Source organism: Periplaneta americana, chromosome 16 (genome assembly GCF_040183065.1).
Source record: "Periplaneta americana isolate PAMFEO1 chromosome 16, P.americana_PAMFEO1_priV1, whole genome shotgun sequence".
Taxonomy (NCBI): Eukaryota; Metazoa; Arthropoda; class Insecta; order Blattodea; family Blattidae; genus Periplaneta; species Periplaneta americana.
In genome coordinates, this window is record NC_091132.1 from 33,473,160 (window position 1) to 33,962,105 (window position 488,946).

General features: G+C 35.4%; 6 protein-coding genes and 1 non-coding gene across 9 annotated transcripts; 5 read left to right on the forward strand and 2 right to left on the reverse strand.

Annotated features, from left to right (window-relative positions):
• Window positions 1-57,699: 57,699 nt before the first annotated feature.
• ND-B14 (NADH dehydrogenase (ubiquinone) B14 subunit) lies at window positions 57,700-62,523 on the reverse strand. The gene is made up of 3 exons (XM_069812859.1): window positions 62,365-62,523; window positions 59,047-59,162; window positions 57,700-57,963 (listed from the first exon to the last, which is right to left on the reverse strand). Exons 1-3 carry the CDS (start codon window positions 62,492-62,494, stop codon window positions 57,835-57,837), a joined length of 375 nt encoding a protein of 124 aa, XP_069668960.1. The 5' UTR covers window positions 62,495-62,523; the 3' UTR covers window positions 57,700-57,834.
• A 21,980-nt stretch (window positions 62,524-84,503) lies between these two features.
• LOC138691128 (probable tRNA (uracil-O(2)-)-methyltransferase) lies at window positions 84,504-101,578 on the forward strand. The gene is made up of 6 exons (XM_069812862.1): window positions 84,504-84,736; window positions 84,855-84,947; window positions 93,450-93,918; window positions 96,825-97,150; window positions 98,401-98,652; window positions 100,470-101,578. The coding sequence occupies exons 3-6, from the start codon at window positions 93,540-93,542 to the stop codon at window positions 101,412-101,414; spliced, it is 1,902 nt and encodes a 633-aa protein (XP_069668963.1). The 5' UTR covers window positions 84,504-84,736; window positions 84,855-84,947; window positions 93,450-93,539; the 3' UTR covers window positions 101,415-101,578.
• Window positions 101,579-106,645: 5,067 nt separating this feature from the next.
• Window positions 106,646-144,500, forward strand: LOC138716347 (sperm-associated antigen 6-like). Its single transcript, XM_069849334.1, has 10 exons — window positions 106,646-106,749; window positions 107,446-107,708; window positions 109,183-109,393; window positions 111,510-111,688; window positions 116,511-116,684; window positions 118,536-118,688; window positions 121,494-121,643; window positions 124,482-124,640; window positions 140,063-140,208; window positions 144,131-144,500. Exons 1-10 carry the CDS (start codon window positions 106,725-106,727, stop codon window positions 144,276-144,278), a joined length of 1,608 nt encoding a protein of 535 aa, XP_069705435.1. The 5' UTR covers window positions 106,646-106,724; the 3' UTR covers window positions 144,279-144,500.
• A 4,909-nt stretch (window positions 144,501-149,409) lies between these two features.
• Window positions 149,410-183,536, forward strand: PIP4K (phosphatidylinositol 5-phosphate 4-kinase). Its single transcript, XM_069812863.1, has 9 exons — window positions 149,410-149,773; window positions 164,086-164,183; window positions 170,301-170,411; window positions 172,546-172,684; window positions 174,479-174,609; window positions 177,254-177,422; window positions 178,843-179,155; window positions 181,876-182,127; window positions 182,422-183,536. The coding sequence occupies exons 1-8, from the start codon at window positions 149,639-149,641 to the stop codon at window positions 182,061-182,063; spliced, it is 1,284 nt and encodes a 427-aa protein (XP_069668964.1). The 5' UTR covers window positions 149,410-149,638; the 3' UTR covers window positions 182,064-182,127; window positions 182,422-183,536.
• TRNAN-AUU (transfer RNA asparagine (anticodon AUU)) lies at window positions 169,137-169,208 on the forward strand. Its single transcript has one exon. It is a non-coding gene; the product is annotated as a tRNA-Asn (tRNA).
• Window positions 183,537-202,739: 19,203 nt separating the features above from the next.
• Window positions 202,740-295,420, forward strand: MICAL-like (protein). Of its 3 annotated transcripts, none has more exons than XM_069812864.1 (13): window positions 202,740-202,820; window positions 212,020-212,066; window positions 247,210-247,377; window positions 248,884-249,074; window positions 249,385-249,476; window positions 276,550-278,390; window positions 280,957-281,191; window positions 283,436-283,673; window positions 285,863-286,114; window positions 286,410-286,512; window positions 289,259-289,494; window positions 292,291-292,556; window positions 295,271-295,420. In XM_069812864.1, exons 3-12 carry the CDS (start codon window positions 247,226-247,228, stop codon window positions 292,488-292,490), a joined length of 3,540 nt encoding a protein of 1,179 aa, XP_069668965.1. In that variant the 5' UTR covers window positions 202,740-202,820; window positions 212,020-212,066; window positions 247,210-247,225; the 3' UTR covers window positions 292,491-292,556; window positions 295,271-295,420. The 3 variants fall into 3 exon arrangements, with proteins under 3 accessions (XP_069668965.1, XP_069668966.1, XP_069668967.1); XM_069812865.1 differs by lacking the exon at window positions 202,740-202,820 and adding an exon at window positions 202,834-203,353; XM_069812866.1 differs by lacking the exons at window positions 202,740-202,820; window positions 212,020-212,066; window positions 247,210-247,377; window positions 248,884-249,074 and adding an exon at window positions 264,006-264,059 and having other exon boundaries at window positions 249,393-249,476.
• Window positions 295,421-304,642: 9,222 nt separating this feature from the next.
• Window positions 304,643-484,618, reverse strand: LOC138691143 (uncharacterized). Its single transcript, XM_069812887.1, has 4 exons — window positions 483,334-484,618; window positions 319,383-319,597; window positions 311,620-311,995; window positions 304,643-305,997 (listed from the first exon to the last, which is right to left on the reverse strand). Exons 1-4 carry the CDS (start codon window positions 483,788-483,790, stop codon window positions 304,859-304,861), a joined length of 2,187 nt encoding a protein of 728 aa, XP_069668988.1. The 5' UTR covers window positions 483,791-484,618; the 3' UTR covers window positions 304,643-304,858.
• Window positions 484,619-488,946: the final 4,328 nt, after the last annotated feature.

Genomic DNA, 488,946 nt, shown 5'->3' on the forward strand with positions numbered 1-488,946 from the left:
AACATTACCATCGGGAGCTGTTCGGATAAAGAGAGCGAAGAGACCGAAGTGCATCAGCTTATTGAATAGGGTGGCATCACTATCGGCTTCACTACCGGGAAACAATAGGAGAATCGGAGTTCGGAAGCAGAAGAGGGATTGTTAGACAGACGGTGTTTTTTTTTTTTTTTTTTTTTAGAAAGGTGCATTGTAGATACACAATCGTATTATTGAAGAGAATAGTAATCGAATAGGAGCTTCGAGTATAGAGTATTGAACAGAGGATCGAGTTTATAGTACTGAATAGAGCATATTCAGAGCTGTCATAGAGTTGATATAGGAGTACGACCAACTATTAAATTACAAGTTCAGCCGGAAATACATCCTCAAGGGTTTATTAGTTCAATACGCCAATAAACTTATAGTTTCGAAATCAACACCGCTTTTTCTCTAAGTAGTCGGTTTGGTATTATTCCCGACATCATCCTACACCACAACTGTACCTCGGCTACCCCGAATGGATCTCATGCTACACCGAGCGTCAAAATTGGACGGGCTGGCGCCCACTACTTAAAACAATAGTAAATTTGCCGACCCTATTCGCGCTACTCGACGGACGAGTGCTGGCAGCCGTGGACCTACTGGCTGGTGCGAGTGAAGGGGCATCATCAGTAGCATCGTCATCGATTGAGAACCAACCTCAATTACGACCCATCCACCCCCAACGCTTACTTATTTCTGTTTCAGGTAAAGATGCCTCGTAGTAAATTAGGAGTAAATAGAAAGCCTGTCGACGCGGAATTAATGAAAAAAGCCGTAGAAACGGTCACTGCCCCACCAGACAAAAGAATTTATATTAGGGAAGCATGTAAAGTGTACAATGTCAAACTTGCTACACTGTCAAGACACGTGGCTGCTTTTAAACAATCTGGAAACGAGAAGTTTACTTATTTAGTAAATTGTGATGTGAAGAGAATTTTCAGTGATTCTGCAGAGCATTTTCTCTTTGAGTATGTTAAAAACATAAAAAAAATGAATTATGGTTTGTCTAAGAAAGGAGTTAGAGAACTTGCATACAAATTCGCAGTATCCTCCAAAGTGGAATGACGATAAAATTGCTGGGAAGGAATGGATGCGGTGGTTTATGCGAAGGCATGCAAGTGATTTATCAATAAGGAAGCCGGAGGCAACAAGTTTATCGCGTTCAACAAGCTTTAATAAAGCCAATGTTGATGAGTTTATTTTTAATCTTGAACATGTGCATAGCCGCTATGGTCCTACTCCCGCACAAAGGGTTTGGAATGTAGACGAGACAGGTCTATCAACTGTAAACACTTGCTAAGATTGTTGCTCCAAAAGGTGTTTAACAGATTGGAAGTTGCACTTCTGGAGAAAGAGGAAATCTGATAACGATGACAGCAGCAGTTAATGCTATAGGTATAATTTAACCACATTCCACCCATGCTGACATTCCCAAGGGCATTCTTTAAAGAAATAATGTTGTTTGATGCTTCACCTGGAACAATTGGGGCACCAGTTTCATCAGGATAGTCTAACGATGAAATGTTCCTGAAGTTTATGGAACATTTCATCAAATTCGTGAAATGTTCAAAAGACGAGCGTGTCCTCTTGATTTTAGATAATTATGAGACTCATCTCTCTGTAGAAGCTGTTGAACGGGCTTCTGTAGCTGGTGTTGCAATGGTTACATTTTCACCTCACACGTCCAATAAACTGCAGCTACTCGATCTATCTGACTATGGTTACCTGAAGAGCTAAATTATAACCAAGCAATGGATGCGTGGATGATCAATAATCCAGGAACAACTTTTGACTTGTATTGTGTGCCTGAAGTCTTAGGAACAGCTTTCCCTCGAGCATTTTCAACTACAAACATAGTGGCTTCAGGAAATAAGGAATATTCCCATTAGATCGTGGAATATTCTGTGAGGATGATTTTCTTGTTGCATATGTCACGGATCGTGAAATTGACCTGCAAGCTGCGACTGCCAGGTCCTCTGGACTCAATCTACAACCACAAAACAGTGGAAGTTCGATATCAGAGACTCCAGAGGCATCCCAAAATTCAAAAAAGATTCTAACGCCTGAGGAAGTCCAACCTTATCCGAAGGCAATGCCCAGGAAATTAAATACCCGTGGAAGAGCTGGTAGGACACGATTTGCAACAGACACTCCTGAGAAGAAATAATATCACTGAAGGAGAAAAGAGTTTCCAAGACCCGTCCTAAGGTTGCAAGAACTAACTTAATCGGTAAGTTACAAAATGTCAAAAAGAATCGAGTGCCATCTCCCTCTTCGTCCTAAGATGAACCTGTGCCTTTGGTCTCCACTGATGACGAAGATAGCACTGAAGAAGCCTGCATTTTTTGCAATCAAGCATTTTGCAAAGATACGTGTGGAGAACAATGCATTCGTTGTTTAAAATGCCTACGATGGTCTCATGAACTTTGTGCAGGCATTGATAAAGAAGCGTGGAAAACATATGTGTGTGACATTTGTAAATAAATATTTCATTTCATATTCAATAAGGGAGGCCTAAATTGCACACAATAGTGAAACACGATTTTAATTTTGATTTTTATCTTTAACAGTGTGAATTTTGAAGTTCTGATGTTCTTTAACATAATTTTATTTGAAATTCTTAAGTTCATGTTCTGTTTTATTAACTTCTCAAGTTATTCATGTAAATTTATGACTCTATGTCAAGTTACGTTCTTTAACATAACTTTATGTCTCATTGTGTGAGCTTCTCAAGATCATTAACGTAAATAATTCTGTCTTTATTTTCTTAGTTTTTTTACAGTCATTAATAAACCTATTTAGGAAGTTTATCCACAGGACACACCTCCGCTATACCGTAAGTAAAGAATTCGATTAAACAGCCCTCCCCCATTTTTTTACATAATTAGACAACGTAATAAAAAAAATTAAATCGTTTTCATAACGTTGATATAACAATTTTCGCGTAGTTTCAGACCACAAGACCACACGGGCTCCGGGGCGCTGCGTAAAATCAAATCATGATGCTGCATATTGATTCCATCGGATTTCAACGATTCATAACTATGCAATAATTAATTTGTAAATGCAGTTTTCATGAAGATGGTTTACAAAACCGAAAACGTTCATCAAATAGAATGAAACAAAAAATGCCACACTATTATACAGGGTGTTTAAAAATACGGGGCATAATTTCAGGTATGTATTTCCCACATGTAGACAATCAAAATAGTTCATTACAACATGTGTGCGGAAATGCTTTATTTCCGAGTTATGGCCTTCACAACATTGAAATTCACCGGAACGTTTTTCTTTCCGCAGGTCGTTGCCGTCAAAGGAGACATTAAGAGGGCACTCTGACAGTTCATTCCGGGGCGAAGGTTACATTCAGTGTTGTGTAGGCGTTAGACTGTGCGACATGTATTCAAATCAAGAGCTGGCAGAGATACACTTCATGTATGGTAAGGCGGACGGCAATGCTGCGCTGGCTCGTCGTTTGTACCAGGAGAGGTACCCACAGCGACAATGTCCAGATCGGAAGACATTTGTACGTCTCCATTATCGTCTGTGCGAGTATGGAAAATTTAACTCTCCTGGTTTGGGAACGGGAGGACCAAGATCTACAACTCCAGAAGTACAGGAGGAGATTCTGGAGGCTGTGAACATGACTCCTTCTATCAGCGTTGCAAGTCAAAGTTCCTCATACGACTGTCTGGAGACTGTTGAAAGAGTATCAATTGTATCCTTATCATTTGCAACGTGTACAGCCCCTGTCACCAGCAGATTACCCTGCACGAGTTAGGTTCTGTCAGTGGTTCTTGCAGCAGTGTGGTGTAAATCCGAACTTTCCTGCCTTAGTATTATTTACAGATGAAGCACAGTTCACACGAGATGGCATAACACATTTCCACAATCAGCATGTATGGGCGTATGAAAACCCACGTGCAACTGTTCCATCTCATCACCAGGTGCGGTTCTCCCTCACCATGTGGGCCCGTATCATTCGTGATCGATTAGTTGGACCCCATGTACTTGTAAACAGACTTACGGGGCAGGCGTACACAAACTTCCTGGAAAACACCATACCTCATGTTTTAGAAGACACTCCACTGATCAATCGTCAACACATTCACTTCTTGCATGGTGGCGCTCCTGCACACTTGTCGTACGGCTCGCCGGTACTTGGATCGAAGGTTTCCTGATCGATGGATAGATAGAGGTGGCCCAATTGCTTGGCCTCCACGCTCACCTGAACTGAACCCTCTCGATTTCTACTTGTGGGGCCATTTAAAATCATTGGTTTATTCGTCTCCGGTGCCTGATTTGGAATCCCTTAGGAATCGAATTGTGGCATGTTCTGAGGACATACGCAATACTCCTGGAGTTTGGGATCGTGTTCGCAGGTCAATGAGACATCGATGTGAGGTCTGTATTCAAGCAGGAGGTGGACATTTTGAACATATTCTGTAATGACAACGACCTGCGGAAAGAAAAACGTTCCGGTGAAATTCAATGTAGTGAAGGCCATAACTCGGAAATCAAGCAATTCCGGACACATGTTGTAATGAACTATTTTGATTGTCTACATGTGGGAAATATATACCTGAAATTATGCCCCGTATTTTTTAAACAACCTGTATAGGGTAAGCTTATAACGGACATTAGGAAAACATTGATAAATTAACAAGTTTATCGGAACAAAAAATGGGTATAAAATTAATTTAACATTGTTTTCTGATATGCTTATGTGATAAATTTAATGTGGATTATTAAATACGACATAAATTTCCGTAGTGTAAGTTTTCCACCTTCAAAACATCCACTGTTCCAAGGTACATTACCATGTTGTACCTTGGAACACTTCCCACGTTTTCTAAAAAATAGACTCTCTCTTCTTAGGATATAGTCAGGCATATGTATCGATGGCTATAGTGTTTCTTCAATCAAGACAAATGTGAATGTAAAATCTTGAATACAACGAAAGATATGGGCATAAATGTAAAAAGTGTTCCAAGTACAACATTCTCCCCTATGTAAGACAAACAACAGTTTACATTCCCAAGGACACATATCGTTTCAGATGACTGGAGAACATAAAAAAAACCTGGATGCAATTGGAGGCGAATATATACCAGAAAACATTACAACTTCGTTGATTCCGGTAATGCGAAAATTCACACATAAAACGTAGAAAAATATATGGATGCGAAGGAAATGGAAGCTGGAACGGCAGTCTGGGACGTTTTCTGAGGTATTCCCACATATTTACGAACTTATTTACCGGCATTTTGTGCAAGGACAGAATGCGTTTGAAAACTTTCCGGTGGCATTAATTCAAAATTATCCCACGTAGCAATATATATACATTGGTACATGTTACATAAACAATTTGTAAATAAAATAATGTATTTATGTAGGCTACACACTCTTAGCAATGGTAAGTGTGTATTATGCACTGTCATCAACACATATACAAGTTATTGTGTAGGCCTACTTTCACATTTCTATAGTATTTTTCAATAAGAAGTCTACAATAGACATGAGAGATAAAGTTCTTTCCTTACTGAAAGATTACCATGCAGTCGGGTTTATTTGATTGTTGGGCCCAGAACATTGTTTATCTGGAACTATTTCCAACACCATGTACCGGTACAGAAAAGGTTGTTTTTTCTTAGGCATAGGATAAGCAAAAGATAAAGGAACATTTTAAAACATTACATCTTGTCATATGCAACAACTGCAGTAACTGGTGATGAGACTAAGGGGCAGACACAAACATTAGATGGGCAGTACTTAGAAAGTATGATTAACTGGAAGTAATTTTCGTTCAATACTCAAAGTCTGTCAGAGGGGCAGATTCCTCTATTCGTCTTCAAACAGCTTCTAGGTTGTGACATATCAGGTATAAAAGCTGAAAAGTGGGAAAAACTGCATGAAACACTAGCTGCGTTAGAAGGCTCAGAGTTATTAGGCCTACATTCAGAAATTCAAGAAACAAGATTATGACTTCATTCATCAGGCTTACTAGGAGCAATAAAGGTATGAAACAAAAACAAAGTTATATCATAAAACATGTGATATTGTATCTAGTTGCATTTCTAAATTGGAAATGTACCTTGCCAGCCATAGTTTTGATGCTTTAATCGGACATGTTTCTTTCACATGGTGTTTCTAATTTCATCCCCTAGGAGTGGTCCTTAATCCGCCCCAGTGCTATATTGGACGCACAATTTTCGATTGCTATTTTGATTCTACAGTATTGCGTTTTATGTTAGAGGTAGGTCCAAAAAACCCCATTTTTGGAATAAAGATAGAATGGTTCTTCCTTTATAAGGGCTGTAAGAAAGAAGGAAATGGGACTGACCAGAACATCAGTACCAATACCGACACTGAAAGACAAAGATAATAGTGGTGAACTCGATATCAACAAATTAGGGGGCTGTCACAGTGAATCGATCGAACTGAGAACAACCGACCTCAGAAACGAACGTACAGAGGGCAGTGACAGTAGTTACACAGCATCGATCTTCAGCAATCAACGAGCGTTGAAGATCGATTTGTTGGTGAAGATAAACGTGTTCGTTTTTCAAGTGACAGTCGGTGCAAAATGGCAGACGAACTTGGACTGTTGACGAAATAGACAAATTAATCTGCCTTGTCCAAGAAAACGAAGTACTGTTCAATCCTAGGCTCCCTGGGTATAGCAAAAGAAAGACCATAGACTTTGTTTGGAATGTCATCGTCTCAAGAATTGGGACAAAAATGGTAAGTAACTATATATGAATGTTCTTCTCCAATAATAGTAATGGGTAGCTATTTTGTCATCGTGATAAAGTTAGGAATATATTATGAAAAGTCGTTATCCAAGAATGACTGATTAAAAGCAATGTTATATTGATATTGTGCCGATTATTTGTCGTCACCCTGTTTTCTCTTTGTATTTCTTTATCATTGATTTTTTCATTTGCTTATCCACCGTCGCCGGTTTTCCTTGTTTCCTTTTCCCCATAGATGTCTCTTACTTAACCTTTTTTTTTTTTTGTTTAATTTCTTGTTTATGTTTTAATACATATGTGGAGAACGAGATGTGTTGCATTTTCATATTCGTTCGTTCACTGGTCATTTCCTTCTTTCTTATTAGTTCTAATTTGAATTTTTTCCATTGACAGTCAGTGAGAGATGGACTCTTAGAGGCGGTCAGACATATGACGCCAAGTCGTGTTCAAGATGGGACGAGTACGTCAGCGGATGGAAAATCGGAAGCGGCCGTGGTTTGTTGGAATGTCTGCAATGGAGAAAACCTAGCCCTGTTCGTGGGCTAACTATTCGTGAGACGTTTTTGTTATTTAATGAGGGATATAGTAAATTATTATGCTTTCAGATTTTCTTTTGGTGAAGTATATTAGTTTCTAGTTACTTTCATTGATTATGATTCACTTATTTCACTTTCTTTCGCTAATTTTCATATTGTTTTTGATGTTACATTTATTGCCCCATATTTTGAGACTTCATGCATTTAACTGGCTGACATGTTGTGTCTGAGCTGAGTCATGTTGGCCAGTTTTCATTTGTGATTACTTTTTCATTAATTGAATTAGTTCTAGTATTTTGTGTGTCACTTTATGGTCTTGCTTGCTATTTATATCTATGATTTGGGGTTTTCTTGTTACAGCGAATGCGAATGAACTGGTTTTCTCCATTTGCCCTTTCCGAATCGTCCCTAGCTGCTTGTACCGGTGATAGGTTTTTCATTGATATTGATATATATATATATATATATATATATATATATATATATATATATATATATATATATATATATTCTGTTCACTTTTCTACACCTCCATTTCATATTGATTTATTATTATTCTTTACTCCCATCTTTCATTTTCATACAAATAATTATACAGAGATAGATATTAGTCATTTAAATATTTATAGATTTTATGTATACCTTTATTGTTAAATTTTTCATAGTTTATAATTTGTTATTGCCTTGTTTTATTTAATAAATTGCTATCAAGGTAAATGTTAATATATTTCGTTTGAGTCGACCTCGTTGGCGAGTTGGTATGGCGCTGGCCTTCTATGCCCAAGGTTGCGGGTTCGATCCCGTGCCAGGTCGATGGCATTTAAGTGTGCTTAAATGCGACAGGCTCATGTCAGTAGATTTACTGGCATGTAAAAGAACTTCTGCGGGACAAAATTCCGGCACGTCCGGCGACGCTGATATAACCTCTGCAGTTGCGAGCGTCGTTAAACAAAACTTAACATTTTATTTCGTTTGAGTGAACTCCTACTCATTCCACGAGGTAATCATCATTATTGAACGATTTATGGCCGAAAACGGGTTAGAGGTGGACCAGGTGCCTCAATATAGCAATAGTAATTATTGGGTAATTTCGTCTTCTATGAAATTACCAATCTGCTATAACATGACAATCAAGAGCATTGTCATACTTAACCTCTATCACTCAATCAACACATTTAATGGACAATTCTGTTTTCTTTAATCACAAAGAATATGTAAACAATTGCATGACATTTTCTTTTGTCACAGAATGCAATTCTTTGTTTCAGCAAAGATTTGTGCCAAGTGCAAGTTTTGAGAGCCGATTATAGAAGTAGAAGAGATAGCGAGTTTCCCTCAGGCTCTGGAGCACCGAAAGCGAAGTGGTATACTTTGATGCTCTGGATTTTTTGGAATAATCTTTTGCTGGAAGAAGGTAAAATATTTTTCTTTTCCTCTATAGGTCTAAAAGCCTGTAAGAAATGTAGATAAATACCCACAACCCAATAGGTTATTAGATTGTTAGTTTTATTATTAAGTTATGTTGGGTTAAGTTGAGTGTAGTTTATGAATAATTTAAGTTAGGTTATGTTCTTTTCATTTGATTCATTTTCCTAACCTATTGCTACTGGATTCTTCTGGATCGTTACCGCAATTTAGATGTATTCTGATAGTAAAAAATTTAAGAAGATTGTATAAACAAGGCATAATTATATCAGACATCATTATTCTTTCCAGTTCTTTTACAAACACCCCTAATGAAGCAGCACCAGAAGTACCTTCACAGGTTTCAGAAGAGGAGGAAGTAGAGAACATGGAATTTCTACTGGAAGGGACTTGTTTCCACATCCAGTCCTACGAATGCAAACAGGAGAGCTTGTAGTACAACAAAGAAGAAAGAAAGTAAGTGATGTTTTGAGTGAATACCTAAAAAAAACTAAATAGTGGGGAAAAAACTTCCTCTATGTTGTTTTTGGAAAGTTTGCACTAGGATATGAAAAAGCTTAGTGAAAGAGGTCAAAGGACCTTCAAACTTGAAGTGCAAGAAATTCTGAATACCATGTTAGATGCTGAAGGTGGTGTTTAATAAAAAAAATTGTTGTTAAATTTCTTCTTTTTATGTTACATTTTTATGCTTTCTAATTTCCTTTATTTCCATATTGGCATCAGAGTCAAAGGTAACAATTGTTTTTGTGCATATAGTGAGTTGGACAAGATCTTTAGACACCTCACACGTAATATTTTGAACATTTTAAAGCAGAATACAACGAAGTTTATACAATAGTCATAACAGTTTTTATTTGGCCTATGTTATAGTGATATTGTTAATATTACATTAGTATATCCTGTAAGTTGTCTAAAGTTCTTGCCCTAATAATGAGTACATTAGGATAACTATGAAAATATATACGGTAGGCCTACTTTATTTTATTGTGTAATACCATGACAAAGCCTCTGTAATAGTCAGAATAAAAATAGTTCAATATAGTGTAAAGAAACACACAGAACATATATAATGTTATTCTCAATGTTATCAGAACATTACGAAATAGAATAGAAGTTTTACACTCAATATTGAAGTTAAATTTGTCAGCATGACTTCTAAAGTTCAATACTTATATTAATTCTAAACCTAGAAAATTCAGCAAGTCCTTTCACTCAGTATGGGAAGAGCTATCTTAAATGAAGGACTGGATCGAAAAGAAGCCTCATGTCATTCAGGCCCTTTTTGCGTTAAATGTTTTTTTCGTAGTCCGTAGTGTTTGAAATACGCGCCTTAGAAATTTCATGAACGTAACGTTGATGTTGGCAGTGTTGGAGCTGTGCGAAGAAATGTTGACAAATGTGGAGACATCAGCTCTCTAACCTCCAAACGTGTTACTATTATAGTTGTGTTTAAGACGTTCGACTACATTTTCGAAGCAACTATCATACAAATGAAAGAAAGCAACATTTCTGATGATTCAAGTAGTGAACCAGTATCTAAATGAACCAGGAATCCTGGGTGAAAAAAAAAACCTCGCAATCAAGAACACTGAAAATGTAAATTCAGAAAAGTAAAAAGAAATTCTGGATTATCGTATAAAAGATTATCTTAAGTAAAATTCTCCATAAATTTCTACTCTAGTAGCGGAAAATTTTTAGTGAATAATGTTGAATAATTACAGACAGTACAGTAAGTAGCAAGAAGCCAGAATTCTGGGCGGAATCCGGTCATGCGGACAGAGGCGATATGGCCAAGTGAGCGATGCTCCATTTAAAATAATGCAAAGAATAAAAGTCCGAACGCGGCGAACGATTTTCTTCCTGTAATTGAGCGCTTAGCTAAAGGATACTAGGGCATGAAAATCGGCCAAGATGTCATTTTTTGTTTCCATCAATTTCGAATTCTTGAATAAATTCTCTATCCAAAAATATATTGTGGAAGTTTCTAGGTTTAAATGCCCTAAAATAGAGAATTTAAAAATGGCGTCGTAGTTGCACGCCTCTTTTTTAAATTCCCAAGTCAACTTGTAAATACGTTATAATTTCTGGGCTATTTATTGGAATATTGAAACCGGGTAAATTTCATTTCTGTTGTTGGTGCTCCTGGATACTCTCAAACTGCAAAGACCATAACGCAGCCCAGTGTAAACCATTCCTTCCTACCTACCTCTCTGTTAAGGGAAAACAGTCGCGAACAGGGTTTTAAAAAATCGAAAATTCAGTTTTATAATTTTATTCTTGGTTGTTTTCTCTATAAAATGGCGTTCATTCAAATCGGATGAAAAGATTTTAATTATTGATTTACATGCTGCATGATGCCGGCATTTAAATGCCACGCCCATTTCTGTGTACAGTTTGAAAAAGTATCATAACTTCGCGAGTTTTTAAGATATCGGGATGATTTTTGTTCTGTTACGTTCAGTAATGTGTTTGTTATGTTTGGCACATTGTCACTCGCTTGTATCGATCGATAGTAATCCACTGTCGATAGTCGATTCTGACTACACAATTTCAGCTTGGCTTTCTCTTGTTTACATTTGCTTTGTATAGACACGTTTCAAGTAAATGTTTGAAAATGCCTAGGACTAAAGGTGCGTACACACTTAGCGAACGAACAACGAACGACAAACGATTGCATTCGTTGATTGAAATCGGTACGTGTGTACGTCGCAGCAAAGGCAAACCGATCGTTTGGTTTGCCTTCGGAAGTGATCCGTCGCTTGTCGGTACATCAAAGGAAGTTGGTATTCGTTGTGGACGGGATTTGCCACTAGCTTGTAGTTCGTAGCAGAACGCAGCGCTTAGTTCAATTTCACTAACAGGATGTCGAAACTGGAGTGGACGGAAGACGCTGTTATAAATCTTATTAATGCATATAGGGAGCAGGAAACTTCATGGAATCCCAAGTATCCTACTTACCACAATAAAATAAGAAAACATGATGTTTGGGAACCTATTGGAAAGATGTTTAGCTGCAAGATAGGCGAGTCAAACACGTGCAAAATTTGAAAATTATTTTTGTTTATTTATTTTCGGTGGATATATGTTTTTTGTTTATTGTAGGGAGCAGAAGTCAAAAAGAAAATTGAAAATTCAATCCCTACTGACATCATTCTGGAGTGAAAGACAGAATTCCATAAAAAGTTCTGGAATGGGGAGTGATGGAGTGTACGAGTCACCTTGGTTCGCGTATAAACATATGTCGTTCCTTTTGGACAAATTCACGCCCAGGAAAAACAAAGTTCCAACCTTGTGCACACAAAATAAATTATTGGCATTGAAAAGTGTCTTTTCGTAAGCATGATGCGCATACGACAAACACAGACAAATCTCTCTTTTTAATATTTTAAGATAATTATTGTCAGTGAGGTATCCGTGTACTGAAACTTTCCCCTGGGGCCTATTTCATAAAAGTAATAATTGAATACCATTACTAAAAAGGTAATAACCAGACATCGGATTCTAGGGCAAATGCCTATTTTGTTTCTTTAGGAGAAAAGTAAAAATAATTAATATTTGTGTTTCATGGAAATTGAAAGGTATTCAAAGAGTTTTATAGTGCCCTAAAATTCCCTAAAACGGTTATTAGAGCCTAATTTGTTAATATTCGCCTAAAAATGCCTAACTCACTGTAAAGTTTCGCATTTTACTCTTACTTTTTATAATTTATACATGCATTCACTGCGAAATTTAAGGCATTTAAAAAGTGGAAAGTTTGCTTCACACCGGCCATGAAACCATTGATAAAGGAAACAAAATGTTTTGAATCTCACGACACTCGCAATAGATTTCACCGAATTTAACATGTTTGGAGGCATAAATGCCGACAAAGAACCAACCTTAGTTTTGAAGCAGGCAACAATCACATGTGCTGCTACCGATTCAGAGATATACTATACTATAAAAATGACTGTTTTCGGTCTGAAACCGATTAGCTGTACTGCCCTTCAGAGTGTCATAAAATCACAATTTTTGGAGAAAGAGTGTTTTTGAAATATTTATGAAAAGTCGTAAAACTGCGAATTAGTAGGGTAAACCGTTACAAAATATTTAAAAGAATGGCCCTCCTAGTGTTAACACTACCAGGAAATGCAACAATAAGTGGAACTTTGTATTTTTGTCCAATTGAATCTCAATAACAACGGTTCATTTGAATGCTCGTTAACAGTTGCTCTTTCCCTCACCTTATTTGTGTTGAGAAGTTTTGAGCGGTAGGACGTTTTCCTGTGAAGTTTAACGCGATAATGCCGAAAAATATAAGTGCAAAATCTACATTGATCCGGCAATGGCTAACAGAATATTCAGAATTCACTTATGATGGAAAAATAATATTCTGCAAGATTTGTAGCAAACAGGTATGTAACAATAGTTGAAATATATAAATTCTATTAATTTTAATGAGTAGGCCTATAATATTTATACATTGACTGAGCTATCCTGAGGTATAATTCTTTTTAAGACCACTACACTTTAACCTTTTAAATTCCGATAGTTAAAGTATTTGCAGGTCATTAAAATTTTGATTGTTTGAACCCACTAACTTTGTGATAGAAATACGGCAATACAACAATTAGGATTTTATTTTAATTCAGTTTACTTTACATTTTTAGATTTCGCATGAAAAGAAGTGCCACCTAAAGCAGCATGTGCAAGGAGCGGCTCATAAGGCTAAAGCTCAGCAGAAAAATCAACTGCAACAAACTTTACTAACACAGCCTACTTCATCCAATCTCAGCAGCAATTTCTATGCTGATTTAACCAGAGCGTTTGTTGCTGCTAACATTCCCTGGAATGCAATTGAAAATCCGGTTTTAAGACAGTTTTTACAAAAATACTGCAAACAAAATATCCCATCTGAGTCGACCCTAAGAAAAAATTACTTAGACAGAATATACAATGAAACTTTAGCTTCCATTCGGGAGGATATAGGTGATTCTTACATATGGGTCTCTGTGGATGAAACCTCAGATCCTATGAATAGGTATATAGCAAATATGGTAGTAGGAAAACTTAGTCCTGATGGACCTTCGATTCCACACCTCGTATGTGTTAAGGAACTTTCGAAAGTGAATAGCCAAGCCATTGCTTATTTTGTAAATAAAGGCCTACAGTCTTTATACTCAGGTAATATAGACGATTCTAAAGTTCTGTTGTTTTGTACTGATGCTGCCTCATACATGGTTGCTGCAGCTCCACTTCTTAAAACATTTTATCCTAACCTCACGCATGTAACCTGTCTAGCACATGGCCTTCACAGGGTTTCTGAAACAATCCGGAATGAATTTCCTCTTGTCAATTCGTTTATTTCTAATACAAAAAAATGTTTTTGTAAAGCCCCATCCAGGATTTCAATATTCAGAGAGAACTTTCCAGATATCCCACTCCCACCTCAGCCGGTTGTTACACGATGGGGAACCTGGATTCAGTCAGTGGTGTATTATTCTAAGTATTTTAAAGAAGTGGTCACAGTTATTGATAAATTACCTGAAACTGATAGTGCAGCGTGTGTGAAAGCAGTGAAAGATTGTCTGAATGACTCACGAGTGAAAAACGATATTGCCTACATAATATCAAACTTTTCTTTCATACCTGCAAGCATTGAACAATTAGAACGTGAAAAACAATCTCTTTGTAGCCAAATAGCAATAGTAAAGGAAGCTCAAGTGAACATACATTCTGCTTTGGGCGAAACTGGGAAAAAAGTTAAAAATAAGTGGGACAACGTATTAAATAAGAATGTAGGATTTTCATTGTTGGAAAAAGTATCAAGAGTGATATCAGGGGAAAGTGTAAATGTTCCAGTAAGTATTGATGTTTCTATTGTACCTAATTTAAAATTTGCGCCTCTCACATCAGTTTCGGTTGAAAGAAGTTTTTCTGCTTTCAAAATGATTCTCAGTGACAAAAGGCAAAGGTTAACTGTGGAGAATTTAGAAAAAATTCTGGTGGTGTACTGTGCAGATAGTTATAATAAAGTCTGAGCATGGAACTGAATTTCAATAACTTAACATGAGTAATCTTGATATCAATAATCATTATTTCATTAGTTTCAATATATTAAATTTGTGCAGCTCTGTTTATAAATATAATATAGTATTCTTTTTTAATGTTTAAACATACTTTTTTGTGCGTATTTTAGTGTATAACTAAAAAAATTTCAGTGAAACAAATAAGTATGATACCTTGATGTGCCTAAAATGCCTATTTTCATTAAAATAGAGCCTAATTTTACAAATTTTGTGCTTATTTTAGGCGCCTAAAACTGCAATTTTTAGTGCCTAAAAATCCGATGACTAGACTAATAACATTAAGTAATATTATTACTGTTCTGTTTCATAAGAGTCATATTTAATAATATTATTTATTACTGTAAACGCTCATATTATTACTAAAATAAATAATAATATTACTAAAGTGTTTCATAAAGCAGCAAAGATAATTAAATTTATTAATAATATTAACGTTAGTTCCATGACTGTATTTTAAGTAATAGTTTAATAATTTGTAAAAAGTAAATGCCAATGTAGGGTTAGATTTTGAAGATAAAACCATGAAACCATTTGAAATGGATAATTCTGACTCAAATAGTGATGAAGAGGGAGTGTTTGTCCGACGTCCAAGAAATTTTAGACAACGAATATCCTACAACCATATGCAAGAAAGTTACGAATATAATGAAATAGTTGACCTTTCAATTCGAGAACTTTTCGCAAAAAACTCTGTTCCTTCAAGTTATTTTCACGTCTTTTCCCCATTTTAAAAAGCATAAGAGACAAAATGAATGACTAACAAAGTCCTTCTCCATACTTACAAACTGTCATAGGCGCCAATGTAGGTGGACCAGGCTGAAATTGAAAACTATCTTATCTAATTGTAAAAGAGGAACAATTGGAAAGGATGAAACCTAAATTAAATTCAATTACAGTATAGAACTGTTAGAAAGTAATTACTGTATATTTTACATTATTTTATGTTATTTGAATGATTGAACTTAACGTTTTTCCCTCCTTTCTCGTCATTTTTTAAATTATAATAATTGTTCAGAAATATATGCCTATGGGACATCTACATCACAAAATACAGTAATATTAATATTTTCTGTACCTATTGAAATGTTTTTTCAGTGTATACTTGTGAAACCTGAATCTATATACTCTTCACTAATTAACATTGTGAAGATCTTGGTGAGCCAAAATCGTTTGCAGACATATATCAACAAGTAGATCTATTACAAAATATGTGGACTACTTTAAACCACCCCTATTGAGGGCATAAACTATAATTAACTTACGAGATTTATAGGTACCGTATCCACAATTCCACATCACAATCTCTAATTAGAACATATGTATTTGCACTTTGTATAGTCAGGTAACTTCTTAAAAATACTACTTACAACATAATCAGCAATAAAAACCCATTAAGACAATTTCAGTATTTTTATTAATTTCGTCATAACATTAATCTTCTACAACATCCACACCTTCAAACTCAAACACTATATTTTCTAGGAACGACTTCACCGCGTAAGTACTTATGTCGTTATTGCATTACTTATTTATTTTTGGTAAAAGAGTAATTTTTATGTGTATTTATTTACGCTTGCACCAATAATTTTTAAGTCTTTTTATATAAGTACTTGCGCAGTATTCCGAATTATAACGGAACTTGAAATATCTTACATAAGACGCTTTGCAGGGTCCACTAACCCTGTCGTTAACACTGTCCTTAAGGCTGGTACAATATTGTCATCAAAAGTTTTCACTGCTTAACATTTTCATATGGTACTTCTTTAGATAACGAGGTCCAAGTTTTACACACGCGCGCGCACACACACGCTTCTGTCACTGATACACTGTTTTTGGAATTGCAAACTTTACAACAGCAGAGACGTGAACAATTAGGAATGATAAATATCTGTTCACAATATTTTAGATTTATCATATTGTTTCTTTTACTCGTAAATCAACTGAATCAAATAACAGAAACAATAACTTCGAGTTGCAGTGATTTACAATCTTATCTGAAATAAATTGTCTCCCAAACCTTCACACATATTACGATTTACTCTGTTGTTGCTATTAAAGATAGTACTTCAAAACTTATTTCATTCAACAACTGTTAACAGAGAGAATAATATAAATAGCTGTTATGTTTGTCAGCCTTAACCTCAAATCATCTGGCTACTATACGTATTTTATGACTCGTGCAAAACGTTTATGAAACAGAATTTAGTCGGTTAATAAAATTGTTTTCATGACTGCAATACTATTAATTAATATTATTACTGTGTTTATGAAACAGGCCTGCACTTGCTATAATTATACTTTCGTCTGCCTTTATAGCGGATAATCAGCGAATGTGAATGTTTTCTGACAATTTGCTGATGATTTGTACGTCGCTTCAAACAGCGAACGAACAACGAAGTTTTGCTTCATCATTCGTTCGTTGTTCGTTCGCTAAGTGTGTACGCACCTTAAGAAGTTCGGTGCTAATAATAAGTTCAAGGGTAATAAACAATTAAGAGTAAATAAACATGGTGTGATTGAAATGCCAGAACCGCAGCGTGATGATGGAAATGTAAGTGAATAGAAGAAAAAAGTTGAGGCTAGTCATAGCCATTCCATAAACACTGGTGATGTTGACGGTAACTATAGTGATACAAGCATTATAATCAGTGTGAATTTATTGTGTGATTTGGTGAAGAAGAGTACAGTTTGCATAAAGTGTGGTGGTGAAATTTCTTTATTTGAAAAGTAGAAGAAAAGAAAAAGAATTGTGAGCAACTCATTCAATGAACAACTTGTGACTTTACTTCTAATACAATGAGCTCTCATATCTCTAGAAGCAAGTTACACGAAAACAATATTCGTTTGGTATATGGCCTAAGGTTTATTGGTGAAGATAGATGTGCAGGGAAAATGATCTGTTGTGTGTTGAATATTTCCCAACCACCAACAAAATGTTTTGTTTATAATGAAACTCTTCTTTCTGCTGTGGCTGGGATCAGTGAGGGTAGCATGATCAATGTCAATAATAATGATAATGACGAAGATGGTGATGTCAGAAACATTGCAGCAGCTTTTGATGGTAGTTGGCAGAAACGTGGCCATACTTCATTGAATGGCATTGTATCTGCTACTTCATTTGATACTGGTAAAGTTATAGATGTAGAGATATTTAGCAGGTTCTGCTACATTTGCAGCACATCCCCATCCCTCCAGCATAATTGCAAAATGAATTATGAAGGGTCAAGTGGGGGATGGAAGTTGCACGTGTTGACAAACTATTTAAGCGCTCACTTGGAGATAAAGGTGTTCGTTACACCAGGTATCTTGGAGATGGAGACTGCAAGGATTTCTAGACAGTTGTAAAAGAGGAACCTTATGGGCCTGAATGTAAAATTTAGAAACTGGAATGCCTTGGTCATGTCCAGAAAAGAATGGGGAGCAGACTAATGAAGCTAGTAAAAGAATATTCTGGGAAAAAGCTTTATGATGGGAGAACATTAGGTGGGAAAGGCGGTCTCACAAAAGTCCAAATTGATAAAATTCAAAACTATTATGGCCCAGGCATCAGAAGACATCCAAACAATCTGGCTGCCATGAAGAAAGCCATTTGGGCTACTTATTTTCATAAATTGTCCACGGACAGCTCTCTCCAACACGGTCTCTGATCTAGTGGTCCTGACAGCTGGTGTAACTATAACAGTGCTGCCATTACAGAGGTTGTACACAAACATAAAAGTTCATTGCCAGAATCTGTCATGACTACAATCAAGCCCATATTCAGAGCTCTTTCCAATGAGGACCTATTAAAAAAGTGTCTTCATGGTAAAACACAAAATCAAAATGAAAGTTTCAATTCTGTGATTTGGCGACGGATCCCAAAAACAGACTTTGTGAGCCTGAAGTTAGGTGTTCATGATGCAATTGTCATTCAATAATGGTGTGTCCAAGAAGATAGATGTTTTAAACCTTCTGGGTGTGAGATATGGTTCACATATATTCAGTGGTCTTAGGACCATTGATATGGAGCAAGTCAGGAAAGTTGAAATTGCAATGCAGAATGCCACCAAAGAAGCCAGAAAAGCAAAAAGAGGGAAGAAAATGAGGAGGGAAGATCAGGACATGGATGATCCAGCATACGGTGCCGGAATATATTAACTAAGGTTTTATGGGTTAAGAGCTGGTTCTAAACTTTAAATCAATTTTTCTCAAAATTACATTTTCACGTGTGTTGGTACCATTATCTAAAAAATTATAAAAGATAGAAGTATGAAATTTTTACACGCACTATAAAACAGTGTGATAAGAAAACAATAGCATTCCACATTAATGCTATTAATATTAAGCTTAATGCATGCACATTACTAATTGAAAATGTATCTTTTTAAAAAGCAGATAACAGAAATAAAAGAAAAAAAATATTTCTTATAATCCCATAAATATACAAAGATTTTTATTGCACATGAATCTTCAGATTTTTACCTTTAAAATGATGTAAAATATTATGACTTAAAATTCTCTTCTTTATCTTTAACAGATGATGTATATAAGAAAAACAATGATTTTTGTTCAAAATTTCTAAAAGTTTGGTAATTAATATCTTTTGCTATGAAAAAGTTAAAGGAACTTTTTTTTTTTTGTTGGAGAGAATTTTTTTCCCTATATCATTTGGCGTAGCTGTTGGCATCCATTTTCCAATATGTCTGCCTCCAGTTCTGTTTGTAAACATCTGCGTTTTGATCGTATTTAAGCTAAAATCCCAGTTTTTATGAGATCAGTGAAGTTTTTTCTATAGTTGGATGTAGCAGTTGTTTATAGATAATTAATTTCTCGTATCAGCCAAGTTCAAGTGAGCATAATTCAAATGCATCTAAGAAGAAATTATCTTCTCAAACGAAATGTTTCGAAGAATTCGACATAGGTTATAATGTGAATGAAATTATAAACATATCACTATTACAGGAAGCTATATCCAAATTTATTGTAGGGTATGTAGGTTATGTCACAATTCAGTTTCACTTTCTATAAATAAACAGGTAGGCCTTGCTTGTGAACTGACATTTAAATAAGTGTGTACTGAACAATTGCGTTTTGCAAATAGTGGAGTGCAAAGTTACTTTGCAGAAGACAAGACATTAAAATTGCATGAACTAAATTTGAGGTTGGTGTATGGACTCCATTCAACAGGGAAATGACAGAGAGCAGGAATTAAAATCTGTGGTGCACTGAACTTACCAAGTCCACCATCCAAATTCGATTCATTTGTGAATGTGATAGGTTCCTCAGTAGAAGATGTTTGTTTGGAGTCTATGGCAAATGCTCTCAAGGAGGCGGTACAGGCAAATAATGTGAACAGAAATCTTACTGTTGCTCTAGATGGAACTTGGCAAAAAAGGGACCATACTTCACTCAATGGACTGGTAACTGCAACAAGTGTGGATTCTAGCAAGTGCTAGATGTCTATATATTTAGCAAACATTGTGTATGCAAAAACAAAGCAAAAGGTCAGCATGGAAGTTCATGTATCGCAAATTACCATGGTGTTAGCGGGGGATGGAGGTTGCAGGAACAATACAGATTTTTACACAGAGGTTTACAAATGCAGTTTCAACAAGGTGATGCATAAAAACCATAAAAGTGAGAAGTTCTCAGACCCTAAGTAGTATTTAAAAATAAACAACAAAACAATAAAGCAAATGCCACCAGAAATAAATTGTCTGGCGCATTTATAAAATGCTCGGATGTAAAAGGTCCGAATGTCAAGTTTGTTAAAATCACATACTAAACAAATATAACCTAAGGATGTAAAGGGTCTGGAGGATAAGTAAAACAGGTCATTAAAAAAACTAAATCACCCTGTCACGTCCTGTATTCGATAAAAATCTCAGAACTGCATTTGCACAATTAAAATCATTTCCAAGAGCGTCACATAGAGTCGGCTGAATTCCATATTTCCGACGGACACGGTCATATTTTCTACAATTCAATAAAGTGGAACATGGCATATATCACACTCCGGCTGAGGCTCGCCACGTAGGAGATGGCCATGTGTCAGATGAGTGACCAATCCTCAACCGGGTGAGTAAAACTTCATGTAGTGAGGCTCTTGTGATGATGATGATAGTGGAATTTGAAGGGCGCGTCAGCATCGATGGCTATTTGCACCCATGCCTATTGTTTTTCTTTTTGTGTGGTGAAATTACATTATTGTATAACTAAAATTCACACTGACGAAATACTTTGACACATTAAAACACACTAATATTGGACGGACAAGGTGACTCCTGATATAAATTACATTAAAACGAACACGTAGTAGTCCCAAGATAATGTGAGACAATCATAAAATATAAAACAAACACTGCTACAAGAAATATGTGGCAATGTTTTATAACAACAATCATTAAAAATCGGATGTATAAGGTCCGAGTAATAATGTGTATTAAAAGAAATGTAACTAAAATAATCTCCAGATGTAAAGGGTCTGGAGAAGAGATAACAATGGGCTAAAAGGACGTTAAAACTCAGATCACCTTGTCGAGTTCCGTGTTACTTAAATACCTCAACACTGCGTTGACACAATTAAAATCATTGCCAAGAGCGTCACGTAACGTTGGACGTATTGCATACTGGCGTCGAGGCAAATCATATTTGCGACAGTGGAGTAAAAAATGTTCCACCGTAAGAAGGGCATGACAAGTGTCACATTCCGGTGGAGGTTCGCCAGACAATAGGTGACCATGTGTCAAACGACAGTGACCAATCCTCAAGCGAGTAAGTATAACTTCATCTCGCCGTGACGTTCTTGATGACGAATCCCATTCTCCAACTGTATTTTTAATTGGTCGTAGTTTGTTACCCGCTTGTGCAGACCATTTTTCTTCCCAATCTCTCCGAATACAGTTCCTTATGTAAGTCACTACATCTTGCCACCTCTCTCGCCAGTATACCAGTGTGCCATTAAGAGCAGCATCTCTGGCTCCAGCGTCTGCTGTCTCATTACCAGGAATTCCAACATGGCCTGGGACCCACACCACTCCAACATCGGAGCCCGACGATAGGAGTGAGTGGAAGAGAACCTGGGTTTGTACAATGAGAGAATCATCGCAATAATATGATTGCAGAGACTGGATTGCACTCAAAGAGTCGGAGCAGATTAGAAATCTACCCCGAGGTTGTCGAATTAAAAATAACAAAGCTCTGTAAATAGCATAAAGTTCGGCAGTAAAAACACTGGTATACAAACTCAGTTTATATTTATAAACCTGCCCGTCGACAACGAAGGAGCAACCCACACGATCATTCACCCGGGACCCGTCAGTATAAATTATACTATTATAAGGAAGCTGAGATAAAATTTCGTAAAAGCGTTGTCTATAAATAAAATTGGGTGTAAAATTCTTAAGAGACTGGCTCAAACTTAAGTCGAATTTTGGACGATTCATAATCCATGGTGGTGTAGGCGGGTATTCTATTACCTTTATATTCGGCAGCCTAATGTCCAGCTCTGAGAGTCCCTCCCGGAAACGGACGCCAGCTGGACGAGGTCGCCGTGGATCCCGTCTGTATCGGAAATCTAAAGCCATGGAATGAAAATGTTTGTATGTGTTGTGCTCAGGTTGGGCTCGGAGCTTTACCCCATAGGAACACAACAACATATTACGTCTCTGATACAGTGATGGTTCCCCAGACTCGCAGTAGAGGCTCTCTATCCGACTCGTTCGGAAAGCCCCTGTTGCAAGCCTTACACCCTGATGATGGATGGGATCTAACATTTTCAATTTCGACTTATTTGCCGAGCCATAAATAAAACTACCATAATCCAATTTTGAGCGTACAACAGCACGATAGATACGTAAAAGAGTTTTGCGGTCTGCACCCCAATGTACCCCTGACAGAATGCGTAAGATATTCAAAGATTTTTCACAGCGCCGCCTTAAATCCCGTATGTGTGCCTCCCAACTTAATTTAGAATCAAATATTAAGCCCAGAAATTTTGCAGTGTCTGTATAGTGTAACTCTACTCCGTTGAGACGTAACTCCGGGTGTGGGTGAAGTCCACGGGAGTTAACAAAGTGGATGCATTGCGTCTTTGCAGTAGAGAATTTGAACCCATTGCATATAGCCCATTCAGACAAAGTGTTGATGGCTAGCTGCAGTTGTCTCCCAATGGATGGCAGATATCGTGAGCTGTAATACAAACTAAAGTCGTCAACATAAAGAAGAGGTGTTACGTGAGGACTTATGTTAGCAGCTATACCATTAATCGCAATGGAGAACAAAAGAACACTCAGTACAGACCCCTGCGGAACGCCATTTTCCTGTAAATGTTCGCTGGAAAGTGTGGTACCTATTCGTACACGGAAATACCTCTCTGCCAAAAAATTGGCCAGAAAAGTAGGTAGACTTCCCCTTAGACCCCAGTTGTGGATAGTGCGTAGGATCCCATAACGCCATGTTGTGTCGTAAGCTTTCTCAAGATCAAAGAAGATTGCTACCAAGTGCTCTTTCTTGAGGAAGGCGTCTCTAATGGCTCCTTCCAGCCGAACAAGGTGATCTGCGGTTGATCGGCGCTTACGAAAACCACACTGGATCTTAGACAAGAGGTTTTCTGATTCCAGGAACCACATTAGGCGATTACTAACCATTCTCTCCATAACTTTACACACGCAGCTGGTGAGACAGATAGGCCTGTAACTATTAGGTAGGGATGGGTCCTTTCCTGGTTTCTGCACAGGAACTACAATGGCTTTATGCCATTGAGATGGAAAGGATTTTTCTGTCCAGATTCTATTATATAAAGAGAGAAGATATATCTTCCCAGCTGGTGGTAAATTTCTGAGCATTTGATTATGAATATTATCTGGGCCAGGAGATGTGTCAGGGGATTTGTCTAGTGCTGACTGTAATTCCTGTAACGTGAACGGAGTATTATAGTTTTCTGTGTTATCAGATATAAACGAGATGTCATTTCGTTCTGCAGCCTCTTTAATTCTTAAAAATCTAGGTTCATAATGGACTGAGCTACTGATATGCGTGAATGATGTAACAAGGAGCTCAGCCATATCCAAATGATTGGTTATCATATTGCCATTATGTACTAGACCCGGAATAGCAGAATTACGTCTTCCCATTATCCTACAGACTTTTCGCCATACGGTTGTGGATGGGACATTCTTTTTCAGTGAAGAGACATATTTCGTCCAGGACACCTTCTTAGCTTCGCAAATGGTGCGGCGAGCTTTGGCACGGAAGCGTTTGAATTGGATGAAGTTCTCTTCCGTTGGATGCCTTTGAAAGAGTCGTAGAGCTCGTTTACGGGCCAGGATAGCATCTCTACACCCCTCTGTCCACCAAGGTACAGGGACACGTCTTGGTGTTGATGAGGAACGAGGTACATGTAGTTCTGCTGCCCGTATGATATTTGTACAGAAGTGCTCTATGATTAAGTCGACATCGTCATTTTCATTGTCATTAAACGAAAGGGACTCGGCAAATCCAGTCCAATCCGCCTTTTTTATAACCCAGTTAGGCCAGCGCGACTCCGTGGGACATGATACAGAGAGACGAAGTCGGATAGGAAAATGGTCACTTCCATGGAGATCATCCATGACTGACCACTCCATGTGCGCCGACAGAACCGGGCTACAAATGGACAGATCTATCATGGAGTAGGTGCCGTGGGCGAGAGAAAGATGTGTGGCTGCTCCTGTATTAAGAGTAATGAGATTAAGACGAGTACAAATCTCCACTATTACATGCCCTCTGTCATTGTCATTCATCGAACCCCAGCGGTGATGGGAGGCATTAAAATCTCCCACCAAGAGAAATGGGGCGGGGAGCTGATCTACAAACAACTGTAATTCACGTATCGTTAATTCCAAGTCGGGTGGTAGATATACGCAAGCTATTGTAAATTCTATGGTAGGCAAGTGTATTCGGATTACTATATTCTGAATGGTGCTTTGAATGTTAATTGCAAAGGACAAGATACTATTTTTCACCAAGATAGCACATCCTCCATTGGCCCTGACTCCAGCCAGGTGATCGTGCCGGTGAACCCTGTAACCACGAATGGATAGGGAATGTTCAGGCCGAAGATGTGTCTCTTGGAGACATAGAATAGCGGGTTCTTCATCATAGATTAGCTGCTGTAATTCTGCATATCGGCTGCGAACTCCGTTCACATTCCACTGAATTATGTCGTTACGCATCAAAAATTTTTAGATCATGGTGGTTTCACGGGAGATTTTCTCTTTTTCTTATCACCAGAGCTGCTTTGTCTCGACTGCTTATTTCGCTGCTGTGGGGATTCACTTTCTGACCTTCGTTCTCCCGACCTGGAGCGAGAGCGGGGCGTCTCGTCTGATCGGGGACTTCGACGACGTGGTTTTCTCTCCGCCGTGGAACCGGTAGATTTTGTCGTCGGTACACTGGTCTTTGGACTGTATGGTCTGATAGTAAGTCCACAGCTATCATCATCAGGCTCTGCTGTTTGAGTGGCAGCATCGACATAAGTTTGAGTAGATATCTCTACTCTCTGACGGGTGTCGTCCAGAGGTGGCGTTTGCGTGGAGGCATCACATCCCTTAAGACCTTTATGGACTACTGACGCATATGTTGTGGTCGACTTTTTCTTCTGGTCGTCATAATACCGCTTACGTGCTTCGAAAAATGTTATGTTATCTCTGACACGAAGTTCTTGGATATCCTTCTCTTCTATGTATCTCGGACATTCCTTAGAACTAGAAGCGTGGTCCCCATTGCAATTTACACAGTGCACACTGTGAGGACACGGGGAATCCCCATGATCGCCCTCACCGCACTTTGCACACACGATGTTATTTGTACATCTCTGTTGTGTATGACCGAATCGCTGGCACCGGAAGCACCGCATAGGATTCGGTACATATGCACGAACAGGGACACGCTCGTAGCCTATGAGAATGAACTCCGGGAGAGATGAGACTTCGAAGGTCAAGAATATGGTCCGAAGTGGAACAGTCTGTCCATCCCGCTTACCTAAAAGACGGTAGGCCTTGGAAACAGACTGCTCCGCCAGCTCCAGTTGGATTTCTTCATCGGACAGACCTTCTAAAGAGCTCGTAGTAATCACTCCTCTCGTGGTGTTGAGAGAAGAGTGACGCTCAACTTTAATGGGATAAGAACCAAGTAACTTCGCTTTCAGAAGGGTCTCACTTTGCTTAGGACTTAAAGTTTCAACCAGAAGACTTCCATTTCGAAGGCGAGTAGCATTTCTAACCTTACCAATCATTGCGTCGAGAGCACGTTTAATATAGAAGGGACTGAGATTTTTCATCGTCTTTTCATTCCCATCAATAGTTAGACTCACAAATCTCGGAGGCGGCATTTTCACTGTAATTTTATCCGGGTCCAAATCCATGTCGTCATTCAATTGAACTTTTTGTTTCTTCGGTAATGAAGAGGGAGGAGGAGAGCGCGAGGACATTTTGAACTGGCCCCCCCTACGGAACCGTCGGCGTCAGCCTGCCACCGGGGGGGCGAAAGAAAAAGACACCAAGATATTCTTCGCGGTCTGTGCCGGCCGTGGGGACCCCCCCACAGCCCGATCCCAAGCAACCCACTTCACGCAAGTTACCCTTCAAACTGGTCATTACATACCTAACGGCAAGTTCTGCACCAGAGGCGTGTCGCAGTTTTATGCCCCTACCACGGGAATAACCGCCCGTGGCTCCCCACTCTACACTGAACACAACCGCCAGACTACTGCGGCTAACTCCGACCTACCCTCCCAAAGCCGGAGCAATCCGAGAGCGCACGCAGCTTCAGGGGACTTGTGGTTGATTACACTGCGACACCCATCAGTCAGCGGTAACACGTCGGAGCGACATATCCGCCCCGGCGAGCGGAGTCGGTCACCGGGACGCCTAAATCGCCCCGGGCCCCCTGGGGGGCTCTACGTGAGTGTACTTGACCTCTGGTCCGGGTTCGGCACCTAAACTTGCATATAGGGGCAGTATGAAGGGTCCACTATTGCTTCGTTGCTGGGCGCCCTGTCGGGCCACACAAGTTGGAAGTCGCGCTCGAAACCGTGGGACAGGACCACGGAGATAGTAAAGATCCCCGCTGGTGAGACGGGAGTTATAAACCTAAGAACCTTAATCTAATAATGAATATAATGAACTAGAAGAGGAAGAATAATGTAGCCTCACCAGGCATTAACAAATCCCGTCGTGGTGGCGGACGTGGCGAAAACTAACAGCGGGGATGGAGAGGTGAATATGGCTGTGATGATGTGGTGGGCGTTCCGCATGCAATGGTGGCCGGCGGAGAGAAATAGAGTGATCAAAAAGACGAGAGAGCGAAAAGGTTTGGTTGGTGATAACACGAAAAATGATCGAAAAGAAGAGCACGAGGGCCACCATTGCACCCCCCGGTCACCAACTTGGAGGAACCCACCTCGACCGGAGGCTCTTGTGGATGAATCCCAAACTCGAACAGTATTCTTTATTCTTCGTAATTTGTTTCCCTCTTGTGCAGACCATTGTCCTTCCCATTGCCACCATATTGTATGTTTCAGGTAATTTTGAATATTCTGCCACCTCTCATGCCAATACACCTCAGACCCAAAGCACTGTCCCTTGCTGCAGCATCTGCTGCCTCGTTACCAAGAATGCCAACATGACTCGGAATCCACACTACTACAATCTCATAATCAGAGGTTGGGAGAGTGTGGAAAAGTTCCTCAGTTCTCAACACAAGCGGATCATCAGAATTCAAATGCTGCAGGGACTGAATGGCGCTTAAAAAATCTGCCCCAGGATTGTCTAATTAAAAAAAATAAAGCTCTATAAAAAGCATATAGTTCTGCAGTAAAAACACTAGTGTACAGGTTCAATTTATATTTAAATATCTGTCCATTTGCAACAAAGGAACAACCAACACAATCATTTACTCAGAATCCGTTAGTAAAAACTAATGAATAATTTGGAAACTAAGATAAAAGTTCACCAAAACGAAGTCTATAAACAAAAGCTGATGTAAAATTCTTAAAACTTCGGCTCAGACTTACATCAAACATGGGACATTGCATAATCCAGGTGGAGTGGTCATACATTCTGGTGTGCGCGGATGTCGAGCTTGGAGAGCAGTTCACGAAATCGCACACCTCCTGGACGAAGTCTCCGTCGATTTTCACTGTATCGGCCGTAAAGAGACAGATGGTAAAATGAGTCATAAGAATTGTGCTCGGGCTGTGAGCGGAGCTTAACATACGAGCACAACAAGACATTACATCGCCGATACAGTGATGGTTCCCCCACTTCGCAATACAGGCTCCCTATCAGACTCGTAACATTATAATGGTGTTTTTATAACCGAGCTGCAGTGAAGAATGAATCCCCAGGGTGCCACAAAGACAATGTCCATAATCCCTCATCAAGTAAAGTTGTCCTCAAGGTAATTCCAGTCTTTCAGAGACTTGCCTCAGATGAACTTCTAGAGACGTGCCTGAAAGGACAAACTCAGAATGACAATGAAGCTCTCCATCGTTCAATTTGGAACAAGTGTCCCAAAGAAGTGTTCGTAATGAAGTGACGCATCAGAATAGCAGTGTGTGAAGCAATCAATGAATATAATTATGGACAATGTGCCATAACTGCAAGACAAGTGAAGCTAAGTGTCTCCCCAGGACACCACACTAAAGAACAAGCAAAAAGGAAAGACCTAGCTATAGTGAATAGAAGAAATATACAAAGCACCGAAGTGTTTCAATGTTACAGGAGAACTGTGAAAATTGCCAAACTGAGTCAGATGAAGCCAGGAAGAAGCAAGAAGGACTATCTTATGGAGCTGGTGCATTCTGAATACGGTCAAGTAAGATAAAATACTTTTTATCACATGCATATCTTTGATTGCATTTTGTCGATAATTTTGTTTGGACACACTGCAAATTCATATAACTTAGGAACTACTCAGGACAGGGAGACAAAATTTTGCACAGATGTTAAGTAACCCCTTCTTCTTCTAATGTGTCAGTTCCTGCATCAGTACCAGAAGAAATAATTATGCCTTGTACTTCATCCAGTGTGAAAGAAAATACTCCTAACTCCTAAAATACTTCTAAATTAATTTAGAACGAACAATCACTGAAGAGTGAAAATGAGTGTGTTTCACAGTATGTATTCATTGACTTGCAGTGTTTAGATGGAGTAATAAGTAACCTCGCATGTGAAGTGTGTGATTATAAAACTTTGCCTTTTGGTACTAATCATTTTCAGGGATATGCTTGCAGACTGCCATCGAAATGTAAGAACTGTAATGTAGTTAATTCAGTGATGAGTTCGGAAAAAGTTAAAAGTTCTACAGGCCTCCATTTGACATAAACAGAAGAATGGTGCAGGCATTTAGTAGCAAGGGTAAGGGTAGATCTGATATGGAACAATTTTCAATTATAATTAACATGCATGTTATAACCAATTCCTCATACCAAGACCTTTTACAAACCATCCATAGTGCCAGTAAATCAGCAGGAAATAACTCTCTGGATGAAGTTAGAAAAGAGGCAAGAAAGGCATATAAGGAAATATCACCTGACAGCCATGATAATGACGACGTTATAGATAATAGTGAGAGTTATGATGGTTCATGGCATGAGAGGTCATACTTCTCTCTATGGGGTAGAATGTGTCATTGACTTAATAACTGGCTATGTGATTGACTATGAAGTTCTCTCTAAATGCTGTCAAGCTTGTGTGCAAGCAGAAAAAGATCTTGGCAAAGACAGCCCTGACTTCCACTTCTGGAAAGTCGGCCATGATTCAAAATGTAAAAAAAAATATGAAGGACCTTCAGGTGGTATGGAGGTGATTGCAGCAGAATACTTGTGGAGATCAGAGGCGCATCGCTTTAGGTACTCAATCATGTTGTCTGACGGTGACAGCAAGACATTTTTGCATTTACAAAAGCAATGCATTTATGGTTCTCTTGAACTGCAGAAAGAAGAGTGTGTAAATCATATGGCCAAAAGACTGAAAACAGGACTGCTACAAGCTGCAAAAACACACAAACCGGGAGGAGGGGGGGGGGGAACCTGGAAGTCTGACTGCTGTCACTATCACCAAACTTCAGCGGCATTATGTTAATGCCATAAGAAAAAAAATAATCTTAATGGCATGAGGCAAGCTGTTTTGGGAAGTCTTCAACACTGTTATTATACAGATAGCAAACCACTGCATAGCAACTGTCCTACCGGGCCTGATACTTGGTGATGATGATAGTGAAATTTGAAGGGCGCGTCAGCATCGATGGCTATTTGCACCCATGCCTATTGTTTTTCTTTTTGTGTGGTGAAATTACATTATTGTATAACTAAAATTCACACTGACGAAATACTTTGACACATTAAAACACACTAATATTGGACGGACAAGGTGACTCCTGATATAAATTACATTAAAACGAACACGTAGTAGTCCCAAGATAATGTGACACAATCATAAAATATAAAACAAACACTGCTACAAGAAATATGTGGCAATGTTTTATAACAACAATCATTAAAAATCGGATGTATAAGGTCCGAGTAATAAGGTGTATTAAAAGAAATGTAACTAAAATAATCTCCAGATGTAAAGGGTCTGGAGAAGAAATAACAATGGGCTAAAAGGACATTAAAACTTAGATCACCTTGTCGAGTTCCGTGTTACGTAAATACCTCAACACTGCGTTGACACAATTAAAATCATTGCCAAGAGCGTCACGTAACGTTGGACGTATTGCATACTGGCGTCGAGGCAAATCATATTTGCGACAGTGGAGTAAAAAATGTTCCACCGTAAGAAGGGCATGACAAGTGTCACATTCCGGTGGAGGTTCGCCAGACAATAGGTGACCATGTGTCAAACGACAGTGACCAATCCTCAAGCGAGTAAGTATAACTTCATCTCGCCGTGACGCTCTTGATGACGAATCCCATTCTCCAACTGTATTTTTAATTGGTCGTAGTTTGTTACCCGCTTGTGCAGACCATTTTTCTTCCCAATCTCTCCGAATACAGTTCCTTATGTAAGTCACTACATCTTGCCACCTCTCTCGCCAGTATACCAGTGTGCCATTAAGAGCAGCATCTCTGGCTCCAGCGTCTGCTGTCTCATTACCAGGAATTCCAACATGGCCTGGGACCCACACCACTCCAACATCGGAGCCCGACGATAGGAGTGAGTGGAAGAGAACCTGGGTTTGTACAATGAGAGAATCATCGCAATAATATGATTGCAGAGACTGGATTGCACTCAAAGAGTCGGAGCAGATTAGAAATCTACCCCGAGGTTGTCGAATTAAAAATAACAAAGCTCTGTAAATAGCATAAAGTTCGGCAGTAAAAACACTGGTATACAAACTCAGTTTATATTTATAAACCTGCCCGTCGACAACGAAGGAGCAACCCACACGATCATTCACCCGGGACCCGTCAGTATAAATTATACTATTATAAGGAAGCTGAGATAAAATTTCGTAAAAGCGTTGTCTATAAATAAAATTGGGTGTAAAATTCTTAAGAGACTGGCTCAAACTTAAGTCGAATTTTGGACGATTCATAATCCATGGTGGTGTAGGCGGGTATTCTATTACCTTTATATTCGGCAGCCTAATGTCCAGCTCTGAGAGTCCCTCCCGGAAACGGACGCCAGCTGGACGAGGTCGCCGTGGATCCCGTCTGTATCGGAAATCTAAAGCCATGGAATGAAAATGTTTGTATGTGTTGTGCTCAGGTTGGGCTCGGAGCTTTACCCCATAGGAACACAACAACATATTACGTCTCTGATACAGTGATGGTTCCCCAGACTCGCAGTAGAGGCTCTCTATCCGACTCGTTCGGAAAGCCCCTGTTGCAAGCCTTACACCCTGATGATGGATGGGATCTAACATTTTCAATTTCGACTTATTTGCCGAGCCATAAATAAAACTACCATAATCCAATTTTGAGCGTACAACAGCACGATAGATACGTAAAAGAGTTTTGCGGTCTGCACCCCAATGTACCCCTGACAGAATGCGTAAGATATTCAAAGATTTTTCACAGCGCCGCCTTAAATCCCGTATGTGTGCCTCCCAACTTAATTTAGAATCAAATATTAAGCCCAGAAATTTTGCAGTGTCTGTATAGTGTAACTCTACTCCGTTGAGACGTAACTCCGGGTGTGGGTGAAGTCCACGGGAGTTAACAAAGTGGATGCATTGCGTCTTTGCAGTAGAGAATTTGAACCCATTGCATATAGCCCATTCAGACAAAGTGTTGATGGCTAGCTGCAGTTGTCTCCCAATGGATGGCAGATATCGTGAGCTGTAATACAAACTAAAGTCGTCAACATAAAGAAGAGGTGTTACGTGAGGACTTATGTTAGCAGCTATACCATTAATCGCAATGGAGAACAAAAGAACACTCAGTACAGACCCCTGCGGAACGCCATTTTCCTGTAAATGTTCGCTGGAAAGTGTGGTACCTATTCGTACACGGAAATACCTCTCTGCCAAAAAATTGGCCAGAAAAGTAGGTAGACTTCCCCTTAGACCCCAGTTGTGGATAGTGCGTAGGATCCCATAACGCCATGTTGTGTCGTAAGCTTTCTCAAGATCAAAGAAGATTGCTACCAAGTGCTCTTTCTTGAGGAAGGCGTCTCTAATGGCTCCTTCCAGCCGAACAAGGTGATCTGCGGTTGATCGGCGCTTACGAAAACCACACTGGATCTTAGACAAGAGGTTTTCTGATTCCAGGAACCACATTAGGCGATTACTAACCATTCTCTCCATAACTTTACACACGCAGCTGGTGAGACAGATAGGCCTGTAACTATTAGGTAGGGATGGGTCCTTTCCTGGTTTCTGCACAGGAACTACAATGGCTTTATGCCATTGAGATGGAAAGGATTTTTCTGTCCAGATTCTATTATATAAAGAGAGAAGATATATCTTCCCAGCTGGTGGTAAATTTCTGAGCATTTGATTATGAATATTATCTGGGCCAGGAGATGTGTCAGGGGATTTGTCTAGTGCTGACTGTAATTCCTGTAACGTGAACGGAGTATTATAGTTTTCTGTGTTATCAGATATAAACGAGATGTCATTTCGTTCTGCAGCCTCTTTAATTCTTAAAAATCTAGGTTCATAATGGACTGAGCTACTGATATGCGTGAATGATGTAACAAGGAGCTCAGCCATATCCAAATGATTGGTTATCATATTGCCATTATGTACTAGACCCGGAATAGCAGAATTACGTCTTCCCATTATCCTACAGACTTTTCCCCATACGGTTGTGGATGGGACATTCTTTTTCAGTGAAGAGACATATTTCGTCCAGGACACCTTCTTAGCTTCGCAAATGGTGCGGCGAGCTTTGGCACGGAAGCGTTTGAATTGGATGAAGTTCTCTTCCGTTGGATGCCTTTGAAAGAGTCGTAGAGCTCGTTTACGGGCCAGGATAGCATCTCTACACCCCTCTGTCCACCAAGGTACAGGGACACGTCTTGGTGTTGATGAAGAACGAGGTACATGTAGTTCTGCTGCCCGTATGATATTTGTACAGAAGTGCTCTATGATTAAGTCGACATCGTCATTTTCATTGTCATTAAACGAAAGGGACTCGGCAAATCCAGTCCAATCCGCCTTTTTTATAACCCAGTTAGGCCAGCGCGACTCCGTGGGACATGATACAGAGAGACGAAGTCGGATAGGAAAATGGTCACTTCCATGGAGATCATCCATGACTGACCACTCCATGTGCGCCGACAGAACTGGGCTACAAATGGACAGATCTATCATGGAGTAGGTGCCGTGGGCGAGAGAAAGATGTGTGGCTGCTCCTGTATTAAGAGTAATGAGATTAAGACGAGTACAAATCTCCACTATTACATGCCCTCTGTCATTGTCATTCATCGAACCCCAGCGGTGATGGGAGGCATTAAAATCTCCCACCAAGAGAAATGGGGCGGGGAGCTGATCTACAAACAACTGTAATTCACGTATCGTTAATTCCAAGTCGGGTGGTAGATATACGCAAGCTATTGTAAATTCTATGGTAGGCAAGTGTATTCGGATTACTATATTCTGAATGGTGCTTTGAATGTTAATTGCAGAGGACAAGATACTATTTTTCACCAAGATAGCACATCCTCCATTGGCCCTGACTCCAGCCAGGTGATCGTGCCGGTGAACCCTGTAACCACGAATGGATAGGGAATGTTCAGGCCGAAGATGTGTCTCTTGGAGACATAGAATAGCGGGTTCTTCATCATAGATTAGCTGCTGTAATTCTGCATATCGGCTGCGAACTCCGTTCACATTCCACTGAATTATGTCGTTACGCATCAAAAATTTTTAGATCATGGTGGTTTCACGGGAGATTTTCTCTTTTTCTTATCACCAGAGCTGCTTTGTCTCGACTGCTTATTTCGCTGCTGTGGGGATTCACTTTCTGACCTTCGTTCTCCCGACCTGGAGCGAGAGCGGGGCGTCTCGTCTGATCGGGGACTTCGACGACGTGGTTTTCTCTCCGCCGTGGAACCGGTAGATTTTGTCGTCGGTACACTGGTCTTTGGACTGTATGGTCTGATAGTAAGTCCACAGCTATCATCATCAGGCTCTGCTGTTTGAGTGGCAGCATCGACATAAGTTTGAGTAGATATCTCTACTCTCTGACGGGTGTCGTCCAGAGGTGGCGTTTGCGTGGAGGCATCACATCCCTTAAGACCTTTATGGACTACTGACGCATATGTTGTGGTCGACTTTTTCTTCTGGTCGTCATAATACCGCTTACGTGCTTCGAAAAATGTTATGTTATCTCTGACACGAAGTTCTTGGATATCCTTCTCTTCTATGTATCTCGGACATTCCTTAGAACTAGAAGCGTGGTCCCCATTGCAATTTACACAGTGCACACTGTGAGGACACGGGGAATCCCCATGATCGCCCTCACCGCACTTTGCACACACGATGTTATTTGTACATCTCTGTTGTGTATGACCGAATCGCTGGCACCGGAAGCACCGCATAGGATTCGGTACATATGCACGAACAGGGACACGCTCGTAGCCTATGAGAATGAACTCCGGGAGAGATGAGACTTCGAAGGTCAAGAATATGGTCCGAAGTGGAACAGTCTGTCCATCCCGCTTACCTAAAAGACGGTAGGCCTTGGAAACAGACTGCTCCGCCAGCTCCAGTTGGATTTCTTCATCGGACAGACCTTCTAAAGAGCTCGTAGTAATCACTCCTCTCGTGGTGTTGAGAGAAGAGTGACGCTCAACTTTAATGGGATAAGAACCAAGTAACTTCGCTTTCAGAAGGGTCTCACTTTGCTTAGGACTTAAAGTTTCAACCAGAAGACTTCCATTTCGAAGGCGAGTAGCATTTCTAACCTTACCAATCATTGCGTCGAGAGCGCGTTTAATATAGAAGGGACTGAGATTTTTCATCGTCTTTTCATTCCCATCAATAGTTAGACTCACAAATCTCGGAGGCGGCATTTTCACTGTAATTTTATCCGGGTCCAAATCCATGTCGTCATTCAATTGAACTTTTTGTTTCTTCGGTAATGAAGAGGGAGGAGGAGAGCGCGAGGACATTTTGAACTGGCCCCCCCTACGGAACCGTCGGCGTCAGCCTGCCACCGGGGGGGCGAAAGAAAAAGACACCAAGATATTCTTCGCGGTCTGTGCCGGCCGTGGGGACCCCCCCACAGCCCGATCCCAAGCAACCCACTTCACGCAAGTTACCCTTCAAACTGGTCATTACATACCTAACGGCAAGTTCTGCACCAGAGGCGTGTCGCAGTTTTATGCCCCTACCACGGGAATAACCGCCCGTGGCTCCCCACTCTACACTGAACACAACCGCCAGACTACTGCGGCTAACTCCGACCTACCCTCCCAAAGCCGGAGCAATCCGAGAGCGCACGCAGCTTCAGGGGACTTGTGGTTGATTACACTGCGACACCCATCAGTCAGCGGTAACACGTCGGAGCGACATATCCGCCCCGGCGAGCGGAGTCGGTCACCGGGACGCCTAAATCGCCCCGGGCCCCCTGGGGGGCTCTACGTGAGTGTACTTGACCTCTGGTCCGGGTTCGGCACCTAAACTTGCATATAGGGGCAGTATGAAGGGTCCACTATTGCTTCGTTGCTGGGCGCCCTGTCGGGCCACACAAGTTGGAAGTCGCGCTCGAAACCGTGGGACAGGACCACGGAGATAGTAAAGATCCCCGCTGGTGAGACGGGAGTTATAAACCTAAGAACCTTAATCTAATAATGAATATAATGAACTAGAAGAGGAAGAATAATGTAGCCTCACCAGGCATTAACAAATCCCGTCGTGGTGGCGGACGTGGCGAAAACTAACAGCGGGGATGGAGAGGTGAATGTGGCTGTGATGATGTGGTGGGCGTTCCGCATGCAATGGTAGCCGGCGGAGAGAAATAGAGTGATCAAAAAGACGAGAGAGCGAAAAGGTTTGGTTGGTGATAACACGAAAAATGATCGAAAAGAAGAGCACGAGGGCCACCATTGCACCCCCCGGTCACCAACTTGGAGGAACCCACCTCGACCGGCTGATACTTGGTGCTTCTACAACAAAGCTAAAGGTTTAGGAAAACACCCTAGTTCCCACAAAAACAATGTTCATACACCTCACTGTCTGTTATGTCATAGAAAAAATTATCCTGGTAGCTTCTGTAGAGGTTCTTGAAGGTAGGACACATAATTGTAATGAATGTTTACATAGCATGATCTGAAGCAGATAAATTTGCTTCAAAGCGAAAAGTTGAGCTAGTGGTGGCATCAGCTGACAGAATTTAATTTTAGATATTGCTACATGGTATCAAAAACTCTACAGAAGGTGTTTTCCAATATGTCTGCCTCCAGTTCTGTTTGTAAACATCTGCGTTTTGATCGTATTTAAGCTAAAAGCCCACACCAAACTTCACTGCAATAGTCACAGGACGCGGCAAAACAAGATCATATCTCCACCACTTCAAGATAGTAGATTCTCCAATGTGCCCCTGCAACGGAGGGAACCAGACTGTGGACCACATCCTCTACGAATGCCAAGTGATAGCGAGTGAAAGAGAGAAACTAGTGAATAGTGTTCTAAAATGGGAAAACTGGCCAGTTTCGAAAAATAGATTAATAAATAACTATAGAAACAGTTTCATACAATTTGTAAATTCAATAAACTTTGAGAAACTAAATCGTGTATAGATAACGAAAGGACATGTTAGGCTAGATTAAGTATTTTATATTGATTTTTAGTTAAATGTTTAGATAGGCATGTAGTGTTACCCACAAGTAACGGAGCATGCCGTTTATGTGTACTAAATTAAAAAAAAAAAAAAAAGGCTAGGGTATCTCCTGCATCCAGAATACCAACCGTAGGTAGAGCTAGAGACATTTAGTTAAGACGAAGCAGTTTCTTATGATTGTACCTGACATAAGCGTGGTCACATCTTTGTATGGTATGGGGTTACGTGGTAGAAATTTTGACAGGACTTATTATTGATCATGAAGTTTTGTCAAATTTCTGTCATTATTATCAGTATTCCTGACATGGAACCAGTTACTGCAGAATTCTTCGTGCTGCCGAAAGACCATCTAAAGAGCAGAGAATTCTGCAAGAGAAATGACTGTATCTCGGGATCTATGAACATATTCGCCGCAGTTGTGATGTAGAAGAGGTCCATTCAAGACTGCAAGATGAATAGAGGAGGAATAGCTACTCAGCAGGTGCCTTCTGATCAGGTGAGACATATAAAACCTTTACCATTCTGATTTTCTGAACTTCACATTAAAAATGCATTTTCTCAAAATTGAATTTTTTAATCCTTTCCATAGGCCTACCTAGTAAACAAATTTCTTGGAATCCCTTTGACATAGAAATTTGGCAAATGAGTTCTACAGTACCTATGCCATCTCTGAGGCTGGGTATTTTTGTTTTCTTACATTAAGTAGGTGATTTTACATATTTTTTAAATATAAAAGTAACTTTTTCTTCGAAAATATTTATTATATGCATAATTTATATTTTTGTGGAAAAACTAAGAAACATATCAAAATAATAATATTCAGGCTCAAGGCAAGCACAGTACCTGCATATTAATCACAAAAGGGTCCTGGTACTTTATGCATTTTTTTAGAAATATATTTTCTAATTAATGCATTTTCAAAATATAAATTGATATGTAGTATTTTTTTAAATTGTTAATAGAAGAAAGAGTTTTAATAAAGGAAAGAAACTAAATTACGTGGCAAGCAACATACCAATACAAACAGAGTTAGTTGTACCCCCAGCATTGAGGTTAGGGCGAGAAAAACAATGAACCTACACCTAGCTCATCCAAGGAAAAAATTGTTTATTTGGAGAATGAGAATATAACAGGTATACTGAAAGTCAAAATATGTTATCATCTAGTAATAATAATATTATTATAGATTTAGGTATACTGACTTCATAAAACAGCATGTGAAATGTAAATACTGCAATAGTGAAGACTGTATGGAAATGTTTGAAAACATTAGTTCCAGGAAAGGGTTGGCAACAAAAATAAATTTACATTGCAGTAATTGTGAAAGTGTAAAGTACAAAATGACATCTCCAATGAACAGACATAGACTGTACAATGTAAATACGAGACTTGCATATGGTATGTGATGCACTGGTAAGGCAGACAAACTGCACAAACATTCTGTGGTATTATGAATCTCCCTCCTCCACCTGCTAGGTTTGACTGAGAAGTTTTCTTTATAAATGAATCCCTCTCTGAAATTGCAGAAGCCTCTATGAGACAAGCTGCAATGGAAACTGTGGAGTTGAATGGTGACAATAGAGACATATGTGGGGCTTTCGATGGGAGTTGGCAAAAGCGAGGGCATACATCACTGAATGGTGTTGTCACTGCAACATTATTACTCACTGGCAAGGTGTTGGCAGTGGAAATATTGACAAAATATTGTCAGACATGTTCACAGGGAAAGGGAACTGTACATAAATGTACAAAAAACTATAAAGGTTATAGTAGGGGAATGGAGGTGCAAGGTGCATTGAACAATTTTAGGCAGTCGGAGGATACTCTGAATATTCGGTATGTGCAATATCTTAGTGATGGTGACAGCAAGGGGTTCAAAAAGGTACAAGACAAGCCCTATGGGGAGGCGGTAGAAATTGAAAAAATGTATAGGTCATGTTCCCAAGAGAATGTGAGCACGAATGGGAAGACTAGAGAGGGAACTAAAGGGGATAAAACTGGATGATGGCAAGACACTCGCTGGAGCTGGTCGTTTGACAAATATAGAAATTGATCTCTTTCAGATCTACTATGGCTTAACCATTAGAGGGAACATAGGAAATGTAGAAGAAATGAGGAAGAGTGTATGGGCTACATACATCCATAAAATCTCAACCAACGAGGAACCATATCATCAACTCTGTCCCAAAGGTCTGGATTCATGGTGTGGTTATAATAAGGCACAAGATCAAAAAAAGTGTATGATCACAAACAATTCCTACCAGAAGCTGTCATGTTAAAGGTAAAATCAATATTCAGAGATCTTGCTGACAAGAAGCTGTTAGAGAAATGTACACACAGTCTCACCCAAAACCCCAACGAAAGTTTCAACAACTGCAAATGGGAGCGATTGCCAAAGACAGTGTTTGTGGGCCTGAATGTCTTCAAGACTGGTGTCCTGGATGTTATCACATTCAATGATGGCAGTAGCAGCAGAAAGAAAGTTCTGGAGTTGATGGGCATAAAACCAGGATTCAATATGGGACGTGCTCTATATGCCATCGATGTCCGAAGAGAAAGTGGTGCAAACCCAGTCAAAAGAGCATAAGACTGCAAAGAGGAACAAGAAAAGAAGTGAGATGATTACACTCCAGGGATGCATTGAAACTACAGTAATTGTAAGTGTGAACTTTATCCACTATTTTCCCAAAACTACATTTTTTTATACTTTAGGTACACTTTTCTAAAAAACTATTGTAGTTATCAATCTGAAATTTGGAAGTGTTTTATTATTGTATTAGTAATTATTTGCTGCCACAATTACTGTTTTAACATAATTAGTTTCATTACCAGTCACACGGGATTGATTGTTTATCTATGTAGATCTCGACCTAAAGCACTACGGACTACTACTCCACATGTGGTACTCAAACTCCACTTCAACACCGTTGAGATAGCTGCCTTCCTCAAGCATATCTTCCACACTTTGCAAGAATAATATTATTACTGTATACTACACTGTAAATCCCTCCATGATATGCCTCAGGCGAAACAAGGGTTGTAACCAATTTCTTTAAAAAAATAAATAAATGGAACTGTAAACTAAATATGTGTTGGGTGTAATGTCTCATAGTGTGTGATTTAAGCTGCATATGGCAGCACTAGTACAATTAGTTTATGTATTTGCCGCTACGGGATGTAGCATTGTCACAGACTCTACGACATTTCCCAAACATTCTGCATCTTTCTTGATGGTCGAGTCAGGAAGTGACGTCAATGTAGATTGGCGTCGTTTGAACAAGAGACGCAATGAATGATGGACATGGACGGGTGACAGAATGTGCTCCTGGCATCGCTTACTAAATTAGATGGTTATACAGTCCACTGTTTGTATATTTTGGCAAGAAATCTTCTAAATTCAGGTGGTCACAGCCCCACAATATAGTAATGTTGTAGTTGATATATCTATACTTTCTGAAGTGCTAAACAGGTTTGTGAAGTGTAAATATTGTAGTGAAGAAAATACATTGTGCTTCGAAGACTCCAGTAAAAGAGTAGAATTAGCTATTTCTTTAGTGTTTATATATGTAGTTGCAGTGCAGAAGAAACATTTTACACTTCAAAATATATTCAGACAGGATATGAGAAAAATACTAGGTTAGTTTATGGACTTAGATGTATTGGAAATGCGACAAGGGGGACCTAACAGTGACTCTAGATGGTACCTGGCACAATAGAGGACATACTACCAATAATGGTGTAGTATCAGCAACAAGTGTGGCAACAGGTAAAGTTCTTGATGTGGAAATATTATCCAAGTACAGTCAAACATGTGTTTCATATAAAAACAATGACAATGAACTACAGCTTCACAAGAAAAGTGGAAAGTGCAAAACAAACTATACAGATGTAAGCAGAGATATGGAATCAGCATGTGCTGTGAAAATTTTTTAACAATCTGTGAATAAGTAGGCTATGGCATTGGATACACTAAGTATTTAGGTGATAGGGATAGCAAGGGTTTCAAAAGGGTAGATGAAAGTAAACCATATGGTGATGTAGAGGTTGAGAAATTACAATGTGTTGGGCATGTCCAAAAAAGAATGGGCACCCATCTAAGGAAGTTTAAAGAGTTTTAGGGAGAAGTTAAGTGATGGTTAAGACTATTTCTGGAAAAGATAGATTGACAGAGAAGGAAATAGACAATTCAGTGCTACTATGGTATGGCCATTAGGAGAAATGAGGCAGAATGTGTAGGCAACCTTCTTCCATAGTGTCGACTGATGAGACACTTCAGCATGCACTCTGTCCTAAAGGTAAAGACTCTTGGTGTAAATTAATAGGGCAGTAGCAACTCGTGAGTTGTATACACATAAACATTCACTGCCTTATTATATAGGTGAGACAATAAAGCCTACATTTAGAAATTTAGCAGATCCAGAACTACCAAGTAAATGCCTGCATGGAAAAACTCAGAACCCGAGGAGTTTTTCAACAGTGTTGTGTAGAATGGCAAAAAATGTGTATGTTGGCTATGACACTTTATTGAAGGGGGAATTCAGATGCCGTTTTGCCATTTAATGAAGGAAATTCAGGTCGTGTTAATCCCACTTGACAGAAATCAAGTTCTGACTCATCTGTTGAATCATGAACTTGATGTGGCTGATTTAGAGAGCAATATCAATGCATTTTTTGTGGAGAGACTTAAACATTTGAGATATTGAGATCCGGACAGCAATCCATTAGCAGCCAGAAGAAAGAGAGACCAAAGAATCAATATTTCACCAGGCCTCAGTCTTAGTGCCAGAAGTATTGAATCTGAGAAATCATGTCATGACAACCCAGTTGCTACATGACCACAGGAGGATGCTTCACAAAACAGTGACACTGAGTGTGAAGCAGTATCATCAACTACACAAAGACAGACACAGATGTTCTAGCTTGTGCTAGGAAAGAAGTGTTTGAAGCTCACAGTTTGGTCTGTGAGTGTGAACCAGGGCACAGCTACAGTACTTGGCACAAACGAGGACATACCTCAAACTTTGGCATCAGTTGCGTGATTGATGTAGTCACAAGATATGTGATAGATTTCATTGTTTTGTCGGAAACATGCCAAAGATATTCAGTAGCAAAAAAACAGTTTCAATGAGAATAATGCAGAATTTCACTTTTGGTATGAAGGCCATAAACTATATTGGTTCCTCTCCTGCCATGGAATGAGAAGCTGCTTTATGCTTGTGTACAAGGTCTGTTGACCATGGATGATCTGTCGACTATGGATTTAAGTATACAATACTTAGTGACGGGGATTCCAAAATTTTCAAAGAACTGGTCTGCCCAAATGTATATGGAGAGTCACCCCATTGAGAAAGAGGAATGTGTGAACCACGTTGCAAAACAAATTGGCACTGCTTTGTGTCAACTTATTATTAGTGAGATAAAGAAGGGCACCACTTAAGGTGGGAAAATGTGCTGGTTCTTTGATGAAAAACATGATCAAAAAGATTCAAAAGTATTATGGAAAAGCCATTCGTAATAATAAGGATCCTGCAAAAATGAAAACTGCAATTTATGCCATATTGGATCACTACAGATCTACTAATGAAAACTCACAACATAAGAAGTGTTCTATTGGTGAAGATTCATGGTGCATTATCAATAGAGCTGCAAGAAATGTGCCGTCTTTACACAAGGATAAGCTAAAAACCCCATTATCAGATTTGTGGATGCAAAATGATGCCAGTGTTCCAGAGGCTGGCCAGTGATGATTTATGAATGAAATGCAAAGAAGGAAAGACGCAAAATGCCAGTTAACAAGTTCAAAGAAGGAAAGATGCAAAATTCCAATGAGTGTTTACACTCTGTGATATGATCCAAATGCCACAAGACTACTACGGTGACACGAAAAAGAATTGAATTGGCAATGACTGATGGAATTACACAATTCAACAAAGGAAGCAGCCTACACATTGTAAAGAGCTTGTAAGAAGGGGTCTCACATCAGGGAAAAACATAATGAAAGTTGCACAGCAGAAGGACCACTGCAGAGTATCTCAGAGTAAATTTAAAAAAATAATAAAAAGAATCCAGACGTACGTAAAGCTGTTTGGCTGGCCAAAAACAGGATTGACGAACAAAGAAAGAAGACCGAGGGCCCAACCTATGGTGCAGGAGACATCTAAAGAGTTCGCATGAGTGATTTGAAGAGATGGAATTTTGATATCTGATAATGTACAATTATTATGTTTTTTTAATATATAATTATAAAAAAATATTTTTAAAATAACTTTATTTTTTAAATAAATCAAATAGGCTATTACTCATTTTTTTAATTTCCTCACTCCAAATTGTTGAGCAGAGGATAAGCTTTCTTTTAAGCCCTAAAACAAGTCTGTAAGTACAAGGATAGTGACGTTTATCCATTTTAAACGATCACCAGCATTTTAAAGTGTGTTACATCTTGAGGGAAGCTGGATGATCAGAAATTTTAAATTCAAGTTTAAATGACATTTGTATGTACACATGCACATCTCATAAAATAATACAAGTTCAAATATTAAAAATTTAAGAAAATAAAAAATTCATAGTCCCTTCATCTTAATTCCATTGTAAGGAAGTAATAACTACGTGTACGGTTTATTTCATTTTATGAATCCAGTCAGCAGCATCACCTTATTTTTCTCACTTTCTTTCCAACAATAGTCATCAACACAATTGGTATGTCTTCCAAATCCATTTAAAACTGAAATACAGAGAACTTGGTTATAGCGACCTCGTTTTGTGCGACACCTTGCCTATAACGTCAAATATTCTATGGTCCCAACTATGCTTTTCTACCTTGCTTACGTCATATATAAGTATATCCACCTCGTTTATAACGTCAAAACCAATTTCATTTTAGGATAATAATGTATGGCTCACTTTATGCCAAGGAAATGCAGACTGTGATATTTTTAATGCTGATGGAACTGGAATTTTCTTTAAATTGACACCTCACTAAACCTTTAAATTTAAAGATGAGAAATGTGTTGGGGGCAAATTATTCAAAGATCGAATCATAGTTCTTGTTTGTGCAAATGTGGATGGAACAGAGGAAAGAAAAGTTGCTTGCGATTGGAAAGTCAAAGAATCCCAGATGTTTTAAATATATGAAAAATCTGCCAATACGCTATAATGTAAATAAAAAGTCCTGGGTGACTTCCAATTTGTTTGAAACTGAACTGAGACATTGGGACAGGGAGCTCCAAACTCAAAAATGGAGTGGACAACTGTCTAGCACACCCTATACTTGAAGATCTCTAGAACATTAAGCTCGTGGTTCTTCCCTGCAAGCACTACAAGTGTACTGCAGCCCATAGATCAGGGAGTAATAAGGAGTCTCAAATGCCTCACCACTATTGCAAACTCATACCATAAAGACTGATAGAAATCATCGAGAAGAAGCAGATCATACTATGACATTGTTAGAAGCAATACGATGCATTGAAAAAGCATGAAGACGAGTAACAGTCAAAACCATCCAGAACTGTTTCCGTCATGCCGGAATTCTTTCAACTCAGCGAAGTTGCAGCTGGGGATGAAGATGCTATGACTTTATCTGAATGGCTGCGAAAAGTGAATGTGATGCTTTGAGTCAGTACGATTACAAGGAGTATGCAACAACAGATAATGACAATGTTAAAAAACGTGGCCCAAACGATGTGACAGAAGTAAGAAATGTCAAAGAAGAGGAAGACGAGGATGAAGGAGAAGAAATATCTTAAGTGTCAATCCCTACTGTAAGTGAAGATCTAGATGCCATTAGAGTTGTGAACCAATTCTATGAAGCCAGAAGAGGGAGAAGCAAAATTGTGACTGAGATTATGAACATAGAACGTAATTTAGAAAGGGCAAGAGTGCCAGAAAAAAATGGCATTATACTGACATTGTCTGGTGAGTCCATACAGCATGTTACTGCATATAATTTGTAATGTAAGCCTATAATTCCGTTAAACTATCTAGTACCGTACATTCAAAAAATATTTTCTGTAATCTGAAAAAGTAAATGACAGTAAATACTGTATGTAAGAATTGAATTACATTAGCTCATAAATTACTACTTTTTCTTTTAGGTTTTATCTCAGTTTAAATAAACATGTACTAGTCGTTAAAACTTAACTGAAGAATATTGCTGGAGAATGTTTTAAGTATATTGTAAATATTCATAATTTAAATACGTATCTATTGTAATGATTAAGGCTGGTTGAGTGGAAGAGAAGACCTTATGGTCTTAACTCAGCTAGGAAAAATAAAACATTCTATTCTAATCTCCAAAGGAACTCCTTTGATAATGAAGATGCTTTACAAACTTGGCCTGACTTCTTTAATTCCAAACCAGCAGATTCGACACAGAATCAAAAAAACTGCCCCAGCGTAAGCAGAGTCACAGACAATGTAGGAATAGGCTATATATATTACTGATTGATTTCTGTTTTCTGTTCATCTCAAATAAAAACATTTGTCACAGTGAAAAAATGCTACGAACTTTTCTATCAACTCAATATAAAGATCTTTCAACTTGCAAAAGAAAATGGCATCCACATTTTTACACTACCTCCACATTAATCACACAGAATGCAGAGCCCTTTGATGTTGGCATGTATGGGTCATTTCAGAAATGTTACAATGCTGCTATAGATTCATGACTGCTAAATCACCAGAAATACTAGTATCAATATTTATGAAGTGTTAATAGTATGTTGCATTTCATTTTTCCCGTAAAATCTATAAATTCCTACAGTGAAGATTTAAAATCCTAAAAACACCTCATTTTAGTTTTTAAACCTAAAAGTCCAGGGCTTGGTCATATGAGAAAGTATGTACAATGTTTTTGCACCTTATCTTCGAAAGGAAAGTTCTAAGGCATACAGACTGACAGAACAAATGTTATCAGGTCAGACAGTACCAATACCTTCTCTCTCCTCAGTCTCCCCTTCACTAGAATATTCATTCAAAAGTTCTGCTACAGGATCATCTCGTCAGCTGTAAAAGGTAACTATTATTTTTCAATATATATTCCATGTTTCCATAGCTAAATATCCTGCACATGGATTTCTAAGTAATTGGAGAAAAAGAAAAACTTCACTCCAAGGAAACAAAGTAAGATATTGGTCCTCAATTTTGAGGGAATATCCGGCAGGATAATTGCAGGGAAGCTATTCGTTCATCACAAAAGTCTGATATTAAAAAAACAAAACACCACGAATATGGAATGTCAAGTCTTTGACACAGATGAGGTCACAAAAGGATTATCAATCCAGATTGTGCCGGACAATGAAGGTTATGGCTAAATAAGGCAGAAAAGAGAGTTCCAGGCAGATTTCTTGTAGGATTGAGCATGATATGGCGAAAAAGAAACCACTTCGGACAAAAACGTAACAGAAAACGTTTTGTAGAGAAGTACGAGAATTCCACAACAGAGGACTGGAAGAGCGTGATCTTTGCTGATGAAAAGAAATTCAACGTGTATGGTGTGATGCTGATCTGAAACTTTGGATGGAGCCAAGAGAGGAGTTAAAGGAGGAATGTAGTGTTGAAACTAAGAAGTTCAGTGAAAGTTTAATGCTGTGAGGAGCATCTTGTTTGAATGTGTGGGAAGAACAAATGGCTCAATGACTGGGATGTCATTGTGAGATCATAAAAACTGAAGTGATGAATATAGCTAGGGACAATTTTAGTGGTATCAATCATGGATCATTCATCTACCAAGATGGCAATGCCAAGTGTCATCGGTGGTCGAGAAGTATTTTTCTGATATGGGTATTCAGCAGTTATAGTGGCCATCAAATTCACCTGATATGAACCCAACTGAGAATGTGTAGCCAATAATGTCTTCAAAATTCAGTAAATGTAATTGTACATATAAGAGAGGATAGATAAAGAAAATTTTGCATGTATGGTATCATGAAACTGAACCTGGTGTTGTGAAAAACTTGACACTATGCCAAAAGGAGTTCAGGCTCTAAAAAAGACTAAACATTGTATTGAAAAATGTGTTATACTTTCCAATAATATTGTAAAATGTATTGTATAAAACAACGCAACAATAATATATTGATATATACTATGTATGGTGTCATAAAAAAGTTCCAAATTTGCTTTAAACAGAAATGACAGTGGGGATAGCTTTTTGAACCATAGTGATTTACAAAAGGACTTAAAAACAGGGTTACGTAGTCAAGTACAGGTATTTCTTTAACAAGACGACATATTTTAAATGTTAGTAAAATCAATTGTTTCATTACTTTCTGGATGCCCCTCACACAATTACAGTTTTAAGTTCCTTTTCAAGTTTACTGCACCATTATCATCTGCCTGACAAGTTTTAAATCGTAAGGCCTGTTATAATACATAAAATTTTCAGCCAACATTTTGCAGGTCTATCTATGGATCTTTTTCTCTTAGTGTACAAGAGTGCAACAGCTTTGGGAATCCTATGTAAATTTATTCTTTTTTTGATGATGGAGACATTCATAGCAGTGTAATTGTTCAACAACTGCAGAGGAAATGCTGCAAGACATGTTTGTCCAGAGGCTATCACATGACAATCTTATCACTGGTCTAGCTTTCTTCTGGCCAACAACAAATGGAAAGGAGTTTAATATGCTTTCTAGTCTTACAGAAATGTTCAACAGACAGATAAAAATTACTAAAATAGCATGAGTTTATCACATAAACATTTCAAATAACTATTTTAATTATTCTGATAGCTCTGAAACTTTGTCATTTACCTAGTAATCCAGCTATTCCCGATGAGATCTTAACTAGTGTAACAGTCTTTAGCAAACTCCAACTTGATTTGAAGAACCAGTATTTTTCTCTTGTGGTCTCTTTCCTCCTAAATGGCTTCCTTCATCAGAGAATTCTTCCTGTGTTTCAATTTCAGGTATCCTTTCCTAGGCATACCACTTCCATCCTGTAGTTAAGATGCTATGTCTTCCCTCTCGTAACCCTGAGTAGGGGCCCTTCGGCCAGGTACTACCCTCCGGGCCAGAGGGACCTGTTGCTCACGTGGGCAGGGGCGCAATTCCCTGAAACGAGGCTGTCTCAAAAGAGAGTCCTCATCCGTTACCCTGTTGAAGTCAAATTGTTGCATTTGTAATAACAGCCAAGTGGAACTTCAATTTTTTGTGAACAGGTCAAAAATTTCAATCTAACTGCTGATTATGACTTAAGAACTAAGGACTCAGAATTCAAAATAATGGAACATAAGATAATTTGTTTCTTGGCTTCTGTAAAGCAAAATATTGTAAGAACTATGGATTTAAAATAATGAAAGAGAAGATAATTTGTTTCTTGGCCCGGGTAAAGCAAAATATTGTCTAACCACAAGAAATGTGCAGAATGATCATTTACCATATGTTTGACGAATATTAAGTATGCTATAAATATGTTGTTTTTATAACAGTTTGGGCAATTACATCTTCTCTCTGGCATTCCAATATAGCTTTACTATATTTCCTTCATGCTGAAGATGGTCCAGGCCAGTGTAATAGAGGAGATGACTTCGACCCATGATTGAATTTACTTTGTAGCAGATAGTGCATTCACTGGACTGGAAGATGTCTATTTGCGTTAGGTGTGCAGCAAAATGGTCATGTCCTGTTTTAAGCCTGAAACTTGCTTTCTCTTGTTTTCCTGTAAATACATTTGTGGCAGAAATAACTGGAATACATCAGGAGTTCATTGTGTAACAAAAAATAAATTGCTATTACTTCAGTACTAACAGACAGATATTAGTAACCAATAATAAATTATAACAATGCATAGGAATGGTATTTGTCAGTAGGAAGGTTCCCTATAACTTCTGTTGTAATTGAAAAATGTGTGGAAAAGAAATGAAACACATGGAAACAAGTAATAGTTTTATTCTTAAGTAAAAAAAAAAAAAAAGAAAAAAGAAAAAAAAATACATTATACAATTACAAAAAATTTTACTTTGGATCTGTATGAATCAGGAAATTTCTCATCTAGCACACTATGATCAAGAATATGACATACTCTTCTTTTGATCAAATTTCAGAAAATACAGGGTGAGCCACAAAGATGTTACCACTTATATGGAGATTGAGTAATATGTTTTACACATGTTATATGTAGTGTGACATAATTGATATGTTATGAATACTTACACATACACTCTAGTATATAACATAACTCTCCACAGATACACATCATGTATAGCATGGCCCTCTGAAGTGTTGTGCAACTTCAAAATAAGTCACAATTTCGCCATTATCTGCAATATGTCAATATGTGGAATGCAAATAAAAAAAAACACGCACGTGCGTGCGATACACACACACACACACACACGGTTGAGTCTGGAGGAGAGAAGGAAGGTGGCAGCTTGGATGAAAGTGTACGTATCAGTTAGTGTGATGCATAGGAAGTTTCGGAATTGGTTTGAGAAAGATCTCCCATCACATCTGTCAGATCTAGACAAGTGGGTGCGTACCATTTCTGTTGCAGATGACTGTAGAGGAAACTGTGCATGGAAGAGAACTGTGCATGTACCATTTCTGTTATTGATGACTGTAGAGGAAATTGTGCATGCTAAGGAGAATATTATGCTTGTCCAAGAGTCCATAATACAGGGTCCCAACAAGTTAACTAGATGTCTGTCACTGGAGGTGGAAGTTTCATGCATTAGAGTGGAACGCAGCCGGGAAGGCGGCGTGAAGACGGTTGCGCGATAGCATTCGCGCGCTTTGTGGTATGACGTGTTTTCCGCTGAGCCAATAGAATCATTTCAGTAACAGACGATTGAGTGTGCGGTTCACGAGTGGATGTTTTAAGAGTTTCATTGAAAGTATTACGATAAACAAATTTAAATTATTATTTGTGTGTGTACTATAGAAACATGGATCCAGGAAGAGAAAAACGGCAAGTATTACATCGGCAGGCGAGAGAAATAGTGTTTAAAGTGTATTTGTACTTCGTAAGCATCGAGCAGCAGACAGCGAGATGTGGTGAATGTAAGGAACGCGACGTTGCCACACCTCAAAAGAAGACAGCAGAAGCATGTGGTATCGGTTTACGAACAGTGCAAAGAATAACAAGCTACAGAAATAAAAATAATGCAGTGTTCAAATCGCCAGGGAAAAATCCTAAGAGAAAAAAACCAGTCACGGACTTGGATAACTTCGATAAACATGTACTGCGTACAACAATATTTGACATGTATAAGAATGGTGAATATCCTACTGCATTAAAATTGGTTCGAAAAATGAGAGAAGCAGTGGGATTTAATGGCAGTAGGGATTCGATACTGCGGATTTTGAAACAAATGGGCTTCTTTTTTAAAAAATGCAATGACGGAAGGAAATTTCTTTTGGAAAGGATTGACATTGTTATAGCTAGAATAGCCTTCTTAACAACAATTCATAAGATAAGAGAAGCCGGGAAGTCTTTGATATTCTACTTAGACGAGACCTGGATAAATCAGAATCATAGCAGGAGTGCCTGTTGGCAAATGAGTGATGGTTCTGGAGGACTACGGGTACCAATTGGTAAGGGGGGCCGCCTCATTGTGTTGCATGTTGGTTCATCTGCTACTGGCTTCATCCCGCAGTGCAAATTTATATTCCGCTCAAAATCCAAGACATCAAATTCAGATTACCATAAAGATATGGACTATTCATTTTTTAAGAAATGGTTTGTGGAGAAATTATTGCCTAACATTCCACCCAATTCTACAATAGTAATGGACAACGCCAGTATTCATTCAGTTCAACTAGACCGAGCTCCATCCACCAATACCCGCAAAGCAGATATAATGTCTTGGCTTTCGAGGCACAATATTCCTCACACATCTTCCCAGAAAAGAGAAGAACTCCTTATGTTGGTAAAACTATTCAAGTCGAAGACAGTATCGTATGAAATAGACAGCATTGCCAAACAACATGGCCATCAAGTGGTTCGCCTCCCTCCCTACCACTGCCATTACAATCCTATTGAATTAATTTGGGCCCAAATGAAATCGTATGTTGCCGAGAAAAACAATACTTTTAAAATCGCCAACGTCGAGACGTTCACACATGAGGCTGTTGAAACCATATCAATTGAGGCTTGGGAAAACTGTGTACGGCACGCGGAAAAATTGCAAGAGGAAGATTATGCACGAGAGATTCGTAGGGATGATATAATGGAGCCCTTCATCATCAATCTTGAAGATAGTGACGAAGAAAGTGAAGACGATGATGCAGACGACGATGATACGGAAAACGATCTCAGAGATATTTCCAATTAATGTTCAGGTAATTGTCTACTTATTAATTTATTATAGTTTTTAATTTTGTGTTTATTATTCCATGGTTTTTGTTTTGATTCTTTGTCTATTGTTAATTTAATTTATTTTTTTCCTTGGTTGCATTATGAAATGAACACGTTTACGGATTCTCAATTTTAATATAAAGATAGCATACATGCAACTGCAAAAAGTACTTTAGTTTCGCAATTTAACACAGCTTTTGGTGTCGCGCTTCGTGCTGTTATGAGTAAGCAACTTGGCATCTCCGCATCTCATAGTTCTGTCTCTCTCTGCGCTGGCGAAAGTTCGAAACCGCCTTCCCGGCTGCGTTCCACTCTAGTACCTGACAAATCCTTCATTCCAATTTGGGAAAAAAGCTATACCATCTGCAAATGGTGCAGGCATTGTCCGCAGAGGATAAGATAACTCATGTGGAAGCATTTCAGCTTTTGGTTGAAAGGACACACTGCAACCTCAATGTTCTCTTCTTTTTTTTTTTTTTTCGGATGAAGCTACATTTCATGTCTCTGGCAACATTAACAAGCATAACTGTGTCACATGAAATCAGGGAAAATGTACGCGATTCACCAAAAATAAATGTCTGGTGTGATATTTCTAAACTCTGCATTGTGAGCCCATTCTCTTTGATGAAGGTACCATTACCGGCAAAGGATACCTTGCCATGCTACGCCCTTTCATGGAAGACAATATTCCACTCAACATCTTGCAATCAGGTTACTTCCAACATGACGGTGCACCAGCTCACTACACCCTGGTGGTTTGCCGATATCTGGATGACACATTTGGGAAACAATGGATTGGAGGATCTGGGTTTTGCTCACATACTGTGACTTTTGGTTATGCGGGATGATGAATGACCATGCTTATGCTGTGAAACCGGGAAACCTGCATGGCGACCTTCAATGGATCACCAACGTGATTCAGTCTGTGCCTGTCTTTATGTGTCACTGAGTCATGCAGGGCACAATTTGACAGATGCATGTGAGGATCGAGAACAGTGGTGTCTATGTTGAAGGTATTTAATGACTGAACTCAGAGTGCGAATTAAGATTTCTGATGAGGGGTGATAGAATCTTAGATAGAGAATACCATATGTAAAATTATTATCTTCATTCTATACAGCTCAACGCTTGGTCACACTGAATTTGTCTTGCATCTTGATCATAATAATTATATCCATGAGCAGGCTTAAGATAAAATGTGTAATTCCTAAGTTATTCAATTTAAATACTATTACAGTCACAATCATGCCATGGTATGAAAGAAAAATTTCACAACCTCGAGCGGGATTCGAACCTGCGACTTCCTGTACTCCGGTCAGGCGCTCTACCACTGAGCTATCGAGATCGTCTCACGCCAAAGGCTTGGAATTATCCTTTCATACTGGCGACTCTGTTATAGAGTACTGTCCATAGCGTCTGATCTAGTCAGCACTGCCACCCATAATATGTCACGTCAACGGACATTTATACGTCAACGGACGTTTATACGTCACCAACATCGTAAGATAAAGATTACATTCCTAAGTTATTGTTGTCAGCTTGCCGGTGATAATAATACATCAATATCATTTTCTTTGGTTACTTTATACTTTATGAAGTACAAGTGCTCGTATTAAAACAATTATATTTTGTGATGGGGGATAGAAGTTATCCCTGGCAGGGATGCTAATATGAATTTGAATTTATGAGAGGAGGATAACTTATCAACAGGAGGGAAATCCCCCTCATCCCTCCCGTTAATTCGCACTCTTGACTGAACTGAACAGAACTGCATCATTGAGAAATTACAGTGAAAATAAAAACCTAAAAATATAATAACTGTAACTTCGACATATTCATATAAGTGGTAACATTTTTGTGAGCCGCTCTGTATCTTTACTGAAAAGTTAACTACGAAATTGTTCACATCAATAAATAGCATCAGTTGTAGTATACAGCTGAATACGGTATGAACAAACTGATACTTAATAAGTTGCTGTCTTTAATGAGCTGGTGCCAAGAAAGCAACATAGAAACCAATGAAGCTGAAACAAATTATCAAGTCGTAAGTCACATCAAATACAAGTAGCTAAAATTAAATACCAAATCTTCATCTTAAGCTATCACATACAATCATACTGAAATTAAAAACAAAATCAAATTTCAGATCAGTGCCCAAATCTGAGACTGCATTTACTACAAATATATATATAAACTTGGGAACAATATATAACAGTAACAGAAAAGGAACGAAAAATACTCTCTACACTAAAAAGATCAATGTATGGTAATTGGGAATGTTCTAGATCAGTCTTAAATACTACATTCAGGACCTAAACCCATCCAATACGGCAGCAAAACTCTTAAGTACAGCATTCCAATAAATCTTGGACAAAACTGCACGTGTACAAAACTTCGCTTTAAGAATAATAACAGGCGTCATTTCATCCCCTCCTATAAGAGTTCCACAAACTTTTACCGAAAACCTCACTTGTTAGTCATTTTATATGGAAATCAAAGACAATTGTGCACTTAATAAATCTACTTTCTAAAATTGGTAAATATAACACCTTTCAATGGATACCAGGCCACTGTGGAGTGCAAGGTAACGAGATAGCAAATGAAATAGCAAAAACTGCATCAAACTTTTTACCAATACCACAACCTACATATTCCTTTGACAGAATAATAAATAATATTCACCATCACCATCTTCCTTGCAGGTATTAGGCCTAGTGGCCTGTTACGGTCTCCGTCCATCTTTTCAGGGGGTGTCCCAAAGATCGTCTTCCATGTGGTATATAGCGTAGAATTTGTCTTGGGAGTCTGGAACGGTCCATCCTATTGACATGGTTAAGCCATTTTTGTCTATAGTGGTTGAGATGTTCATAAATAGGTGTAATTTTCAATTCTTTTGTAATTAGTTCATTCCTTTTGAGGTCAAGCAAGCTGTAACCGGCAGTCCTCCTTAGAAATCTCATTTCCGCAGTTGTTAGGTGTTGAGCATCTGAGTTTCAGACAGTCCAGGCCTCGCTACCATTCATGAGGACAGGTCTTGCTAGAACTTTATATGCTTTTAACCTGGTATGTTTTTGGATTTTCATAATATTCATAACATGATAAATAAGCAATGGACAGAAGATTGTTTAAGTGGACAAACAGGAAAAGCACTATGGAAAATTTTGAAACAACCCAACAATATTAAAATCTATGTGATATTCCCAGACAAATACAAACTTTTGCTGCATGGGTTAGAATTAGACACCTTGTTATGGAAGCTTATCTGCATTGCTTTAAATTATCAAAGTCACCACTATGTCAAAAATGTTTAACAGAAGAAGAAACGATAGAACACATTCCTACTTCAGTGTAATAACACCAACCATAAATTGCAGGAAATAATGAAAAACCAATCCACAGCTCTGGAAAATTACATATTTGATTTACAACGAACATCATGTAATCAGCTTATGGCTGGACACACGTATTAAGAAATAAGTAAAAAAAATTCCAAATACTGACTAGTGAAGAAATTATAAAGAAACTTAAAAAAGTCTAAACAAAATAACAGTTCATACAAAAAGAGTAGAAATTACAGATTAAAAGTACAAACATCAAATACTGTATCACTTTACCATATCAGGTGACCGGAAGATGAAACTTTTGACAGATATGTGTGCAGAAACATAAATTTAGCATCTTTTTAAAGAATTAAAAGAATCTGTCAGCATTTCTAATTTTTATTCATGTTTTCATACTTCAAAATCTCGCAAAAGTAAATTCTCAGAATTTCTTTTCTTTGTTTCTTATTCTGTCTATCCATTTCACATGTTCCATCCTTGTCCATATGCACATTTCAAATGCTTCTAGTCGTTTCTCTTCACTTCGTTGTAATGTCCATTTTCTGCCCCATCCAATACTACATTACACACAAAGCACTAAAATGCGAAATAAAAGATTAAATTTGATTGAAATTGAAGTCTAGGGCGAATATTGTGTTGATATTTATTCTGATAAAGTGAATTATGTGCCACTCTAAATTGCGAAAGAATCTAGTGGTCAGAGCTTCTGACTACAGTTCATGACATCCCGGGCTCGTGTCACAGTTAAAGCACAGGAATTTTTCCTTACAGAGAATTGTTGTTTCCATGTTCATCCATGGTCTGGACTTTAGGTTAAGTTTAGATTTAAGATCTCTCCTGATGCCACACAATCATTCGTAGTCATTCAATTGTATTATATCGGGGTAACATAACTTTGACGTCCAGATGCCCCAACCTCTAAAGTGAGTTTAAATGTAAGCCAATATCAGGAGAGAAGACCAGAAATGTTGAGAGACAACCTATTAGTACATAAACACAGGAGTAGAAGAGGGGAAGAAAGAAAGTCATGTTTTGTCTATATTCATAATCAAGTATCAGTCAGTTCACAGTCATAACATCCAGTAATGATAAATATAATTTGGCTGTACAAATGAAGAAATGTTTTGATTCGTGCAATATATGATGACCAGGATTTGTAAAAATAATTCTTAAGCTCAGCTCAGTAGACCATTATACAATTGCATACAATTATGGTTTTACTTCGTAATGAGTACTAACCTGTGTTATAGACGTTGTTCAAAGTGGCATTCGTTTGTAATTAAACATTCCAGACATCTTTTGATGAAACTATTGTCCACACCTTTAGCAATCTTAAAAAATAACAGTAGTATATAGAAATAACCTTCATATTATAGACACACTTGGAGACAATATAAAAAGAGAAATGCAAGAATTATGTAAATACAGCTTTTAAATAACAATTTCATCAAAAGATGTCTGGTATGAGTGAATGTAGATGACACCAGTATGAACTACAACACAAATTAGTACTCGTGAAATAAAAATATAATAATTATATGCATCTATTAATTATAAATTGAAGTATTCTGAGAAAAAATATGCAGGAGGTTACAGATCCATAATTACCGGCCATGCAAACATGTCTGATGTTTGTGTTCCTGGTCAAGAGCAAAGCTAAATGCTCTGTAGTTGTTGCTGTGTTTTCTGCAGCACCATAATCCACTCAAAATTAATTTTAATTACAAAGGATACAACTATCCTAATTTCGGGAAAAACGTAATACGGCGAACGCAAAGCTCCGCCCACGTCCCCTTTCCACTTTTCCCCTACAAGCTCACCACACACCCTAGCGGGAAAGAGTGGAAATAGGGGTTTAGGGTGGGGTGACATCTAGTGTAGGAAAGTGGAACAAAAAGAGTAACGACATCTATGAAGCAAAAGAGGAACTTCGTCCTGTCAGTCTCTCTATCTCTCTCTCTCTCCTTCTCTGTTCCTTGCTTCATGTCTCTCTTTTTTTTTTCTTACGACTTCGCAGGAGGGGAGATTCGATCCGAGAAAGTTCGTAATTAAACCTAAACGCACGCTTTAGACCTCTCAGCTACCGAGGCGAGTTGGGGTAGAAGGGAAAATGAATCTATTTTTTTTTAAGGGAACTGCCATAACGTATTGTAGAAGGGGAAAATGGCCGAATAGCGTGGGTAGAAACTGGTGGGCTTGTGAATGTTGCTTGGTTGGGGTTGACTACGGGGGTGGCATAAGTGTTTACGCGCTGGTGGAGCTTCATTGTGTCCATGTCCAACTTCGTGTACAGACGTAACCACGTGTAATGATGATCTGTACCGAAGACGTGTACTTCTTCCTGAAAATGTCCAGGGAGAATTTGAAGGCGGATACAGTAAGGTACTGTGAGGAGCATGGACTACTTGCTAGTCATTACGAGTGTCCAATCTGTGGGAAAAAAAGACTATTGTGTTACTTCAAGGACGTGCAAATTTAACAGGTGAGTGATGTTTAATGAAAACCATATTACATTGTGTTGTGTTGTGTCAGTACATGTTGTGGACAGTTGTCTAATGCGTACTGTCTAATGCGTATTGCATTGTGGTTGTGGACAGTTGTCTAATGTGTATTGTCTAATGCGTATTGCATTGTGGTTGTGGACAGTTGTCTAATGCATATTACATTGTGGTAGGCAGTGATCCATCGAAGCAGGACAGATAGTAGAGAGAGAGAGCATGCGAGCAAGGTGCCAAGCGGCGCAGATGGGGATAACTTCCCCTACTGGTGTTCGCCGTAATACGTTTTTGCCCTAATTTCAAAACTTCCCAACCCCGATGTCTACTCAGCACTCTACTACTACAGTGTAAAACCATTTACAGCAGAAAATCCCAAATGCAAATAGGATGTTTCAGCAATAAAATTTTTGTCTACCTCCTTTGTTAATGTAAGAAATAACACAACCTATGACACTTTCATTATTTATCCCTGCCTATAGTTATCAATAACGTTGAAATTAATGAAGAATGAAATGAACAAAAATTTATTTCTCCGTAAATTCTATATAACAATATATGTACACTAGAAGGCTAACTTTTTCACATCCAGGAAATATTTCTAATTGCATTAACTGAAATAATTTAATCCTCAAATGTCTGTACTTCACTCATGTCCTGCAAAGAACTTCGATAAAAAGTCTGTTGGTTTTGGCTCAATAGTTTCCTTGAAGTATGACATCACATGACCTTTCTGCTTCCATATTTCAACAGTTTCTTTGAGTTCCATTTGACCCTGAAATAAAGTTACAATACTGTAAGTACAACATAAACAAGAGTAGAATAATTGTAATCAAATTGAAAATATCACTAATATACTACACACACGATTAGCTTATAGGACAGATTTTAAATTATGCTGACAGACAACATATTTAAGAAGAAAATCTATAGACAGTTTTCAAATTATGCTGACACTCCAATTATTATATTAACAGACAATAGTATAATATTTAAGAAGTAAATCTACACATAGTTTTCAAATTATGCTGACAGTCCAATTTTTTTTTTAAACTTCCACACATTACAGATTGATTAGCAGACCTTCCTACTTTCAAATCAATCATTTTCCTCCTCACTAATGAAATAACATTGAAAATGTGCTGTAGAAGTTAGGTTTCTAGTCGTTAACTTACATTACCATATTTTCACATATTTCGTCAAAAGTTCCTGCAAATAAATCTGTAGGTCTACGTGTGATGGTTTAGGTAAAAAAAAATGTCTCTGGCATGAACATTTCTGGAGTCATACTGCCTACATTACTTCATTCATAGTTTCATCTCATGTAAGAAACAATATAGGAGTCGATTTTGAGTAAATGTCATTAATTTCGAATGAAGATCCACTAATTTCTGTGTAAATATTATATTTCACGTGTATCAGCCCCAACTGAATTGGCTTGTAGATATTGAGTATGAACAAAATCCATCCCATTAATTGCTGGGTAGACAGAAGCAGCTTGCTGAAAATGACTCGCAATCAATAATTTCTCTCTATATTTCGTACGAAAAAGTAATGAATATCTAATGTGAAACATCTAAGGTTAAAATTCCTCAACTTCCCTTCAAAAACAAAGTTTGAGAATTAGCCAATGTCAAATCAATGTAAGGAATTTCAGACAGCGTAGTGAACTATATTGTGTGAATTAACCAGAATATTTTATAAGTTACGTTCTAGGAGTTAACATTATTGTAGTTGACAACTAATTAATTTTATGTTCTATATTGTTAAATAAATATTGAGAATATACTTTTAAACTAAGTTTAATTAAATATTAATTTTAAAAATAACTTAATATGAAACAACTATTAGTAAATACCTTAATGACCAGCATGTCTATTACTCTAATATCGGTGATGTGTCGATTTTTCTCAAATTCTTCTCTAAGTTTGGCTCGGCACTGCTCTACAGATTTTGGAATATCGTAGTCCATCACTAAATTAAAAAATGAAGATAAGTAATAATTGTACCTGATATGACAATGAAAACATTAGCTTAAATTAGCTGATACAAATACAGAATTGCAAAACAAAAGATTACAGCAAAAGTGTTGTTCCTACAACAGTTGCTTTTCTAGTTAACATTTATTGCACATACATAGATAATGGCAATGAGCAAGTAAAATAATAATAATAATAATAATAATAATAATAATAATAATCATCATCATCATCATCATCATCATCTTCCTTGCAAGTATTACGCCTTTTGGCCTGTTACGATCGGAAGGTAAGGTAAGGTAAGGTAAGGTAAGGTGTCTGAATATATGAATATATATTACATAAAAAGTATTACCAACTTACTTTTTTTAAGTAGGTTATTTTACGACGCTTTATCAACATCTTAGGTTATTTAGCATCTGAATGAGATGAAAGTGATAATGTCGGTGAAATGAGTCTTGGGTCCAGCACCGAAAGTTACCCAGCATTTGATCATATTGAGTTGAGGGAAACCCCCAGAAAAAAACTTAGCCAGGTAACTTGCCCCGACCGGGATTCGAACCCGGGGCACCTGGTTTCGCGGCCAGACACGCTGACCATTACTCCACAGGTGTGGACTGAGCAAGACTAATCCAGTCCCTACTATAATATCCCAACCCCCTCAAATCTCATAAAAGTCTCGGCCTCCCCAAAGGTCCTTTTCCCTCAGGTCTGCCAACTAACACTCTATATGCATTTCTGGATTCACCCATAAGTGCTACATGTCCTGCCCATCTCAAATGTCTGGATTTAATGTTCCTAATTATGTTAGGTGAAGAATATAACGTGTGCAGTTCTGTATTCTGTAACTTTCCCCATTCTCCTGTAACTTCATCCCTCTTAGTCCCAAATATTTTCCTAAGCACCTTACTCTCGAATATACTTAACCTCTGTTACTCTCAAAGTCAGAATCGAAGTTTCATAATCATAACAATACAGAATTAGTAATAACCTATGACTGTTTTATAAATTCCAACTTTCAATTTTTTTTTAAAGCAGACTACATGACAAAAGCTTTTCAACCGAATAATAGCAGGCATTTCCCATACATATTCTGCGTTTAATTTCCTCCCAACACTACTTAAAATTGATGGTTGTTAATTCCTATGCAGAAACTCCAGAAACATCTCGGGCACACTTCCGAACAGGAGCAGCGGCATTTCCCCTATGGTTAGAGCCCAGTTTAGGTGTGTGTGTATTAATCGGAAAAAATGTCATATAAACATGCGTCATATTCTCAATATTTTCTAGCCCCTAATTTTCGATTAATATACTCACACCTAAACTGAGCTCTAACCTTAGAGGAAATGCCGCTGCCCCTGTTAAGCGCACCGGGAAAATTTTAGAACATGGATTGCACCTACCAAATTATGTCTTAAAATACTAAAAAGAGCAGATTTGTCTGCGTTTGTCGAATGCACATCATTATATTTACGAAAAGGCACTTTTCAGTGCCAATAATTTATTTTGTGTGCACAAGGTTGGAATTTTGAAGTAAGAGGGAAAGGGTGCAATCCATGTTCTGGAGTTTATCCATACATTAATAACACTCTCTACAAAAAAATACGTACTAATATAAAGTGTCATAGTACTTCATATACTGTATTTCTGTAGAAAAAAAAAAGAAGCGAAAGACAGTTGGATAATCTGCTAATCGGTTAATGGAGTGATGGATAATCGGGGTTCTACTGTATATTTATTAACGGTAAAGATCCAATATTTATGAGCCACTAGAAAATAGGATAAATTTAAGAACACGGATTTTTTCCTTTCCCTCATACTTCAAAATTCCAACCTTGTGCACACAAAATAAATTATTGGCACTGAAAGGTGACTTTTCATAAGCATGATGATGCGCATTCGACAAATGCAGACAAATCTACTCTTTTTAGTATTTTAAGATATAATTGTCAGTGAGGAATCCGTGTACTGAAATTTTCCCTAATGTATTAGTCATTACAAGTCTTAAGCCTTACACAATATGGTGTACTGTTCGAGTTGCCGTACTGTACAACTTCTATATAAAATGTCTTCCAGGATGTTAAAACAAAACGTGTTGTGGTAAGTATTGAAAAAAAGTGCAAATAATTGAGTGATTTGGAAAGAGAAACTGTGGCTCATTCCGCATCAGAATATATTATTCTGTGCTCGAGAATAATCAAGAATAAAGTGTTCAAAGTACATAAATTCACAATATGAGACCTCCACTATTCCTATCTTACCACAAACAACCATAACAAGGAGTTTGTTTGGCCTTTGACAATCAGATTTACTTTGAAGAACTTCTGATCCACTAACTAGTGTGTTAAATACAAGACTCGGAGGAAATTACGAAAGTGTAAGCATTATTGACTTAATTCACGAAAATCTTTTATGGTACGGATTATCCGATTTTTCCGATTAACCGTTCAGTTCATCCCCTTCATTAGCACGGATAATAGAGGTTCTACTGTATATAGTAAAATGTACACTTTATATAATAATCTATTTAACACTCCTGTTACCTCCTCATCCATTTACGTATGAGAAAATATAATTTTTTAAACAAATGCACAATACCGGAGTACCTGGCTTTACAATTTAGTGTTTACATATGAAAGGTCACAAAATTAACCTCAGATTTCAGTTTAGCTATTATACTACATGCGCAACAACTAACCATTATTAAAATTTCAAGTAGATATACGTCATGTGAAATAGCACCCGATCGCAGCAATTGAATGTTTGGGGGTTCGCGAGGGATCGTGGTGACCGTTAAGTGGTGCGCAGTTTTGAAGCTTTTCCGCCCGTTTTATTGTATACTTCCATAACTATTTATTCTGAAAATGTCTACTGGTGGTATAACAGCCATTAACGGTAGCTCCAAATTAGTAATCACCTACATTTGCAGAGAACAGATGCTATCCGCCATTAATTACGTAAAGTACGCCAAAACCAAGTTTGCTATTGGGACCATAAAATCACTAATCTAGTAGCACAAAATACGAAGTCTTAATTTTAAGAACCAAGTAAATTTACTCGCGTTTCTGTATCCTTTTAATTATAGACTGAATTATATACTTAGTAAACATGTTATTCTTGTAACTTCGCTACATTTACCAGAAGCAACGATTCATCACTATTCACAAGTTTCATTATTTTAAAATCCAGATACGTACCTACATAAGGAATTTGTCTATACCATGCTTTATATAAGTTAAAAACTCGTTTCCTGGCTTCACCTCGATCAACAGACAAGATTGGTTTTACATGTCTCACAACTTTCCTAACCGCTTCTTGTGTCGCCATTTTCTAAGCAAGAAGCGCGAATTGCTCAGGGTTGCCAGGACACCAGCGTCGAATTTTCTCACCAATGAATGTCTAATTCAAAATTTCTCACAAGAGTTATTACAGCACAACCAACGTTGCGATAATAAATAATTAATTATGTATTTTCTCAAAACAGGGGCAGGAAATGGGAATTCTGAACTGCTGACGCAAATGGTTTAATCTGAAGTTCTGAATAAAATGCTTCGAGACTAGGCAGGTTAAAATAAAAAATATATATTACATCATGAGTTGGAAGGTGATAGCCATATAGTTTACCCCTGATCAGATCAGGGATTTGGTTTATAATAATAAATAATAATAATAATAATAATAATAATAATAATAATAATAATACCTCGGAACATTTTACAATACAAGTCGACAACAATTTTTCTGCATATAAAACAGAAATAATGCTTCGTAAAATTTATGAGTCCAATAAACTACTTAAACATTTAAAAAAAACTGTCATAAATCAATTTAAAACCAGTTCAGATTCAATCTCTCAAAAGTTAAACACATTTATCACTAATAGGCCTATATCCCTTCTAGAAATGATCATCAACAAAACTTATTGGTTTGCGCATTAAAAATATATTAATCTGGAAAAATTAAAAAATTCACACAAACCAAAAATGTCCCAGACTATTTCTAACCTAGGCATACTTTACAATTACATCATTACAACAATTTCTATTCAACATTGCCATCATTACCATAGTCAGGGTTAAGTGCACGATACAGAGAGCCACCGGTCGGTCTGTTAAGGCGCTTGCCTGCCGATCCGGAGTTGCGCTCGGGCGCGGGTTCGATTCCCGCTTGGGCTGATTACCTGGTTGGGTTTTTTCCGAGGTTTTCCCCAACCGTAAGGTAAATGTCAGGTAATCTATGGCGAATCCTCGACCTCATCTCGCCAAATATCATCTCGCTATCACCAATCCCATCGACGCTAAATAACTTCGTAGTTGACACAGCGTCGTTAAATAACGAAGTAAAAAAAAGATACAGCGTGCTGTATTCGTACAATAGCGCGGCGACACACATTCACAGAACAGCACAATAAGCGGTACAAAAAAAAAGCAGTAGTATCTTAAAACCCATAGGCGCCGACTTCTTTGAAATATTGGAGAGGTAAGGGGCAGGGTACAAAAATCCGAAAAATTTTAACCGCTGTTTCTGTAAGAAGTCCCTTCATAGTTTTCAGAAAATAACATCATCTGATTTTTCATATAATACACCTGATCACACAGTAAAACATGAGCCGCTGAGAGCAGAAGTGGTGTAAGTTAAAAATGGGTAATGAGGGTTAAAGTAAAAATTCTGTAAAATACAGCGCAAAGTAGCAATTAATATTCAATTTATTTAAACTATTAGTAGTCAGTGGATAGCACGAAGGACATATTAATTGTTACTTTGCGCTGTAATTTACAGAACTTTTACTTTAAAGCTAATTACCCAATTTTTACTTAAACCATTTCTGCTCTCAATGGCTCACATATTGGCCAACCCCATGTTAAAACATGTAGAAGAGAACAACCACTAGGATCGCCACTGTTGATTAGTAACAACGGCTAGATGGAAGTACAGTTGCTCCATCCATGCAATTCAAATGGGAGTCATAACGTACTTCTTCTACTGTCGCTAGATGGCAGCATAGTGAAACTGTTGTTGCCTACAAAGTCCATATGACTCATCAATCTTTCATATGTGGTCTGGGATACCCATGGAAATTGCTTGACCCAAAATTGTTGAAAACTCTTACTGTATGGCTTATGCACTATCGTTTTCCATTCACCCTTCGTTGATCCTTGCAGTGATGATGAACATGAGCTATTAGTTTCACTGCCACTACTACAACCCAATTTTATCAACTTGTTCCCGCTCATAACAGTTTTATTTTGGGAAGTTTCCTTTATTAAGAATTTATACATTATCAACAGTTATATCCAAGGATATATTATACTTGTAAATAAAATAGTATCAGCGCGCATCGCGAAAACTTTATTATTATTATTATTATTATTATTATTATTATTATTATTATTATTATTATTATTATTATTATTATTATTATTGTCATCATTATTATTATGGGTTAAAGCAAGGAGATGCACCACCACCTTTACTTTTTAACATTGCTCTAGAAAATGTCATTAAGAAAGTTCAGTGTTTAGGTGAGGGGTTTGGACTTTTTCCATTGCTGGTTGTCACAATCAAAAATTAAGACACAACGTTTCGAAGGGTGGTTCTCCCTTCGTCTTCAGGTGGAAGGAAGTAGGGAAGAGAAAAACCTATTGTTGGGATCGTTTTTTCTCTTCCCTACTTCCTATTCTGTATTCTATTCTGATCAGTCATACAGAAAATCTGTACGTAACGATCCCAACAATAGGTTTTTTCTCTTCCCTACTTCCTATTCTGTATTCTATTCTGATCAGTCATACAGAAAATCTGTACGTAACGATCCCAACAATAGGTTTTTTCTCTTCCCTACTTCCTTCCACCTGAAGACGAAGGGAGAACCACCCTTCGAAACGTTGTCTTAATTTTTTATTGTGACAACCAGCAATGGAAAAAGTCCAAACCCCTCACCTAAACATTAACAATCCACCATTGCTTTCCAACCCCTCATTTAGATCAAGAAAGTTCAGGATAACAGAGAGGATTTGGAATTGAACGGGTTACATCAGCTGCTTGTTTATACGGATGACGTGAATATGTTAGGGAAAAATCCACAAACTATTAGGAAAAACACGGAAATTTTACTTGAAGCAAGTAAAGAGAGAGGTTTGGAAGTAAACCTCGAAAAGATAAAGTATATGATGACGTCTCGTGACCAGAAAATAGCACGAAATATAAATATAAAAACTGGAAATGTATCGTTTGAAAAGGTGGAAAAATTCTAATATCTCGGAGAAACAGTAACAAAATAAATATAAATGGCACTCGAGAGGAAATTAAACGCAGAATAAATATGAGAAATGCCTGTTATTAATCGGATGAGAAGCTTTTGTCATCCAGTCTGCCCTCAAAAAACCTGAAAATTATAATTTACAAAACAGTTATCCGTATTACCGGTTGTTATGTATGATTGTGAAACTTGGACTCTTACTTTGAGGTGGGAACAGAGGCTAAGGATGTTTGAGATTAAGGTGCTTAGGAAATTATTTGAGGCTTAGAGGAATGAAGTTACAGGAGAATGGAGGAAGTTACACAACGCAGAACTGCACGCATTGTATTCTTCACCTAACATAATTAGGAACATTAAATTCAGACGTTTGAGATGGGCGAATGGGCGAATCTAGAAATGCATATAGAGTGTTAGTTGGGAGGTCAGAGGGAAAAAGACCTTTTGGGAGGTCGAGACGTAGATGGGAGATAATATGAAATGGATTTGAGTGAGGTGGGATATGATGGTAGGGACTGGATTAATCTTGCTCAGTATAGGGAGCGATGGCGGGCTTATGTGAGGGCGGCAATGAACCTCCAGGTTCTCTAAAAGCCATTTGTAAGTATTATTATTATTATTATTATTATTATTATTATTATTATTATTATTATTATTATTATTAATGCCGCTGCTATTTACCACTACTCCATAAAGATAGTAATAGGTTATTTTACGACGCTGTATGAACATCTTAGGTTATTTAGCGTCTGAAAGAGAGGAAGGTGATAATGCCGGTGAAATGAGTACGGGGTCCAGCACTGAAAGTTACCCAGCATTTGCTCAAATTGGGTTGAGGGAAAACCCCGGAAAAATCCTCAACCAGGTAACTTGCCCCAACCGGGACTCGAACCAGGGCCTTCTGGTTTCGCAGCCAGACGAGTTAACCGTTACTCCACAGGTGTGGACTCCATACTTATAAACTACAAAGTTCAGTAAGTAAAAGCAAGTAAGACAATTGTTACTTCAAAAAGTAGAAATAAAGAAGCAGAGCGCTGCCAGGTTGCAGAAAAAAAATACTGGGGCCGGCGTCCTCGCCCGGCTTGGCATGACTGCACTCCTGGTTACATCGCAATCACTGACCACGTAACTCCCTTGACGAGATCATCACAAGAAACGATCACTGAAACTGCATGTTAATAACAGTTACTTTTAAACTTCGTAACAAATGTTGAACATTAATAATGATTATTTTGTTAATTGATATTAGGCAAAAATACAGTCGAATACACTGTTCTTTAAACTGTTAATTCCGTATTGTTATTTTCGCTTGGTAATATTTAGGGCCGTTGTTCCACCGCAAGAGTTGATATGAAGTGAACTGAAAAAATTACGGTAGTTTCTATGATTCACAACATAAATAGACGATCGATCGAGCAAGCAAACATACAAACAAATAAGTAAATAAATAAATAATATAAATATTATGGCAATCCCAACACATCGATGGCTCAGAACGAGACTGTTACAACTAAAAAAATTCACTTTTTGAGTTATTACCATCATTTGAACAATTGAATTGAGAACAATGCTATGTGAAAGTGTTAAAATTCTACAAATTTCCTAGTGGGACATAAATGCACATTGTTGTGCCATGATTCTCTGATTTGCCATATAGAATAGAAAATTTTAAATGACTCTACTGAAAAATCACTATTTTTTAGTTGTAACAGTCTCGTTCTGAGCCATCGACATGTAAATTGTTTACGGTACAATGGAGATTTTTTACGTTTCGAAATGTCATCTTTTCATCTTCAATTGGTTTGTACGTAATGTTGTGAATACTTTCCTCACTATACAAAAAGGCCTAAATGAAATATAAGAATTTCACTTTGGTATGGTTGTTTTAACTTTGTACTATACAAGGTAGAAGATAAATCGAGGAACTGGATACTTGCACTTTTACATAAAAAAACTAGCTTCCCCACATTTCGTTATGTGTGTGTTTCTGCGTGTAGCGACCAATCAGCAAGAGTGAACAGTTTGTCATATTTGACACGATAGTCCTCAGCTCAGTTTTGTGCAAGCTGTAGGCCTAAAGTTTTCTATTGTTTGTTGTTCATTTATTGTATATTTAATTTAGTAAGTAAAATTGACAAGAACGAAGAAATTGTGTCAAGTGCAGTGATGTAGAAGTGTGACGCAAGCTATCCCTCTACAGCTGATCAAAGCCATTGTTACACACATATGGAGTGACTGTGTAAGTAAAGAGAGTCTTCACTTAAGTTAGAAGCAGCTAATGAAAAAGCACATCATATTAACGAAGCAGAATTCCAGTTTCAATCAACCACTTACACGTATTAACGCCATTATAACGTAACAGTTGACAGCTACCGGCGTAGACAAGGAGGTCGCGTTTAGCTGCTGATCCCGCACTGCGCTCGGGCGTGGGTTCGATACCCGTTTGGGCTGATTATCTCTTTGAGTTCTTTAGGAATTCTTCCCAACTGTAAGACGAGTGTTAAGGAATTCTAAGCGAATACTTGAACTGTATGTCGCCAAATACCATCTCGCTATCACCAATTCCATCGACGCTAAATAACCTAGTATGAAGTTGATACAATGTCGTTAAATAACCTAGTAGGAAAAGACAAGCGTGATTGTAAGGTTTGTCATCTATACTAATAATAAATCTGTAGCCGAAATTTTTCTGGTAATTTTCGATTTTCCAAAAATAATTGGTCCTAACATATATAACTAACCACCCTGAAACCGAAAATCGCTTTTTTTTTTAATTTTTGTTTGTATGTCTGTCTCTATGTTTGTTACCTTTTTACGCGATAATGGCTGAACCGATTTACGAGTATATGAAAATTGGAATATAAATTAAGTTCGTTGTAACTTAGATTTTAGGCTATATGGCATTCAAAATACATTATTTAAAAGGGGGGTTATAAGGGGACCTGAATTAAATAAATCGAAATATCTCGCGTATTATTGATTTTTGTGAAAAATGTTACATAACAAACGTTTCTTTAAAAATAATTTGCGATAAGTTTTATTCTTTGAAAAATTTTGATAGGACTGATATTTAATGAGATAAATGAGTTTTAAAATTAAAATAACTGCCATCTAAGGCCGTGTAACGAAATAAAAAACAAATGACTTGGTCTATAAGGGGCCTTGGACATCAACAATCGAAAGCTATGAAAGATAGCCTGCAGAGAACGTTTCTGTGTTTATATGAAGTAATATCGGAAACTAAATTAACCGATTTGTACAATTAATTATTATTTCACCATTTGAAAGTGTAGTTTCTCTAGATGGACATAATGCTATAATGTTATTACAGTAACTTCTGAGTCAATCGAGGACAGATAAGATTAAAATAGCTTCTTATGCACAGAAAACTTGATAGGCATTCGTTTCCTGTATTTCCTATAATAATTTTTATGACCAAATGAGTGGTCTCTGGATCAAAATGATCGCATTTTATTTTTTTTAAATACAATTTAAATTAAGTAACATAATAAACGATTTATCCTTCTATCAAACACGAATGTTCCCTGGATCAAATCTCCTATTTTAATTATGTAATTACTATATATTTATTTCTAACTGGTGCAGCGGAGCGCACGGGTACGGCTAGTCTAGTATAAATAAATGAATTTATCAGCGATTTTACTGTATGGCTTAAATATTAGCACGATTTCGTTGCGTAGCAACCACGCAGGCTCAGGTTATGTTAATGTCATATTATATTATAACATTAATACATACAAAATTAACAACTATACGACGATTTCTTATGTAAATTTTAGAATGATCAAGATTTCGTGTTCTAGCAATCACATAACAGCTGAAGAATGTAACTTCACGTAACAATCACATTACGGGTGTATTTTAATTATGTAGGACATAAAATAACAAGAAAATAAAAATTACAGTTTACGCCCCTCAAATATTGTTTCTAGGCTATTTTAAGAGTTAAACTTAATTGCATTACTTTCCACACATTCATCTGTAGGTAGTCTAAATTTTTAGACTTGCTGGTTCAAGATGCGAAAAAATTAAGAGTTCGAGCTGTTAGACCTATGACTGGTAATTTTTGTGATTTTATTCATGCTCTCCAATGTAATGTTATATTTGTATACTGAAATTGATGACAACATATGCATGGAAGTACGTTTTTTTCACAAGATCGGAATAGGCCTACCTCCTATATTGAAATTTTGTGCACATAAATTCGTGGTTGAATTATGAGAAGTCAATGTACTATAAATTGAGTTTTTATATCCTCTTTGTTATTACAATGTAAAATATGGACGCCATATAATATTAGGCTAAATGTTTAATGTAAGATTTTTTTTTTACTTTTAGATCTTTAGAAACTATCATTTTTTGCTTATTCCAATTAACTATGAAAATAAAATAGTTATACAAATTTAAAATTATAATCGGTATGATAATTATTATGTAATTTAAGAAACCCACTCTTGCTACTGCTTGAATGACAATAGGCCTATACAGTATACATAAAACTTAACCTGATCCCATCGAATGAAATGTGTTACCGGTACAATTTACAGTATGATATAAAATAATAATTGTATTGATATATTTTAAAATTAACTTTTCTGCTAAAAGGATGATATAATGCTGTGATAATTAGTAAATTACGGTTGAACTAAGATATGATTACAAAGATATTACGATTTTATGCTATGTATGTACTTACGTAAAACTTGATTTCACATGCAACGGTATACCTGTTTGAATATGTCGCACGCCATATTTGATTTATAAAAAGTTCAATAATTCCACGTTAAAAAATCAAGACTTCAGATTTAAAATAATCACTCCAGACATTCAGAGCAACTCCTCTTAAAGTAGGCTGATTAATTATTAACTTTGTTACAATTCAAAGAAATTTAGGCCCTTTTTATTTGAACATAGGTTTATTTGCTTTAGAGGAGAAGAAGCGAAAATAAGATCCTGCAAATCATTTCTTCCCGCCAAGTAGCTCGCGCGGTAAATAGTTAATTTCTAGATATTGGAACAAAAGCAATTAGTTATTACTATTTTTGTAATTAATACACAAAATAGTTGTATATAAAACACTATCACATTTGTTTTAATTAACATTGCGTCATTTCTCTTTCAGTTTACCGAGTTTGAATTACAGTGTCGTTCTATTGTTGTGAAGTTCTGGTTTCTTCGTGCCTGTTTAGCTTTAGGATAAATTCAGGTAAAAATATAGTGTAATTATTCTATTTCGATGTGTTAATTGCGTTTGTACTTAATATTTTTTCATATCTTTTCTTCATAATTATATTTTATTTTGTGTTTAACTTTTCCATGATTACACTTTCGTATTGCCGTTTAATGAAACGTAATGGATTAACTATGCATTTTATTAACAAATTGGGTAGCTATCAGAAGTGGAGCAAAGGTCTTCTTGTACAAAGACAAGCAGAAAATTTAAATTTTAATAAAACATGGTTTTATTAAAACAGATTTTATTGATCGTTCGGTCGATCGAGAAAAGATAATCATAACATTAAGTAAATAACAAGATGGAGATCAGCCAAAAAAAAAAAAAATAGTTTGAATGTTCTACAGTTTATGTTCGTGCGTGTGATTGAGCGCTCTCGTTATTTCGCATTGCGCAGAAGCCGCTGCGCATTTCGTACAAGACATACCTGGCTCGGGTTACGTAGGTGTTAATACAATTTCTAGGCATCGAAACTTAAGGGGACACTCAACTATATTTTGGAACTTCTTTCCTATTTGACCAATCTTTTTTCAAATTTGGAGAAAAAGTTTAATATACACATGGAAAGTAACATTCAAAATCTCAGCTCATTAGATCCAATACTTTTCAAAATAAAAAATATTTCAATTTTTAATCAATCATTAATTGAAATATCACTTTTAATTATCATTTCTTATTTTTTGGCTTTGTGCATTTGACTGTGACTTCTCAATGAAAGGGGAAGAATTCTGCGTTGTATTTTACTACTTGTATTACTGAACCTAAGTTGTTCCTTTTTATGTAATTTCCTTCGTTTTAACATTTATAATATATATAATAATAATTACAACACATGCGAAAGGGACCCTGCAATCTTGCAGATGACATGTGTTAATTAGTTTCGGTGGAATAATTGTATCACACCAGATAGGAACCCTGCAATCATGCAGATTATATATGTTAATTAGTTTGAGTATAATAATTATACCACACCCGAAAGGGACCCTGCAATCATGCAGAAGATGTCTGCTAATTAGTTTGAGTATAATAATTATAACACACCCGAAAGGGACCCTGCAATCATGCAAAAGATGTCTGCTAATTAGTTTGAGTATAATAATTATAACACACCCGAAAGGGACCCTGCAATCATGCAGAAGATGTCTGATAATTAGTTTGAGTATAATAATTATAACACACCCGAAAGGGACGCTGCAATCATGCAGAAGATGTCTGATAATTAGTTTGAGTATAATAATTATAACACACCCGAAATGGACCCTGCAATCATGCAGAAGATGTCTGATAATTAGTTTGAGTATAATAATTATAACACACCCGAAAGGGACCCTGCAATCATGCAGAAGATGTCTGATAATTAGTTTGAGTATAATAACTATAACACACCCGAAAGGGACCCTGCAATCATGCAGAAGATATCTGATAATTAGTTTGAGTATAATAATTATAACACACCCGAAAGGGACCCTGCAATCATGCAGAAGATGTCTGATAATTAGAGTTAGTATAATAATTATAACACACCCGAAAGGGACCCTGCAATCATGCAGAAGATGTCTGATAATTAGTTTGAGTATAATAACTATAACACACCCGAAAGGGACCCTGCAATCATGCAGAAGATATCTGATAATTAGTTTGAGTATAATAATTATAACACACCCGAAAGGGACCCTGCAATCATGCAGAAGATGTCTGATAATTAGAGTTAGTATAATAATTATAACACACCCGAAAGGGACCCTGCAATCATGCAGAAGATGTATGATAATTAATTTGAGTATAATAATTACAACACACCCGAAAGGGACCCTGCAATCATGCAGAGGATGTCTGATAATTACTTTGAGTATAATAATTATAACACACCCGAAAGGGACCCTGCAATCATGCAGAAGATGTCTGATAATTCGTTTGAGTATAATAATTATAACACACCCGAAAGGGACCCTGCAATCATGCAGATGATAAGTGTTAATTAGTTTTATTATAATAATTATAACACACCCGAAAGGGACTCTTCAATCATGCAGATGATATGGGTTAATTAGTTTCAGTGTAATAATCATAACACACCCGATAGGGACCCTGAAATCATGCAGTTGATATGTGTTAATTAGTTTCGGTATAATAATTATAACACAACCGAAATGGACCCTGCAATCATGCAGATGGTATGTGTTAATTAGGATCAGTATAATAATTTTAACACACCCGAAAGGGACCCTGCTATAATGCAGATGATAAGTTTTAATTATTTTTAATATGATAATTATAACACACCCGAAAGGGTCCCTGCAATCATGCAGATGATATGTGTTAATTAGTTTCAGTATAATAATTATAACACACCTGACAGGGATCCTGCAATTATGCAGTTGATAGGTGTTAATTAGTTTCAGTATAATAATTATAACACACCCGAAAGGGACCTTGCAATCATGCAGATGATATGTGTTAATTAGTTTGAGTATAATAATTATAACACACCCGAAGGGGGCCCTGCAATCATGCAGATGATATGTGTTAATTAGTTTCAGTATAATAATTATAACACACCTGAAAGGGACCCTGCAATCATGCAGTTGATAGGTGTTAATTAGTTTCAGTATAAAATTATAACATACCTGAAAGGGACCCTGCAATCCTGCAGATGATATGTGTTAATTAGTTTCAGTATAATAATTATAACACACCTGATAGGGATCCTGCAATCATGCAGTTGATAGGTGTTAATTAGTTTCAGTATAATAATTATAACACACCCGAAAGGGGCCCTGCAATCATGCAGATGATATGTGTTAATTAGTTTGAGTATAATAATTATAACACACCCGAAAGGGACCCTGCAATCATGCAGATGATATGTGTTAATTAGTTTCAGTATAATAATTATAACACACCTGAAAAAGACCCTGCAATCATGCAGATGATAAGTGTTAATTAGTTTCAGTATAATAACTATAACACACCTGAAAAAGACCCTGCAATCATGCAGATGATATGTATTAATTAGTTTCAGTATAAAATTGTAACATATCTGAAAGGGACCCTGCAATCATGCAGATGATAAGTTTTAATTGGTTTTAATATAATAATCATAACACACCCGAGAGGGACCCTGTAATCATGCAGATGATATGTATTAATTAGTTTCATTATAATAGTTATAACACATCCGACAGGGACCCTGCAATCTTGCAGATGATATGTGTTAATTAGTTTCAGTGGAATAATTTTAATACACCAGAAAGGGACCCTGCAATCATGCAGATTATATATGTTAATTAGGTTTATTATAATAATTATAACACATCTGAAAGGGACCCTGCAATCATGCAGATGATATGTGTTAATCAGTTTCAGTATAATAATTATAACACACCCGAAAGGGACCCTGCAATCATGCAGATGATAAGTGTTAATTAATTTTATTATAATAATTATAACACATCCGAAAGGGGCCTTGCAATCATGCAGATGATATGTGTTAATTAGTTTCAGTGTAATAATTATAACACACCCGAATGGGACCCTGCAATCATGCAGTTGTTTTGTGTTAATTAGTTTCGGTATAATAATTAAAACACACCCGAAAGGGACCCTGCAATCATGCAGATGATATGTGTTAATCAGTTTCAGTATAATAATTATAACACACCCGAAAGGGACCTTGCAATCATGCAGATGATATGTGTTAATTAGTTTGAGTATAATAATTATAACACACCCGAAGGGGGCCCTGCAATCATGCACATGATATGTGTTAATTAGTTTCAGTATAATAATTATAACACACCCGAAAGGGACCCTGCAATCATGCAGATGATGTGTGTTAATTAGTTTGAGTATAATAATTATAACACACCCGAAAGGGACCCTGCAATCATGCAGATGATACGTGTTAATTAGTTTCAGTATAATAATTATAACACACCTGATAGGGATCCTGCAATAATGCAGTTGATAGGTGTTAATTAGTTTCAGTATAATAATTATAACACATCCGAAAGGGACCCTGCAATCATGCAGATGTTATGTGTTAATTAATTTCAGTATAATAATTATAACACACCTGAAAAAGACCCTGCAATCATGCAGATGATATGTGTTAATTAGTTTCAGTATAAAATTATAACATACCTGAAAGGGACCCTGCAATCCTGCAGATGATATGTGTTAATTAGTTTCAGTATAATAATTATAACATACCTGAAAAAGACCCTGCAATCATGCAGATGATATGTGTTAATTAGTTTCAGTATAAAATTATAACATACCTGAAAGGAACCCTGCAATCATGCAGATTATCATTTGTAATTGGTTTTAATATAATAATTATAACACACCCGAAAAGGACCCTGCAATCATGCAGATGATATGTATTAATTAGTTTCATTATGATAGTTATAACACATCCTACAGGGACCCTGCAATCTTGCAGATGATATGTGTTAATTAGTTTCAGTGGAATAATTTTAACACACCAGATACGGACCCTGCAATCATGCAGATTATATATGTTAATTAGGTTTATTATAATAATTATAACAGACCCGAAATGGACCCTGCAATCATGCAGATGATATGTGTTAATTAGTTTTAGTATAATAATTATAACACACCCGAAAGGGACCCTGCAATCATGCAGATGATGTGTGTTAATTAGTTTGAGTATAATAATTATAACACACCTGAAAGGGACCCTGCAATCATGCAGATGATATGTGTTAATTAGTTTCAGTATAATAATTATAAGACACCCGAAAGGGACCCTGCTATCATGCAGATGTTAATTAGTTTCAGTATGATACTGTAATTATTACACTCCCGAAATTACCTTACAATAACTGCAGAAGATATGTGTTAATTAGTTTCATTATAATAAATATAACACACCCGTAAGGAACCCTGCAATGATACAGATGATGTGTCTTAATTAGTTGTATTATAATAATGGAAACATTCATTGTTATGTTAATCCTGCAATAATACAGAAGATCTGCGACTTAACAAAATCTGTGGAGTAATGAAGAAATATAATTAAATATATATAAATAAATGTGAGAGATAAATAATTAAATAATTTTTTTATATATTAAAGGTAAACAATAAAATAAATAAATGCATATAAATGAAGAAATAAGAATATAAAGGAAATGAGTAATTGTGTATTTAAATATTGTGATACTATGCATATATAGGCTTAATTTAGCGTACTCCTGATGTTATATTTAAATACATCGGATGTTTATAAACATAGAAGAACTTCTCTACTCAAAGAACTTTGTCATGAGATAAACTGGTGGGATAATTCTTGTAAAATATATTTCTTATTGCGGAACCTTTATGTTTTTTGCATTTATCCTGAATTGCTAGGAAAATATAGAGAGGTACGTGGAATTAGAGAATTCATTTAGTCAGTATGTTACTACTTATATTTAATAATTGTAAAGAAGAATAGTGTGATATTTTACGTATTACGTGTGTTCAATTTGAAAAGTAAAAATAGTTTTCAATCACAACCATAAAATATTTGCGGGACATCCATTAAATCTTTTTAGGATTTAGGAGTCTTTGATATCGAGATTTTATATGTAGATAGATAAGGCAGTCAGTTTTTTTTATTCTCTATTCGAAATATTCGTGTGATTAGTGAATTGTGCAAGTGTGCTCGTGTATTAGTGCAGTGTATTCCTCTGGATTTTTGGATTACTTCTATTGGATTACCATTTTGCAGTCATCTCAGTCGACCCACGTGCCATTGTCGTCAGGGCTTCGCATCGAAAGGCCAGTGCTATCGTCTTCTGATTTCATATTATTTGTAGTTAGAATTTATAATGCATGTTGGCCTCTGCATGTTAAATTATGTGTGTCTTTCTCTGTATCATTTTATTGCTTGTTAATTATGTTTTTTTTTCAGCATAACGTGAGTACTTAGTGTAAGTTATTTTGAGTAAAATTAGATATCAGTACAGTATTCGTTTTTCTTTATGTGTGTATTTTTTTTTTCAGAATGGGGTGAGTACATAGTGCATTGTATGTGTCTTCTTTTTCAGCATATGGTTTGGTCATTACGATCGCGAAATGTGTTTACATAATAAAGCACTGATTTCGCCTTTGTTTTATTTATTGGAGACTTCATTTGCAGGAATACATGTAATTGTTTTATTTTCTTCTTCATTCATCACGCTTCGATTTTAATTTCACCATTACTTTGCAATTCGTGCATTGCTAAAGTTTTATGTTTACAATAATTATTAAATTAAGATATTTTAATTACGAAGTGACATTTTCTGACTCTTTTTAGAAAGAAGTAACGATTGGCGGTAGAATTTTTATCAGTTTTTTTTTTTGTGTACAAAATGAATGATTTTTATAAAAGTTATATACATGCAGATTTACAACTAAAAAGCATATTATACATTTTAATAATAACGACATAAATTTCACTGAAAAAGGAAGATGAAATTGTGGTAAGTACGATACAGAATTGATTAAAACTTTTTACCCACTTCCTTAACTGAACTGTTTATAATTTTTGTGTGTTTTTTTTCTGTTTCTTTTGTTTCAGGTCCTGCTCCTATCCTGTGCCTCACCGTGGCGAGCAGGTGTAACAGAGAATGATGCATGTGCTCACTTTCACAATTTTTTATTACATGTGGGAATCACTGAATGCTGTTATTTAAAATTTATTTTAACCTTTATATTCTCTAAGGCCATCTACCTATTTCAAAACTTTAACCTAATTAAGATATGATGAAAGAGTAATGGAACGGAGAAAAATTCTCTCCGGCGCGGGATTTGAACCCAGGTTTTCAGCTCTATGTGCTGATGCTTTATCCACTAAGCCACACCAGATACCCACCCCGGCGTCGGACAGAATCGTCTCAGTGGCTTAGTGGATAAAGCATCAGCACGTAGAGCTGAAAACTTGGGTTCAAATCCTGGCGCCGGAGAGAATTTTTCTCCGTTCCATTACTGTTTCATCATATGATGACGCAGAACATCTGCATGGAAATATCATATGTACTTCGGCACAGTACATTAAAATAATATATATGACATGCGTAAATCACTTCGTGATTTAAGACGGTGCTTATTCCGTTGGATTCCGGCCAACTAATCACTCATAACGAGTGCACCTCAGCACATGTGTGGACTTCAGTCCTACGTTCATAGATATCTATGATGTAGTGCAGAGGGCGGCCACTAGAGGGAACCCAAGAGTTGGAACTTAATCTGAGACGATTCTGTCCGACGCCAGGGTGGGTATCCGGTGTGGCTTAGTGGATGAAGCATCAGCACGTAGAGCTGAAAACCCGGGTTCAAATCCAGGTGCCAGAGAGAATTTTTCTCCGTTCCATTACTCTTTCATCATATGATGACGCAGAACATCTGCATGGAAATATCATATGTACTTCGGTACATTAAAATAATATATCTAATTAAGATAGCCTGTGAAGACAATTTGGAAGAAAAACATGGAAGGAATATGAATTATTTTCACTTGAGATGGCATTTTTGAAGAGTTATGATAAACAGGTTTTGTTTAATAAGTTTACTGGTACTGTGTTCTTCTTACTAGAGAGTTTTTGCACCCTCGCCATACTTAACACTATGTTGACGTCATTGATGAAAGAGCCAATCAAAGCCATTCAGCTCACATTATTTCAATAGCAGACCCATTATCTCTAGTCAGATAACATGGGCAAACAAAGTTTACCGTAGACCTGATTCAGTGTTAAAATATGGCATCTTGTTTCATTTACCACTGCGGACAATATTCATCTACTTACAACAGCTCAAGGTGAATAAATGATTCAGGTCAAAGTACAAGAAGGCTCAGGAAAGAATTTTTAGTTGAGATTCCAATAGACAAATGTTGATTCCATCAAGTGAAAAAACTCCTTTGTTTAACTTGCTGAAACTCGGAAACTAATAAAACTTATGAGTACAAGTAATTTCCATTCTTCCTCAACATTTCTTTCGTTTTGACCCCAACCTAACGTGAAAAATAAACAAGTTTGCCGCTTACCAACTTTTGAAGGTGTAAATGTCTATTCTGAAGAGATCACATCGAAGTTAGTATTTTTTTTCTCACTTTTCAAGAAATTTTCATTTCGATTTTTTTTTTCTACGCTTTCCTTGACATTAAGCTATGAATTAATAGTGCGTTATGCAACGAGCCTATAATGGTAGTAATTAAGACGCGAGGATGTTTATGAAACGAGCACAAGTGAGTTTCATAATTTTCATACGAGCGTCTTAATTACCATTATAGGCAAGTTTCATATGACTTTTTATGCTCGACCATATTTCTAACCTGAAATTATTCATAAGTATTCATGTTATTGTTATGTGAGTGAGTGCAATAGCCTACCATACCTCATAAATTGTAAGATGTGCGCAGACGCGAAAGTATTGATTTTTTTCCGGGAAACGAATGTCGGTGACCTGATATAATCTAGAGAGTAAGATAAAAATTAATCTTGATATAACCTTGAAATTGAATTCGACATTGAAAAACGAGATGACAAATAGAATTTATTTGAATATTATTTACAATTAATGCTAATTATTATAGTAACAGAACATAACCTTCTGCGACAGTATTGGATTTCCAGCCTCCGTGACATTTCCCTAGTTGTCTTTCGATTGCATATCCAAGAATAATCGAAAACCTGAACTTTAATAAATAGGTGTACTTTAATGACATGCATTAAAGGGCTGCTACCAGGTGTATAATTACTACATTTCGGCATGGTCGAGCATAAAAAAATTATAGTGCGATTGATTGACTATCATGGGAGCTATGACATGATAAATTTATAATAGAAACAACAAACAGAGCCATGTAAAGGAATTCGTGTACCGATCTCTTTCGATTCTTTCTTAAGTTTTACGAACATGAACATATGTCACTATTGACATCAACATAGTGTTTAGTGGGCGTCGAGGGTGCAGAAACTCTCTTTTAATATCAGGCTTTTAGTTTTATCAGTTTCCTTCTGACATCACAAAATAAAGTTATCAAATCTCCTTCATACCTGCTTAAATTATCACATGTTGGAGAACAGCTTTCTTAAAGAGATTAGTACTTGCATATTTAGACCTTAATTAAAAAATTCATATTTTGTACCTATGTGTTCGCAATGCAGTCTTGTCATGTTTATGAACTGAATGTTACTCTTTCTTGTTATCTTTGAGCTTTTTTTTTTTTAAAGAAATCTTTCTGTAATTCCTGTATCCCACACCCTTTCTTGCAGATTAATTTAATAGTAGATTTTACAGTCTGGTTTTGTAAGATGTTTAGTAGTTGTCAATAACACTTTCCCCTCTACCCCCAATCAGTATTTTTTTCATAGTCAATTATTGTCTGCATTTTCATTCCTTCGAAGTTGAATGCACGAAGGGATGCACTGGAGTAGGGTTACCAGATGTTCGGATTTTGCTGGGCATGTCCCGCTTTTTAGGTGCGTCCTGTGTCTGTTCAGGCATTATAGGAAATCAGAAATTGTTCTGCTTTTCTCTATCGACAATTTTTAGTGAACCAAAGAGAGCAACCGTCTATGCCTGTATTGTATTGTATTTATTCACATTCCAAGGTATTCGTACATTGCTTCACAGCTAGAATATGGAACATGTAAAAAAAATAATTCCAGTAGTACCATATCACAAACCCTTAATTCATAGTCACAGTCTAGTTGAAATATAGGCCTATACAGAAGTTCTGAGCAGAAGGGTTTTACAATATACCAGAGGGTTTTATAATATACTAATACAATACCAGTGGTGAGTATTGATACTTAATACAAGACAGAAATATTCATCAGTGTTGTTGAATGTCATAAATTTACCTACAGAACAAATGCGTGAGAAATTAGGTACCGGTACTTCTTTAATTTGGCCCCATATAATTTTATGTTTTGAGTTTGTTTTTTTTTTTTTTTATTTGTAGGGAGGCTATTACAAATTTTTACTGTCATATAAGTTAACACACTTCTTTTGATAGCATGATAGACTTGCTGATAGAATATGAAAGAGATTTCTTGACGAGTATTTACACTATGAACTGTTGAATTACCGTAGTTGCAAAGTTTTCACGATTACATAGTAGGAAGTTTGTTAATGAAAAAATATATTGACATGCCATGGACATTATTTGTAGCTTTAGAAAATGGCCCTACATGATTCTCTGGATTTTGATTTGGCACTTAGTCCACCAGTGGTATTATTCTAATTAAGTATGGGTACTCTTTTTTGTAACGGCTGGGGGGATCATCGTGCTAACCACACGATACCTCCATTCTGGTTGGATGATTGTCCATCTCTGCTTCGGCATGTGGGCATGAGGCCAGCAGCCAGCTGGTCGGTCTAGGCCCTCCACGGGCTGTAGCCCCACAGATTATTATTATTACTCTTTTTTGTAGTAGAAATATACTGTTACTATTTTAGAATTTTCCCCAGAGTATTATTCCAAAACTCATTATCGAGTGGAAGTATGCAAAGTATACTGTTTTTAAGATACTGATATTTGCTATCTCTTGCATAAATCTAATAGCAAAACACGCTGAATTTAGTTTGGGGATAATTTCTTTAATATAATTATTATCGAAAACGGAACATATCACAGAACCAAAAAAAACCTTTTACAGGTGCTCCATCCACAAGTACCGGTATTATACTCTTACAGAGCTGTTTGGATGAATGATTAAAATGTTGCTTATAAAAACAGAATGTACGGTTCAGTCCGTCTTTTCATTCTCTTTTAATTCCAATTACAAGACATTTTCCTTTGGAGTAAAAATGTCAGAACGCAAATGATCAAAAATCAAAAGTCTGATATCACTTGGAAATAATATTAAGCATAAAAGAGCGTACCAGTAATACATTTCTTCAAACATTGTGTTGTGTTGTGAAAGAGTCAATTATTGGGATGTAAATTTCAATTTCACTTCTTCACTGTCATCTGATATTGGCGGATGTACAGTTCTTATGCAAGATCCACAAATTGGAAGTACTGTACCAGTAGGCCTACCTAGTAATTAAGCCAAGATCAATGGAAACATGCAAATGGTTTTGTTTCCAAGGGAACCAACAAAAATAAACGATATGATTTCTCATTTTGTTTACAAGATTCATGCATCCTTCTTTGGCCAAACAAGATAAAAAATATAATCTGTGGTGCATATGAATTTAAATATTTAATTTGTCTGAAGATGTTAAGTGTCTAGAGATTCTGAATTAGAAAATTATAAATACTACCATACTTTATATTATGACTCAATTGAATTGGGATAATAATATCACTCTGTTCAGCTCAAAATGTAATAAATGCACCACTGGTTATAATTAATTTATTCATTGCTAGATAATAAATTTATTTATTTTTGCAGGATGAATAGGCCTACTATTTCATAAACAATCTGCAAGAACTGAACAGGAAGAATCGCCATTGTTGCTAAGACATAAAAGCTCTGCATTTGTTACCAGTACTTTGGTCTTACGGAAACATCTCTGAACATGGGGTGTGCCTAGAAAATGAATTATTTAGTCATCTCCAGGAAGGTACGTGGAACAACAAAGATATGAAAGGAAAGACAGTCACTACCGGGGATCCAACACAAAACATTTTCATGAAAGACTAACATGCTCATCCAGTTCCCTTTAGAATGGTTGTAATATTTCTACAATTGCAAGAGTCCTAGAGTAAATTAGACCTATTTTGTAATAATTCTAATTTGTTTTATATCATGTCTACTTATATTTTGTGCCTTTATTTAATGCTTATATTATGCACAAGTCCTTCCTAGAGAACTGACAGTCCACAGTCAGGACATCTGGCCGCGAAACCAGATGGCCCGCGTTCGAATCCTGGTCGGGGCAAGTTACCTGGTTGAGGTTTTTCCTTGGATTTTCCCTCAACCCAATACGAGCAAATGCTGGGTAACTTTCGGTGCTGGACCTTGGACTCATTTCACAGGCATTATCACCTTCATTTCATTCAGACGCTAAATAACCTGAGATGTTGATACAGCGTCATAAAATAACCCAATAAAAAAAAAAGAGAGAACCGACACTTAGATTATTTTGTTATTGTAATTACTGTCTTGTATTACCTATATCTATTGTGTTCGTTATAAACTGATAAATTATGGTATATAATGATTAGAAACTAGAGTAAGACCAAAAATAAGCCTAACATAGCCATGATTTGTAAAAATCAATATTGTTACTACTACTACTACTACTACTGCTGCTGCTGCTGCTGCTGCTGCTACTACATGCATGTTGAATTTATAAGCTGATAACAGCACCATTTGTCACTCAGTTCAAAATACTATAAAGGTTGGCTGCAATAGTTTAACTGTCATGTGTCAAATTTTTCTGGAAATGTGTTGGTCCTAGTATTGTACCTAATTACAGTTTTCTATTTATTAAAAATAGGTAACTACAATTTTCAATTTTTTAATTGATTTATTTTATGACGCTTTATCAGCTGCTATAGTTATCTAATGTATGAGTGAAATGAAGGTGATAATGCCAGTGAAATGAGTTCAAGCCCTGATCACAATATAACCATAATCAGGGGTTCGAAGTTCAACTCTGAAAGTTACCAGAATTTTTAATTTTCATTTTCGCAGTGGTCATAGTAATTATTTACTGCTCTGTTGTCACGATTTTGATTTTAATTGCTTTTCATTATTTTTTCAGTTAGAAAATATGTATAGGCCTACTGTTGGCCAATTTGTTATATATGATCAGGGCAACAAAGTAAAATCCAGAACTAATTCTGACATCGTACACAACTGTCGCATGCATCGAAAGAAATTCGATATTAGTTCAGAACACGTTCTTAATTGCTTGTTGGAACAAACCTAAAGTGAGAAATAATTCGGGCAGTCTTCATTATCGCCCCACATCACACATGAGACTAACATCTGACTTAAGTTTATGGGAGATGGGGTAAATGGGGGGTAACTAAGCCGAGGTATGAGACAAAGTTAGTGGGTTAGTTGAGGGGATTATTTAAGTAATATGAGGCCGAGGAAATATGTAGTGTGGGGAATTTCACCATTAATTCGATGACGGCATGTTTCTTTCGTTAATTCTCCAACAAGCAACTGAAGAAGAAAAATGCTAAATATTTGGAAATACTGAAAAATGTTCCTAGATTGGATTCCAGAGGGAAGGAGAGGCAGAGGTAGACCGCAAAACACCTGGTTGCAAGACATAAATAAAGCTTGGCAGAGAAAGGACTCCAAGAACGGGATTGGGAAAATAGAGAGAATTGGAGAAAAAGAATAAGGCCGTAGGACATTGGTCACAGGAAGATGTGATATTACATTGTAAACATGTTTGTAATAATAATAATAATAATAATAATAATAATAATAATAATAATAATAATAATAGAAGTGACATTTGAAATTTCTAAAGGGGAGAGGCTGGGGGTGGGGGTGAAATCTAAAATACAATTAAGCCTGGTTTCAGATTTTCCCCCCAACATCTAAATTGACGTGTTTTTTTGTTTAAATTGAATTCAATTTAAATAATTATTAGTTATTTAGACTGGGAAGTTTTCAAATGAAAGTCCTGTAGAATAAACTAAATATCCACGAGTGAAATTTACAAGTGGATTCAAAATTCAAATACCGGTACTATTATCATTAAAAGTGAAATTATTAATTGCATGGGAATTCAGTCAATTTTTAAAGTAGGGCTGCACTACGGCGTGCTGTATATTGATAGGTTTTATGACAAATTTGGTGAGTATTTGAAAACTTGTTTAGCTTTTCGCAAGTTGATGTTGGCAATACTGCAGGACGCAGGTTAGCCAATCTTGTTGACCTCGTCGTCCAGAAAGGTTAGAACGGGTAGAATTAGAAAATTCGACGTAATCTCAGGAACAGGAAGGATTAGGGAAGTTGTTGCTGTCAGTGCTTTCCTTATGAGTATGAGAGTAGGTACTTCCAAATCTTTATACAAATATCTTCTTCGTGAATGTCAGAAATTACCCAAAGATGCACAAGAATTTTACAAGCATAGTATTAAACAGGTAAATTGCCCTTAAATCAGACGTCTGTCTCGTGTGTGGTGTGTGGGGCGATATCGAAGATTGGCCAATAAATTTATTATGTGTACTGTTCTATTCAGTTTTATGTGCTCATTTGCAGAGTTTCAAACAGCATGTGACGGAAACTGATCCAACGCGAGTGAAACAAATTATAGAGAGAGCGCTAGAAGATGCTAAGTGGGTTATGAAAAAGGTTTGTGAAGTGCTTTCTCTGTCACACTCTCTTTTACGGAGAAGGGACCTGAAGACCTATACAGCAGCCTGAGGCTTATTTTGCTTAAAACTAGACTCCAATGCTGTGAATGAATAATTCTCCAGAAGAACTACACTAAAGGAGGCACATCTCCCTTCCCCTCTACTAATATTACCAACATAACATGTGAGAGGTTCAGGGAAATGGTGCGTTTCTCTGGTATTGCGTCCTAGACCTCTCGAATGTTATATTGGTAACAAGTAGAGGGTTGAAAGCTGATTTTTATGTTGAAAGTATTTGCGGATGCTAATTAAAACCACATGTGTATCGTATCACTATAGCCAACATCTCACAGAAGCCAGTGAAGCAAACAAAAATGTGCTTCCTCTAGAGTAGTTTTCTGGAGAATTGCTTGAAACAATAGTACTGAATGGAATTTGGTGTGGTGAAATTATAGATTCATTGTTACTAGTAATGTAGAGATCATCGTATTAACATGAGCGTTTCTTATAACATTCAATTGCTTCTCTATCTAGGAAACTGCTAGGAATACCAAAATCACTTCTTTTGTGTTGATCTAAATGAGGGGTTGGAAAGCAATGGTGGATCATTAATGTTTAGGTGAGGGGTTTGGACTTTTCCCATTTCTGGTTGTCACAATCAAAAATTAAGATACAACGTTTCGAAGGGTGGTTCTCCCTTCGTCTTCAGGTGGAAAGAAAGAGAGAAAGGAAAAAAACCTACTGTTGGGATCTTTACGTACAGCTATTCTGTATGACTGATCACAAACTCGCGAGTTTGAGGGAGAAAAAATGGTCAGAAAGTGGTGTTTTTTCATTTTAGCAAAATGTCTAGTAGTGAAGCTGTTTTTTGGAAATGTTTTTGTATAAAACAAATGTAAATTGGGCGTGCTTCCGAACAGGGGCAGCAGCATTTCTCCTAAGGTTAGAGCCTTATGATGGGGTTAACAGGGATGGGAGTATGAGATTACAGTGACTGATAAGTAAGTTAAGGTACGCTAACTCATATGTGTGTTCAATAACAGTTCATGACCCTAGAGTGATGTAAGAGTATAATGTGAGTTTGCACACGCAGTGTAATTCACAACCTTATTAACTTATTACACTGGAGAGGTTGTTACTCTCTACCAATTTTAATCACTCTTTGCTCTTTCATGCCCTTGCCTACATTTAACATTCACATTGTATTCTTCACCTGACATAATTAGGAACATTAAATCCAGATGTTTGAGATGGGTAGGACATAAACGTATGGGCAAATTCAGAAATGCATATAGTGTGTTAGTTGGGAGCCGGAGGGAAAAAGACCTTTGGGAAGGCCGAGACGTAAATGGGAGGATAATATTAAAATGGCTTTGAGGGAGATGGGTTATGATGATAATAATAATAATGTTTTATTTTCGCTGGCAGAGTTAAGGCCATAAGGCCTTCTCTTCCACTCAACCAGCCTTAATCAATACAATACATAAATTTAAATTACAAATATTTTCGCTACACTTAAAAGGTTCTCCAGCAATAATCTTCACTACACATTTATTTAAATTTAGATAAATCTATAAGGTAAGGTAGTAACATAATTTATGAGCTAATCTAATTCAATGAATTATAATTAATTTAATATTTGAGATAGCTAGTAAAATGATGAAAATTAATTTAATATAAGCTTACTAGGACTATGTTACAGGGAGAATATATATATTTCTATTTCTATAATGAGAATATTAATGTAATTGCCATTAGAGGTTTTGTAAATCTATTTAGAGAAATTAAAGATAATAATAATAAGAATGGACAGATGTTAGTTTCATTATAAGTAACAAATATTAATCAGCAATTCATCTGTTAAGTAAGAATTTATGTAATTTTGACCTAAATGAAGTTATTGTCCAACAACCCCTTATATCACTCGGAAGCGAGTTCTAATTTCTAGCAGCTGAAACTGTATAGGATGAAGAATATAAAGATGTCTTGTGGTAGGGTATAATGAGTAAATTGTTATAATAAGATCTTGTACTTAGCTGATGATATGCGGATAAATTTTGAAAACGAGAAGCCAAATATATTGGGGCAGCGGTGCGCAGAATTTGAAATAAGAGAACAAGAGAATGCAGGGCTCGTCGATCGCTTAGCCTTAGCCAAGACAGAGTTTGGAAAGACGGGGAAACATGATCATACTTACGAATATTACAAATATAACGGACGCACGCATTATGCACACGTTGTAGCCTGTTGCTCAAATTTGCATTTAGGTTACTTAATATAATATCGCAGTAGTCAAAGTGTGGCATCACGAGTGTTTGTACAAGGATTAATTTTAATTTATCAGGAAGAAAGTTCTTCAGTCGCTTTAATGAGTGAATAATGGAAAATATTTTTTTGGAAGTGTGATTCACTTGTCCATTCCATTCCAGGTGACAATCCATATAAATACCAAGGTTCTTCACAGTCGTACTGTATGGAATAGTAGTATTATTTACAATTATCGGTGGCAAATTTTGTTTGTCACACTTCGATCTTTGATGTTCTATTAAGATTGCCTGCGATTTACTTGCATTTAAATTAAGTCCGTGCGTTTTCGACCATATGGATATAGAATTCAAGTCATCATTAACTTTAGTTATGGCGTCATTTATGTAGTTAGGTCGAGTATGCAGATAGATTTGTATGTCGTCAGCATAAATATGGTGTCGGCAGGATGTTAGATTAGAAGAAATATCATTAATATAAATAGAAAATAGTAAAGGTCCTAGGACAGAGCCTTGTGGTACGCCAGTCTTCGTGGTACGCCAAGTGGAATAACGATTATTAATAGACACGCACTGTTGGCGTTCACGAAGATAGGAGTCCATCCACGCTAACGCATTATCAGAAAAATGCAGTACTCTTAATTTTGCAATTAGTAAGTCAACATCTACAGTGTCGAAGGCTTTGGAGTAGTCTAAAAGTGTTAGTATTGTGATCTGTCCTTTGTCTAAAGCTTCACGTATATCCTCAGTCACTTTAAGCAGTGCATTCGATGTGCTGTGTCCCGTTCTGAAGCCTGATTGGTAAGGGTCAAGAATATTGTGAGTATTGAGGTAATCTGTCAGTTGTTTGTGCACAATTCTTTCCAAAGCTTTTGAGAGAACAGGAAGAATACTAATTGGTCTATAGTCATTAGGTGTTACAGGTAACTTAATTTTAGGAAGGGGACGAACAATAACCTTTTTCCATATGTCTGGGTAATGTGAAGTCATTATGGATGCATTGAATATATGGGTTAGTGTTGGAAGAATTATGTCCATAATTTTGTTCAGAAGTTCTATATTTATATTGTCTACTCCTTGTGATTTTGACTTGATGCGCTTTAGTGCTGATTTTACGTCAGAAGGTGTTATGTAGGAAAAGAAGAACTTGTCTCGTGCTGGGGCAGGTGTAGAGATTAATTCATTAATAGTCTGTTGTTTCGTTGCGGCGTCAGGTGCGTGGGTAGTGGTGGATGTGAAGTAATTGTTTAAATCATCTAGACAAGTAGTATTGTCAATTTGTGATTTAGATTGACCTAACATTTCTCCACATATCGGATGCTCTAATATCAGGTTCAATGAGGCTGTAAGCATGTCTAAGCTTAGCATTTCTAATCGTCTGTGTGGTCATATTTCTTAGTCGCTTGTACCGCAAGAAATCTATGTCACTTTTAGTCTCTTGAATTTCCGAAAAGCTTTGTCTCTGTCTCTCATCAATGATCGGATTTCTGTAGTCATCCAGGGAGCTGGAGGTCTCGTAATGCATCTAGTTTTTATTGGGGCATGTTTGTCATATAATGTAATAACAAGGTTGTTAAAAGCTTGTACTTTTTCGTCTACTGTACGGAGAGTCCAAACATCACGCCATGGCAGTAATAACGCATCAGAAATTAAAGAGGCGTCGTTGATATGTCGCAGATCCCTATACTGAATGCGTTTTGGTGTCGCCTTAGGACACTGCAATGAATACTCTACAAATATAATATCATGTGCAGAAATCCCAGGCGCCGGTAGTTGTCCGTGCGTTATTATTTTGTGGGGATTTGTAGTTGCTATGATGTCTAGTAGTGTTTCTGCAGTCTCTGTGTGATGAGTGGCTTGGAGCGGTAGAATTGTCATATTGCAGGCCGCAAACATGTTTGAGAGCCGTACACTGGAAGGGGACGTTACTAGAAGATTGTTGTTACAGTCACCCATTACTACAACGTGTTCATAAAGCGGCAAAATGTCTAAAAGTGAATTTTCTACGTCAGTTAAATGATTTATCTTCAGTGGTATATAGACAACGCACAGAAGACACTTTTGTAGACTTGCAAAAATTTCAATAAATAAATATTCAGGCCGTGCACTGTACTCTGAGGGAGAATGAAGAATAACTTTAGGTCGAAGATCAGATCTAATGTAAGCTGCTACACCGCCGCCCCCTTTGCCTGTTCTGTCATTTCGACACAGTACATAACCATTAATATCTACAAGAGAAGAGGACAGTGTAGGTTTCAACCAGCTTTCGGAAATTAGAATTGCATGCATATCATTTGGAGCGAATATGGAATAGAATTCATTGAAATGACAAATAACGCTTTGAGTGTTGACGTGTGCTACCTTAAGGTTAGTGGGGTGGGAAGTGAAAGATTGTTTAAGGAGGTCAGCTGTAGTCGGTGTGGAAAGAGAAAGTGGAGGGTCGGTGACATTCCTAGACAGGCTTGGCTCTATTGTTAAAAGAGGGTGAGTTACAGCCAGAGGTGACTCGCTAGGGGTTGTTGGTAGGTTTACACTTGTCGGAGTTTCAATGGTGCCAACTTACGAACTATTGAAACTAACAACTGTACTTACCACTTAGCGCAGCTATTCTATAGGTTAATTGGTTAGCTTACTTAAAACTAGCACAAGAGAAAAAACACTCAACACTCAATGTCTGCTGCGGATGTAATATGTCTCTTTCCATTTTCGGTGCTCACCATAATTGCGCCATCAACAGTCCATACATTGCGCAATCCGAAACGTGTGGTGCAGTCCTGTAAAAGTTTGTACCGTAACTGGGTTAGATCCTTTCTAAGCACAATACCGCTATTTTCAAGCTTCTTTTTATTCCGATACATTTCACTGCGTTTTCGATAACTAACAAACTTAACTATTATTGGCCTATGCTTATTTTCACTTTTACGTCCAACACGATGACTGCGATCGATGTCAGTGTCACTAAGTTCCACACCAATCTTTACGGCGATGTCTCTGGTGATGCAGTCCGTGTTTTCGCCTTCAGTTTCTTCCACTCCAAAGATGCGAAGACTTTGCCTTCTCTGGTATTGCTCCAGATCGTCCGTCTTCCTCACTAGCTTCTCCTCCAGAGATTTTATTTTGATATCACGTTCTGCTGGTGCGTTCTTCAGGTCCTGAATTACAGAAGTGTTCATTTCGATTGTTTTTTTTAGTTCTTCACAAATCGACTCACGTATAAGGTTGGCAATACCTTGCGCCATGGCTTCCTCTGCCCACGTTGCCTTCACAACACGCTTCACCACATCCTCAACTGATTCTGATTCCTCACTTTTCTTTCCGCGGGTCATGATGATAATACAGAACTTAATTACTGTACCGAACAATCGACTATAAATAAACTTATTACGACTATTTCTATTACTCTTAAACTTATATACACCTTCAAAAAACACACTTGAGTGAGGAGCGTTTTCTTAGCTGCTAGCTGCTTTCCGACATGACACTCTCCATGATAGAGACTGGATTAATCTTGCACAGGATAGGGACCAATGACGGGCTTATGTGAGGGCGGCAATGAACCTCTGGGTTCTTTAAAAGTCATTTATAAGTAACTAAGTAGGCCTAAGTAAGTAGATGAAGACAGAAAAGAAGTGTGAGGGCAGAAGTCGACATTGACATACCATGAGTTTTAACACCTTATTCTCACAAAATGGCAATGCAAATGCATCATTTTATCATAATACATGTAGGTCCTACACAGTGCTGTATTATGTTACATATAAACTTAACAGAAATTTGTGTTGAATGTGTTAAGTAAAAGTTGATGGGAGGAATTCTTGTGAACTGATGGCAGTGTGCTACTACAGGTAGATAAAGCATTCCAAAGTTTATAGTAGATCTTATGTAACTTTTAATTTATATCTTGGCTTGCTTGTAGTATTGCTTGGATAGTCTTGAATCTTTGTTCGCTGAGGCATTTATGCATACTATAGCTATGCACTCATAGTTAACATGTGGCAGGCTTTTTAAATTTTATTTAATTGTGGTAATGTAAGCAGTGCCTCCTGGCAAGTCTTTGATAGAGATATTGTTTTTAAATAACGTGCAGCTTGGTGCTGCAACTAAAATAAATTGCACCATGTGAAGAATGAGATATGTAATACTGTTTATGAATTATGAGTAAAAATGGCGACACTATAAGACTCCATATTGACTTGATGAGCAGCCTTAACATTTTATACTGACCTCTGATGAGTCTAGACGTATTAGTCATTTAGATTGCTGTATTTTTAATGAGTGTTACAGAAATTCCATGTTAACATATATGTTTATAGAAGAAACCTTTGTAGAGCCGACAGTAATGGTGAAATTGTGGCTATTATACTTGCCATGTGCAGAATGGGCGATGTTGGAGATAGGCCAGCTAGTATTACAAACTCAAACAATAATATGACAGTCCATAATAAATGTTACAGTAAAACTTTGATTATCCGTTTTAATGGACAGAACATAATAAATTGTTAATTGAGGAAAACAGATAATTCATAATATCAATTTTAATGGGCTTAAATCTATCTGGCACAATTTAAGGTGCTTCAAAAAGTCAGCAAGTGAAATATTTATGAAAATCTAAAGGAAATGAAAGTATTTATTTAAACATGGCACACAAACAAACGAAAGTTACACATATTCAGTGAAGTTATGCTGACTATTAGGCACAATTCAGAAAGTGGTAAAGAGCAATGTAAGCCATTACTGCATATCACTTAAAAACACGCTCTTGCCCACTACTGTGTTGTAACAGCTTGTGTGACCTTGAAATGAGCAGACCCGGGTTCAAATCCTGGTCTGGACAAGTTACCTGGTTGAAACTTTTTCCGAGGTTTCCCCTCAACCAATGGGGACTTTCGGTGCTGGACTCTGGACTCATTTCGCTGGCATTATCACCTTCATTTCACTAAGACACTAGATAACCATTGCAGTTGATAAAGTGTTGTAAAATAAACCATTAAAAATGCTCTTTTTAGTGATGGATAATCCACAGAATGGTTAATTGAGGTTATACTGTGCAGTGAAAACATTAATTTAAAACTAAGATACTTTTACTGTTAATCTTCCACCATGGTAGTTTGTTATTGCCAGCCAGAGGCTGGATAGAGTTGTATGAGTTGCCAGGTCGCTATCTCTTCAGCTAACTTTACCTAACCTAAGATCACTATTCCCTCATTTAACTCTACCTAACTTTTGGATGGTAGTGACAAACTGCCATGGAAGGGTATAATAGGAATATCTTAAATAATTAATTACTATAACTTTTTAAGATTGTTGTTTTAATAATTTTGTTTATTTCTAAACTAAACTGTAAGAAATTCCTGTTTGTTGAGGAAGCTGCATAACAGACTTTAGGAGAATTTCCTAGTTGAAATGCAATGCTATCTAAAGTCTCCTCTGTAAGCACTAAGGGCCATATTCATAGACATTCTTAGCACGGGCTTCTGGTGGATGATCAGCGAACTAACGTTTTTCGTATTCATAAATCAGTGTTAGCGATATGATATGATATGAATCCTGTACAAGTAACCAGTTGATAGTCGGGACTAATTTAGCACGCTCATAGTGCGGGCTAACAAAATGTCTATGAATAGCACCCTAAATACATATTGTTGGGTTTTTTGCTTATAAAACTTCCATTTTCCCGCAATTTGTATACTAAACAACAGTTCAACGATTTTTAATATCAACACCAGGAAATTGTTTCCATCATACTTTTCTAGCAGTTCTGTCAGAATGTGGGAATCGTATATGAATACTTTTTTAACAGAGAATTTTTCTTAACTTGCATGAAAAGGAGACAGAAACAAACATAATTTACTCATTGGCTTGCTTATGTATGCCAGGCACAAAAGAATAATATTAGAATATGATGGGCATTAATGAAACAAATGTTACCTTTTATCTGCTGCACACATCTATTTCTCAGAGTCTCAATGGCATATTTATCAGATGTCTCTTAGTGCTTGGAAGATGATAGAATGCATACTTGGAGCAAAAGCGCTGTGTCATGGACCTAGTCTCTATTGATTACCTGGTAGAAGTTGTGGGCTACTTTCTTTAAAATTATTAGTCATACTGTAAAAAAAAATAGGAGAAATAATTATGTTATCAGTATATGTATTTTAAGTCGCTTTTATTTTTATGTGTGCTTTCTTACGTCACTGTCATATTAACTCTTAAAGATCAATGTTTTTCTGTTTCAGTATTCAAATAAAATAGCAAAATAGCACAACATAGAAGCTGAAACATCAATGTTTGTTACGTAGAATATTTTTGCTTCACTTAATCACACCATGACATCAAGCAACCAAACAAATATGATTGGACATAACACGCTTGCAACAGTGGAGCAGTTCTGGAAAGCACTGGAGATATGGAATGGTAATCCACATCTGGTTAACAGAAGGTTATGTGGTGCCATTCATTTGTATATTGGCAAGTTATCAAGCTCGCAAATTGATAATAAAATTCTAGTATCCAAATTGAGAGATGTAAACTTAATGAGTGACACTTCTGTGAATGATGATCAAATTATGCAAACTTTGCAAGGGGCTGGAATTAAAACAGAGAAAATTGTTGATACATCTGAGATTGGAGTCTATATCTACATCAAGAAGCTATTACCAAGAAACAGCGATAAATTTCAACCTAGTCACGAGCTTGCCATTTTAGGTTGGTAAAATATAGATTTGAAATACAGGGTCTGTAAAGGAACAGGTGATTATAAATAGTTGGTTTTTGACTCAGGAATTAATTTTTTTTATTAAATGATATACATGAGATCATGAAGTATATAGTCTGCCATTTCTTTCTTGAAAAGAATGTCCTTTAATTGACTAACACTGTGATGAAAATGTGCTTCGTCAGACATCCACATAAGTCTTCGTCTTCATTCCCTGCAATTTAACACCCTTCAGTTGAGAATATCATGATGTACTAATTGACATACCACATGAATTTTGCATGAGTAAACTGCATGAGCATATGGAAGAGGATTATGTTACCATAATTAAAATGATGAAATTCACGCCTAATAGCCTCAAAACTGTTGTCATTCTTGTAAAACTTTTAATTACAAAGCACGTTGTACATCACTCCATCTTTCCATGATGACTAAATGGCATTGTATTGGCGACAGAACATGTGCGCAGTTTATTATCCCTCAGCTGTGATATGAGTGATATACACTCCTTAAAATTGCCTGTTCCTCTGCTGGTCCCTGTATTAGAAATAGACCTACATTACAAATTCAACATCAGTTGAGAGTTGAGTCTTAAAATATAGTAACACTTGTTTTATATATTTCGCACTTATGAGTTTTTCACACTTATTTGCTTTTTTCTGAAATCCCAGCATAATTCCTATACTTTCCATGTTAATTTATTTCATTTATTCCTTTTTTACACTTAAACGATCATATTTTAAATCCCAAAAGATACAAAACTTCATTTATACTTTCTAAATCAATGTTACTCGAAATTAGGTTTGCCATTGAAGCAACGACAATTTCCGAAATTGTTGAAGGCATTCAGTTGTTGTACAATTTAAGATGACACTGATATATATATATGGTGAGCCAGCCTCCAACAATTTATTGTCCTTTAATGATGCTGTTACTGCATTAGAAACAGTTAAATTATCGTAATGAATGATGATGTAAATAAACAAATTATGACACAATGAGTTATCAGGTAAAAGGTAAAGGTATCCCCGTAACATGCCATGAAGGCACTTGGGGGGCATGGAGGTAGAGCCCCATGCTTTCCATGACCTCGGCACTAGAATGAGGTGGTGTGGTCGGCACCACGCTCTGACCGCCTTTTACCCCCGGGAAAGACCCGGTACTCAATTTTATAGGAGGCTGAGTGAACCTCGGGGCCGTTCTGAAAGTTTGGCAACGAGAAAAAATCCTGTCACCACCTGGGATCGAACCCCGGACCTTCCAGTCCGTAGCCAACTGCTCTACCAACTGAGCTACCCGGCCGCCACAATGAGTTATCAGTGGTATCATAATTTGAGGGCATGGTTTGTTCCTTAGGAGTAAACAAAAACAAGAGTTCAGAATAACTGACAAACAAAATTTTGTAAAATCATGTTATGTCTTTCTCTGTGGTGTTGTGGTCTAAGGCATCATGGAATGCGCTCTGGTTCAATTCATCATGGGGGAAGTTAATTTTCTTATGAAATTTTGGTCAGTGTATGCGACCCAGTGTCCACCCAGCATCGTGATGCATTTGGAGAGCTGCGATATGTAGCAAAATCTGATCACAACAACCAACAATAATGGCTGGGGGAGATCATCATGCTAACCACATCATACCTCTGTTCGGGTTAGATGTTCATTCACTTCTGCAGAGACGTGTGGTTGTAAGGCCTGCAGTTGGCTGGTCAGCCCTGACTTTTAATGGGCTGTTCTGCTGCGGATTTTTTAAATTCTTTTAATCATATGCTGTTAAACCAAGATCACATGGAAAGAACAAGATAAGTCAATTTCTTGAAATTTTCTGGATCAGAATTTGAAATGTAATATATCAATCAGCTTTGGTTTTTAGCAGCCAAGATTTCGTACAAATAGTCTTACATTCTTCAAGAATATGTGTTATAAATTTCAGTACTCTGCAACTGGCACGAGATGACTTAGAAGTGAAGCCGTCATCTGTCATTCTGTTGCTAACACTACATTTTCGAAGTTTCATCATAGAAAAAACTTGCTCACATATGAAGATGCAAACATGACAGTAACCTAAAGCTTCTGGAAATTTGGGAAACTTGATTTTGATAAGTCACTTACTTGTAGAAAGTTTTGGGACATTGAGAAATAATTACTTCAATTGAGTGTTACATTGCAACTTAATTAATTTGAGCTGAATGTCTGGTTTCAGTTTTGCAATCTATATTAAACAGAATACCGAAAATATCCAAGTCTTGTTGGCAGTCATTGTTTACTATTAAATGATTAGGTACTCTGTCTTCATCATAAAAGAATATGTTTTTTTTCTCGCCGTTATTTATACTCACTTTAAAACATCTTCAGTCATATCACGAGTCAATTTTTGAGTGAAATCCGAAGGCCTGTGTACTATTGTTGAGACTGGTTCTATTGCTGTGGGGACTGTATATGTATACTGATTTGTTATGAATATGATTTCGGTGATGAATGAGGCTGGTGATATTCAGGGATGTTATGGCCCGAATTTCCTGGCATTTGCCTTACGGTTGAGGGAAAACCTGAAAAACCTCAACCAGGAAATTCAACCCAACCGGGAATCGAACCCAGGCCCTCTGCGTAAGAGATCAGCATGCTGACCCCCTACACCACAGAGGTGGTCAGAATGTGTTTTGTTACTGAAAAAAATGGGATCATTGAGGAAGTAAAACTAGTAGAGATTTGTAGTAACAGTTTCATTTATTAAAATGTACAACTAACATTTTTTTTAAATTCACGTTATTCATTTTAATCTATATGATATGCCTTTCTAAAATACCTCCCCCCCCCCACATCACATGAACACAAACATTAGTCTCAAAATGCATTGTTCTTTTGTTCTTAGAAATGAGAATTCGGTTTTGTGTTACAGATAAACATAAAAATGAGGCAACATTCATTGCGCTGCAACAAGCATGTGAAGAACCCAACCTCTCACCCCATTTTCCTTACAGTTTCTGTTATGAAGAGGAAAAAAGAAACATTACCTTAAAAATTGGAAATGATATTAAGTCGGCAAGTGTAACTTGGCTGAAAGAGCAACTGTTTCCAAAAATAATTAAGTGGGCTGATACAGCTGAGACAGGTGAAAAAGAAAACACTGGATTGGTTTCTGCTTCACTCAACTTAGTTCCCATTGATAAATATTGTCAAATGTACCAACATCTGAAAAAAAAATATGGAGCTGAAATGGTGAAGGTGAGAATATTTACATTCTTCTGAGTTTCACATATATTTACTTATTTATAATTAAATGAGGAATAAGTTAGCTTCAGTAGTTGCTTTATACCTGCACGCATTGTATCCTTCACCTGACATAATTAGGAACATTAAATCCAGACCCTTGAGATGGGCAGGGCATGTAGCACGTATGAGCGAATCCAGAAATGCATATAGAGTGTTAGTTGGGAGGCCGGCGGGAAAAAGACCTTTGGGGAGGCCGAGACGTAGATGGGAAGATAATATTAAAATGGATTTGAGGGAGGTGGGATATGATGGTAGAGACTGGATTAATCTTGCTCAGGATAGGGATCAATGGCGGGCTTATGTGAGGGCAGCAATGAACCTCCGGGTTCCTTAAAAGCCAATAAGTAAGTAAGTTGCTTTATACAGTTAAATTTACCAAAAAGACTCTTCATGTAAACAAATACACATGTTTGAAGCCCATCTATTGACTGCAGCACAAAGAACCTTTTTATGGCGCCTAGAACATGATGTTAATTAGTTTCCAGTCTGAAAACATAGCCTATTGTATATTTTCGAAGACTTATTAGGCAGTGTGCTGTTTCTTTAAACACGAAAAGGAAATCTGACGAAGTAGTTGGAAAAACTAATTGCGACTGTAAAGAAGGAATGTGAATTGTAGGCAGAGACAAGCACGGACGCACTAATCATTAACAATGGGGCATGATAAGATGACAAGCAGTTATGTAATTTGGCTGCCTCACACATATAACCCAAACATGGAGGTGGAAACGTCATTCAGTCAGTTTCTGTATGTTCTTTGTGCAGTGCATGACATTGTATCAGTGCTGTGATGTTTTAAAATTGTGTGTTAACTTCCTACAACATACGTGATAGTGTAAGCTGTAAGCTATAATAGTTGAGACAGTTGCCAGTAATTCAGAGCTTAAACACCATATGGGGAAAATCCTTTAGAAACAATCCCTTACCTGACGTGGGTGTTTCATAATGTAAGAACATTGTTGTAAAAATCTCTTATTTAATGCTTTATGTTAAGTTAATTTAAAATAATTGTCTGTCATGTCACGTCACATCTTGTCATTGCTCCACATGTGTCAATGCTTGTCTAATTTGCCAGCACAGGACCAATCAGGGACCAGGCGCAGAAGGATTTTGTTGATATGCAGAGTCTTCTTGTATGGAATTAAGATCATAAGACGTGTGCAGGATAGGATTTACAAAATATTCTGTGCTTTTCTTTATAGATATGGCCAGAGAATACTGATCCATTGAAATTTGTGTATGAAGATGTTGCAATAGCAACGTACCTGTTACTACTATGGGAGCAAAACAGATTGCAGAAAGGAATTTCCAACACTTACCAGACATTTGTTGACCTTGGCTGTGGAAATGGCCTTCTGGTTCATATATTGAATAGTGAAGGTCACCAAGGCATTGGATTAGATGTTAGGAAGAGGCGAATATGGGATCTTTATCCCAGTACTACGAAGCTCCAAGTATGTATACTGTGTTACAATGTATATATGATTTCTTTTCAAAATTTCAGTTATGTTCAGAATTATATATTTCTTGTTTACATTACATAGTTTTACCTGTATGCTCTTTGATATTATTTTCTTTCATCTCTATCTACAGTGGAGTTTCAAGGTTGTTAATTATCGAAATTATGGTAACTGAATAATTTAAACACATGTTACAGACAGAGTTCATTCCAAACATAAAATGCAGCCACATATGAATTCTTTCCCTGTTGATGTTTTATATATTAGTACTAATCAGAACATTCAAAATTGTAATACAAGAGACAAATCAGATCTCCACCTACCCATTATTAGCCTCAGCTCATATAAAAAGGGAGTTTACTATTCACGTATTACAGTCTCCATTTGAACAAAATTGTGTATTACAAGAAATATCCCTTAGCACAGTCACATTGATTTAATTTAATCAGAAATTATTAAATGCACTCCATTTTTGACAGGACGTTAACAGGAAAATATTATAACGTCTATAAACGTCAATAAACCAAATCACGTTTTTTGATGGTATGCCATCTTTGTTTACCCACTTTGGCATTGCGATTAACAGCTCATTTGTTATGTACTGTGCACAACAAGGGCAATAAGCTTATGATCTGAAATGGAGCATGTTAGTAAATCAGGAGATATGTTCTTGGTCAGTTACCCAGCCAATTTCTTTTTCTCTTCTTGATCAGTTTTGGCATTATTCTTCCTTCATCCACTCTTTCTAGCACAGCTTAATTTATTATTTTGTCTGTCCATTTTACAGACTCCATTCTTCTCCTGATGGCCTTAACTCCGCCACATTAAATAAGTAAATAAAATAATCTTCAAATGCTTCCAGTCATTTCTGTTCACTTCGTTGTAATGTCCAGGTTTCTCCCCCATACATTGGCACACTCCACACAAAATATTTCAGTATTCTCCTCAATTATTTTCCAAAGATCCGCAGAAAATACTCCTTTCCCTATTAAAAGCTTCCTTTGCCATTGCTATCCTTTTTGACTTCCTGGCAGCAATGCCATATCATAGCAGACATTTCCTTTTTTATCTAATTATTTGTGTTATTATTTTACTCCTATTTTTAGATTATTTTTGTCTTTGTTGGTTTGATTTGTAATTCCTTATTTTACTGGTTTTATTTATTTTCAATTGGGTTTATTATTTTTTCTTTGTTGTACTATAATTTGATTTACTTCATGTTTAGCTGAAACCAATCGTACTCCTTTTGATTTTGCTGAGGGTGAATCGGAATTAGTTTCGGGGTTTAATCTTACCAAAAATGTCTACTACAAATTCATTTGTTCTTCCTTCCTTTTCTCCCCCTCTTTTCTCTCTCTCTGCATTGCTGTCAGTTTCTTTCTCCCTCTTTTTCTTTTCTTATTTCTCTATTACTTTCCCTTCCTTCTTTTATAACCTGGCGATCTTCTCAAAAAGAGCTCCAACACCCAACGAATTTCTCGAGCTTTTTTCTTATGTATTCACACAAACACTACAAAGTACCTTAAATCACATATTCTTCAAACAGAAATTTTAACACATTAAAGATATGCACAAATTAATTGGGATATAGGCTATTAGTGTGCAGATACTTTTTTAGTAATTGTGTTAAGTACAAATTGACACATATCCTGGAGTCAGGTGTATTGTGCAGTAACAATAGTTCTTCATGCCATTCTCTCACGATCTGTTACACACTATCAGATATTTCCATAAGATGTTGGCTAAACTGTTACTAGTATATAGTGTAAAAGTATATGCAATTTACATTGTGTTCTTTATTCTTATTTCAGGTTCAGCCAATTGTTCCATCAGCTGAATCACTGTTCCCTGAAGTAGACTGGATAATTGGCAACCATTCAGATGAGTTGACACCTTGGATTCCTATTATTGCAGCACGCAGCTCGTACAAGTGCAAGTTCTTTCTTTTGCCTTGTTGTTGTTATGAACTCAGTGGTGAAAAATATCAACGAACTGACTCCTCACGTAGTCAGTACATGGATTATATGGATTACATATACAACTTATGTAATACATGTGGCTTTAAAACTGAAATTGATAGACTTAGAATTCCATCTACGAAAAGAATATGTTTTGTCGGTGGTGAAAGAAATTATCCTGTGGAAGAAGCAACAAAAATAGACATAATCATTAAAGAGTTCATAAATTCGAAAACTGATCAGAAGACAGAAGAAATGGATGAAAGACATCTGTCAGGCGTGGAAAATAACATTAAGAGTGATTGGTTGCAGCATTACAAGATTCGTGAAAATGAGGAGAAGGTGCGTAATTGTACACGCCTTGACAGAGGATTAATAGAGGAGTTAGTGATATTAATTGCCAAGCATTTGTTGAGCAAGTGGCAGCCTAAATCCATAGATAGTCTGGATGGAACTGAGCGAATGTGGAATGCAGGAGGAATTATGTCGCTTGAAGAGTTGGCCTCTATTATTCCAAAACAGAAGAGAATGGAACTCAAGAACGAATGTGGTGGACTTCAAACATTGCTGAAAAACAACAGTCAAGTTTTCTTTGTTAATCAAGGACATGTTCAATTAAAAATGCCGTCTGTACAGGCAGTACCTCAGAAGAAGAAAATTGTTTCAAAAAATAAATCTAGGATGGAACGATATGGAAACGTGACTAGGAAACAAAAGCCTTGTTGGTTTCATGTCAATCATCCAGATGGTTGTCCACTGAAAGATGAAGATTGTTCATACAAGCATCAAGGACCATAATTTACTTTTTCGTAATTTCTTTTACTAATCTTCATTTCTGCTGCTATGAGAATCATTCACTGCAGAAAATTTTCTTATTTTTATGTAAAGTGACAGAAATAGTGATTATGTATTTATTCAGTGATCAAGTTTGTTTATGTAAATAAATATAATTATATCAGTTATTGTTCCCTTATGTCCACTACAGTAAAAACGTTTTTTAACCTAAAATATAATTTTACTGATATCTTGAAATACACTTCTAGAATCGAATACATTTACTTTCTATTTACGTTTGTATGTTTATTTTCTAGGGTTTCCATATTTAAAAAGTCAAAATCCGGGACACTTTACTTCTCTTTAAAATGTGCAGAAGAAAATAAGTTTCATTGTCATCCTTAAATTTCTTTGTGTATGGGCAATCACTGTGTAATTTATAGTTAAAATAACACCATCTTTTTGGTGGCATTGCAAACAAAATCAGGTTTGTTGACAATGAATAACACAATGCACTCCACCTACCTAACTACCTACCATCAGACACAGGAACTGTAAAGATAAATACAGTTACCTATGTCTATAATTTCCTCAGAACTTCACTGAACTAATCTAAATTGAAGAGTCCACTGCAAGAATGATGGATGTCACTTTCTTGTCGAAAATGAACCAAGACTGTCAATGCATAGCTTAAGACATATAGAATGTAGATGGAGAGATATATGGCATTAACACTGATAGTCATTGTCCAGTAATGATCGGAAAATCACAGTTAAGCTTTGAGCGCTAAGCATTTCAAACTTTCAATTGCTTCTCCTGCAAAATGTATTCCAAATGACATCCATCATTCTTGCAGTGGACTCTTCAATTATAACAACACTATTTATTTCACAACTTAGCTAATTCGGTAAGCTAAAATATTGGTTAATAAGAGGAACATTTTCACGTAAAATTTCCGATTTAAAATCTTCAGAGAAGTTTTCTGAAATTACAAAAGCATTCCCTGATCAAGGAAGCAATGGAAACTTGCTTCCATTTTTGTGTAGAGAAAAAGTTAAACAATTTTGATTCAAAATTACTTACTAATATACCATTTATCTGTAGCATATAATATGAAATACAACATTTCACTCTCATAATTTTCTATTTTATCAAAATTGTTCAACATTTTCCATTGTTCCATATCTGGTATAACCTAAGTAATGTAATAACAAGGTTTGCCAAGAACAAAATTTTCTTCTTGACATTGTTGTGGACGGTGGTTCTAAAATTACCAAGAAATTTAGTGGAAGGCAATAATGTTGCACAGAACGAACTTTAAATATCAAATTCTGAAGCAAAAGACAGATGGAAACTAAGAGTAGTAGATTACTAACAATAACCATACCTCAACTTGAGCAAAACTCTTTGTCCCTAACATACCATAATGAAGCCAGATGTTTCATTCAGTAATGAATCGTGAACTTATTAATGTGATGCTTATATTTGTCAAGTTCTTTATATTTTTTACTCTTTTTAGCATCTTTACGCATAAATTGAAGAGAATAAAATGTTTTCTATGAAAAGAAAGGAAACACTGTTTTTTTCTTTCTTTTCTTGGTCATTGAAAGCCAGAGCATTTATTTTATTCATTCCAAGAATTATTGTTGGAATGCTAACTTGATTGGAAAATCTGAGACGTATAGCAACCCTAATATTTCATACCCATAATTTTATTTAAATTTTTCTTGTACCCATATAATACAAAGAAGACTTTCTTGATAATGAAAAATTGATTTGAGATTTTAACAATGGAAGTAACATTTTTGACAAATGTGAATACTAATATAAATAAAGTCTGCTCATTTGTTTGCCTCTATAACGAGCTTCAGGGCCATAAATATTGGCAGTGTTTATTTATTTTAAGTATTGGTTCACATGCTGTAACTTATTATATACAGGCCTGTCTCTGTATATCTATAATAATACTCGAGGGCACCCCATCACTGCAAGTCTTGTCATCTTCAGCAGTCCTGTGGCTACCAGTCTAGTCATGGATCCTAGTTTTGCAGGTTTTGCAGGTTCATACCTGGCCAAAGATGATGGATTTTAAAAGGTGATAAATTCATAAGCATGGCTTCCTCTGGGACGTAAATGGAATTGAGAGTTTCGTATTGTAGATATACGACACTGAAAAGAACTCTGTCCTTGATGAAGAGGGCTCCAGGAAAAATATATATGCCATTTCTCGCCAACTTAAAAATTTGAAGATGCATAATGGCCTAAGTGTGCATGCCAGTCCAACCATCCAACCCTAATCCATACCATGTTGCAAGAAATCAATAAATCATCAAAAAATTCCATTCTTCAAAAGAAAATTTTCGTGTGTCAAATTTTGTCTACATCATACCATACCAGAGGAACAATAATTCACTAGTTGCTTAAGTCCAAATGTTGATCTTATTGTAGTTTATTAACACAGGGTTCCCAACCATTCAGGTTTTGCCCAAACATTCCAGAAAAAAGACTTTGGTCCAGGCAACATTTTGATCCTGCCCTGAACATCTAAATGTCTAGGAATTGAGATTTCGTGCTGTCTGGACAGGCTGCTTCCGCACTGCATCGCACTGGGCTTCACAGTCTCGCACGGAAGAAGTCCATGACGTCACCGCACTGGCCAGGCCATAGCGGTTTTGTGCGGTGGGCTGGTATCAAGGCATCGAGCCTAAGTTTCCTCTTTTATCAGATACTTATTGAGTTTGCGCGGGCTTGTGCTTGCCTGTGTGGTTCGATCAACAATCAGCTGTTTCAAACGTTTTTGTTTTAGTTTTTGATTTCTGTTTTTCAAGATGAGTCCAAATAATGGTGCATCGCAAAGAAAATACAGTCTCTGTGATGAATGTTTTCTGGGACTGGTAAAATGATAGACCACGGCATCTCAGCCCAGAAAACCATCACAGACACCGACTGTGAAAGCATACATTCTGAAATACAGTCTCTCTAGAGAAAAAGTAGTGAGGGATAAAATCGCTGCTAGAGAGTTTAAAACAGCAGCGTCGGATGGAAATTTGTAAGTACCATTGAGACAGTGTTTTAATCTGTGTTCGACAAACAGTGGAAAATAATTAAATGTTGTATGTTGTCCAGTATGTGGGGGAACTGTATGCTCATGCTACAAGCGAAGCGAAAACACAACCAATGTGCGCAAACGGAAAAATAGTAGAATGCAACCAACTGGTGGGTTGATGTCAGTGCAGTGCGGTGAGCTATGGTGGGCTTCGAAGCCCAGTGCGATGGGCTAGGAAGCGGCCGCGTCAGGCAGTGTTGGCCTTGGGTGGACTGGGCTGCTGACGCGTGCGGACTGGCAGTGCTGAGCTGTGGACTACCATGCATTTACGTATTTACGTCTTTAAAGCGACCCTTGGCTCTTTTGAAGGTAGACCAGTTATTTAGTTGTGGATTGTGACCGAAGTAATAGAATTCTTTCCCGGAAAGTTTGTGAGATATTTGTCATTGACATAAAATAGTAGGCCTAGTTTGGCGGAAATTTTTTAAGATTAGCCTACTTATTGTACCTTCTCTTCTGTCAATATTATTGCTTCATTATCTCCTTAACCTTGTCTCAACTGTAAATAACTTCTATAGTTTCGAAAGCGCTTTTAAATTGTGTACATACCTTATTTATGACTAGACTTCGTTGAATTGCCACACGCAGCATGCAATCAGGTTGCCGATGTACAGTAGTATAGAGGAGGTGAGCGGCCGCCCAGTATCGTAGTATAAGCAGTTCATGTTGTGACTCGTCCAAATAGATAGAGCAGCTACAGCTAATGTATACCTATGTAAGCACTTGTTTTTGCATTACTGTGGTTGGAAAAGTCAAAGCATTTGTTCAGTGCAAACAAAAATTCAATCAAACATACTACAATGAGAGTGTTGCTGTTCCAAATAATTGCCCCTGGAATACCCTTACCCCCGCAGCAAGTCTTGACCCGTTGGGGAACGTGGTTGGATGCTGTTAATTATTATGCAGAACATTACGGCAAAATAATGGAGGTAATTGATGAATTGGATAGCACAGACAGTAACTCTTCACTGCAATGCACATATTCAAGGATGATGTATCTTACATTAAATTTTAAGAGTTAATATATCTCACTATAAAATAATTGTGTATTTATATGTTTAGACATTTCCTACTTCAATGATCACTCATTATATTTATTGAATGCAGGATACAGGTTTTATTGTAACCTCAGTATACTGCTCAGTGTTTACATTAGAGGCATACTCCATCCGTTGCACACCCCCTTCTCATACAGTCTATACCGCGTGCGTAGTAAACCTTGCGATTCTCGTGGCAATTCCACGAAGTCTATTTATGACTTACCGTATTTAGCGACCTCTCACGTAGGCCTACTCTACGTTTAACGAAGTTAGCGTGTTAGTGTAATGGTGAAAAGAATATTATATAGTAAACTTAGGGGTGAAGTTACAGGAGAATGGAGAAAGTTACACAACACAGAACTGCACGCATTGTATTCTTCACCTGACATAATTAGGAACATTAAATCCAGACGTTTGAGATGGGCAAGGCATGTAGCACATATGGGTGAATCCAGAAATGAATATAGAGTGTCAGTTGGGAGGCTGGAGGGAAAAAGACCTTTGGGGAGGCCGAGACGTAGATGGGAAGATAATGTTAAAATGGATCTGAGGGAGATGGGATATGATGATAGAGACTGGATTAATCTTGCTCAGGATAGGGACCAATGGCGGGCTTATGTGAGGGCGGCAATGAACCTCCGGGTTCCTTAAAAGCCAGCAAATAAGTAAACTTAATCACTGTAAAAATAAACTCTACACCATAAACAAAAATATTGTAGAATTTGCTGGCGACCAGTTATAATGCAGTGGTCACGGTCCTTGGTATTTTAATACATAACAAAAAAACACGTAAAGCGCGAAGAAAAAATTACAATTTGGTAACAATAGCTCTGTCAAGCGGTAGCACAGAGAAACAAATTAAATTAAACCACAGTCTACTATATACAGTCACGAAGCTTGAATTTTGAGGGTGCTAGAAACAATAGACTGTGACGGTACTATTTTTCATTGCCTGTAATGAGGCGATATTAGCGATCCTAGTGGTGAGCAAATATCTAATGTTTGTATATTTACTACGTATTGAACTTCGCGACTGTATATATTAGACTGTGATTAAACTATATTCCTCCATGGCAATAGTTCTATGTACTTCTGACACAACAATGCAACTATAAAATAAACAAATTACGTGAAATGAAGTCGAGCTTCAATTGGAGGAGCCGAGAGTTATTTTTTTAATGAATAGCAATGACAGCGAAAATAATTCTTCAAGGTGAGAAATCCCATAGATTAGAATTATAGGTACATGATATATATAATATATGGAAACCAGCTGTTATCAGAGTAATGATATATTTCAGAATACCGCGTAAATACTTTGAAAAAGATTATGCCATTTTAAAATGTTTAAAATAGCAAATGTTTCTTCATTGACGGTACAAGACTAAATAAATAAATACATAAAATACGTTCCTTGCACTAAAAATAAATAATTAAATAACGCAATAAATATAAATCTAAATACTTACGCGGCATTCTGAAGTCGTTTCCATTATGTGTAATGTATACTAAACCACCATATGAATCCTCTAGATTCAAAATCCCCTATATCCACTTTCATAAATTGAAGGATTTTAACAGTATCTGGTGGCCAATAGAGGCAATTTTCAACCTAACAGTGACTTTTAACCAAACTTTTGCTTCAAATTTAGTGGCTTTTTTAATTAAAACTGTATAAATCATTCGAATTTATTCTTAGCAAGCAATATGTGGGCGTAAGTCAATTACGAACAAAATGGTCTTTAGAGGGTTTTGAATCTAGAGGATTCATATTGGTCTGCAGCTAGAAAGTTCAGCGTGATCTTATTGATGATTATAGAGATGGTGATTTTAATATAGGTAAGTAAGGAAAATAGGTGGAAAGCAACAAAATAAATTAACGAGAATCCTGTGTTCATATTTATTTCAGCTTTTAACCAATACCGGAAAGCTCGTATGACGTTTGTTCAAACAATTGCTGACCTATCATCAAGACCTCACAACATCGAATATCTTGTGAATGCAGGAGTTTTGGATCTCTTGCGACCATTACTTTCGGATGTAGTGCCAACCATCCAACAAACTGCCGCTGTTGCACTAGGTCGGCTGGCCAATCATGAACTCAAATTGGCTCAGGCTATCGTCGGCAAGGATTTTCTGCCACAGTTACTCCGTTCACTTGATACACAAAATGTAAGTCTTACATTTTAATGAATAATTACTTATTATAATACTAGAAGCGGTCTGAAGGGGGGGGGGGGAATACAAGTACTGCTTGTTACGAATTAAAAAAAAATTGTCTTGATGAATTAAAAAAAATGAAATTTTGAAGTTTTTTTTTTTGTGGGGTAAAGCAATGTATAGAAAACATGTAAGGTTTAAAAATACGATAATTAAAATGACGCACATACGCCATATTGTGTTGTAATGAACAAAGCTGCGGAACAAATACAGTCAGTGTTCAGTGGCATAGATTACCTTGCATTCACATTACGGTTGGGGAAAACCTCGGAAAAAACCCAACCAGGTAATCAGCCCAGGCGGGGATCGGACCCGCGCCCGAACGCAACTTCAGACCGGCAGGCAAGTTCCATAACCGACTGAGCCACGTCGGTGGCTATCACGATGGATGTCAAATCAAAAGTATTATGTACATGTACGTATATCACTCCGGTGAAATGATAGATAACGGAATTATATGCTATCAGTGCTTAAAAAATTCAGTAGAAATGTTACAACTTATCACTTTGAGGGGGGTCCGGACCCGATGGACCCCGCCCCTGTCCGTGCGCCCTTAAATGGGCCTGCCATTTAAATCGCATCCTTTTTTAACACAATAATCATAATATGTTCAATTTCGCATTCTTCGCAATCCATTTCAGTATGCCCCTTTTAAGAAATTGAACAATGCTCATCGATTCTCATCTGTTTTCATGATGGCTGTAATAGGCTATAATAGCCTATTCTATGAATGATAATTAGTTTTGTTTGTTAACTACCGGTACTATAATTAACTCAGATTTTAGTTACAGAAGGTAGGATAACATCTTGTTAACAACTTTTTAAAATAAAGGGTGGTATCACTGGTATCCCATAAAGATCACTACAGGTACATGTAGGCTTTAACTTTAGGGAAAGTATAGTGATTCTGCAAAGAATAATTTATTTCGACATTTTCATTCCGAAGAAGTGGCCCCAAACAATTAAAAAGTTATTAGGCTGCTTTACATCACTTTGTTTTGAATGGTCATAATAATGTCCATTAACAAAGCTAAAGAAGCACAAATTCTTCACAGATGATGAAATGAAGGCCGCAATGGTCAAAATGGTTCAAGAAACAGTCAAGGTATTTTTTCGCTGACTGTATTCGACGCCTTTTTTGGACACTGAGATTTTCGTTTCTCTCTCTCTCTCTCCCTCTCTCTCTCTCTCTTACTTCCTCATTAGATATTGTCTGCATGCTAGTTTGCTTTGAATCCGTACGCGTTCTTATTTAAGTATTGTATTTGTTATTTTATTTGATATATTGAATTTTAAGCTTCTTCGTAATGCAACTATCTCTAGTCCTTCTATTTCATTTTTGTTAATATTCCAATATTTCTTGATTTACAGTTGTAAAAGTTGTATAGACCTACATTTATTTAATAAATTGCATATTCTCTTGTAGAAGTTCTACAAGAAATCGGCCCTATTTGTTCTACGAGCAATTAGCAAACACTCGCCCGATATGGCGCAAGTGGTGGTAAAAAACGGTGGTTTGGATGCTATGGTAGTATGTCTAGAAGACTTTGATCCGGGAGTAAAAGAAGCGGCTGCCTGGGCTCTTGGTTACGTTGCCAGACATAATCGCGCCTTGGGTCAAGCTGTCAGCGATGCAGGTATTTTCACATTGATAACACTGTAATAGTAGAATAACAGTCATACAGGGAAACCTTTTATCGAACCTGGCCCAGGAGGTTCCCCGTGATTCATTGGCTGAGGTGGGGATCTTATTTATCAACTTGTTATGAAAGCAGTTTGCAATCCACGAAACACAAGTTTGCGAAAATTTCTGAATTTGCTCATGCAAATTTTCTGTACATAGCATTCACTGCCCTTTCCGGTTAGCTACATTCGAACATACCGGTACGTAGAGTATTTCTCAAGCTTCTTTCGCCGCTCACTTCTAGCAGCATTTCCTGCTCGTCTGACCGCAGCATTGTAACTACAGAAAAATCCCAACAAACCGTATTATTCTGTTATAATGAGTTAATTACAGCATTTTATGCCATCCTAGTATTATAAACAGGTTGTTACTACATCCAATATCGTGCGTAATCGGCTTATTATGACACGCGTGCCAATAATAGCAATGACGTATTCGCTATGACGTAATACCGGAACGCTTGGGTTTGTAATATCTGCAAGGTCATCTCTTTATTCAATGCTATTGCCAGGCGCAACTAATCGATACAAACATATGAAGACTTTGTTAGCTATGGATGCCGAATTATTTCATAATTTATAATGCTAAGATGCCATAAAGTGTTGTATCCAACTCGTGGATAAACTTATTATGACACACGTGAAAATTGTCGCACGAACGATACCATAATTATCAAGATTATCCGCTTGTTACATAAATAACTATCATAATGTAAATCTTGCTGTTAAAAATTGGATTTAAATTAGATACCAGGTTTACCTATAGGTAGGCTGTATTAATATGTGTTGTTTTGTATCTTTTCATATAGGTTGCTTATTATTCTCCATCTTATGAGGATGAAATTTTCCGTTATCAGTTACGTATTGCAAATTCATATGATTTCACTAACAGGGCAATCACGATATTAATATCTATTCAGATAATACTGATGACGAAACTGAGGACAATGAAATTTATTTAATACGAAAACTCGTACGAAGCAGTGGGGAACTTTTCATTCTCAAAAGCAATGAAAATTACTTGCGAGTGCAAAACATTAGTATCTAAACACCCTCGCAAACAAAGGTCAATTCCAGAGAGAGAAAATATATAAACGAATTCATATATTGTTCCATGACTAGTATAATTCGGAAACAAACAAGAAAGGATGTATGCCTATCCAGCGCTTAAAACTGCAACCTTAAATACTGTATCTCCTAAGAAACTATTACTGACATCAACGAGCTGTTTTCGCTAGATTTAAGGGCATTTAAGTCATAAGATCTCACAAATCTAGCCTATAGAGAATGAATACTGATCATAAAAACAGCGTTTTCAGCACAAAGCTTTATTTTTTAATGGAACAATGTCTATAAGTATAGCAGAAATTAAACTAAATAAAATTAAAGTAATAATGGCGTTTACCACATGTTTATAACGCAAACATTTAATGAAATATCGTTATTAAACGTGTATTCTTAAGATGAAATGCCTGTATGATAAAACAGTGATGCTATTTTGTTTACTGCAGTAAAAATAACAATAAAAAGTGATGGTGATGTTTTTACTACTCATTTTACTTTGATTGAAGTAAGGTGTGATGGATATAGATGTTATTTTCCAATCTGAAAAACAGCTGAAGATCCTTATTTAATTCCCATTACTCTCCCCTTATTTTTAATGCATTGTATGGATGTTAATTATCTACACCTGAATTAAATATAATACATCCTGGATTGACTAGAGTTATTTTTTTTTTTAATTTTAGTTGGTTATTTAACGACGCTGTATCAACTACTAGGTTATTTAGCGTCGATGAGATTGGTGATAGCGAGATGATATTTGGCGAGATGAGGCCGAGGATTCGCCATAGATTACCTTGTATTCACATTACGGTTGGGAAAACCTCGGAAAAAACCCAACCAGGTAATTAGCCCAAGCGGAGATCGAACCCGCGCCCGAACGCAACTTCAGACCGGCAGGCAAGCGCCTTAACCGACTGAGCCACGCCGCTGGCTTCAAAGTTAAATGAACATTATATATATATATATATATATATATATATATGGTTATTGCATCAATCGTTTCAGGTGCTGTTCCACTGCTAGTGTTGTGTCTTCAAGAGCGTGAATTGTGTCTGAAACAGGTATCAGCATCGGCTCTTTGTGACATCAGCAAACATTCTCTTGAACTTGCTCAGATAGTCGTTGATACGGGAGCCATTCCTTTCCTAGCCAAAGCCGTTACAAATCCAGATCCAAAACTCAAGGTATGCAACGTATAATTGTCACGAAAGTAAATAATAATAATAATAATAATAATATAATAATAATAATAATAATAATAATAATAATACAGTAAAACCCCGATTATCCGACACCCTTTTAACCGATCGACGGATTATCCGACTGTCTCTCTCTTTCTCTCTCTCCTCTCTCATTTTTTGCTGCAGAACAAAATATGAAGTCCTATACAGTTTCTTATTAGAGGGGGTGCTTTTGTCAACTTGTAAATTAGTCATTACCTGCTTTCAATGTAATGATCCGAATAACTTACAATTGTAAAATCCGTGTACCATTCAGTCCTTGTCCTACTATTGAAGTGGCCGTACTGTGTAACTTATATTATGTAAAATGTCTTCCATGGGTGTGGAAAGTAACGAAAAAAGCGCAATAATTTAGAGATTGGGAAAGCAGAAACTTTATCTCATGTCGAATCAGAATATGAGATTGGCGTTATAGTTGTGCGCGATTTAATAAAAAAAAAAAAACGAGAGTAAAGTGTATAAAGTACGAGGACCTATGTAAATCTACAACACGAGACCTCTATTCCTATATATTCATACAGTAGACAACCATCACAAGGAGTTTCCTTGGCCCTTAAAACCGAACTTAATTTAGTTAACTTTTGATCTTCTAGGTAACATGTTAAAAACAAGACCATGGAGAAAATTAGGCCTATATATTATGCACTTAATTTATGAAAATCTTTTATGGTATCGGAACGGATTATCCGATTTTTTCGATTAAATGTTCAATTCACCCCTTTCATTACCACGGATAATAGAGGTTTTATTGTAGTAATAATAATAATAATAATAATAATGATAATAATAATAATAATAATAAAGTTATATAAATAATTATAGAAGTATAATAATAATAAAGTTATATAAATAATTATATTATTATTATTATTATTATTATTATTATTATTATTATTATTATTATTATTATTATTATTATTATTCTCTCCCAGATTACTTAATAAAGAAACTTTCCGTATTGTTGTCGAAAAGTCATCTCAAGGCCATTTTGGATTATACTGTGGGACATACAGTCCTTAGGCTATATATTATGTGGTGAAAATGTTCCTGAGACAACACAGAATACTATTGAAATATTGATGTAATGCAGATGACATATACTTTCTCGTTACATGTTTTACGCATTTCGTAATAACGATTTTCGTGCACGTAGTTTATTTCTTTATCATTCAATAGTCCAGTGGTTACCAAAGTGTGGGTCGCGATTCTCTGAGGGGTCAGTAGTTATAAAATAACAAATAATTAAAGCGATAAATGTACTTTTTTTTTTTTAGAAAGTAACTTCTCAAATCTGAACTCTGTATTCGATACACACACTCATATCATTTTCAATATCATGGAGATTTTTCGCTTTTGTTTTGATGACATAGCCTAGAAACTTATTTTGCATAAAAACGAGTTTGCAAATGCTATAAAAAATTTAAGAGCTTCTTTTGCAAGCTCGAGGTATTCTTGCATTCTTATGATCCAAAACTGGTATACGCTCTGAGAAAAAAGTATAGTTTCAACATTCAATTTGTAGGTTGTTTAGTCAACTGTCCGAAGACAGGTTTAAACCTCACAAGAGACATCAATAAGGCATCGCTCTTCAGGCAACTAAGCCAAGAGATAATAGGGTAGGGTGGCCAGTTTCTTTCCTCCTCCATTGCATATATCGCTGACTAGCAACATATTACACTAATCAAACTCATATAGATTTGAAGTCTCATTATTATTTGAACGCAAATATCTAAAAACGTATTCAATATGCATCTGTTGCTGTCGTAATTGTTTTGGTTTTTTATTTCGGAAAATATAAAAAAGCTTTAGTTTAAGATTATGCAAACTTAATTTCATGTCCTCAAAAATAAGCTCAGTATTTGTCGGGACATACGGTGAGTAGCCAGATTTTTCATGAGTTGTCTAATAGCTGCACTGGAATCAATCAAATTCCTTTTCGTCAAGTGATGTCGATTAGCAATTAAGTTTATTATTTTATAAATTCGTCGATTTTATCTATGTCTGTTATTATATTAACATCTTGACCTTGCAAACTCCTATTCAAAGTAAATCAAGATTTTTCAGGTATAACTCCCTGTAAAGTTGATTTGAATAATTTCGAGGGAAAAATTGTTCCGGAGCCGGGTATCGAACCCGGGACCTTTGGTTTAACGTACCAACGCTCTACCACTGAGCTACTCGGGAACTCTAACCGACACCGATCCAATTTTTCCCTCTATATCCACAGACCTCAAAGTGGGCTGACAACCGTCAAGCAACCAACTTCGAGTGCACACTAACTCCGTGTGACTTAAATTGTGGTTTTCTGTTAACGAACAGTGACGTGTATTATGCAAATCAAGATTTTTCAGGTATAACTCCCTGTAAAGTTGATTTGAATAATTTCGAGGGAAAAATTGTTCCGGAGCCGGGTATCGAACCCGGGACCTTTGGTTTAACGTACCAACGCTCTACCACTGAGCTACTCGGGAACTCTAACCGACACCGATCCAATTTTTCCCTCTATATCCACAGACCTCAAAGTGGGCTGACAACCGTCAAGCAACCAACTTCGAGTGCACACTAACTCCGTGTGACTTAAATTGTGGTTTTCTGTTAACGAACAGTGACGTGTATTATGCAAATCAAGATTTTTCAGGTATAACTCCCTGTAAAGTTGATTTGAATAATTTCGAGGGAAAAATTGTTCCGGAGCCGGGTATCGAACCCGGGACCTTTGGTTTAACGTACCAACGCTCTACCACTGAGCTACTCGGGAACTCTAACCGACACCGATCCAATTTTTCCCTCTATATCCACAGACCTCAAAGTGGGCTGACAACCGTCAAGCAACCAACTTCGAGTGCACACTAACTCCGTGTGACTTAAATTGTGGTTTTCTGTTAACGAACAGTGACGTGTATTATGCAAATCAAGATTTTTCAGGTATAACTCCCTGTAAAGTTGATTTGAATAATTTCGAGGGAAAAATTGTTCCGGAGCCGGGTATCGAACCCGGGACCTTTGGTTTAACGTACCAACGCTCTACCACTGAGCTACTCGGGAACTCTAACCGACACCGATCCAATTTTTCCCTCTATATCCACAGACCTCAAAGTGGGCTGACAACCGTCAAGCAACCAACTTCGAGTGCACACTAACTCCGTGTGACTTAAATTGTGGTTTTCTGTTAACGAACAGTGACGTGTATTATGCAAATCAAGATTTTTCAGGTATAACTGCCTGTAAAGTTGATTTGAATAATTTCGAGGGAAAAATTGTTCCGGAGCCGGGTATCGAACCCGGGACCTTTGGTTTAACGTACCAACGCTCTACCACTGAGCTAGGGAAAAATTGGATCGGTGTCGGTTAGAGTTCCCGAGTAGCTCAGTGGTAGAGCGTTGGTACGTTAAACCAAAGGTCCCGGGTTCGATACCCGGCTCCGGAACAATTTTTCCCTCGAAATTATTCAAATCAACTTTACAGGGAGTTATACCTGAAAAATCTTGATTTGCATAATACACGTCACTGTTCGTTAACAGAAAACCACAATTTAAGTCACACGGAGTTAGTGTGCACTCGAAGTTGGTTGCTTGACGGTTGTCAGCCCACTTTGAGGTCTGTGGATATAGAGGGAAAAATTGGATCGGTGTCGGTTAGAGTTCCCGAGTAGCTCAGTGGTAGAGCGTTGGTACGTTAAACCAAAGGTCCCGGGTTCGATACCCGGCTCCGGAACAATTTTTCCCTCGAAATTATTCAAATCAACTTTACAGGGAGTTATACCTGAAAAATCTTGATTTGCATAATACACGTCACTGTTCGTTAACAGAAAACCACAATTTAAGTCACACGGAGTTAGTGTGCACTCGAAGTTGGTTGCTTGACGGTTGTCAGCCCACTTTGAGGTCTGTGGATATAGAGGGAAAAATTGGATCGGTGTCGGTTAGAGTTCCCGAGTAGCTCAGTGGTAGAGCGTTGGTACGTTAAACCAAAGGTCCCGGGTTCGATACCCGGCTCCGGAACAATTTTTCCCTCGAAATTATTCAAATCAACTTTACAGGGAGTTATACCTGAAAAATCTTGATTTGCATAATACACGTCACTGTTCGTTAACAGAAAACCACAATTTAAGTCACACGGAGTTAGTGTGCACTCGAAGTTGGTTGCTTGACGGTTGTCAGCCCACTTTGAGGTCTGTGGATATAGAGGGAAAAATTGGATCGGTGTCGGTTAGAGTTCCCGAGTAGCTCAGTGGTAGAGCGTTGGTACGTTAAACCAAAGGTCCCGGGTTCGATACCCGGCTCCGGAACAATTTTTCCCTCGAAATTATTCCTATTCAAAGTGTTTAAGTGTTCGATAAAATAAATATTTCAGCAAGGAAGATCAGTCTAACTGTAAGGAATCAAAGAGAATTGTATAATAGATCTGCACATTCCGACTTCTCATCTTGCAGGTACCGGAACATTAGATGTTGGGTTGCGAATTCCTCTGCTTTCGTACCAAAACCGACAACAAACTGATCTCGGAGCATATCCAAGCATAATGCTAAAACTTCAAAGCCTTTCCAGCTTAGAATATTCAACAAAATAGGCAGATGAAAGAATAATTTTGGAGAACATCTACTGATAATTCAAATGTTACTCCGCGCTTGTCATAGCTATCACAATTTCACTCACCATAAATAACTCTTGCATATTTAAAGTGTTGTTAAAATAGTGGTGAATATGTTCGGTATTCGATATGTTCCGGAAAAAATATAAAATAATCATGTTTATATTCATTTCAGAGGCAGGTGTTGGCTGCCTTGACAAGTATTGCAAAACACTCACTGGAGCTAGCAGAAATGGTGTTAGAATCTGAAATTCTACCTGATATTTTAGTCCATTTGGGACATCCTGACGAGTTGGTTAAGAGAAATGCAGCAACACTTGTTCGAGAAATTACCAAACACACACTCGAGGTAAACTATTTCATGATATAGTCACTCTTTGGAATTCTTTTAAGAATTTTATCATGTAGGAAACCTCACCTATCGCTGCTATCCGGCTGTTTAGTAAGAGAATGATAGAAACTTGGTTACTCGAGCACTGCGAGATTTGTAGTAAGTAGAGTTGTCAGGCTTGCAGAATGTAAATAAGGGACTTAACTCGAGGAAAATACGTGGAACGTCTAAGAGAAATAAGTTTATAGCGACATCTACGAGCATACTTTAGTATGTTAAAGGAAAGTTAAGGAAAAATACCTTAAGTCTGTAACCATTAAGGGACGCTGGGACTGAATTTTTACAAAGAATGGCAAAAAAATCAAATTCCGTTTTCCTTTTGTACGAAAACTTTGCACTTTGGAAGTTGATAGTGTCCACACCTGTGGAGTAACGGTCAGCGCGTCTGGTCGCGAAACCAGGTGGCACGGGTTCGATTCCCGGTCGAGGCAAGTTACCTGGTTGAGGTTTTTTCCGGGGTTTTCCCTCAATCCAATACGAGCAAATGCTAGGTAACTTTCGGTGCTGGACCCAGGACTCATTTCACCGACATTATCACCTTCATTACATTCAGACGCTAAATAACCAGAGATGTTGATACAGCGTCGTAAAATAATCCAATAAAATAAAAATAAGAAGAAGTTGATAGTAAGAGGGTTTTTGCTTCTATATCTTCTTTGAGATCTAGAAGCGATTTTTATATACGTCAGTATTGCATCACCTTTCACAAATTTGCCTTTTTCTGGAAACTACATTTTTAGTTGTTCAAAATGCTCCATGCGCATGAAGTTTTCACCAAATTCAATGAAAACATTCGCACGTATTCATGTAAATATTATCTGAGATCTAGCGTTGAGAAATTTTAAGTAAAATGCGTAATTTATATCATAAATGCAAAGAATGTAATAAATTCAAGTCCACACCTGTGGAGTAACGGTCAGCGCGTCTGGCTGCGAAACCAGGTGGCCCGGGTTCGAATCCCGGTCGGGGCAAGTTACCTGCTTGAGGTTTTTCCGGGGTTTTCCCTCAACCCAATACGAGCAAATGCTGGGTAACTTTCGGTGCTGGACCCCGGACTCATTTCACCGGCATTATCACCTTCATATCATTCAGACGCTAAATAACCTAGATGTTGATACAGCGTCGTAAAATAACCCAATAAAAAATAATAAATAAATTCAAAACTTGATGTAACACATTAAATAAACAAAGTGTTAAATTGTTACTCGAGTTTTCAGGTTACCAACATGCATTACTTGCAATATTTCATTTCGAGCTCTTTACATTATGTCTTATTTATTCTATTCTTTGAAACGATTCGTCAGCGCCACACAATGTTTGCTTAGCTATTCCCCGCGCATATCCCAGAGTTTACTGTCGTGTAGAAAATAATTTTTACGAGTAACTTTTCAACCCTGATTACGATACAGCAGAACTATGTTCGGTGATGCTGAATATAAACAAGCTGTCTACTGCTCTTCTGTAGCTACAACGTTCACCACTGTATCTCTACCTGCTTGCGGTGTAGACGTTTGTGACGTACCACGCTAGTAGATTTAACGATGTCCGGCTGTTTGTGGAGCGTCTCTGTTGCCTGTGGTCGTAGAACTGCATAAAATCCTTAGCATGGCTTAATCCAAGAGGAAAGTAAAGATGTGTCTTATATTTACCAGATGCAAAAGAGCCCTGTTCCTTGTGGAGGGCTTCAGGAAAAATTTACCGGCCATTTCTAGCACATTATGATGTGGCACAATAGTCCCAGTACGTATGGACTTGTTTCACCTTCTAGTAGTAAAACATATCAGTAGATCTCAAAATTGTTCATTGCAGCTGTCGCAGTTGGTAGTCAACTCTGGCGGGATTGGCGCATTACTGGAGTTCATTGGCTGCTCTAAGGGCAGTACTCGTCTTCCTGGTGTAATGGCAATCGGGTACATAGCAGCACATTCTAAAGAGGTCGCAATGGCTGTTATAGCCTCTCAGGTAAATAGCAGAGTACAATAATCAGACTCCGGTTAGGCAGATCATTTCCTCCATTTCTCAAAAGGAACTATAGCAAATGTTGCATCATTTCTTAAGTATATAGCAGTGGCGGTTCCTCGGGGGAGGGAAGGGAGGAACGTCCTCCTCACATTTTTCTTCTCTTGAAAGTAAATACCAAATGAAATAAATGCCTTGAAATTCGAGGAAGATTCGATAATTTTTAAGTTCACAGCTATAAGAAAACCTCGGTTGATCGAGTTTTAAACCACGCGCACTCATGTGCTGCTAGAAAACTGTGAGAAGGATGCGAGATTGTTTGTGTGGAGGAAAGTCAATCCATTCCTCCTTTACTGCAGTTAACACACATAGACAACAGCGCGCTAGCGGCCAGAGAAAGAAACAGAGTTTTAAAGCAAGTAAATGAATGGATAGGGAGGAGATCCTCCTCTGAATCAGCGTATGGGCAGGAAATAGAAACCGACTGGTCTTGCAGCAAGCTCGCTACCGCTGCCATCTAACGATGCTGCATTCAATCAGACTATAACACGTCATCTAGGAGGAGAGACAATAGAAACAGTTTTAATGCAAAGCTGTGAAAGACACCATATAAACTTTTTTTAAAATTATAAATAAAAATATATTCATTGCACTATATATAAGCTATATTCACGGTTTGAAACTTTCGAGGATATCTGAAAGTTGAAGTTGGATTTATGTAAAACAAAGAGGAAGTAGTTCTAAGTTAGTATCGCAGATCTTTTTGGCCCCTGAAATTCATTTCCATTCATTGTCTACTAGACAGGACAACAGCCAAGTTGTCAGTTTTGTACAAATATATTTGAAATTGAAGGTACTGCGAACTACATCATTTTTAACATAAAAAATTAATCGGCCACCGGAAGCTTTGAACAATAATGGTAGTATGACTTTATAAGAACTGATATTCTTCAAAAGCATGTGATACTGAACTTGTAAAATGTACATGTGGCAACACAGACCACGTGGGTGGGTGCAGTGTTCTCACTTTCGTAACAGATTATTATTTTCTCATTCCCATTTCCGTAAAACGGTTCCGGTTACGTGTTAGTAGCTGGTCTCTTCCAACACGTGTGATGCTGTAGTGTGCGTGAAAAATGCTGCGAGGTTGTGAATTTCCTTGTAATTGTTAATTTGTGCAATTATTCAACAATGAATGGAAGTGAAAACATATTATATTTTGGAAACTTTAGGAAACTCAGTTTACAAAAACAAATTATTGCTATACAAAAGGAAGGCCAACTCTAACACTACTTGGTCTTAGATATATACATGTAGGCTAATTTGTAACTTGTTTCTTTCAAAAAAGTGTCATTTTGCGCTGTTAACTTCTTTCCTCCTCTTAAGAAATATGCAGGAGCCGCCACTGGTATATAGGCTACCGCAAATGTTTGGAAGAAGAAGGCAGATAGTTTCATCATCTTCTTGCCTAATTTTGATTAGTAAACGACGTTTTAATTGTTATAATTAATTAATAATACTTATCTTACGTTAACAATAAATTCGAGAATTGTGGAATCATCGATAACACGCTCTCCCAGTAACTGGCGCATGAGAGCGCATCGGTTGATAGTTAAGTTCCCGCTTAGTGGTATATACCTAATGTAACCATTTTTCTTTCTCAATAGACCAAGTAAAAAAATCGATTTCGTTCTTTCATGTCAATTTACAATTAACTATCTCTGTTATTATCTTAGAAATGTTTATTTTTTTATTTTGCATACTGAACAGTATTTATTTGAGAATTTCTAAACCGATTTCTTTTTGCATATTATAATACTATATACTTCTATTTTGTGGCTGTATTTATTGCATATGTTTTTATTTTTGTTTTTTTTTTCTTTTTTTCATAATTTAATATGTTAGACCAATTTTTATTATTTTCAATTTGTACTTGTACTGTACGTTCGGTTTTTTTATGTCATATTCCATTCTGTCACTTGTTATTGCAGTAGATTAATTCCATTGTAGTATAATTTTTCTTGTAGTTGTATTGCATTTCTGGTGGTGTGGAAGAGAAGGCCTGATAGCTTTAACTCCACCAGAGTAAATAAATAAATAAACAAATAAATAAACAAACAAATACATAAATAAACAAACAAATAAATGAATGAATAAATGAATACTTTCTCTTATGACAATACATATTGAGAAAGTAAAAACAAACTGCAGTCTTATCAACTTAAAGTTAAATGCAGAGGTGCATTAACTAATTGCAATTCTTGTGCAATATGCTGTAAGTTTAAGAATTACCCATCATTGCTTCGTGTTTTTAACTGTATGGGAAAAACTATTAAATGAGCCGTTCAGAGCAAAAGTGGTGTAAGTCAAAACTGAGTACTGAGGTTTAAAGTAAAAATTCTGTAAAATACAGCGCAAAGTAGTAATTAATACGTCCTTCTTGCTATCCACTGACTACTAATAGTTTAAATAAATTGAATATTAATTGCTACTTTGCGCTGTATTTTACAGAATATTTACTTTAACCCTCATTACCCATTTCTGACTTACACCACTTCTGCTCTGAACGGCTCAAATCTGACTCATGCACTTCCACAATCCCAAAGTGGTAACGAATATCTCAGTTCCTAGGACAGCCAGTACTGCGGCAGAATTAGGAGGTAAATATTCCATTTTGTGTGTAAAGTTTTCTTATCTCAAAATAATAATAATAATAGTAATAATAATAATAATAATAATAATAATAATAATAATAATAATAATAATAATAATAAATTATGACATGAAATTCTCAATGGTGAATTTCAGGGCGTGGTGGAATTGACAACTGCTATGATTGACGAATCTGAAGATCATGTAATATCCGCTATTGTGTGGGCTTTGGGTCAAATTGGGAAACATACACCCGAACACGCCAAGTCTCTTGCAGTTGCTAATACTTTTCCTACATTGTTACAGGTATGGAACATACTGTAGTCCATTTATGTAAGTGCAGTTTATGTTTAGTTCAACACGAGAAACGGAGCGAGAATTGTGGTTTTTGCACTATGCAATAGATACAGAAAATCAAAATTTTCGGAGCTACATATCGGCTTCATCACCGAGAAAAGTCACCTTGTGACTCACGGCTAGCGTGTGAGATTGTCATGCTTTCTATCCACGGCATCGGGGAACATGACATCTGTAAAGGACATAGCGAATAATGAGAAAATTCTCCCGTTTTCTCATCATTCCATCAACACTTTCACCTACCCCCATCACTGTCATGGCCACCGGCGTGGCTCAGTCGGTTAAGGCGCTTGCCTGGCAGTCTGAAGTTTCGTTCGGGAACGGCTTCGATCCCCGCTTGGGCTGATTACCTGGTTGGTTTTTTTTTTTCAGAGGTTTTCCCCAACCGTGAGGTGAATGCCAGGAATCCTCGGCCTCATATCGCCAAGTACCACATCGCTATCACCAATCTCATCGACTCTAAATAACCTCGAAGTTGATACAGCGTCGTTAAATAACCAACTAAAAAAATCACTGTCGTGTCAGGTTTGAAACTACGTCATTTCCTGGTGTATTGCCTGGTGCAGGCTCGTCCGTCTACCACGACGAAGATGTTCTCGAGATAGGCCTATATCAAAAGGCAGCTTGATGTCATTGGTGACGGCCCTAGACGACTCAGAGATAATGTGCAACGAAAGACTAACCTGCTAGTATCTCGACGACTTAAGAGATGTGAGATACAAAAGACTATCACGGGTATAGAATGCTGGAATGTGTAGAGCAGTGGTCGTCAGCACTCGCTGAAATGGGTAGAGTGCATGGAGGGTAAGGAACTCTGCTCCGTCTTGCACAAGGGATAGAGAGACAGCATGCCCGCCGGCAGCGACGATTGCACGCTATGGCAGTGTCTTGTCCGCGGGTAAGAGACGCTAGCCCAAGCGTGCAGTGTTTTGATGACCGCTGGTGTAGAGGAACGCGTGATGCGGGAAATGGAGCAACCAGCTGATGAACCAGTGAAAACAGTTCATACGAAATCATTCCACAGCAGTGTACATTAAGCCTACTTGAGCTTTATTCATTTAAAGACGCTCTATCAAATACTAGATTATTTAGCGTTGATGGAATTGCTCATAGTGAGGTGGTGTTTGACGAGATGAAGCCGAGAATAAAAGCTATGCTTGTGAATAACAGAATTTTATTAGTTTCATCTTCGTTGTAAATTCCAAGTCGCATGAAAAGTAATGATTTAAGTCGCATTAGAAGGGAAATATTTTTCGTAATAATACCTAAACACATATTACCGTAAAAAACCAAGAGGATAAAGAAATATTGAGGGACCTCGGAGAAGGTAGTTCCATTTGTGAGCTCGGAAGAAATGTTTCCGTATAATACTTGAATAAAACAACACATGGTTGTCTTTCTCTGAAATGTATTTGTTTAATATTATTTATATTTATTTAAACACGCTTTAACATCTATGGTCATAGTGCATGTATAATGTCAGTAGCCCGTTGATTACCGGGTATTATTGAGTTTCTGTTTTTATTGTCGTGTGTATAGATGACTTGTTTTCATATAACTAATTTAGATTTAGTTTTAATATTTATGATATTGGTAACTAAGGCAGTGATAAATCATGGTATGTAATGACGAAAAGTCAAGCAGCCGCCATTAGTAAAAAATATTCCAATCCGGTATTTAACCCGGGACCTCCAGAATGCGAAATTTATTGTCGAAGTTATTGTCCAAAGAAAATTGTGTGAAACACTGTACTAATTGGAGACTGGACATAAATAAAAGTCTCTAAGTTCCGAAGACAAAAACCTTAGAAAAAAAGGGGTTTCTTTTGCAACTTAATGTAATAGGCCTGTAAATTTCGCACATTTATGGAAAAAGCTAGGTTCTAAATAAAATTGCAATGGGACATAGAGTCTTTTTTGGAAAAACTAATTTGCATAGATATTGGCATTTACAGTCCTTTTCATATGCAGTTTTCAATTACTGTTATTTTAGTGCTGATGTTACAAGAGCATGTGAGTTCTATCTCTCCGTCCACGTCCACATAAATGCTTTTGTGCGAGATCGTACGTATTTGCTTGGTTTCCGCAAAAAACCAACCCGCGGAAAGTCTAAAATTCCACATTCAGTATTCCCAACCTAACACACATAACAATTTCCCTCTTCTTACCGCTTAAGTGACATATTGATTTTACTGCTTTAGGCTTTTAACATATTATTTTTAGAGACGTTCAGTATAGTAATAATTATAAATTGGAAACTTACCACTGCAATTTCACCTAAATTGCACTGTTAATTATTGTTTTTAAATATTTGCAAAAATTAAGTTAACTCTACAACTCCACTAAAGTTACTGTATTCGTGATGCAAGTAACATTAAGGAAGCCGTGAAAAAATCAACAAGATTCCAGACTCATCATAGACTGGGGGAAAAAAAGACAGACGTATATCACGGCCTGCTGGAGTATAGTAAACACAGAAAACATTTTAAAGCAACAATGTTGAAGATAGATATTTTTGTTTTGCAAATTTGCCGTCATTGAACAGAAACCAAGATGGAGATTTCATTGCAACTAATTAGAAATTCCTCTTTCAGGTATGTAATAAACGATCTTCGCACAAAGTAATGTACGATACACGAGCGGTATGTTTTCTTTCAATTCTCGGAAATTAAAAAAGCTCAACTACGTTTCGCTTTTTCAAACTTTTCCTCGAACATGAAAACTTCAACATACCGCTCTTGTAACGCATATTACTATTCTATGATTAAAACAATATTTAATATTTCAGATGTATTTATCGCCTGAAAGTTCACAAGACTTGAAGCAGAAATGCAGGTTAACTTTGAAATTAGTTTTACAAAAGTGCATGGTGATTCAAGCACTGGACCCACTTCTGTATGACGCTCCTCCCACTATTTTAAAGTACGTTGTGGGACAGTATAGTAAGGTAAGAATATCTCTACACATTTATTTTATTCTGACTCTCGGAAGGCATTTATAAAATTACCATTTTTATATATTTTTGCACAATCACGCTCTTTTTGCATACTTACCATCATTGTTGCATGTCATGTCCACAATAAACCGGGAACGGAAACGACAAAGGGAACGAGAACGTAAAAATTGTTAAAATAAATATATTTAAATGTCAACATTCACAATTAACGAGAAGCTTGCCGGACCCCGGAAACGAGAACGTGAGAGTTGGCCAACTCTTAACTTTGCCGTTCTCGTTTCCGATCACAACCTATTAAATTCATTATGTTGTTATCAAAAATCTATTTTATCGTCGTATATTTTGTGGCAAGGACGCCATGACGTTATTTCTTGTCCATTCATTGCTTGTACTAACACAGAAATTCAGTAGAATCACTTTCCCACATATGCTACGTGTATTATGTGGCCAGGCTACCACGTGAATTGAATACTGAAATATTCCGTGTCTTAAATTTCGAAATTGTGTTTATGTTGGCTGGCTTGTACACAACGAGAGGAAGCCGTTGGTCAAGTAACAAAAATAACTAACTCGTTGCAAATAATATCAGAATGCGTAATATCGACTTTACATGTTGTTATTAATATAGATATCGATATGCATAGCCGTTTCCGTTCTCGGTTTATTGCGAATAAAAAATCGTCACGTTCACGTTTTTCGCTTCCCGTTCTCGTTTACCAACCTAGTATCGCAATATACTATTCTGCATTAATTACTTCATGAATATAAGTTAAGGCATTTAAAAAAATAATAAATAACAAAAATCTTCTTTCCGCTTTACCTAGTTATTTATATTATTATTTTCCTCTGGTGTTTAGTTCATTTTTGTTGATTTTGTCTTTGTTCGCTTAATCTAGCACTACATTTACTTCCACGCTTCACGTAATTCATTTGAAGCTAATTTCTGCGAGCCAATTATGAACTATTTGTTATGTACAATACATAGTTTATTTTATTCCCAGAGATTGTTAAGACGAAGAGATGATGATACTAGATAATGAAGTAACTATGGGAATCCAAATATGTAATACTGAGAAATAATCCTTCCCTCAATCCTTGTCTACCTAAGTTAATCACGGAAATGTATGGAAAAATATGTGCCACGTACCTATATCTGGCTTAACAAATTGGTACGTCCATCATTTATCCTTCATCAGTCCAAACTGGTAGTGCCTGTAACTGTCACGAATGATGGGTAGGGGAATCTAGCCAAATCGATTGTCGCAATACATTCCCTTGTGCGGATGTTGATAAGGGGAGCACATTCCATGGAGACCGTTATTCATGATCATGTAGATGGGTTCTGCGACCGTGATTTTTAAGCTCCTGTGACGTTTCCGCTGGTTTCGGAACACACATGCCGTGACTCGTTTTCCTGAGTTACTTAACTTAATATTTCATAGAATATAGGGGAGATGGACAATACTCAGGTGGGGGGTCCCGGTGCCAGGAAGGCCTACCTCTCAAGAACTTCTATAAATGTGATGTTTCAATTAGTAAATTAATATACTATAGTACAACAAATAATTGGGCCACAACTATACTGATTTATATATATATATATATATATATATATATATATATATATATATATATATATATAGTTGCAACTGTGCACATTGAAGAGGGCAATAGAATACATTAGGCCTAATAGTTATTTACGATATGTTGTTGTTTTCTAATGCCAGGCGTTTGACAATAAAGTCATTTGACCTCTTGCACTCCAATATTTTTCAAAGATATTATCATGGTCAGCCACTGAAGCACAGATTTTGAGGTGTTCCGAATCCATTTCTTGGTTTGAGTTGCACAATGGGCAGTTAAGGGACTGATATATTCCAATTCTATGCAGGTGTTTGGCCAAACAATCATGGCCTGTTGCCAATCTAAATGCAGCTACAGACGATTTTCGTGGTTTATCGGGAATTAGCTGTGGATTATGATTGCAGAGAGTTCCATTTTTTCCCTTGAGATTGTGTTATCAAATTTTGTTAGTTGAAGTCTAAGTATGTAGATTTAATAAAACTTTTCACAGAGTAATATGTAGATTTAGTAACAGGTCTGTAAGTAGCAGTGCTGCCCTTCTTTGCTAAAGCATCCGCATTCTCGTTTCCCAGGATTCCACAATGGGATGGTATCCATTGGAATACAATTCTTTTATTGAGTGATATTAATTGAGAGAGCATTTTAGTTACGATATGAGTATCCTATTATAATACGAGTTTGGTAATAATATAATCAGTCGAGTATTGTAATATGAAGTTACGATAACGTTTTATCCACTTAAAGGGAAAAATTAATTTTAAAATAAAAATAATTTTATTATTTTTATTACTTTTGAACATGTCTTTTGTGACAGGCGATTGTATTACATATTATTAGTTTTTCCCTGTGAGAGGCGATTCGTTTATGTTTATTTTATTCCTTTTGAACACGACAGGTTTTTGTTTAAAACAGAAGAACAACGGTACTAGGAGAAATAAACAAACATTGTTAAAATGAATTCAAACGAGGATTCAGATATTGAAAATGTTGCAAATTCTGCAATTGAATGTTTAGTACCATCGAAATCCCGCGTAAGATATGAAGTGGATAAAAATTAATATAACAAATTGTGAACATATTGTTGTTAATGTTTATAATAAATAAATCAATTCCATTTCATTTTATTTAATGTGTGATTCATATTATGCAACCTGTTAGGTGATAGCAGTATCATTACCTAACTCGTTTCGTAATAGAAGTATTATTACCTAACTAGTTGCATAATTTAATATGTTTACAACATTTTTATTAGTGATGTAAAGTTCACATTACACAATCAGTGTGAATAAAATGTTTTTATAAATAAAAAATCTATTATGAGTTCTGTTATTAAAAAATTGGGCTGCAAGTCTGGAAGTTTGGCAACAGCACGTCTAAATAGCGACATTTCGCCCTTTAGTCACTGCAGACTTCCTAATGCTAGGAAATAAATATACGTTTTAATCTTTTTATTTAATTTACAAGAAAACCGTTCATTTTATTGAAAACTGTAAATATATAAATCATTCCTTATCAGTTTTTCTAATGATAATAGAAAAATTAGAATCGTACGGATAGTACTTATTGAGTGAAGCAGTGTCACCTATAACATTTAGGGGATTTTTTTTCTGAGAAAAGTATTCATATGGGACTAATATTATGGTATTATAATTTTTTTGTTGTACTCTACCCAAGGAATACGCTGTTACGAGTGAAATTTGCACATCTATATTACTTTCACCTTGTGTGTGTGTGTATATATATATATATATATATATATATATATATATATGTGTGTGTGTGTGTGTGTGCGCGCGTGCGTGCGCGTGCGCGTGCGCGTGTGTTTTTTTATCTTCCTCTTACCTCTAATCTTTATGTAATGGCAAAAGTAGTAGTATCCCTGAAAAATAAAATATTTTATTGATTTAAGAATTGTTTTATAAAAATAAATAGGGTAAATTAGGGTCTGTTGGACAGTCAGGCATGTTGGACACTTCTTACTTTAACGTGTTACCTCACCACATGTGGGCACCACATTCTGCTGGAAGTCAATGACTGAAGTAGCCACGAGTGGGGCTACTTCAGTCATTGACTTCCAGCAGAATGTGGTGCCCACATGTGGTGAGGTAACACGTTAAAGTAAGAAGTGTCCAACGTGCCCGACTGTCCAACAGACCCTAACCTAATTTACCCTATTTTATTCTCAAGAATTTGATTTAAAAAATGTTAATCACTTCACTGTTACTTTTTATTAATATGTTATTTGTGTTTATATTATAGGTATTAATTGATTCTTATTTATAATTAATTAACAATTAGAGAGATGAAATTGCTTTCGATACATCTATTCGGTTTTATTTTTATGCATGATCTGTATCAGTCACAACGTTGGAAATCTATTCTATTACATGCGTCTTGTTCAGCAATGTTTAAGAATATAGCCAATTGTAGTTGCTCAAAGTGTTCCAACCAATTTTACCACCAATCTATATTAACCTTCAATTACAAGTATATTGGTAACTCCATTCTTCATTAATATTTCTGTTGCTTAAACCAGATTGCCGTACACTTTCCTGTTCGGATTCGTTGATGGCTTATTGGAAACTAGGCAGAGATTTATGTGTTATAAAGGTTGGTATAGCTGGATTGAACACTTTGTACAAATACTTTGTCTCCTCACTAGCCCTTTTCTATTATGCTTTGCTTAGTAGCTATCTTGTAAAACTGTCATTATTAAGTGGAATTATTAGTAACTATTTTACGTAAGTTTGTAAATAGTTTCCATTATATCAACAAATTATGTATATTTTACAGTGTTTGAACAAAATATTTTCATGAGAAGGGCAGAAAATTTTTTCCCAACTTTAGTAAAACTAGAAGATAAAATTTAAACAGTTTGATGGTGACTACCAGACGGGACAGGATCATCCCTAAGCAAACAGTCCTAAAGAGGAAGTGCCTAAGTTCCAAAAACAATATTTTAGCAAAATTAAAAGAAAAACTAGTTTTCTCATTGCTAAATCCCTGAAATCATCTAAAAGCAGTAAAAGTCATAAGCTTTCTCATGGCTAAATTGTTTTTTTTATCTTTTTATACCACTTGAGAGAGCTCAAAAATGTTGGACCTAGAATCTTTTTCTTCGCTTTCAGTAAAGAGAATATTTACTGACTTTTCGTAAATTTTGGTCATTTTCTTCATATTTTAAATATGGTGCTAAAAAATATACGGTTTATTGAGGAATATTGTAGTGAAGATTTCATCGCGATATCTTTATTCTAAGTTATAAATTCATTTTATCCCATATAAGCGGTTACTATATTCAAAATGAATATTATTTAAACATTAAAGTGATATTATCACAAAACAGATTTTTTACATTTTAACTTACTAGAAATAAGACATCTCCTAAGGGTTATACCTAGAGTAATGAAACTATGAAAACATATTCTCACAGGTCTGTGCATGAAATGCTACACATAATGACTTTTACGAGGTAGCTGTAATTCTTTTATGTCAGGTAGTGAAGTTGAAATCCCACCCCCAAAATCAAATGTTCAAAATTATTTCTTATTTTTTACTATGGTAATGAAGTATATTGACCAGAAAATATCCATTACATCATTTCATTGTAGCAGTTTTAGCTTCATTTTAAACTTTTATGAAATTGATTATTTTTGAACCCACTGCCATCTACCAATCTTTAGACAAGTCTAAAGGAACACCTGCCACGTCGAACAGTCGATCCGATGCCGAACAAATACAAGTAGGTGTCCTGTTTTTTGAAACGGAGATGATATTCAAAGGAGAACTGTGAAGAGTGTTGATGAAATTAAGAAAGAAACGCGAAAGAATCCCGAGAAAAACTCTCACAATCTTGATTTTGTCCACCGTCGAGATTAGAACTCGGTCTACGATTGTCATAAGCCAGCGCCCTGCCAACTGAACTACCAAGGCAACTAAAATAAGCGGAGAGGCTGATAATATTGTGGTCATGATTAATTCAATTTTATCATAATTGTAATTACTGTACTACGATAGTGAAATGAACTTGCAAAAGAAAACATTCCCTTCGCATCATTCATTAACTCGAACCACATATCTTCTTATGTATATTTTATACATAAGACAACAACAAATTTACAGATTATTGACTACTATTACAAGAAAGGTTTAGAAATATATCCTCCTAGCTTGGTTAATATTAAAAATACAGTATAAGTAAACATATGAAGTGGAAAGCAAAGCTAAAATTACAAATATACGATTTCCATTCCAGCACTAAATTATTCTTGGAAGTCAATATTTATTCATATACTGTAGATCGTGGGAAATAAATTACATTGTTTATAAAATCATAAAACATTTATATGCTAAGTATATGATGATAAATAATATTATTTTATATGCAGACAAATGAAAGAAATAAGCAATAATGCTATTAAATAATATCAACATTGATTTGAAGACATATAAAATTATTGAATTATTTTTTGTACTTGGCCCAAATCTAAGATTAAACTAGAGAAACAAATTGGAATTATCAAAATGCGATACATTCGCAAGACCTAGTGGGACTGCAACCAGCACAACAGAAGTGTAGAAGAAGTTGACGTAGCAGCAAGGTTAATTTTATTACAATTACACGCGGTGAAGATACAACTGGCTGTACAAGGTTGTTAGTGATAGGTCGACATAGCAAGAATTTAAAACGTTACTTTAGGGTTTTCCCGCGCATATAATTTGATATTTTATTTTTAGGATTTGAATTATAACTGGAAATTTGGATTCTATGAACTAATTATTTTCCCGCGCATATAATTTGATATTTTATTTTTAGGATTTGAATTATAACTGGAAATTTGGATTCCATGAACTAAAATATTAAGCTTCACGCTTTAAAAACTGTAACTGGTAGCACTCTCCAGACAAACTCATTTTCAAAAATGATTCGTTTGTATGCATTTAATTAAATCATGCATGAAAAATGGCTACAATTTTTTTAATGTGCCTAAATTTCATTATGATATTAATGCACATTGAATCCTAAAAATAGGCCTAAGTTATATACCTTAATATTTAATGCCACTTTACAATAATTTCTACGATTAAATTCACTGTTTAGCAGATTTTTATGTTAAGAGTTTATAGTCATATTAGAAAAAAACTCTCCGCTTCATAATGTTTAGGCTAGATAGATTTTCGTACATTAGTCATGGATTTATATTACCTTCAAATTGTATTTAAAGCATAAACATTGTCATTTTATGGTCTCATATACATTCGCTTCGCCTTGACGCATCAATCTAAGAAAAGAGCCTAGAGCAAATATCGTTTTTCTATGCCGTCGAACAATACCTGTAAATACTGCATTACGTAATGCTTTCCTGCTCTTTGGTACTAAATTAAACTCACCATTGTTCGTTTCAACAGAACCCTCAAATTCGTCTGGCATTATGATAATAACACCCTGCAACTCCAAGATAAAATAATTTAGAAGCCTATATCACCTGTAATCACTGCATTTCAATGCACATACACTTCACACAACTTTCAATGCGTCTTGGAGTACATGATAATTTAACGAAATTGACACCATGATAAATACTTGATCACTATCTCTTCTCACTGTCTTTATTGCGGTGCTTTGTTGTCTTCCGGGGGAGTCGCCATCTTCCGTGTTGAGCTCTGTAATAGAAATTAAAATATTAACAGACGGGCTTCTGACTGATATATTGAAGGTTTTCAGTCTTTAAACATTAGATTCCAGTTTCAATTATCGTTAAAGCATTATAGAACTTAAATGTACCACGACGGTAGCTTATAATCACTGCAGCAACTTCGGTCCAAGGTTCTATAACAAGATAACAGCTAAATTCCAAAACATTCAATTTGCTAATGCTTCTTATTTAAAAAAATGAATTTAAAATTATTGTTTAGAGAGAAAATGTAAATTTTCAAGTGTTCTGTCTGTGTTTTTCTTTTTCTATTTTTACTCTGTATTTCGTTAATTAATAAAATATTTATTTTAAAATTTTGTTGAATGTCCCTTGAACACGAGTATGTAGGTACTCTTTCTGGGGATGCTAAAGATTTTTTATAATAAAAACAATATATATCTTTGTTCTAGCAATAAATTATTATTATTATTATTATTATTATTATTATTATTATTATTATCTTACCCTAGGGACAAACTGTACTATTGATCAAGCTGTTAGCGATTGTCAGAAATAGCTCATTATTTCACATTTAGAATAATAGTAGGTACCTTAGTTACCACTATTTCATACTGTAAGATAATTTGTTGATTAAAAACAAACATTTAATTTATATACAATCGACAACTTAACAACAAAGGAATTTTTACATTATACTAGGGCTTTAAACAAATTTAATTATGGTTAACTAATATTACGTATAAGAAAGAAAATAATTACAGTAATTACTACGGCTATTCAACTTAGAGGTTGAATTTCAGAACCACCTTAAACTCAACCAATCACAGTTGAGTTTTACAAAGCGTCTTATCTGATAAGACGCCTCGTTTAATACTGGACATGTAATCACATTATTATGTAGTGATTCAAACTTTGAAAATTGCGTTTTCAATAACTGAAACTTCAAGTAATTATTAAATGTCTGTAAAAACCTTCCGTGTTTTTATTCTGTTAATGTAACATTTCAGCTTATCTTACTTTTGAGGTTAAGGATTGTTGTTTCGTATTTTTGCTCTGAGTAGTTGGCAATAGTATTTATAATCGCGACGCTGTTATTCCCGGCGTGACTCCTCCTCTTTGCTTACGTCTTAGGAAGTGAAGGCTCTATAAAGTCTACGTAGGTAGTATCGTTCGCCATTTTTGTTCTTTCATTGCCGAGCTACCAGACGAGGAATCTATTTGCTACACCGTTAATTTTTTTTTAGTAGGTAGGCTACACCGTTAAACATTATCATGTTTTAGCTCCTATGATAATAAATCAAACGCACTGTAATTCAGCAAATAATTGAGCGGCAAATAACGTCCTCGTGTGCTTTCTGCGAACGCCAACGAAAGAGCCAAAATGGCGGGCGATTATATTAAGTATTTATCCAGCCTTAGGAAATGCATAACGTCTTCATCAGCGAATCACAAGACGCACACGTTTAAATGTAGCCTACCTGCAACGTGAATGGCTGCCGGAAATTAGAGCGACGGGACTTTTTTTATAGTATGTCGTCATAGACAGCAGTTTGTTTCTTAACTTTATTACAGGGAAACACAATAATGTCTTATTGCTGTGTTTTACAATAATTATTATCATTTATGTAAATAATTCGATTTTGCAAGTTATTTAATTCTATTCGTTGAATAATTTTATTAAATTGCACTCGTGATTTGATGTTATTAGCATAATTATTTCATTCGCCCTTCGGGTTTTTGAATTTATCAATAAGATGAAACAGCACTCGTGCAATTACTACAGATAAGATAAAACGTTGCATATTACACGCGGCTAAAAATTCATTATGCGTTCGTGTCATAAACATCTCACTCACAAATAATGGTCAATGTTAGCCACTTATGATTTATTTTATTTGGATAAAGTTCATAATCTTAATTGTTGACTTAACTTACGTCTAATTTATCATCGTCGTCCTTCTGATGTGTTTTTCTATATTGGTGAACGTATTGAGAAGTTCCATTTACTTTCACTGGTTGTTCCTTTAAAGCATCCTCCACACGCTTCGTCAGAGATCTTTCCTTAATGCAGCCTTGCACTGAATACTGTTCAGAATAGTCTTTGTCTACGTCATTTTTCAATAAAGATAAATCACTATCACAAGGATCACTATTTATAACTTCTCCGCCAGACTGGTATGAAATGTTACACGAGGTTCTCCGGGTCGATTTAGCAGAATCAGATTCTGTATACGTGTTATCGTCTTCTCTTACACAATGAAGTTGAATAACTTGTTTACGACACTTATTTTGATATATTTCATACGCTTCGTTTTGTTCTTGTTGTTCCTGTTCCTTGATAACCCCTTTCAAGGTCTGAACATGTCTCTGAAAGAGGTAGTTGTAAGTTTCTTCTAAGTATTCCGGCTTGCTGATCAGTCCTTTGCGATCTTCCTGTTCCTGCCCGCTGTCGTCGATATTCACTGTCTCGGACATAATAGCTTCATGGCGCCTAGATGCGAGAAGCCTTTTCAGTGTCGCTCTGGCTTCCTCGGGCGTTGAGAAAATTTGAGAGGTTTCTTCGAAAGAGCAGCAGCGTCTCGGAATACGTGTTGAAGGCAAGCTCGTTGTGCACATCATCAAAGGCTGGCGCTCAACTGGAGCACTGCTATGTTTCGACTTGGTTTTCTTCTGATAAACTATAGCCGTGGAAGGCTTTCTCTGTTGCTGACGACGATGAAAAGATGCTCTTCGAGCTCCACCGCTAATTATCTTGGGGTTAACTACCGTTGTCTGTTTATCGACTTCCAAATTACTATCGATTAACGACACGTACGTCTTGTTTTGTTTTTTCAGCTGTGTTTGTATTCTTTTAGATCTTTCTTGTAAATAAATTGTTTTCCCTTCTAATGTGAATAGATTGTTAGATTCCTGGTAACTACTAGTATTGCTTTTCCGGGCGTTATCGAAAGCTGAAGTGTTTTTCGTTCCCTTTTGCCTTTCTGTTGATGTAGTCCTGTACAATTTTTTGGCTGATGAACACGATATCACGAGCATCAACCATCTAAATTATGGCGTCCCTAAATAAAACAAAACTTATTTTTTTTTAATCCACATTGTAAGACTAAAGAAATGTTCGCATCTATTTTTAATTTCTTGTTATACCGAAATATTAGAAAGATATTGTGACGCTATAAAATATATATTTTTGTGACTGTAACATAAAAATTTCCAGCAACTCTAATATCGAATAAGTATTTTAATATAGAGTCCGTCTGTATGTATGTATCCCTCGCTTCTATCAAGACATTTTAGATTTCTTACGTATTACTTATTAATGCAAGTTAAATGTTCGAAATTTTATACAGAAGTGATAATAGGCCTCCATTATTGAAACCCTCACAAAAACAAGTTCTGAATGACAATAGTGCTAGAAATATTTTAAACGATTTGTTTAGTCTTTTTTAAACAAAAAATTATCCAAAAATTCAACTTTCAGAGCATTTTTTTTTTCATTTCACATCGAAAACTTTACAAGATGTATGTGGAATAAAAATATTGTGATAATTCACTTGACGCAAGCATAAATTAATTAAAGATGCAATCGAGAGTATCACAATCTTGTCTTCTGAAAGATTATACAGTTATGTGACAAACTTAAGCACGACCCTTTTTCAAATATCGAAAACATTCAATAGCAACAATCGTTTGTCAGACATTCCACCCACCAATCCATTGAAAAATTTGTTCGATAAAAGAGCAGTTTTAATGCTACCGGGTAAAACGTATAATGATGATAGGAAAGTACGTGCGATTTATATTGCACTGTTTAGCAGTTCTCGACATCGCGCGGCCCGACTTCTGTGCAGTACGCACTGATTGTGTTCACTCTTGAGGGGAGTTGAGAGAAACTGCACCAGTGCCACAGATCACACACAGATCAGTGCTTTCCTGCGACTCGTACGATGTAGCTGTGCTAGGCTCACCTGCCTCCTGGAGACGGCACCACGCAGAAAGAGAGGGAGAAGCAAATTATAGTGAAAACCTACAATGCGATATTTCTGAATGATAGAAATCAAACATCTGCTCGGAATATCCAATTTATACATGACTTTGCATAATATAGTTAGACGGCGAGGTGAATCATCTTCGAGCATACATAGCTGTATTTGCAGCAGTAGGGAGAGCTTTGCTGTCACTGAGTAGTCAGACCTTCGGCCTGTCACCCAGGCGGCCGAGTTCGAGTCCAGGTTTGGCCTTCTTCCCACCAATTTGTAGCTGACGGCATCGCAGCTGAGGTTTTTCTCGGAGTTCTCACATGTCCCCACATTAGGTATCTACATTATTCCGTCAACATCTCCATTCCGTCATCATCCCATAGCATTCCCGAGCGACGGCTGGCGACGCCTAGGGACTAGTGGGGTTACCTACCCGAAATTTAGGTACACAGCGAACCTTAGTGTAGTCAGCCAATGTGGAATGGGAATGCTCCTACCTTGAGGGTAAGCGCACGAGGTCTACTAAATCGTAGTGCTGGGTCGTAGTAGCCTATACCCCTCCAGAAATTAAATTCAAAAGATAGGGGCTAAATTCATAATCAGGACCTCTTACGAAACAGAGACAAGGTTTAGACCACTCATAGAGACGTGCTATGATATAAATTTTAGTTGCAATAGCGCTTCAGATAGTATATTCGCAAATTCCCTGAAGTTCCATTTTTCAATAAGTCCATGATAATACAAGTTTGTTTGTAATAATGTATAGTCTATTTTTAACTAATCGTAACTGCAAATCTAGTCTTTCAGGTAAGGCTTCCTGTAAAGCAGATTTGAATAATTTCAAGGGAAAAATTGTTCCGGGGCCGGGTATCGATCCCGGGACCTCTGGTTGAACGTACCAGCGCTCTGCCAACTGAGCTACCCGGGAACTCCACCCGACACCATCTCAACTTTTCCCTGACGAAGCGTGGGCTCACGAAGCGCCAGAGACCCACATCGAGTGCACACAAACTCTGTGTGACTTGGAATTGTGGTTTTCTGTTAACGTACACAGTGACATATATGCAAATCTAGTCTTTTAGGTAAGGCTCCCTAGATTTGCATAATATATACGTCACTGTGTACGTTAACAGAAAACCACAATTCCAAGTCACACAGAGTTTGTGTGCACTCGATGTGGGTCTCTGGCGCTTCGTCAGCCCACGCGAGTTGTGTGGATATAAAGGGAAAAGTTGAAACGGTGTCGGGTGGAGTTCCCGGGTAGCTCAGTTGGCAGAGCGCTGGTACGTTCAACCAGAGGTCCCGGGATCGATACCCGGCCCCGGAACAATTTTTCCCTTGAAATTAATCGTAACTGATATTTCTGTAGTGCTCGGGAAAAGTGGTACAAGTCAAAAATGTTAATTTTACAGGAGAAGGAAAAAAACTGTCTTCACACTGGTTTATGTCGATTTGATTTTCTTCTGTATGAATTATTGTAATGGGAGAAATACTTATGTCTCTTTTCCCAAGCGAGCAGATGTTCCGTAAGTTGTCAGTAAATTAACAAAAAATGTTTGTGGAAACTGACTTATGCCACTTTTCCCAAGCATTGCAGATTTAACCGTTGTATTGAATTTCTGTGAAGATTGCCATGATATTAGGCCTATATTTGATGTTTGTTTTAAAATAGAATAGGCCTAAGTGAGGAAAAACCTAACCAGATAAACTGTCCAAGCTAGTTTCGAATCGGAAACCTAAGAAAAGTCCCTCTCGTTACCCACTAATAAAATCATTCAACTGACCTCCCCTTCTAGAAACTACAGTATTTTAGGTGGTCTATTACATTATGTATCGTCTATTTAGTATCCAGTTACATACTAAGAGTTAAACAGATAATAGGTATGATGGCATATATTTTTCGTACCGTAACGGAAATAATATTTGAGTACCTCAGTATCAAAATTGATCACCTACATTTTTAGAGAAAATGAGTTAACTCTGGTATCTGCCATTTTAGAAGTATGTGCGCATTGCGTGAAATTATTGGAAGCATAACTTATCATTTCTCGCCATTAAATTGGTGTTGAAATTTCGTTTCGGTTACAAAATTGTTCATGTCTTATTTTGTCTGTCTATTTCACATGCTGATACCCACATTTTAATTACTTTTAGTCGTTTTTCTTCACTTCATCGTAATGTCCATGTTTCTGCTACATACAATACCACATTCCAATGTTGGGTAACTTTCGGTGCTGGACCCCGGACTCATTTCACCGGCATTATCACCTTCATTCCATTCAGACACTAAATAACCTAGATGTTGATACAGTGTCGTAAAATAACCCAATAAAAAAACCACATTCCACACAAAGCACGTCACTAGTCTCTTCCTTAGTTGGAGGGATAGTTTACGTCCGGAATCTTTTGCCGTGGAAAGACTCATCATGCTATGTTTGCAGCTCTCCTTGGAAAAAGATAAATACGGAAGCTTCCCGTTGCTTTCTGCATACCACTCTCTCTCTTTCGGACCTTAAGAGATCCCAGGGGATCCCAGCGTGGAAGTGAGAAGAGTGTATTTGACTAATTAGGCACTTCGGACTTCACCTCAATTCACCACAAAGGTTAAATACCGGTATCAGTTCTGTCAGGGGTTATGACTCGATCAGAAATCCCAATTAGCCTCTGCTATTTCTATACTGAAATGCGAACTTCCTGCATATGGAACCAATAACAGATCGCTGCGACGTAGTGATGTCGTTGTCCCGAGACGATCATCACACAAAGCGATCATTGAACTGTTAATTTCGTATTAAAAGGTAAAGGTATCCCCGTAACATGCCATGAAGGCACTTGGGGGGCATGGAGGTAGAGCCCCATGCTTTCCATGACCTCGGCACTAGAATGAGGTGGTGTTGTCGGCACCACGCTCTGACCGCCTTTTACTCAATTTTTATAGAAGGATGAGTGAACCTTGGGGGCCGTTCTGAAAGTTTGGCAACGAGAAAAAATCCTATCATCACCTAGGATCGAACCCCGGACCTTCCAGTCCGTAGCCAGCTGCTCTACCAACTGACCTACCCGGCCGCCGTTAATTTCGTATTATTATTTTCTATTGGTAATACGACCATTAGATCGCAAATTTGAAAAAATTGAACTGAACTGAAGAAAAATGTGAACCATACACGAAAAAGTGAAGTCACCGTTGCTTCAAGTGTTTCACTTATCTGAAATGTAGGAGGAAGGAAGGGAGCATTGTAAGTTGCGTCACTAACACGTTCATTGCGACATCTGACCCTATCTGTGAATTTGAAATAACCATTTTTGGCTTATATGCTAGTTCAACTTTCAAACAAATTGATTATTTTTTCACATGAGGAATGTCTTCAAATTATTTGGTCCCTCTATTAATTTTATTGGGAGAGCCGACGCCGCTGGCTCTATAAGTTGAAGGAGCGGAAACTGTTTTGCCCTCCCCCTGAAGTTCGGGATCTATGATCAGTGCAACGAACACATTTAATATAAAAATGGTAGTTTATAGAAATCTGGGAGTTCCTTGTTGTGTTCAGACTAAAGTTTATTGATCATTTCTTATGGTGTGGTCTAAGGCAGGGGTTACCAACGTGTACCTCTCGGAGGTTGGGAACCACTGTTCCCAGAGATAGAGAGCAGAGCTTGTGCTCCGAGGCTGCATTTGAGTGTGGTTTCTTATCTTGCTAGGGCTGATTATTTGGTTGAGTTTTTCGGAGGTTTTCTCCAACTGTGAGGCGAATGTCTGGTAATCACGCGTAGAATCATCAAAACTAATTTTCGGAATCATTTCGATATACCACCTCGCTCTCACAAATTCCAATAGCATACTTGATAGAGTTCGTTAAATAACCTATAAAATACCTGCTGTATCAACCACGAGTTATCTAGCGTCGACGGAATTGGTGATAGTGAGATAGTACCGTATTTAGCGAGGTGAGGCCAAGGGTTTGTCATGGGATAGGTGATATTTGCCTTACAGTTGGGGTAAATCTCGGAAATAAATCCACCAGGAGATCAGTCCAATTGAGATTCGAATCCAGATGTGTTGGCAAATGCATGACTGTCTGAGTTATGCTGGTGATTTACCTCGCACTGTTTTAAATGACATGTTTTAGAAGATGCTGTATTGCATATGGATTTTAATTTCAAATTTAATTATAACTGTTATTTTGTTACATTCCAGATATTGCCAAATGATCCTAAAGCACGGCGACTATTTGTAAAGACGGGAGGCCTAAAAAAAATACAAGAGATTCAAACAGAACCGGGTACAAAACTTATGGAGTATATTACCATAATAAATTACTGCTTCCCCAAAGAAATTGTAAGGTACGTAGAATTTATGCATGTCATTATAAGGCCTATATGATCTACCACTTTGGAGTAACGGTTAGCATGTCTGACCATGAAACGAGTGGGCCCAGGTACAAATCCTGGTTGGGGTTTTTTCCGACGTTTCCCCCCTCAACCACTTGAAACAGCGTTGGACCTCAGACTCATTTCGCCTTTATTAATTTCAACTTCGTCTGATCATCATCAATAATTAGGTCGACTTGGAGATTCAGCAGACGTGAACCGCCTATAGATGTAATCTGTCTGAGGGAGCTGCATAAGACCCTAGGGAGGCGAAGGAGCATTCACAGCAGACCAGGGATGTGATAGTTCTGTATAGCTTCCTCGGGCAGATGACAGTATGGTCAATCATGGTATGTGCTGCGATCTTCAGGCCAATATACATCATGCAGTAGGATGTATTTATCTATTTTATTCGGTTATTTTAAGACGCTGTATCAACATCTAGGTTATTTAGCGTCTGAATGATATGAAGGTGATAATGCCAGTGAAATGAGTCCGGGATCCAGCACCGAAAGTTACCCAGCATTTGCTCGCATTGGGTTGAGGGAAAACCCCGGAAAAACCTCAACCAGGTAACTAGCCCCGACTGGAATTCGAACCCGGGCCACCTGGTTTCGCGGCCAGACGCGCTGACCATTACTCCACAGGTGTGGACTAGTAGGATGTAGTACGTCATTTGCGAACAGATGTCATCGATCTGAGGAGGCTGAGGAATATCAACAGGAACATTCCATCAGACCTCGATGCCATAGCTGAATCGATAAAATGGCACCAAGCAGTGAATCACGTACTTACAGGAATGCGGCCCTAAGGACTTCAACAACCATCCCACAATAAGTGGGTCGGCACAATAAGCCTCAGGCTGTGGTGCAAGTCTTCAGGCCCTCTCAGAAAAGGAATAAAAAAGTTTACATGTATACACATGATTGTAATGTCTAATGTCAGTAGTTGTCCATACAAAACTGTGTGTACTAGTACAGTTAACGAATTTTCTTTATGTTTACTCTTCCATTCGAAGTATGGTATACCAGAAAAGTATTGTGGTAATGCAAGTAATCAATTTCGAGATTTTCGTGAAAATACCAGTACACGTTTTCTGCGTCCATGATAAATAAATAGTTGTTTTTGACATGTCTTCTATCTGTCCTTTTGGGTACATTCCTCGCACCTAACTTTTGAATGGCTTTTCTTTTAGCAGTCGATGTATATGAGTCAATTCACCCGAAATACAAACACATTAAACATAAATTTTAATTCAAAACTATACTAAATTGTTTGACGACATTATATAACAATTGTACAAAATGATATGTATGTATTTAATGCTCAACTAGATTGATTCAACATCATTTATTGTACAAAATGGTGATACACTTAAAATCGATTCAGATGGTTTCCTTCCTCCCCTCCCACTAATAGTGCCAAATAAAATGTTATGGACATTTCCTCAATAATGTTTGGTTTAGAAACATGAATATCCATCTAATATTATGTATTATACTGAGGAAGTTCACGCACTAAAAATCAGAAGAAAAAAAAAGCATGTATTTATGGACTTAACTGAAATATGCACTAAAAATTAATCATATGCATTGAAAATTAGTGCTTAGCTGAAGCATTTTTTGAATTGCTGTTTTATTTTGACCAAATATAAAATAATTAAATTTTATAATTTTATAATGGCAACATTGAAATAATAATATAGATTTCAGTCTACGTGTGATTTTTTGTAGTCGTTATTCTTAGTTACTTGCAGTGTTATTTTTTTTGAGACTGAGAATGTCGTATAATTTTATTACTACTTTTCGTTATGAATTTATTGATTTTTATAACTTTAAACCTCCACCTCTGGTCTGAGCATACAATACCTCATTGTTAGGAAGATTACCATACCATCTCTGTTGCATGGTAGCATTTGTATTGTTATTTTATTGTCTCTTTTTAAATACCAGTTAAGGTCTGAGATTTTTATAATGTTTTATGCATCACCCTGTTGAAACTGCATTTGTGTACCTCGTTTTAATCGTGACAACGTTTTTTAGTTCTTTTAAGGATTCTGATTATTGTATTATGTCTCTGTTCTGTAAAGAATTTTAGATAAGTGTGCAAATAGTCATAGATGCTAACGCGCCCTTTTTAAACCCCACTAACTAACTCTCTGTTGTAAACATTACTTTCTTACGGTAACACATAGGTTAATCATTGAAGTAAGATCTGATGTATTTGATTGTATTTTAACATGTATATAATTTTTAAAATGATTAGAGAGAGAAATAATAGGCCCTACTTTTATGTAAACCTGTGCACAATTAATTACAGACATCTACGTTATTCAGCTGCGAAGTTGTAATCCATAACAAAAGTTCATCTTATTTGGGTACATATTGAATGATTTCATTCATGTAACTTATATCAGCAACCAGAACAGGCAGGCTTTCGCAGAGGGTTCAGCACAGTAGACCACCTACAAACGATAAATCAATTGATCGAGAAAGCAGAAGAATTCAACATGAACATTTATCTTGCCTTTATTGACTATAGTAAAGCCTTTGATTCTGTGGAACATTCGAGCATAGTACAAGCACTAACAACACAAGGAATTGAAGCAAAATATGTGCGAATACTACAAAGGATCTACAACCAAAGCCATGCCAAAGTCAAAACTGAAATAGAAGGAAAGCCATTCAAACTGGAAAGGGAGTTCGTCAAGGGGACCCAATATCCCCCAAGTTGTTCACGAGCGTGATGGAACATATATTCCAGAAACTGAACTGGAACGAAGACTGGGGTATCAACATAAACGGAAGCTATACAAACTTACGATTCGCTGATGATGTGGTCCTATTCAGTAAAACTCCAGGGGAATTATAAACAATGCTCGAACAACTACATGAACAAAGCAAAAAAGCTGGCCTCACACTAAACAAAACAAAAACCAAACTAATGTCAAATGGTCCACAAACAGCCATACTAATAGATGGAGAGACACTAGCATATGTGAACGAATATACATATCTGGGGCAACTGATTTCATTTCAAGACAAAATGGAAAAAGAGCTGAGACGGAGAATCTGCCTAGCCTGGAAAGCATTCCGGGGCCTCAAGTTCATACTCCTAGACAGAAAGCTAAGCCGGAAAATAAATTTCACACCCTAGAAACATGTGTATATCCTGTGCTATTATACGGATGTCAAACATGGTTGCTAAGATCACAGCAAACGAACAAACTTCAAATATGTCAACGTAAAATGCAGCGCAAAATCTTAGGAAAATCCCTGAGAGACAGGATACCAAACACCACAATCCAACAACTAGCACAGACAACAGACGTCTCACAAACAGCCACACAAAGCAAATGGAAGTGGGGAGGACACATTGCCAGACTACAAGACAACAGATGGACCTACAAAAGTACTGTTTGGGACACACGGATTGGGCAAAGGACGCAAGGCAGACCAAGACGCAGATGGGAGGACATCTTCAAAGATCACGCGGGGCACCAATGGACACGGATAGCAAGGAACAGAGTAGAGTGGAAGTCACTAGGCAGACATCTGAGCAACGACTAGAACAGCAACATGCAAGCATCATTGTTTGAGGAAGTTTAATAAGAGAACAGTGAAAAGTGTAGTGTCAAACAACATTATACCTAACGAACAGCATTGAACCTAACATGGAGTAGCTCGCCAAGTTAGGAAAACTGAGCTAGCCCTACCCAAGTGTAGGAGGCCTTTGCCCTTCATGGGACATATTGGGCTATTTCATTCATTCATTCATTCATTCAACTTATATCACTTAATATGAATGAACTGAGTTGCAGCAGAACACAGGTAGAAGTATAAATGAGGAAGTATTTTCATCTTAGTGACACTCTTTTTTATATAATATGTTGCAGGTATTACTCACCTGGATATCCCGAAACACTGCTGGAACATGTGGAACTGTACATGCCACAGATACCGGCCATATACAATGTGCCTAGTTCCAGAACCAGTGACGATAATGTTAATCACGATGATGATGTTGACACTGAAACACAATGACTCTTCAACAGATACAGCTATCCATGTTGGACAATGAGAGACTTACATTCATTTGAAATGTGAGGCAGACTTCAAATGATCACGTCTTCACAGAAATTTTAGTGCTATGTTATTTTTATGACCAGCTTTATCTGTTTCTTTAAATGTGCTATATAATGTGATTTGATTTCAGATCTTGATACTAGCTAATAATTTAAAAAATTAAAGAATCTGAAAGTACAATTGTGGCCGTTATTTATAAACCATAATTGAGGGGTTGGGTGCAAGAAAGGCACTTCTCTCAAATGCAAGTTCTGAGAAAATTGATGTTGAAAATTCAAACCGTAATGATGTTACCTATGCACATCTTTACATTTTGGGTACTCCTGACCTCTATGATCACAGTATTGAACTACAACTTGGTGATCATATGCATAATAGAATCTGTAAAAACACATCCAAATCCACTGCTAGTAATTTCTGGTGTTTAATGTATGAGTGATTTCTTGTAAAACACTTCACTCCTGGTGAAAGTGTTGAATGTAAATTATATTTTTTATACTGAATCATGTATTAGGTTACATACATCTTGTAAAAGGCATGGGTCCATATTGCGACCTGGTACTTAAATAAATATACATTTCTGGGGGGGGGGGGACATAATAGATCAGAGAACATAATAAAGCGTTTACTAAAAAAGGGCACATCCTCTAAAATGCCCTTCTTGCACCCAGGTCCTCAATTGAGTTTCTTAAAACACCTTCTAAAATTAAATAATATATCACGCTTTCTCTCTTGTGCACTTAATACTAGAGATATCATATATCATATCCTCACAGGGTACTATTATTTGTAGTGTGGAAGGAAGTGTGAATGGAGAAAATTTTTCTCCACTACCAAAAGGATTTACACTTCTCCTCCCACATGGCTAATCCCAGTGAGTGATTGCAATTCTTCATTCCCCCCTCCACACTGCATTTCTTAGAAATGAATTTGTGAATTTATGTAGCAACACATTTATATGCCCTGGCACTGGCACTATTACATTAATATAACTTATTTTTTGTAAGAATAGGCCTACAATTTGCCAATCTGTTCACACTTGTTATTAATTTCTGTAATATAGAGAAGTCAATATCAGTACCGTATTTTCTCTAATACCCCGCGCACTTTTTTGTCGAAATAAACAAATAAAAAATACGGGTGCGCGGCTTATTCAAAATGAAGTTGGCAACATTGCCCAATTTTCCTCCCACACATATCTCTTTGCAATGAGGAAAATAAATATATTAAATATAAAATAAAATGGTTATTCTTGAGAAAATTTATAGGGTTGTTTCACAAAATTTGAATAGAGTCTCTCAAAACAATAAAACCCACTTTGTGACATGAATGTTGCTAATGAAAAAGGATTTACAGAAATTTAAAAAAGCCTTGATGATAGTTTCATGATGATAGAGACCATCTTCGAACTGGTAGGTACTTGTTTCTAAGCGCAATGGTGTTCACGCTTCTTATGCTCCCATTGTCAGCAATAAAATGAACTTTTTGAAATATTTCAAAATCCGTTTGAGAGAGGGAGGCTCCTAACATAGTGATGACTAGTACGGTATTTCATAAGAGTTCACCAACAATCTACAACGTATTATTTATAAAAATGTCACTAGTAAGAGAAATAAGATATATTATAATTTCTATCATATAGTTCCACATAACACAATACACTCTGGCTTTTTTATCTGGCTGTGAGGACTTTTGTTGCTAAAGTTTCTAACAACTTGTTAGAAAGTCGTATGTTGTGTAGAATACTGAATTATATTATTCATTGTAATGAAATGACTTGCTTTAAATGGCTCGATCTCTTAGAGAGTTGTGGAAATTTCAATACAGTCGTGATGTAGAGAGCTGAAAACGTAGGTGACAAAACGTTTAGACCAATTCTACAATAAAAATTTGTATTAGCAACCAGAACTTCTTCAACAGTTCATCATCATAAAATCTATGTGAATAAATTGACTGCAGAACAAAGCTTATGTCGAAACATTTGTTTTTCAGTGCATTGCAGTGCAATGGTCTAGAAGAGAAAATGGCTTGCACCCATGTCAAATTCTATTTCAGCCATTTAAATTGAATGACCTTTTGTAATTACGAGTATTTATACAAAAATAAAGAAGAGTTAATAAATCAGACCAACAGATCTCTAAAAAAACATTTATTTGATAAGTTTATTAAGTCATTAAAATGCATTCGTATTCAATACAAATTCTGTCGACATTTTGTGAATTCTTTCTATACATGTATACATTTCTTGGATACGGTAATGTTAAAAAAAATGAACTGTTTCTTATGTTACTATGGCAGCATCGTTTACAAATAGATTCAAAGTATGAGATGCAAAGGGCACAAAAAATGCTCTAGGAGCATAGAATTGATATTCTTAATTTTGTTCTGCGGGCCATTTGTGCTTACCACCCATATTTGCCCCATTATCATTTCCTTGTCCATGCATAATTTGAATATCCCACTCATAATCCTGCAAGAGTTCACTTAAGAGATAATTGCATAAACCAGTGGTCGTCAGCACTCGCTGAAATGTGCAATGGGTATGCGGTGCCGTCCCGTGTGCACTGTCGTGCAACAGGGAGAGATAGAGAGCATACCCGCTAGCAGCTATTAGAGCACTATAGTGCACTGCGTTTTCTGCAGGTAAGAGAGGCTAGCCCCAGCGTGCTCTGTGCTGAAGACCCCTGGCATAAACCTTCCCCTGGAAAGTCTGAAACAGGATAAATTCAAGAAATAATTCTCGAACTGCAACATCAGAAGTGCCAGTATTTACAATTCTTACTACAAATGATATTTGTTCATTGTGACTGGCATCTAATGTGCAGTCGAGAATTAAAGAAAAATATTTTGTTTTCCTAAAAATTCCTTAATTTTTTATTATAAAAGCACTGCCTAAGTAATGATAATGAGACATACAACTTTTAGGAGTTTGAGAATGAGTTATGTCACTGACGTGTTGTGAAATAATATGATTAAATTTCGCCAACACTTCTATATAACGGTATAGTCTAAAATGTCCATTGTTTGTTTCATATAATTGAATTATAAAAAATTACAAATAACAGTTTTCGTGTTATGTAGGGTTACCATATTAGAACAATCCAGAAGAGTGGGTACTGGTATGAATATCATTAGTTAAGGGGGCCAATTATAACTAGCACGCAAACAACTAATAATCCAGTTGTGTTGCATTTTATGACTGCTACAAAACAAACAATACCAGTACTGTTGCAAGAAATCCATTCTTCAGAAAAGTATGGTACAGTGTATTCTCAGGTGAACCCATTTTGTAACATGTACGTTTTCAAATCATTTTATTCTTCGAGTACGTACTTCATTTTAAATATTAGTATTTAATTTGATTTAATTATATTCTTTTAATCTGCTCAAAGGCAACATGGATAAGCACGGTGGAAAACGTACACAAAAGCTTTATTTTTAAATTCAATGGTGAGTGTCCCGTATTTTTTAATGACATTTTTCTCGAACTCCTAAGTATTTGGCGAGATGAAGTTGAAGATTCGTCATGCATTAGGTCCTACCAGACATTCGTCTTACTTACTACTGGCGGAAACCTCGGAAGAAATCCAATCAGGTAATCAACTCAAGCATATGTTTGTAGCTAGCTGAGTTAAAAGTCTGTTATGGCTATGCAGCATTGTTTTAGAGCACAATATGGATGTGTCCACCGAGTTAGCTCTGTGGTAGCGTGTCTGCCTCCAGGCCCAGGTTCGATTCCCAGCGGGGTCAGAGATTTTCATGTAAAATTTCTACCTTGGGACTAGGAGAGATGGCAGTACACAACTTCTGATCATTAGATTGTGCACCAACATGCCTGGGTTAAATCTCAAATCTCTCTGCAGTGCATATGAAGAGAAGGCATATGTCACTGTTGATAGTGATTCGTCCGTCGGATGGGGACATTAAGCCTGGCAGCCTCCTTGGTGCTATTTAACAGGAGTAGGCTATGTGCTGGCACCGGGTTTCCCCTTCTCCCTTCCTCATCATCATCATCATCACTCATTCCAGACACTACACTTACACGAACACTTACACATACACTCACCCTATTACACGATATAACTCTCCACAGATACACATCATGTACAGTGTGACCCGCCGAAGCGGTGTACAACTAGAAAATGGGTCACAGTTCTACCATCTATCCGCAATATGCGGAACCGGAATCACGCAAGTGAAGTGGGTAGGCATTGGATACACACACACACAATATGGATGTGAACATTCAATACGAAAAATCATTTGGCTTGGAACAACAAAGTGAGAACTTCAGGATGTCCAGAACGTTTTTTTTTTCGCAAATGATCTGTAAAGTTATTTTTATTTTTATAATGAGTTAAGGGCCCAATGGAAACTTTATGCTGCATATTTCGCAGGTGTAATGGTTGATTTTAGGACACTTAAGTTTGTAATTGTTATATTAGCAGGACTACTATTAAATGGGACCCTTAGCAAGCTTGCAAAGAATGGATCCCATATCAACGATAAGGTTCAAAATCACACTTTCTCATTTTGTAGCTGTCTCTCTATCTTTTGAATGACCAAAGTACGTATATTATTTACTGTTTTTTTTTTTGTGAAGAAAATGAAGTCGTCTAAAATTGTCGAAGAAGCTACGTATTTATATTTCTTGCATGTCTGATCAGTCTCTCCGCCCCAAATATATTTCAAATAGGCCACGATACATTTGTCAGGCTACATTCTACATTCCGTGTCACTGACGTATAACCGTTGGAGTCGTATGTCGATTTTATTAAAACATTATTGGAAGATACCATAAACTTGGATAATGATTAAAATCTTTGAAGGGTTTCTATTTGTGTATGGTGAATAAGGTTATGTGTTTTTTTTTAAGTAGTAGCGTCTCTGTACTTCCATAATTATAATTATTATAATCCTTGGTGATTGAAATGCCACGATCCATATTGTGTAACAGGGATAGTGCGAAGAATAGTTACATTGTGTCGTAATCGTTGGATTTAATACGTAATTAATTGACTATGTAGTATTACTTCATGTCCAATAGGTTACGCTACGGTCGCTAAGTTCAAATTTGACAGGGCTATCCTGGATTTTCGCTTATCACTGTCATAGTCAATGGAGTTTGTTTTCGTTAAGGAGGTTATAATACTTTGTTATTGATATAGATGTAACATGCGTGCAGTGTTAACTTATTGAACACTTTATTTTTTGCCATATACGTGTGTATACAACTGAAAATTCGTAGTGCAGTTTAGAAATTGCTATGTTGCGATAGTATTTTTTAGATTTAACGAGACGGTTTGAAGTGGACCGCCATGAGTATTCCTCAAGTTCAAGGTGGATTAAGTAAACTTAAAAAGAAACATTTTCGTGTGAAACATCAAAAAGTAAAACTATTTCGCGCAAATGAACCTCTTCTGTCCGTTTTTATGTGGGGCGTCAACCACACGGTGAGTGGCAAGTAGGATTGAAGTCGTATCCCTTTTGAGCATTGCTTTTTATCATTGCATCTCCCGCTGTTACAAGTTTTAAGTACAATATTTCTTATTTTCGTTTATATTCTATTGAGTGTTGATTTCTATGAAGAGTCTAATGTTGGATTAATACATTTCCATACCGTGTGTGTACGTTTTTATTCCTTAATATTAGGAAGTTCCATTAAGCTGTACTCTATTGTTTTTGTATGTGATTCGTTCACGTTTCTTTCAGATATTAGGTGAAACTTTGTCTTCTCTATTATAATTAATAAGCGAAATTAGTTTATTGAGAAATTGTGAGATTGGTAATTTTTTATTTGTCAGCATTTTTCATTTTATTCACAGTTTTACAAGCATTATGAAGTGATTTCTGGGAACAATGAAGGGACAAGCTGTCAAGTGAGAAGGTTTTGACAGAATTACAGGTCATGGATCATTAAGGAATGTGTGAACTTATGGTCTCAGTATGATGGTTTCATGACAGTTCAGGTTAACGTTTTAGGTTATGTAGAATAAAAATTAGGTACTGTATATCTTAATCGCATTTATTAATAACTTAGCTCATTAGGCCTACAAATTAATTTGACAGTTATTCATACTTTTAAGTTTTACTGAAGCACATTAACTTAACAGTTCAAGTTTATTTATTTATTACATCCACTCAACAGTATAATTACAGAGTAGAGAATAGTGATAATAACAATAGTAATACATATAATAATGGTAAGAAAGACAATCGAAATGATATAATTATAATTCAATATTACTCAACAATAGATATCAAGTAAATATAACATGAAAATCTCTGTAAACAAAAACAAAAGCATTTACAGTATAAAGGAAAACTTAGATTATATAACTTAGTAAAGTAATAGAGCAAGTGATGAAATCCAAATAACTAGTTACAGATTAATAACATAATAAATGATGAGGTATTAGGCCTACGTTAAGTCAGCATTGTTAACGGAATTAAGGATTGAGTTAGTAATGATAATTGATATGAAATAATTTAAGAAAGAAGACCAAAACTACAATATACAGACCAGTTGAAGACCTATATTTATTAATAAAATATTTATGAAGTGTTTTGAAAGCCACCGGTACTTATTTCTCTCAAGAGTGTGGTTCTATTCTGAAAGATGTCAATATTGCTCAGTTTATTATTGGAAGAACAGATTCTAAGAAGTGGAGAGTACTTATAATAACGTTCTAGCAGAGTTTATATTAAATCAGGGCTGGGCAGCAAGAGCAGATTCTACTCTCTCACGGGGAGCCATATGATTTTTCTTCATCCCCTTTTTTCCCCACCGAACACAGCGCAGCGTTAATTCAGTGACGGATGAATATTAAGCGTCCCCATTTAGAGTCTGGATCTGCTCTCGACGCCCAGCCTTGTATTAAATGTTTTACTAAACCTAATTTAGTGACAGGCAATTGGTAGGCATAAATATACAAATTCTTTCTTTTGAAAAATAGAATGCACAATAAGCTAGATCCCTACGTATTAATATGGAATATGTGTAGGAAATGTATATGGTAAGCTTAAATTGCCTTTAAATTATAGTTTATCAATATTTGTTCATTTTTGTCACTAAATTATATTGCTAGCTTAAATAATAGTAGACCTAGTGTTTTTGTGTGTGGGTACATGTACAAAGCTTAGCCTATACATCAGTTTCACAGAGGCCTACTATACTCAAGATAATCACTATCAGATGTTGAAATTTTTGTATTAGGAGTAGTATGTTTCAATAGTAATGGTAACTTATGGATCTCAATAGGTCATTTATGACTTTTAATGTAGACCCTAATGTTAATTTAATTTAATCTATAAATTGTTTTAAAATTTTTGTTACTCCTCAAGGCTTAAATAGCTAGCTTACGGATGGTATATCATGATATTATAGGGCTGTCACGCACTTTGTCTCACGTTATTTTACTTTGCTGTATGGAAAGGTTTGAAAATTACTGATGGCAATTTATGAAGTGTTTTTGTTAAGCTGTTAAATTTGTACTGTTCTTTTAAACAGAGTAAGTTATATATTATGAAAGAGTAATGGAACAAAGAAAAATTCTCTCCAGCGCCAGGATTTGAACCCGGGTTTTCAGCTCTACGTGCTAATGCTTTATCCACTAAGCCACACCGGATACCACCCCGGCGTCAGACAGAATCGTCTCAGATTTTAAGTTCCAACTCTTGGGTTCCCTCTAGTGGCCGCCCTCTGCACTACGTCATAGATGTCTATGAACATAGGACCGAAGTCCACACACATGTGCTGAGGTGCACTCGTTATGAGTGACTGAATAAGCGCCGTCTTAAATCACGAAGTGATTTACGCATATCATATATATTATTTTACTGTACCAAAGTACATATGATACTTCCATGCAGATATTCTGCGTCATCATACAATGAAAGAGTAATGGAACGGAGAAAAATTCTCTCTGGCGCTGGGATTTGAACCTGGGTTTTCAGCTCTATGTGCTGATGCTTTATCCACTAAGCCACACTGGATACCACCCTGGCGTCGGACAGAATCGTAGTGACTAGTTGGCCGGGATCCGACTGAGTAAGCGCCGTCTTAAATCACGAAGTGATTTACGCATATCATATATATTATTTTAATGTACCGAAGTACATACGATATTTCCATGCAGATATTCTGCGTCATACGATAAAAGAGTAATGGAACGAAGAAAAATTCTCTCCGGCGCCGGGATTTGAACCCGGGTTTTCAGCTCTACGTGCTGATGCTTTATCCACTCATAACGAGTGCACCTCAGCACATGTGTGAACTTCGGTCCTACATTCATAGACATCTATGACGTAGTACAGAGGGCGGCCACTAGAGGGAACCCAAGAGTTGGAACTTAAAATCTGAGACGATTCTGTCCGACGCCGGGGTGGTATCCGTTGTGGCTTAGTGGATAAAGCATCAGCACGTAGAGCTGAAAACCCGGGTTCAAATCCCGGCGCCGGAGAGAATTTTTCTCCGTTCCATTACTCTTTCATCGTATGATGACGCAGAATTATCTGCATGGAAATATCATATGTACTTCGGTACATTAAAATAATATATAGAGTATATATTTCCAAAAGAGCATAACAAAAACTTCCAAAGTTGAGCCTGCCATAATATTCGAGAGTGACATCACTCGGTACTGCAGACATAGATGTAATTTACACACGTCCTTCTCCATATTTTGTTTGGTAAACTGAGATGTATGTGTACATTTCAGAACTTAAAAGAAGTAATGATAACACACTACGGTGCATGGTTCATAATGAACATTGATCTAGTTAAACTGTGACTTGGTTACACCAATCTGCCTGTACTTTAGTGTAAGGTGTGATGCATCTGACTTACCTTTGTTGACACTAAGTTGGTTATTCATGTTTACTAATAGACTAGAACATTTCGCGCTATTATTTAAAGTCTACTTTTTGTATTTGTATTTAAAAATATAGGTATTTCGCAATTCACTTCTCATTTAAAATATTTGTCAATTTATAGACTTTAAACAGGGATTTCGACCTGAAGTCGTGGAAGATTCCCTTGTTAGTGCAGTGATTACAATTTTGCAACATTTTGTTATGTAGAATAGAGGTTTTTGTAATTACTTGGTATTATGTGAAAGGTATAATGGAAAATAATTGCCATGTGTATGATGCTGTTTATTTTCATATGACTACCAGTACATTTAGTTTTAGGCCTGTTATTATCAGCAGTTAAAATATTAATTCTTTCCCATGTGTTGTAGAATTCTTTGTTTCTTCTGATTTTTTATTAGATTAGATAAGATAGGATTAGATTATATATTACAGTCTGTGTAGTCAAGTACATGTGTCCCAGGACAACTGAATATAGAACAAGTCAGAATAACAAATAAGAACTCGTGATAAATATATGCATACAAGTATCAGTACTTCATTTAATAGCCTACAAGTTATAATAATGCTTGTAGGTACATAGTTTCTAATTACTGCCTAAATAACAAAATTTGATTTATATAGTAAAAAAGCATGTGAACATATACTATTTGCAAGCAGATTTAAATTTATTTATAAGTTATTGTTTATTAATTTTATTTCTTCTGTTAAGGAATTAAAAACTTTTATTCGTTTGTAGTAAGTTATACACATCTCTGGAAAGATGTTAAGAAAGCTGATTTTTATGAACATCATTTTATGTCTTTTATTGGTGTCAGATTTATGAATTTTTTTATTTATTGAGAATCTGCCTTAATTTTCTACGTAGAATTTCAGTATGGAAAATATATACCTAGGCCTATTCTAGACAGAGTCGTCAGTATTTGGTACTTTTGAAATGAGGGTTTGCAAGAATCTGTTTTGTATACACGAGCTATTTAACGAATATTTATCGTTTATGAAATAAAAATGCTTTTGTTCTAGAAGTTACCGAAAAAATTGAACCATATGTCATACTTATAATTAAGAGTTACAGGAATGAGTAGGAAGCCAGTCATGATTCTTGTAATTGGAACTATCCTGACATTTTCTTGGAGAGTTGGGAAAGAACAAAAAAAAATCGAGGTAGGGTGTATGAGAGACATAGCGGTAGATTTTATGCGTGAATACGTCTCTTGGAATGGGATGTTGAATGTAAGGTATCCATTGCCTATATGACCACTCCCATTTGTGCTCCACATGCCTCGATATTGTGAATTTTGTCTCTTCACTCTCGAATTTTTTCAATTTAACTTGTCGACTACTAATTGTTGCTCAATTAAGATTGTAGCCTGCTTTGTTACGAATCTTTTGACACCACTGCTAACATTCTATCGCTTTGCATTCTCGAATTACACTGCTTCAGCTGCCACTCGACTTGCCAGTTCATGCCTCAACTTGTCTCCTTCCGCATATCGCTGATGACGTCACTTGCTTCAACTCAAAGTCACGTTGGATACATTGATCATCTGTCTATCGAATGCTGTTTACTTCGTTGGAAATTATAGGCATGACAAAACTGGTCTGTGTCGGACGACTTTTTGGGATGACATCCTAGTACTGAAACCTAAGTCAGGAGAGTCGACCCATTATATTGAACTCAGACCTTCTGAATGCAAAGCAGATGTCTAACCAAGACACTACCATGCTTGGTTTGTCCCTTTACTTAACATAAATTAGAAAATATTGGAGACTTTTTATATTTTATTTATGAAAGGATAGTTTTCATTTTGTGTAGTGTTATAGATTATAATCGAACTACATTGCTATAACAAAATAGGTAAGTGATAAAAGCGATAAAGAAATATGTGTCAGCTTTCACTGAAAGACATCAGCATACAGTGAGCATTAGTAGCAGTAAGGATGTCAATCCTTAGTGGTTTCAGGACAAAAATTGATGTCAATTTTTGGCGGAAATGAGATTTTATTTATGTTGTGCATCCTGATGTCAATCTTTAGTGGTTTCAAGACGAAAATTGATGTCAATTTTTGGCGGAAATGAGATTTTATATATGTTATGCATCCTGATGTCAATCTTTAGTGGTTTCAAGACAAAAATTGATGTCAATTTTTGGCGGAAATGAGATTTTTTTTATGTTGTGCATCCTGATGTCAATCTTTAGTGGTTTCAAGACGAAAATTGATGTCAATTTTTGGCGTAAATGAGATTTTATTTATGTTGTGCATCCTGATGTCAATCTTTAGTGGTTTCAAGACAAAAATTGATGTCAATTTTTGGCGGAAATGAGATTTTATTTATGTTGTGCATCCTGATGTCAATCTTTAGTGGTTTCAAGACAAAAATTGATGTCAATTTTTGGCGGAAATGAGATTTTATTTATGTTGTGCATCCTGATGTCAATCTTTAGTGGTTTCAAGACAAAAATTGATGTCAATTTTTGGCGGAAATGAGATTTTATTTATGTTGTGCATCCTGATGTCAATCTTTAGTGGTTTCAAGACAAAAATTGATGTCAATTTTTGGCGTAAATGAGATTTTATTTATGTTGTGCATCCTGATGGTGTCTTTATTGTGGCAAAAGATGACATGCATATTTCTATTATTTTTCTCTCTAACCCATTATTATGAAACATGAGTATTATGATTTCATACAGTTGTTCAAACTTTAAATTCTCACTCTTGAAAAACTGCAAAAAATAAAATCACATTTTGTTTTGGAACCACAGTATTGATCGTAGTTACGGTTTTAATATCCGAGTCCTTAACAACTCGTTTTAATGCCTCAGTTACGGTACTTCTGTTCCTGGGAAGCAGACTAAGATCTGTTTTGCATCAGTAAACAAACTATCTGCTGAAGTCTTTGTATTTTTAACAGTTTTCTTGGCTACTGCTGTTGATTGTGGTCGTGCTAAAATGGTATTTGGTCTATCTTTAATTTTATTCCATTGGCACATGTCCAAATAAGACAGTATATTGTAAATAGAATAGAAATTGCTATTGTTAAATCCTTTCATTCGAAGTTCATGAACATATGCTGGTAGAAAATAGTTGTAACCCAACATCTACCTCGCTTAAAACAAATTGTGTCAGGTGCTATCAATTTATATTATTAATTAAAAGTTTATGCTTTGCATAATATATCCACATTCTCTGAACAATGTTGACAACTTCAAATTACTTTAGAATTCAGTTCATAATATAGATCTACATGAAGTAATATTCTTCAATTGTTGGGTATTCAGCATTTGACAGTAGATGATAGGAGACATTGAAACAATGTTTTATACTTAAAAGTATATTATTTCACAATACAGGCAGAACAGTTAAAAAAAAAAGACGCAAACAAATCACAGAGGTGTAAGACAGTGCTGCAACCTCTCGCCATTTCTGTTTATTATTTGTATAAATAAGTTAATAGAGCATTAGAGATTGGGATCTCATAAAGGAAAAATTATAAAAAATCTTCCAAATTTAGGTACTATTCTCTTTGCTAATGACCAAATTTTATTCTTTCCTTAATACCTTACATATAAATATAATATGGTCAGTTATTTTACGACATTGCTCGATCACTACATGTGCATCGCATGTCATTGATTCCCTGTAGGCTGTAGCCATCAGAGCAAACAATGAACAAAGAAAGAGGATGAAGCTATGCATAATACGATTGTTTTCAAAAATACAGAATTAGAACTAGATCAAGGAAATAAGTGTGTTGGTATTTTCTTAGATATAAGGAAAGTGTTTGATACTGTTAACCACAAAATTCTAATAAAAAAATTAAATGTGTAACGAATTAGGGCCTATGTTTTAGAACAATTGAGGGCCGGGTGCAAGAAGGACACTTTAGAGGATATGCCCTTTTTGAGTAAAACGCTTTATTGTGTTCTCTGATCTGTTATGTACATGATCACCAAGTTTCAGTTCAATGCTGTGATCACAGAAGTCAGGAGTAGCCAAAATGTAAAGGCGTGCATAGGTAACATTATTACGGTTTGAATTTTCAACATCAGTTTTCTCAAAACTTACAAAGAGAAGATACTAGATAGAACAGTGGAGACTGAAGATCAAGCTTGTCCTATAATATTAAACTGTTAAATTTATTTAGAATTAAGTCTATTTTTGTATTATATTGTATGTTATGTCATTTTTCTTGTGTACTGACGACGCCATGAATGCTTGTAATTCTATTCGGCTAATAAAGATCTAATCTAATCTAATTTGAGAGAAGTGCCTTTCTTGCACCCAACCCCTCAATTTATTACTAAAATCCAAAAAATGACGATTTTCTTAGTGAACCCTGCAGTATTAATATTGGTGTTCCTCAGGGTACAGTTTTTGGTCCTGTTTTGTTTCTGCTATACATTAATGATTTATTAACAATTGATTTAAATGTATCATAATTTTCCAATTACATTACACAAGTTTTAACTCTCGTACTGATAAATAATATTTCTGGAGAAGCAAAACAATGTTATCTGGGACAGACGAAGATTGCTTACAGTTTGAAATGTATGATACATAGGCTTAGAAGAACTGAAATGTTATTTTAATTATTCTATTATTTTTGAATATAGGTGGACAATTTTCCAAATTGCAAGAAACTTGCATTGTTTGCTTTGTCAATGTTTGTGTCAACCTACAGATTTGAACTGAACTTCTCTGACGTAATATAAAATATTTTTATAGAAATAGATTTGTAGACAGTCACCTTATATTATATATGCGTTGTTATTGATCACCCCTTACATAATATCTTCATTGAACATCGTGACATTATCTTGCATTAAGATGTTCTTGAGTCAACTTAAATATATGAAGTAGATGTAAAAATGTTTGCTTACAAAATTGTTACAAAATGTACTGCTAGTAAATATTAGGTATCACGAAAAATATTTTCAACACTAATTGACACAAAATAGAAGCATTTTTTTTTTTCTCAAGCATGAGTATTAAATATTTCTCACCTATAACCTCCACTTGAACAATAAAAATTTAATGTGGTCCTTTAAAGAAAACAATTGGGAACTACTGTTGTATGTGCACTTAACGAAATTTGTTGCATAATATTTTCTGAAAACTTTAAAATTTTTATAATATATTTTTAATATTTCTGCAAAGTACAAACTTCTTGACATTAGCCCTTGGAATGTTGTCTGTCATTTACCTTTCTAACACCACTGAATAGATTTTATCCATATTCAACAATTAAAGTTCAAATCTGAATAAAGTATGCACACGAAATGTTTTAATATTCGAAAACTTTAGAAAAACAGCAAATATTCCAAATCTACTCTTTCATTCTCTTTTGCATAAGTTATGATGACTGTATTACCTAGACCTTCAGACATATGTTTCGTTGAGGACAAGAAGTGTTAACTACAGAACTATGCTTTTAATCGAAAACCTTCATACAGATATAAAGAAATCTACATAAATTACTAAACACAATATGTGTGATTGGACGATTAAAAGCATAAGAGAAAGAAATGACATAAGTACTGCTTTATTAAACATTCGCAATAAATTATCAATACATTTTTCAGATGTTTCTTTTATCAATTACTTTGATGGAATATGCAGTTAGGTTTGCCACGTTTTCGTATTTCTCAGGGAATGTTGTATTTCGCCTTATTTGATTTTAATATCCGATCTGTTATTTTTCAGGGCTTCTCCTGCATCCTTTGAGCCATGTAAAATAGTAGTTACTAGTATATGCATTTTTTTATTAAAAATTATTGTAAGGGAAATTGTGTCAATTTGGTTGTATATTAATGGTATGAGATTCATTCATTCATTTATTTTATTCCATAGATCTTACATGAGCAATGAAGCTTTAAGATGTGGAACAAGTCAAAATTTTACAATATTACAATTACAATTTTTACAAATTTTTACAGTTTTACAATTTAGTAATTTTCTACAATTTTGTGCAATTTTTTACAATATTTTGGCGAGATGTAGTGAGATGAGGTGAGGTCCAAGGATTCGCCAAAATATTACCCAGCATTTGCCTTTTGGTTGGGGAAAACCTCGGAAAAACCCAACCAGGTAATCAAATCAGAGGGGGTATATAGATTTTGACTAGAGCAGTTGACTAGAAAAGTAAAACTTTTAGATTGTATGTACTTGATATGATGTTTATTTAATCGCAGATGTGTGTGACTTTAAAATTTCTATTACTTACTTACTTACTTACAAATGGCTTTTAAGGAACCCGAAGGTTCATTGCCGCCCTCACATAAGCCCGCCAGCGGTCCCTATCCTGAGCAAGATTAATCCAGTTTCTATCATCATACCCCACCTCCCTTAAATCCATTTTAATATTATCCTCCCATCTACGTCTCGGCCTTCCTAAAGGTCTTTTTCCCTCCAGTCTCCCAACTAACACTCTATATGCATTTCTGGATTCACCCATACGTGCTACATGCCCTGCCCATCTCAAACGTCTGGATTTAATGTTCCTAATTATGTCAGGTGAAGAATACAATGCGTGCAGTTCTGTGTTGTGTAACTTTCTCCATTCTCCTGTAACTTCATCCCACTTAGCCCCAAATATTTTCCTAAGCACCTTATTCTCAAACACCCTGAACCTATGTTCCTCTCTCAGAGTGAGAGTCCAAGTTTCACAACCATACAGAAGAACCGGTAATATAATTGTTTTATAAACTCTAACTTTCAGATTTTTGGACAGCAGATTGGATGATAAGAGCTTCTCAACCGAATAATAACACGCATTTCCCATATTTATTCTGCGTTTAATTTCCTCCCGAGTGCCATTTATATTTGTTACTGTTGCTCCAAGATATTTGAATTTTTCCACCTCTTCGAAGGATAAATCTCCAATTTTTATATTTCCATTTCGTACAATATTCTGGTCACGAGACATAATCATATACTTTGTCTTTTCGGGATTTACTTCCAAACCGATCGCTCTACTTGCTTCAAGTAAAATTTCCATGTTTTCCCTAATCGTTTGTGTATTTTCTCCTAACATATTCACGTCATCCGCATAGACAAGAAGCTGATGTAACCCGTTCAATTCCAAACCCTGCCTGTTATCTTGAACTTTCCTAATGGCATATTCTAGCGCGAAGTTAAAAAGTAAAGGTGATAGTGCATCTCCCTGCTTTAGCCCGCAGTGAATTGGAAAAGCATCAGATAGAAACTGACCTATACGGACTCTGCTGTATGTTTCACTGAGACACATTTTAATTAATTGAACTAGTTTCTTGGGAATACCAAATTCAATAAGAATATCATATAATACTTCCCTCTTAACCGAGTCATATGCCTTTTTGAAATCTATGAATAAATGATGTACTGTACCCTTATACTCCCATTTTTTCTCCATTATCTGTCGAATACAAAAAATCTGATCAATAGTCGATCTATTACGCCGAAAACCACACTGATGATCCCCAATAATTTCATCTACGTACGGAGTTAATCTTCTCAAAAGAATATTGGAGAAAATTTTGTACGACGTCAACAAAAGTGATATTCCTCGAAAGTTACCACAGTTGGTTTTGTCCCCCTTTTTAAAAATAGGTACAATTATGGACTCCTTCCATTGTTCTGGTACAATTTCCTTTTCCCAAATAGCAAGTACAAGTTTATAAATTTCGCTATATAATGCACTTCCACCCTCTTGTATTAATTCTGCTGGAATTTGATCGATACCTGGAGACTTGTACTTTTTCAGATTTTCTATCGCAATTTCGACTTCTGAAAGCGTGGGTTCGGGTATAAATGGCTCAGCAGTTTGTATTTCAATTTCGTCCCGATCATTTCTATTTGGCCTATGTACATTTAGTAGTTGCGCAAAATAGTTTTTCCATCTGTTTAGGATTGATGGAGAGTCTGCAAGCAAGTCACCATTCTCATCCTTGATCACGTTTACCCTTGGCTGATATCCGTTCTTAAATTCCTTTATACCCTTATATAAATCTCGAATGTTTTTATTCTTACTATTTGTTTCTACCTCATTCAGTTTTTCCTTCAAGTAACCTCTCTTTTTATTCCTAAGTGTACGACTTGCTTCCCGTCTTTCATTGAAATAATTATCTCTCTTCTCCTCAACTGGATCCTGTAAGAATTTCAATTTTGCCTGTTTCCTTCTTTCTACTACCATGCAACAATCTTCATCAAACCACGGTTTCTTTTTCTTAGTTTCATAATAACCTATGCTCTGCTCAGCTGCAATTTTGATACTATCTCTGATATTTTCCCACACGCTATTAACATCTAATTCCTTCTCAACTTCGTCGGGACTTTCTAAAGTGGCAAACCTATTCGAAATTTCGACCTGATAATTTTGCTTAGCTTCCTCGTCCTTTAATTTCAAAATATTGAATTTAGTAATATTAACTTGTTGCTCTACTCGCTTGGCTACTGATAATCTTTCTCTTAATTCTCCAATCACCAAATAATGGTCAGAATTACAGTCTGCACCCCTGAAAGTTCGAATATCTATTATACTAGTATGTCTCCGTTTATCTATCAAGATGTGATCTATTTGGTTGTGTGTCAATCCATCTGGAGAAGTCCAGGTATATTTATGTATATCCTTATGGGGGAATGTTGTACTTTTGACAATTAAATTTTTCGATGTGGCAAAGTTGACTAATCTAACTCCATTGTCACTACTAATTGCGTGTAGGCTCTCTTTTCCAATAGTTGGTCTAAAAATATCCTCCCATCCTACTTTAGCATTGAAATCCCCCAATAAAATTTTCATGTGATATCTAGGGAACTGATCAAAAGTATGTTCCAATTCCTCATAGAAGCTATTCTTTATATGGTCGTCTTTCTCTTCTGTAGGGGCGTGAGCATTTATAACTATGATGTCGCACCATCTACCCTTAAGTACTAAATATGATAACCTGTCACTGATAAATTCGACCTTTTTTACTGCTGATTTTATTCTTTTATGAACAAAGAATCCTGTTCCTAATTGGTGATTATTGTTTCCTTCCCCATAATACAACAAGTAATCTCCTATTTGTGATATGCCATTCCCATCTAACCTAACCTCTTGTACTCCCACGAAGTCTATTCTATATCTAGCTAGTTCTTTTGCTACTAATGTTACCCCTCCTGTTCTATAAAGACTAGTTACGTTCCAAGTGCCAAATCTCAAAACCTTATTCCTTTGCTGTGGTCGTGCCAGAGAATCAGTCCTATTCCGAGGCTTATTATAGGGATACGTAACAAGCTGATTTTTACGGTGATGGGTTGTTAGCCCTTCGCCCAACCCCCAAGCTGGAGGACCACCCCTTATCGGCTGTCCACGACTGCTTATTCAATATATTCGCAGCTACCCTCCATATCTGGAGGCCGTCTCCTCTATCCGCAACCTGAGGACGCGCCATGCCGTGGTGATAGGGACCCACAATACATGGTTAAAATTTCTATTACTGTAATTAAATATCTTCTTTTTATTGTGAATTACCGTATTGAGCAGTTACAATTATAATATAAAATTATGTCAGTATGTCAGTACTCTATGTTGAAGTATATCGAGTGTCTGAGTGCAATTTTGTTGATTCTCTGACCTCCCTTTTAAAATGTGCATGCTAATGAAATCAGATTATATGGTTCGTCTTATTATTGAGTTGGAATAGAATAAAAAGAAATAAACGTGAAAATGAAGTCGGATAAACTAAAATTATTTTATGAACTATGCTTGGACTTCAGTGTTTGTAAAGAACGGGTTACACTGCTATTAGACCAGTAAATTTCGTTATGTATGTTTTAATAAGACTTGGGTAGCTATTTTATGCAGTTTTTTTAAATCAACGGTATACCAATTTTAGTACTTTGCTCGCAGATGTGATGCTTGACTGGATGATGCAGTCAACTACCCATTGGATAAAAATAAAATAATTTTGGTGTACAGTTTTGTACTGTTCATTAATTTCAGTATGCTGTGTTCTATTGGGCAACCTTTAATTTCGAAGGCAATTACGTAAAGATTAATAATTTTTTGGTCCTACAGAATACATCTGTTATGGTAATAATTGATATTAGAGGAGAAAAATTCTCTCCGGCGCTGAGGATCAAACCCCGTTCCTTGATTCTAATGTACCAAGTGCCCTAACCATTGAGCTATGCCAAAGTTCAATCCATGGCACCAGATCAAATCCCTCTCCTTCAGTTGACTTAATGTAAAATGTCAACATACATGTCGAACTTGGAGTCAGACCACAAAGGGAAAAACACTGAAGGAGAGGGATTCGATTCAGTGGCTTGGATTGAATTTCGCCATAGCTCAGTGATTAGAGCGCTTGGTACGTAGAACCAAAGACCCGGGTTCGATCCCCGGCACCGGAGCAAATTTTTCTCCTCTAATATCAATTTATTATTATTACTACTACTACTACTATTATTATTATTATTATTATTATTATTATTATTATTATTATTATTATTATTAAGAGCTGTTTAGGCCTACTATTATTACCAAGAGAATAAAAAAGTGATGAAGACATAGAAAAGAGAACTTATTAACTTTTCTTTGTTTAGTACAGACCCAGAAACAAAATTTGAGCCATCTGAATTTTCCAAGTTTCATTTATAACATATTGCGCATGCTCTGTATGTAATTTTGTTTCTGAGTCTGTACATACATGAAGATCTGCATTTCACATATGAAATTGTGGAGAGAATATTTAAATAATGATTTTGCAAAATCTGAAATATGTGGATACTATTGATTTGTGTTCTTACCGTTTCTGGATGTGTTTATTGTGCAAAATCTGAAATATGTGGATACTATTAATTTGTGTTCTTACCGTTTCTGGATGTGTTTATTGTCTGTAACGAATATATTTGTCTTCTTTCTCTTTGCAGATTAACGAACTTATTCATGTTACAATACCGGTAATGCTCCTACCAGATGATTTTCGAGCCTATTCGAAATTAAAGGTAGACAACCATTTGTTCAACAAGTGAGTATAAATATACATATACTCAGTAGTGTATTATGGATTTATTCTCTTATCACATTAGGCTACTTCTTTAATTTCGATTTCCTTTTTACCTTTAAACATGAGTGCTTCAGATTTGCTCCACACTTAATATTTTCATTAGATTGAAATAATATTTATTCATAATAATATAAGGTAATGTTTAGTCTATTATAAAAGTTTTTATGTTTCCATTATCCCTCTTTTATTTCTGTCAACAACTAGCAGGACAAAACAAAGATGAAATAAATATGTCTCGAAAGCTGTAGCATAAATAATTATTTATTTATTTATTCAATCTACTCAACAATGTAATTACAGAGTAGATAAAATGAAAATAACAGTAGTAATACATATAATAATGGTATTTAAACTTAAACAGTTACAATCCAATACTACTCAACAAAAGATATTAAGCAGATATTGCATGTAAATTTCGGTAAACAAAAACAAAAGTATTTACAGTATGAAGAAAACATGAAATGCAAATAACTAGTCACAGATTAGTAACAATAATACAATAACTGATGAGGGACTAGACCTACGTTAAGTCAGAATTAGGAGTGAATTCGTAATGATAATTGATATGAAATAATTTAAGAAAGAGGACCAAAAATACAATATGCAAACCAGTTAAGACCTATTTATTAGCAAAATACTTATGGAGTGTTTTGAACGCTACCGGTATTTATTTCTCTCAAGAGTGTGGTTCTATCCTGAAAGATGTCAATATTGCTCAGTTTATTATAGAAGGAACAGATTCTAAGAAGTGGAGAGTACTTATAATAACATGTCCTAGCATAGTTTAAATTAAATGTTTTAATGGTCCTACAGTTCTCTCTTGGTACATGTATTGCTATCCTGGACAGTAGATGACTATTTACAGAACTTGTTAATAAATTATGGAGGCATTTTATATCAATATTATTTCTTCTGTGTTGCAAACTTTCAAAATTAAAGAGAGACAAAAGAGATGAGTACGAGATACTACTTTCATTATTCCGGGAGGGATAGTAACCAAATGATTTAAGAAACAAAAATCTGATGAATCTTTTTTGAACACTCTCAATTTTAATATATTTAATTTGATAGGGGTTCCATACAGTACTGCAATATTCAAGTTTTGATCTAACTAGTGAAAAAAATAGAATTTTTAAACTATCTTGAGAGGAGAATTTTGTGGTATGTCTATAGATAAATCCTAGAAGTTTAAGAGACTGAGACACAAGTTCAAGTATATGGCTGGAAAAATCCATATTATAAGTGAATACTATGCCTAAATCTTTTACCTTGTCAGTCATTTCCAGGAATTCCCCACCCATTGAGTATCTGCAAGTAAAATAAGTTTTTTTTCCTAGTATATATCATATGATGACATTTATTTAAGTTGAAATACAGTTTATTCTTCAGTGACCACTTAACTCATTTAGATCTCATCAAATTTTAATAATAATAATAATAATAATGATTTATTTAACCTGGCAGAGTTAAGGCCATACGGCCTTCTCTAACACTCAACCAGGAGTAAAGACTGCGTTACAAAAACACTACAAATTTACAAATTACACTATAATTTTACACGCAAAATTGAATAAGATAATAATAATAATAAAAAATAAACAACAAATAAGAAGAAATCGGACATAATATATAACATACAGAAAGAAAGAAAAAAGCATAATAATATGTGAACAGCAGGTCAAAATAAATGAGGCATACAAAAAAAAAGACAATTATTAATAATAATAATAATAATAATAATAATAATAATAAAATAAGAATATTAATAATGATGATGATAATAATAATAATAATAATAATAGTAATATTAGTAATAAAATAGTGCAGTACAAAGTATACAGTGAATACAATATTTCTAAGTACACACAATAAGGAAAATTAAGATTATATATAGCTCAACTTATCATATTAGAGATATAACATTATCGGAAAATATGAAAACAAAAATATAAAATAAGTTGAATATCATTAGAACATAAAAAAAAAATGTGAAAACGTGGAAACATGCAATACAACACTTGTCATAATAGTAAGTTAGTTTGGCAACTCGTCATAAGATAATTTTCTAACTTTGATTTGAAAGAATTCAATGTTCGGCAGCCCTTGACTTCAGGCGGCAGAGAGTTCCAGTGACGAGAGGTAGCAACAGTGAAGGATGAGGAATACAGAGACGATGCGTGAAGTGGAATTTCTAGCGTGTTATCGCGTTGTGATCGAGTATTAATATTATGATAGCGAGAGAGAGTATGAAAACGAGCGAATAAATAATAGGGGGATGAAGAGTGCATAATTCGATATAAGAGAGAAAGTGAGTGCAGATTTCTCCTCTCATGTAACCTAAGCCATGATAACTTCTTGAAAGAAGGTGAGATATGATCATAGTATCGAACATTACAAATGAAGCGGACGCACGCGTTATGAACGCGCTGTAGTTTCTGAGCGGAATCAATCCTGAGATCACTGAACAAAACGTCGCAATAATCGAAGTGAGGTAGAATGAGTGTCTGTACCAGCGTCTGTTTTAATTTAGATGGATAATGATACAATCTTTTTAGTGAATGGAGAATAGAGAATGCCTTCTTACATGTATATTTAATATGCGTATCCCAATTGAGATTAGATTCGAAATGTACTCCGAGATTTTTGACGGTAGAGCTAAACGGGATGATTGTTTTATTCAGTTTCACAGGCGGAATATTCAGGTCGTTGACTTCAGGAATTAATCTACGGTTCGCGAACAGAATAGCCTGTGATTTACATGCGTTTAGGTTAAGCCCAAATTGTTGAGACCAGGAAGAGATGGAATCAAGATCTTCATTCAGACTATTAATGCTATCGTTTAGTGCGTCGGGACGGGCTGAAATATACAATTGAACGTCGTCTGCATATATTTGATATCTGCAGTGCTTAAATGAGTTGGAAATTCCATTTATATAAATAGAGAAGAGCAAGGGGCCTAATACTGATCCCTGAGGAACTCCTGTATCTACAGTACGCCAGGATGAGAAACGATTATTAGATATGACACGCTGCTGGCGGCCAGTAACGTAGGAGTACATCCAGGTGATAGCACTATCAGAAAGGTGTAGCGTTTGTAGTTTAGTTAATAGTAGATCGAAGTCAACAGAATCAAAGGCTTTGCTATAGTCCAATAAAACTAGTACAGTAGCCTGTCGTTTATCCATGGCTGCGCGTATGTCCTCAGTAACATTCAACAAAGCAGTAGAAGTGCTATGGCCATTTCTGAATCCTGATTGTAAAGGGTCTAAAAAATTAAATTCTATTAGGTAGTCTGACAACTGCTTATGAATGATGCGTTCCAGAGCTTTAGATAAAACGGGAAGAATGGAGATTGGCCTATAGTCTTTTGCAGAAGTAGGTGAATTTACTTTAGGAAGTGGGCGTACCAAGGCTGTTTTCCAGAGTTGCGGATAAACAGACGTGATAATTGAAGAATTGAAAATATGAGTTATTACGGGAAGCACGACATCGACTAACTTATTGATAAAGACTATGCTTATGTTATCAGTGCCTTGTGCTTTAGATTTAATGCTTTTAAGAGCCCTTCTTACTTCAGAATCAGTAATGTGCGAGAAGAAAAATTTTTCGCGAGAAGGTGGAGGATTAGCTAGGAGAGTATTAATTGTATTTCGTTTTGACTGTTTTTCAGGTCGTAGTGTGAAAGGACCCAGCTGATGGTCGGTCAATAGAAACACCAGAAATGTTCACTGGGAAAGCAAAAGATATAGACAAAGAAATGGTGAAAAGATGCATGGATAGATAAACAGGGAAAATGTTACAGAATGATGGGACAGACAGAGGCAGAAAAATAGATTAGGCCTACTCTCTTAGACTGGAGTTGAAATTAAAATATATACAAATTATTTTGTTGTCAGGATTGGAAAAAAGCCTTTCCATTTAAATATTGACCAGAGCAATGGAGTTTTTGAAACAGTGCATTACTGACTCACCTACGAACACACACACAAACTCGGTCTGAATAGCAGCATTTCATGTGTAAAAATCAGAATTGAATGTATAGCACTTATCAAATAAAGCAGTGTTAACATTTAGGGGAAAATTATTTTTTTCTGAGAAAAACATTCATTTGGGACTAATATGATATTAGCATTTTTTGTTGTACTGTATTAAAAAAATAAGCCATTAAAATCAGCACAGTTATATTACTTTCAACCTGTATACAGTCTGCGTTTTTATCAAATTCACTAATTTTTATTTGAATACTTATATGTTTTTGGAAATATATACTGAGACACCTTATTTTGCTGCAGTTGGAGTGGAACTTTGTCAGATTTCTTGTTACAGAAATATATATGCACTATTACAAAAAAAAAAAAAGGTTATAAGACATAGTTATTGGATGTATTATACACACATATGTATAATAACAATAACTAATGTGAGCGAACTTACATGCAAGGGGACAACAAGTAGTGGATTCCTAATGTATAAAAGTTATAGGAACGTGATAGAGGACATTCATTATATGTTATCAAGAATGTTATTACATAACTTTCAAAAACCATATCTTCGCCAAAGTATAATGCCTTAAATGTGATTTTTAAAAATTGTCTGGGATATGACTGGGGTACACTGTTACGGATGTAATGAAGGATTATAGGTTGCTTCATATTTATAATAAACTTTCCCTGGCAATGTGTATATATTCATTTGGTATTTGATTCGTAATGAAACAGTAAGGTTGGTAATTAAATTACGGAGTTATACCTGAAATCTTGATTTGCATAATACACGTCACTGTTCGTTAACAGAAAACCACAATTTAAGTCACACGGAGTTAGTGTGCACTCGAAGTTGGTTGCTTGACGGTTGTCAGCCCACTTTGAGGTCTGTGGATATAGAGGGAAAAATTAGATCGGTGTCGGTTAGAGTTCCTGAGTAGCTCAGTGGTAGAGCGTTGGTACATTAAACCAAAGGTCCCGGGTTCGATACCCGGCTCCGGAACAATTTTTCCCTCGAAATTATTCAAATCAACTTTACAGGGAGTTATACCTGAAATCTTGATTTGCATAATACACGTCACTGTTCGTTAACAGAAAACCACAATTTAAGTCACACGTTGTTAGTGTGCACTCCAAGTTGGTTGCTTGACGGTTGTCAGCCCACTTTGAGGTCTGTGGATATAGAGGGAAAAATTGGATCGGTGTCGGTTAGAGTTCCCGAGTAGCTCAGTGGTAGAGCGTTGGTACGTTAAACCAAAGGTCCCGGGTTCGATACCCGGCTCCGGAACAATTTTTCCCTCGAAATTATTTAAATTACGCAAAGTTAGTAAAGAAATATTGTTTCTTTAGCCTGTTCGTTTGATAATATTAACTTCCCACATTCCTCTCAGAACAGAGGTTCAAGTATCGATTATATATATCTTATCCCATCTAACTCCAAAATGAAATGTCTTACGAAACTTTTTACATATATTTTATATCAAAAATCACTTCTAAATATGAGTTTAATAAAGGAAGTGGTTTTTTTTTTCCTCTCTCCGAATTTTGAATTGTTAATAATTAGTAAGAAAAGAGATTGGAAACAATGGTGATACGATTCTTAAGAAAGGTAACAGGTTACATACTGGTATTGTTAGTTTATGAGTAAAAAATATGGGTATGTAAGACAAGAACTCAACATATTTAAACTATATCAGACAAAATAACACATTATAGAAACAACTGGAGAGACCATATAGATAGAATAACTGAGTAATGGTGAATTATGAACCTTGTGGAAAGAGAAATATTGGACAACAATTAAAGGAAAAGATGAACTCAATAATTTTAAAAAGAATGCTATCTAGAGGGAATGAGCCCTAGGCTTAGGCTTAATCCATGAAGAAGAAGATACTATTGCTGCTGCTGTTGGCGATGCTGCTGCTGCTGGTGGTGGTTGTGATTATGATGATGATAATGATGATGATGGGGAGGAGAAAGAGGAAGTGGCCTATTAAGTTTATACCATATAAGAATTAGGCTTTCGATTGAAAAAATGGTGAAAAGAAACCAAATATATATATATTATTCAATTCTGTTTGCATTTGTGTTTCAGAGAGAACATGCCAAGTCACTTCAAAGTGAAAGAATATTGTCCTTTAGTATTTCGCAACCTGCGTGAGAGATTTAGCATTGATGATTTTGACTACAAAGAGTCAATGACACGGTGAGGCTTCACTTTATTAATTGCAATACAGTATAGTAATTGTGTTTCATTGTGATAAATGTGATGTTCATGTGCAATTACGTGCTTGTCGCTCTTTCCTTCTATCTAATCTTCTTCACATAAGTATCTAGAAGAGGTTTAAACAGTAGCAGTCATAGTATGTTTTTAATGCATGGTCTCTTGTAAGAATTTCTTATATATACATATGTATCTATGGGATGACATAATTATTATTAGTACCTACTGTACCTAGTACAATGGAATTTAGCTGAAGTGGCTGACCTCTTCACTTCAGACATGTCTGCATGCATTTTGGAGCTTTGTGTTATTACTTCAAACTGTTTTCAACATTTTGTTGTGTATTTAATTCTCTCATTGATGCCTTTCGGAAGTGGCCATTTTCTATTCGAGACCTTTAAAAAGTTGTTGTTGTTGTTGTTGTTGTTTTCTAATGCCAGACGTTTGACAGTAAAGTCATTTGACCTCTTGCACTCCAATATTTTTCAAAGATATTATCATGGCCAGCCACTGAAGCACAGATTTTGAGGTGTTCCGAATCCATTTCTTGGTTTGATTAAATGGCAAGTTGTAGCCGATTTAAGTGAACACCATATTTTAACGTTTTTGTGGCTACTTCATTCACACACAACCCCAGAATGTCTGGAGGACCACACCTGCTGTTGGTCGACGGGTCCATTGGACCTAGCTGGGAGATCTTGTTGATCACCAGGTTTTCCTCTTTAAGCCACTGGAGGACGATTTTAGTGCCATAGCAGGTCAGCACTAGGAACAGAAAAGTAGAAAGAGGAGGAAGGAAAGGGAAATGAACCCCTAGGCCTTGAATATTCTAATGCCGTCGGGGTCGAAGAAAGTAAGAGTTCAGTCAGAGGACTGGATAGGAAAGGGTAAAGAGGGAATTAGGTATTGAATAGAGGAAAATTATACCAAATTCAGTCATTAACTCATCAAGCTGACCAGTGCTAATTGATGAGTAGCCCCTCCCTTTAGTTCAGCTCGTAAAATTATGCTTACTAACAGCTGCACTACGGGAAGGTAGGGATGGGCGTTGGGTATTTGTCCAGGTTGGTTCCTTAAAGCCTTCAATGGGAAGGATTAATGACTCTCCCCCCTGTATCCGACAGCCAACCTTTAAAAAGTAACTACACTTCTGTACAGTTTCTGGTTTTAGGCAAAATGAACAGAATTTTATAAGGAAATTAATTAATCATTAACTGCAGTGATTATTTGCTTTGTTTAACAAAGCGTTACTAGATATTTGTTAGAAAATTATACTTTGGATATTCACCCTAATATAATTTAATTATTCTCCTGTGCTTCAATTATTTCCTATCTTTGTTGAATAGTGTCACATGAATTCTATATGTTAACATCATACACTCATCTATGTCTTGTTTATGTTCGGATTGTTTGTAACCAGTCTTTTGTTGTAAATGATTGACAGATCTTGTTCTTATTTAGTAATTGTATATCAATTTATGCTGGAAACGGAACTATCAGATTTCAGAATAAAGTCTGAATAAAGCTCCTGTAAAAAGTACAGAATGGTAATTCACTTGGAATTGGTTACAACAATTTTCTTCGTACTTTTCCTTATGTAAGAAGACTGTGTTAGTAAAGTTGTGCTTGTGATATGTTATATAAATATTTTGTAAGGTTGGAAACTTATTAAAAAGAATTGTTGTTAAAGTTACCAGTTAATACAAAAGTGTCATAATGCTGGCCATTTACGAAATATTCATTTCAGTAAATATACAGAATTTGACATTTTTTTAGACACAATTGCAAGTCTTAGTGAGGCCCAACCATTTCTGTAGAATTAATCTTTAATAGTTTGTTTACTGACTAAAATGTATATGAGTTATAATTGTAACGAGAGTCAAGTTACAATCAAGTGTTTTTTTTTTCCAACATACATGGGCAAGATGCCAAGTATTTATCTTATTAACATAGTGTCTAATAAATTAATGTAAAATTGATATCTCAACTTAATTCTTACCACTTAAATTGATTTGATCACAGTAGAATTAATTTGTATCTAATTAGAGATGTTGTTAATGAAAACTGCGATTAGTTGAAAAATAGATATAGATACAGAATGTTTCTTATTTTGTAGGTCCCAGCCAGTGTTGGTAGATTCCGCAGGCAAGAGCGGTGCAAAGTTTTACCAGTCGTATGATCGATTATTCATCCTTAAGTCTCTCACAAGTGAGGAAGTTGAAAGGATGCACTCCTTTCTCAAACATTACCATCCTGTAAGAATAATTTTGTTGTAAGATTAAGAAATGTTAATAGTTTCTCCTTTTATAAGTGCACATGATGTATTATTCAAATTTGAACTTATTCACCAGAATGAGCTTTCATATGAAGTCATATATATAATATAATATGAATATCAAGATTTTTATTGTTACAAGTTTCCAGAGTATATAGAAATACTATATTTCGTGTCCAGTTTTAGCCATTGAAATATAGACAGTATCTGAAATGTACCAACTTGAACTCAATGACATGCAGACTAATCACGAACTGAAAGAAATATTTCATTCAAACCAGGGTACAATTTTACAAATGTCTCTCAGTTACACAGTTTCCTAACACAAAAAAACTTACAGCTAAAATGTTAGCAGTTTTCGGAAGCACTTATATATGTGAGCAGACGTTTTTGAGGCTGAAATATGTCAAATCAAAATTCGGCTCAAGAATAACTGATGACTATTTTTATCATTATTTAGGCTACGCATATCAGTCACCAACTTCGAAACAGATATCAATTTTCTTGCATCTGAAATTCAGCCGCAATCTTCTTATAGCACTAATAGCACAAGCCCTTAGAAACAAATCCTTCGAGGTCCATGAAGAGGTGCACTGCGTTGCGTCTGAAGGCGGCAGAATTAGAAGAGCGGACATCGTGGCTCTAGACAAGACTAATAGTAAAGGCTTTATACTGGACCCAACTGTTAGATTTGAGATGAGCCAGACCCAACCATCTGAGGTCAACAAAGAGAAACAACAAATTTATGAGCCTACTATTCCGTATTTTCGAGAAAAATATCAGATGGAAGGCACCTGGGAAGTACATGGTTTAATGATCGGAGCGAGGGGTACCATCCCACGATCAACTGTAAACACTGTCAGAACATTTGGAATCCGTGACATCATTCCAGAAATAATTACTTCAACCATTAAAGGGTCTGTGGCAATTCTGAAAAATCATTTATATGGAATATCATAATCCCTCCCCTTTTCTATTCGTTAGTGTGTGATTGTTACAAATATATGTACAAATTTATTATTTCTTAAATTTAAGCTCCTAGTTCACATTTCAATTTGACTCATCTATTTTACTGTAATCGTTACTATTCTTATATGTGTGTTATTCTGTGTTTTTGGCAACCCAGGATGCCTGGGCAGACTATTTCTTAAAAATAAATTATATATAAGGCATAAATTGTAATCTCAGATTTTCATTTGTACAATTGAAGAACATACTGTTTCGAGACTTTGCATTTATAAGTACCAAAATTACAAACGCTAATTTACATAATTTAGTTGCTGTTTTGTTAGTTATAATATTTCTTAAATTTTTAAATATGTAATAAATAATTTATTAATATTTTAATGATATTTATCATTCATTTAACTGTAGTCTGTCTGAGTTGCACAGTCGTTATAGTGCTGGCCTTCTGTGCCCAAGGTTGCAGGTTCCATCCCGGCTCAAGTCGATGGTATTTAAGTGTGCTTAAATGCGACAGGCTCATGTCAGTATATTTACTGGAATGTAAAAGAACTCCTGTGGGACAAAATTCCAGCACGCCAGCGACGCTGATATAACCTCAGCAGTTGCGAGCATCGTTAAACAAAACATAATTAAATTAATTTAACTGTAAATCATGTCCGGTCCAGATCTTCTTCACTTCTTATCATTGTGGCTCCACTCTTACAAAAAGGTTGCTGGCCTCTGGTGTATGCTATTATTAGGTCATGACTACTTCGATGAATGCTTATGAAGTGTGATTATGGAGGTATTTTTCTGTACGTTGTTGCAGTATATTGTAGAACGTCATGGGAAGACTCTTCTTCCACAATACCTAGGGATGTATCGACTCACTGTAGATGGTGTTGAGCATTATCTTGTTGCAATGAGGAATGTCTTCAGTAACCACCTTCAGACACACAGGTAACTATACTATGTTCAAAATATGTAAATACTATGCCACTCTTTTTGTAAAAGATATATCAAGACGTGCAAAAACAGGACAAGATCTATTCAAGACTATACAGCAAAGCGTGAAGAACACAACAATCTCTATATTCCTGCACATTTCTATTTACTGTATATATAAACAGTAAACAATAGTTTGTACTCTTAATGGGTTATTCTCTTTTATATCCTATAATATTTGTAGTCTTTTCAATGATATAATATGAAATTTTGTGAGTAGTATGAATTATGGATGCACATCTGCTTATTTACTATATATTACAAATTATGTTCCACGTCTGTATGATTCTAGAATAAAATTTCGTACTGAATTGGCTATTCTTAGTAATGAAATTTTCAAATCCAAAATTAAACAACTCGTATGACAGATTTCCCGAGTTTATAGTCTTGTGTATTGTAAAACAAGTTTACTTCTTCCCTAAGTACATCATTTGCCTCAATTTCTTTGTTACAGTGTCAATCTGATTTGCTACTATTAACACTAATAATGATAGTAATCTATCACCATTCTCAACGTGATATAAATTATCTCAATTATTAGTATTATTGTTATTAAATTTATTATTATCATTATTATTATTATTATTATTATTATTATTATTATTATTATTATTATTATTATGTACTTGTTAAGAATCTCATCCTGGTGTTTATAAATGTTAGTCTACAAATTATGTATATTATTATTTTTCTACTTCTCTTAAGAATTTGAATGCATTGTCAGAATTTTACATTTTATTATAAAGTAAATAAATAATATATGATATGAATTTTGGATGTAATTAAACATGATAATATTCCCAGAAATTTCAGGCATTTTTAGGATTTAAAAACTATTGTTTGAATTAAGAACTGAAGACATCACTTCTAAATCTTGTGTTTTATATAATAATTGTACATCTGACTAGACTAACAACAAGGATTCCTATTTTCAAATAGTGAAAAGATAATGAGGCAAAATTAGAAACTAAACAGCATGCACCTGTCATGATTGATGTGCTAGTGCTACTGCAGAGTCCTCCAATATATGAAACCTTCCTCACACTGCAAGCTCAGCTGCATTTTCTGTTATATGTCTCTCATACTTACCATGAAATCCGTTGCCATTTCTGTGAAAGTGACTGTTTAGCATGGAAAATACTTATTATTTTATAAACAACTTAAAATGAATACAAGTGCATCTTACCTGTGTCACAAGAGATGTTCAGAGTGTCCTCCTCCTACTCATGAATTAGTAATATCTTCAGGAGCTCACAACAGACAGGTGACCTGCAAACGTTCTTGAATTCTCAGCGCATATGACAGGCACAGTGTGGGAGGCAACATTTCTATATGTTTCATGGCAGGACTCTGTGTTGCTGCTTCTTCTTTTAAAAGAAACTGAATAGTTGCAAAATAAGTAAAATTTGTTGTAAGAATGTGCCATCTTTATGACATCGATTTTAAACAGCAGTGTTAATGTTACGAATCTGCAAACTGAAGGAGATTTGAAAGAATATTGTTTAAAAAATGTATTTGATACCTCTCTGTGTAAACAGTGTAATTTTAGTTATTTTGCAAAAGAAAAACATTGAAAAGAAGACAGCTACAAGTGCAGAAACTGTACTAATGATATATTTGAAGTTTAATGTGTAATGGGTTCATTTGATTTGCAGTAGTTCCATAGGATACATTATCAATCTTCGTAATGTATCCAGCTGTTTGCTGACAACATAAAGTCCACTATAGTCCACTGTAGTCTATTCAGTTGTTGTTTTTCACGAGAAATGAGAGGTATTTTGATCGGTGTTCATTATAGATGCCTGTTGCTAGTAGCCAGAGATGGGGTGTAGTCAATATATACTGCAGGGCTGTGTCTTCTGCAACCGGTACTGATGATTTTAATTTACTTCTTTTGTGGTTCATGGAAGGACAGTATAGAAGACTGTGTTCCACATCTTCATCATGATTATTACACCACAGACAAGTAGGATTATCAGAAATGTGAAATCGGTGTAGGTACAATTGTATGACAATATTCTGGCTCTTGTTAAAAATGTTCGAACATGTCTGGGCAAGTTTTTGTACATTTCCAGGTCATTTGGTTTCTTTTGTACAGACTGTAAAATTTTTCCTGTGTCAGAAGAGAGCCAATTGTTGATCCATAGGTTTGTAAAATGAGACTTTACTGAAGCAAAAGCATTGGATAGAGATAGCACTTGAAGAGGTCTTGGTTGCAAATATGTTGCCTGTTTTGCAATAGTATCGACTTTCTCGTTTTCAGGTATACCACAATGACTAGGTATCCATTGAAATGTTATTTCCTTTTGGAGTTCATTCGCCTCCAAATTTTAACCTTCAACATGTGGCCATATAGAAACAGACAGAGAAAGTTTCTTTCTATTAGGCAGCAGTGTTATCTCGATTCATGAAAGTTTTTCACTTGTGGCCTCCTTCCCAAGGTGCGATATATGGAGAAAGTTTGTGTCACTTGCATGATACCATTATTTACTTCATAATTTTTTTTGGAAACTATCCTTGTAAGTATTTAATGTTAAATAGTAGCTGAACTTATTTTAGTAATGTGTTGGTAAACATAATAGTACTTTCCTTTTTACAGAAAATTTGATCTCAAAGGATCTACAGTTGACCGTGAGGCATCAGATAAAGAAAGAGAAAAGGACCTTCCAACACTTAAAGACAACGACTTCGTAAAGGAAGGAATGAAAATTTATATTGGAGATGATGCAAAAGAAAAGCTTCTCGAAACTCTTACAGCAGATGTAGAGGTGTGTATGAACAAGTTTTAGTAACTGCAGTCTTTTATGTGAAAACAATGAATATATGCATAACAGAGTAACAAAATTCTGTAAAATTAATCCAAGGAAGAAAAAACGTACTTCAATAGTGAGAAGTAATAGGTGTTTCAAATTTCGAAGAGTTGGTAAACATATTAAAGAAGCAACAGTTACAAAGCTGTACATCTTACTTACTTACTTACTTACAAATGGCTTTTAGAGAACACGGAGTTTCATTGCTGCTCTGACATAAGCCCACCATCAGTTCCTATCTGAGCAAGAATAATCCAATCTCTACCATCATATCCCACCTTCCATCTATGTCTTGGCCTCCCCAAAGGTCTTTTTCCTTCCGACCTTCAGCTTTTTCTTTTCTGCAGATCTTAACATACTTAAGATTAGTTGTTTTACAGAATAAAATAGTCAATAAGTCTGCTGTTTCATTTCCCTTTATATCACAATGGGAAGGAATTCACTCTAAACTAATTTTTATTCTGTGGTTTAGTTTGGTAATGGATCCTTTCCTTACAGTCCTGAATTTTAGCCCCTTTTTGTAGACGATTGTAAAATTATAGCTTGCATGGCTGTTCTTGAATCTGATAATATGACAACATTTTGAAATTTATTTGATCTGTATAAGAGGTTTCGAAAAAATATATAAATAGGGTGACCAGACGTCCTCTTTTGTCCGGACAGGTCATCCTTTTTAGGCCTTTGTCCAGAGTCCGGCTTTATTTTTTAAAAATCAAGAAATATCTTCCTTTTCGTAACTTATATGCCTGATATTTTGAAATTATTTGATTTGACACCTTTTTCAAGTAATTTGCCTGTAGGTGGCAGCAGCATCGATGGAATATATTGTTTGCCAATGATCATAATTCTCTTTACTTCTCCTTGTTATGGTCGTTGCTCACAGGTGCTAGTAAATCGAGAGATCAAGGTGGGAATATAAATCTAAATAGATATTTTCTGTTCTCTTTAATACGGTAATTGAAGTTCCCTTGACTTTCGTATGTAGCTAACTATAAAATCATTATTATTAATTTTTTTCGTATTTATTTTGCAATAAAATAGATAATAACATACTTTTAAGCATGATATAAGTCTTAACCTGTAGTGTAAATGTTTTGTAATAAAATAGATATTGGCGTAATTTAAAGTATAATATAAGCCAAGCCTAAATCTAAGTACATATTTTCTGTCCTCTTTGTTCGAACAATGTTCTCCTTTTTAAAGCTTTGTCTCTTTTTTATCGATATGAATCTGGTCATCCTATAATAAATAGCAGTAACTTCGTCAATTTGTTGTGTTTGCATGCCACAGCCTACTGAAATCCACCTGTACCTAGTGGCCAGCCCTGTATAAGGCAGCTTGGATATACATATGTGATGTGCATGTTTTATCATTACAGTTTTTGACAAAACTCCATCTCATGGACTACTCATTGCTGCTTGGTGTACATGATTGTGCTCGAGCTGAGCAGGAGAATCGAGAGCGAGCTGAACAGGAGGACGAGGAGAACAATGGACTAGAGGAAGACGAAGATTCAGAAAGTGGATCTGGTCTAGATACAAGAGGGGGAGGCGAAAAGTGGGGGTGGGGCGGTGCTATGGCTACACCACCTGATTCCCCACATGCTGGAGCACTCATGAGGGAAACCAGTTTGCAGTACGAAACAGGGATTGTTCCCGAGCTTGATATATATGCCATACCAAGTTCTGAAGGTAAAGTACTTCATGTTTTGTTGTAATGCTTGAGTTAAATTTTTGTATCTCAGCATATACTAGGTTTTTAAAAAATAACTCATAATTACAATTAAAATTGAATGAGGTAATTTTGGGCAAAAAGCTCGGACATGTCATATTTTTTTTTTTTCTAATATTTAATTTGTTTTTTACTGAAGCGCTATAGTTATGGTCAATGCTTTTCTTTTGCAGAAAAAGGTGACGGAACTCTGTGTAGAATATATTATAGCGGACAGGAAGATGATTACTGTCCAGTGCACTGGAATTTTTTCGTTTTTAACCTCTTTTTCGTCCAATTCTAAGGCTTTCAAGGCCTAAGTAGAGTTCAAAGAAAAAGTGTTGAAACATTTCTTGGCTCTATAATGAAAAATATATAAAAAAAAATGCCGGAACGCTCTTCCTGCATGTTCTGCCAGAAAAAAAAAAGCACGGGTTATGGTTATTGTTATTACAGTAGCAAATTTTATTGTCCATATACTTTGTTAGTTCAGGAAAGGTCGATCTACCACTGACCAAATATTTCAACTCAGACAAATACTTGAAAAATCATATGAATATAATATTGGAACCAATCAGTTGTTCATAGATTTTAAACAGGCTTATGACAGCATAAATCGACAACAACTGTACACGATAATGAAAGAATTTGGTATCCCCCAAAAGATTATAGATTTAATTAAAATCACATTAAAGAAAACTGTTAATCAGATCCAAGTTGGTGGGAAATTATCAAATGATTTTGTGACAGAAAATGGTCTTAGACAGGGAGACTCACTTGCAACATTGTTGTTAAAATAGCCTTGGAAAAAATTATACTAATATTGTTATAAACCCAGGTGGCTGCATAATAAATAGAACTAGGCAATACATGGCCTATGCAGACGATGTTGTCATAATAACAAGACCAGCATCAGCAATAAATAAAGTGTATGAGGAAATAAAGGAGATAACGAAAGAGATTGGACTCGAAATTAATATGGATAAAACAGAATTTATGAACACGTCAAAAAATAGGATAAGAACGGAAGAAAATAAGATAGTTTCTATTGGCTCTGAGCAATTTAAGGAATGTAATGAGTTTAAATACTTGGGTTCAGTGGTTACATGGGACAATGATTGCAGTAAAGATATAAAAGCTAGAATTTTAGCAGGGAATAGATGTTATTATGCCTTAGGCAAAGTTATGAGAACTAGGTATATTTCTAAGCAGACAAAATTACTAATATGCAAAACAGTAATTAAACCCATAGTGGTTTCTGGGTGTGAATCATGGACCATGACTGAACAGCAACAACAACAACTTAGAAGATGGGAAAGGAAAATTCTGAGAAAGATTTATGGTCCTGTCAAAGAACAAAATAATTGTAGAATCCGTAGTAACTTGGAATTAGAACAAGTATATAAGACACCTAATATAGTAACTTCGATCAAAATTAGAAGACTTGAATGGGTAGGTCACTTAATTAGAATGGAGGACGAAAGAATGGCGAAGATGATCTTCTCTGGAACACTGGAGGGAAAGAGAGATAGGGGTCGTCCCAGATTGAGATGGTTAGACTGTATTGAGGAACGTGGGAACAAGGAGATGGAGGAAGAGGGCAGAGGACAGAAGTGATTGGGCTATTGCTTTAAAGGAGGCTCTAGCTAAACTATAAGAGCTGTATGCCAAAAGAAGAAGAAGAAGATACTTTGTTTAAACTCAGTTTTATTGATGAAATCGACATAAAACAAGATATTTTAGAAGATGGGAAAGGAAAATTCTGAGAAAGATTTATGGTCCTGTCAAAGAACAAAATAATTGTAGAATCCGTAGTAACTTGGAATTAGAACAAGTATATAAGGCACCTAATATAGTAACTTCGATCAAAATTAGAAGACTTGAATGGGTAGGTCACTTAATTAGAATGGAGGACGAAAGAATGGCGAAGATGATCTTCTCTGGAACACTGGAGGGAAAGAGAGATAGGGGTCGTCCCAGATTGAGATGGTTAGACTGTATTGAGGAACGTGGGAATAAGGAGATGGAGGAAGAGGGCAGAGGACAGAAGTGATTGGGCTATTGCTTTAAAGGAGGCTCTAGCTAAACTATAAGAGCTGTATGCCAAAAGAAGAAGAAGAAGATACTTTGTTTAAACTCAGTTTTATTGATGAAATCGACATAAAACAAGATATTTTTAGCAAAAAATTATCTTCTTATGCCTTTGACGTGTTCATGTTCTCTGAATTTCCCTTCTATTCTGCTCACAGTTGACTGGGAAATAGGTGATCAATTTAGTAAGTTCCGTTAGAAAGTGTGCATACCTCTTTAGTACGTGGTTTACATAGGTATATTACATAGTTTTTTTTTAAGCTGGTTGTCACTGTGTGTAAATAGCTGTTAACAAAATTGCATAATAATTTCCCATGCACAGAAACAGCTGTAAGTTGTTTGAATACCCACATTGCAGGAGAGTGTCAGAACAATGCTATACTCTCCATAGCAGAAACATCAATCAGAAACTTATTTTAATCAGACCTTAGTTCCTCTGAATAGGATTATTAATAAATAACACGTGACAGACTCTGATATTACAGTGTACTTAAAATATACTTGTAATGAGTCTCTTGTTATTAGGACCAGCAAATTAGTCATGATTTATTTAAAAGAGCATATCGAGGGGAAGATTATAATTGTGGTGTGTTATTTATACATGTTTCAGGCGCTCCTTTGAAGGAAATTTATTTTCTTGCACTGATAGATGTGTTAACACATTATGGTGTTAGAAAACAAGCTGCGAAAGCTGCTAAGACTGTCAAGTATGGAGCTAATGTTGATGGAATCTCCACTTGTGATCCAGAACAATATGGCAAGAGATTCATAGAGTTCATGAGCAAAGCCATAGAGTGAACAAGCTACTGCAGTGCAATGCCATCATACACAGATCCTCCTCACTGTGGTGATCTAAGATGAGGTTGGTAAGATTATATTTTTGTCACATAGTTAATTTCATATACACTTACTTTTTAGTATCTGTTATAACCTAATTTTATACCCATAACAGCAACAACAACAATACTCATAACAGCATAAAATAATAATAATACTGCTCTACTGGAAAAAGATCCCTTGGCCGATCTCAGAAGAGATGAATGGAAAATACAGAGAAACCTGTTCAAATATTTATTCCATGTTCATACGGCTGGGCTTTACGAAAAGATGGACTGCAAAGAGTTCTTAAATCTAGTGACTTGTTTACTTCTTTCAGGTAATTAACATGTGTGACTGCAACTTTCATCCTTTGCCTGCAGTTTGGATCAATTGAGATTGAAAGTACAAGATTCTTCTGGCACTTAATCAATTTTACACAAATTTAATGGACATATTAGATACAACATAGTGTTACAAACTGATGCTGATGCTCACTTAATGCATGGATCCATTTTTTCACATAAGATGTGTTGTTTAATAGCATAATATATAGAACTAGTACTGTCCTCATGTAGTGTGTATTCAACTGAAAACTGAATTTTGTGACTGCGTCTATGTGATATATCACTTCTATACAAAAGAATACTTTGTACAGATTTGTTTGTTCTTGTTATACTTTTATTCTTACAGAATCTTCAGTATTTATCACTTACCGTTGACTGGAGGCATATTGATAAAATAATGTTCTTGTCAAGCATATGTTGCTGTTTTTCAATGGTGCCTCTCTTCGTAGCTTGGTATATCTTTCATTTTTTCCTTGGATCATAATGTTTTGACTGTAAGCAAAACGTATCCAGCAGAATATTTCGTTACAAGCTTCTTATCTTCACTTAATAATACATTTTTTTTTTTCGTAGTGTAATTTTTTACAGTTTGTTTTCCACGGAGATGTGATTTTATAAAAGATATTTAATATAAAATAGAAGAATAGCTGTTGCATCGAGAAGATTAATTCTACACCCTTGTAAAAAGCACTATTGTTGTGTTTATTTATTACAAGTTTCTTGACAGTACTGAAAATTGCTGTTGTACATTTAAACCTCTTTAATCTGTAAACATAGATTTTATTTACAAAAATTATTAATCGTTGATATAAATTTGGATTAACCTATCTTCAATTTTTGTACTTTTACTTTCTTAGGTTATGCTACAAAGAAGTATTGTGCTCAAATGTGAATATTGAGCAGCTCGAGTTTTGCAAAAGCTATTTTTGACATGCTTGAATGAATGGAATTGTTAAGTCACATTGCATGTTGTTAACAACTCTCATGCAATTGACTTGCTCACAAGAAACTACAATTATTGTTCTGAAAACACAGATTTCAGATATGAAAATTATGATTGGTACAGAAACTGACAGTGTAGTAATTGTCTAAACTGATACCGAATATAAATACATACTCTCATACTTGATTACAGTGGCTTGTAATGAGCACTGAAGTATGCAAATTTAGTGAGAAAGTTACATGACAGATACACTTACAGTTCATTGTTCTGTCAAAAAAGTTGCAGTAAATGTTGCAAACAGACAAATATCTTGTAGGTTAACTACAGTTTTATGAATAATTGAAGTAACTCTCGTTATGCTAATGATTTTCAATTTGAGTACTGCTGTTCTATTTTTAAAGCACTGCTGAATTTCGTAATTTTTTTATTGAACTTTTATCTACAAGGTCACACAGAATGTATACAAACGTACAGTATAGTTTAAGCAAAAGGATTCATTCCCTGTATTAAAAAGTTGATTATGAATCTCATTTCTGTTTTATGTCATACATATAGTATAGAATTCTTCTTTAAATGCCACTTTGCGATCAGTACCCAACCAACGCAGTTCGTCTTCTTAATATAGCTTGCATAAAATGGATAAAAAGACACAATCAAAATATTTCTTACAATGGGCCAGTATTCTGCTTTTCATGTACGGAAATGAAGGATGGTATAATGTTGAAACTGTCGTTATGTCTGATGCCAGATTAGAGAGGTTATAATATATTTTTCTGAAAGTAAGTACTGTTCACTGTACGCACATTGTGAAAATACATTGCATTGAGTAGTATGATGAACCTGTCCCATCAAGAACTGAAGGTCTGCTTTACAGGAGCTGGAAAGAGAATAGGAAATGTTGTATATTATAGAAAGACAATTTTTTCAGCCTTCTTCCCTATTTTAATGAATCATTGCATTACTTTTTGTGTTCATTTAAATAATGTTTGCCAGTTTCAAGATCTGTTTTAAAACAGAAGGAAGAATTCATCAATTTGAACAGTTGCCGCCACCATTTTGGCAGATGGATTTTGTTAATCTGTACTTCAGAACAAGTTACTCACCAGTGCAGAGTTGGTTAATATCTTGGTCTCTGCAGAAGTGAGTGGGTTATAAGAGTAAATATACAGGTCCCTAGAATCCATGGACACTCACCTCCATAACTATGCATATATCGCTAACTACAGTATATGCTGTTCTATCACTTTGCATAAACTGTAATATATAGAGTGGCCCAAAAGTCACTACCCATTATTGAATTTACAATTAGATTATATTTTCAATCTTCCCATGGATTTCAAATTACCTGCTTTTCATTTTCATCTGACAATTAGTTACTGTTACTAATGTAAACACTAGAGTGCATTGCTATATAATCAGTCAATCAATTAATTAGCTGTCAGTAAAGTATCATTTTACCATTCGATCTGGGTTTTTTCCTCTTCCCCCCCCCCCCTCATTGTAATGGGTAGTGATTCTTGGGCCACTCTGTATATAGATAAATATTCGATCACTCATTTATGTTCCAACTCTTCCACCCCAGATATTCCTTCCTCTTCGAGCTGACCGTTGCCACAAGATTTGTTAATTCTTTCGTATCTACTCTTCTAAAATTAGATTTAGTTTTCTTCCACTTGAAACCCACTTCTTTTACAACAGTTATTGTAAGGCTACTGACAATACATTGCTAATTGTGTTTAGTCTTTTGACTGTTGGGACTATAACCTCGTGTGTGTAAATATTCTGAATAGTACATTGAATGGGACATTTATCAGAATCATCTGTTTCTGTTACTTTTTTTGGAACATGAGATTTTCACCTGGTGCATCAAATGATCTTATTTCACCATGCCTCTTTAAGTTATTTAACACTCTTGAAGCCGAACGTGTCGATTTCTGTTGCTTCTGCAACTCGTTCTTGTACAATTCATTCAAATAATCCCTCTGTAGGTCAAGTTTAGTTCTTAAGTTTCATTTTCGCGTGTCTGTACTGAGTCAAATCTAGTAGAGTAGAGAAACACAATTTGTACCTATTTTTCAGCCCTTGTTTCAGGAAGTTCTAGCAATAATTTTCAAGTTCTGACTATGCAGTTTTTTTTTTTCTTTTAATGTAGAAAATATAGGTGACTTATTGCAAAATTACTGCAAACTAAAGGACTTACGGCACACTACAGAATCCACTTTGAATTGTACTGTAGTTTCATAATAATTACTGTATACGAGCAGAGGATGTGAAAATATAAATGACGATGGAAAGCATTATCGTAACTCATTCGTACAGAAAAACAGAGACTCGTTGACTGGACACTCCCAAGGTTATAAGCCAAAATCAGTGGTGTCGACTGTATCTGTCATTGGAACCTTATATCGAAACTGTAAGAAACTATGATAACAGACAGTTTGAGCAGTGTTATCTTATCATCTGTTCTGTGAACACTAATGCACCACCAACTCAAGTTGGCAGACTGATGGATTGTCATCTAAAATTCAGCCCTCTTTCAGGAAATTTTCGTCTTTGTTAAACCCCAGTGGCATAAGTTAAAAAGATTTTCAAGCAACAAACTTGGAATGTCTGTATTGATCACCTCTGAAAAGTGAATGAACAGTGGATGCATGTTCTTATTACATATCCTTATCCCCTGTGTTAGGATCAGAGTGCCATTCTCTGCATACTTGTCTTGGTTGTGTAATATCTGTAACTACCTAACTCTTACTTTTAATTTTTATATTGTATAATACATTCAGAATCTTATTACGTAAAATAAAAATTTGTATTTATACACAAATGTACTGATTTCTATTGTTCACAACATAAACGTTAAACATTTCAGTATATACTCTGTTATAATTGTAGGTACTGCATCACCTTCGAAGTTTCCTATAGTGATGCTGTGCAATAAATAGAATAAATGTTCTGCTAACGTTAGGAATATTCAGATATTTATGTTGCGTGTAATTGTAGTTGAAAGAATACACATAACATAGTTGTTTGTCATAGTATAGGATTAAAATCTTATGTGTATACTTTGAAGGTTACCACTTATTACATATACAAGTGTATATGTTTAAACGCAGTAACAACAACATCCCAGACACGTACTTTCCTGTGCCACCTATAAATAACCCGAGAGAGAAGTACATATTGTGCTTTTACGTGTTAAAATTAGTATTATTATAATTTAATGAAAATATGTCATTAAACCATATCTTGGTTCTCAGTTGAATATTTGTAAAACACTATCCTATCTCCCTGCGTATAAGCCATACTTTTTCAATTATAAACTTTCAGCACTGAATTTGAATTATATCTGCACCTACAAAACACGTGTGTCCAAAAGTGCAGTGTTAAAGAGGGTCCATAAAGCTGATACATAGTACTTATATATTTACTGGTAGATGTCACCATAGTGCAAGGCTGTGGCTATAGTGCGTTATAGTATAAGACAGCTGTTTCTTTATCTTCTCTTGTTTGAGAATAAAACTTATAGTTAATCTTGTTTCTCATTTGTAATTGTTAGCATATAGAATATGGCTTATATGCAGATATGATACATATGAATGTAAATATATTTTTTTTCCTACCTGGCATGCGCAACAGAACTGTTTTTTTATTGCGTTCAGTTATATGCTCTTTTTAGGCTTAGTTTTTTCTCAGCAAATACGTATTCATGTTACAAAGAATATTCTGTAGTGTTACAAAACCAAGCTCTCTATACTGATGTTCTCATTAATTGTAGAATAGGGAACACGTGAAACTGTGAGTGACAACTGAATGTGTGATAGCAAAGAAAATTACATAATAAAATAAACCATCACTTTCTTTGAATAGCATTGTTGTGTTAGGATCAATGCTTAATTTTCCACTTTTCTGCATTTTATACAATACTTTTATAGTAACATAAAATAAAAAATATAAAAATATGTAATCATGTAGCTATACAAGCATGAGAAATGGAATGTAAAGTTTAAATTATAACAATGCTGCCAAATGAGTTCGAGGTGATCAACAAAGCAAGTTTCGTAATGCCTTTTGTTGTTGCCATGTATCATGTAGTCTTGACTGTTTAATGTAGTAAAATTTGGAAGATATTCAGACTCTAACTATATGACAACATTGCAAATATAACACTGCCTCGCTCGAAGTCTAAGGCATCTGCATTCTTAGGTGCTCCAGACTGTAGTAATGCTTCATATATATTTGAGATGTTCTGGATAATAGAACATTACGTACACCCATTGAAAATAGATTGTAAAGATGGTACTGCTTCATATGCTTGGGCATTGCACTAGAAACTTGCTGTGGATCACAGCTTCTAGGAAGAGAATATTTTATGTGCCATTCTGAGGTTGTATGTGAAACAATACTATACGTATTTTCATGTTCTTAATGGATATGGAGTAATAATGACAGAAAATTAAACATTTAAAAATAAATTATGACAGAAATCTAAAACTTTCTCTCCACACTATATATTTATTACTAGTCATCAGTAAAATTTACGGCACATTAGTCTAACACTTCAAGTTTTAAAATTGAAAAGGTTTATGATTCTTTAACTTGCCATCATATTCATGTGGCACTATTGTCTAACATGAAATCCAGTGCATTTGTCTATGAACGTCATCTTTTGCTTACGCTGCACTCGTATCATTCATTAGAAACAAATAGCTGAAAATGAGGTAGTTTTATGTAAGCACAGAACTGCGCATTGTGTTGTGAGAGTGGTAAGAATGCATTATTTATCTTATTGCATGTTTGTTTTCGAGTTACGTGCTGCCTCTATTTACTGCGACATCATTTAGCTAAACAGATTGATGAAGCATCTCAAGTTGTAATTGTCAAACAAAAACAATGAAGGAAAATAATTTAGTTCGCAAGTCCAAATTTGAAGACTATGATGAAATGAATTAAGATGGACTCAAAATGTAATTAGGTCAATTTACAAAGAAAATATTCACTGCATAGTAGTATTTCGGATACAGTTTTCATACATATCTTAAAGTAATCTGTATCAAAAACATTGAGATATTGTTATGTAAAATGACTTCACTAATATTTTAGTATCCCTTTGATAACTTATACATTTTGGATAAACGTTATTCTAACTAAAGAACTATTTAGGGAATCAGATAATGGTATGGAGTATAGTTTTGTGCTCGGACAAAAACAGTAGAGGAAAATAATTCAATGTACAAAACCGAATTTAAATTGTGAGGTGGAATAATATAAAGAACTACTCTTAATGTAATTAATATTTTTTTTTTCAAAGTTTTTACGAAGAAATTATTTATTATATGTGACTCCTATTCTGACTGCAGTTTTCACATGGTTTTTTTTTTTTTTTTTTTTTTTTTTTTTTTTTTTTTTTTTTTTTAAGTAATCTGTAATCAGGAACATTGAAGTGTCGCCATTTAAAATTACACCAAACTTCCAGTTATCCATTTTCGAGTTATCTGGCTTCCGGATTTTCCTTGCATGATTCTCCAAATTTTGTTATATTTTTATATATGAAGAAAGTGGGGAAAAAACTAAGAATAACAGTGAACCGTCAAACCCACTGTTGTGAACAGAGCTTATTTTCTTCTCAGTTAAATCTCTTCCTTTACACACTGTTCTATACTGGTTTAAAAGTACTTTCCTATCTTTCTTGAGTTTGTTACAGTTAAAATAAATGGTCCTGATATGAATGTATTGTGGGAACTTTCTTCCCCATCTGCATACATTAATTTCAGAACATAGTTGTGAATGATATTCATATTTTGTCTCTTTTGACTGATTTATACTATATGAGAGAGAAATGGCAGAAAAGTGCAAACAAGTGGTTGATATTATTTATGTCTTATAAACAAAAGTGTAATTTTCTGATTAATTATTATGTTTTCGATTATCCATGTTTTTTTTGTTTATCCGTGCAGTTTAAGTCTCCATTAACCCAGAGCATGTTGTCAGCTTGCTTAAATCTTTATGAATTTTGGATAAGTGCAATCTTGTCTTACTCTTAACTACAAAACTATTAACATATGACTGAGAATGAGATAAATGCATGCATTGTAATCTTTTGCTTGGGCAGAAATAACAGGGAAGTGATTCATTTTACAAAACCATATTTGAGAAATAAGGTCATAAGAAAATATTCATTGTATCTGATTCCTATTTTGATAGTTTTCATGCGATTTATCAAGTCAACTCTATCAGTGTTATTGAAATATTATCTCTATTGAAAATTACTTTACTAATCTTTTTAATATCCTCACGACACTTGCTTAAAGGTCCATGAATTTGAAATGCATTATCTTACCTTACCTTACTTAGAGAAGACTCAGAATGAGAAAAATGTGTGCAGTATAATTTTCTAATTTAGGTAATTTTTACTTTATTCAAAGTAAAGTCATTAAATATTCATTGAAGGAGGTTACAATATGATATGCTACTACCAGAGTGCCTCTTCTGATGTTGGATATGCAGGATGCAGTATATATTCTGAATATGTATTCCTCTTGTCTGTTTGTTTTTTTTTTGTCCTCCCCCCCTCCCCCCGTACTGTGACCATGATGTAAGAATTAAAAAAATTAAACTTAAAGAACTACCGGGGTGCACATTTCTCTTAGATTCTGCAGAATATGAATACGTAAGAAAATTTGGTATAGAAAATATGCAGCCTCTATTAAAATTGAACAGTTATGAGATCTTATCTAGTCTGTACAAGAGATTCAGCAAGGAAAAGCTGAACTTCTTTAATAATAAAAGTGACATCTTGATTATACAACTTTTAACACTGTATCACTTCGGAAAACGTATTATGTGTGATATGAAAATTCATGCAACAGAACTTTGTTCAAGTATAGAAAAAATACGAATCAATAGAATTTTGTTTCCATATAATATAATGACCCTAACTTCCGGTTTAGAATAATGAATTCGACCTTAACATAACATGGCAAATGCCAGTATCTCCTTGATTCTCAGGTCTTGATATTATTGAAAACCTGCAAGACTTTGTAAGCAAAAGATAATACATCAAATAATTTCTTAAAAGATTAATAAAAAATTGTTCGTAATTCTGTTTTAGCACGTGTTACTTAAAGTTTGATTGAATTACATAAAATAATAAATTTTACGTCTTTAGAATCGATGGGATTTTGTACCAGTAGCCTTGTAAAACAATTACCTTATGGTTTAGAATAATGACACATTCATAATGGTCAGCCATTTTTTTATCTTGAGAGGCATGAGTGCTTTTTAAATATTTAGATGCATTTAATTTGTTTCTTGCAAAGTGTTGTACACGTAATTTCGTTGTAGAAATTAATGTTGCATGTTAACTTATCGCAAAAAGACGTTATTTCAAAATGAAATGTCTCAAAACATTTTACATATGTTGCAACTTGTACGCTTTTCCTTTCAGCAAACTGAGCATCAAAAATTTTATAATTTTTTACTGTCAATTTTACAAACCTTCTGAACTAAATGATGTTGAGAATTTATTTGATTGATATTTCTTATGATCTAGCATTATACAGCCTGATCCATTTGGGAAAACATAAAATAAAATTGCTGTAAAAATTATATCAGGAGTGATAACAAAGTTGTTTCAGTTTCAGTATGACATAAAACCACGGGCGTTTTGTATCATTGTTTTTACAAGCAAAAGAAGTCAGATTGTCACTTGATAAAGAGTGAATAAACAAATATCATTTATTGCAAGCCAACCAGCAAAATGTGTGTTTAAGTTTACAAAATTTGAAAGTGTAACATCAGTTCAATGTTGTTTTAATCATAAGTATCATTCATTCATAGTTTTCTGCCCAAGAACAGGTCTTTCACTGCAAACCGAGCACTCATCTGATATCTTCATCTGTCCCAAACTCTTCTCCTGTTCACCATTCCTTCCAGTGCATCCTTCAGAAGGTAGTTTCTTCTCAACCAGTGATCCAGCCAGTTCCTTTTTCTCTTCCTGATCAATTTCAGCATCATTCTTTTTTCACGCAATCTTTCCAACACAGCTTCGTTTCTTATTCTATCTGTTCATTTCACATGCTCCATATCCATATTTCAAATGCCTCTATTCACTTCTCTTCACTTCGTCGTAATGTCCATGTTTCTGCCCCATATAATTCTACACTCCACACAAAGAATTTCACTAGTCTCTTCCTTAGTTCTTTCTCCAGAGGTTCCAGAAGATGCTCCTTTTTCTATTAAAAGCTTCCTTGGCCATTGCTATCCTCCTTTTGACTTCTTGGCAGCAGTTCATGTTACTGCTTATAGTACACCCCAAGTATTTGAAGCTGTTCATTTGCTCTACTGTCTTATTTAGAATTCGCAAGTTTACCTTCTTTACTTTTCTTCCTATGACCATGGTCTTCGTCTTGTTGGCATTTATCTTCATTCCATACTGCTCACATAGCTCCAAATTACAAATTGATAAAGTTATGGTGCCACATTTGAAGAAAGTGGATCTGTTAACATACCATTCACTTGTGGGCATAGCCATGTTTTCCAAACAGAAGCTGCTGTTAGCGCTGGTATGACAGCAAGTTCCAAGAAGAGTCTTAGATGACTGCTCACAGAGATAGCTATACCATACACAACTTGTCAATGTTACCTGAAACTTTACTGCATGAAATGTGTTCCGGCATTACACAGTGTGGATCTCCAGAAACGGATCATATTTATTTTTCATACCACAGTTGCAACAGGAAAACAACATTGGCATTGTGTTCTAGCAGGATGGTGCATAATCTCACTGAGGAAAAGAAGTTTGTGAATAACATTAGACATCAACTGGTGAGGTCATGGTGATCAATTACATGGAGTCCAAATTCTCCAGACTTGATGCCATACAATTTCTTTGTTTGGGGTTTGTGAAGAATGATGTCTATGCACAGTGACTCAGGGATATTGATGATCTCAAATCAAAAATTATCTCAGCTTTTGGAAAGACTACCTCTGAGATGTTACATTACACATGGAAGAAATAAAGTTTCACGATATGAATTGTGTTGTATCTGATGTAGACAAAAGTCTTATCCTTCTGGAGTAAATAGCAACAGTTCTCATACCATTAAGTAATGAGGTGGGCGAGACCTCATTCATATTTAACAGTTCTCATGTTACAGCGTTTTTATTTTTTGACTTTCCAAACAGATCACCCAGTATGCACGATTATGCATTCTTTTATGAAGAATATCTACGAATCTTAATGTAAAAATTTTAGCAGTGCATCTGTGATACTTGATGCTTCTAGTGCCATGTCATATTTAAACATTTCAGAATGGATTGAGTGGTAGAAATATTGTTTCAGTGAAATGTGTAGACTGTATTGTCTATTACATCATAATTATAAATAGACTGTGCACGGCATGAACTTTGCACTGATTTGTATATACGTTGTAGGTTATTGAAGTGAAATAAAACAGCCATGAAAAGATGCCGACACAATAGTTCGATTTGGACTGCCTGAGATTTAAGAATATTTATGTGCGTAGAATGGAGTTAATTCTCTTAACTCTGGATAGTAGTTAATATATGGATTGTCTTCTCATATCACATCTCTCGTTTTTTGTTTATTGCAAGAACTTTGTTGATCATGGAAAAAAAGCTCAAGTGTTTGTTTCCAGAATAGACTTCCTGGCACATGGATACTGGGACTCATTTATGGAAAAATAAAATAACATTCTTTAATCGGAATATTTATTAGAAACCAAATTCTTTTCATATACATCTTCAGGATGTATTACAAAACACAGACACTTTCAGATATTTATAAAGTTAAGATACAGGAAGAGCTCACTCATACAGAAAGAGTAGAATGTGGATAGTCTTTTGGTCTTGTAATACACACTTTTTGGCTCAAATGTATAGAGTCTAAATGTCCTCTGAACAAAGAATCAGAGATCATAAACTGCAGCTATATTTAACAGATAATTTATATTTTGTTAAAAAGTCATTCTATTGTTTTTTGACTTTGTTTCCTAATACATTAATATGCATGTGAAGCTTAATTTTGTTTGTATTCATTGTACAATATTTCGTTATTTTATTGTGCAACTTGTCATTACAGAGCTAAATAGAAAATGTGAATGCAGTAAACTTTATTTATATAAAATTACTTTTATGACTGGAGGTAATTGAATTCGCACTTTCGAATTTCTAAGAACAATTTAATGTTTTGAAATTTAGAACGATTTTCATAATTTCAAAATCAATAATTAATATGAGATTGATCTATTATATAACCGTGGTTGTTACTGAAAACAGCTGAACCATTTAATTTTTGTTGTAATACCACGAATAATTTTAAATTAATTTTCTACTTATTTTGAATTTAGTATTCTTTAAAAATTTAATAGATGACAGGGGAATGATAGCAGAGAAAATGAAAAACACTGACGCAGTGTTTCAGGTTGCTCTTTCATTCCATGAAATAGAAATATTTATCTCATTATTTTAAAAGTATTATATTCCATACCTTGCTGTAATACTAACAGATAAAACTTGAGTTTAATTTATAGGTCCTATCATTTTTCAGATAATAACGTTAGTTCTTAAAGCATTTAATGATACTTTACTCAGAATTATGTATAATACTTCATTCATTCATTCATTCATTCATTCATTCATTCATTCATTCATTCATTCAATGTTCTGCCCAAGGGCAGATCTTTCATTGCAAACTCGCCTTTCTCCAGTCTTTCCTATTTTCTGCTTTCCTCTTTATCTCCTCATATGATCCATAGATCTTAATGTCGGCTATCATCTGATGTCTTCTTCTGCCCCGAACTCTTCTCCCTTTCACTATTCCTTCCAGTGCATCCTTCAGTAGGCAGTTTCTTCTCAGCCAGTGACCCAACCAATCCCTTTTCCTCTTCCTGATCAGTTTCAGCATCAATCTTTCTTCATCCACTCTTTCCAACACATCTTCATTTCATATTCCGTCTGTCCACTTCATAGTGCCATTCTTCTCCACATCCACATTTCAAATGCTTCTAGTCACTTCACTTCGTCGTAATGTCAATGTTTGTTCCCCATACAAAGCACTTCACTAGTCTCTTCCTAGTTCTTCCTCCAGAGGTCCGCAGAAAATGCTTCCTATGCCATTGCTATCCTCCTTTTGACTTCCTGGCAGCAGCTCATGTTACTGCTTATAGTACACTCCAAGTATTTGAAGTTGTGCACTTACTCTACTGCCTCATCTAGGATTCGCAAGTTTATCTTCTTCATTTTTCTTCCTATGACCATGGTCTTCGTCTTATTTGCATTTATCTTCAACTGCTCACAGCTGTCATTTAGCTCCAGTACTGTAGCATATCTTTTAGTATCATCTCTTCTCTTCTGCTAACAACACCATATCATCAACAAATCTTATGAATTTTATTCTTCCTCCTACTATCACTCCTCCCATGTTCTGAAAACAGTTCTTTATAAAATCCTCATCAGCTTAGGACCAGGACAGTGTATCTACAAAAGTAATAATTTTCAGGAAAAAGAAGAACTAGTTCACAAAGGATTTTATTTGCTCTAGCTCTGTTTTATTTAGAGTTAAAAACCTAAAATCTATACTCAGTAAATTTTTAAACCTTTCTCGATGAAATATAGTGAGTCTGTTTTTAATCTGATCACTTATTTCCACAAAATATCATAATTTTATGTAATAGACATACACTATTTAGACTTCAAAATATTTTTACATTGTTGTAGTTACGCTACTTTATTAGAACAAAAGAATCAATAATTATGTAATTCTAGTATCACATAATTAATTTTACTGTATACTCAACCATACAATTTAAAATGATAAATTATTAATTATATGAATATTAAACAACTGTGGTATGGAAAATATTACAAAACATGGTTTTTAATACTTTAAGGAAACACTCTTTCATCAAAGTGACAATAGCACAGATCTATTTGTCCAAATCACTCTCACCATCGTTCTGAACTCCATGCCTCAGAGACTTCTAAAAATAATGGTAGGGGTGCCTTACGATCCCTGATTCACACAACTTAAAAAGTCCTTGTATTTTTCTTCTTGAACTGATAGGAATTCACGATAAGCTCATTTCAGTGCAATATTATTTATGGAAACATTACGACCCCTTCGAATTACTTTTATTTTCTTGAAAGATTCTTCCTCAAGAGAATATTTAAAGGGAATGTGCTCAGAATCATCTTTCCTGAATTGTAGCAATTTTATTTTGAACCAGTCAACTTCTTCTTCTGTATCCACTTTTTTATTTTTCACAATGTGTTTTCTGATTTCTGCGAAATAAAAAAAAACTGATTCTGATCTATTTCAACAACTTCATAAGGATTATTTTTGCATGCCAGTCTTACTACATGATAAAATCCAGAAGGATCGAAAATATCAATGTCAGCTTTTTTTCTTTTTATTAGGGCATGAATCTGTAACTATAACATTTTAATGACAGAATAGTATAATGATCAATATGCTATCTCAATCCTTTTCTTTTAGAAGCAATCTAGCGTAACTTGAGATGCAATAGTAAGGCACTAACAGAAGCACAATTAAACTCACGCTGCAGGTTCATTTTGAAAAATATTTGGCAGTAAATGTAATGAAATCCAAAGAGTCTAGAACGTTAAATATGCTATTTTAGTAATTTTTGTAGATATGCTATCCCAGTCCTAAGCCGGCATCCTCTAAGTAGATGTTTAACAAGGTAGGTGATAAAGGGTATACTTGACGTACTCCTCTCCCAGTTTCACTTCCTTCTGACATTTATATTATTTTTTTTTAACTTAATTACAGAAAAATGAAATGTTACTCACCATAATAACATTGTGGATTCGTAGATTTTAACAAGATCAACGTAAAATTTAATGCAATTGTAATTATTTTTTTACATACCTTCTCAACTACAAAACCTCTTCAGAATAGTATGATAGGATAGTGATATCAAAAGAGAAAAACAATAGTCAAAGAAATGGTGAATGAAGATGATAACTTTGCTCATCACAAATCTCGTACGATCTAGTGAGGATCAAACTTCAGAGAAAAACTGATGGCTAATCAGTATAAACAGTTGGCCGTTATGTAATTAATACTTATTTAATTTAAATGGAAGTATAGTTCATATACCTTCTGGGAGAGAAATGAAAAGGAAAACAAGGGTTGCAGCTATACAGAATATCGTGGCTTTGGAAGAAAAAAAAAACGATAGCAAACTAGGTTACAAAAATTATAGTACTAATATTAATACTGCAAATAACTGTTTGTTAACGTGTATTAGTGAATATACATTGCAAGTGAATCCCATAAATTCGAATTTAATATGTAGTTATTAATACAATGTATATTTTTTGTGTAATGTAATTTTATATGCAATGGTCTCTTGTAAGAGTTTTAATTTTTTAATGTGAGATAGTGAAATCAGACCTATTTTATCTGTCAAAAACGTTTATTCCAAAGAAAACTGATAAGAATGTATGTATCTGCTTTGACAGCAATAGTACAATATTATTATTTATTTTCAAATCCCACGCATTAACATTACCATTAATGTGAAATTCTGAAAGGTAACACTGAATTTTGGCAGAATATATTTATAGACTGCTACACAATTATTACAGGAATATACCAACACAGTACACATATCTTGCTTAAATTGAGAGTATCTTCAGAAATTAATACCGTATCAAATAATTGATCTTGTAATTGACACATATGACCTTCCCATACCTCATATTTTTGTATAAACTAAATCAATGGCTGGATCTTTCCTAACGTCTCTTGAGTATTCAGTTGATTAAATTAACGAACATGCCAAAGTTAAATCCATGTCTTACAGCTGTTAATCAACCAGCAACAAGACAAGTATCCATATGTTTAGATTATTTATTGGAAAGTTTTACAAAGTTTAATTTTGTTAATTATAATGATGAGTTCCCAGTATCTAACAATAATTAATTATTTAAAAACAGTGTGTCAATAGCAAAGACCACTTTGCTACTTCGAAATACTGTCCAGAAGCACCACTTTGTTGCATCCACACATCGTGCATACGATGGAAACATTTTATAGTAGCACTCTGCTCTTCAAGACACTATTCACTTTTATATTTCCATAGATGAACTTTGTTGAAATGTTTGATCTCTTACCAATGTTTGGTCAGTTAAATATTCGTATTTGCATAGTTTGTGTTTATTATGCTCAATTTTATTGAAAACATTTTTGCAAAGAACGAAGAAGTGTACATATAATTGAAAACCATGTAATCCACAAGCGTTTCTATATAATTCTGTTTCACTTCTTAGATTTCTATTTGCTTATGAGATGGGTTGTTCGAAAAACATTGTAGCTAATAAAAATTATATATTATTCCTCATATATAATGCATTGTTTCTATACTTAATTGAATTAGAATAAAATAGTCAACATATTGAATGAAAGTAATTAAATATCAGAATAATAATTACAAATACGACATTGCAATCACTTCAGATGATTATACTCTTAGACATATAGAAAATAACTACTATGCTCTTCCATCTCATATCAAACTTGAAATGGCTTTTCAGAATTAGAGCAGTGCTTCAGAATCAGCTCTAAATCCTGAAAACGACTAAAAAACTTGTATGAAAAATTTATTTCTTAATATTCACTGTAAAAGAAAACACTAGCATTAGGGGTATACCCCCTTTCATTTTATGCCCTGCTCCATACTCTATTTCAAATTCTCTTTTAACCAAATGCAATTGCGATTGGGATATCAGGTTATTTCAGAGTAATACTTCACATATTTTAAGATTGTATATTTTAAAGTGAATTATATATATGTTTTGTGATACAGATGTGTTGCTTGTCAATGTTCTAGCTATAAAACTAGAGGAAAATCATATATAATCATTCTTTATGATTAAGTATGTGTAGATAGATAGCAAATTTTCTCTAAGTTATTATTGTAGTATTTGTAAGCCATACATATGCTATTCCAAATTGTAAATATCACTGTGAAATGTCTTTCAGTTTTAGTCAGTATAAGAAACTCCCCTTAACATTTCTAAGAAACACACCCTTCCACGTTTCTTTTTATGACGTTACAAGTATATAACTTTGCTAAGGATTGTGAACTTCGTCAGCAACATAAGAAATAAGAATACGATTTAAGTTTTGATACTTTTGTGTGCTCTTTATTCATTTATAATGTATTTTGACGTTGCATGAAATGAGTTTCTTTGTACAGTATGTATATACAATTGATAATGTGAAATTGTGGTATACTGATGCTTCATTTTTACTGTACTTTTAGTATGCCCAAAGTTGATGGAAAATGCTTGATAAATAAAATTTAGCTACATCAATTTTAATTGTGTGTATATGGAATTGTTTTCTCACAGTGAACTGCAATATAATATTTTGACTGTTTCACTTATTTTGTCTGTTTCAAATGTCCAACCTGTGTCCTGTCTCAAACCATGTGTGTGATAGATTTATACACAGAGATCAGATGAGGTCTGGACAGGAGCAACGGGGTTTTCACTGTGCACTGTGATGCACTCGTGGCGAGGAATGGACAGTGTAGATACAACCGTATAAAAAAAAAAAGTAAAAGGTAAAGGTATCTCCGTAACATGCCGTGAGGGCACTTGGGGGGCATGGAGGTAGAGCCCTATGCTTTCCATGACCTCGGCACTAGAATGAGGTGGTGTGGCCGGCACCACACTCTGACTGCCTTTTAACCCCGGGAAAGACCTGGTACTCAATTTTACAGGAGGCTGAGTGAACCTCGGGGCCGTTCTGAAAGTTTGGCAACGAGAAAAAATCCTGTCACCAACTGGGATCGAACCCCGGACCTTCCAGTCCATAGCCAGCTGCTCTATCAACTGAGCTACCTGGCCGCCAGATACAACCATATAAGTTTCCAAAATGATAATGCAAACATGTACTTGTTCGTCCTGATTCGTGTCAAGGTTAATAAATCAGTCTCCAAGTGACTGGCGAATGACACAGTACATACTATGGTATATTATGAAGAATGGGTAGAACGGAGAAAAATTCTCTCAGGCAACAGGACTCGAACCCGGGTTTTCAGCTCTACGTGCTGATGCTTTATCCACTAAGCCACACCAGATTCTAGTTCCAATGCCGGATTGAATCCTCAGTTTAAATTCTACCTCTCTGTTGCCCCTTTGGTGGCCTATTCTCATGTACTGTGTCACAGAATATGACAGCCAGAGGTGCACTCATTACAAGTGACTATAGTCCCGTCGCTCTAATTTCCAACAGCCAATCACATTGCAGGTCGGCTACATTTAAACGTGTGCGTCTTGTGATTCGCTGATGAAGACGTCGTGCATTTCCTAAGGCTGGATAAATACTTAATATAATCGCCCGCCATTTTGGCTCTCTCGTTGGCGTTCGTAGAAAACACATGAGGACATTATTTGCCGGTCGATTATTTGCTGAATTACAGTGTGTTTGATTTATTATCATAGGAGCTACGACATGATAATGTTTAACAGTGTGGCAAATAGATCCCTCGTCTGGTAGCTCAGCAACGAAAGAACAAAAATGACGAACGATACTACCTACCTAGACTTTATAGAGCCTTGACTTCCTAAGACGTAAGCAAAGAGGAGGAGTCACGCCGGGAATAACAGCATTGCGACTAATAAGTGGCTAGGGTCCAAGGGAACAAGGCGTCTTGTTATATAAAACATATCAGACAATACCTCGATCTTAAACATAAAGATTGTGGCAAACATAAACTTATAGGTAAGAGTTTAAACAGGATTGTTAAAAATGGTTTATGTTAATAACATAGTTGTTACATGCGATAATGTAATTTGTTGTGCAGGTTGAAATTGAAAGTTTTCAAGAATCAGCAAGAATAATTTCTTAATGGGAAAGTCAACCCACAATCACAACTAGTGTAAAATGCAGTCTGATGAATTTATTGCATTTCAAACACATAGGCGAGTCATAGAGAAAAATATCGTTTTTCAAATGCCAGATAAAACCTGCAAGGGATTGTATGAATTATTATCTAATCACAAGTCTCCTAACTTACGTAATTCCGCAGCAAAAATGCTGGTAGTCTTTGAATTCGCTATTCACTGTCCAGTGTTGATGTAATTTTGCCCACATTAAGCGTTTTTTGCACATAACAGGGGTTAGCAGTTGCTTCTTAATAGGCTTACGAGCCCTTCGTCCAGCTTCCAAAAGCCTACGCCGCACTGTTGTGACGTGAATATTCGTCCCAGTGGTAGCCATTAACTCGCGGGTTAAGTCGACAGCAGTTAATCTAGGATTTAATTTACTTTTCCTGACAATTAAACGATCATCTGCAGGTGAAGTCTTCCTTTTCCAGCCACAGTTTCCTTTTTTCTGGGGTGTGATGGCTCCAGTCTCCCTGTATCGTTTTATGATCGAATTAACAGTAGCCAAACCGATGTGACATTCTGCAGCAATGTGCCTCTGTGTCATAGAAGAATGCTCTGCTAATGTTATAATTTTAGACCGTTCTCGTGGAGTTGTATCCATTTGTTAAGACGACAGAATGTACACAGGATTGCAGTATTAAGTCTTCAACACAACTGAAATGCTTATAAGTACAAAACGACAGGCAAAAGTCACATATTATAAAAAAAAAATAATGACAGACCTTCAACAATGTAATTACACGTACTACAGATGTCAATTAAAGCGGTATGAGCAGCTGTGAGGCCAACAATGACAGAAAATGTAAAAATATGTCGTTTTCGGGTTAATTTGCACGCTACTGTATTTCCCAAGTTCGAGCCTTGTAAAATAAGTAATTAGGGTTTGGTGTGTAGGGCTTTTGTGTCTAGCTTTGAAGGAGTTGTGAATTTATAATATTAACTGCAATAAATCCTTTAAATCATGGAGTGCAGTACTTAACTGACAACACTTAAAGCAATCCCTGTAACTTATTTCACTTTTACATTGTTGTAACACATTATTCTGCATTACCTACAGTATTTTTAAGTTTACCTCCTTCCATTGTTGTAAAGGATATATTATTGCAGTAAAAGGTAAAGGTATGCCCGTAACATGCCATGAAGGCACTTGAGGGCATGGAGGTAGAGCCCCATGCTTTCCATGACCTCGGCACTAGAATGAGGTGGTGTGGTCGGCACCACGCTCTGACCTTTTACCCACGGGAAAGACCCGGTACTATTTTACAGGAGGCTGAGTGAACTTCGGGGCCGTTCTGAAAGTTTGGCAACGAGAAAAAATCCTGTCACCACCTGGGATCGAACCCCGGACCTTCCAGTAACATATTTTAATTAAAATTCTTACATCCTTCCATTGTTGTGAAGGATTTATTGCAGTCAATAAAAGTTCGTAACTCCTTCAGAGCAGACACAAAGGCTCGAACTCAGAAAATAATTCCCTTACTGGGTTCAAACAATGGTTTCATTTGTTACTATATGAGCAAAAGTCATTAAAAACTCCTTCATATAGCCTACTAATTACATAACTTTACAACGTTCGAACTCAGAAAACAATGCCCTCACTGGGTTCAACCTATGGCTTGTTACTATGGGCAAGGGTCATTATGTAAATTATGAGATTTTTAACAACACAATATGCATACTAATTAGTAATTATTAGCCTACTTGACAATGCTCCACTTAGGAAGTAATGGCCAGGTTCTAACTATGGTAAGTTATTAATGGGTAAGGGCCATTATGTAAAATTTTGACATCTTTCGAACCAGTTCTTCATAGCTAAACTCAAGAGCCCTACACCAACCAATAAAATAATTTATTATGTTGAGGAATTACGGAAACATTGCGCTTTAATAATGTTACTGTGGCTACCGCCATACCGCGACATCAAGTTATATGGATAGTTCGCTGCGACATCACGAATGTCACTGAGGGTTGCCTACCTCCATCAAATTCTCTCCACCGCCCACAATAAAAATATTTGTGTAATGTCTCGCCAGTTAGCAACGCTGTAAGCGCTGAACTATACTTATTATTTTTTTTAAGATGGGACATGACAGGAGCGTTGCGATCGGGAAAAAACTGAATGTCACATAGCGTGGTAGGGCTGTTGCTATGGTTACAACGGTTGTCTTGCCAAACTTACCGTTCCCACGTGGCGAGTGCTTAATAGCTCTCTTGGCGAAATTTATTTTGCACACAATGTTAGCATTGGTACGTTTCGTGTTTGATTCTCTGTCGATTTTTGTATTGTTTTCTTACCTTCGCGTCAATTGTCAATGAATGTTTTAACGTCAGCCATCTTCCATCAGCTGGCATGGTAGTCCATATTGGCAACATAGCACTGTAGTTCCAAGCTCGGCCGCATAACTGTCATGTTCCATTAAAAAAAAAAAAAGAAGTATAGTCTGTCATGGTGGTTGACGGGTGTCTTGTAATCGGTGTCAGTGAAGACTGAAGTGGGAGTGGGAAGTAAGTGATAGTAGGCTGATTAACTTTCTCACAATTTTCAGTGATATTGTAACTATAATGTAGTTGATTTCGAGTTGCTTACGTATATGTAATATTAATTTAAACGTGTGGTCAGTAGACAAGTAGGCAATCTCCCAATGACCGATGCATTATTATGGGGAACGTTCTCGAGGTACTACGTGAAACAAATTAAGCATTGAGAAATATAATTATCAATTGAACTTGCAGAATACATTTAACGAATCTAAAATTTCTTTCAATTTAGTAGAACGATATGGAATTATTGAGAAGAAATTCAGATATATGCTCTTGAAACACGTGTGATTGATGTGGCTACACTGACTCGTTGCGGGAGTAAGGTAGTGAAGAATACGGAATACTCTGTTTTCTCTTGTCGTTTGATATGTTCATTTTCTCGCTCGCGTGTAATTATTTCGGTATTCCATAGTATTAGTGGAATATTTTAATTTCGCGACCAGAAACTAGGGATAGAAAATTGTGGGATTTTATTCATCATTATTTATTTACGTCAGGTAAGTAAACCATATGGAATATTTATTTACCTTACCTAAGTACAGTTTCCGTTTAAAAGTGAAGGAAAGTTGCGCCACGTATAATAGGTGTAATGTTGCAGGAATAACAGTATCAGCTATTGGTCAGTGATTTCTTTAACACCAACCTGTCAAAAGAAATTTAGGTCATGGTTGGCGGAAAATTACCATAAGCTTAGTCATGGCAAATATTGGAAATCGGTGAAAGATTCTTTGCATAAAGGAAACATAAAGGCATTTTTTTTTATATTTTATTTTCATGACCATAACTTGTGAATTATTTTCAGTAGAGTTGAAATATTTTCATTAATTTTACGACATAATCACAGTATTAAAATTTCAAAAGTACGTATATTATTATTATTATTATTATTATTATTATTATTATTATTATTATTATTTACTTTTATCTCTTATATCTAGGTCATTGTCTACTGGTAGCTTTCTGTTTTCGTAACACATTACTGCAGTGAACACTATATTAATAAGGTGTTTGCGTCTGTTTTACTTCATAGTTGAAGTGTGCGTTTTTGCAGATATACGTAAAAATTGAATTAAGAAATATTAAAAGTGGAAAAGAAAATGACCTTGTTGTAGCTCTTCCAACTTTTAATGCATGGATCATTCTCTGAATAATTCAATCTCTTTGAAAAGGAAGTCGCTTTTTCTCCATTTAAGTTATATTAAAATATTCCGACCCCTACCCAATCAAATTGTCGGGATTGAGGGTACCAAAATCTGATTGTTAGGAAGTTTAATCATAGGCGATGATACGGGGGGAGAGCGTAGAGGAGCGATGCCTCCTAGGTCAGAGTGATATAGACTACTGTGTGTCTAGAATTATGTATGAAGAAAGCATAATTCTGCAAATTAAAATCAACGTTTACGTAAACATTCTTCTAAGTAATTATAGACATTCATTGTACGATGTCTTTTTGTGGTATGTGTAGGAAAGAATTGGGAAGAGCCTGGAACATTTTGTCATGAGACAGTTTGTGAGATCTGTTCCTTTTCTTTAAGTACCGTATAGAACTAAGTGGAAGTAAAGTATTAGTAATAATGAAGAACCTGCGAATACTACGGATAATAGTGGAAGTGTTTGTGCATCTATTATTATTGCTACAATATTCGCAGTTTTACACACATTTCCCATTTCTGCAGTGCAGAGAGATCAATATTACGTACTGTCCGTACTGATGATAGTTGTAGAGGGATGGGCTTACTAGTGTATAATGACTAGGACTTACTTTATTTTGAACTTTTCAGATAGGACACAAATGATTTAGAATTCATGCTTCGAAAACTTAAATGTTAGACCAGATGACCCTTTTCAGCGAACAAGTAAATATTGTCTGTCGAACGTTACAGAGACCTTATTGAATCCCCCCCCCCCTCCTGCCGCAGAATAAGGGTGTAAGAAACATTGTTTTACCATTTGAGTTAGATCTTTAATCCGGAGATATTTAGTGTTGTTTAGTAAACTGTCCGAAGAAAGGTTTGAACCTCATAAGTGACACCAGTAAGGCAGCACTCGTGAGGCAACTAAGCCAGGAGATAATGGGTAGTGTGGCCAGTTCCTCTCTCCCTCCATTGCATACATCGCCGATTAGCTACATGTCATACTAATCAGACTTCAGATCGAAATTATTATTATTATTATTATTATTAGGTTACTTTTATTATTGTACTGTATTGATTAGCTTGTGTATGTAGTGTTTTTATAATATTTTCTTCTGATTATATAAAACAATACCAGAAAAAAAGTAATGGGCCCCAAATCCCAGATACATGACACTCCCCATGCACAGAGACCTTTTAGAGCGCAGATCCACAAGCGTCCGCTAAGTTATGGAGTTACTGAAATTCGTTTATTTCGAGTGTTGTCGTAACCCAGTCTGAAACGCACTTGAAGAGATGCGAAGAAAATGGATTTGCTAAAAAAGAAACAGATAGGCTACATATGTATATAGTTAAATCGTGCAGTAAAATCGAAATTTGGACCTTTCAAGGATATTGACATGTCGCGCAGAAGGGAAGCCTTCTATCTTGTTTCAGTAGCTCAGATCCTTCAGACGCCTGCGTGTCGTGCGGAGGAGAGCAGGTTCGAGCCTCATCCCAGTGATTTTTTTTTTTCCTGAATAGCGTTATAATGGAGTTTTACAGAGTCTTGGGACTGATATGTCAGTTTGTTTAACAAAAGTGAAATAATTACAGTCCAACTTCTATCATGAGAAATAATTTAACATTAAGGCTGAGTGGAATTTTTTTTTTCGCATCCTCACATGGGAAGAATGCGTGCAATGGTGTGGGAGGAACGGTAAAATGTTTAGCAGGGAAAAAGTTTCTGAAGAGTAGGTTTCAATCAGCAAACACAATAAATGGTGTGTACTCAACAATTTCACAGTTACAGACCTGTAAATGAGACTAGAGTTTTCATTAAAAGTCACTAATTTAATATCAATATTTGGCAAGTATAGGATAAGTAAGACTCTTCAGTTGTGATTTCATAGAGCACCCGACTTTTTTTTACCACACACTTGACACATTCCTATTTTTCCATCTGAAGGGAAAGCTTCGTCCATTGCAATTCATGATTTTATTTTTGTTGTTAGGGCTGAAGATATAGGGGCCATTTTAGTTTGTCGAATATCCGTTTGAGAAGATTAACTCCATGTGTAGATGAAATTAATGGGGATCATCAGTGTGGTTTTAGGCGTAATACATCAACTATTGATCAGATATTTTGTATTCGATAGACAATGGAGAAAAAATGGGAGTACAAGGGTACAGTGCATCAGTTATTCATAGATTTCAAAAAGGCATATGACTCGGTTAAGAGAGAAGTTTTATATAATATTCTTATTGAATTTGGTATCCCCAAGAAACTAGTTTGATTAATTTAAATGTGTCTCAGTGAAACATACAGCAGAATCCATATAGGCTAGGTTAGTTTCTGTCAGATGCGTTTCCAATTCACTGCGGGCTAAAGCAAGGAGATGCACTATCACCTTTAGTTTTTAATTTTGCTCTAGAGTATGCCATTAGGAAAGTTCAGGATAATAGACAGGGTTTTGGAACTGAACTGGTTACATCAGCTGCTTGTCTATGCGGATGACGTGAATATGTTACGAGAAAATCCACAAGCGATTAGGGAAAATACGGGAATTTTACTTGAAGCAAGTAAAGCGATAGGTTTTTTTTTATTATTATTATTATTTATTGAGTATGCCCCAACAAGTATAACTCATATGTAGGGGCTATACAAGAACACATACATATGTTGTACAAAGTAATTTAAAAAGTCATGCAACTACAGTCTGTGAAAAACAAACAATAACACAAGAATTTATTAAAGAAAGAATGCAAAATAAGAACAAATAGTAAGATAGGCTAACATAAAGTTTTGGACAGAAACAAGAAAAAGTTTGAAACCATGGAATAAATAAATCAACTGATAATTAAAATACATTACTATGTATTAAATTGTTAATAACTTCGTACATAAAAATAGCAGCACCTAATTTGATAATTGATTCAACTGGTAGAACGAAAGAAAATTGATATAGATATTTAACTGGAGTTAAATAATGAAAACCGAATAAATTTCTTAAAGCTCTATTTTGAATAATTTGTAAAGGTCTCAAAGCAGTTTTCTTATTATGTCCCCAAATAAATGACATATACATTAAATGGGAATGGATGAAAGCGTAATACACATTCAAGAGACAAGAGATAGGCAAAGATCTTTTAAGCCTTTTAAAAATACCAGACAATGAGCAATTTTCTCACAGACAGCCAAAATATGCTTATCCCATGTTAAATGTTCATCAACAATTAAACCTAAAAATTTAACTGATGCAACTTTTTGTATTACAGAATCATTAAACTTCAGTTCTTTTGAAATAATATAATAAAATGAAGATTTAGTGAAAATCGTATACACAGTTTTTCTCAAATTCAAAGAAAGCCTATTTGTGCTTAACCAGTTTTCAAGAGTAATAATGTCTGCCTCAAACTTTTCAAACAGTTCTTCAATGGAATCAGTAATATAAAATACACTAGTGTCATCTGCAAAAAGTGGCAATTCCATCTAAATGAAGTAATTTTATGTCATTGCCATAAACTAGAAAGAGAAGAGGTCCCAAAATTGATCCTTGTGGCACACCGCATGATAATAAGAGAGTATCACTTTCCAAGTTATTCACCGAGACATATTGATACCATTGACATAAATTAGAAAGAGAAGAGGTCCCAAAATTGATCCTTGTGGCACACCGCATGATAATAAAAGAGTATCACTTTCCAAGTTATTCACAGAGACATATTGATACCATTGACGTACTGTAAATTAGAAAGAGAAGAGGTCCCAAAATTGATCCATGCGGCACACCGCATGATAATAAGAGAGTATCACTTTCCAAGTTTTTCACCAAGATATATTGATACCGTTCACTTAAATAGCTCTGAAACCACTGTAAAACAATACCTCTTATACCAATAGATTCCAGTTTATGCAACAAAATTGAATAATTAACTTATCAAATCCTTTTCTAAGGTCAATAAATAAACCTGCTGGAGTTTTATTTTCGTCCAGAGCTTGTTCTATACAAGTAACCATGTCAACAGCAGCATTTAAAGTAGATGATTTCTGGAAGCCATATTGATGAGTGTAGAAAAATTCTATTCTTGTCAAATAATTATATAGTCTTTCTTTCATACATTTTTCCAAAATTTTAGAAATAACAATCAATATTGAAATAGGACGATAGTTTGTAGGATCATTACAATCACTATTTTTAAAGACAGGAACCACTTTAGCTATTTTTAAACCTCTAGGCATAGAACCTAATTGAAATGAGTAATTAATAAATTCGGGAAGTGCCAAGCATAAGGAAGATTTATATTTCTTTATAATAAAACTTGTTAATCCATTTCTTGTTTTATTATTTTTATGCTCAAGGCTATTTATAACTTCAATAACTTCATTAGGTAAAACTGGCTCCAGAAAAAAACGAATCCTTTTCTGTATGAATGTTCTGCAGGTGTGAAGATTCCTTTTTTGGTATTAAGTTCGCTAAATTAGAACCTATATTCACAAAAAAGTCATTAAAAGCTTGAGGTATTTCGAATGGTTGAAGACATATGTCATTTACTTGTAATTGCTTAACATGTGAACTACTCTGTGAATAACTTGAATTTGTTATGACTTCGTTTATTATCTTCCAACATTTTCTTGCATCTGTGATATTATTTTCAAAATTTACACTATAATAATTACTTTTTAGTTGGCGTTTCTCTTTAGTAACTCTATTCCGAACTTTGATATATTCAGATTTCAAGTATTCATTACCGAGATATCATTTCATATGTGAATGAAGAATATCATGCCTTTTCAATAGTGTTAGGAATGTATTAGTAACCCATGGAGCATGTTTTTTATTTAAACGTTTACAATTTTTATTTTTTTATTTGAATGGCAGATTTATTTATTCCAGTCTTAATATAACTTAAAAGATCTCCATAACAATGATCAATATTCCCTTCAGGTAAAAATAAATTATAATAGTAATTCAACTTATCATAATCAGTAATATTCAATGAAATATTTGGCTCAACTTCAAACTGATGCCGTTTACAATCTGCAAAAGCATTTACAATTTTCAATATTAATATGTTATGATCACTTATATCCAAATCTATGTTAAAAATTTGATAACTAATGAATGGGTTATTTATGAAAGGGCTTAAGTCATTATTCTGTGAAAATGAGTTTGTAATGTAATAACTGCTCTTTGGGTGTAGATACATCGATTTAGATATGAAGAGGACTAAGTTTCACACTCTAATACTTTGTAGAATTTATGATACAATTTTTATTCCAGCCTTAATTTCAAAATTTCGGCCTATAAGCAGTTTTTCTTAAGTTGCTAACAATTTAGTATTCAAGACTTAGGCCCTTTCATAAATAACCCATTCAAATTCTCTTCTGTTTACAAGAACATGATCAATAAGAGTCGAAGTATTTGAAGACACTCTTGTTGGATATTTATTGTTACAATTAATCAACCATAAGAATAAGTCCTAAGTCTGTAATTATTTAACTGTTCACATGGTTTATCAAGAATATCAATATTAAAATCACCTCCAACAATCATTGAGTGATTAGATAAGTAAATTCTGAAAGAACAGAATATATGATTGTCTCGTGACGAGAATATTGTACGAAATGGAAATAAAAAAATTGGAAATTTAACATTTGAAGAGGTGGAAAAATTCAAATACCTGGGAGCAACAGTAACAAATATAAATGATCCTCGTTAGGAAATTAAACACATGAATAAATATGGGAAATGCCTGTTATTATTCTGTTGAGAAGCTTCTATCATCCAGTCTGCTGTCAAAAAATCTGAAAGTTAGAATTTATAAAACAGTTATATTACCGGTAGTTCTTTATGGTTGTGAAACTTGGACTCTCACTTTGACAGAGAAACATAATAGGTTAAGGGTGTTTGAGAATAAGGTGCTTAGGAAAATATTTGGGACTAAGAGGGATGAAGTTACAGGAGAATGGAGAAAGTTACACAATACAGAACTGCACACAATGTATTCTTCACCTGATATAATTAGGAACATTAAATCCAGACGTTTGAGATGGGCAGGACATGTAGCACATATGGGCAAATCCAGAAATTCATATAGAGTGTTAGTTGGGAGGCCAGAGAGAAAAAGACCTTTGGGGAGGCCGAGACGTAGATGGGAAGATAATATTAAAATGTATTTGAGGGAGGTGGGATATGATGATAGAGACTGGATTAATTTTGCTCAGGATAGGGACCAATGGTGGGCTTATGTGAGGGTGGCAATGAACCTCCGGGTACCTTAAAAGCCAGTAAGTAAGTAATATACTCAAAATAAGTACTAAAACGGCACTCTCAGGCACAAACATTACTTTTTAGGCATTTATAGGAGTTTATGGTTCACTAATTTAATTGACGTTTAATCTGTATTTTGTATATTGTTGCAACTTCAAACTGTCATACACTCATACAAGATTGTGTAATAAAATTTTTCACTGTGCTACTGTGTTTTTTTTTTTTTTTTTTTTTCGAAAGCTCTGAGGCCTACTGTGGGCCTTTCTCGTAGCTTAAAAAATTTGCACCCATAACCTGCTTTCATATTCAGATTGAACTGGGTCATGCTTTCCAAGATGACAATTGAAGGGTGCTCTGCAATAATAAGGCATGTGTAAGAATTGGGTTTTTGACCGTAAGTGAAAATAACATTGTTTTCATTAACAAAGAAAGGCCTTTGCAAATGTGCGTTTTTTGATATAGTATTGTTGAGAGTTTATATGTATAAGTTTCATGCATTATTCGTCAAAATCCTATTATTGAATTTGTTATTTTGATACATTAACAGTAAAGTACTCCAATTTACCTTGCTATTGCAGACGTAAGATACAATTTACCTTTTTATTGCAGATACAACATATAACTTGCCTTGTTATTGCAGTCATAAGATACAACTTTCTTTGTTATTGCTCATAAGATACAGGGGCGATTTCTCAGGGCATGCTATGCTTGCTGCGCAAGCCCAATATTTTCGTAGAATGTGTATTTCTCAAAATGGCGTTACGTGCATTAAAATTTATTTTGATTTTTGGAATACTGTATAGGCATAATACCATCCGCAGGTTGCAACCGCAAGTATCGCAACGCTTGCTTGTTTCTTGGAGCTACAGAGAAGACGTAGAAATAGAGAGAATATGATGCGTGCGCAAGTGCCTTCCTCCTTAGTCCGTCCTAGGCGCACATGCTTCTGTTATGTGTTGTTTGAAGCTCTGGTCTGAGAGCTACACCAACGACTATTTAACGTTACACAGACCAGTATTGACAGCGGGAATGTGCTGTGATTTGCGAGTGCAATGTAATTGTATGAGTGGAATGCATATGTTAGCTGCTGCATGTATTATTAATTCTTAAACATTAATTTGAAGTATTGCAATGAGTTCGGAATTGTGTGTCATTGAAACCTTATTATTAAATCCATTTTCCCGAAGGACTATTCAAGAGAAGACAGGCATTATAGAGAATATGTGCGCTCGTTCAGTGCAGCTCAATACAACAATGTGCATTGGTTGGCAGGGTCGAAAAAACTAGATAAACTGTTTTGTTGGCCATGTTTGTTATATTATATCGAACTTCTACATCTGATAAGCGAATATGATCCATGACTCATAACGATTTCATAATTATAAAATAGATTATTTATGTGGGTCTGATTATTTTTATTAATTATGAATTATTATATCCTCCCATCTTCCCCTATGAATAAAAGAGCAAGCCTAACTTTCGTGACTAGCATTCGCCCCTGATAAGATACAACTTTCTTTGTTATTGCAGACATAAAATACAACTTGCCTTGTTATTGCAGTCATACGATACAACTTGCTCAGGGCATGTAGCATGTATAGGAGAAAACCCAGAAATGCATATAGAATGTTAGTTTGGAAGCCGGAAGGAAAAAAAACCCTTAGGGAGGCCGAGACGTATATGGGAGGGTAATATTGAAATGGATTTGAGGAAGGATATTAAGATAGCCTATGTGAAGATATTAAATGAGTTGGATTTAATGTTGCTTTATTTCAGACAATCCAGTAACTCAAAGACCAGAAGCTCAGCATCCGAGACATTAAGTAAGTAGCCTGCTTTACTATTGATACAATTTTATTTAATTTTTTTATTTATTTATTTTTACGAGATCAAGAGAGTTATTGTGATGCTGAAGGGAGGGACACTTTCGAGATTCCTGAAGAAACCCACATTTTATCAATGATACAAAAATAGTATTTTTTACAGTATTTGAGTCTGAGTAGCCTTTTCTTCTGCCATATCGAACTAATTTATTTATATTGCTCACTTGTTTCTTTATCTGGGAATAATAGACATGGTAAGTTGCATAATATCTTCATTTGAGAAATAACATTAATTTATTGAAAATACTAAATACCAGAATTGCATATATTGATAATTGATTCCTTTATCTATTTGAAATTTCTTTTTTATTCAGTTCTCTGGAAAGAATCTTACCAGTGCACAGTGTTTCCAAGAGGCTCAAAAGCTGGCCAAAAATTATTTTTTCACTTTTAATTTTATGGTGTTTACAATATACCCCAACTATCTGCAATGTCTGGCGGTCATAAAACAGCCACCCTCGTAGCAGGTCTAATTCTACGCAGTTGTATTCGAACCTTTGAAGCCAGTGCATGAAGTGTCGTTTTTGCTGTGTGGTTGTGTGTTTTTCAATAGAATTTCAATTATTATTTTTTGTACTTCTGTGGAAAGAGGACATATCCTCCTTTTGCTGGATGGATGGTAACCCTAAATCATGAAACTGAATATGTATAAATTTATTTATCATATATTAATAATAATAGTTGTGAACATAATATAGGCCTAATTATAGGTTATGTTGTTATCATGTTAGGTTTATATTGCTGAACATGATAAAGCCTTATAAAATAATTTTCGTTTAGCCGGTAATACATGAAATTGAATATGCGTAAATTTATAGGCCTAATTATAGGTTATATTGTTATCGTGTTATGTTTATATTGCTGAGATAAAGCCTTATAAAACGCCAATTTTCGTTCAATAATACATGAAATTGAATATGTATAAATTTACTTATCATATTTATTAATAATAATGTTCTTGAAATGGGCAGGGCATGTAGGACATATGGGCGAATCCAGAAATGCTATAGAGTATTAGCTGGGAGGCCTGAGGGAAAAAGACCTTTGGGGAGGCCGAGACGTAGATGGGAAGATAATATTAAAATGGATTTGAGGGAGGTGGGATATGATGATAGAGACTGGATTAATCTTGCTCAGGATAGAGACCAATGGCGGGCTTATGTGAGGGCGGCAATGAACCTCTGGGTTCCTTAAAAGCCAGTAAGTAAGTAATGGTTGTGAACATAATACAGGCTTAATTATAGATTATGTTGTTACCGTGTTATGTTTATATTGCTGAACATGATAAAGCCTTATAAAATAACAAGTTTCGATTAGTAGTACGTGGAATTGAATATGTATAAAATTTACCTACCATATCAATAATAATAATAATAATAATAATAATAATTATTATTATTATTATTATGATATGATTATAGGTTATGTTGTTATCATGTTATGGTGCTGCTAAACATAATTAAGCTTTATAAAACGACAATTTTCGTTTAGTAATACAGTTAATTGTTCCCGTGTGGTGACCGGGAATAAGAATAGTCCCACCGTAGCTCATACGGGTTGTAAGAGGTGACCATAATGGTACCCAGTGCCTGGGGTATAGCTGGGCCACCCGGTCCCAGGGGTTATAAATATATGACCTGGTCCTCCAAGTTCGGGGGTTGGATTCAGGGCTGACACCCCTGCACCCGTAAAAATCCATCATGTCAAGAAACCTCTACAGAAGCCTTGGAACCCGTTAATTAACAGAAGTCGACTTAGACAAAGGAATATGGTACTAGAGTTCGGCACATGGAATGTCAGGACCCTATATAAGACAGGCGCTTTAACATCAGTATTATCACAACTACAAAAGTATAAACTATCAGTGACAGCTTTACAGGAAACCAGATGGCATGGCAGTGATATTAAAAATATGAAGAATTATACTATTCTACAGAGCAGAAAGAACGAAGGTAGCCATGAATACTGAACTGTGTTTATAACTGAATCAAAATTAAAAAGTAATATTACGGATTTTAAACCCATCAATGAAAGATTATGCATTTTAAGATTGAGGATGAAATTTTATAATATATCAATGTTCAATGTATATGCCCCCACTGAGGATAAAGATGATAATATGAGAGATGAATTTTATAATAAACTGGAAAGAGTGCTGGATGCTCTGCCATCAAATGATGTTAAAATAGTGTTAGGTGACTTTAACGCTAAAGTAGGGAAAGAAGAGGAATTCGGAAGTATTATTGGAAGGCATAGTCTACATGAGATCTCAAACGAGAATGGGAGAAGATTAATAGACTTTGCAGAAGGGAAAAATTTGATTATTGGTTCAAACAGTTCCCACACAAGGATATTCATAAACAGGCATGAGGATGCCAGATGGAGAAACAGCAAATCAAATAAACCATGTTCTTATAGATAAAAGAAGAGCTTCTGGATTGCAAGATGTAAGATCATACCGAGGAGCAGATGGAGACACAGATCATTATTTGGTTAAAGCCAAATAAAGCCTGTGTAAAATTAATAATAATATAAATCAGAAATATAGACATCCCAGAAAGTTCAATATGGTGGGTCTAAAAAATGAAGAAATCAAAGCTAAATATGAAGCAGCACTCGATAAAGAATTACATAATCGTAAGGAGAAACTCATGGATGGAATTGAAGTATGCTGGAAATAAATCAAAGATGCTACAAAGACGGTTAGTGACCCAGACCCAAAAAATGACTGGTACAATGAAGATTGTAGAAGGGCAATAGAAGAAAGAAAAGAGGTATGTTCTATTCTATTATTCTATCCAATTTATTCTGCACACCATTTGCAGCTAAGTCGGTAATGGCGGCATACCCACAGGTTTGCAGCATTTATTTGAACATTCATTGACATGTTAACAGAATTTATTTGGGAAGACCTACAAGAGCTAAATATAAGGAGTACCAAGAAAAATGCAGAATAGCTAACCGAATATGTAGACAGAAGAAGAGAGTAGCATGGGATAAACGTGTTAAGGATATGGAAGACAATTTTAAAGATAATTTAAGACGACCCTACAAGGAAGTGAAATATAATAGAAAAAGATATGCTTCGAGGATAGATTTAATTAGGAATAGTGAAGGAGAAATCATTGCTGCGAAACAAGCAATATTGGATAGATGGAGAGAATATTTTCAACTGCTATTAAATAAAGAAACAAAGAACTTAATAGTGATGAAGAATCAATAGCATCCGAACTAGAGGAAGATAATCTAGAACCACCAGATTACTGTGATGTCCAAATAGCGATTGAAGCATTAAGAAATAATAAAGCTCCCAGAATAGATGAGATGCCCGCAGAACTGATTAAACATGGAGGAACATCTATGGTGAAAGCCTTACACACCTTGATTAAACAGATATGGCAAGAAGAACAGATGCCAAAGGAATGGCAAATGGGGCTAATATGTCCAATATATAAAAAAGGAGATAGATTACAATGCTCAAACTATAGAGGTATAACCCTTCTATGCACGGGGTATAAGATATTTACACATATACTCCAGAAGAAGTTAGAAGGATATTATAATGAGATCATAGGTGAGTATCAGGCTGGTTTTCGACGGGGTAGATTGACTATAGGCCTAGATCAGATATATACAGTTAAAGGTATTGCAGGAAAGTTCTGGGAATATGATCTTGACCTACTGCATCTGTTTGTAGACTTAAAGTCTGCATATGAGAGTGTGGAAAGAAAAGGATTGTATAGGATCATGGCAGAATTTGGAATACATAATAAAATTATAAGGCTTGTCAAAATGACTATGTCGAATTCGATGGCCAAAAATTAAAATATGTGGAGGTATTTCCGATGTTTTAAATATAAACACAGGCCTTAAACAAGGAGATGGTTTAGCGTCAATGTTATTTAATTTAGTTTTACATTGGGTTATTAAGCAAACCAAAGTAGATTTTAACGGCACATTGCTATATAAAAGCGTTCAAATTGTGGGATATACAGACGATTTAAATATCATAGGACGAAGAGTTCAGGCAGTAGAAGAGGTTTTTAAGGACTTGGAGTCAGAAGCATCAAAAGTTGGATTACATATAAACGAAGATAAAACAAAAGTGATGGTACAAATTAGAGACCGAGATAGAATAGTCATACAGCCCAATTAAAAAATTAGTAAATTTGCAGAAGTAAATGAATTTAAATACCTGGGAGTATTGATTACAAATAAACATGATGAGTTAATGGATATTCAAAATAGAATTACAGCCGCAAATAGAACATATTTCTCACTTTTGGGGATTTTAAAATCCAATTACGTTTATAAGAAAAATAAACTAAGAATATATAAAACAATAATTAGGAGTATATTATGCTATGGGTGTGAGACATGGACATGAACAAAGAAAACAGAAGGAATGTTGGGGAGGTTCCAACAGAAGATACTCAGAAGAATATCTGGTCCTATACAAGAGAATCAACAGTGGAGAATATGATACAACCAGGAACTGTATGAACTATATGAATCGATAGATATAGTCACACATATCAAGCTGAGGAGACTGGAATGGGCAGGGCATGTTTACAGAATGGAAGAGCAGAGAATACCAAAGAAAATTTTGGAAGGAAATATTTATGGGAGGAGACCTGTTGGAAGACCTAAAGATAGGTGGATTGATGCAGTTACGACTGACTCCAGACTCTTCTTTGGAAGCGCGGCATGGAGAAGGATGGCGATGGATAGGGAAAAATGTAGGAAGAAGCTAGAGGAGGCTAGGGCCCAATATTGGGTTGTTAGGGCATAGTAGTAGTAATACAGCTAATTGAAAATTTATGAATGTGCCTATCACATCTATTAATAATTAATGATTGTTATGAACATAATATAATTATAGGTTATGTTATTTGGAGCAAATCGCAATATAGAGAATGTAAAAGCCTAGAACATAGAATACCAGATAGCTCAAGCATGGATAAATATATATATATATATATATATATATATATATATATATATATATATATATATATATATATATCATATATTTATCCATGGTGATGGTGTTGGTCATTGTGCCATCTGTTGACGATTTATTGAACTATGGTATTCATATTGTTGACTCCTAAAGCTATATGAGTGACTCATCTGGTACAGTATGATCTAGGACAGAACAGAAGACTCGAAGAAGTGTGCAGCGTGTAGTCTTGCACGTCGCTGTAGCACACAACCTTCGTAAGTGTTTGAAACTAATCTCAAACAATAGGAAGTGAAGGAGGTGATCAAAATATTATGAAACTTACAGATCAGAAACCCGATGGAACTGAAGATTTTGGAGGACATCTGAAAGTTTTACCAATCAAGTGAAGGAATTGCAAACAGTTCTTCACAACAGGTAACCAAACAAAAGTCACATGTTTTCATTACTCTCCAATGTATTTTATTTCAAAGTATTCTGTATTAAAAGTGTTATCTTTATTTCAGAAATACAACAAGAAATGACTTCAAGTTCTACGCTGATCGATTGGTAAGTTAAAGGGTCACGTTATAAGTTATACTGACAGAAGAACTTTGCCAATAATACTAATTTAAAAGAGAAGAAAACGATATTGTTGAAACAAAGAGGATGCCAAGAATTTTTGTGTGGATACTGGAACTCGAATTTTTGTATGAGGCTTCCTTTTGGGAAACCAGACTGTTAAAGTTTTTGTACATTAAAATACTATGAACACATGTGAGGAAAAGGGTGCTAGAATGAATTTGAGATGAATAAAATGCACAGACTTGTTAAAGAAGAGATAATAGGCTATTTTAGAGTGATTCAAAACACTTTATGCAATGCATACCATATGAGACAAGTAAATGGTGCCTCATATTGGTCAATTTTATCAGAACAATAATATCGTAGTTTAAAGAAAGACTCAACATGTTTAATCTTTCATATACCTACCGGTAGGCCTAGTGTGAATATTTTTTGTACAGATTCGCCTTGTGATTGAAGAGTTTGAACCAACTTCCCTTTTTGAAATGTGTTGTAACAACACCCAATGGAGCAAAGTACCAAGGTCTGAAGTACCAGAGGCCATTGTGGTGTAAACATAGTGAGAAGTGGGGAAGCGATGGAGCAGGTAATAGCAATGTTTATCAGTGTTAAGTGATTATTTTGATGTGTCTTAGTGAAACTTACAGCAGAGTCCATATAGGCCAGTTTCTATCAGATGCTTTTCCAATTCACGGCGGGCTAAAGTAAGAAGATGCACTATCACCTTTACTTTTTAACTTCGCTCTAGAATATGCCATTAGGAAAGTTCAGGATAACACAGAGGGTTTGGAATTGAATGGGTTACATCAGCTTCTTGTCTATGTGTATGACGTGAATATGTTAGGAGAAAATCCACAAACTATTAGGGAAAACACAGAAATTCTGCTTGAAGCAAGTAAAGTGATAGGTTTGGAAGTAAATTCCGAAAAGACAAAGTATATGATTATGTCTCATGACCAGAATATTGTACGAAATAGAACTATAAAAATTGGAGATTTATCCTTCGAAGAGGTGGAAAAATTCAAATATCCTGGAGCAACAGTAACAAATATAAATGACACTCGGGAGGAAATTAAACGCAGAATAAATATGGGTTGAGAAGCTTATGTCATCTAGTCTTCTGTCAAAAAATCTGAAAGTTAGAATTTATAAAACAGTTATATTACTGGTTGTTCTGTATGGTTGTGAAACTTGGACTCTCACTTTGAGAGAGGGACAGAGATTAAGGGTTTTTGGGAATAAGGTTCTTAGGAAAATATCTGGGGCTAAGAGGGATGAAGTTACAGGAGAATGGAGAAAGTTACACAACGCGGAACTACACACATTGTATTCTTCATCTGACATAAGTAGGTATTTGTGAACATTTGAATAATACAGTAATTGTACCACCGATTACAGCAGTTACAATCAGTATATTCTTAAACATTTTATATACACAATCAGAATGACAGCTTTAGTTCTCCATCTGAAAAAATAAAGACCATGAATTTTCTGGAAATAAATTTCGAGAAAATTACGCATTTCTAGAAAGCAAAATGAACTTGGTTACATGTTAACCAATTATAATGTAAAGAATACTTGCATACAATATACGAGCATCTGTTATACATAAAATAATAACTTATAACTTATAATGTAACACTGTGTTCTTCTTTATATACCTATGCTCTTTGTCACTCATTTTACTTGCATAATGTTTCTTTGGGTCAAGCTTAAAATTATGAGAGTATTTATAATTACATTCTTGTAAGTTAGGCCATGTTTCTCTTTTATCTCCAGGTACAGGGAATACAGTGATTAAGGCCATTGCTGTATTGAAGGGACATAATGTAGCAGAGGAAAATATTATTCTATCCAATTTATTCTGAACACCATTTGCAGCCAAGTCGGTAATGGCGGCATACCCACAGGTTTGGAGCATTAATTTGAACACTGATTGACATGTTAACAGAATTTCCATCTTTTGGCAATTGAAAAAAATTGCTCATGTTTATGAACTAAGTGTTTTGATACAAGACGGATCTGCTGTGATCAGAAATACCTGCAAAAACAGACAGTCTACTACAGAAGTACTGGCTGGAAAGTGCATTTAGTCAAAATTTTAATTCTGCTGTTAACCAAATCGTACATATATGGTAGATTGAATAAAAACTATTTCCTTTTATCATAAACTAAATATATTATTATTTCAAGACATTATTAAAAAATTTGAATACACTTCTTTAGTAAAAACTGCTATTTCATTTATGCTTTAGCAAATTCTATCACAGTTACTGAGAAGGATAGATACCATATTTACTTGGCTATAGGACCCCTACCTCCTTTACTTTTTGAAAATCAAAATACAAAATAAAAAAAATTCTTGGAAACTGATGAATTATTTACTGTCATTATGTCTAATTTGGTAAAGTTGTCCTCTCTTTGCTTCTGTGACTTCTACAAAAGATAACAGTGACATGTCTCCCAAGTTCCTGACCTTGAAGTTGCTTCACAGTAAACTACCCTTTCCGTACCACTCATTCAACTATCACTTGTCTTACTTTTTTTTTTCGCATGTTCAGTCTTCAACTATACTATGTACTGTGAAAAGCTAAACATAGGGTGCTGATAATGAGTACTGACAATTGAAAAAGGAGTTTAAAATAGCTCATTTTTTTAATCCCCTGCCAAACAAATTGATTTCGTGAAGTTCGCACCTATAAGATCTTCCCCTGATTTTGGAAGTAAAACTAGAGAAAAAAAGAGAGGTCTTGAAGCTGAGTAAATACAGTAATTTTATTTAAAATGTTTATATTTCTCACAAAGAAGGAGAGACATCTGCCTAAGAAACCAGGTGACCATTCAGATCCAGTTTATAATATAAGGATTTAATTGAACTAATTAACATGGAAACTGTAATAAAATTCTGGTACAGTAGCAATATCAACATATAGAATACAAATGAATACTTAGTATGAGTATAGAGTTCTTTAGAATTTGGAGACAAATGCTTTCAATATCATGTTGTAGTATATCTACTGGGTGTTCAGTTCAAAATGTGTCATGGCTCGCTGTATGCCATCATGTGGCTAGCCAATGAGCCTAGAGAATTCAATCTTCCTACACTTCCGCAGAGGTGTATAACCTAAGAGGCAGAGAAGTTGCCTAGCAAGTACGGCGTTCATTCTGAAGAGTACGTACTGATACGTACGGTAACGCCGGTAGTGGCAGGAATGTGAACTGTTTGGAAATACGTACTGTTGGGATATGGGGAGAGGGTTAAGACGATTACTTACGTATTTGTTGACATTAACTTCGATGGTCAACATGGACACAGAGCATTTGATTTGTGTTGTGGAATGTTACCGTACGCAACCGATGATAACAAATATCCTGCGTACGACTTGCCGGCGCAAAACACAGTTCGAAAGAGGTTATGGTAGCACACAGACCGTACAGACTGCCATCTGTTGCTACGATGTTCAAGTTATACAGTACACGTTCTCAAGTTCAGATTGAAGAACGCCTTAAATAATAGGCAACTTCTCTAACATGTAAGCTGAAACTCGCTTCAAATCGGTGACCCAACAACAATGACGTCATGACACACTTTGAAATGAACACCCAGTAGAGATAGCTATTAGCATATTTAAAACAACTTCCCAGAGTTCCGAAAAGAATGTCATTAACCTCTCATGCATGTACACGTAAAATGAGGGGTGCATGGACAATAAATTGCCTCCTTTTTGCTGCTCACTTATGTCACCAGTTGAATGTGTTGCTCCATTCCCACAGGATCTAGAGTGAGGCCTCTTTCTCTCTTCCTGGCAATTACTACAATAACAGCTATTCAGTGACTGCCATCAATAGAAACAATGGATTTCTTTGTAACCTTCCCATTTAGCTTTCTGCAGGGTTGTAGAGATAGAAGAATACGCACAGAGTGATGACGAGTGTTACAAAGGAATTCTCCCTTTGGCAGTACACAAGTTCCTATGACCCTGAGCTCATAAATTCATAAACTGTTCACTTAGACAGTCATTACATGGCAAGAATTTATCCAGCTAATGTACTCTGTAAGTGTATATGACATCACAAGATATTGATTTGTAGTCTAAACTTGCTTTCCCTTTCATTGATTTGAGATCGCTGATTCTATTAAAAGATCTTGCACAAAGTTTACACAGAGAAAATATTGCAAATCAAATTCGCGAATGAAGGAGGACGAAAATTTCTTAATGAACTTCTTGTTAACATGTCAGTCATGCAGTAGTGTAGGTCTGGATGTCTTGTTACAGATAGAATGTGCATAACTACTTTATATAGTTAAATGAAACAACACGTTTTATGCAGTTTTGTCTCATTTCAGATGCAGAGCTTGACATCAGAAATTCATCCTATAGCACTCAACCATTTTGGTCAGAAATATTTTGGTACAGACTGAAAAGACAATAGTTCCTGTGCAATTCAAATGGAAGCTTTGTTTCTTACATTTTTACAACCTACATGTTCTACATGTTTATTTAAATTTCTCATTCGCTGTCCATTTATTTGGGATATAAGTATTTTGTTACTGAGTAAGAAATATTTAACTTTCGTTGCAGAAAAAAAGGAACTTTTCTCTTAGAAAGGAAAAGAACGTACAGTATATGTTTATGAATGTACATTAAGGATATATTTTAGCATATAAAGGGTGCGTCAGAAAGAATGGATGGATTTAAAACTATCGATACTCAGCAAGGGGAGGGATAGAGTGGACGGGACCGCGACTGTTGGGTCAGCGAGAGAATGCAGTTTGTTGAGAACATGGAGTGGTCTGGCATATGACGTGCGTTCATCGCAGATACATTTTTTTAAAAATGAAGAGTCTTTGATCGCCACTCAGGACTCATTTCGAGATCGGACATCACACTAGGATTCCAACTCGGAATACAATTTTGCAGTGAGTGGCTTCGTTTCGTACTACAGGTTCAACATTAAAGAATAAGTCACCTGGACGACCATGGAGCGCTTGTACACCTGCAAATGTGGAGACAGCAAGACAGTCTGTTGTCTGATCATCTCAACGATCAGCCTGCAAACATGCTATTGCACTGAGATTGTCCGAGGCTACGGTAAGACGCATTTTGCATTTAGACCTTAATTTTCGCAATTTTTTAAAGATGACAACTGTGCAACAACTTAATGCAGGAGATTGAAAGAACCGTGTTGATTATTGTCGGCATATTATCACGAACGTGACTCCTACCACCATTCTGTTGACCAGTGACGCAGCCCATTTTCACCTCTCTGTGTCAGTAAACAGAATTTCCGTTATTGGGCTGGAACCAATCCTAATGAATTGCACGAGAAATCTCTTCACAGTGAAAGAGTTACGGTTTGGTGTTCTGTAGTAGAATTTGGTTTTTGGGGGCCTTACTTTTTTTTTTAGGATGACGACGGCCATACAGTAACCATTACAGGTGCTCGTTACTTTAAAACATTGTCCTGCAACCAAGTTTGAACAAGGTTACTGTTGATGCTGAAGACATTTGGTTTCAACAAGATGGGGCTACTCCTCACACCATGCGTCAAACAATAAATCTCCTAAAAGAGCTCTTTCCGGGGCACATCATCTCACATTGTAGCGACATTCCTTGGCCTGCATGTTCGCCAGATCTCACGCCCTGCGACTTCCTTGGGGTCATTTGAAGGCAGAAGTTTTTAAACATCGACCACATACACCGACGAACTAAAAACGGAGATTCGTAAAGAAATCGCGGCAATCCCACCAGCTATGACTGTGAAAGTGATGGCGAACTTCAGAAAACGGCTCAGTGCCTGTATCGAAAGCTAAGGACATTATATGTATGATGTTGTATTTCATAAATAAACTGCATGTATTGGTGAGTCTGTTGATAACAATAAATTTTTGATTTGATGAATCCTTACCATTTTCTTGCCCTGTGAAATCCATCCGTTCTTTCTGATGCACCCTGTATATTTCAGTAAATATGTTTCATTCTTAATTACAATGAATGAGATTCTATGTATTTTATGTCATACAAAACAATAGACCATATTAAGAATACATGGCCATATCAGCAACTATTAATTCTATTATTTATTGGTTTCCTAGTTTTGTTGCTGAGAAGATGTTGGTAATAATGAATGACATGTACAGCCTGATTTGTAACAAAAGAAAGTAGTTGTAATATTTGATTCTTAATTACAATGAATGAGATTCTATTTATTTTATGTTATACAAAACAATAGACCATATTAAGAATACATAGCCATATCAGCAACTATTAGTTCTATTATTTATTGGTTTCCTAGTTTTGTTGCTGAGAAGATGTTGGTAATAATGAATGACATGTACAGCTTGATTTGTAACAAAAGAAACTAGTTGTAATGTTTGATTCTTAATTACAATGGATGAGATTCTATTTATTTTATGTTATACAAAACAATAGACCATATTAAGAATACATAGCCATATCAGCAACTATTAGTTCTATTATTTATTGGTTTCCTAGTTTTGTTGCTGAGAAGATGTTGGTAATAATGAATGACTTGTACAGCCTGATTTGTAACAAAAGAAACTAGTTGTAATGTTTGATTCTTAATTACAATGAATGAGATTCTATTTATTTTGTCATACAAAACAAAAGACCATATTAAGAATACATGGCATATCGTAATAGCAAGCAACTCAGCAATCATTAGTTCTATTATTTATTGGTTTCCTAGTTTTGTTGCTGAGAAGATGTTGGTGATAATTACTGAATTACAGGTACAGCCTGATTTGTAACAAAAGAAACTAGTTGTAATGTATTACAGTATTCTCTCAATTTTGTATTTTTAAACTTCAGTTTCATATATATTTATCCAAAAACCAAAGTTTAAATTAACGAATGTTGATTAATTCATGCAGTATTGGACAGGTTTATCATTAAGTCTTAAACTTAACAATATGTTATATACAGGTAATTACAGAAGACGCACGAATGAACTGGCTAGTGAACCACCTGTTCGCAACATTTTCATGCTGTGCGCACCTTTAAAGTAATAACGTGTGAAAAGATTCTCAAGAGTGCAGCCACAGCATTTTTTTATATTGGTTTTTGAGAGTTATCAACAATGTTTACGAGAAGAGTGCTGTTTGTTATTATTAAAGTACTCAGTGTATCGACATTTTTCTAACAGCTTCATAATACAAATAACATAAACTTTAAAATCTAGATAGAACAGAAAAATGGGTAACAGACTTACTTGAATCAAGAGAATGCTTAAGGAATTTGCAAATGCTGGTTGCAAAAAAAAAAAAGAAATGCTAGTGAAATGCAAATGTCAGAAGACGAAGTTAAATATAAATTGTACATTCTTCGGGTCCAATATAGTAAAGAGCAAATAAGAATGCTCTTGCTGGCACTTACAAAAGGTTAGCATAAAATTATTCATCCCTGTCATTGTAGTTTTCGAAGGAGACTGTGACTTCATACTGTTCTTTATTTTTGTCCACTCTTTGATCCAATACAGTTATATTTTTGTAGTTTAAAATAAGCAACTCCTTGCATTTCATGATTTGAAAACGTACCACGTACATAACTATAAAATGCATTCACGAATCAACACACAGATGCAAATTTACAGCTAACTGTGGCTGCAGAAATGGCATCTTGTATGTTAACAGACTCACCATCTTTTGTCACAAAGTCTGCAGCTCTCAGGATGCACAACACGAAAAGTAGAACAATGTACACTATGCACTGCTTTCAGGTTGTGTGTGTGGACATGACATGCAACTTTTACAGCTGCAGTAAAAATGTTGCTCAGCAAAAGTATCAGTGTGTGACCATACATTCACAACAACAAAGAGAGCCATCCTCAACAACATCACACTTTTCCTCTGCTGCTGTAACTCTTACTGTTCACTGAGAAACCTACAGAGTTGAATAAATTTGTTTAGTAATTGTTGTATGGCTGGTACATGATTTCATAAAAAGCAATTATTACTCTATACCAAACATTTTTGATGATATATAGTAGTGGTCGGCAATAAGATACAGCCTGTAAAACACACCAAAGGAAAAGGTAGGAAAGGAGGAGGAAAAGGAGGGGCACACCTTCACTATTGCAAGTTTTCTGCGTGCAGAGACAAGCAGTGAACACCAAATTGCTTAACTTCGAATGAACAAGTGATGGCTAAGGGGAGGGAAATCATGCCTTACCCCTCCACTCTGCTTGTATAGTAAGAGGTTGACTTGCGAGTCAAGAAATGCCGACCACTGATATATGGTGTATGTAGTTTCATTTGCCACTATTATTTTATTATTATAATAATAGAATTCGTGAGAACCAATTTTGAGTGCATTAGTAATGTGTGCAGTTTTGCTGTAAGGGCTTGAAACAATCTCAATGTTTTTGAACAAAAATATATATATATTTCATATACATACATCGAAATGACTTATAAATACTGAATATGAACAAATTCAGCTTAGCTATTTACGAGAAAAGGTTACATACACAAAGAATATGCAAAAAAACGCTTTTTTACTAGCAATCAGTGATAGGATCATCCCCATCAATGTACTGAATGTAGGAAAGAAGTTGTGCTTGACCGCTAATATAGGTGGACTTGTAGATCTGAAGTGAGAACTTCTGACTGCTCTTTATTTTATTCTTCATAATGTCTTGGATGTCATTGGCCATGCCACTAACTGGGCAGTTAATTGTGTCAACAGAGAGAGGAATTTAATTTTAATTAATTTTATTAATTTCTTACAATAATAGGTAAAAATTAGCGTCACATCTTTCACCTTGTGGAGGCACACCGGTTGCAGAACACTGATTCTAATTCATAGAGTATGCTGTCTTCAAATTCTTTCTTTTTCTTCCTACATATATTTTTTTGCGAGCAACTTTATATTCTTCCTCCGCTGCTCTAGTTCGTTTTTGGGTCATTTTAAGTCTAAGGACATTTCTTGGGTCGATTGTTTCCTGGCATTCATTGTCAAATCACTGATTTCTGCTTTTATTTTGGACTGTTGAAATTACTTCAGTTGCTGTGTTATGTATAGTTTGATAAAATTCCATTTCTGTTCTGTATCCATATCTTCCATCGTTTGCATTCCAATAGTATTTTCGATAGTTCTTCTATAATTATCTGCTATTGTACTATCTTTTAGTCTTCCGATGTTAAATTTGATGCATTTCTTATTTGACTGTGAAGTTACTGTACACATTCTTTGTTTATACTTGACTCTCACCAAAAAATGATCCGAATCTCAATCTGTACCCCTTAACAATCGCACGTCTAAAATATCTGATGCATGTCTTGTATTGATCAATATATGGTCAATTTGGTTAGTAGTGTGACCATCAGGTGATGTCCAGGTTTGTAAATGAATGTTTTTATGCGGGAACATAGTGCTAGACACTACAAAATCCTTGGATATCACGAAATCACTTAATCTTTCCCCATTATCGTTTGTGGTGTCAGGGAGAGTATATTTACCAATATTAGCAATCATATATTCTTTGCCAGTTTTGGCATTTAAATCACCCATAATGATAACATCATGTTTGGGGATTTGTTGGCATACTCTGTCTAGTTGATCATAAAAGGCATTCTTAATTGCTTCATCCTTATCTTCAGTAGGGGCATGTACACAAACTATTGTGGTGTTAAAGAACCTTCCTTTCAATCTTATCGAACACATGCGTTCATTAAGTAGGTTTATTTTAAGCTTTTTGCAAATCAAAAAGCCTGTACCAATGTTGTTTCTATCTCCACTACCACTATATAACACAGTATAATTTTGCAGAGTCAAAAATTTCTGAGCTCCACCATCGAATCTCCTGTATAGCTGCTATTGATATATTGTATTTATTAAGCTCTTGAATAAGGTTTCTTAATGCTCCAGTTCGGTATAAACTTCTTACATTCCAAGTAGCCATATACATGTCCATTTTATGTTTGCAGGGTCGTTTCCTTGAATCAATCGGGCTAAATTATTTAGGTTTCTCAACAGTAAAATTTTTTTACTAGAGTGAGGTCGTCAGCCTCACGTCTAAACCCCCAACCTGGAGGGCCAGGTGATTTTTGATCAGGGTTTTCTTCTCCTAGCCTTTGTAGACCCAACTACTCGCTGCAAGGCAGCAGCACTGGTTTTGGTTCACCCTGGGTATTTTATTTCCCCAGTACCCGCCATATCTGGTGAGCGTTCCCCTATCCACCACCTGGGGAGGCGCCTGATGGGAGACCAGTAACTCCACACAGGATAATGTAATAAGTAATATAAAAAGAAAAAACTAACACCAGTATTGTGCAACTGTATTGTTCCAAATCTAATATTAAATTTATGTTATATTTATATCACTAAAGAACGATAACAATATAAATAACTTGAATATTATTTATACATTCAGAATATAAATGATAAATATCGGTTTGTTTAATTAATATAACTTAACATATTATATAATATATAATTATTTAAATAAAATGACCTATTTTACAAAGAAAAATGGTTATTTATATTATAATAATTGAAGAGTCCACTGCAAGAATGATGGATGTCATTTGGAATACATTTTGCAGGAGAAGCAATTGAAAGTTTGAAATGCTTAGCACTCAAAGCTTAACTGTGATTTTCCGATCATTACTGGACAGTGAGTATCAGTGCTAATGCCATATAACTCTGTATGTACATTCTATATGTCTTAAGCTAAGCATTGACAGTCTTGGGTCATTTTCGACAAGAAAGTGACATCCATCATTCTTGCAGTGGACTCTTCAATTACTTGCATAAAATACAGATTATTTATATCGCGAAAGAACAATAACAGAATATAAATGATAACTTGAATATTATTTATATCACTAAAGAACGATAACAAAATGTAAATAACGTGAATATTATTTATATTGTTAAAGAACGATAACAGAATACAAATGATGTCTTGAATATTGAACAATTAAAAAATAAAATGGAATCTTGAACAAGGCCTGAACTCACGACCTTCGAATCATTAAGTGAGCACTCTACTGCTGGTTTACGAGACACATACGGAATAATTCCATAGGTCCGGAACTGCTTCTACAAGGACATGCATCATGTAACATCGCTGTGATTCGAAGTGGACTTAAAAAATATTTGCTGTTCATGAGTGCGGCCACTTTTTTTTTTTTGACAACTGTACATACTGTAACACATTTTTTGGGCCCATAGTCACTAGCAACAATCTAGGGGAACTAAGATAATTTTATGTTTTCGGGCTTATTAGAGTCCTTTTCAACTGCATAATTGAAGTATGGGAGGAATATAACAGTGAGTATTCCTTTTTTGCAGTAATGTAATAGAAAAGTATGCACTATTTCCTAGTCAATTCTCTAAATGAAGCTTACTGGAAATGTACTGTGTAGTAAAATATTCGTGATCGATACACAATACTAATGTTTCCAACATATGAAAAGTAAAGGAAGATAGTAGTGACATCTTCAGACTTTTCGGTTTTAGATTATTTGGTCCATAGTGCATTCATTCTTTGTACCTACTTCTTTCATTTTAATCACAATCTTACATTATGATAACAGATGGCATAAAGGGTCAATTACACAGATGAAACCATAAGCTGCACTGTCCACTAAAACGGTTACCACGTACAGGGTGTATCAGAAAGGATGGCACAAACCTACATTGTTGAAAGTACACGCTAATAGAAGTAAAAAAGTTCGTTTGCGAAAAAAATTACGGATGTAAGGTTACAAGCCGACACTGACGTCAATGTTTGTAACATCGTATGGTTTACTCCTTGTGCACTAGAAGTGGTCCTATGCTCTTGGTTTACAAAACTGAACATTGCCAATAGGTGGAGTTGTAATCAAACCATACACGTACAGGATGGATGCAGTACACAGTCTCAAAAGGAATCAGGTAAGAGTGTACTGTATCTAAATGCAACATACTAAAGTAGTAGTGTATTCCTTGTTAAGGTAAGCCATAAGTGAAATGTGAATTAAATCAGCTGAAAAATTAAGAGTACCCATGAGTGAAATTCTAAACTATAATACCGGTAGCTAGATTTTTCAAATTTATATTAATACAACTAAAGAACTCAAAAAATGTTGTCCTTGTAGCTCTCATGGTTCACAAGTTATGGGAAAATTTACATTTGGGGGGGGGGGGCACGTAACTCAAAAAGTCCCTTGCATAACAATTTTATTTTTTTCGGTCTCATAATTTGTGAATAGGTTCACCGCACATATACTTCTTCAAATTGCTCTGGGTTTCAATGTAGATTCATTAGTTAAGCCTCTAGAATTTTTTTAATGTTGTATTTTTTTTTTCTTAAAAATAAAAAAAAATTAACAAGTATTTGAAAAAAATATATATTGAAATTCTATTCACAATAAAACCCAGAACAATTTTTATTCATTACATATCTGTGAACTTAAATACCAAGTTTGAACTGTCTATCATAAAATCTGCATCGCAAGGAGCATTTTATAGGAGTGAAAATGCTGAAATTTTAAAATGTGAGAAAACAGAAATGAAAGATTTGAATACATTACTCACATTAAAATCCTCTTGGTTCATAAGTTGGACCCTCAGATTTCTTCTGCTTCTCCTCTTCTGCAATTTTTCCTTCTTCCTCTTCTTCAGCTGCTCCTTTTCTTCTGTAGAGCTTCACTTCTTACTCTGGATGATAGGATTGTTATCCCATTGTACAGAAATTCTTTTTGCACAGTCCACTACTATATCATCTCTCAGCTGTTGCTGCAGTTCAAGTGATTTGACACTCTCCATGTTGAATTCACTGATAACTTAGCTCTGGTCACTGCCAAATCCAATTTGTTTTTAGACATAAATACCTCTTTAGGGCATTTATTCCAAATTACATGATGGAGAGACTCGGCATTTTGAGTTTTTACCTTAGCACACCTCTCCAGTAATCTTGTAGTGGCCAGTCTCTGATAAATGGACATCATTTTTACAGCAATACTTTCAGACAATTTAACTCTTCTTTTGGAATGTGTATCTACACATCCCTCTACAACTTGCCTGTTGTAACAACATCATGAATCGATTCCTTTTGGACATGTCGTATGCTGTGGCTTGTCACTGGTGGAAATGTAATGCCTCAGTGTGGCATAAATGGCATTTTTCATGTTTTCCACAAAGTTTATATTTCTGCAATGGCCTTCCTATAGTAACCAGTGAGTTTCTTGATCACGGTTTCCTTTAAACTCCCCTCATTTTTCCCTCCCAAAGTAACACCTTTATTTCTCCATTCTTTCACAAGATTGCGAAGAACAGTCCCTAAACGTTTCGATACATGGTTAATACATTCTTGTTTAACAATAAGCCTACACATGTCAGATCCATAAACTTCAATTTCATTTAGATGTGTATGAGTCTTGGCATCTCCATCTGACAACATTTCTGTATACCTAAATTTTCTGTTTTGGCCTGATCTTCACTACAAAATTTCTGCTGCATCTTTCTCCATTGCATTTGACGATCCATTCTAATTTTTCTGACAATGCCCTTTTTCTAAATGATCTTCATATTAGTTTCTGTATTCCTGAGTATTAGCTCCTAAGCTGTCTATAGCAGAAACACACATCCCACAAAACTTGGAAAGTATTCCATAGTCTAATATGATACCTGTCATAACATCTATGACTATGCCTATTCCATAGTTTGACGTGTGTCCACGTTTATGGAAAGTGCCATCATATGAAACACAAATATCAATTACATCTTTGTTTTTCAATGAAGGATCAGACTCTATGTAAGCAGTCCATACAACTTCACTACTTAAACTAAAGAGTTCTGTTTTTAGAACCTGTCCATCTTGAACTAATTGGTTTAACAGTTCTGAATATGGTCTTGAACCCATTGCATTCATTCCCATATCCATTGAAAATGTTTGCATGGCAGCATGCCCCTTTCCCATAGCTAAAAAAGAATCTACCATCCTTTTATTCACATCAAAAGGAGCCCTTTGAGAACTGTAATTTCTTATCCTTGGTTATGTGTGTATCTGTGAGGAAATGTTCTCACAAGCACCACATTTCACAATTAATTTGGAACAAAAACCTAAATTTTCGGTTATATCAACATTTATATTGTGTGATTTGGTTACACAATGGACAGTTAGGAGACTGATATATTCCAATTCTATGCAGATACTTGGCCAAACAGTCATGGCCTGTTGCAAATCTAAATGCAGCTACAGACGATTTGCGTGGTAAATCGGGAATCAACTGTGGATTATGATGCAGAGAGTTCCATTTTTTCCCTTGAGATTGTGTTATCAAATTTTGTTTGTTGAAGACTAAGTTTGTAGATTTAATCTATCTTTTCAGAGAGGAATACGTAGATTTAGTAACAGGTCTTTAAATCTGTGCGTCAGTGGCTAACCATGACAATATCTTTGAAAAATATTGGAGTGCAAGAGGTCAAATGACTTTATTGTCAAATGCCTGGCATTAGAAAACAACAACATATTGTGTGATTTACAAACACCACATATATTGATATTGATATTATTTATTAATAGTTCAAAAGTACATAAACTTAATCTTAAAACTGATACATTCACAAATAATGATAATACACAATATTTACACAATTTAATAACAAATTTTCTATCATATAATTATTCAACTTATGTTGGTTTAACTTACACTTACTTCTGGTTTTAGTGCAAGTTTTCACCCTATGGCATTTATTTTTTACACATTCAAAACTTGTTTACATGCTAAGATAGAAATTCTCATTTTTTTTTTCTATATTAAACAAGTGTATATAAATCGTCCTTGCTGCTATATTCATCTAATTATCTTTTACCACAGTCATATTTATATTTAAATTTCAGTTCCTCGTTTACACAATACTTAACTATTTCATGTAATAAATATCGCATAGAAGTTAGCAGATGCAGACAATATGTGAACAAACAGAATAGCTGAATCAGTACATTCTATGTGAATATGTAGGGCAGTGTCTAACCTCGTGCTTACGCTTGTCAGCAAAATCCTCGACGTAACCTTATTACAGCTGTCAGCTTACTTGTTTAAACACATTATTTGTCAAACTAATTACATGATAACATAAATTCCACTTTAATCAATTCAATCGCATGCACTCATTTACATTCATTGCTATTATGTTCCTAATACATTTATAACTTAGTACCATCCTGTCAAATTAAAGACTAATATTTACCAATTTATAACGTCTTAATCTTTTTATCACTTTTATCATCTATAATAATTTACACCGTTATTACTTAATAAATTCATAAAAGTATTATTTTCAATTTTATTTATTAAAACTTCGACACTAATAAATCTTATTTTTTTTAAATATGTCTACCATTCTTATTTAATTTATTATTAATTTTTCTAATAGCAGGAAAGTTTATTCGTTGTTGCTGCCTATCTCTTAGCGAGTAAATTCTTTCATTAACTATATCCTTATTCGAATTAGATTGTTCATATCTATTTCTATTAAAGTTCCTATGTGTCATTTTACCTCTGAGCAAATGTTCGTCAACTGCATCGACCTCATCGTTTGATCCAGCAACGCTTCTCCTTACAGTAGACGTTTCACTTCCTCTCAAGCACCACGAACTTCCACCAGACTGTGTCACCAGATCTGCACTTGCGCTGACCTCATTAGTTGCTCCAAAACCGCTCCTTCTTGCTATACATCCACTCGAGCTCCTCGGACTACCCTCCCTGGTAGCCTGTGGTACACTTCCCCTAACAGCATCCTCTCTAGCTCCTGTAACTTCTTCCAAACTAGGTTTTCCTTCTCCACTCTTGTTTCGTCTGTCGGGATTTCTGTTAACATCATTCTCAGTTTTATCTAAGTAGCTTATTAACTCCTTCGCTCCTGTAAGCCCATCCATTCTCCAATTTGTTATTTCAGATTGCTGAAGCCTATCAGTAGCATTACTTATCTGCTCGGTTCTCTCTACGCTTCTAGATTTTCTACTTCGTGACCCACTTCTTCTGTTTGCGTTATGTGGAGAGGATGATCTATTTCTATCTGTCGCCATTTTCGTATTTCTATTATTTTTGCAGCTGCTCAATACATCTTCAATATTTTTATCTTTGAGGAATTCTAGGTCGACTATATTCCCATTTATCTTTATTTTATCATTCACTAAGCTTGAACAAACACCACATAATAAACCTTGAAATAATTGTTTCCAATCACTACTATGTACAAGTGTGTAAGCAGCACTGAACTTTGGCTTAGGAATATTACTTTCATTGTCATTAACATTTTCTTTCTGAGTAGGCCTAAATGCATACAATTTTCGTTCACTTGCTGTATGTGACACTGTAGAAAAAGAATCACTTTGATTTGAGCTACCAGGTTCAGTAGAGACACTTACTACGACAGGATTTCCAGGTAATTCACATTGTTTTTTCCTGGTTTTATAATAATTCAACTTGCCTGCTTTTGTCTTCTTAGAAGGACGCTTTTTCGGAATTCTATAATTACTTCTTGGCGATTTTAGCATTTCCATGGTGAATAATAACTATAGGCCTATATTACACTAATAGAATTGACTAAAACAACTGGTATGAAAATATATAGATAAGCTTACTTTCACTCACTAATAACACGTTTTGTAGCCAGACACATATAAACATTAAACACGTGTATGTACAAAAAACCAAAACAAACTCCATTTTGGTAAACAGACACATAATAAATCAACATAAATAATTATACTAAGATCACATTCATAGACTCCTTAGAACTAAGCTTATGTAGGAACAAAATAATGTCTCTGTGTTGGACTGAAACATATTGGTAATAATTTTGTTTTATAAATATTGTGTACTATGACTCAAATACCGTGCGTTTTTTTTTAAAGCAAGACGTAAAGCGCTGCAGCAAGACCGTTCTTTTATTACATTTGCTTCACCGTCGCTGCAGCAGCGCTGTAGCAAGCGTGCAGCAAATCAAAACTTCGCTTTACGAGTTTGCTGCGGAATGTGTGTTTTGGTCTTTTGCAACGTTTGTTATTGTCAAAATCGTCTAGTAATAATAATTCCATGTCATTATCATGGAAGTCGAAATTATTTAACAGGTTTGGTTCTTTTAGGGTTAAATTTATTACGGCAGAAATAGAAGCCAATATTAATTGTCCACCATTTTGCAGTCAGTTGACCTACTTACGTTTTTTTCGACCCTCATTTTGCTGCAGCAAAGGCATGAAGCGCTTTAAAAAAAAACGCACGGATAGTAGTTGTAGACTATGCGAAATTTTAGAGACAAACACCAGTGAACGTATGCAAACATCTAACAATCAAAATAGCGCGGTATATTAAAACAAAACTGGGCGTGTCGCAGCAGAAATTTAAAGCACTACGAGACTTTAAAAATGGCGGTACCGTACCTCTGTTGCTATTTTTTAATAGCAGAAGGTATGTAGTATTTTATAATGCCAAAAAACAAAATTGTTATTTTTGAGAGATTTTCTTCAAAATTCACTCATGGGTTACCCTAGTAAATTCTGAACTTCAAATTAATTTATACTAACTAGGACGATGTTTATAATGAAGTCTGTGGCAGCTTGTAACCATACATTCGTAATTTTCTCGCTTCTTTGCTTTGCAACAGTTTATGTGGTTTGACCTGCACGAAACTTTGAAACTCTTTGAATAGTTCAATACGTTTTGCACTCGCATGAAAAAAATTATACACATCACGTGCCAAATCTTCAGGAGCGCGTGGAAGTTTGGCGCAAGCGTACGAGGAGCAAAGATTAAAAGAATGACAAATACAATTCATAATAAATAAGTTAGGTACATCTGCTTTCAGCATAGTGCAAAGAGAATGCCTTTTCCCCATCATAACACTTGCATTATCTGCAGCAAAAGCCAATTAAGTTGTCTTTATATGGGATGCCATTAGACACAAACGAGGTTTTTACATGTTCGTATGAATGCTCCGCTGTTCCCTCACTTATTGGAATAAGATCGAAAAAAGCGTCAGTAATACCTTCCCCATTATCAACGCGTGCAACAATACACAAATGTTTCGTAGAACTTTTGTCCGTAGATTCATCGACAATGATAGAAAATTGTTTTTCCCTCAGAATTTTGTACAATCTTTCTTTGCTTTCCACCGTTACATTTTGGATGATTGCTGTAGTTTTTGTACGCCCACAAGTTATCTTTTTGGAAATTCCAGAATCTGAACAAATAGATTTAATTAGTGCTGGCAAATGTTCCATAATATTGAAAGACATTATGTTCTGCTACAAAACCTGATAGTCTCACTTCTGCTTCTCTCACCTGAGTGCCTATTTTTGTAGTCGCACTCGTAAAACTTGATTGAGTTTTTTGTCCTAAAAGTGTTTTCGAACTTTTCAAATGTTTTTGTGTTTCTGCATGTCTTTCCAAACCTGTTTTCCCGCTTGCTCCTATAGATATATGAAAATCACAGACTTTATAGTACGCAAAATTAAGTTATCCCCTTTCCTACTTTTGCATAACCACCCTTTAAACTGTTCATCATTTTCCCACTCCGATTTATAATTCTGGGAGTATTTACTTTTCTTTCTTGCTGGGACACTTTCACTCATTTTAAAAGATCACTGTGCAAGAATATGTAACACAAAAATACCAGTACTGTCGGTGACTCAGGAGAAGACGAGAGCGGACTGAGGAGGAAGAGATGTGAACAGATAACGTATGACAACACGTGCAATATTTGTACTGCAGTAAGCGGAAACATTTGGTCTCCTTCTGTTCAACTTAGCTTTAATTTCCATACGCATTGTTACTCATGTTTCCTGCACGAGTAATAACCTGGCTACTGGGATGCTTATCTGAGCGATGTTTATAATAATCAACAGCGATAGTCAAGAAGGTCACATTCTTTCCGCTCGTCTTCTCCTGAGTAACGGACAGTAGAGTTGAGCTTAAACGATATTTTCAAGTATCTGTGACAACTGTGACTGTGACAATTAAATATCTGTGACTTTTATCTGTGAGTTTGTCACACCGATATTTTATATCGCTAAGTAAGCACAATATGCATGAATTATACCGATATTTTGTCACACCGATAAAAATTAACAGGAAATATTGAAGAGCAGTGCAATGTGAATACGATTTCTCTATACACGCCACACTTCAGTGGTTTATATGGGAAAATCCAACAAATAAATTATGTACATGTACCATTAACAAATAAATACTAATCTAACTGAACAGTAACATGTAAAAAGTTAACCTTATATACCAAGAGGTTATATCGTAGTTGATTGTAGATATGGAATCAGTTGATAATTTTTAATGTAGTTGGGTACGGAGAAATTGAGGTTATGTGATTATCCTAATCGTTTTAAAAATTCATCCTTTTTATTGTATATAATATTGAGTCAGAATAAAAATTAACGAAACATAAGTATTCGGAAAAACAATAGAAAATAATTACAGAACAAGACAGTTGTTCAGACAGGATATTACACAAGATAAAGTATTGGTAACCAATGGTATTATTATTATTATTATTATTATTATTATTATTATTATTATTATTATTATTATTATTATTATTTAAATCGTGTAATCACTATATCATTTATAATAAGATGAAACTAGCGCTGAAGTAGTTTCGGCAATTTCGGATGTGAAAATCATTGCATTTATAAGGAAGCACAATATGCATGAATTATACCGATATTTTGTCACACCGATAAAAATTAACAGGAAATATTGAAGAACAGTGCAATGTGAATACGATTTCTCTATACACGCCACACTTCAGTGGTTTATATGGGAAAATCCAACAAATAAATTATGTACATGTACCATTAACAAATAAATACTAATCTAACTGAACAGTAACATGTAAAAAGTTAACCTTATATACCAAGAGGTTATATCGTAGTTGATTGTAGATATGGAATCAGTTGATAATTTTTAATGTAGTTGGGTACGGAGAAATTGAGGTTATGTGATTATCCCAATCGTTTTAAAAATTGATCCTTTTTATTGTATATAATATAATCGATAAAGTATTTTAAGTCGTGCATTAACATTATAATATTGAGTCAGAATAAAAATTAACGAAACATAAGTATTCGGAAAAACAATAGAAAATAATTACAGAACAAGACAGTTGTTCAGACAGGATATTACACAAGATAAAGTATTGGTAACCAATGGTATTATTATTATTATTATTATTATTATTATTATTATTATTATTATTATTTTTATTATTATTTAAATCGTGTAATCACTATATCATTTATAATAAGATGAAACTAGCGCTGAAGTAGTTTCGGCAATTTCGGATGTGAAAATCATTGCATTTATAAGGAATTTTTTTGTGGAGAGACAGTCCCTCAGGTTAAACTAGCGCTGAGGTACTTTCGGTGATTTCGGAAGTGAAAATCGTTGAATTTGATTGTTTGTGGAGATGCAGTTGATCGTATATCCAAGGCATAACAAAGCCTAAACTAACCAAACCTAACCTGTCACAGATTCGTGTATGCAAGGTGTATAAGGGGAATACGAAGGAAACTACCTCAAGGTTAGTTTAGCCAAATAAGTTTTATCTCGTTCGGTTTTAATTCTATAGGTGCTGTTGTCGGCTTGTGAGAAATGCTTCGAAAGTTCGGAAGAGCATAACGTTCAGTGACACGGAGTGAACTAACATGATTTACGTTTGATACCCCTTATTTTCAAATGTAATTAATTATCCCATTTATGTGTAAGTGTAGGTCTATTTTAAAAGTGTGCAAGGGCAATGAGAACGATTTGTTGGAGCAGTGTCTGCTGGATGTCAGATCTTTTTGGAATTTATAAAATTGACAATTTTTGCTAACTACCCCATATTATTATATTTAAAAGTTGAAAATTACTTGCAAGTTGATGATTTTAACAATATCTAGATAAATATCACTAAATATCAAGTTTAGAACATTGATTAGGCCTATTAATTGGGTGAAATAACACCCCACACGAGTACCAATGTTAGGAAGCACTGTGCGATTTCCTAAGAGTTAATAACCATAAACAACATACCGGTAATGAACTTATTACAAATAATTTTATTTTAAGTTTAATTATTTGAATTAATACTACCCTGCACTGTTCGTGTTAGAGCTATACATTAAAACTGGATCATACATAAATGAGAGAAGTACATGTAAAGTTATTAAAATAATGTAGGCTCCTGTAACTATTCTGTTTGTAATTAATAGTATAACTAAAAAAGTATTGTTACTGCGTAAAAATTGAGTGGAAAATACTTATACATTAATATATATTCACAGTAATATGAAAATGTGAAGATCTCGGGGGACTATATAAAATATTTATAAAACATATATTCAGACTTAATATGAAAACAAAATGTCAGATTCATGATTATATTATTATAATGCCGCTAATAACTTTGCAACACATCATCACTTTGAAAAAAATAATATTGAATAAAATATCACGAAAAAATAATCAAATACCACCGCCCGATTGCTGTTATTGTATCATGCGCATGCGCAAACCCACGACGTAGAGGAGAAAATATCAGTCGCAGACGTTGCAACAGTCACAGAGTACTGAATACGGAGCAGAGTTCGATAGCGATATTTTGTCACAGATATTTCGCGTCATCAGTCACAGGTTTATCTGTGACAAAATATCGGTTTGTGAAATATCGGCCATCTCTAACGGACAGTACCTACACTTCACTCTTCCATTGTTTCATATTCACACAATGAGAAACAAACTTCACTACTGAATAAGTTTTCTTCGTCTGTTCCCCGGGACCCCAAAACAATATTGAAATAACTTATCACATGCTTACGTTGCATGAAGATTATATTACTGAGTGTGTGGGGAGGAGGTAAGGTTTCAAACATTCGTTCTCTATGAACAACTATCATTCTATAAAATTATGTTTAGGCTATCGAGTAGATTAGAGAGATACATAACTCTGAGCCATGTGTATAAAACAGCATGGCCTTTATCTGCACAGTGTGCTCATTTCATTCATTCATTTATTTTATTCCATAGATCTTACATGAGCAATGAAGCTTTAAGATGTGTAACAAGTCAACATTTTACAATATTACAATTACAATTTTTACAAATTTTTATAGTTTTACAATTTAGTAATTTTCTACAATTTTTACAATTTTGTGCAATTTTTTACAATTTTTTTTTATACATATTACCGGTATATAGTCCGACCATCGGTTCTGTGCCCCCGGTAAGATATGCGAACTGAACCCTAATTCCTTTTCAGCCTCGACAATTCATTTCTCTCCCCCACTACTAAGCAATTTTGAGCCTTCTTGCGGGACAGTTTATTTGCACTTGCAGTCCAGTGTTGTCAACTCAAATGAATACTGTAGCACGGAGTGGTGAAAGAAATATTATTAAGCAAGTAATAGCATTTTGCATAAGTGAATCAGCGTCATTAGACCTACTTAAATTAAATTATGAATAAGTAATAATTAACCTTACAATATTATAAGCAATATTCAAGAGACATGACACTGTTTGACGGAAGTTTGGCAACATCCCTATTCGGCAAGGTTCGTGGCCTGCTGTTTGACGTAGTGGGAGAGAAACGGGTGGAATAGGGTGAGTAGAGGCGGTAACTTTTCCAAGAACGACGACAGCGCTGAAGGGGCATAGATCCGATGATACGACAATATATATATATATATATATATATATATATATATACATACATACATACATACATACATACACACACACACACACACCGTCGCGAGGGGTGACTTTGTGCCATTCGCGAAAAACTTATGGAAGTATTCTTTAAGACCGTGACAAGGTTTTAAAGTCTACTTCCTTACGTTTTTTATGAAATGCGCGAATGGCACAAAGTCACCCTCCTGGTACAAAGTCACCCCGCGCGCCAGTGTTGCCAGGTTTTTACGAAAGAAAATCCCTCAGATGGGTTGAAAAATCCCTCAAATTTAGAAAAAAAATCCCTCTTGGGGTGGTATGGCTTAAACTCAAAGATACACATTTTAAAAACAAATTAAAATAATAAATTAGAACAAGACAATGTTCCTAATAAATATCACAGTGCAACAGAGTACTCACCCTCAGATCGGCATATTATTGATAATCCTGTTCACATTCTTCTTCTCCCTCTTCTTTCACAACCAGCAGCCCAGCTATTTTGTTGTCTCTTGAATCCTTGCTGTAGGCTACATATTTTCATTGAACAATTTCAACATTTGTCGGTGATTGGATAGTTGTAACACTTTCTGTTCATGTTGCTCATGTCAAGTTTCACCCGCACTAGAGAAGACACTGTTTTTGCTGATAGTTTCTTTTCTTCGTTTTTATATCGCTAACCATTGAAAATATGGTCCACACCTGTGGAGTAACGGTCAGCGCGTCTGGCTGCGAAACCAGGTGGCCCGGGTTCGAATCCCGGTCGGGGCAAGTTACCTGGTTGAGGTTTTTTCCGGGGTTTTCCCTCAACCCAATACGAGCAAATGCTGGGTAACTTTCGGTGCTGGACCCCAGACTCATTTCACCGGCATTATCACCTTCATTTCGTTCAGACGCAAAATAACCTAGATGTTGTTACAGCGTCGTTAAATAACCCAATAAAGTTAAAAATTAAATTGAAAATATGCCTCTACAGCTGCATTAGAATGGGGCAAAGAAAGGCAAATTTTGGCTAGTTTTCTTAAATTTTTAACAAAAATTCAGAATTGAAATCGTGACATTCTTTTATTCGTTTCCAAAATTCTAGTATGCTAATTTAGATAAGCAGTTTTCTCTTCAGGAGAAAAGTAATTGGGTAAAAGACTCCATTCATTTAATACTGGTTATTGGTTTACTTGTGACTTATATTTATCAACTAGCGAAGTAAGTGTGATACTAGACCTTTCAACAATATTACTGACACCTAGATTTTGGATCTAGAAAAGTCAAATTACTTATAACATCTTGTTGAAGGGGCAATCTTTTCAAGGACTCATTGAAAGCTACTTGATAGAACTACAAACATCGTAATCTGAACTTTTATTTTGTCATCAGATGGCGTTCTTGTAAAAACACTGGTAATTCTGGGGACATTTTTCAACTGTAATACATTTTTTATGCGAGGGCGTGGAGCTGTGTCTTTCTAATTCACTCTTACCGGCCGATAGTTCCTTTTTGCAACACAAACATTTTGCTTTATAGGGATCATTAGATTTAGCCAACCAACCTTTAAAATGAGGTTCCTCCATCCATGATTCAACGAATATTGTTTCCGCCAAGATTCTCACTTTTAGTTAACTTTCCTGATAGCACGTTTTTTTTTCCGGCATGGACAGTCCTTCTTGAGGATCACTCATTGTACCAATAAAATAAACTCACGCTTATACCAATAAAATAAACACACAGTTAAAACTAAGAAAATAAACAGACACTTTAAAAATATCAACTTAAAACTATGGTCATAATGTACAGTACAATATGTACATTTTCCCGGCTGTTAACACAAGAACTAAAACGTACTCATGTTCGCAACAATCTACTCTCTACTGAAATACTGAATCGATTTGAATATAAAGCGGGAAGACGTAAACGACAATGGTAAATAGCAGTCAACAAGCCATAAAATTATAATATATATAAAAAAACATAAATCTCATTGGTCGTTTCTATTTGAATCACTCAACTCTTTGAATTAAAATTATATGTTATAACAACCCATTGTTGACAAACCATATATTAAGCATATAATAGAGTTTTCAATGTTAAATCACTTTTATGTGCTTTTAATAAAAATGAAGAAACTCATTTTGTATCTGAAAAATAAAACTATTTTGAAAAATATTAAAAAAAATGAAAAAATTGGAAAGGTGTGAAAATCCCTACATTTTGTGTCATTCTGCCAAAAAATCTCTCTATCCCTTTTCGACCAAAAAGTCCCTACGCCGAGGGATAAATCCCTCAACCTGGCAACACTGATAGTGTTTAGTCTACAGGGCGGAAGCTGTCGCCTGGACTCCAAGCAAGAGGCGACACCTTGCTCCTTTTAAGCATTATTGTGGCGACGCGTTATGAGCAGGGAGACAAAAACATTGTTTGACTTGTGGATAAGATGCAAAAATAAGACATGGTGACATAATATATGTATACTAAAGTAATAAATTGAAAATCCGGGCATAGAACCGTTGATGACTGCAGCATGCAAAAAAAGCAGGAGAAATTCCGACTTTTGACAAAAAAAAATCAGTAGGGCAGTAGATTCAATGGAAAAACAGGAAATATCCTGCTAAATCAGTAGGTATGGCAACACTGCGAGTTCGTAACAAACAACGCACCAAGGTTTTGGTTCACTCTCATTGCCACACGAAGTAAATCCAAGTTCCAAATAACTCTTATAATATTTACGAAAGTATTTTTTCTTTGAACAGGACTAGATATTTTTTTCTTTAATGACACTAGAATGACTAGAATCACTGATATTAATATCTTCACACACACGCACACACACACAGCTTCTGAACTATTAGCACTGCCTAAATAAAGCGTATAATCACGTTCCTTTCCTTTCAAAGTTCCGGATCGAAGCCAGTTTTCCATTATGTATAATGGGCACTATTTAACAGAGACATAGACAACTACTAGCGTGTATCACATAAGAAGAACTTCAAACAAATAACTGCTAAAAGGCAAACGACGAATCAACAATGCGCAGAATTTGTTTTAAGTTACTTGTTATTGGCTAAAAAAAATATCATTAGAAAAGTATTATAATTTGAATTTTTGGATCTCATTCGCCCGGATTTTAAAATAGGCGGAGTCTAAAATTTCTTACATCGTCATCTGGAAAAACAGAAATAAAAAGAATTAATGCAGAAACATGCCGGATTTTCAACAAGTAAATATGCAATTTGGCACTTTCTATTATTGGTGTACGACGTGACCATTTCAGTGTGCAGACTGGGTGTCGCAAAACTATTAAAGTCATAAATACATGAAAAGATTCGGTACTTTGGTCCTCTGTTATGAATTCGGGTGGTCCGCAGACCATAGTTTGAGAAACGCTGTGCTATGGGATTGAAACGACTGGACGCTGTTGGAACGCTTTCGCGGATCGTTATGTACTAAATCCAGAGATGCTATAACTGTGATCATCTTTGCTAAGAACGAGCTGCTTATTTATTATCGTTTCGCATCTAATTCTAATTGTAGAAAATAGAATTTCGATCATTTTCTATAAAAAGATGACAAAAAATATGGAAGGCAAGAATTCCGCTAATTCAATGCCGCATACTGGGAGATTCTCATCTAAAAATAGTTCTTTTTTTTTAATTGTTAATTTATGTACCATATTTATTATACTTTTAATCAAAGCTGCATTTTGAAATTGTAATTAACTATTTAAATACCCAAATAATTTCCATTCCCTTTCTTTTTGGTGAAAATTTAAATTAAATCTCTAGTTTTATTAGTCGTCTGCACTGTCATTTTTCATCTTAACCTCATTGATGTGAACAGTCGATCATGTCTTTCTTCAGAATCCAGGAGACATTGGTGAGCTTATGCGCATGCGCATTTTGCGTACTCTTCCGTACATGCCTCAATCCGCTGACTACTTCTGACCGTTCCGAACCAGTGTCAAAAGCTTGTTGGGACACCCAACTGCAGTACATGTTTTCGGTTCAGGACTGGTTCGGATTGTGTTGGAACACTTTTTCTGCACTGCGCATGCTCACGATAGTTACAGATGGTTCCTGACTGTTGTTGGAACGAACCTATTAACACATGTACCGTTTTACAGGAAAGGACATCTGGCCTATTCCAGACTAGCAATAAGTTACTGAGTAAGACCTGTTCTGTTATACAGTAAGAAAGAAAGTTGTGATATCATCACCTCTGAAGATAAAATCTCTTTCCTTAAAAACAGAGCACTAACTTTAAACTTCATTATCTTCTATTTATTGATGAATTCTTTAAAGATCGATTTGTTTCTGCCATTATTAAATGGACTATGCTGCATAAGAACAAAAAACAAATGAAGGAACAGATGATTAAGATCCCTTCCTGTGCAACATCATGTACACCATCCTCAAAGTGTTTTCAAATACTGTAAATAAATTTCCCCACACATAGGTCTATATTTAAACATTACATACAATATACAATTGCGATTCTTGCCAGAAATTCAATCGAGGTCTCCGACTGTAATTTAAATGCCTCTGAAGAATGAAGCATGCATCAACTGCTATACTATACAATGGAAAGTGTCTATAATCCACTATATTTATATCACAAGCACATTTGAATAGCTCAATGCCACAGAAAAGAATACTATGTTAACAATGACATAACAATATTTATGAACCTCCACTTTTCAAATGCTTCTAACAGCTTAAACACTGCACAGAAATTCAAATTGGTCAACATGGTTAAAAATTCTGTTTCTTCCTCAAAGACAGTTATTACACATTTAGTACTTAATGCCATTTTTTAAAGTCCTATAACACGGTACAAGGGGTTTTGCACTGTGGGCGCAAACAACAGACGATATCAAAATTTAACCCAAAGAAGGAAACACTAGGATAGGCCTGTTACATTTCCACTGATATATATTTCCAAAACTGGTGTGGTAACCTAAAAAAAAAAATTTTGTTTAAATGGGAATCCTGTTTTTGTTGATATTATTGTCAGTGTTGCTGCTGCTACTGTGCTGTTATTGTCATTTTAATTGAGTTTATTTTCTCTGAAGATCTCTAACTTTTTAATTTACAGTTTTTATAACAGTGGTTCTCAAAGTGGGCGTTGTGTAAAGAGCTGAGGGGAGTCACGAGATGATTTACAAAATAAAACAGAAGCCAGGACCTCTGATCGAGATGGTGTCAGGTGGAGTTCTCGGGTAGCTCAGTTGGTAGAGTGCTGGTATGTTCAACCAGAGGTCCCGGGATCGATACCCGACCCCGGAACAATTTTTCCCTTGAAATTATTCAAATCTGCTTTACAGGAAGCTTTACCTGAAAGACTAGATTTGCATAATATATACGTCACTGTGTACGTTAACAGAAAACCACAATTCCAAGTCACACAGAGATTGTGTGCACTCGATGTGGGTCTCTGTCTTTTTGTCAGCCCACGCGAGTTGTGTGGATATAAAGGGAAAAGTTGAGATGGTGTCGGGTGGAGTTCCCGGGTAGCTCAGTTGATATAGTGCTGGTACATTCAACCAGAGGTCCCGGGGTCGATACCCGACCCTGGAACAATTTTTCCCTTGAAATTATTCAAATCTGCTTTAAAGGGAGCTTTACCTGAAAGACTAGATTTGCAAAACAGAAGCCACCTTATTAACATACAATTATGTTGTATTTAGAAACTTAAACGTAAACGACATTGAATACAAAAATAAAAAGTGGTTCAGTATTTACAAAGTAAAAAATAATTAATGTTAAAAATGTGTCTGTTTTACAGAAAGCACCTTCTCAAATCTGGACTTTATATTCGATATATACACACTGATATTTTCAATTTCAAGGAGATTTCTCGCTTTCTTTTGTTTTGTTGGTAATCACACATTAGAAACTTAGTTTGCATAAATACGAGTTGCAGATGTTTTAAAAAAAAATTTAGCTCTTCTTTTGTAAGCTTGAGGTATTCTTGTATTCTTTTGAATCTAAACTGACCTATGCTGTACGAAAAAAAATTATAGTTTCAACATTCCATCAGTAGGTACACATTTAAATGGATCTTTCTATCTTTTCGAATTTCAGCAGTTGAACACAACTGTCTAAAAACAGATCCATACCGATTGTAATTGTTTTGAGTATCTGCCGGAAAATACTCAAAAAGCTGTTGTTTAAAATAATTATTGTTTAATTGCATCTCTGCAAAAAGAAATTCACTGTTTGTCTATCTTACCATGTGTAGCTAACTTTTCCATAAATTCGTTAATACACTGAAATGAATCAAATTCCTTTCTGTCAAGTCATATTGACCAAAAATCAAGTTTCCTTATAAATCCGCTGATTTTATCTCTGGCTCTTATGTTAATATCTTCGTTTTGCGAACTACTATTCAAAGTGTTTATGTGTTCAAAAAATATATGGACAAGGAAGGCGCCAATCTAAGAAGCCTAAGAGAATAGAAAAATAGGTCTGTGTATTCCAAATTTTTCCTCTTGCAGGTACCAGTATATTGAAAGTTAGGTTTTATCCACTAATTGAGTAAAATAGTTTTCGATTACAGGATTTGTATTTTTCGAATAAGGTTAAGTACCAGTAAGGGGTCGCAAAAGTATTTCTCGCCCAAAAGGGATCGTGCCTTCCAGAAATTTTGGAACCATTATTTTATAATATATGTTCTGGTTTTTTTCTTCATTAAGTATTTGTTTTTGTGATACAATTTAAACATTAACAGAAAACATCAGTTGCACTGGCTAATGGAAATCAGAAACCATGCCTCTACAGAATCAAATTAATAGCACAGAATGGATATTCATGTCCTTTTCTTTGTTTTTTACATGCATAACATTTGAAGATGATCAAGAAATTCGGAATAACTTATGTATTTTGTTTCAGGTTGTAAGACTGAAAAATGGGTGAAAAACGAGGAATGAAAGCCTTGGAGGCATGGTGTAAGAGAGTGACAGACGGTCACAGAGGAGTCAAAATTGATAATATGACTACTTCATGGAGAGATGGCCTTGCATTTTGTGCCATTATTCATCACTTCAGGCCGGATCTCATGTAAGTCATGGCACCTATTCCAATTTCCTTAAGACATGTATTTAATTTCCCCATACTGGTAGTTACTATTTTTTCCATGTTGAATCTTTCGTACACCACTTTTAACATTTGAATATAAATAATTGATTAAATGGCGATCTTACTTGTGTTAATTATGTAAGCATGTGCGGCTTACAGCTGTTTCGGTGAGTAGGCTCTGAGGATGGTGTCGAATAGCACCGAAACAGCTGTAAGCTGCACATGCTTACATAATTAACACGAGTAAGATCGCCATTTAATCAATTATTTATACTATTTTTTCTTTACTTGTACGTTTCGTGAATTTTCCGTCGGTGCTCCACATGTTTCTTTTTAGTGTCAAACATTGTAAGATTCCAATAGAAGACAAAGATTGCACACCTTAATTTAAAATTGTCTTCACCATTCTATATGAAACACTGACTGCTTTTGCTAGTCTATTAAACAACATTATAGAGTAATTTACGTAGCTTTTTCTTATCTTTCAGATGTTTTACGATGTTGTAAACAATGTAAGATGCAATATACTTCTTAATGAATGGCCTTAAGTGCTTGTGTTGTCCTTATCTTGTAAATGTTTTGTGACGTTGTAAACAGTGCAACATAGGTACATAATTATTTCTTAGTGAATGGTCTGCAGTGTTTTCATTGTTTAACCCCGACTTTCTAATGAAAGATGCTATTCATACGACAGTCATAGTTCAATAAAATTAACCTTTATTTCGGGTAGTGTGCAGAAAGAAAATGGGGTTTGGAGGAGCTACAGGGTTTTTGGAAAGCTGCAGTGTTATGTAGTGGGAGTTGCAAAACAAAAACCCTATTTTGACGGACAGACATGCCTGAGTCCATCTCTTTTTTAATATTTCATATTAACATATGTACTATATTTGATTGAGATCATTAAGATGCGGCCACCGGCGTGGCTCAGTCGGTTAAGGAGCTTGCCTGCCGGTCCAAAGTTGTACTCAGGCGCGGGTTCGATCCCCGGTTGGGTTTTTTCCGAGGCTCGGCCTCATCTCGCTATCACCAATCTCATCGATGCTAAATAACCATGTAGTTGATACAGCGTCGTTAAATAACCTTGTAGTTGATACAGCGTCATTAAATAACCAACTAAAAAAAATCATTAAGATGCCTGCTGTAAAGTGCCTCCTTCCTTGACCTTCAGTCTTAAAATTCATTCTCTCTATTAGTGTTTATTTTGACTGTCCAAATTGAGTTTTATCATCATCATCATATCACCATTATCATCATCATCATCATCATCATCATATCACCATCATCATCATCATCATCATCGTCATCATCATCATCACCATTGTCATCGTTTTGCACATTTCATCCAAGTTTCTTTAGAGATAAGTGTCTGAGTTCAAAATTGAACACTATATTTGAACATTACACGTAAATAGCCAGAGAATTATTTGGCTAAAGAATTTGAAAATGTGATGAAGATTATATTCATCATGCACATAAATTTTGTTTCAGTGACTTCGATAGCCTGGAGAAGAATGATATTTATCGTAACAATGAATTGGCATTTCGAACAGCAGAACACCACCTTGGGATTCCTGCACTTCTGGATGCTGAAGATATGGTGGAATATGAAGTACCAGATCGACTGTCTATCTTAACATATCTGTCACAGTTCTATCAAGCATTCAGTGGTAATCAGCAAGGTAAGTTGTCATTTTCAGTGGGCTAAGTATCTAATAAGTAAGCTTTTTATGCTTCATAAGTTATAGGATATAGAATCCCCAGCTTTAGTTCTCTCTTGGAGGAAGAGCCATATATTTTCATCCAACCTTTGACCAGGCTCAAAGGCAAATATGGAAACTAATACACTGCCAAGATAACAAATAAGATTACTGTAAACTTTTAAGCAACTCCATGAATCATCTCGAAATTTAAGTGGACTGTGAATCCCGAAATTTTATTTTCTTATTGCTGTAGTAATTTTAGTATGTATGTTATTAATTTGTTGTGTAGGTTCCTCTCCCACCAGAGCAGTGTCGAAAAGGCCAGCATCTACAGAAGAACGAGATATCATGTCTTCTGCTTCAGAAAGTCCACCCAGTAAAGTAAGTGTTCGACATATTATTATGTACGTGCTTGCAAGCTTATATGTGTTGCTTATGCTGGGAGATGCCAAATATGAATGAAATATTATTTGCTTAATTTCTTAAAATTTCTGACAACTCATAACCATTATTAAAAGTTGTAACACTTATTGTAGCCAGATTTTTAGTATGACATACAAAGCATTTTGTTTAATTTTTGTTAATATGATATTACTATTTTTCTGTGAATTCTTGAAAAGAGAATATTACAAAATTAATTCAGAATATTTGAAGTGGGTATTTTTATCTCGCCATAACTTTTACCAAAGCTTGCAGTTCCACTTAGCTTTCCATAAAATTGATTGTAGTACCAAACCTTCCTGGGATAAATGTGGCTGGATCCTATTAATGATAACAAGGGAATTTCACCCCCTTGCATCCTGTATGTCTAGTGGCGTGTACGACCGCTGTAACTTTTTATCAGGAGATAGTGGTAAAGCAAATACTGCATTATGAGATTACTCTGAAATAAGAATTTAATTATATCAATTCTAATTATATTTGCACAAAATAGTCGTCAAGTGGTTACCTGTTTGCTTTGATCAAATTTTCGTGGGTTCGAAGTTGACAAAACGCAAATCGAATTGTATGTGGTAAGGATACTAAATCCAGTTTTATCAGACGAGGAAGTAAAGCTGTTGGACCTTTGTACCAGATTTGCTGCAAGTAAAAGATCTCTTAAGGGAACGCACAGGTGAAATTACCAAATCTTACAGTTTTCATTTTTTTTCTCAAAGACCAAGGACACCAGAATAAAATTATGTGACACGTTTCCTTATTAAGATGCAATAAAGGGCAGGAATTTTTTTCAACGTGATTTTCTTTAATTTTCGACGTGTGGAACCATTTATATATAAATTAATTAAATTAATATATAAATGGTTCCACACGTCGAAAATTAAAGGAAATCACGTTGAAAAAAATTCCTGCCATTTATTTCATCTTAATAAGGAAACGTGTCACATAATTTTATTCTAGTGTCCTTGGTCTTTGAGAAAAAAAATGAAAACTATAAGATTTAGTAATTTCACCTGTGCGTTCCCTTAATGTATGAATAAAAATGAATAAATTCAAAGTTCTATATCTTTGGCCGCCATTACTCTCTTCTTTACTCTTTATAAAAATGTTATAACAATAATGATTATGGAGGCCTCTGGTGAGAAAGAGTACGAATGTGTTGATTCAGAATCTTGCTCTTTCATTGTCTTTACGTAACGATACATTCTGACAAACTACTGCAATGTACACAAAATTATAAATTGATATCAAGTAATTTGAGATGAGTTATCTGTATAGCTGGGTGTTCAAACGTCAAACATCACAATACAAATTAATCATCATCATCATCATCATCATCATCATCATCATCATCATCATCATCTTCTTCTTCTTCTTCTTCTTCTTTCCTCTTTTCCTCCTCGTCCTTTCTTCTTCTTTTTTCCTTTTCTTCTTATTCTTCTTCTTCTTATCCATTATAGCCTGACATTAATTTTGCTACCTTTTTTAGCTGAAATCAGTTGCTTCATTGGCTCCAACTCTGCTATGTGCAAAGATCCACTGAAGTACCAATCGTTTATTTAATTCAGCTAGCTGTCTTAAAACTTTACGACACTCTATAATATTGAAGTTTTTTTTTGCTTTTACATCCGATGTTGTAACAAGAATTCGAGGTCGTCTTATATTCGAGTAAATGTGGTAGATCTGTTTCTTGGATTGGATGTTCTTGAGTGCTCTTCATAATGTACAAAGCTTCATATGTACAAATCGATCATACATTGGTACTGCTAAGAGGGACTCGCATACACATGGATGACTATTTTATAAGTTCGTTTCCTTTTTATGAAATGAATTTCAAAAGAACTGATATAGAAAGGTACATTACAGAGTGGTAGGCTGAAAGAATATATTACAACATTTAGCAGTTTCTCAGCAAATGCTGTGCTCTCTCTGATAGGAAGGTGGTGGTAGTAGTAGTAGTAATAATAATTGTGATGTCTGTGTTGTTGTGGTGGTGATGGTAGTAATAGTAGTAGTAGTAGCAGTAGTAGTAGTTCCATTTTTTTCAGTAGTGGTGGTGGTAAAAGTACTAATGAACAGGTACCTGTATATGTGATAGCATAGTTAACAGCAGTGGTGGATATGGTGGTGGTGGTAATTCTGCACATAGTTGCATCCATGGCGCAATAGCCACACAAGGGGCTAGGGCCGAACTGAGCACCCACCATCCATCAGTCAAGTGTGTGACTATCAGATGGGATTGGGACACTGCATGGTCAGTGCTGCAGTTCCATGCAAATGTTATTTATCAGTTCTTCTTTGATCACTTATCATGGCTTTCACGAGGCTGAGTGAACCCCAGCCTAGACCCTACGTCCTTGAAATTAATCTTGAGTATAGCCAGGAATCAAACTCCGGGACCTTTTGGTTCATAGTCAGGCAAGCCAGTTACTACACCAAGGAGAATATTACTGCAAATAGGGTAATGATAATGATTATGTAAGCATTAGTTCTTATATATTATTTTAATGTACCGAAGTACATATGATATTTCCATGCAGATATTCTGGGTCATCATACGATGAAAGAGTAATGGAACGGAGAAAAATTCCCTCCGGCACCGGGATTTGAACCTGGGTTTTCAGCTCTACGTGCTGATGCTTTTATCCACTAAGCCACACCGGATACCCACCCCGGCGTCGGACTTCAGTCCTACGTTCATAGACATCTATGACGTAGTCAGAGGGCAGCCACTAAAGGGAACCCAAGAGTTGGAACTTAATCTGAGACGATTCTCCCTGACGCCGGGGTGGGTATCCGGTGTGGCTTAGTGGATAAAGCATCAGCACGTAGAGCTGAAAACCCAGGTTCAAATCCCGGTGCTGGAGGGAATTTTTCTCCGTTCCATTACTCTTTCATCGTATTAGTTCTTATGTCTCTTTTTGACATTTTCGAATTTATCTTCTTTTATAGTGTGTTTAAACAGATGCTACTATGGGTTCTTAAAACATATAAAATCCAAACTACTAATTCTCCAAAGTAAAGTCAGGATCTATAAGACATTAATATGGTTTTTGCTAGTATGTGGTAAGGTAAAATATCTTAATAGCTTCATTTAACATAGGAAAGTTGTTTATGTAATACATTTATAAAATAATTAGTCATATAGTGTTAAAAGTTTGTGATCGAGCTGTATGTTAAAGAATAACGGTCACCTCTTGCTATGTCAGTCACTGTTAGCTTTCTTTATTTTAAAGATCGTATATGATATTACTTTATTAAAATGTCACATTAAGGAAATCAATGTCACGAAGATAACCATATTTTCTCATTATACATTTTATGCATTTCGTAACATTTAATTTCTTTATCATGTTGCCAAAGATACTACAAATTGTAGTTTATGTTCTTGAATTATTATTCAAAAGACATACCTACGTGAAGTCATTTAATCATGTGGGTTCACTGAAAAAAAAAAAATATATATATATATATATATTTCGTTTTCTGTACACATAGATAGTCATTCTTTAAAATGTCAAAAAGTAAGACATTTAATTTCACTTATAAATTATATGTTTTACGTAGATATTATGTAATTAACTTTTCACAATTTTACATAGAAATATCTAGTTGTATATTGCAATCATTTCTAATATTATTATTCTATTATTCTGTTTCTGAAAATCGGTATTTGAAAGTGATATGAATGATAAAAGAAAGGTATTAATGGTTTATAATAAGATTCTAAGTATATGCCATACCTTTCAAATGATAAACAGTACCGTCAGTCAGTTCATTTAGAAAAAGTAGTTGCCTATGGAAGTTCACTCAAATATCATAGAAGAGTTTAAAACACGTAACTGCGGTACTAATTCCTTAAGAAAAACGGATCTCTTGCCTGTTTACGCAGTCTGCAAGGTAATAAGAAAGTAAAATCGCAATCAAGTAGAAATAATTCTGCGTGTAATAATTAATTTTTCGTACAAAATAATTTTTCATTGGATAAAAACTTTGCAGCTTATTCTACGTGATTAAAAAATGATGAAAATTGTGTCTTTAATTTGGACTACATCGTCATTTAAAATTTCAAACTTGCCTCCCCCTGCCCCCTTTATTGTTTTTGGTAGAAGTGGTTATATTTCATATGCCTCATTATGCCCTTATTCCTAGATAAATTGAGTGATAAATACTGATAGTCACTGTGCACAGACCACATTTCCAAAACCACTTTCTCGGTATCAGAAGTGTATTTCCATGAAAATCTCGAAATAGAGTTCTTTGCAGGATGGCAGTACGTCCTCTTAATGTTTGTATTTTGTGCATTAAATCACAGCAGCTCATGAAATTGTTTAAAACTTTATTCCTCTTTTAAGAAGTCTCCTTTTTTTAATATCTTGTAGGTTATAATAATATTGTGATGCTGGAAAACATTAAGTAAGTGTAAAAAAATCATTTTCGGTATTTTATCCGTCCATGAGAAAATCTGCTAACAAAACCACGTGATTGATTTTGTTCATGTTGAAAAATGATGGATATAATAATAATATGACTAATATACATACAGTTGAAAAGTGTTTTACATCACGTGAAAGTAAATAATTATTTCATCAATTAATTATTTTAAACATTCTTATTATCACATGGTTAGTCAAATGGTTAATGTGTTACTGGACACTTGAATTTAGACACTGGAGAGTCTAAGAGGAGTCTGTAGTGAATAAATATGGTGCTAGGAACAGGCTTTCTCTGAATCATTCCATTTATCTGCAGTTATTTCGATCAGCACTTCATGAATTAAATGTCTGGCCTTCCACATCAGCCAAGAAAATCTGTGATACACAGTAGAGATATTATATCTAACAAATTAGTTTATCTGAATAAAATTAGAAATAGAAAACCTATAGTGACGTGATATTTTGTTTTGGGAATATTCACTTAGATTATATGGAGCAGTAAAACTTTATTTAACAGTATTATACTTTACTGTATGAGTATATTATAGTTATGGTTTATAGAGATTAAATAACATCAGTTCCTTCTGAAGGTGAAGGTTTTGTGTGTCTGTTCGTTGGTGAGATGAGTGATTAACATCGAAAATATTGAGGAAGAAAAGTGGAGGAAGTAACAGTAGTAGTAGTGCTAGTAGTATGAATAACAATGTACAGTTAATAATAATAATAATAATAATAATAATAATAATAATAATAATAATAATAATAATAATAATAATAATAAATTATTAATCAATGTCAAGGATTGATTCCTTCTGAATTTGTTTTTTTTTTATTTTATTTTATTAGTTTATTTTACGACGCTTTATCAACAGCTTAGGTTATTTAGTGTCTGAATGAGATGAAGGCGATAATGCCGGTGAACAAATGGGTCCGGGTCCAACACCGAAAGTTACCTAGCATTTGCTCATATTGGATTGAGGGAAAACCCCGGAAAAAACCTCAACCAGGTAACTTGCCCCGACCGGGAATCGAACCCGGGCCACCTGGTTTCGCGGCTAGACGCTCTAACCGTTACTCCACAGGTGTGGACTTCTGAATTTGTTCTAACTCCAAACTTTTATCAATAATTTATTGATCTGCTCATCTTTTCAACGATCTTCCCAAATGTATCCTTCCAGCTGGTGTGTAGTGTAGAACCATAGACAAATAGAGGTGTAGAACTGTCCTTGGTAACCTGTCGTTGTTGATCCGTAGTACAAGCTGTGTCTACTGTGTTCCATATTGTTCGATTTTTGTGTTTAATTCGTCTGTTGCTAATTCTTTTCATATGTCTTCATTTCTTCGTTATTTATTTTATTATTTGTTTATTTATTATTTTTTTTTTGTTTAGCAATCTGTAGCCCCCTCCCCCACTGCCTTTAGAACTTTCATTTATGAAGAATATTTTCTGTATATAAAATTTCGTCATAGTCCAGTCTCTGATCAATATAATAACGTTGGGATTGCCATCATTTTATACAATTTCATTTGGGTATCTTTCCTTGTTTTATTACGTAAAAGTTTTCTTATGTCACGCAGATGCTTCGAAATGTGGCACTTTATTCTTGGATAACCTTGTCTGACGTATATCTTAAGATATAGCCTGAGTATTTACATTTTGAAACTTGAATCATGTGTCTTGATAATGCAAGAGCTCTAATGAGATCTGTGCCTAAAAGCAATGACTTTTAATTTAGTGTTTGAAATGTTCATGTTGAATTTTGATGCTATTATATTTAATTTACATACGAGTTTGTGCAATGATTTCTAAGTCTCTTCGAATTTCCTGTGTAAGTTGATAATCAGTGAAGAGGTTAGTTTGTAATGTGTATTGATTATTTATTTATTGGTATTCCTTTATTGTTTATTTTTACAAGCTATTATTCTTTTAGACAATCTGTATCGATATGGACAAAAACTATAGCCTTGTTTCAGTCCCTGTGTAGTGGTTTTTTTTTCTGTCTGTTATTTTTCCTTGTAGTTTTAGGCAGATGTTGGTATTCTGGTGTAATGATTTAATTGAATTTATCAGTACTAAATGTTGGGGTATCCTTTGTTGTTTAATATGTTCTAGAGCCTGTTTCTTACTTTGTCGAATGATTTTTCGTAATCTATGAAAAGAAGGCAGGTTGGGAAGTTAAATTTACGGATTTCTTAAGTATCAGTTTTTTTGTGAAGATTCCATGTAGACAGAATCTTCCTAAACCCACATTGTTCTTCTGGTAGTTTTGCTTCTACTGTTGTGAATACTGTTAATTTTTTTGCATATATTTTGTTACTGCATCTAATAAATTTACTCCTCTTTAATTATCACATTCACTTGAACTCAATAATAATAATAATAATAATAATAATAATAATAATAATAATAATAATAATAATAATAATAATAAATTTCGTAATTATCGTCATCCTCTTTCTCTCATTCTTCTCTTTCTCCTCCTCCTCCTCTTCTTTCTTCTTCTTCTTCTTCTTCTTCTTCTTCTTCTTCTTCTTCTTCTTCTTCTTCTTCTTCGCTGTCGTCATCAGCACCACCATTAATATTTCAGCGGCCAATTCCACAAAATTACGGATTAACATTTTGCAAGCAAATTTGCTTGTAACTATGTTAATACAAATCATAAAATGTATACACTTGTATTTTATTACTTCATTTTTATTAGTTACAAATGACATTTGCGATGTTCTGTTATACAAAAGTAAGCAACTTTGTTGTATCTTATGCATTTCCTATTAGTGAAAGGAGGGTGTTATTTAAATGTCATTGGTATAATATTATAGAGTATATTTGCATTAACCTGATTTCAACATATGGCCGAATGCATTAATGAAAATGATGGTGAAGTTTATGATATTTGTCGCTTATTTAGAGAAGAATAAGTGGTTCTATTTTCGAACAGGAAACATGGCATCAAAACCTTTGCATGATATGAAATATAGAGTAGAACACCTTAGACATAGAATAGAAGGTACTGCCATCTCTAGAGATCAATAACTATGTACGCTGACTACGCTTATACTTTATTAATCATTCACAAAAATAAACAAGACTCTTATTTTGAATTGTTTTGAACATAAATAAATGATAGAATAATGCCATCACTTGTAATTCACGTAATTAACCAATCATATACCGGTATTTGCTAATAATTATACGAGTATTGTATTTTGTATAATATAAAAATACAAATCCAATCTTCAAAAGAACTTTTATTTGTAACTTGTAACTATCACATACTTTTGTAAAATAGGTCCCTAATGTGGACAAAACCTCCTGTTCTAACTTCAGTTTACATTAGTTAATACATGATGTGTAATGAATTGTCATATATCACCTGTGAGAAAGTGTGTACTATTTCTTTCAATTTTTTTTATATAGTTAATACAAATTCTTCCAAGGTATTATACAGTTAACTTCCTTTAATTAATATCTGTTGTTTAGTTGGTTTGTAATGCTACCAGATATGATCAGCTTTCCTCAGTTTAACTTTATTGAAGAATTTCATTTCTATGATCAGTTAGGCAGGGGAAGGAGTCATTTTATCCATTATAACAGAATGATGAGTGATTCAGTATAGGTGAATTTCGCCTGAAAAAAAAAATCATGTTCAGTAAATCTATTACATGTTGGTTTTACTTTTTTTCCAAAGGAAGAAATTCCATTGATTTATTGTCATTATTTTTAGCCAGGTTTGAACTTGTGATTATCTGATCTAGAATCAGAAACATGGTAACCACTTGGCCATAAAGGGCGACAAGAGTTGGACATAATGTGTCTTGCACTTGTATAATTATGTTCTGTTAAGTGATTATCTTTTGCCATTTTGACCACAATTAAGGCTAATTATAATTACTAGCCTCCTCACTGGACATTGCCAATGTGTCCTCATAAAAATGTCAGTGTAACTAACTGATACAATGATAGCCATCTATGTTGTTTCTGCTTCATTGTAGCAGAAATATGTGAACACATTTTGTATGATTGTGCGACCATTGCCCCCAGTATTTTAAAAAGGTTTTCTTATTGTCTTTTGAAATAGTGCATGCATCTCTTACAAAAATACAGTATATTTAAAAAAATCAAAGCTTATTAGAAAAACATTCAGCCTATAGGTAAAGTCAGTGCTAAATATCATGCTTGCCCTTAGTGCTTCATCTAGATAATAATAATAATAATAATAATAATAATAATAATAATAATAATAATGTCACATTTCCAATTTTTATTTCACTTTTTATTTGCTTTTATATTTAATTCATGTAAATGGGAACCTTTATAAATTGTGCAACTACAGTAGAACTTGGTTATAACGACATCCAAGGGACCTTGAAAATTATGTTGTTATAAACGAATGTCGTAGTAACCGAGATTCATATTATCAGTCTAGTGATGTGGAAAATGAAAAATAATAAACATAATTAGGCTTATTTTAGATTTACATGTATTCACTTTTAAGCATACCATGAACACAATAAAATACATGTACAATTATAAATACAGTATTCTGTATTAAAACAGTTTGTTCATTATTCACCGAACTTATTTACTGAGGAGTGAAGTAATCAGTCATTTTACTTCGTTGTCTCCTACTTGCCCAATATACACTTTCTAAATTAAATTCTATGTTCATTATTTCAGTTGCAATTTCACTGCTCCTTCTCCTAGCTTCATAGAAATGTTCACAATTCTAATGGCTTCTAAAGTGTCACTAACTTCGTTTAGTGGCCATACTGCGTTAAAATCCGTGCACTTATTGAAAACTTCCTGTCGAAACTGACCGCATGCAGGTACCATTAATACCGCATGAATTCGGGCAGGTTACAATGGGATGGGGAATCTGCCTGCATTTCAGAGGTCTATGATAGAAGGGAACAGTAAAGGATTTGCCAGATTTCAGCAAAATATTTCTTAAAATACTTTGGTTCTTAGAAAATTGTTTTCCAAACTGAGGTTGAAAATAATGTTATATGCGAGGTAGACACATATACGTTTGTCGTATTAAGCAAGGTAGAAAAGCATATGTCTTATGGGGAATTAGTTGGGACCACAGAATATTTGACGTTATAATAATAATAATAATAATGATTTATTTAACCTGGCAGAGTTATAGGTGAGGTGTCGCACAAAACGAGGTCGCTATAACCAAGTTCTACTGTATATGTTTATTATGAAAATGTGCTATGCACAATTTATCTATTGTTTGTATGGAATGGAAAATAAAATAACACTGTTTTTAATGTAAAGTGTCTGCACGTTGAGAGAATTTGTGTTAATATTCCAAAGTTAAAGATCATGAAATTATGTTACATTCCTTCCTCCGTCCCCTATAATGAGCAGGAAATATACTTGTGAGTTCGAATTTATGGTGTCTCATTTGTTAAGTTTTGTTGAGAATGAGTCCTGTGTATATAAACAAAATATTAATATAATTTATATTAATGTAGCTTTTAGTTGTTGTAAAGAAACCTTCTTGGTAGAATTAATTTGCTTTTATGATTTGTTATATTTTATTGAATTAAAATTGTAAATATAAAGGCAATAGTGTATGTGTGTCTCTTTGCTTACTGCAGTATTTGCATGTTGTGAATACAGAATTCCTATTGTGTTTTATTTATCACTTTAAACTGTCTCCAATGTGCCCAGCTTTCCCACCTGTTGGGAAAGCGGCGTGTGGGTCATCTATGTAGAAATCCTGTCAACAATTACTGATTTTCCTTGCATGAACACATTACAGATTACATAATAGGTGCACAAATATTCACAACTTGTCTTGAATTAGGATATTCTGAGATTGATTATATATTATATTATTTTTCTTCCAGTGAAATTTATAATAAATCACACAAATAAATCTGTAAATACAATATAAACTAGGGAGGGAAAACATTTACAAGAACTAAGATGCTAAGAAACTGCTATTCTTTGCTCATGAGAAAGTTCTTGCAAGATGTTTAGGTTTGCATGAAATTCAGGATGATTGTTTTATAGTTTCAGTATTCTCGATTAGAATAAGATAGATATTATGTTACCCTTCAATACAAAAATAAATTATTGATTTTGGAGGTGTCTGTGACAATAATAATTCTCTATAATGTTTTGAAGATGAAGTCCTGTCTCACAGTAAAGTCTGTATTCTTTTGGTTTAAGCATACCGTTAATGGAAAATTAAAGATGTAGAACAGAAAAAAAGGAGAAATCCTTGAAGTTGGCTTAGTATTTGAAAGGTATGTAATGGAAGTCGTCTAAATTACAAATAGGGCCTACATGGGTTTGATCAAATGACATAAAGTAAGTGAATTGAACTTTCGAATTATGTGTAACATGGTAAGAGGTGAAGTATCGGAGTGGAAAGACCATTTGATAAGATTATAAACTTTGCTCATAAAGTACATAGCAATATAAACTATACACAAAGGGCTCCAGTTAAGGGCAGAATGATCAGTTCCAGTTCCGAATTATACTGCTAAACTTATCCCAGGAAGAAATAGATAAATCAGTGATATCGGTAGTGTGAAGTAAGAAAATATTTTGTTCCTTTATTTTAAAGATGAAGTTGTTTATCGTTACTATTAATTATTATTATTACCTCTATAATGACAGTAGGAATGGCGTACATGTGTCTCTTAATGATTTCAAATATTCAGGAACTAAAAAAACTCCACCTTGAAGAAGCATGTCCAGAATAAAAAGGAATATGATTTATAACCGTGTTTAGTTTTCGTATTTTAGGTTGTGTAGAACTTTAAATTACATGGCAAGGAAGTTGGAATACTAGTCTTGTTGATTTAGATGAAAGATTCCTATATCATTAATTTTATTTAAATTAGGACATAAATAACACAAATTAATTTACATTAACCAAGAAACTAAAAAAAGCTAAATCTTACATGTGCTGTGTCTCTATTTTTGCTTATAGGCCTAATATGAATTTAATTCTTCAGGAATTGAATTCAATCAAACAACATTCAAAGTAGGGCTTTATATTGCAAATGGGAAATTCATTAGAATAACTTGATCAATTATGTGTATAGATTCGTTGTCGTCATCGCCATCATCATTGTCATTGTTGTCTTCCTCATCTTCATCATCATCATCATCATCATCATCATCATCATCATCATAATAGCCCTAATAGTTTAGCCTTTATCTCCCTAATTACAGCCTTTCAATCCTACTGATCTAAAGCATCCAATCTTCACCTCCATATTCCCACACATATGAGGTCGTTCTTTACATCCTATTTTCGACCTGTCAACTTCTCTTTGACTACCAGGATTTGCATTCAGAATGATTTTTTTTAATTTTAAATTATTCATTCTGAGTTAAGTTTCCCAACCATTATAAACCTCTCAGTTTAATAATAATAATAATAATAATAATAATACAAATTAAAGTTATTCAAAATCAAATGTAAAATAATTATATGGGTATGATGTTTTTTTAATATGATAACAAAATAATAAATTATCATACACTCATAGCTTTCTGCCCAAGGGCAGGTCTTCCATTACAAACCCAGCAGTCTCCAATCTTTCATATTTTCTGCCTTCCTCTTAGTTTCCTCATCTGATCCATATATCTTAATGTCGTCTATCATCTGATACCTTCTTCTAACCCGACTTTATCTCCCAGTCACCATTCCTTTCAATGCATCTTTCAGTAGGCAGTTTCTTCTCAACCAGTGACCCAGCCAATTTCTTTTTCTCTTCCTGATCAGTTTCAGCATTATTCTTTCTTCACTCACTCTTTCCAGCACAGCTTCATTTTTAATTAACATAATACCAACAAATAGGTAAGTGATATAATAAATAGCAAAAAAAAAAAAAGTAGTTGAAGTTCTCTAAGGTTTTGTGAATCGACATTTATTGTGTGGGTGGGGGAAATAGATTCGTCTTATCATCGCTGTTTTTTTTATGTTTTTTATTTTATTTTATTTTTAAGTTGTAGAAAGAAACATTTACAAACAATACTGGAAAAGAAGACATAAAGGCATAAAGGGTGACATGTAACTCCTCCCAGAGTAAATTGTATTATGTAAGCTGTGTGGACAAAGAAAGATATTAATTGATGGAGGAAAAGATAGAATTTAAATTTGATACTAGGGCTGGATAAAAAGTAATGGCAACAGTTCGATATTTCTGACATGGCTTTATTCACAGGGGTACGACATTTACATACCTTCTATATAGTCGCCCCCCATATTTATTACCTTTTGCCAAATGTTTGGAAGGCGTCGTACACCATCAGCGCTTCCATCTTTGTTGATGTTCCGTATTGACCGCCCTATAGCACGGATAAGTTCATCTCTGGTATTGTACCGGGTCCCTTGCAGAGGTTCTTTCACTTTGGTGAAAAGATCGTAATCGCATGGACTCATATCAGGTGAGTACGGTGGATGTTCCAGAATCTCCCATGGCCAGCGGCGCAAGAGGTCCTTGACAGCAGCAGCGGTGTGACTCCTTGCATTATCATGAAGAATGGTGGGATTCTGTACCACCAACTGTTGTCGTTTTCTCCTGAGGGCTGGACGAAGGTGGTGCTGCAGGAACCTGCAGTAGTAGTCTGCGTTTGCAGTCTGCCTTGGAGGTACAGAGTGGTGCAGTATTACCCCATCAATGTCATACGCCACAATGAACATCACCTTCATAGCACTTTGTGTAGGGCGCACTTTCTTCGGACGAGAAGAACCTGGATGCTTCCATTCATTTGATTGAAGTTTCAAGTTTGGTTGGTTCGTATGAGCGAGCCCAGGTTTCATCCATAGTGACGATTTGTCCAAGAAAGTCGTCATCTTTCCTTTGGTTCCAGTGCAACAAGGCCTGTGTGACTGCATAGCGGTGTCATTGTTAAACCTAGGAAATTTCATGGGGTATTCAACGCCTTGTAATTTTGCGGTAACCCATAATGTCTTGGAGAATGTGGAGCACAGTTTTGTGACATACTCTGACTTCTGCTGCTAACTCACGCGCAGTCCATCGGCGATCAGCATCCAACAGGGAAGCAAGGAGTTGAACTGTGTTGTCCTCCACGCGGGGTCGTCCTGTATGGAGGTTGTCCTGAACGGCATCCCTGCCTTCCCGGAATGCTTTAACCCATCGTGCCACTGTGCGATATGGCAACACTGCATCGGCACATGCTTCACGCAGTCCCTGAAAACATTCTTGTGCACTACGACCTCGTGTCACTTCAATTTTGATCCAGGAACGTTGCTCTAATTTTGTAAACGTGGTCTTAGGGCGCTCGCACTATCCCTATGAAAGTCAACGTTCTACACACTGCAGTAGATTGACAGAGTACTGTCGCCGCTGGCTGCACTAACTCATCTAACAGTCCTTGTTCATGTCCATACAGCTGGCAGCTCTCGAACGCCCCATCGTCACGTGACAGTATTGTTGCCATAACTTTTTATCCATCCTATGTATAATTATAATGATGATGATGATGACTATGAAGTAATTGACAGAGAAATCTGCTCTAAAACAGAAATATTCCTTTTAATGAGAGGTTGTTGTCAGCTTAGCTACACTTATATAGGTCTTGTGTTTTATGACATTAAGAACAGCTTTTAGACTTACATAAGTTTACGATGAAAACTTAAACTTATTCATTCAACAAATTCCTGTCAGGAACTTTCTTGTGAGCAAATGGTGTTAAACATGAGTAGATTCGTACTATTTTTCTCATGCATATTTTACAAACGAGAAACTTCTTATATGGTTATATTACATATGTGGTGCTCTTTATGTTTTCTTTCTTTTTTTATGCCTTTTAGCCTTTAAATCTTCATCTCATCTGCTTTTTTGTGTATCCTGCTTCTGTTGATCAGACTTAAACTAATACATTATATCGTAAGTATCATAACCGAGTAGGGCATCATGTGATGACACCATAATAATGCATTCATATCACGAAAGCTTGTCTTAATTTAAGTTGTGAATTTGTGCTGCTTTTTCATGCACACAGCTAACCCCACACTCTACTGTTCTGTGTCCTCAGGAGGAAAGCTCGGATATAGTGGGACAGTATAAACCTGAAATATTCTGCTAGAAGGTAATTTGCTTTGTGTATTTGTTTTGCTTGCTTTGCTGTGTTGCTGAACAGTCACCTTAATAATAGTAATAATAGCAATAATGATTATAATAAAATAACATATTATTATTGTCATTAATATTATCACCATTATCATTATAGTTTTCTACTCCATAATTACATTTTCTGTTGCTTTCTGATAATATGAAGTATGTGACTTTCTCATTATACGAACAGATTGGTGTATTTTGAACATAATATGACAATAGTAATATACGTTACAAGAGCGGTATGTTGACGTTTTCATGTTCGAGGAAAAGATTGAAAAAGCGAAACGTAGTTGAGCTTTTTTAATTTCTGAGAACATGAAAACAAACATACCGCTCGTGTATCGTACATTATTTTGTGCGAAGATCGTTTATTACATACCTGAAAGACGAATTTCTAATTAGTTGCAATGAAATCTCCATGTTGGTTTCTGTTTAATGATGGCAACTTCGGAAAACCAAAATATCTTTCTTCAATATTGTTGCTATAAAATGTTTTCTGTGTTTACTATATTCCAGCAGGCCGTGATATACGTCTGTCTTTTTTTTCCCCCAGTCTATAAATGCGAACTTAAAACAAACGGTAAGGTTATGTAATGATTTATTTTTCATTTTAATATTTTAACAATATTATTTATATAACATATTGCAGTAATAACATCGGCATCTGGAATCTTGTTGATTTTTTCACGGCTTCCTTAATGTTACTTGTATCAGGAATGCAATAAGTTTCGTGGAGTAGTAGACTTTACTTAATTTTTACAAATATTTGAAAACAATAATTAACATTGCAATTTAGGTGAAATTGCAGTGGTAAGTTTCCAATTTATAATTATTACTATGTTAAACGTCTCTAAAAATAATATGTTAAAAGCCTAAAGCAGTAAAATGAATGTCGCGCTTAAGCGGTAAGAAGAGGGAAATTGTTGTGTGTGTTACGTTGGGAATACTGAATGTGGTATTTCACACTTACCGCGTATTGGTTCTGTGCAGAAAACAAGCAAATACGCACGATCTCGCACAAAACATGTTTTCAGCATCTCTAATTCCAAAACAAGATGATTTTTGGTATACTATTACACGTTCACGTTGCTTGTTGAACTATTGCCGTGTACATTTTTCATGTTGTTCATATTAAAATTCTCGAATATTATATAATATTATTACATGTTTCGAAGTTTGTAAATGTTCTTCCTTAAGGCAAACTTAAAAAAATGGAGATACTTTCATACTTGAAGAAACCTTCATTAAGACCAATTTGCGACTGATTAACTTAGTTAGTACAGCAACTGGCTACAGACTGAAAGGTCCCGAATGATGGCAGTATTTTTCTCCGCAAATTAAGCTTTCAGGAATAACTCCCTGTAAAGTTAATTTGAATAATTTCGAGGGAAAAATTGTTCCGGGGCCGGGTATCGAACCCAGGACCTTTGGTTAAACGTACCAATGCTCTCCCACTGAGCTACCCAGGAACTCTACCTGACACCGATCCAATTTTTCCCTCTATATCCACAGACCTCAAAGTGGGCTATATCCACAGACCTCAGTATTTTTCTCGTTGCCAGATTTCCATAACAGTCCCTGGGTCCACTCAGCCTCTTGTCAAATTGAATACTGGGTCTTCCCAGGAGGTAAAATGGTGAGCAAAGCATGGAGCTGATCACGCCACTATATTCTAGTGCTGAAGTCATGAAAGCATGGGGTTTCTACCTCCCTACCTCTTTTAGTTTTTAAGGCCATTTAATACTAAACTTTCAGTGTTTATTATTATTATTTTTTCATTTATAGTGTAAATTACATCAAAATAATATTAGGATCTTCGAAGTGGATATGTACCATAGCTTTTTATTTGGAGATACTTTAGAACTGAGAAGGAGATGGATGTTGGTAATGGAGAATGGCAGGGAAAATTGTTAAAGTCAGGATGGAAATACTTTACAGAACTTTTGTAACAAATATGTATTTACTATTTTGTAATAATTTAAGAGTTACTGTGTCATAAATTAACCATTACCATTTTCGATTTCACTCTAATACTTATGCAGATAAATACATAAATATATAGGGCTACACGAGATTTCTTTTTAATTTATTGTGACAAGCGTAAAAATAAACTATATCCTTGTAAATAAGAATATATGAAATGCATTTAAACATAAAATGTAAAAAGATATTGAAGTCGGAGAAAGTGTTTCTGATTTTAGAATTTGAACTTGCCATTATTAGAACAATCATGGTGAAAAATATCTTTGTGTCATTCGTGCATTTTTTTTCTGTCTTATCTTACTGGTGACAAGGAATACCATTACTTTGATATAGTGCGATATTCTTTATTTTCATTTAATCATTATTAGCAAGATGTATTTTTAATTACTTTTGTCTTGAGTTGTGAAATATTTTTGGCGCGAGCTTCTTGTATATTGCACCATCTCATAAATTTAAAGACATCCAACATTTCGGAATACATATTGATGCCTTCATCAGGAAAGCAGGGACAGGGAGAACTTACTTGTTGAGTTTGTTACTAAGATTTTTATCTCTAGCTGTCATTATGTTAACATCTATCAGCAAGAAAGGCCAATCTAAGAAACAAAAGAGAATTGGAAAATACCGTAGGTTTGCATATTCAGATTTCTCGTCTTGCAGATACTGATACATTAGAAGATGGGTGGTATCCACTGGTTTTGAGTGAAATGATCGTTTTCTGTTTTACAGGGATTTATATTTTTCGATTGTGTGTAAGTACTGTTACGGTAGTGTGGGGGGAGGGGGGTCGTAAACAAAATTCTCGCCCAAAAGTGGGTCGCACATTAAAAAACTTTGGGATTCAATATCGTCAAAGAGAACTGAAACATTTCTTACTGTTTGAAAAGAGGATGAAGTACAGAATTATTTTTCCATTTTAATGAAGAAAACTGAACTTTATCAGTAATATTACGCAGAATGTACAAGTAATCATATTATAGGCCCTACAAACATCTTCAGAAACATATAAGAGAATATCTGGAAGAAGACTGTATTTCGAGTTTAGAATATCTCTTAAAAATAGATTTATGGATGCTATCATGGCTTCTGTAATATTTGATACTGTCAGTTTTATATGGTTAAAAATTATGTCGGGTGTTGTAGTAATATATACACCAAATATTTGCTTGATTGTCCCAAAACCATTGTTCAGAATAAATATTTTTCGTCCAATCATTTTGTCCTTTAACCGTGAAAAATGTCTACCACAATAACAAATATCGAAAACAGGATTTCTCAGTTTGAATAGTAAAAGGCAGCTTGTTCTCCTTTCAGAGAACTTTCAACAGCATATGAGCCATGTGCTGTGTAAGATGTTGCTAGCAAGTTCATCTTAATTGTAACTGTCTGAATTAGAGTGTATCTTCAAATAATAAACCTAAGTGGTAGAGAATGGCAATATATGGCAGACAGAAACGCCTGTTTGTACATACAGCTATATTTAAAACCGTGAATTATCACAACTTGTAAGTAGGCTATGTTAGTAATGGAGAGGGGAAAAGAAGGTCATTTGTAGCATGCTAAAGAATGAGGAGTGCATATTACAAAACGTTCATGAAAATTCTCAAATATCTCCAGTGGAAATATAATGATATACTGGTCGCAGACAATTTTATTGTTATTATTAGATCCTTGAAGATGAAAATTTGCAAAATAATCACTATAAAGAATGCTGACTAAATTTGAAGATAGATTAAAGTTTACCTGATTGAATAATGTATATGAAAATTATGAATTTGGAATGGAAATGCAAATAAATAATGTTGTGATATAAGTATACTTACACACAAAAAATAAGAACAAGTAGTATAATATAAATCATAGAAGTTTGATCTATAAACACTTTAAATTAGAAATAAAGATATAAGATATCTTACAACATATCTATGGAAAAAAGCATGTACTTATTCTTCATAACCTGTAGATTTGATTCTTGTCAAGCAGTGCTACGTAGTTCTTTATTTAACACGCTTTTAAACTATTGCATTTATTAACATTTTGGCGAAAAGACGATGTGCCATAGAACATGATGGAGTAGCTGTGAAAAGAGAAACTGAAGAATTCTGACAAAGCTGCTTTGTTCACCAACTCTCACAGAATCTGCCAGAAATCGAACCGTGGTCCCTTTGAAAAAAAAAAACAACAGTTGACTGATCTTCAGGTTATCCTCATGCTTGTTGTATCACTTTCTTTGCTTATTAGTTTCTGACGAAAGAAATTGTCTTACGAAATTATATTAAGTACTTTTTTTTTATTAAGTTTTTATATATTGAAATGATTCTCGTATTGAGTTTCACACTTAAATTAATGGACTCTATATGTAGATTAACTTACCTTGGAAAAGTGCTTGCCGAAAATTAACAGTCTGAAAGATATCGAACTCATTTACTTGTTCAAAAAGTTGTTTTTAAACATGAGATGTATAAAGTAATACTTCTAGTATTTTATGTTGTGACAAAGAAGATTAGATGGAACTGAATTGAGAGGAGGAGGAATGGCCTTTTCTGTACGTCATATTACTTAAAAAAAATTAAGTTGAGCAATAGGTAGGTAGGTCTACTTACATCTTTCTAAATAATTCCTCTGATTATAAACTCACATTTTCGGCCTTTATTTTACGAAATTTTCGTTAATTTAAGAGGGGCAGAAATGATACGAAATAGAAGATACCTAAAATTCTCACATGTCTTAAATGGTGTATGGCATCATTAACGTTGAATGCCTAGATCTTCAGCTTTCCATAGTAGAGATTCAAATTAAAATATGGTGGATACAAATGAATTTTGTGGCAGACAGAAACAATGCTTGGGCCTGGTTTTTGTGGAATATTCTCGTTTTTCCTGTTGAGATTCCATCAATTGTTCAACAAATAATAATAATAATAATAATAATAATAATAATAATAATAGTCGTGGCCATCATCTTCATTATAATCCGTAATTGAAATGACGTAGATCCACCTTTCATAGCACACGAGTGGCAATACCAAAGGTGGATAAGTGATCTAAAAGTTTGGCATAAATATACAGAGGGATATGTAATAATAATAATAATAATAATGATGATGATAATAATGTTAATCATTGTGGTCATCATCTTCACCATAATCATAATAGGAATGACATAGTACACGAGAGGCAATAGCAAAGGAAATAAGTGATCTACAAGTTGTGCGTAAATATACAGAGGGAGATGCTGTGTTCAGTGGTTGATATTCAAGTATTCGCCATTATACATACTACATTAAAATTTGAATTTCACACTCAATGAAGGAAGTGAGGCAGTTGGTTTCCTTTAAAAAAAGAGTGTTTAAGGAAATGAATGGCGCAATATTTAAGTGGCACTACTTCCTCATAATACATTTTTACACAATAATTAAAAACTCAGTTTACTATTAAGTCATTCCAAATCATCATTTGATTCCATGAAATGAATGTTCGTGGATAACATTATGAAGAAATGACAGTAATACAGTAAACCTTCATTTACATGTTTTTATGGAGTTCTGAAGAAAAAAATGCAGAAATGAGTAAAACATATAACTGAAATTATATTTAATAACATCTGAAATAGAGCCACTGGCCTGGCTCAGTTGGTTGGCGTTTGTCTGCTGGTCTGAAGTTGCGCTCGGGCACGGGTTCGATCCCCGCTTGGGCTGATTACCTGGTTGGGTTTTTTCCGAGGTTTTCCCCAACCGTAAGGTGAATGCCAGGTAATCTATGGTGAATCCTCGGCCTCATCTCACCAAATACCATCACGCTATCACCAATCTCATCGACGCTAAATAACCTAGTAGTTGATACAGCATCGTTAAATAACCAACTTAAAAAAAAATTTGAAATAGCATTTGAAGACTATGTGAGGAAAACGAATTAAGTCAATTTAGTAAAATTTTCACAATATAAATTTATAACTTCACAGTTAAGCCACCTTTGATTCTATAATAAAATACAGATACAAATTTTGACACATATTCTTAAAGAATATGAGTTTATGTGTAGGAAATCTTAATTGCTCAAAGCCAAAGCAGACTGATATATTACATTTTAAATCCCAATCCAGAAAATTTTAGGACATTGACTTACCAGTACCTTGTTATTCCCTGTGATCTTCATTTAATAACAAGTGATTATTTTCCAAAAAAAAAATAAAAAATAAAAATAAAAAGTCGGTTATTTTGGACTTCTTGCACCTAAGGAATAAACGATGTCCTTAAATTGTGATAACTGTTTCATAATTTATTCAGTTACATCATGGTGTGTTACAAAATGTACAGTAGCGTGCAAATTAATCCGAACACGACATATTTTTACATTTTCTGTCATTGTTGGCCTTACAGCTGCTCATACCGCTTTAATTGACATCTGTAGTACGTGTAATTCCATTGTTGAAGGTCTGTCATTATTTTTTTTATAATATGTGACATTTTGCCTGTCGTTTTGTACTTACAAGCATTTCAGTTGTGTTGAAGACTTAATAATGCAATCCTGTGTACATTCTGTCGTCTTCACAAATGGATACAACTCCACGAAAACGGTCTAAAATTATAACATTAGCAGAGCATTCTTCTATGACACAGAGGCAAATTGCTGCAGAATGTCACATCGGTTTGGCTACTGTTAATTCGATCATAAAACAATACAGGGAGACTGGATCCATCACACTCCAGAAAAAAGGAAACTGTGGCCAGAAAAGGAAGACTTCACCTGCAGATGATCGTTTAATTGTCAGGAAAAGTAAATTAAATCCTAGACTAACTGCTGTCGACTTAACCCGCGAGTTAATGGCTACCACTGGGGTGAATATTCACTTCACAACAGTGCAGCGTAGGCTTTTGGAAGCTGGACGAAGGGCTCGTAAGCTATTAAGAAGCAACTGCTAACCCCTGTTATGTGCAAAAAACGCTTAATGTGGGCAAAATTACATCAACACTGGACAGTGAATGACTGGAAGAATGTACTTTTGTCCGATGAGTCTCATTTCGAGGTCCATGGCCACTGTGTTTCTTACGTACGGAAAGGATCCGAAAAAGTAACAGCAGCTCATCTCCAACAAGCACCCAAATATCCCCCTAAAGTAATGTTTTGGGGTTGTTTTAAACATGAAGAGCCTGGAGAATTAATACCTATCAAGGGAATAATGAATTCTGACAAATATATTCACTTATTGGAAACCAGAATCGTACCCCAGCTGCAAAAATCATTTCCGGATGGCAGAGGTGTGTTCCAACAAGACCTGGCACCATGCCATACGTCACGAAAAACTATAGAATTCTTCAACAAGAAGAATATTCAGGTACTCCCCTGGCCAGGCAACTCACCCGACATCAACCCCATTGAGAACTTGTGGTCAATTTGCAAAAGAAGAATGCAAAAAATGGATTGTTGTACAAAGGAGAAGATGATTTCTGCCCTCATTGGTGTATGGTTTCGCGATGAAGAAATGAAGAATATTTGTGGGAAATTAGTGGAATCCATGCCAAATCGTCTCAGAGCTGTTATTAGGAACAAGGGAGGCCATATAGATTACTGAGGTATGTCTTCGATCCTCTTTTTATCCCGTTTGAGTGTTTTTGCATAAGTAATTACGTTGTTCGGATTAATTTGCACGCTACTGTATATCTCTTTCAAAAACAGTAATAGCACCATTAAAGAACATAAGATTGTTGATTGTTGGAGGCAAGCATGGGCAGCTTTGAATTTCCACAAATTTCAAAGTGGGACGCACCTTAACAATGAACATATGGCGTATTTTCGTGTTTACATTTTCACGGCAAACATAATTTCGAGCAAAATTGATTTAGAACCTATAAATGACGTTTGGTATCTTCTGGGGCTTAAAATAGGATTGTATAATGTGTAAAAAAAACGTGTAAACGAAATCCGAAATAAATTTACATGGGAAGTATATGAATTTTGTCGGTACTTGAGAAAAAACGAATGTATGAAAAGTGTAAGTGCAAAATGTATATATAAAAGAAGTTTTACTGTCTGTATATACATCATGGAGGTCTGGAGGAGTAGATGTTGCAAGAACTTATATCACATCCTACATTACTTGTCTTCTAAAATTTTAAGATTACAGTTATTTTTTTAAAACTAGTTCATGTTATATATTTTGAAGCTCTAAAATTTTATTATGAAGAAAATTTTGATTGGAGACTTTCTGTGGATAATGAATCTGACATAATCAGAGGACATGATTTCGTTTCATTTGATAGTTCTTATTTCCTCACTATACAAACTAGCCTATAAGGAGAAAGTATAGTGATGCTGCATGAATCCATTTCGAGATTTTCGTGTAAATATACGTTTTTTATATCCCTGGTACTGACTGAGTACCGGTAGTTTATAGCATGCTGTTAGCTTATGTATAGTAATTCCTTATAAAATGTTAAACGAATTTTGTTTGTATTCAGTATCTGCAAGTCCAGTCGGGAATGATGCATGTGAAATATAATCTTCTTTACTAGGAATAATGAGTCTTCATTTAAAAAAAAATCACACAAAATGGTAATTTGCTTGAAATCTGCTCAGACGAATTTTTTTACGATTTTTTTTTACATAAGATAAATAAATAAGTAATAAATGAGTTGGTATAGGCAATATATTGTATCTCCAAACTTCTTTGATATGGAGATATTGATTATTATTATTATTTAGGCTACAATTATATCTTCAATTGACATTAATAGATTAAAATGATTTGGTGGTGTCGTGCAAAGAATGAATGATGAATCCCAAAAAGAATGGTAAGGTAAAATTTGAAAGAGGAAGGGAAGCTTACAAGGAGACAGGAACAGTGATGATGATGGTGATGATAATAATGATTATATCTTTAGTTAAAATCTCCATAAAAACATTTAGAGCTTAAAGTTGGCTACAGAAATTGCTTAGCAAAATTACAATATTCACTGGCTAAGATACACTTTTTTCTTTGAAATTGGTCTAAAAAAATGAGTCTTATATTCCAATACTAAGTTTGTGAATAGGTCAAAGCTTCATGGGCTGCTGTGAAAACTAAGACAACGATTAAATCATTTAAGAAATGTGGCATCACTGGATGGTACAGAGGACAATTTTTTTGTATGAGGACTCAGATTTTGACTTAGAGGTTTCAAGTGACTCTCCATTTAGTTCTGGAGATGAATTTCTGGGTTTTGACGAAGAATATTAAAAGATATTCTTTCCTAGTTAGTTTAGGTATTTTATGAAAGTAGATCTACGTATTCTTTTATATTTTAAATATTGTAAATTCATTATAATATTCAGTGGTCAAATTTTTTCCCTCCAAAATGTTTACAAAAAAGACACTGCCAGAAAATACGGTAATTTTATCGTAACTATTACAGAAGTAGAGCAAAAAGGGAATTTATTTCTCTGTAAAAAACTAATATCTACAAAATTATATCCACTTTTTTCTTTTTTGTTTGAAAATTTTATTTTTCTGTGCAAGTCACAAACTGTATAGTCAGAATTCCTTCATTACCACAAATTATTTCAATCTTGTAATACCAAAATGGGTCATTCTTTGTAATAAAGATTAATGTAACTGTTTTTCACAGTCAATTGTAAAGACCACTTTTGTAATCATGGGAAAGTGACCATAAAATAATATTTTAAATCTTAAATGGTTTACTTTTGCAGTACCAGTGATTGCTTGATAAGTAAGTAACATTGTTAGAAACTTTTTATAAGCGACTAAATGGCTTTTCATATTTCGATTAATTTTAAATACTGATTGTGGTAAATATGAAAGTAAAGTTACAGGCGATTACAATATGAAAAATAGGCCTATATTGTAGGAGTTTGCACAGAATTAATTACGTACATATGTCTAACGTATAATTAATGACTGAAATCTTATACCTTACTTTTTAATGTTATAAGAAAATGTCTTTTGTGTGCAGTGTAGAAAACGAAAGTATATATATATATTGGCGGCATAGTAAACGATTTTATATCTGCATGTCTTTTGTATGATTGTTTAAGAAATGAACTATGAACAGAATATCGCTGAACATGACAAAAAACTAAATTGTAGCAAAACATGTAATACATACTGTATACCAGTACTGAGAAAGTACTGGTATTTGTTGCATTCATGATACCAATTTTTATTTTATCTGGAAAAAAAAAGAGAGAGAGAGAGAGAGGGAGGAAGGGGGGGAGAGAGAGAGAGAGTTTTCAAAATTGATTTAGAGTAAATCGCTATTTTATGATTTGTTTAAATTACTTTTTTTCTAGTAAAATGTTTGAATTTGATATGAATCATCCCTAGGTGAATTGACTTGCAAATATTGAACGTGGAAAAAAAAAAAAAATCCGTCCAAAAGTTAGGAAAAAAAGGTTCTACAGAGACAGATATGTGTTATGTGTAAAACCTCGTTTTACTCTTTTAAAGGCACCAAAAGAGAAAAATCACAAACTAGAAGTATGGGTGATTGGGCTAGGAGGGAGAAGAAGTTAACAGAATGAAACTATTACTGTTTAAACACTCAAAAAGTTCATTGACTATAACATTATTGTTAATACAGTCATATAGTTAAAAATTTGCTTCATAGAAAGCTAAACTGTCCATGCAATGCAAACCTGGCCTGACAAACTTGCACTTCTGTGATCTTGTGTAGGTGGTGCACTGATTTGGTGAAAGGGATATGTTCTATTGCGTATATCCGTGCCAATTGTGAAGGGTTTTGTAGGATAGTAACCCTTATGTGTTTAATATTTTCAGTGTCAGTAGAATTCTCGCACTGCCTCCAGATTCCTGAGAAAATGTATACGAAATCTATCCACTTACTTCTTGAAGGTGTAGGTAACAGAATGGGACTGTTCTATGTCTATTAATACGAAATGCCATCTAAACTCTAGCTGTGCCTCTATAGAATTAACATTTTTAAAATATCTATAGCAAAGGCATAGTGTACAGCTGGCCAACCTGCCATGTTGATGAAATTAACTTCTTCAGTGGAGCATGTCCAAACAAATTTCGTAATTCCCATCCTGTATCTTTTTTTTCTCCGGAAGTTTGTGATGTTCGTGCATGTCAGAATGGTATGTGAATACGTTCTCCCTCTTTATAATCAATTTTTCGTCTATTAGTGTGAATTATTTTATTGAACAAGATATTCTACACATTTCTGCATTCAAAAATACACTTCAATTCGAAAATTTTCAATAAAAATTTGCATAGTTTAGGAAGAATTAGATGTGTACAGTTCCTTTGATACAGTCTTACCATTAATTCAGTGACAATTAAAGTATTTTTTCATATACTGTCAATGCTTATCCATTTAACAAATTTATTGGTTTACAATAATTTGTTACATTTATTTGATTTTAAACGTTTTCGGCTTTATTAAGCCATCTTCAGAAAAGATTTATGCCCATATGAATGGGATTGGTACATGTGTATGCAATACAAATAAATAAACCAATTAACATAACACTCTATGGAAGTAATTAAACGTATGGCAAGGTTAAAACATCACTGTGTTAAAACTGGCAATATGAGCCATAATCAAGGTTATTAAAATTATTACATGCTAATTATGATACAATTGTAATTAAAACAGGTTATTAGCATGTAATAATTTTAATAACCTTGATTATGGCTCATATTGCCAGTTTTAACACAGTGATGTTTTAACCTTGCCATACGTTTAATTACTTCCATAGAGTGTTATGTTAATTGGTTTATTTATTTGTATTGCATACACATATACCAATCCCATTCATATGGGCATAAATCTTTTCTGAAGATGGCTTAATAAAGCCGAAAACGTTTAAAATCAAATAAATATAACAAATTATTGTAAACCAATAAATTTGTTAAATGGATAAGCATTGACGGTATATGAAAAAACTTTAATTGTTAATGTGTTAGCTTATCGGCCCTATCATGCCTTTTAAATTTAAATTAATTCAGTGGTTTAATATATGCAGATTTCACTTCAGTAAAGATGTGTTTTTCGCATTATGTTTAGGAATGACATGTTTTGCGTCATACAAAGTTATTTTCACATTAATAACTGTGTCTGTGAATAAAAATGTTAGAGAAATTCTGTAGGAAGTTGAAGTATATTAGATACAACAAAATAAAATAACACAATTTTACACAAGGCCCTACTGTCAAAAAAAAAAAAAATGAAGGTGTAGATTCATATATTTGGTTACAATGAGGGATGATATCAGAAAAGAAAGGGATGATAAAGTGGAAAAAGAATATCAGAGTATAATGAGAAAGTTGATACACTTTATATTATACTGATTTCATATAGACGAATGTTTTTAGCTTTATCCAGAACGTAGTGTTAATTTTCTCCTGGCTTTATCAGTTTGCATAATGTGTTATGATATTAATTTAGTACTTGTAGTTGTGATAAGAATTGCTTGTATTTTGTATTTTTTAAGTATCTGTAACGTGACTTTGGTTTGCAGGTGACTGTGCGAATGGGGCACAGGGAACCATGCACAAAATGCGGAATGCCAGTGTTCATAGCAGAACGTCTGTTGGTAGGCGGGCACTTACTCTATCATCGTACATGCTTCCGCTGTGCACGGTGCCAACACCAACTCAGTCTCGCGAACTTCTACGAGACTGAAGGAGGAGAATATTGTTGTGAAACTTGCCCAGACGAAGTGCTGGACACTCAAAAGAAATCTCAAGAACCTAGTCAAAACCATCAAACTAATTTAGATATGATTGGGCACGCTGGTCCAGAGGATGCATACAGTGCAGATTTTGAATCGGCATTAGAGAAATCTGCAGAACAAGAACAACACTTTTTCAAGACTAGAGAATCAGCATTTTCGATAGCTCGTTCTCATTTCATGAGTAAGTTGACTTCACCGGAGTTTCAGTCTGAAGCAGAATGTCAGAGTACTAGTGACAATGAAGAATCATCCGCAGCTGATAAGCAGGTAGCTGATGATAGCAGCAGGAGTAAGACATCTTTATCTCCACAAGCTGGTTCACCAGAAAGACAGAGCATTAATCATGCTAAATCCTCTAATGTTGATGTATCAAGTAAAGATGAAGTATATAGAGAAAATAGTGTAATAAAGACTGCTATTGTAATTCCACAGAATAGTGACAGTGGTAATAATGACACCGATAATGATGAAGGCAGTATCAAAGACAGGAGTAGTAGTAAGAAGTTAGATGTTACCCCTATAGGTGAAGGAAGTGCCTCTTTAGGAAACAATGATATCACAAGTAGTTTAAAATATAACGGTAGTAAGGAGAAACAGTTAATTATTGGCCATAGTTTATCTTCAGAAGATAGTGATGTGAATGTAGATATTACTGCAAAAGAAGAAAACTCAGATTCACCATCTTCCATTGTTAAGATGAGATTGAAGCTTTTTGAAAAGAATGGTAAGTCAGAAGAAATTACTAAAGCATTAAAAACACTCTCTAACAGAAAATATGTTCTTGGTCGTAAGGATGAAAGTAGTTCAACTCAGTTGAATTCACATGTTAGTAGAAGTGTATCAGACAAAACTACTCCAGACACAGATGAGAAATTGATGAGTCCTGAAAAACAAGAATTATCAAATGATAAAATAAACTTTTTAAAAGAGAAGAGTGAATTTGTAATTAATGATCAAATTCAGAATGCTTCTGCACCCTTAAATGCTGAATTTCAATCTAATAGCTCTGCTGTACCTGATGAACATGGAAGTGGTGACAGAATAGAAGTTAGTACGACTATAAATGATCGCATAGATCAGGACAAGGCTGATATTATAAAAGACATTAGTCCAGCCGATAAAGATTTAGAATCACATGACGTAGATAGAGAGTTAGAACCACGAGACTTAGATAAAGATTTAGAATCACTTGGCTCACAATCCAAGATGCCCATTACCCCAGGAACTACTCCTGACAGAAATGAAGATACAACTTCGTATCCAGAAGAACTTAACCCATTTGGAGATGATGAGGAGGACGATAATTATGAAGAGAAGAAGATTACTGAAAAAGTTACAGATAAACAGGAAGACTCAAAAGAGACGCGGAATTTGAATCCGTTTGGTTCCACTGATGATGAAGAGGAAGAAGAGGAGGTGAAAGTTGCAACAAAACCACCTAGACCACCTCTTCCTGTTATTAGACAGAGCACATTGCCACACACCCAAAGAATGTTAGAAGCACCAAAAGTAAGCCTGAACCCCTTTTGGAGTGATGGTGAAGAACAAAGTACCGAGGATGAGAGTGCTGATTCCACTCCAATGAAAGGGGAAAGAACTCCAGTCCCTCTGCCTAGGACTGTCAAGTAAGTACATGCTGTAATTTTATTTTTAAGGTACTTGTCAGCCTTTATATTTTCTGTATTATTTCTATATGCAGTTTCCCTCTTTTTAATTATTTTTCTCTTCATTTCTGCATAGAAATTGTAAGGCATATGAAGCTTTCGAAACTAAAGGGTTTTTATCCTTTACTCCTTGTACAGATCCAGAAACTTGGCCACCTGAATATTATTGTTGTTGTTGTTGTTATTATTATTATTATTATTATTATTATTATTATTTGTTGAATAACTGATGGAATGCCGACAGGAAAAATGAGAATATTCCACAAAAACCAAGCCCAAGCATTGGCTGCGTTCAGCGGGACAGCGCTGGGGTAGCGATTCATTTTTGCTGAGTTACAGCAGCTGTTAGTGGCTGAACGACCAGACTGCAAAATGTCCTCTGTGTTTACAAAGAAACACGCCATTGTTCTGTCTACTCCGGCACCATTGGTTGATGTCTACCCCCTCCACTTTCGCTGGCTAGCAGCAGGCTTGCAGCGAAAAAAATTTTGCTACGAAAAATGGCGGCCACTATTTCAGCACTGTCGGCCAGCAAGGCGTTCAGTGCTATCGCTATTTCAGCGCTACCTCAGCACTGTCCCGGCTGAACGCAGCCATTTTTTCTGTTTGCCACAAAATTCATTTGTATCCACCATATTTTAATTTGAATCTCCATTATGGAAAGCTGAAGATCTAGACATTCAACGTTAATGATGCCATACACCATTTAAGACATGTGAGAATTTTAGGTAATCTCCTATTTCATATCATTTCTGCCCCTCTTAAATGAAGGAAAATTTCGTGAAATAAAAGCCGAAAATGTGAGGTTATGATCAGAGGAATTATAGTTGATGACAGCTATACATTATTAGTACAGGCACATTTCTCTATATGACAAGTTGAGTTACTTCATAGTATTGTATAAGTACCGGTATGTTTCAATTATATTTTTTTGAAAGATGGGACACATATGAGATTTGCTAATTATTTTTCGCATATGAAGCATTTTTCTTTGCTTAATAACTTTATGATGTTTCAATATACAGTAGTCTTCAAAGCTCAGTGGGAAGCTTACCTTCAGCATTTAAATATTTGTCAAAGACTTTTACACGTTGACATCCCTCATGTACCAGCCACTCGGAATCTTCTAAATGAAATTGAACATTTCTTCAAATAATTACCAATTATCTTTGATTGCTCTGAACGTATTTCTTCTCAAAAAGTAAAGATTCTTTTCATCAATAGAGCAAATTGAAAAGTAAAGGTTTGGGAGTTGTTTTCTATTCTCACTGGAAGAAAGGTAATTCGTAGATCTCAACCAAAAAGGGACTTTAGTGCAGTCAGCGGACGCAAGCCATTAAGATGAACTGAAATACAATACCTGTATGTACTTTCCTTGGCAGAACTCTTGACTCAACCCATTGCAGAAGATGTGACGAACAAGAAACGCTTCCTCACATCTTGGGTTTCTGCCATCATGGAGAATTACTCCGAATCAATAGACATAATTTGATTTGTTCTCTCATCGCATCTTCAATCCGTCAGAAAGCTTCTTATGAGGTTTATGAGGAGGTTGGTTGCGTCTCTTCTGATGGCTCTACTAGATGTGCTGATATCATCATAATTGATCGACAGAAAGATAAGGGTGTCATTCTTGATCCCACAATCCGTTTCGAGATGCATGAGCAACAGCCACAAGAGGTGTGTCGTGAAAAACAAGTCATATATGAACCTTGTTGTCAGCATCTTGGAGCACAATACCACATCACACATTGGACAGTTTTTGGGCTCATGTTTGGTGTCCGTGGCACGATCCCATGAGAAACTTTAAACCAACTTAAACAATTTAACATTTCTGATGCAACGATTGATGTCATAGGATTTCATGTGTTAAAATCATCCTTAACTATAATTAGCAATCATTTGTACTCAAGAAACTTTTATTGTAAATGATTTCCTATGTTTTCTCATCATTATCTTAATGTTTTTTTCTTTCAAATTGTCACATACATAATTGTTTTTAATCATTGTTCATTGTGAATGGATTCCATGAACCCTTATTTAGGACGTCTTTTATTGATACAAATTTATTATTTTGAAAATACTGTGCCTGCTGTTCATAGTGAGAAATAATTGGCTGTCGCATAAGCAGCATTTGCATTTTGAATGATTTACAAGATCACAGACCCTTAACATTATTCTAAATTGTTACGACACCTAAGAATCAGAATAATAAATGAATCATACAATTATTGTAATTATCTTTATGACCTTTGAAGATTGAGGGGACAGTCTTAAAACTAAATTGGCTACAACAGTTATGGTTGAATACAAACATACAGTATATGAAATTATTTTTAGAATTTTATGACTCTTCTCTCATCTGTCAAGAACTTAAACGCCTTTTAAGGCCTTGCTGTAGGTACTATTGTAGTTATGACAATAACTTTTGCATAAGATTGTGTTATTTTGAAAAAGTGAAAATATGAATTTATGGTTTCTTGATTTATTTCTCCTTCCTTATGTCTTGCTCATGTGGTTTTAACAGAGGTGTGTCTCCAGAGCCATGCCCAGTGCCTCGCAAATCGTTGGTAACCAACACGAATGACAAATTTGGATCTGTATCCTCACTATCCAGTCTGAATTCTTCACCTAGTGGTACAACAAGCCGTAAGAAAAAGAAACCTGCCCCTGCACCCCCAAGAGCTCAAGATTTGTTCCCAGATCTACCAGCAGCACAGTCTCCTGGCTCCTCCAGAGCTTCGTCTCCATGTCCTAGTCTTGTAAGTGAATAGTCAGTTTTCAGTAATGACAAGCAGTTCAGTTTATTCTCCAATTGTGTTCATTTCAAGAAGCTCCTTGCAAAAGGAGGAACTTATATGAAGCATATTCTTTGCATTGGTTGCTAAATATATAGTGACAGATGTACCATGTGGAGACGAATCATTAGGCATTAATGCGTCTTAATTTGTCTGGAACATGGCTAATATATTCATATTTAAGAGGAGGGATCAGTAATACCGGTAGAAGGACGTTCACCGTTTAGAAAAATAATGAAGTCCAAAAATGTATCATGACACTAAACTGTTTTTTTATGCACGAAGCTTGCCTCAGAAGTAATGAGGATAATTTATTTTGAATACATACAAAACTAAAAGATATTTTGTTGGTAAACTTTTTGGAGATCTGACGTAAGTTCTAGTAATTCTGCAATTCTGAAGCTTCTTCTAATAGGGTTTATAGTATTTTTGTCAAGGCTTTTTGGATATGTCTACCATACCATGATGATGACCTTTCTAACTAAGTTTTAATCTTCGGGAAGAGGAAGAAGTCGCACTGAGCAAATCTGAACTGTAGTTGCAGATGTAGGAATCCTGGATTGTTTTCTCGCCAAAAAATCTTTGGTGCACAGCCTACTGTGAAAAATAATGGCTGGTTGTCTGTACTTGCAGATATAGGTGTAGAATAAGTAGGAATCTGTAGTTCATATTGTCTTGGGTGGAAAGATTCTTTCATTGCTGTGTGACAATAGTACATTATGCAACGAGCCTATAATGGTAGTAATTAAGATGCGAGTATGTTTATGAAATGAGCGCAAGCGAGTTTCATAATTTTCATACGAGCGTCTTAATTACCATTATAGGCAAGTTTCATACGACTTTTTATGCTTGACCATATTTCTAACTTGAAATTATTCATAAGTATTCATGTTATTGTTATCCAAGTGAGGAGTGGAACTGACCTTGTGCAATAGCCTACCTCGTAAATTGTGATATGTGCGCAGACGCGAAAGTATTGATTTTTTTCCGAGAAACAGATGTCGACGACCTTGATATAATCTAGAGGGTAAAAGAAACATTAATCTTGATATAACCTTGAAATTGAATTATACATTGAAAAACGAGATGACAAATTGAATTTATTTGAATATTATTTACAATTAACGCTAATTATTATAGTAACAGAACTGACTTTATTTCAAATGTAGGTTATTTATTGTGCAATTGGTGAAATCAATACTTGCGCTTTCATATGGTGCTTTCTGATTGGCAGACCACCTGAACTTTAATGAATAGGTGTACTTTAATGAGGTCCATTAAAGGGCTGCTACCAGGTGTATAATTACTACATTTCAGCATGGTCGAGCATAAAATACATTATTACACTTCTTTTGAATATGTATTTCCAGTGGTTCTATGTGCATCTCAATTTCTAAGGCATTTTTTGTCGTTTTTGGATAGCTGAAGCAAAGTCGAAGTGTAGCATTTTGTATTCTCACTATTTTCTGTTTCTGTAAATGGGCTTTTGCAGCATTTACACACATTTTACATCCATAGGTGAAAATATGTTTATTTGTTGTCCATTCTTCGTAAATATTCTATTTGCTGTTATAGTTACATAATCTTGAGTTGCTTTTTGTCTCTCTTTGGTTGCTTTGTTTCTAGTGAATAATAGCAAAAGGAAAAGAAAAAATATATATTATTTTAGATCCATCATATACGGATTTAAAATCAAGTAACTTCAGTCAAAATTCTTGACATGAATTATAGCTAATTTTAACAATTATTGACTAAGACATTAGACAAATGGCTCTTGCCATGCTGTAAACATAGACTCTATTCCCAAGAAGTCCAAGTAAAATTTTTGTTAAACAGAAACTGTATCAGTTTCCTTGCTATAATTTACTATTTTTCACAATTCATTGCCTTATGTATCACCAAAGACAAAAACAGTAGGAAGTTACTGCACTGTATTATTTCTTTAAGATAACTGTGTACTGATTTCTATGTGTACTTGCCATTTATGTCGAATGTGATAAATATATGCAATATCTCCTCCTATTTAGTGATGTTACATAGATAAGTAGTGTACTAACAGATGGGATATAACTATAAGGGTAATTGTACCTAGGTATCATAATTATTTGAAATATGATTTTGTTATGAATATGTGGGAATTTGATGGTAATGACTACAATTTTTACTTTGAGTTGTTTTTAAATTTAGTAAGTGTTTGACGTCTTTCAGAGGTCTTCACATTCTCCAAGAGCAACACCCCGCCATCGCAAGTCTCGACCTGCACCTCTTCCTCCTGCAACATCACAAGAAACTTCAGCAGTGCCATTTTCTGAGGCAAAACTCATCATCACGCAGCAAGAAGATGCAGCTTTATCCTCTCAAACTACAGAATGGGAGCGTGAAAAAAATAAAAAAGACGTTGCAAACCGCAACAGGCAGAGCCAGTCTTCATCAAGGAACAGTTTTGGTATGTATTTTACCATTGAAATGTTTCAGTTTAACTTCAAGAATATTTGTTGAAATAAGCAGTACTTTTAAATATCATATAATCAAATGAATATTAAAACAAAAATACATGTTTTGCTCTCCTTTTGATTTTTTGTACACTTACTGCCTTACTTACAAATGGCTTTTAAAGAACCCGGAGGTTCATTGCTACCCTCACATAAATCCTCCATCAGTTCCTATCCTATGCAAGATTAATCCAGTCCCTATCATCATATCCCATCTCCCTCAAACCCATTTGAATATTATCCTCACATCTACATCTCGGCCTCCCCAAAGGTCTTTTTCCCTCAGGTCTTCCAACTAACACACTATATGCGTTTCTGGATTCACTCATACATGCTGCATGCTCCGCCCACCTCAAACATCTGGATTTAATGTTCCTAATTATGTTAGGTGAGGAATAAAATGCGTGCAGTTCTGCATTGTGTAACTTTCTCCTTTCTCCTGTAACTTCATCCTTCTTAGCCCCAGATATTTTCCTAAGCACCTTATTCTCAAACACTCTTAACTCTGTTCCTTTCTCAAAGTAAGAGTCCAAGTTTCACAACCATACTGAACAACCGGTAATATAACTGTTTTATAATTTCTAACTTTCATCTTTTTTTTATAAACTGTAGACAGCACAGTCTAAGACCTGCAGCTCTGTTATTGCGTGGAAACTGGTTGTAGTTCGAAACCTGTCTAAGGTATAGAAGATGTTTGTCCATTACCAATATGATAGCCAAAGTTGTCTTAGATAGAGTCATGCTGACTGCACACCATGTATGTGTCTAATGTCAGATTGAAATTCGCCTCCCCACCTCCCATAAGAATAAGGGGAAGGTCCAAGACTCTTCGAGAGCTGTATTATCATCATCATGAATAATATTATAACTTTCTTTTTCTTAAAATATTCGGAAACATTTATCATAATTCTTTGGCCTTTAAGACAATATAGAAATGATGTATAAAAGTCCGAAAAACTTTAAAAACTAAATGATTTCCCAACATAGTAGACAATATAATACGAAAGACAAAACATAATCACAAAAAACATAAGAATACAACACAAACACAAGAACACAGAAAATACATCACACTAACATACGAAAACAAAGACACACACAAGATTGCAACCTCATTCAAGAAATTAAATTACAACATCGCATACAGAACAAATAATACTCTACAAAAACATCTCAACACACAAACAACACAAACAAACAATACAACCACACAGGTATATACAAACTCAAATGTAACACCTGCAACAACTTCTACATAGGATAAACAGTCAGATCGTTTCAAACACGTTACAAAGAACACATCACAGCCATAACAAAATTACAAAACACTTCCACATATGCAGAACACATCACAAATGCTAACCACACAAAGACATCAACACAGACATGGCAATTCTACTCATCCAACCAAAAAGCCAGAAACTAAACACACTAGAACAATACGAAATATACAGACACATAAAAACACACCCGAATGAAGTTCTAAACACACAACTCAATTTCAGAACACACACACTCTTTGACTCCACATTACACTACACAAACACACCACCACAGGAAACAAAACAAAAGACGCCAAGACCAGCAACAGCCAATTCTGAAGTTAACAGACCAAAACATGTTAACCAGGTATGATAGAATTTAACACAAGAAAGACATATAATACATATTCCGAAACCTAAATGATTTCGTTTGTCAGTAGATAAAAGTAGTAATAGAAGGAGATGTCTTTGGTTTCTCGTATTTTTGGAGTCGTAGAAAAAAAATCATTGTAAGTTATTGAAATGTGTACATATGTTTTATTCCTTTTGAGGTAACAGTACCACAAGGTTGTTGTGGACTAGATAACACTTTGTGGGCCTATTTTCAGTTACGTTTTTAACATATTGACTTGAGACACTTCACTAATTACTGATATATAAATATATACCAGCTGTACTTAACAAATTTAATATAAGTTATTACAGGTCCTTTTCTGATAATTATCATATAAAATATGCAACTTACGAAATGTTTATATTATATTCGTTACATGTATAATTTTTCTTGTAAAAATAAACTTTACCTCTTTCTTTTTTTCTTATAAGAAAATATTTTTGTTTTACTTACTAACATTCCTTGTGCATGTGACTTGTGTTGTCAGATACATTGTCACCTAGTGAACTGTTGGGATTGGGGCCAAATAAAAGCACATTCGGTCAGTGGAAAAGGAAGAAAGGTCCGGCACCACCACGTCCTGTACCACAGCGCAGACAGATCAAAGCCATTCCAATGCAGGAAGTAAGAAGAGAGCTGGATGACATTGAAGTGCAGCAACAGGAGCTAGAACGACAGGGCGTGACTCTCGAAAAAACAATACGAAACAAGTTTGACCAAGTCATTGATCCTGGTGACGGTAAGTTTATTTGTATTAAAGCTTGTTGCTTGTTATTTAACAAAAAAATATAGAGAAAATGAATTTATAAAAGAAAGCTGAGTACTGGTATATGTATCAGTATGTTGTTTGGGATTAATCATAGGGACTGATGATTCAGTGACACATGCAGCGTATAACTGTAAAGGAAGATAACCTGGTACAAGCAGAGTGTAAAGAGTGTAATTACCGTTCACTTCATCTATTGGTGACTGCTGGGCCCTATTCCACAAAAATATGGTTCTCATTTAGATTTCCTTTTGTTTTGTTTATACAGACACGAGCATGACTCCTGATGTAGAAGACTTGGTTTTGCAGCTTTTTGAATTGGTGAATGAAAAGAATGAATTATTCAGGCGACAAGCAGAGCTCATGTACTTGTAAGTGCATTTTTAATTATTACAACTATGTGTGCAGCATTATTTTTTGTCATAATTTGTGTTCGGAAACTTAAACTTTTGTGTCTGTGATTAAAATTTAAAAAGAAATGTCATATGTGTCAAGTACATTTTTTTTAATTAATGCGACATCATAGTACACATTATTGTAACAGTATTGGATTTGAATGGAATGGGGGGGCACGGATGGCCCAGCACTGCGACCTGTTGAGATCTATTGCGCTAACCCTCGAAATGGAATGAGTTGCTTGCCAGAGATCTCCTACGCGCACCAACCCAACCACATGACTCCCTAACGACTGGTCCCTACAGCCAACAGAAATCCATATACCATTCCTGCTTCGACAACTTCACCCAAGACCCCTCTGTCGATCCGAGGCGAAACTCCTCCCCCGAGTAGGTCCTCCTCGGGTGCTTGTTGCAGAAGCCATCCAACATCATTTAGCTACATTCCACAGAGGTCGGTCAGTAGTCGGGAGAGTCAGTAGTTCTGAGAGGCTGCCTTTAGGGTGCTCTGAAAACCAGAAACGGGATGATGAGGAAAGGATGATGGGGGAGGGAAGGAAGTGGCGAAGATGAGTGGGGTTCCAATCTCCTGATAAAGTTACCTGATATTCATCCATAGGAGCGAGGGAAAACCCCCGAAAAAACCTCACCCAGGCAACTCGTCCTGACCGGGAATCAAACCCAGGACCGCTGGGTTTGGAGTTAGACTCGCTAACCCCTCAGCCACAACGATGGACTTGTAACAGTATTAGACAGGATTAAAATTTTCTGCAGGTTATATTTACTCTCCTTCCCATTGCTTGTTTGTCAGTCATTTAACACTTTAAATCCAATGTTAGTACTAGTCTTCCTGGCATTTAAATCACCAAGAACTTAACGGTAGTACTAGTATGCCCATGTCCTGCACGAATATTCAAATTTGCGAGTTTTTATCGGGAAAACCAACTGTGATAACCACATGAACCATTCAACACTCCATTTCATGTGATATTAATGGTAAAAAATAGATGTTCGTATGTCAAATACTGTCACCTCACAAAAATTTTTCGTAGCAGGGGCATTTAAAACCAAAGACACAGGGGTACTGCTATACTTCGGTACATCATAGTAATAATAGTAATTCTGCTGAAAAGATGGGTACAAAGAAATATTAATTGTCGTATTTGTACAAAAACACATTTCTCTCACCATTGTGATTAAGTTACATTTTATATTTAACTTCGACACATTCTGTAACACTGTCATCTTAATTTTTTGTTCAGCACTGCCTACAAAATTAAAGGAAAGCAAGTTTTATAATATTCTTCTGTTACAATATACAGAATTATATTTAAGAAGAGCCTATACTAGATGCTTCCTTGTAGTTTTGGTGGCATAAATTTTGGTTAGGAGGCTAAGAAAGTACCACAATTGAATCTACTTGTGGTAGGTTGTTGTATTGCGCCTTCGAAATCATTCATCAACCATCAAAGCATTAGTTTGGTTTTGCATACAAGAACAATCAAATGCAGCCAATATAGCTAAACAAATATACCTAGAACCTAGATTCTAGTTGGCTGTGCCTGCAAGAACTGAATTTGTGGTGTGATGTCAGCCTGTTTTCAGATATCTCACAGAGAGAATTTTTTTTATCTAATGCAGCTTAGAAATTGGCCAATGGCCATACAATACATACAATGTGTACACGAACAATGGTTTGAAATAATAACAACAATAAGTAATAAAAATGAAAAAGTATTAGGAAGAGAGTTTTGTACACGCTTCTCAATATCAGTCAGTGCAGGGCAGTGTTGAAGACGAGAACTATCCATATCTTTTTGCATATTGCAAAGAGGGCTGTTCAGAATTCCGTTTCTGTGTAAATGAGAGGCAAGACAGTCTTGCTCTGTAGGCATTCAGATATGTGCAGCCCACACCTGTGGAGTAACAGCGCATCTGGCCGCGAAACCAGGTGGCCCGGGTTCGAATCCCGGTCGGGGCAAGTTACATGGTTGAGGTTTTTTCCGGAGTTTTCCCTCAATACGAGCAAATGCTGGGTAACTTTCGGTGCTGGACCTCGGACTCATTTCACCGGCATTATCACCTTCATATCGTTCAGACGCTAAATAACCCAATTAGAGAGATATGTGCAACTGCTATGCGTCTTGGATTCAATGGGATGTCATCAGCTATATTATTCTGTGATTTGTCCTTTGTGCGTTCCTTTAGTTCTTCATGAAATTGTGGCTGACCCTGTTTTTGATGGTTGTGGCTGTGGAGTGGTATGGAGCATTTCCTTTTAACTGTTGGATGGTTGATGCACCTTTTTTTTTTTTTTTTTAATTGATCTACTATTTCATTGCCAGTAGTATCACAATGTGCAGGGATCCATTGAAGAACTATTGTTTTTTGTTGTTGATTAAGTACTTTGAGAAGATTTTCGCATTCGATGATTTCTTTGGAGATAGAAAAATTAAACTAGTACGGTATTATTTCAAATGAGATATTTCGATTAGTCTGTGTATCTCGCAGGTCCTAATTAAATTTAAAAAAATAAACAAATTTAGTGCATGTTCCCATGTTACAGGAGTAGTTGACTTGAACATAAATTCAATAAAAATAATATACACTTTGTACATATCGTACATTATGTTACGAAAATATGTTATGCTGTACACCTATTGTTATGCAACTTACTATGTATATTTGTGGGATATTAATTTATATTTGATTTACTTTTTAGACGTCGTCAACAGCGTCTGGAAGAAGAGCACGCAGATTTGGAATATCAGATACGTTGTCTAATGGAGTTGCCAGAACATAGAAAGACTGATTCTGATAAGCAGCGTGAGGAAGAATTAATTCAGCGCCTGGTGGAGGTAGTGGAACGTCGAAATGAAATTGTAGAATGTCTCGAAATGGATAGAATACGAGAAGCAGAGGAGGATCGCAGCATTCATGCACGACTTGGAATGTTGTGTAAGTATTCCAATCTCATTGATAAGAAATGAATTTTCTTAGTATTAAGATTATCGAGTGTGGTACTTTGAATTGAAAATATAATGTTCATGAGGAGAAGTCATGATTTGAAAAGGTGATATTTTAATAAAACCTAGTTCAAATTTTAGGATTTGAAGAATAAACTGAGACACATCAATGTTAAGGCATAGACAGTCGGCCATTTCTCCAAAAAGCATATTTTAAAACAGTATTGTTGAGTTTCACAAATACCCAATGTTTGCAGCTCATTTGCTATAACGCATGGCCTCAAAGTTCATGACCTAAAAAACTACTGAATATATATGCACATGCACACTGTTAAATGAAGAGAAATTATTACGTTTTCTGTAACAGTCCAAATGCTAATGAGTATGAAGTTACATTATTCCTTAGAGGCTGAAGTAGAGGTGTAAGATAACCTTTGGAGCTGAAAGCATCATTAAATAAATTACTACTATACCCAAGCCTTTGTAACTATGTACTTGACTCTTGTTACTTGCATTGGTAACCCTTTCCATAAAAATTCGAAAAATAGTAACAAGAGAAGAAGGGAGAATTAGGGAGAGAGTAGGAAACTAGAAAGACTATTGAGCATAATGCTTAAAATCTCGATACATATTTGAATTTATTTACCATGCTTGATCTGTTAAGAATTGAGGGGTTTGCTGGAAAAAGGGCGTATATGTCAATATCGCGAATTGAGATACATGCAGTCTAAGATTTTAAAACGTACCTGAATAAAATGTTATACATGCACGCAGCCTGTCCTGCAGGTATGTACAGTACAATCAAAACAAAATTTCTCTACTATAATTATTCACTACATTTTAAACCGTTTTCCCGAAGAAGGGTGTATAGGTCTATCCGCCTTTCTTCCGGCAAAGCTCTCAATTATTTTAAGACTTATATATTACGACTATAACAAATCAAAACATAATGCACCGAAGCAGTAACTACACTGTATTGACTACACAAACATTGTACCTTAATATTTTTGAATGTATAATGTTGGTTCATAATCATTATAAAAGTGAGGATAGAATGGGCCAAAGAACTGAATCTTTGATTATAGGTAGGGACAATGACAATAATGGTAATAATGCACCAAATACAGTAACTTCAAATTTGGTAGATATAGAGAATTAGTTTAAGTTGGTCATTTTTACATATTGTTCATGTACCAAAAGTCTAATATTGTATGTGAGTGTAAGTGTTGTTTGTATACGTATTGTTTATTGTGGGTAACATCTGAAACTGGTCTTAAGATACAAGATACAGACTTACAAAACATTATTCCTACTTCATGTGGTGGCTTAACATATCTTTGAACCTCCTAAGTGTGAGGTGTCAGCAGCTCTTAACAATAGGAAAATGGTGAAAAAATATTTTCTTAAAATACAGTGTGTCCACAGAAACATTTCGTGATTATAAACTGCTAAAATGTTTTAACTATGTGTATGACTAAATTCATACCAGTGCCATTAGAAAGAGTGACTCAAAGAATTTCAGGGGATGTGTAATTGTAATTGTTGGAGGAAAACAATAGATGGCACCATAAAAAAAAAGACACTGTTCCTGCTCTTTCGCTTGTCATTGTGGTATTGTTGGATGAAGCAAATTGTGTTAAATAGTGTGAATGTTTACATTTCAGTTCAATGTGAATTCTGCAACATTTAGAGAGTTACGGTGAACCCACAGTGTATTGAAATACCATAGCACACGGAGTGTAGTGAGAGTTCATCTTGCCTTCAGATAGGAGTTTCAACATGTGGCACCTACTGACAAGACAATTCTGAGGTGGGACAGTATACACCAACTACATTCCTGTGGGTTCGCCATAATTCTCTAAATGCTGCAGAATTCACACTGAGTTTAAATGTAAATATTCACACCATTTAACACAATTTGCTTCTATGACAAGTGAAAGAGCAGAAACAGCATTTTCTTTTTCTTATGCTGACATCTATTGTTTTCCATCAACAAATTATAATCACACATCCTCTGACATTTTTTCAACTATTCTTTCTAATGGCACCAGTATGAATTTCGTAATACGCATGTTTACAAAATTATAGCAGTTTATAATCACTGAATGTTTCTGTGGACACACTGTACATTATATCGAGATCAAAGTTAAAGAGTTAGTACATTTTTACTGACTTCCTTGAATTCCATCCAGAATTATTTCCAACTGCACAATCTTCTTTGACATCTGCTGGGCTGCTGATCCAGAGCTGCGTTCGGGCTTGGGTTGGATCCCACTTTGGTCTTTGGTTTCTTCTGAGGTTTTCCACAGCCATGGGACTGAAGCCGGATGGTGTATGACGAGTCCTTGGCATCAACCCCTTTGATTAGATTACCCCCTTTGATTTTATTACCTGGTTGGGTTTTTCCGAGGTTTTCCCCAAACCAATAGGCAAATGCCGGGTAATATTTTGGCAGATCCTCGGACCTCACCTCATCTCACTACATCTCGCCAAAATATTGTAAAAAATTGCAAAAAATTGTAAAAATTGTAGAAAATTACTAAATTGTAAAACTATATAAAAATTTGTAAAAATTGTAATTGTAATATTGTAAAATTTTGACTTGTTCCACATCTTAAAGCTTCATTGCTCATGTAAGATCTATGGAATAAAATAAATGAATGAATGAATGAATGAATGAATGAATGAATGAATGAATGAATGAATGAATGAATGGCTATCTTCTGAAATAACCACATTATAAATTAAGAAAAAATAGCTTTTATTTGGATGTGTTTTAAATTTTCAGCAAGAGGGAAGACTTTACATCAGGATGAAGTTATAAAACCACATTCTGGAAAGCAGAAGAAAAAGAAAAAAGACAAAGAGAAAAATATATATAAAAGAGTTATGAAGGTGGCTCTTGATGTAGATAAGGACATAGACGAAAGAGAAGAAGCTGTACCTAAACATATGAAGGAGAAAAAGACAAAGAGGAAATGGTTCTGAAATACTCTGACTTAAATAGTGACAATTATCTTTTAAGCAAGAATTTTATTTTGCTTATATTTTAAGGTAAGTACCAGATTTTATTTCGTTTAATGGACATGTAGATGCAGTGTTGATATAGTCTAAATAGTAATAGTATGCAGTAAAATCTCTCCTTGTCATTGCAATATCTCTAATGCGTTTTTTTTTGTACTGAAAAATTATATATAAAGAATGCTAATTACATACTATAATACAAGAAATATAAACACAAAATATTGTGATGCTGCGAAAATAGTACATTATGCAACGAGCCTATAATGGTAGTAATTAAGACGCAAGTATGTTTGTTTATGAAACGAGCGCAAGCGAGTTTCATAATTTTCATATGAGCGTCTTAATTACCATTATAGGTAAGTTTCATACGACTTTTTATGCTCGACCATATTTCTAACTTGAAAGTATTGAAAATTAGGTATTTTTATGGTTATGTGCGAACTGACCTGAATTGTGAGATGTGCGCAGACGCGAAAGTATTGATTTTTTCCGAGGCCGAATATCATTGACCTTGGCACAGAATAAGAATGAACATTAGTCTGATATAACCTGGAAAATGATTTAGAATTGAAAAACGAGATGACAAATGGAATTTATTTGAATATTGTTTACAATTAACGCTAATTATTATAGTAACAGAACATAACCTTCTGCGACAGTATTGGATTTCCAGCCTCCGTGACTTTTCGCTAATTGTCTGTCGATTGCATATCCGAGAATAATCGATATAACGGTACAAAGCTGACTTGTCATTGGCTGAAGACCTGTACTTTAATGAGTAGGTGTACTTTAATGGCATGCATTAAAGGACTGCTACCAGGTATATAATTACTACATTTCGGCATGGTAGAGCATAAAATATATTTCGAAACTTTCTCTGAAATTTACGTTTTATGCTAATCACACCAAGAAAGTGATCATTTGTCCTAGCTTACAGATGTATTTTTAGACCTGACCACTCCTTCAATGCAGGGTAGAACTGTTAATAGAGATAGGGAGAGCTGTGTAGAAACATAACATGCTGGAGCACAGTTTGTGGTGACAAGGACTGTCATACTCAACAAATCTTACCTCTCCGCTCGAGTTCCTACTGTTAGCAGTTTAACCTCTGCATAATACTGAACAGTTCTGTCTTCTCTTCCGCACACTAACTCAAAGAAGAATAGAGCACTCTAATGCAGAAAAAAAATGATAAACTTATGAAACATAAATATCTAAACCACTCAAAACTTTGAAGTACATTGTACTGGGAACTCTGTGCTGCAGACCACCGTGTTATGTCTTATTGCACACAAGTCAGATATAAGACTTACGCTATAACACTCCTTTAGGTGAGGCGTTCCTCTAATGAACTGATCCAGAATACCTCCGCGTCTGCAGGATGTTTCATTGACTTTGTTACAAACTTTTAGGGGTAATATAAAAATTCATGCACAAATAAAGATTTTTTTTTTTTTTTTTTTTTTTTGCTAGACTAGACGGCAGTTCGGAAGGCAGTCAGCTACTATATGCGCCGTAGCATTTCTAGTACGTGACGTCACAAGCTTGTACAAGTAGAACCAATCAGAATCAGTCTGTAACAAGTACTTCCCGAGTTCGTTTTTTACATGTGAGTGTTTCAGTACATTGAATAAGTAAAACTAACATTTACTGTGTGTATGTAAGATAAATAAATAGAAGAAGAGACTGTAAAAATACAAGTATTGCACAGGCAGGCGCGGAAAATATTGTTTAAGGTGTATAATTATTTTAAAAACGTTGACAAGCAGAACGCTGCCGGCCATCTTGATGCTGGCTGCAACGTTGCCAATGTGCAAGAAACGACTGCAGAAGCATGTGGTGTGGGATTGAGAACCTTGCAAAGAATTCTGTTAGTGAAGGAAAGAGTTTATGTTTGATGTCATGTTTACAGTAACCAATGGCTAAGGTCATTATTGTCTTTTGATAATTTAAATTCTCTCCTACGCTATTTGTACTACACATGCGAGTGAAGTATGATGTGGCAATGTTGTATGCTGCCTTGCTCTCTCTATCTGTCTCTCTCGATGCAAACGCTAGCAGACTACCACCTTCCGAATTGCCGTTGTCTCTAATGTCTTAATATTAAGTTTTAATACTAATTTTAACATTGAATAACTATTGATACAAAGGATTTATTTCGCAGAACAATGGAAGAACATTCACTTGATTGCAATGTTGTAAAGAATTTCAATTGAATATGAAATGTGGTGGTACTTAAAATATTTTATAACATTTTGTAATATAGTAGAATCCCTCTTAACCGTCACCAAAGGAACCAGGCTAGTTCCAGAAACGAGATTTTACCGAATAATTGAATAAATACTTAAAAATACATATCTGTTAGTGTTTTACAATGCCATCTGTTGAATCTACAGCCACGTGAAGCTTATTTCTCACTCAGTTGACCATAATTAAATAACATAAAATCTGTGTGTGTTTTCTTATTAAAACACACACACACACAAATAATACATCAATTTTAGGTTCGAATGTCTGAACATGAAAGTTTGTGCGAACTTCCTAATGTGGTAACATTGACAGTCCAGGCTGTGGCAAAGTGAAAGTTTCAATTTTTTTTTCATTGTTTGGTACACTTTTTTTTTGCCCCAAAAGTGCCGTTGTTTTGGTATTGCCAGTTAATTAAGTGCTGGTTACGAGGAATTTTACTGTATTGACAGTGTAATTTATGTTGTTATGTAATTGTCATAATATTTCTGTTGCAGGTGCTGAATCTTTCCTGGAAGATATATATATATATATAGGCATAAAAATATGTGTTTTATGTGATTTTTAAATATTTATTTATTGTACATATTATCTTTGTGAAAAAAATTATGTACAGGATACAAGGTAATTAAATAGTTATTTTCATATTCATGAGTTATTCGTTTCTTTACTGCTTTTATTTTTAGCAATGAACGTATCCTGCAGGATTTTTCCTAAAGATTGAACTTCATAAGCTAATCGGACATAGAAATAATTCTGAAAAATAATTTATATTTAATTTCGTTGTGTGCGTCTTTTCCAAATTGTGTCATTTGAATTTCACAATGTGAAGATCAGTAAATATTTGTAACATGTCATTTTCTGAAATGTACGTTTCATTTTTTGTGTAACAAAACCAGATACACATTAGGAAATTGTATTCCTATCACTTTTTTTTAAATAATTTTTCTTGGTTTTATTAATATTCAGTTGTTACAACATACCACAGTGTTGAAGGAGCCGTTATTATGTTTCGTCTTTTCCATTGTTGACCTGAGTATTCCTTTTGAGTGGCTTATCTAGAGATCTCAAACATTCCAATTCCAGTGATGAATTTCGACGTGAGTATGGTGTATGTAATGTAGGCTACTTAAATACGATTCCATAATGTTGTATTACTCTGTGAAAAGATTTATTAAATCTACATACTTAGACTTCAACAAACAAAATTTGATAACACAATCTCAAGGGAAAAAATGGAACTCTCTGCATCATAATCCACAGTTGATTCCCGATTTACCACGCAAATTGTCTGTAGCTGCATTTAGATTGGCAATAGGCCATGACTTTTTGGCCAATCATCTGCATAGAATTGGAATATATCAGTCTCCTAACTGTCCATTGTGCAGCTCAAATCAAAAAATGGATTCAGAACATCTCAAAATCTGTGCGTCAGTGGTTAACCATGACAATATCTTTGAAAAATATTGGAGTGTAAGAGGTCAAATGACTTTATTGTCAAATGCCTGGCATTAGAAAACAGCAACAACATAATGTTGTGGTATGGAACATTTGTAGAGACAGGTTCTGTGTTAAAAAAATATGCAGGAAATCGCAGGCGAAACCCAGTATGAGAAGCAGCTATTTCTGAAGCCATGACAAGGAGTCATACGAAAGTTTAAGACGACTGTCAGCAGAGGTGCTTGTGCCATATATGTCCTGTCAGCTTATTGTTTGAGAGTATCTGAAAGCTACAAGCCTTACGGTATGAGGATCATCGTTTTAATTTTGCATCCATAGTGTGCCAACAGATTGCAGAAGATGATGGCTTCTTAAACAAATGGCTATTTACAGATGAAGCGACTTTTCATATGAACTGGAGAGTAAACACACACAATTGCATTATTTGGGCAAGAGAAAATTCACGTCTTCTACGAACTTGAAAGATCAAGTCCAAAAGTTAATGTATGGGGTGGAGTGAGCTGCAATAAAGTGTATGAACCATTCTTCTTAGCAGAAAAGACAATATGCTATGGATCTTACTTGGATATGTTGCAGTTGTTTCTATTGCCTCAACTCGAGGAAGACAACAAAATGAACATTGTATTCCAGCAAGATGGTTCACCCTCTCACTGGGCATGGAAGGTTCATCATATTCTAAATGCAGCTTTCAGTTGTATGTGGTGTGGTGATGGACCAATTGTTTGGCCCCCAAGCTCCCCAGATCTAACCCTTCTTGACTTCTTCGTGTGGGGTTTTGTTAAAGACACTGTATATTCACAGAAACCCAGGAACATTGACGACCTAAGGATAAAAATTACTCAAGCTTTCCAACAAATCACCCCTCTGATGTTACAATGGACTTGGTCTGACTTGCATCATCGTTATTATGAGTTGTGCAGAATGCGCAATGGGGGTCATGTAGAGTTCTGAGAAAGTTCGCTATGGAATTAAGTAAAATGCAATGTAAATATCCTTTGTGCTCATATTTTTTTTATGCTCGACCATGCCGAAATGTAGTAATTATACACCTGGTAGCAGTCCTTTAATGCATGTCATTAAAGTACACCTATTCATTAAAGTTCAGGTTTTCGATTATTCTCGGGTATGCAATCGAAAGACAACTAGGAAAAGTCACGAAGGCTGGAAATCCAATACTGTTGCAGAAGGTTATGTTCTGTTACTATACTAATTAGCGTTAATTGTAAATAATATTCAAATAAATTCAATTTGTCATCTCGTTTTTCAATGTCCAATTCAATTTCAAGGTTATATCAAGATAATTTTTATCTTACTCTCTAGATTATATCAAGGTTGTCGATATTCGTTTCCCGGAAAAAATCAATATTTTCGCGTCTGCGCACATCTCGCAATTTATGAAGTAGGCTATTGCACTCACTTACATAACAGTAACATGAATACTTATGAATAATTTTAAGTTAGAAATATGGTCGAGCATAAAAAGTCGTATGAAACTTGCCTATAATGGTAATTAAGACGATCGTATGAAAATTATGAAACTCGCGCTCGTTTCATAAACATCTTCGTGTCTTAATTACTGCCATTATAGACTCGTTGCATAATGCATTATTAAGTAGTTGATGTAGACCATTAAGCTCCTCTAACTAAAAATATGTAATAGTAAGAAAACAACAATAAGAAAAATGTATTATGTAAAGAATCTGTGGAAGTGTTAAATCGAAATTATATTAGTGTATCAACATTTATAACCCAAAAATGACTACTTTAATGTAAATAAAATAAAGTGTGAGAGGATTGGCGAAATAACATTTTATACAGCAAAATTATTTTCTAATAGGGAAATAAAGAATGGGAAAGCAACAGAAGTTGATGGAATCCCCATTGAATTAGTGAAATGCTTGGGTAAAGACAAGAAGGAAATTCTAACATTATGCAATGAAATATATGAGAAAGGCAAATGGCCTGAAGATTTCATGGAGACAGTGTTGCTGCCAATACTGAAGAAAAGTAATGCTAAGAAATGAATGAGTTCAGGACTAGCAGTCTGATATTGCACTCGGCAAAGATTCTCTTGCAAATACTGAATTGACATCTATTTTCTAAGATAGAAGGAGAATTGGAAGAAGAGCAGTTTGGCTTCAGGAAGGGAAAATGTACGAGAGATGCAATTGGACTGCTACGAAAAATTGGTGAAAGATACCTAGAGGAAAATAAAGAAATGTATATAGTATTTGTGGACCTGGAAAAGGCTTTTGATAGAGTGGGTTGGAATAAACTTATGGGAATCCTGAAGAAAACAAATATGGATTGGGAAGATAGGAGGTCATTCTATAACATTTATATGAAACGATAGGATAGAAGAAGAAATATACCATGGTCTAGAGGAAAATCTTTAATTTGGGACTCCACTTGTGTTGACACTCTAGCTCCATCTCACTTGCCGAATACTTCCAGATGTGCAGTGTCTGCTGCTGGGTTAGCTGTGAAGAAAAAAGTCAATAAATATGCACATATTTTAGACATTATATCTTTATTCCCTTCGCTGTGGAGACCTTCGGTCCTTGGAGTCATGATGCTAAAGATCAGGTATCTCAAATCGGCCACATTTTGATCTCCATTACTGGTGATCGCCATTGCACTAATTATTTATTTGCTTCAACGCTTAAGTAGGCATATACTATAGCTATTCAATGCAGAAATACAATGAGCGTTTTAGGTACTCTTCCCAAATCCAGCCCTTTAGACGAACTTTTTCTCCTTTAAAATTTATATAATACTTCTGTAAATCTGAACATTGTAATTGTTTATACTTCTGTAAATCTGAACATTGTAATATTGTGGAATAAGGAGAGAAGTATGGGAAGGATGCCCTTTATCACCTACCCCTTTCAACATCTACTTCAAAAATTTAGTGAAGAACTATTTTCAGAATGTGAGGGGTGATAGGAGAAGGAAGAATAATAAAGTGCATAAGATTTGTTGATGATATGGCATTGTTAGCAGAAGAGGAGATGATACTAAGGGATATGCTACTGGAGCTAAATGACAGCTATGACCAGTATGGGATGAAGACATGCAAACAAGACGAAGTCCATAGTTATTGGAAAAAAAAAAAAAAAAAAAAAGTAAAGAAGGTAGGCCTAATCTTGTGAATTCGAAATGAGCCAGCAAAGCAAGTGGACAGCTTCAAATACTTGAGCTTGGTAAGCCTATAAGTAGTAACATGAGCTGCTGCCAAGAAGTCTAAAGAAGGATAGCAATGGAAAAGGAAGGTTTTAATAGAAAAAGGAACATCATCTACGAATCTCTGGAAAAGAACTAAGGACGATACTAGTGAAATGCTTTGTGTGAAGAGTGGCATATGGGCAGAAACATGGATATTACGATGAAGTGAAGAGAAGCAACTAGAAGCATTTGAAATGTAGGTATGGGGAAGAAAGGAGCGTGTGAAATGGGCAGACAGAATAAGAAATGAAGTTGTGCTAGAAAGAGTGGGTGAAAAAAGAATAATGCAGAAACTGATCAGGAAGAGAAAAAGAAATTGGCTGGGCCACTGGCTAAGAAGAAACTGCCTACTGATGAAGGTGCTGGGTTTGCAATGAAAGAACTGCCCTTGGGCAGAACACTATGAATTAGGCGATTTTAATAGAGAAAATGTTTTATTTATTCTACCTCTTGCTTTAATTCCTGTAGGTCTAATTTGAATGTTAAACTTTTTTCTAGCGAATAACGGCGAAGTTCATCCAAATCGCCTGCAGATGGGGATGATAGTGAGTCGATTATCATTAATATCGATATGCGAAATAGTGGTAATCGATTTTTTTAACTAACTTTCGAAGATTTCAATTGTTCCGATTTTGTGGATTGCGTTGACGTGTGAATAAGTGAAGTATATAGTATTTGTGTTTGTTTAATTCTTACATATTAATAATTTCTGTGTTATGGAGTGTTTTATTGTGAAAGTAATGTGGGTTTAGTGCAATTAAAGACACTTCATTTTTTATGAATACTGGAACAACTAGTTTCATTGTTATAGAACTTCGCATAGTGTTTGAAGTGTTGACTAACGGGTTTTTGTAGTACTTTCAGACACTCACAAAAGAGGCAAATAATTGAGAAAGATAGGCAGAAATATCAAAACCTGTGTAAGACCAACATAAAACTATGTATCAGCATTGAATGATTGGTAGGATGTGAAAGTAACATTAAACTATAATGCAAACAGGTTCGCATAATAATTTTATTATCATGCATCTTATTCCATAATGGATGCAGTGATCAACATTATAACATCATAAGCCATAATGTTAGGAACAAGTAGAATTTACGTAAATTAAAGTAATATTCATAAAGTAATTAAATACACTCATCACGTAAAAATCAATTGCAGTGCACTCGTAAATTAAAAACATTGATCATGAGTTAAGATAATTCCTTAAATAAGAATAATAATGAAGTCTTGAAAACTAATATTTGTAGACAAATTTGACCCAGGTAAAGAAATTATTCAGTTTTACAAAGAGGAATTGGCAATCATATACTTTTTATAAAACATATGTTCCATACTTACGTCCTTCTTGCACCCACAAGAACAGCCTCTGTCCGATTTCGCATGCGCGATAGGACGAGCCCACTACAAGTTGTAGGAGGGGTGTAACTGTTGCATGGGACAAGCCCTTAGGAGGGATATGGAAGTGCAGGGCAAGGGTGTTGTTATAGAAAGAACGGCAATCCTTTACAACATGGGTTTCGTAGGCCTACATACGTCATCTTCGGTTTTTGGTTATTTGGTTCAGGGTGCATGCATTCTTTGTTGAGAATCAATCGAACATTTTCGACATAAATTAAAGAAATAACTGAGAAGTGGACTTTAAAAACGCAGTTTTATACAAGTTTTTTTAAGAATAAAAAAAAAAAGAAAAGAAAAACCGTCCATTTTATTGAAAATCTGCAAAGGGATAAATTATTTCTTATCAGTTTCTCTTACGATACGAGTAAAAAATTATATGTTTTTTTTCTGCGAAAAGTATTCATTTGGGACTAATCATATTAGATTATTTTGTTGTGCTCTATCCAAGGAATGAGCTGTTAAAACCTGTACAATTATTACTTCCACTCTATGTAACTGCGGAAATTAATGCATTTTGAAGCGAAAATCATACGTATAATCCTAGATCATATATCTGTGATCTGGGGTATAATATGGAGGATAGCATAAAAAATTATATTGAAGTTCATACGGATGTGCTTTTCCAAACAGGTTTATGAGCATCAGGGACAACGAAGCTGCTTCTGTTTGAGTGCAAGAAGGGTGTAGGGAACCATGTTCTATGAGATTGCGAAAGAATTATGGTACAATGATATATTGATTTAGCTCGAACGCTAGGTATTCAAATTTCGTTAACCTCTCATGGATTTGTTTAAAACCATTCTTGAGTGTGTTGATGATTGGGAAGAAGAAGTATTAACTTCATCAATAGGATTTCTGGAAATATTGTTAAGTAACAAATTAAATTTGTCTAGTTGTTTTCGACCACACTTTTCATGTTAAATAATTTATAAGTACTGCAGTTAAACGCGAACATTTAGCTAGTCATGGCAGTGGCGGTTTCTGGCGTGGTTGCAACTTTGCGCAACACCACTTTTACCATTTTTTTTATTTCAACTGACAATCTGTTTCAATTAAAACTGCATAGGATTCTGGGTTCAAAGAATCTATGAGTTGAAAAGTTCTTATACAAGTTAGCTGAGTAGCAAATCATTGTATCTTAGTGATGGAAGTGACTTAAAATACACTATCACAGATTTAAAATTGAAATTGTGTAAACAGGTTCAATATTTGACAATTTAAAAACTTCAAAATTCTTTCATCGGTCAACACTTCATTTCCACAAGATTCATCTGCCTTGTTGAGTGAGAACTTCTATGATGTGATTCTCAATACAACAGTGCACCAAGAAGAGAGTCTGTGATTTTTTCAATTTTATTAACGAATTTATTATATAGTGCCTATTGAACTTTTCGAACTTGTGTTGACAGTTCCGACTTATTAACTTATCCCCTGAATATACGAGTAGGTTTCGGACTCTGAAACAAATAGAGACATTTCTTAGGAATTGAAATCTTTACGATGACGTTATTGTCGACTTCGTGAAACAAGAGAGAAGAATAACTCTTCACTTCAAATAGAAGGTAAGTTTAAGATATAATGTATTTTTTTTTCATTCTGATTAGCTATGGTTGCTTTCACTTATGAAATTTTAGGAAACGCCACTGCTGAAATTGTATTTATGACAAACATTTTAATTATATTATTGGCCTATCATTAATTTTAATGTACGGACGTTTTATGCTATTTTATTATTACCAATTGTTCCTATTGTTAGCAACTAGCCGGTATAGTTATAAAATGTGTTTAGTTTCGACTACATTTTTCACGTAAAGTAGTTAAACATGAGCACTGTTAGCAGTCATAGGAGTGCCGGGTTTCTGGCCTGTTGCAGATTTGTGCAATACCACTTTTATCAATGTTTTTAAATTGAAACGAATTGTTACTATTCTCAATACTATTTTAATTAATTTCAATCTTTCCGAACAGAAATTAGTTTAAAGCTTTCCTCAAAGAACAGCAACACAATTTCGTTTGAGTTCAGTCCAACGAGATGTGGCAATTACGCTGACACCGAGCAAATGTTCTCATACGGAATTCTCACTGTTTTCTCGTACACGCACAAGAGAACATCATTTATGGTTGCTAAGTCAAATTCTGATATTCTCTAGCTTTACAAATTGTCAAAGTCTGCTAATTTCTAAATATGGCTCACTAAATAAGTCATTTCTTCATTGTTTTTATACATAGGTTTCTTATGGCAATGTTAACTTGTATATTTTATACTTAGGAAAACACACAGCTCCATATGTAGACAGTGCTACGCCCATGGGTCCGAAACAATTTTGCGCCCCTTCCTCCCAACTAACTTATTCAAATCCTAGACATTTAGAAAATTGTAAAAAAAAAAGTAGCACGTAACAGCAATTTAATGTACTACTATCTAAAGCAAACATCTGCGAAGTAGGAAAATATCGAAACATTTATTTTCAGCTCTATGTATTTGTTTTTATTTTTTAACGATTTTTCGCCCGGGCCCATATGGCCCATGCGCAAATATGGACCTGAACACGCGGTATTGGTATATAATACAGAGCGTTCGCCTACGGGTGGGGCCAGGAAAGCGGCATATATTGATACGTCGCTTTGTGCGCGCAGTTGTTCAGACACGCTCGACATCAAGGTCGACAAGTTGTGAGCCAGATGTTGCAGTATTTAACACGTACAGTGCAGTTTCTTGACACAGTTGCTTAAATATCCAGCGTGTGTGTAAAATTTGTTAACAATGCAAAACGCAAAATTCATGCTTGAACAAAGAGTTTTTATGTATGATGCATATGTGAAAACAGAGTCATGCGTAGGCAATTTGAAGTGAAATATCCGGGTGATCCAATTCAGGGTAGAGAAACTGTTAGACGTCTTGTTAACAAATTAAGGACAACAGGATCGATAAATGTTACAATTCTTAAGCGAAAACAAAGAGTATTTACGGAAGAAAAAATTGATGAAATCAGTGCATCATTTACACGCTCTCCTAATAAATCTCTAAGACGTGTTTCACAGGAAGTTAGTGTTTCAAAAACATCAGTCTTTACTGCTGCTAAACTTTTAAAATTAAAACCCTACAGAGTATAGTATAGAAAGCGGAAGCTTACAGATAGACGATTCCTGCAAGCGACACCGCAGGCAGGCCGCTTTCCTGGCCCCACCCGTAGGCGAACGCTCTGTAGTAGAGTCAGAAAATACCCGAACTTCGGGTGGCAACGCCATGCTCTGTAGGCAACTTCTCTGCCTCGTCCGTGTGGTATGTGGCCTACTCTCCAGGCGTATGGACCGATCAAAGGGAAAGTAATTCTTGAAGTGTTCTTCGATATCCAGGGTCTCGTACATTTCGAATTTATTCTTAAACCCTTAAGTTTCTTTTGCGATATATGTGTAATCAACATAGGCTACTGAGGCTCCATCAGTACCAAATTCAATTCCTTTCTTCTGTACTAAAAATGAAACAAGAAAACTGCAGAAAGAAGAGCTCAGAACATTCAATTGCTTAAACCAAATTTACTGTTACAGAATTGTTAATATTTGCGGTTGGTTTCAAGAAACTTTTATCACATGTTTAATTGTCTCTTGGAAATAACACCAAATATATAAACATTGCCAAGAGACTAACCAAGAAAAAGTGTAAAATGTTCTCGTTAATCTTTTTGATTTACCAGTGTATGTTAACATCTACCGTTTTCTATCCATATTTTTATAGGTCTTTCAATTCTGAATTGTGTATACTGTACATGTACAATAATTCGTTCCTTCAGAAATTATAATTTATTATAAATAAAATGCAAAATCATACTTGTCGCACAATTATATTCACACATAACTGAAAACAAAATATAACTTTTGATGACACTTTTAAATATGTTCTACATACACATTTAGACGAATTTTAAACAGTAAAAGAAAATAAATTGCACATTTGACTTTCTTTGAATTGTTAATTTAAGAGTACCGGTACACATTATGTTCCCATATCGTCCCCCTTTTGGGCTACATTATTTTTATGTCTAAGATTACCATCGACATGAGTATCCATATCCTTAATTGTCTGAATTATACCGAATTCATCGAAGTAGTCTGTAGATTCATTGTCATTTGTTTTAATTTCACATGACTTGCAAGCAGAGTCTTCTTTAAGACATTGAGACTTCTTGCTGTTACTAGGTACTAACAGTTCACCTACAAATTTTAAAGGACTTTTTCGCACAGGACTATTACTAGATTTGTTATTGTCCTCCCCTGTCTCAGAATCGCTAGTAATATATAGAGAATCTAACTTCGGGCAACCCACATTTCTACAATTCTTTGGATCACTGCTCGCTACTATTATTTCTTTCGCGTTACCATGACATGGTGATAGTTCAGTCTTTTCATGATCGTCTATTGCCATATTATGCACGTCAGTGTCTTCACATGGGTAGTTATTGGACTGTTGTAACTCAAACACACTGTGAACTGCCGGCTCTGCTACTTTTTTTAAACTGAGTTGAAGCTCATCTTTATCAGCAATGGGCACGGAAGTTAAACTATTTCTTGAAGCCACACATTGAGGAGTTATATCACTTACGTTTTCTTGTGCACTTATTGGATGCGGATTTGTACTATTTTCTGCTGTCCTTTGTAATACTGCCGTTGAGTAGAATACATCGTCATCATCACTATCGACGTCACTCTCCTTTCCATTTTTGTTAATCGTGCAAGAGTCTTCAATATATGCTGAATTAACTTGTCCTGTGACTCGAACTGCACTACTTCTTCTACGCACACAACTTTGTTCGTCTTCACAGTTTGAGGACATTTCGGTCAGAGTCCTCATTCTCACACGTTTCGGCTGCGTTTCACAGAAACTGCCACTGAGTGGCAATGCCGTAATATTCTGATGAATGGTGTTCATGTTGTTTATCATGGTGCTAAGAGGTAAGTTGGGGTTAGTCCCTGAGATCATGGTGCTGGTGCTGAGTTTGGTGGTCGCAGTGGAGAAGTCCGTGTATATTTGCTGCGGCTGCTGCATTCTGATTTGCTGAAGTGACTGGATGCTGTTGTTTCTAGTAGGTGTGACTCCATGGTGATGCAGAGTGTTGTGAGAACCAAACCTGGTACCTGTAGCAAAAATAAACAAAAACATATGTGAAAGGTCTCTGAGAGAAGTAGCAAGAATAGTGATTGTGTAGCAAGAATCGTTCATTGTTGAAAGGAACTAAGTCCACATTTTTGTCAATTTTATTTATTTTTTTTTTATCGATTTGTAATGTAGAAAGCAAGCTGCATCTGTTGGTGTTGGAACGAACTAATTCCTCATATTCCTTGTGCTTTATTTGAGGTGGTCAATCTTGTCATTCGGTGTTGAAAGGAACTAACTCCTGTAGATAGTGCTTTTCAACACGGAACTACGAAGATTGCAGGTTGACGGCCCTGTGCTAACAGTATATTCTGCCTCTCGCGGGTTTTATGAGTCTGCAGAGACTGGTTGTTGATTACTAGTTGTTTGTCGCATTAAATGTTCAGATTTGATTATTCTGTACTTGATAACAGTATCAGGTAATGGAAGACGGAATACACGAGAAATTGTAATCTTATTAGCCTATTACAGAAAGTCTATCCTGAAGGACGAGTTTCAATCAAAACAAGCAAACTAGGAGATGTGAGGAAAGTTTATCGTTATGTTACTACATCAGGAGATAGCAAAGATTTCTATGATGAAATATTGCAATGGCCAACGGAACAAAACGAAAACCTATTTTATTGAAAACAGTAATTTATTTGTACTGTTGTTCTGTATTTACCCAAGAATAATATATTGGTTAATTCAATCAAATAGTATGGATATTTTAAAAACGTTGTTTTGTTTTCTGAGTTATTCTCATTACAAAGGTGTATGACTACTGTAAACATTCTTTGTATTTTGTGAAAATAATGTATGTTATACTGCAACATGCAAGTAAAATGTTTCATACTTGATTTTTTTCCTTAAGACATGCATTGCAGGTGATTAATAAATTCCCAATTTGTTCTTATAGGCCAAAATGTGTTTACATTTTTATAAATAGAGCATTTCCATCTTGAAAGGAACTAAGTCCAATGACGTGCTTTCTAGATTAGAAAGATTCTAATGACTGTGTGAATACTTTTATGAGTATAAACTAATTCTATATGCCTCTATTTTATGTGCACAATATATTTTGGTTTAATCTTCGATAGATTACTCACAAAATAGTTTTTTTCGATTATCTAAAAACTTTAAAAAGTGGACTTGGTTCCTTTCAACAATAACCGATTCATATTATATTTTGCTCACAAACCAAAGTAAATAAAAGCGCAATAGATATTCTCACACACAAATACTGCAAATTAAATTAGCAGCTCCAGCCTAAGATGAAACTTTTTATTAAATATTATACGCGTTTCACAACAATTAATTTAAAAGATATACAGGAATGAAATAATTTAATATGATCCCAAATAAGATCACCATTCGTTTTCTGAATTGTTTACGGAAGACATTTATTATAATATTTGTAATTCTAAACTTAAGGCATATTTTTACAATATAGGATTTATTATTATTAGCTTTACAAGCGGGAAGGCTTTTCGCTGCAGAGCAAACATTATTGTTAACAATTAATATTAGAGGAGAAAAATTCGCTCCGGCGCCGGGGATCGAACCCGGGTCCTTCATTCTACGTACCATGCGCTCTAACGATTGAGCTATGCCGAAGTCCAATCCGATTCGAAATTCTAGCAACAGTGCACATTTTTGTACTGTGCATATTACTGTGGAATCCCGGCCACCAAGTCACTCAACTGAGTGCGCTCCTTGTATAATGGCAGTTGACTTAATAAATTTCAACATACGTGCCCAACTTGGAGTCAGGCCACAAAGGGAAAAACACTAGAGGAGGGGAGTTCGATCCGGTGCTGTGGATTGGACCTCAGCATAGCTCAAAGGTAGAGTGCTTGGTACGTAGACCCGGATTCGATCTCCGGCGTCAGAGCGAATTTTTCTCCTCCAATATTAATTGTTACCATAACAGATATATTCTGTAGGACCAAAAAAAATAATCTTTAGTAAACATTATTGTGCCAGATTACTCTAACCAAACAAACATTTTTTCCAGTCAGTTATGCCTGTTGTTTGCAAATTTTTTCCCTCTACTCTTATATTCTAAATATCTCATATTCGGCCTTCGACTTAAATTATATATGTAATTAGGGATGCGCGATAGCATCGCGGTTAAGGAGTAACACTGCCAGGCTCGAGGTCGCTGGTTTGATTCCCGATGAGTTTATGGATTTTTTCCATTAATCTAATCCTTACGGTCGCACTTTGGTCCTGGGGGTTTACTGAGCCTTAATAGAAGTGAATAGCAGAGAAGCATTTCCTTGGGGATAAAGGCGGCGGGTGCCTAGGGCTGATATACCTTACTGTCATTAAAGGCGATTGATTATAAAGGTAGGAGCCCTCATCTCCCGCCACTCTCTGGACCGATTTGGCCTGTGATGGGGTTGGCTTTACCTTTCATATGTATATAATTTATACTTTACAAATTTGTATAAACTAGCTATATTTACATTTTTATATTCACTAAAATCATCATCTAAAAATTATATAAATGCTAAAATTTATAATACCTTGCTTTAGTGGTTCACTCGTTTCACCCGCTCGTAACTAATTCGTTCACAGCGGAGACGGTTCGAATAGTGTGGCTCTTGATAACCTGGATTGGTGGACTTTCAGCATTTCGCAACGAAAAGTATAAATAAATTATTAGTCATAATTCGAATTTGAATTGATGCTCACTGAAATTTAGAAATGGGCAGGCAATGGCCATTTACTTAGTTTCACATGTTAAAAAGTTGCATTTTCAATTGATAATCTAAATACATAAATATTTTTTTTTAATTCAGACAAATACAAGAAATAAGCAGTTCACGTGCTTCAAAATTTCATTATCAATAATTATTTTTGTTCTCTTAACACCCATCACTTGATCTTTTTGGTACGTATTTGAAGATCACATACATTTGCAATAAAGTTCAATTTAAATAGGACTCTATGATGATCATCTTCTGTGGTTGCGAATATAACATGGTCACCTGTGAGCAATAATGTATTTAGAAGCGTGTTATTTGTTTTAACCTCTCCGTGCAAATTCAAATATATAAAAGAGGTACCACTTGCGCTTATATGCCAGTAGAGAACATTTCAAGCAACTGCTATGAAATGAGAAATTATTGATAATACTGTAATAAAAAAAAGATCTCACATGGTGAAGAATGGGTAGAACGGAGAAAAATTCTCTCCGACACCGGGACTCGAACCCGGGTTTTCAGCTCTACGTGCTGACGCATTTTCACTAAGCCACACCGGATTCCAGTTTCGATGCCGGATTGAATCCTTTTCGGTTTGAGTTCTACCTCTCTGTTCCCCTTTGGTGGCCTATCCTCATGTACTGTGTCAAAGAAAATTCTCATGTTTCGCGGGCGGAGTGATAGTTATACCCAGTGGCGGCTCGTGATCATTGGTAGATATTTCACAAATTTTGCGATATGCGTTAAATAATGCACCAAGATTTTTTATTTTATTTTAGTTAATTGTTTCTACTTAAAATAATAATACTAAAATTACCACCTACATACTAACGCAAATTCAACATTAAATTCACCAATTCGCAGAATTATTTATAAAGAAGATGTGCTCGTCTGTCCTTCTTTCTGGCAAACTTTTCTCATGACCCTGTTCTTAAGTTCGGGATTTGATGGAGATGCTCCTTAAGAATAGAACAGAAAGCCAACGAATTCAGCCTATCTTGACCCATGGTGTTTCTGAGAAATGTTTTTATCCTGTTTAATGTGCTGAAACTCCGTTCTGACTCAGCTGTTGAAACACGTGTTGTTAGTGCGATTCGAAGGGATTTTCCCATTTTAGAGAATGAATCTTCAAAGGAGTAATCCATAAAAAAAACTGAAAAAGCCATACACAGAGGAAATGTCTTTAAATGTATCATTTCTATAGATCACTGATAGTTCATTAATACATTTTTCTTTCGAAATTAAAGGACTGTAATTTTTTACGAAAATATTAGCCAGGTCGGTGGGGAACTTATCTCTGTATAAAGAAAATTGCTTTGGATCAAGTATATTAAAGCTGCCAAATATATGTGACTGCAGGAAACGTAATTGAATTGGTTGATAATGATATCGCATATTTCTTTGGCATCTGACGACAGGTTTACTTGCCTACTGAGTTTCAGCCCTTATCTTGGAGGACACGAACGTTCTTCATCATCGACATTTATTTCATATCTGTTAGTGTTCTCTCTTATTTCCAATAAGGCTGACTCAAAATGTTGTAATGCGTCAGATATTCTCAATCTATTTGCAGTTTGCATCTGTGTTATATTGTATAATATCTGCAGTGCTCGGGAAAAGTGACATAAGTCAGTTTCCACAAACCTTTTTTGATAATTTATTGACAACTTACACTGGTTTATGTCGATTTGATTTTTTTCTGTATGAATTATTGTAATGGGAGGAATACTTATGTATTTTTTTCCAAGAGAGCAGATGTTCCGTAAGTTGTCAATAAATTATCAAAAAAGGTTTGTGGAAAAAAACTTGTGTCACTTTTACCGAGCACTGCAGATATATAAACATGTTTCATCAAGTCATAAAAGAAATTTAGAAAAACAAAAATTCATTATTATTTAAATTTTTTTAGTTCAAAAGCTTCTCTCACTGTTATATCATTCCATTCATTTGAGTCATCTTCCTCTTCAATCCTTTCGAAGCATTTCAATAGCTCCGCTTTATTTCCCTTAACGGAGGATACAACTCGGGACTGAAAGTTCCATCGTATTGCTGAAATGGTTGGTATGCGCCTACTGCACACAGATCGCAGTAGGTCACTGCGTTAGATGAAGTGGAGAAGAATGCTATGAATCCAATAATATTTGCAAAAAAAAAAACAACTTCAATGCTTTAATGCGTTATGAACATGTAGCAGTGAACAAATTTTGCATAAGGAAATGTTTTCTGCATCAAAGTCTGGATGCCGCCCCGGTTTCCACTCATTACTACAGCATCATCATATGCTTGAGGTATGAGTTTATTTTCTAAATTGAAAGGTTGTAGGCTTTGTTTCAGTATTTCGCTCAGACCGTTAGCCGTGCGGTTGTTTACAGAACAAGTAACTGGGACACTTGCTTCCGTCCGTCAGGCGGGCCAGCTTGGACGGGCCCCAACGAAGCATATACTCCTAACCATAACTTCGTAAGACTTCGTGAATTTCCGCCGGTAGCGAATGCGACATTACACGCCGCTCACCATGCAGTTGAGCGCTAAAGTGATTCAAGTTGTGGGGTCCTTTGAATCGGGCCTAAGCTCATAATAGGCTATTTAGTGTAATACAATTTTTGACGCTTTACCGATACACATCACATAATGTGACGAAATTTACTGAAACAATTATGAATCCAGTACACTGTCTTGAACAAAATCTACGCATTTTAAATGTAAAAAAAAAAAAAAAAAAAAAAAAAATTATGGGGGACGAAATATTGGTGGGGCACGGCCCCGGTGGCCCCTAAGGACCGGCCGCCCCTGGTCATACCGATACGTGGCCTGTTGCAAGCTGTTGTGTAACTTTAAAACATTGCACGTTGAAGTAAAGCGTTTTTGTAACTTTCGAAAACGAATTCAATATAAGACAATAATTGTGTTTACCTTGAACGCCAAACTCTGTATTTTCTTCTTTCGAGGCAAACATGCAACATAAGAGATTCTTCAGTGCAGCCCTGAAGTCCCGCAGGTGATAAGCATACAACAGAGGGTTGACGGCAGAGTTGGCGTGTGACAGGATAATGCAGAAATTGGTCAGTGGTAGAGGGATTACACAATCTTGACAGAACGCCTGCACACAGTTGATGGTGTACAGCGGGATCCAACAGATGATGAAGAACAGTACTATGATGGACAAGTTCTGCGTGGCTTTCACTTCCCGCTTCTGAGCCGCACCGAGCATGCGCAGCATTGTACCACTGCCACCTGTTGATGCAGGAGACCTGCCCCCCGTGGGATTCATTGTCACGATCTGCCGCAACTGAAACATTTAGAACATTTATGTTAGGAAACTGTTAATGTACTCATTCCAGTGAGACGTACGAGGAAGTGTAAAGACGATGGCACAGCAAGGAGAAGAAAACAGTAACGTGATCATGCAGCATAAGCGGATTCCTAGTCTACATACGATGGCGGTAAGGTTAGCGCACTCCAGAAGGAATGCTGACAATAACGGAACAAGAAACACGGGCGCTAGAAAAAAGACGAGGGGTGATAAAAAGAGAAACCAAGAGTCAGGAAGTGATAGGGAAGAAAGTAGTGTAAAGAATAAGGGTGCAAATGTAAGTGGAAATCTAGTATGTGAAAGTGAAAGCGTGGGGGGGGGGAATAAAAGAGGAATAGAAGAAGAAATAAATAGAAAGAAAGACAGAGACAGAAATAAGGCAGAGACGAACAGTAAAGAAAGGTCAGAACCTGCGACAGCTGAGGATATAGCAGAGGTATTAGATATGATTAAAAAATGTGGGGATGTGATCAAAAAGTGCAAGTAAAGTGAAACTGAAAGAGATTGAGAAGTATAGGGGAGAGAGAAAATGTATAAGCATATGTGTAGAATAAAATATAAGTATTTATAGGAAGTGAGAATAGTGACAATGGATGAAGTGTAAGCAGAATAGTGAGATAGTGAAAGTGAGCGCAAATAGGAATGAGTGAAAATAGTGAGAAAGGGTTAAGAGAAGTGAACAAGTGACAGCATAAAATTAGTACTAACATTTGAACGTTGGAACAGTAAATGAATATAAGAGAAAGATAGGAGAAAAGGTCAAAGAATAAATAGGACAAATAGTTCAATATGATAATTTATAGAGAAAAATTGAAATTGAGATTTTAGTGAATAGTAGTTAGAGGAAAAGGGGAGTTTGAAAGGAGTATATAATATCAGATATATTAGGATTAATGAACAAATAGAGAATAGTAAGTGAAATGTAGGAGAAATACTGAAGAGGAGATTGACCAAGTAACAAAAAAAGGTACATAGTGCAATTGGGAGTATTTGTGTAGACGTGTACTGCTAATAATGTGTTATTGTAATAATATGTTAATGGTGGCACCGGATACAGAAATGTGAGGTACACCATTACATGTAAAGAAGTGCTGTGACGAAATATATCATATCATATCATATCATATCATATCATATCATATCATATCATATCATATCATATCATATATCATATCATATCATATCACTCCAATGAGAATGTAATAGGTAGGACATTTAATTGTTAAGATACTGATGTAAATATCTGTCGGATGCTTTTCCCAAGATTGTTGGATGAGTCTGGCTTACTTGCTAAAAACAACTATAGTTGTGAGAGCGATGAAAAATAAATCACTGTTGTGGTTAGTTACTAAAAATAAATGCTGTCTGACTCTTTATCACCTGAGTCACCGGTGGCTTATGGAAATTCAATGACGCATGCAGCCACATGTGGGATTAGCGGCGACTAAATGAAGTATATCAATTTCATGCTATGATATTGAAACTCATAAGTGATAAAAATACTGTGTTTGTTGGTAGCTAACTTCCTAAATGGCGGTTCTTTGAGCGACTTGAGTGTGCAATGGAGGTCATGCTGTACATTTATTATTATTATTATTATTATTATTATTATTATTATTATTATTATTATTATTATTATTATTATTATTATTATTATTATTTTACAAAAGGTGCTATATCTCTTTTCATGTGACTTAGTCCATGGAGATCGCGGCTTTTTAGCCGCCCAGGATAACACGAGCCATTCGCGCCTAAGCAACGTTGCCTAGTTGTAATGTTAAGACTCAGTCGCTGTAAGGTCGCTGCCTACCCAGGTTTCGAGCAGGCAACCCTCTCTCGTCCTAGGTCAGCCCCCTCCGTGCGTCGCCAGCCGGCGATCGGGTAATGCTATGAAATGATGACGAAATGAAGTAGATGCCTAATATGGGGAAAAACGGGAGAACCCCGAGAAAAACCCCAACCGCGACCTTGTCCGCCATAAGTGTCACTAGTTCTGAAGAAGGTCAACAACAGACCGAAACATGTTAACCAGGTACGATAGAATTTAACACGAGAAAGACATATAATACATATTCCGAAATAGATTTTTCAATGAACCCGGGCCGCCTGCGTGACAGGCCAGAGGTCTGGCCACTCAACCACCGCAGGAGTAAGTTAAATATTACATACGCCCAGACAAAATATTATAGCCAAGAAGGTGAAATGTATGAACTAAATCGCGTGAAGAGGATTATAATGACTATTACACTTTTACTACGTCATACTGCTTTTGACCAATAGAACTGTACGAAAGGACGTGTTTCAACCAATCATGGCTGCTTATCGCACAATTTTATCACTTCCCTACTATTTGTTTAATTTTATCACTTCTCTAACATTTGTTTGCTTTTATCACTTCCCTAGCATTTGTTATTTTGTTTGCCAACATTTCAAACTGCAAATTCTTTACGGTACTATAAAACATGCTTTGCAATCGTCATTTGTTTCCCGCATAGACTAGATAGTCGACTGAAAATGGCGGCTCCGATCAAACATTTTGGTGAAGGTAATATTAGTGAAATAGAATTTTAGTGAGTCAATTAATACCTATTTTATTGTATTAGATTACTTTATTTCCTCTAATCTTTATATAGCCTACTTTTTTGTGTTTTATCACTCCCCTACTATTTGTTTCTTTGTTTGCCAACATTTCAAACTACAAATTCTTTACGGTACTATAAAACATGCTTTGCGATTGTCACTTGTTTATAGCATAGACAGTCAACTGAAAATGGCGGCTCCATTCAAACGTTTTGGTGAAGTTAACATTAGTGAAATAGCATTTCAGTAAGTCAATTAATATTTTATTGTGTTAGAATACTTTATTTCTTCTAATCTTTATATACTTTCTTCTAATCGTGTAATAGTCAATTAAATTCCACTCGAGTTTTGATTTTCTCTAGATAAATAAAAAACTCTAGTGATATTACTGTTGACAATATTTTAAATAAAAGTTTCATCTTCTGTACACACGCGTTGCTGAACCAAAGGGGGGGGGGTTGACCTAGGGGAGAGTGGAGTTGCCTAGCTCGAAACCTAGGTACGCAGCGAACCTTAGTGCAGTCAGTCGGTGTGGGTTTGGGAATGCGCCTAGCTTGAGGGTTAGCGCAATAGATCTTGAAAGGTCGCAGTGCTGGGTCGTAGTACCCCCTCCCGAAATTCCATTCCATTCCTCATATTTGTAACATTATCAGTATTTATGTTCATGAACTTGCATACTGTAGACAGGACATACAGACAATTTTCAGAGTTTCTGGAAAAGTCACAGATATATCTTCAGTCTCTTGAAGAGAAATACACATTGGCTACAGTACGACTCGATCGCTGTTGTTGCAGGGTGACAAGGAATTACTCGTACTATGCTACGGTCGAGGTTATTGCGTCCGAGTTGGATCAGGAGGCTCAAGATTGCACCCCGCACATTTAGTGTAGGATTTACCATGAGGTCCGACGGTTCCCGGTCCTGACGTCGCTCTGGAAAGGAAGTCGAGAGCAAGGTTTCTTTAAACGGGGAAGAATAGATACGAACTCTGTTATTCATTACAGTTGTATTGCGTTTCTGTTCGTATCTCCGTAGCCGAACTGCTAATATGACGGGTTCAGAACCATAGTGGACCAAGCGCCATTTACTAAAACCGTAGAAAACAAGGGTTAAAATGAAGTTATCACCATAATTCAGTGGAAACATATAGCAAGTAATATAAAGTATATGCATTCAAACTAAATGATATGCCAATCTTCATTAAACTATGATATTCACTTAACTTTAACCCTTGCTTTCTCCTTTTTTAATAAATGGCGCTTGGCCCACTATGGCTCTGAATCCTTCATATAATATAATGGAATAGAATATAACAGAATAAAATTGAAAAGGGAATTCAGAAACAGATGTGTAAATATCATCCCTCAGAAGTTCAAAATGTACGCTACCGTAAACGATTAAGATCTTCAAAATAACCCGTAAATTTAACTTGGATGAATTTGTTTTAGAATTGCGTATTAGATGTCAAATTAATTGGCATACCTACCTTATTTATTACTTGTCACACATACTATGTCTCAGTACCTAAAACGGCTCATATCGCATAACCTGAGAAAGATCTTTTTGTCCTAATACTTGGTTAAAACTTAAGCACGATTAATTTATATCGATGGCTAAGAAGTGTTATCTCGTATCTGTGAATTTGTAGCTGAATCAGAAAACTGTTTTAAAAATTAATTTCTCTCAAAATAGACAAACTTTTTATACATGTTTTTGCTTTGCAAGATCTTTTACTCGAGGACGAAATATCAGTTAACTGTCCAATTTTGTGAACATAATAATAATAATAATAATAATAATAATAATAATAATAATAATATTGACGTAGTTATTCTAAATAGTAATGTAGTTAAACTAAATGACTAGTTTTGTAGATAAGAGGTATCACTTCTTAGCCATCGATATTGCCTAATAAGGGACTCTTCTACAACGTCAGGTCGATATTCTCTTTGAAAGTTCGCACGTGGGTATAGGGTATATTGTGAAGATGAAGTGACTCACAAAAATTAGCTGTCAATTGTAATACAAAAAGAAAGTTTTAAAAAACAGAGTAAACTGTTCCGTTCTACTGGTAACTGCGTAATTTTTCTAATTGTCGCTAGCGAAGTCACATCATATGCTGCAGTTCATGTAATTTGTAGGCCAGAATTTAGCGAGATTGGTGTCTACTAGAAATTATGTTTTACTGTTGTTTAATGCTTGTGAGGAATGTCTACCCTCTCTGCTAATAGAAGCCGGGTATGGCATAGGAAGATAAAGCTTAAGGGCCGTATTCATAGACACTCTTAGCGCGGGTTTTCGGTGGATGACCAGCGAACTAAAGTTTTTCGTATTCATAAACCAGTGTTAGTGATATGATATGAATCCTGTACAAGTAACCAGTCGATAGTCGGGGCTAGTTTAGCAAAGCTTTAAAAACAAACTTAAAATGTAATTTTTCTCAAAATGAACTTCAGTTGGGATCTGCCGTTATTATTCTGAGAACCTCAATTGACAACTGTCACATGCTGACAATACACAATAATAACTATAGCATTCTGTAAATTGTATTGCCCTACTAAAGAAAATCATTAAAATCTTAAAAACACCTAACTTAAAAACCGATATTACTTATAAGACGATCTAATATACGTTAGCCTATCTTGACTTAGAATCAATGACAGTAAGTTTACTTCATACAAAGATGTATATGTATTAGGTAGGCCTCATCGTTTTTCTAGTAAAGTAGCTGTATGATTTTAAAATATAATAATTCATTGTAGCCCCTATTTTGATATTTTAACATCACATGATCTAAATTTTTTTCAGGGTTACAGAAGAAGCGAACAGTAGTTGTAGAAGTGATCTCTACACCTGTTCACGAAACGGAGTGCGTCTTGTTTGTCTTGATTTAAGAGTGGATATAAAGTCTTAAACTCCAGTTGGCCGTATCCCTTCTTTGTCATATGACGTGGGCGAGAAGAGTCCATGGGCTCTGCCACCACACTATAAACTTTCATATAGGTCAGCCACACGGATTTACTCAGGTTTTACAGTAGAAAATGCAGCTTGAAGGCCGCTCCAAAATCCGTTGGAGATGGAAGTCGCTACTAGCGTCGTGCATTACAGGTGCTATGTTCGTTTCAAGTTTGTCGAGTTCGATATTCGTCGATGTTCGCTCTAAAGAAAAAGGCCTGTCGTATTTGTTCCACCTTGTTATAAAAATATTCGCTGTCCTTCACTACCAATCCTTCATGTTTTAACCGCTTGAGGATTTTAGCACAGATCTAGCATTTAGTTTTTCATATTAAATAAGACGAAGTTTGTAATATCTTGGTTGTCTCTCTCATATTCGAAAATTTCAGGTCACTAGTCGCTAAGATAACTGGGAAGCCAAAATGATTGGAGTAAACTTGGAAGAGGAAAACCTTAAAATTATCATTTCTGGACCAAAAAATATAATAAAATAATAGCAGCCAAAATAAAAGTATATGGTATACGATTTAGTATGCAGAAAGTATAGTCGTCAGAAGAAATATTATTATTTTATTAGATTATTTTACGACGCTATATCAACATCTCAGGTTATTTAGCGTCTGAATGAGATGAAGGTGATAATGACGGTGAAATGAGTCCGGGGTCCATCACCGAAAGTTACCCAGCATTTGCTCGTATTGGGTTGAGGGAAAAAAAACCCGGAAAAAACCTCAACCAGGTAACTTGCCCCGACCGTAATTCGAACCGGGCTATCTGGTTTCGCGGCCAGACGCGCTGACCGTTACTCCACAGGTGTGGACAAGAAATATTATTCTTAAAAAAAAAAGTAAATTTTAATGTCAACTAGGTCACACATTATGATCGTAATTTGACTGAATGAGTCTTACTTGAGTTGACTGATGTCTTACCACCAAAGGGATTGGAATTCAATCTCCTATATGAAGGGTTCAGAGCCATAGTGGGCCAACCGCCATTTATTAAAAACAGACGAAACAAGAGTTAAAGTTAATTGAATACCATAATTTAATGAAGACTGACATATCATATAGTTTTAATGTGCATACTTTATCTTACTTGCTATATGTTTCATTAAATTATGATAATCACTTAATTTTATTCTTTGTTTTTTCTGTTTTTAATATATGGCGCTTGGTCCACTATGGCTCTGACCCCTTCATATAACCTGTGGGATTTGTGGTAGACAAAGTGGTTGTAGGATAGCTTTTTTTCTCTCTAAGTACTTGCTATTCTCGTTCCACCATGGTCAAATCATCCCTATATCACCAATTCATGGGCTCTGAATAGCCTTTGTAATCGTAGTTTAAAAGTTGTGTACAGTTGGAATATCTAGGCCTGTTTTCTTCCACCTCTTTCTTTCGACATAGTAGCCTAGCAGAAAGTCTGATGCAATCGACTCCTTTCAAATTTCGAACCCGAGTTCACCAGTGAGGGATGAATGAAGTCTTAACAGAATTAAATAGTGTAGGCATACCACGACATGACGCGTCCTCAGGTTGTGGATAGAGGGGACGGCCTTCAGATATGGAGGGTAGCTGCGAATGTATTGAATAAGTAGTCGTGGATAGCCGATAAGGGGTGGTCCTCCAGCTTGGGGGTTGGGCGAAGGGCTAACAACCCATCACCGTAAAAAACAGCTTGTTACGAATCCATACAATAAGGGACCGATGGCGGGCTTATGTGAGGGCGGCAATGAACCTGCGGGTTCCTTAAAATCCATTTGTAAGTAAATAAGGCCTACAGATAAGAGCTCTCTAATATTAATACAGTTTGACAGAAGGACAGTACCTGTTTTAGAACCACCCTGTAGATATGAGCATAAAATGCGGCCAATAGTAGTGCTGGTGCTATGATGGTAGCGAAGTACAGGAAGACGAGGTAGTTGTAATCCATAACCTTGGTGAACAAACATTCCACTTCCATTTCGTTTGCTGTGTTATGCCATCCGAGAAGAGGAAGGAATCCGACCAAGGTTCCAGAAACCCAGCATACACAAATTATACCTGTAAAAATAAAAAGAAAGCATAAGTTATAATAATAATAATAATAATAATAATAATAATAATAATAATAATAATAATAATAATCTTTATTAGCCATTAAACAATAGAATTATAATAGGCTTCGTCATTATTGAAATACATCACACAAACAATCATTATGTATTAAGAATCTCATCTATGCTATAAAAACTATTTTCAATTAGAAAAGTCCTAACAGATTTATTAAAATTAATAGCTTCTTATAAGTGTCTTGGTAATTTGTTAAGCTGAAGAAGGCATTTAATCGAGTGGATAGAAAATTATTGTCGCATATTATGATGAAATCTAATTAATTAAATAAAAAATCTATAGCTTTTTCCATTCCGTTCATTAATCATACTTAAATATTACAGCAAATTATATTTATCTGTACTAATTATATTACACTAATTCCTGTATAGTCGTTACACGCATCATAGAGATTTCCTCCAATCTTCTGTCACTTTTTTCATTTTATAATGATAAGCCATTACAACTAAAACAAAATGTTATTGTTATTAGACTTCTTCGTTCAATTGTTTGTGCTGTATCACCTGTGTAGGATTAGCAGCTTATCGTTTACAATCTGCATTTAATTACAGACGTTATCTTGTATGTTGTACATGTTTAAGAACTTCGTTTAATATAGTCATAGAGATACTCTAAGTGGTTCCCAACCTGTGATCCACGGACCCTGAATTCGAAAGGGGTCCGCAGGAACAAGATATATTTTTCAAATGGCATTTCAATTTAACTTAACTTTCATCGCATTCTCTGATTTTTCTCAGCTTGAAGGAATATTTGTTTGCTTATGTCAGACTTGTGAGATACAGAGTTTACCAGGAATGAGGGACTTCTCTTAGCTTGCAAGTCTAGCTTACCTATCTGTTACTTTAGATTTTTAAATTCTTTGAATTTAATTTTCAGGGTCCAGCTTTAGGTGTTCACCGTTCTGAATGAGATTGAAGCAATGACAAAGAAATCACACTTGTAGTCTAGCTGTGTTGTCAATCAAGAATTCGATTAATTTCCCACTCTAAGTAACTTCCTAGCAACAAACAGTGATGAACTCTTGTCCGATATCGTTGGGAGTATGAAGAATATTTTGATTTATTAACATTAAAATTAAGTGAATATTTTCCTTCCTACAATTAAAAAAACAATTGGGTGAAAACCCTTCTGTGTGACAGAAATGGTTCGCCCGTCAAAGAAGAAGATAAGCTGTTAGTTATTATTCTGATTCGAGCTTAAAATTCTTTTAATTAAATTTTCAGGGTCCAGCTTTAGGTGTTCATCGCTCTGAATAAGATTGAAGCAATGATAAAGAAATCACACTTATGGTCTAGCTGTGTTGTCAATCAAGAATTCGATTAATTTTCCACTCTAAGTAACTTCCTAGTTACAAATAATAATGAACTCTTGTCCGATATCGTTGGGAGTATGAAGAGTATTTTGATTTATTAACATTAAAATGAAAGGAATATTTTCTTTCCTGCAATTAAAAAAACAATTGGGTTAAAACCCTTCTGTGTGACAAAAAATAGTTCGTCCATCAAAGAGAAGAGAAGCTATTAGTTATTATCTTCTGATTCGATCTTAAAAATCATGTTTCCCACAACGACCTTGTTGTAATCTTATCTGCATTCACTCATGTATCCCCATGTTTTCCAATCTACAACACAACACCTAAACGTTATTTGCATCAACATACTTGTGTCAAGTGTACATTTTCTGTCGGTCTTTATGAAGAAGTGATATAGAAGAAAATTTAATGTTGAGCTAAACTTGCGATTTAAGAGTATCTACAATTGAATCAGACTTGTCAAAACCGCCAGCTACAAGGCAATTTCTCAGGAAAACGTGCTATCTTTGTACTTACATGTTTTCAGGTTGAAATTGTATTCAAAAGCTAAAATTAAGATTTAATATGCCTACCAATTCTTTAAGGATACTTAATTCACTACATTATGAAAATATGTCCAAAGGCAATTTTAAATTATCGACCGAGAGGAAAAAGATCCATTGGCAGATCTCAAAAGAGATGGACAGAAAACACTCGGTCAGGATGATGATGATGATGATGATGATGATGATGATGATAGTGAAAATATGTGCCTAAAATATGGGCCTAAATTATGCAAAATATTTTTGGGGGTCCGCCGATATGCAAATCTCAGAAACCTGCAAAAAAGTATATTCTATTATCCATGTGCTAAAAAGGATAAATGTTCATCTTCCCTCTTATTTAAAAAAACTCCCTTGTGCAGACACTTGTATTTCCCTATTTTGACTATGCTGACATTTTACTGACTGACCTTTCTAGCGACAACATAACGAAACTTCAACGTGCTCATAATTTGCGTGTACGTTTTGTAAGCAATGTTCGCAAATATGACCATCCCTGCAAGCAATATGTTGGCTTAAACTAGATAAGAAAATAAATTTACATTCACTTCTCCTTCTCTTCGAAATCTTGAACTCTTCTATTCCTTCGTACCTGTCGTCTCGCTTCACTTACCTTTCTTCCCACCATAATCTGAACACACGCTCTCGTCATGAAACAATACTAACAATGCCATCCCATTGCACCTCCTCATACTCATCCTCTTTGACAATAGGCCTACCAAGACTCTGGAATTCGCTACCTGCTAGAATCAGGGACTGTCGAAATAAAATTGAATTCAAACGCAAACTTACTAGGCACTTGGTCAGTAATTGAGACTTGTTCAGACATGGCTTCTTGCAAATGGTTCTCTTAATCTATCACTAAATATTTAAATATCCGGTAATTTCATCATTATACAATTTTGTTATTCTAGGTTTAATTTGTAATTCAATAAATACAAAAAAAAATTCTCTGTTCTTAACTTCCATGATAAATTGTCTAGCTTTCATTAATCAGGTAATCTTTTCGTATTTCGATTTTTATTGTAATTGTAATTTGTAAATTTAATATTAATCGTAATTTTATTCTTCATATTGTAGTTGTAATCCACTGGTAGGGGGGCAGGGAAGACCTATCAGGTTAAATAAATAAATACTAATACTAACATGATTTATTTTTTTATTTCAGTAGGTTATTTTACGACGCTTTATCAACATCTTAGGTTATTTAGCGTCTGAATAAGATGAAGGTGATAATGCCCGTGAAATGAGTCCGGGGTCCAACACCAAAAGTTACCCATCATTTGCTCATATTGGGTTGAGGGAAACCCCCGAAAAAAAACTCAACCAGGGCCACCTGGTTTTGCGGCCAGACGCGGTAACCGTTACTCCACAGGTATGGACCTACTAACATGAAGTAGGAACTTTAAGGGGTCCGTGACACTGAAAACATTGGGAACTATTGCTGTATACTGCCATACAAAAACAGAATAATTTTTAAAAACATTAGAATCTGATTACAAATGACATTTCTTACACCATCAACTTTCTCGTTACTATGATTGACAAACTATCACTTGTCTCGCGTTCTGAAATTGAAAAAGAGTGGAACAGTGGCTTGGTCCATAAAACATGTTCAAGAATGAACTGATAAAATATTTTCTTTAACATGATCCCATCGATGTTGACCAAATAACATCGATGATTGGCCATAAAACTTAGTATCCAAAAGTTTAGAACTATCTAATCTTTATTTCGAGGTAAAATTGGAAAAGTATATGCCCTTTAAAGCACATTAGAAATCTCCCGAAAGGTAGGCCCCACCTACGTACTGTACTAATTGGCGGAAGTTGGCGAGAGAATACAGCACTAGTCTCGCCATGTGAATAGAAGTCTTGTTCATACATCAGACGTTAGACCTGGTTCTGTAATCAAAGAGACAGAGACACAAAAATGTTTGTAAAACATCTACAGCATAAGACATAGTTGCAAAAATGAATACTTCTGTCTTCTGTCGTGTGTAATGTAATAATAGCTAAGAAATAACTCAAATTAAAATAAAATTGATAACTAAGTGGTTAATCATTGATCCTCAGAACAAACCAAGAACCATTATATATTTTTTGTGATTATGAAAACGCATTCTCATAAGAATTAAAATAGATCACCGGCATGATCTCGGGTACTAAGCGAGACTCGTGATCTGAAGCGTGGTTCGAATTCCGCTTGGGTATTGAGTTATTTTCCATGTTTTTTTTTTTTTTTTTCAAACCCTAACTCTAAGGTGAATGTCAAATAATCCTATGGCGTAGTTAGGCGGTAGCGCGTTTACCTACTGATACAAGGCTGCAATCGGGCGTAGGTTCTAACCTCGATTGGTCTGATTACCTAGTGGGCTTTTTCCGAGATTTTCTCCATGGTAATCCTCGAACTCATCTTGCCAAATATAATTTATCTATCTTAAATTCTATCGATGCTAGATAACATTCGTAGTTAATACGACGTAGTTAAATACACTTAAAATCTCGTTATCACCACTAGATAATAGATCACTTAAGGAGAGAAGTAAACCTTCACCTTTATGGGTCAAAAATGATATTTTTCATTTTTTCCTTTATAAAATATATTTTGCTTCTCTTTTAATTAAAGAACTTCTTAGATACTCTAATAGTGTCCGAGATATGCCCCTTAACGTTCACTTTAATCGTTCCTTTAAATTTATTTTTCGTTTCTCGTCTTCCAAAACTTTAAATTTTGTATGTTTTCCGTAATAACTTAAAAGAGTTTTGAGATATCTTAATGAAACTTCGCATGCTTTGTGTATTTAACATCTTAACACCATACACTAAAATATTTGTTGTAGCATTATTTTTTATTTATTTTTAAGAAATAATATGGGTACTGAAATATGTTACTACTCAATGATGTGTGCAAAAGAGGGGGAAAGGAACTGGCCACCACATCCCATTACCTCCTGGCTTAGTTGCTTTATGAGTGATGCCTTATTGGCGTCACTTATTAGGTTCCAACATTCAACAAAACGAGGGCTGTTTTCAAGACATGACATCGGAAAAACAGTTGACGCACGAACTGGTTGAAACTCACCACTTATTCGTTTGTTCAAGTTATGACATCTGTATAATGTACAAGTATGAAACCTAAGAACGAATATTGAGGAAAGTGACTTTTGACCACCTTGTAGATGTACATACTTGAAGCTTGGAAGTTTACTACGAGCAGAATGTCAGTGGGTGAAATAAGAGTTGAAGTCATCCCCATTACAGGGTAGCGGGAGACAGACAATAGGCATTAATAGCAGTAGGAATGTCAGTCCTACTTGCCCGCCGCTTTACCATTAAATAAATAACTCCTGGTACTCATTTTTGTTAGAAATTGAGTGAACCGCAGGTCATATTGTGGCCGGAAGGATTAGACCAATGGAGAAAATTCATGACGCCATCGGGATTCGAACCGGCGACCTTCCGGCTTACAGCGTAACGGAAACAAGAGTTGATAAGGTATATTATCTCGCAAGAGAAGCAGCACAATGCATCGTGTAAGGTCTTGTAGCAGCATCGAGATAATTTTAACGTGGAAAAATGTCGTTTAGTCAGGATACATCGAGAGCTCTGAATCAAGCTGCACACCACCAACTAGAACCACCCTGCGATCATATATGGTTCTAATGATTAGACTCTAAACGAATGTTTTATTTACTTCCGACTTCAGCCTCACGAAGTGCTTAGAGATCCTTAACCTTGTAAATCTCGAACTGTTTTTAGACAGTCACTATGACGTTGCAGTATAAGTTCAGCAACTTTGAGACTGTTTTAAAATCACTCTATTGTATTACTACAATTCTTAATTTTCACTCATTTGTATCGCCTTATGTGTCGAAGTTTATGTGTCGCTTACAACAAGCTACGTGCCAATGTATACGTGACATCTGAGTCATAACACGTAATCTTTATGGTTACCCATCGTTAAGTGTTGACAGCATTGACGGACGTGAACTGGAAGTTAATGATCTCTTATATCTAGTGGATAAATTTATAATACTATAGAGCTACCGGATACAAAGAAAAATAAGCAATTGGTGATGGCGATATTGTACAATGAGTACGAAGAGTCTCAACTTCAGGTCTCACAGTGGAAGACAGTATACTGCCACACTTTGGTGTCTCGGAAGAATTTTCCATCATCCTACAGCTTTAACGAAGTTACATCCATTATCTTTATGAGCGGAATGTATAAAACTAGTATGAAATATGTGAAAACAGTATTCAAATAACATTTAGATTCTTTCGTTTTAGATATAGTTTGGCATACGCAACTATGTACAATTCTAACCAATTTCTAAGTTTTAAGAACTACGGAAGAGACTAGTGAAGTACTTTGTATGGAGTGTGACATTGTATGGGACAGAAACATGGACATTACGATGAAGTGAAGAGAAGCGAATAGAAGCATTTGAAATGTGGATATGGAGAAGGATGGAGCGTGTGAAGTGGACAGACAGAATAAGAAATGAAGCTGTGTTGGAAAGAGTGGGTGAAGAAAGAATGATGTTGGAACTGATCAGGAAGAGGAAAAGGAATTTGTTGAGAAGATATTGCCTACTGAAGGATGTACTGGAGGGAATGATAAACGGGAGAAGAGTTCGGGGTAGAAGAAGATATCAGATGATAGACATTAAGGTATGTGGATCATATGAGAAAACAAAGAGGAAGGCAGAAAATAGGAAAGACTGGAGAAAGCTGGGTTTGTAGTGAAAGACCTGCCCTTGGGCAGAACACTAAATGAATGAATTATTTTTAGTCGTGAAAGTCATAAACTCGAGAAATTTTGCATTGTTCGCAATTAGTATACGTCAGTATAAAGCTGTGAATGCCGGTTGGTTGCAAAATATTGTGTAATCTTCCGTTTAAAAATTATATAAAGCGTTCTGTTTACAATAGATACTCTATAAATAATTAGAGAAAGCCGGCAAACGAGCGTTGAGCTCCCACTTAGAACGGTGTCGGTTCTTCAAGAAAGTATATAAATATTACTTACTTACTTATGGCTTTTAAGGAACCCGGAGGTTCATTGCCGCCCTCACATAAGCCAGTCCCTACCATCATATCCTACCTCCCTCAAATCCATTGAGAAGCAAGCTTTCAAAACCTGACATGTCCATTTTCAGAAATACACTTCAGATGCCAAAAATTTACATCTCTTGAATGAACAAAATATTTTCTGTGATGAAATATTATTTTTTTTTTCTATAGATCTTTATTAAACTTCTCCATATAGAAACATTCGTTTATTACAGAGACACACATTTGCAACATTTTCTGAAAAGTGACATATTAGGTTTCGTAAGCTTTTATAAATATATTTTAGCGTAGTATTCAAAATCTTGTCTACGGCGTGATAACATTTTATTTACCTAACAGCAGTCTTGTTTTATTTGTTTCTTTATAAACGTTTAATACTAAATGAAAACAAATGTCACAGGCTTTAAAACTGAACGGTAACAAACAAATACCTTCCATAAAACATTAAAAAGTCCACAAAAATTGTTTAAACTAGCATCCGTTGTACACAGAAGCAGCATGTACTTGTGGATTTGCTCAAACGTATTTGGCATTTCCAACAATAGTCTTTTAGGCCTTAGCCATCAACTCGTCAGTTCCGACCGTTCTACGTGTTATCTGTTATCTCCATCTGTTATACCCACACAAGCTTAATATAATATGCTGCCATCGAAAATATTCTCGGAAGCATAGTGTTAATAGTACAATAATAGAGGATAAAGTTGTCTATCCCAAGGTACACATTTTCATCGAATTCCACAGTCTTTAGATATCAAAGATTTGATTTCCGAATCCGAGTATATTGTTAAAATTACTTCTCTTGATTTCATAGTTTCTACATTCTGAATATTAATAAACAAAATTCCATTTATGAAACGCTGAAGCAGTCATACGAACGGCCGGTCAGATGGAAAAACATGAAGATATTGGGGGGGGGGGTGCATTTCGCATGTATGATAAATTAAAGAACGCGACCAAAACTTGCGATATGTGAAAAGAGAATACATAACAGAATTCGAATAAAAACCGAGGTTTTATGGCTCTGTCACGTAAATGAAGGTTTTTTTTTCCCATCCTCGACATGTTGCAGCCCAACAAACACGCCAGCCGGAAATCCGAATTCTATAGCACAAGAGCACTGGATTGCAACGACTTTTACAGTCGGAATAAAGAATGCAGCTGATGATATACAGCCGGAAAATACGCCAGGTTTTCAAGTGTTGCCAGGTTTACTATTTGTATTCCTGTCGTAATAGAGCTCTTCTCCTTTCAACTTTTTAAATGTTGGTTTTTAGCTAGAACTAGGAAGTGTTATTTTCCTAGATTCTATTTCGGTTCATCTGAAATACCAATTTGTAAACAGCAGTTAAGAAATAACAGTTTGACAAGTTAAATGTATAGATTAGCGAGCGTTAGTCATGTTTAACTTAAAAACAGGTTGTTATGACGATCAAAATCGTGCATAATGGAGTCTTTATGCACGCATGCTGTAACATTGAAACGATTACGTGTCGACAAGAACTTTATTGAAACAAAAGCAATACGGTACATTAATGGTTACAATAATAAATTATTTATTATTGCCGCTTTTAAACAAATGAAGGTGCCTTGGAAGCGAAAACAAACAATGAATTAAAAAAAGCACGTTTATCATATGAGACAGAAGCGTACTCGAAATTTACAAATAATTTTGCAATTTATTCTCAATTTATAACGTTAAGATTGTACAGAATTTGGCAGAGGAAGTGGGGATTATAAATAGTTTGTTATTGACTCAAGAATGTATTTTTTTTTCAAAATAACATACATGAGATCATAAAGAATATAGTGTGATATATTTTATTTCTTAAAAATTACGTCCTTTAAGTAACTACCACTGAGATGGAAATGTGCTTTGTCAGATATCCATAAAGTGACAATAACCTCATCTTCATCCATGCAATTTAAATTGGTTGAGAATATTGTGATGTTTTAATTACCACCTGAATTTTTTATGGATGAAAATGTAAGTCTCATGAGCAGATGGGACGGAATCATGGCTCCATAAATTAAAATGACGAAATTCACGCCTGGTAGCCTTAAAGCTGTCGTTCTTGTAAGAAATGATGTGCACCGCTCCATCTCTCCATGATGACTAAATGGAATTGTACTGGCAACAGAATGTGCGTGCAGTTTATCGCCTTCAACTTGCTGTGAGAGATACACGCTCCTTAAAATCGTCGGACTCCGTATAATAAGCTATAAATATCCAATTCGTGTAAAATCTTGTTTATAACCAGGGACCGGATTTTAAGGTTTTTATAAAAGCAATTTTAGTCTTTTGTTATCATAGATTAACCTTTTTAGGTTTTAAAATTATTTTAACCTTCTGTAAACATTTTACGACAAATTTATAATTGAGACTTATACAGACAAATAATTTTTTTTTCATTCATAGTGTTCTGCCCTAGGGCCGGTCTTTCACTACAAACCCAGCTTTCTCCAGTCTTTCCTATTTTCTGGCTTTCTCTTTGTCTACTCACATGATCCATATATCTTAATGTCTATCATCTGACATCTTCTGTCCCGAACTCTTCTCCCGTTCGCCATTCCTTCCAGTGCATCCTTCAGAAGGCAGTCTCTTCTCAACCAGAGACCCAGCCAATTCCTTTTCCTCTTTCTGATCAGTTTCACCATCATTCTTTCTTCACCCACTCTTTCCATCACAGCTTCGTTTCTTATTCTGTCTGTCCATGTCACACTTCCATCTTTCTCCATATCCACATTTCAAATGCTTCTAGTCGCTTCTCCTCACTTCGTCGTAATGTCCATATTTCTGCCCCATACAATGCTATACTCCACACAAAGCACTCCACTAGTATCTTCTTTAGTTCTTTTTCTAGAGTCCACAGAAGATGCTCCTTTTTCTATTAAAAGCTTTCTTTGCCATTGCTATTCTCCTTTTGACTTCTTGGCAGCAGCTCATGTTACTGCTTATAATACACCCCAAGTATTTGAATATGTTAATCTTTTGTAGCCTTTTACGACAGTTATGCTCTTACACTGGTATTTTCATAACACTAGCTTGAGGTAATTCACATTAGCACAGCTATTTTACCTTTGTAATGTACTGTATGTTAATGAGAAGTGTATCGGGCATTTCAGTGTGGTACTAAAAAAAAAAAACGGGAGTTCACATTTCTGCACTGCTGCTATAGACAATTAGCCACATTTCTAAGTTTTCGAGTGTGAAACTTTATCTGTTGTATCTTAACTCATTTTTGTAGGCCGAGAAGCATCTTTCTACGGCGCAAGATATCATTAGCGGATATTTCATAGATGCCATTTGTCGTGGTCCCCAAGGTAATTCTACTGTGAACTTATTCCTCCGAATAACAGCAATCACTATTTTCATCTTTTCATACCCAGAATTCCCTTGCATAGGATTAGGTGTGGTTTTCCTGGTTCCATGGCGTCTAATTTCCCTATCACAACACTCTCAATGAATCGTCCGCAGCTCTTAGTGATCTGATCAACTGTTAGCCAAATGTAGTGGTCGCCAATGCGGCTCTGATGTCTTGAATATTCTTTGCGTACAATTGCTTCGAATAATTTTTGCGCAATATCGGCTCCTTCGATATGCTTCGACTATTGATATCTTCAAGGAAAACCCTGGAATTGCTATTTTCAGTACGTACCACGGCACATTGGCAGGTACTAAAACTTCACATAGAAGAATATTAATGTTTTCACTAATTTGTGTAAAAATCGATTGATTTTTTTTTTACAGATAATTGATAGCTCTACATGAATTCGAGGAAAAATATTGATTTATTAACAGTTTCGGAAAAGGTTCTTTTTATCCTTTTTTTAAAGTTCTTAAAGTCCCATTTAGCCTCGTTTAGGCTCAATAAGATTCACAAATGAATAACAATGGTTAAAAATTAAACAATTTCAAAGACAGATTTATGCATTTTTGGCAGTAAATGGAGGTCATTTTGAGCACCTTTTGTGAACTGAAATCAACACGTGATACAACACAACAATGCTAATTTTGGTTTTAATAGGTTTTCTTGCTTTAAAATCCATGTACTGTATTGCTATTGCAGTTAAATTTCAATGGTGCATATCCTACAACGTGTCTTTTCTAAATTATAAGTTGAAATAATATTAATATTGATATTAAATTTGTTTTTATTAGTTTTTTCACTTGTTCCTATTAGCTTTTGTCGGCAATTGTTTAATCCAAAGCCTCCTCAAATTGATGTACTGAAGCATTAAGATTTTCCTTTATTCAGTAGACATACATTGCCATCAAAAGAGGTAATTTTTACAAAAGAAGAGTTTATAAATGGCAAAAAAAAAAAAAAAAAGATTTTGTACGTACTGAGACCTGGAGAATCCAACAATGGAGGAATAAGTACATGGTGCTATTTAAAAAAACACTCATTGGCACACCCTTTATAAATGAAAAGTATGGTATTTGAAAACATGTTCAAAATATTCCTTCTTTGATATCCTACAAATTTTGTATAAATAGTTTCTTCATAAAATTAGAAATAAGAAAGTTACAAGGATTGTTCCATACTTTTTACTCATCCTGTATACAACACTTCCTGCATTTGTCTGTTGATTAATTTATCTTTCTGCTATCACGCATATAAATGGGAGTCTGGGGTCCCATGTGCGTCGCCGTAATGTTTGCAACACTGTCGGGAGTCGTCACTTCGAACAGCTACTCTGATTGCCTTTCTGCTTTCGTAAGGACACGAAACATAATATACTGTAAGGTTAAAATCTGCTCAGGAATTCAATCTCACTGGGTACACATTGCTCCATTAAATCATGACAAATGCTGTTACTACATAACACAGCTCAGGATGCGATTTATTGTTCCTCCGGAGAGGGAATGACTTTCTGTCTCTCTCGCATCTCGCTGCTCATCGTCTGAAAGCTTCGTTTTAAATTCGTAAATAGTATATTATTGATTAGTGGGAAACAAGAAAGATCTGGCTTTTCTGTTATATCTTGATCTATTCAAAAATACACACAAGGGTTTTAATTAGAAATGCCACTCACAATACAAAGCCTCTATTGTCAACATGTAATACAAACTTTCCTGTACTGCAGAAAGACTCACTGGAAATGCAAAAACTAAAAAATTATAGTCTTACAGAAAATAAGTTATTCAATCGGATGTAATAATAACAAATAACTGTCCATAAAAATATACGTATACATAAATTCGTTTCTACGTATACAATGCAGTGCAGGGGGAGGAATAAAATTATTGTACTTCTGGCTCAGCCTTCTCCTAATAGTTGATAGTATCAACTTGAGTACCGGATCTTTCCTGGCAGTAAAAGACATCTCATTCTAGTTCTGAAGTCATGAATAAGGATACCTTTCCGTGGCGCTACAGCCCGTGAAGGGCTCAGACCGACCAGCCGGCTGCTGGCCTCACGTCCACATGTAGAAGCAGAGGTGGACGATCATCTAACCAGAATGGAGGTATCGTGTGGTTAGCACGATGATTCCCCCCAGCCGTTATAGCTGGGAGAATACCTTTACCTTACCCTAATTTTAAAGTAGCTATCTGAAGTCTGATTAGTGTAATATGTAGCTAGTCGGCGATGTATGCAATGGAGGGGGAAAAAACTGGCCACCCTACCCCATTAGCTCCTGGCCTAGTTGTCTCATAAGTAATATGACTTGTGAGGTTCAGACTTGTCTTCGGACAGTTGATTAATTTGAGAGTGATATCTGTCATGACCCCTGCGGTGGTTGAGTGGTCAGACCTCTGACTTATCACGCAGGCGGTCCGGGTTCGAGTCCCGGTCAGGTCTGGAATTTTTCATTGAAAAATCCATAGTGACACTTGTGGCGGACAAGGTCGCAGTTGGGGTTTTTCTGGAGGTTCTCCCATTTTCCCCATATTAGGCATTTACATAATTCCGTCACCATTTCTCCATTTCGTCATAATTCCATAGCATTCCGCGATCGCCGGCTGGCGACGCACGGAGGGTGCTGGCCTAGGGACGAGGGGGGGTTGCCTGCTCGAAACCTACATACGCAGCGAACCTTAGTGTAGTCAGCCGGTGTGCGCTTAGCTTGAGGGTCAGCGCAATAGACCGATACAGGTCGCAGTGCTTGGCCATAGTGCCTCCTCCCGTAAATTCAATTCAATTCATGTCTATCATGAGAGCCAAGTGTTTTCATCAAGCTCCTATCAGTTTCGGGCTATCGAATTACGGAAGTTTCTGCTTTCTTTAAAGGAAGTACAAAATAATTGGTGTGTTTGTTCCATTAAGCACTTTATTTCTGCGTAAAGAATTAGGCTTACATCCCCGTATTCGGCATCTGCTTGGAAAGTTCGTGGAATAAGTGATGACATGTGTAAGCGCCTGATATGATAATAGTGTCTAAATTAAGGCTTATTACGGGCGAAATAATTTCATATTTTTCCTTATACGAATAGAGAGATCCCCTAGAGAAGGATTCAGAGGCACATGAAGTGCTTTTTTAACTACCTGTGTCTTCTCGTTACTGAGACATTTTTTCCTTCCTTTTAGCTAACAGATTTTGTAACACATTAATTGTTGTAGGCTTATCGCTTTATTGGTGAAAGGAATTTGTAAATACAATTTGTTGTAGTGACAACTTTGAATTAAGTATTTCTGCTTGTTTTATTTTTATTTCGGATTTTATTGAGAATTATTTTATGATATGAGGAAAAATTTTACTTAACATTAGGCTTCTTCTTTTAAGAAAAGAAACGTTGACGATACCTTTTTCTTTATGTTCAATGGAACAACATCTATCTTCCCTGTCGACCTGGTTGGCAAGTTGGTATAGCGCTGGCCTTCTATGCCCAAGGTTGCGGGTTCGATCCCGGGCCAGGTCGATGGCATTTAAGTGTGCTTAAATACGACAGGCTCATGTCAGTAGATTTATTGGCATGTAAAAGAACTCCTGCGGGACAAAATTCCGGCACATCCGGCGACGCTGATATAACCTCTGCAGTTGCGAGCGTCGTTAAATAAAACATAACATTTTTTAACAACATCTATCTTCCCGGTCTGTGTTAAAATAGCAGGTTAATTGTTCAGTAGCCATTTTTATAGTTGGTTATTTAACGGCACTATATCAACTACTAGGGTGTTTAGTTTCAATGGAAGGGGTGGTAGCGAGATGGTCACCCTACGGTGACCTGACATTCGCCTTACGATTGAAAAAACCTCAGAAAAAAACCCAACCGGATAATTAGTCCAAGCGAGAGTCGAACCCACACCCCAACGCTACTGTGGATAAGGAGGCAAGCGTGCTAGCGACTAAGCTATGCTGGTAGCTGTTAGTGATTTTGAAGCAAACATTTATACAGCTCGTGCATTTTGTCAAGACACTCGCGATGTGCAGTACGGGAACAACGTCTCTGTGGAGGGGGTAGGAGTAGAAGGGAAGGTCGGGCGTGTGTCTACCGAGTTCAAGGCAAAGGCTAACCCATTCTACTATAATTCGTAAGTAGACTCATTCGATCTCGTGCCCTGCTCTGTAGGAAGAGTGGGGGAGTGTCTGGACAAAATTCATGAGCTGTACCTAAGTCGTAGATTCAAATAACCTTAGTCATTTTTCATAATGCACTGAATGAACAATACGGCTTATCTTGAAACAATGAACTGCTTTTATTTTCGACAGTCTTTTATAAGAAACTTGTTCGACTTTTGACCTCCTAGAATAAAACACTTTATCGAGTTCTGCGATGTATGCGAACTTTAGAATTGCGCAGGTGTGGCAACGAAATATGTGGATTTTGATCGATCTTCTGCCGAAATAGCGTTATTACTGTCCGTATCTTGAAATTTCTGTTTGTCGAAAATTGGAAATCAGAACAAATATTCACAGAAATGAAATTACAACGTTCTACTGAATCATTAGCTAACAATTCTCTCTTTAAATACTTTTCAGAACTCTGTGGCTGTTTTTGTAGGATCTTCCTTGGCAAAAATGTTCGGCAAATTTTGTTTTTGGTGTGTGTAATATTGCAGATAATTGGTGCATATTATATAATTTTTATCTTTTCTTCTAACGCTTGATTTTGGTATGGGCAGAAAATTTACAAGTAAACAATGCTGATAAACACTGTTAAACAAACATTAGCATTAACACTGACCATTGACTTTGGTGTGAACTGACCTTAGCTATCATGTAGGCCTACATTACGGTCTACAGGATGTTTCATGACCCCTGCAATATACAATCAGAACTTAATTATCCTATTTCTCTGAGAGTGTCTTATAGATAAATGTCCAATTAGAATTCTTAAATTGTTCAATTTCTCTGAAAGAGTGCTTTATAGATAAATAAAACGTTGTCTCCTGAGGCCATGAAAGTGCATTCCGAGTATGGAGTAGAACTCCATGCTTACATGATCTCGGCACAAGCATAAGATGCTATGACCAGCACCACGTTCCGGCCACTTTTTTTTTTACTCCTAGTAAGACGCGGTACTAAATTTGAAAGGAGGCTGAATGGACCTGGGGACAGTTCTGGAACTTTGGCAACGAGAAAAATCCCTCTTCCACCCGGAATTGAACTCAGCACCTTACTGTTAAGTAAGGTTGAATTGTTTCTGTGCAATTTATTCTACTCATTTACATATTTTAGTTACCGATTTTCAATTCCATCCATTAACAATTCTATGTAAAATAACTAGTGCAGAACGCATTGTGATGCCATTTGGGTATATTAAAAGAGGATCGATATCGCATTCTTCAATTACAGTTTCAACTTAACGTCATCGTCATCGTATAATGGTGCATGACGCTTTTAAAAATTATTCACGATTAATCTTTCGGACAGTCATAGCATGGAATGACGAACTATTCTCTTTCTTTATTCCTTGATTTTACCTTATTCTCTCCAGAAGTGATCTCTTTTTACTATTTATAAAACGTCTTATTGCGGTAGAGATAACTAGCAGGAAGAACTACAAATGATTCCTTGGGAGAACTAAAGGGAGTGGTTCCAAAACTCACTCAGTCAATTTGAGCATATTTAAGGGAGAAGGCAGGTGAAAACTGAATTTTAGAAAATATGAAAGCTACAAAATGTGAAAGTTAATTTTTCTCTTCTTTTCTATATGTAAAACAACTAGGAAAAATTTGGTCCCATTTTTTTTTTATATTTCTGGAATTATTTTTTAAATTTGAGAAAAAAAGTATGATTCCAAAAAAAAAAAGCCTAGAACGTTTCGAAATTTTCACATTGAAGTATGTTCTTTTATTTAAATGTAGTATTGTATGTTAAGTAAAACTGAGTATTTACAGTTCAGTCCTGTTATTACTTTTCATTAAAAAAATATTACTTCAAGCGGTTTATAAAATTCAAATTATTTTAGTACACACCTCAATTTAGTAATTTCTGAGCAATATAGTTTAAGAAGTAGACCAGAATAGATGCACGGAATTAATTATCATGTTTTCATGAGTATGCACAAAATAATCAGCCCTCTAGCACAATTTCTGTGGTAGTTTTAGCATTTCTTGTAAAATATAGTCTTATGAAGTGTGAAAAATTACATTTTAAAGTTTTCATGCATGAGGCGTTTAAAACGCAGCTATTTAAAAATGGCTGATTTATGATCGGTTCCAGACGGTATAACTACCTTATACTTTGGAACACATTCTTTAAACCGAAAGTTATTTTTTTCTAAGAAAAATGTAAAATGTTATTTTTGGTCAGAAAAGATGAATTTTCACCTGTCTCCCGCCTTGAGATTTATACATATGAAGAATGAATGAATGAATGAATGAATGAATGAATGAATGAATTAATTAATTAATGTTAGCCATGATGTCCCATGTTGGGCACAGGCCTCCTGTGATGGGGTTAGAACCCCTTCGACAGGGATGGCTCAAGTGTACTCGTTTGGTGTGCCAATCCAGGCGAGCTTGTCGTGTATACTACTTTCGTGACATGGTTAATAACCCTGTTAAACTTTAATTAGTCTCTGCACTTTGTTCTTTGTTCATTTTATGCGCTGTTCACATAATACTAACACCAGCACTTGGACAAACACTGATTGCTATTTACACTATTTAACTGACACTTTCTCAACACTGACTTTACTATTTACAAAATTTATCTCACATTTCACTAATACTGACTTTACTATTTACAATATTTTAACACTGATTATGTTATCTATTCACAACGACTTTCCCTAGTTCTTTCCACAAAACACTCTTCTTGGTCCGGAGCTTCTAGGTGTTTGATTTCAATTTCCTGATTCATACACATATGAAGAGTGCAGGGGAAAAACAATCAAAGTCACAATTCTGAAACGAGTGATGTCATCAACTAATTCAGTATATTACTGAAAAATGTATGTGTGTTTCTTATCAAGACAGGTAAAGGATAATTATCACCACGGATACAATCATCCTTTCCTACTTTTATACTAGGAACAACAGTAAATTTTACAGTACGTAATATATTGAATTAGATGATGATATCGTCCTTAAGAGAATTGTGACTTTGACTGTTTTTCCCCTATACTCTTCATATGATCTTGTTTGAGACCTCTATCATTATATTTTAAGCTTGTTTTCTTCCAAAACAACCCCAATACTTGTCTAAAAGTTGATGTTATTGTGCATGCCACTTGAAAAGTCGCTCTGTCCGAAGACCAGTGGATTAAAACAACTAGATCTGTCCTTTTATAAAAATGGACTTAACGCGTTTTGGGATCACAATCTTCAATTGGAGTTTTATAATAATTTCAGCTTTGCATTGAGTAGTTTTATTGTCTTCATTCTGGTGCCTATGTTGACAGGAAAAAAAATTAGTACGGTCGTTACGGTAGGTCTATATAGATATGCATGTAATAGAATTATTTCTCTATATCACCAGCAGACTTAGCTATAGAAGCCGAAGCAGCGGTATATTTATTACTGTTATCATAGTTTTCCCTTACTTCCTCGTACAGGCCTGTACCATATATCGGATGACATCGGAGTAGCAAATAATTTGTTCTCTATTATATAAATTTAGTTATTAGCTATAGACATGATAACAGGGTAAAGATCCGAGATTGCGTTTGGGCGTGGATTGGAATCCTTCTTGAGCCCTTTGCATGATAGGATTTTATCAGAGATTTTCTCCAGGTATAGCTCTAATGTGAAATAATCTCAAGACGAATCCTCGGACTCGAACCGTAACTGAATATTTTACCTTGTGGGAGATTTAGATTTCAAAAGTCAATTGTCAAGTTTTCTATGGAAATGCGTTTTATTTTTAATTTGAGAGATGATTTGTAATGAGTTGTAAAGTTTTAAAACATTGATATAATTTCTAAAGTTTACAGCTCATTACAAGACGTAATGTCTCAATGAAAAACAAAATCCGTTTCCATGGAAACCTTGACAATAAACTTTTGAAATCTAAATTTCCCCCAACCTCAATGTTGAAAGTTAAGTAAACTTAGGACAATATAGGCAAACCCGTCTGGCGCTGCAGGCAGGAATCGCAATTTGTTAGATACTGTACACACTGACTGTGGAATCGCAAACACACTGGCTCATGCTCATGGAGCGCTGCAATGAAAGTGGGTTTAACAAGCTAATACGAAACTTTTTACTTCTTTCTCCGCCTGAATGTCTTCGTTGCCCTTTCCTCCTGCTCCTCTTGTCCAATCGTATTCCTTTCTACGTGATGATGGGAAGATAAAATTTTTCAAGTGACTTATGTACACAAGCCTTGTGGAAACATTTGCATTTGGCGTTTATTTACTCCGAGAGTTAACTCTTTGGAAGATTTCGATGTAAAGTTACATAATTTCTTTGTTAATCAGTAACGTAGTAGATTTTTTGATTCAGTAAGGCAGTCGATCCTGTAGTTAAGCCATACTGTATGATATTTTATGATAATTTTTAACAAAATTCCATTATTATTATCATTATTATTAGTAGTTGTAGTAGTAGTAGTAGTGACAGTAGTAGCAGTAGCAGGAGTAGCAGTAGCGGTAGTAGTATAATCTTTTCGCTGTAAGAAAAATCCTAATGTAAACAATAGCACGTGACAGAAGTGAGGCTTCATTGGCCGCTGTTTGGCGCCATAGATTCTCAGTACGTGTTCCCGCCTACTGTGGTACATTCTGTTTCATGTTAAACATTTCCCGTTACTCGTCAAGTAGGCCTAACCTCACTACTATGCATCCGTTTACTTAGGAAACATTTATTTTATAATTACTGTAATTAAATTATTTTTAAGTCTTATGTCTTCACAATGGACAGTTGAGAATGCATAAGCCATACTTCAGTACCACGTGCTTACATGAACAACTACGAGCTCAAGTGACGCCAGCTTGTTACAAGAACAGACTACCTCGGTATTACTGTTTGTATTCATCCGCGTCCATAGTACATGACAAAATATAAAAGTAGCTTTTCTTTTACATAGCGTTTTACATATAAGTAAAGTTAAATGTTTCATCGTATTTAACAACTAGAATTCAATTTTTTGTTTTCAAATAATACAAGATTATGGTTTCCAAATACGAACTATATTTTCCTGCGCCATGTGAGTGTTTCCACTGTGAGCCAATCACGGGTATGACAGCCACGTGCTTGTGTTTACATTAGGATTTTTCTTACAGCGAAAACAGTATAGTAGTTGTTCTCGCTGCGGGCTAAAGCAAGAAGATGCACTATCACCTTTATTTTTTAACTTTGCTCTAGAATATGCCATTAGGAAAGTCCAGAAAAACATAGAGAGATTGGAAATGAACGGGGTACATCAGCTGCTTGTTTATGTGACGTGAATATGTTAGGAGAAAATCCACAAACTATTACGGAAAACACGGAAATTTTACTTGAAGCAAGTAATTAGGAAGGTTTGGAAGTAAATCCCAAAAAAGCGAAGTATAGTAAAAAATAAACCAGCAACATGATTTCTGACTTCGAGTGGATTCCTCCTCCCGTCAGCTTCTTAAATTCATAACCGATCTCTCAGTCAGTCAGCCTATAAGTGCCATTAAATTAAGCTACAAAAGTCTATGAGAACACGATTAAGTCGGACCTAGGATACAAATAAGAATTACATTAGAATAAATAGGTAGTACGAGATTTTTGGGTTTATGCAAAACGTCGTATATACAGAAACGTTCAGAGTTACTTATCGGCTCCGTGGTCATGAAAGGCAAGGGTGGGAAACATATTATCTGTTGAATCCATTACCAATGCTGGATAATAGCTCTCAGCAACAGAACCAACAGATGTGTTCCCTTTCCATGCCGCTCCTGATAATGGAACCGATGCGTAGCTCCGAGACGTTGTGTGCTTCTGTATCTATATGGTACATAAGGCGCACCCTCGTTGAACACCATGAGAGTCATAAATCATATTTAATAAATGAAGGCGCGACAAGGCTGCTTCTTGTCCCAATATTTTTTGACATACATTGATGAACTTTCAATAGAACGAAAAGTTTTACAGAGATAGGGTACTGTCAGTTAAAAATATTACTGTCACTGCTCTTTTAGGACAGTCATAGTGAGACTTGTCTAACTGTAAAACGAGCGGGACCGGGTTCAAATCCTGCTTGGGATTTTTTCGGAGGTTTTCTCCCTCAACCAATTGAAGCAGAATTGCTGGATAACTTTCGGCATTGTACTTCGCATTCATTAATTTCAACTTCTATCATCTTTCAATACTTTCATGTCGACCGAGGATGTAACAGATGTAGTACCGTACAGATGTTGAGGAGGCTGCAGAAATTCCAGGGGTACGGTGAGGCTTTCGTAGCGGACTTCGTCGGACCTGGGTGGTATAGCTGAATCGATAGATGGTACCAAATAGTAAATCACAATACTTACAGTAACGCGATCTTCAGGATGCAATAGAATGTAATATCGTGAGCTACATACAGATGGCACGAATCTGAGGAAGCTACAGAAGTCCCATGAGGGCGGAGGATCGTGGACTCACTCTGTCTTGGGTGTTGTTTAGCTGAATCGATAGATTGCACCAAGCGGTGAATACTATACTTATAGGAATGCGGTATTGAGGACTTCAAATAATCATCCCTATAAGAAGGAAGTCAGCACAATAAGCCTCAGGCTGTGAGGCAAGCCTTCGGAGCCTGCTCCGCAGGAGAAAAAAACATCATCGCAGTCATTAGTATAACATAACATTCTAACAAAGGAACTTCATTCGTCGCCTGAAATGTTTATTTTAGCTATAATATGAATAGAGTATCTCCTTCCAGTTTACTATTGAATTTTAAGACACAGGCTTTTGACGTCCCTCTTCATCAAGTGCCCTGGTTAGGGTGACCAGACGTCCTCTTTTTCGTAACTTGTATACCTGATGCTTTGGAATTATCTGATTTGACACCTTTTACAAGTAATTTTCCTGTAGGTGGCAGCAGCATCGATGGAATATACTCTTTGCCAACGATCATCTCTCTCTTTGCTCCTACTTGTTACGGTCGTTGCTTTCATATGTAGCTAACTGTAAAATAATTTTATATCATTAAGTTTTATCATAAGTATCCTGAAATAAAACACATATTGACATAATTTTAAGTGTAATATAGGCTTAATACTAATCTAAATAGATATTTTGTGTCCTCTTTGATATTAAAGTTCTCTTGACTTTCATATTGTAACTAATTGTAAAATCATTATTATTATTATTATTATTATTATTATTATTAGTATTATTAATATTATTATTATTAAGTTTTATCATAATTATTTTGTAATAAAATAGATATTAACATGCTTTTAAGTACGATATAAGCCTAAATCTGTACTGTAAATATTTTGTAATAAAATAGATATTGACTTAATTTAAAGTATAATATAGTCCTAAGACTAAATCTAAGTACATATTTTCTGTCCTCTTTTTTCGAACAATGTCATCCTTTTTGAAGCTTTGTGTCCTCTTTTTTATCGATGTGAACCTAGTCACCAAGGGCCCCTGGATCCCCACTAAGGCCGCCTTTATTGTTAACTGGTAATTAATTAATTTTCGTAATCTGATATGATAATAATTATAATAACTGTACTAACTCTCAAAGAGTTTTTATCTGTTTTTCCTGGTAATGTAGTCAATCAGGTTTTCTGAATACTCCTCAGCTGAAGTGACGTCGTTCCCTATACGAAGAATTGTATTTCCCGATAATCATTATTGTGACGTTATTTTGAAGTAGCCTCGGTCTCCATTTCAGTGAGTATAATAGTAACAGGAATGGTGAAAATAATTGCTAGTACGATACAAACATCTTGATACACTTCACGGAGATGTTATTAATATCAACAGTTATCTTAAAGCGGAAGTAGATAAAGAAATAACAGAAATAAACAATTGCTTTTCCGAAAATAGCCCACTAGACTCAGCATCACAATTTGCACAAAATAGACGAGACAAAAACTTTCATTCAAATCTTGCAATGTTTTAAAAGTATTGATTTATTTTTTCAACATTTTATACATTATATACAATGGTTCTTCTGCTTACTTTTTTTTTTTTTTTTTTTTTTTGGCGATTATGATGAATCTACATAGGTTGGATAAAAAGTAATGAGCGTATTCCGAATCTCACCGGTGAGCAATCCGGTGGCATCACTGTGTTCCGAATTCCACCGATGACGTCATTGATGCTCCACCGGTGTCTCACCGGTGCCATCAACTTGCAGAGGTGGTGGCAGTCTCCATCAGCCGCCATCAGTGAATCTGATTGGTTCTTGTATAGGGCGGGAATTAGCACACGAATGGCATCGTGCACTGTTGTGTCATGGCGGTGTGTTCTGCTTTAGTTCTGCTGTATTGTTTGTAATGAGCACAACGTAAAAACAATAAGTTCATGGCTTATGAGCGAACATGTTAACGGACCCGTTATTACTACCGGTTCAAGAAATAAGTTGTTTATGCTATCTTTTCTTTGAACGAGATGGGAGTACGAAAATTTCGCAAAATTTTGCTAGCGTAGCACAGACAACAACTTGTACAGTCGCCATGACAGCCATCGATCCTTCCAGCAGTTTTGTTCCTTATTTCGCTGCAACGTGACGTCATTGATGCCACCGGACCGGTGAGATTCGGAATACGCTGAATGGCAACACTGCTGTCACGTGACGATGGTGCGTTCGAGAGTTGCCAGCTGTGTGGACATGAACAAACACTGTTAGATGAGTTAGTGCAGCCAGCGGCGACAGTACTCCATCAATCTACTGCAGTGTGTAGAACGTTCACTTTCATAGGGATAGTGCGAGGCCCTAAGACCATGTTTACAAAACTAGAGCAACGTTTCTGGATCAAAATTGAAATGGCACGAGGTCGTAGTGCACAAGAATGTTTTCAGGGACTGCGTGAAGCATGTGGCGATGCAGCGTTGCCATATCGCACAGTTGCACGATGGGTTAAAGCGTTCCGGGAAGGCCTTGTTGCACCGGTACCAAAGGGAAGGTGACGACTTCCTTGGACGAATCGTCGCTATGGACGAAACCTGGACTCGCTCGTATGAACCAAACTTGAAACGGCAATCAAATGAATGGAAGCATCCCGGTTCTCCTCGTCCAAAGAAAGTGCGCCCTACACAAAGTGCTGTGAAGGAGATTTTCATTGTGGCGTATGATATTGATGGGGTAATACTGCACCACGCTGCACCTCCAAGGTAGAAGGAAAACGCGGACTACTGGAACATCCACCGTACTCACCCGATATGATCCATGCGATTACGATCTTTTCACTGCGAGGGACCCGGTACAATACCAGAGATGAACTTATCCGTGCTTTAGGGCGGTCAGTACGGAACATCAACAAAGATGGACGCGCTGATGGTGTATGACGCCTTCCAAACATTTGGAAAAAGGTAATAAATAAGGGGGGCGACTATATAGAAGGTACGTAAATGTTGTACTCCTGTGAATAAAGACATGTCAGAAATATCGAACTGTTGCCATTACTTTTTATCCAACCCTAGTATTAGGTCGGATTCTGCTCGTTCCATATGATAAGATGACAGGAGTATAGAAATAGTCAGGATGGATGAAGATGATATGATCACTACTCCAAAGCTGTGAACACTAAATTTTAATGTAAAATACCGTAAACAGTAAATAAAACAGATTTTTTATGTCTCGAATATGGGCTATTTGTATAAACTGAAGCGACAAAAGTAATGGAATTCCATGGAAAAATTTCTGTTCGTTAGAAATAATTATAGACGGGTGTATTCTAGAGTAGGTAACGAGTTTTTAATGATCCTGCATACGAAGCATGTTTTAACTGGCACACGGAAGCACTACCGGAAGAAAATAAATGGAGGTGAATAAGTGATGTAGTCGTAAGCATCTAAAGAATGAAATTATAAAATATATCTGACTGAAGTTCTATAAAAGATTACAGTTCTTTGAGACAATGTTTCTACGTGCTTGGAAAGGCCGCTCAAGAGTAGACAAGATAAAATAATCAGCACATATTTGACATAATAGACAAAATCAAATTATACTCATAAAATGTAGAATAAATGCATGCAAAGAATTAAATTGATTCTTTCTACAAGCTTGGAAATAGCTACACTTTAGAAAGAGACACGTCTTAGTTCTACAAAGCGGTGGTCACTGGACAATCTATTACTTGAAGGAAGATGTTTATGATGATGATGATTACAATAATAATAATAATAATAATAATAATAATAATAATAATAATAATAATAATAATAATTTTAAATTACTAAGTTACACATGTTTTGTCTCGTGACCAGAATATTGTATGAAATGGAAATATAAAAATTGGAAATTTATCTTTTGAAGAGGTGGAGAAGTTCAAATATCTTGGAGCAACAGTAACAAATATAAATGATATTCGGGAGGAAATTAAACACAGAATAAATATGGGAAATGCCTGTTATTATTCGGTTGAGAAGCTTTTATCATCCAGTCTGCTGTCAAAAAATCTGAAAGTTAGAATTTGTAAAACAGTTATATTACCGGTTGTTCTTTATGGTTGTGAAACTTGGACTCTTACTTTGAGAGAGGAACATAGGTTAAGGGTGTTTGACAATAAGGTGCTTAGGAAAATATTTGGGGCTAAGAGGGATGAAGTTACAGGAGAATGGAGAAAGTTACACAACACAGAACTGCACGCATTGTATTCTTCACCTGACATAATTAGGAACATTAAATCCAGACGTTTGAGATGGGCAGGGCATGTAGCACGTATGGGCGAATCCAGAAATGCATATAGAGTGTTAGTTGGGAGGCCGAGGGAAAAAGACCTTTGGGAAGTCCGAGACGTAGCTGGGAGGATCATATTAAAATGGATTTGAGGGAGGTGGGATATGATGATAGAGACTGGATTAATATTGCTCAGGATAGGGACCAATGGCGGGCTTAAGTGAGGGCGGCAATGAACCTCCGGGTTCCTTAAAAGCCAGTAAGTAAGTAAGTAAGTAAGTAAGTAAGTAAGTAAGTTAAACATGTACGGCGATAATGTGGAAAAAATCAAAATATTAGGATACTGGCAACGAGAAGGCAAAATACTTAGATAAGAGCCATTTCCTAGCCACTTTATTCACAACAGATATCCTGCAGTAGAATCAAACTTCCTTTACTTCGGTCCAATGAGATTAGTGTTGATTTTTACAGTGCAATTGTAATTATACTGAATAACAGAACTTATATTTTTCTTAGCTTTCATTTAGATACGCGTTTGATTAGCCCTGCAAACTTAATAATAATAATAATAATAATAATAATAATAATAATAATAATAATAATAATAATAATAATAATAATAATAATATTCTTCACCTTACATAATTAGGAACATTAAATCCAAACGTTTGAGATGGGTAGGGCATGTAGCACGTATGGACGAATCCAAAAATGCATATAAAGTGTTAGTTGGGAGACCGGAGGGAAAAAGGCCTTTGGGGAGACCGAGACGTAGATGGGAGGATGATATTAAAATGGATTTGAGGGAGCTGGGATATGATGATACAGAGTGGATTAATCTTGCACAGGATAGGGACCGATGGCGGGCTTATGTGAGGACGGCAATGAACCTGCGGGTTCCTTAAAAGCCATTTGTAAGTAAGTTGTAATAATAATAATAATAATAATAATAATAATAATAATAATAATAATATTAATAATAATAATAATAATAATGCCAAGTGTAATGTAAAGTGGATATAATTATTAATTTCAATTTGACTTTACTCATAATTAATAAGAGATCAAAGTTTCATATTTTTCCCTCTCTGATGTACTTTCATAGATATTGCTGGTATTGTATTGTTCAGTAAATGACAGTATATTTTTTTTTATTTAGGCTGCGGTTACGGAACAACTAGCGGCTAGCTGCGCGACCTAGCTCTAGCTAGCGCTACTACAAATTTAAATTATGGTTTATTTAACGACGCTTGCAACTGGAGAGGTTATATCAGCGTCGCCGGTGTGCCGGAATTTTGTCTCGTAGGAGTTCTTTTACATGCCAGTAAATCTACTGACACGAGCCTGTCGCATTTAAGCATAGGGGAGAGTCGGGTAGTATCGGACATCGGGTAATATCGGACAGTGAGTTTCTTTCATCTACCACACGATGATAGTACCTGACTGACATGGTTACGTTTCTGTGATGTCGCATAGAGAAACGTAACCATGTCATTCAGGTACTACCATATGGTGGTAGATGAAAGAAACGCACTGTCCGATATTACCCGATGTCCGATACTACCTGACTCTCCCCTACTTAAATGCCACCGACCTGGGACGGGATCGAACCCGCAACGTCGAGCACAAAAGGTCAGCGCTATACTGACTACGCTACCGAGGCCGACATGACAGTATATGAAAATGTATATCAGATACGTAGAAATTATATTACACATTAATAAATAAGTTAACCAAAATTGTAAATGTAAAGAGAAAAGAAATCATTCATTCACATCCGGTTTAATCAGTATAATAATCTGTCACTTGTAAAGGCTATATCCAACGTAAAGTATATTATTGTTTGTTATTTAACATGGCATTACACTTATTATTCGTAATACTACCACGGTCGTTTGAAAAGTTCGTGGACTAACCGTAGTTTGAATGCTAATTAAGAACTTAAATTTTTTGTGTTTCTTAAAATATAGTACCTCATGTATTTACATTGTTGGTACTGTATCCATTTGTACTTCGATTGATTACAGTAATTGAGCTATTGTTATTTGGTCCAGTTGCTTGGATTAGCGTGATAAATGAACTGCTCTTCAGATCAGTTGCGATAGGCCTATTATTAGCCTAATTATTAAGCTTCTCAGTAATTCCGAAATAAAGAAGTACAGTATCGAACCAAATAAATGAAACTGGAAATTGGCACTTCTCACTGACATCCATACTTCTCCTAAACGAATGTAAGAATCCTAATAGAAAGTGTTGTGAAAGACAAGCTAACTGAAGTTCTTTGTGGTAGACACAGGAAAGATAAGGAAACACCGCGATAACAGGATACACGTGAAAGGAGTGGCCCGAGTTTCCGAGTTAATACGAGCGCTTGTGAGTTTGACACATTTATATAGTGGTCGAGAGATATATCCACACAGTATCAAAAACTAAGATATGATTAGGTTTACGTAACACAAAGAAATAACAGTGTCACTTGTCTTTTCACGATAATAACTGGTACAACAGTATACCATTAAACGTAATTAACGTTATTATACTGGAATAATAGTACTTATACAATTATTACCGAGTAATTTCCTTCTTTTTTTCTGGAAATTTTTGGCTGAAAGCACTAAGTGTGAGAATTGTGAGAATGTTTTCTTAAGGAGATTTATATAGATAGTCATCAGTCTTGACTACACAAATACTGGTATAAATTTTGTAAATTCGGGGAAAGAAGCTGGCCACCCTACCTCATTATCTCCTGGCCTATTTGACTCATGAGAGATTTCTTATTGGTATCACTTATAAGGTTCAAACTTGCCTTCGGACAGTTGACTAAACAACAACAACAACAGTTCACTTTCATTTCGGGTGAATGATCAAAGTCAGTGATTCCGAAAATGGGGTCCCCGGCTCGGGTTCCCGAAGCTCATTCTGGGAGTCCGCGAATATTCTGGATAGGGAAATTTATTTTTTCCTTCAAGAGGATTTTTATTTTCTATGTGGTATTAATGTTAGAAATCCATTGGAATTTTGCTGGTACAACTTATAAATTCGTTAAATTGTCGACAGTCTTCGTGCCTTACTAAACAATGCGATACAGTGTTGTCAACCAAGGAACAAGAAATCCTCTGTATCACATTAAAATTCCCCCTAAATTTGTTTGATTTGTATTGGAAAAACGCAACATAAAAATTAACAAGTGTGATACATACACAATTGAATAGAAAGAAATATTCACACATCATGCACACTAACATGTAATGCTCTTTGGATTCCTCATAATTCGTCCTCGCAGTACGATCTGGTTGGCTCCTGATGCATCGGGACAACATTGTGTTGCATTTTGCAAGTATTACCACAGTACACTGGAAGTCCATAACACTTGCATCTTGCTGAGTGTCGACTTTTACTCGGGCAAGCAGACAATTACGTAAAGATTAATTTTTGGTCCTACAGAATTTATCTGGTATGATAACAATTGTAATTAGAGGAGAAATATTCATTCCGGCGCCGGGGATCGAACCCAGGTCCTTTGTTCTACGTACTAAGAGCTCTAACCATTGAGCTATGCCGAAGTTCAATCCACAGCACCGGACCGAATCCCCCTCCTCTAGTGTTTTTCCTTTGTGGCCTTACTCCACGTTCGACATGTAAGTTGACATATATTGAGTCAACTGCCATTATACAAGGAGCACACTCAATTGAGTGACTTGGTGGCCGGGATTCCACAGTATATATACATATATGCATAGTAGGGCGAAGAATCTACGTAAAGATTAATTTTTGGTCCTACAGAATTTATCTGTTATGATAAAAATTGTAATTAGAGGAGAAATTACAATTATCATAACATATTCAAATTTATGTAGTAAATGCAGCCTTATTCAATTAAAAATAATACAATTAGAACTCACCAAATAAGTACCAAAAATAATCGTTACAAAGCACCTCCTTCAAGATATCACAAACCATACTACAAATTACAATTAACGCAATTGTCCACACCTGTGGAGTAACGATTAGCGAGTCTGGCCGCGAAACCAGGTGGCGCGGGTTCGATTCCCGATCGGGGCAAGTTACCTGGTTGAGGTTTTTTCCGGGTTTTCCCTCAACCTAATATGAGAAAATGCTGGGTAACTTTCGGTGTTGGACCCCTGACTCATTTCACAGGCATTATTACCGTCATCTCATTCAGACGCTAAATAACCTAAGATGTTGATAAAGCGTCGTAAAATAACCTAATAAAATAAAATTAACGCAATTACTACTAACAACACAATATCGTAAAACTATTGCCAACATCAGAAAATTATTCACATGAAACATGATAAACCAAAGTTGGCGTTGATTATTGACGTCATATCCAACGTAATAAGAAAATAATATTAGCACAAAAATAGTTTCGTACTCTACAGTAGATGAAAGAAACGCACTGTCCGATATTACCCGATGTCCGATACTACCTGACTCTCCCCTACTTAAATGCCACTCTACAGTAGACCCCAATATTTCATGCTTTTTCTCTTTGACTGTGAAACAAATTCATTTTGGATGATTTCTCCTGACAATTCTTCCATCCATTTCAGACGTGAAGTCATTAAGGAATAGAGACTTTTCCCTCCTAATACTGACAGTACTGGCTTTTGCTAGATTTTGAATGTTCGTGTTCTCTCACATAAAGATCAATATTCGTATTTACTTTATCGTTTCTAAAAATTCGTTTTTAATTAACTTCTAAATTGTCATCTTAGGTTTCACAGGATTCACATACTATTCAAATTCGGTATATTTTTGTAAATACCTTTGAATCCGAAACTTGACGAAAAGATAACCCGACCTACAGTACAACTGCACGTGCTGTAGAGAGGGCAATGTTTCGTTGGCGAGGAATAAGCAATCGATTTCATTCCTTGGACTGAGAAGGGCATCCAACCAAGGAGTGAGAAATCGTCCCGCAAGGCGAATGAACTGCTACATAGAAAGAGGAAGGCAAGGGGAAACCATATGATTATTTTCCCCAAGAGAATCTTGTAATAGTATGAAACCTCTTCAAATGTCAAACTGGAAGAGACTTCGCGCATATAAGAAAACTGAGATTGATGGGGTGAAGGGTGCGATGCAAGCTGCTATGCGGTCTTTGGAATCTAATCCAGATAGATGACAACTACTCATCGCTCACGATGCTGGACTTGATTGATTATGGATCCATCACATTACTTCAGTGCATATGAAATGAAGAGTTACTACTTGGCAAGAGAAGAGTTCTTAAGAGTCATTTTCATGAATGAAAAAATACATAATATAGAGAACTAATCATTTCTAATGCTTGTTAGAAATGTAGCTAAAATACCTACTTTCTTGTAGAATAAATTTATTTAAATTTGATTTTTTTTATACAAGAAAATTGCTATGTGTTTACACCGTACTCCTTCTTTTTTTTTTAGCAATAATGGCCATGTCAGTAATAGGTTGTTCAAATTATAAGCACGAATGTACAGAGTGATTCGTATGATGCTTTCATTTCAAAACTTCCCACTAATTATAAGTAATTATTTAAATTGAATTCAATTTAAACAAAAAACACGTCAATTTAGATATTGAGGGGAAGTCTGAAACCAAGCTTAATTGCACTTTAGATTTCACCCCCCCCACCTCCAGCCACCCCCACTTTGAAATTTCAAATGGCACCCCTATATTTTTATATTTAAACTAGCTTAAATTACCCGGCGTTGCCCGGGTTTTAAATTTTGGTCCATTTCTAAATAAACTGTTTGTTAGACTTATCGGAGACCTCGGCAAGGGAACTATATAAAACCAAAACGAACCATGTTTACTTATGTTTTCTCCTCCCTAGTGACGAATATTAAAGAAAGTGCCACTAATATCCAAAGAAACTGACTAATCGAAATAATTCCATCTCACCTATGAATAGAGTTTTAACAACATTAAGACCTTATGCTACAGGGATATTTAAGATATTTAACATTGTGATTGATGATAATATTTATCGTACCACGGCATTATGCATTATTAAGCCTTTCTGCCCACAATATATTTAATTTCCTTCAAGGCCAAACTACAATCTGTAACGGATGGATTCTATCAAATACATGGATTTCAGGGTGTTTTGCAGTAACGGAGACTATACTCATCAGAATTCACTCTCCTGGAGAAGGCAATGTAGAACACTACCACAAAAGAAAATCATATTTTTCTATAAACGGCCAAGTCATTAGTGACCATAACTTATTAATAAGAGACGGGTTAACAGTAACAGTAAAATAGGCTCTATATTATTATTGCAATATTATAATATTGTAATATTATCACAAATATTACTATAACTTATAATAATTGCTTAAAATCGAATGGCTATAATAGCAATACGTGGGATAAAAACATCATCTTCTTTCGTTTTTCCAGTTAATATTGCCACTCATATTACATTTCGCATGAGTTTTTGACACAAATTCTTGTTAGTGCATAATTTTGATGAGTCAATATTTCGCAATAGTAGGTCTACTATGGCTATTCAATATTAAGTAAATTATGTGGTAGCAATCCTTGTAGTTTGAAAGAATTCTAGAATTCAATTGGATAAAACAGTCTGCTCACTATCTACAAAACTGCATCGAGGAATTCATAATACGGTCCTGGACTGCGTAAAGATACTTAAATTATCTAGTTTTAACCTTCATGATGTGTAACAACAATGTAATTTAATTTCGTGTTAAAATTTCCAAGGCCTCGTGAAAGTCTATGTTGAATACAACAGACAATAATAAAGAACAATTGACTGTAGAAGATTTTGCATTTTAATATAATACATGAATATTTGATCTATTTATTTTTATTTTTTATATATTTAATAAATTTAGCTTCCATTTGCATAATTTTAATATAGCCTATGTTCTTCTCCTGGTTATGAAGGTTAAATGTGCAAACTTTGGCACATATCGGTCAAAGCGTGTAGATTTGTATAGAGAACATACATACACATACACATACATACATACATACATACATACATACATACATACATACATACATACATACATACCCACATTCAATTTTATATATTAAGATATGAAATACAATTCAATCGTTTATACACCTCATTCATTTGTTTACGCATCTTTTGTTTTCTATCGTCGCTAGGCAACCTGGATTGTTGTTATTGTTGATTAGAGCTGAAGAGAATAAAGCTACAGAAACTTATTGAGCATTTCATGATATAGTTGTTTTATTTTAAAATGGTGTATACCCTTCAAGAGAGAACATAAATCATTCTTATTGATTAAATTTAGGAAGCCACCGGTGTGGCTCAGTCGGTTAAGGCGCTTGCCTGCCGATCTGAAGTTGCGTTCGGGCGCGGGTTCGATCCCTGCTTGGGCTGATTACCTGATTGGGTTTTTTCCGAGGTTTTCCCCAACCGTAATGTGAATACAAGGTAATCTATGGCGAATCCTCGGCCTCATCTCGCTATCACCAATCCCATCGACGCTAAATAACCTAGTAGTTGATACAGCGTCGTTAAATAACCAACTGAAATTAAAAAAAAATATATTTAGGAAATTACACAAAATAAGCTGTGTTTTAATCCTACAATCAACCGATAAAAAAAATTTAGGGTTGCCAGGCAATGATAGAAAACAAAAGATGCTAAAACAAATAAATGAGATGTATAAACAATTGAATGCTCTTTCATATTTAAGTATAAAAATATAGAGGTGCCATTTGAAATTTCAATGTATAGTGACTGGGGGTGGGGTGATTAAGCCTGTTTCAGACTTCCCCCTCAATATCTAAATTGACGTGTTTTTGTTCAAATTGAATTCAATTTAAATAATTAGTTATTTAGACTGGGAAGTTTTGAAATGAAAACCCTCTATATTGACAAGGCTTTATCAATAGCCTACACAAATTATTAAATCCATCGTTGTTACTCCGCGTTAATTAGCCCATCTCATGACATCAACGCAAACTTAAAAACTGAGAAATGAGACGGGGGCAATATCAGTTACCAAGGACAAGTAACACACGATATAAAACTGGTAAATTATTATTGATCGTCTTACGGAAGTATATCAGTAGTGGAATGTATAGAAGCTTTAAAATCTTTAGCGTATACAATCCCTCTGTGTAAAAATAGACCGGTAGAACGAATAACTATGAACCTTGATTTGATTTCGAACAGAACAAGAATTTTTTTCTTCACCATAACTTCAGAATATCTTCCTGTTCTTACTAATCCACTCAAGAAATGAGTAACAAAACTAAAATGATCATATTGTGATCATGTTTTACTGACCAGGTTGTAAAAGCACCGAGTATTACGTCCATTGCACATCCATGGTCTATAAACACAACATTGAATTTACCAAAAATAAAGAGACAGAAAGACGTAAGTGTGGAATGAAATAAGGGGGAAATAAAAATGAAACAAAATCCAAACCATCAATACATTTCATGATCAACATAATAATAACAAATATGCTCAAATGTATTCCTCAATAGTTGTTTTTGTGTTTTACCCGTTTTGTGTATCATGATAAACAGAATTAGTAATCGAATACCGTTATCGATAACGTTCGATTATTTTTTGTTTGTTTTAGGTCTATATACCGTTGCTATTCAACTAACAATAATCTAATTCCTGTTGAAGCGGCAATAATATTCTGTACCTTAAATAATCAAAAAAATTCTGTGCTGTAATTGAATATTGAACAAAGGTTTTTTTTTGTTTCAGTGAAAAACATTTTAAGATTACACGCGAGATAAATTTAGACTTTTGACTAGCGGACGGAACTTAAATCCTCAATGTACTTCATCAAATTTATATCAACGTGTTTTATTGAATTGAGCCTCTACCAGAAACAAAAAATTGTGAATGTGTGTATGCGTTTAATATCCTTTTATTACAGAGTTATGTTGCAAATATCGGCAGTGGAGTTATTGGGAGAGGAGACAACTCTTTCTGTTTTTGTTTTATTTGTACTACTGAGTCTAAATATGTAGCTGAATATCCAGCGAACAAAACGGTTAGATTTTTAAAAACACAAAAACATTTAACTTCAATAGAGTTACAGTATATGATGGCGGTTTTAATCTAAATGTTTAACAACAAATTTGTTACTTTATTCATTGAAGAAGTTGAAATACTCTATATATAATTAATGAATTGTCAAAACTTCTTGACCACTCGCGTGCAACTTTGAATACTTAAGACGAGAATATTTATTTTTTCTTTCATCTTGAAGTCAAGAAAAGACGTACCTTCGGACGTGGCATCCTTTCAACGACTTTGGTCTTTCATTTATTAGGTAACATCGTAATTATCCGATCTGAGCATATATTGCCCTACGTACAGTCTTATAAAAAAGTTTTGACGCACAGTTACTTTACAAATCCCAGAAAGGAGGCAGTGATCATGATCAGGCATACAACGAAACAAAGCTAATTTAGTATCTCAATTAGTACTTCTCTGGTGAACCAGCTGGCTCGTCCTCTGATCATGCGCACTACCTCCCTTCTGGGACTTATAAAGTACCTGTGAGACAAAACTTTTTTCTAAGACTGTACAGTAGAGAAGGCAAGACCTGTCCTGTGACCTTATCATGTGCCGTGGCTATATCACTAATAGGTATGGAGGGGGAAGATAAGTTACAGTCTGAGGTGAACTTCAGTGTCGGTAGATACGTATAATATTAACCATTATGAAACAAACTCTCTTTCTGATAGCTCATTCTTTTGGGAAAAACCTCGGAAAAAACCCAACCAGGTAATTAGTCAAAGCGGGGCACCCAAGCGCAACTTCAGATAGGCAGGCAAGCGAATCAGATGGCAGGGGACCTAGTTTTAATTAAGACTTTTCGACGAGGGTACAAGAAAGTTTCTCGGGTTTTAAATTTTAAAACTTATGAAAGAAGAAATCGTTTTGATATACGTGAGAAGAACGGGATACAGGGCAGCAAATACACTGTTGACACATAAGAGAAGTACGAAAGAATTCGCAGGGATGTCTCGTGTAAATGGCGTCTGCTAGAGTGATAAATTGAGAATATGATTTCGGAGATAGTGAAGTAACATATATTTTGCCGGATCGTTTGAGTTATACGTTGCCTTTTACACAATAAATCAGTTTTGCGTATAGTTACACTTTTACCAACAGTATTAAATTACAATCAAAATTTCCGTAATATTCGCTCTTTAAAAATGCTGTTAAAGTACTTACGGAGCTAACAAAGTTCGAGAGCCATTCGCGTAGCTCAGACGGTAGCGCGTTTCCTTCTGGTTTAAAGCTGCGCTCGGTCGTGGGTTCGATTCCCGCTTGAGGCGATTAACTGATTGAGGTTTTTCGAGTTTTTTCCCAACCGTAAGGCGAACGTCAGGCGCGAATTCTTTGTTAAATATAATTTCACTATCATCAATTTCATCTACGTTAAATAAATAAGTAGTTAATAAAGTGTCGTTTAATAACGAATTAAAATAAAATTTGAATTTTGCGCTACAATGTGATGTAAGTGATTTGGTTGTAGATAATAACACGCCACTTCCGGTTTATTAATTTCAATGACTCGACAAAAAGCGCGAAAGTACGTAAATGGCGACTATATATATATATATATATATATATATATATATATATATATATATATATATATATATATATACATTGGGGAATTTAATTGAAGTGAATTTATTATGGCAGGCAGAGTAACTATCTCATGCCCCCATGTTATATTGCTACCAGTGCACTTTATTAGAACCAGGCACCCAGCTTCGAAGCCGTTAGCCCTATGAGCTTACTGTATATTTATTTTCCCCTATTATATTATGGGATTATCTAAGAAATTAGCAATTTTTTTGTGAGAGTAGAAGAGAAAGAGTGGGGGAGGGAGGTGGTATATATATATATATTTAACTAGCTAGCTCGCTAGTGAGTACAAATTAAAATTATAAAACAAAAATGTTTTTAGCCACTACCGAAAGAGTCAGACTCGTGTACGGTGTGGTCGTAACCAATAATATAACATAAAATTTACAAGGACAGTTTATTAAATAAAGTAACTTAATTCAAACCAATAAATAATACACAAGAACAAAAAAGAAGGAAGAGAAAAAAAGAGAAAAACACATTTAATATAAACTGACAATCAGACAGAAGCCAGTGATATTCAATAAAAATATGAATATAGTCGACAGAAATAAAGGGTAAAAAAATACACACATTTGTTAACATTATATTATGTCATGCATAATTTTATAAATTTCTTTTTTAAAAGTTCAAATTTTAAAATATTTTAAATTTTTTGTAAATGTTTTGTAATTTTATTATAAAGTCTTGGGCCTAAACTAGCTCCATGTTTAAGAGCTGCACTTGTATGACATTTAAGATCTATTAATGGGAAAGCAGATTTTGTCTTCGAGTATGATATTCATGTCGATTAGATTTATGTTTTATTTGATTTCTGTGGTAGTAAGTTAGTAAACTATATTTATAAATATCTTCAATAGTTAATACTTTAAAATCTGTATAAATTAAATTTTTTGGGTAATCCATATTTTTGGTTAGACAAATTTTTATTAATCTTCTTTGTAAGAAAATTAATGGATTAAGTACAGATGATGCTACTCCACCCCAATTTATTATACCATATTGTATTAATAATTGTACTAAAGCTAAAAATATTATTCTCAATACCTCCTTAGTGATAAAATTTCGAAGTTCTTAGGTTTTTAGGTTTTCTTTATTTTCTGACCGGATCCTAATTTTCGGACTTTTCTTATATAATTTTGAAACATTGAACCCTTTTCACTACTAAGGCTACTTGATACCTGTTCGTGGGAATTTTGAAGTAAATAGCAGAAATCCTTAGTCATATAGGGTGCTATTCATAGACATTTCGCAGCACGCGCTACGAGAGTACTAAGCTAGCCCCTGCTATCCACTGGTTTGCTAGTACAGAATTCAAATCATATCCTATCGCTAACACTGGTTTATGAATACGAAAAACGCTGATAATCCACCGAAAGCCCGCCCTAAAAATGTCTATGAATACGGCCCATAGTCAGCACATTCTAAGATCATTGCTTGAGATAAGAAACCGTAAGTCATTGCTGAAGTAAGATAAATCTCAACGTCTCTCGTAGGGAATTGAACTCGGTTTCTCTTGGTTTTTAGCCTTTAGCGCCACTATATAATATGTATTAGTTGGTTATTTAACGACGCTGTATCAACGACTCGGTCATTTAACGTCGTTGGGATTGGTAATAGCGAGAAGAGGCCATAGGTTACCTCATATTCGCCTTACGGTTGGGGAAAGCCTCTGAGAGTCCATTCGGGTAATCAGCCCAAGCGGGAATCGAACCCGCACCCGAGTCGGCAAGCAAGCGCTTCGCCAGACTGAGCTACGCCGGTGGCGCCACTGTATTAAATTTAATGCAAGTTAAGTCGAAGTTAATCCTGGATATTAAAAAAATAAATGAAAGTAGGATCACTAAAATAACAGACGAACAGCAGATCTAAGGACTGACTCACAGACTTGGGATGTAATATTGGAAATAGAGTTCTCACTCAAAGGAATTGGGAAGGTCACGCTGAAGGAAAGAAACAAGAACGAATCCCAAAGCGCACGATGCAATAAAATCTAGAGGACGCCAGAACGTGAAAAGACCAAAGAGTAGATGGAGTAATTGATTCTGAAACAGGACCAGTCTATGGGTCATCAACCGTGACGTGATGGAGAAAGAAGTTATAGCCCCACATCCAACATTGAAATCAATATTCACTGAAAATGAACTTACAACTTACAACATTACAAATGGCTTTTAAGGAACCCGAAGGTTCATTGCCGCCCTCACATAAGCCCGCCATCGGTCCCTATCCTGTGCAAGATTAATCCAGTCTCTATCATCATACCCCACCTCCCTCAAATCCATTTTAATATTATCCTCCCATCTACGTCTCGGCCTCCCTAAAGGTCTTTTTCCCTCCGGTCTCCCATCTAACACACTATATGCATTTCTGGATTCGCCCATACGTGCTACATGCCCTGCCCATCTCAAACGTCTGGATTTTAAGTTCCTAATTATGTCAGGTGACGAATACAATGCGTGCAGTTCTGTGTTGTGTAACTTTCTCCATTCTCCTGTAACTTCATCCCGCTTAGCCCCATATATTTTCCTAAGCACCTTATTCTCAAACACCCTTAACCTATGTTCCTCTCTCAGAGTGAGAGTCCAAGTTTCACAACCATACAGAACAACTGGTAATATAACTGTTTTATAAATTCTAACTTTCAGATTTTTGGACAGCAGACTGGATGATAAGAGCTTCTCAACCGAATAATAACACGCATTTCCCATATTTATTCTGCGTTTAATTTCCTCCCGAGTGTCATTTATATTTGTTACTGTTGCTCCAAGATATTTGAATTTATCCACCTCTTCGAAGGATAAATCTCCAATTTCTATATTTCCATTTCGTACAATATTCTGGTCACGAGACATAATCATATACTTTGTCTTTTCGGGATTTACTTCCAAACCGATCGCTTTACTTGTTTCAAGTAAAATTTCCGTGTTTTCCCTAACCGTTTGTGTATTTTCTCCTAACATATTCACGTCATCTGCATAGACAAGAAGCTGATGTAACCCGTTCAATTCCAAACCCTGCCTGTTATCCTGAACTTTCCTAATGGCATATTCTAGAGCGAAGTTAAAAAGTAAAGGTGATAGTGCATCTCCCTGGTTTAGCCCGCAGTGAATTGGAAAAGGATCAGATAGAAACTGACCTATACGGACTCTGCTGTATGTTTCACTGAGACACATTTTAATTAATCGAACTAGTTTCTTGGGAATACCAAATTCAATAAGAATATCATATAATACTTCCCTCTTAACCGAGTCATATGAACATACGATTTTATTCAATTCATTCTACCATGTTATAAAGAAAGTCTTAAGCCACTAACTGAATGGCATAATTATTGACGTAATGATGACAGCGCGGCTTTGACACTGGAACGCTATAATATCTCAGTGTCTGCAGAACAGAAATAAAATTATTTTCAGAAATTACTTATACTGTCAGTGACTGGATTCTACGGGCCTGAAGGTTGGAGAAATATAAGGAAGAAATAACCATTCTTCTGTGTGATAGTAGGCTTACTGAAAGTTCAATTCTATTTTCAACTGTTATAAATCATTCACAGTTGCGTAATACCTGCCGAAAACATTAGTTTAACACCTCAGTGATTCTTCGTTGTTGTACAAAGTCTATTTAGTGTATGAGAGCGATTGTCATCGCGGAATTTGCTGATTAAGCCAAATCGAATTCCGAATTAGTAATTCTATTATGAATCAATGGAGAGTGAAATGTTTTCATTGCAATTACAGTGTGTTAGAAAAGTGACTTCGTAGCAGATAGGGAGTAAACAGACCGCTAAGTATGGAAATTGGTTGCCAGCGCTAAGTCCTGTACTTATTTGCGAAAGCAAGGTTAATGGGAAAAATAAAATATTTATTTATTTATTTATTTACTTACTTGTTTACTTGCCTGTTTGTTTTTTGTTTACTTGCTTATCTATCTATCTATCTATCTATCTATCTATCTATCTATCTATCTATCTATCTATCTATCTATCTATCTATCTATCTATCTATCTATCTATCTATCTATCTATCTATCTATCTATCTATCTATCTATCTATCTATCTATCTATCTATCTAATCTATCTATCTATCTATCTATCTATCTATCTATCTATCTATCTATCTATCTATCTATCTATCTATCTATCTATCTATCTATCTATCTATCTATCTATCTATCTATCTATCTATCTATCTATCTATCTATCTATCTATCTATCTATCTATCTATCTATCTATCTATCTGTCGGTCTATCTGTCTGTCTGTCCGTCTGTCCGTCAGTCCGTCCGTCCGTCCGTCCGTCTATCTATCTATCTATCTATCTATCTATCTATCTATCTATCTATCTATCTATCTATCTATCTATCTATCTATCTATCTATCTATCTATCTATCTATCTATCTATCTATCTATCTATCTATCTATCTATCTATCTATCTATCTATCTATCTATCTATCTATCTATCTATCTATCTATCTATCTATCTATCTATCTATCTATCTATCTATCTATCTATCTATCTGTGTCCGTCCGTCAGTCCGTCAATCCGTCCATCCGTCCATCCGTCCATCCATCCATCCATCCATCCATCCATCTATCTATCTATCTATCTATCTATCTATCTATCTATCTATCTATCTATCTATCTATCTATCTGTCTGTCTGTCTGTCTGTCTGTCTGTCTGTCTGTCTGTCTGTCTGTCTGTCTGTCTGTCTATCTATCTATCTATCTATCTATCTATCTATCTATCTATCTATCTATCTATCTATCTATCTATCTATCTATCTATCTATCTGTGCATCCGTTTTCATTCTTTTATTCGTTTATTCACTTATTTCACAGGAGATGTTTAATACATTGTCATCTCCATTGAATCAATAAATCCAATATATGGCGAAGTTTGTCGGTGGAAATTTTCTGGAAGTCGTATATGAGAGAGTATGTGCAAATATTTGCCTTGATTCGTACTGGAATTGTAGACTACTTATTATTCACTTCTTTAGTCATTAATCATAATTTTGATGAAGTGCCAGAGTAACTTTATGTGTAAATATGTATAATTTTGTGCCTCCAACACTGAGGCGTGGGAGGAATGTGTGCGATTCATTATGACCTTGTTGCGCCGTTGGTGGGCAACACTGTTCTTCTCTAGGTCACGTGCATCTGCAACAGCTGCCCAGATCATACTCCGTGACGGAACGGCCGTCAGTCAACTGTCATTCACGAATGACTAACCAAAACTTTCCTCGACTGTTCGATTGATTTGCACTCTATTGCAGCAATCAAGACGGTCTATTATAACGGAGTTAAAAACCGTTAGTTTTTGCTGAGAGAATTTTAGCACGGATACAAATAATTTCTTTATTTACAATGCCAAAGACAGTGGCGGCTGCTCCGGATGTGTTTGGATGTTACAACGGATTAGTGATTTGTTAAAATGTAATATATTTTCTAGTACGGATATATCATCAGCATTATTGCATTTTAGGCCAAATAACCTTCTTTTTCACAAGCAGTCTTTCCATCTTCTTAGTGAGTGTCCAAAATTTCGAAATTTGTTTGTTTTAAATTCAATTGTTTCATTGGTTATTCTTTCTGCATCTAAATTTATGACGTACTGATACCAATTAAATTATTTTTTTACCCTTTTTGTTTAATATTTTTCTGACATCTACATTGCTAACTTCATTTCTGCAGATGTGGAACATTCAAAGCTCAAGCTACTGTATTGATATAAGAATTTTTGCTTAGGTCGGTTACCAAACTCTCTATACAACCGTTTATCATTTTGGCCAGGGTAGTTCTTCAGGATTTTCTTTATTTTTTTTTAAACAGGTTGACTTTTACCAGCATATATTTATCGGTGTATTGTAACTAATAAAGAACGCTTATTTACAACTTGTCTGCGCTCTAGATTTTGAGAGCCTTGCTGCTTTCTTGTATGTTACATTAAAAATTAATAAATTGTTTAACGACACGTTAAAAGTGTTAAAATTTTTAAAAAAGATTATGTACCTTTGATCAGTAGTTTGTAGGACACTGAAGATGACGCAGAACCGGCGTCGAAACGGGCCGTCTGTCTAAGGTACATAACCTTTTTTAAAATTTTAACATTTTTAACATGTCGTTAAACAATTTTAAGTTTTTTAAACAAGGTGTTGACGTGAACCAGAATCAATGAAAAATTAATAAACTTAATTCCTGTACATTCTCTTGCTTATTGGGTGGGATGACTGCAGTGAGATCCTCTATTCAACTCCAAATCTACTTTATATACCGTCCACTTGAATCCTTAAACACCACGTGTATATTATTGTATAATGGAGGCGATGACTTTACGACGTCTCAATAATTTTCAGTAACGCGCAGATGCGGACTATGTCCATGTCGTCACTCTAACCATCTCTATCCGCAGAGTTTAGTACGCGGATTCTGTCAGCAGTATTTAGCACTATACAACGTTAAAAATCTGCAGATATTTGGCTGCGTACTTACGGAGATGCTAGAACGACACGTGCATTTAAATTAATTCAGAATATCAATACTTCCTTTCACTGTTATCCCTGATCACATATAGGGTGTTTCTAAGTTAGACAGACAAACTTTTCAATCAGATAGAAAACCTTCTTTCAAACATTTTTCGTTAAGGAACCCATGGGCTAGGACGCTTCGTTTCAATGCAAGAGAGGTTTAATGCTACCACCTAGTTTGTTCATTCCATCAGCGCAGTATCATTCTTCGACCCGGTTTGTTTATTCCTTGAGCTCGGTATCATGCATTAACCAATTTGATTACCTGTGGTTTATGAAAGCTTTGTTGACTCCGAAGAAGATCTTACAACACGCATTGTCTGTGCAACAGCTGAAATCAGAGAAATGCCTGGTGTCTTTGCTAGGGTACGACAAAATATGGCACGTCGATACAATGCTTGTCTGGAAGTCAATGGGCGTGTGTTCCAGCACTTGTTGTAGAGATAAGACAGTAAAGCAATGGATCCATACTGCTAATTTAACACTGAAGTGAGTGTTTTCCCTTTCATTCGGTTTGTTTGGTTCAATAAATTGTGCCTGTAACATTAATGATTTGTTTATTCACTTTTCACGTATCTAATTACTTCAATCCATTCCTGTACGATCGAACCATGTAACGACATAAGCCCCTCTTGGTCTGAAAGGAAATGTCGCAGCCCATAGGTTCCTTAACAAAAATTGTTTGAAAGAAGGTTATCTATCCAATCCCAAAGCTTGTCGGTCTAATTTAGAAACATCCTGTATAAGAGATTGATCAGCCTAATGCATTTTCACAACAACTTTTATCAATTTCACTATGCTGTCATCTAGCTACTCCAAAAGAAGTCACGTTATAAGCCTGGTGGAATTTCATGAAGTAATAGCTAGCAGCAGTATTTCCATCTAGCGGTCGTTACCAAAAAATTCATTTTCGACAGTGGAGATCCTAGTGGTTGTTCTCTTTTATATGTTGCCATTTCATAACATGGGGATGGCCAATCTGATGTATGCGTGATCAGGGCTGTTATTAAACGTTATGGGTGCTATTCATAGACATTTCGCAGCACGTGCTACCACCGTACTAAGCTAGTCCCGGCTATCCATTGGTTACTTGTACAGAATTCAGATCATATCCTATCGCTAACACTGGTTTATGAATACGAACAACGCTGATCATCCACCGGAAACCCGCGCTAAAAATGTCTATGAATACGGCCCTAAGTTGTTTTCACACCATAAAACTTTTATTGAATTCACTTACTGTGTGAATTTAGGCGAAACAAATTGATTATTTTTGAAGCAGTTACGTCTTTCCTCACACCGAGTATGGTCATCCTCGGTTGTCTGCTGGTTACCGTGCTTGCTATTGACTCAAGGTTCATGGGTTCAAACCCAGCCGAGGGTCATACATAAGATTCCTTATCGTACAGGGACAATTTTCCTACACGAGATAGCTCCAGCCAAAACTTCTCGCCATTTTTCTTGCATGTAAAAATATTTAGGTAGCACAATTTGGCCTGAATGACTGGCCATATGCGCGCTGCTCCGCACTGGATGTGCTTGCTTGCACTGCAATAAGTCTCAGGATCATTGATGAACCCCACAGTAATAACAATATGCTGTGCATCAGGAGAGTATTCGTGACAGGATGGCGATCATTCACCGTGACTACTTCGAAGGCCACTTTTCCACAGGGCTAATAATGAAACTGTCGGACTGTTACATAAATTGGCGATAAAACATATTTAGCTGACTTTAGTGAAGGACACCATATTGATTCACATTACGAGTGCCTGCATTTATAAACACGTTTACACAGTATGTATTTTATACCGTCAAAATGAGGCAGTAGTTAATCAGTTTCATAAATCCTAATGATAGCAGCGAGTGAATTACACAAAATCACGAAGAATTATAATTTGGAAATTTCAACTGAAAAGGCAAAGTCGATTACATTTAAAGGGAAATATCACGTGAGGGCAAAGATGTTGTTAACAATAGTATCATAGAATAAGAGAAAACTTCTGTAAATTAGGTGAAGTCCGGAGAGCCTAATTGGCCAATCCATTCTCCTCACTTCCACCCTGGGATCTTTTAAGGGAAGACTCCACTGAAAATCATGAAAATTTTTCCAATTTTTTTTTTTTTAGCTATTTCACTTATTCAAAATTTATATTTTCATACCCCAAATGGATTCAGCTCAATTCTGATTACAAATACTCGTATGTTTACACTTTTTAAATTAAGGCTGGAAGGGGGCGTGGATTTTAAAGAGCTGTCAAAGTTGTTTTTCATCGAAGAATTCTTTTTTAAAATTTCTGATTACAAATCTAGTAACTTTTTGTTGGCTCCCTGAAGTTACTAGATGAATGTAGCGGAGGAGAATATTAATTTACATAAATATTCATTTTATTTCCAAATCTATTTTTCTGTGTTCATTTTTGTTGATTCAACACCAACTTTCTTATGCCAAATATTAATCAATCTGGATGAAATTTTTACTGCAAGTATTTATGAGGTAGCTGCAGTTTCTATGCATTTATTTTGAGAGAAATGCTGCTAGTTTATTTTATTAATATTTTTCTTAATGCTGCTAGTTGATTTTATTAGTATTATTCTTAATGCTGCTAGTTTATTTTATTAATATTTTTCTTAATGCTGCTAGTTGATTTTATTAATATATTTCTTAATGCTGCTAGTTTATTTTATTAATATTTTTCTTAAGAAAAATATTAATAAAATAAATTAGCAGCACTTCTCACAAAATAAATGCATAGAAACATGCAGCTACCTCACAAATACTTGCAGTAAAAATTTAATCCAGATTGATTAATATTTGGCATAAGAAAGTTGGTGTTGAATTAACAAAAATGAACACAGAAAAATAGATTTGAAAATAAAATGAATATTTATGTAAATTAATATTCTCCTCCGCTACATTCATCTAGTAACTTCAGGGAGCCAACAAAAAGTTACTAGATTTGTAATTAGAAATTTTAAAAAAGAATTCTTCGATGAAAAACAATTTTGACAGGTCTTTAAATTCCACGCCCCCTTCCAGCCTTAATTTAAAAAGTGTAAACATACGAGTATTTGTAATCAGAATTGAGCTGAATCCATTTGGGGTATGAAAATATAAATTCTGAATAAGTGAAATGGCTAAAAAAATTGGAAAAATGTTCATGATTTTCAGTGCAGTCTTCCCTTAAGATGCGAAAGAGAGTGGTGTGCGGAAAGCAACGGGAAGCTACCACATTTATCTTTCGCAAGAAAAACTGCAAATATGGCATATAGTATGGATCTCATGCCGGGACTAAGAGGAAGGCAAACAATAAGAAAGATTGGAGAAAGCTGGGTTTGCAGTGAAAGACCTGCCCTGGGGCAAAACACTTACGTATGTGTATGTACTGTAAGTATGTATGTATGTATGTATGTATGTATGTATGTATGTATGTATGTATGTATGTATGTATGTATGTATGTATGTAGTTAGTTTCAAACAATTTCGCAGCGTCGACTGCAACACGTCATTATCTACATTGGAAGATATTAGAAGAGCACAGCTTCTGGTTGTGCTATCGGACCTTGTATGGGACAAAAAATTGCAAGAGAAGCTAGAATTTCTCTTAATGACAGTATATGTTTTTCTTTTTTCGATCATCTAGAAAACACCGTAATCGGCAAAAAGAAACGCAGACTTGGACAACGCGTGGCGAGTAGTTAGCAAATGTTTCAAATGTACTGCTGTGTCATTTCTGCGCGAACGAGCTTCTATTGCTATACAACAGTAGAAGGACATTGTCTGAATATCGTAAACAAGGGATGCAGAGTTATTACATAAAACGTCGAACTTCCTCTGTAATAAAAGCTCAGTTACATGATAATGAAAAATTTATTAGAATAGTAAATTGTAGAGAAGATATTTCATCATAACCATGGGAGTTAGTCGTATCGATATTAAGTGCGTCGTATAATATGTCTAATACTTAATGCAGGAATAGCAAAATCGATTCTTAAAATCGTCGTCGTCTTCACCACAATTACCACCACCACCACCACCACCACCACCACCACCACCACCACCACCACCACCACCACCACCACCACCATCATCATCATCATCATCATCATCATCATCATCATCATCATCATCATCATCATCATCATCATATATGGAGCATAGGAGTCAGACGGAATAATTTTTTATAAATACATTAATCGATTTTTATTGGAAGGTCAAATAATTGAATGGGATTCTCAAGATATTCGTTTTATAGGTAATTTGTCATTTCAAATACCTTTAACTTCAACATGTTTATGCATCGCGACTCTGTTTTTAACTCCTCCTCACCTCTTTTCAACGCTCCGTCTCCATGATATATGCGGGGTTGGTAAAATAAGTCCCTACCGTGAAAATGCGGTAAACTGAGTCCCTACCAAAAATGGTGTATAGGTAAACTGAGTCCCTGCCAGAAAAGGTATCTAGGCAAAGGCAAACTCAGTCCCGGGGTTATAAACTGCTATGGCGTCGCTGTCAGTTGCCGAATTTATACGAAACTGGTATAATTAAAAAGAGAAACTCAAAAAATTTTAGTAAGCTTACCGACATCAAAGACACTCGATGTGTGCTCCACGTGTAACGCTGCAGACATCAAGGCGACATTTCCACGCATGCCACACACGTTCCAACATGTCTATAGGGACGGACTCGATGGCGGCAATGATACGAAGTTGGAGCTCTTGCAGATTTTGAGGTAATGGAGATATATAGACAAGATTCTTTATGTGACCCCATAAAAATAAGTCACAGACGATCAAGTCAGGGGACCTTGAAGGCCAGCTAAAGGAGACATTATCTTGGTTCCCCGCGCGCCCAATCCATCTTCCTGCAGGATGTTGATTTAGAACATTCCGTACATCAAGATGCCAGTGAGGAGATGCTCCATCTTATTGGAAAAGAAATTCGTAGCCTTCTTCTTCCAATTGTGGAAACAGCTACTCAGTAAGCATAACTCATACCGGTGACAGTGTTCTCTTGAAAGAAAAATAGGCCATAAGTTTACACTTTCCGTTTCGAAACGGCACAAAACACATTTAGCTTAGGGGAGTCACGTTCAACCTCCGAAATGACATATGGATTCTCGCTAATGATGAAAATTCCATCTGAAAGCACGCTGTACTCTTACTACACTCCGAGTGCTATGATATTCCAATATACACCAACTACGTTCCTGTGGATTCGCCATAACATAAATAACCCTCTAAATGCTGCAGAATTCACACAGACTTGAAAATTTAACATTCAGATCATTTAATACAATTTGCTTATATCCAATAATGACAAGCGAAATAGCGGAAACGGCGTTTTTTTTTTCTTTTTTCTTGTGCTGCCATCTGTTGTTTCGGTCAACAGTTATCAAGTACGCATTTCCTGGAACTTTTTGAGCTGTTCTTTCTAATGACACCGGTATGAATTTCGTAAAACACGTAGTGACAGAATTAGAGCAGTTTATAATATCGGAATGTTTCTGCGAACACACTGTATATCCTTAGCTGTCGCAGGTTCTGACCTTTCTTTAGCGTTCATCTCAGTCTTATTTCTATCTCTGTCTTTCTTTCTATTTATTTCTTCTTTATATGTTCTTATGAGAAAAACAGGGCAATCTGAAATTCCTGTGAAACGTCTTTGCCAAGGTTCCTTCCCTTCTCCTATCCTAAAACTTCCGAAAGTAGATGAGATCGGACTTCAGTCCCTTTAATGACGAGTCCTTAATTACGCTTTTTTTAAATAATATCATGTCCCCTATATTACATATTTGTACTGCATTCCTTTCTTGTTTTGTAACCGGAGGTTTGTGAATTAAAGCGAAAACTCTGGCTCGTTTGGTTTCATTATGTCGTTAATTTACACAGATTCAGCACTGGAATGAGAACATACAGACAGACATACGTGACGTGAATTGACTAGTCTTTTGAATTGAACTATAAATAGTCGTTCTCCAAATGTACAGTTATAACAGCAAAAAGTCCATGCTTATTAACAGGGAAAGGATTTATATGTAAATACATATTTACTTATAAAGCTAATATAATTTATATTTTGCATTATCTTTATGTTTCACAATGTGTAGGGTTGAAAAATCCTACTTTTATTTTCCATATTTTTCCATATTTTAGAGTTTAGTACATATTTTCGTTAATTTCCATATATTTTCCATATTTCATATAAAACAGTCCATATTATATTAGGTTTAACAATAAAACAAAACAAAATTCCATTAACTTTTAAAAATACATTTCAACAATAGAGATTTAAACACATGTTCAGTAATCCCTTTAACATCAGAGTTATTTGAAAATTAGCAGTCCTATCAACAATGGGAAAGTAAGTTACAAAACTGTATTAATTTAATTTAAAATTTTTAACAGACTTCAGTTGTGCAGCTCAACAGTTAAATGCCAGTCAGAGTACACATAGGTTCAGTTTTGTAAATCATACTATAAAGACGGTAAATATGCCAAAAGTACGTCATTCAGTCAATTTAAAATCAAAACTAACAAGTTACATTTCAGAATTTAAAGAAGATGGTTTATCAACTGACAATAAAATATTATTTTGTAATTTGTGTCAGTGTGCAGTATCATCTACACAAAAGTTCCTGGTGCAACAACACATTACAACTAGTAAACATCAGGCCAACAAACAACTAAATTCCAAGCAGAGACAATTGTTTTTAACACAACCAACAACATCGAATGTAAGATCTGAGTTTAACATCGACCTGTGCCGTTCTCTCATCTCTGCTGATATTCCTCTCTACAAACTAAAGAATAAGGTCTTCAGGGAATTCCTTGAAAAATATACTCAACATACAATCCCGGATGAGTCAACACTTAGGAAGACGTATGCTCCATCCATCTACGATGAGACAATACAGAAGATAAGAGATGAAATTAAAGATAGTTCAATTTGGGTTTCCATTGATGAGACTCCCGACAAAGAAGGTAGACTTGTTGGTAATGTAGTTATCGGTTTGTTAAGTGAACAATATTCTGAACGAATTCTTTTACATTGTGATGTTCTAGAAAAGTGCAATAACAAAACTATAGTTAAACTGTTCAACGAAGCTATGGGTATCCTGTGGCCAAAGGGTATTATGTACGATAATGTGTTATTCTTTATTAGCGATGCTGCCCCTTATATGGTCAAAGCTGGACAAGCATTATCTGTTGTATATCCTAAATTGACTCATTTTACTTGTGTGGCGCATGCATTTCATCGTGTGGCAGAAGTGGTCAGAGACAATTTCCCTAAAGTAGATTTGTTGATTTCATCAGTGAAAAAAGTATTTCTCAAAGCTCCCAGTAGAGTTAACGTGTTGAAAGAAATGTACCCTGAAATTCCATTGCCACCAAAGCCAATTTTAACTAGATGGGGTACATGGCTAGACGCAGTTGAATATTATGCCGAACATATAGACTCTATTAACAATGTTCTCCTTGCATTGGACTCTGAAGATGCAGTCTCAATTGATACTGCGAAAACAGTTACCTGTGACATAAGTGTGAAGAATGACTTAGCTCACATTCAGCATACATTTTCATGCATCATAAAAACGCTCAAAAGTCTCCAAAATAGGCACCTTTCACTATCTGAAAGTTTTGAAATTATAAATAGTACTGTGGAACAACTGAATCGTGGTAGAGGTAAAGTTGCAGATGCAGTAAGAGCTAAGGTGGACACTGTACTTTCAAAAAACCCTGGATATGAAGAACTACAAAAGGTTGTTGCTGTGATGAGTGGTGAATCAACAGTGAAGATTAACTTGGACTTATCCCCAGCAGACATTGTGAAATTGAATTATGTACCAGTTACTTCTTGTGACGTCGAACGCTCTTTTAGTCAGTATAAATCTATCCTCAGAGACAATAGAAGAAGATTCACTTTTCAGCACTTGAAAGAAATGTTTGTAACCTATTGTTATGGTAACAGACAATAAAAATTGTGTTTTGTTGAAACTACATTGGAAGATAAGGTACGTCCATTATATTTTTTGTTTAGTTTGATTAAAATGTACCAATATTTAACGTACATAGTCATTTTTTTATAATTTTAAGTCCATATTTAATTCCATATTTTGGTAAAAATCCATATTTAATTCCATATTTTGGTAAAAATAACTACATATATATTTACATATTTCATATATTTTTAGTCCATATAAATCCGTTCCCTGCTTATTAATATTCGGAATTTATTAACGGAATTTAGATCATATTATTTTAACTTGATCTATTTCAAAAAAATCTTTTCGCAGTTCATCTGTCACAGTAACTAAGGTAATTGGCGCCTTATTTCCGATTTGGGGGAGGGGAGTAATTGCGGAGAGCTACCCGTCTTCCGTGAATGTCTGCCTACGCTCGTATACTACGCTAACCCTACAATTTTCTTATCGTGTAAGCAAACTTTCTAACCACGGAATAACTCAGAACCAAAAATATAACAAATTGACAAACTTTAAAATAGTTTCTCTAGTTCTCAATAGACGTCACTATTATTAGGCCGGGTAAAAATGCGTTGGGGAAAATGATGATGTAGATTAAGAATAAATTGTTCTTGTAATTGACAGTATCAGCGGTTTCCCGCTAAACTTAGTGCTTTTTACAATCATTACGGGGTTAGGTACAGCTTACAACAGTGAAATTTTGGAAATATTCAACATTTTTTTTTTCCTCCATTACTGTATTTATTTTATTGGGTTATTTTATGACGCTGTATCAACATCTAGGTTATTTAGCGTCTGAATGAAATGAAGGTGATAATGCCGGTGAAATGAGTCCGGGGTCCAGCACCGAAAGTTACCCAGCATGTGCTCGTATTGGGTTGAGGGAAAACCCCGGAAAAAACCTCAACCAGGTAACTTGCCCCGACCGGGATTCGAACCCGGGCCACCTGGTTTCGCGCGCTGACCGTTACTCCACAGGTGTGGTCTCCAATACTGTATCTTGTACAGTAATGAAAATCAGGATGGTGTTACTTAGTGTTACTTAGATACCCTGATTGGCGTCCACATATATACGCTCGTTTAAATCCCTAGATCCCTCCGCGTTGGATGTTTTTACCGTGATTAATATTGAGAAATAGTTTGCTGACTGCCTGCCTCTCTGACGTCACGGAGTACACAGAGCGAAATATGTATACCTGGGTGTTTCCTGTGCACCACTAAGGCTCTTTACGTGGTTCGCATTCGTTATGAATTGTTATGCGCACTTTGTCCTTCAGTGTCTTATTTTAATTGGTGTGATTACTGGGACAAAGTCTGCGTATATTAACTTCAGCAGATAGGCAACTCATATTCAGAAAATTCTTCATATAATATTCTTGACTTGGTAAACGAGGACCCGTTTGTTAAAATTACTGAATTTCCAGGGGTTGATAAATCTAACTTTTTCAGTCAAATATTATCATAAAATTACAGGATTAGAAACTAAAAAGTTTCAAACATAACATCAGCTATGGTCAAAATTATATTTGAATAACTTTGTTTTTGAATAATGATTGAGTAAAAGATATGAATTAAACATGCATATAAGTAATATAATTAGGAACCAATATCTCTAAAAAATACTAAAGCAATGGGCTTGACATTTCTGGATACATGTAACAACATACTTAGTGCACGTTATTATCAGGGTCAAGTCTTATCTGCCGTGCTCTGTACTTCTACCTTGGATGCTGCAGCAATATCAGAAACATCCCTTTCCTTTCACGTGTATTACCGCTTCTGGCTGAATTTAATTCTATGAATTGAATTTCAGCTTATTTCCTTTTTACTATAAGTGATCAATCGCGCGACAGCCCATGAAGGGCGAATGCCGACAAACCGACTGCTGGTTTCAAGTCAAAGTTAACCGACGATAATATAATCAATTCGTGACCAGTGGATGATTGCGTAAGGGAAAATCTCCTGGCCGGCCATGAAACTTACAAAATTTAATCTATCAACAAGATGGCGCTACACGTCATCGTCATTTCCAAATGACGTCCGGACATTCCTGAATGCTTGATTACCAAACAGATAAATTGATCGTGCGGAGAACGATGAAAGCTATTGTCCTGGCCTCCACGTTCCTCTGACTTGGCATCATGCGAATTCTACCTGTGGGAGTATGTTAAAGCTTTTATGTTTGTATCCCAAGTACCAAAAATCTGGTCCACACCTGTAGAGTAACGGTTAGCGCGTCTGGCCGCGAAACCAGGTGGACCACCTGGGTTCGATTCCCGGTCGGGGCAAGTTACCTGGTTGAAGTGTTTCCGGGGTTTTCCCTCAACCCAATATGAGCAAATGCTGGGTAACTTTCTTTGCTGGACCCCGGACTCATTTCACCGGCATTATCACCTTCACCTCATTTAGACGCTAAATAACCTAAGATGTAGTTAGAGCGTCGTAAAATAACCTACTAAAAAAAAAAACAAACAAAAATCTACTAGAGCTATGGGCCCATATCTTCGTCGCCATTGTTGCAATCGATATGGATAACGGCGCTGTATATGGAGTGCATTGGAGTACCGACTTGATGCTTGCAGGGTATCAAGAGGAGTCCATATCGAGCACTTGAAGGTTATGTAAAACAACTGAGAGTTTGTTCATATACCCGTGTAAATATAATAATTGTTCTGTGTTTAGTATACTGCCTGCTGGATCACATCCTATGGCTGTTTACACTGCCTGCCCAATCAACGGTTATGCGCCAGTAGCCTCTACGTGACAGGTAGTGACTTTGCGTATACTGATAAAGTTAATAGCGATGGGTACTGCCTGCCACCTAGCAGCAAAAAACTTTGATTGAGCAGGCAGTTCACGCAGATATAGGATGCGATCCAGCAGGCAGTGGTTTAGTACCATTACACGGTCTGCAATAAATTTTTATAATCGTGGCATTGATTTAGATACAAATACAGAGTGGTTTATATAGAACTGACACATTTCTTTCTTTGTTTATTTCAAAACGAATTATGCTAGCCACAATTTGTTATACCTCAAATGTAGAGTATCTTTGGGAGATTAATAAACTCTATCTATAGCAAATGTTAAAAATTATTTATTTATTCGGCTGGAAATTCACTTAATGACCAGTTTTTAACGTCAAATTAAACAAGAGATTTGATTCCCTGTCGCGAGATGCGCAGATGTTTATTCTTTATTCCTTATTGTTAGCAGCTGTTTTCGACATTTTGTTTTAGTCACTGAAAATGTAGTACACATTAAATCAACGGCTCTTCCTTGTGAAGCAATACTGGATTACGAATTCAATTACAGCTATTCAAAGGGCTTACCAGAGAGAATTTGGTTTTCGTAATCCCCTCGCCCACCCCAAAGAAACACAATACTGTGACTGGTAAACAGATTGGAAACAACTGGATCTCTGGTGAGTGAAAAAGGCAAACATCGTTCATCTAGGCTGCCCACCGTTGTTGTGAAAGTCCGAGCACGACTGGAGCTGTCACCCTGTAAGTTCATTAAGAGTTTGTCGCAGGAGAACGGGTACATTTTCTACATTTGCTATAGAGGTTAGTAATCTCCCAAAGATACTCTACATTTGAGGTATAACAAATTGTGGCTAGCATCATTCGTTTTGAAATAAGGAAAGAAATGTGTTAGTTCTATATACATCACTCTGTATAAATTTAGGTAGAAGTGTAAATATATATATATATATATATATATATATATATATATATATATATATATGAAAGAACTTGAAAGCCATGTTAGTAACTTACAGGCATAATACATAAATTTAGCCAAACCTTTCCTCATACATTGATAATCTAACCTTTAATTACTCGGGTTACCTTCAGCCTTCTCGGTAGTGCTAACTCGTGTTCTATTTAAGGGCGTCGTTAATTGAATGGCTAGCCATTGATTGGTATTTCACATTAATGAATCTTGTTAAAATGCAGAGTCAAAGTGAAAGTTCATGATGGAGAAATATAGTTTCAGTCCACGCTTTCTCGAAATGGTCCCTTTCACTACACAATCACTTCATAAATTCCCCATTACAGTCTCATTTACATATTCTCATGAGATAGTGCGCGAGGTTGATAGATAGCACCAACAAACCCTTTCGAACATAAATTAGCAGGAACATCATATTTGATCATTACCAATGTTGAATACATACGAGTATTAGAAGAAAATATTAAACATCAATTGAGCACATGAAAAAAAAATCTATCAAATTATATCGGTTGTGTGTAGTCTGCTACATAAAATAGCGCAAGTGACAAAATTAGATATATTCTATCAGATTGTGTCGCTTGTGTGTGGTCTACTTTAAGGGGTTAGGTACAGCTTACAGCAGTAAAATTTTAGGAAATATTCAACCTTTTTTTCCCTCCATTACTGTATCTTGTACAATAATGAAAATTGGTATGTGTATAACACTGTCATTTTGCTATATGAAAAAAAATGTTTTTACGATTTAAAAAAAATTATTTATATATATATATATTTTTTTTTCAAAAATTCAGAATGGTGGCAGTTCATTGTGCAGTGATGAAGCGTTTCCCTTATAACTCATAAACTTGTTAACTTTTTCATATTCTATCTCTTTTATTTTATTGTTGAAACTCAAGTTTATAATATTAATATGCTCTTTCAATTACATTCCTTAATAAATAATATTTTTCTTATTTTACGTTAGAAAAAAATGCTGATATTCGATTATTATTTTAAATGAATTTATTTTTTATCAGACAATCTATCAAAGGTAGAGAAGTGATTTTGCATCATATTGTACATATGACATGCATAAATACACATAAAAAATGTCATCACAGAATGTTGGATAGTTTTTGAGTTATGAGGGAAACGCTTCATCACTGCACAGTGAACTGCCACCACATTGAATTTTTAAAAAAGAATTAATAATTTACTTTAATTGTAAAACTATTTTTTTTCATATAGAAGAAGAACAGTGTTTTACAAATACTAATTTTCATTACTGTACAGGATACAGTAATGGAGGAAAAAAAGTTTCTTTCCAAAATTTTACTGCTGTAAGCTGTACCTAACCCTTTAATAAACAGCGCAAGTGAAAAGAATGAGAAATTTTCTTCAAATTACATCTGCTGTATATAGTATACTTTAATAAAACAGTGACAGAAATTGGAAAAAAATATGTCATATATCTGTATACTAAATAAGACAGTGCAAAATTACGATGTGGGGCTTACAGATTGGGAGAAAAGCGAAAACGTTATTGTTTTATCAAGTAACAAATATTAGAAATGTTCTATCACAGTGCAAAAACACGACGTGGCACAAATCTTCAATCATATTATATCGGTCGTTTGTACTAAATAAAACGGCGAAAATTACAAGGCAATTTCAGCAGAGAACTGACTAAAGTAATAACTTTTATAAGAAATGGTAGTAAGTTTTCTCTCAACAACTCAAAGTTGCAATGAATTAACTGCTTTAATTATTATCTTCACTGCCCTATCAATAAAGTGACTGGCAAAACCATTTAAAGTACAAAGACTGAAAATGCTAAAACATACAGTACTCTTTGTAACATGCGTGTAGCGAAGGAATTTCAAAGCGAGACAATAATTAATTAAAAGGAGAGTTGCAACACGTCTAACATAAGCGGAAATGATATTAATAAGGCGTGCAAAATGGGATCACAAAAAATGAAGAAATAATATGAGAACTAAAGATAAACTACATATTATAAAATACATAATTGGAACACAAGACACAGAATTGCATGAACCACGTCGTCAGAATAACAGGGGTCAGTGAAGATGGATTTTTTTTTATAAAGATAAGTTTATTTTGAAGTTTATAAATAGGCCTAGTTATTTACGTTACATTCGCCGAAAGTGAAGTTTTATGTATGACTTGAGATGGCGAGGCCGTGATTTCGAAACAAATACGTGAAATACTTTCGCTCTTTTAACGTACAATATTATTTGTTTGACGGAGGAGAGGTCGAAGGCTTAAGGCTGGTTCACAACAAATCTGGAACGGAAACGAGAACGAGAACGGAAATAATGTTAAAATAAAAGTATTTAAATGTGAGCATTCACAATTACCAGCCTTTACTTCTCAGCCTGACACTTATTGTGCTTACCACTCCTATTCCGTGAGTGATATTTGTCACCAAACGTCCGTGCTCGTGTACAATACAGCACGCTGCACCGTGAACTTAACTCTGGCTATAGGAATGACGATAATGGCATGTGGAGAAATGATGGCGAAATGAGTCCGAAGACCAGCGCCGAACGTTATCCAACAATTCTGCTTCAATTGGCTGAGGGAAAACCTCGGAAAAAACGTAACCAGGTAACTTGTGTCAACCAGGATTTGAACCCAGATCTGCTCGTTTCATACATATGATAACCGTTACTTCACAGCGGTGGACATATTCTATTTCATACTATGTTCAATCTCCTTATTTTTATTTAAATAATATTATGTTAAAGACATTATGCTTAGTTCAGGGCTCACCATTCAAACAGTCGACACAATTCATGAAAGAATCGATATAATTCAATAAACAGTTGAGAGATGAAATAATCATGGAGGGAAATTCCACGTATATGTGTATTTTGAGTAATAGTCCAAGAAAATAACTATGGACGGTAATATGAATAATATAATTTGCAACATGAACGGAATTGTTGCGAAACGCTTAAAACTTATGAGAAAGTATGTCTTCTTCGTGACACCTAAATTTTAATTTATTATTTTATTAATCTGTCATTAGTCTATAATATATAGTAGTGCAAATGACTTTGCTAACCTTAAATGAGTCACATTTAATGTTTTGAACACTCCGAGTCAAATTTCGAACCTGTGCACGTCAAGTTTAATTGCATGTGTGATGAAGACAACAGAACTTACGAGGAGAAAAACTGTAGCAGTGGACCTGTAACAAATGGCAATGTGATGAAATAACTAGTGAAACAGGATGAATGATCCATGCTACGGCAATTTATGCACATTAAAAATCTCTCGTACACCACGGGTGCTACAAAGGTCAATTGGTGGCGAGCAGGGGCGTGCAACCCTGAAAATGCCACTATTCTCACCATCAATTATGCTATTAAGAAGGCAACACTGGACCCTCTGCCACACGAACATGAGTTTATAGACCCTTTATGTTGCGTGCACATTGCGTGTATATATTATTTAAGTCGGATTGAATCGAAAATCTTTCTTTAAGAGATTCATTATGATCTGGATTGGTTCCTCTCGTAGTATTATAGCGCCAGTTTATAATTCCGCCAACGCGGGTTCTATCGGCGTTCACTGAGAATAATTATATTTTAACTAGATATTTAACGACGCCCTATCAACTGTGCGGTTATCTAGTGTCGATGGGATTGGCTATAGCTTTACAGTTGCGGAAAACCACGAAAATAGTGAGAAATTTAGAACTGGTAATTCATTCGTACATTGTATTCAACTAGGGCATGTGTATTATTATCGCTACTGCATTCATTCATTCACTCATTCATAGGGCAGAACTTTCATTGCAAACGCAGCGTTCTCCAATCTTTCCTCTTTGTCTTCTCATATGATCCATATATCTTAATGTTGTCTATCATCTGATATCTTCTTCTGCTCCGAACTCTTCTCTCATTCACCATTTGAAGACCTCCCTCAAAGAAGGTTGTATATCACATTTGTATGATTTTTACAGAAAATAGAAAAAATTGTCAGTTCTTTGATGTACAACCTTATACCACCAGAAAATCAACAATGTCAAAAATGTGATATATAACTTTCTTTGAGGAAGGTCTTCATTTCTTCAAGTACAGCCTTCAGTAGGCAGTTTCTTCTCAGCCAGTGACTCAACCAATTTCTTTTCCTCTTCCTCAGTTTCTTCTCAGCCAGTGACTCAACCAATTTCTTTTCCTCTTCCTGATCATTTTCAGCATCATTCTTTCTTCACCCACTCTTTCCAAAACAGATTCATTTCTTCTCTGTGTATTAAAATATCAAAATTTACAAATATATAAGCACAAATATTTTTTTAAAGAACAAACGTTACAAACATTTAATAAACACAAAGTATTTTTGAAAAAAAAAAAAAAAACAAACAAACAAAAACGAAAGTCACAGACATTTCCAACACAAATTATTTTAGAAATAACAAATGTTACAAACATTTCAACACAAAGTATTGAACAAAAAAAGTTGCAAACATTTAAACACAGAATAGTTTTAAAAGAACAAAAGTTACAGATATTTAAAAACAGAAAGTACTTTTAAAAGAACAAACGTTGCAGATATTTAAAAACAGAAAGTACTTTTAAAAGAACAAATGTTGCAGATATTTAAAAACAAGAAGTAGTTTTAAAAGAACAAACGTTGCAGATATTTAAAAACAGAAAGTACTTTTAAAAGAACAAACGTTGCAGATATTTAAAAACAGAAAGTACTTTTAAAAGAACAAACGTTGCAGATATTTAAAAACAGAAAATACTTTTAAAAGAACAAACGTTGCAGATATTTAAAAACAGAAAGTATTTTTAAAAGAACAAACGTTGCAGATATTTAAAAACAGAAAATACTTTTAAAAGAACAAACGTTGCAGATATTTAAAAAACAGAAAGTACCTTTAAAGTACTTAATAGCTCAGTCCGCTGAGAAGCTTGCCTGCCGATCTAGAATTGCACTCGGGCGTGGGTTCGATTTCCGTTTGGGCTGATTATGTGGTTAGGTTTTTCCAAGATTTTCTCCAACTGTAAGGCGAATGTCAGGTAGTCTATGGCGAATCCTTGGCCTCATCTCACCAAATACCATCTCGCTATCACCAATCCTATGGACGCTAAATAACCGAATAGTTGATATAGCGTCGTTTATTAACCAACTAAAGAAGTACTTAACTTAGCCTACGTACAATGAAACACTAAAAAGGAAGTCTCATGTTTCATAAAGATCGATCCGAATAATAGAATTATCATTCCGGATATTTGGTATTCGGATAATTGGAATTCTGCTTTATTGATTTTAAAAGATAAATTGTATGTTCAGAAACTAAACTGTTCACCTCAGTGAATACTGACAAAATACACATGCTTAGTCATAAAATGTTATATTTGTAAACACCAAAGGTAAGAGATATATTGGAGTGCTATTCGTTATAATTCACATGGGCTACCAGGTCATCTGTGCAAACTCATAGGTCTATGAGGCGCCGTTAGTTACAGATCCATTCTGTGGGCGTACAGGCTCACCGCGTTCATTAAAACATAGTTCTTCGCGGTACGTGAGTGTGAATGAATTACGATCAAATACAGAGACTGGTAGGCTAATTTATCATGATGAACAAATGTACTCAAGTATGTGAGGCTTTCAATTTTACGCGTCTCTCTCAAAACCAGGAAAAGAATAGACTACACTTACTGACGCAATACGAGTTTGACATACGCGGTATGCACAACGATAAAGCATATTCACACACTACGAAACAAAGTGAAAGTTAACCCTTCAGCACACGCGTGAGGGACGTTGTCAACCAGCGTGTTTCTTTTCATTGTTGTATTTCCTAGAAAGGGTTTACAACCGTGAGGCTTTAGGTACCTTCAAAACAAAGCTCAAATAATAACAATCTTTAGTTTCAGTCTTGAAGTTGATCGTATAACTTGTGTAGGTAGGATTTTATTCTTCTGGGTGACAATTGTCAACCACGCGACTTTTTACGTTACGGTTTCTGAAAAGTTTCAGTAAGTATTCATTATATACTATATCTTTAAGGATAATTTGTTCTATTGAACTTCAAAGGATTGTAGATCTACGTTTATCAAATTCCTTCAGAGATTAGAAGGCGTTCGCAAGTATTACTGGGAAATCAAGAATCCGTTACGCTAACTTCAGAACAAAGGAATGGATCCAGAGGCCGTTGTTACCAATTTGGTAGGTCTCGAGATAAAACGAATAGAAATGGTTTGTGAAATGTTCAAAACGGATATGTGCCGACCATTTGAGGATATCTGGTAACTTGCTTGTAAATAAGTAGGCATTGTAGAGACATGTCTGCAGAAATCTTTCAGGAATAAAGACTTTTGAAGGATATTCCAAGGAAAATAGTACAATAGGACAATAGTACAAGCTACGTATTTAGGTATTGTCGGACCATCGGATCTGTGCCCCTTCAGCGCTGTCGTCGTTCTTGGAAAAGTTAACGCCTGTACTCACTCCATTCCACCCGCTTTCCTCCCACCACGTTAAACAGCAGGCCACGAACCTTGCCGAATAGGGATGTTGCCAAACTTCCGTCAAACGGTGTCATAGATAACTGGTCCTACATACTACAATATTATTTATTTCAATCAAAATACATCTTTTATTTCTACATTTTTTAAACCTAAATCCCATGTCTCGAATCACTTTCCGTAGTTTTTCTCTCCCACCTTGGAAATTATTACTTCTCTCGCATTTCTCTCGTAATTTCTTCAATGTTGAAACTTCTTTCTGAACGGTATAAAATTCTCGTATTTTTCTTCTTAAAATACATCGGTTCATATCATCTACAATAATTAAAAGTTCCCTTGGTTTGTTCTTCTCTGGTGATTCTAGCTTTTCATCTCCTGCACAGACTCCCTCTCTCCTGATTTTCTTTATTAGGAGTTCTGACCTGTCTATATAAATTACATAAAATGTTGTATTATTAGTATTAGTTAAGTAAGTAATTTTAATACATAATCAATTGAAATAAAATAAACCTCACCTGTGATATCAGTTGCTCTTTTCGTTGCCTGATTTATAGGAAACAGATATTGACCTGTTTGTTTCTCTTCATCGCAAATTGCCATTACGTACTATAATATTTCTTTCGCCACTCCGTGCTACAGTATTCATGCTGAGTTGACAACACTGGACTGCAAGTGCAAATATTGTAAACTGTCCCGCAAGAAGGCTCAAAATTGTGAGTAGTGGGGGACAGCAAGGGAGAGAGATAGAAAAGAGAGAGATAGGAATGCAGGGAGAGAAATGAATTACCGAGGCTGAGAAGGAATTAGGGTTCAGTTTGCATATCTTACGGGGGCACAGATCCGATGGTCCGACATTATTGTATACAAAGATTTTCACAACAAAGCAAGGATTATAAACATGTTATCAGCGTTAATGTTGTAGGTAAACGTAGAAAGTATTTGAAATTTACACATATATTCATTCATAGTTTTCCGCCCAAGGGCAGGTCTTTCACTGCAAACCCAGCATTCTCCAGCCTTTCATATTTTCTGCCTTCCTCTTAGTCTTCGCAAATTATTATTAATTAGAAATGAACTAATTCTGTTTCAAAACTATTTTTATATTTATTTATAAATAAAACGTGTATACTCCGTAGTAACACATTTTTGTAACCATTCATATTGAAAAGAATGTTCAAATTCATTCTCTAAAGCAAGAATATAACTTGGGTGACAGCTGTCCCCCACGCGACTGAATACGTTACGAAGAAGTACGCCAGTACTGAAGGGTTAAAATACATTAAATGTATCAATGGCATAGTTGTGGTACTTTATACACACCCACCTTCACAGTAATCTCCCTCATCTACAATGGAATTCTGTCAATGTTGGCACAATTGCTGGGATGAGTCATAAAAAACGTTTTCCGGAATCCATCGAAGGGCTTGCATGACAGCTGTGATCAAGTTACTGTGATGAGCATCGCCCACGAAGCTGATCTTTCACACTGGCACACACAAAGAATCACGACATTGCACTACGTCCGTTGGCTTCTTAATTCATCTGTTGTATTTTCAACGTTCTTTTATATTTTGGCAAACTCGAGTATTTACTGCGTGCTCAAATTTGAATTTAACCTTACCACGCCAACAAACTTTTTAAATTATTTTACGACGCTTTATCAACTGCAATGGTTATCTGACGTCTGAGTGAAATGAAAGTGATTATTCTAGAGAAACGAGTCGTTACCCAGCATTTGCCTTTAATGGATTTTCAATTCTGAATAAAAACAAGCAGGTAACCAGTCCCAACAAGGATTTGAACCCATGCCCGCTCGTTTCACTGACAGACATGCTAAACGTTACTCCACAGCGGTGGACTTCTAACAAAATTCACATAGGCCTATGTAAAGTAATATTGCTTATACAACTACACGATATAGTAATCGATTAATAAATAGTACGGTATATGTAGCTACGTATCATTGTCGCATACAAAATCTTTAATATTATATACAGAATGTTTCCGGGCTGGTGTTACTAGCTTTCAGGGATGATGGGGAAGGGCACATGTATCAATTTGAGATAAGGAAATGACTGAGTCGAAAGTTGTAAGCAAAAATAGTTGTGTGAAAATGGAATTGTAATTTGGCACCACGTGCCCTCCTTCTCTTAACATTTGGAACAGTCGTCGTAAGATGGTATGAGCCGGATGTCTCCTACGTTGGTACTAGACCCGATACAATCTGTGAACTTGTCTACTGTTCTCATTGGCCCATCCGTATTCGAAAATCAGGCCTACATATTCCGCTCTCGTGTACTCCTCCATTTCACTAGGACTGATCGACTGGACACTGCAACTTGTACACATACACTGCTGTCTACAGACGTGCATATCAGGACCGACCATGTCCGTTACACATTACGCCATCTGCATTGCTTTAGTGTAGTTTCCTGTCCCCATCCCTCAGACAGCGCACTGAATGGAATACTGTAAGTAGACAATGTAAACAACGTCAGATGAATACAGTATGTGTAAGATGTACAGATAAATACACATAAATAAGGTGTACAGAGGAATAAAATTATTTCATTTCCACACAACTATTTTTGCTTATAACTTTCGACTCAGTCATTTCCGGATCAGGGTTCTTTATCTCAAATTGATACATGTGCCCTTCCCCATCATCCCTGAAAGTTTGTAACACTAGCCCGGAAACACCCTGTATATATACATATATTCTATGAATATATATTCTATGATGCCGAGGATAGTCAAGTTCAGGCTACCGCCATTAGAACTGACACACAGCAATACAAAGTAACTTCGCAAAACTGCCCTGAAATATTGAAATTGTATCGACCACAATTGCCATCTTCAAATCTTTCGACAAACTGCAAGGAACACCGATAATGGCTGACGATCGATTCGTTGTCACGCAAATACAGGTGACGCCCTATTCTTCGAGATGGAGATGGCAAAGTGAAATTATAGAGAGTTTTGCTGGAACGATGAACTACCACAAATGCAACTCAGCCATCGCCGAGATTTGAATTTGGGTCCGCGTTTGTCGTAAGCCAGCAGCTCTCTGCCAACTGACCCATAAAGACTACTCTTAACTGGCTTACGAATTTAAAGAGAAGCGTTGTTTCATGAATTGCATTGTTACATTATCTTTGGAAGATACGTTGTCGAGGTTAGACGCTACAGCAGTGAATATTGCGTAAGTGTACTTTACTCCCTAGGATGTGAATAGCTACATTATAATAAGTTATTACCTTATTACGTAATCTGGAATAGCATCCCATAATAGTTTATGGCAGCTCATTACATTGAATAATCTGAGTAACGTACTAGGGAAGTCCTTCACTGTGACTGAAGCTGAGTGCTTGGTTGTGAGGTTTGAAATGTTCATCGTGTCTCTCCAAATTGAATTCAAACGCTCAACGAAGTTCGACATACATAATCAGTTAAACGTATCCATAATATTTTCCATTTCATTCCTCTCGACAGTATGAATATCGACAACAACAAAATATGTTAATTATGAACAAATCGGTTTTCTCGCACCCTATTCTCAACAGCTATCAAGCTATCAGAGATAAGTGAGAAGGCAGAAACTTTTAGAAGGTTTCCATGAAATGCACTCGAAATGACTGAAGGGACCGTTCCGTAAAAGATATTAAATTCAAACAATAGAATGACTGTGCGTTGAATCACGTGCAGAAAGTAAACATCGGGGGAAGATAATATTTCATATAGTGTGGGTGCACCTCTACTGAATTGCTTATTTCGATCAATTAACGGTAATAAATTTATCAGAACGGTGAAGCATACTATAACTTATTATGGTCACTTTCACTTGTACTGTATAGTTGTTCAACCTAATTCACAAAATATATTTAACGGAATGTAGACGGTGAAATAAATGCAGTTAGTTATATTTACGGGTATTTTCGTTTCTACTGCATCGCTATTTCAACCTAATTAATCAAAATAAATTTAACAGAGCATACACGATGAAATATAACTAATTAGCCTAAAATTATGAACATTTGCGCAAACATGAAAATAAACAAGCAATAAAAGAACAAAGCGTATCAAATATGGCATGCTGAAATAAATGTAAACCAAGATATGTATGATCCGAATTATTTATTTGTGACCTCCAGTAATATACGTAGGTAGATTGAAGTTACATTTACGCAATTGCCAAACATTCAAGAAACTTAAAAAGGTTTTAATATATTATGAAACAATTCAGTATTTTCTCATTTTCTTTAATATAGTATCTGGTTACTGATTAAACGAATATTCGTACATCGGAAACAAAGAGCTTAAACTTATAAATCTTAAAAATTAAATAACATTATTAACTATTATGTAAAACAACTATAAACGTATACAAGTAAATAATGTAAAATACTGTTTTAAAAAGCTAAGTGTAACATCTACGTAAACATTAATTTTTTGGTCCTGCAGAATTATTTGTTATGATTACATTAGTTATTAATGGAGAAAAATTCACTCCGGCGTCGGGGATCGAACCTTGCACTTCCAGTTCCACGCACTGGGACTCTAGCCACTGAGCTACGCCGAAGGCTCAGTCAACAGTACCGGATCAAGGAGAAAGATTCGATCCGGTGCGCGTGGATTGAGCCTCGGCTAGCTCAGTGGTTAGAGCGCCCATTGCGTAGAACTGGGGGTCCCGGGTTCGATCCCCGACGTCGGAGCGAATTTTTCTCCTTTAATAACTAGTGATACGGGTAACAAACATTGCTGAGTTTCCCAAAGCAGGACACTAAGTTTTCTAAACCAGACGTGTTCAAGTTCATGATGATGATGATGATTTAAAATATCAGATTATAAACTCACCATAATCTCGCTGCGCAAAAACGTTTACAATTTGAAGACTCACCTGAAAAAGAAAAGAATATTAAATTAGGAAAGTAATACATAGAAACTGTTGCTTAATGAGAAAACCGATGTAAATAAATTGAATATGTTTTCATATACATAATGTTTCAATTTCAAGAGGTGTTTTCACACAATATTTAATTACCGGTACCTTTACTACTTAATAATTATCAAATGAATAAAAAATGGACACAGATAATTGAAGGGTTCTAGAGCCATAGTGGGCCAAGCGCCATTTATTAAAAACGGAGAAAGCAAGGATTAAAGTTAAGTGAATACCATAGTTTAATGAAGATTGACACATCATTTAGTTTTAATGTGTATACTTTATATTACTTGCTATATCGTCGGCTTAGAGTGTAAACCTACTAACCGCCAAAAAGAAAATTTTACAAGGGAAGCAAAAAACTGAGTTTAAATTAACTCTGAAACTTAGGATCAAATCCAAAGTACAGGTGGCATTTGTATCTGTACTTTGGATTTGGTCCTAAAGTTTCAGAGTTAATTTAAACTCATTTTTTTTTTTTGCTTCATTTGTAAAATTTTCTTTTTGGCGGTTAGCAGATTTACACTCTAAGCCGACGATATGTTTCATTGAATTATGGTAATAACTTCATTTTAACCCTTGTTTTATACGGTTTTAGTAAATGACTCTTGGCCCACTATGGTTCTGAACCCTTCAAATATACGAATATACTTTTTGACTCTTCCTCGTTTGATTCATTTCGATCTAAGGAAGTTAGTTGATGGAATTAAAGGAGATGTGTTAACACATTGCTCCAAAGAGTGACAATTTCTCGTCTCTGTATGTCACTTATCAAGAAAGCTACTTCGGGAAAGGAAATATCATTATGCTGACAGCAACCTCTAATTCTGTAGAATAAAGAAAAACCACGAATTTTTAGACAGCTTTAGTAGCTTTAGTAGATACACGAGCGTCTATTAAATTATAAAATCTAATTGAGATAAAATTCTAAAAGCATTGACATGAATAAATTCCATCCAGTACAGTACTTCACACGCTACTGCAAAAAACGAAGTAATGTAGGCGTATTTCATTCCATATCATGGAATCGATTTTTCTTCACATATTAGAAACTAGATGGAACTAGAATAGCGTTCCCTCGCGTACCTGCAACCTGTCACCTCGACCTCAATCATAGGTCAGTGTACACTCTTCATAACAGGTTGTCCTCTTCTACACCCACCCCAACAAGGAAGCCATTTCCCCTGATAGTTATGACGCACGCTAGTTCTCTTGCTAATATACATTCACGCACATGAAGGGAACAGTAGGACGCGCACTGTATAATATCATTATTCATATAAGAGACTTTAATTTGCATTTTACACTCTGCGGACCACTCCCACTCGAGCGTATCGCCAGATTATGTGATTTGTCTTAGCACCTACAGTACAATCAGAGACATTTTTCAAGTTATTAGGTCACATATTGCCGCATATGCGGCTCAAGAGGTAGTGCGCTGGTCTTCCATCATCTGGCGGACCGGATTCTTCGCATGCGGTTGCGATTTCATCCGTACCGACTGTAGTTGCAGCAAGCCCTAAAGTGCTACGAAGAAATTTCTGCATAAGTATGAAGACTTTAATTAAAAACTATGATGAATTTATTCGTTCCGTGGTGTTTTCTGACGAAGTCACTTTTCATCTTTCTGGTAAGATGAGCAGACATAACCTCAGAATCTGGGGGTCGAAAAATCCGCGTACCTGCGTGGAACTTGACTATAGGCTTGATGTGTGCCGTGTTACCAAGGGGGGGGGGACACATTCAACATCTTTAAGGGGAGAGGATGGTGTTTTTTTTTCCTATTTGGTGAACATATTAATTTTTTGTATGTAGAGAGCTCATAGCTCTAGCAATTCAATCAAAAATAAATATTTTGAAAAAAAAATTATTTGGGGGCCCAGATTTGAAAAAAAAAACCCAATGCAGGATTTTACTAAAACCGATGTATCTAACTCATTTTTAAATGTAGATTCATCCAGTTTTTTGCAATGTACTTGCAGAAGCATGCTCTACAAACTGTCTGTAACAGAATTTTGATATTTGTCCCTACGTTTGTAAAATAAACAATTAAAATTTAATAACACTTTTCTGAATTCCTTTCGTTGCAAATAAACGGACGTAGTTTTAAAATGAAATCAATTAACAAAATTCTGTTACAGAGAAAAGTTTCCTAATAATCTAAAGAATGTGTGTTCTAAATTTCATGCATGTATTTTTAATAGTTCAGAAATTAGATCCACTTTTGTCTGGCAATGTAGCAAAAAAATGAAGTTACCGCAAACCGATAAAAGGGGGCGTGTGATTTAAAAATCCATAGCGCAGGAAGTTTAAACATGGCGTCTCAACATCCGATAAGGGCACAAATACCCACGAAATTTTATGCAATGCATTCTACACATATCAAAGAGTATTTTAAAGAAAAAAATTCTTTTTTGAAAATTTAATTTACCGGAAACAACAATAAAAAGGGGCGAGTGATTTAAAAATCCATAACGCAGGAAATTTAAAAATGGCGTCTCAACATCTGATAAGGGCACAAATACCCACAAAATATTATGCTATGCATTCCACACATATCACAGAGTATTTTAAAGAATTTTTTTTAATTTACTCATTTTTCACCAAAAAAATACCATCCTCTCCCCTTAAGATAAGAAACTAAACTTTTTGAGTTTCGCTTTCCATTGGGACTAATTTCATGCACCTCAGATTCATAGAACGTAAATTAAATGTGTTCGAAACTGGAAAGGTCTTTTGTAGGAGCCCTATAAGGTAAACTAGGATAATTTCGCGGTATTAAGGTTTTCTGCCTATACTTATACCCAAAAATGCTTTAAAAAACTTCCTTCATGCGACATTAATCACTAGATATAATTTTATCGGTTAGTACAAAAATTTGATTTTTTTAAGTGTATCTCAACAGGGAAATTGTCAAAAAATCTTAAAGTTAGAATTTATAAAACAACTATATTACCGGTTGTGAAACTTGGACTCTCACTTTGAGAGAGGAACATAGGTTAAGGGTGTTTGAGAATAAGGTGCTTAGGAAAGTATTTGGGGCTAAGAGGGATGAAGTTACAGGAGAATGGAGAAAGTTACACAACACAGAACTGCAAGCAATGTATTCTTCACCTAAGATAATTAGGAACATTAAATCCAGACGTTTGAGATGGGCAGGGCATGTAGCACGTATGGGCAAATCCAGAAATGCATATAGAGTGTTAGTTGGGAGGTCGGAGGGAAAAAGACCTTTGGGTAGGCCGAGACGTAGATGAGAAGATAATATTAAAATGGATTTGAGGGAGGTGGGATATGATGGTAGAGACTGGATTAATCTTGCTCAGGATAGGAACCAATGGCGGGCTTATGTGAGGGCGGCAATGAACCTCCGGGTTCCTTAAAAGCCAGTAAGTAAGTATCTCAACAGGGAAATATCTCCATCTGAAACATGAGATCATATGTGTATCTTTCAGGAACTTGTGTAATTTCGCAATACTTCTCGGGCAATTTCGCAGTAACACGCAATTTTCAAGAATACTCTTTTTTGCTCAAAACAGGTTTTAATGTAATCTAAACATCAGTACATGTTTACACACATGAACTGAACACACATTAACAAACTAGGCTATAAATATTGAACAACTGGACTTCAATTACAGAAAAAGGCTTACATATTAATTGTAAATTAATAAATTTATCTAACACATATCTGCATTAAACATTATGCCAAATAAAAAAAAATTATGAAAACAATTTTGGACTAATCCGAATCCGCTTCCACTAGCAAGACAATAGTTGTTTCTCCTTCCTCTGCCGTTGTTTGAAGGTGGACAGACTTTGCTCCTTTTGGGGACACAATTTTTTTAGGTTTGGTAACCAATGAAAATCCAGTTTCATCTAAATTCCAAATGAGATTAGGCTTGTTACTCAGTTCTGCCTTCCCATACACTTCCTAGCACATCATAAAAATCGTTCAAATTCGAGTGAGTTGAGGCTGCTGCTCTATGGTAGGACAGATTTTCTGGCTGGCGCATATTTAGCCCATAGCGCTTCATAAAGTAAGTTAAAATCTGCCGGCAACTAACTGAAACTAGTAAAGAAATTGAATACCGGCAAAAGCATATTACGCACAAACTATATTAGATAAACTAACAAGCAAGGATTAAAATTAATCATAAGATTGTGGAGAATTCATTAATTATAGTATGGTACTTACAGTTCTGAGTATCTAGAGATATACTATCCCGAATACAACACTGCAAATTCAATCACGCTATCTCAACAAACCCACACCTACATGTATGAAACATCCCCTACAGGTTCCAACATTTATCCGTATTTTTTGTAAGTTCAAACGAACACGGACAACCCTGCAACTAATTAATGAGGTACTGCGAAATTAGCCGAGTTTGTCCTATAGCTATGCAGATTTTAAAAGAGTGTTCCTTGGATAGAGTACAATAAAAAAACTGCTACCATATTAGTTCAAAATGAATACTTTTCTCAGAAAAAAATATATTCCCCTTAAATCTTAACACTCTTTTACTCGTACTCAGTAAATACAGTCCGTACAATTCTGATTTTTGCTATCATTAGAGAAAATGACGATATTCCTTTGCAGCTTTTTAATAAAATAGACGGTTTTCTGCCAAATTAAATTAAAATATTAACACATATGATTAGCTCCTGCCATTAGTAAGTCTGGCAATCTCTTTTACGCGTTAATAATCAGAATAACATTTGAAATTAATTAATTGCTCAACAAGTTGTTATTTTGTTGAACATGGTTGAAATAAAATCTGCCGTGATATACAAAGAGAACAGCATATAAAATATAATTAACTGAAAATATTTTCTGATAGAGTTTAATATTAATATGCATTAAAATAGGACGATATAAAATCGCGTGACTCGATGTATATAAAGCAAAAGGGGGTGGGAAAGGTAGGAAATTTTCATGGATTTATTAGCTTAACGTAGAAAATGATCACTCATGTGATAAATTACAGCCCTACGGAAGAAACTTCATGCATATGTATGTTGAAATGAGTCGGGTAAAAATTCTTCGTTAAAAAACCTTGTCAGAATGGGTCAGGTATACAAAGGTAGCTTTTCAGTAGAGAAGCATACTTTAAAGAATTTGCATATATATGCAATTCATGACCATTATATTTGTGGTAGGCCACTGATTTTATAATTTTGCGAGTTAATAGCATTTTTAATAGTTGTGTAAGTATTACCTTCAACTTAACAACAGAATTTTCCTTTTTAAAAATCTATATATCCTAATAATTATAGACACATATGTATGAGCCGCTAGACAACTTCTCTGCTCATTTTTTCCACAGATTTTCTCTTCTTCCTTATAACTTTTCTGGTACTATATTGTTGACCAACAGGTTAAGCCGTGAAGAAGAATTACACCATTGCTTGACTTCATTTATATTACTCAGTAATGTATGGCTTCACAAGAAATAGTAATATGCGTTACAAGAGCGGTATGTTGAAGTTTTCATGTTCGAGGAAAAGTTTGAAAACGCGAAACGTAGTTGAGCTTTTTTAATTTCCGAGAATTGAAAGAAAGCATACCGCTCGTGTATCATACATTATTTTGTGCGAAGATCGTTTATTACATACCTGAAAGAGGAATTTCTAATTAGTTGCAATGAAATCTCCATCTTGGTTTCTGTTCAATGACGGCAAATTTGCAAAACAAAAATATATATCTTCAACATTGTTGCTTTAAAATGTTTTCTGTGTTTACTGTACTCCAGCAGGTCGTGATATACGTCTGTCTTTTTTTCCCCCAGTCTATGATGAGTCTGGAATCTTGTTGATTTTTTCACGGCTTCCTTAATGTTACTTGCATCACGAATGCAGTAACTTTAGTGGAGTTGTAGAGTTTACTTAATTTTTGCAAATATTTAAAAACAATAATTAACAGTGCAATTTAGGTGAAATTGCAGTGCTAAGTTTCCAATTTATAATTATTACTATATTGAACGTCTCTAAAAATAATATGTTAAAAGCCTAAAGCAGTAAAATCAATATGTCACTTAAGCGGTAAGAAGAGGGAAATTGTTATGTGTGTTAGGCTGGGAATACTGAATGTGGAATTGTAAACTTTCCGCGGATTGGTTTTGTGCGGAAACCAAGCAAATACGCACGGTCCCGCACAAATACTTTTGTTATTGTAAAGTCAACTCTTGTTTTGTAATATTAAATTCGTATATTCAATTTAAACTATATTTGATCTGTTATAAATGAGAGAAAGAGAGAGAGAGAGTAGTTCGCGTAAGCACTTACGGGGAGAGACGGAGTTATTCATAAGTACAGCAGCTTAAAGGAGATCTTTGTGCACCTATTCTGGAATGAGTTGCGTGCCGATATATTCCTTGGCCAAGCCGATCCCACTATTCGCCGCACCATGCATTCCTCTCCAGCCAACAAGCGTATGGTGATGGTCTGCCGTAGCTCAGAAATCTACCTGATTCGTTCAGTTTCTCGCTGAGGATTAGAGGCTTCCGTTGTTCTGAAGATCTCTGGGTCTACAGCTCATCATCAATGCCATCATCACCGGCTTTTTAAGGACTTCACCCGGAACGTGTCCTTGCTCTTAAGCTTGCTATGGCTCATTTTGCGCCCTGTAATATATATCTATGCGATGGTTGTCCAAGTCCAACGCATTTTAGACAGCAGAAATATTATATTGTTTTAGAAAGGACGAAATTAAGAATTTCCTGGGCATGATTCTGTTGTGTAAAATCAATTTCCAGCTGAAAAATGTACCGAAGTATGTTTTGACATTAACTCTGATATCTACATTTCGAAAGCTGTTTTGCAACTTGCTTTGTAGTGGTTCTTGCAGCGTGAAAGATTATTCCTTTTCACATCTATCGAACGTCTTCGTTGTACACACTTCATTGAAAGTCCATATTTGCACTTTCATCGAATGGCCGGTCATAAAACTTTAGTAGCTAACATCCTGTCCTTTTTAGTGGCTTGCCTGAACCAGGTGTTGGCGCCAAGCTCACATCACCCATCGAACACATGTCAAGTAACACGTCGTTCATTGTGCTAGTCATCGAAGTAGTAGTTTCTCTTTATTTATCTGACGTTAAGAAAAATGGTACGATGATATCGTGAGGTGATCGCTGGGAAATTCAAAATTTTTCTATATGCCACAACTTACTTCAATAATTGAATTGTTTACTTAAAAGCCATCCATGATTTCAGATAATTTTATGAGCAGAAAGTTGAGTATAATAAAGTAATCGTGCACGTTTAATGGAAGACAGTTGTTATGGTGTATGGAACATTAGAAAAAATGGCCTGAAATCAGATTCCTGAATGAGGGAAATTTTAGCTCTTGAATTAATCTGGACTGATTTTTATCTACTACATTGTAAGCCAGAAATTAATTTTTCAATTTTAAATATCTTTAGATTATTATTATATTACTACATTGGCGCACTTTATTCAGTTTCTACAGTTCTGATTGTAATGGAATTTCAACCTCTTACTCTCAGAGAACACTAAAATAAAACCATGCGATATAAGTTTGATATGTCCTTTATTTTTGTAATAGGGCTTAAATGAATATTTGTCGTTCAAAGAATTACAATTTTCCGCCTAGAAAAATAAAAATCAGGTTTTTTAAACATATAAAAATAACTGCTTTATTAAGACTATCATATGCATTAACATCCTTTGAAAATTTCATAATCCTAAGTTAAATTTTTCTGAAAAAAAAAAAAAGTGTACCAATGGCATAAATATAAAAAACTTTAAGATTAAATAATTATTTCTAGCTTATAATGCAGCAGATGACAACATTCTACATTCATTCTATAGCCAACATTTTCCTTATTTAGGAAAAAAAATAAAATAAAAAAGTTACCATCATTAGAATCAAATCTATATCAATCTGACTTCAGGCAATTTTTGTGCTACAATAATTTCAATGGAAAAATTGTTCCGGAGCCGAATATCGATCCCGGGACCTGTCGCTTAGCGCATATGCTCTACTGACTGAGCTACTCAGAAACTACATCCGACTCCATCCCAGTTTTTCCATTTATATCCACATAACTCAAGTGGGCTGACAAGGCACCAGAAACCCAACTTTGAGTGGACACAAACTCTGTGACTTGAATTGTGGTTTTCTGTTAACGTACCTATAATGACGTATATATTATGCAAATCTGGCTCACAGGGAAGGGTCCCTCGATCGATATTTGGCCCCGGAACAATTTTTCCTTTGAAATTATTCATGTCTGCTTCACAGGGGGATCATTCCATGCAAAAAAAAGTGTGTTTTTGAACCATTATGTCTCAAAAGTTAAAAATATTGTAGTAGGTTATTTTGTATGTTCTAATTATGAATTATGAACCTTTGGGGAGGCCGAAACTTAGATGGGAAGATAATATTAAAATGGATTTGAGGGAGGTGGGATATGATGGTAGAGACTGGATTGATCTTGCTCAGGATAGGGACCAATGGCGGGCTTAGGTGAGGGCGGCAATGAAACTTTGGGTTCCTTAAAAGCCAGTAAGTAAGTACGTAAGTAATTATGAATTTCAAGCAATACTATATGTATCTCTTTCATAGTTTGGCAGCAATCAGAATTTAAAATATTGATTTAACAAAGAACACTGTTTCATTCATTGAAGTTTTCTTACTATGTAAAGGAAGATGGAAAAATGATTTCAATGTAATTCGAAAAAGAAGAGCCTTGTTTATAAATTCCCTTACAATGAAAAAAAAAAATACATAATTTTTTAAATAGTTACCCACGGTAAACAATTTTTTTTAATATAAAACACAAAATTCAATTCATTTTACAGACGAAAAAACATCTGTTTAATTCTTTAGGGTATATTGATTCCACTGTGAAAATTTCAGAATATTGATTTAAATATCATGTCAGTTTTTTATAAAAATAACTCACTGGAACAAAGGAGCTCAGCAGATAGGCTCTCCCGTCGTACAGAATGTTGCGCGATCAAGGTCAGGAGACGGACGTTTGAGATTACTCATCGTTATGAAGTCTCGCGAACGCTGCGACTGCCACACATAGCAAGCGATTTTCAACCGTCGGAACAAAAATTAATAATTTTATTAATTTAATTATTCACAGGTTTTTTTAGATAAAGTCATAAAACTTGGGAGGTGAGTTAGGAATAAGATTTTCTTTAATACGAATGGAATTCGCATGAATTTAATTTGTTTGTATTCGAATATAAAACTATTTCTTTTTTTCATTGAGGTGTTTTTATGAGCATGCCTTAATATTATTCGGATTAGTCTTTAAGATATTAAAATATGGTTATTCAGGTTTACAATGGCGTCTGTTTAGTTTCGATGACACTTCATATAGGGTGTCTAGAACATTTTAAATGATGGATAACATTTAACTGCCACCCATTTTTCAGTCATCCGTATGACTAAATATTAATGATATGACGGTCATAGTTGGCAGTTTAATTTATTTTCATAATAACATTATTATATTAAAAGCCCAAAAGCATTCATGATATCGCTGGCATATTCTTAAATTTTTGTATGGAATGTCCCAGGAAGCGTTACCTGAAAGCCAGATTTGCATAATTTTTTGTTCTAATTTTTCATACACATAATACCCATCTTCCCTTAATGTTACACAACTTTACATAAAAAACGAAAGCTTTTATTATTTAATACATCAAGTCATGTGAAAATTGGTGCTATTCATTTCACACTCTGTATTAATATTGTATCAGGATTTTTTTTACTGATGACGGGTACTTGACTGTTAATCATTCACCCATATGAAGTCAGTTGTGTATATCAATTTATCGACAGCGACGTCCAGGATGCGTCATAAGAGACTGGTCTACGCTACACCGGCGATAAGATGAGATGAGATGATGATGGAGATTTGTTGGGATGCCGCAGGGGAACCAGAGCTTCCGGAGAAAACCCCTGTGATCAGGAAAATTGTACATGCGTCTAAGTTTCGTAAATCCATTGACTGCTTAGGTATATAAACCTATATGCTTTTATTTTAACGTCTTCATATTCAGACACTTGAACTGGCATGCACATGCACCTACGCGTTGTAAATCCATTGTCTACGTACAGTCTTACGAATATTTTCTTTTCTTTTTAGCGGCTTCATATTTAAACACTATAGCGGACATGTGCATGTACCTAAGCGTCGTAAATGCATTGTCTATGTGTGAGTATATTTTATTTTCTTCGTATTCAAACACTTGAACTGGTTCTAGTTACGTAGTAAATTCCAGGAATTTACATTGATCACCTTAGCGTGGTGTATATTTTATCCAAGAGTCGCATATTATTGTTGTCTTTATAAAACGATGTCACAGTGGCCTTGCTTTGTGAACTAGTAGTACATACATATTCATAAAAGTAAAATGTAAAGGTTTCCTTACAGACTCCATTAAGATACATGGAGGTTAAGCTCCATGTTTTCATGATCTCGACACTACAGACTATCCGACAAGATCCGCATCATAGGGTAAATTATAATATATTATGTGCTCGCTATGAGCGCCTGCAAGTTCATAACATATCTGTAGGCAAAACTTCATGCTATTGAGAATGCAGTGCAACATATCAGCGGTGCTTTCACAACACTTTCCCTCGATCCGTGTTCATAGATGTTGCAGATCACGAATTTTCACTTCGTACGCCTTTTCCTTCAGATAACCCCATAAGGCAAAATCAAGGGGGTTTAAGTCTGGCGACCTTGGAGACCATTCTCTGGGTCCTTTGCATCCTATCCATCGATTACAGAAGTTCGCGTCGAGCCAACTCCGCACACTGCAAATTTTATGTTATCGCAGGACTTATCGGACACCCTGTAGAATGAGATAATATGGTCAACATCAAGCTTCGACCACCTCAAACCTTCTGGAAAGACAATGTATTCAATTTGACAGGAGTCTGCGTGGACTTCGGGACTATTCTGGAAATTTAGCAACCAGAAAAATCCCGCCATTATCCGGGACCTTTCAATTAATAGCTACTACTTGTTCTACCAACTCAACTACACGTCCTCGTTTAATTATTTATGCATATGTATAACTTGTAATATGAATATCTAGTGGAATTATGACAGAAGTTACAGAATTCTGAGGGGAAACAAGCCCAATGTAATCATGGTCACCAAAAATGAACAGGGGAATTTATCTCAGGTAACCTATTTCAGTCACTTCGCTTACTATGGGCCTTTGTAGCGATTTTAGTCAGAGGATGGGATGTTGGGTGCTCAAACTACATGCATGTACATCAATATTCGCAACTACTTCGTGTTTGGATAAAAAACGAATAACTCTGAAAATGTGCCACAAGTAATAATGTATATGTATGTATGTATGTATGTATGTATGTATGTATGTATGTATGTATGTATGTATGTATGTATGTATGTATGTATGTATGTATGTATGTATGTAGACCTTCCTACATTATATGCACATATACATCAAACGGCTGTGTTCTCGTCGTATATTTTGTAGCAAGAAGACCGTAAGATAATTTCTTCATACATTGCTTGTAACCTGTGAGAGAAGTGGGGAAAAACCAGACGCGTTATGCTACCCCAAGATTTTCCTCTGGCATACCTCGATTTAAAAAGGTATACCCCCTCCCTTACAACATAGACATTAATTATGTATACAATAAATTGTTTCGTGCAGTCAGTAAAGCGAATCTTTGAAGCTTACGCAACACATTAAATTCCTTAATAAAATAATTTCAAGTTACTTCGGTTATTTACTAGATCATTTTACAATGTCCATTGAGACTTATCATTTAAAATAATGTTAAAGCTTCAAAGTGCCTTACTTAATTATTAATAAAAAGTGCAACAAAAATGACACAGTCACTAAATTGGCAAAAATGACCATCACAAGGTACAGACTATACTTGAAATACTACAGTTGTGAGCATTCCAGCAGTTGAGCTTATCAAATAAGCGTGTCTAAATACACACTGAATACAAGCAAACAGATAGTACTCCTTGCTGTGAAGAAATGTATAAACAAATTTTTACGATCACATTTTTTCAGTGACGGTATGTTATTTTTCACTAACGGTATGTTTTCTGGCCATAGAAACCAGTGGCGGTATTCCATACCGTTGCATACCGTCTCACTTCCCTCACTGCTTGTAACTAATCCAGAAATTCAGTAGAATCACTTTCAGTAGGCCTATAACCTATGCTACGTGTATGTGTGACTAGGTTACTACGTGAATTGAATTCTTAAATATTCCGTGCCGTAAATGTTGAAGTTGGTTAACCTGTGTTCATGTTGGCTGGCTTGTACTCATGAGAGAACGCCATTGGTCAATTATACACAAATAACATCAGAATGCGTAATATCGACTTTACATATCGTTATTGACATACATATCGATATGCGATTCCGTTCTCGGTTTATTGTGAATAAAAAAAAAACTTCATGTTCACGTCCTCCGCTTTCCGTTCTCGTTCTGGGTCTCGTTACCGGTTTGTTGTGGACCAGCCTTAACAGATTTAGAACCAACTTCAGTACAGTCGGACGCACAATATCCCAATATAAGCCTAATTGCAAGGATCCGTCCCGGGTCCGGCTCTTTACTATATTCGAGTCGCTGTTATTTCCGGCGTGACTCCTCCTCTTTGCTTACGCCTTAGGAAGTGAAGGCTCTATAAAGTTCGCCATTTTTGTTCTTTCGTTGCCTAGCTACCAGACGAGGAATCTATTTGCCACACCGTTAAACATTATCATGTCGTAGCTCCTATGATAATAAATCAAACGCACTGTAATTCAGCAAATAATTGAGCGGCAAATAACGTCCTCGTGTGCTTTCTGCGAACGCCAACGAAAGAACAAAAATGGCGGGCTATTATATTAAGTATTTATCGAGCTTAGGAAGTGCACACCGTCATCAGCATCGAATGACAAGACGCACACGTTTAAATGTAGCCGACCTGCAACGTGATTGGCTGCCGGAAATAAGAGCGACGGGACTATAATAGCTGAGTTCTTGTGATCTTGTACATCTTGACAAATGCTAATTTACTGCGGTACTGATTTCTTTCAGGTGAATGATAATAATAAAATATTTTAGTAAATCTGTCGATGCGGATTCTTTTTAACTCAATTTGAATTCGCCGGGGTCTCTAGCGTGGAAAGCTGTTGCTCTAACAGACCTTTATTTAAAGTTAGTTGAGGTCATACGAAACGAGCACACGCCCACTGCGGGCGTAGCAGCTCTCATCGATCCACCCTTCTATGGAAACAAATAACGTAATGCGAATGCAATTATAGCTAAATTGCATTATAAGGTTTTGCTGTAATTATCTCTCGCCCGAGATGAAATGAACGCCTCAGATTCAAAAAGAAAATTATGTTTATTATTATACAGGATATTCAATTAACAGGTGTTTGTGTGTAAACTGTAGCCAATAACAATAGATGATATTGTGACGGAATTTATATTTAGTACATCATGTGCTATTAAATTGCTTACTTTCACGACCGCACAGTAATTAGCGTTGTGATTGATGTTTCCACTGCCAAGGCCGGGACATCAACTGAGAGATGAGTTAAATGGTCAACCTTATAGCGAAACCTCTATTCACTGTTTCGTCGGGAGAACTGAAAGGAAAAGCGATTGATATATGTATGTATGTATGTATTTATTTACACTGCAAGTGGGCAAGCACCCGGTGGCAGTGGTATATACAATATTAACAATACACAGTTAAAATGATAAGCAATACACAATAAAATTTACAATACATAATAAAATTTACAACACATATACAATTTTATACACAATACAATAAGAATACACAATACAATTTAACACAATAATAATAAAACATAAAATAAAACACCTAATTTTACAACACAACCTACATGATTATGTATAGGTCCTACATAATTTTCAATAGTCTTTCACTTTACTCTCATCTCATTCCCTGTAGTGGCACTATGACGCATTTCACTGACACTTTAGCACACATTTCACTGACACTCTGTAACACATTTCGCTGACACTATAGAACACATTTCATTGACGCTATAAATTATCACTGATCGGAACTGTTCACTGCACTGTAAAACCATAACTTCACTGACTCACCTCGCTTCACTGATACAACAGTTCAAATAAGTCAAATAATTGCATTCTTATGCATACTGTACTTATAAACAGAACTACATTTAAACTAAACATTTCTAGTCTAAGGCCCTCTTACACTCTATTTTTAAATAATTTACAATTCAAACCAAGGAAGTAAACTCGTCAGGCTAGATAAATACATGCCACCTTAAAAAATTAAATGTTGAATGTACCTTAATTTTAATTTTCACTTTATACACAACTCTTTAAATTATTCTTGAATCTCCTTAAGGAAGGACAGCCCTCAAAGACCGCTGCAGGTAGGTCATTCCAATCATTTATAGTTCTATTTAAAAATGAGAATTTACCTACATCCGTTTTCTGTTTCCTACATTTGATAACGATTGATGTAGGGCTTATTTGAAACTAATGAAAATGGTCGCATTTGCCTATACAGTATTTACTAAATCAAGGAAACATACACCAGTAATGTTATCACTAGAGATAAGCAAAACTATTAAATTTCATATTCTAAACTCAGCCCTTGGCACAAGAGGGAAAGTGGAAGAGGTGGAGAAGCCCCGCCCGTGTCCTTTTTGCTTACACGCCTTATAAACAAACGCGCTGTGAAGCTCTATGCATCAGTGGTGGATTTTAGGCGACCAGCTAGAGCCGAAAATTCGTAAAAGCTATGATGCCAGCCTGATACAATCCGTCACTGACCTTCCTGCCTGCTCATACCGCACCAAAACATTAGTCTCAGCCGGGGAAGGTGAAGTGGGGAGTTAAGGGGTGATCTGCAGTGACTCAATCGACTTAGTAACTCCCAGGTCTGTTCTAATTCATTCCTGTTAGTGGTATTGGAATTAGAGTTTTCACGATTCATGATGTGTAGGATAAAAGTAACGCCCAAAAATGTTTCATATTTCATAATATTTTTGTTAAATTTTCATATTTCATAAAAATCTTATTATTGTTCACATTTTGCGCGATTTCTTTTCTCTTCCGTTAACATTTCTATAACTACCACTAAACTGGGCATTCAAAATATTATAAGAAGACAATAGAGATGTTTCAGTTATACAGATTAATATATGTCTGTGGCCGGGAGGAAAAAGGTCTTAAGTCAATTTTTTTGTGAAAATGAGATTTTTGTATATTCTGAAAGCGGAAACAATTCTCTACAATCAGGTAAAACGGTTAAAGTCAAATTAGACTCCTGACAGGATTTATAGAGCGTTACCAAATGTCCTAAGTACTTTTTGAATCGAGCACACACAGAATAAAGGACTTAAGAATATTTAATACTTTATTCCTTACAAACATCACATGTTTGCTTTCCATGCTTCCCTATTAAAAAGGTCTAACTTGTATTTTAGCTATTTTATCGCATACTAATGGCCTTTCCTTTTAAAACTTTAAGCATTAGGATAAAAGTCCTATAATTGTTTAAGACCCATTTTGCATTCGTTATAATTTACATTTCTCAATTATTTTGACATAAAAAGGTCTTATGTTTAAATAGTCCCTTCTACTCAGTTTGGGTTCTAGTCTTAAAAGGGCTTAATTGCGGCTATTTTTGGAAATAATCAAGAAATATTGTTAAATGAGCAACATTGCCTATTTTAGAAGAAATATAAACAAATAATATCCAGGAAAAACCACTTAATTAAAAAACTCTATAATTGACACCAATTTCAAACTTTCTACTCTCTCCTGAAAAGTATAAAATTCTTACTTAAGACCTTTTTCTTCCCGGCCACAGATGTATATCTGCTTTATTTATCATCAATAAGTCGATAAGAAATTAGCCAAGCTATTTCAAATTTACTACGCTGTATTTCCACTAACTATGCGACTACACAATTTGTATGAGTTGTTGCAATATAGGCTAATACAATGCATTCTACTTGTGTGTCATTTCCTTCAGATTTATAAACAAGAAACATAACTTAAATATATTTGTTTTTTCCTTCTTTAACTTCTGTAGTGCCTTCACAACGTCAGGGGATGCTAGGAAAACACCTTCCATTCACACCAGTCTCTCATCAACTCTTTCATTTCACCAAACTTCTGCTGTAGTTTCTTTCTATTTGTTCGATAGAGCCAATATCAATCCAGAGAGAAGAAACTTCGTGAAACGTGTTTTGATTTGCTGTGGATTTTTCCAGTCTGCGTGACACCCATATAAGTTTCCTATTCATACCCCTCGCTCCAAATTGATTCAATTTACAATTCACAATACGACGGAGTAAACTTAATTAATACTATGGTTTGCTATTATTTCCACCTTTTAAGTACGGCTTTAGTCTCCATATAATAAATTATATTCTGTTGCAGAGTTCTATTTGTCTACATTTTGATTCTAGAAATATATGATATTTAATTTCAACACATATGGGCATAATTATAATACGAGAAGAAACATATTATTTCATTTTACAGAATCCAAAAGTTCAATGACTGTTGATATGAAACATGGCTTCAACTACGACTTAAAACTTTACAACAAAATAATTTCTCAGTACCCTGTTTTAGCTAACATAAGTATGATTAAATTTAAACCGAAAATTAAAGAAATTATTAAGGGAACTTATTTAGAAAATTAACTCCTAAATATTAGTCTTATATGAAAGAGGAGAAGTTCAATTATGATGATGAAATAAGTCCGAGGTAAAACGTCGAAAGTTACCCAGTAATTCTGCTTCAATTGGTTGAAGGAAAGCTTTGGAAAATTTTCAACCAGATAATTTGTCTCAACCAGGATTTGAACTCGGACCCGCTCGTTTCTTTGTCGATGGACAGGCTGCGGTAATAAGGTTTCCGATGCTGATATAGGAAAGGCTTATCAGGCTACTCGTGTGCGATGGGACTTGGCCCTAACAGGGGATGAGAGAGGATGGCCCACCGGTTGGAGATTAAAATGTTCATTTCAATACGTCCGCTAACAGGAATGTGCACTAGCAAAATGTCCATGTACATAAATGTCCACAAATACAATGTCCAGTTATATAAATGTCCGTAAAATCAAATGTCCATTTGTTTAAATGTCCACAAATGTAAACTGTCCTATATGAGGACATAATTTTTATGTACGTATAAACGCACAGAAATCTCCTATTTACACTGAATTTTTTTATGTAAACTGTCCTATATGAGGACATAATTTTTATGTACGTATAAACGCACAGAAATTTCCAATTTACACTGAATTTTTTTTATGTAAAATGTCCTATATGAGGTCATAATTTTTATGTACGTATAAACGCACAGAAATCTCCAATTTACAATGATTTTTTTTATTTAAAATGTCTTATATGAGGTCATAATTTTTATGTACGTATAAACGCACAGAAATATCCAATTTACACTGAATTTTTTTAATTTAAAATGTCCTATATGAGGTCATAATTTTTATGTACGTATAAACGCACAGAAATCTCCAATTTACACTGAATTTTGTTATGTAAAATGTCCTATATGAGGTCATAATTTTTATGTACGCATAAACGCACAGAAATCTCCAATTTACAATGAATTTTTTATCCCATCTCTTGATCTTGATCTTCCTCTTCTGGCTGTCCATGCATTTTTAAATGATAAGATATTGCACGAAGATAACGTTTTATATCATTCCTGTTTTTGTATTCATGATAGGCTATCTTCTTAAGATCGCCTCTATCCGTTGTTCGTTTCTTCGGTAGTCTATGTTTATTAACTGGAGGCCTAATATTTCGATGACCTAGTCGAGTTTTATGTATGAGAATTTCGCTCTCATGTTGTTCATCTTTGAAGTTTTGAATTAACCTCCAAACACCCGCATGATGAGCAGCGACCATCTTCTGAAATTTACTATATAATGCTTCCACTGCATTGTTTGTTCGTTGGGTGTCCTTGAAGAGTCAGCATATACATGTTTCAAATTGAATACGGACTTTTTTATACTGGACATTTTGTTGTGAACATTTTTGTATGTGGACATTTTTATACTGGACATTTTGTTGTGGACATTTCTGTATGTGGATATTTTTTACTGGACTTTTTCCCTCGGACATTTTGCTCTGGACATTTTTGTTTGTAGCCATTTTTCCTGTGGTCATCTTGAAGTGGACAATTCAACCTGGAAGTGCCTACCTGTCAACCGACGAGTCCACACCTGTGGAGTAACGGTCAGCATGTCTGGCCGCGAAACCAGGTGGCCCGGGTTCGAATCCCGGTTGAGGTTTTTTTCCGGGGTTTTCCTTCAACCCAATACGAGCAAATGCTGGGTAACTTTCGGTGCTGGATCCCGGACTCATTTCACTGGCAGTATCATCTTCATTTCATTCAGACGCTAAATAACCTGAGATGTTAATACAGCGTCATAAAATAACCCAATAAAATAAAAAGTAAATAAATCAACCGACGATGACAGGAAGAATTTGGGACTCCGGGCCTCTGGGGATTATCAGACTACTATTCCGCGAAACGGGATCTGGCTGTATAAGGGGCTGATGCAGGATGGCCCACCTGTCAGCACTGAACTCACGAATGGCGCCAGGTCCACCTGTCGGACTTGAACATTCATTGCATAGGGCGCACAATGGGCTAAAACATGCCTAAATGTCCGAGTCCAGCCCTCTAAGAGCGAAGCCAAGCCAAACCTTGGGACGACGACCGCGGAAGTTCACATTCCGGTGATGACAGACTTGTATTTGTGACGGTCAGATCCATGAATGTGACGGCTTTCCTGGAATTTCTCTTTCACTCCACCAACACTCCTTCCTCTTTTATTACCTTCTTTGATTCGAAGAATCGTGGTGGATATTCCCCGCGGCTTGGCCAGAATTTATAGATGGCAGTGGTGGTGAATTCTAAAATAATCATAGATCAGCAAAGTGGAACCGGAGCCCCTTAGAATCTGACCCCTGACGGGGACGTGACGACTTAGGTGAATCTATGAAGTACGGAAGATCATCACCAGAGGTATAATGTAGCAGGAAGTGAATTGACTTATACAGGTTTGTGCATTGTAGATCTCAGGCATCACATCAAGAGCATCTCGAAATTGCCATAATCTCATTTTCGAAAAATAAAGAATGGAATTAGTGAATTTAGTGAATTTAGCTCTCATGTACAGAATTTTTGACGGCTAGAAATTAATTTTCAACTTCCATAAAAATATCCTTACTGTCATCAGTCTACGGGCTCGGTTTTCAATAACTTCCCGCTTCCCTTTTGGTCAACAATCATAGCCTCAATGCATATTGAAATTTAAAATCAATAACAGTTGACAGGTTGACAGGATGTCTAGAGTACAGGGAGTTAAGAAACATACTAGACACTTGCAAAACCATAGACTAAAATAAGTAGAAGTATAAAAAAATAAATAGTAACAATACAACAAATAGACACTAATGTCAAAATAGGAATTTTACGCACTATAAACCCCTTTATTTATATCTAAATATAGAAACACAGACATATATCTCTAAAGAAGGAAAATAATAGACCTTTATCTAAAATCTGATGTCTACTTAGAGCACAGTTATATCACTATCAGTTCACAAAGTGCAGTCGTAGAGAGCGGTCATGTGGTAAACAGTGTCTATAAGTAGGTTAGCGTGTGGAAGAAGTTATGGCTGACGATCTAGTTTCCTACAGAGCGCGGATCGGAGGCTATAATGCAGGGCATTACCACAGGCATACAAAATGTGAAAATGCTGTAGTGATAGATAGTTTCAATATATTTCTGACCGCGGCTGTTTTATCAATCCTCTTAATTATTGGAAATGTGGAGTTAAACCCTGGGCCTGGCTCTAGGGAAGGAAGAGATAACAGTGATGAAGTGTTTCAAAGAGAATGGATAAACTATATGAAAGAAACGAGAGAAGACAGACAGAAAGCAAGTGTTCTACTAAATAAAGTTTCAAATGACTTAGATACACTAGTTAATAGGTATAATGAAGTGGAAAATAAGTTAAAAGAGGTCATTCAAGAGCAGGTGGTGTTAAAAGCAATAGTGAAAAGATGGGAAATTGAAAGCAGAAGAAATAACATTGTTTTCTATGGTGTGGAAGAGGAAAATTATGAAAAAGGAAGTGACACTTGTTTCGTTGTGTTAGACTTATTAACTAAATTTTTCAGACTTAACTTGGAGGTAAGCGCAATAAATAATGCTTATAGAGTTGGGAGAGGAAAGAATAGACCAATTGTCGTGAAATTAAACAGTTATTTCATCAAAGAACACATTATATCACTACCAGCTCGTACTTAGCTTCCAAGCACTTTCACTCACAAGCAAACATTCTCATGGGGGCAGATAAGAAAGTTAAATTTATTTCTTCCACCATGTTAATAATGTCAAAACAAGTGCTTATACAAGCTAAGTGTTCGCGTAGGCTTCCGCGGCTGGTGTACATGGTGTTTGGATAAGCTTCAGGGCTTCTACCGCGTTATTTTGGTGTTAGTGGCTGACGTTTCGACCGCTGTGTTGTGGTCATCTTCAGAGCAGTTGTTGGATAACTGCTCTGAAGATGACCACAACACAGCGGTCGAAACGTCAGCCACTAACACCAAGACAACGCGGTAGAAGCCCTGAAGCTTATCCATACACCAAGTGCTTATACAAATTTTGGCAACTCGACCGCAATTACGAGGCCGTTCAGAAAGTCATTTTCCTTGGGGCCATTTGCAGAAAGAAAGAACAATTTCGTGGAAAGATTTATTGAAACAGATACAGCAATTGTTGCGCTATTTTTCATCATGTTCCCCACTGGAATTGAGACATTTATCATACCATGGGATCAATTTTTTTCTATCCCTGTGTCGTAGAAGTCTGCTCCCTGGGATTAGAACCAGTGTGTGACAGTCATCTCTGTAGATCTCACAAATGTCTCAATTCAGGTGGGAAATATGTTGGTAAATAGCGCAACAATTGCTGTACTCTGTTCCAGTAAATCTTTCCATGAAATTGTGTTTTCTTTCTGTAAATGTCCCCAGGGAAAATTACTTTCTGGATGGCCTCGTAATTGCAGTCGAGTGGTCAAAATTTGTATAAGCACTTGTTTTGAGATTATTAACGTGATGAAAGAAAATAATTAAACTTTTTTTTTTCTGCTCGCATGAGAATATTTGCTTGTCAGCTGTAAATAAACTTAAGTACTAATGCTCCATTCCTGGGCACTGATAAACAAAAGAGAAGAGATTTTACTGTAGTTATGTCAGAGAAATTAGTACAAGGTGACAGTTTATTTGCAAACAATTATATTTTCAAATGAAGCAACTTTTCAATTTGATGGGGCGCTCCCATATCATGTCTTTATTAAAAATCTCATTTATAGTCATTTTCCTAGACGATGGATAGGTCGGAATGGTCCATTCACCTGGCCACCACGACCACCAGATTTGACCCTCATACATTTTTTTAACTACGTAAAATATCCGATTTACAGAAGACTCGTTAAAGATCTCCAGGACTTGTGTCACAGAATTACAGATGTCATAATTACAATAATTACAGGAAACTCAGTGTGCATACGCAAAGAAATCGATTATTTGGATACTATGTGTCAAACAGAATTTAAAAATGTTTAATAGGAATAAAATTATTTCAGTTTAATTTTGTGTCACAATTTTATATACACCCTATATATCGAAGTGATAAAGTACGTACTGCAAATATAATTGCCAGAGATGTGTTAGTGGATAAAGAGAAGAGCGTCGCTCGGACATACGAGGTACTTATATTTCTGTGAAGTTCCATCTAAGAGACAAGATTCTTAACAGCTCGAGCTGCGAAATATGACAGGAAACACGTACAGAATATAAAGACTTGTCCTTCAAGACAAATATGAGCCTACGTTTAAGAAGAACGATCAGACATAGAGACAACATTCCATGAATCTTATATTTATCTAGAAAATCTGGGATTAAATTATTAAAGCACTTTAATACTGCAGTATACTTAAATTAAAAAATCGAAGCACTGATGGCACTTTGCCCCAACATGCGCCGAATCCTGGCTACGTCATAGACTAAGCTTAAATTTTTATACTGCGTTTATGCGCAGACATACAGTGTTCTTGTTTGGAAACGCAATTCAAGAAGAAGTTTTAAAGCAGTGACAATAGACCAAGAACGATTCTTTTAGCACATTATGACCATTTTAATACAATCAGAGATTTAAGTTTACGTAAAAATACAGAAAATCGCTAACAATTTTTCCTTGTAATAGTACCGGTACTTTATTAAATAAACTGTGTCATGCAAATGACATATTTTCTTATGCATTTTATGTAGTAATTAATAAAGAAAATTAATTATACCCGACAAATGTACAATTTAGGAGTAAGACAGGGCAACCCTATGTCACCTACCCTTTTTAATATAGTATTTAGACGCAGCAGTGGTCGAATGACAAGCGCAGCTGAATAATGATTTTAGAATTGGGTCTACCATTTTAAATGCAATACTATTTGCAGACGACCAGATGAAATTCGCAGATAATGAAGGTAGACTTCAATTAGCCCCATTTCAGCTTAATAAAATAATGTGTCTGCATAATTTGAAAATATCAACTGAAAAATCAAAAGTTATGGCATTTCTCGGAAAACATCGTAAAAGATAAAAAATTATAATTAATGATAGTGTAATAGAACAGGTTAGACATTTTAATTATCTGGGATACGATATAGGGTAAAGTTGCCTAATGCCGTGATACCCCTAATCCCGTGACACTTTTTATAAACTGAATGTCAGTCAACGCTTTGCCTTTCGATCATAGAGTGCGTCTTTCAGCTACTTTAGAGACATCGGTGAACTTTCAAGCAAGATACCCAATCCCGTGATAGTGAAAAAAACGTATCACGGAATTAGGGGTATCACTGCATTAGGCAACTTTGCCCTGTCTTATGAATATGATCCATTCCAGAATTCAGCTACTATGGCTATTTGCGCCCTTATCTAAAATCTTTCACTAAACATAAACACAATACAATAACCAGAATACTTAAAAGAACTAAAAAGCGTTGTCACGGTTAAAACGAGGCAAACATTTTCCAGAATATTCGTGATGTCATGAAACGTACATTGAAAAACAAAACAAGAAAAGACACAATTTTAAAATTTTATAAGACAATGGCGGTGACGATTTTAATATACGGATCACAGAATGAATAGGAGTGACAAAAGAATAACTGTAATAGTTAAAATGAGATTTTTACGGTAGGTAGTTGTTGTACGATTGGGGTACACTTTCCTCAAAAAAATATTCAAATTAAAGTTTTGTTTTGATAAAATATAATTTAATATTTCAGCCATTTCTAAAGTAATGTTGCTAGGTGATATTAAGAATACTCTGAGTAATTGTTTTCAGAAAATTGATAAAAATTGGAATCATTTGAATGTGGGAAAAGAATTTATTGGGAAGAAAATTGGGAAAAGTGGATTGGGTTTTTGCACTGTGTTACATCGAACGTTTCGGAGCTACTGATCGCGAGAGATTAGAATGCACCACTGACGTCGGTGAGAGACACTGACGTCAGATGCTGGGCTTTTGTAAGTAACGCGATACTATTATTAGTAGATTAAAAAAATAATATAAACAGTAAAGATAAAGGTATAAAAAGAGCCCTTCCGTTTCCCCTCCAGACACACATACACGATGGTGAATTAACAATACCTAGTCTGTATGTGCGAATTGATAAATATCAGTTCCCACTAGTTGACAAAATAGAACATGTATACTTTCAATGTTGTTGATTTTACACTGATAGGATATTTTTGGGTTACAGATGGAGAGACATCGAAAGTTTCGGAGCTACTGATCGCGAGAGATAAGAATGCATCACTGACGTCAGCGAGAGTTACGTCAGACGCCAGTCTTTGGTGAGTGATACGGTACTATTATTAGCAGATTTAAAAATACAGTGTAAAAAAGTAAAGATAAAGGTATTTCCTTTAAACGACACGAAAACGTACAGCTCCATGCTGCCATAACTTCGGCACAAGAATTGAGGTGGTGTAGACGGCACTACGCTTCTACCGTCTTTTACCCACGGGAAAGATCGCACTCAATTTGACAGGAGAAATATCTCACTACCAGCTACTTGATTTTGGATCCAGTCCGTAACTAGTTGTTCTACCAACTGATTCTTTACGTTATGTATACTCATAGTAAGATTTCATTTTCAAACCAGATCTTGGACCAGTGACTTTTAACGATAATTATGGTTAGTATGGCTTCTTTGGAAAAGTGCCATCATCAGCGATACCGTATCGTGGATATAAGGCACGCAAAAGAATTCTGTCCCAGATGGAAAGGGCTCCAGAAAAAAATCACCGACCATTTCCCTCTACGTAAAAATTGATATCTAACGGTAGATCTACTTATCCACTAAGTAGCAGTATTGGGATAAATATTTTCATTTCACTATTGGTAACATCACCAATGAAATTCTTCTGTGCTGCATATTGGTTAGTAAATTTAACCAGCAAATCAATAATATCATCATCAAATAATTGTGATGGAGAAAAGTTTGTTGAAGCCCGAGTTTAGTGAGAAAAATATAGTATTTCTCTGCTGTATGTCAACTTCTTCCCAATTGAAATTTATTATTCTTTCTCTTCATCTGAATATTGGTTCCTGAATCACTAGTATTTCTACTGCCATCGCCTTTACTATGTTCATCATCACCATTATGAATTTAGTCATCATAATCATCCATTCCCTCTCCTTGTGTGTTGAAAGTTACTTCCGTCTCAGCTTGCAACTGACTACCAGGCATATTGTCAATTGTATGGTTATTTTCATCACCAGAATCCTCATCAGTTACGTTACCACACGCATTTTCGGTGATAAAATGGTGATGGAAATGTTATTGCAGTTAGGTATAGTAACTTGGTCGTCCTGAATCATTTGTAAGGCTTCATTTAGTGAAAACCCCCTATAATAACATGAGTACCATCAGGCTCACGAAATGTCCCCTCTTATGACTGACGTACTACATGTAGTACGCCTAAATTTACCATGATATGGCATAACACTAAATCAAAAATTGAATCTAATTATGAATTATTATGTACGAAGTACATCATACGAGTATGCCCTATCAATATCAAAAGCATTATACCTATAGCATGTGATATATAGGGGAGAGTCGGATAGTATCGGACATCGGGTAATATCGGACAGTGCGTTTCTTTCATCTACCACCATATGGTAGTACCTGAATGACATGGTTACGTTTCTCTATGCGACATCACAGAAACGTAACCATGTCAATCAGGTACTATCATCGTGTGGTAGATGAAAGAAACTCACTGTCCGATATTACCCGATGTCCGATACTACCCGACTCTCCCCCACCGACTTCGAGAACAACATGTTCTGCTCCACAGCCATGACTCACACAAATATGTTAACAACAATGACTATGACAAACTGAATATAAGAACAAAAATTGGAGCAATTTATAACACGTAAGGATTATGGTATCATGATTGCCAACAATGAAAATCTTACAGAACAATGTTAAAATAATAAAACGTCCGGTGTCCTATATATAGGACGTCAGTCTTATCTGGGTTAAGAAATGGAAATTTTGTTTTTAACTCTAAATAATGTATAGGAAGGAAGGATATCGATCAAATATATCGAAGCTTGTCTTGTATGGAAAAGGTTTCCAAAGAGGTGTTTGGATCTTTGAAAAAGATTGATATAGCAGCTACTTCAACAGTTAGTGCATTCAGTATGAGGTCTGAAGTAACTGTAAAAGTGACGGAAGTGTGATTGAACTGGACAGAATTGACAATGCTACGAAATTAAGCCAGGCAAGAGACGAGCGTCGAATTCAACGCAGCGAGTTCTCCAACAATGCAGCACATAGATCAGCACGTAAGAGACTCAGACTGATCAAACGATCTGCAGAGACACAAAAGAAGAAGGAAAAAGGTACAACACAGTGCTGGGCAGGTTTAAGGCACAGAATTTTCTGTATATGCATGTTGTAGTTTGGCACTCGTTTTCTCCATTTTCTAATTTTCAACGTTTTGTAACATTCAAAATCCTCTAATGAATGCAGTTTTCCTCCAATCGCAGTGAAATTTCGCACAGAAGTCCACAAAAGTATGTGAAGTAAACTGACATGTTTTTCTTCTGCTATTGAAAGTATTGAAATCACCATGTGTTGGGGATGTGATAAGTTTAAAAAAATTGAAAAATTAACAACTAAAAGGGTAATTTTTTTTCCTCAAAAAGCAATTGGAAAAATGTGAAAAGCATGTGTCACATTTTACAGACATCTACGCGGAATAAGTCAAATATAAATTTAAAGAAAAATTATGCAAACTTTGAAAATTGGGACAGTTATAGTTCAGTATTAAAAAAATTATATATATATATATATATATATATATATATATATATATATATAAACTAATTGCAATATCAACGTGAAAATTTGTGTATTGCATATCTTCATTGCAAGAAATATGTGGTAAAAGTTTCAGATTAATTGGTGTAAAAATGTAGAAGTTAGAAATTTCACAGATCCCCATAGCCTTAGCGATATATCTAAAAAATAAGTGTAATTGCAGACAGAGATCCAGACATTTTTATACTAATATGCCGACGTTATTACTTATTCGTTTGCTTATTCAGCCCCGTTGTTTTAATTGTAATCTGGAAAACGGTGACGAGCCAGATCACGAGTATGTGCAATATCACATATTAGTCGCACAGGAAGTGCATAATAAAGGCACTCATTTTGCAGTAATTCCACAAAACCCACGCGTCACAATTAACACTGCTCTAACTAGACTATAGTCTACACTAGTAAGAAATCAACATGTCGTCACATCACAATGACAAACAGTCCAGTTCTGGACTCACGAGCTTTTGTTCAAGCTATGGCGAACTGTAATAGTTATATTCACATTTTAAAATACTTGCAGAATTGCTATGAAATTTTAGAACATACTTCTTATTACGCGTTCTAACGCTTTTCGCAACACTTCAAGTGAAGGGTTCAGAGCCATAGCGGGCCAAGCGCCATTAATTAAAAACGGAGAAAGGGTTAAAGTTAAGTAAATATCATAATTTAATGAAGATTGACATATCATATAGTTTCAATGTGCATACTTTATCTTACTTGCTATATGTTTCATTAAATTATGGTAATCACTTCATTTTAACCCTTGTTTTCTCCGTTTTTAGTAAATGGCGCTTGGCCCACTATGGCTCTGAACCCTTCAATTAATCATATGTGAAGGATACTGTTGTTTATATTTAAGGTATGTATTAAGGTTTTGGAGGAAAATCTACATTTTTTAACCAAACTTTTAAAGATATTTATCAGACAACATATGAAAGTAGACTAACATAACCATATATCGGAAACTTCAATTTCCTGGTAGAGGGGCAGAGAAGGCCTGACGGCCTTATCTCTACCAGGTTAAATAAATAAATCTAATCTAAAATCTAATCAATTTCACTTTTTGATTCCTTAAAAAAATGATTAATTAAAAATTATTCCATTTCTTCAAAATGCCATATATTTTCTAAAAATTACTCAATTTTGAAATTTCTTTCACTGAGTTATTGCTGTTTATGCGTACAATTCTCTGTACTAGAATTTTGCAGCTAACATTATTACAAAGAAAATTTTAGTCATAAAAACGCCATTTCAAACGTTAATACATACCTTAGGCCTAATTGAACTGTTACTCAAAACATATAATACCATATAATATGCAATCAAAATAAAGATAAACTTTCGTTTCCTGGATTACATACAAAAGGCGTTCTCTACAAGGAACAGTAGTCCAAATCACGAATCTAGAGGGACAAAATTAATTTGGTCATCCTTGAAGATGTAAGTAAAATTGGATCAGTATTATTCTAAACATATCGCCCTATCTTGATTCAGTTCTTAACCCTTAAATTGACAGAGAATCCTATAGGATACAACAGGTTAATAGGCTATATACTACAATTTTAATAGAACAATAGAAAAAAAATTGGTAGGAAAATTAAAATTTCACAATACTATAATATTCTACGACATATAAAGTATGCACATTGCGATAGTTGTTTTCTTTGCAGTCCGACAGGGTTTAATAAAGTAGTGTGAGGAATGAAGTTTTGCCAATTTAAGGGTTAAATAAAAGTAGTCTAAAAGAATGCTGCGTGGCAGAGCTTCGAAGTTGAATGTTTAGATGCAGACTTCGAGTCTGACATCAGACGTTACTGTCACTGTGAGATTAGTAGTGGCTGCAAGGAAGTGTGAATAAGAGGAAGCTTCCGCTCCTAATGTATTTTAAAGATAAAAGCATGTGTAACTTTTTGGTATAAAAATTATACATTGTGTGTCTGTGATATTAAATAGTATTCGCTAGGAGAAAAATTCAATTATTATTTTTATTCTGGAACTTTAAACAAACTTTAAAAATACGTGTATACATATATATATCTCCAAAATATATGGATAAAATTTAGTATATCGTAGAGAAATGTAAGGACTATAATAGGTTTTAAACCGCAAAGTGCGCCACTTGCGCCTTTTGAAGATATTTGTCATTTCTTCCAAGGCGATTAACAAGAAAATAATCCTGCAACCAGGACTTGCCTTATTCGAAAAGAAAACATTGGTCGATATAGTACCAAATCGACACAAATGGACCAAAACCCCAATAAAAAAGTAAATAAAATATTAATTTAAAGATACTGAATAAATTAAACAATTGAACTTGATTTATAATAAATTTATGCGTCGATCTTACAGAATAAGTCTTGAAATAGAAGTTAAATTTCTTACATTTCATGTACAACACGTGTTTTCGTGTTATCCAAGAACACTGTTTTGAGATCATCTTCGATCTTGAACATGGAATCTGGAATCTTTGAGAGTTTCCTCCAGTTCTTTCGCAAAAGATGCGCTCTTTGTTTGGACGTTGAAGGTCGAAACGATGAGCCATTTTTGTGATTATGGAATGTTTTAAAACCAGTGCAGTTGTAAACTGTACTCAAAAAGTTATGCTTACAGTTTTTATTTCATTTTCTTTCGCCATAACAAACATATTAGTACATCATACACATGCCTCTAATATAATACTGACTTTGACATTTATAAATCTAGACTCCTACAGAAATAACTAACTTTTTCTGGTTCTTATTTTCTTATCTCAAAAACTGTTCATTTTGATCTAGTTTATCATTCCTCAAAGTTTGTAAAAGTAGTTTTTCCGCTCTCGGTATAATGTTAATGTGATTTCAAGCTGACTTCAACTATAAATTGTATTATTTGAGTAAATAAAAGAAATGAATTTTTTTACAAATTTAGTGCATAGAATAATCATATTTATATTTTAACCATTTTAAGAATTATTTTCCTATTAACGAAAATCGGGCCACTGGGGTATCTCAGATGATAGCGGAGTGTTCTCGTGATGTAAAGCTTCGTACAGTTCTGAGTTCGAATTTCGCTTCAAGTAAGGCAAATGTTAAATAATCTTATGGTGGAATTCTCGGATTTATTTATTTATTTATTTATTTATTTATTTATTTATTTATTTATTTATTTATTTATTTATTTATTTATTTATTTATTTATTTATTTATTTATTTATTTATTTATTTATTTATTTATTTATTTATTTATTTATTTATTTATTTATTTATTTATTTATTTATTTATTTATTTATTTATTTATTTATTTATTTATTTATTTATTTATTTGTTTGTTTGTTTATTTATTTATTTATTCTGGTGTAGTTAAGGCAATCAGGCCTTCTCTTCCACAACACCAGGAATACAAATACAATAATAGAAATAAACAGAAAAAATACACTATATACAAAATAAAGCTACATAAAAAATAAAGAGAGAGAGAAAAAACACTATAAACAAAGTAAAGCCACACAAAAATATACACAGGTTGCAGTCACACAGATTTATCTCGCCAAGTACCATACCACCCTCACCAATTTTATCGACTTCACCTAAACGTCAAACTTTTACAGATATTCTTTAAAATAATTCGCAACGAAATGTATACACAGTGATTCATGAGGATTTACCGTCACTTACGGAGCTTATTTCCAAAGATATTCTGAGCAAAAGTGTCATATAAACATTTGTCCTAATCACAATATTTTCAGGGCTACATTAATTTGAAGTTGTTTGTAAAATACCATTATTCTTGAGTTTTAAGGGTAAAATAATATTAAAAATAAAGAATGAACTATTCAGGAGTATCATTTCTTTAATTAGCTAGTATTTTGAAGCTAAAAATTTGTTGTGAATTCCATAGTTGCTTCGTACAAAATTTTTTTCCGACTTGTAAATACAAAATTACATTTTCTTACGCATTTATCACAACAATTGTTACAAATCACACCACTCTTGTAAATTCTTCAAGACTGTACATTAGGATGCATAATTAAACTGTAAAGAATCAAGTTCCTAAAGTCGTATGATTTGTAACAATTTTTGTGATAAGTGCATAAGAATTATGTAATTTTTAGTTAAAAATTGAAAAACAAAAATCTGTACAAAGCAATTAAGAACACATTTTTAGCTTCATAACACTAGCGAATTAAATGATACTTCTGAATAATTCATTCTGTATTTGTAATTTATACAGTATATTTTTTACCCTTAAAACTAAAGAAGAAAGGTATTTTACTAACAACTTCAAATTAGTGTAACTCTGAAAATATTGAGATTAGGATAAATGTTTATATGGCATTTTTTGCTCAGAATGTCTTCGGAAATAAGCTCTGTAAGTGACGGTAAATCCTCGTGAAACACTCTGTATAGCCTATGTATATAAACTTACTTTCTTAAGTATATTTTTTTTCATAAAAACGATTTAATCAGTTTCATTTGTCAGTTTACCCTATGTAATATAAAAATAACTGTGTAAATCGCCTGAAAATTCTTGAAGTTGAGCGATGTTACCTATTTTTGATTACAAACAACGACTCATATTTTTTATTAAAATTATTATTAGATATAGATATGTGTTAATTTTAAGTATAAAGACTGGGTTACCCACGTCAATGTAATTTTATATGTAATATATTTAAGAACTTGTAAATAATTCAAATTAATGTAGTAGATATAAGTGTTAATTTTAAGTAGCAAGACTGGGTTACCCACGTCAATGTAATTTTATATGTAATATATTTAAGAACTTGTAAATAATTCAAATTAATGTAGTAGATATAAGTGTTAATTTTAAGTAGCAAGACTGGGTTACCCACGTCAATGTAATTTTATGTGTAATATATTTAAGAACTTGTAAATAATTCAAATTAATGTAGTAGATATAAGTGTTAATTTTAAGTAGCAAGACTGGATTATCCACGTCAATGTAATTTTATATGTAATATATTTAAGAACTTATAAATAATTCAAATTAATGTAGTAGATATAAGTGTTAATTTTAAGTAGCAAGACTGGGTTACCCACGTCAATGTAATTTTATATGTAATATATTTAAGAACTTGTAAATAATTCAAATTAATGTAGTAGATATAAGCGTTAATTGTAAGTAGCAAGACTGGGTTACCCACGTCAATGTAATTTTATATGTAATATATTTAAGAACTTGTAAATAATTCAAATTAATGTAGTAGATATAAGTGTTAATTTTAAGTAGCAAGACTGGGTTACCCACGTCAATGTAATTTTATATGTAATATATTTAAGAACTTGTAAATAATTCAAATTAATGTAGTAGATATAAGTGTTAATTTTAAGTAGCAAGACTGGGTTACCCACGTCGATGTAATTTTATATGTAATATATTTAAGAACTTGTAAATAATTCAAATTAATGTAGTAGATATAAGTGTTAATTTTAAGTAGCAAGGCTGGGTTACCCACGTCAATGTAATTTCATATGTAATATATTTAAGAACTTGTAAATAATTCAAATTAATGTGTAGATATAAGCGTTAATTGTAAGTAGCAAGACTGGGTTATCCACGTCAATGTAATTTTATATGTAATATATTTAAGAACTTGTAAATATTTCAAATTAATGTAGTAGATATAAGCGTTAATTGTAAGTAGCAAGACTGGGTTATCCACGTCTATGTAATTTTATATGTAATATATTTAAGAACTTGTAAATAATTCAAATTAATGTAGTAGATATAAGCGTTAATTGTAAGTAGCAAGACTGGGTTACCCACGTCAATGTAATTTTATATGTAATATATTTAAGAACTTGTAAATAATTCAAATTAATGTAGTAGATATAAGTGTTAATTTTAAGTAGCAAGATTGGGTTACCCACGTCAATGTAATTTTATATGTAATATATTTAAGAACTTGTAAATAATTCAAATTAATGTAGTAGATATAAGTGTTAATTTTAAGTAGCAAGACTGGGTTACCCACGTCAATGTAATTTTATATGTAATATATTTAAGAACTTGTAAATAATTCAAATTAATGTAGTAGATATAAGTGTTAATTTTAAGTAGCAAGCCTGGGTTACCCACGTCAATGTAATTTCATATGTAATATATTTAAGAACTTGTAAATAATTCAAATTAATGTGTAGATATAAGCGTTAATTGTAAGTAGCAAGACTGGGTTATCCACGTCAATGTAATTTTATATGTAATATATTTAAGAACTTGTAAATAATTCAAATTAATGTAGTAGATATAAGCGTTAATTGTAAGTAGCAAGACTGGGTTACCCACGTCAATGTAATTTTATATGTAATATATTTAAGAACTTGTAAATAATTCAAATTAATGTAGTAGATATAAGCGTTAATTGTAAGTAGCAAGACTGGGTTACCCACGTCAATGTAATTTTATATGTAATATATTTAAGAACTTGTAAATAATTCAAATTAATGTAGTAGATATAAGCGTTAATTGTAAGTAGCAAGACTGGGTTACCCACGTCAATGTAATTTTATATGTAATATATTTAAGAACTTGTAAATAATTCAAATTAATGTAGTAGATATAAGTGTTAATTTTAAGTAGCAACAATGGGTTACCCACGTCAATGTAATTTTATATGTAATATATTTAAGAACTTGTAAATAATTCAAGTTAATGTAGTAGATATAAGTGTTAATTTTAAGTAGCAATACTGGGTTACCCACGTCAATGTAATTTTATATGTAATATATTTAAGAACTTGTAAATAATTCAAATTAATGTAGTAGATATAAGTGTTAATTTTAAGTAGCAATACTGGGTTACCCACGTCAATGTAATTTTATATGTAATATATTTAAGAACTTGTAAATAATTCAAATTAATGTAGTAGATATAAGTGTTAATTTTAAGTAGCAAGATTGGGTTACCCACGTCAATGTAATTTTATATGTAATATATTTAAGAACTTTTAAATAATTCAAATTAATGTAGTAGATATAAGTGTTAATTTTAAGTAGCAAGACTGGGTTACCCACGTCAATGTAATTTTATATGTAATATATTTAAGAACTTGTAAATAATTCAAATTAATGTAGTAGATATAAGTGTTAATTTTAAGTAGCAAGGCTGGGTTACCCACGTCAATGTAATTTTATATGTAATATATTTAAGAACTTGTAAATAATTCAAATTAATGTGTAGATATAAGCGTTAATTGTAAGTAGCAAGACTGGGTTATCCACGTCAATGTAATTTTATATGTAATATATTTAAGAACTTGTAAATAATTCAAATTAATGTAGTAGATATAAGTGTTAATTTTAAGTAGCAAGAATGGGTTACCCACGTCAATGTAATTTTATATGTAATATATTTAAGAACTTGTAAATAATTCAAATTAATGTAGTAGATATAAGTGTTAATTTTAAGTAGCAAGAATGGGTTACCCACGTCAATGTAATTTTATATGTAATATATTTAAGAACTTGTAAATAATTCAAATTAATGTAGTAGATATAAGTGTTAATTTTAAGTAGCAAGAATGGGTTACCCACGTCAATGTAATTTTATATGTAATATATTTAAGAACTTGTAAATAATTCAAATTAATGTAGTAGATATAAGTGTTAATTTTAAGTAGCAAGAATGGGTTACCCACGTCAATGTAATTTTATATGTAATATATTTAAGAACTTGTAAATAATTCAAATTAATGTAGTAGATATAAGTGTTAATTTTAAGTAGCAATACTGGGTTACCCACGTCAATGTAATTTTATATGTAATATATTTAAGAACTTGTAAATAATTCAAATTAATGTAGTAGATATAAGTGTTAATTTTAAGTAGCAAGACTGGGTTACCCACGTCAATGTAATTTTATATGTAATATATTTAAGAACTTGTAAATAATTCAAATTAATGTGTAGATATAAGCGTTAATTGTAAGTAGCAAGACTGGGTTATCCACGTCAATGTAATTTTATATGTAATATATTTAAGAACTTGTAAATAATTCAAATTAATGTAGTAGATATAAGCGTTAATTGTAAGTAGCAAGACTGGGTTATCCACGTCAATGTAATTTTATATGTAATATATTTAAGAACTTGTAAATAATTCAAATTAATGTAGTAGATATAAGCGTTAATTGTAAGTAGCAAGACTGGGTTACCCACGTCAATGTAATTTTATATGTAATATATTTAAGAACTTGTAAATAATTCAAATTAATGTAGTAGATATAAGTGTTAATTTTAAGTAGCAAGACTGGGTTACCCACGTCAATGTAATTTTATATATAATATATTTAAGAACTTGTAAATAATTCAAATTAATGTAGTAGATATAAGTGTTAATTTTAAGTAGCAATACTGGGTTACCCACGTCAATGTAATTTTATATGTAATATATTTAAGAACTTGTAAATAATTCAAATTAATGTAGGAGATATAAGTGTTAATTTTAAGTAGCAAGACTGGGTTACCCACGTCGATGTAATTTTATATGTAATATATTTAAGAACTTGTAAATAATTCAAATTAATGTAGTAGATATAAGTGTTAATTTTAAGTAGCAAGACTGGGTTACCCACGTCAATGTAATTTTTTATGTAATATATTTAAGAACTTGTAAATAATTCAAATTAATGTAGTAGATATAAGTGTTAATTTTAAGTAGCAAGACTGGGTTACCCACGTCGATGTAATTTTATATGTAATATATTTAAGAACTTGTAAATAATTCAAATTAATGTAGTAGATATAAGTGTTAATTATAAGTAGCAAGACTGGGTTACCCACGTCAATGTAATTTTATATGTAATATATTTAAGAACTTGTAAATAATTCAAATTAATGTAGTAGATATAAGTGTTAATTTTAAGTAGCAAGACTGGGTTACCCACGTCAATGTAATTTTATATGTAATATATTTAAGAACTTGTAAATAATTCAAATTAATGTAGTAGATATAAGTGTTAATTTTAAGTAGCAAGACTGGATTATCCACGTCAATGTAATTTTATATGTAATATATTTAAGAACTTGTAAATAATTCAAATTAATGTAGTAGATATAAGTGTTAATTTTAAGTAGCAAGACTGGGTTACCCACGTCAATGTAATTTTATATGTAATATATTTAAGAACTTGTAAATAATTCAAATTAATGTAGTAGATATAAGTGTTAATTTTAAGTAGCAAGACTGGGTTACCCACGTCGATGTAATTTTATATGTAATATATTTAAGAACTTGTAAATAATTCAAATTAATGTAGTAGATATAAGTGTTAAGTTTAAGTAGCAAGACTGGATTATCCACGACGATGTAATTTTATATGTAATATATTTAAGAACTTGTAAATAATTCAAATTAATGTAGTAGATATAAGTGTTAATTTTAAGTAGCAAGACTGGGTTACCCGCATCAAAAGAATTCTCATTATAATAATATAAACTCAGGCTATAACTATAACCCTAATGTACTTTCGGGTAAAATAAGGTCCAAGAAATTGAATATTCAATTATTATTATTATTATTATTATTATTATTATTATTATTATTATTATTATTATTATTATTATTATTAGCCTATGCAGGGTAATCCTCTACATAGAAAAGCTCTTAATTTTGAAGTGAGGCCTTTTTTTTTGCCTTTTAGTGTATTTGATAAAACAATCGTAATACGCTTTTATGCTTATAATATTGTTCTGTAAAAAATAAATAAATTGGTCCGAGATAAATTTGGGGACGAATCAGTCAGTATCACAGCATCATGGTGTCTTATTGAACAGTGGTCTGTGCCCTTCCTGCATGTACTTGCATGCCCTTTTGTAGCGTGATTATATGACAGGACACTTTGTAATAAATGTGATATACTCTCCCCTTGGTGGGTTGTTGGTTGTTGATAAGGCATCCAAGCCAGTTTCTTTTCTGAACTGCAAGCGGAGATGACTGTCATCAATTTCCATGTGTAGACTAGACTCCAAGGTTCATTAAAATCCGAAACCGTCTTGTGCCATCGGTCATATTTCTTAACTTACTATGAGAAAACGGCAGAGATGACAACGCCTTACCCTCTACTCGTGCGTTTATAAGACACGCACTACTCGAAGCAGTGAATGTCACTTTGAATGAACAACGGAGTACTGATCAAAATGTATTTAATCAAAACTGGATGAGATTTAGGCAACAGGAATGTGGAAAGACAAGAAACCTCGATGGGCTTACGACACGAATAAAATATTTCAGCCAGTGAATAAGAATAGAGAAAGGACGTAAGAACAGAAATGGTTATAAAAGAGAAACCATAGAATCAAGATGTTCTTGAATTAGTTTAAATGTAAGATAGATGTAAAAAGTTTGCTGACACAGTGTATTACAAAATACAAGACACTGTTAACATATGAGCCGTTCAGAGCAGAAGTGGTGAAAGTCAAAATTGGATAATGAGGTTTAAAGGAAAAATTCTGTAAAATACAGAGCAAAGTAGCAATTAATATGTCCTTCGTTGCTATCCACTGACTATTAATAGTTTAAATAAATTGAATATTAATTGCTACTTTGCGATGTATTTTACAGAATGTTTACTTTAACCCTCATTACCCATTTTTGACTTACACCACTTTTGTTCTCAACGGCTCATATATTAGTCACAAAAACATTTTCAAAATGTAATTAACCCTACATGAAATATTTTTATTTAAAAGTTTGATTATTAAATGATTATTTGTGATCTCTGTTCCGTGTCCGAACACTAAAGAATCTATGCGGTCTTTTAAGAAAGGTAACTGGAACATCTGTTATAATTGTGACATGTAGCCTATAATAAGTCAAGATGGCTATCCCGAAATTATTTTTAAACCCACTTTGCTTCAGTACAGGAGGTTTTTGCCTCATATGAGATTTTTATTACTAATTATTATTGTTAATTTCGCTATTATTATTATTATTATTATTATTATTATTATTATTATTATTATTATTATTATTAAGGTCCCTGAGCCAAATAACGCCATGTATACCTTTAACGCCACCCTATTAAAATTTGTTAACGACACAAGTTTTCGGTAGTGCACTACTGTAGCCTGCATTCGCTTGCAATCTAGCGATGAAATGAGTTAGTAGCTGTCCGCTAACATTTACGAGTGACATTATATTCCATCATTTTCCTGTTGTGTGTTGATAATGAATGGCTGTTCTTATATCAAGATAAGCGGCAATATTTTATTTTGTGTGTTGAGTAAATAATAACTACATTAAACTAAATATTTTCGTGATCCTTAAACATTCTTCTATGTATAGAAAGTATTTGCTATCTATAAAATTTGAAGATATTAGAGAAACAGGCATGTCATGTTATCAAGTACTCAGTAGCGCTTTAACGCCATGTGGCGTTAAAGGTCTACAGACAAAATTTTAGGTTATGTTAGTACTAAGGCTGACAATACAGCATCAGTGTGAAAACATCAGGAAAATCACTAAGCTTTCAACTTACAAATGTTCAGAATGTGCAGTGATGATATTGGTTCAATTGCTTATCGAACTCTTAATTTTTTTTTATTTTACATAACTTATTTTTTGTTTTACTTATTGATATTGATATTGATATTTATTTGTCATTCAACTTTATAATTCACAGTTATGGTGGACCTTCACATTTCTGTTTTTCGATCCACCATCCCTTTATACATATAACTCTTTTCTATTAAGGTATTCTTTGCCGAGAATTTCTTGATTGCTTTCTAATGTTCTATTATGACTGAAATGCTATATGTCCTTCCCCCTCTATCCTCTTCTATTCTCTCCCTCCTACCTAGACTGTTTCCCTTCCATTCCTAAATTTCCTATTTTATTACCCCTATCCATATATTTATTTCGATAATACTCCTACAGTTATAGTACCCCTGCTACTACTCCCAATCCAAAACATTGAAAAACATCAAATATCTAATTCACTTAAATTACACTTCCAATTTCTCTCTCATTCCACTTCACATTTGTTCAGATATCATTGTATTCATTGTTTGATAGTTTATCTTATTACACTCTTACCCTATCTTCTTACACTAACACTTTCTTCTCTGTTCCTTTTCTTACACTTATGCCACCCCTAACTTTTCTGCACTCACTTTTTAGCACTCTTCTTCTTCGCTATAACCTCTCCAACGCCCTATCTTTTCAGTCCTCACAATCACTAATATCTGGTAGTCGCTTCATTCCTACACTCGTTCTTCTCATGTCTTCTCTTGCATTGTTTTACTTATTGAAAAACATTAATATTAAACTAAGGTAAATGATTTTGTGTTTAATAAGTTTCTACTGTGTCACATTGTCTCTTTTTTCAAAAGTAAGAACTCACTGGAAAACATATTTTCCTAATCCATCTGGTGTTTCAGTTTCAGATCAAGAATCTTTCATTAGTATTGAGTGATTTTATATCTTTTATTAACAGAAACTGAAATTTTGTCGCTTAGTTCTATTTGTGTTGCTTAGGAAAAATAATTCATTAACAATTATAAGTGTATAGGTTACTAGAAAATAGATGGCGTTAATTGGAAAACCTGTTCCTAATAACGCCAGTTTACAAAGTTTTCCTATTTGAGTTCTAATTCTTGTTCGGTATGTAATATATCCATTTTCATTGTCTATTTTGTAAAGATAAGATTACAGTTTCTATTTAATAATTTTCGTGTTTGTACATAACTTATTTCCAGAGCAAAAGTGACTGAAGTGTTAAGGTGGCGTTATTTGGTACGTGTACCTTATTAGTATCATCTGCTATGCAGAATGCTGCAGCTTATTGCATAACTTAAAAATGACATTGTGAAGTATTTTGTTACTGTCTGATATATTTCAGTTGCTCTTGGTTTTAAATGCAGGGTGAACCAGCCAGAGCTAGACTCCTAACCGCACTCACGGCGGATAATTCATGCGTAACGACGCTACCATAAGCGGAGGATTCGTTCCGCGTCTTTGCTGTTAGTATTGCGTAATGATTTAGGTCTACTGACCGAATTTACAATTCATTTTCGAAATGACGTCCTTGTGATATCTGGCAGGCTGCACATCTCCTGGAGGCATGTCCAGCAACTTGTCGCAGTTTGTTCTTCGAAATGGCTCGAATTTCGTGTCTGATATTTGGTTTGAATTCCTCAAGTGAATGTGGGTTATTCGCGTAAACTTGAAAGAACTGTGCAACTTTTCGTCCTTACTTAGATCATTGAAAATGAACGGAGTATGAACTGTGTACATCTTTGTGCGTTGATTGTTTCCTCAGAGAAAATTGGGTCAGTCAGTCTTCGTCCGCTCATTGCACACCATACACCTATTTTTAAATAATGTATCGGTGTGGATTTTCACTGTCCCAATAACGATTGCTCTGGGTGTTAACGTAACCACTGAAGTGGAACCATGCTTCGTAACTATAAAAAAATTAAGGTGGGATCAAGTAGTCCATCATACACTGACTGTTGAAACCACATGCAAAACCTAAATCTACTCTGATAATAGGGTTCCGTTACACGAAATTTGTAAGGTTTTAATTTTAATTTTTTTGTACTTCTCATCACTGAAGACTGTGACACCCCTACCTGCTGAGCTACACGGCGGGATGATGTCGTAAGACTTCCCTCTAGTCGATGGCCATTTTCGTCTAACATCTCCTCATTGAGAACACGCTTCACACATGTTCGTTTCTTATCCAATGTTGATCCAGTTGTATGAAATTTCTTCACTAAATTGTAAATCACTGCTTTAGAAGGCTCTTGCGAATCAGAGAATGACTGACGGAAATTTGTTACAACTGTTCTCCAAGATTCGTATTTCACAAAGTTGTCGTAAATAAACACTCGTTGTTCAAGGCTATATTTCATAATGGACACACTACTGCACTCTAAATGTACGGTATACAGCTGCACCCTCACTGTGTGAACGTGTTTACGTAACGAAACACGAAACGTACGCGAGCAAGAAGTCTGATCACTGCGATGGCGCAGCAGTTACTACGCATATGACGTTTGCTGACGCCGGTCTAGCCCTGGCTGACTCACTCACTCTGTACGTATCAAAAGTAAGCCTTTCTACTGATAAGTTTAGGGGAGAGTAGGGTAGTATCGGACATCAGGTAATATCGGACAGTGCGTTTCTTTCATCTACCACCATATGGTAGTAATTGAATGACATGGTTACGTTTCTCTATGCGACATCACAGAAACGTAACCATGTCAATCAGGTATTATCATCGTGTGGTAGATGAAAGAAACTCACTGTCCGATATTACCCGATGTCCGATACTACCCGACTCTCCCCTATACTTTAAGTCTTACCTTTCGAGTTCTTGTTTTGTTTTGTGAAATGTTAATTGTTCGATTAATTTTCTGTGTAAGAGTAGAAAATTAATCAGTGAACATATATTCATATTATGAGATTAACATTATCACTATTCAGATTGTTTTGTTGTTCCCGTGTGTAACGGATTTAATAAAGTTTTGACTTTCATTGTACACGAGATCCTCGTTCCCTAGCAACAACCCTTCGGCGTATATTCACAGATAATAAACAAATAATAACGCTTCACTCCTACAGAGTACAGATAATTCAGTTATAAGTACTACACTGTACGCAATAAAACTGCCGTATAGAACGTTAGAGTGAGAAATAAAAGAAAGAGACAGACATATTCTGCTCCTGCGCATTATTGAAACGTAAATATTCCAACATCGTAAAAGCATTGCCTCTATTAGCCATTGAATACAAGCGGTGTTTAACGATTCAAATGAATGGTATAATGTAGGCCCATTTGGAATAGGGCAATCGCCCCCAGTAACAAATTAAGCAGTGACGTAGATTGCCTACGAAGACGAAGTGTGGTATATACAGAGTTTATCAAAAAAGCGCCGCAGTTTTGAATTTTGTTTCGAAACTACGTTAATGAATCTGACATTTTTTATACTTATGTGATCAGTAAACCTGGAAAAATGATAATCACGTGAAATAATTTTCAATATTTGCTCCATTGACAACCAAGTTCGTCTGCAATTGATTTCTGAAGTTTTCTACGACTTCAACAACAGTTTTTCTTGTCATGTGCATCACTGACGTCAACATTTGAGCCGTTCAGAGCAGAAGTGGTGTAAGTCAAAATTGGGTAATGAGGTTTAAAGTAAAAATTCTGTAAAATGCAGCGCAAAGTAGCAATTAATATGTCCCTCGTGCTATCCACTGACTACTAATAGTTTAAATAAATTGAATATTAATTGCCACTTTGCGCTATATTTTACAGAATGTTTACTTTAACCTTCATTACCCATTTTTGACTTACACCACTTCTGCTCTGAACGGCTCATTTCAATCTTAATTTCTTCAAAACTGTACACGGTCTTCTTGAAAACCCCATAAAAGTAACCACGGGCATTGAGATAGGGTAAGTATAGCGGCTAGGACTGTTCAGAATCAACTCTTTCCAGAAAGCAATGAGACAAAATTTTGACCTTAAAATGCACATTGAAAATATTCAGAATTGCATTTTTAGTAGGGGTTTGAGCCCTGCCACGTTGATAAAAAGTTTCTCCAGAATTAACACCTATTCCTCGGAGAAAAGAAAGAAAGATTCGTTGAAGTAGTCCTAAATGGCTTTGAAGAACACTATTCACTTTATCTTAAAAAATATTGGTCCAAAGAAACCTATGCTGATGTCGTACATCATTTGAGGATTTTAGAGGTCACTATAACAACGTTTCCATTAGAGTAAGCGGGTGTTCATTGACCCTGGCCCAAACACCCATTCAAACGGAAATAAACTTCATTACTAAACCATATTCTGAAATATTTCAGGATTATATTTAACCAAATCTTCACTGCATAAATCAACTGCCCTAGTTCTACCGGCTTAAGATGTTACGAATTTCGCCTCCTATGGTGCATCGAGGGCAACGCCTTCATGACGACTGAAATAACGGTGTGTCGTCGTCCAGTAGATGGAGACGCTATGTGAATGACGCAATTAAAGTGTCTGCTATTATTTAAAGTGTTATCAGCTATATGAAAAATATTATGTATTTTAATATTGTACAAAAAATTAACATTTTTCGTACGTCGTTGCTTCTGACAAGTTTAGATGTTGAGCTACACGCTTTATCGACTTTTTGGACTCTATATCAAAACTTGAGCAACACGCTTACTATTTCCTGACGTTCTAAATGGTCTCTTCTTACCGATGATACCCTTCTTGTTTTTTGGTATGCGTCCTTGCGCCCTATATTTTTTTTCATCTTCACTGATCTGTTTAATACAGACCTGCTTGATGATTCTTTACATTCGAATTTCGCCCTAAATTCGCGCTATACTGTTATATCCCTATTTTTATATATAAAATTCTATCACAATATGCACACTTTGTTATAATGTGTACGCCACATTCCTTATTGATGCATTATTACATTGGTTAATACTACATTTTCCCAAATTCAATCATCATTATATACAGAACAGTCAGACTTACAATGTACTGTTATTATGTAAAAATTCATTTTGAAATAAAATTCAATGAAAACTGGAGAGAATGTTCTGAAAGATCCTGTATATTAAATAGGACTGTACCTAATAAATAAGATAATTCAAAGTAATTATCAAAAATTGGTAAAAGTGGTTATGGGCACCAACGGAATGATTTTGACATATGAAACTCATGTCTGTTAACGCACTCCCGGGAACATAATACCATTTGAAACGGCTATTAGTTCGAAACGTATGCTTCTGTCCATAATTGTGAGACATTCCCCACTTGCACTATAAGGAAATGTGTCGTTTTTCTTTTGCAATTCAAACGCTGCTGTTTTTTTTTCGGGCTTTCCTGTAACGTTCCTTCGAAGTGGGAAGGTCACGTGATGACGGTTGTAACATCTGGCGTGGTGAGATGTTCGCATTTTCATCGATGAGTTCTAGAGCCTAATGATCATCAATTGCGACGAGAAGGCTAATATAAACTTAAGCTGCAATACGTCTCGCAAGGATGAAAGAAGGTATGCCTACCTTGCAGGCGCAACTTATTGTTTTATCAATGAGAGTCAAGGACGCATTTTGACCTGAGTTTTCAACTCAATATCTTTCTCTTGTCACAGCACTCTTCACACACCTAAACAACATAAACAGGAAATACACACAATAAATATCAAATGGTCCTTCAATAACTGTCTATTCTTTAAATCTAATGCATGATACAAAAATTTACATTAGATTACATAACATCTGCGACTAGCGCTTTCGCTATTAAAATAGCATCTTCAGGTCTGACTTGCGTGTTGTTAAGCTTTATACATAAAGACATAGATGGAAAAGTAACAGCGAAGTATAAAGGTACATGACGTGAGAGTATTAAAATAACAATGCTAAAAAGGTAAGGTAAAAGTTGACTTGAGAACAATAAGATATTTGTAACAATTAAACCTATATAAGGTCTAGAAAAATAAAATTATAAAAAGTATGTCTAGAATTAAAATCTGCAAACCATTCTAGACATACTTTTTATAATTTTATGGCGAATTCTCGGCCTCATCTCGCCAAATACCATCTCGCTATCACCAATCTCATCGACGCTAAATAACCTACTAGTTGATACAGATTCGTTAAATAACCAACTAAAAGGAATCCATGGGCTTACATACAATATTAATTATGCTGTAATTTGTATTTTCATGACCAATCTGACAACACTGCATCATAGCAATGACTTGAAATCGTACTCTTCAACTTTTACTTTTATCGCTTCCTCTTCAAGGAGTTATTTCGCCCCCTCTCTAGATGAGATATTACTCGTACATATAACAGGATAAACCTTTGCATCTTCGCATGACTTGCATATTTTGTAGCTAGCAAGTGAAGTTTTCATATTCTGTTCCATACTTTAATTTTAATGTCAAGAAATATCAAATTCCTATGACAGAAATTAATTTTGTTGTACTGGCAAAATTTATAAAAAGACATCAATATGAAATTGGCCACATCTTTACATTAGGTCCACACCTGTGGAGTAATGGTTAGCGCGTCTGGCCGCGAAACCAGGTGGCCCGGGTTCGAATCCCGGTCGGGACAAGTTACCTGGTTGAGGTCTTTTCCACAGTTTTCTCTCAATCCAATATGAGCAAATGCTGGGTAATTATCGGTGCTGGACCCCGGATTCATTTCACCGGCATTATCACCTTCATCTCATTCAGACCCTAAATAACCTAAGATGTTGATACAGCGTCGTAAAATAAACTACTAAATCTTTACATTCGTAACTCTGATTTTATTTTATTTTCAGCATCGCCGAAAGATGAAGATTTTTCTTCACTTACCATATATATATATTTTTTTCTATACAGAGTTTCTTCATGAAATTAAAAATAGGAAAGCTCTACAATGTTCCATACATTTTACTCACCTGGGATAACAGTAGATTTATTAATTTGATAACAAATTACGTTAGTTTAAACTGTTCAAAAATGATACCCATTAGCCAAAGCGGGTAAGTAGTTTTATATACCTGCGTGACATACTTCTTCCCTGGGACAAAAATGTGCAATATCTTTTGATTAAATAAGCATTTTCGTTTTATTTCGACTCCAGTAGTGTCGAGAGAGTTATGGCCGATAATTTTTCCTGGAAGCTTTTGTCAGGGGCAGGGTTTCTTTACATACCCTAAGTTAACATGTGCCTTCCAGCGTTACTTTCCTCCCGGAGGAAGGCAGGCAGAATATTTTACAGTCTTTTAAAATATATTGTCCTAGATCGGGTTTGAACCCGCAGTCTCGGATCCAGAAGTTAGCATGATAGCCGCTAAACCACCGACGACGAGCTTTTACTTTAAAGAGGTAGTAAATACGATTCAGATTTCCATTGTATCATGCAAGTAAAACTGAATTTTATCTATGAATTATTTTCCTTACTTAGATTACATGAAGCAGCTACACTAGCCAGAGACTTAGAGACATGCTGAAAGCTATGAATATATATCAGCGTCTCCTTCACGCGTAAGTGAATTCTTACAGGGAGCTCTCACAGTACCCATACGTGCATACAACATAAATAGTACAGATAACTATCATTGGCGTTACTATCAAGAAAAATAATCTGAAAAATGATGTAGGTATTTAAAAACCCGTCTTTATTTCTTTGAATAAATACCTACAGCAGCTGCGTGGTCTAGATCATAGATCATCAGCCTATTACACAGACGGTCTGGGTTAAATTTTCGGCTAGGCCTGGACTTATTCATTGAAAAAATCATAATGACGCTATTGATGGATAAGGTCGCAGTGGGGTTTTCTAAGGGTTCTCATGTTTCTCCATCTTGGGCATCAACATCATTCCACCTGATTTCCAGTAATTATTATTCTGTAGCATTCATAGATTTCAAAAAGACATATGACTCGGTTATTGAATTTTGTATTCCCAAGAAGCTATTTCGATAAATTAAAATGTGTTTCAGCGACACATACAGCAGAGTCCGTATAGGCCAGCTTCTGTCTGATGTTTTTCCAATTCGCTGCGAGTAAAGCAAGGAGACGAACTATCACCATTACTTTTTAACTTTTCTTTAAAATATGTCATTAGGAAAGTCCTGGAAAACAGAGAGGGTTTGGAATTTAACGAGTTACATCAACTGCTTGTTTATGCGGTTGACGTGAATATTTTAGAAGAAAATTCACAAACTATTAGGGGAAAACACGGGGATTTTACTTGAAGCAAGTAAGGAGATATGTTTGGAAGTAAATACCGAAAAGACAAAGTATTTTATTATTGTCTCGTGATCAGAACACAGTACCAAATGAAAATATAAAAATTGGAAATTTATCCTTTGAAAACGTGGAAAAATTCAAATACCTTGGAGCAACAGTAACAAATAGAAATTACATTCGAGAGGAAATTAAAAGCAGAATAAATATGGGAAATGCCTCCTTTTATTCGGTTGAGAAGCTTTTTCATCCAGTCTGCTTTCAAAAAATCTGAAAGTTAGAATTTATAAAATAGTTACATTACCGGTTCATCTTTATGGTTGTGAAATTTGGACTATCAATTTGAGAGAGGAACAGAGGTTAAGGATGTCCGGGAATAAGGTGCTTAGAAAAATATTTGGGGCTGAGAGGGATGAAGTTACAGGAGAATGGAGAAAGTTACACAACACAGAACTGCACGCATTGTATTCTTCACCTGACATAATTAGGAACATTAAAGCCAGACGTTTGAGCTGGACAGGGCATGTAGCACGTGTGGTTGAATTCATAAATGCATATAGAATGTTATTTGAAAGACCTGATGGAAAAAGACCTTTTTGGAGGTAGAGACGTAGATGGGAGGGTAATATAAAAAATGGATTTGAGGGAGGTGGGATATGATGGTAGAGACTGGATTAATCTTGTTCAGGATAGGGACCGATGGCGGGCTAATGTGAGGGTTCTCTAAGAGCCATTTGTAAGTAAGTAAGTAAGTAGGCTTATAGCATTCTCCAAATTTCTGGTTGGCGACGCGAAGAAAGGGTGGTCTATGAACGGATGGGGTTGTCAGCTCTAAACCTAGATACTCAGCGAACCTTATCACGTCGATCCGTACCGTTTTATTGGTTATTGGCATAGTAAAAATGTAACAGTCTGATTAATATTATTCCTTAATGTTTTTTTGATTAAGTGACTGATGTGTACATTCCAGGTTAATCGGGGATCTAAGATCAGTCCTAAATATTGTACTGATTGACTCTGTGGTATGATTTCTTTATCGAACAAAATAGAGTTGTTGCTTATATTCTTGTTGTAAGTCAAAGTAAAATTACTATTTTAGACTTTATGATATTCATCTTTATTCTCCATAACATGGTTGAGTGATAGATCAAGTTCACATAGTTTTGTAATTCATCAGCAGAATATTATAGCATCACAAACTTCGTCTAATGAGAAAGTGGAACTAAATCAACTGTACACATTGGAGCATATCAAGTTAGGACAAAAATGCTATATACCTATAGGGCTATTCATATTAGAAACTTTTAAAACAAAGCAAGAAGGCATATAAATCAGATAATAGATTACAGCTATGTTATTTATGTGATCTACAAGGATAGTTTTGTAAAGGAAACAATCTTATGCACAAATAATTTACAAGATGTTTCAATGGACTAACACATTGATGATTAAGAACAATAACTCTTCAAATTCAATCTTTCTTTCCTTACTGTATTGTGATAAACGTAATTTTTGTGGTCACAGGAAAGGAAGTTATAAAACCGAGATAGCGTTGCATCCGATAAAAATACAGGAGCAATGGCCATCTTCCATTGAAAATAATAGCGGAGCAGCTGTTATTGGGCTCTACTCTTATCTTCTAGCCTTAACCTATCTTATCAATGCCATGGGAGAAAGAACAACTGTAATTATTTAAAAGATTTTCAATTCTGAAACACAAGTACCAGTACGAAAAATAGAAAAGACAAAGGATAACAGAGAGAAGGTACAAATAAGTGAATAAATGGGAAGAATAAAAGAAAAAATAGAATGAATGAATGAATGAATGAATGAATGAATGAATGAATGAATGAATGAATGAATGAATGAATGAATGAATGAATGAATGAATGAATGAATGAATGAATGAATGAATGAATGAATGAATGAAGGGAATAATAACACAGGGAAAGAGAGAGAGCATATATTAAGCTATCTAGGTATCGAAGTAAAGATTAAAGAATAAAGAACGAAAAATGGTAGTAAGGAGGAAGAAAGGAAAGCAAAGTATTAAAGCATTCCCTTTCCAGTTTTAATTTTTCATTATTATAGGGACAGATATATATTACATTTTTCTTTTTCTCGAAGCGCTGCAACATCATTGTTCCGACCTTTTCTTTTGACCAACACCAGACTCTCGCATATGCAGACCTTTCTGACCGTACGGCCAGACGTTGAAGAGCCACTTGAGAGACGTCACAGGACAAGTACAAGACAAGCGATAAACACAGACAGACTGAAATATTTAGGAATACTCAATAGTCTCCATCCAGTTCAGTGGAATGGAAATAAATCTCCGCTCACGGCGAGAATCGAACTACAGACAGCTTCATTGAGAAGTTCATGCGTTATTCACAAGGCCATAAAGCGGACGATTTTCGTACTATATCAAAATCGCTTCTGGCGGATGTACTTATATTCAGCATTCCCGATAATGAAGAGGTTGTGTTTATTTACTCCATGTGTGAAGTGAACGTCAGAGTTTTAACGAATTTTGCTCGTATTCAGTAATTGCCAATTAATTTATTCAAATATAAACAGTAAAAAGTTCATCAGGTTTGTTAGAATATATATAGAAAAGGCGTGACAACACAGGGGCTTCTCAAAAAAGTTGAACACAATGGGCAGTTAGAGTAAACAAAGCGATCCTCACTACTCATGGGAACCGAATCAAGGACTGTATGCAAGTTGGGAATCGAATTTTATCAACAGTAATCTCACTAGAGGTTTTGATTTATCTAGAGAAAATCAAAACTCGAGTGGGATTTAATTTACTATTACACGATTAGAAGAAAGTATATAAAGATTAGAAGTAACAAAGTACTCCAATACAATAAAATATTAATTGGCTTACGAAAATACAACTGTCTTCAAATGTATTATTGTACCATCTCAACATTACGCTAGATGGCTGTAGTGTGTTATGATTATGTTTTCTTGTTACCGGTATCAGTTGTGCCAACTATGGAATCATCATTGAACTCTGTGGACTGTTACTAGTCAAGAAGGCTTTGTTGATTCAGTTTCATTTTTATTAAAACATTTGCATTTCACTTCAATCATCCGGATCCCAGTAATCAACGTCATTTGACAGATGATTTTCAATAAATCTTAGTATTAAACAATTTCTGATACGTGACTATCCATGATATCATATAGCAGAAGCTATAACAAACATAACCTAAATAATATAAACAAGTGTTAGAAAAGTTTTAATTAGGGATGGTGAAATAAACAAACTTTTTAATTAACGATGATGAAATAAAAAATAAACATGAATGATTTTAAAATAAAAAATGATTGAAAGTACAATTTTCAAATTTGAATGTTTTAGTGGTTGGTGGTTCAGTTGATGTTATATTGGAAGTGTGCGTAAAAGAAGTGAACTCGTTGATGTACATGGTGTATCCCTCAACTTATTCAGGATTTCCGAATGGTGCTCTTCATATATGACCAGTGATCTTTATTAATTCTTGTTCTTGAATGCCAATGCTAGTCATATTTGAAAGTGCTGTGCATCGACTGGAGTGGTTTGTAATTTTCTGTTTTTTGACGTCCAGACCAGTGCAGTTTGAAATGTTGGCAAACAAAGAAACAAATGCTAGGGTAGTGATAAAAATAAACAAATGCTAGGGACGCGACAAAATTAAACAAATGCTAGGGACGCGATAAAATTGTGCGATAAGCAGCCATGATTGGTTGAAAGACGTCCTTTCGTACCGTTTTATTGGTCGAAAGTAGTGTGACGTAGTAAAAGTGTAATAGTCTCTGTAAAGAATACTGAGGAGAAAGGATTCTTCTCTTTCAATTTACATGTCAAATCTCTCTCTTTTTATATGTACACAAATTATATAAATGGGTTATTCATTAATGATAGGCCACCCGACATCGAAGATAGGCCTATTGCAAAAATATTTATCGATCGTGACAAAAAGGTTACGAATTAATTGAAGAATCTCTCATGACGTCTAGAAATAAACTTCTGTATTTTATCAGAAGCCAAGTCAGAAGTATAACCGTTTTCTAGTGCCTACAATATCGTAAATGGGCCTGTATATCGGATGTAACTGAATTCTGATGGAACCCAAGTGATTTTCGGAAATTGTACTTAAATAACAAATATTTGTGTATTTTATAGCACATAAACACTTCCCCAACTTTCACGTAAATCGTAGAAAAATCTACAACATATATTTCTGTACACAGTATGTAAAGAACATATGTCATAAACAGTGAATTTTACAGGAGAGCTAAATAAAATGCTATTTATCTCGATACCATAACGACACAAAGTGTCCTTTCCAACTAGCTAAATAGCTTATTATTACTCATAGGAAATAGTGCTTTGCACTAATGAAAAGAGCATGAAATATGTAATAAAAATATGCCAAAATCTCAATTTCGTAAAAATGGACATAGTGCCTTTTACCTCCGGTGAACAGATCTGGGGTCTACAAGAATCCAGTTACACCCGGTATATGTCATGGCACTGAGAGAGACCTTCATAGTAGAAATGCGAGCAGGAAAATGAAACATCAATTCACATCCTGTGAATATGTGACGTGTTAAGAATACTAAGACATCAAGTGCTAGGCTCGAACAAGCTAGAATAAAAACATATCAAAATGAATTAACTTCGAACCATTTAGAACAGGACTGGGCACCAAGAGCGAATTCTATTCTCTCACGGGGAGCCATATGACTTCTCTTCAACCCCTTTCTTCCCCGCCGAACATCGCGGAGCGTTGATGTGGTGACGGATGAATATTAAGCGTCCCCGTTTAGAGTTTGGATTTGCTCTCGGTGCCGAGCCCTGATTTAGAACTATGTAGAGAAGATAGAACTCTCAAGTAATTCCCGAAAAATGAGACCTATCGGGCTCCAAACTTATTCTCATTGTATTCTTTGGCAAAGAATAGATTATGTTAAACTTGCCTTGACAAATAACACATCAAAAATTATATTCTCCGATATGAAGTAATAATAATAATAATAATAATAATAATAATAATAATAATAATAATAATAATAATAATAATGCTTTAATTTTTCTGGCAGAGTTAATGCCACTCAACCAGAGGTCCACTCAACCTATCTCCAGATAGGTACTTGAAATTACCATGAATTTATTTAGCTCAGTTTATCATAGGAAGTCGTACTTCGGAAGCCAGTCTCTCACTTCACATAATTATGAAATGCTAACTTAATGTTACCTTTAGGCCCGTAATACACTACAGCAAGAAATATGTAATGCTTTTGTCAAGCTATGGAAAATGCTTTCCTTTAGTACGTAGTAACGCTCGAAATAAGGCATAGCTGACATTGATCGGCTAGCGATTTTCTTAAAACAGCTACCCTCACCACTTGTTTTTCCCGCTCCCACAGGTAACCTAACCTAACTGTAGCCTATAAAATTTATATCAAGTGAATAAAATTGAACAATTAATAGAAAGTCATCTGTTCAAATTTATGTAACTTTATTTCTATCAGCTTATATCAAATTGTCCTCCGCATCGCCCTATCGCGTAACAAAATTCGTGTTTTAATTATTTGTACAGAGATGACTCCACTGTAGGGTTACCGTGAGAAGAAATTCTATAGGATGACATGAAATCTAAAATAAGAGGACATTGCTGAAAAAGGAGGACTTTTTAAAAATTGGTATGAACAAAATTAAAGATAAAAATAATGGCTCACTTCAGTTAGTTTTCTCGCTAGTTGCTGGATCAGTGTTACATCTGTACCCTACTTATCGGTGGAGCCCATTTTGTGCACAAGAGCCTGAAGAGACCAACTTATATCTTGTAACAAGTAACTATGGAACTGTTCACAGGACATGTCCTTGAAATTATATTTCACCATGATGATACCTCTGACTGTCTCCGTTAGCATGCGATTTCGTTCTTTTGTCCATTGAGCAGATATTAGGGAAAATACTCTCACAGCACTTCCATTGTGACTTGGGATAAATAAATAGGACTGACATATTTTTAAGAGTTCTGAGAAAGTTTCAATACTCTCAGAACTACTGGAATTGAAGAATTTGAGCCATTGTTTATCTAAACTTAAATCTTTGTCAAAATTAACTTGATTGGCATATCTTTGTACATTGCAGAATAAAATTGATAAAATAGCTTAGAATCATGAATAGTGACATTTTTAGAGTGTAAGAATTCAATGCATGTCAATAGGTCGTCATATTTCGTTTATTTATGTGCTCCAGCTTTAACCATTGAAAGCAGTTAAAATCTTTCATAGGTTTTCACCATTTGTTTAGATATTCTATGCATAATATCGCACTTTGTTCAATGTTCATACTAATTCTAGTTGAAATGCGAAATTCCGGTCATTTCAATTTTTTTTAATGTCTGCCGGGCAGGATAAAATGATTAAAAAAGAGGACATGTCCTCCTTTTGCCGGACGGATGGTAACCCTACTCCACTGTGTAGCAACATATAGGGTTTCCGAAAAAGAATGACACCATTCTGTGCTTTGATAACTTTTAATTATATTCAGCTAGGAAGTTGACTTCGTTACAGATATTCTCACACAGTAGAGCTATGTAAGTTCTTTTTTACCTTTGTTAATAAGTTTCTATATGGGCTCACATCTAAACGATTTTCTGTTTCTGTCCACATTCGCCGGAGCATGTCCGGTGTGACGGTAACAACAGCTTCCACTATCTTTTCACGCAAATGTTTAAATCATGAACGTTCACAGCAAAAACGATGTCCTTGATATGACCCCAGAAAAAAAAATCCATTTTAATATATTTTAAGATAAATACTGTACTGAGCATGAGAGCACAGTCTGACAGTCGTGGGCTGGCCCGACCATAAGTCGACTGAGGGAACGAAGATGAATTCTCACAGTCACCAGGTTTCGAACCCGGCAACCAGTATAACTGAATTTAATTTCTGTTATGTCTTGATCTCAACCAGAGATGGGAAACAGCCATTCTCAGAGAGTTTAGCTTCTCCCTCTACAGTTGCTGTTGTAAGTAGATACTCATGCTGACTGCTCTGTTTACAGTACGAGTTTCCCACCCTGACCTCAACTATAACTTCTAAGGGTACCTGGCAGCTAAAACAATTCTTCGCAATGCTAACCAGAGAGGAAGTGGAAAAGAATTTTCGATTGAGAATAAGACTGGAGGTGGTCACCATAGCTATCCTCGGTCTGAACATTGTGATCCAGTAGCATACTTCACTCTGGATTCCAAGTAGATATACATAAGTCGAGACAAACCTCGCATTATCTGTGTGCAATCCCTAGTTTTACAGTGCCTGTGTTATTGATAAAGCTCTTGAGTTCTAGTCAGACTTGCTTTATGAATTCCGTTCCGAATAAATATTGTGATATCAAAGAAGAAAAAAACGTAAACCGACTGAATTTGTTATCCTTATCGATTCTTCCCGGAAGAGTCTCACAACTAGCTGATTGCAGGAATTCTTCAAGAAACTACCTTCCTTTTGTCAATACATTTCTGTAAATATTTCAACAATTTACACCTGATAATTTTTTTTGTCTGAAACCACCTATCTAACGTTTAGTTTACAAAAAGAGAAGAAAATAACGGATCTAGAGCATATTACAAGACATACATGAACGGGCTAAATTGACACTTATCTCACGTCATCATAACGTTTCTAAATCATCTATGCACGTACAAGCATTTGTAATCTTTTACATGTAATATGTATATATTCTTAATTTGTAATTTGTTAACATTGGCAAACGGGCCCAGTAGTAGTAGCAGTTGTTACTGTATATGTGCACTAGTAATAGCAGTAGTTGTTGTTGTAGTAATTTTGTACTAGTACTTTGAGAGAGGAACAGAGATTAAGGGTGTTTGAGAATAAGGTTCTTAGGAAAATATTTGGGGCTAAAAGGGATGAAGTTACAGGAGAATGGAGAAAGTTACACAACTCAGAACTGCAGGCATTGTATTCTTCACCTGACATAATTAGGAACATTAAATCCAGACGTTTGAGATGGGCAGGGCATGTAGCACGCATGGACGAATTCAGAAATGTATGTAGAGTGTTAGTTGGGAGGCCGGAGGGAAAAAGACCTTTGGGGAGGCCGAGACGTAGGTGGGAGGATAATATTAAAATGTATTTGAGGGAGGTGGGATATGATGGTAGAAACTGGATTAATCTTGCACAGGATAGGGACCGTTGGCGGACTTATGTGAGGGCGACAATGAACCTGTAAGCCATAGTAAGTAAGTAATAGTAGAAGCAGTTGTAGTAGTTGTGACCAGTGGTGATAGTAGTATTAAATTGTGAACTAGTAGGATCTTATAGTTGTTTATAGTAGTCGTGGTAACGACTAACATCAATGTCGTATTCATAATTATCACTTCAAAAAAGTGATATTTTATTTTAGTATGAATTTTTATTTTTATTTTATTTTATTTCATTTTAGGAGGTTATTTTAAGACGCTTTATCAACATCTTATGTTATTTAGCGTCTGAATGAGATGTAGATGATAATGCCGGTGAAATGAGTCCGGGGTCCAGTACCGAAAGTTACCCAGCATTTGCTCATATTGGGTTGAGGGAAAACCCCAAACAGGTAACTTGCCCCGACCGGGAATCGAACCCGTGCCACCTGGTTTCGCGACCAGACGCACTAGCTGTTACTTCACAGGTGTGGACTTTAGTAGGAAATATAAGATGGGAAGATAATATTGAAATGGATTTGAGGGAGGTGGGATATGATGAAAGAGACAGGATTAATGTTGCTCAGGATAGAGACCAATGGCGGGCTTATGTGAGGGCGGCAATGAACCTCCGGGTTCCTTAAAAGCCAGTAAGTATGAAATATAAACATATTCATTCATAACGGTAAAAAATAGAGAACCCTTGCTTTCCTCCTTAGGAATTTTGTAAATTTCTTCAGGTGATTTTGTAAAGCTTCTATTAAAAAGACTGCATCGTGAAACGAGCATTTTCAATGTTTTACTTGTGATTTGTATATTGTTAACTTGTAATTCGTTAATAGTGTAAAGCTGATCCAGTAGTAGTAGTTGTTTCTGTACATGTGTAGTAATAGTAATTGTAGTTGTGTGCCATTGGTGATGCTAGTAGTTGTGAACTAGTCTTAGTTTTGTATAATAGTGTGGTAACGAAAACATCAATGTCGTATTCATAACGATTACTTTTTTTTTAAGCCAGCACTTGCTGAATGTTCTCAGTAACATATTTAGAATGACAGATTATAATTATTCAGTTAACATAATTTTCAACCAATAGAGTATTCAGCGATAATCATACAATTGAAAGGTTCAGATCCATAGTGGGCCAAGAGCCATTTATTAAAAACGGAGAAGCCAAGGTTTAAAGTTAATGAAGATTGACTTGTTATTTAGTTTTAATGTGCATACTTTATCTTACTTGCTGTATGTTTCATTAAGTTATGGCAATCACTTAATTTTAGCCCTTGTTTTCTTAGTTTTTAATATATGGCGCTTGGCCCACTATGGTTCTGAACTCTTCAATTGTGAGTTTGTGAAGAAAGATATTTAAGAAAATAACAGTTTCGTTTTTTAAGAAACCTTATCATGTTATTGAGCCATAGAAAACAAAATCTAGGTCTGAATACGAAGTAATCTCTAGTCCAGCCGATCTATACACGGATAGTCGCTGAAATAATCGTCCGACCTTGACCCGTCATTATCAACTCATCATTGTACCATCATCACCTTCTGATTGACACTCAATAACCTGTTTAAAAGATACACTAAATGTAATCTAATCTGTTGACATTAGCTACGCATGGGAGCACCCTGATAGCGCAGGGTTTGTATCGAAAGAGATGCGATCGAATACTGATCCATTTTGATGGCGACCAGGTAGTCCAGGCGACGAGCAGCCGTAATAAAAGCAGATAACGGGAGTGAAGATTACACAGAAGAGGCATAATCCACAGATAAGTACAGCAATAGCAGAACTGTTTATTGTTCTGCATACACAATCCACCATTCAACATAGGACTTCACCACATGTGCACCATTTCTCGCTCGATAATCAATTTCGACCCTTCTGTGTTTCAGGAAATCTTGTGTATTATTGTGGTTCGGTCATCTGTGATTTCTGATACTCAAATCCAAGAGATCCCTAACGTTCTCTAATGTAACTTTAATTATCCTTTAACCACCACACACCCGACAACAATGTGACTTTATTTTTAATAATTCACCCGACAACAATGGGTATTCCTCTCAACACAGCAACACAATAATCGTTATTGCACTCCACAGCGACAATGACAATACACGACGTGTATTATTGAGAAGAACAACAATGTACTCCTATTTTCAATTAATGTTCACATTGCACTTTGTGCAGAACAAAACTGTCAGTTCTCAGTTCACAGTTCGCTTGCCTTGCTAGTTCTTCTAGCTCACTGTTCAAGTTCACTGCACGTCGAACCCCGTTTTATAGATGCGGTTCACTGCACGTCGAACCCAAGTCTTCCAGATGCGGTTCACTGCACGTCGAACCCGAGTCTTCCAGATGCGGTTCATTGCACGTCGAACCCCTGTGTTCTTTGCTCGCTCGAAGACTCACTTGTAGACTTGAAGACTCAAGACTGACTGACTCACTGACGGCCACTCTCGCTTTTATTATTACACCATAACTTTTCTAGAATCTTCGATTCGCGTGGCTTTCAGAACCTTCGAGAGATATCCGGTTCTCAATGCTTCCTTAGTGGTGTAGTAGCGGAATGCAAGGAACTATTCAAACCCTTCATCAACCACATACAATTTTATTATAGTACTAGATTATAAATAATACGATGTCCGATAGGTTATATACAATAAGAACTAAAAACAAAGAGAAAGAAATATTTAGACCGACGAAAAATTATAAAATGATAGCCTATTGTATAGTTTTGGTTAGTGTTACAGTAGGCCTACCAATGTTGTTATTATGTAACTAGCCGTACCCGTGCGCTCCGATGCACCCGTTAGAAATAAATATAAAGTAATTACATAATTAAAATAGGACATTTGATCCAGGGAACATTCGTGTTAGATATAAGGGTAAATCGTTTATTATGTTACTTAATTTAAATTGTACTTGCATAATTAAAATGCGATCATTTTGATCCAGAGACCACTCATTTGGTCATAAAAATTATTTTAGGAAATACAGGAAACGAATGTACAGAAAAGCCTATCAAGTTTTCTGTGCATAAGAAGCTATTTTAATCTTACCTGTCCTCGATTCACTCAGAAGTTACTGTAATAACATTATAGCATTATGTCCATCTAGAGAAACTACACTTTCCAATGGTGAATTAATAATTAATTATACAAATCGGTTAATTTAGCTTCCGATATTACTCGTACTTCATACAAACGCAGAAACATTATCTGTAGGCTATCTTTCATAGCTTTCGATTGTTGCTGTCCAAGGCCCCTTATAGACGAAGTCATTTGTTTTTTAATTCATTACACGGTCTCAGATGGCAGTTATTCTAATTTTAAAACTAATTTATCTCATTAAATATCAGTCCTATCAAAATTTTTCAAGGAATAAAACTTATCGGAAATTATTTTTAAAGAAACTTTTGTTATGTAACATTTTTCACAAAAATCAATAATAAGCGAGATATTTCGATTTATTTAATTCAGGCCCCCTTACAACCCCCCTTTTAAATAATGTATTTTGAATGCCATATAGCCTAAAATCTAAGTTACAACGAACTTAATTTATATTCCAATTTTCATGGAAATCCGTTCAGCTATTATCGCGTGAAAAAGTAACAAACATACAGACAGACAGACAGACAGACATACAAACAAAAATTTCAAAAAAGAGATTTTCGGTTTCAGGGTGATTAATTATATATGTTAGGACCAATTATTTTTGGAAAATCGAAAATTACCAGAAAAATTTCGGCTACAGATTTATTATTAGTATAGATTGCAATGGCTGGATAATATTAAAATGGATTTGAGGGAGGTGGGGTATGATGATAGAGACTGGCTTAATCTTGCACAGGATAGGGACCGATGGCGGGCTTATGTGAGGGCGGCAATGAACCTTCGGGTTCCTTAAAAGCCATTTGTAAGTAAGTAAGTATAGATTGCAATGGCTATAGTCGCACTGTGGGACCAATTGGAATAAATTGCTAATCAACAGACAAAACGAACTGCAAAGAGTCTACAGCATCCTAAAATAACTTTTTACCACATAAATCAACAGCCCTCTATATCAATCAGTAAAGAATGAATTTAAGAATAAACTAGAAAAAACAATTTAAACATAGCTCATACCACACCAGATGTACCCAGAAAAGAAGCCGCTGCTTATTTTCGCTTGAATACAGGTCATGGCTGCCTTGGAGCTCATCTCTTCCGATTTGCAATTTATGAGAGCCCCCACTGCCCACTTAGCAATGCAAACATCAACATGGACGACAAGGACCACATATTACAGTGCCAGGCGCTCCACTCTACTATGCTACATGATAGATACGGGGAAGCAAGGTCAAAACTTTATTAATTGATTTTTATTGTTTATGATTATTATTTATGTCTATTTGTAGGCAATGGCAGTGTCAAGTCCCACTGCATTTGAATAAATAAATATTTAAATAATTGAACATCGCTGTACACTCTTCAGTTAGCATTAATTTAAAACTAATAAGTTCTGTTTACATTATGTACCAAATACAATGTAAATATGTTCAATGATTGTCAAGTTATTGCAATTTAATGTTTTAATACCATTATATAGACACAACGTATACGACATAAAATCTCTTTTATCGAAGTAGCTAAATGTACCACAATTTTACGCGACTAAATCGATTGCATTTGTCAGAAATTATTTTTTTGCTCGACCATACTATATGCGCTCATTACATATGACGTAACTGTGCCTTAATGACATAGGGTAAAGGTTGGTAATATCGTGATAATTTGAAATAAAATGTAGTTCTGTTCAAAACAAAATTTAATAATATAACTAAATTGACACTAATGGAAGTTCAGAGTGTTCCTTACACATACATTATAGAATAAACTAAAAAAATTTAAGATTTTGGAGGAAAAAAGTTAATTGATTAAATGAAATTATACCTAGTAATATCGTGATATATAGAGTATTATCGTGATAGATGTTTGGTAATATCGTGATAATTCTTTTAACTTAGGCTGCAAATATACAAATTCAAATTAAACTTAATTAAAGGTTGGAATATTAACTTCCAGTCAACATAGTATCTAATACAAAGTCCCTTTCAAGTAATATTGCCAACCTTACAATTAAAGACACTGAAAGGTCCTTGCAAACTGAACACTTTAAGCACTAATCACTTTAGTCATTTGAGAATTCCACGGATTTGTCGCATTCAAAGCACATGAACTGGGGTGAATCATCAGCATTCGCACATAGTTCATGATACCATCTTGTGCAAAATATGGACTGAATCCACTGTGCCCCATTACGAGCTGCAACATCTCTTGAATACGTGCCATGACACACTTTGCAAGCCGTTTCATTCTCTTCAGAACTAGACGATGAAGGCTCTGTTGAGGGAGCTGCGTTTGCTGCTTCTGCCTTCTTTGGTCTACCACGAAGTCTTTTCTCTGGTAATGGAGTAAGCACTCTGGCCTTTGGATCTACATTTCTGCGGCGCTCACCAGCATTGCCATCAGTGCATTTGGGCAAGCACAATATGTTCCATATAATCCCGTTGGCACTGTCTGATGGAAGTGTTCCTGTTCGAGTTTGACTGAAATCTCCATCCCCAGCTGTTAGGCGAGAAGATGCAATTGCTTCAGGTTGTACTGCATTGCGATTCATGGGATAAATTCCAGCTTTTCTCAACCCATCTCTAATCTTTTCTGTACTAAATGCAATTGCATACGGCACAGAAAACTTGCCAAAGTCGAATCTAGTTGGAGCACCTACAGGATTGTTATGCTTGTAACGGTCAAGTTCGTTGGCCCATACATTCTTCAATGATTTATAAACGCTGAGATCCAGTGGTTGAAGACTGTGGCTGCAATGACTCGGAAATGTCATGAAGTGGATATCATTTTCACGAGCAAAATCAGTGACGCCTATTCCCACATGTGATGCGTGCGAATCTAATAATAGCAACACTGGTCTGGCTGGTGAAATGTTACTTACAAAGTGATTCAGCCATTCTAAGAAAAGTTCTGAACTTATCCAGCCATTCTTCGATACTCTGACTAGTGATCCTGTTGGAGTGTCTTTGTCCAAACCATTTAGTAGTCTCACACCTTTAAAAATTATCATAGGCGGAATTGCAGTTCCAGAGGCACTACAGCAACCTAATACAGTTTGTGTTACTCCCGACTCCGCAAAAGTTTTGCTGTAAATTATTTTCTTTCCTGTTTCCGCGACTATTTTCGAAGGCTTCACCACAAAAGTGACTCCTGTCTCGTCACAGTTAAAAATTCTTTCTGGCTTCTGTTGCAGCTGAAGCTTGGCTACTGTCTGTTCCAGTTTATCGTAGAAGTCCTTAATGTTTTCTTTATTATCTGTAACAGCTGGACTTCCTGCAAACTTTTCTGGTGTTCTCAATGATAAGCTATATTTTTGTCTGAATGACCACCACCAAAATGGTCCTGTTTTTTTCTTTGTCTTCATTAAATGAAGATTTTTTAAAATGTTTTGATAACTCAAATGCAAGACGCTTTATTTTGTCATATTCAGCCCAAAATCTTGCATTTCAATTATGTACTTCACTAACCTCAGTTCTACTAATTTAGGTAGCACGAACGGACACCCGAGTTTAGGAACATCAAATGGCCCGCCCTCTCCAACATCAGCATTTCCAACGTTACGACTAATATGATCCTTCAGTGTACTCCAAGGTACACCACACTCCTTTGCTCCCTTTATATAGTCCAATTATCATTCAACACCTTTTTCACAGCATTTTGTAGGTTGACAACACTGTACGTTCGTCTTTTGTTGACTTTCCTATCACCGTTGCTAGCAGAAAACGGAACGGAACTGTAAGGAAGAAGGCATAATTCGTAAGCCTCCCTCCGCCATATGTATCAAGCTATATAAACTGCTTGCACTCTAAAAAATCGAGACGATGTTACACTTGTATAAAATCATCAGAGTATGTGTCTATACAGCATATTAAAGACGTACTGCTAATATATCGATAGACACTAAGTTTTATGTTTACTCACTTGGTTTCACTACACTTTTCATTCTTTGTTGAAGCCTGTACACTCACACGTGCCTTCTTCTGCGGCGCCATTATGCTCACTAAAGGGCCAATGTCTGTCGGTCGGATTGCCTTGACAAACGCGCTTCTATTCCGATTGGTAATCCCATGGTAGACCTTCAAACATAGTATCACAATATTACTGCTATCACGATATTACCAACCTTTACCCTACATTAAAGTACTGTTATTCATTATGTTTTTGGAACTATAGATTTCCAACTATTTTAGTAAAAGTTAATGAGTATTTATTTAAAATCAAAACGTGACAGGGCCAGTGGCGAAACGTTAGGGGAGACATGGTACACAAAGACACGAAATTATTCATGCTACAAACATTTTTTTTTTTTTTTGCTATTATTTATACTCGCTTTAACATCTCTGGTCATATCGCGAGTTAATCTTTTGGATGAAATCCGAAGGCCTGTGTACCATTGTTGAGACTTATTCTATTGTTGTGAATTAGATGGCGTCTGTAGATATATTACTGATTTGACATGAATATGGTTTTGGTGATGAGTGAGGCCGGTGATATTCAAGGATATTGTGGCCCGAAAACCCTGGAAAATCTCAACCAGGAAATTCAACCCGACCGGGAATCGAACCCGGGCCCTCTGCGTAAGAGACAAGCATGCTGATCCATACACTACAGAGGTGGTCAGACATCTATTATAATTTTCTTGTGCTTTATAAATTTCTAAACAGATTTCTTTTAACTTCTAATCAAGTTAATAAAGTTCCGCGTAATCTGTTTTAGGCGCCTCAGAAATAAATTTTCTGCAGCCATGGTGGATATTGCATGTGAGATAGAGTAAACTCGATTTTTGTCTCTCCCGTCTGCTTCAGTCTCTCGTAGCTGCACCGGAGTATCCGCTATCAATCAGCGTATTCCGAATCTCACCGAACCGGTGGACAACAATGACGTCACGCTGCAGCGAAATAGGAACAAAACTGCTGGATGGATCGATGGCTGTCATGGCGACGGTATAAGTTGTTGTCTGTGCTACACTAGCAAAATTTTGCGAAATTTCCGTACTGCCATCTCGTTCAAAGAAAAGAGAGCATAAACAATTTATTTCTTGAACCGGTAGTAATAACTGGTCCGTTGACATGTTCGCTCATAAGCCATTACCATATTGTTTTTACGTTGTGCTCATTACAAACAATACAGCAGAACACACCGCCATGACACAACAGTGCACGATGTCATTCGTCTGCTAATTCCCGCCCTATACAAGAACCAATCAGACTCACTGATGGCGGCTGATGGAGACTGCCACCATCTCTGCAAGCTGATGGCACCGGTGCGACACCGGTGGAGCATCAGTGACGCCATCGGTGAAATTCGGAACACCGTGATGCCATCAGATTGCTCAGCGCTGAGATTCGGAATACGCTCTATGGCTTCGCTTCCAAAACGTGCGCACTCAGGATCACCTTCCCTCACACACAGAACAAAATGCAGCCTGCTCGCAGTTGGCTGGACTTGTCTACCCCGGTTTATGCACTTAACAATCTCTATCAAGGATGGAAAGAGATCAGGCGATGATCGGCATGAAAAATGTGACTTTTAATTGTTTTGTTTCTTACAAGCAATTCTTTTGTCTTTAATATTGAGCAGAAGCTGAACTTACGCCTAAAATAAATAGACTTCCCTCAGTTAAATTTTTCCCAGAAAGACAAATGTGACTTGAAAATGCCAAAGTATTTGGTACTTCAAATATACAGGGTGTATCATGAGGTTTTCCCCCGGTTTATGGAGGTGAGTCCTGGTGTTATTTGGAACAAAAAATGTAAATACCGTAATGGGGTGACCTTCATAATTAAGGAGTTACAACAGATTTTCGAAACACGCCAGGGTGTATGTAGCGCTAGACATGTCTGCGCAGGTCCAACGATGTGTGGGGGGAGGATTTAACGCTTCACATTCCAAGTATGGAGAATTCTTCATGAGAACGGACTGTATCCCCAGATTTAACACCACTAGATTACTGCATCTTGGGATGGATGAAAGATATCGTGTACCAGATTAGGGTGCAAACACGAGAAGAGTTGATTCAACGCATTCTCGATGCCACGGCGACAATAAGAAAAAAACATGTGAAGTTACGAAATGCTACACGCACGGTTCACACCCGTGCGAATCTTTGCCTTCAGATGCAGGGAGGAAATTTTTAACATTTGCTTTAAGTCCACTCTACATGGAAGAGACTGGTACAAAATGAAACACTTGTTCGTATTCTAACAATGATTTCCATTTTTGTCGGTGACATCCTCAAATAAAAAGTTTTTTCTGCTATTTTCAAATTGCCAGAACTCCTTAATTATGAATGTCACCCCATTACTGTATTTACATTTTTTTTTGTTCCACATAAAACCAGGAATCACCTCAATAAACCGGGGGAAAACCTCGTGATACACCCTGTAGATGGCTATATGGTTCTGAGCAGGTGAAGAACCTTGGAGTCGTACTGGTATTTCCGTAGTAAAAGAAACTTTGAAATAAAAGCTATAAAGGATCCAAAGAGAAAAGCATATCAAAAATGAATAAATTCGCCACATGTGGGGAAGAAACAATAGAACACTGGCGGAAACGTCATGCTTAGAGCTGTTAGACATAATGAAAATGTGACACAGAATAGACTGTTGAGGTAGTATGACACCTCGGACAGCAAGAATAAATGAAGAAACCCAGGAATCGATAAGTAAATACAGTTATATAGAAACCCTAGACTTGATGGCAATAGAAGAAGCTTTCTATGAAAGACAAACTTCAAAGCAGTTTTAAAGGCACGTCTCCAGATATTCAAAACGATTTGATCCAGTCTCTCACTAATGCTTTAAGTAAAAATATATTATTGTTCTCGGAATAATTTAGGTATTTTGCATATACCCATGCTTTTTTGTTACGCTTCGCCACTGCACGGGACATAATTATATAAAATTCCTTGGATTGCGTGAAACGTATTTACTTTTGACCTAAGATTAAGTTCACAGAGTTTAGGTCTTGTTCGTAACAGCCTGTTGTACGGGGGAAGCAAACCTCCCTTTTACGAGTATTATCGCCGCGATCTCATGGTTAACATTCGGCAGGTCTTTGAAATTTAGTTGTATTATTGTTTTCAATTTCTTGCGTCGCCGCTCCAATCACCCGCCTCAATTTCAATATTGCAACCAATAAGCTGCTTCCATTATTAAATGACACCTACTTGTCTAATCCACGTGGACTAAAACCGAGTTTGCAATGTCTTGTGCTGAGGACGAACATTAAGGTATGTGATTAAAAATTATTATTAAAGAGTTATTATTAAGAGTTAATGATGTCAACGTACTCGTATATGAAATAATAATAATAATAATAATAATAATAATAATAATAATAATAATAATAATAATAATAATAATAATAATAATAATAGCCATTTAACAATATAACAAACTAGTGCTTATTCTTATCGAGGAAGTAGACGTGACAATGTGACGCAGAGTGAAACCTACAGAGCAACAATCGGTCGGCAAAATTATGTTTTAAAAGCACACCGCACGATATTGTATGATGCCGACATGTTAAGAATGAGGCCGCGGCGATAATACATGGACTTGTCTAGCTTGCACTTGCACTAATGACTGATATCCTATCAGAATATGTCTTCATTTCAGTTTATACTAATTTCATTTAAAAACTGCCATTTATTTGCTGATGTAATAACGAAAGTGATGGTGCTGTCACTATAATCAATTTCAGGAACTTCACCTTTCACTTTGTAGGTCGAATATAGATGTTTCACCTCAAAATACAAGTTGGCAATTGATTCGATATCGACTTAAACGATATTTTAAAATTTTATTTCTGACATAAGATGAAGACAGGGTTGCCAGGCTGTACGTTTAACTCGTATTATTACGTTTTCTGGATGCTAATGTGACCTTTGTTTTTTCTTCCTTTATTTCGAATTTGGCGCTGGGTAATAGTAAAATACTGTAGGCCTATAACAATTTCTATGAAAACAGTACAAATTGAAGGGATCACAACACTAGTGGGCCAAGCGCCATTTACTAAAACTGTAGAAAACAAGGGTTAAGATGAAGTTATTACCATAATTCAATGGAAACATATAGCAAGTAATATAAAGTATACACATTAAAACTAAATGATATATCAATCTTCATTAAACTGTGGTATTCACTTAACTTTAACCCTTGCTTTCTCCGTTTTTAATAAATGGCGCTTGGCCCACTATGGCTCTGAACCCTTCAATTTTGACATGCCCCGCAAAGAGTTTTTTAATATATTAAAATGATAGTAAATTCCTAAATGAAGCTAAATCAGTTTCAAAACATGAAAGTGTCGTTAAAAATGTACATACTAAGAGACAAAAATGTGAGTGTGTACAATAGTTGTATGTGTAATCCTTTAGGGGAGAGTCGGGTAGTATCGGACATCGGGTAATATCGGACAGTGAGTTTCTTTCATCTACCACACGATGATAGTACCTGATTGACATGGTTACGTTTCTGTGATGTCGCATAGAGAAACGTAACCATGTCATTCAGGTACTACCATATGTCCGATATTACCCGATGTCCGATACTACCCGACTCTCCCCTAATATGTAATTTTTAATAGAAATTAAGAAAACATGAGTCACTAAAAAAGTCGATAAAATCTTCCTCTTTTATTTTGAAAACTTGGCAACCCTAGACGAAGAATAACATGAAATGACCTGTTCAGTATGTCCGCAGAATCGTATACTTCTGGGAAAGAGATACGCGTATCCAAAACTTCTCGTATATCTTCGATATCAGGAATTTAAAAAACGTGTAATTCTGTGAAAATAAAAAAAGCGCTGGGACAACCATAACTCGGATCATGATCCGCTTTATCTGATTATAAATACCTATATATTTTTCTTATTGCATTATTTTAGGTTCAGAATGTAGCCTAAAGATGTGATAGCTTCTTTCGAAAGGGATGTCTCTTCAGAACATGGTGCACTGTGTGTAAGATTGTCTAATGGCAAGACAATATTGAAATTTCTCCCATCTCATTTCTACTCCCATTTCGTAGGAGATTTAACGAGCTTCCAAACAATAAAATTGTCGGCAGTATTCTAGTAATAGCGGCCAGAGAAACTGCTATTGATTGTCTGCCGCGTACTCTGCAAATAAGTCCGAAATAGACACGTTCAAAGACAGAACAGCCACGTAAATGTGTGATACTGTTCTATAGTGGTATAACAAAGAAACTGCCCTTACTAATTTATATTATAAAGCAATAATTGAGTTATATATGTAATTAGTTCATGGAGGAAACGTCAATAGGACGGAGTTATGCAATAATAGACCAAGCGTCAAAAACCTGTTTCGAAATATTGGCCATTGAAATAAATCTGTTTTTTTTTACAAAACATTTTATGCAAGAAGTATTATAACATTCATACTACTACAAAAAAAAATAGCACAAATAATACTTAAATAGGCTAACCGATTTTTAATAAGAGACCAGCAGTTGAATTAATATTTCAAAGCAAAATAAATAAATGAATTTTATGCAATAAACGTATTTTTGCTTATAAATAGCAGCAAAATTCAGATATCGCATTCTTGATTTTTTCCGAGTTAAATAAATTTGGACTGTGGTCAGTTGGTCAGCATGCTGGCTTCCAGACCCGGAGGTCCCGTGTTCGATTCCCGGGGTCGGCTCTCGGTGAATTTTTCTTGTAGAAGAAGAATTCCCTGGGTGCCTAGAGTCTGGAAATTTGTATGATTGTGAGTGTGCCGGGTTAATATTAATTAACCAATCATCAGAAATACATAAAAAATACATCAGGACTGTCGCTGGGCAGTAACCTGAACACATGTTTCAGCGTCACATTGTTGACAAGTAACTCCATCTTTTAGCACAACCATCTAATAGATGCTATAGAGTTACCAACAACGAAAAAAATAAATAAATAAATTAGCCTGCCATCAACAGATTTGTGCAAATATCATTTTTTTTCAAATTGTAGGTTGGTCTATTATTTCGAAACTCCGCCCAATTATAAATTAGATTACCATGGCAACCTTTGTTTTCTATAATTTACGAGCACCGTCTTTTAAATTTAGTTTTTTTAATTGGTTATTTTACGACGCTTTATCAACTGCTATAGTTTTCTAGCGTCTGAATGAGATGAAGATGATAATGCCGGCGAAATGAGTCCAGGGTCTAGCACCGAAAGTTACCCAGCATTTGCTCAGTAGGTTGAGGGAAAACACCGGGAAAAACCTCAACGAGATAACTTGTCCCAACCGCTCGTTTCACGGTCAAGTATGCTAACCGATACTCCACTTTAATTTTAGTTAGAGTTAAGCCAACTAGAATGGAATAGAATTTCAGGAGAGGGGCACTACGGCCCAGCGCTGCAACCTTTCAAGATCTATTGCACTAATCTTCAAGCTAAGCGCATTCCTAAACTCACACCGTCTGTCTATACTAAGATTCGCTGCGTACCCAGATTTCGAACAAGCAACCCTACTCGTCCCGAGGTCAGCCCCGTCCGAGCGTTGCCAGCCGGCGTTTGGGGAATGCTATGGAATTATGTAGATGCCTAATATGGGGAAACGAAGTACCTCGAGAAAAATCCCAACTGTAACCTTGTCGAAGAAAAATCCCAGGCCTAACCGGGACTCGAACCCGGACTGCCTGCGTGACGGGCTGAAGGTCTGATCACTCAGCCATCGCAGGGTGAATCGACTAGAGTATGGGTGTAATAGTTTTAGTACTGATGCGCCAGAACTTCTGACGACGCGGAAAATATGCGAACCACTACTATAGCTCGACTGACATCACCCTGCCGCTAAATCCCAACTCGTTATTATCAGCTTGTTGAATTTCTCTCCGGTGTCTCCAGTGTTGTCACCTACTCTCGATTTGTGATCGACATAACATAGTTTTCACCATCCTTAATGATGATTTCATCGGACGTGGCAACGCAGTAACTGACGCAATCATGAGAATCGTACTTCAATTCCAAGCTGAGAGGATAAAAAGTAAGGAGGGAGCATTGCAAGCAAATATGCAAATATATCGGTGCGACGGATGTGACGTCAAACTACACCTATGCCCCATAATCCGCGAAATATCGCCAATCGCCAAATATTCAATTGCTACTATCGGTTTTGGTCATACGTAAACAGTTTAGAATGAATGTGGAGATAACAAGAGTATTAGCAGATTATTGTATGAATGTTGTTGTTGTTGTTTTCTAATGCCAGGTGTTTGACAATAAAGTCATTTGACCTCTTGCACTCCAATATTTTTCAAAGATATTATCATGACCAGCCACTGAAGCACAGATTTTGAGGTGTTCCGAATCCATTTCTTGGTTTGAGTTGCACAATGGACAGTTAGGGGACTGATATATTCCAATTCTATGCAGGTGTTTGGCCAAACAATATGCAGGTGTTAAAGCGCAGGGGGACATATCAAGGAACATATTCTACAGTTGAGCCGAGCAGAATATTAACTTATTTAAAAAAATAACACTTGCTGAACTTGACTACACTTTTGAAATATTCACAACAACATGAAACAATTTGTAATCGTAATAATATGAACAAAATAGCTGATAAACACACCGGAAAAAGGAATGAACTATGGGTAATTTGACGGCTATACTAGTACAGCTTTTTGGTTCCACCGTTTCAAGTTTATGGCCCAGGGTTGGTTCCAAGTAACTTGGCACTCCCACGCCCTAGCTGGTGAGTGATAAGTACTGCACTAGCGCTCGATTTTCTAGGTCAAAGCCACAGAAATTTTGGTAGTACAGTAGTATTATCAGCTTGTGCGTCCTAACTCACACTTTCCTCTCGTTCCTCATCCTCCTCTAGGTCACTTTTGCTGTCACCGCTGAAATATGTCCAACGAGAGTTAGTGTCTGACGTTTGAGCGGGCAAAGTCAGAATTAATGCCCAACGTTGCCATATAATCTCTCATAGTTCCAACGAGAGATGAAGTTTGATACGAGCTGCTTCTGTCACTCAACTTTAATACATAACAGCATTTAACGACGGTCTAAAGCTCTATTTTTGTACTCCAGCATTATAAACAGTCTTAATCGTTAGTGAAAATCGTGCATATACATTATTGTAATAAAGCTGTAAAATATTACCATGACAACTAAAAAATCGTGATTTCTATTATGATGGCATAACTTGTGCCATAAAATTAACATCATGAAACGATTTGCCATGCTATAATATTTAATACATCATTGTTGTCATAGCAACCTCTTTCTTCATATCAAACTACCGATCATTATACATCTGATGTTATTTCTTTATTAATATTGTTTTATAATGCTGTCGTACAAAAAAATAACGTATGAAACACGTTTATGATGTTCGTTTCGCTCGTTCCCTAAAAGTGGGTTTCGTCTCACAAAGAGCACAATTCTCAAATATTGAAAGAAGAGTTCATTAATTTAAAATCAGTGATCAATGTGGATGTCCTAATCAATAAAATATTCTGTTTTCCTTTAACAAAAGTATCACTGCAATACACAGAACCAATTCCCACTCAAATGGCAAACCCATTTCTTAGTGCCCGTCTAGGGGCGTGTCTAATTCTCCTACGTAAGCAGTCGACCTATAGGATGTCGAACTAGATTTCTGTCGAACTTAAGAGCTTCCACTGTATTACGAGTATTTAATGCTCTCCCATGACTTCAACATTTTTTAACCTGCTTCCTAACCCTTGCAATGCAATAGTTCACATATTCAATATACAGCATGTTATTGTAGATAAATTAATGTCAGTATTAAAAAGCAGACACCGTAAAAAGTACCGTACAGTAACTATCAAATTAAGTTGATGCATATTTTCGAAGCGTTCTTGTGTCCATCACAACACTACGTTGTTAGGAGTTTTTTTATCGTTTGTTATTTGTTATTTGGAGTATTGTGCTTGTAAATATGTCTTGAGTTTTGTGAATTTGAAGAAAGTTTATGCTATTTGTGGTTTTAAGAAGATGAAGTGTCAAGACGAGAAAAAGAACAAACACTTCCGACATATTCTTCTGTTCGAGTTTAATATAGGAGCAAAGGCAGCAGATGCGGCTCGAAATATTTGTGTTGTGTATGGGCAGAAAGTCATATGAGAAAGCACTGCAGGATAATGATTCTGTCGTTTGAATACATATCATACAAAAGTTAGAGTCCATCCACAGATAATAATGTTATGCGAAAAGTGGGATAAAGAAGGCGTCGGTTACTACGAATTGCTTCCCAGAAATGTAACCATAACTGCTGACATTTATTGCCAACAACTGAGACACTTTGTGGCTGAAATTGAAGAAAAACGACTAGGAACACTGCATCAAGTGTTGGTACAACACGATAATGCACGTCAGCAGTCTGTTAACATGACGACATGACGAAAGCAGCTGTCCAGGAGCTTGGTTGCCTGGTTGAGAGGTAATTCCACATCCCTCATATTCTCCCGATCTTGCTTCCCTCAGATTTCCACCTTTTCCATTCTCTATCCAACAGTCTTCAAGGGAACTCTTTTTATAACGGAGATGCATTACAAACTTGGCTTGACGACTTCTTTAACTTCAAACCAGCACATTTCTTCAGACGCGGAATCGGAAAACAACCCCAGCTTTGGCAGAGTCATAGATAATGTGGGAGAATAAATTACTGATTAATTCGTCCTCTATCCATCTCAAATCATTTGTCACAGCGAAAAAGCGCTACGAAATTTTACATCATTTTAATACAACAGCAACAAAAGCGACATAGTGTTAGATTTTATTATTGGCATAATTAGTTTCCACATTCTTTTAAAGAGAGAAAGTCATGATCTGACTAAAAATAAAAAATAAATAATCGATGTACAGAGAAAATAAAATATACACTTCATAAGATATAATGGCACATTACTACGAATCGACTAAAACTATAGTTATAACAATGAACAGCTACGAAATGGAGAGAACAACAGTAGCACATAATTGCTCCTTATAACATCAATGTAAAAAGTAATTGTGCAATGATTGATCTGGTATTGAGATTAAATGCAGGAAGCATGTGAATAAAAGCGTCTTTAATTCTGGCAACATGGTCATCGTTACCATGGCACCAGACCATTCTCGCATAGCAATAGTCAACTTTTTAAGTGATGCTAGCACTTTTGTCACACGCCAACTTTCGTTGGACATGGTATAGCTACAAACGTTCCATGTAGAAGGAAGACCACACCTTATCGTTGTCATGGTTACATATATAAACCTAATAACATGACAGGTCACGAGGTTGCCACAAAATTCTCCCACCGAACATTAAAGTGTACATGTTTGTATTTTGTTATATCTGCTTCTTCTTACATGAAGACATCTTCTTTGTTTGTGATAAAAATAAAATAAATGTAATTTTAAACAAAGTTAACCTCAAACAGCTATGAGAAAAATATTATATTACAACCGTGGAAGACGTAAATAAATTGAAATTTACCCAGAGTGCTCTTCAAGCGAAGATTCTGAAGATGTTCGGAAATAGATTTGGAAAGAAAAGGGACTTTTTTACAAGTTCCTTAAAAGTTTCCGTCAATTTTTAAGGCAGTAGTAAGTTTTACATCATGTTTTCTTTCTCCAAATTTTGAAAAATATAATTCATATACTATTATTTATAGCATTACTAAAATTGCTATTTCGTTGCCATAGATAGTAATTCGTTCCTTGTTTTATGGCTTAGCTATCCGCAAGGTATATCCTTGGCCTTCTACTGGGTCTTCCACTAGAAAGTGGGACATGGAGATTTTTAGTAACACAAAATAAGAATGACACTATCTTTCAATATGAAATAAACTATGTAAAAATAAATTATTCGTACTTTCTCCTACATTTTATGAGTAATTGAAGCAACTATTATTTTATATATTTACGTATTAAATGAATTGCCACAATCAGGATCTCACAGATCCTTTCTCGGCGAAAATTCACAATAATCCAACGCCGCGCCGCGAAATGAGCCTTCGAGGAATCTATCTGCTCGCTTACCGTTTTGTCGCAGTTCACTGGCGAGTGAAATGGCCCGTAACATAAACAAAATTAAGAGGTTAGTACATGCAAAACGTTTCTGTACTTAAAATAAAGTCTCTTTATGTATATGTCCATAAAGATAATTGCGTAGGGGTTAGTCATAAGAACCTCTGATGAAATAGTCACACTAAAATATCTATATCACTTGAATCGGTAGTATCTAATGTAACAAAATGTTGTATTTACTAGCCTACCGAATACGAGAGTAGAAATAGAAATTCAAGCTCAGAAAGAAACTTTAGTGGCATGACTTTATTGACGACTAAATTTAATTTGCTTTCTTCGTAATAAAGTGTATCTAATATTCTCGTGACTGTGTACACCGGCTCTGAGTGATTGGTTTTTCTTTTAGTAGGTTATTTTACGACGCTTTATCAACATCTTAGGTTATTTAGCGTTTGAATGAGATGAAGGTGATAATGTCGGTGAAATGAGTCCGGGGTCCAGCACCGATAGTTACCCGCATTTGCTCATATTGGGTTGAGGAAAAACCCCAGAAAAAACCTCAACCAGGTAACTTGCCTCGACCGAGAATCGAACCCGGGCCACCTAGTTTCGCGGCCAGACGCGCTAACCGTTACTCCACAGGTGTGGACGAGTGATTGTTTTATTTTTTTACTTTCTCAATAGAAAAGGCATTGTAATACTACAATAAATTTAAGCTTTTCGCATAAATTCACTCTTTTAGCGTCTCTTATACCAAAATAAAAATTCTGATATCGTCTGTTTGTGTTCTCTGTTCCTCCGTCCTTCTGAGTACAGCGATATATCATAGAATATTGGACGAATTTTCTTTATATTCAGTATTTACGAGTCCGGTAGTGAAGAACTTGAAATACTAATTTATAGCTATATTGGTAAAATATTAATATAATTACCATTAAAATTTAAAAAGAAAAGCAGAAATGGTTATGAACTTGAAATTGTAATAAAGCTATATGTTTTACACTTTTTCTTGCATAACATAAGAAAATAAATTAAATGAATTGATAATTTCGAGAAATCAATTATTATACGCAGAATTATGTAGGCAATATTTTTCGTTGCGAATATTCTAAGTCACAATAATGCATAGGACATGTCAGGTATTCACTACTCTTAGCGAAGAACGCCACATTGTTATAGGGATTATCAAACTTTATTATAAACATACGGTATTTCATTCTGTGGGTAAACCTAAGCGAACTCTAATACACTGCTCCGTCGATGTAGGAGAAAGTCAGTGTTAAATATAACATGCTGAGCAAGTCCTTGCAATCGGCAAGCATCATGTTTAGGTAGAGCATGAGTATTTAAGAGTTGTTAATTCATTATAAAAGAGTGAATATGATACAACGTTAATGCAAATTAATTTATTTCCTAGAATATATCTTAGATCTATAAAATACAATAAAAATGGATAAATGAATGACTAAATAAATAATAAAATAAATAAATAGTAAAATAAATTATTAATAAAATTAATAAGTAAGTAAATAAATAAGCCAAGTAAACAAATAAATAAATACCTAAATATATAAGTAAGTAAATAAATAAATAACTAAATAAATAAATAACTGAATGAATAAATAAATAAATAAATAAATAAATATTGCCTTGAACTCTCCAGCAATATTCTTAATATTTGCGCCGTTTTCTAGGCGTTTAATAATATTTACTTTGTCAGAAATACACAGACGTGAACGTTTTATGACATGATGCCTTACCGATATGTGGGGACTCGGATCTCGTCACAACAACAGACCACGTTGTACTGTTTTCTGCTTTCTTTAGACTCAAACGGATTGTACTAAATCGGTGGAGCAGTGTAAGTATTATTAACATTGATCATTAGTGTCACTTTTAATTGTCGATTTTTGCAAATAGAAAGAATTTGAGGTAATTTATATTGCCTGTGTTTTCTGTGGTTTTCCTAAGGCGTTAAGACAGATGTCAGGATGAGCCCTAAAATAAATGGGCTACAGACCTACATACTCCCCCACATAAATTTCGGCGTTTTCCAAATTAAAGCCTTCACAGATCGTAGTTTTGGTTTTCGGGTGTCGCCTTGGATACGGTTGGAGGAGCTTACTTCATCGTCACTCGCTGAATGCAAGGTTCGGATCTCTTGTCTAGCGAGGATAGCGATGTCCCTTCTCACCACTCTCTCTGCTTAGGCTTCTAACATCTTCGGCGACTCTGCTTGCTACTGTTCAGTTGTGTTTGCGACTTTTCTCCCCGTCATGTGGTAGCTATTAGAGTACGTCCATTTTCGACTTCTCTCCTTTAAAATTCTGTCAAGTTTCTCCAACAGAATGGTGAAAAACGGAGTGAGACAAGTGACGACAGGCTTGGAGCTTCCTCATATCCTCAAATTACCTTGTAAGGACGTGCGATCGCGTAGCTTTTAATTCTTTCTCATTCTATTTCCTCCTTCTTTGATTGGTTGATTAATTCATTCATACAAATAGAAAAATGATATTAGAAATGATTACAATATACATACAGCTATTTTATGTAAATGTAGGAAAAATGTATTGCATATGACAACTTCAACCGTACAATATAGCCTATAAATTAAATCAGATTTCTTAGGCAAATATTTGGCTTATTGAGAAAATTCTTTACGTGTAAATCAGAAAATAAATTTCATAAATTCATCTTTTATTTGCGTGCATATTAAATTATTTCACTTACGTATATTTTTAATGTCCTCCACCGTAGCATCGTGATCTGTGTAAGGCATGATGCCTAAGACTCGCGTTACGGAATGCGCGCTGGTTCGAGTTCTCGTGGAGCAGGAATTTTCTCATGAAATTTCGACCAGTGTATGGGACCGGTGACTACCCAGCATCGTGATGAATTTTGGGAGCTACGATTGATAGTGAAATTCGGTTACAAAAACCAGCTATAACTGCTGGAGGTATCATCGTGCTAACCACACGATACCTCTGTTCTGGTTGGATGATTGTTCACCTCTGCGGAAGCAAGTGGGCGTGAAGTCAGCAACCGGCTGCCGGGATCTATTTGTCATTATAATTATTATAAAACATCATGAGCTGTCGCGCCTCGGATTATTATAATTATTATTATTATTATTATTATTATTATTATTATTATTATTATTATTATTATTATTATTATTATTATTATGTCCTTTGAATAATATTTCAAGAAAATAAATTATAAACGTTAATACTGGCAACATGGTAAAGTAACTGAATAATTTCGAACGCGGAAAATATATACATAATATATACATAAAAATACATACATAAAAATCGAAATAATTTTGAATTGTATTCTCATAGTTACGAAACAAAAGGTATGAATTCTTTAAGATTGTTTGAACCAAAATGCAACACTGTTACAGTATTTAATCATAGTAGTAATTTAGGCCCAAGAATATATAACAAATTTATATTTAAATATCCTAATCTTGTCAATTCTAATAGTTCTAGTATCAAATTTAAGAAGTTATGTATGGATTTTATAAAAGTTGAAAAATTGTAAATTTAAATTTATATACTATAATTGCAAATTGTATTGTATAATTATTAATTATAATTGTATTGTATAATTATTAATTTCAATTCAGGAATCCGCCCTTGAGCACGAGTTCTACTCTTTCAGGGGCGAGCTAAAGTTTCTCTGCATATTTTATATTTTATGTTACAATTATTAGCAAAATAATAAATAAATAAATATGAGAAATTATATGTTCCTTCTATGGCATTTTTTTTTCTCTAAGGATTTACATCCCTTAGACGACTCACGTAGCGAAAATAATTTGGACTCAAAACCTAGTTTGATAGAAAGAAGAGTAAAAATACTACACAAGTTTTCAATTTATGATGGCCTGTAAATTTATGGTTGCAAACAAATTGCAAGAAAATAACTTGCAGGGGGCATATAGGTCAGTTTTTGTGGCAGCTAAGAGACGGGTCAGATATAATGTAGTGCTAAGTGCTGCAGCTAAGCAGGAGAACATCCATCACATCACGCCATCGGTAAACAGTCAAGTACAAAGAAAAATCTTGCACTGACAGACAATGGCAGCAGTGGCTAATGCGGACGCATTCATGACAAAGGCTGCCAGTGAAAGTGAGGTTAATTTATCAAAGGCTCTAAGGAGGCTTTCAGCGGCTGCAGGTGTATCACATTGAGAGAATCGTAAAGAAAATTTAAAAAACGAGTTTGTGCGAGATCGTGCGTATTTGCTTGTTTTCCGCACAGAACCAATACGCGGTAAGTGTGAAATACCACATTCAGTATTCCCAACGTAACACACATAACAATTTCCCTCTTCTTACCGCTTAAGCGCGACATTCATTTTACCACTTTAGGCTTATAACATATTATTTTTAGAGACGTTTAACATAGTAATAATTATAAATTAGAAACTTACCACTGCAATTTCACCTAAATTGCAATGTTAATTATTGTTTTTAAATATTTGCAAAAATTAAGTAAAGTCTACTACTCCACGAAACGTATTGCATTCCTGATACAAGTAACATTAAGGAAGCCGTGAAAAAATCAACGAGATTCCAGATGCGGATGTTATTACTGCAATATGTTATATAAATAATATTGTTAAAATATTAAAATGAAAAATAAATCATTACATAACCTTACCGTTTGTTTTAAGTTCGCATTTATAGACTGGGGGGGGGGGGAAGACAGACGTATATCACGGCCTGCTGGAGTATAGTGAACACAGAAAACATTTTACAGCAACAATGTTGAAGAAAGATATTTTGGTGTTCCGAAGTTGGCGCCATTAAACAGAAACCAACATGGAGATTTCATTGCAACTAATTAGAAATTCGTCTTTCAATTATGTAATAAACGATCTTCGCACAAAATAATGTACGAGACACGAGCGGTATGTTTGTTTTCATGTTCTCGGAAATTAAAAAAGCTCAACTACGTTTCGCGTTTTCAATCTTTTCCTGGAACATGAAAACGTCAACATACCGCTCTTGTAACGTATATTACTATTGTGGAGAATCTTCTTTATAACACCACAAAAGGAAGGATTTTGAAATTCTCCTAAAAGTAATGTTGGCCATTTCATTGCACAATTAACAGATTTCTCATTTCATAATAAAAGTACGAAATTTCTATTCATTATTGGCATTTCAATATCCATTGTTCTTTAGATTTCCAACAACCCACTCTACTTTACGAGCATTTGTAATATCAGTTAAAGAAGGCCATCCAGGTATTTCTCTTTCGTAATGTATGTTAACCACCATGGACCTAGAATAAAACCCGATTCCTAAGCCACGGTTGGTCTTTCGAACTGGTGATTGCTCCAGTCACTCTTTGAGTTGCTTAAGAAACTTCCTGGAATGGGATGGAATTTACGGGAGGGGACACTATGGCCCAGCACTGCGATCTGTTACGATCTATTACGCTAACCCTCAAGCTAGGTGCATTCCCAAACACACCGGCTGACTACACTAAAGTTCGCTGCGTAACCAGGTTTCGAGCAGGCACCCCACAGCCGGCCATAGGAGAATGCTATGGAATGATGACGAAATGTAGAAATGGTGACGGAATGATGTAGATGCCTAATATGAGGAAAAACGAGAGAACCTCGAGAAAAGCCCCAACTGCGACCTTGTCCGCCACAAGTGTCACTATGGATTTTCTATTATTATTATTATTATTATTATTATTATTATTATTATTATTATTATTATTATTATTCACTTCATTGTATGGGCAATTGCCCGTTCCGGCTTGAAAGGTCGCTCCATCTTTTCATCGGTCGTCCCTGATCTCTTCGTCCTTTTGGTTTATAATTTATTGCTTTCTTGGGAAGTCTGTAGTCGTCCATTCTCTCTACATGTAATTTCCAATCTTGTCTGTAATTGTCTATTTTATCAATAAGTGGGTATACTCCTAGTTCCTGCCTAATATCTTCATTTTTAATTCTATCCAATCTCGTGCATCCTTTTACTTTCCGCAAGAATCTCATCTCTGCCGCTTGTATTTTACTAACTTCAGGTTTTGTTGTAACCCAGCTTTCAGTTCCATATAAAAGAGTAGGGACTGCCATTACATTGTAGAATTTCATTTTTGTTTCCTTTCTGCTTTTGTTCTTCAAAATTCTATTAAGTGTGCCACATACTGTCTGGAATGATTGTAATTTTATTTTTATATCATTATCCTTTTTGTAACTTACATCACATCCCAGGTACTTAAAATTTGTTACTTGTTCTACTGCTTTATTACCTATTTCAATCTTAGATCTCACAGTATTTTTGCCTTGAAATGCCATTACTTTTGTTTTTGTATTTGATATGTTAAAGTTATGCTTCTGGTATATTTTATTTAGATCATATACTGCTTTTTGTTATTATTATTATTATTATTATTATTATTATTATTATTATTATTATTATTATTATTATTAAGAAATGAAGCTGTGTTGGAAAGCGTGGGAGAAGAAAGAATGATGCTGAAAGTGATGAGAAAGAGGAAAAGGAATTGGTTAGGTCACTGCCTGAGAAGAAACTGCCTACTGAAGGATGCACTGGAAGGAATGGTGAACGGGAGAAGAGTTCGGGGTAGAAGAAGATACCAGATCATAGACGACATTAAGATATATGGATCATATGAAGAAACAAAGAGGAAGGCAAAAAAAACAGGAAAGACTGGAGAAAGCTGAGTTTGCCCTTGGGCAGAACACTAAATGAATGAATGAATTATTATTATTATTATTATTATTATTATTATTATTATTATTATTATTATTATTATTATTATTAAGAAATGAAGCTGTGTTGGAAAGCGTGGGAGAAGAAAGAATGATGCTGAAAGTGATGAGAAAGAGGAAAAGGAATTGGTTAGGTCACAGACTGAGAAGAAACTGCCTACTGAAGGATGCACTGGAAGGAATGGTGAACGGGAGAAGAGTTCGGGGCAGAAGAAAATATCAGGTCATAGACGACATTAAGATATATGGATCATATGAGGAAACAAAGAGGAAGGCAGAAAACAGGAAAGACTGGAGAAAGCTGGGTTTGCCCTTGGGCAGAACACTAAATGAATGAGTTATTATTATTATTATTATTATTATTATTATTATTATTATTATTATTATTATTATTATTATTATTATTCCTAGGGAATGCCTAGTCTATCTGTACGTTAGTCCACCGCTGTGGAGTAACGGTTAGTACGCCTGACTCTGAAACGAGCGGGCCTGGTTGGGACAAGTTACCTGGTTGAGGGTTTTCAGGGGTTTTCCCTCAACCTATTAATAGCAAACTGGGTAACTTTCGGCGCTGGACCCTAGGCTAATTTCGTCGGCACTATCACCTTCATATCATTCAGACGCTAGATAACCATAGCAGTTGATAAAACGTCGTAAAATAGCCCACTAAAAAGTTTGTATGTATTTAATGCTCAACCAGATTGATTCAACATCATTTGGTTTCTGGCAGACCAGTACAAAGTCCCCATAGAGGATTTAAAATTTACAAGTGTTTTACAAACATTTAAATGTTCCTAATTCATGATAGAATTTTCCTCATTACAAATGACACACTGAGGTGATGGTAAAATACCCAGTTTATATAAATATTCCGCCAGGCAGTCGTGTCCTGTGGCAATCCTTATGGCAGCTACAGTCTCTTTACGGGGATGATCAGGAAGTGTCTCTGACTTGTCAACAAGACCAGCCCATTTCTTGCCATCACTCTTTATTTGAAGATCTGAGAGAAACTCATTCTTAAATGAGCAGTTAACTATTCGTTTCAAGTTGTGATACGAAAGTTGAGAGGTCGACCGTAACAATATTTCAGTCCCTTTTTTTGATAAAAAATCTGTATGTTATGTTCAGTATTAAAAATCCACTCCCTCCCAAGTGTTCAGAAAGTACAACAAACCTTGAGGTCGCAGTGCAGAAGAACTTTCGGCCAGCCCTCCAAGCATGAAATAAATATAATTTGGCGAAATCAATTCCTTGTTATGGACAGTGAAATCTGCATAAGATAAATAATGGCGTACACGAGAGAGATATTCGACTTTGAGAAATAAACACGAGGAAAAAATTGGAAATAAGTTGTAGCATAATGCTGACGTCATTAGTGCACTCAGATCCGGCGACAGCAGCACTGTGTACGATTATGTGCACCATATCGCTAAGGAAAAATGAGTATAATGAAAAACTGTGTCGTCTAGGGAGACATTATTCACAACGTTACCCAACTCCGTGACGCAGAAAAGAACGGAGGTTTAAATATACACTCACTGTCAAAAAGGAAACTACTCATGCTGCAGAAATTGTTTTTGAAAAGTAAAGAGGAGAAAGGAAAGAAAGGAAACGAGATAAGAAAAAGGAGCTGAAATATTATCTGAAACAAATTCGCGGGTGCTCGTGTAAAGGGGGTTAAGTATGATTTCGCTAAACTGGGATAGGTACAGATTTCAACCCTCCACAATTACTTTTTTCTTGTGTTAAAGGGATTAAATCATTCTTCCATCCTTGATGCAGTTACAGTACTCCTTATTTTGTGACAAAGGGGTTTTGTTCAGTACCAAATGAGAGAAGTTTACATACCTTACAATTTGACTTAACCCCCTTTACACGAGCACCCGCGAATTATTACGTTACCAACCAAAAAAATAATAATAATAATTAGTGCTGAAAGACATTGGCATACTTACAATTAGAAGACAGTTTCAAAACTATTTCATAGGCTTTTTTTAGTCCGTTATTTAACAGCGCTGTATCAACCTACAGGCTGCGGAATTGGGCGAAAACCCATTCGTAGTATAAGTTTCTTAAGCTTTCGAATACATATTATGATGTTATATCATATTTCCCAGTAGAAGATTAAAAAAGAAAGAAACAATAATTGTGGGTGAAGAAGATATCTACTGTAGTAGTGAAGTGAAGCAGATAACCTTAAGAACTAACATTACATGAATAAAAATGAAATAATATGCGTAATTTTACAAAAAAAAAACAGACAACCAAAACAACAACGTAATCTAGTACTCACTGCCAATAATGTCTTCCGTGGTGTATCTTCGATCTATAAGGCCAATTTCGAGAAAGTTACTTCAAGCGTAGCAGTTGATGGATGTCATGCCGTACAATACATAGTACCGATATTAAGCACATAGCTAGTGCCAGAGATTTCAAGGTCGTCTGAGTTAATTGCGAAACACTCGCGATGAATCTCATATAAGGTCACGTGCAAATATGCGTAGGTAGTACATATATTTATTTGTGGGCGGGGTTTTCTTTTAAGTATTCGATCTCTATAAGGCCACGGAAGTGCCCAGCAAGTTTTGACTGTCAAGGGTTTTTATGCACGAGTCTGGGTTTTGCCTCAGTCTGATTTTTTTTTTTCCAAAACCTATATTGCATGCACAGACATTGGAAATCCCGCGAAATGAATTCAGATCGACGCGTGACGCGGCTTTCTGTCAATGGTAACACAAGAAAATTGTACTTACAACGCAGAAACAGATACAACCTACAATCTACAGAGTGTCCCAAAAGTCACACCCAATATAGGCCAATAGCGATTTACATATGTTCGATGTGGTGGCCGTCCTATTGTACTCAGAGATTCACACGGATATTCCAACATAGGCTATTAAGGGTTATAACCTGCCATGATTTTGACTTTCAAATGAGGGAATGACCTGATCTTCTGTTCATAAATGCGGGTTTTTATGTGATTCCATGGATAAAAATCCCCGATCTAAGGTTTTAGCTACGTGGTGGTCATTTCATAGTCTCACGTCGACCAGTCTATTGTCCTGGAAACTGTATGCTTCATAAGGGAAGATTGCGAACAGAAAATCCATAACAATTTGTAGGGTTTGAAGACCACATTGAACACACCCAAGTTATTAGGATAAGTAGGAGATCAGCCATTAAAAATGGAACAAAATTGAAGTTTCTTGACTCTGCATCAGTAATTACATCTTCTCTCCCATCAGCCTAGTAGCCAACGTCACAGAGAGATAAGATCTAAGAATAAATTACGATACTTCAACACAAATTTTTATTCTTTTACATTTCAATAATTCTAACGGAATTACATTTGAATTTATATTTGTTCTTTGACTCACGTATATTTAAAAAAAAATTCTCTCTTATACCAAACAATTCTGTATATGTGAAAAATGAATTTATTTAATGTTAAAACAATATTATTATCTACAAACAATACAATGATTTTAAAAAATGTTGTGCAGATGACATAGGTATTCCTCATTACACGTTTAACGCCTTTCGCAACAATTATTTTATCACAATGAGAAAGATATTTCTGTCTATATTTTAATTTTCTTCAGCTATTGTTCAGAATACATTCTATACATAAATGAAATTATTTAATATGTACGTACACCTAAATAAAAGGAAGAACTTTAGTTTTCTGAGTTACTGCTCATAATGATAAATTAAGTAAATGTAAAGATGAGCAACAAATAAATTTTTTTGGTTATTTAACGACGATGTATCAACTACACTTCACGTCGATTGGATTGGCAATATCGAGATGATATTTGGCGTAATGAGACCGAGAATTCGCCTTAGAATACCTTACATTTGTGGAAACCTCGGAAAAAACCCAACCACGTAATCAGTCCAAGCGGGAATCGAACCTACGCCCGAACCCAACTTCAGATCGGCAGGCAAGCGCCTCAGCCAACTGAGCTACGTCCGCGGCTACAGACTTTTTTAAGAAGAAAGGCACACCTTTATGAGTAAAAAAAACGACACACTTAATTTATTTTTTATATGAAATACATTTACTTTTCTTGAGATGAGCGAAATTCCTACATATATCTAATAGTGTCCGAGATGTGCTGTTTAACATGATCCATGTAACTTCATCTGTCCTTTTAAATTTATTCTTTATTGCTTGTTTTCCGAAACTTCAAGTTTTACATTTATTTTCGCAAGGACTCAGAACATTTTCGAGATATTTTAATTAATATTTCCATGCTTCTGTGTTTCTGGCATTTTAAAAACATACTAAAATCTTTGTAATATCACTTATTGTTTACTTAAAAAATATATTATCATGAAAATGTTGAAATAATAATGCACCATATAAAAATTTACGAAAAATATTTTTGAGTCATAAGTAAAATAGTTTATTTTGTTCAGGTATTTATTACAAATATTTTAAAGTAATAAAATCTTTAAGTATTCGTAGATTTGTGGAGAATATGAGAGAAATACACGATGATTTCACAACTTTCATCCAAAATTTTGGAAATTAATTACTGTTAATCAAAAACAGTTTTTTAATTGAAAATGTAGGATAAAACAGAAGGAATGTATTGTGGCTAACAAAATTTTCATTTCACCAGGACTTAAAAATACTAAGATATAAAATAATGTTAAATCACACTTAATGTATGCAATTGGAAAAGTGTACTTCGTAATACAAATAACTTCGATATTTTTTGTGAACTTACATTTTTTTGCTGTGTTGCAAATTTCAAAATTTAATTTCTTTTTTAATAATAGCGTATATAAAAATGATCAAAAGCGTAAATGTTCAACATTGTTTCTTAGCAGGTTATTTATCTTACGTACATATTTTACCACTGTTTTGACGAATGTCAGAAACTGTGAGCGTTGACGTAATGAAAACATACTCTGACAATCGCTAAGCATTCAATAGTCGTCAAGGCGTTTCGGTTATGGTTGACGAAACTGACTGTGTGTTCAATAGAGAAAATAAGCGAACTGTACATAATTGAACGCATAACTCATTAATGAACCTTCAATCCGAAATAGGACTACATATCGACATACAGGCTGGTCTACATATGGTAATAATCAGCAATATAATGAAGTTACATACTTTGGCCTACTGATCGATGCTAGTAACGTCTTCTACAGCGTAAGACTATAATCTCATAACCATTTAAAGATTTTTATAATAATAATAATAATAATAATAATAATAATAATAATAATAATAATAATAATAATAATAATAATCCGTGGCGCTACAGCCCATGAAGGGCCAAGACCTACCAGCCGGCTGCTGGCCTCACGGCCACATGCCGAAGCAGAGGTGGACGATCATCCAACCAGAATGGAGGTATCGTGTGGTTAGCACGATGAGCCCCCCAGCCGTTATAGCTGGTTTGCGTAACCGGATTTCGCTACCTATCGTAGCTCCCCAAGTGCATCACGATGCTGGGTGGGCACCGGTCCCATACATTGGCCGAAATTTCATGAGAAAATTTCTTCCCCCATGAGGATTCGAACCAGCGCGCATTCCGTAACGCGAGTCCTAGGCAGGATTAAAGATTTTTACACAGATTATTTTTAATAAAGTAAGATAAAGACAAAGTCAACTCCATGAAAGGCCAAATCGGCCCAGAGGGTGGCGAGATGTTAAGGCTCCCATCTTTACAATCGGCATTTAATGACAGTAGGGATGTCTGTTCTATGTTCCCGCCGCCTTTACTCTCAAGGAAATGCCCCTGGTATTGAGTAGACCCAGGAGCCATACTGTGGCTGGATGGATTAGATCAATGAAAATATTAATTACTCCATCGGGAATCGAACCAGTGAGCTTCCGGCTTTCAGCGTTACGCCTCAATCGAGATGCTACCGCGAGCCCCTTGATTATATTTAATAAAATATGAATATATTATACAATATTTAACGATTTTGTTAATAATCAATATACTGCCTTAAAAGCAAAGTCGTCGTTCATCGCTGTTCCTTAATGAATAGCGCGTGTGCTTTCCAACAAAGCGATCCGTTTCGATTCCCTGTGTGGGTTGAGATTTATCTCCGTTCCACTTTAATTTCTGGAAAGCTTGATTAATAATAAAATTATATATTTATTATTATTGTTATTATTATTATCATCATCATCATCATTGTGTCTATAACCATCACTTCATCAGAGTCGTAATATCCACTTCTTCATTGCATTCTACTATTTTGAAGATACTGAGTTTACAAATGTCTAGAGTGAGTAACCGGCCTATTACTAAATAATTTTCTATTAGTGGTGAAGCCCCAACCTCAATATCTACTTTTATTCGATTTCCTCTCACAGCAAAAGAAGTTCCTTTTAGTCCATTTCCTCTCTTAATATGAACCATATATTTCTTATTCTGGTCTGTCCTCTTGAGAGGTCGTTGGCAATATCGGCGAACTTTCGGTTTCCAAAGCACGTTTAGCGTGGCTGGAGGTTCCCATTATCGAGAATTGAAACCCGTAATCGTTACTCATACTCTGACAGGTACCTACTTTTAGATACCGAATAAGTTCGGACTTAGGTTAAATGCTAGTAAGTGACAAGCTATAATAATTGAACATAAGAGACTACAGAACACAATGAACAACAGACATATCCCAATTATTACAGTAAATAATGCCACTATTCCGTACCATTCCGTCGTCAGAAACCTCGGCATTTTCTTGGACGAAAATTTAAATTGGGAATGCCAAATAAAAGAAATATCCAAGAGAGTGTGCTATACCATGCGTTCTCTTAACCCGTTCAGAAACTTCTTCCCGCGAGAATTAAAACATACTTTAGTGCAAACCCTATTGACTATTGCGACGTAATACTTACAGACTTGACAACTGAACTTTCGAACAAGCTGCAGCGTGTGCACAGTATGTGTGTCAGATTCATCAGCAATGCTCACAAATTTGACCATATTACACCGTCGTTCAAATCTTTATCCTGGCTGCAACTTAGTAACCGTAGAACACTTCATTCGCTCTCTCTTCTGTTTCGTGTTCTCCACACCTCTACTCCAAATTATCTTCATTCCCGGTTTAACTACTTATCCTCCAATCACAATCTAAACACCAGGTCACAGGAGAGCCAAATCCTAGCAATTCCTGCCCATAGAACATCCCACTATTCATCCTCTTTTACTGTCTCAGGCCCCCGTGAATGGAATTCTCTACCTCAAAAGATTAGGGGCTGCCAGACAATAACCACTTTCAAGAAAAGGCTAAACGATTTCTTACGGGCGCAGTCAAATTGAAGTTATAATTGTGGTAGAGTTTAATAATTTAATTTAATTTAGGTATGACTGTTATTATTATGATGATGATGATTATTATTATTATTATTATTATTATTATTATTATTATTATTATTATTATTGTTATTACATAATTATTTTATTGGTGTTATGAAGATAAAAAGAATTGTCATTGTATTATATTAATTATGTATTGTATTGTAGTATTGTATTGCTTTGTATTGTATTGTATTAATTATGTTATATTCATAGAACTGTAGTAATTTTCTATCACACTGGTTGAATGGAAGAGAAGGTCGAATGACCTTAACTCTGCCAGTTAAAATAAACCATTATTATTATTATTATTATTATTATTATTATTATTATTATTATTATTATTATTATTATTATTATTACATAATTATTTTATTGGTGTTGTGAATATAAAAAGAATTATCATTGTATTATATTAATTATGTATTATATTGTATTGTATTGTAGTATTGTATTAATTATGTTATATTCATAGAAATGTAGTAATTTTCTATCATACTGGTTGAATGGAAGAGAAGGCTGAATGGCCTTAACTCTGCCAGTTAAAATAAACCATTATTATTATTATTATTATTATTATTATTATTATTAATCAAGGCAAGGGATTTGGAGTACTATAAAGTAATGGTGAAATACTGTATATACAGCCAAAGTTTTGAATTTCAACCGAGCTACTGCACTGATCATACAGGAGTACAGTTCAGTGAATGAAAATTAGACACAACTTGTTGCAAAATTATTTTATTTTACTATTGTCTACAACTAAACAATTCGAAAGCACCCAAAACCCTGCATTTAAAACATTCTTGTAGGCTATATTGATTCTACAAAGTTAAAAGTTGAAGTCTCGGAAGGAGTATCGACTCTCTTGAACCCTGACACCTAATACTGCTACATCTGCTTGCTATGCTTGTCACGCTGTCTTCTGCGTAACAGCACACAACAGCACAGTTTTATATATGAGAAATTCCGCAGCCGAAATCATCAGTTTTTAGTTCTGCATAAGTGTGAGGAATTTGCTAGCGAAGTTTTTACTGAAGATGGCAATGTACTCGTGCGAGTAGATATACTTTTACTTTTAACGTGAAGCGTTTATGCTCTTGACATTCGAGAAATCTGTTCACTTCACACTTTCTGTTAATACGGTGACGTATTCAATTACGACAGCATTGGATGACTGAAATTATGTCTTTAAAAAAAGTAGTTTCGAATCCAGTCAGCAGCAATAAAACATAAGGGGAAAACAAATGAATGAAACTATTTTTCAACGTAAATGTAAAAAACTTAACGAAATATTCAACTTAATTTTAATTTTACTATCAAGTACCGTCTCACTATCACCATTCTTTCCAGTGTATCCTTCGTAAGACAGTTTCTTATCAATGGTGAATGGGAGAAGTGAGAAGAAGATGTCAGATGGCGATAGTAGCTATTTTAGACCTTAAACAATCTTTTAATGATAAAAATGGAAGATCGTATTTTACCAAAAATGACAAAATTTCACCTCTGTACACTCTTAAGTGGTTTTGAGTTCTCAATTTAGAGGGGCGTTTTCACAAAACTCGTTATCTACATTTTTTTCGATTTTGAGGTTTTAGCGTATCCTTATGTTTTTGGTTCAGGAGAATCCAATGGTGCTATCAGAATTAAGCTAAAGTTGGTAAGTATATCGGTAAAATGATATTGAAATAAAAGAGATTTTTCAAAACTCGGTATCTACAGTTGTGTATTTTAGAAAAGAGTTGTCTTGAAAAAAAAAATAAGATTTTGTAGATAACGAGTTTTGTGAAAACGCCCCTCTTAGAAAATAAATTATAAACTATAATATTCAAGATAAAAGAACTGAATTGCTGCATAAAGATTAAGACGTTTAATGAGATAGTATTTGTCACTTTCGCAACTTTTTTTTTTTGCCTACCTTTAGGAAAAAGTGCTTCAGCAGGGAAAAACTCCATAGCAACGCACGCGTTAATACACTGCGAAATACGAAAGACGTAAGAAAAAATACAATATCGCAATAAAATTGCCCCACAAATCTAAGGTCCGAAACCATTTATAAGCGAAAATTCTCCTGGTAAATTTTCCAAGGACTTCCGTGCATAAGAGTGTTTAAATACCGCCGTTGAAAACCTGTCGCGTAAATATTTGTCACGATATAATATATTATACTCAAGTATGAAAAATATATCGTGTTTAGAGCACACTGGCAAGTGTAGCGGGTAGATTGGATGGGGGCCTGTCAACAGAAAAATCTTAATTATTCCATATATCCTTCAAACAGTACAGCAAAACGGAAACCACGCCCAAAGCAATTCATTTACTCCTTCTGTCTGCCGAAGTGACAAGTATACGAACAATTACGTTAAAAATGTGCAATCATTTTAACGTCGCTGTATACAATTAAATATAAACGGGATAATTTTAAATAATATCAGTCTAGTAACTCAGTGCTGTAGCGTGGACTTAGCATTACAAGTACTCGGCTTCGATTCCTGGCGTTTACTAGAGTGGTATAGTGAGAATCACGTAAGAGCAGTTCCTAAAAGGCTAATTTGGCCGTCTCTTCAGTGTTGCTAACTATTAACAAGATATCACTGAAGAGAGTAAAATCACAATGTCATATACTGAAATACTGTAATAATAATAATAATAATAATAATAATAATAATAATAATAATAATAATATAGTACCTATTGCTTATTTCCTTACTAGCTAAAAGCAGCCGGCGTTGCCCGGGTTTTCCTTTTTGCTTCTGGCTTAAGAAGACCTCGGCAACTCAACTATAGAAAACCTAAACGAATTATTGTCTTTACTAAGCTTACCTTGTCCCTAAAGATGAATCTTTACATAACGTCACTTACATGAATATTAATAACCTTCTTAGCCAAAACGACTGCCAAGATTAACACAATTCAAGACAACTGAAGTTCAGGAAACCGAAAAGAAAATATGTCATCATGTACCTCACTGTTTTTATTTTTAATTAGCTTTGTCTTGTAGTTTAGCTGACCAAAAACATCCACTCGGTCCCCTTACATCCGTTTAGCATAGACTCAATGTTCTACATTGATCTAAGGCTTTACTGACAAAAATTTAATGTGATTTCCTGCCTATATGTGCTTTCGCTTGACGTTTAAAGACAGTTGTTCCCAGTCTGAACCCCTTAGGGCATCATGGTGAGTTAAAATTTACCTCTTTATCGGTCGTATCAAAGAACCAATATGTAAGTAAAAAATATATAATAGTAGGCCTAGTAGAGAATTTTGTACTCCTTATCCGGTTTACGCCCGCTTATGTCATACCCGGTTTCTTAAATATGACTTGAAAAATGACGTCTTACAAATACTCGTACATAATACTGTATATTAATTATGTCATTTTTATTTTTGGACTGTATAATCTCGCAATAAATCATTTTGGACTTGAAGAATAATATTTTGAGTGAAACTTGTTTTAAGAATTAACAGATTGTTCTTTCCAGTAGACTTAACATACATATTACTGTACATTCACAACATGATAATACAGATATAATTTAGCAATAACACATATTCGGACATGAACAACAATATTTTGAAATACATATAATTTAGAATTAATACACTGTTATTTTCAGTGAGCTTACTTACGTACATTCACATAATTGTATGGTAACTTTGTTTGAGACAGCATAAATAAATAATAATAATAATAATAATAATAATAATAATAATAATGATTTATTTTAGCTGGCACAGTTAAGGCCGTAAGGCCTTCTCTTCCACTCAACCAGCAAAAAGAGTATATGCATGAACTTACAAAGAATTCAACAATTTGATTTAGATGAGAGTTGAATGTATACAAGAGTTATTTACGAATTAAACAACAAAATACTATGAACTATTAATTAAACACTGAAATTAAATGTCTAGCAGAATTAAGCTAAAATACATAGAATGTTAATATATTTCAAATAATATTAGATAATAGAAAGAGATTATTATGAGACAATTTTGAAAATACGGCACAATCAGGATGATGTCTAAAAGAAAGGAGTAACAATGTACTACGGATATATTATTTATGTAGTAAAACCCCCTTTATGTCGGGTTAAAATAAAATAATGTACCTAAAATAATGTAAATAAATTATCAAAACATTTAAAAAAATGAATTGCTCAGGTTCGAACCTGGGTTCCGCTACACCAATGCCACTACCAGTTAATCTTGAGTTAACTTGAGTTTAACTTGATCGGCAGTCCTCTGCTGTTTAAACTGCAGTTCAAGGCTCAACAGTGCAAGATGGCGGTTCCCGCAATGCACATGGATATTGCAGATGTTTTCCAAGAACTTATGAGTGACGATATGTGAGTGATCAATATTACTGAACGACCACGGTGACTAAGAATTTTTTCGAAATAGAGAGCATCACTTTGAAATATAAATGAACATGAGTTTTAAAACGGATTCAGGCTTTCGAAGCAGACAGTCCTACCCTTCAGAATTAGGCTTCATAGTCCTAACCTTATTTCGAAAAATTGAAACTCGGATAAAACTGCAACAAAAAGATGAGAAAGTGCAAAAATATGTTTGTCCGAATTCAAAGATTATTTGAAAAGATAAACGACTTCCTTTTTACTTTAAAAACATTCTGTTGAACCTCTGCTTCAGTTACTAGTTGCGCTGCGCTTTCTTTTCCTCTGGTAGTAGGATACTGAAAACGATGGAAGATTTCGGAAGTGTCCATAAATCTAATGTAAGCTTATTGCGCCTTATACTGGGTGTGGCAGACAGTCTGCTAGTAAGATTTACTATAGGGTCTGATTTATAAATACACTAATAATATTACCTAATTTTACTAGGATCATAAAAATAATTTTGTTTGACTGAATTCTGTTTCATAAACATTCTATAAAACTTATGAAATACACACACTAACATTATTACTTCTTTCGTCAGTTGATTCTGTATGCAGTTAAGTCGCGGATGGTTTAGTCTGGTTGCATTCTGTTTGGGAGTATAACGTTGGTAGCCAGCGTTAAGAAACTATTTGAGGTTAAGTCTGACAAGCCTACTCAAGTAGGCGGTATTGATCCTCTACAGGGTTTTTTTTATGATATTCTCCCTATTATCGAAGAACAAAGATGCTTCTTAAAAGAGATTCTCGACGAGCGTCGGCTATTTTAAATCAATAATATAACTAAACAGCTGCGATCGTCTTATTTTCTTTAGTATCAGTAATACCAATCGTATTCCACTAGGGTTTAGCTTAACCGAGACTTTGTAATACGGCTCGTTGAGTTAAATTCGGTTAGGTTTAACTTAGGTTTAACATAATCTTTAGATTAACCATATTTATAAAACCGGGCTAAGTAAGCTGATCCGGACTATATTTGTGATGGACAAGACAAGAGGTAAGGGTTTTTCCGAAGTTGTTTCTTCCTTCAAAATTAATGTCACTATAAAACGGACGTTCTTATTCCCGGCAACAACTTCAAAAGGAACATAGGAGTAAAATCTTATATATGATCAACCACAACCTAAAAATCCATGTTTTGGCGCTTACTTTCTTTTCTCTTCTGCTAGCATTATATCTTTTAAAATTTCTGAAGAGAAAGAAATTCTTCTCTAACTTCTTATTTTATTTATAATTTTCAAATACAGTAGAACTTGGTTATAGCGACCTCGTTTTGTACGACACCTCGCCTGTAACGTCAAATATTCTGTGGTCCCAACTAATTCCCCATAAGACATATGCTTTCCTACCTTGCTTAATACGTCTACCTCGCATATAACGTCATTTTTCAACCTCAGTTTGGAATAAGATTGTCTAAGAACCAAAGTATTTTAAGAAATATTTTGTTGAAGTCTGGCGAATTGTTTATTGTCCCCTTCTGTCATAGACTTCAGAAATGGAGGCAGATTTCCTTTAACCCGCCCGAATTCATGCCGTATTAACGGCACTTGCGTACGATCAGTTTCGGCCAGGTAGTTTTCACTAAGTGCACGCATTTTAGCGCAGTATGGCCACTAAAAGAAAAGTTTTAACGTTGGAAGAAAAAGTTGGTGATTCTTCAAATTGAGAATGGAATTAAAAAAGCTGACGTGTGTCGTGAGTTTGGCCTAGTTAATTGCACAGTCCAAACGATTTGGAAGAGCAAGGATAAAATTGTTGCTGCAATTGAACAGAATAGATCGAAGCTTGGGGAAGGAGCAGTGAAATTGTAACTGAAATAATGAATATAGAACGTAATTTAGAAAGTGTGTATTGGGAAAATAGGAGACAACAGAGTAAAATGACTGATTACTTGACTCCTAAGTAAAGAAGTTTGGTGAGTATTGAACAAACTGTTTTAATACAGAATATTGCATTTATAATTGTACGTGTATTTTATTACGTTCATGGTATGCTTAAAAGTGAATACATAAATCTAAAATAAGCCTAATTAAGTTTGTTATTTTTCATTTTCCACCTCACTAGACTGATAATATGAAACTCGGTTACTACGACATTCGTTTATAACAACATAATTTTTAAGGTCCCTTGGATGTCGTTATAACAGAGTTCTACTGTATATGCATGATAGAAAGTTCAACAATACTTTAATTTTCAACTGACTCACCCAAAATATATATTTTTGGAATCCCCACTGGTCAAACTACGGAACTGTAGACACTGTTGGAGCTGTAGTAGGTGCAATGAACGTATGAAGCAATCACACGCAATAAATATACAAATAGTTCATGGAGTTATCACTGTTATTGCCAGACTCTTCAATGATTCCTTATCTCAGTTACGACCAGATGGAACACAGCATGACTAACGCATGGCAACATTATATTTTGTATTTGTAGTGATGCTACTCTCTGTATACAGTAAAAGTTGCGGCTGCGCTGAAAAATGCTTTATCCAAAATTAATTCACTTTATTTATATTGTACATCCTGCTGTATAAACTGTAAGAGTACTGTGACAGCTGCAACGGGGTTTGAACACGCGTCCGACAGGGCGCGCGGCAGACGAAACGCTGGTACGGGGAGCATATGCATGCTGAAGGGCAGAGGGGGTGTATTACGTCAACGCGACGAGGGGAGGTTGCGCGCGCAACTGCTACGTGAGGAGTGAAGGGGGGACGGACCCTCCCGACTCTTCCAGAAGTCCGTCGAAGTAGAGATATCCAGATAATTCGAGAGGACACCCGTAGAAATTTCTCGTAACTATGGTTTAGCTATAAAAGAAGAAACGCGAGCGAACTTGAGCAGTTTTCAGTTTATTCAGTCATTCAGTGAGTAAGCCAGTGAACAGAGCAAGCCAGCCAGTCTTGTGTACCGGAGTTCGACTTGAGTGTGCGTCCGCAACTGTGTCAGCATCCGAAGGCCTGAGTTCGAGTGCAGTGAACCGCAGTTGGAGGGACCTGAGTTCGAGTACAGTGGACTGTCTCTGAAGGTCTGTGGTTCGAGATACTGTGAACTTGAGTGACTGAGCTAGAAGAACTGTGAACTGAGAACTGACAGTTCTGATTTGTAAATAGTGCTTCGTAAATATTAGTTAAGATTAACAGTTCATTGTTGTTCGTAATAGTCCAAGTAAATTGTCATTGTCGTCGGTGGAGTGCACTAACGAATACTGTGTTACTGTGTGGAGAGCAAATCCTATTGTTGAGATAATAAAGTTACATTGTTGTCTAGTTTAAAAAGTTACAGTACATTATCCAGACAATGACAGACTTGTGTAAAATGTGGCGAAAGTATTTGTGAAAACACTGACGCGAGTCCATAAAATTCGTGAGCTGTTTCAATTTGAAGAGGTGGATTTCAAAGTGTCCTAAGTCATTTTTTAAGATTTGAACTTGTTTTATTCTCGTTTTAATTTATCCTTTTCAAGCCCATATGTAAATGTGTAAGTTTATTTAACAGATTCTCCTAAGTCTTGACTTGATCTGTTTGAAAAAAAATAAATGCAGGCACTAAGAGGTCAAATTTATTTTTGTCATTTTGTTCATAACTTGTCACTTTGACTCAAGCCAGTTTGGAATTCACGTCTTCAATTTGTCATTACTTCTCTACAAGTTCGATGTGTGTTAGTTATTGCAAGAAATATCATACTGCGAGTATGGAGAACATTTCATTTCAGTGAATATGGGATCATATATGTCCATAACTACTTCTCTGGGTTACGGAGCCGAATGTGGGATGTCATTCTGCACAAATTCTACAAACCTAGATACTACACTAAAAATGTGTGCTTCCACACTCTGTAGTCTGGTATCGGGGAATTTTTTCACTCTCTGCCCAATTTCTAAAGTAATGTTCCTAGTTGATATTAAGAACAATGTGAGTAATTGTTTTGGGAAAATTGATAAAAATTGGAATAACTTGAATGTAGGAAAAAATTGTATCGGGGAAAAAAATTGGGAAAAGTGGATTGGGAGATAGAAATTGGAATAATTTGATATGGGAATTCATTGTAGTTGGGAAATAAAATGTTTGGGAAAATTTTTTTGGGAAAAGTGTCCCCCAACGGTAATATTATTTATTTTAATTTTTATTTTAAAATCCTCTTTTTAATTTAATGCTTAAAAAAACTAGAGTGTTTAAGTGTTAAACAAATAAGTATAGGTACGTTTGTTCACAAGTATGAAATTAATTAGAAATTATTAACTCAATTAGGCGTAATTAAATATCAGTAAAATGAATATTTAATGGTTGCTACAGAAAATAACTATGAGAAAGTACGTGTAATAGATAACGCACTGTTTATTATGAATACTATTATTACTCCGATCTATATTATCGGTCATCCTGCCAGTATCGGATGATCCTTATATTTTCACATATGAAGGGTTCAGAGCCATAGTGGGCCAAGCGCCATTTATTAAAAACGGAGAAAGCAAGGGTTAAAGTTAAGTGAATGTCATAGTTTAATGAAGATTGACATATCATTTAGTTTGAATGTGTATACTTTATATTACTTGCTATATGTTTCCATTGAATTATGGTAATAACTTCATTTAACCCTTGTTTTCTACGGTTTTAGTAAATGGAGTTGGCTCACTATGATTCTGAGCCCTTCATATACGGTATATCAGATTGGTGACTTTGTTCAAACCCAACATTTTCTGTTGCGAATATAGCCTACTCTACATTTTACCGACTTAAATTATAGAAAGGAAATTATTTACAGCTTTGCTCTGTGCTCTGTTTTAAGGAGGAACATACAGCTATACATACTGAAAAATTGATGAAACTCAATATTTCTTTTTCTCAATAATGAATAACTATGTAACCTTGAAATTGTATATGCTCAATATACGCTATTTCTGCAATTATTCTATTCTATTTTCAGATTTGGTAAGATTGTTACCATTACGGGTAATTGGCAATACAAAATGGTAACTCATTTTATGTATTTAAATGCCATATCCCTGATAATTTCCACAAATATCGATATTTCTGAATGATTTATTTTGGTATTTATTTCCGAATGTCACATGAACATTATCTACAATGTTTTAAATAATTTTAGTAGGAATATTGATTGGGGTACACTTTTCCAAAAAAATGAAAGTTCCAAGGACTTTTTTTCCAATCAATACCAATATCCAAAATATTTTTTTTTTCGCAAAAGTTATTATTTCCAATTTATTATTTTATCAATAATGTAATAAAAGTTCCAAAGACTTTTTTCCCAATCAATATAAATATTCAAAATATTTTTTTCCTAATCATAAATTTTCGCAATGATTTAATTTTTACATCTGTCATCAACAAGAACATATTCGCCTTTGTTAACATTACTAAAATCGTATTAATAATTTCAACAGTCATTCAAAAATGTAAATTGCATCCAACACTTCTGAGGAACGTGAGGATGTCATGCTGCGCATATTCTGCAAACCTAGATAGGCCTATCTATACTAAAACTGTGTGCTTCCACACACTCTGTGGTCTGGTGTCGGGGAATTTTTTCACTCTCTGCCCATTTTCTTAAGTAATGTTGCTAGGTGATATTAAGAAAAATGTGATGTGAATAATTGTTTTGGGAAAATTGATAAAAATTTGAATAATTTGAATGTGGGAAAAAATTGTATCGGGAAAAAAATCTTAAATTAGAATACTAGCCAATTGGCTCTGAGGTGACTTTAATAAAATAAAGCCCGATCGATCCTGAGGGCACGATATATTCCCTTTGTTCTCCCTGTATTCCATTTGATTTCCTAGTAATACCCTTGCTCTCCTTCTATTCATCTTGTTCTCCTTAAAATCTCTTCGACCTCTCTTATTTCCCTTGTTTCACTTGTATTCCCTTGAATTGTCCTCGTCTTCTCTTTATTCTCATTTTCCCCTTGTTCTCCATGTCTTCGCCTTGTTTTACATTTCTTTTGTTTTCCATGTCTTCCCCTTGTTCTCCTTGTCTTCCCCTTGTTGTCTATGACTTCTCCTTGTTCTCATTGTCTTCCCCCTTTTCTCCTTATCTTCCCTCGTTCTCCGCGTCTTCCCTTGTTCTCCATCTGTTCCCCATGTTCTTCTTATCTTCTCCTTGTTATCTATATCTTTCTCCTGTTCTTCTTGTCTTCCCCCTTGTTTGCCTTGCCTTTCTCCTTATTCTCCGTGTATTCTCTTTGTTTTACTGGTATTTATTTTGTTCTCCATGTCTTCCCCTTGTTCTCCTTGTCTTTCCCTTGTTCTCCTTTTGTTCCCCTTGTTCTCTTTGTCGTCCCCTTGTTTTCCTTGTCTTCCCCTTGTCCTCCTTGTATTCCCCTTGTTCTCCTTGTCTTCCCCTTGTTCTCTTTATCTTCCGCATGTTTCCCATGTTCTTCTTATATTCTCCTTGTTCTCTATATCTTTCTCCTGTTCTTCTTGTCTTCCTCCTTGTTTGCCTTGCCTTTCTCCTTATTCTCTTTGTTTTACTTGTATTTATTTTGTTCTCCATGTCTTCCCCTTGTTCTCCTTATCTTTCCCTTGTTCTCCTTGTCTTCCCCTTGTTCTCTTTGCCTTCCCCTTGTTCTCCTTGTCTTTCCCTTGTTCTCCTTGTCTTCCCCTTGTTCTCTTTGCCTTCCCCTTGTTTTCCTTGTCTTCCCCTTGTTCTCCTTGTCTTCCCCTTGTTCTCCTTATCTTCCCTTGTTCTCTATGTCTTCCCTTTGTTCTTTTATTCCTCATGTAGCGACGATAAAGGATTATACTTTTATGTGATGGTCAATTCCCAAGTTACGTACCCGGCATACAGTATAGCCTATAAGTGAGGAGAAATACGTAGGTATAGGGTAAACTAGGGTCTGTTGGACAGTCGGGCATGTTGGACACTCTGTACTTTAACGTGTTACCTCGCCACTTGTGAGCACCACATTCTGCTAGAAGTCAATGACGGAAGTAGTTCCGTCATTGACTTCTAGCAGAATGTGGTGCTCACAAGTGGCGAGGTAACACGTTAAAGTACAGAGTGTCCAACATGCCCGACTGTCCAACAGACCCTAGTTTACCCTACATCAAAAATCTATATTTTAATGATAGGCAAAATTTAACAGCCACTTCTAGCCGATATATGAGGCCAGTGCTCGTAGGCCTGCCCCTCCCCTCCACTACCTGCAGTTCTTTCATAGAAGCAAAACTGAAACAAGATTCATCACACATACAGGTACAGGCAAGCGCTAATTACTACTGGAGTGATGATTACTCACCGATTGCAGTCTTAGTGCGGACGTTCCTGGAATATCCCATGGGGTGCAGTATGGCCCAATAGCGGTCCACAGAGACTGCGACTAGGCAGAATATAGATATGGTGCAGAGAACGACTAGAAGGGACACGGTGAACAAGCAAGCGTACAGGTTCCTCGGGAGACCCATGCTTGCGAGGATGGCGAAGGGGATGCCCAGCATCCCCACCAGAAGATCCGCTATGGCTAACGAGACGATGTAGTAATTGGTCCGACGTCTCAGACGACGCTCGCGGTAGAAGACGAGAATGACGAGGGCGTTGCCGACAACGGCGAACACTGCCACCAGTACCTCGCACACCATGTAGGGGATGTTGGGCGCCATGTCACTCACAGTGCTGTTGGTCGAATTCGACGGCAACTCGGGGGCTATAGCACTGACCCAGCTGCTGGTCGAATTCAACGGAGTCTCAGAGGTCATTGCTCAGCACTATTAAGTCTTTCGAAACATCGTCGAATGTTTCAGAATCCAAAAAAGTTAGGTTCACAAATTGAGTTTAAAATGGTAATAATTTAGCAAGAAGTTCATCATCACTGATCGTTAAGTACACACAAACAACAATATAAATACAGTACGATATGTTACACACATAAGGGTCCACGTAAAAGACGTAACGCACTGTCACTGTTCCAAAAAGCCATAGCATAGAACAACATTTCTTTTATAACGCGTAACAATACTTCATTTTTCAAAATAATGTTAAATGGTGAAATATTCATTTTAATTTTGTTTCCTTCAGATTCACGTAACATAAAACTTGAAATTTGTAATCAACATTGATAGATAACATGAATGTGTTCTAAATATGAAAATAAATACTGTTTTATAGTTTAATTTACGACGTGTATCCTTATATCCACAACTACAAATGATTTTAACTTGTGTCACATAATGTTGTTTCACATAATACAGTTTCGTTCAGTCATACATAACACTAAACCTTGAAATCAACTTGTTTTGCTCATCTTTCAGTTAGTTTACTGAACTCTCTGCACACTGTCACATAACTGCTTTCAGCATTACATTTTATTTCAAACCTGTAGTATTTTTTTTCTCTTACGTCCAATGTTAAAAATAACTCTTAAAGTCCATAATTTAAAACTAGACACCAAGTCGCAACACTAGCAGGCTGCTATCACACTCGCAGCAGCAAACATGTCACTCACGCCACAGCGTCACGCGGATTCGCGCCGGCAACTGACCCTGCAATACGCACTGCGAGATAGCTAACGGCCCACTGATCAGATCCTTCCTTTGTCCAACAGCGTCGAGGGGGAGGGGGGGGAAGTCTGCCTCTTGAGGTTTGAGGGAAACAGACTGACACGATGATACACGCAACGTGTACGGCAAATATTGCACGCTGTGCGCATGGTCCGGGTGCGAATTATTGCATCAGAAGAGATTTTATATCATCGTAATGCTAGCGGATAACACAGCAGCAAAATAAGAGCTGTCCTCCGTCAGTATCCACGCCACATTCATTGAAAGTAACACTTTCAGAGAGATCATTGGGCGTGGCGTGCGGAATACAGGCTTTGCCCCGTTGAATGATAGATTTCACCTAGACAACCAGGATTAAAAAAAAAAAAACAAACAAACAAAAAACAATCAGTGTCACAAAGTTCACATGTACCTTCAAATTAAAAGTTTCGCAAAAATTCAATTTACCGATATGGTGGCTCAGTGGTAACGTACTACACTCTCATTCAGGAGATTGCGGGTTCAAACCTCGTGGTCGTTCAATCTGACTGAGGATTTTCATAGTTTCCCTCAGTCACAAAGGCAAATGCCGGTGATTCATCACCGCCTTAATCACCATTATCACAATCACTGTAAATTAAAATCAGTTCAAATTAATACCAGTCATAAGAGCACCTTTTAGCAAAGACGTATCTGTATGAACTTACCTGAGGAAGATATGTCTGAATTGGATGCTCAATTCAATTCAGTTCATTAAGCCATTAAACATAACAATAATAATAATAATAATAATAATAATAATAATAATAATAATAATAATAATAATAATAATAATAGTAATAGTAATAATGTTTTATTTTCGCTGGCAGAGTTAAGGCCATAAGGCCTTCTCTTCCACTCAACCAGCCTTAATCAATACAATACACATTTAAATTACGAATATTAAACACTACACTTAAAAGGTTCTCCAGCAATATTCTTCGGTAAAGTTAACGACTTTAGATAAACCTATAACGTAAAGTATTAACTTAATTTATGAGCTAATTTAATTCAATCAATTATAATTAATTTGAGGTTTGAGATACCTAGTAAAATGATGAAAATTAATTCAATATAAGCTTACTACTGGGTGTTCATTTCAAAGTGTGTCATGACGTCACTGTTGTTGGGTCACCGATTTGAAGCGAGTTTCAGCTTATATGTTAGAGAAGTTGCCTATTATTTAAGGCGTTCTTCAATCTGAACTTGAGAACGTGTACGGTATAACTTGAACGTCGTAGCAACAGATGGCGGTCTGTACGGTCTGTGAGCTACCATAACCTCTTTCGAACTGTGTTTTGCGCCGGCAAGTCGTACGCAGGGTATTTGTTATCATCGGTTGCGTACGGTAACATTCCACAACACAAATCAAATGCTCCGTGTCCATGTTGACCGTCGAAGTTAATGTCAACAAATGCGTAAGTAATCGTCTTAACCCTCTCCCCATATTCCGACAGTACGTATTTCCAAACAGTTCACATTCCTGCCACTACCGGCGTTACCGTACGTATCGGTACGTACTCTTCAGAATGAACGCCGTACTTGTTAGGCAACTTCTCTGCCTCTTTGGTTATACACCTCTGCGGAAGTGTAGGAAGACTGAATTCTCTAGGCTCATCGACTAACCACATGACGGCATACAGCAAGCCATGACACATTTTGAACTGAACACCCAGTAGAACTATGTTACAGGAAGAAAAAAAATATATATATATAAATCTAAAATATATTTCTATAATGAGAATATTAATGTAATTGCCATTAGAGGTTTTGTAAATCTATTTAGAGAAATTAATGGCAATAATAGGAATGGACAGATGTTAGTTTCATTATAATATGTAATAAATATTAATCAGCAATTAATTTGTTAAGTAAGAATTTATATAATTTTGACCTAAATGAAGTTATTGTCCAACAACCCCTTACATCACTCGGAAGCGAGTTCCAATTTCTAGCAACTGAAACTGTATAAGATGAAGAATATAAAGATGTCTTGTGGTAGCATGCAGAAACATACAGCATTAGGCCTTCTCACAATACAGAAGGAAAAAAAAAACATACATTTGAAAATACACATATAATTGAAAACAGTAAAGTTTAATTAGCATGAAAACACAAAACATTTTGAAACTCCAAAAATTAATGAAAATACTTCACTCTTAATGTAATATATGTAATTAAATGTAAATAACTTTAGGCCTATTTATTAAAAAACAATTTTGTATGAATTTATGTTAAACTCATCTACAGAGCGGAAAGAATTAATTCAAAGCCAATTATAAAATCTAGTTTTGAAACTATTGGTTGGTAACTTATAATATTGACTGGGAAGCTTATTATATAATTTCATCCCCATGACAGGAAAATTTGTACTAGTTTTATGTAATCCACGATATGGAATATTAATTTGTTCACTATTTCTAATTTCTAATGAATAATTGTCTATATTTTGTCAAGTGTAAAGGACTAGGTCGTATATATATATATATATATATATATATATATATATATATATATATATATATATATATATATATTATACATACATATTTATGACAATTAATATCTGTGAATGTTTGAAAAGTGGTCGAAAATGTTCAAAATAGTTTGATTGACATAGAATTCTAATGGCTTTCTTTTGCAAAATCAAGACACTGCCAATTTTGCTACCGTTTCCCCAGAAAATTAAAGCATACCGAACTATCAACTGAAAGAACGAAAAGTAGACACATTTTAAATAATTCTGAGAAACACAAGTCACTAATTTCTTTAATAAACATATAACTCTTGATAACTTTGTGCATATGTATTCAATATGTTTTTCCCATGTTAAATTGGAGTCTATAAAAAGTCCTAGAAATTTGGTATAGTTTCGTATGTTCTCCTTTTTCATTACATGATTTAGGCTAAAAGTTATGTTGATAGTCTTTTCTTGATTAAGCAAAAAACCATTAGATTCAAACCATAAAGCCATCTGTAATAAAATATCATTGGTTAGAGCATGTAATTCATTCAGAGTAGAGCTAGAACATAAGAATGTAGTGTCATCAGAATACATAATTGTTACAGCTTAAATGAATTTGGAAAGGTAATTTATTTCTATTAAGAATAGTAGTGGACCAATTATTGTGCCTTGTGGAACACCATAATGTATACTGGAGAGACTTGACAAATTTTCACCTATTGAGACTAATTGCCTTCTGCCATGAAGATAGGTTCTAAATATATTTAGTGTATTCCCTCGAATACCATAAAATTCTAATTTTGATAAAATTAAGTTGTGATCAACGCAATCGGACTCTTGTCCATACATGCTCACGCTTACCTCCTAGATTCATTCTTTACAAAAAGTGGTAAGAGGTCGTTGAAATCAATAATTCCCCGCGATCACTCTAGAAATACTATTTCTTTATAGTTCTATGTACAAAGAAATGAGTGAGAATAATTTCTCAAATCTGTACTTTAATAGCTTGCCGCCATTTCGCTTCAGATAACTGCTTAAAACGAAACATTGACGAAATTTCGATAACATGCTCGCAGTATCATTTTGTTCTTATGTTTACGTTTTCTCTCGCGTAATTTGGAGATCGTTACAGTCGGAAAAATTCAAGCAGCCCTTGAGCTCTGGAGATTTAGGCCTGAAGGCCAAAATGTACTTAATTCATGAGACCGGAACGAGCCTAAAGGGCTTAATCAACGACGACGACAACGATGATAATGATATTATTATTATTATTATTATTATTATTATTATTATTATTATTATTATTATTATTATTATCATTATTATTATTATTATTATTATCATTATTATGTAGTGTTGTGGGATTTAACCGATTAATCGATCAATTTCTTTTGTAAGATTAATCGATCAAAAATATTTAATCGCATAATCGAGTCGATTAAAATTAATCGGTTGTAGTTGATATTAATAATTAATAATTATTATTATTTTGTTAATACAAACTCATATAAAAAATTCCGACAATATTCCTATCTCGGAAATTGCTTATTTAAAAGCACAATAGTACTGTTAGATAGCGTAGGGAAAATCTTTGCACAAACACTTCATAAAGAGATGGAGATATGAGGACAGTGACCTAGTCTACCTCTATTGAAAATTGAATCACAATGCGAAACCCTTATTAAGTTTTATAGTTTTCCCAAAAAACTTCCACTTTGTTGTCAGCTCATCTTCCTAGCATATAAAATACATACTTTTATGGAATCCGTCCCCCTCATCCCTTATAAAATAGCCATGTCTACACTATATGTGCAAGTGAGAGCGTAACTTTCTTCTTCTCTTCCTAAAATCTGGCAATTCGATTACAATAGGG

Coding starts and splice junctions, on each gene's coding strand:
- LOC138691128 (XM_069812862.1), top strand. CDS start 93,540: ATGACATCAAGCAACCAAACAAATATGATTGGACATAACACGCTTGCA. Junction 93,919..96,824: donor TCACGAGCTTGCCATTTTAG/GTTGGTAAAATA, acceptor TTTGTGTTACAG/ATAAACATAAAAATGAGGCA. Junction 97,151..98,400: donor ATGGAGCTGAAATGGTGAAG/GTGAGAATATTT, acceptor TTTTCTTTATAG/ATATGGCCAGAGAATACTGA.
- PIP4K (XM_069812863.1), top strand. CDS start 149,639: ATGAGTATTCCTCAAGTTCAAGGTGGATTAAGTAAACTTAAAAAGAAA. Junction 172,685..174,478: donor TTCTCAAACATTACCATCCT/GTAAGAATAATT, acceptor ACGTTGTTGCAG/TATATTGTAGAACGTCATGG. Junction 177,423..178,842: donor CTCTTACAGCAGATGTAGAG/GTGTGTATGAAC, acceptor TTATCATTACAG/TTTTTGACAAAACTCCATCT.
- LOC138691143 (XM_069812887.1), bottom strand. CDS start 483,790: ATGACCTCTGAGACTCCGTTGAATTCGACCAGCAGCTGGGTCAGTGCT. Junction 311,996..319,382: donor ACAGGGTGGTTCTAAAACAG/GTACTGTCCTTC, acceptor TAAATGTTTCAG/TTGCGGCAGATCGTGACAAT. Junction 305,998..311,619: donor TACAGAGTTTGGCGTTCAAG/GTAAACACAATT, acceptor TTTTTGCTACAG/GTACCAGGTTTGGTTCTCAC.
- ND-B14 (XM_069812859.1), bottom strand. CDS start 62,494: ATGGCGACACAAGAAGCGGTTAGGAAAGTTGTGAGACATGTAAAACCA. Junction 59,163..62,364: donor TAGACAAATTCCTTATGTAG/GTACGTATCTGG, acceptor TTTTTAATTTAG/TGATGGACTACGATATTCCA. Junction 57,964..59,046: donor TAGACATGCTGGTCATTAAG/GTATTTACTAAT, acceptor ACTTTATTTCAG/GGTCAAATGGAACTCAAAGA.
- LOC138716347 (XM_069849334.1), top strand. CDS start 106,725: ATGACAGCGAAAATAATTCTTCAAG. Junction 106,750..107,445: donor AGCGAAAATAATTCTTCAAG/GTGAGAAATCCC, acceptor TATTTATTTCAG/CTTTTAACCAATACCGGAAA. Junction 121,644..124,481: donor CTTTTCCTACATTGTTACAG/GTATGGAACATA, acceptor TTAATATTTCAG/ATGTATTTATCGCCTGAAAG.
- MICAL-like (XM_069812864.1), top strand. CDS start 247,226: ATGGGTGAAAAACGAGGAATGAAAGCCTTGGAGGCATGGTGTAAGAGA. Junction 281,192..283,435: donor CGTCTCCATGTCCTAGTCTT/GTAAGTGAATAG, acceptor GACGTCTTTCAG/AGGTCTTCACATTCTCCAAG. Junction 289,495..292,290: donor TGCACGACTTGGAATGTTGT/GTAAGTATTCCA, acceptor TTAAATTTTCAG/CAAGAGGGAAGACTTTACAT.